At 36.4% G+C, this 576,716-nt stretch overlaps 3 protein-coding genes, 1 long non-coding RNA gene, 1 other non-coding gene and 1 pseudogene across 5 annotated transcripts in view; 4 read left to right on the top strand and 2 right to left on the bottom strand.

Annotated features, from left to right (window-relative positions):
- The window catches only part of LOC131424283 (uncharacterized), a 157,615-nt gene extending 150,385 nt beyond the window's left edge, over positions 1–7,230 (top strand). The window contains exon 6 of the long non-coding RNA XR_009227050.1: positions 505–7,230. This is a non-coding gene — a long non-coding RNA (uncharacterized LOC131424283). The remainder of the gene's footprint in view (positions 1–504) is intronic.
- Positions 7,231–118,156: 110,926 nt separating this feature from the next.
- On the bottom strand, positions 118,157–474,964 carry Plcl1 (phospholipase C like 1 (inactive)). Its single transcript, XM_046447452.2, has 6 exons — positions 474,251–474,964; positions 182,209–184,683; positions 179,715–179,918; positions 160,807–160,882; positions 158,458–158,567; positions 118,157–119,827 (listed from the first exon to the last, which is right to left on the bottom strand). The coding sequence occupies exons 1-6, from the start codon at positions 474,572–474,574 to the stop codon at positions 119,645–119,647; spliced, it is 3,372 nt and encodes a 1,123-aa protein (XP_046303408.1). The 5' UTR covers positions 474,575–474,964; the 3' UTR covers positions 118,157–119,644.
- Positions 156,207–156,313, top strand: LOC124094703 (U6 spliceosomal RNA). Its single transcript, XR_006852299.1, has one exon. It is a non-coding gene; the product is annotated as a U6 spliceosomal RNA (small nuclear RNA).
- LOC124094624 (adaptin ear-binding coat-associated protein 1-like) lies at positions 348,141–348,977 on the top strand (annotated as a pseudogene).
- Positions 474,965–497,593: 22,629 nt separating the features above from the next.
- On the top strand, positions 497,594–560,590 carry Boll (boule homolog, RNA binding protein). The gene is given in 12 exon segments (XM_046447559.2): positions 497,594–497,644; positions 498,058–498,201; positions 501,102–501,193; positions 504,043–504,097; positions 505,435–505,510; positions 509,512–509,639; positions 514,077–514,148; positions 518,619–518,666; positions 519,962–520,090; positions 524,547–524,645; positions 560,328–560,437; positions 560,439–560,590. Coding segments are annotated over 12 exon segments (1,050 nt in total). The 3' UTR covers positions 560,485–560,590.
- A 6,233-nt stretch (positions 560,591–566,823) lies between these two features.
- Positions 566,824–573,598, bottom strand: Mars2 (methionyl-tRNA synthetase 2, mitochondrial). Its single transcript, XM_046447369.2, has one exon. It carries the CDS (start codon positions 573,540–573,542, stop codon positions 571,761–571,763), a length of 1,782 nt encoding a protein of 593 aa, XP_046303325.1. The 5' UTR covers positions 573,543–573,598; the 3' UTR covers positions 566,824–571,760.
- Positions 573,599–576,716: the final 3,118 nt, after the last annotated feature.

Here is a 576,716-nt window from a genome sequence, read left to right as displayed (position 1 = left end):
GGGAATAACGAGCATAAACCACCCCAGGAGTTGTTAGCAAGAGGCACCTGCCTGCTTCATACACAGGCAGTGTACAGAGAATTCAGCTGATGGAAACACACCACTCCTTCTCATAGCAATAAATAGTATTCCTCTCATTCTAGGTATTCTAGGGATAAGTCTGCAAGAAAAACAGATATGTACCACTTCGGAGGAAATTCATTCCAATATAGGTTGGTTATATATATTCAGGTCTTTGAAGAAGACCAACATCATATAATATAACTGAAGGACATTATTTACTTCCCCTTCCTGTAACAGGATTCCCCTCCCTGTAACATATGTCATGGACCTGTGACTTGTACCTCCTGCAAAAAGATGTGCTTCCTATGTTCTTGGCATTGGGCTTACCCTTACAACTTGCTTTGGCATAGCATGTGAACAGATGTGATGAGCCCCATAACCAAGTACAATTCCTAAGAGCTCGTGTGTGTTTCTGTCAACCCTCTTTCTCTTTTTCTTCAGCCTAAAGAAAGGAATTGTCCATATTAAGATTCCTCCTTCAGTCTCCTAGGATAAAAGACACATGGAGAAGAGTAGAACCATCCTTGAACTTCAATCAACATAGAAGATAAACAAGAAACACACTTTTGTTCTTATGATCCATAGCAATTTCTGGGATCATTTGTTACCACAGGAGAGATAACAAATACAAGAAACAAGATTAACAATCTGAACAAGGAAAACTGGAAGGAGCATAAATAATTTAAGAGACAAAAAAAATTCAAGTTCATAATAAGAAACTTCAGAATATTTTGAGAAAATATATTCATAATCAAGATTACGATTTTTAAAAGTCATTAAAGGTCTTTAAATAATGTATAAAATATTATCTAAAACATGAATTTAATCAAGGGGCTATACAATAAAATCAGCATAATGGCAACCATGTGATCTAGAACAGGGGTTCTCAACTTGATTTTACTTACTGGCCACCTGATAATCTTGTGAAAATGCAGATTCTAATTTAGTAGGTTTTAGATGGGGTTTAAGGAATTGCATTTATAATTAAAAATTCTCAGGTAATTTTGATGCTATTGGTCCAAGATTCAGAATTTGGGAATCACTGTTCTAGATTCTTGCTACTCAGAGGATGGCCCAAAGACCAGTAGCTTCAACATCACCTGGGAGTTAGTTAGACATGTGGTATAGATCCTTAGCCATACTTGTGGTCCGCATCCCAGTAGCATCAAAATCACCAGAGAACTTGTTAGAAACTCAATGTTTTGGACTATACCCCAGGAACTACTGAATCAGAAACTCTGAGGGTGAAACCCAACAATTTTCTAGCAAGTTCCCCATCCATGATTCTAATTCATGCTGAAATCTGAGAACAACTGATTTAGAAATAATAGGGGATGTCTGTTTAAAACGATGTGTAACAAATAACAGAAAAGACAGGTTTAAAAAAAGAAAATGTGTGGAAAAAAAGTGAAATGAACTGTCAAAAGAAGTCAAAGAAGAGGATAAAATACATGATAGCAGTGAGAAGGGAGAAGTTTCCAGACTAAAGGACTCCTAAACATTAAGCAGGATTAATAAAATCTTCACATCTAGATGCTGGTAGGTAAATGTTCAGAGAGAGAGTTTTCAAATTGTCAGTATAGGAAACATTTTTACTCAATGAATCCCAGGCAATTCATTTACTCTTTTAATGTGTAAACTCTATAACTGAAACTGGTATTCCTAGCCTCCCACCCCAAGATGAGTAATATGAAATTAAAATGAGTAAAGATTAAAACTTCTCAGTTTCCCTCCCACATACTCTTAAAACTGCTTTAAAAACATTTCTTTGGTAAATTATTTGATGTTTTCATAGTTATTGTAGAACACTGGGATAAAATAGGCTTGATTTCAGATAAAAGTGATAGCCTAGGGGTTTGGGGTGGAGCTCAGAGGTAGAGCACCTGCCTAGTATATGCTAGCTAGGTCCTAGGTTCAATCCCCAGCACCAGCACTGCAAGAAAACTAAAAAAGTGATAACTTAATCCTTTACTTGGTGGCGTAAAAATGCTTGAATTAAATGGTATTGTGCTTTGTCACCTTTTAATATATATCTTTTAAAAATAGAAATAATTTTAACAGCTTAGTTTTAGGAAGAAGCCAATCTTGCTACAATTGTTTAGCAATTTTGAGTCTAGCAATATAAATATTCAACTATGTAGTTTACTTAATACTAAACACACATATATTAAAAGAAAAAAGTTTACAAGATTTTAGGCAACAAATTTATTCTCTGAAATGCTTTTCTTTTGATAAATCAAAGAAATTGAACAGGTTCTATTTTTAGAGGGAAAAGTTTCCAATACATAGTGGAATTTCATGACCTTTTTGCAATTTGGTTACTAACTTGTGTGACTTAATTCCAAAATCATTGAGCATTTATTACAATCCTACCTGGCTATGAGAAGGCAACTGGTTTTGCCCTCCATTAAGTTTATATTCTGTTGAAAGCAAGCAGGAAGCAAGGAAGAAATGAACTCATTATAGGTAGATGCTACAGAGAAAATGAACAAGATTCAGAGAATAACAAAAGGGATGGGGAGGTATCCTTACAAGGGGTCTTTAGTAACTGTCATATGACCCAAAAGGGCATAAGCAACCATCCATGCAAAGTGAAGGAAGAGGACAGTCCTGGCACAGAAAAGAACAAATACAAAAGTCTTGGAATGTAATAGAGTACAGAGTGTCCTAGGAAGTCAAAAGATATCAGGGGCTAGGCAAGGGAGAGGCCCCAAATGGGCAAATAAAACCAAATAGGGATCAGATGTGAACAGGTTTGATGGCTGTTGGAAGGAGTAATGAAAAACCATGGAGAGTTTCAAGCAGGAAGACACATTTTTAAATTTGTGTTTTCAAAATATTACTTGGTTACCCAGTGGAATAGCTATTATTAAAAAAAAAAAAAAGTAGCACATGTTGGCAAGGATGCGGAGAAGCTGAAATCCTGGTGTACTGCTGGTGAGAATGTGAAACGCTACAGCTGCTGTGGAAAACAGTATGACAGTTCCTCAAAATATTAAAAATAGTATTACCATATGATCCAGCAGTCCCACTTCTCTGCATTTATCTAATAGAATCCAAAGCAGTATCTCAAAGAGATATTTTCACACCCAACAGCAGCCCAGGGGTGGAAGCAACCCTACATGTCCATTGATGGATGAACAAAGAAACAAAATGTTGTCTCTACATACAATGGAATATTATTCAGTGTTGAAAAGGAAGGAAATCTTGATGCATGCTACACCATGGATAAATCTTGAGGACATTATGCTAAGTGAAATAAGCCAGACACACACACAAAAAAACCAAGTATAGTAAGTTTCCACCTACATGAGGTATCCAGTGTGTTGAAATTCAGAGATACACAGTAGTAAAGTGGAATGGTGTTTACAGAGGTGCAGGGGTGGGAGAAAGAAACAGAGAATTAACTATTTAGTGATCAGAGTTTCAGTCTGGAAGATGGGAAATTTCTGAAAATGGATAATAGTGATGGGAGTGCAACAATATGAAAGTACTCACTGCCACTGACGTGTACCTCTAAGATGGTTAAAACAGTAAATTTTATGTTAATAATATTTTACTATGATTAAAAAATGCTGGTGAACTTCAAAAAACACAATATTCTGGCTGTCACATGAATATGGATTGCAAGGGGACAAAAATGGAAGTGGAACAGCAGCTGGAAGGCAGGTAACAATCAAGTTGAAAGGAGAGTGGAGGCTGGGACCAGAAAGCAAGAGCCCCCCTCCCATTGGGAAGGCCATTTTAATAATAACTGATTTTGCAATGACAACATGAAGCAAGCATCTTCTAAAATGTCTAGATTCTCGTTCCAATGAGTTCCACTTTGAGTCTGTTCAATTAGCAATAAAAAAAAAAACTAATGCCCATCAGTATTCCATTTGTGGTATGTAGGAGGTACACACACATGGATATTGAACAGAGGACCACATTCTAGAGAGTGGGAGGGTCCCCCTGTAAGTCCACATGTAGGATTAGCTCAGATTTCCAACTATTTCTTCATGTAAGTATTACTTTAGAATCACAAGGAACTTAGATACAAATACAGATTCTGCTAAATCTAAACTTGAATACTGAGACAGACATTGAAATATTTCTGAAAACTTGTTCTTTTTATTTCAACAAATGCCATTATCAATTGGTCTTTGTGAATATTACCAAATAATGTCTTTATCGTGTAAGTGGATAGACTTCTTATTTGACCTGCATGACATGTACATATAGAAAACAACTAGTAATTACTACTGTTTACATTGTGATTTATGAAAATGTCCTTGGTATTGAATTTTGTAAATATACTTATCTCCTTCTAGTTATGTTTCTTTTTAATTTCAGGTTAAGTGCCTTTGATATGTGCAGTAGGGGTTGGGCCTCCATTTCTGGAAATGCTTGGGACCAGAAGAATTTTGGATTGGAGAAATTTTGAATTTGGGGATATTTGCATATACATAATGAGATATCCTGGAGATAGGACCTAAGTCTAAAGATAAAATTCATTTGTTTCGTGTATGCCTTATATATCTTGCTGGATGGGAACTTCATATAATAATATCTTTAGTTGCACCTTGCAGAAGTCAAGTGTGGAATTTTCCACTTGTGGTGTCCTGCTGGTGCTCAAAACGCTTCAGATTTTGGAGAATGAAGTTTTGGATTAGGAATTCTCAGCCTGTATCAACTACTTCTTGATAACTTGTAGGATGTAAGAAGAGCTTTCATAGCAAGCCTCAGGTCTTTATTTTAAAGTGATATGCAATATGTCATAACATAAAAACAGAATAATTTTTTTCAAGAATATGTCTGATAGACTGATGGCAAAGTGTAAGGTGACTACCTTTTTGTAATACCTGTGTGCAATATTATAATATATTTTTCAATCCTCATAACCTTTCAGGAGGAATTTATGTAATAAATGAAGGCTTGGCTGAGGGGCCACTTTTCACCTTTACTTTGGCTTTTCTCTCCTCCCTTCAAAACTTTGGAAAACATGTAAGCGCATTACTCAGTGAAATATTTTAGAGTATGTTATTTCATTCTGTTCTGTCCTAAAATGAACATTCTAAAACAATTCCCACTGGCACATGTACAAACAGCTTCCATTTGTGAAACAATGCCCTTCTGGATTTTAACTCTCTGACTTCCTGAAAGTTATTTCCAAGGAAACACATCTGAAATGGTGCATTCTCTTTGCTCAGATGCAATTGCTACTTCCTAATGAACTAACTTTTCAGAAATTTTTACATCTTGTTCAGCAGCCAAAGTTCTGCAAACTCTCTGTGTAACAGCAGCAGAAAATAAGAAGACAAAAGGGAAAAGGTCTCCACAAATCCTCTGTGGACCACTGTGTAACCTTGGACCGTGCATCAGGAAAATCTTGCTTCTAATTGGAAACATACTCAGCCTTAATGCTTTTGCCAGCTGGGAAGCTGAAACTCTGCAAATGTGAGCAGAAAAAAAAAATGGGCTAGATGACTTTTCAGTGGAGGGGTTTTAAAAAATGGTATTTTCTCACAGCTATTCCTGCACAGCAAATAACTCACTAGTTAAATCAACAGTTTCCAAGAACTCTAAAAAAGAAACAAATTAGAAGTAATGTTGGGAAGTTAATCTTTGATTTGTTTTCAATGAAAAAGCAATTTGCTCACTATAGGCTCCTGCAACATGAGCACCAGGAGTAGAGTTTTATTTTTCCTATATTTACTTGGGATTCCAGATTAAACCATATCACAGCTTTCAGTTTGACCTAGACCATTAAGTATATTCCATCCTTACTATGAGTCACAGTAGTCACTCTTCAAAGACTCCAATTAGAGTAATTATGTTCTTGCTTTGTTTTGTTTTGGATATCTTTGTTTTAAAATTTTGGGTGCATTATACATAGTAGTGGGAATTATTTGTCTCTCTTCTTATTTTCTGCTGCCATATACATACCTACACATAACATAATTTAATCAATCTCATCCCCTAGTCCCTTCCCTTTTCCTCTCCACCTCCTTCCCCGGGGCCACTTACTCTACTGACCTCCCTTCTATTTTTTTTTTTTTTATTATTTCAACTAGTGCCTTATAATTATATATGTACATATATATGTATATGTATATGGGATTCATTGAGGTATATTTATACATGGACGTAACATAATTTAGCAGATTTCTTTCTCCAGGACTTCCCCATACCCTCACCTCCTTCCTCCCACTTGATATCCTTTCTCTACTCTATGGGTCTCCCTTCTATTTTCATGAGATCCTCCTTTTACTATTTCTCTCACTCTCTCTCACTCTCTCCTGCTCTTCCCCTGACCTGCCCCCCTCTCTCTCTGACTTCCACATGTGAAAGGAAACATTTTAACCCTTGACTTTCTGAGTCTGGCTTATTTCACTTAGCATAATGTTCTTCAGTTCCATCCATTTAACAGCAGTAAATAACATAATTTCATTTTTCTTTATGGTTGAGTAAAAACTCCATTTTGTATATCTACTATATTTTCTTTACCCATTCTTCTATTGATGGGCACCTGGGCTAGTTCCATACTTGGCTCTTGTGAATTGCACTGTTATAAAATTGGTGTGCATATATTATGGTAGTATGCTGATTTGAGTTCTTTTGGATAAATACCAAGGTAACTATGCTTTTAATAAGTCAAAAGCAAAAGGCATTTTAGACATATGTATTTATATACATATATCTTAAAATCATTCTATTTGAAAAGACAAAATAAGATTTTTATCATTTTTACAAACACCAAATTGCTATTTTAACTTCCCATAAAATTATAATGTGAAATTCATATTCTATGATTTTCTTCAGCCAAGGTGTAGCACAGTCCTTGAAGATATCCTTATTCTCACAAAGCATTTTGTGTTTTGACATCTGAGTCACATTTAAGGAGTAAAACCGGCTCTTTCACAGCACAAATAGCTATATAAATGTCCAGAATTGTCTTATAGATTTTACAACTGAAAAAAATGCTATTTGGTTCTTATTAAAGTCATAGAAAGGTCATACTCTAGTGTATCTCAAAACTTCATGTATATATAAATGTCCTAGGAACCAAAATGTAGACACTGAAGGATTGAACCTGTCACAAAGCCTGAGAATCTGCATTTCTGACAACTTTGCAGGGAATGGAATCCACCATAGTTGATTAAATGATGTACTTAACTCAATACCTATGCCTCGATGTTCCCCACTGATTGTTGAATAAAGTAGTTCTCAAACCAGCATAGGTTGTATGATACCAGCTGGGGGAGGGAGGAAAGCATTGCTTTATGCAAAGGGGGTGGGCTGACATTTAAAACAGCAGCTGGTGAGAACTGTATCTACCCAGTGGAGGAATGGCAAGGCTTCTCCCAGCCTAAATTACCATTGTTAGGAAAGATGCTTGAGAAGATTGAGCATGGAAACTGAGAACTTCCAGAAAATAGCCTGGAAAGAACCAAAAGAACAGACAGCACATTGAGTTGTTGCCCACATGGAAAGTTACCAACGCTGGGGCAGGTGGAGGACTGAGTGAGAAGAGGCATTTGTTGAGAGGGAGACTGGCCATGCAGTGGCAGCTTGCACTAGTGGATAGTGAGGTGCCCTCACTTTGGAGCAGATAAAGGAGTTTTGAAAACAGATATTTTAAGGGAAGACTGTGCTCTTCTGCCACATTTTCCAGCCCCACCCCCAGCAAGAAGAATCTTGGGATCAAGGATAAAGGGCTGTGTCCCATATCTGAGTTTACACAACAGATAAGACACAAGGAAGATCAAAACAGCAGTGGAAGCAGGAAATTGAAGCAAGATGTGACCAGGAGAACTGTTTGCCCAACCTCTTAGAGACAATGCAAGGGGGAAAAATTTTTCTAATGTAAACAAGTAGGCTTAATGTGAATTATATGTAAATGTCTCTCATTAAGTACAGGACTTTGGGTCATCTCAGCAACTGATACTTATGTTATGTTCATAGAGAAAAGATTTGTAAAAGCACACACCAGAATGTTGACTATATTTATGAATGATGGGATTGTGGATGGTATTGGGGGGCATATTTCATAATTTCATAAGCAAAATGTTTTACTCTGGAATTGGAAAAAAAATGATATTCCACTTCACCACCACTGCCAAATGAGGCCATTTTCCAGCAGAAGTAGTCTTTGAGCTGAGACCTAAAGAATAAATAAGCATTAGCCAGGTTAAGAATGGGCCTGTGTGGGAGAGGACTCCATATGCTGAGACCTGAGACACAGAGGGCTGGCTGCATTGGATGAGCTGAGAATGTGCCCCGAGAGTTGGGTAAAAAGGAGCAGAATGACTCAGGCTGAGGACACACCAGTAGCCAGGAGACAGAACTCTCAGAGCCTCCAAAGCCAGGGAAGTAGTGTGATTTTTTGCTGAGTGTAATGGCGAGTTGTGGAAAGGTTTTCAGCAGATGGTGAAATGATGTGACACAGAGAAGGAGAAAAATGGAGTTGAGGAGTCAGTTAAGAGCCCTTCACAGTTTCCAGGCAGTAGGGTATGGTGGCTTTTGTCTGTATCAGTAATGGGTTAGAACCGATAGGTCTTAGAGATGGATGGGCTAAGGAATAGGAAATCACAAATACACACACCCCACCCCACACCCCAATCTCCAGAGTTTAGCGCTCAAACAACAAGTGAGTGGAGATACCAGTTTTTAAAGATGGAAACTAGGAGAAATGGGCTTGAGAAGGAAAGGTCCAATTATAGGAATGTTAAGTTTGGAGTAAATGTAAAATAGCCAAAGAAAGATATTGGTAAATAATTTGATTTAAAAAAAAAAAAATCATGGCCATGAGAGGCCATGGATGAACTGGAAGTTTTCGGTGTCTAAGTAGGGAAGTTATGTAATTTACCATCCAAACTGGGACAGTTCTGAGAGTAAAGTCGGGGAGATGCTACTGAGAATTTTTCTGAGATCATAGGTATCAATGGGACTACCTGTGGGAGAGTATTGAGGGAGAAGAGAAAGATACCTAGAACTAACCTGAATTCCAATATTTATCACTAAATAGTAAGTACAGGAGGAAGAGCTAAAATACAGACAGAAAAGGAAAAAAAAGCATGGGAGAATGGGTGACATGGAAGTGAAAAGAAGAAGAAAAGCATTTTAAGAAGGAAGTTTGCTTAAGTGAGTCACATATGGCTAGCAGCTCTAACAAGGTTGATGGAAAATGTTCATTGGATTAAGCAACATGGAAATCACTGATAACATTAGCAAAAATAGTTTGGGCAGAGTAGAGGGTATAGAAGTTGAAGAGAAGGTAGACACTGAGAAAGTAGAGACAGTACTTAGGCTGAGTCTTGGCTAGAAGGGATAATATAGTTACCTAACAAGAGCCATAGTGAGAGAATATAGAATAAGTAGAGAAACAGGTGAAATTAGCATAAGAGTTACTGGGAAGTATCTGAATAATGATGAAGATGATCTAGGAAAATCTGTTCTAGTAAAATAAATTTACTAGAATGTATATAGTAGTACCACTGTTTATAGTGCCAGAAACCTAGAAATGACCCAGTGTCTACCAAAAGGAGAGAAGATGGATATTTACACTGTGAAATATTGTATAGGAGTAAAAATGAATAAACCACAGTAACACACAACAATGTGGATGGATGTGGCAATGTCCATAGCGTAAGTGGTAAACATAAGTGAAAAGAAGTACATATATTATGATACCCTTTATAAAGTTAAAAATATACCTTATAAGGTTCTCAATTAAGGCAATAAAATTACATGAAGTAGAAGAAAAAGAAATAATAAACCTGGGATTTTGGATGATGGTCATTCCATATCATCTCATGTCAGATGCAGGGTGCTGGGAAGGCAGAGTAGAACCTGGAATCTGGTACCAAGATGAAGATCACTGAAAATTCCCAGCTTGTTTCAACTGATAGATTAACAGATGTTTACTACATATTAAAAACTGGAAATGGCCATAAATAGATCTATGTTGGGGATGTTACAAATCACATTTATAATTAATCTAGGTCTATGTAACTGGGGCCCAAATGGCCAGGGTGGGTGTGCAGGCAAGGATTCCATCAGGGCCATCCTGACCTGAGATTGTCACAGAAGACATATTGATTGCACACCTATTTTCAACATAATAGTTCAGACAGAGGAAAGGACACTGCCACAAGACAGAATCAAAAGCTAAGGAGCAGTCTTTCTGTTTTTGCACAGAACATTTTCTACAGATAGGCCTCCTCCTCTTACATCTTTTTCTGGGCATCAGAGAATATTCACTTCACCGATATGAGTTGCGTGAGGCTATTTCATTTTCCAAATCTGCTGTTTGTCTTGTTTGCTTTAGTTACAGCAGTCAATTAATTGTCTCATGTGAAAATGATGAAATGATCTTTCTAAAGTAATTTTATTTGTGATATTTCCATAGATGTAAAACTATACCGCGGTTGTCATTTTAACACATTCACATGATTCATAACCATTGCATTAATAGCCAAATCCCTGAAAGCATGCTTGGCAATATTATTGAAGCAGATTTTACTCCGTTAAATATTAGGTTTCATTTCTCCCTACATGAGCTACTTGATTAAATTTCCTTTTACTAATTTCAGCCCATGTCCCCCATTTATCAAGATCAGATTGCATTTTAAGAACATCTCCTCAACTATTTGTAATTCCTCCCTAATTTTTACCATTGGCAGATGGATCCCGTTGGAGTAATTTCCACTTTCTCCAAATGCTTCAGAAACATATGGGGAGAAAACTGAAACAGACACTCAACTGAAAGCAAATCACAAGTTTGTTATAGACGAAAGAAATGCAGTAGGGTAGCCTCAAATGACTGTTTGGTTAGCAGCTGTGACTTACACACACAAGAAAACTCTCAGTAGCTTGGCTTTTGTTTTGTCTTCATAACAATCCTCAAACGCTCTTCAGATTGGGGTGGGGGGCTATTGCTGATTTCCTAGGGGTTATATTAACCAAATGTTTTCCCTTGAAACAGATTTGGCCTCATTGTCTCCCCTAGGAATTCTCCTTCTAGAAGAATCCAAGGCGATGTAATGCGGTATTCTAATCAACACCAGCAGCACTGTGACTATTCACACTGGTTCAGTAGACTACACAGCACTCTCAGAATAAGCCAGGATGGCTAATAAGCCAGAGTTTCAACTCTTCCTCTGGATATCAATTAATTCATTGATTTATTAATCTCCTCATTAATTTAACTGATTAGAAAGTCTAGGATGCATTCAGTTTCTCATGGGTTTGGATCTGTAAAATCTAAGTCAGCTGGTTACATGCTGAAGAGTTCACTGTGCTTCCTGCCTCCTATTTCCACATTGCCTCCCTCCCCTGTGTGGATGCTGCTCTTGAACAGAGAAGCAATGACCATGCAAGCCAAGACTTGTGATTTGTGAGATCCAGCATGTTGTAACTTAAAAAGCTAAGCAGTAGAGGAAATTAGGCTTAGATTCCTGCCATAACAAAAGATTGGAAGGAGACTAGATAAAAGCCAGACCATCCTGCCTCCACAGATGCAATCTGTTCATGGTTGGGAGCAAGACTTTCCAATAGGGGTAAGAACAACTTCAAGGCTGAGTAGGGGAGGAAAAGGAGCACCTTAGAACTCCCTTTAGGTATGACTAAGGACACTATGTCTGGCTGCCTTGGTGAAATTTAGGGAATAGAATGCTTTGGGGAATAAAGGCCCTCAGCACTGGCAAGGCCTGGAAACAACCATCTTATTTGAGCTTTGCAAAGACAGCAGGCCGCACAGAATTCTCTGTGCTGCTCTGCATGGGAAAGGGACGGTTGCATGGAGTGCTGGGGCTTTGGTGAGCCACCTGGGAAGTCTATGTGTTGCTGATGGGGTGTGCAGAGGCAACAAATATTTCTCCCGGAAGTGAAGATTAGAATAGTGAGAAGCAGTAGGCATGGGCACATCTTGCATTCCTGGGTGAGGGGGTCACAGACCCCAGTGGGAGGATGCAGCCCAAATGGCACATGGACAGTGTGAGTCAGGCTCAAAGGCAGACTTGGCTGCCTTTGTACATACTAGTGGGGTTGTAGTTGATCAATTCAACAGGCAGACTACTTGCTTTGCTGGAAGAAGCCAGCAAGACCGAGAGGTCTGTCCAGCTCCAAAAGTCCTTCCTACCAACACACAATACTGATTCCTCTCTACATGAAGATGCAAAAGAGAAGAGAGGAGGAATATCCAAACTGATTGAGAAAAACTTGAGTCTGAATTAAAAAAAAAAAAAAATCGCTGAAGGGATAAAGTTTACCCCAAAGTAAGGAGAATAGTCTTCTGTACCAGAAATAATCTTAAATATAGATTTTCATTGTAGAGAAAGTAAATTCTATTTTTAGTCTCTCGGGGTTCTGACTCATAAACTAGATTCTGCACTCAGGAGCCCACAGTCTACAGGGACAAAAATACACATTTAATTTATACTTATCAATATTATCATTAAATAATTACCTATTTGAATGCTGAAGTGTTGCATTTCCCCACAAACTTCACAAGAGCAGGGCCACTTCTGCCCTGAGACAGTCGTGGCCCCACTGCATAGCAGTGTCCAACATGCAAGATGCTCAATAATTACTAACTGTATCAATTAAGGTAATTATATTGTTAGTTATGTCGCTAAACATTAATGATTGAAATAATTATTGAAGTAATTAATTATATTCTTAAGTGACTTTTATGTGCTGGACATTGTACCAAGTCCTTGACACACATCAGTTAACACCTGAAAATGAAAAAAACTGAAGCTAAGAAAGGAAATGAAACCTGCTAAGAATCTTCCCTGTGCACCCCTACTTCTTTTCCAAGCTGCTGTGGGCCCTGGGAGGCTGTCCTGAGGGGAGGACATCAAAGGCCACTTTGTCCTCTGGCTTTTAGTGGTATTTAATCAATGAGGTCCTCAAAAGAGTCCCCGAGTTAACTCCTCAGGTTTCTTCTTCAGGCTCAACATAATTCCTCTCAAGGAAGGCTTCTCTGCAGGTCTCTCTCCTTCTGGGCTGATGAAGGAACTCTCTCCCCTCACCCTGGGAGCCTTGGCTATGCCAGCGGCCTTGTGGTTCATTTTGAAACTGCCCTCACCTTTGCAGATAATCCCTCTGCTAAACCCTCCTCAGATTATCCTAAGATTAGTGCCATCTCCTTCATGCTGGGATCTGGCCTGATGTCACACAGCTAGTGGTATGGTTGACCCCAAAAGCTCATATATGAGACAAGGAAAGAACATTTAGAGGTGAAATGATTGGATTATTAGAGCCTTACCCCAATCAGTGAATTAATCTCCTAATGGGATGAACTGAGTGGTAAGGGAAGGTTGTGTGGATGTGGCTAGAGGAGCTTGGCATTAGGGGTGTGCCTTTGGGGTATATTTTTTGTTTCTGGTGAGTGGAATCTGTCCCTACTTCCTGATCATCATGTGAGCTACTTGCCTCTGCCACACTTTTCTGCCATGATGTTCTGCCTCACCTTGAGCTCCCAGGAATGACATCAGCTGTCTGTGGAGTGAGACCTCTGAAATCTTGAGCCCTCAAATAAATTTTTCCTCCTCTAAAGTTGTTCTTTTGGGGTCTTTTAGTCACAGCAGCACACAAGCTGACTAAAACTTCTAGCAAGGGACAGCACTAGTATTGAAAACCAGCCCCTAGCACTGACCCTGTCACCGATCTTGGATCTTGTAATAAGTAACTGAACAAATCAGTCTCCAGATTCCATGTCATTTCTGCTATTTATAGGTTGCTGAGAGTGGTGGCAGGGCACCAGAGAGTGTATGACAGACAAGGAAAGAAAGAAGCAAAGGCAAGAAGGAGAGGGTGGTGATGTACTGGGAAAATACAAAGGAATCTAGGAACTAGGAAATATGAAGATGTGATAAGAAGCCAACAAAAAGAAAAGGGACCTAGAATAGGTTATAATTGAAGAACTAAATGTCAATATTTAATATTTCTGAAGTGGAGCCATAACTGGTAATAATAATGTCCTAGTGGCCATGGCAATAGGTGACTTGAAATGAGTGGAATGAGAGTCATGAAAGTCGAACAGCCTTGATAATGTGAACCCAAGGAGCCAGATGAGTTAGTTCCATGACCATCAAAGATGATGTCAGAGGTAATGAGGAAGTGAGGCTATTGCCAGACTGTACTGCAAACACAAGAGAAACCAAGTAGATGACAATGACAGGGAGGGTTATGAAGCCAGATTTAAAGATACGTAGTTAGTGTAGTTAGGAAAATCGGGTCTAATGTTGAATAAGATGAAGATGGAGCCCATCCAAGGAAATGTTAATGAAGCAGCTCCCAGCAAACGTGGAGATGCTAATCCAAAAGCCCTTCCTGCCCAGATTACTCCTTCAGCCCACCTGTCCTCCACCCTTTGGGCCTTCCAACCTACATTCCATCACTGCAAGAAAACAGAACAAAGGACAGGAATGCGGGGAAAGCTGAATGAAGACCTTAGCTATAAAAGAGGGAAGACCTCCCCCTTCCACAGATTCCACCTCTTGGGTCCCCTTCTTCCTCCGGGAGAAGTCTTTTCTGCTGTCCTTTAATAAAGCTTCTACTTTCCACTCTAAACTTGCCTCGGCGTGCTTCTCTGGTGTTAAACTTCAGCATTGGGGAAGCAAGGACTCATCACCGGTAAACAGCAGTAACAGTTACAGGTACCTGAAAGAGAAGGCTATTTTTGTAGAGAGGCATGTGTAGGTGGCCCAGAAGTGGCAACAGAACACAAGGAGCTAGAACTATAGCCCTGTGGCATATGCTGCAGAGGAGAGTGAGCTGTCACTCAAGAATGAGGGCAGCAGGGGTTTCTGATCAAATGGCAACTGGGTCACATTTCACCACAAGGCACTAAGGAAGAAGAGAACTGAACCCTGATATACACCATGTCTGCCGGGAAGTTAGCTTACTCCACATGGATGGCCATCTATACTCAGGCATCTCAGCTTTCTCTTGAGAGGTAACATAATCATCCACTCAATCAAGCAATATTTACTGAGCATCTATTTGTGTTAGAGCTGCTATGTGCCACATACTGTGCTAGATGCTGGGAACAAAAGAAAGAAAAAGATGAACAAAACTGAGATAATTCCTGTCTTTAAGGAACTTATAGGGTACCCTACTTAGAGCATGGATTGAAAGAAATGCAAATTCCCATTGAGTATTCTGCTCATCAGAACCTCCCTCCCTCCATCCACCTGCGAAATAACTGTTACAGATCTGCAGGAAGCATGGTGAGTTACCTCCTAACAACCATTTCCCTCCCCTTTCTTCTTTACTGATAAACATTGAACTTGTTTGGGGCAGCAACACTATGTCCAGGTTCCAGAGGTAAATGCCAATTAAACTCAGCCAGTCGTGGTTATGCCAATTCTGTTTTGCTAATACTAGATTTCCAAGCCACCTTGAAGCAAGAAGGGATCTGATCTGAGTTTGACCAATGATGTATACGGGGCGTGTTTCTGGAAAGGTCTTCTTTTCATGGTCAGAGGAAAACATCTGACTCACCTTCCTTTCTCTCCAGCTTGAGACTCTGGCTTGGGTGTCTGATGACTAAAAGTATCACCTTGCAAGCATAGGGCAATATCCTGAGGGTGAAAATCTATCAGGTTGGAACTAGTGGAGGCAAGCCCAGGCCATGTTGAAGCCACTGGACAGATGAAACAGTTCCTCTAAGCTTCCTGCCTTCAGGCCTCTGGTTATGAGATGAGATTCAATGTTTCTTTGGAAGCCACTCTTGGTAGGTTTTCTGTTTTCGAAGTGGAAGGTACCTAAGTGGTCCTCTTCTCCACTGTCAGCTATCCCAAGACCTCTTATCACTTTTTCCAGGTACTAACCATACTCTGAGGGTGAGAAACTGATGTGACTCCATTTTTGAGAAATCAGCTTCTACTCCAAGGCCTCTCCTAAGGAAGGGGGAGTGACCCTTGTCCTGGGAAAACCCCACAGAGCACTCCTAGGCACATACCCACCCTGCTGAGTTGTTTGTATGTAAATAACAGGAGAGATCTGTGGCACCAGGTGTCCCTGACTCAGTCAGGCTAGATGAGGACCCATAGCAATCCCCTAGCAACCTCCAATCAGCATGAGACAGGGAAAATACCTGGGATGCCAGATGACCCCCCAGTAATTTATGGTGGTTGGTAACATGTTGGGAAACCATGTAATTCAGCACATACTCCTCTCGTGGCCTAAACCAATCAGTCAAAGGAATCCCCTCAGTTCTAACCAATCACCCCTACCCAACTTGTTCCCGCCAGTGAATGTGCTAATCAATGTTAAGGGTTGTTGTTTGATTTTCCCACTGTATGGAATGATTTGCTGTGTGATGTTGTGACGCATAGAGTATCCCCCCAAAACCTATAAAATCTCACTGAACAAAGGACCGGGACTCACTCCCTGAGACCACTGCGTCAGAAGCGGTTGTGAGTCCAGGCTCGAGCTTGCAATAAAGACTCTTGTGTAATTGCATCAGATTCGGCTCCTGGAGGTCTATTGGGGTTCCATGAATCTGGCATTACAAGGGTATTCAGGAAAGCCTCACTGTGGCCCTAATAGTTTTCACAGACCCTGAAGCACTGATTCCTCTCCACCTACCTCTGCATGCAGTCTGTCCTCTGTGGCTCTGGCCACTAGCTCAGAACTCTTGATGCAGCACAATCATCTTCTTTTTCTTGCCAACCCCAAGCACTCTTACCTGATGCTTCCTCCTTGAACATTTCTATATCTGACTTCCTTAATACATCAGAACTTTTTACTTCACATTTTAAACCACCAAATAAAAATGACATAATCAATGCAAAATGGTTCACACAAATTATGTTATTTTATAGATCTACTTAATCTATAAATTTATAGCCTAAGGTGGGCTCCAAAAAAAAAACAAATTTATCAATACTAATATTATAAAAATATATCACAAACAGGGTTGAAAATATTGTTTGACAGTTTGACAAATGTATAATCTTGCCTTTTTTAGGGGAGGAATACCAGGGATTGAACTCAGGAGCACTCGACCACTAAGCCACATCCCCAGCCCTATTTTGTATTTTATTTAGAGACAGGGTCTCAGTGAGTTGCTTAGCACCTTGCTTTTGCTGAGGCTGGCTTTGAACTCAGGATCCTCCTGCCTCAGCCTCTTGAGCCACTGGGATTACAGACGTGTGTCACCATGCCCAACAATCTTTCCTTTAATGTTGAATGCATAGAAATAAAACTTGAAAATGCCAATAGACTTTGACCAGAACAGGATTATTGCTTAGGATTCCCTATATACCTCATCTTGCTTTCTTCCAATTCATATTGTAAGTGTAATTATTATTTTAAACACTTAGCCAACTGTCTTAGTCTGTTTGTTTTTGCTATAAAGGAGTATAATAGACTGGGTAAATTATAAATAATAGACACTTATTTGGCTCAGTTTGGGAAGCTGTGAAGTCCAAGATTATAGGGCCATATCTGGTGAGTACCTTCTTTCTGTGTCATAACATGGCAGAAGGTCAATGTAACATTAGAGATAGAAGAAATCAGGTATCTCATCCCATCATGAGCACATTAACTCATTCATGAGGGCAGAGTCTTCTGGACATAATCACCTCCTAAAGGTCTTACCTCTGAACACTGTTACAATAGCAATTAAATTTCAATGTAAGTTCTGGAGGGAACACTCAACCATAGCAATGACCATTGTCTGTCTGAAGTATAGCCATAAAGTTAGATATACAGGAAATGTCTTATTTCTTTAAATGAGCTTTAATTTTATTCTGAGCCATAGTCAGATGCATCATGGAGTAGCTCAATTTCAGTCACAAATCAGGGAACCCCTTCCTTTGAGTCATATTAAGACCCTGCAGCTTCTTGGTCTTCAGCCAACAGGGCTCATTATTGAAATACCAGGTGTCTGGGCCCTTTTATCTCTCAGAGATGAGGATCCTCTGTCCCTGTGCCTGAGGGTAGGCTGGGAGCCCCAGTGCTGATCCAGTCTCACCTGGAGGCCCTGTTGTCCATTCTCAGCAGGGTAAGGAAATACAGGTGTGGACCTGCCACTCTCTGGGCCTTCTGACCACAAGTCCTTCCCAGAGTTGGAAAAATTACCCTCTCCCACGATGTCCTCACAGACTCTCCCTCCACTTAAACACAGGTGTCATTTTTTTCTGTGAGCTTGGCTTCTACAAAACCTAGGGATGCCTGTGTTCATTGAGCAGCTTCTCCTCCTTTGCCCACATTCCATACCCACCAAAAATCCTGAGGCAAGAAGAAATAAAGGACCAGGATATCAAAAATGGTGAAGAAAGGAAAAAATAGAGAAGAAAATTAAAGATTATCCTACCACAGATTTAAAGATTATCATATCACCCCTTTGTTTAAAATCCATCAGTGATTTTTTTCACTACTCCTAAGGTGGACTTCAAACTCTTCCATATGGCCAGTGAAGCCCACGTTTTCTTACACTCCCCCCCCCCCGCCCAGGAGAGCAGGAGACCCAAAAGGGCTGCAAATCAAGCCATTTCCAGTTTTCCAACTTCAATTCTGATTTCTTCAATAAAAGTATAACAGTGCTACTCAACTCTTATATTAAAAATCTTGATGTACACGTGTCTTGTTCTGGCCTGATAGCTCACACGTGGAGACTGAAGGAAAAATTAAAAAATGGTGAAGTTAATAGAATCTCAACACATTTTTTCAATAGATCATTCAAGACTTTGTAGCAAAATAATGAACCATCAAAGTCATCAAAATGTTTGTAACACATAGATAAAATTGTACACATGAACGAGAGCCCTCAGCCTATTTTCAAAAGCATTTAAGATCAAATATGCAACAGATTTACACTTTTAATCACAGAATCTGGCACACAGTTAAAATAACACTAAATATGTTACAAAATTAGGTCTCCTTGAAAAGAATGTTCTATGTTGTAGTATTTTGAAGAAATTCTTAAAAAGGGTCATCTTATTTTTCTCTTAAATGTCTATTTTCTTCGTTGAGGAAGACTCCAATCCGTGTGTACCTTTCTTCTTTGTTCCAGAACCCGGTTTCATTAGGTTCAGCAATATGCTCAGTGACCAGCTGTAGTTCCAATCTGTCCTTGCATCTAGGTATGGCCACGCCACTCAGCGGTCACAGCTGCAAGTTAAATCCTTACCTGGAACTTCTGGGAAGACTACTGAGGGGAATTGACTCAGCTGGGAGGAGCTCTTTGTCCTTTCTCCCTGCTTCCTCCCAGCTGGCTTGGTCACAGAGAGAGTGGGTAGAGACACAGCTGAGATGATGTGGTGTATGGGTAGGAGACCAAGAAGCTAAAGATCATGGAGCTTCTAGAGCAGCCCTGAGTTCCCTGACACTGATTCCTTATTTCTGAGAGAAAAAGATACCACATTTTATTTATACAACCATTATTTCTCAATCAGTACAGCCAAAACATATTGATATGATTTGACCCCTGTCCATATGAATTTATACTCATTTATAGTTTATGGCTATAAATTCAGGTAGACAGGAAGTACCATGTTTTAGTAAATAAGCTTAAATTTCACTCTGAGCTCACAGAATAACCAAAACTCCAGAATCAAAGTCAATTTTAATACTTGTTTCATTTATTTATGTATTTATTTATTTATTGACCTTTTTTAAAGCAGTTCATCTCAATCTTTCTATTTTAGTTACTGAAATCTCACCACAAATATTAGTATAGTAAATTGACAGGAGATCAATTTGGAAGGCTAGACAGAATAACCAACTGATTCTTCAAAATACACATCAAATTTCTTCTTTGTACTTACTCTGATTTCTGACAACAATAACAAAACAGAAATCAGAGCAGAATCTCCATCAGCTCCTCTGTTAACAGATGAATTTGCCTATAAACTTTTAAAATTCAGACCATAATTTTGTAAAATTTCAGGTTTGTAAAATTTAGAATTCACCTTGGTGCACCACCAACAGTTGTTAAAATACACTACACAAACTTAGAGGAACATATTCATTTTTTTTTCCAAAATTGATTTATTAAAAAATCTTACTTTCTTTGAGAAACCTCTATTTAAAATTTTAAGTTTTGTCAGTCAACACAGAATAGGTTCCCCACCCTGGTTTTGTCTTATAACTATTGCCAGATATTGTTTAACTGTAGCCAGTATCTTGAGGATACTGTTCTATCCCCAGTATTTCCATATGACTTAGAAGATTGATTCTTGATTCAATACCCTAATTAATGTTAGACTCAGACTTGATTTTCCATACATGCATACCTCATAGATGGTGCCATGTCCTTCATCCAGCATCATGTCAGGGGGCACCTCTTATTTGGTTCTCACCTTCAGTGGTGCTAAATTGATCAGAGCGTTCAGTTCCCCATCAACACTTCATCTAATGGCTTCACCATCTGTTGACAACCATTATCTGCTTCAGCTATTTCCATAGAGCTTGCACAATAGCACTTTTTCCAAATCTATTATTCCCTCTGCATGTATCAGCTAATTTTTTTCTGTACAGAAAACCTTCCCCTTGTCTGCCAATGCCAATTGATTACCTTGAAAAACAGTTTATACCAGAAAGCCAAGATGAATGCTTACTTCTTTTCCTTTAATTACCAGTCTTCAGAGTAATGAACTGTGCTCTAGCGCCTCTTGTTTTTAGCCAACCTGAAAGATCCCAAGTGAAGTAGATTCATCATTGCACTGGCCATGCATATCAATGAGGTTCAGCCGCCACTCTCTAAAAGACCCGTTTCCTGACTCTGTTTTCTTTATGCTCAAGAAGTATGTGGGAGGAAAACAGAGCAAAAAGACTAAGTTACTTAAAATTGTGAAGAAGGTACCTCGCTGCCTCCCTGCTCATTGCCCTGGCTGTTCATCCTTCCTAATTCTCAGTCATCTTAAAATGCCACCTGGCTGCCCAGAGCTCTAAGCCTGCTTCACCCTGTGGTGCCCAAGGCCTCCAAGTCATTCCTCTCCCCATCTGGGTAAGAACTCCTACTATTCCCACCTTCTTCTTTCAGATTCTCACTTCCTTTCAGTTGTCAACTTGCAAAAGTCAATGCACAATGAAATTTTAAAATTGACCATTGAAAAATATGATATTCTCACCTTAGAGTATGCAAATAAGAGTTGATGCCAAATGGTGTAAAATGTTTCCAAAGGCCTTTCCTGTTACACTTTATAAATCATATTGTAATCATGGCCTGTCTATGCTTTACCCTCAGCTGGACTGTGAGCTTCTCAAATGTAGAATCTCATCTTATTCATTTTTGCATTCTCTTTACCTAGCATGATTTCTTACCCCTTGTGGGTGTTTGGTAAATATTATGAATGAGAAGAATAAATGGAAAATTTCTATTGGCTAAAGTTAGTGCTATGTATCATATATACACCAATCTGTACCAGAACCTACAGTGGGGAGAAAAGAAGAATCGATCTTCTAGTCACAGATACCTGAGCCATAGCAAATGTAGGCTTTGGAGAAGGAAAGGGGCAGAAATGGAGGGGAGGGGTGCCTCAGTATCTGCACCTATTATAAACCCAGGAGTTGAACCATAACTATCAAAGGATGATGTTGTTCAGTACCCTGTGGACATTCATGTAAAGAAAGCCTGAGATCTGACTCGCCAACCTGTGGTTGGGGCAGAGTTCTTGCCCATGAAGTGCCATTGAGCCTCTGTGAACAAGACCCACCTGAGTAGAGTTCCACACGAGGAGGTGGGAGCTGTTCTGACCCCATTAATTCTTCCTTGGGACAGAAACTATGACCATCACAACTGGAGGGAAGATCAGTCTTCATTTTTGGAAGAATCAAAAGCAAATGAATGTGATTCCTAAACAAGTGAGGATTACATAAGAACCTTGCTAAAATCACATGTGCTCCTCCTGGAAATAGGTCTAGCTGGGTTTTGAAAGGGGACTCAGATGTGGGTAAACCCAGTCAGGGAAGGATAGAGCATCTCCATAGTCAGCTAGTTCCATTTCCATCAGAAGCCAAAGTGGTCACATGGTGATGCTGGGAAACTCAGACCCCATAAGAATAGATCTTCTATAAAAGGCTCACTGACTTCCCAGGCTGAAGGGACCAGCAGTCTGCCACTGTGCCCAGGTACCTTACCAAGAGGTAAGGTGAAAACAATGCATCCTTTTCCAAAAGTGTCCAAAGATAACAAGTTATGAAGATTAGCCAGAGGAGCTTTTCAAAAACCACAAATTCCTAGGCTTTACCCCCAAATCTACTCGGCAAGGATCTCTGGAGCTTGGTTAATGTGAACCAATAATCAGAGCCTGCATGATGCTTGCCTTTCTTTCTAAGCAATAAGAAATTCCTATAGGAATGAAATAAGAGGCCAGTGTCTCTCTCTTGATTCTCTGATGAATTCTTTGTTATATACTTGGGTGGAGTACAAGGCGGGGTAGACCATTGTGTAAAGAATTACAGTTTGTATATACATTAGAAACATGTATGCCATAAAAAGATTCATGGGTTATATTTTGCAAGATCATAATATAATATATCCAAACAATACTAATTGCTAAACACATTTAGACATAAATGCCATGTGTTGTTTCATAGTCACATTATGATCCTGGCCTGGGATATGTGATGTCATTGCATGGAGAAGTCAGCTCCTTGTTGAAAGGCAGATAATCTGTAGTTTACATTTATTAGCCTCCGTCTTTCCACTGGAACATGTTCCTCCTTGATCCATGTGATAAAGGAGGCAATATCAATTAAGGGCCTTTCCTCATGGGGGACCATGGGTGTGAGCAAATGACCAGGACATGATGTTCCATTCTGTGGTTGGTCTAAGGGTCAAACAAACTAAATCCCCAAGTAGAATCAAAGCTCTGGGGGGTGTTTAAGACATATATCCTGAGTAACTCTTTTTCTTCTCTTTGAGATTTTGCCCTGGGAGAACCTTAAAGTCTAGGGATTTTCAGCACCCTTATGTCACAGTCTAGGGAGGATTGTTCCAACCTCCAGCTCCAGGGATGTGCCCAAAGTGTAATTTCATCCCCTTAACCTCAGTTACCCTTCACATCAGCAGAATGTGCAGAACTTCCTTCTCATTGCTGGAATAAAAGAGGACCCCTCTCTCCTTCTGTAGATAATATTAGTGTACTGATGTGATGTCTGAAGCTGCTACAGTCATTGGACAGCCTGAGTCAACATGGGAATGTGGTCCACATATGAAGAAAACATGAAGGGCCTCTGCCAAATACAGACACAGGGATGGAGCCCCAATCAAACCTCTGGAATGCAACCTCTAGTTTTATAAGCCATGCAACTACTTCACAATTTCAGCCCAGTTGATTATATTTCCTATTTCTTGCAACTCAAAGCATTCAAACTGATACAGACTTTGGTACTAAGGATGAGGTGATAAACCTCTACATACACATGGGCTGAGAGAAGGAAAGCCAGCAGAGGGCAGTGTAGAGCACAGCGTTCCAGCACTGAGGATGGAGACCTCTATCCGAAGGCAAAGTGCCATTTATCACCTTAAATTACTGTGATTTTCCTCACAGAAGAGAAACTTTTCCCATGCCAACGTCTCTATTAAAAGTAAAATCACAAAAGGGAGAAGAAGCTCTTGGTTTCAAAAAAACAAAGAGAGACAAGAAGGATGTCTGGGACTGATTCACTCATGATCCCCAGAGGCATTAGGGTTTATGAACCCCACATACCTGACTTAGAGGAAGCAAGGGGAGTGAGGGAGGGTAAGGGATGTGAATCACATCACTCTGGGGCCCTAAAAGTCTATGACTTAAAAATGCAATGTATTCTGATAGCTTCTCTTGATTTCTTCAGACTACATTTAGTTATTTTAATCAACCAAGACATGCAAAAAAATTAGGAGGCTGTCATGATCAAGAGCACATCACCATGTGACAATACTTTCAAAATTACTAATATGCAACTGTTTCAAATCTCATTCTTGAACTTATATGGGCTTTATCAAAATAGCTCATGTCACTTAATATTCACAATTTTTTAACTTTATTACAATAACTGAACATTACTGTGTCAAACCCACCAAGAGTTGTCAGGATCTTTATAAGAATAGTACTTTCAAATACAGCACCAAGAAAGAAGATGTATAAACTCCTCAGACACATCTGTTACTATAAAGGTGTTTGCAAGATAAGAAGTTGTAGAGAATGGGGCACATGGAAATATAGATTATTTCTCTTTTTATTTAGTAGCATAGGTTTCATGGGCAAAGCACTAGGAAAAGAAAACTGCACTTTCCCCTCCAAAAAAAAAAAAAAAAAAACCTAATTTTTCAAGAGTGATATAATCAATTCCAACACAACACTCAAGAGGTGGAATAATCAGGATTCTGTGTTAGAGCTGCAGCCTCTGCAGACACATTGTGAGCAGGGATTTCTAAAAGCCCGTGTTTCCAAGACTCCTTACCTCCTGAGTCAGGAACAGCCTGAATCACTTTCTAACATGATAACTATCAGAACCAGCTGTCTTAGTCAGCTTTTCCACCGCTGTGACCAAAAGACTTGACAAGAACAACTTTAGAGGATGAAAAAGTTTATTTGGCACTCATGGCTTCAGAGGATTCAGTCCATGGACAGCAGACTCCATATCTCCAGGCGCAGGATGAGGCAGAACATTATGGAGGAAAGGTGTAGAAGAGAAAAGCTGCTCAGGACATGACAGTCAGGAAGCAGAAAGAGAGACAGAAAACTCTGCTTACCAGGGATAAAATATATACCCCAGAGACACGCCCCCAGTGACCTATCTCCTCTAGTCACACCCTACCTGCCTACAACTATCACCAGTTAATCCAGTCAAGTGGATTAATGCATTGATTAGGTTAAGGCTCTCATAACCCGATAATGTCATCTCTAAACTTTGGTGCATTGTCTCACATATGAGCTCTCCAGGGATACCACATATTTAAGCCATAATGCCAGCTATTTACAAAATCTTACTAAGCAAAAACCTAAACCAAATCTTACTAAGCAAAAGCATAAAATTACGTGAAAGTGAAAGAGAGTCAAACATAAGCTTGGTTTCATTAATATTTTCTCTGTAATTTCAAAGAAGAAAGAATGGGACAAAGTGTTATGATGTAAAACAGAGAATTTTCCAAGCTGAACATAGCTCTGCATGATAAGGTGGAGTGATACTTGTTAGGAGCATAGACTTATAGCTAGACTGCCTGGCTTGAATCTGCCTCTATCATTTATTACCTATGAAACTTTAGATAAGTTATCCTCCCTACACCTCCATGTTTTCATATGTAAAACACAGCTAATAACAATATCCCATCAAGTTGTAAGCAGAGATAATCATGTTAAACAGAACAGCATCTGGTGCACAGTAGGGTCTCAGCACATACTACCATGTTCTTGGAACCTAAATATCATCATTTTGCAAGATGCCTAGCAATATCAGGTTACCTTATGAGTTTCCATACCTTGTTATTTGTAGGAAACTGCTGATCACTTTCTTAGATATAGGTTAATTCTCTGGCTGACTTGAAATTTGTTGGAAGACTTTTCGCATTGATTCCCTAGATTACTTCTCTGCAATATTTCCTAAAGGTCAATTTCTGCAAATGTCTGAACAATACCTGAATTTTATGATTCTGTGTATTACGTAAATTATTTTTGTTAAACCATTTTATTATTTGACACTTTCTGGTACATAACAATACAATGGCTGCACTTTCCTCTTTTGTATACAACAAAACTTGCCTTAAGATGGTATAAGGCTTAGGGATTTTCCTGCACAAACAGGATGTATGTCAAGGCTAAAAGTTGGGTTACTGTGCAAATAGGGGAAAAGTGATGAGCACATTATTTATATTCCTATTTTTAGTTCCACTGCCTTTCACACTGCTGCCAGAGTTGTATCTGAAACACAGATGGGATCGTGCTGTTCTACTGCTTCATAGCCTTTGAATGTCTCCTCACTGTGTAGAAAATGTCCAAACACCTTAACAAGCCAAACCTTGAAATAATCAAGATCGTACTCCCTCCTCCATTCACCCATTCATGTTCTGATTTCTGAACACATCTTGTACTCACTGGCTTCTCTTCCTCTATGCATGTGGTTGCCTGGATTGGAATGCCTTCCTCCTCTGGCATGTTATGTTCCACAAGCTCAATTGGTATGCTGTGTTGTGCTTCATGCTTGTTTCGCTGCTCACTGGCTTCCAGGCAGAAGTAATCATTTCCTCCTCTGATCTTGTAGAGGCCTCACTTAAGTACTATGTTGGAGATATAATGGAAAATCAAAACAGATATCCCATCCCTGCCTTTGTGCATCATATAGCTGTAATGAGGAATCAGATATTTGTAAGCATCCCAAATATGAAATATAGCTGTAATAAGAATAGGAATATTGTGAAATAAGATCACTTAGGGAAGATTTTTTTTTAAAAAAAAAAAAGACCTGAAGAATCCTTCCCTTTGCATTAAACTGGGTGGAGAGAGACAAGAAGAGAATTCAAATAAATGGAAATATTGTGTGCAAAAATCCTGCAGTAAGAAAAAGCATCAATGTACAAGGGCTGGAAGGCCAGAGAGGCTGGAATGGGAAAATTATTGAAGCACCTGTCATTGGTTGAATCTGGGAAGTCATATATGACCTTTCTTCTTGAGCCTTTATCAACTCCAGTTAATCCTCTTCATCATCTAAAGGAAGATCATGTGAGATTTCAAAAAAGTTCCATATGAGATTTGTCAGATTCTCAATAGCCTATCAATACTGAAAACATCCCCTAAAAACTTTCAGCATTCACAAATGAAATTTATTACTTTAGTTCTTCATGTACTGCTCCTAACATGCAGTTCATGAGATACAAAAGCTGTGCCTAGCACCAGGAGATGTCACTACTTAGAAAATAAGGAAACAGCTTGTTTGCATGAGCAGGAGCAAATCATCTCCCTTCTGCTGACTCCCATAGCCAGTGTGAACCCCTGCTCCACCTCCAGAATGCCCTGTGGAGGGCAAATAAGGTAATTGTTAAAGAAATCAACAGCCCCTAGTCCATTACAGATCACTTTCTTTACAAGATTTCCAGATTCACTGACCTTAGAAAACTGAGTATATTGTTCTTTTTTATTTTTTAAGTTGTAAAGGGACTTAGTATCTTTATTTTTATTTATTTATTTTTTATGTGGTGCTGAGGTTCCAACCCAGTGCCAGTCAAGCGCTCTACCACAGAGCCACAACCACAGCCCAAATATATTGTTCTGAAAGTAGATTATTTCCCAAAATTCCTCAAGATATTTACTTGCCAGGGTCCTTTTGTAGTAAAAATTAAGGGAAATGTTTGATCCCCCAGAGTTCATTACAAAAACAGAACTTTTGCTAGGAGCTACATTCTTTGTGCTTATGTGTGTGTTTTATTTAAGAAAGACAGTTTTATATTTGAATTCTCTGTGCATTACAACTACAGTTAGACTAGGCTGTGCCTTGACATTTACTCTTTAGTCATTCAACAGATATTTATAAGTACTTCCATGGCCTCATCACTATGACAATTATGGTCACAAGCATTTGTGATCTCTTTAACTCAGACAACTAGAGTATCATGAAAACTAAGTAACCCCTATGTGACTTTCATATCTGTTTTATCCACTTGATTTTGATATGCATAAATATCAGATATTAATTTCCACTTTGAGATTGAGGACATTAGCACAGCATAGCTAATTATAGTGCTGGTCATGGAAATGATAGATGGGGCCACAGGAATTTTGAAGATGGGTCCAGAATCAAAGCATTCCATCATTTTTGATAGAATTAGAACAAAATTTTCCATTCCGATTACATGAAGTAGGTTACAGAGTAAAACAAAAATGTAACTGCTCTCTCTCAATTCTACAATTAGGGTTTCTGTGCTTTTACTGAATACCTTTGTGGGAGCTTCTCTCTCATCAATCGGGACATGAAGTCCCACAGCAGCAAGGGGAGAAGATGGAGTTATGACAGACAGAGCTGTACCCAATTTATTCATTTATTCTGGTCACCTCCTCATTAATGTAAGGGGAGTCATCACCTGATAGTCATCACCTGTTACCCCATGGCAGACAGACCATCTTCTATCAGACATCCACATTCTTGCAGTGTTCCCTACTAAACTCCACTTCAGGTTCTCTCTGTTATTTTAAAAGGTAACCTTAGATGACAGTTGCTTAGATATCAAAGACTCCAACTTGCCTTGTAGTAGTTCAGGCTTCTGTCTCCATCTGTCAGGCCTCTAAGTCCTTATAATGTCAAACACTCAACCTAGAATTTATGATTGTAGAGAAACTGAATTCCCTCCAAACAGCAATAGGAAAGATGGTACTCTTTTTTTTTTTTCCTGCTACTAAATCACTGTTTCACAAGAAGCTGTCTTTGTGATTTTGGAGAACACACACTCAATATTTTATTTTCAGTCAAGGGTCACCATGCTTCTTGTATGTGTTCAGATTAACGTTTTGAAAATAGTGCACTGGCAATAAGATGACCTCTTTAAAACCAGATCTATGGAAATTTTGAAATTATATGGATAGAAGCAGTAAAGACACTGAAAGCTGACATTTAAATCCTGCAGAAATATTCTATCTGGCAAAACAGAGTAACTTCATTCTCTTCTGATACTTGTCCTTTGTTCTTGATTATGAATAAAGGGCATCCTTAGCCACAAAAATCAAAACAAATGTTCATCCATTGAAGCCCAAATCCTTGTGCTGGCATATGAAGGAGGAACAATCGTGCACCATGCGCCGATGTAAACTCCATAGAGTCTCTGCAGACATTGTTGCTTTTTTGTGGGGGGGAAGAGGGAAGGATAGCCAGTTTGAGCAGAGAACAAATATTTCTTTTTCATGTGGATCTTTGGGGTACTCTGCCTAAAAATTGTCCAGAGTCTGTGTAAATAAAATATTTATTTGTTTGAGCAGAAACTTTTAAACAAGAATTGAGAGAGAGAGAGAGAGAAAGAGAGAGAGAAAAGAAAAGCATGTGGGAAAAGAATGGATTTCAGCTTCCTCAAGTTACGCTGGAGAAAATACCCAAAAGAAGCTGGACAGAACCTAGTGACTTTCAGGTAAGAGCATACTGTTAAGTTCTCCTGTGCGACTGCATAGGAGATAGCCCAGACTTTGAGGAAGATGCTGATTTTGAACCACTATGTCTGAGGTGATTAACTCAGACCAGAATATGAGGTCACACCGACATTCTGCAAGTAGAGTTGGGATTTTTCTTCCCAGAAGTGGATATCCAACTGTCAATCACCTGAGAAGAGACAGTTCCAGGAATGGGGAGGAAGTCTTTAGATTTTGGGGAATGCAGAAGCTTCTTACTTCTTTCTCTCCCCATGGATATTTGTAAGAAGCCTAAAAGTAACAAATTCTGTTGCTTTCCTCTTAATGAGAGCCAAGGCATTGCCAGCTACAGGAAAACAGGCTGGGGAGCCACCCTATCTGCACTAGAGTCAAGCATGGGTGACCTGATAAGATTTTCTGGGAGGAATGGATCTGTGGATTCTGAAAGTCACTCTATCCAAAAGCAGTTGTACATTTTTTTCTATCTTAAACTTCCCTTATATTATGCCAAGACTTACAATAAAATAACAGTAAGTGTAATAACTGAAATGAAAACTTCACTGTCAGGGCTCAAGAGCACATTTGAACTGTCCCGAGAAAAGGAATTAGCAAACTTTATGATTATCTAGTCTGAGGAACATAAAGGAAAAATGATAAAGAAAAATATGTAGTGCCTCCAAGATGTGTGGGACACCATCAAATAAACCAATGCATCATGGAAAGCCTAGAAGGAGAAAAGATGGAAGCATAAAGGATATTTGAAAGGAATAATGGTAAAAACTTCCCAAATTGGATGAAAATGATCAACCTGCACATATGAGTAGTTCAATATGCCTAAGGAGAATAAACTCAAAGAGCTTCACACCTAGGTACACCAGGTGTTAAACTAAAGTTTGCCTGAGGCACCTCCATACATAAGGAACTGCATTGGCTTAGTATATAAATAAACTGAGCGCCTAATGTTGGAGCTTTTGGTTTTGTTGGTTGGTTGGTTGGTTGGTTTTTGTTTTTGTTTTGTAAGGACCGGCTGAGTGTTGGCCAATCACAAGCAGCCAAGCTTCAGCCAATCACAGGCCTGCACTGATCAGACCATAATCAAATAAGGCAAGCTGCCCAACCTGCGACCAATCAGGCTATTTCTGTACCTCACTTCCGTGTTCAGCCTACAAACACTCCCTGACCCTCTTGTGAAGCAGAGTTCTCTCTGTCTTTTCTGGGTCTGATCTGCTGCTCAATTTGTGAATCATTTTTTGCTCAATTAAACTGTTCAATTTAATTATAAAACTGTTCAATTTAATTTACACCAAGGTTTTCTTATATACTCAAACTGTCAAAAGGCAAAGGCAGGGAATTTTGAAAACACCAAGTAACTCATTATACACAAATGATTCTCAATAAAGCTAACAGCTAATTTTTTATTTTAAAAAAAATCACTAAGGCCAGAAGGTGGTGGGTGATATACTCAAAGTATTGAAGGGAAAATTTGTCAACCAATAATTTATATCCAATAAAACTTATTTAAAAATGAAAGAGAAACCAAGGCATTTTCAGGTTAAGGGAAAAAAAGTAATTATAAGTTATCATGTGGCCAAGAATAACCCATATTAACTTATACCTTGTGAACTAATGATTGACTTTGTTCCCGTTATTGCTCTTCTTCTCTTAAATTCAAAACACTCAATTATAACTTTTTATTTCTAACTAAGAACGGAACGGATCTCTGAATTTCTTTAGAATGTATTTTATAATATCACTGGTAATAGACACTAAGCTTTAATGTAACCAGATTTAAAACTACAACTTCGCTCTTATGAAGTCTAAATGCAGTTCTGCCTCCCTGAGTCTATGAGTTGCCCATAATTTAATTCATGTTCTTTCTCTAATTTATTTATATATCTGGCAAGAAAGAATCAAGTAAGAATCAAAAGAGTTCTTTAGGAAGGTGACAAGTAGCTTACTCTAACTATCTTTGAAAACTTAACTTCTGGTAACTGCGTTGGTTAGGCTAATGCATGTTTTAAAAAGCATTCCTTATTTGAGAGCTCTGAGTAAGGATTTTGTTCAATTTTAGCAAGGATGCTAAAAAAATAAAATAATAAGCATTGTATCCTACCTGTTCATCTGAATGTTCTACCCCAAGTCTTATTATCTTTGACAATTGTTTTCAAACCACCCTAGAACTCCATGCCACAGGGCTCTCTGGATGTGCCAATATAATTTGGTGGCTCATTAAACTGTCTACATTAGCTTTTAGGACTAGAATACCCCTCCTCATTAAGTCCTTTCTCTGATATCCACATAGCAATTATCTGCTCACATGGCTGCCACTGCCACTAGACTCATCTCTTCCAGAAATGTCACTACTCATGCATTTATGATCTCTGCCTCCTAGCAGAGTAACCAGCTAAGAGAACAGGCTCAGTGATAATTGGCTTAGTGTTATCTCCTGTTAACACTGACCCAACACTACACTATACAGTTATTTATTTATTTATTTTTATCTGTGGTCAAATAGATTTCAGTATAATCAAAAATCAGAAAGGAAAGTGTTTCTCCACATAATGGGTCCAAATAGTGCTTCTTCCAAATAATAAGTCATTTGGGAAAAAATCATATTTATTATATAAGAAATAATTCCTAAATATGTATTTCTCTGTGGATCATCTTATATGAATTCATGTTGGTGGAAAACCAGTTTCTAACTACATTAGTCTCCTCAGGCTGCTATACCTGAAATGATAACAAATCAACAAATTCACAATTATTCCCCACAGTTTGGGAATGACCAATACAAAGTGGAAATGAAGCTACCGAGCAACAGGAATTCCTCTGTACTGCTAGTGATTCTGCAACTGGTTCTTGTTTATAAGAACAAACATCTGGAAAACACTAAAACGAAATCCATCGACAGTATGATAAATAGATTGCAGTGTAGTCATGGGATGAATTACTGCACAGCAAGGAAAAGAATGAACTGATGCAGTCAGCAAATGAGACAAATTTCAGAGACACAATCCAGGAGCTAAAGAAGCTAGACAAAAAGTATATATAATTTCATTTACAAGGGTTTGAAGAACAGATGAAAACAAATCAGTGTTAATGACATCACAATAATAGCTAGCTGTGGGAGAGTTTACAGAGTGGAGAGGTGTGAGGGAGCCTTCTGGAGCTACAATTGTTCTGTATCTAGGCCTGGGTAGTAGATACACGAGTATGTTGGATGTTAAACTTCCTCAGGCTAAGATATATGGACTTCATGATGTGCAAATTGTTCCTCAATAAATATTAAAAGTCACTTTAAAGGAGGATTTAAAACTTGATTAAAATCCCCACCCACACACTGGGCTGACAAATGGTAACTAGACTGTGGTGAGCCTTGAGTTCTTTCAGATGAACCAACTTCTTTGCACACTGACTCTTTCAAAAGAAGCTCTTATAAACTATTAGACAAGATGAAACCCAATGAAAGCTTTCTAGCAGCCTTCATTTAACTGTGGCAATAAGACCCTTTTCATTCAAAACAAGGCTTCCATCTTGTCATTCAGTTTCAAAACTAAATAACATGCTGCATAGGGATTCATATATAAATTATGTGTCCATTTAATTTAGATCATTCCAACTAGAATGACATATAAGAGAGAAAAAGGGTCTATTAGTAAGTACCTGGGAACAAAAGGCCTAAATTGGTACTGTATTGAGTGAACTGAACACATGGTCACATATTGTATAGGTGTTAAAACTATAAAAGAAAGGCATGGAAGTTATTAACCCACATTTCAGGAGTGTGGTTAACTCTGACGGGTTAACCACATCCAAGTTTCTCTCCTAACATGGGTGTGTATGTGCGTGTATGAATACACACACACACACACACACACACATATATATATATGAATTTATCTATTATTGCTTGTTAAATACATGTTTACATATTTGTATTTATCTACTCCTTTCTCTATACAAAAAGAATTTCATGATTTTTTAAAGTTATGCTTAAAAGCAATCAGAAAACCCAGAATTGAGGTAACAGGTATTAATATAGTGTTGGCTTATGCTTGTTTTTATGCTAAAGAGTTTGAGTCACTGTTTTTAGGTTACATCCATATTTTTAGAAATATCTTTGTTAGTGAACAAATATTATAATATGAAACCACTAGTTTCCATAAATATGTGGCTATACATCTTTTGGGGGGAACCCACTTTAAAAATTAAGTCAAGAGTTGTTCTTTGGCATCTATGAAGAGATTTCAGTTAACATACTGTAGAAGTCTCATGTTAGGTCACAAGCACCTACTCAGCTAATCTTGAAAAGCAAGATGCTGGCTTTTCCTCTTCCCCTTCCTTTCCATTCCCATTGAAGACAGTGGTAGGATCAGGAGCCAAGGATGTAGCAGAATCAAGGAAATGATGATATAGGTGGGAGGTTGATTACATACAGGTGGATGAAGTGTGTACATACACTGATCATAACCAGGAGCAGTTTCTCACCGTAGGGTAAAGGAGTTAAAAATAAGAAAAGGAGGATGATTCAAAAGAACCTTGAGATTTCAAATAGAAACAGAGTTTGAATTTTAAGTCACTTTTTAAAAAAATAAAAAAGATAAGTTACAGAAATAAATTCATGCTTGTGCATTGCCTCTTGTGTATGCATATGTTTCTTGGCTCTGTCAACTGCAAAGACATAAATAAATGACCAACCAATTTATTTAATTGATAAATTCATCAATTTATCAGTGAATAAATTGATAGTTGATTCAAGCAAAAGTCAACAGTGGAGGCTCCTAATAGACTGTAGGTTTAATAGACAAACAGTATTGGTACAGGTTCAGACTAGTTCTCAATGAAATACTTAATGCAAAGGAGGAAACAATGATTGTATTGTAGAGAAACCTGGAAGACTACACCTTGATCATATGATCAGTATTAGCATCACCAACAGTGAAACTGACGGACTTTACATACTTCCTTATATGATATACAGAAGGGCACTACATCACTTCTAGAATGTTCCTGATAAGAAAGAATGATCTAATTCTGTAATAAGGAAACAGCAAGTGAACTCAAGTGGAAAGACATTGTACTGAATGAAAGACCTGTACTCTTTAAAACTTGAGAAAGATTGAGGATCACTTCCAGATTAGAGTAGACTAAAAGCATCACAATTGAATGCAACACATGACCTTGAATTGAATTAAATTAAGATGTGATGTGGACCTCTGTCCTTGTGTCCTTTGGGGCTTCAATAGGAAGACAACTCTCTGCCATGCCCCTGGAAACTTGGCTCTTCAAAATTTTATCTCAGAAGAGAGAGGACAGTTTCAGGGATTTCAACTTAACTTCCTCCATAATGATATTTCTTACAGCCAAAAGCTGCTATATAGGTATTCTTTCAACTGCCAAGTATATTAATACCCATTTTACATAAGAAATTGGGGGAACTACCACTAAGTAGGCATGCAGAGTGCAAGTCTGAATTTAGCTAGGACTGCATCTATTACTGGTCATTTGACCACCACTCTAACAGGCAGGCTCATGATAAATTTTTGGTCTCCAGAGTGAATGTCAACTCCGATCCTGATTTTGCTTTTTAGTTGTATCCACTGCAGGAAATAAAGATACCCTTATAATCTACCAAAAAAACTTTCAGGTCCCACTCATGATTCAACTACTTATTAGCTTCAGTGTCTCATCCCTCTGCTAGGGATCAATAAAACATCGGCAATAAACTGTCCTGGTAAGCACTATTTCCCTCTCATCTTTCAATTGCCTGAGCTATTGCACCTACAAGAATATTCTTTCACAGGGTATTTTCTCAGATGACCTTCAGAAATTGGACCACCACCATATTCCAGGAATAATCCTTGTCCCACACATCCTTTGCCTGATAGATAGTGAGTTAGTTTCAAATATCCATTTTATTGCTTATTTCCTTGGACAGCTGTACTTCTGGTACCATCATTTTAGTTTGAATCCTCAAGAAACAGATGAATCAGAGTTCTGAGAGATTTTTTGCTAGGATAATAGAAAGGCCTCACAGCACAGTCATTAGAGGAATCTGGTGGGCTGCACTAAAACTCCCAATACGTTCAATCACACAAGCTGGGAGCAGCTCAAGCATGGACTTAGTAAAAATGTGGTAGCAACCAAGAATTGCAACGAGATCTAAATAGTACCTCTCTGTGGTTGCTATAGCAGGAGAGAGTCCTTGTTTGGGAAAATGGACCCTGGAATATTTAGGGGTATTGGGCATTATGTCTAAAGCCCATTTGCAAATATTTCAGAAAAAAAAGAATAATGACAACAAGTGAGGGACAGGATAGAGGAAGAGAAAGAGGTGGTAAAATGCTAACTATTGGGGAATGGGGTAATGGGCATATGTGTGTTCTTTATACTCTTTTGCAACTTCTATGAAAAATTTAAAGTACTTTGAAATGTTTACCTAATTTTTTTAAAATTTAGACTATTTTCTCAATTCCCCTCAAAGAATAAATGAAGTATTGCATATTGAAGATTAATTACATTATAAGGAAATGGGTCCAGATTCCCTTTAGTTATAAATTAAGTTGGAAGAAGATACAAAGTAAAAGGAAAACTTTTTTAACATGAAAAATATCGATGTGCATTTATATGCTAAAAGGAAAGGCCCTATAGGAAGGGAAAAATGGGATATTTGAGTCAAAGAGAGAGAAAAGAACATTTCAGAGAGTTAAAGGGAGTGAATCCAGAGCACATGGAAAGGGGAATGGAAAGTATCATGAGAGGAGACAAAGCAGACACAAAGAAGTTATAATATTGGTGGTGGGTGGATGATAATTCCCAGAACGTTCTTATATTCACAACGAAATATGAGACAATGTTAGCTACTAGGGTAGGGAGAGGTATTAGAGGAGATTACGAAGGAATATCTGTAAAATAACCATTTGGAGAGTAGAAAAACAAACATTCTAGGAAGTATATTACAATTGTCAGATGGTGTTCAGTGGTGTTTTGAGACTTGTTCTATATATTGGTTTCTAACTGATGTTGTAACAAATTGTCATGTACTTAGTGGCCTAAGACATTTATTATTTTAAAGTCCTGAAGGTCATGCTTGAAATGGGTTTCATAGGCTAAAATCAAGGGGCAAGCAGAGCCACATTTCCTCTGGAGGCCACAGGGGAGAGCCTGTTCCCTTGCCTTTTCCAGTTTCTAGAGACCCCCAGCATTCCTAGATTACAATTCCTTCTCCCACCTTCAAAACCAGCAGTGAAACATATTCAGATCTCTCTCCTCTTTCTCTCCCCACCCCTCTTTCTCCCTCTTCGTCCTCCATTCACATCTCCCACTGACTCTGCTTCTTCCCTCACAGCATCGTCTCTGAATTTGAACCTCATATCTCCCTCTTATAAAGGAAGGTTTTGGTTTTACCAGGACTGTAACTTTGTCAACCCTGGAGGGAGGAGTGCTAAACAAGATAGTGTAATTATGGTTATAGACCTTAGAATCTAAGAGAGATAAGAAAGAAGAGAGACATGTTGAGGGATGGGAGAGGGGTTGCTAATGAGACAGCAGAAAGGCCAATGAACTGAAGGTGTCAATGAGGTAAAAGGATTGCTAAAAGGTGAAGTAAGCTAGTAGATGTTAGGGGTGGAGATTTACAATCATGATGTCAATGATGTGACCATGGAGAAGGAAAGCTGGAGTGGGTTGAAGAACACTATTGACAGCAAAAGGGAGTCACTGAGTAATTGCTTTGTTTAAGAAAACTGGAAAGGGAAATTATTGGATACAGGGCTAAGTTGATGCTTGTCAACAAATGCAATCCAAGATCCAGAGTACGTTTATTTTCAATAAGTTTATTTTACTAATCCTACATTTGCCTTTTAGCAAATCCCCAAAACCAATTTATGACTACTATTACAGAAAAAATTAGAATTATTCCTCTGTTAGACATCTTTTTGTTTTAAGTCAGTTTTTTTTTTTTTTGATATGTGACTAAAGGACCTGACCAGAAGAAATGTAAAGAAGAAAAGGTTTATTAGAGGGCTCATAGTTTCAGAGGTCTTAGTCCATAGAAGGCCAGCTCCATTCCTCGGGGCTCAAGGTGAAGCAGAACATCATGGCAGAAGAGTGTGGCAGAGGGAAGCAGCTCACATGGTGACCAGGAAGCAGAGAGTTCTCCACTTGCCAGATACAAATATATACCCCAAAGCCACATCCCCAATTCCCACCTCTTCCAGCTATACCCTACCACTTTAGTTACCACTTAGTTAATCCATATCAGGGCGTTAATTCACTGATTGCGTTAAGACTCTCCCAACTCAATCATTTCTCCTTTGAACCTTCTTGCATTGTCTCACATGTGAGCTTTTGGGGGACACTTCACATCCAAACCATAACACTTTCACAGACTGCTCATAATCTGTTATTTTGTGTTACAGGTGGTGTCCCCAACAATTCAAATGTGGAAGCCTTAAGCCCCTATACTTCAGAATGTGATTGTGAACGTATTGAGGTTAGAGAATTTAAAGAGCCGGTATGTTAAAACGAGGCCAATAGGGTGGGCTCTAATTGTATGTGACTGGTGTTCTTAAATGAGGAAGAAATTTGGACACACAAAAACAGACACACAAACACACACATGAAAGATCCCATGAAGGTATAGTAAGAAAGTGGTCATTTGAAAGGCAAGGAAAGAGTCTTCAGGGGAAACCAAACCTGACACTTTGGTCTTTGATTTCTATCCTCCAGAACTGTGAGAAAATAAACTTCTGTTGTTTAAGCCACCCAATCTGTAGTATTTATTATGGCAGCCATAGAAAATGAATGTATTTAGTTTTAGAAATTCTTATTTAGAAATTGTTGGGCTGGCAAAAGACCTAAAACCAGTATACTACAACAGCACAGCCACATCAATGTTTACAGCAGCACCATTCACAATAGCTAATTTATGGAATTCACCCAGATGCCTGTCAGTAGGTGAATAGATTAAGAAATTGTGATATGTATATATGCAGTGGAGTTCCATTCAGCCATTAAAAAATGAAATTATGGCATTTGCCAGTAAATAGAGTTAGACAAACTCAGATACTCAAAGGTCCAATGTTTTCTCTCATTTGCAGAAGCTAGCAAAATCCAGGAAATGGGGAGGGAAAGATAATACCACACAAAGAACTGATCAAATACAAATTAATAGATGAGCAAAAGGAGGTCTAGTAGAATAGAGGAAGGAGAAGGGATGAGGGCAGGGAGGACAGGAGGGAAAACAGGGAGGGGAAAAGAGGGATCATAAACTGAAACAGATTTCCAACTACTACATATAACTATAAAGCTCTAATAATAATTTTAAAAATCAGAAATTATTGGGCTGGGAATTTGGTTCAGGGGTAGAGCATTTGCATAGCATGCACAAGGCCCTAGGATTAATCCCTAGCAAGGAAGGAAGGAAGGGAGGGTGGGAGGGAGGGAGGGGAAGGGAAGGGAATGAAAGGGGAAGGAGGGGAAGCGGAGGGAAGGGAAGGGAAGGGAGAGGAAAGGAAGAAAAAGGGAAAGGGAACGTGAACAAGGAATCAAGTTAAACTATAAAGTTCTTTCTACCTGCAATGTTTTTGTTTTGTTTTTTTTTTTCTCTTTTAGATCTCAGAATTTATTCCACATAACTCCCAGGCCAACACTTTCTAAATAATATTTCTAAAACAATGTACATTAGTTTTCTGGGGCTTCCATAATAAATATTACAGATTGGGTGACTTTAACAATAGTTTATTTTCTCACAGTTCTGGGTCCACCAGGCGACCAGCACGCTGGTTTCATTAAAGAGGTTCTTGGCATAGAAGTTAACTAGTGAGATCAAAATAAAACACACAGACTCAATTACCTTTTTCTATGACCAGGTCCAAGACAGCTCTCACCTCTCTGCCTCTTACCTCGAACCACCCAGTGGGGCAGCAAGGCTTACTCAGGGCTAGCAGGAGAGAGAGAGAGACCACGCCAGGGAGTGGCCTTTTATTGAGGAACAAAAAATTCAGGGGAAAATTCCATCAATGAAGGTCGAGGGGGGCAGCATTCTAAGATCAGGGTCAGTGATTGTCCTCAGGGTCAGTGGTCAGTCACACCCCCACACAGACAGGCTCTGGCACCTGGAGAGGGTGGAGATAGCTCCAACACAGTTTGGCCAGAACGCCTCACACCCAATCCAGGAGGTGCCCAATCACGTGCGAGAATGGCTTCCCACATCTGGGAGATGGAAATCAAAGACCAAAGTGTTGGGCCTGGTTTCCCCTGAACACTCTTTCCTTGCCTTGCAGATGACCACCTTTTTACTATAACTTCATGTGATCTTTCGTGTGTGTGTGTGTGTCTATTTTTGTGTGTCCAAATTTCTTCTTTTTATGAGGACACCAGAAATGGAAGGAGAGAGGGAGGAAGGTAAGAAAAGAGAGGAAGGTGGGTGGGAGGAAGGAAGGAAAGAAGGAATTGTTTCTAATTTCAACACTATAAAGTTCTTTCTACCTGGGATGTTCTTTCTCTTTTAGATCTCAGAATTTATTCCATCTCATTTTATCTTGAGTTCAGTCTTAGTCATAAAGGAAGGGAAGCATAGTTATGTGAGCAGACGGAAGCCATTGGCCAATTTCCCATTACCACCTGGACTTTGCTTCATCTGCATGGAGGAAGGGTTGGAACATGGAGACTGTGTTGTGAAAAGCTCATCAGCAAGAACATACAACCAAGCCTTTTCCACAGACGGTGCCTGGAAAAGTTTGAGTGCAAGCTGGCAGTAATTTAAGAGCAACCCAGGAGTCCAAGTTCTTTCCTGCCTCTCCCACATGTTTTCTTTGCAGCAACTGATTTTCCACTGGCAGGCAGGCAAAGAAATTTTGTCATTTTTGAAATGAGGTGTTTCTGCTGAAACATCCAGAAAATCAGCAGGGGTAGAAAGAGGGATCCTATAGTCTGAAGCAAGCAAAAAATGAAACCTGAAAATTAAGGATCCTTATGAAGGATACCTAGGCAAGATGACACAAATTCTACCTCAAAAGACATTAAGAGGCAATTTTATCTATTTGGAAAGGTTACAACAGAAACATAATGTGTCCTTGTGTAGTACAAATTTTGCTTCTTAGCTACCACGATACAATTTGTTGATATCTTTCTACCCTTTTTGATCTTAAAGTATTTACGGAACCCACCAAACTTTTGACCACCCAACAACTTGTGAAGTTTCTCTAAAGGAAAAATTAAAAAGTGGAAATTGATCTATAAACAAAGCTGGGTGAGAGTCATGGTGTTATTTCTCATGTCACCAATATGACTCATCTTTGGCAGCAGAAACCTTTTTAAAAAATCTACACCTGGTGTACTGAACTGAAGCAGGCCAGCTGCTTGGAGAGGGTCTGGTCTGCCATGACTACCTTGAGAGCAGCCTTTTCTGTACCTCTCATGCATATTCCATTTTTGACTTGTCCCATGAGGCCTCCACACCACTCCACCAGCTGATGCAGCAGGTGCAGGCTAGATGCTGTCATTCAGAACATGCCTGGATTCAATGATGCTCCATTTCACACCCAAGAAGCTGTATCTAAACAGTAGTCCTGCCATGAATCTCTGCCATTGCCAAAAAACACATGGCAAGAGAAGAGCATGTTTTCAAATGCTTGCAGAGCAAAGGGATACGTGCATCCCCAAACAAACAGTTAAAGGCACAATCATTGCTCATGCCTGCCTCTTTTACATTAGTTTCCCATGTTGTGAGATGACAACCAATCCTAATGTGTTTCCAGAAATAACAGGATCCAACCCCATGATTCTGTAAATAAAACCCACAGAAAATTTCACTGAAAGTCACATAGGTCATGCTGTATTCTTAACATTTGATCAAGGACCATTGCACAAAGTTCACAGACCCATGTCTCACAGGTGCTGATTCGGTAAGCTGGGGGCACAGCCTAGGAATCTGTATTTTAATTACCCCGCCTCCCCATGATTCTAATGTACTTGAGAAATAGTGGGATAATTAATAGCAGGTCTTAATGTTCTCTCCCGTGGCAGCAAGCTACCTCTTGTCTTAAATCATAAACAAATATTTGGAACTCATGTTGAGTCACATCTGCTACAGTCTGGCTCACAGGCAGCTAGAGTTTGTAATTATTTATTTAGAAAGCAGTGAAAGAATATCTAGAATGAACTTTTTAATGTAAAAACATTAAATCACAGAGATGAAATAGTAAAGTATGTAGCACTTGGAAAATTGAACAACTTACATTAAAGTGACTGACTTTTAAATGGGCAGAGCTGGAGTTGAGAAGCATTTCTCTGTTGTTTTTTTTTTTTTTCCCAAGCCCCACATTGACTCAGTGTCAGCCAGTCTGCATGGGCAAGGACAGCTCAGCAGTGAGAGGCTTACCAGCAAATGACCATCAAAGGACACAAACCTGGGAGGCAGGGGATATGGTCTCTGGCTTTAGCTGTACTACTAAAAAACGTTTGTGGCCTCAAGTCACAAAAATTGTTACATCTTGTTTTCCTGACTGTAAAACACAATACCCCTGTGGATTTCAACCTGACAGCTCTTTAGAGTTACCTAGGGCACAGATTGTTTGGCCATCGTCCCAGAGATTTTGATTTGGTAGATCTACTTCCTCATAAGCAGGCTTGGGATCCAATAGGTTCTATGGCAACTTAGTTTGATCCAGTGTTCAAATATTTCTCCATAACTCCAACCTGAAAATGGAATGTAGGAAAGACATGAGGAAGAGGTAGCAGAGAACCCTCCCCATAAAACTGGCTTCACACTCCCTAACTCAAAGCCACAGTTTGGAGGTGTTCTGCTTTCGTTAGGAATCCGAAACTCAGTATGCTAAATACTATAAATGATTTGTATGTTTCCATGTATCTCATTTACCCTAGAAATTTTTCACCAATTCTCCTTTAGGTATGTTGATTCTCAATGTGTCCCATAGCCCAGGCCATATAAAAATTCTCATGAACACAGTTCGAGATGTGAAAAATCTGTCTTTGATGATTTGGACTCCAATCCTCTTTCAGATTCACTTGTTTCTAATAAAAAAAATGAATCTCAAATGAATCTAGCCTTTTTCCTCACTTTTTTCTGAGAAAAAAAATTACAGTCATTACAATTGTCATTAGTGAGAGAATAGCTGATATTTGGAATTACATAAAATTATAATGGCCAAAGTAACTTGCACAAAATGTCAGAGGCAAGGGTCAGCTTAAAGGATGACTCAAACAGTCAGGTAAGTATTCCATGTACCAGAATCACCAGAGTGGTGCTTCAAACATCCATGGAACCAGTACTGTCTGCAAATCAACCTCCTACAGTCTTAAAGATACCTGACTTGGTGGGTGGAGAGAATGGATGCAGAAAAGCCTCCAACAGTGTTTTCTTCATTACCCACACTGCTTATAACACTTGAGCACTAATTCAATACTATATATGTAACACAAACAGTGGTGTGCTGGAACTGGTTCATATCAGCTTGCAAGATTTGCCTGTTAAATTCTCAGGAATTTTATAAGCCAGTAGTTAAACACTGTCATCATTTAAAATTGAATTACTTAACCTTATAATTAAATATGTTATATTAAAATAGTGGTATGAATACTCAAAACTCATCACTTCCTAATTATTTTACTATGTTGTTTCATCATCTATACTCTTGGGGTCATTTATAACCATTATATCTGTATAGTACATAATATGTTTTAGAAAGGAGGTGTCCTCCAAAAGTTCATGAGTGAGACAATGCAAGAACGACCAAAGGTGAAGTGATCAGATTATGAGAGGTGTAAACTAATCAGTAGATTAATCCACTGATATGGGTTGGGGCAGTAACTGTAGGCAGATAGGGTGTTGCTAGAGAAAGTAGGTCACGGGGGCGGTGGGGGGGGATGCCTTTGGGGTTTATATTTTGTCCCTGGAGAGCCAAGTTCTCTTTTCTCGCTGGTTGTCATGTCCTTAGCTGCTTTCCTCTGCCACACCCTTTCAACCATGAACTAAACCTCAGAAACCATAAGCCAAAATAACCTTTTTCTCCTCTAAGTCATTCTTTTCAGGTCTTTTGGTTACAAGTATGAAAAGCTGACCAAATCAGAATGCACCTCTTTCTAATCATGAAATCAGTGACATCATATCGATAGCTTGTAATCAACCATGATGGTAGCATTCACCAAACAGAAAACATTAAATACAACAAATATAGTCTCTGTTTACTGTTTTGCTGATAGTCCAGAGAAGAGGTCAGCAAGAGTTTTCTAGAACAGGTCAGATATAAATATTTCAGGCTCTGGGGCCATATCATCTCTGTCACCACTCATGGTCTGACTTGAAAGTGATTAAGAAATTGTTAATGTACAGCAAATTTAAAAGCATGTTGTAATATAAGGGATCTATTATATTGTAAAGAGGACAAAAATTTCAGAAAATATTCTTTCAGTGTTCTAAAACTATTTTCCAATTCAGCAAATAAGTCTCATCTCATTGATAAATAGTTGAAGTCCCAACATTATAGCTATTTTACTTTCATTTACTTGTAAACATAAACAAAAATGTCAGCAAGCATTCAAACATTTACATTAGAATGATTTTGCTAATAACTGTTTCAAAAATAATCAATGTTTCCCTTAATTTTTTGTTAGGTGATTAGTTAGATCTAAAAATGTTTTTAAATTATCTGTCATGCCAGTTAGATGTGTGGTTTTTTCCCCTTTCCCTTCCTTCCTTCCTTCCTTCCTTCATTCCTTCCTTCCTTCCTTCCTTTCTTTCTCTTCCTCCTCCTCCTCCTCCTTCTTCTTCCATGAGACTCAGAACACTAACCTTGGATACTTATTTTGTTAATTTTCTACAACAATTAGAATGCTTTGTCATATAGATAACAACAACAAAAAAACTCGATCAACCTAACTTCAAAAATAAGGAACATAGGGCTAGATTGTAGCTCAGTGGCAGAGCACTTGCCTCACACGTGTGAGGCACTGGGTTCAATCCTCAGCATCACATAAAATAAATAAAATAAAGATATCGTGCCCATGTGTAACTAAAAAAAATTTAAAATAAAAAGAATAAGTAATGTTCCTGGCTTAAAAAAATGGAAGATTAGAAGATTGAGCAGCTTTCGTAGTTGATATCACCCATGGCTCTGGACACAGGTCCAAGCTGTTCCATCTTTTGCTGTGTGTGGCTTCCTCCTTATGCCTGATATACAATGACTATACCTGAGACGAGGCCACACCTGGACTCACAACATCCAGAGGAAGATCTCTAGCAAACCTCTCTCCTTGATGCTTATTAGCAAAAATGAAGTCATATGACAATTCCTGAACCAATCACTGGCAAAGGGAAAAAGTTTACCCATGAGCCTGCTCAGTTCTTGGGTAGAACCAGCCTATCCTGAGATATGTGGACTGAGTTGCAGGGTTCTCCCACCTGAGTATGAGAAAGGAGAGAAAGATAGATGATGAAAAGACCACTAATGACGTCCATGACTGCTTACTTTTCATATCTTTTCTGTGAGTTCTTAATTTTCTCTTCGGTTTATATGTCCACTGAGAAATAACTTGAAAATTATATTGAAGAGTTGCCTCAAAAGTTTAGAATTTAGAAGGCACTCAAGATGGCTGAAAAAGAGAAGGTTTCTTTCCTGGCTGCTCTGTGGCATAAACCCAAGAAAGCAGACAGGCAGCTTCTCAATAAAGTGTGTAAAAAAAAGGAGGGGACTTTGCTGGGGTTAAATACTAGACATTCAAAGCAGATCGGGGACTCAGGAGGTTGAATAATAATATAAGGAAGAAATCCCCAAAACTACCATCCACTGCCACCGGTGGCACCAGTCCCTCCACCAACAAAGTGGAGGGATAACAGAATTAAAGGAACCTGCATATTTAGGAAACCTGAGGTGTGCCTGGGTATGGAGAGATCAGAGGTCAAAGACGCTGCCTCAGTAATCAGAAAGGCGTGCTGCACAATACCCTTGTGTGGGAAAGAAGCCACATCTCTCCTGGCTGACTGCAGAAGACAGAGGAAGGAATCATTTTGCAGTGGCTGTAATGGGGGCCTGCAGCTGGGGCAACCAATTCCTGGCAAGCCTGAGTTTGGACCAAAATACAGGCCAGGCAAACCCACACTGCATGATATAGTGTGTTCCTAAATGACCAGGAAAAAATAAAATGTATAGAGGATTTTACACAGGAGAATACTGGTCATGAAAACCCACCTGGCTCCCTACCCACTCCAATCTGGCCACTTGCAGGACTGGCTGAGAAGGAATTGCCTGGATGGGATTTGGAAGGCTGAGGGGCCATAGAGATTGAATTTTAAGACTGAACCCATGAGACCAGGAAATGTGGGGTCCACAGGTGATGGAGGGGACTGAGAATTGGCTCCTCAACTGCACAAGTGGAACCCAGAAGAGATCTCTGGGGTGCAATCTTCCAGCATGGACTGGCAACTGCTGGGCCCTAGAGGTGTGCTGATTCAAAACCTCCAGACCAACTGCCATTCAACAAAGAACCTGGAGCCTGTCTAAGCCTGAGCCCCACCTCCAGGCATTATGCCTATGGAATTTCCTCCCTCCTTTCAGCAACCCCACCCTGAGGTTGGAGCAGGCATCACATTCCAAACCAATCCACCCAACACTGCTGAGATGCGAAGCTGAAAATATTTTGAACTCCAACTGAAACAATTCTTGTGTCCATGTATAACTAAATGGACTTTTTTTTTTTTCCTTTTTTTCTATTCTCTGTTTAACTGGGACTTGAATGGTGCTTGGACACTTACATATATGCATATTTTTTCTAATTTCTAAGATTTTTTGAAGCCAGTTATTTTTTATGGATCAGTATTTTGAGGACTGAGATGTTTGATTAGTATATTCTAGTTTTGTTTTAGATTCTTTTTAAATTTTTATTATTAATTTTTAAAACTTTTACTTTGTATATATTTTTTTCTCTCACTTATCTGTTTCCTTTGACTATTTCACTCTTCCTATAATTTTTAAAAAAAAAATTTTAGTGCTGATGTACCTTTATTTTATTCATTTATTTAGATGGGGTGCTTAGAATTGAAACCAGTGCCTCACACATGTGAGGCAAACACTCTACCACTGAGCCACAACCCCAGCCCCATAATTTTTTACTTCTATTTTCTCCCCTTCTCCCTCAAAATTATTACATCCTATATCACTTCTGTTCTTTCCCTGTTCACCATTTGAAATTATAAACTCTTTTTGTGAACTTACTGTTTTTATTGTAGGCAATAACTGATCATATCATTTATGTTTATTGTGATAATTAACATTGTAGATGTGATAGCAGAAACTATTTGGCTTAATACTATGTATTGTTTGCATTGGTTGTTGTTATTGTTTGTCTCCCCACTAAACAGTGAGGCACTGGAAACCTTCAGGGACATTATAAGTCCACAGAATAGAAACTATACTGCCTCAGATCAATACTGTCAGATGGATAGACACACAAACAACTTGGAAAGGCAAGGAAATAAATTGCCCCAAACAAACCAAGATACTTCAATAACAGAATCCATTGATACCACAGTGGAAGAAATGTGGAAGAAGGAGTGTAGAATGTACATAATTAAACTGACCTGCGAGGTAAAGGTGGATGTAAGGAGATAAATCAGAGAGAAAATACAGGAAGTAAAAGATTACTTCAATAAAGAGATAGATATTCTGAAAAAAAAAATCAATCAGAAATCCTCAAAACTAAGGAATCAATAAACTAAATTAAAAACTCAAAGGAAATCATCCCCAACAGACTAGATCACTTGGAAGACAGTTTCAGGCAATTAACACAAAATATATAATCATGAAAATAAAATTGACCATGGAGAAAAGATGCTAATAGGTAAAGAGCAGAATTTCTAAGAAATATGGGATAACATAAAAAGACCAAATATAAGATTTATTGGGATAGATAAAGGCTCAGAGATCCAAAATAAAGGAATGCACAATCTTTTCAATGAAATGATATGAGGAAATTTCCCAAATCTTAACAGTGAAATGTAAAATAAAATATAGGAGGCCACAGGACACCAAATATACAAAATTTAAAAAGACCCACACCAAGGCACATTATTATGAAAATGACTAGCATACAGAATAAGGATAAAATTTTTTAAATCCTGCCAGAGAAAAACAACAGGTTACATTAGGAGAGAAATCAATCCAGATCTCAGCTGATTTGTCAACCTAGACACTCAAAGCCAGGATGTTTTAGAATACTATATACCAAGCTTTGAAACTAAATGGATGGCTGCCAAAAATACTATACCCAGAAAAATTTAGCATCAGAATCGACAATGAAATAAAATCCTGCCATGATTGACAAAAGTTAAAAGAATTCACAACTAGAAAGCCTGCACTATAAAACATACTCAATAAAATATTTCATGAAGAAGAAATGAAAAATAAAAGTGAAAACCAGCAAAGGGAGGAACTACACTGAAGAATAGTCAATCAGAGGAGAAACTAATTCAAATTAAAAACCAGAAATAAATCAAAATGAAAGGGAATAAAAATCATATCTCAATAATAACATTGAATGTAAATGACTTAAACTCATCAATCAAAAGACATATACCAGCAGATTGGATAAACAAACAAGACCCAACAATATTCTGTCTAGAAGGGACTCACCTCATAGGCAAAGGCATCCACAAACTTGGTAAAAGGACCTGAAAAAACATATTATTCACATGGATCTTGTAAACAAGCAGGGGTTTCAATCTTCATATTAGATAAGGTGGACTTCAAGCAAAAGTTAATCAGAAGGGACACAAAAGGACATTTCATAGTGCCTACAGGGATTATACATCAACATGACATAACAACAGTAAATATTTATGCCCCAAACAATGGAGCATCTATATACATCAAACAAACCCTTCTCAATTTCAAGAATCAAATAGACCACAACACAATAATACTGGGTGACTTTAACACATCTCTCTCACCACTGGATAGATTCTTCAAACAAAAATTAAATAAATAAAGAAGCTATAGAACTATCTTTCTCTAAAATAGACCATATCTTAGGCCACAAAGCAACTCCTGGCAAATATTTTAAAAATATAGAGATAATACATTACATTCTATCAGATCATGAAGGAATGCAATTAGAAATCAACAATGAAATAAAAAGTAGAAGCTACTCTAACACTTGGAGATGCCTTTGCCTGGATTGATTTCTCTCCTAATGTAACCTGTTGTTATATTTTCTTTTTCATGTCACTATAAACCTGCATCAGTCATGATTCAGTCAGGAATGTCACTAGCATTTAAACAGAAAGATTTAAAATCAGAGAATGGGGTGTGGAGAGATGAAAGCAATGAAGATGAGAGGAAGATCAACAGTGAGATCAGGAAGAAGCCATCACCCCAACCTAGGCTGGAGGGACAACAGGAAAGGTGGTGTCAGTGGAGCCCCAAGGCTGAGGTCACCTGATGGACATGAGGACTATAGCACTCCCACCAGACAGGGGCAAGGGTAGGTGTACCCTGGCTCCATTCTCTTCCAGCTCTGCAGACTCTCACTAGGGCCTCCCTTTGGCCAGGGTTTGCAGAAAGCCAAGTAGTGGGATAAAGGGAAGAACAGGAAGCATTGTCCATACTAATCACTCAGTCCCCCATTCCTTGCACACAGAGCAGAGGAAGGAAAGTATCTGACTGCTGATAGGTCAAGGCCTGTAGATGAAGAGAGAGAGAAAGTGTACACTGGCAAAGACACTGTTTGAAGGCTACCTATGTAGAAGAAAAGTATCATTGTTGTTTATGTATAATAATTTTATTTTTTATTTACTTATCTTGTTTTTAATTATATTTTATGATTATCCCCAATGAATGTGTGGAACTAAAGGGTTTTATTAAAAGATTAGTTATTTTAAAGATTATAAGGTTTTGTTATTGAAAAAGAAATAATATTGCAAGTATCTGTCAACAAATCACTGCTGCTTTCATAAAATCTGCTCTGACCTAGGAGGACAGGTAAGTTGATTTTATTTTAAAAACTAAAGTCAAATTCTTCAAAAATTCTTCCCATTTATTGGAACAAACAAGTTTTTCCTTGGCTCTGATTAGCTGCCTCTCACTATAAAGGGTCAACACATTATTGTGCTAATAGGATGTACTCCCAGCTCTCAGGGAAGGGGAGTGGAAGTGAAGAAGTGGTCAAAGGGAAGAAAATGTCATCCTGTCACAGTTCTAATGGTTCAAATAATTGTTCTCTAAGAGTAAAGTCTGATTGCAGGACATTCACTCAGGTACATTCAGGAATCTCCTAATGGAACACCATTGCAGGGACTGCCTCTGTTGCCTTCAGCAAGGACAAAATGGAATTGCCCAGTTGTTAACTTGAGACACTTTGACAAGTCATTTTGCTTAAGTATGGACCCTATTCAGAAGGAGGACTAAACGAAGGCAGGTCTATTCAGTCTGTGTCTGGACAGCAGCCTAAGGCCTTCTCCCCATTCAGAGTGGACTGCAGAGTTCTACAAGGGTAAACCATTTATCCACTTCTCCACAAGTGTTTTGGCACATTGTAGCTGTGTCGACTTTTAGTTCCCAGACAAGGCATGTCCATTTCAAAATTGAGGTGTACACTTACAGACACAAAAAACAGCTGACTTTGCTGGTTTGAGTCCAAGGGTTCCTTCGAGCAACTGGTCCTTCGCTACATCACTTTCCTCATTTCACTGATGGAGAAACTGAAAGGGGGGTTTTCAGCTTCAATGTCTCCTCAGAGGAAAGAATCTCAGTTGTCCCAAGTTAATACCCTTTCTCTACAGTCCCCCCGCCGTCGCCATGCCCTATCATAACCCACCAGACCCAAAACTCCAGGAAACAGGGATTCTCTTGTTCTTTGCTGTAGGTCCAGTGCCAGGCACTCTACCACATGTTAGGGGAGGTATATAGGTATTCTTTGATTTTTATCAAGTGACTGTCATTTTTTGCATGTATGGAGCTGAATATCCTAATAACTCTATTACAAAAGCACAATCCACCTAAGGAACATGCTAGGAACATGAACTTCACATTCCTATTGCTGCTGTTATACATAACAACATCTAAAAAATAGACTTGGAATTCAGACCAGATCTAGCTTTTTTTTTTTTTTTTAAATGCTAACACTGTTTCAGTAGACCTTTTTTGCTTCTGTGACTTAAAAAAAATGACCAGAACAATTTTAGGGAAGAAAAGTTTATTTGAGGGCTCATGATTTCAGAGGTCTTAGTCCAAGGAAGGCTGGCTGCATTCCTTGGGGCTCCAGGTGAGGCAGAACATCATGGTGGAAGAGTGTGGTAGGGGGAAGCAGCTCCCAAGATGATCAGGAAGCATACAGAGAGACTTCACTTGCCAGATACAAAATACATATACCCCAAAGACATGCCCCCCAATGCCCCACCCCCTCCACCCACACCCCATCTGTCTTCAGTTACCACTCAATCCCCATCAGGGAATTGATTCCCTTATTGGGCTAGACTCTCCCCTGAACCATCTTACATTGTCTCACACATGAGCTTTTTGGGGGGCACCTCACATCCAAACCATAACACTAACTATGACTTATGAATATAGCCCCAGTTGTGTCAGAAAGAGGTTCCAAGGTTGTCATTCCTAGGAGGAAAACTGAAAAGTGAAAGGAAATAAATTGAAAATGAGCACAACCATTAGAGGCAAACAAAGGAAAACCACTGGCCAGGACATACAGGGATTTTTAGATGATTGCATTGTATTTTGGCTGGGATTTATACACTTACTGGTTTGGGAATTCTTGGGGGAAAATAATCAGCAGTCTGGTATTACTTAAGAAATAAAATTGTAAGGTATGAGCCAAAGGCACAAGGTATTGATCTCAACATCCAGAAATCTACCTTATTTTTTATCTACAAATATTATAGAAAAAGATGTCTAATGGAATGTGTATTTTCAGAATCTCATACTTTTTCTAATGTTCTCACTTATCTATAAGCAAAGCAAAGGTACATTTAAGCCATTATATTAAAGAAAAATTTCTTGTGAGACAAGTATGTTATTTCCCAGTTTCCACGTCAATTTTCTATAACCTTGAATATATGAATATGTGGCTGTTATGTCTCTCTCTCTTAAGAAAGACACTTACATTGTGTTTTTAGGCCCTAAAGTTATTGGCTAAGTTAATTATATCCTAAAAAATATTTCCCCTTTCATATGAAATTATAGGTGAAAAGAGGAACCTACCAAGTCTCTTCCAAAAAGAATTGCATAGAATTTTCCTTTGTTTCTCACCGTCTTCATTTTGTGACCTCATAGTTACTACCAGTAGCTCTGTTGTCCTGCAAAAAAGAAGATCTGCACATGACTCCTCTGCTAGGTACAGGCAAAATTCAGAGAAAGAGTTGTACAGTCTTTCACAAGCCAATTATTATGTATTCGGCATTTTCCCTTAGGTGGAGCAGAGCCGGCTTACATTTTCCTACTCTCACCTGCGTATGTCACCATCTGATCTTATTCACCATTTCTGGTGGTAGAAGAGGGAAAGAAGGCTAGTTTCTACAGCAATGTTTAGTCAGACAGAAAAGCAACATTAGCAAAGCAAAAATCCCTTTGATGATCGGGAAGGGCATGCTGTCAGAAACTGTTGCTGAAGACCAAAAAATAAAATAAATTCAAGCATTCAGGCCACCAGGAGACATATCAATGAGTTGTAGATCACGCTTAGCCAGGAATTAAGAATTCCAGACCAGAGTTCAGCTTAATCTCAACAGTCAACATCAACAAAGGGAATCAAGTCAGTATCCGTTTATTATCCGCTCTGACACCAGGCATCCTGAATGAGGTTTGCTGCCTGGTCTGGGAATTACTCCCCTACTAACAGTAGATCAGGACTCAGGTACCTAATAGACACCCACTAGAGTCTGATAATATGTTTAAGAATTAATTGAAGTTGTTTCCCCAATCTCCTGCTTATGAAACCAAAATCTTTAAACAAATTAATTATGGGAATATATTAGAATTTTACTCAATCTTGCTTCAATATTGCTATCAAGATTGGTCCACCTACAGCTACCAATTCAAAGATTTAATAAGATGTTTTATAGGAAAAGGGGATGGCTAGATTAGTGTTTCTCATCTTCTGAACTATGGACATTTTGGACCTGATAGTTCTTTATTGTGGGCAGCTGAGCTGTGCATCACAGAGTACTCAGCAGCATCCTTGATCCTTTGCATTAGATGCCAGCACCTCTACCACCACCATCTCTCCAGTTCGGACAATCACAAGACACCTCCAGACATTGCCAGATGGTTCCTGGGAGGCAAAACTGCTCTGGCTGAGAAGTGCAGGGTTAGGTTATTATTAGGCTCAAAAAGAAGAGAATGGTTTGTTAAAGGTTATTAAATTTTGACAGACATCATCTGGGTAGATAAATGACTGGGTTCCCAAGAACAAGTTTTAATCCCATTAAAGTCCTCAGGAGATTGTCAAAACCCCCCCCCCCCTTTTTTTTTTCAGGAAAGCTATGTCCCATTTTAAAAGGAGATTGTGAATTACATAACACAAAAGTTCCGACCCAGATCAGGTTTGGGGCAAGTTTTCTTGCACAGCTTCTGTGGAGACATGTTTTTGTCTTCCTGACCCACTCCCTAGCATTTAGTCAATAACAGTGACAGTTTTCATGTGTGCTGCTGCTAAGGGAAAGTTGATACATCATGCAAAAAAATCATATGGACAAATTTCTAAACATTGTTATTAAATACCTAGCAGGAACAATCACGAGCAAGTTAGAGTACAAAAGCCAGACCTTCTATTGCAAGAATCAGGCCTTTTGAAAGACCAAACATGTTGAGCTCAAAGTTGAAAATCTATAGAGCACTTGAGTAGAAAAAGATAGAAAGATCAATATTCCCACCCACCCACTCCCCCAAATCAAACTTGGTTGGAATACAGAGACAGAGTTAGACACAGGGAGTGATTTCTGAATGGGTTCTATCCATGACCCCAAAGTTAAATACAGATAAGGGCGAGGGTTGGCCCATCATAGAAATACCCAGATCCCAAAGGCAATAGGGCATGTCAGAGGAGACAGGGGTTCTGTAGTGCTTCAAAGGCTAAAAAATGACCCTGTGGAAATGAGTTAGAGAGTCCACCACTCAAACCAAGGCTAGGGGAAGCTGCAGCTCCACCAAGAGGCTGAGTAAGTTGAGTGAGCAGCATGAGACCTCAGTCCACAGGCCCAGCCAGAAAAATGAGTGAAGCAGAGTGGGGAGAGGGAACAGCAGGGCAATGGACAAAGAGCTCAGAAAGTAGAAAATAACAATTTCTAAACATTTGCTTCATGATTAAAAATAGGAGGAGGAGAAAGGGGAGAAGGAGAAGGAGGAAAGAGCAGCAAGCCCTAGAGTCATGGACCTAGTCTAACTAACTGACTGCTCATCATCCCCTCCTGAGGAGCTCAGGAAAACACATATTACTTAAACACTAACAACAAAAACCAGGATTCAAACTGCATTCCCTATAAAGATATTTTAAGCAGAAAGTAAATAAAGAACAAAACAGCATTACTGCAAACAACAAAGTCATCCAGAAATCCACACACAAATATAAATATAAAAAACTGCAAGCAAGCTAAAATTGTTTAGGGAATTATAGAAGTTATGAAAATATAGCATAATGAACAGACAATTTTCAGAAGAAGATAAACAACCAACAACCGATCAACCAATACATGGAAAAATGTTCCACATCTCTAGTAATTAGAGAATGCAAATGAAAACTACTCTAAGATTTCATCTCATGCCAGACAGAATGGCAGTTATCAAGAATACAAACAACAATAAGTGTTGACGAGGATGTGGGGGGAAAGGCACACTCATACATTGCTGTTGGGACTGCAAATTTGTACAAACAATCTGGAAAGCAGTATGGAGATTCCTTAGAAAACTTGAAATGGAACCACCATTTGACCCAGCTATCCCACTCCTCAGTCTATACCCAAAGGACTTAAAAAGTCCTGTTTTACCACAGTATGTTAAGCTTAGAAAGGAGTCAGAGAAACATCAGAAAGATAATTAGGGAACCTGAAAAATAAAATTTATGGGGCAAAGTTAGAGAAAAGTACTGTTCAGCACACTACAGGGACACAGCCACCTCAATGTTTATAGATGCACAATTCACAATAGCCAAACTGTGAAACCAATCTAGATGCCCTTCAATAGATAAATGGATAAAGAAACTGTGGTATATATACACAATGGAATATTACTCAGCATTAAAAGAGAATAAAATCATGGCATTTGCAGGAAAATGGATGGAGTTGGAGAATATCATGCTGAATGAAGTAAGCCAATCCCAAAAAACCTAAGGCCAAATGTTCTCTCTGATAAGTAATGCTGATCCATAATGGGGTGGGGTGGGGGAATGGAGGAACTTTGATTGGGCCAAGGGGAGGGAGGGAAAGGTAAGGGGCATGGGGGCAGGAGAGATGGTGGAATGAGAAGGACATCTTTTCCCTAGGTACATGTATAACTGCACATGTGGTGCAACACTACATCGTGTACAACCAGAGAAATGAAAAGTTGTGCTTTATTTGTGTACAATGAATTGAATAGCTTTCTGCTGTCAAATATAACTGATTAGAACTAATAAAAAATAAATTTAAAAAATAAAATACAGCATAAAAAATTTTGCAGATTTCAAATGATGTGATTGAGCATTGATCATTTTGGCTGTCTAGACATATAATCATGTCATCAACTAGAGATGGACAGCTTTACTCTTTTACTTCTTTATTTCTATGAAGACTTGTTTAGTGAGAAAAGCAAGATGCATAAAAGACTATATAATTTTCTCTAACATAAACAATGGCAAGTTTTTAAATTCATACTTATTCTATATGGTAAATTTGTCCAGAAAAAAAAAAGTAGAAGGATAAATACATGAGTTATTTTGGATAGGAGAGAGAGTAGGTGAAGATAAAAATACACATAGAAAAATCTATTTAAAATATGACCAATTAAAATAATGAGATGATCACATTTAAGGACAATTGTAAAAGTGTGAAAGTAAACATAAAGACAAACACAACATGGTAGTCACTAAAATGCTAAATCCTGATATTTCAATATGATGTAATTTCAGGTGTTTGTAACTTTTCTATTTTATGTAAAGAAAATAAGAGTGATTAAAAATACCTTTAGGATGTAGGGGAAACCTAATTATACTCATTCTAATTGATCCTTATTTCCACCAATATACATTTATATATTTCCTAGTATCACTCTCTTATTTTCCATAGGTTAAAAAGCTGTCAAAGAGAAGCTGATTTTCTGAGTTGAGAACTTACAGCTTTGCAAAACGTTGTGGGAATGATGGGTTTTGCCTTCTGTCAGCAAGACCAGGAAGATTTAGGAGGAGATTTAATGATATTTTTTAAACAAATGTTGTGTAAGAAGGAGCAATTCTTCCATTAATCTCAAAAATGTTTAGAAATGTATTAGAATTCCACAAAAACTGGAATCCCTCTGTTTTCACAGGAGTATGGTAAGCTTAGAAAGGAGTCAGAGAAACATCAGAAAGATAATTAGGGAACCTGAAAAATAAAATTTATGGGGCAAAGTTGGAGAAAAGTACCGTTCAGCAAAGTAGTTAAGAAACTGAATAATCATTTTCACATCTATAAAAGGCTTTTTATGGAGAGTAAGGAGGCCAGCTGGTTCTAATCTCCATTAATGATGTAACCAGAAAGGGGGTCAGGGAGAGGAGGGAAACGAGCAGATGAGACATGGACTGACTACAAAGAGATGGGTGGCAAGACTTGTCAAACACAGGATGAGTTACTAAGAGAGGGTGCGGGATTACCTCTCACCTCTCCTAAGGGGCACTTCCCTCATCTGTCTGGAATGGCTTAAATGCACTCCAGCCTCCAGAGGGTTGAATCCCTTCATGACTTCCAGGCTCGCCTTGCACTGTGTGTCTAAGACAAATTTGGACAAGGCTACATTTTAAGCTAAAACAATTACATTCTCTTCCATCACTCTCCACCCCAGTGTCCAATAATGGGACATTTACTGTAAAAGTTTATGAGGCAGCATGGCAAAGATTGGCTCCAGCAGGCAATTTAACAGAGAGAATGGACCACGCAACAGGGTAAACCTGGCTCCACTACACACGGATTTCAACAAAGAGATTTCATTGTGTCCTGTAAAACTAATTAAAATGTTTTTGATTGTTTCCTAAACAATTTGTTTTAGTTTGGACCATTTTGTTAATCTGGAATCTTAAAACTGACCATAAAGCAGAGGCTTTGCGCAAACTGACCACATCTTATTTTGCAATCATATTTCATGAATAATTGCTTGCTTTTATCATTTGGATTCTAAATATTAAGCATTCAATTAACACCTGTCATAAAATAACAATAAAAAAAGAGATCAAGGATTATCCTACAGCCATGTGGAATAAGAATCCAGGAAACAAAGAAATGTGGAGAAACTTATGGAATTCAGGCTATATTCATTAAGAGACCTAAAATGTCATGGAAATAGCCAGTGCCTATGAGTTCTAATTTTTAAAAAATTTTACTTGTGGTTAAAAAACCCACATAACATAAATTTGCCATCTTAACCATTTTAAGTGTACAGTTCAGTTATGTTAATATAGTCATATTGTTGTGCAACAAATCTCCAGAATTTTTTCATTTTGCAAAAGTAAAACTCTATTCCCATTAAACACTTCCCACTAACCCTTCCCCCCAACTCTTGGCAACCAGTGCTCTCTCTACTGCCTCTACCACTATTCATTTTTACAAAAGAAAATAATTTTAATAAAGTACTTTGTTAATCTACTGACTTATCTTCTATAGAACTATACTGTTTTAGACACAATGTTTAAGAAATTTTAAAAAAACTCTGCTGTTGACTTTTTGTTTTTGTACTAGGGATTGAACTCAGGGGCACTTGACCACTGAGCCACATCCCCAGCCCTATTTTATATTTTATTTAGAGACAGGGTCTCACTGAGTTGCTTAGCTAAGGCTGGCTTTGAATTCATGATTCTCCCGTCTCAGCCTCCCAAGAAAATACAAATAGACTCTCTCTGGAAAGCAGAAGTCTATTCATAGTTCATAATGATAGTATGTATTAGATAAAATTATCTTTACATTAAATTTTTGAAAGTTAGACTAATGGAAACATTCTGGAGAGTAACATTCTGATAGTACTTAGTTAAAAATATATATATTGCATATACATATATATATATATATATATATATATATATATATATATATATATATGCAAATATACCAGCACCCACTCCTGGATATGTATCCCAGAAAAAACTATTGCAAAGTCCCAAAGAATCTTCACTATAGCTTTAGGGAAGCAGAAAATGACCAATCTCACTATCTATACTAGAGAAGTAGAAAAGCAAACTGTGGTGGATGCTTATTACTGAGTTCTATCTAAGAAGGTAAACAATCACATTTCACAGACTCCTTTGCAGCTAGAGCTCTGGATCTGATTGAAGCTACTCTATCAGGTGCATCTGAATTGTTGTAATTGTTCCTTAATTCGTGCCGGCTTCCTAATTGTGGCAGGGCAGTTTGAATCTCATGTCAGCACCTTCCTCCTGTAATAAATCTAATAAATTTATTTCTGCCCAAACTAAGTAGAGGAATTTCTGGTTCCTGCCCTGACCAAAATACCAACCACACCATTATCTATATTGAAAAGGATGCCTTGGCCATGATTTATCAGGACCCAAGGAGAGCAATCTGCATCTCAGTAGCTGAGTAAACAGCATTTCAACTTATTTTTTTTTCTTTTGCTAAAAATAAGACTTTAGTGTCAGGCATGTTTATGGTCAGTAAATTTAGCATAAAAAATGAAGCTGCTTAAAAATAAACATGTAGTATCTCCCAACAGCTATATATACAAAGCATTTAGAAATATATCCCATTCACATCACCAGGCACAGATATGGCTTTATTTATATCAATAAACTTGGTGCAAGACATGTAGGCACCTCAAGGGAAACCTTGAATCATGTTCTGTTTATTTTTGTTTTACTTTATAGTCTTAGCTGAAACTAACTCTGGAATTTGAAGAAGCTTAAGGAAGTTTGTCAGATGCCCCAGTAGCAAAAACTACAGCTGTGCTGCTGTATGGGAAATATTGTGTTTCTATATTTTCTGCCGTCCCTTTCTAGCTAGAAACAGCCTTTTTCAATATCTAAGGAGGAAGCAGCATTTAATGCTACTTTTACAAAAGGGCACACACTTTTATAGGAATGGGACATTCTTGTTAGCTGGTCTGGACCAGGATTGGTCCACTAGGAAAAATAGTGAGGCCTGGGAAGCCTCCATTGCATGGCTATGGTTCTCTGTCTACCCAGAGCCATAGGGCCACCATGCCTACAGTGGACATGAAATTTGGGCACCATAGCTCAGCTTTTCTCACTTGCATATTGAGTGCTGCAGCCAGCTCTACCTTGGGAAGGGAAGTGGAAAAGAAAATATGTTTTCATTTGCCAAGATCACACCTGCAAAAATGGAAAATTTTAACTTTTAATATTCTAGAAAGGGAAAGTGATGATGCAGAACTTCAACAACATTACTTTTGTCATTTTAATTATCAAATGCTGAACTTGAGAATTAAAAACCTGCATCTAAGCATCCATCCCAGTACTCATTAGCCTAGCCATAAAACATGGTTCAGTCATCCAAAGCAGGTTTCTATTGCTTTACTAAGGATAATTTCTTTCTGACTTAATCCTTGGACTAGAATTAGGAACATAAATATTGTACATGAAACCTCTTAAGGAAAATCATACTATTGTCAGGTGTTAGCATAAAAATATGCTATATTCTTGCCATCCACATATAATGACTAGCAAATTCCAAAAAAATCTGCTTCAAAACTATTGCTAACAGTCATTGATCAGATTTCTTTAGTAAATATTGATCAGGCATAAATATTTGAATGAACATATGTATGAATGACTACAGCACACCCTGGGGAGTGTGATGATTTCCATCATGCAGGGAACACACAACCCAGTGACACACAGAGCCACAAGAAAGAAAGGCAGATGCTTCTTTGCTTCATTATTCATGTTTCTCACTAAAGATACAGCAACTAAACCGTAATCACTTTCAGAATCCCTCGCAGGTGTTTTATTTAGCTTCTTCGCTCCAGTTCCAATGACTTTCCACATTCTGGAATTTGTGGTAATGGTGGGTAATAATCTGTGGAAACAGTAATTAAGTTAGGAAGGGTAGGAAACTGTGTGTCATGGCCGCTCTCAATGACTATGAGACATAAATCATGCTTCTTCCATGATATTAGAGCAGTTCAGAGGAGGATGCTGTGATAATACCCAGCATGCTAATAGATACACTGATATATTTTTTTTCCAAAGAGTCATTTCACAGGCTGTGTGCATCTGTGTTAGTAATTACTTAGCCTCTGATGCAGATAGATAGCAGCCATTGAGCCTATGGGCAGCACTGGAGAACTGAAAAACAGTTTTGAAAAATGTGCATCAAGCATTTTCTCTTACCTCCTCTTTTTCTAGAGACACTAGTATGTTGGGTTTTAACATCAAATATTCTCAAGTAACACTGAAAAATATGAAATCAACAATCGGTTTTATACTCGCCAGAAATTACATTTCAGATTCAGTTAATCACAGTAGTGACTATCTACATGTGTAAACCACAGGGTCTTGATTTTTCTTCTAATTGAAACAAACTCTAAATTCTTGCAGTTATTTCTGGTCTAATAATTTATTAAAGGTCTCTTAAGCCTTCACCATCCCAAAGCAACATTGGAAATGAGAAATCTTGACAAATTTAGAATCTATGTGCTGTCCTTACTTGGCCATTAAAGACCTGATTTCAGGAATCCCCACATACCCCTGCCACCCTACAGATACCAAAATGCATGGAAGCAAAAGTTCCTTATATAAAAAGGCATAGTATTTGCATGTAATCTATACATATAGCCATGTGTACTTTAAATCATCACTTGATTATTTATACTACCTAGGACAATGCCAGTGCTTTGTAAATGATTGTGCTGTGTTGTTTAAGGAATGAATACAAGAGAAAAGTCTGTACAGGTTCAGTATAGATGTAATTTTTAAATATATATATATATATATATATATATATATATATATATATATATATTCTTCATCTATAAGTACCTGAATTCATGGATGTAAAACCCACAGATATGAAGGGGAAAGTATTTTGATGTAGTCACTTTGTCAAGAAATTGTCCTCCTAAGAATGATATACAACATAAACTCTTCAATATTTCAAAAACATTTTCTACTACATTTACCAACCTTTGAGTAGAAACTGTTTTTTAAGATTTTTTTTCTCCCATAACAGCATATTCCTGAGCTCCACCCAGATCTACCAAATCAGAAATGATCTTCGTTTTAACCAGTCTATCAGTTGATTCTGATGCAGCAATTTATCAAACTTTCTGAAAATTCAGCCATCCTGAGAATTTGCATGTCTAAGAAGCTCTAAGTAACTCTGGTGCTGCTGGTGGGAAACTCTTCTATGTGGTATTTTAAAAAATATTATGACCTCTTTTAGAGTCTGACAAATCAAGACAGGCCTTCTTAAGTTATTTGACTACAATTAATAATTGTCAAAATTTTCTTAGCCAGGTGTGATGGCACATATCTGTCAGCCAGTTACTAAGTAGGCTGAGGCAGGAGGATGACAGTCCAGGGCCAAATTTGGCAATTATGTCAGCTTTTTATCAATGTGACCAAAATGCCTGACAAGAATGACTTCGAGGAGAAGAAGTTAATTTGGGGCCCATGGTTGAAGTCCATGTCCAGTCAACTCCCTTGCTCTGGGTCTAAGGCGGGGCATAATATCATGGTGGATGAGTGTGGCTGAGGAGAGCTTCTCAGCTCGTGGCAGCTGGGAAGCAGACAGCCAGGAATTGTGACAAGACGTAGTCCAAGGCCACACTCCCAGTGAACTACCTCCTCCAGCCATACCCCCACATTCCTACAGTTACCACCCAGTAGTCCATTCAAATTATTAATCCATTAGGTTCTTAATCTCTTCTAATCTAATCATTTCACCCATTACTGCCTAACATGAGCTGTTTAGCCAATACCTGTAACCAAACTATAACAGTAATTTAATGAGACTCTGTCTCAGAATAAAAATATAAAAAGGGCTGGGAGTTTAGCTCAATAGCAGAGTGACCCTGGGCTTAATCCCCTGGGCTGAAAAAAAATTCTTTGTGGTTGCTCTTCCTTTCATAGTTATGCTGTGTAATGAGTAGACAGGAATATAAAAGGATTTTATCTTGTCATAGGAAAGCTCTCAACTAATATTTCAATAGTATCATGCTTTTCCCAAATGGCTGGGATTGGAAGCCTCTTGTCTGTGTTCTGTTCCCATTTGGTGTCTCTTTATGGACATGCCCCCTAGGAAGCTGCCAAAAGCTTTGTTTAACTCCATCACTTTCCCTGAGTGGCAGACCTGGGAAGAGCTAAAAGTTGACGTCTAGGATTGTTCTAGCCTTGCAGTACAAAATTCTTAAATGCCACACAAGTGATTTTACGGTAGAGTAAGTCCTTTGGCAAAGTTGAGAACAAGAATTCCACTCTGCAAAATTCCAAGGAAACAGAATTCACACTATTGCAGAATGGGGGTGTCCAAAACTGGGCTGTGCCAGCCTGCATGCCCTTACTCAATAACATTTCTTTCACCTCCAAACACATGTAATTCTTTTTGGATTCCCAACCCTTAGTTGGTAGTGTGTAAATCTAACCATCTTACCCTCTGTGCTAAGGAGAAAGCTCTACTATGCTAACAACTTGGTGAAAAGTGTGATAACTACTCATCTTATATTTGAGTAGCTGACAACTTTCGGGTGCCTGCCCCATCAATGCCCCTCTACACAAGTGAGAGGACCCCTACAACCAAGTTCATAATATGATCTAAACATTTCAGATCATGGGGCACACAGATAACAGAAGAGAGACTAGACTGACTGACTCATGGTCAATAAAAATCTCTGTGAATAATTTGAACTAAAAGATATAGAGATAATGAGTATGGAGAACTAAATAACATCAGCAAAAACTTTAGCGATAGAGTTCAATAAAGCACTAAAGTTTCTGAAAATGGCCAAGTTTCCACTCTATCTGAAATGCAGTAGCTTTTGTTGATTCTACAATGAACTCTATTCTCCTTCTGTGCTGGTTATATTCCACTTACCCCCTCTTTCCCCAGACCTACTTTCTCTGTCCCTCTCCCCTCTTTTCTGCTGTGAGCTTGACCAAGGCACCGTATCACCCTAGTTCTCTTGCTGTCTGACTTCCATTGGAAGCACCTGACATCTTCTGAAGATGAAGAGAGAAACCAGAGTATATTTTCCCTACTCCCTTCCTCCCTGCTTTGGTGACTTCTTTGCTGATATCTGCATCCTTCTGCAATTACCACTCCTATCAGACAATCCTTTCCCAAGGCTTTAACTCTCACTAGCTTCTAGTAACTCTATCTTTTCCCATCTCTTTAGTCCTAGGGATAGTAATGACTCTCACTGATGCTAGACTTTGGGTACCTTACCATCTCTTCTTTATTTATTTAATTCTGCTCATTCCTTCATATGTATTCCTTTCATTAATAGGTATTTGAACCGTCTGGTTGAATTCTATTTTTAACTAGAACCCTGATACCATCCAATAAAATTTCCCATTACTACTAATAGTATTTGCTGTAGTCAGTTATGATTAGCATTTATGTAAGCAGACATTACTTAATTGAATTATGCTTTCCTTTTCAGGGGTATTAAAAATTCGAGAAGATAACATCACCTTTACATAAACATGATAGATTTACCTCCTTTCTTTTCAAAATTCCATTGAATGTCAGAATAAAAACATATAAATGGACCAATCCCCACAAGAACAAAAGAGTGGAATAGAAGACAACAGTGAACGATTAAAGGCAACCAGATTTAGAAGACACTAAGTAGATGGAGAAGTGATAACCAAATTAACACAGCACAGAAACCACAGTCTAGCTGAGGGAAATACCAAGTGGTGGCAAGCTGATTTCCCTTAATCTCACCTATGAGACTACACCTTAGAAATACCAAGGGAGCAGGGTGGTGAGACTTTTGCCCTAAACAGGAGCACTGGTTGAAAGTTTGCATATGAAGTTGCTGAAATTTCAGGTCTCCTACACTCTCCAAGAGATTTTGCTTTGGAGAAATGGAACCAAAAACAGTAGAGAATGGCTACACAGCACGGTTGAACTCAGGGCGACCATGGGAGTCTAGACACCTGTTGTACCTCCAGAATTCTAGCAGTCAAAAAAAAATCAGAGAATCTTACTCTGGAAGATAATGATCTACTGAGAGAGAAGAAGTTCAAGGACTGACAGCTGAAAGTCCATCACAAGGTTTGATTTATGCCTATTCACCATGGAGAGAAACCTACACATTGACAAGCCCCACTGTTACACCCTGAAAAATGTCCTTTTAGTCTCCCATTCAATTTTGAATGGAAAGCCAGAACAGGAGTGGCCCTTTCCCTGGTCCTCATGAATCATAACTCCAAAAACTAAAGAACACTGCCACTCTATGCTTACCACATATGTAGTAGAGTGATCTATTACCATTAATATATACTCTACATATCTTGAATAAAAATACATTTTAACAATATACATGAAAAATAAAACTTACTTTTCTTACATTCACTTTAACTTACATTTTCTGTTGAAAATACATTCAAATTGTATATAGTATTAATACAACTATGTCTCTACATAATTACTGTCCATAATAAATTATGTAAGAATCTTCCTTATAATCACATAATTAGTACATTTACAGAAATAAAGTCAAGAAAAATAATTTTTACAGTCCATAGTAATTTATAAATTTTATTTGTTCACACATCTGTAGATCTATATAACACCTAGAAATGAGCTGTAGTATTTATATTCAACTGTCTTTGATGTTTCTTTGTTCCATTCATAAAATTACCTTTACATAAGTTTATTGCTATCGTGATTATTAACATTGTTTTGGAAGCTTACTTGTCAAGGTAGGAGGATTGAACAATTTGTTAGCCTAAATTATAATTTCTAAATATTTAGATGCTGTTATGGTTTGGATCTAGAATGTCTGCCCAAAGCTCTTATATTAGGCAAAGAAGCAATGTTCATACGTGAAAAGAATGGATTATGAGGGCTCTGGTCTTATCAGTGGTTTCATCTATCTGATGGATTAATAATTTGAACAAACCACTGAAAGTTTGTGATAATTATAGGCAGGTAGGGCACAGATCCAAAAACTAGGTCACTGGGGGCATGCCTTTGCAGACCATATCTGTCCCTGCCCCTTCCTGTCTCTCTCTTTATGCTTCCCAGATGCCATTAAGTGAGCAGCTTTCCTCCACCATGACTTCCACCATGATGTTTCTACCTTAGAGCCTGTGGACTGTGGACTAAGACCTCTAAAACCACAAGCCCCAAATGAACTTTTCCTTTTGTAAGTTGCTTCTGTCAGGTTTTTGGTCATAGTAACAAAAAGCTGACTAACACAGAAAATAGTTTATGGGGAACATTTGTGTCTTGTGCTGGGCCTCACAAATATTAGGGACAGGCTTGAAGCATAATTTGCTGGACATTTTAAGAAAGCCTCAACAGGGAAATTAAAGAGCATAAAACAAACAAAAGAAAGAAATTCTAACACATAAACAAATGCAAATGTCAGAAACAAGCACTCCAATTTTTTGTAATTAATAATCTCAAAAAGATGTTTAAAGATCTATTATATCCCTGAGAAACCAGATCAGGATTTTTTAAAATTTGGTTTTGGAATTCAGAGAACAAGAAATATCTCATGAAAATAGAAAATGCCAAAATAAAAATTTCAAAATATTTTCTGATCAAAACAAACAAAAATAATTCAGCTAAAGCATGAGCAAAAGATACAGACTGATATTTCCCCTGAAAGGATATGCGGATGGCAAATCAACAAATGAAAGAGTTTCAATATCATGAGAGACTTATATTAACCCACATACAAATTAAATACAAAATATAAATCAAATTAAAACCATGCTGAGGTGTCACTACACACCTGTCAGTAGATTAGAGAAAAAAATAATGTCAAAAATCAAATGTTGGTGAAGATGCTTATGTACTTACACAGTACTAGTGGAAATATAAAAGATGTTACTCTGAAAAATAATTTGTTTCTTATAAAAACTAATCATGCAACTACCATACAATCCAGCAATCAGATTCTTTGGCACTTATTTCAGAAATATTCAAAAGTTATGTTCACACAAAAATCTGTACAAGAACTTTTATTGCAGCTTTATTTATAGTAGTTAAAACTGAAGCAACCCAGATGTTATTCTACCTTCAACAGCTGAATGTCAAAACATGGAACATTCATACTAAAAAATATTACTCAGAGAAAAAGGAAACTGATAAACAAAACAACTTGCTTGGTTTCAAAGATATCACAGTGAGTGAAAACAGCAATACAAATTTACATATTGTGTGATTCCACTTATTACATTCTTTAAACAAAAAAATCATAGATATGGAGGGCAGATTAGTGATTGCTAAGAGTTAGGGATTGGGTGAAAAAGGAAATGAGTGTGACTATGAAAGGCCAAACTGAGGAATCTTTGTAATGATGGAAATGTTCTGCATCTCAACTGTTAATATTCTAGAAGTGATCCTGTAATATTATGGTTTTTGCAAAATTAGTATTGTTGGGTAAGGAGCACATAGGATCTCTCTGCTTTATTTCTTACAGTTAGATATGGATCTACAATCACCTCAAAATAAAACATTTAATTTGGAAAATAACAAAGAAGTAGTACTGGAACATAAATTCTAGGAAATAGAACATAAAGACAAGGATATTAAAATAGGATATAATAGGTTTTTAATTGGAAGGTCAGTACAAATGTTGTGACTTTTCATTAGCAAATTCCAAAGAAAGATTACAGTAAAAAATACAAAGAAAACTAATATGAGAGTATAAGGAACTGTCACAAAACCGAAAGATGTGAGACTTCAGAAGTGAAAAATGAAATGAAAGGTTTAATTGCATGTGTCAACTTGACTGAGTCATAGGGGGCCCAGACATTTAGCCAAACCTTATTTAGGGTATGTCTGTGAGGGTGTTTCCAAATGAGATTAACATCTAAATCTATAGACTGAGTGAATCTAATTGCCCTTCCTCATGCGGGTGGGCTTTATTTAATCAATCAAAGAACTGACTAGAACAAAAAGGCTAGTGGTAATTCCTCCTGCCTGACTGCTTGAACTACAACATCAGTCTTTTCTAGTTTTTATACTTAGACTGAAACATCAGCTATTCTTGGGTCTCTAGCTTCTGGCTTTCAGACTAAAATTTATAACTCCTGGCCCTTCTATTTATCAAGACTTTGGATTCAGACTAGAGCTACATGTTAGCTCACTTGGGACATAGCTTGCTGACTGCAGAACTAGGAATTTCTCAGCCTTCATAATCTCATGTGGCAATATCTTATGTATCATACACATATATGCATGAGATTTATAATAAAGAATTGGGATATATGTACACATATGCATACACACAAACACACACACACACATACACACACACACACATATACAGATGTGTGGGTCTGTTTCTCTGGAGAATCATGACACAAAAGATCCCATTAAGTGCCCTTAATAGAAATGAACAAAGGTTCACAACATGTCATCAGTTCCCATAATTATGAGGGGTCTTGTGATTTTACCCAACTCTTCAACTATCAAGTTAGACTGTCACAGTTCATAGATTCTAGTAGAATACAAAGGACTTTGTCAGAGACAAAGGACTTTATAACAACATAGCAAGCAGCATGGGTTTTATATTTTCATAGTTCTCTTTGTTCCTCAGGTCCCATGGGGCAACAAAGAACAATTCAGGTGTATGCTTCACATTCTGTGGGCTTATGTCACAGCTAAGAAAACTTGAGCTTGAGAAACATAAGTCTTGCAGAGTGGACTTCATGAAAACCTTCTGCATTATGTTGGACAACAAACACAACTGCTCCTATATTAAAAATGGAGACACTCTGTCTTTCAAGATTGTTCTCTATATGAATATCTTTGAAAAGACAGTTTAAAAGGTATCTGCTCCTCAACTCATAAGACATGTAGCAATGCTAGAGACTTGTGGAGAAATATTTTCCAATCAGACCCTAAATAAAAATAAGAGAAGATTCAAAATGTTTCCACAGGGAAAAACCATGTCTATTGAGACTTTAAATTGTCATCCCTATAAACAAAAAGAAAATAAAAAAAGAAACAATGCCAAAACCTGTAAGTATTTTAAACTTAAAATATCAATGCTGTAAGAGAATAAAAACATTTTCAGACATGCACATATTTAAAAATAAAATTTCTAAGCATTTCTATAGAAAACTACTAACAAATAAAAGTAGAAATGGAAAAATACAAGATTCAGTATATAGGAGATTCAACACAGGTGAGCAGAGAAATTTTCAGATGATGATGAAAGAAATCCCAGGAAAACTGCACAACATGAGCTTTAGTGTTAAATGGGAAAGAGACATGAATCTGGAGGGAGAGATCTGGTGTTAGGGGAAGATGGGAGAACTGATAGGTTTTGTTCTATTTGGGAAACAGTATTGATAAGGGTTGACAGATTTGTTCAAGCTTGGAGCCTAATTAATAGCAGGTTGCTAAGCTCTGAGTAATTGCACCCCCCGCCAAAAAAAAATTACATGTTGAAACCTAATCACCAATGTGTTAGTATTAGGAAATGGGTTTGATTTTGGAAGAATGATTAGTCATGAGGGCAAAACCTTCATGAAAGGGATTTGCACATGATATAAGAGACCCTAAAGAGCTAGACAGCCCTATCTAACATGTAAGGACACAGCTAGATGGTTCCAACTATGAACCAGAAAGCAGCCTCTCACCAGAAACTCAATCTGCCAGCGCCTGATCTTAGATTTCACGGCCTCCCGTACTGTGAAAAATAAATTTCTGCTTTTTATAAGCTATGCAAATTATGATATTTTGTCATACCAGAGAAAAAGAGGAGGAGGAGGAAGAAGAGGAAGAAAACAGGGATATTTTTAAAATATTGCAAGTGGAAAAAAATGAAGCAATTATTAAGATCAGGAAAAGCAGAGTCATGAACAAAGAGAATAACACTGCAGTACTTGACAATAAGAAACTAATAGGAAATAACCAAATAATTCAAATACTGGCTATTGAATTACTTTGTTATAACTACAGCAGAAAGATAGGTAGAAATGATTTGGAACTGATAGTTATATAAAAGATAAATTTTCTTCTATCAATAGAATGCAACAAATGATGTCTACAATTAATAACTAAAGAAATTACAGTTTAAGTATTTCACTTAAAAACACTGAAGTAATATTAGAATAGCTAAAATTATTGAAAGTTATTCATTGAGTACAGGGGCCAGGCTATGCATGAATGAGGCAGTGGAATGGTTTCTGGAGACGGTAATAATCTTTCTATTAACATCAAATTTGTTATATATGTTTAAATTCCATGTGACTTTTAAAATTATGCATCTAAACCACATGTAATTCCAGCTATGCAGGAGGCTGAGTCAGGCAAATCATAAGTTTGAGCCAATCTTGGCAACTTAGCAAAAGCCTGTCTCAAAACAAAAAATAAAAGGGCTGGGGATATCGCTCAGATTTAATCCCAGTACCCCCGAAAAAAAGAAAGAAAGTATGTTCCTATTCATTTTGAACAAAGTAAAACTGTTATACTGTTATGCACCTTCAGGTTTATGTGCAGGTGTTTTAGGCCTCAACATTTTTACAAACATCAAAGCTACTCTGTACCCATTTTAATTTTAAGCTAATTTTTCTGTTAAAAGCAAATACTATAATGAATAAAATGGAAATTCAAATTAATAATGTAATATAAAAAAATAAAAGTTTAACAAAATAAAATGAAAATAGAAAATAAAATATACTTGGAAAGTACTTCTTAAAGCTAAATAATAAATTCCTAATCACAGGATGTCACATATCAGAAATGGGCTAATACAGAGATCACTGGAAAATGAAGAATCAATTTTATTGTCTTGTTTTAAATCAATCTATAGACAGATCAAGTCCTTTCTAACAATCAAGTTATAATTCTTCTCAGGAAGGAAAATATCCCCTCCCACATTCATATCAATTGAATTTTATTGATGTGTGTGTGTGTATATACATGTGTGTGTGTGTGTGCACACGTGTGCACGTACGTGTGTGTGTGTGTGTGTGAAGGTGTTTTGATTGAAAATGGCATAAATTCAATTCAAATTAGCTTAAGGGAAATTAAAATAGAATTTATTGACTTGTGTAACTGAACAACTCAAAAGCAGACTCTTTGGGCTGGATGGACCCAGGAGCTCAAGCGTCAGGTCTCAGTTAGCAGGTCTCCATCTCCTCTTCCCCCACCTCTGCTTCTTCCACACTGACTTTATTACAAAACAAACCCTCCAAGTTGATATCCAACAGCCTCAGTTATCCCACAGCAAAATTCCACCAAAGTTCCAGATTGGTTCTGATTGAACCAACTAAAGTCATGTGCCCTTCCATAAATCAAACCCTTTAGATCTATTTGGGACAGTGCAAATGGGAAATAAAAGAGAAGGGTATGCAACTGTTTTAGAGGCAACATTTCTACTATGTAGATACCAATTCAGGTACTAAATGCTAGAAAAGGGTACAACTTACTTGGGATCGAAGGAGGAGGAAGCAAGCCTCTGGAACCGACGAACTCCATGGGAATGAGAACTGAGAGGTGTTTGAATAGCATTCAGCTCCCATGTTGACTCTGGATTCTCAGGTAAGACCTCAGTAATAAGAGCTAAATATTGTCTCTTGGCTAAATTGTTTTAGATAATAGTTTGAAGAACTACTTTCCAAAGAAAGTGACCTGTTGGGGAGGGCTCCTACTGAAGGTATTAAGGTTAATTTGAGAGGGGTGTTTTTATAATGCTTCGATAAAGAGTCTTATTATTCTAAGCCTTTAAGTTCAACTTAACAATTCCTTTAACTTTTTTTTATGATTCTAATGTTTATATTGGTAAATTAAATAAGGTCATTGTTCTGATGCTGTTTCACTAACTGGAGATTGTTGAAAGGAACCACAATCAAACTTAGTACACAAACAGAAAAGTAGGAAGAACTGAATCTCAGCCAATCATAAGCTCCCATATTTCAGCCAATCACAATCAGCCAAGTGATCAAACGGAATCCAAATGAGGCAAACACCTACCTGTAGACAATCAAGGTATTCCTGTCCTCTGCTTCCCTGTTCTTTTAATACTTACTGCCTAATCTGCAAAATGGAGCTCTCTAAGCCACTTCTACTTTTGAGCACTGCCCAATTCATGAAATTTAATTTGTCAAGAGGTTAAATTGTCATTTTTTTTCTTTTAGCAAAAATTAAAGATTTACATTTGACCAGTAATAAATGTGTAAAAATTAATTCAATATGCTCATAATTTCAATGGCATTTATAAATTTAACATACCTGATTATTTCAAGCATGTGAAAGGAAAATCTGGGTAAAACTCACAAAAATAACAGACAAGATTCTTTTAAATACTCAGATAAATCTCTTAAATTTATGATGGCATAAACCTAACTGACTTAAATTTTCAGATATTATTTATGAACTTATAAAAATCATATACTTTCAAAATTTAAATCATGATTCTACTAACATCTACATATTTCAATTACAATTACAGATTAATTCAGATTTGAATACAAGTTGAACATCCCTAATCTGAAAACCAAATTCAAAATGTTTTAAAATTTTGGCACATTTCAGATTTTGGGTTTTTTTGATTAGGTATTCTAAAATTCTGAAACCTGAAACACTATGTCCCAAGCATTTCTGATAAGGGCTGCTTAACCCATATGCTACATTTCCTTAAACATCGCCAATAGTTTAAGCATGTGCACACGTGCACGCAAACACACACACACACACACACACACACACACTCCTGATGTTTATAAACTTATTCCTAAACTTTATATAAATGTATTAAAATATGTGCTTTGGTTACTTCAGCACATCTCCATTTATTTTGAACATTATTGTGGTTATAAATAAAGAAGATTTACAATCATGCCAACCCTGGATACATTGGATGGAAATCTTGGGATGTGATATGGTGCTTTATCTGTCAGGGGTTATAAACCAGAGCATTAAATGGGGTCTGCATTAAATTACAGCATGAGTCCACCTAAGTCATAGGCAAACATGCTGAGCCCTTTCTCATAATTGTTCACTATCTGTAATGTCCATGACAAACCTACTTTGGAGCCCAAATTGTATTTTTCCATCCATGTCATTATGCAAGGTATCTTTCAAGTTTTGTCCTTAGCAATGCCTACTGATCGATTTATGTGAATACTTTGTTCAAAATTTTTGATTAGGGATGATAAAATGTTATTTCACCTCTCTCTCTAAATAAATGACTGAATCACAGAGCCCATTTGAAAGAGAGAAGCAAAATGGATCTGGTGACAATAGTGGACTTTTATAATAGACACAGTGGGGTAGAGAGAGGCAGCTCCACCCAGTAATGAAACTCTGCTACAGTAAAGCTCTGCATACCTTGATGTTCATGATGCTCCCAGCCTGCTCACCTGCTCATCTGTGTATGCAGTATCCTAGGAAAACTGCCCTAATTATTTATTCAGCCCTCAAACATCCCTCCCAATTAAGATGTAGAGACACAAATATATTTATTTGTGTCTATATATCAAAACAGGTGCAGGGTTGAAATGCGGTTCAGAAAAGTATGGATGTGTCCAATAGAACAGCTATTGCTTGCTAGGTAATCCCAGTGACTGAGGCAGGAGGATTGCAAGTTCAAAGCCAGTCTCAGTCTCGAGGCCCTAAGCAACTTAGTGAGTACTTCTCTCAAGATAAAAAATAAAAAGGGCTGAGGATGTGGCTCAGTGGTAAAGTGTTCCTGGGTTTAATTTCTAGTCCCCCCCCAAAAAAAATAGCTACCCCTTCCATGTATCATGAGTATATGATCAGAATATTATACATAAAATGAAGATCTCCTTGAGAGTCATACCAAGACAGTTTTATTCACTGACTTATCCCCAGTGTTTGGCCCAAAGCATATACCAAATGAGTGAAAGATTGGAATCAATGAATGGACAAATCATTAGTCATTCACACAATTAAATATAGGGATTTAAATGAGTTGCTAAATCTCTATGAACCAACGTGAACATACATTGTATAGATTGTTTGGGCTGCAAATAAGAAAAATCTTCAATTCAACAAGCCTTGTGAAATAAAGAAAATCTCTCATGGGGACTACTTAAAAAGTTGTCCTTAAGGAGAGCATCTCCAGAGCTTAAAAGAAATATCCAGTGTCTATCCATGATCCCACATTGCCAGTATCAGCACAGCAGCCTGTCCTGAGACTGGCTGTCCTTACAGTCTCAACACAACTACTAGAGTTCCAGTTATGTAGATTCAAGTATGTGCAACAGCAAAAGCGCTGCCTCTCTATGTCATATTTTAAGTTTAAGAAAACCTTTTCTATACTTTCTAATATTTCCTTTCATGCCTCCTAAATCAATCACAGGAAAAAGAAGGGAATCGCCATATATAGTTTGGTAAATCCCATTCATACATTATACAAAAAACCCATTTGAATAAAATCAGGATTCTATATTAAAATATTAAAGAGAAAGGGGAGAACTGTCTTTGTCTATATAACAGCAGTATTTGCCATAGATGTCTACAATGTAATAAGTAGACGAAATAAGTTACAAAAAATGTGTACAATGTCCATGGTACATTTTATGAATATATGCATTCTATATTCCTTCTAATATTTGGATTTTAGATACAGTTAACATGTATTTTCTATATGGCAGAAATAATTTCTTACAAAATAAAATCCTTTGTTGGATTACTAAATATTTAATACTGCTGTAAGTGGTCGTTTTTTTTTCTTTTATAGTTGTTTTCTACATATTTTCTTTTTATATCTTCTAGAAAGAATTTACTAATCTCCCTGCTTCTACTCTATAATCTCCCAAACATTCCTCTACCTAATGAAGTATAAATTTCACCCCTAATAGTTCTTTCTAAGGGAGGAATACCCATCTTAACTCTTAACTTACCCACTGCAGGTGATTCCACATCCCCACATCTCTAGATCTCTTTTTTAGTTTTCATTGTGAGTTCTCTTCCTTTGTTTCTTGGGTTAATATTCCTCAATAATTTTGTCCTAAGCCCTCTCCTCATTCTACAATTTTACATAGGCATTTATTTCTTTAAGTGCTATGTATAATGAAATGGACTACTAATTATCCTCCTCCCTGTTCTTTCTTATCAAGTTTAGAAACCATGTCTGAGGCTATTGATTTCCACCTATGTTTGTATTCTCTTCTTTGCACACAAACTGGAATACATTCTCCATCTCAGAGGGACTATCTGACGTGTTCTGGAAGTGAGAGCAAGTGATATTTACCACGTCCAGGGCTGACCCATAAAACCCAGAGCAATGCTCATTCTGTCAGGTGGATCAGGTGAATTAAGGAATGCCAAGGGCCTGGAAGAAGTCCTAGATGGAGAGAGCCTGTATTGTTATATGGAACAAATTCCCATCTTACGACTCCAATCTGCATTGTATTTCCAAGAGAGTGAGAAATAAACTTTTATGGCATGAAACTACTAATGGATGTCTGTTTCAGCAACTAACACAGATTGTAACTAACAGACATATTCCCTGCTTCCACAGCTTTGTCAAACTCAAGCAGATGCAAAGCAGCTCACCTCCCCTTCTCCCCACACCCCCCACCTAAACTCCTCTTCTAACTCTCTGACTGCCTCATCTGCCTAGTTACCTAACAGGGAAATCTGCCAATCTTGGGTGCCCCCTCCCCTTTATGAGGGCAAGTCATCAAGTGATCTTAGGAGTCAAGCCACTGTTCTTTATGCCCACCCCACCCCTTTCCTTTCAGGCACTTGGTTGGACTACTGCAGTGGCCTTCTAACTCTTTTCCCTGCTTATATCCTTGCCTTTCCCCAATCCATTCTCCACACTGAAACCAGGTGGCTCTTGGAAAAAATGCAAGTACAATCATGTTGCTATTATCTTCATTATTCTGAGGATAAAAATCAACACGTCAGCATGTTTTAAAATGCCCCATACTATCTGTTCTTTTTGTATCTTTCCAGCCCCAGCCTTTATCATTTCTTCTTAGGGTTTTCCACCACGCTAGACATTTCTTTATTCTGTTCCTTGAACATATTATGAGCTTTGTATTTTCCTCTGCTACTGTTAAGTAACACCATTACTCCTGAAAACTTCTACCCTATAAAGCCCTGCTAAATATACTGAGTCAGTAGAATACCATTGACATTCTACCAACTACTTTAAATAATTGAGAACTTTTGGTTCTAGCGATTAATAAAAGGGAATGATAAACTCCAAAATATTTTGGCTGCTTAAACTAAAGAGATTTGATCATGTAGGAGCAAGCTTCCTGCCCTTGGCACATGTCCAGAAGTGTGAGATAACTCCGGGACTGAAGATGGGAGGAAGACACATTTCAGTTCTCTTAGCAGTTTTATTTCACTTTACAAATTCACTCCTTTTTGGATCTACAGACATGACCCTAGAATAACCTTTCTGCTGGCACCTTTCCATTTGTTTCCTCCTCATTCTCACTCTTCCTGAAATCTCATTAATGAGCAAGGAAGGAAGAAGAGAGAAGCAGTGTGGAATGGATATTGGTTGCCCTCCTTCCAGTTCTGATTTATCCACAGGCAGCAATTCCCAACACTGTGGAAGAGGCAACGGTACCTCACATTGGTGAGATACATTATCAGCACACTCATGTCACTCCACGGTCTCCAAAACATTATGTGGAACCATGTACTATAATTACTATTCTAGTATATCTTACTCCCAAATGAGGTGAAAGGTAATGAGGAATCCAAACAAGATAAGGTATGTATTCTCCAAAAGTTGACCCAGAGGGACTTCGCACATGAAGGCAGAACAAAACTAGGGCTCATGCCTTACTAAAAGAATCTTTGAGACTTCATGAACATGCTGTCATCCTTTCCACCCCAGGTCTATCTCTAGAATTTTCTGAAAATACTATTTAAACTTGCTGGGAAGACAGAAGGTTGGAATGAATTAAATAAATGGTGAATAAAACTTAGTTATCTATTCTAGGGACAATATACAGCTGATATAACCATTCCAAACTGCTACAGTACCTTCTCTATAGACGTTGAGAGTAAAAGCTTTTATGAATTGCTTGCCTTTGCGTCAGATACTGTTAAGCACTTTATGTTTATGACTACAGTCTGTGCTCCAAAAAGCTAATTCTGTGAGATTTTTTTCAAGGAAAAAAAGATTAATGTTCAGAGAGATCAGTTAATTTGCCCAAGACCAAATTGCTAGTATGTAACAGACACATCACCCCATCTCTGCTTTTTCTACCATACATGCTCACAAAGGGTCCTTATAACAAAGAGTCTATGGCAGCATCTTAGTTCATTCCAGATGCTATACCAAAAATTCCATAGACTACAGGACTTAAACAACAGAAATTTATTTCTCACAGTTCTAGGGGCTGGGAAATCCAAGATCAAGTTATCAGCAGAACCAGTGTTTTGTGAGGACCTGTTTCTTCATTTGCAGATATCCACATTCTCATTATATCCTCACAATAAAGGGGACTAGGAGGTAGGCAGAGAGAGGGGTGCTCTGTATTCCCTCCCCCATGATTGCCTGACTTTTTAAAAGGGAATTAATGCTATTCAAGAGGGCTTCACCCTTATGAGCTGATTGCCTTCCAAATTCCCCACTTCCTAATACCATTAGGGGTTAGGATTTTAAATACATTAATTTGAGAAGGACCCAAATATTAAAAAGAACAATTTATTCTCATAAAAATAAAGATATGGATCATTAAGTATTTTAGTAATGAGACTTTATAATGACAAAATATATTATCTGAAGATCACAAAACTACTTGTATAAAGTTGAGAAGTAGTTTGGAGAGCAAGAACACAAGGGCAAAGAAAAGGGGAGGAAGAAAGAGAACCAGAAACTCTGTTTTATCCTTTAGTCTCTGCAGTTTGTCTGAAGTTAACTTTATTAAATAGATTCCAAATTAAATTTCAACACATACTCAGAGCCAATCTTAAGTTACAAACATCCCAGATTTTTTTTTAGAGACCTAAGATATTGTTATGGTTTGGATGTGAGGTGTTCCCTCAAAAACGCACATGTGAGACAATGCAAGAAGGTTCAGAGAAGAAATGACTGGGTTGTGACAGCATTAACCCAATCAGTGAATTAATCCCCTGATAGGGATTAACTGAGTGGTAACTGAAGGCTGGTAGGGTGTGGCTGGAGTAGGCGGGTCATTGGGAGCATGGCTTTGGGGTATATATTTTATATCTGGTGAGTGGAGTCTCTCTCTGGCCGTCAGATCATGATGTCAGCTGCTTCCCGGGGGGAACTGCAGAACAGTACTGCCTGGAGGCTGAGGATAGTATGGATCCTTTCTTGTTACGTCCCCCAAATCCACAGGGTTGTGGGTAGGTTTTGGGGAGAAAGTGAAAGAAGGTATTAAAGCCAGAGTTTCTACTAATGAATAACAGATTTGCCACAAGATATTGATTATTGTACATTTTTTAGAGTGATGAACCAACTAATTATACACACACACACACACACACACACACACAGTTGTAGATAGACACAATACCTTTACTTCATCCATTTTTTTTATGTAGTGCTTAGGATAAACCCAGTACTCCACATGTGCTAGGCAAGCACTCTACCATTGAGCTACAACCCCAGCCCCCCAAGTAAGTGATTCTGATATCCAATTATCTAAACTGATCCTTCAGGATGAAAAATCCTTCCTCCTATCTTCTACATCTATAGAAATTATTACTTCTTTCAAAGTTATGTACTAGTAACCCCTACTATAAATACCTTTCTTGATCTATTCACCTTCTATGTTTGCCTAGTTTTATGTTTAAAACTTGCAATAGAGGGCTGGTGCTGGGGATGGGGCTCAGTGGTAGCACAGTGCCTGGCCCGTGTGAGGCATTGAGTTCGATGCTCAGCACTGCAGATAAGTAAATAAAATAAAGGTTTATCCACAACTCAAATAAATAAATAAATAAATAAAGACTTACAATAGAGCTAATGCATTGCTCTGTGAGATAGCAGATATGGAAAGAACTTTGAACCACATATCCAGGGCCTTCCCTGGCTCAATAAATTACATTACCATTTTCTATTTTATATTATGATTACTTATCTCCTTCCTTATAGTATTAGTTTCTGATGCTACTATAACAAATGATCATAAACTTAATGATTTAAAATGACACCAGTTTATTAAACTATAATTTTGGTAGTCAGAAGTCTGAAATGGATAATACAAAGTATTGGCAGGGCTATATTCCTCCTGGAATCTCAAGGGAAGGGTTGTTTTCTTGCCTTCTCCAGCCTTTAGAGGCCACTCACTCTTCTTGGTTCATGGAATCTTCCTCCATCTTCACAACCAAGGGCCTAACATCTTCAGACCTTCCTCTGCCTCAGATCCCTGCTTCTATCATCATGTCTCTGACTCTGACTCTCCTCCTTTACTTATAAAGACCCTTATAATTTCTTTGGGCTAATCCATGTTATCTCCCCTCTCAGGATCCTTAATCACATATGCAAAGTCCCCTTTGCCATCATATTTTTTTAAATTTTTTTCACAAGTACCTTTATTCTATTTATTTACTTATTTATTTTTAAAGAGAGAGAGAATTTTTAATATATATATATATATATATATATTAAAAATATATATATATTAAAAAAACTAATATATATATATATATTAGTTTTTTGGCGGACACAACATCTTCGTTTGTATGTGGTGCTGAGGATCGAACCCAGGCCGCACACATGCCAGGTGAGCACGCTACTGCTTGAGCCACATCCCCAGCCCTCTATTTATTTATTTTTATGTAGTACTGAGGATTGAACCCAGGGCCTCACACATGCTAGGCAAGCACTCTACCACTGAGCTATAGCCCCAGCCCCAGGACATGGACATCTTGATGGTGAGGGGAACATGATTCTAATACATTTCTCTATGGAGTTTCCCCCCTAGTTTTATTGAAGTGTGATTGACAAATAAAAATTGCATGTATGTAGGTTGTACAAGGTGATGTTTTGACATATGAATACATATGAACTAATTACCATTTTCAAGCTAATTAATTTTCCATCATCTCACAAAATAGCCTCTTTTTTTTTTTTTTTTTTGACGTGGCCAGATCACTTGAGATCTAATTTTAAAGCACTTTTCTAGTGTATAGCACATATACATTAAAGACATGCGTATATACATTAAAGACAGTAGACAGCCAATAAGGTAATAGCTCACTGAAGTTCTGATTTGTATTTCTCTGATGATTAGTTATGTTGAGACTCGCCTCATATAGCTATATGACAATAGCATATCTTCTTTGGAAAAATGTCATGTAGAGCCTTTGTCCATTTTTTAACTAGATTATTTGATTTTTGTTATTGCATTACATGGTTTCCTTATGTTTTTTATATTAATCTCTTAGTGGATATGTGGCTTACAAATAATTCTCCCATTCCATAAGTTGCCTTTTCACTTTGTTGATTGATTTTGTTTGTTTGTATTTTGTTTTTTTGTTTTCACAGTGCAGAAACATTTTAGTTTGATATAGAAACCAGGGACCATGTAATCCTATTCATCTCTTTCATAGAACTTACTATATTACCTAGTGCATAGCAGGTGTTCATTGAAACTGGGTAAAATGAATGCTTCCCTAGCTGTTCTTCCTATTGATTTGACCTATTATAATCACACATTTAATAAATCTACATTCAAGGAAATAAAGTTAAACATCAGTTGGCCAAAAGCAAGTACTATTTAATGATCAAATATAAAAAATAAGACTATTGAGAACAGATTTTGTGTCCCTTAATCCCAGAAATGTCTAAGAAATATCTGGACATTTGTCCAAGAAGTTGCACAGAGGTATTTGATGATTATATGCTGACCAACCAAAGGGAGAAGGATTAGATGTGAAAGAAGCTGCCTCACAGGGGGGCAGATGTGTCACCTGCCAACAGCCTTCATCACTAAGAGAACTCAAATTTTGCTCAGTCTCCATGTTCTCTTATTGAGGTTGCCCTCAGCCCAGGACTGAATCATGACAGCCATTCATGTCTCTTGCCAAGTCTTTGCTTAGGTCTGGATGTATGACCAGTACACTTCCAAGGAGGTTTTCATTACTCTCTAAATAAAAAATAAAAAACAGCAAAGACAAGAAACTTTCCCTTTATCTACCTCTAGATAGTCTTGTCTTCATAAAACCATCAGGAACTAAAACAGCCATCATGAGAATCAGCTGAGCTAGAAGGACCTCTGTAAAAATCTGAACAAAAATAAAAATAGCCCTACCTTCAGACTTCTAGATACATCATGTAACAAGTATTCTTTGTACTTGGGCCACATTTTGGTGTGGTTTTTTCAAGCTACTTGCAGCCTGTAGTAGATTATTGATATCCACAAATTATTTTCTTCTCCTATTGAGGTGTAGAGGCTAATCCCTCTCCCCTTGAATCTATGATGGACCTAGTGACTCACTTGGTCTACAGAGTACAATGGAAGACTTAGGAAGTTGCACCATTAAAAACCTTGAAGCTTTGACACAGTCCTCTTGGAATCCCCACTCTGATGGACAGAGTAGCAACATAGGAAATCCAGATATGTCATACTATGAGAAGCCCAAGTTACATAGAGGGAAACACTCATGTAACTCTGAATACAGTCAGAGAAGCCAGGGAGTGACAACTAAAGCATTGTGAGAAAGTCCATGGATAGAAAATTAATAATATGAATGTGGTTAGGTATCACAGGAGGAAAATTCTTGCTAAAACTAGGCTTGGGAGCCAACACAAGGCCTCATACAGGGCTTAGAAAAGCCCAGTGAAACTTGAGTCAAGAAAAATTTGTGTGTCAACAACAGTCTGCTTCAACTGTCAAATGAGTGACCATCTTAAATATCCAGCCCAGCCCAGCCTTGAGATGACTCCAACCCAAGGTGCCATCTCATGCAACCACATAAAAGATCTCTAGCAAGAACTACATAGCTGAACCCCACCAACTAAAAGAACTCGAAGATAAAATAAATAAGTTGTCTGAAAAAAAATTATAGATTTTTTTGTTAAGAAGCAAAAGATAGCCAAAACACAACCAAAAACATTTCAAATGATACAATGAAACTAAAACAGTAAGCAAATTTCTTTGCACACAAGTGTCTTCTGAGGAAGTCAAGTGTTAATGACATATGGAAAGAATTCCAGGACTACTCAGAGGACCTATATACTCTATAATAGAAAAGATGGGACTGTCAAGGTTTGGGACAGAAACAGGAGCCATAGGGTGGGAAGGAACTATAACTAGCCATGTTTTGGAGCCCTTCCCAGTATCATATAAAAATCTGGGAGCTTTAAATAATAGCTACAAGACTCATTGAATCATTCATGGTACAGTCAACAAATTTTTATGGAGAAATTTACTGGGGGAGGGAGACATAATAAATAAGTGAATGACTATGATATAAACAGAGCAGGGAACCAGAAGTTCATGCCATCATTCTGCTACCCTATGCTGCGTGTTACACCTGTCTGTCACTGTCCCTCAAGCTCTGCAGTCTGGGTATATTTTTTAGGCACTCTGCCTGTGGTTCTCTCCTCAGTATCGGCCTTGGACGTAGAGACCCTATTATGGTTTGGATGTGAGGTGTCCCCCAAAAGCTCATGTGTGAGACAATGCGAAAAAGTTTAGAGGAGAAATGATTGGGTTGTGAGAGCCTTAACCCTGTCAGTGAATTAATCACCTGATGGGATTAATTGAGTGGTAACTGAAGACAGGTTGGGTGTGGCTGGAAAAGGTGTGTCACTGGGGATGTGCCTTTGGGATATATATTTGGTGAAGTGAGCTTATTCTCTCTTTATGCTGCCTGATCATCATGTCCCTCTGCTACACTCTTCTGCCATGAGGTTCAGCCTCACCTGGATCCCTGAGGAATGGAGCCGGCTGTCAATGGACAGAGATCTCTGTACTGTGAGCCCTCAAACATTTCCTCCTCTACCACTATTCTGAAAAGCTGACTAAAACAGACCTGCACTGCTGTCCTTGGGCCTCAGCACTTGGCATCCAGTGCCATGACACCCCGACATTGCTCAGCCATTTAAATTGCAGCAGTTCATTTAAATTGTTTCTTGAATTAAAATGATGAAAGGATATTTCAGAGAAAAGATTTGAAGGTAAAAAGTTCACAGAAAAAGGTTTTCTTATTTATAGCCTAGCCTCCCCTTGAAATGAAGAGTATTTCAGTTTGTACCAGGATAATTAATAGCCCCAAGAAAGCAACATTCCTCTCAAAGGTGATACTTAACAGTGCTCTATTGCATTAAAAAGAAAAATGCACTGTTCTGTGTGTCCATCTCACAAATTCAATCCTTCCAAAAAGATAAAAACATCTGAGGGCTCATCACCTTAGAAATTAAATATAATCATCTAAACATGAAAGAAGGTTTTGATATTGATAGATTAAGAGTGCCAGTTTGAATCAGTAACATTTAACAAAAGCTGGCAGCAATATAAAAGGAGTCATTTCCAGAGGGATCATTATTCAGCCACAGTTTCTTGCAATATAGAAAGAGCAAAATGAGGTGGGAGTTGAGACGCATTGCTTCATCACAAAGGAAAACATCCATAGGGAAATTCCCACAGCTGAAGTCAGAAGACCTGTCACTTAGTGGAACAGCAAACATTACCCTGGGTGTGCTGGGCCAAGCCACTGGCTCAGAAATGCAGTTCCTTGCCCCTACCTTGGGGATAATGTCACCCACTCTGCCTTCCTCCCAGGGGCTCAAATGAAAGACATGTGAAAAAATGTGTGTCTACTATTCCAAACCCATTCCAAGTACTAACCACCATTGTTATTGTTGTTGTCAAAGCCAGTCTTGCAGTAGTTGAGATGTGGCCTTAGAACAGAGTGGATTGTGTCCAAAGAACTTAGAGAGCTTCAGGTTATAACGATGCCCATGGCACAGGACAATAAACAGAAAAGACACATTTTCACAAGACATCATACCAAGAAATATTTGAAAAGAATTTTTCCCCAAGTTAGCTCATAGTCCCTTTACCTTCTTCAGTACTTGTTAGGTTTTCAGACCTTCATTGTGAAGGTTTTCAAACATAACACAAGAGTGAAGAAAATATATAGTTAACTCCCATATACTCATCCTATTGAATCACAATGATCAACATTCTGCTTGTTATGAAATAAATTGTATCTTCCTCAAATTTGTATATTGAAGTTTTAATCCCTAGGACTGCAGAATGTCACTGTATGTAAAGACAGGACTTTTAAAACCTAATTAGATTAAAGTGAGATCATTAGAGTGGACTCCTAATTCAATCTGACTGATATCATTATTAAAAGCTGAGATTAGAATATACCACAGAGAAGTCACATGAGGACACAACAAGAAGGCAGCCATCCATAAGCCCTGGAGAAGGGCCTCAGGAGAAACCAAACTCCCCAACACACTGACCTTTGACTTTTAGCCTCCATGCCTATGGGAAAATTAATTTTTGCTTTTCAAGTCACTTAGTCTTTCTTACTTTATTATGACAGCCCTTGCAGACCAATACACTGGTATTCTTGTTTTGTCTATAGCCCTCTATTACTTTGCTTTTGTTTTGCTGGAGTTCTTCAGTAAGTTTGGAACTAATTAAATATTGTCCTTTAACCCCTGGGCATCCTAAGCTCTGACCTAAAGGAGTAGTTTGGGGGGCTGGGGGGGGGGGTGGCGCCGTGGTAGAGCACTTGCCTAACATGTGTGAGGCACTGGGTTCAATTCTCAGCACCACATATAAATAAATAAAGTAAAGGTCCATTTACAACTAAATATATATATATATATATATATATATATATATATTTTTTTTTTTTTTTTTTTTTTTTAAGGAGTAGTTTGGCCATGCTCCACAAGAAGGGCCATCATCCTGAACTATAGGGACAGCATCTATTACAGAAGAACCTGAGTTTGGCTCCAGAGAAGGAAGGAAGCCTGGCTACTTGTGTTCATCCAAGAGGACAAGGCCCAGGATCCTTTTCTTTCTTAATCCAGGAACAACAGTATTATATTTTCTACTTAACATCCTAGGTCTTTATGTTATAGGATGGTTTTTGAAAAAAAAAATCATTCCTGCAAAATTTGAAACATGGTCAAGTGCCCTAGACCTACTCCACAGAGTAAATATTATTAAAATATTCACACTAAAGTAGAAGATAGAGACTTACATTCCAATACAATATGTTTGAGAGTAGGAGCCTACTCACTTATAGGATGGTCACTTATAGGAGGACAGCTATGTCAGCCTGGATAAGAATATAACCTGGCAGCCACTCCATAGAAGTAAAGGTCAAAGTCAGAGCCCACAGTGTCAGGCCAAAGTGGAAAAGTATGAAACAAACACGGACCGTACAATTCAACCAGACATACTACTATGGTTTGGATTTGAAATATCTCCCAAAAGCTCTCATGTTGAAAGAAATACAGCAATGTTCAGAGATGGGATTTGGGAAAGCGATTGGGTCTTGATGGCTCTAACCTTGCCAGTAGACCAATCCATTTGATGGATTAATATGAATGAACTAGTAGGTGATAACTATAAGGGGGTGGGCATGGTTGGAGAAATTGGTCCCTGTGGGTGTGTCCTCAGGAACTATACCTTGTTCTTGGCCCCTTACTTTTTCTCTGTTTCCCATCTGTTCTGAGCCGAGCAGCTTTCCTCTGCCACACCCTTCTGCCAAGATCTTCTGCCTAACTCAGGCCCAAAGCAACAGAGCCTGCTGACCGTGGACTGAATCCTTCTGAAACTATTCAGCCAAAATAAATCTTTCCTCCTTTAAATTATTCTTGTCAGGTATTTTGGTCACAGGAAGAAAAAGCTAACTAACACATTCCCAGAGACTATGACCAGAAGCTATTTCTACAAAGTCCTTTGGTTATGGTTTAGATATGAGGTGTCCCCCAAAAGCTCATGTGTGAGACAATGCAAGGAGGTTTAGAGGTAAAATTATTGGGTTATGAGAGTCTTAACCCCATCAGTGAATTAATCCCTGATATTAACTGAGTGGTAACTGAATGCAGATAGGGTATGACTGGAGAGGTGAGTCACTGGGGACATGCCTTCGGGGTATATATTTTGTCTCTGGTGAGTGGAGTCTGTCTCTCTCCCTCTCCTTCTTGGTGGCCATGTCCTCTGGCACATTATTCTGCCATGCTGTTCTGCCTTACCTCAAGCTCCAAGGAATAGAACCAGCTATCTACAGACTGAGATCTCTGAAAGTGTGAGCCCCAAAATAAACTTTTCCTCCTCAAAAATTGTTCTTGTTGGGTTTTTTAGACACCTCCAATTTCATATCTAAGAACATGGCAGGATTTAAGACTTGTGACTTGAAAAATGTGAAGAGAAATAGCAAAACAATGGAGACCAGATCTTTAATTTGCACTTCTGACCAATACAAAGTGATAAAAAAACATATCTATCCTCTTATATAAAACAACTGAAAAAGCAAGAAAAATGTGTGAAACCATAGCTCACATGACACTGCACATCAGGCAACAGAGAACAGTGATGTTTGAAAGATGGGAAATAAATGAGATGAGTTATAGAATGCTCCCAGCATATTGCCTACAGGAGGCTTCCAGCCTGAGATGCAAGAAGCAGGAACTCAAGTAAAGTCCAGTGGTCTCCTTCAATTGAGGATATAGAGTTGGGAATCTAAGGAGCATGAGTCAGCCACCGTTTAAAGGGCAAAGTAATGGGAAGGCAATAGCTACACACAGAGAGAAGCCAAGGATATGCAGAGGGTCTTTCTCAAGTACTCAGTTGAGTGTTGATCCACATATATTTGAGAAAACTACTAGAGGCTTCGTCTGGGGTCAGTGTGAAGAGTGTCTAAAAAGGATTGGAGGAAACGGTGCCCAAAGATCACACAGGATTGAGAACTGCCTGCTCTGAAGGGCAGAGTGGAAAATCTCCTAAATCACGGGACATTGGTTAAAATTAAGAAGTCTCTTGCCTAAATAGTGGGGAAAATTGAACCCTTACCAAACACTCTAATTTAAAGTAAGGGCAAAGCACAAAAAACAACCAATCTGTTCCTAAGAAACTTGACTGTATTATAAAATATTCTAGAATGTTTAAAGAAAAGCAGAAACATGGAGTACGACTATTGTGCTTTGGAACTAAAATGTTCCCAAAGAGCTCATGACAAGAACTGTAACCTCATCAGTGGATTAATCAACTGATGGATTCATAATTTGAATGCATCACAGGAAATTGTAGGCAGGTTGGGTGTGGCTGGAGTAAGGAGGTCACTGGGAATGTGCCCTTAATGATTATGTGTTATCCCTGGCTCCTTTCTCCTCTCCTCTCATTCCTCCTCCTCCCCCCCCTCCTCCTCCTTCCTCCCATCCCCTCCCTCTCCTTTCCTCCCTTCCTCACTCTCCCCCAACCCACTTCCTGGCTTCCATGATGTGAGCAGCTTTCCTCTGCCCTTCCATTCCATGATGATCTTCTGCCTCATCTCAGGCCCAGAACAATGGAGCCTGCTGACCATGGACTAAGACCTCTAAAACCATGTATCCAAAATAAACTTTTCCTCTTCTAAGTTGTTCAGGTCAGGTATTTGGTCACAGTGACAAAAAGGTAACTAATACATCCATCAAGGTACCACATACAATGTCTAGCACCCAATCAAAATTTGCCAAGCAGCTAAAGAAGAAAAATGTATAGTCCATAAGAAGAAAATGAGTCAAAGTGATCTGAAAATTATGTAGACAATAAAAGTAAGTCATTAAACAGTATTATTACATTTGCTTTATTTTCTAACTGTAATTATTAAGTGTATCCCATCAATCTCAGTAAGTCAAACAAAATAGAAGCATGGAAGATATAAAGAAGACCCAATGTGAACTTTTCAGAGATGTCTGAGATGAAAAGACACTCTCCAACAGCAGATTAGACATTGTGGGGAAAAGATTAGTGAACTTGAATACATAGCAATAGAAATCATCCAAAATGAAACACAAAGAAAATTGATTGAAAAATGATAAACAGAGTATTAATTAAACAAACTGTTGGTGAGAATGTGAATAAAAAGGAACCCTAGTGCATACACTGTTGGGAATGTAAACTAATAGAGCCCTTATGGCATACTGAATAAAGGTTCCCAAGGAGATTAAAAATAGACTACCCTATGAACCAGCAATCCCTCTTCTGACTAAATACCCAAAGGAGGAGGAGTCACCATGTTGTAAAGGTATCTGCATTGCCATATGCTTTGCAGCAATATTTATAATGGCCCCAAGATCTGGGAAAAATATGTTCACTGTCTATCAACAAATAGATGAACAAGGAAGAAGTGGTGTGTAGGCAGGTGTATGCATGTGCACACCAAGGAACATTATCCAGCCTTTAAAAAGAAGAACCCTGTCACTGACCACTATATAAATGGAACCAGAAGACATTATAAGACATTGTAAACAATACTTCATAATGTATAGTCTAAAAAATAAAGGTCAAATATACAGAGAGAGAGAATACAACAGCAGATACCATGGACAGGAAATGGTGGAGATGTAGAATGAAGGATACAAAGTAGCAGATATGTGGGGCAAACAAGTCTAGAGAGCTTAATGTTCATGAGGACTGTAGTCAATAAAATTGTATCATACTAGAGAATTTTGTTAAGTAAGTATATTTTAGCTGCTCTTTTCACCAATGGAAATATAGATATGTTACTTATATTTACTCCAGTAACCATTTTATATTTGTTTATCCCTCATATTGCAAACATAAAATATATACAGTAAAATTTATTTTAAAAGAACAAAAGTGGAATGGCAATCATCAAGAATACAAACAATAAACAGTGATGAGGATGTGGGGGAAAGTACTCATACATTGTTGATGGGCCTGCAAATTGGTACAACCACTTTGGAAAGCAGTATAAAGATTCTTCAAAAGACAAGGAATGGGAACCACCATATGACCCAACATCCCACTTCTTGGTATTTATCCAAAATAACTAAAATCAGCATACCATAGTAATATATGTGTACCAATGTTTATAGAAACACAATTCATAATAGCCAAGTTATGAAACCAGTCTATGAGTCTGTCAATAGATGAATGGATAAGTGGTACATATACACGAAGTAGTTTTGCTCAGCTGAAAGAAGAATGATATCATGTCATTTGCAGGTAAATGGATGGAACTGGAGAACAGTGTGCCAAGTAAAATAAGCCAGATTCAGAAAGTCAGTGGTTCAACGTTTTCTCTCATATGCAGAAGTTAGAGAGAAAAAAGGAATTGGGCGGGGAGGGGTGAGTGGGGTGAAGGAGGAAGTTCCCTAAAAATAGAAGGGAGAACAGTAGAGTGGGAGAATTAAAAGGGAGGGAGGATTAATGAGAAAGGGAAAATGAAACTGACCAAACTATGCTATGTGCATGTATAGATATATAATAATCAATTCCACCATTATGTATTTCTTAAAGCACCAGTTAAAAAAACATTAGCAGAAGTAACTCCAATAGAGTAGAGAAAGGAGGTCAAGGGAGGGAGGAGGGTAAAGAGGAAATACTGGGGATTGAAATAGAGCAAAATATATTATATACATGTATGAAAATGTCAAAATGAATCCCACTATTACATATAACTATAATGCACTAATAAAAACATAAAAAAGTAAAATATACCAATTCTATTCTCTTTCAGAAAATAGGAAGATCACTTTTCAATTTATATTACAAAGCAGCATTGCCAAAATTAGATGAAATGAGCATAAAAAGACAACTACAAACCATTATATCATGTGAGTATAGATGCAACAATCATCAACAGAAAATTAGCAAATTAAATCCAATACTACATAAAAAGAGCAATGCATCACAACCAAGTGGGATTGATCTCAGAAGAACAAGCCTAGTCCAATGTTACAAAATCAATATAAACCATCATATTTTTAAAAACACAAATGACATGAATGGATTCAAGAGGAATATTGAAAAAAATTAACATCTATTCATAATTAACAAAAAAATAAACTCTCAAAACTAATAATAAGAGGGAATTTCTTTATCTAAAAAAAAAAAATCCTGTAGCTGACATCATTCTTTTTTTTTTTTTTTTTCTTGGAACAGGGGATTGAAATCTGGGGCACTCGGCCACTGAGCCACATCCTTAGCCCTATTTTGTATTATATTTAGAGACAGAATCTCACCATGTTGCTTAGTGCTTACTTTTGCTGAGGCTGGCTTTGAATTCACGATCCTCTTGCCTCAGTCTCCCGAGCTGCTGGGATTACAGGCATGTGCCACCACACCTGGCAGCTGACATCATTCTTAATGGTCAAGGACTAAATGCTTTTCCTTTGAGATCAAGTACAAGGTAAGGATATCAGCTCTAGCCACTGGTACTCAATATCACACAGGAAGTCCTAGACAGCATCATAAGCATTGAAAAGAAACAAAACTGTCTCTATTTGCAACTGAAAGGATTGTTTATAAGATTAAAAGCCCTAAGAAATCTACAATTAAGCTCTTAGAATTAATGTTAGTCTAGCAAGATCACAGGATACAAATACAACATACAAATAGCAATCATCTTTCTGTATATGAGCAATGAACAATTAGAGATAAAACAATTAGGCCCCAAAATGAAACATGCATATAAATCTAACAAATCGTGTACAGTATCTGTATGTGGAACATACACATATGAAGTGCCAATGAAAGAAATCAAAGATAACTTCATGAATCAGAAGATTCAATACAGTTAAGATGTAAGTGCTTTCTAAGTTGATCTACATATTTAGTGCATTTCTAATGAAAATCCCAAAAGTGTTTGTAAATACAGACGTGTCAATTTAAAACGCATGTGGAAGTAAAACAACTATAATAACCAGAGTCATTTTGATAAACAACAAAGCTGGAAGCTTCATACTACCTAAACTTAAGACTTAGTATGAAGTCCCAGTAATACTTAATAATAGTATATTAATCAAAAGATAGACATAGAACAGAGGAATGAAATATAAAATTCAGAAATGGGCCTCTTCAGATATGATAAATTGACTTTTGACAAAGTTGCAATGGCAATCTAATAGAGAAAGGACGTTCTTTTCAACAAATGATTCTGGATCCTCAATCTATAACTTGCACCTTATATGACAATTAACTTAAAATTGATCTTAAATATAAGTGTGAAACGTAAACCTAATTTTAAAAGAAAACATAGAAAAAAATTTGTGACATTAATTAGGCAAAGAGTTCTTAGCTATAACAGCAGAAGCACAGTCTGTAATATTTTTTTAAATGACAAATTAGACTTCATGAAAACCCAGAACTGTTGCTCTGCAAAAGACTCCTATGAAAAGATAAGCCAAAAGATGGCTGGAGGGAATCTTCAAATCACACACTTGTCAGAGGACTTGCATCCAGGATAAAGAATTCTCAAAACACAGAGGAAATAACAGCTCAAGTTTTTAAATGGACAAAGAATTTGAACAGACACTTCACCAAAGATGATATTTCAACGGAAAATAAGTGAGTGAAACATCTGCCATCAGAAGAATGTGTGAATTAAGACCACAATGAAAGGTCACCAAAACCTATTAGAATGACTAGATGAAACAACAACAAATTACAAAAATCTACCTAGACCAAGTGTTGATGAGCATAAGGAGCAACTGGAACTCTCATACCTAGTGAGATTGCAAAAGAGTAGTGCTGCTCTTGAAAATAGTTTGGCAGTTGCTTTAACAGTTAAAGGTCTGCTTTCCATGTGACCCATCAATTCCACTTTTAGAATTTCCACTCTAGAACTAGAGTCACACATTTTGTAATTGAAGTTTATTGGAACACATTTGTACCTATTCATTTATGTAAGGTCTGTGGCTCTTTTAATAGTTCAGTAGTAAAGTTGAACTACAACAGAGAATATATGCCCAGCAAAGATCAAAGTATTATCTGTTCCTCTACAGAAATAGTTTGCTAGAGGAATGAACACAGGTTCTCAAATAACAACAACAACAAAACAAATACAAACAAACAAAAAAACCCTGAACACAAATATTCAGAATAGCTTTATACATAATTATAAAATAACTGGAATCAACCCAGGAGTCCTTCAATGAGTGAAGGGATGAACAAACTGGAGTAAATCTGTACAATAGAATTTTACTCAACAATAAAAAGAAATGAATAATTGATACAACAACCTAAATGATTCTCAAAATAATTATGCTGAGTGAAAGAAGGCAGACAAAAAGAACATATTGAATGTTTCTAATTACATCAAGTTTCAGTAAATGGCAAATAATCTGTAAGGACAAAGTGAAAATCAGTTGTTGCTTGGAGATGACGGGATTGAGTGGGGAGGTACAAGAGGTAAAGACTACAAACAGGTAAGAGGAAATTTTAGGGATGCTGGGTTTGATCATTATCTTGATTATGGTGATGGTTTCATTAAATTCTGTAAATGTGTAGTTTATTATATAAAATAAAGCTATCAAAACCCAGACTTTCTGAGTTCAATGCTCATGTATTCTACCCACAATGCTCTGCTTTCACTCCTATGATGAAGGAGCTACATCATGAAGAGCCTGACCACTGACACTGTGAGTGACAGCCTGCAGTGTTTAACCCCAGACGCTCTCATCTTGGGGGTGGGGCTAGTTAGAAGGACACTGGGGTCTCTTCACAGGACTCCTCTGTGGGCATCAAAGCCAGGGCATCAGCCTCCCCAGGAATGGGCCTGCTGTGCTTGCCCCTGACCTGGCCTAGGCAAAACTTCTTAGAAGTCCAAAGAGAAGTATAGTCACTTCTGTACTTAAACTCCAAGCAGCCAAAGGAGTGCGGACTTATTTCAAATAAGTGTCTGTCATTGTCACAGTTTGGATTCTCTGGAAGCAAATACTGAAACTGGATGGGGCTTGTGATATTTCTTAGGGATCAACTTATAAAAGAGAAGGAACAGATACAGGATTGGGCAGAGGGATGATCAAACTGTGACCAAGGCCTAGCAAAGCCTTGGTCTGTTTGGAGGGAAGCTATGGAATATTCCTGCCAGAGATGACCAAGTTAGATCCAGATGATTGGTTCTTTATTCTGCCTTGCCCACTCACAGATAGGACTGCCCAAGAAAGGCTATGGATTGGCCCTTTTGTAACCAAGACTGGCCTGAAGAGGCTGTTAGCTAGATACTATCCTGCCTCTCACCTGATCGGTATAGTCAGGGTGACTTAAGAGAGTTATGATAATTTGTCACTGAACAACAACAGGCGAAAATAAAGATCAGTATGCAAAATATAAATGTGGTCTCTTGACCACAATTAGGTTTCCTAGACAGGAAACCCAAAGCATAGGAAAAGAAATTGGGTCCCCCAATTACAAGCAGATCAAGATCACTAATTTCTCTTTTGTGCCTTTAATGTGCAGCCCAAGGTGTCCAAGCTTTGTCACATTATGGGAGTTAATGTTGGGTGGCAAATATCAGAGCTACCTAAGAAGGAAAACTACATCTGAATATATTAGGAAAAAACTATTGTATTCAGAAAGAGAAAGTTGAGAACTATACATTAATTTTGGGTATGCCTGACTGGTGTAGGAAGCCAGATAGGTGTAATGCAGGGAGAAATTGGAAGACGATAACAACTCACCCATCAGGGGGTTGAAAATCCTATTTATGGTGCATGGAACTTAAAATGGGTGTCAGCAGAAACAGCAGGAGGAGCGTGTGCTGTCAGGTCTGCGATTAACAGGAGAATTTCAGGGAACCGTGGCTGCAGTCATGAGGTTTTGCTAAATACTAAGAGCAAAAAGTTAGTATGCTCCAGTATCAAGAACAGAAGTAACTATGAATTGGTATTTCTCAAAAATGAACAGCCAAGAGGAAGTTTATTCATCCAGTGATAATGTTTTGCTGTTGAGTGATAGCATTTGCAGAAGGCAGAAAAACAGTGAATCAGAATTCATAGGACATTTGAAATGCTGGTCTATGGAATAAAATGCCTTGCTTTTAATGCTGAAGGAAAACCTCTACCAATTTCCATTATTTACACTTGACCCCTGTGTAAATAGCAGAATTCACAGTAAAAAGAGGCGCAAATGGGCCTCTTCTGTCCTATCCATTTGTTTCTTCCACAGCCTCCCATGGGGCCTTAGTCCCTGGCACCATTGGGTCCTCTTCCTCTCTGCCATTCCCTCTTCACCTCCCGCATCAGCTCCCATTCACCAACCCCTCTCCAACACACCTGCTCTGCCATTTTTATCCTTCAGTCATCTCTAGTTAAACAAATTTACACTAGTGTATGTGATCCTTCTAGAAGCATTTGGATATATAAAAAATACTTTGAGACAATTTCCTGCATGCAGGTGGGGGAAACATTTTTGGACTGTTGAGAAGTCTTCCAGGGATTCTCACACAATGTAAGCAGTAAAAATGCCCAGGGGCATTTTTACAGGCATTAAAAATGCCTGGGGCAAGACCAGAATTTAACTTTCACTACATAAAGTTCATACCAGCAAGAACTTTACATCTCCTCCTCTCATCTTGAGGACACTATTTTCTTTCCATGACTCTTTTTCCTGCCTCTCCTTACCATTCAATTACCTCTAAACACATTGAAGATGCAACTGATAAAGTAGAAAGAAGATGATTTGGATCTCAATTCTCACTTTCCCATCCCCTGGATGAGACCTTGAGCAAGTTAAACCTCTTTGAATCTATAATTCATCTGTAAAAACTAGTGTGGATATCTACTTTATAGGGCATCTTTGAGCAGAACTGTTTGATACTTGGCCCATGCCAGGTTCTGAACAATAAGTTTCTTTTCTTCAAACCAAAGAGCCATGAACTCAAACAGTGTGTATTCTCCCTCGTACACGAGCCTAGGCATCCCTGTAGAAAGAATTCCAAGATACCGAGTGCATAGGAAAACGAACCCTTGTGCTTACTTACATCAATAAAGGCCACACAGGGAAATTGCTGGACCTGGCTGCAAAGTGACTCTGCCACAGGCAAGCTGATGATCTTGGGAACTCAATTGCCTTCCCAAACCTCTGGGACTACAAATACAAAAGGAGAGCAACCCCAATGGCACTCTCTGATCCAGAGAAACATACTGAAGATCAAGCCAAAATAAAATGGCTTTGCAACAATAAATTATTCAACATAAAATCACAGTTCTAGAAATCCTGAGAAGCATAAAAGAAAAAAAAATGTTAATGGAACATTAGAAGGCCAGCTGAGAATTATGGATACAAAAATCAATGGCTCAAATTTCGCTATCCTACTTTCCTCTTGACAAAATTAAACCTGGCTTCAGATACTACCAACTTTTACAAGATAGTGATTCTTTTTAAATTTAAAGGCAAAATAATTTTGTTTTGATAATGTTTTAAATATGGAAATATCAAATACTGATCAAATTACTGAGGCTAGGAAATTTATACATGCACCTTGCACCTTATAGCACATTGCTTAAATTAACCAAAATAATTCTGGATAAAGAAAGTTGTACTTATGCCATAATCGATACAACTCAAACCAAGTTTTGATTTTCAGAAGGAAATCCACACCACATTGGAGCAATCACTGCTGTACAAGGTATTGTGACATTGGACATACAACAATCTGTCCCAATAACCATGTCACCTGATGCTCCCACCCCCAAAAAATAAAATAAAAATAATTTTGTAGAAAGGAGTCAGAATGGAATATAATGAGAAAGGTATTTGTGAACCTGAGGGATGTTCCCTGAAGATTTGCAGAAATAGCAAGTGATGTGTTCAACAAGTAAGTCTGTAAATCTTAAGTCAACTATGAGGGCAAGACACAGCAAGACAGGAACTCCAGCTTAATGGTACCCTATTTGTATTCAGAAGCTGTGCAAGCTGGAGAAAAATTCTGACACCTGTAACATTTCCTCGTGTCTATAGATATTACGGTGGAGTCGGTTGCAAAGAGAAATAACACTGGTGAAGCACACACCCCAGCCTTGCATATTCAACTTTCAGAAAATTCTGTTGAGTTTCCTCAGCAGACTTCCAAAGTGAACTGGGTCAAATCCTTTCAAAGTCACCTTCCCTGAATATATTTTAATTAGGAAGAAAATATATTCACCACCAACTCTGAGTCTTGATATGGTAATTAAATGCCCTCGTGGAAAAACCTTTACTGTTTGAACTGACACCATCATCTTAAGTGGTTTATTCTCTGTCTCTACAAGGATGTTCCAACAGGATACTATTATAGGCAAATGGAACAAGTACCACTGAATAGTTGGGGGAAGCCTAGGGTGGTCGCCAAATAAAGCTGACAGGATGGCAGGGTGAAGAGCAATATCTCCATCAATGTGGTAGCCATGGCTAGGTTAGGGTATTTCTTTGACTGCAGTGACTTTAAATTGATGGGAATCTGATAGGTATAGATAGTCTATATTTCTTTGACTTTTAGGTAACATGAGAATAAGACTTTTTCTGTAAGAAATTGTATTCTATTTTTTCTTTCAAAAAATTTTGTAAGCAAAATTTAACTTTAATAAGCAAGAGCTTTTGAGAGGATGCATTGTGATGTACACGAGCCCCTCTTCAACTGCAGACTAAAACAAGATCACTGGACCTAGGTTGATTATCTGACCTTCATTGACAATTGGTGAACTTATGGCTTATTGAGTTTAGAAGTCTCAGGGGACTTTTGATCCCATGTCAGACTGTTTCCAAATAGCCAAGGCATTTCTACCTTCTCCACCTCCACTATCTTCAGCAAACACCTGCATGTACAGAGCAGCTCTTCCACCAGGAGCTATAAATGGTTGACTAAGACTAAGCCCTTACAGCTCTCCTGGTAGGAGATAGGCCTACCTCATACTCCAGGTAGTCAACTCTCCAGACCAGAGCCTGTGAGTTTTCCTTTCAGCCCTCAAATCTTGTGAAAGGACTACAAAAAAAAAAACAAGTACCATTAATTCCTGTTGAGCCAACTAGCACAAATGGGAAGGCAAGCCTCCTTACACTAGTCACATGAGTGACAACCCCAAAGCTTCTGGCTTTCCCTCTGAATCCTACAGAAGTTCTCCTAAAAATGTTCCTCAGACATTCCCGTGCCCTCCAGGGCTCCCATAAGGGTTGTCTCTCAGTTGCCTGTTTCTACCATTCTTCTTATTCTATGTACATCTCACAAGACACAGGAGCTTGAGTTTTCTTACTGAGGAATGACTAGTATCTCCAAATGTCAATTGTAGAGCATCACTCGAATAGTATTCCACTAAAATTTATGTCCACCTGAACCTCAGACTATGACTTTTTTTGGAAATAGGGTATTTGCAGGATAATTAGTTGAGAATCTGGAAATGAAACTATCCCAGATCCATGGTGAACCCTAAATACAATAACTAAATCCATTTCTCTCCAAGGGGAATGATTGGAGATTTGGAACAAAGGCAAACAAAAGATGAAAGAAAGAGGGCTAGTGGAGACAAAGGCAGAGAGCATAATGTTTCAGCTGCAAGGCACAAAAGGCCAAAGGATGCTGGGAAGTTTGAAGTCCTGGCTTTCAGAACAGCATGAGAATAAATTTTTGTTGTTTTAAGTCACCCAGTTTGTGGAACTTTGTTATAGTAGCCTTAGGGGAAACTAAAATGCAGAGAAATAATCACCCTAAAATGCCTGAAACCTCTCTTCACGTTTCTCCATAACTTTGACCTAATTTGTCTGCTACCAGGTCTCTGGAATATACTTTGCTTGACTGATATGGATGAAGATGATCTGGAAAAGTGGAAAATGCAAAAGAATCAGGTTGTGTGCCACAAATGTAACCAAGTCACTGCATTACATGATACCCTACTTCCCTTGTCTGTCAGGGGGTAGCAGTACTTTACTTACTGATAAGCTATTCTAAGAGTTTAATTATATACGTGTGTGTATGTGTGTGTGTGTGTGTGTGTGTGTGTAAGGTGGAAGCTCAGACTCTGGGAAACAGATTCCAGATCCCAGCAGGTGAAGTAACATGTGAGATGCAGTTGGATATTAGACATTCTTTATTCAGAGGAGGTCACAGGCCCCAGCCTCCAGCTCCAGCCTTATTTTGACCCCTGAGTCCTTCCATAGGACTTTTTATTTATGCACACCAGGCAAAGAAGGCACATTGCCAACAGGTTCATAAGCAAATGTTAATGACCTGAGTACGTACACTGAATCAGGGTGTACATGACCTTGGTTACATACTAAAAACAGAGCCCATCAGAAGCCTCAGTGAAGGAGCCTAACTACAGCCATCTTAGACCTGCCCTACAATGGGGTATCTTAAAATATTTAGGAGTGACCATGTGTACTTTGACTAAACCTGAAATGTAGGACCATGTGTCAGAGTGATACTATACAAAAAAATTGAAAGCTAGTAATCTCTGAGGTGATTAAGCTAATCAGTTTTGGTAGCACATTGAAATCACCTGGAGATATTTTTACACTTCCCACCCCAGTCTAGCCTCTGGGAGTGGAGTGGCATTGGTAATTTTTTTAAAAAATTCTCCTTTGTGTAACCTTTGAAATTGGATTCCATTTCACTAGTCACGCTTCTTTTAGTAGATTATATCTTGTGATGTCGCCCATAATTGGTTTCCCTTATTTCACATCACAGAAAATGTGATAAAAGAATGAGGGTTCAAACAAAGAAAAGCAGCCATGCCCCAAACAGTGACCCTTGCTAATATTCCTAATAGCACAGACACTTGATGGAAAAGACACAACTGATTATGGCCTTCATCCCCATGACACATTTTACAGTCAAGATGACCGAAGATAAATCCTTCTGCATCAATGATTAAGTGTGCAGAGTCACTGTTTATTATACCATGGTGTCTTTGTTTTGTAGATATTTATGTACATGTGTGTATTTTCAGATAATGGTACCTAATTTGTTATTTTCTATCTGTCCTCATTCTTGTAGTTATTCCTGTGCCTCGCCACGTAAAAACTTCCCATAATGCAGCATCGCCCTTACAGAACCCGTATTTTGTTTTCTTGGTGAAGAGGCATTGATTGTCTTCCCATCTCAAGCGTATGTAACACATGTCATTTCTGTAGTCACAGTGCATCACAATGCATCAAAAAATAAATATTAGTAAAGAAGATGGCTTTGAATCTCAAATATAGTGCAGACCTCCTTAAAGAGAAGAGCTAGCAGTGTCCTTGGTGATAGAGTTTCTTGTTGCCATGGGAATGAATCCAAAGATTCTATGACATTTTCTGGGACCACATGAGCTAAATGCAAGGATGACTTTTTGACATAAACCTCATGTTCATATAGTACCTGGCAAAAAATTCTGGTAAAAATATGTAAGTAGTCAGTTATGTGAGTCAGTCATTATAAGATTTCTATCTGAATAAAAAAAAAAAAACTTTTTTAGCTGGTATACAAACTGCAAAAAAAGCAAAATTAGAGAAAATAATAATAGATGGGCCAAATTTTAATCCCATCAAATTCAGAAGAATAATGTGTGAAATAACAAAACTTGCACTTACGACCCCAGTAGATTTTTTTACTTTTACATGTCAAACTCACCCCAAGACAAGTTACACAGTAATAAGCTTTACTGCTCATGCAGTCTTGGGGCCAGCAGGTTTGAGTGGAACCACTCAGTTGCCTACCTTCATGCATATTTTGTCATCTGGCTTTTAAATAAATATCCTAAAGATTTAGCAGACTGGTTTTGCTGCAACAGAAACAGAACCAGGAAGTCATCTGACTCACTGTGTCTCTGTTCTTTATCATGGAATCTACGTCAGAAATATCAAGATAAAGCTGGTCTGTTAGCAGCCCAGGGACACTGTGAGAGGTTGTCACCAAGGAACAGTTTTGCTCTGAACTCGCAGAAGTGGGCCACCTTCCCCCATCAGTCTGCACCAAAGAGGGTTCATCATTATCCAAAGGCTGTTGCTTTATTTATTTTTTTATTAGGCTGAAAAAAGTGAAATTGCCAATTTTCAACCATTTTTGACATATAAAAATGGCAAATTCTTACAATCAACAATATATTGTTATTTTGCCAAGTTCTATTTAGAATGAAGATATTAAATACTTATGTTTGACATTTAAAATCCTGCATAGTTTAAAATCTATTTAAGTATGTATAGATGTAACCACACCAGTCATCTCTGCTCTATCTAACCATCTCTGCTCTATTCTAAAGGAATTTATTTTTGGATTTCTATAAACAGTATTGAACACTTACAATGTGTGAGGTACTGCACTAAGTACTATGTCTTATAATTTAAGGCAATAATTTTGTGAGTTAGGTACAATTATTATCTAATTTAAAAATTGAATTGAAGCCAAAGCAGGTAAAGTATCTTATCCTAGGTATACATGTGTGTATTTTCAGATAATGGTACCTAATTTGTTATTTTCCCAGAGGAGGTGAAGCCAGACTTGATCTTGAGGAGTTTATGTAGCCAGGGTCCTATGGTATGTTGGGTCTGGGAAGGGCCTTGCAGGACTTCTAAGTTTTTTTCCAATAGCAACAAAAGTCTCTTATCAAGTGAAACTTTATGATGAAGCAATGAATAGAGTTCTTTGGCCTGTTTAGAGGAAGCAGGGGACTCCCTGAATCTTGTGGCCTGACCAGGCATTTCAGCCATTTTTAATAGTAGGTGTTGGGGTAGGCCCCCAAATGACTGTAGTTAGGCTCCTTCACCAATACTTCTGGTGGATTATGTTATGTTTTTAGTGTGTAGCCAGGGCTGGGAACCTGCTATGTTATGGTTAGTCAATGCCAAAAACATTCTGATTCAATGTTTATACTCAATATCATAAACGTTCACTTGTGAGTATTTACCCCCTTATGTAACCTGTTAACAGTGTGCCTTCTTTGTTTGGCTTGCATATTAAAAGGGCCTATGGAAAAAACTTGGGAACAAAATGGGGGCAAAATGACAGCCAAAATGGAACTGGCTGGCGGGTGAAGCCGAAGCTGAAGGCTGTTACCACCTCTGTATAGAGAAAGCATGTTTAAGACCCTAACTGCGTCTTGCATCTTCTTCTAACTTCCAGGACCTTGAATTTATTTCCTGGGTCTGAGCACCCCCAGGACAATAAGCATTATTTTTTTCTGTGCATGAAGGATCCCACCCTAGATGATGTCCTTGCCCCCAGGACAGCTGTGTTATGGGAGAATTTCCCCAGGTGAACATATACCTTCCTGTTGAGTCTTATATTCTCTTCCTTTTGATCCAGTTCTTTCAAGATCTTTTCCCCTGGTTTCGCCAGTGTATATGTTAGTCAATTGTTTCTGTAAGTAAGCCATTTGCTCCTGGAGCAAGGACTTACTTTCAATGCAGAGTGAGACCCTACCTTACTACTGGTCTGAAAGAATGAAGTAAGATGAGGGTGTGCTCTGAGGAAGACAAGCACCATCTTTGAGACATCTCTTCCAGGTCAGGTCTTTGACTGGTCTCCAGGGAAGAGAAGGTTGCTTTCTCTACCAGAAAAGGAAAGGAAGCTGCTTCTGCCAACCCCATAAGTTCAGAATCATCTGGAGGCTCAAATGTTTGGGGCTCATCAGTCCACACATTCCCATCCTGAGTCTTCTTTATCAGGCCCTCATTTTGCAAACCTGTCACATCTGTGCAGACACTCTCCATTTTGCTCTTCCGTGTAGGCCGGATATTCATTGAAGCCTGCCCTGTGGCTTCATGAGAAAAATATCTCTTCAACTGCTACCTTGGAGGACTTTCATATTTTACACCTCACTCTCACCCCACTACTCTTGGCTGAACTGAGCCTGTTATTTTCCTTGTTGAAGATTTCCACAGCCAAGGCTATAATCCTTTAAATCACCACTATACCAGCCCATTCAAGTGCCAGAACTAGGGTGCTAGAGACTCCTTCACTTGTACCTCATCTTGATCTACCCCAGTGTGTTTATTTGTGGAGATGCTAATTATCGGGAACCATCCACTTACCACCAGCAATAGGTGTTACTGTTTGATGAATGAGTGTTCCGGAATCCCATCCTAAAGCTCTGTTTCTAGAATTATTCCTGATACCAATTGGCTTATCTTGGGTTCCCCCTAAAATCCAGCCTGTACACAAGACCTGTGTGTAGGTAGTTTATTTAGGATCTGGAGCAAACCACCAGGACAAGCAGAAAGAGGAAAAACAACAACATTGAGAACATTGGTGAATTATTGACATTGCATTTCTGGACACAAGGGTTCAATTTCACAATGACTTTCTGAGCAGGATGGAAAGTACCTCCAAAATTTGTCTTCTGGAGGAACTCGAGGTGGAAGCATTTATTCACAAGTCTCCACCTCCCACTGGTTAAACTTGTATAACTCACACCCCCACATTTCCAGTGGCACACTCAACTGCCCAAACTCCCACCAATGGGGAGGCATCAGAGGAGCCCTGGAGCAGGGATTGAAGATGGCCATGTCTGCCTAAGGCAAGTCTCCATAAGAGAGAATGGAATCAGAGCAAGTATGAAACTGTTTTCCACAGCATGGAATCCATGGCCAAAAGGACGAGGTTGCCTGCAGTGAGCATCTGATACACAGCTAACCATTCTTTCCTCTAAACTGTCTATTCAAGTGTCAAGCCTTAGCCGAATCATCTAGACTACAACGTTTACAGAAGTCTGTTCACAGAAACACATTTTAACAATACGCCTCTAAGTTTTTTCATGAGTTTCACCATAAGAAGAACTGCTCTGAGCTTTATGGATTGTAGATATTATAACTTTAATTATAATAAATTAAAATAATAATTGTAATATAAATAAAATAATTATAATATTTACAATATTGCAGACATTATCATTTTAATGAACTATATGTATATTTGATATGACCTAACCCCAAACACCCCCAGAGAAGTTCCATCTATTATTGTTCTGTACAAACCTGGGTAAGAGCATGAAAGCCACCACTCATACCTAGAATGACTTAATTGGAACTCTTCTTAGATTCTAATTCTTCCAGCATAATCTCCTATTCCCAAGATTTCAACTCCATTATAAATACACATAACACCTAATCTTGACCACAAGGCAATTAACCTCTCCTAGGCTTCAGGTAAACTATCTAACAGCTGCTTGGATCGCTCCACTGGAACTTGGAGCTCATCATGTCTGAACAAAATGTTTTCTTTCTCCTAACCCTGCTCCTCAACAATACCCTAGTGTTGGCTTATGGCATCACAATCCATTTGGTATTTCATGCTGGAAACCTAGAAATCATGCATACAGCTAATCTTTTAGTTTTTTAAAATTCCATCTCCCATAATGTCTCTCAAGTCTGCCTACAATTCTCTGTCCACTGCTATCGCCTAGGTCCAAGTTCTTGTCATCTCTTGTCTAGATTGAAATAGTTCCTCTCTGTAGTCTTATCTCTGTGCATGCCCCCAACCCATATGTACACTCTTCACTTATCCACTGAGTCCAGAAGGACACATCTACACCAGACTTCCTTCCTCAGTCCTCACTGCATTCTACATAGCAGCCATCCAAACAACCTTAATTCTCCTCAAAACTCAACTTCTTAAGCTATCCTTCATCTCCCAATTCACAGAAAAAGAAGAAACTACCTAAAAGACATTTTCCCACATTCTTAACAACAAACAAGAAAATCTTCCTGCATTGGTACCTGTTTTGTGTTTTCCTTCTTTAGCAGCAGAAAAAAATGAATGTTTCTGATCCAATCTGAAGCTGAGTCCTCTACCTGTATACCAGGTCCTGTGTGGTAGTAATTAGATTCCTCCATTATCTGCTCTTATGTCTTCATCCTTTCCTTCTTCCCCAGATCTTCCCTCGCCATTTAAACATGTTCAAAGCTGGAATTTAGTCTTAATTTTTAAAATTGAGCCTAATCCACATACCATAAAGGTCACCCTTACAAAGTATTGATAATTTCAGTGGTTTTGAGTATATTCACAAATTAATGATACATGATTAGTGATAGTGGTATCCAGTTATCACCATAATCTAATTTTAGAACATTTTCTTCTTCCAAAGAGAAACCCAGTACCTATTAGTAATCATTCATTCTTTCCCTCGCCCAGTACCTAGCAAACCTAATCTATGTTTTTGTCTCTATGGATTCACTTCTTCAAGTCATTTGATATAAATTAATTCACATAATATGTGGTCTTTTGTGTCCAGATTTTTCCACTTAGAATAATGTTTGCAAAGTTCTTCGATGTTGTAGCATCTATCAGTATTTCATTTCTTTTTATGATGACTTAATTCCACTCTATAATTATACCACATTTTATTTATTCATTCAATTAGTGGATAGTTGGACTTGTATCATTCAGCATTTTCCAGAGAAACAGAAATATGTGTGTGTGTGTGTGTGTGTGTGTGTGGTGTATATACATATACATGTATAATCATGCTTTTATACACACTGATCTGAAGGGTAAGGCAGCAAGCTGGAGATTCAGGAGAGCTACTGATTTAGTTCTACTCCAAAGACCATTAGCCTAGAGACCCAGGAAGAGCTCATGTTTCAGTTTGGATCTGAAGACCGCCAGAGAAAAGCTGCTGTTCTAGTTCAAAGGCCATCAGCAGGAAGAAGAATCTTATTCAATGGAGGGTCAGCCTTTTGTTCTAGTCAGGCTTCCCACTGACTGCATGAGACCCACACACATTATGGAAGACAATCTTCTTTGCTCAGTCAACCAGTTTAAATGTTAATCTCATTCAAAAACATCCCTACTGAAATACTGAAAATACTATATGACCTAATATCAGAGCATCCTACATCCCAGTTAAATTGACATAAAATCAACCAGCACAGGATTATGTCCACATTTTGGCTATTATGAATAATGCTGCTGAGAGTACTCAGGTACAATTTTGTGTGGACATATGTTTTCATTTCTCTTGGGAATATACCTACAAATAGAATTGCTAAGTTACATGGTAACTCTGTGTTTAATGTTTTGAAAAAGTGCCAAGCTGTTTTCCAAAGCAGACCTGCTATTTACATTCCCACCAGTAGCTTATAAGCATCTCAATTTCTCCACAACCTTACCAACACTTGTTTTTGCTTTGTGATAGTGGCCATGCAAGATTTGTAAAATGGTATCTCATTGTGGTTTTGATTTTAGTCTTCCTGATGGCCAATGAAAAAGATCTTTCTCCATGCTTATTGGCCATATGAATCCTCTTTGATGAAATATCTGTTCAGAAGTTTTGTCCATTTTAAAAGCTGAGTATATATCAGTATATATATATATATATATATATATATATATATATATATATACTTTATATATCAGTAGTCTCTTTATGAACAAACCTTCTAACCCCACACTCTCTTCCCGGAACATTCTTAAGAAACAACCCCATGCACTTTGCTCCTCATCCTTACACCATCACTTGGGCCACCCTTCCTGTAAGCTGTCTTCCCAGACTCCCTCTAATTTAGTTTAGGAAATATCTATGAGCTTGTTGTCATCCTGTGCTTCCACCTGTATGGCACTTATAAGAATTCATGTTTATTAAGTGTTTAATATGTGCCAGGTATAACCCCATTAAAATCTTACAACAGGCTCATGAGAAATACATTATTATTATTATTATTATTATTATTATTATTATTATTCCTATTTTGCAGATGATGAAAACCCATTTTCTAGTAAGTAGAGGAACAAGTATATGAACCTAGTAAATCTGATCCAGCTCTTTGTGCTTCATTGCTTTCTTTTTTGTATTAATAAATTTTATTAAGAAAATTTATAATAATTGTTCTATTCAACTATTTGTCTTCCTCCCCTAGTAGTATCAGCTGAACAAGGAATAACTCTACTTTTCCCACCACTAGATTTCCCACCTATTTCAGTGTCTGTCATGTCATAGTGAAGTCTGGGGGTGGGGGGATTGTCAGTGTAGATTGTAGATAATAAATAATTGGGTCCTATAGGGAGATGGGGGCTGGTTAGAAGGGAAAGGAAATCAAATGCTAATACCTCAAGGGCCCTTCCACCTCCTCCTCCACCTGTTGCCAAGGTAATCTGCCCCCAGGAATTATTCCTCCCTACAAGGGGCTGTTAATTAATGCCTCCTAGGCTGATCCTTTCCCTTCCAGGATCACTTCACCTTTGGTCCACCTTTTGGGTCACTTGTCACATAGGCAAAATAAGGGGAGAAGGAAGGCATGAGAACAAAGGAAATCTAAACTACATAAAAGGGGCAGGGAACCTCCATTTATTTGGATACCAGCTCTAGATTCCCTTCTCTGCAGAGAAATATATCTCTGTTCAATCCTTTAAATAAAACTTGCTTTCTGTGCTTGCCTCAGAGATTCTCACTCTCAGGTATTCAATCTTCACATCTGGGGAAACAGAACTCAACCCTGATCGATTCTCATCATCACCGGTATCAATGGTTGTTTTAAAAATTATTATTGAATTAACTAATTAATTAATGGATCACATAATTAAATCATGCCACACCCTGCTTAAAGACATTTGATAGGTTTCCACTAAATAAGCAGAAAATCATTTTGCAAGTCATTCAACCTCTGAAAGGGATCCCACTTAATCAGAGCAGGATCCTCACTTCCCTCCTTGCCTGTCTGGAGCAGACCCCCCCTACTTTTCTTTGTTTCACTTAAACCACATTCACTGCATTTTGCAAAACTCAACTATTTGTTTATACCTTGGACCTCATTAAGCTTGCAATGGTTGTTCCTATATCTTTTTACCTAGAAAACTCTTATTTCTCTATTGGAAACCAATTATCTTATTCAGGAAACTTCCCTGATACACCCAGTGCACCAGGGTACATTGTTCCCACCTTCTGCTACTACAGTAGTTTGCATATATTTTTATTGTTGTATTATTAAATTGTAACCTTATTTAGTAATGTCTCTCTGCTTTCCCTGCTTGCCTGTAAATTCTTAAAAGACCTCTTTATCCATAATTTTGCTTTTCTTTTTAATAAGAATATTTCTTGTAGTTAAATTATTATTGAATTTTTAAATGGTGCATAAAATAAAGCATCCTATAATAATTGTCTTAGATCAATGAAATGCAACACCTTGCACAGAAAGGTTCTCAGTGTACCTAGCACATAACAAATATGCAGCTAATATTTTTGGAATATTAGTATATTAATGTTTTTCTTTGGGTCAAAGCTGTGAATGTTTTTCTCTACTATGAATTATTACATTTCTTTGCTTTATATGAGAGCTTTATTTTTCAGTAAGTCAAACTTTTGCAAAAGTTGTCTCGAAGTTCAGAGCTAATGCATATACTCGATTAAAGGATATTCATTTATTAACATTAGCCATTATTCCAAGGAACCAAGTCTAGAAACAAGAGAAAGAGATTATATTGATTACATAAACATAAAAACTATCAGCTTCCCTTGCTATAAAAAGTCATTCTACTGTATTGAACTTGGATCATAATATAATAGTGCACTGGTAACAGATGTAGGGTTCACTGGTAACAGTGGATATGTTTGGAAGAATTTCAGTTTCAAAATGTGGAATTACTGGACCTGCAAGAATATTCCAATAGAGATAAAAGAAGCTCAGAATGAATCCTTTAGTAAAAGCCAAAGCTTTTCCTAAGTCAAATACATATGATCTTCTCAATGAAATCTCTGGTAGCTAATTTATTATGTTAGGTCAGTTTCTTTATAAAACTTATTGAAACATATTTTTAGGGCATATCCTATGTGCCAGGCACTGTGCTAGAAGCCAGGGTTGGGGTGGAGAATGAGACAGATGAGGTCTCTGCTCTCACAGAGTTTATATTTAGTTGAAGAGGCCAACATTAAACAAAGAAGCCAAAAATAAACACAATACTCTAAAGAAATAAAACAGTAATGGGCTGGAGAATATTTGGGGACCTTTGTTCAGATCGTCTGATCAGGGAAGGTCTTTCTGAAAAGACAGTATTTGAGGTCAGAATGACACAAAGAAACCAGCCACTGGAAAGTGACCTGGCACAGAAGCAGAAATAAGCATGGTGGGTTTGAGGTTAGACTGAGAGTGGCAGAGGGGCCAGCAGAAAATATGGACCCCAAGTGGGGACCAGGAATTGTGCTTCATAAGGGTCCTGTCTCAGAATTTTGATTTTAAGTTAAATCAGAGGCTGTTTGATGATTTTAAGTAGAAACATGATGCAATATTATACACACATATATAAGTAGACAGAGATATACATTTATATACATATATATTTTTCATTCATTTTGACTACTATGGAAAAAATAGGAAAAGAACATATTTAGTTGGAAGTTATTTTAGTAATCTTGGCAAGCTAATGGGGGATGTTAGGTAATAGAGTTAGAGATGGAAAGAGGTAGGAAGATTGTAGATATATTTGGGAGGAGACGCTAACAGGAGCTGATTATAGAGAGGATATGGGAGAGTGTATATATGTGAGGGTGTGAGAGAGAGAGATGTGTGTGTGGGGGTGGAGATGACCTCCTGAAATTTTGACTTCAGCTTCTGGGGAAATGAAATGCTTAAGTTTCATAGGAAGGAAAGATTAGGGAAAGAACAGGTGGTGAGAGAGATAAGGGGGTTGAGAAATGAACGCTTTCTTACATAATTTCACTTTAAACTTCTACTAGTGATAATGGTGGAGAATACCACAGGCGTATGTATGATCTAAGAAATAAAGCATTATTTTATAACTTGCAACAAAGAGGTATTGCCATATTATGATTCCTTGCACATACTTTAAGGAAAGAACACAATCTATTCATCACTGACTGAAAAATGAGAGCATAATCCATAAAGCTTTTCTATCTGTGGAGTATACTTTTCATGACTATTTAGAAACTGTTTGTGGAGAGAATTAATGAATGAATATTTTCTTACTCTGGGATTTATTATAAGTCTCAGAGGTGTCAAAATGTTCTCTACAAAAAGTTTTGGTAAAATCTGACACTATTAACAAATGAGCAAACATAGAACCCAATTTTAATAGCATTTTCTCTTACAATTTGACTTTTAAAATAACAGAATTAAAACTTCTTAAATTGGGCTGGGTATGTGGCTCAAGTGGTAGCACGCTCGCCTGGCATGCGTGGGGCCCAGGTTCGATCCTCAGCACCACATACAAACAAAGACGTTGTGTCTGCCAAAAAATAAATATTAAAAAAAAATTCTCTCTCTCTTTCTCTCTCTCTCTCTCTCTCTCTCTCTCTCTAAAAAAAAAAAAAACTTCTTAAATTGTCATGTTGAATGCCTCCTTACAACTACATTTGAATCAATAACACAGAAAAATTAATGGATTATAAGGAAATCCACTGTGATATTTTGATCAAAGGAAGAAAGGAAAGGAAACCCTTCTGATTTGGTGATTGTTAACCATACACAGCTTGGTCTACCACGGGACATGTGGTACATACAACAGGCTCAAAAATTGGTTGTTCCTAAGTAAACAAGAGAATTAACCAGTTAAAATCTAGAGGTAAGAATGGCACAAGGGAGTCAAAATCCAACAAGTAGGGCACAGGGTAGCAGGAGCTGTGAATTAGTGGATAAACCAACTCAGGGGCAGCAGCAGAAGACTTCCATGAAAAGGGAGAAGAAATTCATGGATCTTTCACCATGTGCCTTGCCATTGCTCTGCCAAAAGGTTTTATAAAGGCCTTAAAAGGCACTAACCACTGAAACTTGACCCAAATATCATGACAGGGAGATTAAATTATTGCAAACCCAGTCTATTACTCAGGCCTCCTTATCTAAGTGCTATTATTTATATACTTTCTGGCTATGTCTGGCAGGATTGTATTTTATGAAGTAAAATTCAGAAGACATGGTGTCTCAAATGTGGATACACTGCTGAAGGACACTGCAGAAACTAAAATGGGTACTCTTCAGCTTTCAAGGTCAAATTACTTACACTGAATGTGCTGACTGGTGGAAACTGCAACTTCTAAGTAAAACAGATAAAGAGAACTTTAAGAATACAGGACATTAATATTAGCTACTAAGCAAAATTTCTCATCAATGAACAGTTACAATGCCCTTGAGATTTTATATGAATAACATTCTTTTCCTCAGCTGTGTCTCATTAGTTTCTTTAGAGATAAGAGGTGCTGTACAAAATTATTTTGAAAGCTATTGTTATCCTTTCCTATGTCAGTGGTTTGTTTTCCTCATCAAGTAATTGTGAATTCCTTGTGGAGAAATTTGTGGTTATATAAATAAAAGAAAGATAAAAAGGACTTTTCTTATGTGCCAGAAATTGTATGTTTGTTTGTTCTAGCAATTCTAAAATCTAAACATTTATATGATTTATTTTATGAAGAAATTTTACATAAGAGATAACAATAGTTATGTGGCACATTTGAAAATTGTTAAATACAGACACAGAAAGTCAGTACAGCAGCATCAAATCTACCAAACACTAGACAACAAAATGTCAAACTACATTTTTCTCTCTCTTCTCTCTCTATATATAGATATAGATATGGATATAGATATACACATACATACATATATACATATATATATACATATTCATAGGTATTCCTGTTATAAATGTATATTTCAATATATTTCTATATACATGTATATTCTGATATATATATATATATAATATTTATATTTTTTTCCAATCAGAGACTGTGGAAATTTAAAGAATTTAGAAATAATTTAGAGCCTAGAAGTCCATTTGTGCCTAATGCTACCCAGATGCTAGTAACATGTTCACTGTAATAAAAATACTTAGGAAAGCATCCAAAACCCTACCATTGAATCTTTAAAACTTCCTGGAGTTTTAAGCTTAAACCAGCTGTGACCTGAACATATTTTGAATTACTTTCCATTTGGGCTTTCTTTATTTTGTTGACAAGATACTGGTAAAATTAATTCATGTGGAGAAATAAAAGCCTACAAAATTCAGAGCCAGTAAGTGTAACTCCTAGGACCTACTAGGCAAAGAAATATGACTTGGTTTCCCCAATGGCCAAATGAGGATTATGAAACTTGTCATAAAACATAAGAATGTTGCAAAACAAAACACTACATCACTTAGTAGGAATGAAATTAATTTTAAAAAACATAAAATCATTCCCTTTTATTAACACAGTTGTCTCTTTTTTAGGAATTGGAACACTTGAGACTTTTCTACTTCTCAATTCCTTACCCATAAAATAATAAGATCACAAAATAAGTAACAAGAGACTATGCAGCTTAAGACTAAAGATTTACTTCTTCTCTTAAATTTTAAATAAGCTTTAGCAACATCCAAGGTGGAAGTAAAGTAATCTCATAAGGAAAAGCACATGCTATTTCTTAAAAATCAGGTTTGGATAAAACACAAGTAATCAGAAAAGAAAATCAGAATGAATGTCATGGAAATATTTTGTAAAATGAAGGAAGAAACTATAATTTATAAAGCCTATATAATATATGAACATAGAGGATCACAACACTAATGGAAGGCCATGCTTCTAAATATTTAAAGATTTGAGAGAGTGTCTATTTTATATTCAATAAAAATTAAAACCTTATTTCTATGAAAAAGAAATTCTACCTCTGTTATTATCATATGACCTTGAGAACATTGCTTAATTTATCAGTTGAAGACCAGAATTTTCAAAAGTGGTAACAGCAATGTTTCTAGTTTCACATGCTCTTCAAGAAAAGTTACCACACCTTATCAATAGCCAAAATCTATTGCACCCTTCTTCCTTGACACTGAAAGTACCTTTGTGGCTGCTTTAATATGTATAATGTGGTAAAAATTATGCTGTATTACTTACAAGGCTAGGTAGATCATAAGAGGTGATGTAGCTTCTTCCCAGCTTGTATTCTCCAGGGACACTAATTCTTGAGACCTGACCACCATATTGTAAGGAAGCCCACATTATATACAGACACTATTCATAGGTCTCCCAGCTAAGGGCTCTGCCAACAACCAGCATCCAAATGAGCAGGAACAAGACTGCAGGAAATTTCAGACCCTAGCCTTCAAATCATCCCACCTGGTGCCAAGTGGAGTATCCCTGTTGGAACCTACTTATATTGCAGATTTTTGAACAAACTAAATGGAGTTGAGGTTTTGGGGTGATTTGTTATATAACAGTAGATAAAACAAGGATCAGTTTGTATGATTGTTTCAAGAACTGAATGATATTATGCATGCAAACATTCAGCATAGTAAATGTTAAATGTTCAAGATGTGATAAGCAATAGATCACAAGGGGAAAACAAAGGATTAGATGAGAAAAAGAAATGGTTTGAGGGGCTGGGGATGTAGCTCAGGTGTAGAGCACTTGTCTAGCACATATGGGGCACTGGGTTCCATTCTCAGCACCACATAAAGATGAATTAATAAAGTGAAGTTATTGTGTCTATCTATAATTAAAAAAATGGTTTGAAATGGAAAAAGTGACCAAATTTTTAAAGATAAAATTGACAATGCATTAAATATTTATTGTAAATGAAAGGAATAAGAAATCTCCCATGATACAAAGGTAAGTGCAGAAAAGTAACATGATTATAGAAAAAGTGAGGGAAAGGGTATGATGCTGTTGTTCCTGAAGAGTCTGGAACAGTTACAACAAAAATAAATATGTCTAAACACACACAAGTACACTAGAAAAATACAAAAAATGCTAAAAAAAAAAATCTAACTACAAATTCACCATTTCCCAGATAAAAAGAAAATTGAACTATCTAAAGGTAAAATATGTTTGAACTCAGGGCCTGTCTGCATGTTAGGCAAGTGCTGTACCACTGAGTTACATCACCAACCAGAGAGATGACGTCTTGAACATAAAGAAATAGAGAAACTTCAAGCATACAGGCTGGAGAAAGTTTTACTTATAAATGAAAAAAAGTAAAGCTGCCTCAAAATTATCACTAAGAGCACTACTATGTATCTTACAAGCTTCACTGTGGAATAATTTTATAATATAAACTGTATGTAAAATACACAATTTGTTTTGACACATGAATGGCATTAGAAACTATCACCCAACCAAGCTAATGAACATGAACATCACCTCCTGTTTTAGTCAGCGTTTTCACTGCTGTGACTGACTGGACCAGCACAACTATAGAGGAAGAAAGGTTTATTCAAGGGCTAACAGTTTCAAAGGTCTCAGTCCATGGACAGCTGGCTCCATTCCTCTGGGCTCCAGACAAGGCAAGGCATCATGGCAGAAAAGTGTGGCAAAGGGAAACAACTCACATAGTGAGGAGAGAGAGGAGAGGTGAGAGAGGAGAGGTGAGAGAGGAGAGGGAGAGGGAGAGGGAGAGGGGGAGGGAGATGGGGAGGGGGAGGGGGAGGGAGAAGGAGAGGGAGAGAGACTGACTGACTCCACCCTCCAGATTCAAAATATATACCCCATAGCCACACCCTCAATTAACCACTTTCTCCAGCCACACCTCACCTGCCTCTAGTTACTACTCAGTTAATTCCATCAGGGATTGCTTCACTGATTGGGTTAAGACTCTCACAACCCAATCATTCCTCCTCTGAACATTCTTGTATTGTCTCACGTGAGCTTTTGGAGGACACCTCATATCCAAATCATAACACCTCCCTTGGTGCCCTTGGAGTAGAATCTCACCTTCCCTGTTCTGCACTGTTCCCAGGCAACCATTAGTTTGCTTTCTGTTTCTCTTTATTAGGGTGCACTTCCAAAACTTTATATTCTTGGACATACAGGATGTTTCTGGTTCCTTTTACTTGTCATAATTGTTTTCAGATTTGGCTGTTCATGTTTATCTAGTAAATTTGCCCATTTCATTGGAATTGTAGAAGGAATAAGCATAATATCCCCTTATTATCCTTTGATAGTTTTAAAATCTCTCTTGATGTCCCTTTCTCACCCTTAATATTGATCATTTGTGTCTTCTCTCTTTCCTTCATCTGTTTGAATGTTTATTTATATTTTTTTTGATCTTTCTGACAAATGAACTTTTGGTTTTATTGATTTTCTCTATTGTTTTTCTGTTTCCTATTTCATTGGTTTCTGCTCTGTTCTTTATTCTATTTCAAATTTCTTTATTTTCTTTTTTCTAGTTTCTTAAACAGAAACTAAGACTTTAGTTTAAGAAATTTCTTCTTTTCTGTTACATGTGTTAAGTGCTTTATGTTTCTCCTAAGTATGGCTTTAGCATAACCCCCAAGAACCTTGACATTTTGATACTTATGTTTGAAATATTAATTTCCTTCTTGATTTCTTCCTTAACTCATGATTTATTTAGACGTGAATTATTTCATCTTCAAATATTTGGAGATTTTCCAAATATATTCCTATTATTGATCTCTAACTTAATTCCCTTGTGGTCAGAGAACATGCTTTGTGAAACTTTAATCCTTTCAAATATATTGAGACTTGCTTTATGAAACAAAATATGACCTATCTTGATAACTGTTTTATTTGCACTTGAAAAATAATATGCATTCTGATGTTGTTGTGTGTGTGTTCTCTAAATGTCCATTATGTCAAGGGGATGGATCATATTATTTAAATCTTCTATGTTCTTAATGATTTTCTGTCTAGGCTTCTTGTCAATTATTGAGAAAGGGATTTTGAATATTTTGATTATAATTATATATTTCTCCTGGCAATTCTATCATTTTTTGTTTTGCTTCATGTGTTTGAAGTTCTGATCTTTGCATCAATATTTAGAAATATCACATTTTCTTGATGAACTGACCCCTTTGTCATTTTGAAATGTTTCTTTGTCCCTGGTAATATTAATCACCCTGAAATCTACTTCACTGATAATAACCACCTCAGCTTTCTTTGGATTTGGGCTGTTCTGATTTGTCTTTTCTTATTGTTTTTCATTCTTCTTTTAACCTATTTTTGGCATCCTTGTATTTGGAGTGTGATTCCTATATGTCATATATTCCCTATTTTTTTTATTTGATCCAATCTGGAATTTTCTGCCTTTATTTGTAGTATTTATACAATTTATACTTAATGTGATTATCAATATTGTTGTTTTTTAAGACAATAATGTTGCTATTTGTTTTTGTTTCCCCATCTGTTTCCCCCTCCCTCTCTCTGCCCATTTTTAAACTAATGGAATACATTCTTTTCTGATTCAATTTTACCTCTCTCATCCGCTTGTTAGTTATCACTTTTTGCTTGTTGTTTCCATAGTAATATCTTGGGGTCTCCTACAACAGTGTACCTTCACGTGATGCTATACTCCTCCACACTTGGTATCAGAACCTTTCCTCCCTACCTGGTCCTATACTCTTGATGCATTTAAAAAAAAAATCTACTAAAACTTTCCACATTTCCTTGTTACATTATTTAAACAGTCAATTATCTTTTTAAGAAATGTAAGCAATACACTTTTTAATTTACTTGCCCCTATAGTGCTCACCAGCCCTCTGGCATCATTTTCCTTTAGCCTGAAGGATTTCCTTTAATGTTTCCTGGTGCATGTTTACTGGTGATGAATTCAGATTTTGAAAATTTTTTGATAATGTTCATTTTGAAAGGTACTTTCACTGGGTGTAGGTAGAGCTCTAGGGTACAATTTCTGCTTCTCTTTCAGTACTTTAAATAAGTTGCTGCACTGTCATCTCAGTACATGGTTTATAATAAGAAATCCATTGGCTTTCTTATTTCTGCCAATGGATTTTCTATTCATAATGTCTTCACTTTTTTTAACATTGTCTCATTATCATGCCTTTTGAAAATATAGACTATGATGTACCTTGTTTTCCTCATGCTTCTTGTCTTTGGGATTTTTAGAGACTCTTGGATCTGTGGGTTTATAGTTTTTATAAAAAAATGAGAATTTTTAGCCATTATTTTTTCAAATATTATCTTTCCCCTTTCTCCAATTTCACATATATTAACTTCTTGAAGTTATTTCACTGTTCACTGATGCACTGTTCATTGTGTAAACTCTCTTTTATCTGTTTCCTTTCTTAATACTTTTATTGTGGTAAAATTTACAAACCAAAACATTCACCATTTTAAGGTGTACAATTTGATAGCTTTGAGTACCTTCACAAATTTGTAAAACTATCATTGTCATCTAATTCCAGAATATTTTCATCACCCCAAAAAGAAAACCCACACCCATTACCAGTCAGTACTCAGTGCCCCTCCTCCCAGGGGCAACTCCCCAATTACCAAGCCACACAGCTGGCCCACTGGTCCCTGCAGCGATGGGCAGCAGAGCAGCAGAGAGGGGAAGCTGGAGTGCAGGCAGCCAGCAAAGGCCTGAGGCAGGGTGGGCCAGCACTGTAGGTGAGCCAAGGCACACTGACCTGCCCCACCATAGCGCTGCTGCTCCAGAACACTGCAATTCACTGCCTTCAACCTCCAGCTTCCTAAGAAGCAAGGAGAAAATGGAAGGAAAGCAAACCTGAGTGGGATTCAGGGCTAACCAATAGCGTTAGTACTTTTCCAAACCCTAATTAGCATGTGTTTGGACCAATAGCATGGACCCAAGTGATATAGAAATCCCTAGAATAGCAGATTCAGACAGCAACCTCTCCTGGGTCCCCTCGTGCTCTGTGGGAGTTCTCTTTCTGTGCATATGTGAATAATCCTACTCTAAAGCTCACTCATCTTGTCTGTGGATTTCATTCCCAAGATAAGAACCCAGAAAGAAGAAGAAATCAACTGTGAGCTGCTGAGGACTGCTGTAATACGGGAAGCATAGCCCACCATTAAGAGCTGCAATATTTTTTTGCTGCAGAGGCCCACGACCAGCACTTGTGGAGAATCTCGTCTTATCTGGCAGCAGAAGCAAAGAATCAAGTTTTGTCTAAAAACTTCAGTTTCACCAGTCCCTGGCAAACATTAGTCTACTTTCTGTCTATGGATTTGCCTGTTCTGGTTTTATACATTCAATATGTGGCCTCTGTGCCTGGCTTCCTTCACTAAGCATAATGCTTCCAAGGTTCGTTCATGCTGTGGCATGACTCAGTACTTCGTTTATTTTTATTGTTGAATAATCTATTGTATGTATATTCAATTTTTGTGTATCTTCTTTCATCAGTCGATGGATGTTTTGACTATTATGAATAATGTTGCTAGAACATTATACAAAATTTTGTGTGGACATGTATTTTCATTTCTTTTTGGTATAAATCCAGGAGTAGAATTGTTAGGTCATAGGGCAACTCTATGTTTAAACTTTTGAGGAAATGCCAAGGTGTTTTCCAGACTAGCTGCACAATTTTACATTCCCAGTGACAGTATAGAATGATTTCAATTTCTTCACATCCTAACAGTTCTTATTAACCTTATGAAGTCATATCTCATTGTAGTTTTGATTTTTGTTTAAAGATGTTGAGCATCTTTCCATATGCTTATTTCTCATTTGCATGTCTTCTATGAAGAAAAATCTATTCAGATCTTTTGTCCATTTTTTAAAAGTGGGTTGTCTTTTTATTGAATTGTAATACTTTTTTATATATTATGGATCCTGTCTCATATCCAACATATAATTTAGAAACATATTCTGTGTCATTTCACTTTCATGATTGTGACCTCTGGAGAACAAAAGTTAATTCTGATGATTTACATTTAATAACATATTAATATATCAAAACTTACCAGAGGATAAAGATCAAGGAAACTAAGATTGTTTTTTTAAAAAAAATAGTTGATTGGCAAAGATGAAAATTTTAAAAATTAAATCCATTATTAGTAAAGATTTGAGCACTCTCATAAATTCTTGGTAGGAATTTAAGTTGGGTGAGTTTTCCAGAGACTATTTGACAAAATTTCTCAAAATCCCTAAAATTCTAGTGTCCATTGATCCAATGATTCCACATTTAAAAATTCATCCTAAAGAATAACTTAAACACTTTATAAAAATGGATTTTATCACTGCAGTATTCATATAATATGAAATTGGGAGAGAAAGTCTAGCAATAGGGGATTTACTAAGTATTTTATGGAAATCACATAATAAGACTAAGCACAATTATTATAAATGATGATTTTGATCCAGGATCACAACCTAATATATCCATTGGGGCCAGATGTAACTGGCCAGTGAAGTCACTGTAGCAAACTGGACAGCATGTGCCCCTGTTGGAAAGGCAGCTCCAATTAATTGATGTCAAGCAAGAGGAGTACATGTGATGTCAGGGGAAGGGAGAGTGTCTCAGGTTATCAAAATAGCCAATATTTTAAAAGAAATTGAATCTCAAAGAAAATTTCTTGATTTTCAGAGTTGTCTATTGATTAAAAATTTTTGAAAAAGATTCAACGGTCAAATAAAATACATCATTTGTGGGCTACGTTCAGTTCAATGAATGTAGGAGCTCCAATGTGTGTATGTGTATAAAAATAGTATTTTTTTAAGAAAAGAGAACAAATTTAAACTCTAAAACAGCATCTGAAGGGATATAAATCAAAATATTAATAATGAGTGATTTTTTTCTTTTTATATATGTCTGTTTCTCATTTTTGCTTTTATTCTGGTCATTAATATTTTCAGAGTGTGTATGTATACACACTTTTGTTTTGTGATTATAATGGAGTTAATAGTACAAGTCTGAGATTTGGAGAATAAATTTAAAATAAAAATCATAAAATAAATACTCTTATACATGATATCAGACAGGCTTAAGTTTAAAATAATTTCTTTCATTTACTATCTCATTGGCTTCGGGCTTTCTCACCTGTAAAATGTCCATGATAATACTTACCATCTCTGCCTGAAATCCCCTTGGCCATGTAAAAGAATGAACATGTAAAGACAGAATTGATATATAACTCACAACTTTCCTAGAATCACCCAAAGCTAAATGGACAGAAGGGCACTTAATCTTCAACCGTTCAAATCTAGAAAGGAGACAAAACACTTGAAAGTAATAATGTGGTAGGAGCATGATAAGCAAAAGGCTTTGTTTTTCTTTTAACTTTTCTCTGTATAGACCAAACCCTCAGCTCCTCTCTCCAGATTCTAAAGCTCCTTTCTGCTCCACATTTCACTTCCTATTTTGCAGCAAAATTCAATGGAATGGAGTGGGGGTGGCCAACAGCCCATGGCGAGAAGTAGTGCCAGATGAGGGAACATACTGTGTTTTCAGGAATATTTAAGGGGATCCTAAGGGTGACTGGAGCTCTAGTTCAAAAGGAATAAAGTAGGGAAGCTACTTCTAAAGATTGTATTTGATCCCAAAGTAAAGAAATGTATAAATATTGAGAGTTTTTGAGGCTTTGAGGCTTTGTCTTCCCCTACCCATTCATATCACCAGTAGAGGCATGGATCAGTCAAGTGGAATTCACAGAAGTGAAAAAGTCTGCAACTAACTAACTGATGGAAGGTGGGTTTTGTTTCTGTGTATTTTATCTCTTTTCATAAGGGACTCAGATACCTACAATTTTTATTCCTTCTACTGGAAAGTTAGTAAAATGGAATGTGAAGACAATTTTTCAGACCTTGTAGAACTTTTAGAAGCTTGCCTTCAAGCTGGACCCAGTGGTGCACACCTGTGATCCCAGCAACTCTGGAGGCTGAGGCAGGAGGATACAGGTTCAAAGCCACCCTCAGCAAATTAGTGAGGCCCTAAGCAACTTAGTGAGACGCTGTTTCAAAAAATAAAAAGGAAAGGGGGGTGAGGATGTAACTCAGTAGTAGAGCACCCTGGGTTCAATCTCTAGTACCAAAGGGGAAGAAAATCAGAAATTTATCTTCAAATGAATTTAGTCATCCCTTTCCCAAGTGCCCAGTTTTAAACTCACAGAATAATTTTATCATATCTGGTCACAGAAATAGCACATCCCTTAAGATATTTTCATATAATAAGCCATTTTCATCATCTTTCCTTTTTCAATTAATTTACAGTAAAAGAGAACAAGGAACAAGAAAAGTGCTTTTTTTTCATATCTTTACTGTCTCAGTAATGTGCAATGTGAACATAATAGTGTTAAGAAGTCAGAAATAACACAATAGCTATAGAAGATGTTTACATCTGCAAAATTTCAACAATTATCTTCTCTAGATTCCCCCCAATTAGCATATTTGTTAATCAAATTAATTAAGAAGCTTTTCAAAATAAAAGCAATGTTTTAAATAAATATATTCTTTCATAACCATAGAACATTTAGTTCTGTCGGAGGTAATGAACATTACACTCAAGTACTTTATAAAGACATTAGGGTAAAAATGATGTAGATGCAATGATAAATGTACTCTAATTAGTTCTTTGCTTTTTTTGTATTTTTTGTATGTGTTAAAATTGTATTATAGGTGCTTTGTAATCAGTTCTTAAATCATAAAGATTCTGACACAGAATTGATATCAGCTCAATGTGATAATATGGTATTGGTAGATGATGTCTTCAAATTTAAATTTAGTACCTATGTTAAATCCCATCAAAGCTAAAACTCCTTAGCTGCCATGTCTGTTATAGAAAATGAATGTTAGATGGCCAGTTTGGAAGCGAGTCCTTCCTACAAATCTTGAAATTCTTAACTGAATGTTAATAACACATCAAATTCCTATTACTAGAGCCTTCAGTGCATTTAAGAGTACCACACGGGTGGGTGCAAATTCACTTATGACCAGGTTTCCCACCGAAACTGTATAATTTATTAAACAACTACAAAAAAAACTTCCTAAAAATTGATTTTATTTAATAAATATTTTAAAGAGTTTGCTAACTAAAGAAATGACTTTGCTGATCTTTCCAGAAATTCTGAACATTTGCTTAATCTTTCATTTACTTTTATTTTGACTATGATTCCTAGGATTTTTTTAATCTATATTTAATCTCTCAAAACATCTATGCTTTGATAAATTTGGTTTTCTTCAATAATAGACTATGCTAATATCTCTAAATTAAATGACAAGAGCAGAGAAGTAAAATTAAACACAGCATCAGGTTACAGTAAGTGCTTGTTAGAATTTCAGATGAACATATTTGTCCCAAAATGATGATAATGATAGAGGAATAACTTACTAAATGAATAATGCAACACAGAATCGATTTTACATTTTAACAGGATCTCTCTCTCTCTCTCTCTCTCTCTCTCTCTCTCTCTCTCTCTCTCACACACACACACACACACACACACACACACCCCTCTTTCTCTTTTTCCAAAGGTGTTCACATATGGGTCATGGGTGTGTATACACACTTCAGAATTTAAAACACTGTTACTAAAGGTTTCAACTGAGATAAATTAACTACATTAAAATACTGACAGTGTGAAAATAAATGTTTATGTCCAATACTCCACAGAAGGTTATCTCCTTGTGAACTTCTAAAAAATAATGTAAAGAAAGAAAACAAGAATACAAGTATGAGAAACCAGAGTCCTTGAGAAGGACGGGTGAGCGTGTCAGTACTGCCAGGGTCACAGCTTCCCATTCTCCTCACCACCGTCCTTCTCCTCTATTGCTTCCAGGCTGCGCTTGCCCTTGGCTTCAGCACTACTGCTGGGGGCTTTACTCAGTCCACAAGACAAGCATGCCAGCTGTATCTGCTTCATGTTTTCTATAGCTTCATTCTTGGCATTCTTCAACAGGTCTCCTTGTCCCTGCAAACAGGTAGAAATAGACACCAAAGAAGATAGTTAGGGGCTGGGCTCATCCTGAGTGGCATTGTATATCCTGAGTGCTATTTCTAAATGATGAAATAGACCCAGACCTGCAAACTCACCTTTCCAGGGTCTACTCAAGGGTGTTTGCTTGATTTATTAAAGGACTTCAATTCCAGGACCTTAACCTAAGCCTTCTCAATTGATTCTGTGATTGCTGGCAGTCCCTTGAGATTCCAATAGTGGGGAACCCCCTCGTTATACACTGAGGACAGTTGATCCTTCCATCATGGTGTTCTGAGACTTTGAATATTGCTGCAATTTCTACCAATCCAGACCTAGCATTCCTAAGCTCAGGAGGAATCAAGGAAAGATGTCTTTCCTTAAACAACTGAAAATTAAATCAGCCCTCAGTATATCAGAGCTTACAAAGCAGAGCATCTTCACTGCACTAAATTACACACCCTTACACTTGCTGAGCTGGTTGTTAATATATTGAGTTATCTTGTAATTTTCCTGTTGATAAATTATTAGTTACCCACATTCCTTCTGTGTTTTCCATCATCCAGAGGACAATGTTCCCATCTGGCTAATGGAGAAAAAGACTCTCCAGAGGCTCAACATGTCAATCAAAACAAAAAGTAAAAGAAGATTGCAGAGACACATTAGCTATCATTTACATCAGTGCATGAGAAACATGTTTTTCCCACAATTTTTATTTTTTAATTTCAGTTCATTGTTAAAATACAATCACTGTTCATGGCCCAGGGGCTGAAGGTGTGGGGATAGGTGCAGGAGTAGGAACATATTTCTATAGTGTGTGGACAAAAGAGTATGAAATAGCTTCCCACTCTCTCCCCTCCATTCTCATGACAATGCCTGCAAGTGTGACCATGAAATTGTGAAGGACAGTATGGGATTGCTGGAGCATTCTTCTACAAAGCAGTGGTTCAGACAAAGGATAATTCACCTGTTATATGCACAGTACTCCATGAAGCATTGCTATGCCTCTTTAATTTGATGAATACTTTTTCCTTAAATTGCATGAGGAAATGTGGGATTAGACATGCCTTGGAATATTTAATTCCCCAAAATCTATACAGGCACATGGCAAATCTATCCTATGCAATGACAACTAAACTCTTCTAATAGCCTTTAGCAATATGAGATGGGTAACGGGGCTTTGCCTAAGGTGTGTGTTAAAATGAACTTCCCATTCATGGAATAGGATTTTAGAATTAAAATTGTATCCCTGGAGGATACAATTTAGCCTTTTCATTAAGGGAAATTAAGCTGAGCCTGGGGAGGTTAAATGATTGGCTCAAGGTCACAGCTGGCTGATGACTGAGCTGGACTAAAGTTCAGGTCTTTGGTCTCCAAGTTCAGTGTTCTTTCCACACACCATGTGGATAATCTAAAGACGACAGACTGAGGACCATCATGGAGAAATGTATTTTCTGAAATATTCACAAAACCTGCAGAGTTTCAGGAGTTTCTTGCTAAGAATATGGATAATGAACGAGTCTCTTATGGACACTGGAAAGTGAAGTCACATCCACCTATGAAAATGCAATTCTTAAGTGGTAATAATACATATAAATTGCTTACTCTGTGCAGAAACTCTTCTTTGTGTTTTTGTGCATTCATTTGTTAAATTGTCACAACATCTATAAGGTCGGTACTTTTCTTAGTCTCAAGTTACTGATGGTTCAGAGTGATCACCTTTCCCCAAGTCATACAGCTGCTACATTGTAGAGCTGGGTTACTTAAGGGTCTGTGGTCTGCACCACTTCATGTTATGGCATCTTTTAAAGGCAAATCATGTAGTCTCTTCAGAGCACAGTAAAGTCACCTATTTATTGTTACCCATAGCATCAACATAGACAGAAAAAAGTCATTGCCCACATGACACAGCCTGGCAGAACTTAGAGATGAGATCTGAGGTCAGGAAGACAGGGTGCAGCAAGAATGTGCTGGCAGGGGTGTAAGTTGGGTATATTCCACCATTTTCAACCTGGGCCACTCTCTCTTCTGTAAAAATGAGGAAAATATTTCCAGACCTTCCTCAACAGTTCTAAGATTAAAGAAAGTATGGTAAGTCATTTACAATTTAAATTATAACAGGTAAACTGTTCTATAAGGTGATGTGGAAAACAGTTAACATTTTCTGCTACAATAATAAATATTTTGGAACTGTGTGTATTTTAATATAGATTTGACAAAATCTGTTTTAAATCTATCTACAAGAGTCTGTTTTACAGAAATATGTCTATTGCTGCTGATTTTACAAGTGGAAAGATTCCTTTAAAAACAAGCTATGTTAATAATGAGATTATCCATGTTCATTTTGGAGAATTACTTATAAGTATTCCCTTTTCACTTATTTTACTCAAGAATTTTAGAAGCAAAATTGGCATCTTCCCTGACTGTAAGACAGCAGCAAAACATACAAAAATATCAAGCTTGATACTATTAACATCCTCACATCTCTTTTCCTACAATAGGTTAGAAAATGTATTTTAATCAGTCAAAATGCCATCAGTTCTAAGAGGTGGCATCCAAGCCTAAATGCCAGACTGTGCCAGTTTCTGGTAAAGTCAGTCTCTCTGGAAAACAATGGCCAATGGAGAAAACAGTTTGTACCAGTGTACAAGAACACAACTACATCATCTCCTGATGATAACTCCGGAGATAATACATGTCACTGCACTCCAGGCAGAAAACAAACAAACAAACAGAAAGTTCAGAAGCTAAACTATGAACTAATAAAGTAAGCAAAGCTGAAAAGGTGATAAAGAGATTTGAGCAGCTTACATTGAAATATCTGTATAGAATTTTGTTTTCTTTTAAGGAGTAGGAATAGGGGTCACCTTTCTGTTCTAAGGAATCCCATACTGTCTCTTTTCTTCAGATCCTCCCAATTAAGCCCCCAGAACAAGAAAAGACTTCTAGGCAAACCATAGGCAGTGTTCAGTTAGTTAACAGTCCCCAGCTTAGCACTTCTTTTTACTGATGATTTTCCCCCATTTTATGTACAGAAAATTTCCCCCAGCTATCTAGTAACCTCTCTCGCGCGCGCCTTTGTCACAAACACTAACTTGCCAGGTTACACCAGATCTCCTCCTCCTAACATCTCTGTCCTGTATAGCATTTCCTCCAAGATATATTAAGCAAAATATTCGTTATGTTGTGTGTATGCAAGGTATCTCCTAACAGGGCATTCTTAAGATCGTTTTAATTCTGTTCTTTTCAAACAGAGGGTCTTGCAGGAGGAGAAAGAGAAGCCCAGGAGAATCTGTTTTACTTAGTGGTATCTAAATTGAAACACCTCTTGCACACTAAAATAAGTCTGGGACTGTTACAGCATGGAATGCAAAATTAATGCACTATTTGACCACAGAACATTCAACTTGAAAGAAATGTCAAGCTGCTGCTGGCTTTTCTACACAAGCAATCCCATGGGGACACATAGTTTCTCTCCCCCCCGATACTGGGGAAGCCTCAGGGAAAAAATGAGGACTGATTCTTCAACCCAAAGGAAAATAAGGGTAATATAGGGCATCTCTTCTGGCCCAGGAAAGTTCATAGGATGAAAAGACTAAGAGTCCCGAGCATAATGGCCACCATTCATCCTCCACAGTCATTTGGTTTCTGAATTGAGATCCACATGTAGAAAGCAATAGCTTTCCACAAAGAGATCATCTGAATCTAAAAATTAATGATGATTGGTGAATATTTTAAAAACAAGCATTCTTTGCTAAATCCTTCCAATTATGTTTAATTGCAATTAAAGTACATTATCTAGAAATTAGAAAATACCCTATGCAATTTACACTGTTGTCTGAGTTGCTGTACCTTCTCACCACATTTTTTATTATTTCTAATGAATTGAATACTAAAACGAAAATACAACTCTAAAGAGTAGTTAATGTGTTGAAAACAGTATACTAAGTATGAACCAATGTGCATACATTACCTCATTATATCATAATCATAAGAGTCTAGAATACTAAATCTAAATTATTCATTAATTATATATCTTTTTTAAATTTTTTTTTGGTTGTAGATGGACACAACACCTTTATTTTATTTATTTATTTTTATGTGGTGCTGAGGATAGAACCCAGTGCCTCAAGTGTGCTAGGCAAGTGCTAGACCACTGAGCTACCATCCCAGCCCCAGTTATATATCTTATGATCTATCAGAAGACGTTAGGGTTCTAGTTATTCCTGTTCTTACCAAGAAATACAGTTCCCCTCCACTGTGTGAAAATAGATTTGACTATAATCTGGCATAGTAAATCACAAAAGACACCCGTGACTCCTTTATACCCATTTTCCCATGAACTGCACTATCCCTTGTGATGTTAGTGCAGGAAAAAGCAGGGGTACATCACAACCACTGTCCTCATCACGTGTGAAGGAAATGTGTGGGCTGCTGCAGGGCACACCACAAATATTTAAAGCAGCTAACTGGGACTCTGGGAATGGAAAGACCCTCACATGTATACAAGTACAATAAACAAATGGAGCTCTGTCTCTAGGCTAATCCTTCAAGTGTCTCTGAGCACACACTCAAGGGCAGAGAGGCTTCCCCGATACTCCTTCCATAGGGGAGTCTGTATCCACAACTAGACTCACACATGGATGGCACTACCATAAAAGTTGGCTACAGACACCACTGTTGAACCATCAGCTCTTTATGCATTCCACTATATTGGTGGACCATATTGTGGTAGGCTGGACACAACAACTACCTTCCTAGTTCAAACACCATAGTTTCTGGAATCTCTCCATCATTTCAAGAGGTTAGATGCTTTGTTCCAAAGAAATAGAAACAACAGTTATGATGTCCTTCATTTGGGAAATTAAAATAGTGGAGTCAAAATGTTTTTAAATCATGACAGATATTTTTCTCTTGATGTTACACTTCTGGTACATTGCTGTGTTTGAAATATTGGGTAAAACTATTTAAAGAGGACCTGATTCTTGGTTTCTAGAATGAAAACCTGGCTGTGTCAGAAGGGTACAAGGTGCTAAGAAGAGTTACAGGGCACAAAGGTGTAGCCATTAGGATATTATATGTAAAGTACCTTAAATGCACACACAAAAAATGAAAGTTTCCATGGCATTGAGTTATTAATGTTCAGATTTATTACTTTTCCACACCTTGCAACTAATATTTCAGGTGCAGTCTACTTGCCACTTAAAAAGTTGAAAATTTACTCCATGAACCCTCAAGAAATACAGATGATATTGTAGAGTAGGTCTGGTCCAACACTCTTGGCTTAATAGAATTTTGTCTGTTCTTCTAAAACTGAGTCCAAACAAATAAAATACTGCTTTTAAAATTTTGATCATATAATGCAATTACATTATATACATTTTTTTAAAAAAAACAGGGAATGAACACAGGGGTGCTTAACCACTAAGCAAGATCCCCAGTCCTTTTAAAATATATTTTATTTAAAGGCAGTGTCTTGCTAAGTTGCTTAGCACCTCACTAAGTTGTTGTGATTGGCTTTGAATTTGTGATCCTCCTCAGCCTCCCCAGCAGCTGGGATTACAGGCATATTCCACCATATCCAGCTAATTTTTATAATAAAAGAATTACATCTGACATGCTCACCTGAGCCATTATACTTTTTAAAATTTTATATAAAAATTATTCTAGTGACTGATACATTTTAGAATTGGTCATTAGTTCCAGTTAATAGAATATGCCTGAAGACAATGGAAGCAGAATGTAAATAAGTCTTTCTAAGATCTGAGAATCCAGTACTCAAAGAAAAATAATTCATAACAGCTAGAAGGTAATTTAAAGAAATTTTAAGAATAATTAAATGTCAAAGAGTTCATATAGAGTTGCAAAATGCAGCAGACCATGTTTAATAAATATAACCATACAAAGGCTTGGGAAAAATTGAAGTTATACTGCTAAAATTCAACATGATGAAAATTAAATTTGAAAGTTTTTCCATATTTCTTTCTCAAATAACACCTTGTATTATTATATCTGTCTCATCAGGATATCTTGGCTAACTTGACTGTTGAAGGAATGAGGAACTTAGTAACTTCAATATGGCAATTAGCTGCATTTTAATTGGAAAACTTTATATTAGCCATGTTTTTTAAAAAGTTTTAAAATGAAATCTTTTTCATTTCAAAAATAGTCTGCATAATTAATATGTACCAACAAAAATAGTTTTAAATCTACAGGAGTCCATTTTTATATCCTCATATTTGCAGAATACTTTATAAAAAGTAGTGTAACATTGTGGGTTTTTGTTTGGTTGGTTAATTGGTTTTGTTTTTTGTTTTTTTAATGTTAATAATAACTTTTTTATTGTTGGTTGTTCAAAACATTACATAGTTCTTGACATATCATATTTCACACTTTGATTCAAGTGGGTTATGAACTCCCATTTTTACCCCATATACAGATTGCAGTTACACATCCATTGATTTACATGTTGCCATACTAGTGTCTGTTGTATTCTGCTGCCTTTCCTATCCTCTACTATCCCCCCTCCCCTCCCTTCCCCTCCCCTCCCCTCTTCTCTCTCTACCCCCTCTACTGTCATTCATTTGTCCCCCTTGTATTATTTTTCCCTTTCCCCTCACTTCCTCTTGTATGTAATTTTGTATAACCCTGAGGGTCTCCTTCCATTTCCATGCAATTTCCCTTCTCTCTCCCTTTCCCTCCCACCTCTCATCCCTGTTTAATGTTAATCTTCTTCTCATGCTCTTCGTCCCTACTCTGTTCTGTTCCCAGTTACTCTCCTTATATCAAAGAAGACATTTGGCATTTGTTTTTTAGGGATTGGCTAGCTTCACTTAGCATAATCTGCTCTAATGCCATCCATTTCCCTGTAAATTCTATGATTTTGTCATTTTTTAATGCAGAGTAATACTCCATTGTGTATAAATGCCACATTTTTTTTATCCATTCGTCTATTGAAGGGCATCTAGGTTGGTTCCACAGTCTTGCTATTGTGAACTGTGCTGCTATGAACATCGATGTAGCAGTGTCCCTGTAGCATGCTCTTTTTAGGTCTTTAGGGAATAGACCAAGAAGGGGAATAACTGGGTCAAATGGTGGCTCCATTCCCAGCTTTCCAAGAAATCTCCATACTGCTTTCCAAATTGGCTGCACCAATCTGCAGTCCCACCAGCAATGTACAAGTGTACCCTTTTCCCCACATCCTCGCCAGCACTTGTTGTTGTTTGACTTCCTAATGGCTGCCAATCTAACTGGAGTGAGATGGTATCTTAGGGTGGTTTTGATTTGCATTTCTCTGACAGCTAGAGATGTTGAGCATTTTTTCATGTACTTGTTGATTGACTGTATGTCCTCCTCTGAGAAGTGTCTGTTCAGGTCCTTGGCCCATTTGTTGATTGGGTTGTTTGTTCTCTTATTGTCTAATTTTTTGAGTTCTTTGTATACTCTGGATATTAGGGCTCTATCTGAAGTGTGAGGAGTAAAGATTTGTTCCCAGGGTGTAGGCTCCCTATTTACCTCTCTTATTGTTTCTTTTGCTGAGAAAAAACTTTTTAGTTTGAGTAAGTCCCATTTGTTGATTCTAGTTATTAACTTTTGTGCTATGGGTGTCCTATTGAGGAATTTGGAGCCCGACCCCACCGACTGTAGATCGTAGCCAACTTTTTCTTCTATCAGACGGCGCGTCTCTGATTTGATATCAAGCTCCTTGATCCATTTTGAATTAACTTTTGTGCATGGCGAGAGAAAGGGATTCAGTTTCATTTTGTTGCATATGGATTTCCAGTTTTCCCAGCACCATTTGTTGAAGATGCTATCCTTCCTCCATTGCATGCTTTTAGCCCCTTTATCAAATATAAGATAGTTGTAGTTTTGTGGATTGGTTTCTGTGTCCTCTATTCTGTACCATTGGTCCACCCCCTGTTTTGGTACCAGTACCATGCTGTTTTTGTTACTATTGCTCTGTAGTATAGTTTGAAGTCTGGTATCGCTATACCGCCTGATTCACACTTCCTGCTTAGCATTGTTTTTGCTATTCTGGGTCTTTTGTTTTTCCATATGAATTTCATGATTGCTTTCTCTATTTCTACAAGAAATGCCGTTGGGATTTTGATTGGCATTGCATTAAACCTATAGAGAACTTTTGGTAATATCGCCATTTTGATGATGTTAGTTCTGCCTATCCATGAACAGGGTATATTTTTCCATCTTCTAAGATCTTCTTCTATTTCTCTCTTTAGGGTTCTGTAGTTTTCATTGTATAAGTCTTTCACCTCTTTTGTTAGGTTGATTCCCAAGTATTTTATTTTTTTTGAAGATATTGTGAATGGAGTGGTTGTCCTCATTTCCATTTCAGAGGATTTGTCGCTGATATACAGGAATGCCTTTGATTTATGCGTGTTGATTTTATATCCTGCCACTTTGCTGAATTCATTTATTAGCTCTAATAGTTTCTTTGTAGAGCCTTTTGGGTCTGCTAGGTATAGAATCATATCATCTGCAAATAGTGATAATTTAAGTTCTTCTTTTCCTATTTTTATGCCTTTAATTTCTTTCGTCTGTCTAATTGCTCTGGCCAGTGTTTCGAGAACTATGTTGAACAGAAGTGGAGAGAGAGGGCATCCCTGTCTTGTTCCAGATTTTAGAGGGAATGCCTTCAGTTTTTCTCCATTCAGAATGATGCTAGCCTGAGGCTTAGCATAGATTGCTTTTACAATATTGAGGTATGTTCCTGTTATCCCTAGTTTTTCTAGAGTTTTGAACATAAAGGGATGCTGTACTTTGTCAAATGCTTTTTCCGCATCTATCGAGATGATCATATGGTTCTTATTTTTAAGTCTATTGATGTGGTGAATAACATTTATTGATTTCCGTATATTGAACCAGCCTTGCATCCCAGGGATGAATCCTACTTGATCATGGTGCACAATTTTTTTGATATGTTTTTGTATCCGATTCGCCAGAATTTTATTGAGGATTTTTGCATCTAGGTTCGTTAGAGATATTGGTCTGTAGTTTTCTTTCTTTGAAGTGTCTTTGTCTGGTTTAGGTATCAGGGTGATGTTGGCCTCGTAGAATGAATTTGGAAGTTCTCCCTCTTTTTCTATTTCCTGAAGTAGCTTGAAAAGTATTGGTATTAGTTCCTCTTTAAAGGTTTTGTAAAACTCTGCTGTATACCCATCCGGTCCTGGGCTTTTCTTAGTTGGTAGTCTTTTGATGGTTTCTTCTATTTCCTCAATTGATATTGGTCTGTTTAGGTTGTCTATATCCTCCTGACTCAATCTGGGCAGATCATATGATTTAAGAAATTTATTGATGCCTTCACTATCTTCTAATTTATTGGAGTATAAGGATTCAAAATAATTTCTGATTATCTTCTGTATTTCTGAAGTGTCTGTTGTGATATTGCCTTTTTCATCCCGTATGCTAGTAATTTGAGTTCTCTCTCTTCTTCTCTTCATTAGCATGTCTAAGGGTCTGTCAATTTTATTTATTTTTTCAAAGAACCAACTTTTAGTTTTGTCAATTTTTTCAATTGTTTCTTTTGTTTCCATTTCATTAATTTCAGCTCTGATTTTAATTATTTCTTGCCTTCTACTTCTTTTGCTGTTGTTTTGCTCTTCTTTTTCTAGGTTAATTGGTTTTGGTACCAGCAATTGAACCCAGTGGCCCTTAAACACTGAGTCACAACCTGAATTTATGATCCTCCTGTCTGGAGCCCCTGGGATTAAAGGAGTGCACCATTGCCCAACAGTTAGGATAACATTGTTTAAATGCTACTCAAGACTAACATAACAATAGCAAAATTATTAATAATCCACTAGCCACATTACTAACTATAGGTATTGATAAAAATGGGTAAAAAGGCATTGCTCAATAAAACCTACTACATTGAGAACATTTGTTGACCAGAGTTCTAAAAAGAAGTATGAAAGGTAATGTTTCACATTCCCATTTGTTGTAGTTTGTTCTAACTTATCTGTGAGGGAGACATACTTGCTTCCTCCCTTTGCTTTAGAAATAATTTAGTCTTTTTTAGCCATTGATGAGGACTTGGGCTTTAATTTTTGCTTTCTTCATCAAATTCCATCAGACAAATGTTTATTGAATACTGACTACACCAGATTTTGTCTTTGGCCTCTGGTTCTTCACCCCAGTGGAATTAAGGCTTTTTAAAATAAATAATTGTAAGGTTCCCTTTATTAGTCTAAAATGAAATTCACAGATAATACAACTCATTCATTCATTATTAAAAATAAATACAGTGCCCTAATTTTAGTGTTAAGTTAGAAGAAATAAGAGACCAATCACTTAAAATAATATGTATTGCAATATATAAATACTTAGGTATGCATTTAGAAACCACAGTGAAGTAGGCAGATGCCTATACTTAATATGAATGTGTTTAAATTTAAAATAGAAGATCATATGTCATCTCCCTCCCTCCCTCTGTCACACACACACACACACACGAGCACATGTAGGAAAATGACAATGCAGATGTACCAGATAGACACTAATAAAAAACAAATAATGGCAAACAACCAGACATACTGACATATAATAAAAGGAAAGACATATCTTAATTAGGGCAGAGATAATATGCCAACATAAGTAGACTTTCACCACGGAGGGAAAATATGATAAGCCCACAAGTGAGAAGATAAATAGTATCCACAAACCACACCAAAATTGCCAACTCTTCAAAAGTACCTCAAAGGATGTTTTCTTGTGATTGATAATATCAGCGTCTATTTCATGGGACCCTATGAAATGCCTACCATGCATTGTCAACAATAATAAAGAATCAATTTAAAATCATTACCTTACCTCCTGGCTGTGCCAATATTACTGTATAATAATTTGAGAAAAAAAAAAGAGGATAGAATTCCCACAGTGAAAAAAAATTAGTCAATAATTTGGAAACAATTTCTGGATTACATCTTGCCTTTCCTCTCAGTACCTACTTTCTCCTCAAGTCCTGAGCCCTTCATGAAACTTCTTGTAACAAAATAATAATAACTATTGTAATAAAATACTTAAATTTATATTTTAGAAAGTTTAGTCAGGTAGCACTCAAAATAGGGTCTGTCATACAGGCAAACTCTATCCACTGTTAGCTGCTATTATTCTGTAAACAGAAAATTGAAGATTTAGTAAATGCAATGTTTCACTATCAATAATGACAATGTTATAGATAAGCCTACTGAGCTTTCAGATAAAATATGCAGAAATGAAAAACTCCTTGACACAGAGCACTTCTGCATTAAGTAGCAATGTCCTGCACAGTACAACACATCCAGCATCCCTGACCACTCCCATTGAATGCCAGGAGAGTCCTTCCAATCACCTTTACATTTTCCCAGTACACCTGCTAGGGGCAGTACTGCCCAGTTTAGAACCACCACGCTGGACTCCAGGGGTCAATAGTGAGCAAAGGCACTGTCCCTGACCCCAAAGAACCTGTCCTGGGAGGATAAGGCACATATCAAACAACCATACAAATACAGTTATGTCTAATTACAGCTGTGCTTGCAACTGAGATTGAGGAAGAGCAATGTGTGGCTGTGAGGACAGGTAGTCTAGGGATCAGGAAAGTCGTCCTCAGGAAAAGGATAATAGAGCCACAATTTGATAGCTGTGCAGGCCTCTGAATTCCTTTCTTGGCATCTTACAGTCAGTGAAACATGTCATAAGGATATTTTGATGATTGCCTTGAGTCCTTGATCCTCTACAGTTTCACAGATAGACAGATGATATGGCAGAGTGGCCTGGAAGGGTGCAGCCTCTATAGCCCAGCAGCAAAATTGCCTAATATAGCCCATTTTTCCTGATATTTTCTCCATTTAGAATTTGTTTCCTTAAAATTTAAACCTGACACACTGCAAGTAGATGATAAAGTACCACTTAGTGACAATATTGCCTAGTTCTCCTTAGTAATAGTTCTTCTTAGTAATTATTTCAAGTTTTCAAGATATTGAAGGTCAGCCATACTGTTTTGCAGATAAAGAAATAGACCCAATAAAGCTAAAGAAATATATTACCCAGGTTCATATAGCAAATAAGTATGAAGGAAATAATAGAAAATGCCTGCTTTTCAAGCCAATAGGTGCTTTTTCATCACTGAATTGTTTTGTGTACTGCCATGTTTTGTATATGGTTTGAGTTTGTTCCCCTGTGGTCACATATTGGAGGATTAGTCCTCAGTGGCAATGTTAAGAGGTGGTAGGGTCTGGTGGGTGGTTTTTAGATTATTGGAGAGGTGTCTTGGAAGTAACTAATGTTGGTTACCTGTTTAGTTCTCAAGAGAGGGTTGTTATAAGGACATAAGACTGAGCCAGGCATGGTGGTAGACAGCTGTAATCCCAGTTAAGTGGGAGGCTGTGACAGGAGGATTGCAGTTTGATCACTTTGGGGAACTTAGTGAGACCCTGTCTCAAAATGAAATTTGAAAAAGGGCTGGGGAATGAACTCAGTGGTAGGGTCCCCCTAGGTTTAGTCCCCCAATACAGCAGGAAAAATAAAAACTAAAAAGACTGACTCCTCCCCAGGTCTCTGGCTTCCTGTCTTGCCATGTAATCTCACCCCTTCACACATATTCCTGCCATGATTCCAAGTGTTATGATGTGATGCAAGCAGGGAGAGCTTCACAAGAGTTGGAGCCATGCTCTTGAATCTTGCAAATCATAAATTAAATAGACTTATTTATTCATAAAATATCCAACTTCAGGTTTGTTAAAGCAATGGAAAACAGACTAATATTACATAATATATTGCACATGTTAGCCAATAGATCTTAGAAATACAGAGAAGAAAAAAATAGCTTAAGCCCTCTCTGGTGTATAAAAGAAAAAATTCTTTTATAGAAGCTTATAAGTGTCTCAGGCATAATACTACCTTTATGTTGATACTTTGATTTCTGACTTTTGTCTTCAATGTAGGAGGAGTTCTGAAGCATTTAATAAGTTTAATCTGAGCCAATTTTTCAGAAAACTTAAATACGAAAGAAATGGTAGAAGATTCATGAGCGAGGGAAATGCTGGAGAAAATGATCTTAAATTTAAAGATATCATCAAAAACCCTGATAGATCTAAAGAGATTATTAAAGAATCAAACCCATTAGCAATACAAGCTGAACATTTTAAATGGTGCTTTTCATGTGAGGATCCAATGGTTAATTCTAAGATCGCTGAGACATGAATTTCTCCTTATACTACCAATGAGCCCATTTCACACATAAATTGTCTACCCAATATGGCAGCACATACAAGCTAAAGAGCAGAATCAGAACACTAGAAGTAATAAATGAATAAACTGGATTCTAAGGATTCCCCATTTATTTCATATGGCAACAATTTGGCCTAGAGGCTTTGAATTATAACCGCGTTGCTATTCTTACTTACACTGTGAGCTACACTGTCAGACCACCTGGGTTCAAATAGGGCAGTACCATTTACTAGATTTTTTAATTTGGACAAGATCACTTGGTGCCTCAGTTTCCTCATACATAAGATGACTGTAATAATTGTACCCATCTCATACATTTTTTGAAAGATTAATAAAGATAATACATGAAAATAATTTAGAACAATGCCTGGCACACGTGGCAAACTCTATAGACGGTTAGTTCTTATTTTATAAATGGACAATTAAAGGGTTTCCATAAATGCAATGTTTTGCTATCAATAATCTCAAAATAATAGATATGTCTATTATATTTTTCCTTATAAAATATGAGGAAATTTAAAAACACCTTGAAATTGACAAAGACCCATTGGTGGGGGGGGGGGTCAATAAAATGTCACTGAGAATAAAAGCCAGGATTGCATCACTGTTTAATCCTATGAAAAAAACCTCATAATGCTTAGAATTTTAAAAAAGTAACCATTAAATTAATGTGGAAACTTTCCTTGGGGAACCCCAGAATGTGTCATCCTCCCCACTCCAAAAGCTAATTTTCTCCCTAGTAATTAAGAGGCTACAATACTGTTTAGTATAAAACACTGAAGCATTTGTTCATTCCTGGAATAAATTTTTTAGATCAGCTATTTCATCGAAGCCAGAAGAGACAGTAAAAATGAACTGAAATAATCTGTCACCAAACGAAATGAATGACAAACATTATCTTTTGTGACAGACCTGTTATATTTCTGAAGACACCCTATGATAGGTTCCTACCAGGGTTCTCTGTTTGAGAAGCCATCTGTCTGCCTTGAGCAAGTGACTGTGAGCCTAATCCACTTACCAAAATGTCAACAAAATTGCTTCAACACCAGTGAGCTGAATAATAGAAAACTCCGAGCTAAACTTTAAAAATATGATTCCACGGTAGAGAGCTTTATGAATTCAGGTTTATGTGATTGTACCGGTATCCTGAGAATTCCCCTGAAGTCATTTGACAAAAGAACCATTCAGTAAAAAACCAGAAGTCACTGTTTGTTGATTCCCCTGTGCTCTATTCTTTCCCTCCAGTGTTGTGATCATCTGCCTCATGCCTAACAGATCTAATAAGAAAAGACAGAAGATTAATATCCATCTTTATCAAGGTGACAAAATTAATAAATTGTATTTCAAATGAAAGTTTAGTAATGGATGGTCATCTGCACAAGAGACGAGCACTTGTTTAAAAGTTCTAATAATCTCAAAATTAACTTCGTGTGGATAATAAATGACCCTGAAATCTGAATTCATACTACTATCTTGAGTGCCATAAGACAAACTCAGAAAGAGTTTCTATTAGAAACACAACTAGGCAGGTTTCTGTTATTCCCATTTCGAAAAGACCACATACAACAGCTTGAAAGATGTAGGATGCTCAAAACTCCAGAATGGACAGAGGCTATAAAGATACTCATTCATATTAGAAGAATAAATTTTAAATGCATTCTGATATTTGCTTTGAGAAGTTTCTGATTCCATGGCTCAAATTACTGATTACTTGCTCCATCCAAAAAAATAATTCTGCAAAAATGCCACAATAAGACTGCAGATACAACACCAACAGTCCACAATCAGGGTGAAATGACCACAGAATGGCTTCAGCTGGTTTGCCACCTCCACAGTGCTATGAGTTTCAGCAGACAAATGGTTTTGTGACATGTGGTCCCATGTTACACAACTCCAGGGATACCCTTCACACTGCCTTCTATGGTGTGCCATTCCCTGAAGCCCCAAAACAGTGCTAGGTCTGGTCTAGACATGTTCTTTAACCAAGGACATTTATTCTTTATTCTCTGAAAAAAAATTATTTTCTTTGGCTGAATTGTCCCCTCTGAGATCATCATAGCATGTGCAGAGCTGGCCTATGGAAGCCAGAGATGGTTTCACTGGCACTCATTTTTGCTGGCATGAATTCCAGTTCTGTGTCCTGCAGAGTGGTCAAATAGTTATTGCTCAGACACAGTCAAAGGGGCAACTGCTCTATACCCTCTACCAATCAATGACTTTTTATGATGAGGACAAGGCAGCTATCAAATGAAATGTGCTACTTCTTCCTAATACTTAAATTGAGGATGTGATCAACTCAGCTTCCTCAACAATGGAGATCTGGTCCACTACTGAGGATTCACCTTTGATGCTCCAAATCCAGCAGAGCACTTGTTTAAACATGAGGTCAGTTGCTACTCTGAGGAAAATGTCAAGACTTGTTTTCCATGATCCAAGAGTGACCAAAGTTTCAGATCTCAAACTCAAGCCATCCACAACATCAAACCGCTAGCAACACATTTTCCTCTGACTTTTTATGTATTTGAAAATTTTCAACCCTACACAAAAGTTGAGAGAACAGTATCGATATTTCCCAATTGTTCATATTGTCATATTGCCTTGATCAACTTATCTGTCCCTACCTGTATATGTTTACTTCACCAATAAATACCTCAGCAAGCATCTGTGAACATAAGGACATTCTACATTACATTTGTTACAATAACAACAATACTGACATAACCCTCAAAGAAACTCACAACCAGTGTTGCCATTTGATATAGTATGCTTATTAAATTTGTTCATATGTCCCATAACATCTTTCATCATGGTTTTCAAACACAAAATCCAATCAAGGTCAACACATTATTAGCCTCTTTGAAAATAATGATCCATTTATGTGGAATTAAAAGCAAAAATTCAACTGACAGAGAAACACAAGTTCACAGCAGTAAGTACCCTTCACTGGGGAGATGTACATTTCCACAGCTTCACTCCTGCTGACTTTATGAAATACGCACCATTAAGTCATCATATATACTCGTCAAAACATTTCTTCTAAATGTCAAATACCATCACTCTTACATTCTTATTTTTAAATCAACTTTATAAATATATAGGCCTGGAAAAATTCACCATACATTTGCCAAACCCACTCAGTCTTGTGTCACGCTAACACCTCCCCTAATCCTTCTCCCTCTCCAGGCCTCAGAGTTCTTCCCAGAATAGATAACTGTGAGAATGAAACTATCAGCAATCATTGGAAGAGAATACTCATATTCAATTTCTTAATATGTCAGTAGTTGATATTTCTTTTTTGGTTCACATTCATGGATATGTGAACCACAAAAAAAAAATTAGAAAAACTTTAAATTATCGTTATGTAGAAAATCTAGAACTCCATTTGACAAGCCCGTGTGATGCTTTCCAAGGCTACAGACTGCTGCTAAAGAAAACAGCCCCAGGCTGACCTTGAGCTGGGATGGCCCTGCTCTGCACTACAGGAGATGACTGTCCTGGCCACAAACGGTAGACAGAGGAACATTCACATATGGCCAATCAGTAGCTATGAAATGGCCAGGCAGTAGTGACAGTGGACAAACCAATCTGATGAATTAACTCTTTCAGAGGTTGAAAGTAGGAATATCAAAGAGCCTTAGCCAGTTACCAACAGAATGGGGTGCTAAGAAACATACAGAGGAAAAAAGAGAAGCAGAGCTGAGCCCTGTAAGGTCACAACACCAAAGTGAAAATCCATGAAGCTTTGCTCTAAATGGAGAGGAAAAGAGAACAGCCCTCAATGTCTGTGTGAATTGTGAATAATCCTCTAGCCTCAGGAGCTGCTGGTTCTGTGGCTCTTCCTCTTTCCAGACGATGTGTTTCCTACAAGGTCACATATAATTTCACCTAAAGAAGCCCAGGTGCATCTCTGTTCCATGTAACTCATGCAAGAAAAAAAAATAATATTTATTTCAGGTGACAGATGTCAAACTTAACATAATTTTAATCATACAATTTTATTGGTTAACAACAAAGACACAATAAAGTTTAAGCTATGCTTTTGTCTCAGCAATGGTTTTCTAAGCATCTTATAGAAAAAACCGGCATCAGTCAGAAAGACAGAAAGAATAGCAGTTGTCTTTGTGTCAGAGAACGATGACTCATAAATTGTGAATTGGCTGTTTGACTTTGGAAATATCCTTAACTCCTGTAGGCTGCAGTTTCCTTTCCTACAAAACATGGGGATTCTGAGACCTTCTTTAAGCTCACCTTACATACTAAAAGTTTATTAATTAAGGTTTGGTTTATAATTGCTGTGTCAACATTCATCATTTCTGTTAAATAAGAGAGACTGCCTGTGGTAAGAAGATAAGGAAGCAATTAAATTGCTCTGGTCAGGGAGGAAGAGGGTCCTATGAGAACACATGGCAGAAATACCTAACGCTGGTGGGTGAGAGAAGAGGCGGTGTCCTCAAAGGCATCCTGAGCATGTGGTGGTACCTGACTGAATACCTAAAGCACAGATAACTGTGCCCCATGCAGTAGGGAAAGAACAGGCTATGACTTCCAGGGAGCTGTGGTTCAAGACATGCTTTTGAGGCATAAGGAACAGCCTGAGAGCATCCCTGGTGCCACTGAGGAACTGGGGAAAATTCAGGGGGCCTAGAATTGTGCCTGGAAGAGAAAGGTAATGAAAGATGAAACTGGAAAGCAGGAAGGGTGTAGGAAGGCAGGTCTCAGAGAGCTGTGTAGCTCCTTTACAAGAGGAGCCATGGGAAGCCTTGGGGGAAAAGGAGGCAGAGGGCTATAAAAATGATCAGGGCCGGTTTTACATTTAGCAAGGCCACCCAAGCTGCTGTGCTGTAGAGGTGAGTAGTGAGGTGTATGAAGTATGGTGGCCATGTGAGTAGGGGTCTTCTAGAGTATGATAAGGAGAGATGCATGGGCCAAAGATACACATTTGGGACTGACAGCACAGAAAGGGTAATCAAACCATTTGCATGGAGTTATACCCAGGGAGATATGGTAGACTTCGAAGAGAGCCTAGGCTAGAACTCTAGAATAAACACCAGCATTTAATAGAAGGACAGAGGAAGTGGGAACTGCAAAGTATCCTGGGAAGAAATAGCCAGAGATGTAGGAAGAAGACTGGAGAGAGTGGCACCACATGACGGAGCGGGGTAGTGGTGCCAGAAGGATGCTCCCAAGTAGTCAAGTATGATAAAAGCTAAGAAGTGTTGAGGAGATTTCATCATGAAGAGGTTCTGGCGACCTTGTTGAGGAGGATTTAATGGAGTGTCAGGGGAAGAAGAGAGATTAAAATTGGCTCACCAGTGAGTGGGAGGTAAGGAAATGGATACAGCAAGAATAAACAACCTTGTTAAGAAGTTTGGCTGTGTAGGCGAGGAGAGAATGGAGAGAGGAAAGAGGAAGAGAGTAGCTGGAGGGGGTTGAAAGTCTTTTATAAGATTTATAAGACACACACACACACACACACACACATTCACTTAGACCAAACAATGAACTGTGAAAGAAAAAAAAAGACAAAATATGAAATGAAATTAACTAAAAGCCTCTGCTTCTAGGGTTGACTGCTCTTCCAACTTGATTTCCATAGGATCCTAATGGGGGTTTCCTCCTTATTTTGGAGCCTTTATATTTGTGTGAAGTGGAAAATTTAGTCAATAAATAAAAATGTAAATCATATTACTTGAAACAAATGGAAATCTACCTAAACTTGAAAGTAAAAAAGCAGGGATTTTATGTATTCTGTGTGCACTACCATCAGAAAATGAAGAATTCTCCCACTGTCCAGCAGGTGGCTCCCCTGTTTTGACCTTAGGTAGGGAGCAAAAGTCTGTCCACAAAAAGCTTGTGCTCCAAATGGTTAGAAATGCCTGTAAAACCACTCTACTTACTTCTCCGTTTCATGTAGATCTGTACCCTGATCATTCTAAGTATGTAAAAGTGGCCTTAAATAAATTCTGAGAGCTTACAAAATAATCAAAGAACACTGGTGTATCACCAACATGTACAATTAAACCCTTAAATTAGAAATAAACACTACATATACAAATCTTCAGATAAAAAAATCTTTCTCAGCAAAAATTGAAATTATCATTTCTCTTCAAAGCCAGAATATTTATCTAGCTACTTTCCTTCCTAATTTGCTAAATGGAGAGAAAAATGGCAACTTTAAAGTAGGTCCAATAGAATTTGTTTTATATAATAAAAAATATGTGGATTAAAATATCCTCACCTCTTATATGTACAAGACATTATCTTTATACTTGCTGCTTGGAGAATTTTAATACATATAATTTAAACTAATTCAACTTAAACTAATTATGCAAAGCTCTCAGGCATAATTTGTTAGTAGTTAGAAGACAAAGTTCTTTACTTGACAACATGATTAGGCATGTGGAAAATGTTATCATTATGCATTGATAATCACCATAAGGAAAATATGCAAGTTGGAGGACAATTGGGAAGGTGCACCCCTTAGATACTTCCTTTTCTGCTTCTCTCCCATCCTGCTCTGCACAAAATGCCAACTAACCTCAGAGTAACCAGGGAGAGAGGAAAGATCAATCATATACTGTCAATATGCAAAAGGACTCAGAATGAATACACACACACACACACACACACACACACACACATTCACCACACTAGTTAAAACCAATTCCCCTCACCCATTAATATGCTCAGGAAATAGTTCTATCATTTTTAACTTCTTAATAGTGCAAATGAATATTTACACATCAGATTTGGAACCCAAATGAGAGCAAGATCAGTGCTAAGGTAGAGATTAACACATTCAGTATCAATCCCAGTGGTCCAGGACAGTAGAACATTTGTTCTATCTTTCTTCATTTTCTGAAAAACTTGAAAAAAGAGAAGGAAATCTAAAACTAATCACCGAGCAAAACCATCTCAGAAGACTATAGGATTTTTTTTTTAATGGGAGAGGCATAGATTTAGAATCAAAAATGTAATTCTTGTTCAAAGACATGTCTGGACTGAATCTTACAGATAATGAATTTGAGGAGGAGGCAGAAGGAATTAGTATACACAAGGACAGAGGCAAGATATTGGGATAATTGCAGAGGGATTGTCATGGTTGGAACACAAGGCATAAGTGGAAACTAATATGAGAAAAATGAAAGTGTATCCTTAAGGAAAACGGCCACTTAACGAGAAGGAGCAACCTCATTAGGAACAATTTAAGGGAATTATACATACCTAGATAGGAATTTAAAACTTTGTTACCCTAGAAACTTGAGAACTATACTCCTTTAAGGAAAATATTTTCTATTAATATTTGAATACTTCACATGGTCATGTGCATTATGCTGCTCAAGTAAAAATTTACATATATCTATTCAGAGCAAACACTGAAACCTTCTAACCAGTCTACAGCAGTATCCCTTGGGCCACTCCTCCTTATTCTCTAACGTTCAATATTTATTTGTTCCAACAACCAGGGTGACACCTGCCAGAGCGCAATGCAGTACTAGTAAGAAATCAATGGATCCTGGAAGCCATCTCAGCTCCCTTCAAAGAGTGACCTTTAGGTGTGGCAGCAAAAGCAAATCCCTCACCACGACAACTTCAGTTTCTGTGTTTTAATGAAGTCTTCCACTAATGTCAACTTCAAAGTTATTAAAACATGACAGTAGATTTCCTTGTTCTCCACCCACATATTATTTTCTCTTGTACTTAAAAAATGGAGATTGACGATACTGAAGTCAAATTTAATTTTCTTAGCTATAGAAGACCAAACATTACTATACTATTTTAAAGTGAAAGTCTGCAAGACTCCTCATATCTGTACACCACATGACATTTATTTTATGTAATCAGGTTTTATAAATCAAAGGAAAAAATACAAAAAATCACCTAGCTACCATGGATAAATTGCTCAAACATACAAAAATGAGCATGCACAGAATATAAAACTTCAATAATCAGAATACTAAGAAAAAAGGAAATCTTCCTCTGATTTAAAAATCAAGCCTCATTTGTCATTTTGAAGGCCAGACTAAGATGAGATTTGTACTGTGGCCTGCAGCCAAAAGTGGACTATTTTGGTAGATATGTATATCTTCTAGTATCTGAGGAATTAACAGTTAAGGGCTCTCTCATTTTCCTTTATAATTCAGGGGTAACTCTATAGCCCAGACAGTATTCTCAGTAAAAATCTCTACAACGAAGGAAATATTCTGCTGCTCCTTATGGGAGTCTGTCCACTGTGGAAGTCTGTCACATGTATCTAGTGAACACTTGAAATATGATTAATGTCACAGAGTAACTGAACACATAATTTTATTTCATTTTTATTATATATTTTGCATTTAAATAGATACCTGGGGTTAGTGTTTGCCTCATTGGACAACATAGAAAAGGATGGCACCAACCTTTAGCAATACAGTGAATTAAGAATAATTATTTTTCACTCTCTGCAGCCTCTTTCCTGACATAGCACTTGCCACAGCTACAATTAAATAACTAATTATGCTTGCACTTTTCAACATCCGAATCTCCCACAGGAACACGGACTGCTTGTGTGCAGTGGCTGTTTCTGTCATGTTCACAGTTGTATCTGAACTGTTAGCAAGGGGCCTTACCCAAAGCAAGGCTCCAAAGCATTTGTCGAATGAAAGAATAAACTGGGTGCCACTGAACACATATTCTCCTCGGCTAGAATTTCCCAGGGCCATTGCTGCTCATTTCCAGAAAAATCTCATTTTCCAACTTCTTAATTCTGGCAAGGATGGTCAACTCACTCAAAACTTAGCTCATCTTTTTCTAATATATTACCCTGTACCTTTTACTCAGGCTCTCTGTAATGAGAGATTTCTAGACAAAATTATCAAGGGATTGACAATCATCCTAATTTGTAATGTTACGTTCAGGGAGAATATTAACAGGTAAACCTGGAAAAGGCAGGAGGCAGTAGAGTAAAAATGGGTATATTTGGTGGGAAACAAGTGAGTGGATTCTGATCACACCACCAAGTAGACTGCCCTATCTATTTATACTGAGAGCAAGTCATGGTCAAAGGAGCCTGTATTCACATAAAACACATTCTAGTTAAATTATACCTTTTAGTCAATGATCAAGATAAAATTATGACTTTTAATTTTGTTTTCCTGGTGGTATTTATATGAAGAAACTCAAACTTTAGCTTTTAGTCTTTCTCCTCCTAGGGCACCATATTAATGTGCCAGGGTTGTTAAAGCAAAGTGTCACCAATGGGGCAGCTTAGGCAACAGAAATGTATTTTCTCATAATTCTAAAGGCTAGAAGTCTCCTGTCAAGGTATTAAGCAGGGTTGATTTTTTTCTGAGATTTCTCTCCTCAACTTGCAAATGTCTCCTTCTTGCTATGTCCTCACATGATCTGTCCTCTGTGGGCACACATCCCTGGTGTCTTTTATGGTCACAATCTGAGATACTGAGGGTTAAGACTCCAACATATGAATTTGCAGGGGCTGGAAGGGACACTATCCATCCCATGAGAGTCAGCCATCTGTCTCAAGTTAACTTATTATCTACCTTCAACCACATCAGAAACCTCTGTGTGTAGAGTTTGGGGAATAGTTTGCCTATTGTACTGTGAATAACAAACCCTTCCTACCATCTGGAAATAGACAATGATCCCTCCAAATTTATATGTTTGTAAATTCAGGAGCTTAATTATTATTACAAAAAAGACTTTACCATTGCTAATGTGATTTTCATTCCTATGTATGGAATAGCCAAGGAACAGGTGGTGCAGTCTTGCTAGCTATGGACAAGGACACCAGGCTGCCAGTGCTTCAATCCTGACCTTCACCCTCTTTAGCTAGCTGACCTTGTTAAAGGTCAGGAGGTACTACCTACCTTTTGTCCCTCAGTTTTCTTGTGTATAAAACAAAAATATTAATCTGCATCACATGGTTGCTTTTAGAATTGATAATATTAAATACGAAGCACTTGAAATATCATCTGCAAAGAGTGAGCACTTTATAACTATTAGCTATTAATATTTGTTATAGTTGAAGTAAGTAATTCTATATTAAAAATATATTCCAAAAGAAAATCAAGTACAGTTCCAGTCAGGGATAATCTTGATCCCAGTGTTATGTTAAATATTCTGATTTCCCTTCAAATGTCTCAGCTCTTTCCGGTATACTCAGGTTTGTTTTCCAAAATTCCCTAAGTTATTGGATAAAAATAATGATGATATCAAAATGAAAGGAATATTATAAAAGTATACTAAGTGTGAAGAGAGAAGGTTTGCCAGTTTGGGACTTAAATGTATTCTAGGAAAAGGAGCAGTTTCTCAAAGAATTTTCATGTATTTATAGCATGAAGTATATGATGAACTTTTGATAAATATTTAAAGAGTGACAGTGATAAAGATGGTGATAATTCACAAAGAGAGGAAGGAACTCAAAGATAAATGTTATCCAGATTTTCAAAAAAGATTATACAAAAAAATTTTTTAAGTTTCAATCACTTGTATTATTAATGATATCCAAAGCATAATGGAAAAGACAAAAAGCCTGAAAAGAATGAAAAGCATCTTTTTCCAATCCTCTTATGAGCTAAGGCAACAGTATCTAACGTTTTGTTGCACTGGGACAATTCTTAATATTTTATAGGTTTATTCATGTAAGTCAATTCAACATGTCAAGCATATAATGTGTGCTCCTTCTATTGTAATAAGAAAAATTAAATGTGGGCACTATAATTGTAAAATGTAGAATGGGACCACCAAAAACTGCATATAATGTGTGCTCAGAATAGCTACACACGTGTCTACACACGTGCCTGAACACTGCATGAACTGCAGTAAATGGAAGAAACAAATGCCCTTATCTAGAAACCTGTGCAACTCTATAAAATAATCCTGTGAACAGTTAAAAGATGGCCACAAGAGGAAAACAAAACAACAGTAGGCTTTGCACCTGCAAATAGAAAGAGCTAAAACCAAAGGACCAGTCTGGTGCACATGGGAGCTTGCTTGTATTTTGCAAAGACAAAATACCCTGGTAGGAAAAGATGAGACTGAGTAAAAGAGTAGAACAATGAAAATTAAAATTCGCAGAGGTTAAGGGAAAAAAAAGGAAAAGAGTAAATGTTAACTCCATAAGAAAATGGAGCTGTCAGGAATTGCAGAAATACCCATCCATGGCACAAATTGGTGGATGTTAAGAACAGGCTTAGCACACAAGCATCAAATGTGACACTGGGCACCATGAGCATGGATGTTAAGAACAGACTCTGGAGTCACACAGGTCAAGGTTTGTATGCTCCTCCACTGCTTACAAATTAGTTATGTTCTCTTGAACAAATCTCGTAGCTTCTGTAAGCCTCTCTTTTCTTCTCTAAAGCTCAGCACTGTGGTTAGGCACAGTCCCAGGCTGCACAAGCTGGATTTTATATGAGAAAAAGATACAGGAACAAATCATTATTTTACAGTGCATCAGGGTGGTGAACACAGGAATAAGATTGTGTATTAGTTACGGGTGTTACACTAAAAAGGAGATTATTGGGTTCTAATAATAATAAGACATGGACAAGCGACCCTGCAAAGGTAGTGATGCTGGACATGAGTGATACAGAGGAGCTGGTCAGGTGACTGAAAAGGGAAAGAAGATCAGAATCTCCAAGAGCAGCACCTGTGAAGGAGTGGAATCATAAAACTGCTTGGCATTTTCCAAGAGATGGGACCCTGAGAGAGGCTGCTAAAGGCCTCGTCACAGCATCCCCCATCCAGGCCAAAAACTTGAGAAACGTTTTCTTATAGCTGAAGGACAAAGATCAAATCATTTCTCTCATTTAATGTCTACTCAGTCTGCTATTAAAAAGGCTTATTTACTTTTAATTCTGTTAAGTGTATTTAAAGCATTTTTTTCAGAGATTAAAAAGTTTTAATTAAATTTCTCTCACAAGGAGGTTGTATTAGACTAAAAAGGATTAGCTATTATTTTCCTGGTGTCTTCTGTTTCTTTTATTGAGTCAAAACTGAAATAACTGTGTTTGGTTGTCAAATTCAGCCAAACTGAGGATGGAGCTGAGCATTAGTTGAAACCTTCCTCCTCTGACACACTGTGTTGTCAAGCTTGGTACTATGCTTCAATATTCAAATAAATGACAGGTTCATGAGAAGACACACTGCTGCATATGAATCCTTTAGAAATTACTAAAGACTTTTCCCAAGAGTAAGTCTTATGGGGAAAATATCACTGTATTACCAATAATTAATATCCATAGTAAAAGGAACACAAAACTTCAAGGAAAACTTCAGACTAGACAAAGAAAAATGCTTAGACTAACAACTTTGTGGCAGCTATATGACAAATCCAGAAGGCAACAGTGACAGAGATTTAACTGAATGGTTCCCCCTAGGGTTGTGCAGTGCACAGCCTACACAGTAGCCTGCACAACTCTGGTCACTTTAGGATCAGATTGATAAAACTTTAACTGCAAAACAGAAATGGCACTGATGTAATGTGTAACCAAGAATTGTGTAACCAAGAGCTCTAAGGTAATATTGGTTATATTGATGTTTAAATTCAATGAAATTCACAAAGGCATGTTATTAATTATCAAGGCCAGCTTTAGTTCAGGGATCTCTGTGAAAATTCCTCCTGGGTATCCCTGACCAAGGAGCCAAAGGAATTGATGCTCTCAGGAGCAGCTATCTAAAATGTAAGGACAGTAGAAATCACTTCACTGTTTGCTCTCTGTCCCTCTGACGTGATAACAATCTCTAGAGCAAAATTATATTTCCTGAGATGAAAGCAATGATTTTTAAGGTGATGGCTATTAAGTAGAGGATGACAGAAATGATTCTGTCTGGTTGGTAGAACTATGATTTAACAGCAAAGAATGTGTTTTCCAGAATTTGGAATAGAATTTCCACTCTGATGGTGATTACAAATTATACTGCTTATACATTTTTAAGTTTTTCATGGTAACAACTGAGAATGATTTAGATAACTAAACTAGAGAAAGATGACATTCTTCTAGCATCATTGTCTACGTTTATCATCACAAAGCTTATGAATAGGGTTAAGGAATGAGTTGTTTAATATAAGAAACAGGCCTATGTCATAATATACACACACTATATACACATGCTTGTATGTCCAGCTAATGAGTTGTTTAATATAAGAAACAGGCCTATGTTATAACATACACACACTATATACACATGTGATTGTTCCTTTCAATGGCATTCTTCCTCTCCCAGGCTAAAATGTATTACAGATAAAGGAGGGCAGGAAGGAAGTGGCTGTTTTTTCCCTCTCTGGTTTTAGATTACATGGAAAGACTCTATGGGCTGACTCAGAGGATACACAATACACATTGTTAAGAATCTTTAGTTCCACGTTAACTCAGAATTAATATTAGGACATAATTACTATTTACACATACTTTCTTCATACCCAAGAATTCACATGCTGGCTTCATTTTTAGCATCTTAGATATCAGTTCCCTGATTGATATCAAACCCACAACATGCAAAAGCCAGTTTCCTGCAACATGTGTAATAAGAACATTGAACCACCTAGAAGGTAACAGAATAAGAAAGTGGTATGCAACAAGTCATGTTTTGACCAGCAAACAAATTGCTCCTGAGAATCTATGGTATTGTTCCAGCATACATTGAAATTATGTCCAGCTAAGCAGTTTGGAAGAATAAACTACTGATTCAATAATGTACTATTAGAGGACATAAGTAATTCTAAAACACTTAACTTTCCCTCACTACGTATTTTTGCTTTAAGGAAAAAAAAAAAGAAAAGGTAAATCCAATTAAATCTGGAAAAATAAGAAAATCACAGTGAACCAGATCCATATTTCTGACCCAAGGCAGTGAGAATTTCTCTGAACCTCAGGCTAACCTTTTAGGGCATGCAGTTGTATTAGTCAGTTTTCAGTCTCTGTGACAAAATACCTAAGATAAACAATTTAAAGAAGGAAAGATTTATTTTGGCTCACAATTTCCAAGATTTCAGTCCATGTCATTTGGCCTCATTGCTTTGGGCCTGAGGCAGCACAGTACATCATGGCAGGGAAGCATGGTGGGTTGCCACTCACATCAAGGTGACCAAGAAGCAGAGGGCGGGTGCCGAGAAAGGGGCTAAGGTCTCAATATCCCCCTCAAGGACATGCTTTCGTTGACCTCACTTCCTTCTATTAGGCCCCACCTCCTAAGAGTTCCACCACCCATAGCACCATGGGCAGACTACCAAGTTTTTTTTAGCATTTGGGCTTTCAGGGAACATTTAAAATCCAAACCATAATAGTAATATATTTTAAATGTATATGAGAAATGAATACTTTAAGACATGCTCAAGAAATTCAACCTTATGAGATCAGATTTGTTTGTAATTGATCAGGAACATCGTGTTGGCCCAAGAGATTGATACATCCCAGACAAAAGGATCCACAAATCACTTTTGTTTTAGTTGATTCATAATGTCAGCTGCCGAGTAGCACACAGCTGGGAAACGTAGCTGATTGAGGGATAACTCTAAGAGATTTTGATGGCAATCTTTTTATCCTGGAATACATTGCAAACCAATTTAAGAACTTTCCATCCCTGAGTACAATTGACTCAAAAGTCCATTGAGAATAGTATCTTTTATATAAATACTCAGAGAGTATAGCTATCTTTAGAACACATAGCTTTATCCTGGCAGATTTACAAGCCAAATCATGAGGGGTTGGTGTGTTTCACTACATCATAAGGATTCTCTTCAGTTAAAATGAAACCTATTCTCTTTGTATCTGAGAGTCCAACTTAATAACTTAGCAACCTCTCCATAAAATCATCTCACCATGCAAAAGTCTAAGACGCAAGTCTAAGTCATGGTTCTGTGATATGGAGTCTTTTCTTCCAGAAGTTACTTTCTGTCAAAACCTTAGTATGATGATTAGAATGATGATGCTAATGTTTCTTGCCTTATGCAAACAGCTTTCTAAACAGTTATGTGTGGATTTTTAAATGAATCTAAATTTACTTTTAAAACTCTGAGGGGATTTTGTTTTGAAAGAATCATACAATTTAATCTTTTCATAAAGCCATGAATTTTCCCTTAAAGGAAAAATTCAGTTCCTAATGATTCTAGTTTTTGATAAATAGGTATCTTCACTTACTATAAATGCTTTAGATAGCAATAATACATGGAAAGTGATTAATAATCAAAATTGTTTTATAAGAAGTGAGTGACAAATCAAGGGAACGAAAGGTTTGTTCCCCAACCTATTACTATGAATATGTAATGTCATACATGACGTGTGTTTGAGCACACTGGATTTCCCTAAAATGAGGGATGTCTAATTAAATTGGAAAATAACCACTTCTTGATCGAGGGAAAATTTTCTCCCACCAATTATGATCTTTCTATATGGCTTTAAAAGAGTAACATCTAGTTGCGTCATTTTTAACCTAAATCATCATTTAGATATTTACATTTATGTATACATACACACACATACATATACATATGCACATAACATTTTATATTTACCCATTTATAAACATGTATGTATGTTGATGTTAGACTTTACCTCAGAGCCTTGTGTTCCTAGAAAATGGGCACTTAAGAAATTCCCCTCTCCCTACCAGTCTTTTGTTTTCTAGAAAACAACTTACTGCAAAGAGGCCCCTCCTGCACAGGACTTGGCTTAGCCTCAGGGAACCTCCTATGTTTCCTCCAAATTCTCCTCCTTGCCTCATAACTAATTGCCTGAACTGTCTGTACCCACTGAACAATCTGGACAAAATACCTGTTATCTTGACTTGAGCAGACTTTAGTTAAGCTTCTCTCTTCCCCTGAGGCCAGTGAAATTTGACTCACCTTCCATCTGGGCCAGCACCCAGCTTCTCTTTAATGACATTTCCCAAGAAAGGGCTTACATGAGAATCAGTTGGGGAATCATACTACCCTCTCTCTCATAATCAGTTCTTCCTAACCCTCTTTGCCCCTCCCTATACAAAAAGACACTTTCTGCTTCACCTTTAAGATGCTTGAGGATCTTGTGACAGGAGGGTTCTAGCCCCACACTGCATAGCTCTCCTCCATTTCAATAGTGTCTTTCCGTTTATTACAATAATCCTTTCTAGACGTATCTAAATCTGGATTTGGTTTTCACTTTGCTCAGATTTAGGATAATGAGGAATAAAGACACTAGATAGATGTATTCCATTTTTTTCCCTGTTGAGTAATAAGGTCAGATGAGGAGCTTATGTCTATAAAACCTAAATGGGTTATGTGAGATTAGAATTAAACAATTTTGTTATCAATGTTCTCTTTCCATATATATCATTGCAGAAATAAGTTAGCTGAAAGTTACAATATGAAACTCACTTAGCCTAAGAGTCTATGTGTAAAAGACAGATTTTTTCTGTTAAGAAAGTTTTCCTAAGAGGAAAGTGAGGCCTTCAATAACCCCACAAGCTGGAGCCAAGGCCTCTGGTCTATGTTGCATCTATTCATTAGAATCCTGCCACTTTTGAATTATTCAGAATCATTATAAAAAGCAGCTTTCATCTGAAAAAAAAAGTGTACCTCTGAGACACACTAAATTTAGTTCATAAAATGAAGTGGTGTATTCTCCCATAATCATGTCAACAGCCGGGCTTTTATCTCTACTGTGCTCCTGGGCAGCACAGCTGGGGATGCAGCCACCCAGAGCACAAATCTGGACACCACGTAGCCAGCCTGCTTATAGCTAAGAAGCATTAAAATTTCATCTCCTATATTGTGACCAGAGCTGTTTGAAATAATGTTTTCAACTTGTTGACCTTTTTGTTATTAGAGATGCATTCATTATACTTTTTTAAACAAAGAATTTATCCATTTTTCTAATACTAATATTTACATTCTCTATCTCCATCTTTTTGGCTTTGAATTACAGATATCTCTCAAAGACTAACTTTATAATATTATTCTCTGCAGTTATAAGCTATCAAATGAATTTGACACGTAAAATGTTGCCAAAGATTATTTTTTAGAAGATAGGTGATTAAATTAACTTTTAATTAACAATAGGACCAGATTGGCTATTTTAACAAATTAGTTATGGTGCTAATGAGTGATACTCAAATGAGTAAGGCAGAAATTTTAAAAATCCCCAGACCATGTTGAAGAGTTCCAGCACTACTTTATTTTGATTGTTTTCTTTTTCACCATTATTTCTAGATTGTTTGGGGAAAATCATCCTCAAGGATCAAGATACAAGGTAGGATTTTGGAGTCTATGAAAAGCTAAAGATATTCGTTCTCAGCTTAACGAGAACTTCCTGACCTCTCCAAATCCCACTGCACTTTCTCATAGTGCTGGGCAGACTCTCCGTTAAGGCACATAGCAATGACAAATTTAACACACACTGTATGATTAATAAATTATTACCACAAGACTGTCAGTTCCATGAGACGAGAGGGCCATGATTTATTCACCATTTCATTCTCAGGCACAAAGCCTGTACCCAGTAGGGACTTAGAGATATATTTGCTGAATGGTGTGGAACTTGGTTCCACCAAAAATAAAACAAAATTTTAAAAGTATTCTTTGCTAATTTACAGACTAGGAGCATCTTTTGTGCTTTTTACCTTCTTATTTATAAATAGTGAAGTGAAAATAAATCAATTACTTGGATTGGGAGAGAGGCTTTTATTCTGTACTAGCAAGCCCAACAGGAACAGGGTTCTAAACACATGTCTAGAAGTACCTCTTCAAACACCTAGTCCCAGGATAAATATATCAAAGTGTATACTGATCACTTTATAAGTCTTAGTAATTTTTTCTTTGGTCTTAAAAATAACAGTCCCAACTCATTGAATATGAGCTTCAAGTTGTTTTTCTAAAAATGATCCATCCATTCTCTCCTGTCACCACTTTCTTCCTGGTTATCAGTGATTTGCATCATAAGGCAGCTGGCTAAGATCACTGGTGAGTCTAGGACTTTCTGGGTTGAGTGAGTCAAAACCAGCTGCCCCTAGAATCAAACATTCAGTTTTGGCCTCATTGTTATTTTTCCCTCCCAGTTGCATTCACTGGACATTTCCAGTATGACAGATAATATAACTGTCTGCCAAAATTCCAACGTTGTTTTTATGAAAGGCAATTTTTTAAAATTGTATTTAAAATTAAAATTTAAAAATCAGTATAGCCTACAGGAGATACAGACTAGATCAATATGCAACATTCCTTTCACTAGCTACTAGGCTACCATTCTAACAATATTAGAAACTCTTTAGGTTGGTAGGTAAATTTTGAGCAAGTAAATACACAGCTAGCCGGCTAGTTAGGTGAACAGACAAGTATTGTCTGCAATAGCATTTACTTATGTGGTCTTTTCTGTATAATTTGCTTTTTTACTGCAGAGTATTTAATTTATGGAATTTAGCAGACTGTAATCTATATTTCCAGGGTAGACCTTCTTTGAATTGCAAATTGACTTTAATTATCAGAACTTCTACATGTTATCTGAGTATTCTTGGTGCAGGAGACCCTTGCAGAATGAATGCAAAAAAGATCATTTTGTTTGCCAAAATTCCCAACAGGATGGCAAGTGTAGATCATTCCATTTGCAAAGAGCAGTCTGAAAAGAAGAAGATAGCAATGGGAGGGATTGTAACGGAAGACTGCAGAAAGAGTTGACACTGGGTATAATTAGGGTCTTATCGTGCCATGGGTTAAAAAAAAATCTATCAAAGGTGGTGTGAGGATCTGTAAGTAGAGAGAGAGATTCACACTATTGATAAGTTTAGTACAAAAGGACCCATGTATTTTATTTAAGAAAGAGAATGTAGTCAAGTTACAGAAAATGGTTTAATGAAAATAATATATTTCACTTAAACATAAAATGTGCAGAGCTGTAAGGACTCTAGTGATCACAAAGTCTGATCTCATTTTTAGTTAAGATATCCTAACTCCACAGAAGACAAGAGAGTTTTAAAAGATTTTTATTACATACACTTAGTTGCAGATTTCTAGACTCATAGCCCAGTGGAATACATTGTTCAATTTCCTTTGTGACTAAACTCTTAGATAATTCTAAAATAAAACAGAAGGGAGTTTATAACCCTAGATTTTGTTTTTTATGTGTCCTTAGAAAGTGTGTTCTTTGGACTTTTCAAGTTTTGCTTAAACCTTGCGAATGTTCACCTCTCAAGGATGATGATCAAGGACTCTTCAACTGCGGCCCTAAGGAAGCTCCTTTCTTCCTGCGAGCCTTTTTCGGGGAAGCTGAGGAATTTACTTCACCTCTTATTTCTAAATCTGCTCATGTTCCTTATTCAAAGGAAGAAGATTCCAGAATTCTGTTCCAAGAGCTCGGTTGATAAAGGACACATTGGGGGTCTAAGTAGCAGGACTGTGGCTGTGGAGGAGTGGGCACAGGAAGAAATACAAAAGGGAGTATGGTCTTCACTGAGCTTTTGCTGGAGGTACAGCCCTTAAACTTTCTCCATTTCATGAAGAAGTGGTGGCTGGCAACATCTGGACTAAAAGCCAGTGAACAGCAAAGCTGTCCAAGAGAAACAAGAGGAGGCTGGCTGGATTCTCGGGGGTCCAGAGTATGGCCCTCTGCTGTGGAATTTTTGTTGTTTTCAGTGGTATCTTTCCAAGGGCTCAATTATATCCATTCACTCAGGGGTGATCAGGCCCAGGGGAGCAGATTCATGGTAGCAGAGCTCATAGGAGATGGGTCAATAAAAAAGGAAATAATTTCTTCATTCACAAAGAAAAATGTGACTTCTAAGTAGATAGAACTAGTTAAGTACTATCTCTTCCTCTGAGGTAGAGAAACATTAGTCATGACAGAGTGTTCATTATCCTGGATTCCTGAGTGTCCCTCACTGGCCTGTGACAGACATGTAATACAGCAAGAAGTAAGTCATTGTTTTAAGACACTGAGATCTTCAGAGTTTGCTATCCCAACACAATCTATCATATCCCTATCGATTCAGAGGCATAGAGACAAAAAAATTTTCCCGAGGCCACATGATACAAAGTGTCTAGACATAGTCTATACTCTTAACCACTTTGTTTTATGTTTCTCAAGAATTGATAGTAATATCAATATTAAGAATAGTTTATTATTAATTCATTGTTGTCACTGGGTTTTACAAATAGCTGTTCTTTACTGAATGATTTGGCTCAAGGAGGAAAGTTAGTCCTTCTCTACCTTCTACTCTAATAGCCAGCAGCTGCCAAAGGACAACATGGACAGCACTGGACATGTTACTTATTTATTATACCCTCACAGCAGCCCCTGGAGGCCCAGTCACCATGGCTGCCAGAAGACTTTGGCTCAGCATCTAATGGAATGATTTAAAATATCTCTTGCCATTCAGTTGAGGGTAGGCCCATTCTCCCTCACTGATCGCTCAGAGCGGGTAGATGCTTCTTCCCTTCATATTCCTCTTCCTGATAGACCATCATCTTGTTTCCTTTCCTCTCTGATCTTTCAACAATTGCAGATTCTTCACATGAACTTTTTAGCTTTGTTTAAAAATACATTACTATGGTGAAATCCATGTAATGTCCTTATATAACTCTGGGAAACTGTTAGAGTCTGAAATTTGGGGGTTCAGTGAGTGCATCTGCCTGGGTTAGGAACACAAGTATCCAAGGAAGTGAAGTGAAAAGGTTTAGCCCCTGTTATTCTAAAGGAAAATGAAAATACTATTAAGTTACAAGTAGGAGGACAGGCTTATGCAGTGACAAAAAGCCAAAAAGTTGGGTGGAAAAGGTTAGTCATATCTTTTGAACATAAATCTATAAAAGTGGTCCAGTTTTATGGCACACACTGGAATGCATTAAATTATAAGTTGGAAATCCATCCAAGGAAAATACCAATATATATTTAATAGGAGTAGCCATTGACATAGTAATAGTTTTATTCACTTTTTATTTACTACATGTCATTCAACTAGTGATCAATAAAATTCATGAATCAGAAGGTTGTCAATTCTTAGTCCTTTTATTTCTTCTTTATCTCCAGTGATCACTTATTTATAGTTTTTCCCTTTATAATAAAATGCTTGCTAATTTTATTTCTTCATTACATTGAGATACCTCTACTTGATACTTCTCCAGCCTGCTAAAATTGATTTCCTCATAAACTTTTTTTAGAATGTAAAGATAATGGAATTTACTTTCTTACAATAGCCATATATAATAGGTCAAGTTAGAAAAATACATATTAGGCAAGCTCACTCAGATTCTACTTTCATATTCTTTCTCATTTCAATTTTATTGCTGTAACAATCTTAAAATGAAGTTCTTTTTGTACTTAAAGAGTCAGATCACTCTGGATTGAGTCCAAGGCCTTAAATCAATTCTATTTCAAAGCATAGTGTTTTTATCATTAAAATAGTATAAATTCATATATTTTGCAAGAGATTCACTCTCGTGAGTGAAATGGTTCCAAATTAAAAAGAATTTGACTGTTTAATAATGTGTTGGCTAGGTAAGTGAAGTTATAGTATCTCTTTTTTGGAAGCCCCAAACAGGAACATAGAAAACAGGAAAATTTCCCATTGTGATATTTTAATATTATGTTCATAATGAAAGTGCTATGCTTGGAACATTTGTGCTCCTCCAAATTTCATGTCAAAACTTAATTCCCAATGCAACTGTATTAAGAGGTAGGGCCTTTAGGAGGTGATTAGGCCATATGGACTTGACCTTCATGGATGGAATTAGAATCCTATAAAAAGGGTTGAGGGAATTAGCTAGCTTTTGTCTTTTTGTTCCCTTCTGACATGTGACACAGCATTCATCCCCTCCAGAAGACACAGTAACAAGGTACCATACTAGAAGCAGATTTCACCACCTCCATAATTATGAGAAATAAATTCCTGTTTATAAATCATCTAATCTCAGGTATTTTGTTATAGTAGCACAAAGAGACAAAAACACAAAACTTCTACCTGAAGGACAACAAAGAGAAAAGACAGAAAGGACTGTTACCGTGTGGGGGTGAAAAGGGGTGGAATTATCTTAATCCAATGATTACATGGAAAGGTACTGAGGATTCAGTCATTGAGACACGCTTCATCATATCATCCCAACTGGACATGGAAGCTATTTACAGAGTTCAGTTTTGTGAAAAAGAAAGAAAAGGAGTTACAGTTGTATATAGATGTATGGCAAAAGTGTAGGGAAATGAAAAAGATCTGCTAAGCAAATCTCTATTCTGTACTCACGTGTAGTGCTAGTTATAAATTTTTAAAAACATGTATAAGAGCTTTCAAGGTTATCTTGATTTCAGCCTCTTTGCTTGATTCTAAGAACTAATCCCTAGGAAAATTTGAACACCGTAATTATAATTTATTCATTACATTGTAGAGTGATTTATTTTTCTTTCTGTAAATTTTTCTCCATCTTTCTAATCATTGCATGACATTATATTACTATAATACTGAACTACAGAAAACATAAGCTTAAGAATTTATTTTTTAGTCTCAGTTCAATTTGCTCTCAAGCCAGTGCCTATTTCTACCCCTCCATGCTGCCAACACACATTTCACTGAGGGCTTATTTCTTGTTTTTCTAGCTCTTCCCTTACTTGTTGGAAATTACACTAGGATTATATATTTTTAGAAACATGAAACCACAAATTAACTAGCATTGGTAAATTACCTTTCCTTTCTACTAGATAGTGGAGAATATTTGTCCTAATCATGTATGAGAAAACTTTTACGGTGGACAATGAGGAATTTTGCAGGTAAGACCTGCCATGTCTCCCTAATCTATGCCATGTCCTAATTTGATGAATAATCAGGATGGTTATTCCTAATTTAACTAATTAAACCCAGTAAGTTAATTGTAGAAAATTTAAAGAGACAGAGGGATGGGGGGATTTGTTAAAAGACTTTAGGAGCTCTGAAAGTCAGTAGCAAGGCTGCAGAACCAAGCAGGAGCCGAGTAAGTACTCCAGATGTAGACAGAAGTAGCAAAGGAAGAGTTTTGCAGAGGAAGCTGTCTCCTCAGAGCAGCATCACTAGAATAAAGTCTCCAGCCAAGCCCAATCTCCTTTCTCTTAGCTAATAATTCAAATTCTGAGGAAGTCATCTGTCCAGCTCTTAGCGAAAGGATACCTGATTAAACAGGCTCACTGAATTCAATGGTAGGGGAAGTATTGAAATATTTCCAGTGCTCCCTTCGGCAGCACATATACTAAAATTGGAATGATACGGAGAAGATTAGCATGGCCCCTGTGCAAGGATGACACGCAAATTTGTGAAGCATTCCATTAAAATATATATATATATATATATATATATATATATATATATATATATATATATATATTTCCAATGAAATTTTCAAAGTTTGGAAAAGTCCACTACTTTTGCTTAAGTTTCTCATGCTCAAACTGATAAACCAGCAGCTAGCTAGCTTATTAGCTACAGTAACAGATTTTTTTTAAAGATCTTAGAATGATTTGTACAGCATTTTCTCAGCCACAGCAAGCAATCAGCTCCTGTCACTAAATACATACAAACCTCAGAAAACACTAAATGGGATTAAGTCAGAAGTTAAAAAAGAAATAATCATGACAACAAAAATCTTCCTGCAATCGTCTTCCTTACCAGAAAAACAAAAGGTAACAGCAAATATATATACTGTCTAGTTCTGTGCGCTGACTTAGATTTTTTGTATGTGTTAGCTCATTTACTTTCTCATACAATCCAGAATATAGGTACTTTTGCCATGTTCAGAGAGAGTACACCCCTTGGCTAAAGTCTCATTGCATCAAGGAATCCACACTCAGAACCTGTACTCACCTCTGTACTAACTGTATAGACAAGTGCATTCTTTTAGAGGGTAGCCACAGGGTTGTGGCTGTAACCATGGGCCTGAATTACAAATCTCAGCTCTGTCATTTACTAACTGTGCAACTCCAAGCAAGAAGCTTAAATTTCCCTAAGCCTTAATGTTCTCCTTTGTGAGATGAGGAGGGTCATATCAGGGTCAGCATGCATTGCTGCAAGGTCACACCATGCTGCAAGGAAGAAAAGGGAAATGTATATAAAGTGCCTGGCCTTGAATTCTGGCCACATAGTAAGTGCTGATTAGTTAATGGCCATTATTAGTCTCTCTCCCCTTGCATGCTAGTCCTGAAGGCCCAAGTAATATTCTTCACACTTATATCCCTAACACATTTCTTAGTGATTGGTGCATTAAAAAGCCCAAATAAATATCTGCTGAACACAAAGTTTTCTGTATCAGATTCACATTGTCATGTAATACTCTAGAGTCATACTAAGCTGCTCTTTTCATACTAAAGCTCTAGCTCATCCCTTCCCCTTGAGCAAATAATGCCTATCTTTCCCCAGGCCCTGAGACTGCTAACTTCATGAGGTCAGAGTCTGCACCTCTTTTGTTCTCCATATATCCCAAGTGCCTACCATAGAGACTAGAACACAGCAGGAGTTTAACAAATACATGTGGTCTTAATTTTTAAGAGACATACATATATATATATATATATATATATATATATACATATGATATAGGAGATTTGTAATTTATGCCCGTATATAATCTGGAGCCAGACTGCCTAAGTTTAAAACCCAGCTCCATCATTTACTAGATGAATGACTTTGAGTAATATATATGACCTTTCAATACCTCCATTTTCTTACCTGTAAAATGAGAATAACAAGAATAAGGCATTGTTGTATTAAACTGTTAATTCTTATTAATCTCATAAAATAGCACTTGACACATAACAAGTATTCTTTACATGTCAGCAATTATTAATTTTGTTTGTGGTTGTTTCTCTCCCATCACTTTGCCAAGGATACATAATTCTGACTACCTAAATTGTTTCTCCTTTCATGTAAGAAAACATAAAAAGTGTTATCTTAACTTAAAAATTCTGAAATTAATTTTCAGGAAAGAACAAATTGTAATCTCAAGAAACTATCTCAAAACTACTTGAAAAAACACTGTATTTATAGGAATTGTCCTTAAAATAAAAATCCTGAACGGCTACAGATATTCTGCAGTGTCAGTCTCTTCCAAATCACTTTTGTTGGAACCTTCCCAGCACTTGGCATTATTCTTTCCACAAACAAGAACAGCCATATTGACTTGAACAGAAGTATTTGAGTAAACACACACACACACACATACACACACACTATCACCACCACCACCACCAGGCAAGGAATTAGGTTTCACACACATGCTGTCCTCTATCTCATTGCCCTATTAAGGCAAAAAGCAGATCCATCTCAGGATGCATCTCTACATGTCTTAGAGCATGAACTTGACCATCAGGCCACACATTACTTTAAAATCCAAATCACCATGTTTAACTACTGATGTATCTCTCCACCTTGCAGAGAGGAGGAGGGAAATAAAGGCAAAGGGGGCAACAGGGTGTTTCTTCTACCTTTAGTACCGTGATGTTCCAAGCAAAGCTCTCAGTGGCCTTGTTGAGTTTTCTTCCTTTCAGTCCTTCCTTTGCCCCCAGGTTATGAAGTTCTTCATGGAACTCCATCCCTTGGAAAAAAGAGTGGGTAGGAAATAATAGTGCAAATTCAGAAAAAATGAGCATCTCAGCATAAAAAATATTATCAGTAAAATATAATTTCACATCTCAGTCCTCTCAGAATTTCTAAATCTCTAAACTGAATTCTCCTTCCTATGTATTCATTCCACCAAATGGCTGTCCACGGGTCAGGGGACTATCAATAATCAATACAGGCTAAATTACATTTCAAACAGCCAGGAACCATTGATGAAGACATCAGAAATTAAGCAGAAGTTCTTCCAACAGGTTCCATTCATTTTGTGGAGGGCTTTTGTGTGGAAGGGTGTGATGTACAGCTATATGTGAGGAGCCTCTATCTTCCTTTTCTTTATAAGCCAGCCCTGTGGCTTCAAAGCAGGCCCTGGGACCCATGTGGATAATAATCAGTAATTAGTAAATAAATATCAACTAAAACTAAAAAGATATTCTTAAAAATAGCATTCCTGGAATCACCCAAGTGTTTCAGATTTGGGAATAGCCTTAAAGTATTTCAGTTCTACCATTTGCTCAAATTTGAATACCATTCTGGTAAAATTAGCATAACTGATTAAAGTATTATTAGTAAATATTGGCTTAATACTATTTTTTATTGATTTTATTAATTTTTTAATTTTTTAGTACTAATTTTAAAAAACAAAATTGTTTTACCAGTTTAACTTCATTTTAATAATCCAAGTCAATTAACATAAAAAAATTGAATACTATGAAAAACATCACCATCATCTGTTTCTATAGGTTTTGTCTTAGCACATCAGGAATGGGAATCACATTCTCTCATAGACAGCTTGTTCCATCTTTGGAGACCTGGGCCTGATATTGACTGAGCCAAAATCTTCTTCCCTGGAACTCCTCAGTGCTAGCTAAACCCAGACCAACAATTTCTAATCTCTTTCCATAGTGCAGCTCTTTAGATACTTGAAGAAATGTTGGCGGGCAGGGAGAACCTTGAATTCTGTCCTCAACAGAATGTGTTCTAACACATTTCAGCTCACTTATGACTCCTTTTTAAGGACAGCATCCAAGCAGAACCACTGCACTGCCTGGCTTCCCAGAATTGAACAGTGTACACTATCCTGTATCCAGTAGTGGACATTGTACTCAGAATAGACTTGAAAAGCCCACTCTGGGTAGGGATTTTCACCATTCTTCTGGTTCTACATACTTTTATTAATGTAGCCTGAAACAACAGTAACTTTCCTATGTGCTGATATCACAAATATATGTCCTAACAAAGAGTATGAACATGGAGCCGGGGCTGACATTCTGGCTCCACTTACTGACTGTGTGGGTCTGAGCAAGTTCCTGAAACTCACTGGGCTTCAATTTCTTCACTGGTGAGTAAGTGACAAGAGGGTTTATCTCAGGGATTGTGGTGAAGATAAATAGGTCAATACATAAATAGCTCTTAGAGAGTGTTGGCATCATATAAGTATTAGATACTATTTTTGCATTTACTGTCAACTGAAACATCTCAGCCTGCTGGTCAGTCAGTGAAGAGAACCATTTTTAAAGGTCAGCCCCACCATGTTGATATATAAGATCTTGGATCATTCACTCAGTCTCCCAGAATCTCAGGTGCCTCATCTGTAAGTTGGAGATGAGGACTACATTGAAGAGTTAAGAGGACTAAGTAAGATAGTGTATGTGCTTAGCATATCATATGCATATTTATAAAGCAACTGTCTCTGTTGTCAACTTCTTTACCATAACCATTATTGTGTCTGTGAGAGGAGCACATGGATCTAAGAAATAAAAGCACAGGAGTGCGGATGAAGATGAACATAAACAGAGGTGTATGCTCACAGACATGTGACCCCTCCCATCCCTAAAGAAAAAAACAAGTCTAAAATGAGGACTGGGAAATGGGGCAAATGCCCTAGAAGATTAATAGTTAATCAAATCATAAAAATAAAGTGGGCTTGAAGGGGTCTCATTGAACCCTACCTACTAGTAATAGATTTTATTAGACTTCCAAACCACAAAAGTAGACTTAGAAACCCTTGTCTCTAGTTATTTTCAGACACCACCACCCCCAAATACACAAATACAACCATCCAGATTTCTTCTGTAGTAAACAAAAACTTAAATGTAACTTGTAATTCAACAATGACATAAAATATTTAAATTTTAAGAGGAAGGACAGAAACTTTAAAAAAATTCTGCAAAGAATTATCATTATGGTGCTTAAACCAAATATTAAAAAATTACCTGCTTTCTGACACTGTAAAATCTTTTCATGGACTGTGTCTGCCATTTCTATGAGAAATCGGCTCTCTTGAATCATCTGTCACAAAATAGACAACAAAAAAAATGGTTGTCAGAAATCCTTAAACTGGTTCATTGAGAAGGTGACATACAGAGACACCTGTGAGATAACATCCAGTAACAGGGACATGACTTCAACCACAAGAGATGGGAGAAAGAAGGAAAATTTCTGTCCTAACCCCTGTCCATTCTAATTCTGAGGCTGTAGTCACCCTTCTTACAATTGATCCAGTTGTATAAATGCCAAGCACACAGGGGGTGCTTGTTGAATAAATGCATATACATTCTTTAAGTATCAGGTCATGTTCATGAATGTCTCTGATACCACTGCTTGCCTCAAAGGTTACTACAACATCAAGGCAAGTGGTATTGAGACAATAGCACAAGAACCAAAATACAGAATCACCTAGTGATAAATTATAGGACTTCAGGATGCATTATTGAAGCTTCCAACTTAGATTTGGATTGCCCAAAGACAGAAGTTCTGGTTCTTTCTCTAGTGTGGTTCTGTAGTAAGAATGAGGAATGGGTCAGATTTCAGAGTGAGGAGCTCAATAGAGCTTGTAGACAATAACACTGAAATGGTTGTCTTTGCCCTCTATTTTGGGTTAGAAAGCAACATGTCTAAGGCATTTTATATAATAAATACATCTTGGCATAGGGAAAAAAAAACAACTTTTCTGCTAGCAAAGAACAGAAGAATCTGTGTGTGAAGATGAGAAGCAAAATCATATCATATATCCATTTAACAAATACCTATTGAGCAGCCATGGTGGGCTCAGGGGGTACAGTGCACTAAGGAGCAAAAGATATATGTTTCTACCTCCATGAAACTCATGGTCCAAAGATAAAGTCTATTTAAATGAATGAATATAAGATTATGAGAAACAATGCAAACAAACAAAATTCCATGAGTCATATTACTTGTATTCTCTGCCAAAAACAATGACTTATTTGTCTATGAACACTGTAAAGCTAGATACCAGTAAAGGTCTAGACTGCGCAAAACTTTTAATCTGCATTAATTCTTTCAGCTCCCAAGTAGGACACTTGTGAACAACAATTTATCAAATGGTCAACAGTAGCCTGAGTTATTGTAGCTTCTAAGTGAAAGGAATTTAAGGATAGAGGAAAATTTAATATGAAGTCAATCTGATTCAATTTTCTTCAACATCTAAACATGGAACATCATGTGAATAGATTTTTATTTTTAGAAGTTATCAGATGTTTAGATTAGCTAAGTAGCCGACAAAGGTTTTCATGAAATTCACACAAGAGAAATATTAATAAGAAACAGAAAAATTCTGTAAGTTTACATAAATCAAATATATTGCTGCCATAGTTTGGATCTAAAATGTCCCTCAGAAAACTGTGTGTTAAAGGCTTTATCCCTAGAGTCAACATAGGTTTTATTCCTTTCATGCACCCACTCCAGAGGCCTGAAAGCACTGGGCCCACCTAAGAATGGACTGGAACCTTTAAAACCATGATTGGCTCAAGTTTTTGTTATACTAACAGAAACCTATTACAATTATACATTTTAAAAATCTGGATTTTAAGGATAAAGGACTCTTAAAAATCATAATCACTTCCTGTGTTTTATAGAAAAGAAACTAAGGTTAAAAATCATGTCAAGATAAATAGAATTAATTAGTGCTGAAGATGGAATTAGAATCCCAGCTTCCTCTATTCACCTCACTGATTGTTTCTTTTGCTGAGAAGAAGCTTTTTAGTTTGAATCCATCCTACTTACTGAGTCTTGATTTTAATTCTTGCGCTATAGGAGTCTTTTTTTTTTTTTTTTAGAAAACATTCTCTTTTATTTTTATAAGCCTGACATTTCTCCTCAGGATTATAGGAGTCTTATTAAGGAAGTCAGGGCCTAATCCAACATGATGGAGATTTGGGTCTAATTTTTCTTCTATTACAGACACTGTCTCTGATTTAATTCCTAGGTCCTTGATCCACTTTGAGTTGAATTTTGTGCATGGTGAGAGATATGGGTTTAATTTCACTTTGTTGTATTTGGATTTCCAGTTTTCCCAGCACCATTTGTTGAAGAGGCTATCTTTTCTCCAATGTATGGTTTTGGCATCTTTGTCTAATATAAGATAACTGTAATTATGTGGGTTTGTCTCTGTGTCCTCTATTCTGTACCATTGGTCTATAAGTCTATTTTGGTGCCAATACCATGCTGTTTTTGTTACTATTGCTCTGTAGTATAGTTTACCACACACATCAGATAGAGCACTAATCTCTAGGATATATAAAGAACTCAAAAATCTTAACACCAAATAAATAAAAAATAAATAAATAGATAACCCAATCAATAAATAGACCAAGGAACTGAACAGACACTTCTCAGAAGATGATATACAATCAATCAACAAATATATGAAAAAAAAAACTTCACATCTCTAGCAATTAAAGAAATGCAAGTCAAAACTAAGATTTCATCTCACTTTAGTCAGAATGGCAGTTATTAAGAATAAAAACAATAAGTGTTGGCGAGGATGTGGGGGAAAAGGCACATTCATTCACTGCGGGTGGGACTGCAAATTGCTGTAGCCAATATGGAAAGCAGTTTGGAGATTCCTTGGAAAACTATGAATGGAATCACCATTTAACCCAGTTATATCCCACTCCTCGGTCTATACTCAAAGGACTTAAAACAGCATACTACAGACACAGCCACATCAATGTTCATAGCAGCACAATTCACAATAGCTAAACTGTAGAACCAACCTAGATGCCCTTCAGTAGATGAATGGATAAAGAAAATGTATATAAATATATAGATAGATAGATAGATAGATGTATATATATATATGTATATATATAGAGAGAGAGATAGATATATATACATGAATGAACACACAATGGAATATTACTCAGCATTATGTATGTTTTTGGCACCTTTGTCTAATATAAGATAACTGTAATTATGTGGGTTTGTCTCTGTGTCCTCTATTCTGTACCATAAAATAAAATCGTGGCATTTGCAGGTAAATGGATGGAGCTGGAGAATATAATGCTAAGTGAAGTTAGTCAATCCCAAAAAACAAAATGCCGAATATTTTCTCTGATATAAAGATGCTAATTCATAATAGGGTTGTGTGGGGGGGAGCATGGGAGTAATGTAGAAACTTTAGATAGGGCAAAGGGGACAGAGGGGAGGAGGGGCATAGGGATAGGAATGGTGGAATGAGATGGACATCATTACCCTAAGTACATGTATGAAGACATGAATAATGTGACTCTACTTTGTGAACAACCAGAGATATGAAAAATTGAGCTATTTATGTGTAGTATAAATTCTAATGCATTTTTTGTCATATATAACAAATTAGAATTTTAAAAAATCCCAGTTTCCTGGCATCCAAATTATTTTTATTTTAAAATGCCACTTTTGGATTTTGCCTGGCCTTGCCATGCCCCCTTGAGGGTGCACAGACTTGCACACACCACACAAGCAGCCTTTTGAATCTGAAATGTGGAATTCCAAAGACAAGTAGTCCAGCCCTTTGGAACAAATACGAGGACATACACATAACCAATTCATTTCAATCAGACTCAAATCTGTCTTTAAAAAATCTTTAAAAGAATAATTGGTAATTTCCTTGGATAACATATTGACTAAGCTTATATTCATTTCTTTTGGTTTTTCTCTCAGAAGAGAAAACATGACACCATTCTCTAGTAAAAGGCCCTTTATCTACTGATTAGTGACCAGTTTGTTTTCTTTGCAGTATTTAACTAAGTATCTCCTTGGTGTCAACTACAAAAGGAATATACTTCCTGCATCCCCAAAGGCCACAGCTTCTTGGTACCAACAGGAGAAGGAGGTTAGCTCTTTACCACAGCCAACTCTACTATCTAGCCTTTCAATCCCACCTCCCTTGCTTCTCCTGGAATCCCATTCTAAATGATTCTCTCTTTCCTTCATCTATAATTTCTCCCCTTACTTCTTCCCTTCTGAATATATTATCTCTTACTTTTAAAATGGCAAACAATAGCAGAATATTTTATCCACCTTAAGTGATTGTTCTGGTCTCTCCTCCTTAAGAAATTAGCTCATGATCATTGCTTGACTTCACGCAGCGCTCCTCTAATACTCTTAGAGTTCAACCTTGTCTCATTAGCAGTTGCTCCCTGGCCAATTCTCAGTCCTCATTCTCTCTAGCTTAGCAGTTAAAACATCTGACCAGTCTTCCTTCTGGAATTCTATGACCCTAATTCTTTTACTGTTTTGCTCTTTCTCTGTCTCCTGTATTGTTTCCTTTTTATATATACATGTGTAGGAATCCTCCAAGCCACCAGGCCTCAGTTCTCTACTCTTTCCCTTCTATGCTATGATTTCATCCATTCCTAGAGCTATCAAATATTCTGCACCCAAATAAGCCCAATCCCCCCCAAAAACAAAGGCCAAATGTTCTCTGTGATATGCAGATGCTGACTTATAATGGGGGGAGGGAGGAGTAGAGGTTCACTGAACTAGACAGGAGGAGTGGGGGGAAGGGAGAAGGAATGGGAAAGACAGTAGAATGAATCGGACATAACTTTCCTATGTTCATATATGAATACATGAATGTAACTCCATATCCTGTACAACCACACAAATAGTAAGTTATACTCCATATATGTGTTATACACCAAAATACATTCTACTGTCATATATAACAAAAAAGAGCAAATACAAAAAAAATTAAAAAAAATATTCTGCACTTGTGCATCATGACATTTTAAAGCCAATTTCTCCAGCCCTGGCCTGTATCTCTAGATTCCAATGTTCTACCACATTGGTTTCCAAGGCAGGGAGGTGTTTTCATCCTGGGGCAGAAAATGGAAGGGCACAACATGGTTCAATGGGGTGTGTGATGAGACAATGAGGACTTTTATTCACATTTATTTTATCTGTAAAAATTAGAAAGAAATGAAGCTTTGCAGATTAATCCTGGCCATTTTGCTAAATCATGGCCATGTGTTTCTAATATGGCCAGTGAGGCATAATGAGAAAAGAAGGTAATTGCACACTGGAGACGGGCTGACAGCAGAACTCATATTAGCTTCTTTTAGAGTACCCCAACTTACAGCCTGGAAAGCAAGTACCACTTACATTATCATGTTCTGAAAAAACTAAGCCTTTCCAATGTGAGTGCTTGAAAACAAAGGGAGGTTAACAACACAAGTGCAAATGACATCTTACACTACACCCACCATGACTTCTTCCTCAGCCACCGAGTGAGGTAAGAACAGTGAGTTTGATCAGATCTCAGATCTGATATATTCCATCACATTGGAGGAGCACAGAGATTTTTATTACTTATAAGTGAAAACATTTAAAAATACCACGGCAGTTTCTACTTGATGGGTTTTATTTTGTATATATCAGTGTTTTAGTAAATACATATAGTTTATGAGTAAGTATATTCTTAATATATTTTTACTGAAAAGCTGGCTGTGCTGAGTGCTCTGCCTTCCCCCTCCAAATCCACTCTCAATTGTGCTCCATCTTGAGGACAGTTGTTCTTTATGGGTGGCATCAAACAGGCTTCCCTTGCCCTCTGCCTTCCATTGGCAATCAGTCAATGGAACCACCAACAAGGAATCAAGGGCAGAAGGCAGGAGTAAAGTGGGTACAGGAAAGTGACTTGCTCCGTGGCTCCCTGCTGGGCTGTGGTTCGAGAACTTCCTCTCTGCAAGGCCTCAGCTCCTGACAGGCACAGGTGCAGACATCTGAGGGCCAGTAACGGTTAGGTTACCCACCTAGCCCCTTTTAGTCCTGGGGATGACAGCTCATCACCTGCTAACCCTTGGGTGTTCACCAATGCTGATTCCCTATTCTGGCCCAACTGTTATAAAAACAGTCCATCTGAGTCTTTTAATCATACTTTTTGAGTATGCTATTTACTGAGAGCCTGATATGGTACTTGAACAAAACCCTAGAGCTGCCTAGGCTACTAGACACCTATAATTATGAGCCCTGCCAGTGTCCTCTCTTGTCTAGTCCCCTACACTCACACCTGAACATCCTCTCAGCCAGCATCTTTCCTGCAGGTGAGCCCCCACGGCTGTCAATCACCAAGTCTTGCCCATGGAACCACCTCCATCCCTGAACTTCCATCCTCCCTATAACACTCCCAACTCAAGCCCTTACTCCTACTCCCGGTCTACCTTTAGATCTCTACCTTTCAAATTCTAGTTATCCTTCTAGAGGTAGCCAAATGCTACCTTTAAAAATATTTTTTTCTGTTCCATTTCATTTTTCCTTCCCCCTACCCCCACAGGACCCCCACCAAATATCTCCTATTTCCAAATTCTCAAAAAACTCCCTTTGTAGCATGCAAAGATCAGTTTAAATGCCTGCTCAGCCACTGTCAAGTTCCGGTCCTTCCCACCTCACTCCTTCCTAAATACCATTTCCAGAAAATCATCTTACAAAAGCACAGTGCCGGTTAATTCTTGGTTTTATCATTTTCTGCTTTGTTTATTGACAAGTAAAATTTTTCCATTCCAGAGTTTGCATCTCTCAGTGCTCCAGGCCTATTTGCCTCAATAGCCTTCCCCCGCTTTGATTTCCCAATTCCCCTAAGTTCCAGTTGCCTGATGAATCATACTTTCTTAAATGCACCCTACTGGTTGCTCTTTCCACACATTTCTTTCTATAAGGGAAGACTTCCCTAGACATGTCCCCTGGTCAAAATCCACCAGACTTGAAAGCTTGCTTCAGTGCACCTTTCTCCCTTGCTTTCCTGATTTTCCCTTCCTTCCCCTTGTCACCTCCAAATTTTAAGAACATTCTATTTTTTTTAAAAGATCTATTCACAGGATGCCTTATTTTCTATCATGAATTATAATGTATTACTTACTTTTTTATCTTCTACATCCTCACTTCCTGAGCAAACTATAATTCTAGTAGAAAAAGACCCAATATTATTTACCTGTTTCCCCAGATCTATTCATTTATATAATCACTTTTTTCTAGTTTACTTTCATGATACTTATTTCTTCTTCCTATCTACTACTCATATATATATATATATATATATATATGCAAAACAAAAGATTTTATTACTGATCACTTCTCAAACCTATTATTGCCTTTTTGAACTTTGATCTCTCTTTTTGTGTTTAGGTTTCTCTACTCTTTTTCTCCCAAGTCGTCTTCACTTTTCTGTAATATGAGTTTTTAATTCCCTTTTAAATCGAGTACTGAAAGATGAGCATAAACCTTCTAATAAGATTATCTCTATAGAAAATACAATACTAGGGCTGGGGTTGTGGCTCAGTGGTAGTGTGCTTGCCTAGAATGTGTGAGGCACTGGGTTCAATTCTCAGCACCACATACAAGCAAATAAATAAATAAAGGTCCATCAATAACTAATAAAAATATTTTTTTAAAAAAAGAAAATACAATACTAAAGTATTAGAAAATAAGATAAATGTTAAAACTTCATTATTTATTCTAGGTAAAATAAATTCAGGACCAAAACGCACAACAAACCCTATAGTTCAAGAAAGTATTTGTTGCCCCATAGGATAAGAAATTTCTCTTTTTTCCCATTGTCTAGAAGATCATTTCATAAAGAGATAGCCCAGTATGAATTTACCTTCAAAACAAAGGAGCTTTCCTTTGAGATTCCTCAGAGGATAACCTAAAGTCTTGTAGTTATAAAAGTATAAAAAGACCAAATTATACTCTAAGACACCTCATCCATAATATTCTCAGAATTTAAAATCACTGCTTTATGATCTTTTCTCACTAGAGCATTTGATTTTCCCTATGATGATTTCTTGCATTATATTAAGAAGGATCATTTTATTCAAATTATTTTTGACAGTCAACTTTCAATTATTAGTAATTATAGAGAAAACAAATAAGACAGATGGCTGAAATGTACCAATAATTCCAAACTGCATTTAAGACAACAATTTAAAACTTTCCTTCCAAGTAATTAATTTATCGGGTTGTTAGGGAAAAAAAATGGTTGTTTTGAGTTTCATTTCCTTTCTATTTCTCTGATACTTATGGAAGCACTGATTAGCATATCCGATGTCTCAGCCTGAGCTCTCAGTCACTTTTGCCTGTTGTAACACAAAGAGCTTCTCTTTGGTTCTGTCACATGGATATCTCCTAATGGATCTCATTTCCTTGTCAGGCTCTGTATCTAAAAGAACAGAGGTCTTACCCAGATAAAGGTTGGCATTACTTTATATGTTAAATGTGTCCTAAGCAGAGGTATGTGGGAGACAGTAATGTTTTTCTCAGATATGGATTAAATTGTCTAACTTGTATTAAAAAAAAAAAAAAGTATTCTTCCAGCTCTTCCAGTAAGGAGTTTAATAGTGTCCCAGGATTATTGTAAACTCAATATAACTAATAATACTGGAGAAAAAAAGAGCTTTTATCCTTTCAGAACCCAAAATCTTCTATAGATTCTAATTTTTTCCTGAATTATATCTAAATTCCTAGAGCCATAGAACTTTCTATTTAGAGGCCAGCTTAAGGACAGTCTCTCATGGACAATTCCATTTTACACATTAAAAAACTGAGCTGAAAGTTAACTTGCCCAAAATCTCAAAAGCCACAGAACCAGAAAAGTAATTTAGACTAGAATCCAGACATTTTTGAGGGGCAGATCTAAAGCTTATAAGTTTTTCTGGGATACCAGTATTACATTGAAGGATAGAGTTGCTATTACAGGTACAAGTTGGTGATAAACAGTTAATAAAGTAGCATCCATTAACTAAAGCATCATGAAAATGTTTTTTTTCTTTTTCTTTTTTATTTATTTATTTTTGTGTGTGCTGGGATTATTTTTCCCTCCAAGTCTAATCAGAACACATATAAACCATTAAATATTCTTTGTATGAAACCATAATAAATGTACATAATGTGCCTCCACTACTTTTCCAGAAAGGAGTCAAGAACCTTGTAAAGGCTACTGATTGAGAATATGTGAGTCAGTACAAAGCTAATCTACTCCAGCATCTTTGTTCTCTTAAGACCATAAAAGATTCATCTATCTCTTATCTTCCTTCTAATCAAAATACTACATTGTAGTTCATTGGTTCTTTAGTGGCTCATCTGCTCACATTGTTGAAAATAAGACTTGAATTTTATTAAACTTGGTACATTTGCAAATCAAATTGCTGTTACCTATATATTTGCTAACTAGAATGGAGACAATTTCCTTTAATTTTTTAGTTCCTTAAATATTTTAAATGAAACAGATAAAAACATAATTAATAGATTGGCATATTTTGTTTATAAGCAATCAACCCTGTCAAGATGGTTAGCTTTCTGTGAAACAAAAACAAAGTCATAACATTTGCAAGCTAACTGCAAGTCCACTGTCTTTGGTGTTTGCAACGAAGCATCTTCTGTCCTGAGACTGCCGTATGTCACATTTCCATGCCTGATTTATGGGGCACAGGACAAGAAAACTCACACAGAGTAAGCCAAAGGACATTTGTCTCCACATTCATGATGGTGACAGGATCTACTGCAGTAAGCTTCTTTCTGAATAAAGGAATCATTTTATCATTTTTCCCCCTCCAGTTGTTGTTTCCCAAACAGTTGTCAGCTATATCTTGAGAAATCATTAGAAATGTTTGTTTGGTCCAGATGTCATTTCAATTCAGCTCATTCATAAAAACTGCCAAGCAGTTGAGCTTTCAGAACCTTTCTTCAGAATCTTCAGGCTAATATGACTATCTTATGGCCTTTAACTGAGGGTTAAAGAACTTGCAAGAACTTGAAGATTCAGGAAGGCAAAGTCAACTTTGAAGATACATTCCACAAAGAAGTCAGTCTGAAATATTTGCTTATTGATGTATCTCTGATATCCAGTGTCCTTGAACCCTGAAACCAAGTGAAAATTTTGTCACCCCTAAGATGCTGACAATTCCTCTCATACAGAAATGGGTCAGTACCTATGAGTGAAGGGAGTTTCAATACAGAGAGTGCCATGTCTTACTTTTCAATAACCAGCTCTGGTTGGGCACATGCTAGGGGAGGTTCTTTTTTGAGTCCTAAATACTATACAAGCACCATACTTTCTAAAATGCAAACTAGTAAAAAGCACCACACAAGCTTCATAATGAATAATTAAAGGAAAATATCTTTAATATATTTAATCTAACCCATTATGTTGAGCTTGTGATACCTGCCAGGTATCAGGTCTATTGCAAGGGTGACCACATAGCAATTAACTCTGTTTTGCTAAATTCCTTCACATGCTAGCACAATCAACTGACAAATCACACCCCAACTTACCTAGTAAAAGATTAGCCTTTGATTCATGTTCTCTAGGTTGTTTTGACTTCTTTTATCTTCAGACAATCTGTTGCCCTTACCATAGTAAAGTTTTAACTTTTATGTTAATGTTAAACACTTCAGCACAGAAGTCACCCCTGGAGAATGCTTTGGCTTTATTTTTATAGTGGTAGTCCTCTGAAACCACCCCACCTCTGAATAATATATTTAAAACAGTAACTACCCCAAAGTTTTTACACTAATTTATAAAAAGATCAGACAAGTTAGGCAAATACTTCTCAATTATGTAATGAAAAATTGGGCAGGTTAGAACATTAAGAAAGATAAAACTCAGCTATCTGAAGAAAATATTATACAAAGGTCAGATAACTTTCTTTTAAAAATCCTTGCAAATGAAATTCTGCTGAGTACCCTCTTGGAAGTAAGATGAGGCAAGTGAGTCACTGTGAAGTCTACCATGGAACTCAAGGTCCTTAGACTCCAGCTCCAGACATAAAATTTCATCTGGCCACTCTCTGGACACTGTATACCACTGTTCCTTGCCCTTTTTTCGCAAGAACAGAAAGTTTACTTCGGATCATTTCTTTCCCCCAACACCTTGCACAATGCCTTGCACATAACAAGTACTCAAAACATGTTTGTTCAGTTGACTAATTAAAACCCTAAAGACCAAAACAAAAAAAAGAAAGAGTGTTATTTTTGCCAGTGGCCATATGTGTTCCCACCACATTTTACAATTTCTTTTAAGTCCCAGAGGTGTCCTGCTTTACATCATGGCTAGTTGCGCTGATATCTGTCTCTGTTTATTCATCTCTAAATTGGATAGAACTACTAACATGGTATATATTGCACATGTATTGCATAAAGTCAAAAATGAATGTTTTCTGAATAAGGTGAGTATTTAGAAAAGTTAGGACATAAGGCTGGACTTAAGTTAATGGAGAAGTGAGACTAAGAAGGTGTCCCAAGTAATATAAGGATGGGGAATTAAAAGGAAGTAGGAAATACATCAGCCTGACTGGAGGAGAGGGTTCAAGCAGAAAAAATGGAGAAAGAAGTTGGAAAAATGGCCACCAATGGTGGATGAAGACTGAGGCAATGTATTCATAAATCAAAACGTTATATTGTACATCTTAAATATGTAAAATTTTTATTTATCAATTATACCTCAATAAAACGGGGGTAAATTAAAAATACAATTAGAGGATAATTGTTTCAATTGTTGAATTACATATAGGTCAAGACTAAGTAAGGAAGTATTTACATAGTTTAAAAATCCAGGCAGGAGGAGAGAGCCTAGGTAAGAATCTTGACTGTGTCAATGTATGAAAATCAATCTTACAAGACATACTGTGAGGAAAGAAGCATGAAATCTAACATGAATCAGTAAATTTTAAAACCTTACTGGGGTTAATAGAATGTTTAATTTACTTGGAAAAAAATGGGACCATTTGCATGATCTTTTGCAGTGATCAGAAAAGAGTGAATGAATACATAGGAAATAAAAAGATGAACTCAGTTTTTTAAAAAATTTTTTTTAGTTGTAGATGGACACAATATCTTTACTTATTTGTTTTTATGTGGTACTGGAGATTGAACCCAGTGCCTCACACATGCTAGGCAAGTTTTCTACCACTGAGCTGCAACCACAGCCTCTGAAATCAGTTTTTGACCTGTTAAATTTGTTTGTCCTTGAGATACACAGGTCATGTCCTGTAGTCAAGTATAGAAATAAAACGATAGGGAAAGTTTAGGGCTGAGACTAAGGAAAGGTTTTGAAAATAATACTAGATCTACATGCATAAAAACACTATTGTAAAATGAAAAAATCCAAACATTCAAACAAATTTTGATAGAATCCTACTAAATTGTAAAGGATTCCTCAAGGTAACCATCTACTCTTACAAGTTTGTATTAAACAATGAGAAACACCTGATATTGGGCAGTCATAAACTCCTAGGCCTGGCTGGGACTTACCAAGTTGCATCTCCTGCCTCTAAGTCCCTGGAGAACAGGGTCTGCATAGTTTCACAGTATCTAACACAGTGGCTTGGACAAAGGAGGCCTCTGTAAATCCTTATGAAATTAAAAATCACCATCTTCTGGCTCTAACACTAGGCAATTCTGTCAGTAACCAATTTTCATTTTTAACAACCCCCAAGTTAAAATTAAAATTAATTCTAAACAGAATATAATATATATATATATTTAAAATATATATATATATATATATATATATATATATATATATATTGCCCTTTTTGGAAAAATATATGATATAGTCTTAGAAGCAATAATTCTGAATATGTTACTTATTTCAGTGGGATAATTTCCTAGAAAAAGTAAAATGCAGAGTGGATCAACGCTACTTGCTCTTTCATAGATCTGAGTGCCCCCCTACCCCACACTGCAGCACAATAAAGTCACTTAGAAATGGTCTTCTGATTTCAAATTAAGTTCAGGGACTGTCCTGAAAAACTGTTCTGATGACAGCAGAGCCACTGAGGTAGTGCTAAAGCAAAGGGTCTAATATTAACAGTTCTCTTCATATCTTCACACTGGGAAGGAGGCGTCAGTTAACTTGCAGGGTCTTTCTGCCAGCCTGAGTTATGGACTGATAACGTCAGTTCCCTCTGGTGCCTTTTAAAAGCTATACATTTCCCACCTCCAGCTGTGTTTTCTCTCAGGAAGGTCACCTCTGCTTCTGCTTTCTTAAATAGTAAACAGGGTCGCTCTCAACAAAATTGTAGTTCCTTGAGCAACCACACCCTCACCTTACCCAGACTTGGGAAACCCTGTGTCAAAATGATCTCGTCCTTTTTCCAGTCAAAAATCTGCCTGTAGAACAGTATCTCTTAAATTCATTCAAAAGTATGAATAAATTACTGAAAATCTAATATGTATGACTCATAAATGTTTTTGCATTTTATAGGAAATAAAAGTCTTAACCCTAAGGGTTGGTTATAATTTTGAAACTTAAAATTCCAGGGAGAATACAGAAAACATAAGATGTGTTAAGACTGGAGAAAGAGTGTGCCCTCCCCCACTCTTCTGAAATATGCCATGTAAGTAGGCCCACTCAGAATATATTTGTTTTTTGATTTCTTGGTGTTTTAGTCAGCTTTTTCACTTCTGTGACTAAGGACCCAACCAGAACAAACGTAGAGGAGGGAAAGTTTATTTGAGGGCTCACAGTTTCAGAGGTCTTTAGTCTGTAGAAGGCCGGCTCCATTCCTTAGAGCTCAAGGTGAGGCAGAACACCATGGCAGAAGAATGTGACAGAGGGATGCGGCTCACATAGTGTTAGAAAGCAGAGAGAAATTCCACTTGCCAGATACAAAAATATATACCCCAAAGACACGCCCCTAATTCCCACCTCTACCAGCCACACCTGCAGCCTTTAGTTACCACTCAGTTAATCCCTATCAGAAGATCAATTCACTGATTGGGTTAAGGCTCCCACAACCCAATCATTTCCTCTCTGAACCTTCTTGCATTGTCTCACATGTGAGCTTTTGGGTGACACATCACATCCAAACCATAACACTTTTTATTATGAATTAACACAGTTGCTATAATAGAATTAGAATTGCAATGCTAATAATAATATGACTTTTAAGGCTAAATTTTAAACCTTTTTTGAGGCAATATTTCCAAATACTAAATAAATGTGTATTTGTTAATGAATATTGACCATCTCAGGTCACTAGAGAAAGCTAAGTTTAGAAGAAAAAGTAAATCTCACAAATGAACTCAGGCTCCATGTTTTCAAGAGTATTTTCATTTGTTTCTCCCTGATAATTAGCATAATTTGATGCAGTCAAGTTGGATTTCAAAATAAATGTATACAGGCTATTAGATTGCCTGATTTGTTTCTACCTAGACTGAACACCTCATGCATTTTTATTTGTTCAGAAAAATCAAGTTGTTTTTTTTTTATTATAAGCATAGACTTTATGGGTGTTATTTTTCTTCTTGGATGGCATCTATGTGATCCAATATCATTTTTAAGAAATCCAAATACTCAAGAACTTGAGTCTAAGTTAAATCCAAGCTGCTTATTTTGGAATCCCTGCCCCCGCCCCACACCAGTAGGCAATAGGTCTTGGAGTTTTTTGTTTTTTTTTCCTTTGCCTTATTTGTTCAAATAACTTTTTATTAATAGTAAAAAAAATGTGCTTTTTTTTTTAGACTTCACTTTTTACGAGAAATTTTAAGTTACATAAAAATTGAGTGGAAAGTACAGAGAGCTCCCATATAAACTCTCACTCTACCTCTATCCCTACTGCTGTCCTACTGTTTATATTTTGCATTAATATGGTATATTTACTACAATTGATAAAACACTATTGATACATTATTATTAGCTAAAATCCACAGTTCACAATAGGGTTGACTCTTGGTGTTGTACATTCTATGGGTTTTGACAAGTGTGGGATGACATGTATCCCCATGATGGTATCATACAGAAATTTCACTGCCTTAAAAAATCCTCTGTGCTCTATCTATTCATCTCTCCCCTGAACCCAGACCTTGACAACTACTGATCTTTTTTACTGTTTACATAGTTTTGCCTTACTCTGTAGATTTTTAACCAAATATGTACAGCAGGGAACAGTTCAGTAAGGGTAGTATCAGAGAAGCAAAACAAAAAAATTGAATGATTAACCATAAAAACAATTCAATTACAGGATGAAAACTACATTATTTGCACAGGCAGTAGATGCTTCTTTTTTTTTCAACTAATATTAATTGAAACCATGCTATGTCTCCACAGTGTTTAGGTGCTAGAGATAACAGTAGTAATCAGAGTTTCTTCCTTCATGGAGTATACATTCCAATTGAGGGGTAAAAGAGAAGGTAAAAGAAAACTTTTTTAAAGGCCAAGAAAAAAGTTCAAACAAATTATTATTTATTCAGTACTTCTCAGAAGGACGATGGAAAAATGCATGGCTATGCAACCAAGTGACAGATGCAGACAGTAGTTAGGGAAGGCTTCTCTCAGGAAATGATATTTGAGCTAAGGGTCAAGAGACGAAGCACCAATCTTCACAAGAGAAGAATATTCATTTACAATGTCCCAGAGAAGGGAACAGGCTTGAACTGACTGAAGGAAAAAAGTCAATGTGGCCAGTGAAAATGGAGCAGAAGAGAACATGTAAGGGTGAAGCTGCAGAGGCAGCGAGGCTGGAAGAAGTAGGTAAGGTTGAGAAAGCAGGTTAGATCATAAATGACCCTGCAGAACTGTAGTTAGGGGGGTTAATTTTATTTATGTGAAGCCACTAGAGAATTTTAAACATGAAAAATGATCTTTGTTTTTAAATTATCACCCTGGATCTATAGAGTATCTTAGGAGACTCCTTTAAAATAAATGTAAACCCTAATACACCAAGAGCATTCAAGATGTTGACCAATACAGTGCAAATCCTAAAAAGTAAAAATGGTGTTCCTACTTTCAAAGCCAATACCATCCTTATCTGCATCTCCCCCTACCCACCTTTGGCTCCCCAAAAAGAGATATCCAGTAGACATATTAATAGTGTTTTCAATCACTTCTGCCAGACACTGAGGTTGCCATTGGCATAGGGATATTTACACTCAATTCCCTACCAAAATGAGAAATCGTGTGCTAAAGTACCATAAATGAAGTCTTCATGAGAAGTAATTTTGCTTTCCACAGTAGCCTTCTGTTTTAAATTTTGGAAAATCATGCTCTGCCTGCAAATACAACTTGCCTTTTAAAACTACAGATGAGAAAAAGGCTAATATTCAGATTTGCCTTTAGCAGATAAAACTAAAAAGAACACCATCAGACACTTGGTATATGCAACAACAATTGCCAGCCAGAGTCCAGGTGCTTTTCTGCTTCTTACAGGCCAAGCTGCAGGGGCCTGGCTCCCCTCTCAACGAATGATTTTCTTTCTTAGCTTACAAGAGAATAAGTGATTTCTGCTGTCTGTCTCTATGGCAACTAGTACCCTAATTTCACCTCTTAGATGGCAATTATACCTATTCACTGAACGGCTTTCAATCCCTACTCTCATGATGAAAAAATTGATTTCATGAAAAATGAGATACAGGCGATAGGTGAACTTTTCCCACAGCAACCCTGGAATACAGTCAGGCACTTAGGGGCAGAATGTGCTCTGTGGATGTTTTTCTTTTTTATTTATAAAATGTTTATCCCAAATGTCTTTCTTCTAGTTAGTTTTCAATAATAAGATATTAGTCTTTTCTTCCTCAAAATTTATTTCTATTCAATTATAAAATTGGTCACCTTCATTGTAAAGAGTTTGGCAAATACAAAAAAGTAGATAAAAGCAGGAACAAGAAAATAAAATTCTCTCTCCTCCTACAAAAATAATCACTATTAATGTCTTGCTAGCATTTTAGGAACACATACATATAAATACAGTTTAAATCCCAATGTGCCTATTTTTTTGGTAACCAGAGGTTTTCCACAAAACACATTATGAGTTGTTTCCATATCATTAAATATTCTTCAAACACATGATTTTGATGGCTTCAAAGGAATCCATTATATGGATTACTATATTTTATTGAACTAATCCTTCTATGTTGACATTATTAAAAATAAATATTTATGCATGTCTACTGTCTTAGAATAAATCCAAGGAAAGAAAATATATATAGATCAAATAAATATTTTAAACTGTACTGTCAAATGTTTCTTTAAAAAATATATATCAATTTATTTTCCCACTAGAAGTAGATGGATAGAAGCATACATTTCCTTAACTTTTTGATCAGATGTACCTTTCAAAGATAAAACATGATGAAGGTTAAATATGTTTCAAATTTTCATTTTTTCTTGGAGGGGGGATTTCTTGTTCACCTCTGTTGTCCGTTAATATTAATTCTCCCCTTTTTCTCAGTAACAGAAAAGACAACTGCTATTGTTTGGACCTAGAAATGTTCCCTGAAAAGCTCATGTTTTGAAAGCATAATTCCCAATTCAGGAAGGTTCAGAGGTGGGGCTTTTAGGCAATGTTTAGGGCTCTGACTTCATCAATGAATTAAGCCATTTGGTGGATTAATAATTTGAATGAACTAATGAATAGTAACTATAGGCAAGTGGGGCATGGCTGGAAGAAGTAGATCACTTAGGGGCATGGTCTTGGGTGATATCTGTCCCTGTCCCTGGCTTTCTTTCTCTCTCTCCCTTTCCCCTCCCCTCCCCTCCCCTTCCCTCCTGTCATCTCCTCCTCCTCCTCCTCTTCCTCCTCCTTCTCCTCCTCCTCCTCTTCTTCTCTTCTTTCTCTCTCTCTCTCTCCCCCCCCTCCCTCTCCCTCTCCCTCTCTCCTTCTCTTCCCCCGACAGCAGCTTTTCTCCACCACACCCATCCACCATGATGTTCTGCCTCACCTCAGGCCCAGAGCAAGAGTCAGCTAACCATGGACTGAACCTCTGAAACTATGAGCCCCAAATAAACTTTTCCTCTTCTAAGTTGTCCTTGTCAGTGATGGAAAGTCAGTGTTAATCAACACAACTTTTAGCTATATAGCCCCTTAAAAGGAGATTTCCCATTCTCTCTTGCAAATAGGCGTGGCCTTGTGTCAGCTCTAGATTAAAGAAAGATAATCAAAAGTGATCTGTTATTTCCAAGAAATATCCTTTCAGGAAGCAGATGTGCCCTTCTTCTCCTTATCATTTCTAACGGATGGAATGCAGATGTTATGTTTGGAGCTCCAGTACCATTTTGTACTGTAAGGATAAGGATTCACCGTAGGGATAGTGGGATGACAAACTAGAAGGTGGGGTTCCTAAGATTTAAGAAGTGTTGCTCTGGATAATTGGTCTCCAGATCGTTATGTGGAAAAATAACACTGTGTTTTAAAGACATTATTGGGCTGCATTTTTTGTTTCATGTGCCTGAACTTAATCTTAATTGCCAAAAGATTTTTACCCATCTTTTTTATTAATTTGTATGTGTTCTTTTTATTTTAAGTGTATTTATACTTTATCTGGAATATATGTTACAAATTTTTCCCAGTTTGTCATTTGCTCCTTAATTTTGTTTAGGAGATACAAAAACATAGTTATTCTCAAATCTAATTATAACATAAATTTCATAATATATTCAGAAAAATCAGGTAATATAGACAGAATATAGATTATATTACTATAGAATCTCATTAGAGAATATTCAGAAATAGAGATCCACATGTCTTTTGTCCTAACCATCGTAAGGCAGCTGTGAGACATAAATTTATTCCTATAAATATTCAAATGAATTGTATATTTCAGGCTAAAGTCCTTCAGATGATGGGGTGTATTATTTTTGAGAATTTGTTAAATATTTTATTCTTTTCTAAAGCAGAGATTCTCCATTTATGATGTGGGGTGGGGTGGGGACTCTAGGTTCAAGAAATTTTCTGAGAGGTCTCCACTATGATTTAATGGAAAGTGAGTGGGCCAGCTCTGGTTGCCACCTTCAATCCATGTTTTAAAGGTAGTCACTCTGTGCTAGTCGTTGGAGTTCCTCAAAAGAACCTCTGCCTTTAGAGAGTTTTCATACACAGACAAGAAATACAGAGTTACAGTTTCCTACCAGATCATAAGCAGCCAGCATCTTTTTCTGCACATCTGGAATTGCACCTAGAGCCTCCAGGAATGGAAAGCTGTCTTTCATCACAAGAGAGACTGAGGGAGTATTGTCACTGGTGATGAGCCGAGAGGACAAGGTTAACAGGCACTGCTTCAGATTTGCAGTTGGAGGGAGTCCACACAGTTCCTTAATGGACACTATCGCATTCTATGAGGAATAAAAAAAAATTGAATCATACATCTGGCCACATGGCCCATTACCCTCAGCCCACCCAGGTTGACTCACAAGTATATTCATAAAAAGACATATATACTTTGTGGCACACTAGATTATAACTAACCAAAAAATGTAATATGCACAAGGATAACAGAGCTAATTCACATTATATACTCTTCATATTTTTTCAGTTTTTATTAGCTGCCACAAATATGTGACAAAAGCAAAAGAGATTGTGACAAGGTTGCACAGTGCTTTTCAAAATGAGTACTAGACTGGTCACACAAACTAGCACCAGATAGTTATGAATATCTTATTTGATTTGTATTTTGATTATAAGGAGAACATGTCAGTGAATACTGGATGGTATCTTCTTTGGGCTTTCCCCCTCAAGATAGCAGCTGTTATTGGTCAACAGCCTCCCCTGGACTGTCAATGGCATTCCTTTGTCATCTCATCAGAAAGGCACCTGGCACACACATGCATGAACACACACATACACACACAGGGAAAATGCATTTCATGTACAGATACATTTGTCCATGTTTCAGTCTTTTAAAACAATTTTGAAATAGAAATTATGACTATTTTACATTTATTAACAGTTACATTTATCTAACCTATTAACTGTCTCAGGAATTTAGTGACAATGACGGTATTCATTTTTTCTATCAATTAGGTTCCAGGTAACCCTTAATCCAAAATACTTTATGTTAAGATATATAAATTATCAACACTAATTGGAAAAAACTTATAACCAACTCTTTTTAATATATTGTCTAAATATATACTATATAAAGATATATTTTAATAAATTTATAGAAATAAAATCTAATTCTAATATTTAAGGTTATATATAGAAATTACTCATAGCTAATCTAATACAAGTATTTACAATAACATTAAAGTTATATCTGAAAATGTTATATAGAAGATGCTGATATTTTGAGCCTATTTTTAAAAGAATGGCTAAGGCAACCCATCTCTAGTCAGATACTCACAATCTGACTATTTACATGTGATTTATGTACAATATTATTTTCCACCACTTTGGCTATTTAAAATCTATTTTGAGCCTATCCCAGAATGTCTCAGTGAAGTAATATAAAAATAAAGTTTTCACTGAGTCATGGGTTTGCAGTTCTACATCATGTGAATTGTAATGGGTTTTGGTATTAGGATTTAAAGTCTAACGTTGCTATTTATTAACTGTACTATTTGCGAAATCACTTAACCTTTTATTTATTTGCTATCTTGGAAGTAAGGATTTTTTGTGAGAATTATAATCAAAATGTTAGCTAAAGGAATAAACTGAATTAAATGATATTCACTATGCACACTGCAAGTAATTTATAAGTATTTGTTATTTGATTGCTTCTCAATAACCCTATCCTAGAATAAATATATTAAATAGTATGAAAAAAGTTCACAACTCTCTCTTATTATGTGCATTAGTGAACAGAAGGAAACCCATCCATTGAATTTCTTCATATTAAAGCTGGACAATTTCTATACACTCTCATTTAATTCTCCAAATAACCCTGGTGTATAAGCATAACTAATTTTCTTACCTTATACAGAGAAAACTGATGATCAGAGACTTGAAATAATTTTCTTAAGATCACAGGGATAGATTTAATCCAGAATCTATGTTCTTTAAATTAAGCCACCTTTCTAAGAGAAGGTTAATACCATCTTCAACAAGTTTAAGTGCTAAATATCTTTAGTATATAATAGAATTGATATGTGTTTGTTTTTTCTTGTGGAAAATAATTCATTATTGTTGTTATACATTTAAACATCTGAAAGGATAAATCTAATAGGCCTTTCATTTGTTTTATATGACTTCAAGTTCTCTTCCAAACTCATATCTGTAAATATTTTACATATATACTTATAATTGCTATGGGTTTGTATATATAATATTTCATATATTACACATATTTTATATTCTAATTTTTCACCTTGTTTCCTGTATATATTCCCACATATCAATTCTATTATATACTAAAGATATTTAATATATAGAGAGCATTTGCTATATTGATACTGCATTAACTGACTTAGGTCAAGTCAAACATACCAGAGCACTTATAATTAGAAACAAAGGGTATATTTGATTTATCACAGGCAGTATTTATAGTTTAGTGGTACACAGGCTTATACAACATTTGTGATCATTTTTTTTAAATCATGTCATTAATAAAGCACAATGTTCACTGGCAAGAAAATAGTAGGGATAAGTAGGGAAGAACAAGAGAATTTGGGATTTTTCTCCTACCTGCATATTTTCTCTCATATCTATGGCTTCTCGTAAGGGATGCACTGCAATTTTGAAGATGTCATCTATGGTTTTAAGACCGATATTCCTGAGCATAGTATATTCTCGAACTTTCTTCCCCATTCTCACTGAAAGGCTGCGCTTCTGTGCCTTTCCTCCTCCACTTCGATTAGTTATTGCTATGTGGACAAAAAGGGTGACGTGCTCCATGATGTCACCCACAAAGGAGCGCAAGGGAACATGCCGATATCCAGGCTGCAAACATTCAAAGGGTATTGTATATTGTCCTATAAACTCATCCCCAATGTAGTCATCATCAAGGACAACAAAACGGATCATGGCTAGCTCAGGAAGGTTCACTTGAAACTCAAACGTTTCATCAAAAATAGGGTTATCACTGTTTTGCTGCACAGTTTTAGTTCTTTGTTCAGAGCAGTCTGCAGGAATTCCATGGATTTCTATACAAACATAGGGATCTATGACATCCCCTTTGGCACAAGCTCCCTTGGGCTTTGGGAAATTCTGACCACTGATGATCTTGATGTGAAGAGCCAGAGGAGACACTCCAGGTACAATGCCCTTTGTATTTGCACTGAAGTAAGATATTTCATCTCGCATGACTGATGGCCTTAGAACATAACCACATCCTCCATTTTGAAGAAACCAGCCTGTGTGAAGATCCATCATTGGACCTGGAGTCTGAAAATTCATTGCTACAATCTGACAGCCACAATTCCAAAAGTCCTGTGGATTCAAGTTACTGGAATCGATCCTCATGGCACTTGGATATATTCTTGATAAGAACTTCTTGTTATAATTTACAAAATCCTCTGGATATTCATTTGCAATTCGGCTGGCCTCTGTCTCACTAAATGAGCAAATTTCCCAATAGTTTTGGCTTTTCATAGACACTTCAAAATCCCTGTACTGAACAGATTTACAAATAGATACCAAATCAGAGAGCTCCTTACAGAGCCAAATTTGTTTCTGCTCACCATTGTAATCTACTGACATCCTTCGAGACATTTCAGCTTCTTCATCTTCATCTGTTACTTCTCCTTCTAACACATCGGAATCAGAAGGCAATTTCTTTCCTTTCACAATGATCATTCTTTTTAGTTTTTCTGGTGATGGGAGGTAGGATTCTGATGGCAAAGGTGCTTCAGTATAGAGTTTATCGCCAAAGACTTTTTTCATCTGTTCAACCATTACCTTCTGCTGTGGTAGGGAGCAGTGATTCCCCAAGCAAAGAATGAGAGGGTACTCAGAAGCAACAAAGGCAAATTTATTTATCACCTCTATGACACTTCGAAAGGAGACGTGTGTTGTCATGTTGTTTCGATTACACAGGATTGGTTCATTGTCTGAACCATCACTTACATCCAGTTCAACACTTCGACAGCCCATTTTCAAAGCTCTAACATATCCATTGACATCAGCTGGTCCCCTGAACTGGTCTTCTATGAGATAGGTGTTATGAGAGGCATTGATATAGTAGTGAGATAAGGGTTGGGTCATATCTTGGGCAACCTTCTTTTGCTCAGGATCAAAAATGTCACACTCCGGTGACAATAAATACTGGGTAAAACCATCAATTGCAAGAAACCCTTTTTGGCGTCCCTCTTCAGAAAGTTCATATCTCTTAATGATGTCTAAGCACATATCCTCAGTGATATGGGCGACTCCTTGCTCAGCTTCTAAAAAAAGCATTAGGTCATTAGCATCCAAAAATTCTTTGTTTTTAGATATCTGTACAAGTAAGAAATATACTTCTGGCCTGGTGCAAAGTTCACAAAAAGCTTCACAAAATTCCTCTTCTGTCACTCGGGTGGTTAGTTTTTCTTTGCTTTTCTGGATTTCTTTAAACTTTAACCTGATCTTGGATTCCTTCAGGGTAGGGTTGAGCTGTTTTATTAACTCTACAGAGGTGTCTTCCAACATAATCCCATTCCCATCAACATCTGCCGCTTCAAACACCGTTTTCAACCACATGAACCTTGGAGTGTTCTGGTTGCCCTCCACAAAATCAAGGGGTTGCTTACTACGAGAAACCAGGTATCGTAACCCAGACACCCAGATGTTTGCTACATCTGCTGAATTGGCAACTAAGTCCAGAGACTCGTAGTTCTCCCCATGGAGTATAGAAAAAGCACAGTCCTCGCAAATCTGGTCAGCGAGGCCATTGTTCCTAAACGTTTCTGTGTTCTTGCCCAGTCTGATCTCTTTTATGGCAGAAATATCAAGCTTAGCTTTCTCAAGGTCCTTCTTGGATGGTTCCCAGCGAAGAGCTTGGAGGTCTGTGTCCAGAGTAAAGAAGCGGTTGTAGATGCGGGAGTTGGGCCGGACTTTCTTCAGTTCACAGCCGGCTTGCATGAAGCTGATGCAGTCATGTGCACTACTAATCTTCTTTTCCGATGGCATGCTGCTGAAGGATACTGTTTTCTTTCTTCCTCCACATTTTTGGTTTGAAGGATCCTGTAAAACAATTTTAGAAGAATCAATCACTCTCCTTTAGAAAACAGACAAATTCATTGTCATTCTACAGACTCCTCAAACTCCACTCAGACAGGGTGATTGCTTGAACAGAGGCCAGCCTAAAATTTACCTTTTTACTATTTTATAAAAGAGAAATTTCAAAGAGAATTGATATTATTAGGCTCTAAAAGAAACTTCTTTTTCAAATACCCGTGTGTCCTTTGAATCAAAATCAAGTATTAAGTACAAATCACTGTTATTTATTTGAGCAGATTTCTTAAGAACCTCTATCAACAGGACATCAAACTTCACCCATTCAGACTAGTACATCTTCAGTAGGTAAAATATGTCTCATGGCTGTTTCCTTCTTGAGAGTATTTAGGCTTCCTTGTCTATTATCCTTCCTAATATATATATCCAGTCTTCTGAATATTCATAAGCACAGGATGATAGATTTCATCTCAGTCTTCTGTCACTGACAATTCATTTACATTGACCATCTGACCAATACCATTTAAAATTGAATACTTATTTTCATGTCCTCTGTTTAGACTATACACTCAATTGAACAATACTCCCCAATACATTATTGATTCAAATTGTTCTCCTAGTAACAAATTTCCCATAAAGCACCTTAATTCATGTTTACAGTACCCAGTTGTACAAGCACACCAGAGAGGTAGTGAAGAGTCTGAAGGGTATTGTCTGTTCTTAAGGCAAAAGTAACTTGTCTCAAGTGGTGATTGTTCCACTCACTAGATATCTAATGTTGAGTAAGTCTTGGAATGTAATTTCTGCTTTTCAAATGGAAATTAGTAATCCTTACATATAATAAAGTGTTATTAGGCAACTCAAAATAGAAAATACTCATGATTATTCTCTGTAAACTCTTATGTGCTTATAAGATGTATTCTTTTGGAAGGGAGCAAAGTAGGTCTTCATATACCTGCCACTACAGCACCATCAGCAGACACTGGCTAGGATATTGGGAGTTAGCAAGAAGTTAATTCATTCTCGACTTCTGACTATTCTTCAGCGATAAATTGAAAATATTTTTAGAACAGCCACATGATATTACCTGTTTCCAACACCAAAAAGTATAACAAGCATAACCAAAGTATAACCAAAGTGGTCTGGGCCATCTCCTTCACTAGCATTCTTTTAAAACGGGATAGAATCTCTTCTCTGGGCATTATTTCATTGGTATTGCCCTTAATCCTGCCTATCTGATGATTCAAGAAAGGCAGGGTGATTTATTATTCAATTGGTTAAAACCCTGCTTGTGAAAAGGAAACACAATTTGCATTAGTTATGGGATGTTGATGGGATGATTTATTAACTAAACTATGTATCAGATCTTCAAGTGACAAGATATAAATTACCCAACTTAGATTACAGAATATTGCCTCTTGGTGCCCCAGCATTTGACAACTTAGCTCTTGTTTTTCCATAGATTTGCTATTTTTAATTATCCCACAGTAGTCAATTTCCTCATCCTTAAGTTAAAAAACAACTATAAATCTTCAGCTGCTTATACATGCATGCTCTATTAGGACACATTAAATTTGTCACGACCTACACACGCAGAAATATCAGATGCTGTGCGTATTTTTCCACACCATCAAAGCAGACACCTAATGGCACTGCTGAGATGGGATTAATCTATCAAGTAAAACAAAGAAGGAAACTGTGAATTGCGATGGTAAATTTGACTGTGACACAGCTTTTAAAACTAACCACTTAACTTGCCATTTATGCTAATGAGAAAGAATTTTTAAAATATTTTTATGTAAGAAGATCGTGTTCCAAATAGAATTATTGTCAGCAGAGTCATAAAGCCTCCGGTAGTTCCTAACAAACCAACAATGGGTTGCTAGTGCTTCCCTAAATGCACATATGGCTCCTCGGTTCCTAGCACCCCATTGCACTAGCCTTCTCCACTGTCTGACACTCTGCTCTTGACTCAGGCACTGCTTACTTATGAGAACAAAACTTCTGCTGTTGCAATAGATTTCTCTTATAAGCCTCTCTTCTTTGTGATGATATCTCCTTAAATCAACACTTACCCTCCTAATAAGATAAGCCTTCAAAAGATAAATGTTTTGTATCAAGTCTGTGAAAGAATCTACCTGCCCCATGAAGCTTATTGCTTATTGCTTGCCTTGACCTACAATTCCTACATAATATAAAACTTATCCCAAAATGCCTTAAAATGGGAATCCGTGGAAAACATACAATTCTTAAGTTATCATCTCACAAAGGACAAAATCCAAAGTTATTACAAGCCACCAAATGAGTTAAAAACTGGCCAAAGCATGTGTGAACAAGTAATTAGCTAGTCTGCTGATGACTGGAGCCAAGAGTATATTAAAATATGCTGGAAATGGTTCAGAACTCTGATATTTCTTTAGTTTGGGATTCAAAGCAATCATACATCTATTCTCTTGATAGTTACGCTATACCCTGGCTTTGACAGGTTAGGAAGAGAGAGATGGAAATGGTGTTTCCGTGGACAGAAAGATGGAAGACCCCAAACCTCCTTCTTCACAACCACATCCTCCTTGCCAGAACACCTGCACCCTACACCTGTATGCCCCTCAAGAAGCTTGTGGCAGATTTGTGGTATGGAAGGGACTGCTAAGGTAAAGAGACTGAAAAAATAAAGTATCGGTGTCAGGATGACCTTAGGCCAGAGCCTAAGCAACTCCATTTTAAAAACTCCAGTTTGAAAACTCCAGTCTCATTAGGCACACCTAACAGAACCCTCCAGTATAGCCTCAGACAAGTTACTTCCTCTCACCCTGATAAACAGAGTGAAGCCTCTGACAGGCTGTCCTCGCCTGGTAAGAGGAAAAGGCGAGAAGATCAGGGTGGAGACCACCAGATCAGGTGTTTCTGACCTCAGGTTAAATGATGTCATGGAGAAATCCAGTGGTAGCTGATAAGGACTGAAAGGGGGGTCAAAAGCCTCAAAATTTAGTATAAACAGTAGAGCTAATAAACAGGGATTCAGCCAGCCGAAACAAAGATGCACTTGAGCCTGATGAGGAACTGGACTGACATCCCATCACTTGTCATAGTTTTTCCTGATCCTCAGCATGATCCTCAAGGCTCTCAAACTCTATGGCCTCGTCTGGACCTTGGGGAGAGCCACAACTTCTCCCTACAACCCTCTCCTCAACCGGTCGTCCACTCCACACCAGGAAAGAACTGCCTTGGTTCCAGACCTGATCTCCGCGGTCTGAGTGAATGTGCATCTGCTGGACTTAAATACTAAGGCTTAAGACTTTTGATCTGACATTTGAACTTAGCATACAGAGGGAGTGTCTGCCATTAGCCTGTCATGATTAAGTGTGTTTGCAGTGCTTAGAATTAATCTAGAATTGTTTGCTGTGAATTGATTATGTCTATTGCAGTGCTTAGCATTAAGGATGGTTGTTTTCTTGATTAAGAACCTATAGATTGAAATTGTATTGAGTAATTTGAGTGAATAAAGCATTGAAAGGGACAGAAGCACATGGGCATTCTTTATTTCTCCCCCTCAACTGCATACATCACAATTTTGCCCCCTTGCGACAGTTGGTTATAGATCTTCCTTGTTAATAAATACAAAAAAAAAAAAATAAATGAGAGTAGATCCATTGCAAGTACTACATATTGGGTAGAGGGGTACTTTGGACATGTTCCAAGAGAGACTAGGTTTATTATCAGTTCAGGTGTGCTCTCTAAATTTCTAGCTAATTAGACGTTTGAATTGATTCCAATGGTCATGACATCCATCTTGGTGATTTTTTATAAAGTAAGAAATTTTTCAATTTTTTTCAAACTAACTTTCCTCACTCTGAATGAAAGTGATAGCCCATCCCCTGCCCTCACTCCTTCCCTGGAATTTCCCCTAGAGCCGTGCACAAGAAAAACACTTCATATTAGGATGAGTAGCACATTCGGATGCCTTTGTCCCCTCAGTTCATGTTTGGCCTCATGTCCTAGTGGAGTACAAGAATTAGTCAGATAGCAAACTCAATCCTTTCTATTCTTATCAGTCTGTGTTTAAGTTTTCAAACTATCATTTCCCACCAAGGGATAATGTTTAAACAAGTTAAAAAAATAAAACAAATTTAACACACTGATTTTGTATTATTACTGAACATCTTCAGATAATATTTCACACTTTGGGTCTATTAAATTAAATTAATATTTAAAAGAACTTAATCATCAGAATCAAGAAAAGTCTCATAAACTATTTGTTATGGTTTGGATATGAGGTGTCCTCCAAAATCTCATGTGTGAGACAATGCAAGAAGGCTTAGAGGAGAAGTGATTGGGTTCTGAGAGCCTTAACCCAATCAGTGAATTAATAGAAACTGAAGGCAGATAGGGTGGGGCTATTGGGGGTGGGTCCTTGGGGGCGTGTCTTTGGGGTATATATTTTGTATCCAGAGAATGGAATCTTTGTTTCCTAATCATCATGTGAACCACTTCCATTCATCACACTCTTCTGCCATGATATTCTGCCTCAGCTTGAGTCTGGAGGAATGGAGCTAGCTGTCTATGGAAAACCTCTGAAACTGTGAGACCCCCAAATTAACTTTTCCTCCTTTAATTATTCTTATCAGGTCTTTTAGTTATGGGAGTGAAAATGCTAACTAAAACACTAAAGCAAGAGACAAATGTTTTACTCATTTGTTAAAATAAGACCAGACATTGATTCATATATCAGCACTATTTCTAGTAAAATCAGTCTATATTTATATGTGTGTGTTTATTTATTTATTTTTTTATTTTTTGGGGTACTGGGGATTTAACTCAGGGGCACTCGACCACTGAACCACATCCACAGCCCTATTTTGTATTTTATTTAGAGACAGGGTCTTGCCAAGTTGCTTAACACCTCACTTTTGCTGGCTTTGAACTTGTGATCCTCCTGCCTCAGCCTCCTGAGCCACGGGGATTACAGGTGTGCACAAACACGCCCAGTTCATCATGTTATCATTTTTAGTATATTCATACTCTCATGCTATGAGGGCTGATTTTTAATCTTAGGAATCATTTTAAATTTTTAGGGTAAAATGGCCAAATACTCTTCTAATTTTTTTCATTATTTTCTACAACATGGTTGTTTATCTACTATTAGTAATAGAATACCAATAATGATTAAATGAGACTCCTTATTAAATAACAATAAAGATTTTCAGCTGTTTAAACATATTATTAAACCAAGATTGAAAAAATATTTACATAAGCTAAATTAATAAACCTGCTTCTATAAATTCCCATTGACATTTGCTATCTGAGACTAATGATGTTGGACATGCTGCAAATCCCCTAACAAAACCCAACAAACAAAATTATTTTTCTTCACAACACTCTGATAAGCCCCAGAGAAACTGTTCATTCAGCACAAGCACAACTTTGGGTCTCATTCAAGAAAATAATAACTTATTTCATAATAATTTCAGGGGAAAAGTATACTAAAATAACAAAAATGTGAATCCACTTAATGCTATACAAGTGTACATTTAAAATCAGTTAACGTGGTAAATTTTATGTTTTGCATTCTTTAGTACACACACACATTCAAGTATACTGAAACATTAAGCAAATATTAAAAGGAGTAAAAGAAATACCATGCTCAAGTTTTCCTACCTCTGACTTGATGAGCATGTTTAAACATCTGTAATGTCATCACATATTCTTTTTATTGTTTGGCAAGTTCTTTTTAAGTAAAGAGTTCTTAGATGATTCTTTGCTAAAAACAGAGCAAATTTAGAAAATCTTAAAGAACAGAAATCAAAAACACCAGTTGTCAAGTTCTGATTAGAAGAAATCTTAGTTTCATGAGACAAATCTCATGAGATAGAAACATCACCAATTGAGATATGAAATATCAGAGGAGGTGACACTGAAGGAGGAACTAAGTTTACTTTCAGCTGTGATAGATTTTAGATGACTCTGGGCCGTCTAGGTGGAGATATCCAACCAGTAGTCAAAGCTCCAGGCTTTGAGAACCGCTGACAGCAAAGGGTTCCAAGAGAGAAGCAGAGCAGCCACAAAGTCCTGTGGTGGGAACAAAGGCCAGAATGGCTGTGGTATAATGAGCAAGGGATAGATTGGCTCCAAATGAGACTGGATCAACAAGCAGAATCAGGGAGTCATAATCCAGGGAGGACTATTTAAAAAAATGGTGGCTTTACTGACTCAGATGGGTGATTAAAGAATAGAATTCAGTCCTGACACATACATTTTCCTTGTCCGGTGTACTTATGCCCAGATACACACCCAAGTTTGGCAATTAGTGTAAAGAAAATCTATCCTCCCACACAAGGCCTAACACCTCACACAAAAATCAAGGAGCTGGGGGGAAATGGGATCATCACTGTGCCCATGGCCTTCAAGTTTCAGATAAGGGATGGTTGCAATGGCACAATCATACCATTAATTCCACATTGATATTTCCAAAGTTATTTTTCTATGCTGACCTCTAATTACTTAATACAGAGTTCCAAACAGGTGATGCAACTTGGTTATGGTTAACAACATATGACCATCCAATGTCTCTGTGGACATCCTGATATCACCAATGAAAAGTAGCTGAAACCTGACACAACTCTGTGGGTCAGGACTCTCCCTGATGACTCCCTAAGTTGAACTGATAAGAAGATGAATAGCTATTTTGTTATCTATAAACAACACATTCATTCTTTACACTGTAAGTCAACAGAAGTAAAGGCAATGCGACTTAATGGAATACACTAAAGCCTTCTTTAAGAATGTAACATCATCCCAAACTAAATACTGTGATGGGGGAGATACTAATTAAAATATAGGTAGTTGGTAGTCCTCTAAATGTTGCATGTCTTCTCTTAAATAATTCTGTCTTGAAAGCAAAAAATAATAATAATTGATGTTATACAACCAGCTGGGAATGGAGTATAGAAAGAACATTTCAGGGTGGTTTCCCAGTACCATTGATTTGTTAAATGGGGAATGCTTCCCTGGTACTATATCTCACTGCAATCATTAGGAAATGACACTCTGACTAGAAGTGATTATCTCTAGCTCCTCTGTGTGATATCTATCTATTTAGGCTGACTCTTAGCATACATATCCTGTGTTATTTCAAATGCCATATTCACTGGTGCAAAATTCACTGTGCCTCTACTAGGTGCTATGCCTCTCACAAGTGATTTGTTCTTTAATAAATCACAAATCCCAACACTAATGCTGCCAGGAATAAATGCTTCCTCTGCATCGCTCTTTTATAAAAAAATTTTTTGTAGCTGTAGATGAATGGCATGCCTTTATTTTGTTTGTTTATATGTGGTGCTGAGGATTGAACCCAGTGCCTCACGTGTGCTAGGCAAGCGCTCTGCCACTGAGCCACCACCCAGCCCTGCATCACTCTTTTAATGTAGGGCTTTTTACAGCTGATAAAATTATTAAATTGAATAATGACAAAATCATCAAATTTAATAATTAGAGGAAATTGTATAAAGAATGTGTCTAAGTAAACAACAAAAATAGCTTTAAATAACGTTAAGGATATTTGTGAACTAAAACCACAAAGGAAAATAAAAAGCTGGTGAGGCATATTAAAAAGTACTAGAGTAATTACATGTACTTAAGTGAGATCTTTAGCATGAAGGCTATTATTGAGATACTTAAAACCATACAGCTATCAAATAAAGTACTGAAGTGTTCCAAACTTATACATATGATCTTAGGAAAAATAATTTTTAACGCTTTGTCATTTAACAAGAAAATGAAAGTAACTTCCACATGGAGCTTCGCTGGAAAAGATTTTATGTCATGGAAAAGATCTTAAATTAGGCAGCTCTATCTGGGACTCCGACTATTCCCATATATACTAGAAAGACCTTGCTACCAACAGAGCAGGTACCTTTCAGAGCTTGCTGCAGGGATCCAGGAGATGGCATCCTTGGGTTGGGGCACACCACCACCATCCTGTTCCCATGCTCACAGGGCAACCGCTGATTGACTGGAAAGCATAGCTTTAACCAGAATGGCACTAGATTTTCATAAACTAACAGTTCTCTAATGCCCCCTAACATAATTAGAAGAGTAAAATCAGCCTTACAAGCTACCTTCTATCATTGCCATTTTTAAGAAATTTTTAGTTATAGATGAACACAATATCTTTATTTTGTCTATTTATTTTTATGTGGTGCTGAGGATCGGATCCAGTGCCTTATATGTGCAAGGCAAGCGCTCTGCACTGAGCCACAACTCCAGTCCTATCATTGCCACTTTTAAGGTAAGATTATTTTATCCTCCTCTAGACCATGTTTGTCCCAGTTTAGACTACTATTTGGGGTTGAAAATTTTAAAACAAATGGAAAGAAATAAACACAAATAAATGGTAAGAATAATAATAAAGGATACCAAAATATCTTCTTGAGTCCCAAATTAGGCAACACTATATACTCATTTATACTTGCGAAATGCTATTTATTGAATATCTGCAAACTACTTTAATGTTTATTCAACAACAAGGAGTAAAGGTGAGAACTATCCCCTTTCTTCTATATTCCTTCATCTCTATGATGCATTTGAGAAACAAGACTATTAAAAATATAATGAAAATTACTGAGTTTTCAATATAGATCAACCCTTACAGGTAGAATCAAAGTCTATTGCACATATATGATTTTTTTCTTTTCTCAAAAGAAAAATTAATTCCATGGACATGAGGGGACCTGGCTAGAAGAAACAAGGTAGATGACAGCTTTGGAAGCTAATGTCTCCAGATACCCGATTTATTCCATTGTTCATTGATTTCTGCTATTTCTATTTTCCCCACAGCATTAGGAAACAAAGCCTGCAATTGTTTATTGTGAAACCTCACTGACCAGTAGGCTTTCTATTCTCTACTCTTCTTTCTTCTCAAGTCCATAAGCATAGTTACTCTTTTATGGTATTACTGCTTTTATGGAAAAGACCTTAATTCTCACTCTGATCTTACCAATCTCCTTTTGCATCTTTCACAGTCCACTACCCAGAACACATTTATGAGACATTAACACCCCATTTCCAGTCAACTTGACCTTTTTCACAGATCCCACTGCTACATGCTATGTATACTTTTGTTAGTACTGTGCCTTAGCAGCACCAATATGAACAAAATGTGGGAGACATCAGAAAAGCTCATCTGACAATTATTCATTGGCTTCTGAGGCGTGACTTGCTGCTACCTGTCCTGTTCCTCCAAGACAGATGTCCTCCTCATGCTCAAAACACTGCATTTAAAATTAATCGGTAGCCTGTGCCACTCTTAGCAGAGGTGCCAAGAACCAAGTGGGCTTGGAGACTGAGATATGATTGTATCCTTCCTCAGGAGACCCCTGCACAGCAGGACACATGAATCCTGAGCCAGCACTGACTTTATTGTTGCTGGTATGAGGATTAATTGGAGGTGACTTTTTATGGAAAACAGAATGTCATGTCTCTTTTAAAAAGTCCATAATGATGAATATATAACTGCATATTTTAATATCTACATTGCTAATATATATCTTTTGATGCATTATTATAGAGATTAAATGTAAGACTTAAATTATTTCATAGGTATGAATATATAACATAATGCTTAATTAGAGCCTTTATCAGAAATTGATAGGTAGGCCTTAAAATCTAGGCATAATTTTACTTTTCATTCTAAATAATGTTACATATTTAATAAAATACTTTTAAAAATCAAAATATCACAGGAATGAAACATTATTAAATAGAGATCATTTTACAAATGTTTCTGAGAAAATATTCCATTTCCCTCTATATGCTAAATAGCTAATTCACAGAATAGTTTCCCCTTCATTGAGACTTTTCAATTTTTAATGGTAATATTTACCTTCAAATATGAGACACCAATATACTATTTACATTGATTTTAGTCACTGGAATTTAAACATATTCTTGAGTTATTGACATTTGAATAAAACATATTTAAAACTGAAAAGAAAATGCCCAATATGCTTCAAACTATGTGAATTCTATTATTTGACATAGAGTATTATTGGAGCTGAGTTTCAGAAATAGATGTGATAAGAAAATAAGCTAATAATTTGCAACTATGCTAACTTAAGTAGAAATAAGAAATATAATGAGCCTTGCTTTGGGAGCATATAATTTTCATTAATGACATAAAATTTGAACAATTCCTTCAGAAAATCGTAGTTCTCTGTATAACATTTGGTAAATACAAGATTTCAGATCATATGTGTTCCAATCAAAGATATAAAATATATAACTACGAGTGGTATTTCTTAGAGAATCAGCAGTGTTTGCACAATAGACACATGCAGATTTCCATTTTAGGGAAAAATACTTACAGAATATTTTAAAACAGTAATTTTACTTTTATTTTGTAAATGTATGTGACTTTGGACAAGGAGATTCAATTCCAATGTTATTAAAGCCTGGTTCTATTCAAACTTAAGAAATATGCTATAGTCTGAACCCATCTTTCTCTAGACTTAGAGAAGTCTAGTCTATTATTTAATAAATAGGCGTGTACCTTAAAATAGACCTTTTCTTGAACTTTCATTAAGTCTTTACAGATTCTAAAGCTAAAGTATTTTAAATTACCCAATTCAATATTTCTTCTGTACTTCTTAAAAGCAATGTCTGAGCTTTCTATAACAGATCCCTGAACATATATAAAGTAGAATATCGATTCTCTTGACCCAACTGCTATGTGCAAACACATTGTTAATATTTTTTCTCTTATGATGAAAACAGAATATGTTGTTTGGGGCTAGTTGCCTTAGGGATATAAAAGCTTTGGATTAAATGGTCAACTTGACTTGAACATCAAGATGGATCTGATTAAAGGTTTCAAGTTTTACTCATAACTTCCGGAATGGTTTAAAACCATCTAACTCTTTAATCCTGATTGCATTACCTCTGATTAACTGAACATCAGCATCTGTCCATGTGCAAGGAACAGATGGCAGATCTCAGGGAATGAATATTCTCAGCACAGAAACTCCTTTAGGGTGAATTCTCCCTTCCCCCAATTTGATACTCAGTGAAGGCTCCATGGTCAAATTGGGAGAAAAAAAAAAATCCATTCCTCTTTATTAGGAAGCTATGTAGGGAAAGTTTTTATTTGAGATAATAAAACTTGAAGCCCATAGTATCATACTGATAGAAATTACTAAAATAATTAAATTCCTTCTCCCAAAGCATTGGTTTAGGGATTAATAAATTTTAGTCACCATCACTACCTATTTGTGTGACATTGTGCCACGCACAGTTCTGTGTTTCATTTTTCTTTGCCAAAAACAGCATAATAACTCCTAGCCTAATTCATAGTTTCATGTCAAGGATAAAAGGAAATGAAGCATGCTAAAGCATTTAGAAACACATAGACCACCATGTGGTGAAGTTCCAAAATAGCGAGTTACAGATATATCTCAGTTGTGAATATAAGTAAAATAAAGCAATGTATTAAAAGAACAATAAATTCTTCAAAAAGTCAGGGTTATTTCAGGAATGTAAGAATGAATCGACGTTAGGCAATTCATCAATGTAATTCAATAAATTAATAGGTCAAACAGAAACGTTATACAATAACTATGACTTCCCCCAGACCTTTGATAAAATACAGCATCAATTTAAAAAAAAAATTCTCAGTATGCTAGGAAAAAAAGAAAACTTTCTTAACATGATCAATAACATTTTAGAATCCTAAGAAAACCATGTTACCAATTGGTAAAGATTAAGAAGCATTCTCATTGTAATCAAAACCAAAACCAGACAAAAAGTCTACTACGTATTTACTCTATATTTAAGCATGATTTTGAATAGTGAAGCCAAAGCAATGAGATAAAAATGAAAATACAAGTGTAAAATATGGTAAAGGAAATGACAGATCATAATTATTTGCAAATAACATAATTATGTTTAAAGAAAATTCAAAAATATCAATTGAAAAGATTATAAGAATTAATAAAAGTGTAGTGTTAAAATAAAAATAGAAAAATTAATAGCCATCTTATATACCAACCAGTTTCTGAATATAATGACAGAGGTGAGTGGGGTGAGAAGAATCACATTAAAATTAACCATAGATCTATATACAAGTCAAGAGTATACTTAACAAAATATGTGCAAAACTTATATACAGATTTTTATTTCACTTAAAGCTGAAAAAGAAAGACTAAATAAAAACACAAAAACTTATTAGAGATATAATATTGCAAAAAATTCAAAGTCTTTATTAATTAGTAGACAAATGCAATAACATAGTAATGAAAAGCCCAATAGAATTGTTTCAATTCTATTGAAGGGGCATTTTAAGTAACAAAGGAAAGAATATATAATTCAATTATTAGTGTTTAAAAATCATTATTCATTTGAATAAAAACTAGATTTATGCTTTGTGTCAGGTAAAATAACTTCAAATGGATTAACAGTTAAATAACACATAGAAGTACTAGAATAAATGTTAAGGGTGTATTTGTATAGTTTTGGGTTGGAGAAAACCTTTTCTTAATAAATACATCAAAACCAGAAGCCATGAAGGGAAAGACTGATACATCTGTTCACATAAAAACTTAAAATTATGTCTAAATTTATTTTTTAAACGTCATACTAGAGGGCTGGGGAGTGCTTGCCTTTCATGCACAAGGCCCTGGGTTCAATCTTGAGCACGAAAAAGAAAAAAAAAGAAAGAAAGAAAAGAAAAGAAAGAAAGAAAGAAAAAAGGCATACTAGAAAAAATAAAATTGAGCTTTTACTTAATTTACAAAAAGTGTTCACAAGCTAACTTAGAAAATATAATTTCACAAAATCATACAGCTGTTTAGAAAATATAAGAAAAGACCCTCAAACACAAATCATTATATATATACTTATCTATACAAATAAAATTATTTTTGCCTATTGGATTATCAAAGCTATAAAATGTGAAGTTGCAGAGAAATGGGAATTTTCAAACAATGGTATGTTGAATATAAACTGTTACAACTTTTCTGAAAGGCAATGTGGTAATATTTGAAAATACTAAAGATGAGTCTACTTTGATCCAGCAATATAATTTTTAAGAATTTAATAAGATTTTAAGTAAATACTTAAATGGGTAAAGATATAAGTACAAGATGATTCAGGTTCATCCTTTATAATTTTTTAAAAGAATAAACTAATAAACTAAACATACACACTCAATAAGGATCTACAAAATAAATTATGGTACATTCTGAAATAGTATTCTGTGGATCCCTTATGATGGATGACATAGATGTATAATCTTAAAATGGGTACTGTGTGTATATATGTACATGTATGTACTTTAAAAGTAAGTAACAAAAGAATACTATATATTATGAAATCTCATTATTTATGTATGACCAGTCTGGCAGCTTGTTTATAATTAGTAATAGCTGTTATCTCTGAGGGAGAGGAAGTAAAATCATGGAATTTTTTTCTCTGTATTGCTCAAATTAGTTCAAATTAGCATATATTAGTACATATTATGAGAAAAATATTAAAAATGTTTCTATATTAAGAACAATTTTAAACAGTCCTATAATTACTTCATTAAAGATCAGAAATATGAATATTGTAAAGATGTCTGCATTTCTATGACCCATTTGAGGCATAACTAAAATAGCTAAAATGTCAAAATGTGTGCCTATTTTTAATTAAAATAATTACACTGAATTTTTTTAAATACAAATTGTAATATATTTGTTGTTCTTAGGTGTGGCTAATGTAAACCTAAAATAGTATGGAAAATAGCTCTTAAAAATCATGATAAAGGCTTTATTTTATTTTTCTTAAGTTCCAGGCTATTAGTATGTAATTCTAAAAATCTTATTCTTGAAGGAATTTATTACTTTATTTTTACTACAATTTACAAACACATTAATTAAACAAATTAATGGGTTTCAGTGTATCATTTCTACACATGTGCTTTGGTCATATTTATCCCCCCACCTCTGGTCCACCTCTTACCTAACAGCAGGAAGAACCTTTAATTTGTAAATTATTTTAGAATCTTATATTGTAGAACTACCAAATGCAGTTAGTTTTGTAAAGGAATGTCCATAGCACAATTCATTTTTAAAATGTATCTACAAAATTAGTCTCATAAGTATTTTAAAAAATCAATTTAAATGATTACATAGTATGTTTCTTCTTAAATCAAGCTCTTTCTAGAATAGACGTAAGTGAATGTTCCCCAGAGGAGGAAAAGGAGATTAATCTGAGATTTCCTCACTAGTTGCTTAAATCAATTTGATTTCAATTAAATGCACTCCACTGATAATGAGATTCAAATCTTCTGTATTAAATTAAGACTTAAATGTATCTCAAAGAAATTGGACCCAGCAATAATTCCATTGAGGTTGCAAGAACTTTAATCTTTCAGAGTACACATATTAATTGTTAAATATTCAACCATAATCCTCAAATATGGAGTGTAGTCTTAAAAGTTCTCCTTCAGATAGCCTTGTCCTACACCTTCATTTTCATGTCAAGGTATGTGACTTCAAATTTACTTTTGTGTTCTCTTCTTAACACACTCCCAAGTCTTCAGAAAATATATTATCATATTATACACCAAAATGTCTTTCATGGTCTACTAACCTACTTTCCTTAATTCCCTTCTTTAATATAGGCTCCATATCTAAACTCAATTAGTTTCCACCCACAGACTAATTTCTGTCCATCCCTGCCACTTAAAATATTCTTCTACCAACTGTATTAACTCTCCACATTTAACCTGTGAATCTTAGAAAATTCAATTACTAACACCAATATTCCACATGGAGTGTTAGTTAAGATAGCAAATATTTTTCAGAATCATTGTTGCACTCTCAGAAAAAAATAATAATTGTCAATATGTTGAAGCTAACAAATTGGCTCAGTTACCACCAGAATTGTTGTCTCATGAGAATATAATCTGCAGCATGAGAAAAAAAATCACAAGAAGAAATAAATGATAACTATAATAAAAATGCTATCATATCCCATAAAAATCAGAGCCAAAATTCAGTTGACATACTAACAGTCAATTCTGGTGAACATTCTTAAGCATTGGCTCACTTTATAAAAAACTGCCAGGTGGCTTGCTTTCTTGGCACTGAGAGAGTTGACAAAATCCTCTGAAAGTTGAAATAGTTATGCTTGCTCATCTTAGCAGTTTTAAAAATGAGGTGAACATCACAGCCTTGTGCAAAACTAAAAGTTAACACACACTGATCTCTAGGCTATGCATTTGTTGAAACACAAAGATATTTAACACACAATTTGAGTTGTGTAGGGGGTTTTGTTTTATAAGATAATTAGTTTTACTAAAGGACTTTGATTTCCCATTCATTGAAAAACTGATGGGCACACCCCTCAGAAGATAAAGTTCTAATACATTTACTTATGTTCTATGAAAAAATGGGATATTTTATCCCAGGGAGTATGAATACCATGGTGTAGAAATACAGAAAATTATTCACATTACATATTCTTCTTTAGGACTTAATCATGAAAGGATCATGGAGAGCAAGGGTTCCAAACCATGCTGAGTCAATTAAATTAAAATTGTTTCAAAACAATGTTTCATCTTCTAGATCTCATTTAAATTATCAGTAAAAAGAATATTAAAGTCATTTATTACTACAGAACTGGTAGAATGACAAGGGAATAAAGTACTTAATGAAACCATTTATAATCTATAATCATTTTCCTAAAACAGCATTTCTACTGAACAGTTTACAATGAAAAAGTATAGTAATTTACAAATAGCTTAGAGACTAATCTCTAATTAATCTCTTAGAAAGAGACTTGACACCTCAACATACTTATCTTTGATTAGCATTGCTATCAGGGAAGCTTGTGAAAAATTAAAAGGGAAATCCATAATGAATTCACTACATTTACTTACTTCTATATTACAATCCCTAGGTGGTTTCTTAATAATAACTGTAAGAATTGAGGGGAAGTGACATCAAGTTCTAACTTCAAGATTGACTATGTTTATCATTACTTTAAAAAAGTCCAAGTAAAATCACTTTATGTTCATAAAGTCAAAATAAGGAGGGTAAGAGCATCTCACATTTCTAAGAAACTTTATACCTTTCAAAGGGCTTCCACATTTGTTGGAAGAGATCTCTGTAAGATTTTTAAGATGAGAAAATCCAAGACACTAGGAGACTGAATAATGTGCCAAGAACATATAAATCAGAAGCAGAGATGGGTGCCAAACCCACATATTCCTATTCCTGGTTGAATTTCTTTCTATATAAGCTTACATGACCTCTGCATTTTACTACTATACTTCTCTACTTCCAGTCTATTTTCTCATCCTTCATGCCATGGTGAGGAATGAATGTTTTATAGCTATTGCTATTTCCCCTCTCTGAATATTGAGTAAAAGGAGCTGTCTCACTAGTTATCTCTTCCCAACAGTGCTATATTACTTAACAACAACAAAAAAATGTTCCCTCCTTGGTATGGAAAACTCATGATTTGAAATATTTGAAATTTTTTAATGTACATTTATAGGGTCCCTATTGAGTGCCAACCTAGGGAGACAGTGGATGTACTGTCATGGCATCGATAGTAGAAATATGCATCAAAAGATAATTACCTAACCATATAAGTAAAACTTGTAAGAACTACTCTGAAAAATAAAATAAGGCATTTTAGATAGAGGGGAGCTAATTTAGATTGGGGTAGGGTCCTCTGGGTCCTCTAAGGAACTTACACTCAAGCAAGACAAATTGCCAGGCTAGCAGTGTGGGAAAATTCCACACAGAAGTAACAACACAGGAAGATTCTGAGGCAACCACATAGTAAGAGACCATTGTAGCCAATGCAGAGTGAAAAAAGTAAAGTGAAACTAGAAGGTGTGCTAGAAACCAGACTGGTGGGGGAGGGAGAATTCTAAAAGTCATTTTTTAAGAAATATGAAGTTTACTCTATGGAGGTTTTAGGGAAAAAAACATGAAAGTTCTTAATCTTCCACAAAAATGTTTAATTGCTAGACAGTGCATTTGGGGATACAAAACTATTAAAGAGGAGACCACTTAGGTGGTGACTGCAAGAGACAACAGTGTATGCTGAACCAGGAGGAGAACAAGAGAAAAGTGAATTCATTTGAGGATCTACTGATGACTTAGAATAGGGACAATAAGAAGAGGGAGAAAGGGCTATCGTGGATGATCCCCAGATTTCTAGTTTGAACAACTGAAAGGAGGCTCACGGAGAAGACTAAAGATGGAGAAACTTGTGATAGGCTCTGGAGTATTCAAAATGCATTGCAAATAAGGAACTAGATCTCAGGCTAGACATCAGTGTCCAAGCTATAAATTTTTAGGAGTTAGGAATTGTCAGATTTTTAGTTGATTCTGAAACCATGGGACTGGATGAAAACAGAAGAGTACCTAGCACTGACCTTTGGAAAAGTATAGCAATTTGAATTCAGTTAGAAGAAAAGTCAACAAAGAAGATGGAAAAGAAAGGCTGAAGCAATAGGAGGAAACTAGAAGAGGATATTGTCATGACAACCAACAGAAGAGACTATTACAAGGAGAAAGTGGTCAACATGTGAAAGCTAGTAAAAGGTCCAGTGTATAAAGAAAGGCATCCACTAGGTCTGATAATATGATGCTGTTGGTGACCTTAGGCAGAGCAGTAATCAGTGGACTAATGGAGCAGTGGCTGTGAAAAGCAGAAAGTACCAGACTAAACAATGAATGGGTACAGAATGCCTTACAAAAGCATGGCTGAGAAGGAGAGTTTAGTCACAGGGTAATGGACAGAAAGGGACATAAATCAACAGAGGTAGTCTATTGGTTTTGTTGTTGTACTAAGGGAGATGAAAGAGGAAGCAATTGAAGATCAAAAAAATGGAAGTTATATGAGAAGAGAGAAAGGAGATTCAGGGTTCAGCTAGTTTTGATAATAGAAATTCTTTCTCCATTGTAATATGAAGGAAGAACAGGATGGCTGCAGAATTAAGTAGGTGACAGGACTGGGTTATGTAAAATGGAAGAATTCCTATGTGGGGACTTCTATTTTATCTTTAAAGAGTAAGACAAAGTAATTTGTTGAGGGTGGAGAAGAAGGTAGAAGAAATCAGGGACCCAACAATAGAGAAGAGAGGGTAGTTTTTAGTTGTTTGCTGACTTACTTTAGTTGTTTGTTTCCTACTATGTGTTTTTCCTTAGGGAATTGCTTTCACCGTTCTCAGACTGATAGAGATGAAACTGACACTATTTCCTTCCCTTTTCTGTCCCTCACTCCCACCACTGACCTGGATACAGGGTAGGCATATACAGGTCTGTTCAACTAAAGCATTTGCTGCCCTTGTATTAGTCATTACTTCAATCCACTGAAACCAAATCCCAGAACTTTTGATGAAACTGGAAAAGAAAACCCAGGAAAATGGGTTTTCTCTGGGCCTCTTGAGATGGTAGGAGGTAAGTCTGGGACTACTGGCACCCATGTTGATCTCATCTGGAAGCAGTCCTGAGAAACAGCTGAGATAAAAAGGGTCCCGATGACTTTTTTTTCCATTTTTAATTTGTTCCAGTATCACTCTACATGAAGATAGAGTGTACTTTGACATATTATACATACATGGGGTATAACTTATTCTAATTAGGATATCATTCTTGTGGTTGTACATGATGTGGAGTTTCACAGTGGTATATTCATATATGAACATAGGAAAGTTATGTCCAATTCATTCCACTGTCTTTCCTATTCCTACAGATACACCTGGACTTATCATTTGGTGCACTGATAATATTCCTTTCTGCTTGAGAGAATATAAGTTGGATTTCTGACACTTGCAAGCAAAAAGCACCTTGACTAAAACAGGATGATATAATCCCTGTGGACAGTGGAAGAGTGTCTTACCAGGGAAATGAGTATCATGAATATTGAGGGTGAATTTGGCTGCCAGTTATCATGAATTTACAGTGATACCAATAGCTTCAGGATTTCCACTAAATAAATCATATTCTTTGAAAATTTCAGTCATAGCACATAACTCTCTGATATTTAATGTCATTAACTATTTGGTATAATTACTACTACTATACAACAAAAATGAATAAGCTATTTTAAAACAAAATTGTTTATAACAATCTTATCCCTGGTATCAATTTTAAATTTAAAAAAATATTCAATTTAAATGTTAAAGGGTTTAAAATAAAGTCCCTCAGTGTCTTATTAATGCCTAAGTTGACAAATGAAAAATTAAAAAGATGTCTTTCTTCCAAGTTTGTATCCAAGATTAGGCAGAGACTGATATTTGCCTACAATCTAATCAAAGGAAAACAGACCCTATAAATTCTATTAAATTATTTAACAGCCTCAAACATACAATAACTCATTGTTGGTGAAATAAATCATTTTCTCTCTTCTTTTTCAATGTCAATAAAGCGAACATTTGCAAGTGCTCAATCATCATCCTCACATAAAGCAGCAATACAATCCTTTTATGAATGACAAAGGAAACACACATAAATAGGATGACAAAACAATGCGCCATCGCATGTCAAATATTTGGAGTTTAGGAAAGGTAGCAGAATACAACAGTTACTAATAGGGCATTATGTAAAAATGTAGATGTGTAACCGACGTGATTCTGCAATCTGTATTTGGGGTAAAATTGGGAGTTCAAAACCCACCTGAATCAAATGTATGAAATACACTATGTCAAGAGCCTTGTAATGTTTTGAACAACCAATAAAAAATAAATAAATAAATAAATGACTTTGAAGGATATGGATGAAAACCTTTTTTGCTGTGATTCTAAATGTAAAAGTCATTTCATTGAATTAACATTTATCAAGTAATTGTTGAAGAGAATACTGTAAGAAAAATTAGATTATCAAGATTTTTAATGAAAACTTCCTTATTTATTTGGACTACAAAAGTAATTAATCAAACCCATCCTGGACTGGGAGTACCCTTATACTATAGAAGTTTTCTAAACAAAAGAAAGATGTTTTCTAATGAAGAGTTCAAAGTTTCCTGGCAAGGTAACAACAAAACCAATCCAGAAAGAAAAGCAGCTAAGATACAAAATTTCTCCTTTTATCATTTTACTTCCTAAAATATTCCTCATTCCTTCAAATAACCAATAAGCATTTCTCTGTCCTAATCTCAAAGGATATTGAGCATGTCCACCATCTGCTGTGTAATCCATGTAGTTAGTGTGTGTGAATGTGCATTGTTGGTGGGATTTTGGGGGGTAGGGTGGGTACTGGGGGTTGAACCCAGGAACACTTAAACACTGAGCCACATCCTCAGCCCTTTTTTCATATTTTATTTAGAAACATGGTTTTGCTAAATTGCTTAGTGCCTCACTAAATTGCTGAGGCTGGCTTTGAACTCCTGATCCTCCGCCTCAACCTCCTGAACTGCTGGGATTACAGGTATGCAGCACTGTTCCTGGCCTATAGCACCAAATATTTGTTGCCCTCTTGGTCTTATTCTGCATTTCAAAAGTCTTAATGCCTTTCATTTTCTTCATGAGTCCTATTTTCTAAAGCTTAAATTATCTGTACAGATACAAGTATGGAACCAAGCCTTTTACTTACAAATCATTAATGGTCAGAACAGGGCTAACTGCAGTGAAAAGATGAGCTGTAGACTCCTGGGCACAGTACTTAATGTGTCCTATTTGATACTGGTTTTGTATCTCACTTACGTGATGAGTCATTCCAGTTTTCATTGCAACCCAGGATTAATTTCTGCCATATTTTTCATATCTATATTAAACTTTAAAGTCTGTAGTACTGTGTTTTTTTGTTACCACTATGCTATTTTTGGACTTTCATGGGGCTCTGTTGGTTCTCAATATTCAAGCAGACAAATCTATCCATCTAAAGCAAGTTTCGGATAATAAAAGCATCCAGATGGATAGACCAGGAAAGAAACAATATTGCAATATCTTCAATGTGTCATGGAAAGAAATCTGCCTAGTCTGTCAATGTTCTGCCTCCATAATCTATCCTATACCAAATGGTCCACCAAAATTATGTCTTAAAAATTTATCTGCCTAAGCACAAATGGACGCTCTTTTGTCTGGAAAACACAGACTTTCATTCAATCTTTACTTTAATCTCATAGAAGCTATAATCTCATATTAGCTATAATCTCATAGAAGGAAGTAAAGTCATCAATGAGTAATGGTTAATAACTAATATAATTTTGATATATTTTGGCAAGGCTAAAATTGTGTTTTCCTTTTGACATAGGAAACAAGTTTTACTTAAATTTTCAAATATAGTAAGATTATAAAAATGATGAGGTTAGTAGAGATCAATAACTTCCTAAATTATGTAGTCAAATCTGTCTCCAACAAAATTAATATCACTAAATTATAAATTATAGAATTACTAAGAAACCATAAAGTAATACCATACATTTTAGTTGTGGATAAGTTTAAATTATAATCATAGCAAATAGAGAATAAAAACAGAAAGTCATTACTTGCAATAGTCATATGGACCAAATCTATTAATATCTAAGAGAAGACAGAAACTTATTTTTTAAGGTGCAAACTAACTTCTGTTAAATTATTGAATTAAGGAGCCCAGTCTAATAATTAAAGCAGAAAAAGTCTAGTGGGGAAATCTAAGTTACATGGTACTTAGAATGTGAGCAAATTTGAATTTAAGGTACTGTACTAGAACTTAGACAAGGTCTGGGAGTATGAATGGCATTACATAGGCCAAATATTTACATAGGATAAATATGTGTTGATCCCGAGCACAGTGGCACACACCTGTAAATCCCTAAGCTCGGGAGGCTGAGGCAAGAGGATCAAGAGTTCAGAGACAGCTTCAGCAAAAGCAAGGCACTAAGAAACTCAGTGAGATCTTGTCTCTAAATAAAATACAAAATAGGGCTGGGATGTGGCTTAGTGGTAGAGTGCTCCTGAGTTTAATCCCTGGGACCCCACCCCCCTCCCCCCAAAAAAACAGCTTGTACAAGTCCCATAGTTATATTCTGTAATCATTATTAGTTTATTGAGCACTACTGTGGCACAGGCACTGACACTAAGGGCCTAGGGTAGAAGCAAGATTTGAACCCAGGAATCTAACTCCTGGGCCCTTGCTCTTAATCACTAGTCCAGGAGCTAAATTGCTTGAGAATACTCTACATAATGTAGAGCTTCAAAGTGAATGCTGTATTCTTATACAAAATTGGCTTTTATTTCTAAATTATAAGAGAAAAAAATACATCTTAAATGGAATGTATATATATTTAAATGTGACCGTTATATTTCTTCCTTGAAACAACTAAATTTACAAACATGTTATTAATCATTTGTAATAAGGAGAGTGGGTAGCAATGATTGTATTCTCAAATGACATGAGGAACAGATCTCAGATGATGGGTTTTTCTACTTCAACATTGTTTTCTGATCTTTTGTATCTGAACTTTCAGAATCCTGACACTAATGATTCAGAGAAATCATTCAAATTAATCAATGCTATCATACTCAGCCAGGTGACCTTTCTCTTCTCGTCACAAAGATAAGTTTGCTTGACTTTTAATAAATTCACTTTGCATTCTTGAGTTGGCTTCAGATTAGGTTATTTTTCAGGGATCTTGTTGCTCCGGCACACAGTTATTACTTGTTGACCATTCACCTTTCCTTATATCTATCTACTTATCAGTCTCCTCCTTGCTTTCAGTTCTGCCTCTTACTTATCAATATATGTCTGCACTCCATATTTATCCAGTGTAGCTTTTATTGCATTTCCTGAACATAATATATTCCATAATATATTCTCAAAATCAATGGGTAGAACCTGAAAACATTATTTTAATAAGCCATTTCAGATGACCTTTATTATCAGGTAAGATTAGGAGGACCAGTGATATAATGCAATAAAACTTTAGGGCTCATCAGAATCACTCTTGTGAAACCTCAAATTTCTAACCCCCAAGCATAATATATACATATATACTATAAGCATTTAAGTATACATGAAAAATTGAAAATAAAAAAATGCTTAAGGTTATTAAGTAACTATACTAACTAAAGATTCCCAAAGGAAATATGGAATTGGTACCCAGACGTGTCTACTCTCAAGTCTACAATCTTTTCATCAAATCATTGGTTTCCAGCCAGTGAACTCTGGTCTTGCATCAACAGCATCAAGAATCTTATTAAAAATGCTGCAGCCTCAGCAACTCAGTGAGACCCTGTCTCTAAATAATACACAAAAAAAGGTCTGGGGAAATGGCTTAGTGGTGAAGCACCGCTGAGTTCAATTCTTGGTACCAAAAACAAAAATGCTACCCCCACCCTAGATGCATTGAAGCTGAGAGTGGGGTTCAGAAAATGTAGGTTCATAAGACAAAGGTGATTCTGATACACCCTAAATTTTACAGCACTGCATTACTGGTCCCAACCTTGCATGTTCATAAAAATCACCTGAAATAGCTTGTTAAAATAATATATTTCAAGGTCTAACCCATCTGATTCAGTAGGTTGGAGGTGGGCTGCAAGGATATACGTTTTTAACAAATGATACCATCTCGAACCTCATATGGTCAGTTTGCACCAATCAGGATATTCAACTTTGTATGCTTAGTGAATATTGCATTTAATTATGTGATACTTAGTTGCATAATAAGAATATCTGCATAATAAAACCTTGCTTTTCCAGAATTTGAATTTTAATTATACTGTTATTTCAGAAAGAAGAAGAAAAGTATCACAAAATCAAGAAAAATAATATGGTGTCACCACTTTACAAGTTTTAAGAAATACTGCTTTAGATAAGTAGTTCTAGATTATAATACAATTCCAGGATTATGGAGATTAATATAGTTACATAGCATTGGAAGCAACTTTGGGAAAAGTCCAATACCCATTCACTGTAGAGAAATTAATAAAGCTCTATTTGCATTATAAAGGATCTCTTCCTTTAAGAAAGGATTAGTCACAACAGTCTTATACAAATCTGAAGGTTTCATAGTGCAGCTAAAACTTTTTTTAAATGCACAAATTTATCAGAAAGGATCATGTTACCATTTCAAGAAAAATAGTTGCATGCAAGTGAAGCAAATAAAATACTTGAAGGACTGTTTTGGAAGAGTATGAGGCTTCGTTTTGTCTTCACTTTTATTCCTGAGCAATAGGCTCCAGAATCTCACTGGATTCTATGAGATTCACAGTTCTCGGTAATGGATTGTAGCCACAATCCAATGTACTGAGATGAAGAAGGAAACGAGCTGTCACTTATTATAGTCCAACCACTTTCATGCTAGACAGGGTGAAATATATTCTCTCTCAGTATCATGCAAAGTGTACGGAGTACAAAAGAAGAGTCAATGTATATATTGTCCTTAATAATACACTTGCCCAGGAGGACCACTCTGATAATTCCTAAACCAGGGTTTTCTCCTCTCCTACACCATACAATATTGAAGCCAATTTCACTGGTTCCTCTCTTCTTCCTTCTCCCACTTTCCTTCTTCAGTAACAGCCACCCCCTTCCTGCCTACCCTCTTTGCTATTGGGGGTCATTGTAGACGTTTCATGTAGTTATAATCCCTTAATGATGTGTGGCTGATAGCACAAATTATACTGGAAAATAGTTTTTTTGCAACCAAAGCATTTTCCAGTGTTCAAGAAAACAACAGAAACTCTTCCTGCAAGACATAAATGTATTGAAAGTAAATAACAAAGTGCAGGTTCACATTCCTTACACACACATCCATCCATAAAAGTGTCTTTCAGCAATCATTCCTTTCACATGGAATCCATTGTCACACACTGAATTCCTAATTACATGCAATCTTTTTCATGAGCAGATGGAACAAGAGTTTCACAATGGGACATTTTCAATGCTAATCATTATACTTAACTGGGTCAAATTTTCAGTCCTTACTTCCAATTAGGATTTGTTCACCCTAAAAAGTAACTTACTAAGAAAGTTTCTATTTAAGTTCCATAGAGTTGATGACTTATTAGGATGGATAAACACTTTTTGCTAATAACTGCAACATTTGATTCAGGGATATCAGTGCATAAATCTGGCACAATCCTATCAATATCCCCTATGTTCATTTTACTTAATGGTACCTTAGAGGAAGGTGATATGAAAAATATATTTTTTCAAGTCACCTCAGAAAATAAAATCTACCACTATCTTATAACAAAGAATTTCATATTATTTTTTTTAAAAAAATAGTAATACAATGGTAGAAAGCTCTGCTCAATTGATTTACAAGATATAAATTTGAAGTGTTTTAAAGTTCTGTACTAAAGTTTGGGGGTTGGGGGGAAGGAAAGGAAAGAATCCACCAAGATTCCAAGAGTGTAACCTTACATTCCCATAAACTGTCTCCATGCACAAACTGACAGCATGAGGGTAACTAGTAGGACTGAAATGTTCCAACTCATCCATGACCACCGTGGCAGCTCAGCAGGAAAACTCATCTGAGACCAATTCAGCAAGCAGTTCATTTGGACTAGGGGTTTCAATGTCTATGCTAAATTTAACACCTATAGTGACTTATCACAGAAGTAGCTTCAAATGATGGACAAGTTCATGTGCTTTGTCAAAATTAGATGTTGAATTTTCTGCTGAATATTCAAATCGGATCCATTGTCCTTACCTTGCTCACTGAGTTAATACATTTTCTGCTGTGCAGATGGCAGTAAATTAATGGACAGAACATCAAAGATTTCATTTCTGTGTATTTAAAATGGAAAGGTAGTTTCCGTTTTCTTCATTTTTAAGGAAACAGAAGTTAGAAAAGCTGACTAGCGGTCCTGAAATCCAGCAGGATATTAGACACTTGTGTGCTGTCAGCAGCACATGTCACCCCTATACATGTACATAAGGAGGGGACATCCAGTCTCCATAACATTATGTGCAGGCAGACATTCTTGCCCACCCCTGATGTCCCTGATACCCTCAGAGAATGGGTGTGGCACAGTCTGGCTCTCATTCCAAAGCCCCTGACAGCCCCAGGCTCCCATGATCACATGCTTTTCTGAAGTCCCTACAACATGAAAACTCTCATGTTGTCCTCTTTCTTCTGATCCTGTTTACCTGGGCTACCTCTACTCTAAAATGTCCCTGCATGCAAAACAACATTCAGAACCTTTCCCAATTTCCTTAGGAATCCACACATAAATAAATTTCATGGTTTTACTTAAGACTCTGAGTGTGTGTCCTCGGTGGAGGAGGGAGGGGTCTTATCTGCCAACCTTTTCATTGGCTATAATCCCAGTCTCCCATTCTCTCCCAACTTTCTCCTCCCTCATTGTGAAACTACTTTCTTCCAGCTACACCCAGAATCATCAAGGTGTATTCTTTGGTGAGCAAAGTATTCCTCTTTGTCCAAATGAAATGTCTTGCCTAAATAAAAGAGATGATGTCTATCAGGCATGGCTAGTACTACACAATATATAAAACATACAATACAAAGATCAACTTTACTGGTACTATTTGGAAACCAACAGCTAATTTTCCAGAAAAAAAAAAGTTCTCAATTCTCATCTGTTCTTTTCATTATAATTGCTAATATTTATCAATTGTACACATTAATGGATTTCGCTGTGACATTTCCATACATACACATAAGGTAGTTTAATCATGGCCACATTCCCTTTTACCCTCTCATGTCCTTCTCTTTCTCCCTTATTCCACTGGTTCCTTACCGCTTCCCTAATAGTCCCTCTTCTACTTTCAGGTCTTTTTTTTTTTAAGTTTCTTCATATGAAAGAAAACATACGTGTACTTGTCTTAGTGCGCCTGGTTTATTTTGCTTAAAATGATGTCCTCTAGGTCCATCCATTTTCCTGCAAATGACATAATTTCATCCTTCTTTATGACTAAATAATCTCCATTGTGTATATATACCATATTTTCTTTATCCATACACCTGTTGACAGATATCTAGGCTGATTGCATATCTTGGCTATTGTGAATAGTGCCGAAGTGATATGGGCATGCAGGTATCTCTTTTGTATGATGATTTCATTTTCTTAGGATATATGCCCAGGAGTGGAATAGCAAGATCATAAGGATGTTCTACTTTTAATTTTATAAGGAATCTCCATGCTGTTTTCCATAGTGCCTATACTAATTTACATGCCCACAAATAGCATATCTTTTTATCATAAGTATATCTTTTCTTCCTCATCCTTGACAGCATTTTTAAAATAGCATTCTGACTGGTATGAGATGGATTCTCAGTGTACTTTTGATTTGCATTCTTCTGATAGCTAAAAATACTGAGCATTTTTCACATATACTGGCTATTTGTATCTCTTTTGAGAAGTGGCTGTTCAGATCATTTTTTGATTGAACTGCTTGGTTTGAAATGTTAAGTTTTTCAGTTCTTTATATATTCTAGCTATTAATCTTCTCTCAGATGAATATAGCAAAGATTTTCTCTTATTCTATAGATTGTTTATTCGCCCTATTTATTGTTTCTTTGCTGTTTTGCCTTTTAATTTGATACAATCCCATTAGTCAATTTTTGCTATTATTTCCTGTGCTATTGGAGTCCTGTTCAGAAAATCATTGCCTGTGCCAACATCTTGAAGTGTTTCACCTGTTTTCTTCAAGTAGTTTCAAAGTTACAGGTTTTACATTGAGGTCTTTGATTCCATTTTGAGTTGATTTTTGTTCAGGTTAAGACAGAGGTCTGGTTTCAATTTTCTACATGTGGTTAACCAGTTTTTCCAGCACTGTGTGTTGAAGAAGCTCTTTACTCCAGCATGTATTTTTGGCATTTTCATTGAGAATCAGTTGGCTGTAGATGTGTGGGTCTACTTCTGTACCCTCTATACTAGTCCCTTAATCTGTGTGTCTGTTTTTATAACAATATCATTCCTTTTTTGTTACAATGGCTCTGTAATATATTTTGAAATTAGGTATTGTGATGCCTTTGGCATTGAGCTTTTTACTCAGAATTTTTTTTGGCTATTCTGGGTCTCTTAAGGACTGTTTTTTTTTTTTTTTTTTTGTTCTATGGGGAATGATATTGGTATTTTGATGTGGATTGCATTGAATCCGTAGAACATTTTTGGTAGTATGGCCAATTTTTTAAAATTTTTTCATTTGCTCTTATTAGTTATACATAATAGAATGTATTTTAACATATTATAAATATATGATATGGAGTATAACTTTTCATCTTCTGGTTATACGTGATGTAGAATTACATTGGTAGTGTAATCATATATGCACATAGGATAGTAAAGTCTGATTCATTCTTTTTCCTGTTCCCATCCCCCTCCCTTCCCTTCATTCCCCTTTCTCTAAGTACTCTTATTCTTTCCTAACCACCCTCTCTCATTGTGAATCAGCATCTGCATATCGAAGAAAACATTCAGACTTTGGTTTTGGGGGGATTAGCTTATTTCACTTAGGATGATATTCTCCAGTTCCATCCATTTACCAGCAATTGCCATAATTTCATTCTTTTTTATGGCTAATATTCCATTGTGTATATAGATCATATTTTCTTCATTCATTCCTTTGTTGAAGGGCACCTAAATTGGTTCCATAGTTTATCTATTGTCAATTGAGCTATTATAAACATTGATGTGGCTATGTCACTATATTACCCTGATTTTAAGTCCTTTGGGTATAAACTGAGGAGTATGATAACTGGCTAAATGGTGGTTCCATTCCAAGTTTTCTGAGGAATCTCCATACTGCTTCTATAGTGATTGCACTAATTTACAGTCCTACCAGAAATGTAGGATACATCCTTGCCAACATTTATTGTTATTTGTATTCTTGAAAATTGCCATTCTGACTGAAGTGAAATGAAATCTCAGTGTAGTTTTAACTTTCATTTCTCTAACTGCTAGTGATGTTGAACATTTTTTCATATATTTGTTGACCATTTGCATTTTTTTTCTGTGAAGTACCTATTTAGTTCCTCTGCCCATTTATTGACTGGGTTATTTTTTTTTGGGGGGGTGGGAGGAGTTTTTGAGTTCTTTATATCCTGGAGATTAATGCTCTATCTGAGGTGCAGGTGGCAAAGATTTTCTCCCATTTTTGTAGGCTCTTTCTTCACATTCTTGATTGTTTCTCTTGCTGTGAAGAAGCTTTTTAGTTTTATTTCATCCCATTTATTGATTTCTTGATTTTACTTTTTGCACTTTACGAGTCTTATTAAGGAAATCAGTCCCCAAGTCAATACATGAAGATTTGGGCCTACTTTTTCTTCTATTAGGCATAGGGTCTCTGTTCTAGTGCCTAAGTCTTTGACCCACTTTGAGTTGAGTTTTGTGCAGGGTGAGAGATAGGAGTTTAATTTCATTTTGCTACATATGGATCCATTTTTCCCAGCACCATTTGTTGGAGAGGCTATCTTTTCTCCAGTGTAAGGTTTTGGTGCCTTTGTCTAGTATAAGATAACTGTATTTATGTGGGTTTGTCTCTGTTTCTTCTGTTCTGTATCACTGGTCTACATGTCTGTTTGGGTGCTAATACTGTGCCATTTTTGTTACTACAGCTCTGTAGTATTGTGATAGCTGGTATTGTGATGCCTCCTGCCTCACTTTTCTTGCTGAGGGTTGCTTTGGCTATTCTGGGTCTCTTATTTTTCCAAATGAATTTCATAACTGTTTTTTCTATTTCCATGAAGAATGTCATTGGGATTTTAGTAGGAATTGCATTAAATCTGTATAGCACTTTTGATTGATAGTGTGGCTTTTTTTTAGTTGTAGAGGGACACAATACCTTTATTTTGTTTATTTATTTTTATGTGGTGCTGAGGATCAAACCCAGTGCTTCACACGTGTGAGGCAATCAATTTACTGATGAGCCACAACCCCAGCCCCATGGTGGCCTTTTTGATAATGTTAATTTTGCCTATCTAAGAGCATGGGAGGTCTTTCCATCTTACAATGTCTTCTTCAGTTTCTTTCCTTAGTGTCCTGCAGTTTTCACTGTAGAGGCCTTGCATCTCTTCTGTTAGATTGATTTAAAAAAAAAAAAAATTTTTTTTGAGGCAACTGTGAATTGAGTATTTTTCCTAACATCTCTTTCAGTAGATTCATCACTGATGTATAGGAATGCAATTTATTTATGGGAGTTAGTTTTATATCCTGCTACTTTGCTGAAAGTATGGCCAATTTAATGATGTTAAGTCTTTCAATCCATGAACATGAGAGGTCTTTCTATCTTCTAGCATCTTCTTCAATTCTTTTCTTCAATGTTTTGCAGTTTTTATTGTAGAGTACTTCTTGGTTAAATTAATTTCTAAGTGTTTTAAATATTTTAAGGCCATTGTGAATGGGACTGTTTTCTTGATTTATTTCTCAGTGACTTCATTGTTAGTGTACAGAAAAACTACTGATTTTTTAATTCTTTGTCCAGCATCCTCCATTTCAATAAATTTTAAATTAGTCACTAGAGTTATAAACTTTAAGAGGTAATCATGTTGCCATGTTTGTTCATATTTCTTGTATTTCTATATTGAATATTAGTATATGCATACTTATTGGGATATGCATCTCTTCCACTTATTAAAGTATAAGGGCCTTCTTAGTAGACAACTTTCTCTTGACCATGTGCCCTGGGATATCAAGTGGTTAATTGTGTCATATTTATTTAATCCCAATTGAACTTAATATGGTAACTTCCCTGTGGTTTCTTTGGTTGTAATTAGAGGACTTAGACAGAAGGCATACTGGGACTAGCAATGACTGGGGGTTTTATTTCCCCCCTTTTATTTAACAATGACAACAACAAAAGCAGATAAAGAAATAAAGTAAAACAAACAAAAAAAAAACAAAACAAAAATACAGTAACAATCACAACACCATCACCAACAGAAAAATGGGTGAAAATAATATAGAAAAAGTAAAATGTTTAAAAATAATAAGAACAAAATTAGTTTGAAAACTAAAAGAAAGGAAAAAAAGAACACTTTTAATTAAAGAGAAAAAAGAAGAAAAGGGGAAAGCAAGAGAAAAGTGAAAAAGGAGGAAAATTTAATAATGAAATATTAAAAGAGAAAAATATATATGCAAACAAAAATCAGCAATAACCAAAAAAGCATTAGTAAAAAGTAAATATTTCCTCTCGAGCAAGATGCTCAATTATGCAAAAAAGAGCGAATGACTGCAACCTATTCCCCTTCAGAGCTTTGTTCCATGTCTTCTCAGGCTGTTCCCCCTTGAAAAGAGCAAAAACTGGGAGTTTTTCACTCCCTTCTTCTTCCCTTTGTTTTGATAGGCAGGTGCAGGAGTATTTTGTGACCAAAGTCAATTGGAATTTCTCTCCACTGCCATTCATTCCAAAATAAGCTGGAGCAGAACTCAGAGCTCCCATGCAAAGATTTACTCCAGATTTACTTGGGCTGTGCCCTCCAACAGTGGGAAGAGGTTATGCAGTTGCAACTATGTGTGCTGGGGTGGGCGCAGTGGCAGGCTCCACTAAATCCACCACCCATGACTCTGGTATTCCAAGACTTCACTCCCACATGACTGCTTGTTCCCTCCAGACTCCTGCCGCTGGCTTTCTGAAAGGTTGGGTTTAATTTAAGGAGGAAGGATCTTCTATTCTCTTACACATCATATTGTAGTTTCCCACCACTTAGGATTCTCAGTGAGTCTCTCTCAGAGGCTCTCGCCCAGGGCCAAACTGACTCAAGGCAGCTGTCTGCAAGCCAGTGTAATATTATTGTTGCTGGTACGCAAGACAAGAAAACACAACCAGAGCAATAAATTTAGTTAAGATCTTCTCGTGATGGCTCCCTATTACAGAATATGCTGAGAATTATGAAGAACTTCTCCAGAGCCAGTTTGCTATACACATCTCAGGTCTATTGTTTCACCCTTTATTTCACAATCATATGTTTCTGGGTTTCTCCAAATCTCTGTCCACTATCAAACTTCAGTGTTTTCCCACAGTCACCCACCTTGATATACAGCTGCTCTCCAGTTGTTTTAAATCTACTTCACAGAGAAGCAGGCAAGTGCTGAGTGCATGCAATCTGCCATCTTAAATTGACAATATAGTTTCCCTCCACAAATTCACTGTAAATATCATGAGGCCTGCCTAAGATAATGATTCATATTCAACTTGAGCCCACAAAGTTCTCAGTAAACTCATGCTGTCCAACCTCCTCCACCAGCTTCCAGACATATATGCACAGAGGAATTGTCCTGTTCTCTGATGCCCAGCTACTCAGTATTCTATTATTTTTAATAAATAATATTTGTTTAATATGTCTTTAATTTTCTTTTTTTCACATCCTACAAATTTTCATATGTATCAATTCTCAAACGAGAAAGAACAATTTGTCAGACCATTCTGCCTAGTTTCATAGTTATATGTGTTAAAAAAAAAAAAACAGAGCTTGCTGAAGCTGAAAGCTTAACTGATTCTGATGAATAAATTCAGACAAGGGTTGGGGACAGCATTCCAGATCAGGGGACCTACTTATTCAAAGGAGGTAAATGTTGCAGGGACTGCACATTGTTCAGGAGGTAGTAATTACATAACTCAGCCAGAGCTCATGCTTTATGCTGGGGGATATAGGTGATGAAAGAGAATATATTAATGACACCCACAGAGAGATGTACTCAAGATCCTCTTGTGTGAGTTCCTGAGAAATAGTTAAGAAAAAGACAAAAAAGAAAGTCATATCCTGCTCTATTATCTGTTTTTTTTTTTGCATGAATATGTAACACGCATGGTTTCACTTCTATCTTTATTCAGCTTGGTTGAAAGAAGGGAGACACTAAAATGAAACAGAACAAATAAAATAATCATATTTTCGATGATTATACTGAAATCTAAAAAGAATGGAGAATTTCTTTAATTGAGCCATAAAAGACATATATTTGGTTAAATAAAACAGCTACTTTTCAGATTGCTGTGGTATCTGCTAAAGGGATATAGAGTAACCTATTTATATAGAATATAACTAAAATATTTTAATATTTTATTGCTATAAAATATTTCCTTCAAAATGAATTTTAAAAAATGCTTCAAGAAGGCAAGCAGTCTCGTAATTGAATGTGTTTGATCTTATGCAATTGTTCTTTTAATCTCTGAAAATGCTTTCTTACGATTTTACTTTAAAGTAATAAAATATTATTTCAATATATTAACCCATACAGTTAAATGAGTGTTCCTTCTTCATGGTAGATACCTTGAGAGGGCATATACTTAATTCAGGATGTAGCCTTTGCTTCAAGCAATTATTTTATTAAAAATTAAAATCTATGCAGATAGAATTATAGAAAAACAATATCAAATAATAAAGACATAAAAAGAAAAGTAAAATTCAACCAACATCACAAAATTCAGAGATACTACTATTAATCTTTTTAACAAACATCTTTCCAGCCATTTATTTATGCACATATAAACAAAAAAAATTATAAAAAGCCATCATACTATATATGCAATTCCATAACCACTTTTTTACTTCACACTGTATCATAGACATTATTCAAAACAGATTTTAAGCCACATCACGGTCCTTCATTGAATTTAATTTTTTCCCATTTTTCATTGTTATAAACAACTCTGCAACAAACTAACTATCTTTTCAGAATACTATTTTGAAAGTGTCTTCTAGGATTAACACATATACATCCTCAGTTTTAGGAAACTATACTTCCCTGAGTAGCTCTTCCCTTAGAAATATTCACACCTATGAAAGTCAGGTCTAGTTAATAGCAGTACCCCTTTTTCTGGCCACACCTGGCTGTGACTGATGGAAGAAATTTTTTGTAAATCACTTGGAGTTCTATCCATCATATGTGTCTTTGGAGGCAGTACAATAGAGAAAAAAGAGCATAGTCTTTGAGTCAGGCAGACTATTTCTATAAGTAAATTTTTTTAGAAGTATAGCATAAATACAGAAGAATGCATCCATAAAGATATACATGTGTCTTTATATATATTTATATATAAAGTAATATATATATATACATATTATTTAAAGTAAAATCAGAGATAAAAAGAACAATTGAATAAGATCAAACACATTCAATTACCAGATTGCTTGGTTTCTCTAAGCATTTTTAAAAAATTCATTTTGAAAGAAATAGTTTATAGTATCAAAATAGTAATATTTTTTTTCACAAAATAGAACGAATAACCAAAGTTGGTATCATTCTTTTCCTTTAAAACTGCTTTTCTATTCACTATGTAATCTCAGACAAATCAGTTCTCAGAGCCTATGAAATGTCATAATAATATTTTTTACAGGGGTACTGAGCAAATCAAAACAGAGTATCTGGTATACAGGAAAGAAATACTAGTTTCCTCCTTATCTCTCCCCACACTGGAGAGCTCATCTTGGTCACTTCCCAACCAGTACCTCCTCTCCTCATCCCAGCACCACCAAAAGCCTGGAACACACTGTCCCCTAGACTGCTTATATTATAAACTTCTCCACTATAAAGTATGTGCTTAATAATGCTGTAGAAAAATACAATCACGTCCAGGGTTCTAATTTAGAACCACAGAATATTAACTATGAAGAGAGAGAACCTTATCTCCATTAAGGAAAGCAGTTGTTAGAATGATTCACAAGTTTGGTTCTGCTATACTTGCTACGTATATTAAAAATACAATGAAATGCAAAACTCCAATTGTTCTCACCAGAGCACCCACACACGCCAGGTGCAGAGTCAGTCAGCAGCTCAACGCGTGTTATATCCTCAACCCATAAAATTCTATTTTTATTCAAAATGCTAAAATGAAGGATTGTGGATCTCACTGATTGAAATGGGATTTATTTTTTGCCATTGCTGCTAAAGCTGTGCAGGTGTTGAGCATGGTATCCAGGGGTCCAAATAAGAGTCATAACACCCAATACTTCAACATGTCTGTGAGGTCTCAATCAACACTCAGGGACCACTTCACAAAGACAGATTTTAATAACATGGTGAAAAAAAAAACTGCTGACAAATGCTAATAATCACAAAAGCAAATAGCACAAAATATATTTTAAAAAACAGCTGTTGTTTATCTATAAGCCAGGATTTCTATTGTATACCTTTTTTTACATGTATGATCTTATTTTCTTCCACAGAACATCTTCATGGCACTTTTGTTATCCCTGTTTTGAAGATGAAGAAACTGAGGCTTAGAGAGACAGAATAAAATAGCCTTTGCTGGGGCTGGGGTGATGGCTCAGTGTGGGAGCACTTGCCTAGCACACATGAGGCACTGGGTTCGATTCTCAGTACCACATGTAAATAAATAAAATAAAAGTCCATTGAAAACTAAAAAATATATTTTTAAAAAAATAACCTTTGCTTCCACTGATGTTTCCATGCAAAGCATTATGCTTTTTCCCTGATGTCTACAGTGATTTTACTAATCAATCTTTTTTGGGTGGGAGAATGGCTTCATATTTTAAGAATGGGGGAAAAATTTTTTAACCAAGAGACTTCCCTCATGAAAATTTCTGCTGCTAGAATTTGTCATTATTTTGTTTATAATTTGCAGGTAATTAACAATGGAATAAACAATATGAAGGCAGAGAAATGTTATTGAAATGATTGCTACTGTTCTTGTCCATAATAATTTTTTTTTATTTCTCTGAATGCTTCTCATTTCAAAACTGAAACAGAAGCATCTCAGTGTAACTACTACTCAATCTGAAGCCAAGAGCAGTGGTGGAAATTTCATATGGGAATTTTAATAATCCCTTTCTCTCCAAAGCCAATTATTATTATTTTTTTCCTGCCTGGAACCAGCCCACCTCATTTGACTTCCAGCCATGAGCTTGGAGGCTGGTTGGAAAGCTGTAATGAGCAGAGGCTGCCAGCATGTCAGGTTCCATTGTGTTTGTGTGCTTGCCCATCAGGGTGATAAAACAGGGATTAGCTTCATCCCTATCACTACAAATAAATGCGATTTTATGACAGCACCAGAGCTTTAGTCATTTATTAAAAAGGAAGAGAAGAGATGTAAAGGTGGCTATTCAACCATTATCAAGAAAATCTGCTTGCTCCCTGGGGTCAGAAGTTGATTTTAATTTTATATTATCTAGGTTATTGTGAGATAAAAAGGCCTTATTAATGTAAACATCAATCCAAGGAGAAGCCATTTCACCTCATTGTACTTTAGAGGGCATTACATAAATGGTTTTCTCCAACCAAACCTAATTCACTTAGTTAGGAAAAAAAAAAAAAACAGAAAATACAAGATTGGGAAACTATAGAATAACGATGCACTTAAAATTCAAATGAACCAATTATTCAATTAGCTGGAGATTATCTGGACTTTAGATAATGTGACAGTCCAAAGACATCTGGAATAGACCCCCCCCCCCAACTTAGCCTCCACACACAAACACACATACACACACATACACACACACAGAGGCTTTGACCAGTAGTCCTTGAGATTTGTGAATATTATGAGTTTAAGAGTTTAAATCAATTAGTATGTGCACTTTTCAGCCCCAAGTTTCTACAAAACAGGAAACATCGTATTTGCAGAAGGCAGGTCAGAGAACTAGCTGTTTCTTCCCAGAACCTTCGACCTGCGCAACGTGACTGAACAGTGTCTGGGAAGACAGTTTGGGAAGGGCTTCCTGTTTGTCTTCATTTATTAGACTCTTCCCCTCTTTCCCAATACATAGATGAAACATCATAAATGCCATACAATATGCTCTCTGATTTGCCAAAATGTTTTTATGTTTGTTTTCCATCTGAGGTCATGTCTTAATATATATAGATATTGTTCCCAAAGATGCAGAATTATTTCTCTCCCTCAGAGACAATTATTTTTCATAATGCCACAGTATATTGAGAAAGAAAGTAGATTTCAAACTGCTAGAACAATGTTGACTATGCCCCCCTATGAATTATCTTAACCCTCCAGTTTTGTTTATTAAGTCTGAACTTAAAAATCGAATCCCAAACACAACCCTGCATTTGTGCAGGCCATTTGGAAGTCAATTTTTATCTCCTCCCACAACACTCCTCTTGCAAATGTTGCACTGGTAAGAAGAACAGCCTGCTCATCTCGGTTTCTTTGGTGAAGAGCTGCTGCCCAAATGTCGATGAATAGGTTCTGAGCAGCCAGTCTCCCATCCTATTCCCTGAAAAGGTTACAGAAATGGGGCTGGAGTCTGAGGCACTGGAGAGAGATGTTCCAGGTCCAGCAAGCCACCAGAGGGCATTCCCTTCTAGGATACATGCTGTTCTTTTCTCTTTCCTCTGAACTTATCTTACCCTTTCCCAAGAGAGAAAGGCAACTCCAGAAATAATCCTTCATCTGAAAGACACTTAAGTGGGAAAGGCAAAGGATGCAGAGACTACGAGACTGTGAAGTTTACCGTCTATGACATGTTCTGTACCAAACACCTACTTTCTACCCCAGCCAGCTGCCCTCCCAACAGCCTGTCTCCAGTAATGGCAGTCATCACCATTGGAAATGCTGGATTTCTCCTAATCTTTGCTCTTTCCATAGAATCCGTCAGTGCTCTGACCCTTCCTTCTCTGAAGCATCTCTCTTTCCCTTCTACTCCTGTCACAACCAGCCTAGTCAAAGCTCTCCTCAGCTCACAAGTACATTACTGGAATGGATTGTATTAAAGGGGGTGAAATGAGGAAAACAGAAACCACTCCATGTGTTTAAAAATGAGAGAGAGAATTTAATACAGGGAATTAGATAAGCAGGTGTTGGAAGAGCTGAGATGCCAAAAGAGAACCGTGAGGCAGCCCAGAGATTAGCAACAGCCACTACCACTTGTAGGCTGGAGGCACAAGGAGAGGAAGAAGTATTACCAGCACTCCAGGTCATGGAAGAAGCTGGAGTCACAGCAGGCCTGTCTTGCACAAGCTGGAACCACAAAACAAACACAGCTGCTGCACTCTCCTATGTCCCACCAGTGGCTCACATGGGTTAGATCCAGCTGGAAAGCTGAGTTAGGAAATCAGCCTGGAGGGGCTGAGCCCTCAGCCACACACACAAGGGGCATGGAGACAAGGAACAGATCTGATAGTAAAATGTCCAACAACCAGCTCCTAAGCAGAATACACTCTTATGCATAGTTCTCATAAGGGGTCACTGACAATTCCTATTTTACATAGTAGGAAATTCAGGCCAAGGAGAGAAGTACCAGTCAAGTGGTATGGTCAAGGCTTGACACCCTATTTCTTTTCCAAGCTTCCATTGCCTTCTCTCTCACATGTGTACTCCCTCTCTCACTGATTATATATCTGATCAATGTTTTCCTTTATTGTTGTATTTAGCCCCCCTAAATCTACAATGATTCTCCTTCTCTTAAATGAAGTTTGTTAGTTTGCAGGGTTTTTTATTTTCCTTGTGCCATATTGCTAGAAATTTGGCCATTTTATTGACTTTTTAAAAAACTCAAGTTTTCAAAATGTGATTTTATTCATGTTTTTGTTCTCAAATATATATCTTATATTTAGTATTTCCTTGAACTTTATTACTAAAGGGGTTTCTGTGGGTTTTTTCCAGCTTCTTAATATGAGTTATGTATTTTAAATGCTTCTAGTTATATATTTTCTATGTTTTCTAGTAAGCATATTTAGAGCTATTTATCAGTTTACAAATATTTCTTTAGAATTTTCTCACAAATATATAAACAGTATTCCACTGACAATTACTTCTATCTATAGATATCTTTAAAGATATTCTCTTCAGCAAAACTTGAGCAATGTTATAAAATCAGACATGATTTTGAGCTATTCTTTAGTTTTTTGTCTCCTTTTTATCTTATTTTTTTGTTTGTTTGTTTTTTGTGGTGCTGGGGATTGAACCCAGGGCCTTGTGCATACAAGGCAAGCACTGTACCAACTGAGCTATATGCCCAGCCCTCCTTTTTATTTTGTATTGGTATATATTAATTATATAGGACATTGGGTTTTATTATGGCATGTTCATACATGCATATAACACAATTTGATTATTTTAACTCCCCAGTTTCTCTCCTTGTTTTCCTTTCTTCCCTCGCGATGACATCCTTCCTCTACCCTAATATTTTTTTTTCTTTTCAAGACATCCCCTCCCCACTTTTCCCTCTAACTTTCACACATGAGAGAAAATATGAAAACACTTGTTCTTTCTGAGTCTGTCTTATTTCTCTTAACATAACACTCTCTGTTTCCATCCATTTTCTTGCAAACAACATAAGTCCATTATTCTTCATAGTTAATAATAAACTCATTGTATGTGTAAATTTTCTTTATCTATTCATCCATTAACAGACACTTAGGTGGATTCCATAACCTGGCTATTATGAATTGTGCTGCTATGAACATGGAAATGCATATATGTCTGAAGTATGTTGTCTTTGATTATTTTAAATAAACACCAAGGAGTGGATCATATGGTTATTTACATCCTTTGTTTTTTGAGCAACCTCTATAGTAACTTCCATAGTGGCTGTCCTAATTTACAATCCCACCAACAATGTATAAGTTTTCCTTTCCCCCACCCTACATCCTCACTAGCCCTGATTCTTGTTTATATTCTTGATGATTACCATTATAACTAAAGTGGGACAGAATCTCAGTGTAGTTTTGATTTGCGTTTTCCTGATGGCTAAAGATATTGAACATTTTTTCATATAATTGTTGGCCATTTGTATTCCTTCTTGTGAGAAGTGTCTATTTCATTTGCCTATTTACTGAGTGGGTAACTTGCTTTCTTGATGTTGAGTTTTAAAATTTTTTATGTAGTCTGGATATTAATCCCCTGTCAGATGAGTAGCTAGCAAAAATCTCTCCCATTCTTTAGGCTTTCTCATCAGACTCTTGTTTCCTTGGCTGTGCATATTTTTAAATTTAATGTTGTCCCACTTATTGATTCTCAGTATTATTTCCTGAGCTACAGTCGTCCTATTCAGGAAGTCATTGCCTGTGCCTACCTGCTGAAGTGTTTCCCCTATATTTTCATGTGGCATTTGCAAAGTTTTTGGTCTTATACCTAGTTCTTTGATCCATTTTGAGTTGACTTTCATGCAAGGTGAGAGACAGAGATAGAGATCTAGTTTTATTCTTCTGCATGTGAATATCCGATTTTGCCTGTGCTGTTTGTTTAAAAGGCTATCTTTTCTCCAACTTGTGTTTTTAGAATCTTTGTCAAGAACTGAATAACACTGTGTGGGTTTATCTCTGTGTCTTATGTTCTATTCCATTGGTCTATGGGCCTGCTTTTATGAAGTACCATCTTTTTTTAACTTACTATAGTTCTGTAGTATCATTTGAAATTAGGTGTTGTGATACCTCCAACATTGCTGCTTTTGGTCAGTATTGCTGTGGCAATCCTAGATCTTTTGCTCTTCCATATGAATTATAGGATTGTCTTTGCCTTCTCTTCCATATTTATACCCTCATGGGATGAAATATTTGATTACTTCTCAATCACATGTGGAGACTAAACCTGTAATCTCAAGGCTCCAATTTTTTCCCAAAGGAGTAAAGGTGAAGGACCTCTCCTCGGAATGTTGAAGAGATGCTTGAGCTAGTCAGTCCCTTATTCCCTCCCAGGGCAAGGCTCAGAACATGAAGGATTCGTCAGCAGAGTATGGCTTATTTTGAATAGGTAATACTTCTGAAGTGAGGCTGTAGGAGATACAAGAAAGGCCACACATTTTAAAATATTACTTCATATTTCCATTTCCTTGTTAATTCAACAAATATTTATCAAAAGCCAAAATGCATATATTTAATGATATCCTATAAGGGAGGCTTAATTAGAGTCTGTGTATGTATGAATTTTTGGTTGTTTTGTTTTGTTTTCAGAACTGGGGATTAAACCCAGGACCTTGAACATGCTAGGCAAGTGCTCTACTACTGAGCTATTTCCATCCTTACAATATTTTTTTATGTTCATCAAAAGGAATATAGTATAATGAATTATAAAAGTATGGGGAAAGTGAACTGGTTGGTGCTAAAATTTCACTTGCAAATTTTTATGACTATTAGCATAATGCAGTGGTTTTTCCATTTTTTTTTTCAACATGAAGTCATAAAGGCAGGGTAGAGAAAACTCATATCACTGAGGCTGGCACACTGCCAGGGACCACCAAAGTCTCACTTCAATATAAATCTTAATTTTAAAATGCATATATGTTACATTATGCTACACAATAATTTTACATGTATTTTAATATGAAAATAGTGAGATTGCTTATGAAAGAAGTTATTTTCTAGAATACAATATCATGATAACATTCCTAATTTGGAGAAGCCCGGGCATAAAGTTTGTCATCCCTGTTAAAATGTAAAGTACCCTGGAGAAGGAGTTTCTTCAAGTTGTTCTAAGGTGGGGATTTTTCTGCTTCTTTGTTGTTGCTGTTAGTTTATTTTCTTGAGATGAATGCAGGCAAGAGTGGTTTTAGAACTGGGGATGTGGGGAGATGCTATCACCAACAAATGAAAACTGTATGAAGCAGAGGGCTTGGAGCCCCCAAACAACCTTATTTTATTCTTGTGGAAAGGCTTGGGCAGAGGATTTGGGGTGTAAAACACACAGACCATTCCTTATGAGGCACTTGGAGGCTCAAAAGTTATTAAATATTTTTTAAAGTGCAAACAAGAATATGAAGTCAGAAATTTCATTACTTCTATTTTTTTAATTATATAAGGGTGACATCAATAAACCACAGACTTATGTTTACTAAAATCATTAAAATTTCAAACTATAAGATATTAATATTAGAGGAAGCTAGGAAGGAGGTATACAGAAACTATATATGCTGCCTTCACAGATTTTCATTACTCTAAAACTATAACAAAATGAAGATTTTATTTTAAGAGATCCATTGCATCTTTCATGTCCCACAACCCCCTAGAATGTTTTTTCATCAAAATAGAAAACCCCTGTTTTTTTCCCCTATCATTAGCCATTTTTAATTCCCTCTTCTAATGACTTTGTTCTCATCATCATTTTCTTGTCATCTCTGACCCTTTAATTTCATTTCATTTTGTGTTCAAGCCAGGAAAATCTAGCAATTTGAACTTAAAAGAAACAGAACTGAGTCAGCTTAATTTACATTTTCTACAATGTGGTTGTACAATGTTAAAATAATTATACTGTGTAGCATTTTCAAATATGACTATTTGTGGAAAACCAATTTCAGAACATCAAAAACAGCTCACAAAGGTGTTGACTGGGCAACAAACTGCTTAATCCAGGATCACAGAAACCGCTAAAGAGTTTCCAGATGTTCTTTAGCATATAAGAGAAAATATAGAAAAAAAATTTTAGGAAAGAAGAGGCAAAGGAGAGAAGAACTGTATTAGAGGACAGGGACATTTTTCAGGACAAAGGTAGAAAGAATAATTTTTAACTCCAAATAATGTCAGTATTCAGTCAAACTGGCCAACTGAATAATGTCAGGTATACCTTAGTCTTAATAGTATCATCTAAGTCAAAGGAGTGTTGTAAGACATATTTTAAAACTTGCCCCTGTTGTACATCAGACCAAACATTGTTTTAGCATTCAGCTTTGAATTGCAAGCATTCTAGTAAATACTTTCTTTTTAAATTATTTTATTTTGTTTTTAATTGGCATAATAATTACACATGTGCATAGAGTATAGTGTGATGTTTCAATACATGTATATGTTAATAATTAAAATAGGATAGTTAGTATACCTATCACCTCATACAACTATATACTTATTATTTCTTTGTGTTGATAATGTTAAAAATTCTCTCTTCTAGCTACTGTAATTTATTCAATATAATGCACAGTCATTACCCTGTGCAATAGAACATCAGAATTTACTTTTATTTAGCTATAGCTTTTATACCTACTGACCAGTTTCTTCCTACCCCCTTTTCTTTTTATTATTTCCAAGGTTTCCAAAATGATAACTTTTCTACTTTTATTTTATATACTCAAACAGAAGACAACCTTGTTCCTTCTTTTTCTTTCTCCTCTGCAGTTGTCCCCTTCCCCTAACACACACCTCATTGAGACATCAGAGGAGCAAAGGACCCTCAACATCCACATATTAATTATGCTATCAGATACTTAAAAGTTTTTTTTTTTTTGAGAAAATTATTTTTCCCCAAGTCTGTTATTTCTTTCAAATCTTATTGACCATTGTCTCATATAGTTAACAACCACCATGGGAAAAAAAAAAAAGAAAAAAAAAAAAAACGTTGGCAGACAGATGTCCTGAATATTAAGCCAAAGCCATTTCTATGCCCCTAAACCGGCAAGTGTGAGTTTAGAACTTTTTCTGCATCACACTTGAGTGCTCCAGGGAGCCAACTTTCAACTCACAAAGCCTCACCTCTCCATCCTCGCCTGCCAGCTTATCCTGCAGAGGCCCATGCTCCACTTGAGAGCTGGGACATTTGCCCTTGCCAAAGCCTCTCACAGCTTTCACACAAGCTCTTCCAGGATGCAGTGACACTGGGTGATGGATGTGCCCAACTCTTCATATTTACCAGTCTTTGGGTTATAAAAAAAAAAAAAAATCAGGCTCCCTTGGCATCCTCTCTCTCTTTTCTGCAGAATCGTTCTGCCTCCCAATCCATCATTACTGGCGAGTCCCACCCAGTTTTATTGTTCAATAGAAGGTGCCATCTATTAACACTATTGAAGTAAGGGACAGTGTGACCACCACAAAGTAGTAAGCTGGGGCTGCCAAGTTTCACTCAAAAGGCATGAAAGATGCTATTATTTAGAGAAATCCTAATGAGCTGGAGATTTCTGGACCTATAGGCACCTGCTGCTTATGCAGCCTCTGCCAGCTTCACTGCCATTCCCTGTGGTCTGGACACCCACTTAGGAGAATTTAGTAAATATCCTCTGCCATTCACTTTTATTAAAAAGCAACACTCATTAGGAAAGTCCATTTGGGAAAGTGAGCAAAAGAGTCTTATATATTTCTTTTCTCCTTCCTGTGTGGCAACCCTCCAAAAGAAAAAGATTCCTCACTAGTTCTACAGTGAAATATCAGGAGGGAATTTTACTTCCTATTTACAAGCTATATTCTACTATAAATGTCTTATAGCAGAAGGCTAAAAAGCTATTAAAGCTGTCTGCTAAGAAGATTTATGCTATTGTACTTTAGTCACTTAAGGTTCCTTCCCTCCAGAAATGTGGTTTGTCATCCGTTACAAGTAGGAACAGATCAAAATTATTCCAGTGATTCCCAAACCAAGTAAATGTGTGAACACTCCTTGACCACTCTATGATATACTTCAGGAAATACTTTGAGCACTAAATACTCAACTCCACAATGGAACCAAATCCCAGACACCAGACAACCAAAATGGTGACCTTGTTTCTGTAGGCTCCATCACCCTCCCACTACCATGGCTCCTCATCCCCTTCCCTTCTTGCCACTAATCTTCTAAACTAGAGGCATAAACCATTTACTTCAGTCACATTCTTCTTCTATACAAACCATGCTCATTGCTGATATGAATGCTTGCATTCCCCTAAAATTCATGTCTTTTGAAACTGAGTTCTTTTGTGTGTGTGTGTGTGTGTGTGTGTGTGTGTGTGGTCCTAGGGATTGAACCCAGAACCTTGTGCATGCAAGGCAAGCACTTTGCCAACTGAGTTAGATCCCCAGCATCCTTGAAACTGAATTCTCAGTGCACTGATATTAATAAATGGGGGGCATCTAGGAGGTGAATGGAGTAGGAGCCTAAGAAAGCTTGTTGCCCTTTTTGTCCAGAGGATATAAGGAAGGTGCTTTCTATAAAGAACAGGCACTCACCAACACCAAACATGCTGGTGCCTTGTTCTTGGACTTCCCAGATTCTAGAACTATGAACAATAAATTTCTGTTGTCTCTACATTCCCCAAACCAAAGTATTTTATTACAGTAGCCCCAAAGGACTAGGACATCATTCAAATTTCAGAATCTTATTTCTCTATGAAGAAAACTTCATGCTTTGCTCAGAAACTGAGATTATATCCACTATTCTCGACAAAGTTTTTCCCAAATAGTCTAAGCCACTGCATTAACCTCTCTTTTTCTTGGATTCTGTGGAATTTTATTGTTGACACAGTGTGACAAAATGGTTCTACTATAAAAGCTTCTTTATCCATCACCAGGCACATGGAAGAGTTATTCCAGGAAAGTAAATACCCTATGCTCTCGTTTTAATCTCCTTGCCCTGTGATAGCCATTTCAATAGAAAGCAGAAGCACACCACTATTTAAAAGTATGATCTAGAGTGTTATAATGCAAGAAAACCAAGATATAAAATAAAACCAAATATAAATGAAATAAAGTACAGCTACATCATCTCATGCCACTTATGGTTGCATGTAAGATCACACCAATTTATGATTGCTTCTGTTGCCCCTTCCAAGTATACACTTTTTCCACATGTCCAGTTGTGTGCCATGTTATATCTATCAGCTGAATTTAGTTCTTGAATATAGAATTCCACTGTTTTTTTTATACCAAGTTCCATGCAGGTCCTATTAAAATATGTTCTTCAGAAACAGTTGTGATATCATCCCCATATACTGGTCAAAGAATTATCTTGAACTAACTGCCTCTTTCCAAGTCCATACTTAGGAAAGCCCAATGCATCATTCTTTCTGACCTCTTCTAGAAGAGCCACCAGATTCCTTTAGAAACCTGGTTAACCTACAGACAACCATATAACAATATAACCAAAGTAAATGCTCCCATTTCCAAGTAAAATTTTTTTAAAATACTAATATGTATAGATTAGGTAGATTTATATCCTAATATTATGTGCTCATACTGCAAATTTTCCCTCTAAAATGGTTGATTTACTCTTTCTTAAAATGAGTTTGATTTCAAATCAATTTACATAAGCCCGAATGTCTAATATGTATAAGATTCCAGCATGTATTATAATCTACCGTCTCAAAACTATAAAAATACACTATTATTTTCGTTTTATAGCTAAGGAAGTGAAATCTCCATACAAATAGATGATCATTCACATTTTAATTTTGAGGACTCTAGCTCTAAACAGATTAAAGTAACTTTCAATTCATGTATGCTTTTGGTACAGAATGTAGGAAGCATTGTTTTGCAACTAGTGTACATATTAACCCTTTATTATAAAATGACATGTATGTCTTATTGGAATAGGTCTCCAATGTAGGGAATAGATTTCTTCCTTTTCTTGTATCTCCCTTAGCATCTTAGTAATTTGATGCCAGATTGACATGTAAACAATAGTACTCTAATTGGGCTTAAAGAATACTATTAAAAAAATGTTTACTACACTAGAAGTTAGCAAACATTTTCAGTAAAGAGCAAGATAATCCATACAATCTCTGTCACAATTATCTAACTCTGCCTTGGTATCATGAAAGCAGCCACAAATAATGCATAAACAAATGAGTGTCTGTGTCCAATAAAACTTTATTTACGAAAACAGACAGCAGGCTGGACCAAGTCTACAAACCATGGTTTGCCAATCTGGACCTTAAACTATGAAAACATCAAAAGAGACAATTAATATACTATCAGTCTACCAGTTACCCTTTTAATTCAAACTCAACAAGCAGTTTTGACTGCTCATTAAATTGAAATTAAAAATGACAAGATATATACAATGAAAATCTCAATCAAATTAAATGGTAGAGCTCACTTCCAAGATTTTTGTGTCCTCTGTACCTTATCTCATCCTTGAGGATTTTATCTTAAAAATAATAATTGCTAAATTCAAATAGGCAATTGTATGGCACTTTTTTTTTCTTTGGTACTGCGTATTGAACTCAAGGGTACTCAACCCTATTTTGTTTTTTATTTAGAGACAGGGTCTCACTGAGTTACTTAGTGCCTTGCTTTTGCTGAGTCTGGCTTTGAACTTGCGATCCTCCTATCTCAGCCTCCCAAGTCATTGGCATTACAGGCATGTGCCATTGCGCAGCTTGTATGCTATTTTTAATGATTCTCGGATGTTTTTATGTTTCAACTGAGTCCAAAGAAATCAATTCCTAAGTAAAAGTCTATTTATTAAAGATTTACATTCCAATTTTTGGCTCATCAATTGATTTCCAGCACTTAAAATTCATTATTCCAAAAAGCATATCCATGAATATCTTCTTTGTTTGCTCCATTCCTTGCTACTTCTCAACTTATATTAAGTGTAAATTAATGTGAAATAATTACTCCTTTCATTGTCAATTTTAAAATGGAAATTCTAGAAAGTAAGACAAACTGGCACATCAAATTATTGCCACAGTTAAAAGAACAGTAAAAATATCCTATGTAATCAAGATTAGGACAACATATCCAAATCACAGTTTAACCTTCCACCTAAAATAATGCAATATGTTTCCTATTATCTAAACTCCTATGATTCATAACCCTCATAAAATGACAATATTAAATAAAACTGAATAAACACTGGAAGATTAGAGCAAATCTGGCTTGAACAGCCAGTTGATTCCTTCTAATGGACATCTGAGTTCCATTAGAAAACATAATGCAGAAACCATATACAAATGTTGAAAAGAAAATAACCTAAAAACATGAAAGGATTAATTATCCAAAATTAATTTCTACATTTTGACCTATAAATAAAGAGTTATAATCAAGGTATATATTTTGGTCAGCTATTTCACTACTGTGACTAAAAGATCTGACCAGAACAATTTTAGGGGAGGAAAAGTTTATTTGGGGGCTCACAGTTACAGACATCTCAATCCATAGACAGCAGGCTCTGTTCCTCAGGATTAAAGGTGAGGCTGAACATTATGGCAGAAGAGTATGGCAGAGGGAAGCAGCTCACATGATGATCAGAAAGCTGAGAGAGAAAGACTCCATTCTCCAGATACAGAATATATACTCTGTAGCCACATCCCCAATGAACCACTTCCTCCAGCCACACCCCACCTGCCTCTAGTCATCTCTCACTTAATCCCATCAAGGACCAGTACAATGATTAGATTAAGGCTATGGCCTAATCATTTCTCCTCCAAACTTTGCATTATCTCACACATGAGCTTTTGGGGGACACTACATCTAAACCATAACAGTATAAAATTAAGATTTTCTATAGTTGGAGTTAATCCTGAAAAGAATATAGTACAAATAATAATAAAGCTAAACCATTCTCATACAATATAACTTGTGTTATAAGATATGCCCTAAAATCATTCCAAATATACATAAATTGTCCCTCTACAAGTTAATATAAACCTTAGTTTCACAGGATTCCTCCTGAGTTGAGAGCAAAGTCCTTTATATAGTTCAATTACAGTGTGGAAGTAACACCAGTTAGGAAATCATGCAACACACCATCTGCCATCTTGTTAAAGTTGTATGCTTTTTTAAAGACATTTTAAAAATTATGATTCAGAGATATCACTAAGAGAAGCCACTGTGAATGGATGACAAGTTTCAACAACATTGTAGGAACCCCAAAGTTGAGTCCATCAAGAATGTAGTTGGTGGACTGGGGTTGTGGCTCAGCACTTGCCTAGCATGTGCGAGGCCCTAGGTTCAATCCTCAGCACCACATATAAATAAATAAATAAATAAATAAATAAATAAATAAATAAAATAAAGGTATGTGCCCAACTAAAACTAAAAATTAAATATTAAAAAAAGGATGTAATTGAATATGTGGGAGGGTAAAATATTGCCATAATTGAAACATTCACAGTCTTTTATTTCATATTTAGCAGGTCTGTCCAAAGTGAGAGAAAACTCACTAAAATCGTCCCTAATTTGTAATCAATAGAAATTGTATTTCTAAGTAAATAATACATCAGTATATTTTGGATATATCATGTAATTTTGCCCAACATTTTTTCTCTTAAAAAAAAAGAGAGAAGAAAAGAAAGTTGGAACAAGAATTAAATCTCTATTTATAACGAGTGTGTGGGCTTCACCCTCTCAAGGTCCTGCTTAACATCTGAGATTTGGATTTGCTCTGCTTGGGCTACCTCCCTCTATCACACCTTCCAAAAACTGTTCTTTGTACTCTGGACGATTTTCCTCTCCCCTTGGACTTTAACCTTTTTCTGGGCACACCAAATTTCTCCTCCTCCGCCTGTTCCCTCTCCAGCAATGCTGTTCTGGATTTCCTTACCTTTGCAACTTCCCATGAAACCTCAGCCTGAATACTAGGTCTCCTCTTTAGTTCCTGGTTCTCTACCTATGGTCCTGCCATAGTCTTGACCATAATGGATTCTTTCTGTTTAACTTAAGATAGGCCTATTGATCTTTGCACAGATGTCTCTTTAACAGACATCCTCAAAGAAACATGCTCCAGATTTAATCTCTCCCAAAGCTCCCTCTCCACATCTCTTCACCCACCAGGCCAGCTCCTAACTCGTGACTTCACCTACAGTGTGGAGATGGACACTGTCAAGTATAATTGTTTCCATGGTCATCCTTGCCTCCAACTTCAGAGGAATAAATAGCCAAACGTACCTAAAATTAAAGTCTTTCTCCAATACACACATTTCCTTGACTTTCTCTGTGTATCTTGATTTTTACCTGAATTATGGAACTTATCATTAACTATTTTTCTCTTAGTTTTCAATCTTTTTTTTCTTCTTTTCTTTTATTTTTTATTTGTTGTAAATTAGTTATACATGACATTAGAATGCACTTTGATACATCATACATAGATGGAATATAATTTCTCATTCTTCTGGTTATATGTGATGTAGAATCCCACTGGTCATATAGTTATATATGTACATAGGGTAATATATCTGATTTGCTCTACTATCCTTCCTACACTATACCCCCTCCCCTCCCTTCACTCCCTTCTACCTAATATAAAGTAACCCTATTCCTCCCTAACCCCTCCATTGTGAATTAGAATCCACATTATCAGAGAAAACATTCAGCTTTTGATTTGGGGGAATTGGCTTATTTCGCTTAGCATGATATTCTCCAGCTCCATCCATTTACCAGCAAATGCCATAATCTCATCCTTCTTTTAAGCTGAGTAATACTCCAATTCAATCTTTTTAAAACCAATTTTTTCTATGTCTACTGAACCTTCAAGAATCAGCCCATCTCAATGCCCAGCTCCTTCAATGAAGGAACTTTCTCCGCCACAATGACTTGCTGGTCCCTTCCCTTTCCACTTATTCTATTCTCTTTTTTGCTGAGTAACTGGTTTGCAAGTCTAGCACTTCTCTCTTGGAAGTCATTGATATCCTATTTTTACCAGAGACTTTTCTTTTTTTAACTAGATTTACCAAATTCTCTCCTTAGTCCTTGGAGACCTAAGGATGACCTTAAATCATCCTTGCAACATGCATTTATTGACGCACCACTAAGTTCCCTTTGTTCTGGTGATATTGCCCTTGTTTAATCCTCTAACTCAGATATTTTCTTTTTTCTCCATGGATATGTGACTGACATCTTTAGTTCCCCTCAGTTCAAACTGGAGGCATCAATTAATGTTTTTCTGTATATCAATGTCCAAGGTAATAGGTACCATATAGATTCACCCAAATTCAAAGGATGTATTTCCAACAATGTGTAGAACATTTCCACTTGGATGTTCCATCATCATCTCAAACTCAATATGCCTGAAGATGGAATCTATCTTCACCATCATCTGCCTGTCTCCCAAGCTATCAGGCAATCCCACTTATATTCCTGTCTAGAAACTTTACAGTTCCCCGGCTTCCTCTGTCCTTCACTGAATTCTTTTTCCTCTTCTATAAGATAACTGTCTCTCCCCACCTATTTTCTTTGCCCCAAGTCTTGTATAGAAACTCTTCACCTCAGGCCTGTGCTGCTACCTCAGTTCTTACTCCTTTTGATTCACCTTATATATTATTGAAGATTAACCTTTCTAATGTAGTGCCAAAACATGAAAAGCAACAAAACCATGACCTACAGTGTTTTACATAAACTTAGATTGGAATTTCCCACCTAACAACCCAGAAGAAAATGGCTATTGGTATAGGTTTAGCAAGTAATGTATCAGAGACAATACCTCTTAGTCTTTTCCTCATGATAACAAGATTTCTGGTTGCTCCAGACTTTACATATTCACTGAAGGAAAGAAGAAGGGGAAAAGAGATTCCAAAATTTTATCAAGGAAACAAAAACACTTCCATAAAAGCCATCAGTAGGGCTAGGATTGTGGCTCAACGGCAGAGGCTAACCTAGCACATTCAAGGTACTGGGTTCGATTCTCAGCACCACATAAAAATAAATAAAATAAAGGTATTGTGCCCAACTATAACTAAAAAATAATATTAAAAAAAGAGCCATCAGTAGTTTTTAGCTTTGCCAGAATGAAGACACAGAGCTTCCTTAGCTGCAAAGAAATCTGGGAAAGCCAGGGCTAGAATTGTCATAAGGGAATTAGACCAATCATGATCCATCACTTAGGAAGAAGCACAAAATTGAGGTTAACTTACCAAGGAAGCGGGGATGCTTTTTATTCATCCCCCAAACTAAGTTTATCATCTGGTCTCTTTTCTCACTGTTTCAAATAAATGACATGTTCAACTCCACCATTTTACCTTTTCTCTCTTCACCTGGAATATCTTCTTTCCTCTACTCCCTTCCGTTTATTTCTCTTTCATGGCTCTACTCATATCCAATCTACTCAAGGACATATTCCTGTCCATATGGTTTCTTCCTTTTCTCATCCATTCATTCATCTATATTAGTGTATGCCTGCAGGTGGTTCTTATAATGAGTACTACACAGTTGAATAGCTTATTGTTTTTTGTTTCCAGTGACTTGGTTTCATTTCTCTAAAAACACATACAGACATTAATTATACTTTAGATTTCTTTTTGTATGCTTCATTGTTGGCATACAGCTGAAAATTATGTGCTTAGTAAATTACTAACTGAAAAAGTCTGTAATTGCTTAGAAATAACAATATATGGACTGTTGGATATAAAAAAAAATTTTCACTGATGCTCTGGAAATAGACCATCATCTACTTATTTTGGCCAAAATACACTCCATAGACAAGAAAATAACAATGATTTGTACTTCCATAGCAAGGGTAGTAAATATAATCCACTTTTGAGAAATCAAAAAATACTACCAGAGTTAAGTAAAATTCAAAATTTTCAAATAGAGAAGCAGTTTTCAAACACTTCAAATCTGAGTTAACCTCCTAATCCATCCCCTGCAAGTTAGGCAGAAATAAGTCAAGTGATTTATTTTAGAGAGATGCTGATCTATATGGGGATTAAAAGATCTCAGTCTAACACTGCTGTCAGCCACAGAGCAGCTTTAGAAGTATGCTAAGAAGATTTGGAACAGGGAGTGACTTATATAAGAGACTCAATTCCTCCAGGCCCTACTGACCAGGGTTCTGAACAGTCCTGTGATTTGCTTGTTGCCTTTTCTTTGTCCTGTTTATTGAATAGACATAATCAATTTCCCTCCATTTCCCACAACTTTAGGGTCCTCATATTTTAGATATAGTTGTTTCATCTATCAATCAGTTGCTATGTGAAAGTCCAGCAGATGACCAAATAAAAACTCACTTTAATTCATGTATCTCAGACCTCTCTTCTCAGGTAACCTCAATGTCTAGGAACATGTCTTCTTCAACTAGAAATCTATTGCTTAATCATTCATCCCACAGAGCCCACGGAGCAGCAATGTTTGCAGAATGAGGAGAACCTTTCATGAGTTGGAGAAAGAAAGCAGTTTACTAGAAGCTCAAAGTCCTCAGGTCATAATCAAGAGCAGATATTCTACCCCCTGGGAATGGTAGTCTTGACCTACCATATCACTGCTGGCTGATAGGTTCCTCTCTGGGTCTCCTATACTGTCTCCAACTGGAAAAGGAAGACCCAAAGACAGGTACTGGAGAAAAGCTGCAAAGAGTACTTCTTTCCTACTTTCATCTCTCTCTCTATCTCACATGCTACTATTAGGGTGGCTATATTCTCAAAGACAGCAAAAAACTGCAAGGCCTCTCTCAGAGATTATTTTATGAGAGGGTATAATGAGAGGTGCTGTTTATCCAAAATGTGAAATCTAAGAGCCAGTTTCTCAAATGAGCCAGTCTAATGAAAATCCTATCCAGTTTTGCTTATATTTTCCTCTACTTTCCTCAACTCAATCTCATATGCTAGGAACGTCTGTATGTTCTATGGATTTCATTATAAAAAATAAGATCCAAAAAAGGAAGTACACCTGAAGTAAATACTATTGCAATTGTTTTATTCATGGGTTTGATGTGTTGTATTTAAGACACAGTTTGTCACTCTATTTAGGACACAATGTTCATTTATGGTCCATTCCCTCTCCCTAACTCCAATCTCAATGTCAGCCCCATGTTTATCATGTAGGTCAAAAAAATATGTTTGCCTTATGCTAGCCAATAACATGTTCTCTATTTCAATTACATTTTCATATAAGTTATCTCATTCGTCATCTCTAGTTCTTAGCAATTACACGACATTAGTTATTGAATGTCTAAAGAGTGATGTAGTTGCACATTTAAAGTGTCTACTCTTCCTAACACATTAAAAGTTCCCTCTAAGTTTCTGAAAGTGCTATATTGTGACCCTCTAAACTGGTCTAAGGGAGAAAAAAATATCAAGTAACTGTAATAAATAAAGATCATAAATATCAGAACCCCAAGAAGGAAATTCAAGAAGAGCTCAACTACAATAGCACAGAAAGAGTTGTCTTTCCTTCATGGAACTTAAAAAATAAAGAAAATGGTTCACGTGCAATGGGGAAAGATTTCATTGCTACAGAACAGCAAATCCTGAGACGTAATTATGCATCAATCCCACCAGGCAGTTCGGTAGAAAAATATGTCAGTAACTTAAGAATAAGATTGCAATGCATCATCCAGAAGCCTCCTAAAATGACAGGTGCAGTAGTGCATGCCTATAACCCCAGCCTCTTCAGAGGCTGAGGTAGGAGGATCAAAAGTTCAAGGGCAGCCTCAGCAAGGCCCTAAGCAACTTAGCAAGATCCTGTCTCAAATTTTTAAAAAAAAATTTAGGAAGGGTCTGGAGATGTGGCTCAGTGAATAAACACACTTGGATTCAATCACTACTACCAAAAACAAACAAACACAAACAAAAGGCTCCTAAAATATATACAAGTATGGAAACCTCGTGCTGCTCAGCATAAAGGATGGGCAGATAGAACACTAGAGTTTAGAGTATTTTTCTTTTCTGTGTTGAATTTAGAACAACTACATGCAGATCCCAAAACATTCATGTCAAATATTATTCTTAGGAGTGAAGAGACACATCTCAATACCTCTATCCAACACCACCTCCCTCTTTAGCCCTGCTACCTCCTGACAGATTTACCCTCCAAACAGAGATACAAAGAAGCTGTCAAAATGAAGCATACAGTGGTGTTTTATTAAAGCATTCATTCAATTACCACTCTGATATAGAACTTTTAATATTTCAAAAAAAGTAATATTGCACTGGGTAGAAATGTCCTTTTCATATTCAAATACTAACTCAGTACAGAGTTTGACAAATTACTGTCTTATGGCTGTTTCCAGTGTTTGTGAAGAACATAAGATTAAAAAAAATGAGTGAATACCAATTTTGTTTTTTCCTCTAGTAAAAGGATCAAAACAATATTTTCTTTTCATTCCATTTTGTGCATAACAAAAGCATTTCTTTGCTTTACCACTTTTATAAACTACAGATCTCTGCACAAACACAGTCTTAATTAAATCTAAGAAATGATGGTTATATTATGCATTTCAAAAGAAAAAATCGGTCTACAATAGAATAATTGTTTTGTTTAGACAGCACATGAGTAGAGAAGCTAAAAATTCTTAAATAACAACATAACCTTAACCTTGAACCTTAAATTGTAGGCCACCACGGGACCAAGTCTGTGAGAACCCAGATAGAAATCAAACATTATTTATTGCACATTTTTTCAAGAACTTTCACAAAAAAATAATACTGAAAAATATAGTAATAATAAATAAAATTCATTTCTGGAAATGAAACCAAATACAGAAGACTAAACTCAAAATGATGTGCAGGTATATATGTATGGACCACTCCCAGAGAGAAATTATGATTTTAATTCTCATTTTTTGACAGGACACTAAGCAAACCTATGAACTTATAATGAAGCTGGAAAAAACACAAGTGTAACAGGAATGGCAACGCTTCTGAAGACAACTGAGCCTGGTTGGAGAAGATGTGGACAAAATTTATGCAGAATATTTTAAAGCATACCACAAAGTACATATGTGTGTGTGTTCTTCCCTTTTAAAATCTCCCTTTTAATTCTTTCTCTAGAACAAAAGTCTTTTTGTCTGACATCCACAGAGTCTATAGCTAGTCAGTTAAACAAAAAAAAATTTCAGTAAAAGCAGGAAATAATAAAAATTGATATATGTGTAACATAAATGTTTTATTTAAAAGTCAGGCTTTGAATATGGCTCCACTAATCCAAATTCTTCACCAAATTTTTCTTGATTGATGATACCACATCTTTTCAGTTTCTTTAAACTGCATAATAATTCAAAAGATACTTGCAAAGCAATTTATGTAGAAAATTCTTTTTTGTTTTTTCCCAAATATTTAATCATTGTCTTCACCTAATAACATTTTTTCTTTACTGAGTCTTTCCAAAGCATTCAATTTATTTTTCAAGGAAACAATAACTCTTTATATTTACACTCAAAAGTCACAGGATTGTGTAATATTTAATTAGGTTACATAATTGTAATTACAAGTACAAATGAAATAAACAGGTTTTGGTAAAATCTCAATTGACTCTTTGTAAGCCTACAACTCAACTGATGGAGGACGTCATTAGAGAGGAGCCCATTAGCCTCAAGTTGTATGAAGGAAATGCTGAGTGTCAGCTAAGTGGATGTTAACTAAGAACACTTCTTCTATAACTCCAAAGCAGTGTTTTCTAAAGCATGTCCTAGGAAAAACCAATTTCAAGAGTGCAATGAAAAAAAAAAAAAACACTCTGTGGTCAACTAAGTTTGGGAAATGCAGGGCTAAACAAAACTAAGCAGGTTACTGCAGGACATTAAGCTCTAAATAACTAATGTTCATGTTCAACTTAGAGTTTTCCCAATGTAGTTGATCCAGGGCTTTGTTTTCATGAGGAACTGAGGAATTTTATGGAACTAGGATTTCTAGGTACAACCTGGAGTTTAGATAGTCTCCTCCTTCCCCAATTTCACTACTGCTCGTGTAACTTACTTGTAAAAACTTCAGCATGGACAGTATTATATGCATGCTAGTTAGATCAAGCTTGAACTCTGAGGCTAGTTGGATGCCCTAATCAATACTGTACCCTTGAACCAATGTTTTGTCAGAAAGGCAATACACCAGAAACAACCACTATATGCCACTATATGTATTTATTATCTGAATTTATTAACACCTAAGATGGATTTTGATTTGCTTATGAATAGAAATACACTAGAAAACAACTCTGAATAAATTTTAAAATAGTAAAGAAAATATGTAGTAAAAATATCTTAGAGAAACTCTTAAATGTGAACTAAGTACATGAATCCAGATAGGCATTTCCCATGGCAGTTTGTTTTCCAAATGGCCCTGTGCCTACCCAGGGGGTTAAGAAGACTGGGGTTGTGTAATGGCTGCAATGAGGGTACACAAATCCAGCCTGTGAAATGTTGTCCTGTCTGCCTTGAAGGAACCTTTATTAAAGGTAGTGTCAACTGTTTTTTGTTTGCTTGTTAATGTACTCATTTGATAAATGTCTCTATACAGCAGGATTTAGTCTGCCTTTCTTTCGTTACAACATAGTAGCAAAATTCTGGGTGATAGCTAATGCTCACTCACCACAAGCCTCTTCTGAACTATGAACCAAGGAAAAAAGAAAGACAACAAAACCCCACTAAACTCTAAATCAGCTTAGTCAGTTCTCAACACCTTTTTCCAAACAGAAGAAATTGTCTTCCAAATTGAGGGGCACCGAAAGTCTCATCTGCTGCCAATAATCTGCTTCTCAGAGGGTTCCTTATTACCTATCCAGATTTTACCAATAGTAGGTTTGAACATGCACTTGTATTAGCTGGCAAGAAAAGATGCTTCCAGAGAACTATGATGTGGAGGAGTCAAGAAAGGCAAATCTAACATTATTAAAAGTAGAAAGAGTCCTTTTGTGATTTTTGCTTCACACAACCATTAATATGGTACTCAACGAATGATTTTTGTTCAATCATTCCTTCAATGCTTATTTGTTGTAATCCTATTGTAAGGAATTGTTTTCCTTTATTCATGTACTTATTTATATCAGAAAAGACTCAGAGATTCTTGTTTTATTCTAGTGGTTAAGACCACTTATTTTTATGTTTGAATTGTCCTGGTATTTGGCTAACAGGGATCCCCTTTAAGCTGGCTCCTTTTGACATGACTCCATCATTCTTTGCTCACTTCCTTACTTGTTGGTAAAACAATCTGTTCCATGCTTATCTTGTTGTCTTCCTGCCCTGACAAGGAAGAAAGCTTGGTAGGTTTTTATTTGAGAATGATATTTAGAAACCAAGATGACAATATATCCATTGCAACTGCATTATCATTGCGTCTGTATCCTCTCTGAGGATAGAGGTGGAAGACAGAAAGATAGGTAATGAAAGGCACCCATCTGTATCTATATGGGACAAAAAGCATGAGTTCATACTGGTATCTCCAACCTCAATCCACTAATGCATGGTTTCATTCTAATCCTCTACCTTTTCATAGCTTTAATTGCCTTCTGCAACAATGAGAAATGTGACTCTCATTATCTATAATTAACATATTTATTTTCATAGTCTGAAATTGTCTTCCTACAAGATGCTAATTAAGTACGAGGGAAAACAAACAAATTTACAATGCATAAATATGGCAGATACCACATTGAGCACGAACAATGACACCAATAGATATCATGTGTCTCCTAACATGAAACATTTAAAAGGACACAATATCCGTTCTGTGATATTCTTGCCAAAAATATATAATCTGAATCTAATCATTAGGAAACATCCGACAACCCTAAAAATAACTGGCCTGTACACTTCAAAAAATGTCAAGGTCATGAAAAATAAATACTGAAGAACCACTGTGAATTAAAAGAGACTAAAAAATATGATAACAAATATAATATGTTGTCCTTGATTGATTTTCTAGACCACAAAAATTGTGTTTGCTCTCTGTATAAAAGACAATAAGGCAAAATTTAAAGGAAGTCTATAGTTAGAAAATAATAATTAATAATTACTATTGATTTTCTAGTTTTAATAATCATATTATGGTTACATAAAAGAATGCCTTATTTTATGAAATACACACTGAGGTATAAAAGATCATTAAGTCTGTCACAAACATTTCACACACACACACACAATAAAAATTCACACAACACAGACACCCATACTCAGGGTTGGGGTTACCTCCTGGGAGAGTCCAATGCACAGAGAGCCAGAGAAAGAATATAAAAAGAGTTGGAAACAGTCTCAGGAAAGCCAACTTGAGGGAATGCAAACCAGAATGCAGAGAAAGAAAAAAATGCAGAGAAAATCATGTAGAAGGAGAATCCAGAAAGTTAAAGAAAATTTCCAACAGGGGATCCATCATTTCCAGTGTTGCACAAAGGTAAACAGAATGAGGGTGGACAAATACTTAGTCTCCGGGCACAGTGTTGCACACCTGTAATCCCAGCAACTCAAGAGGCTGAAGCAGGAGGATCGCAAGTTCCAAGATCAGACTCAGCAATTTAGCAAGGCCCTAAACAACTTAGTGAGACCCTGTCTCAAATAAATAAATAAATAAAGGAAGCACCTCTGGGGTTCAATTTCCAGTACCCTCCCCCCCATAAAAAATGCTTATAATTATTGGCAATTGGGGTTTAAGGGTGCTCATTCAACAACACATGTGAATATAAGAATCCTGGGCATGCGTGACAGAAATACAGAAAAACAATGTCTTCAAGGAGCTTACATTATACTGCCCCCCCAGACAAAACAGTAGTGATATAATCTGTCCTGATTGAGAATAGTTGATGTTTCCAAAGCCCCATCTTCATAGTATGCTCACATGGATCATTCTGGAAACCAGTAAGTTCTGGGGCCCCTTGACTAGGTTCCTCCAGAGAAGAGCCATTCTTTAGAAAATGAGGATCTCCCTGCAGCACAGGAATGAGGGCCTTTATGAAGAAAGTCTTCGTTCACCAAAGTCAATTCATCTGACCAGGTTCAATTAAGATAAGGCCTCAGAGAGAAGTTAATTCTGCTCTGGAATTTTTGTGTGTTAAATGCACTGAATAGTCTTTAGTGTCTCTCTGATTGCATTTTATCTTTGCAGTTCAGATTCTAGGTTTGTCTTCATCATTAAAATTCTTCTTTTGTTCTCATTTACAGGAGTCAAATTTTGCCTATTCCACAATAAAACACATTTTCAACTTGGTACAGAAATTGAGAGGAAATACAATACTTTTTGCTCTTTACATGTACCTAAAGACACTGTTCTTACTTGATTTTTTAAAGTTTGAAAAGCTGGATTAGGGATCCTTGAGCAGCAGATCTCAAGTCCCAGTTCTCAGCTTTAAAAAAAATGCAACCAAGAAACTTCCCAATTTCCTAATATAGCAATTTGGGTCAGAGAGAGGGATCATATAAACAAGTGCATTTGTTATACTTCATTGTCTAGATAATAAAAATTAAACTGACAAGAAGTAATATTTTACATTTTACAAAGCTTTTTCAAGGTGTTTTATTTTGTTTGGTTTGGTTTGGTTTGGTACTGGGGATTGAACTCAGGGGCACTCAACCGCTGAGCCACATCCCCAGCCCTGTTTTGTATTTTATTTAGAGACAGGGTCTCACTGAGTTGCCTGGTGCCTTGCTTTTGCTGAAGCTGTCTTTGAACTTGTGATCCTCCTGCTTCAGCCTCCAGAGCCGCTGGGATTACAGGCATGCACCACCGCTCCCGGCTCAAGTTATGTTCTTATTTGATCATATAACCTTGTTATAACCTAGATAAAAAAAAAGTCATTTTAAAAAGTAACTCTTATTTCCAGATTCCTTTATCTCTCTGAAACAGTCTGAGATTCTAGCCTACACTAGGTTAAATCCCCAACCTGAAATCCATCTGAAAAGTGAATTTGGAAATGTAATAACCTAAAGAAAGTGATGTTAATTACTAATACTTTGGTTCACCTGCGTTTAGCAAATTGTTTGATTAATAATATATTATCTGGCTATCTGATTTTTAACATGCTTCTTTTGCCTCTCTGGAAGCCAAAGACCAGACCTGTCTGGTCTTTATCTTCCTGAGGCAATCTCCTGTCAGTGGTGAAACATAGAGACTTTTATTAAAATGGCAATTAACATAGAGATTGGAAGGAGCTTTTTTTTTAAATTCCATTTATTTTGAGCCTGCTTTAGAAATGTTAATAGGACCATGTTTGCGTAGTACAGTCCTATCTCAGAAAAAAATCCAAATATTTAAAGGCTAACTTCTTTTGGTTTGGGGTTTAAAAAAAGAAAAGAAACTGATAAGTTTTCATGGTCTGTTAGCACACGGACAGATTTGTTCTTAGAAAATGATTAGTTTTTTGGACACATATGCGATAAAACTGTCATAGTGATCACAAAGAAATTTTAGCCATTAACTTTTCTTTTTTTCCAAGGAGAAGAATCAGTATTTTCTGTCACTGTAAATGCACATGCAGAAATAAGCTACTTCCACTGAATTCACTGCAGATTCATTCTATATGACCAACAAATGAAAGGTAATCTGAGACCATAAATACCATCTTTCCATGGCAATGCTATAGAACTAGTGCTCTCAGATTACTTTTGATAACAATAATTATCATCTAATTGTTCTAATGGTCACCAACCATAGTAAAGGTACAAGTGTTACAATAACAACATTCCATCATTTGTAGCACAAATATTTATTGAGGGCCTATGAAAGGAAAACTACTCTAAGAGTTTCCAATTCAATAGAGGAAAATAAGACACATATATATGACTAGCAATAATATAAAGCCAAAAGTGATGTGTGAAAAGAGATATAAAAGAAAAAAAGCATTATAGTATTGAAATGTTGCTTAAAACTAAAATAATCACTTCCACAAAAAATTTTGGTAATAGCACTCCAGGAGATGAGCCAATCCCCAAATCATTGTATGGATTAATCATGTTAAAATCAAATCATATTTTTAAAAATTCAATAATAATGCAACCACAAAAAATAGAAGATATTTATTTATCATCATATTACCAAAGCAACAAAGGCATGAGGTACAGGATTTTGCTTAAACATGTTTCAAGGTACTTTATTACAGAACTGATATTTTAAATAAGCTTACCAATTTTGAACCTTTGAATAAAATGTAAAATGAAGCAACACAGGAAATGTTTGGAAGACCTCAGTGCCCAACAAAATGGAAAGTCTATATTCTATGTTACAACACTCACTAGCTCAGGTGCTTCCCATTCCTCCTGGGTCAAGCAGAGACAATGAAGTAGAAAACACGTTAGTTAGAATTCTGCCCCTGTGGTATACTAACTGTGTCAATTTGACTAGGTTGTTCCACTAAGCTCCGCAAACTGCAATGTTCTCATGGGGAGGGGGAAGTAATGAAGCACTTACCCCATAGAGCTGTTAAGGAAATTATCTTCAACACTCAATGTAAAGCAGTTACGTTGGGCCCAGAACATAGTAAGTGCTCAATAAGTAATAATTTCTACTATTAATATCTTATTATTGCTAGTATGGGGCATATGTACATACAATACACATTCAATGACACACTGGCTCCATCTTTCATCCTCCTTCCCCCAACTAGAGAAAAACCTTTGATTAGTAATTCTGGGATCTAAAACTTTGGAGAGACAAAATGATAAACCAAACTACCATCAGACAGTATTCCCCATCCTTAGCTTGACAACAACAAAGAAGAAAGGGACATGGCTGAAAGAACAACCATTCACTCCAACAATGGTTACAGCAGTCTTCCACTAGCCTGCACTTGGCAAAGCCTTCCTGAGTTTTCACTTCCTAAAGTCAAGTAGAGCCATCAGCCCACACAATATATCCCTCTATTGTGTGTCTAAGTACTGCTTTTCCTGTATTCTGGTTGTTCCTCAGAAGCACAGTGAAAACAATACATAAAATGCCTGCCACAGAAAAAACTTAGATCCCCAACAAGTTGCAATTCTCATCCTCACCACAGGAAAAAAATGCAATTTCTCTCTAACAAGGGAGCCTTAAGAAAAGATACTACCTAAAGCTGGGATTGTGGTTCAGAGGATGAGCGCTTGCCTAGCATGCGTGAGGCACTGGGTTTGATCCTCAGCACCACAAGAAAATAATATAAAGGTATTGTGTCCACCTACAACTAAAAAATAAATGTTAAAAAAAAAATACTACCTAGCGGAACATTTGTGTTTGTGAAATACTAAAAGCACTCTCCAAAACAGTTATTTTTTTTCTGAACTTGATAAGACAAATATAAATCTAAGGTTCAAGTGTTGGACATATACAATGAACTAACTAAAGCAAGTAACAGGGCATGCCAAAAATGATTAGGTCCTGAAAACCATCAGAAAAGCCAGACCAGAGCTAATGCCTTCTTAAAGCTGAAAGTCTTTCAGAAAATTAATGGCTCAGCTTCAGGATCTGAAAGGTCTCACACACTTGCTGAAGATCATAATCACATTTTGAATACGGATGTAAATCATCTTATTTCTTCTTTGATATGTTGTGAATATACCAAGTTAGGAATTATCACCCATTTATTTGTTCATTTATTTATAACTTTTATCTGAATCCACTGTATTCAATTGCAGAAGGCTTGAAATCATTGTGTATTTGTTTGAAATCTCTTTTCTTTAAATAGACTTAAAATGTATGTACTATAAAAAGATAAAGGGAATCCCAAGATAGTTTGTATAAATTTGCTTTTACAATAGCTTTAAACATCAAAAGCTGGGGAACTTGGTGAGAAAGCAGGCAATTAATACCCTTCACCTTGAGCAGGAAAAAGTCAACAGGGATGTGAGTACCAGAAGGTTGGAGCCCCAACAAATTACTACGACTGCTCTCCTCCCCTGTCACATGAAAGATAAATAGTATTACTCTGGCCAAAGAAAAATCAATTCAAGGAACAGGAATTCATAGGAAGGGGAACTGTTTAAAGGATAAAAATAATTCCTTCTTGGGCTGGGGATATATCTCAGTTGGTAAAGTGCTTGCCTCGAACGCACGAGGCCCTGGGTTCAATCCCCAGCACTAATAATAATAATAATAATAATAATTCCTTCTTTTTTCTCAGTTGAAAACAGCATAAATCTTCCTCTCAGGGTTTTGACCTCAAGGAACTTTAAAGCTAAGAAGCTGCCATCTGCTGTGTACATGTACCTTCATCTAAACATCCCCATCTTTATTAGGGGGAAATCCCCATCCTATTCCTGCTAAAATTTTACACTACCTGTAAAATGCTGTACTCTTTAAAAAAAAAAAAAAAGTCCTATGAGACTAGAAAATATTACATTAAATATAGAAATTGATATTTTTTCATACAATGCATGCATCTTTATTTACTTCATGTTTATAACTTTGTTAACTCTTTGAGAAAATTCTATATTTACAGAAAAGATGTAAAAATAATTCAAAACTCCCAAATATCTTTTCCCCAATTCTTCCTAATGTTTACATTTTACATTATCATACCAAATTTACCAAGACTATGATAACATAAGGATAGAAATAGGAACCAAGTTACTGATACTATTTGGATTATACCAGTTTACCCACTCATATTTTTTCTCTTTCTAGGAATCATTTAGTTCACAAAAATTGTGTGTTTGTATACACATATGGTACCCAATATAATGTTTTGAAATATCTATACATTGTGGGATGGCTAAATTAAACTAATTAACATGCATTACCTCACAAACTTACCATTTTGTTGTGGTGAGAAATCTTAAAATCTACTATCTTGCAGATTTTCAAGTATGCAACACATTGCTATTAATACATTGTTATTGTACAACCATGCCATACAGCAGGTCTCTCAAACTTATACCTCTGGTCTAACTGAAATTTTGTATTCTTTGACCAACATTTCCCCAATTGCCCCAGCCCCAAGTAACAACCATTCTACTTTCAACTTCTATGAGTTAGATTTTCTTAGATTCTACATATGAAATCATGTGATACTTATCTTTCTGTTCCTGGTTTATATCACTTAGCATAATGTCCTCCAGATTCTTCTATGTTGTCACAAATAAAGGCTTTCTTTCTTTTTTAAGACTAAATAATATTCTACTGTGTACCTACACCACATTTTCTACATCTTCTCATTCACTGATATGACACTTAGGTTGATTCCCTTACTTGCCTATTATACATGATGCTACAATAAACATGGGAGTGCAGATGTCTCTTCACCATACTGATTTCATTTCTTTCAAATATATACCCAGTTGCAAGATTTCTGGATAACATGGTAGCTCTATTTTTAATTAAAAAAAAAAACTCCACAGTATTTTCTCTAATGACTTCATTAATGTACGTTCTTGCTAACAATATGCAAGGATTTTATTTTCTCCATGCCCTTGTCAAAGCTTGTTATCTTTCACCCTTTTTATATTATCCATTCTAACAGATGTGAAGTAATACCTCATTTTGATTTTAATTTTTATTTCCTTGATAATTATTGCTGATGAGCTGTTTATTTCCAGTAAAAATGGCTATTTGTATGCCTTCTTTTGAGAAATGCCCACTGAGGTTCTTTGCCCATTTTTAAATCATGTCATTCATTTTCTTGCTAGTGAATTGTTTAAGTTGCTTGTGTATTTTGAATGTTTTAAATAAAAATTATTAAACTCTTTCTAGTTTTATTTCTTCAAATTTTTAAATATAGTAATGATACCACTTTGCAATCTGAAAATTTACCTTCAATCCCTGACAGAAAAGTCACTAGCACCTGCAATACAGGAGTGATAACAACTATCCTATTCAATTGATTTTCTCTTCTGCTCCAGCTCACTCTCTAAATTATTGAAAATTATAATAAATTTAATCATATGTTCAACTTTCCCAAAATGCACTCCACAAAAAATCAGATTCCATAAAGAAAAAGGAAGTCTGAAAAACAGCATTTTATATCCCCCTCATGAGAAGTCACATACATCTTAGTTGTGAAAAGTTCTGGGGGATCTTGCAACAAATAAACTTTCTTAATAAAACATTTTTCAAATTTATTTGATTATGAAAAATCTATTCTCAAAGAGCATACTGTGTCAAATATGCATGAGTCCATGAAATCAATACACATACCACCATCCACCTGATAGTCTCTTCCAAGATTGCAGACACAGTGCCCAAGAATTTAAAAAATAAATGACTTTTAAAAAATGTTCTAATGCCAGCCTGGCAACCGAACTTATAAAGAGACAACAAATGACCTCATCACAAATATTATTACACCTTATTGTCAATTTGAACAAAACCTTCAGTCCAATGGCTCCAAAACAAGTCACCTAAAGAGTTTATGAATCACTAATTTAAAAAATCCCAATCTAACATTTTCCTAAGTGATCATTACTACTCTCCAAACTCTCCTTTTTCTGGATTATTAATATTTACCAAGGAATTTTCCCAAGCCATCAGGATAAGTCTTCCATGGGGAGAGTAGGGGAGTGTAACCTGGAAGCATTAGTTACTGCTATAGGATCTTGAATGTCCCCCAAAGGTCCATGATTAAAGACTTGGTCCCCAGGATGGCACTACTGGTAAGTGCTGGCACCTTTAAGGGTTTGAGTATAGTGTGAGGCCTTTGCATCATTAGAAAAATGATCTTTGAGGGGATCATGGGACATCAGCCTTTTCTCCTTCCTGTCTTTTGCTTTTTGGCCATAAGATGAGTAGTTTTTCTCTGCTGCATGTTCCCTGCCATGACGTGCTGCCAGAGGCCCAGAAGCCACAGGGCCAACTGATTATAGACTGGAACCTCCAAAACTATGATCCAAAACAGGCATTTCATCATAGTGACAAAAAGGTGACTAATACAGTCACATTGGATACAAAAATCTGGGATCCCATTTTCTTCAGAATTGTGCCAAAACTGAAAAAACTATATTTAAATTCACATATACACACACACACACAAAAAAAAAACCTGATTGTCTTAGTTATTAGTCTGCAGTAAGAAATAAAACCACCAAAGTCTAATATGACAACCTACATGTCTATCAATGAATAGCCTAGTGAGTAAAACATTATGTAATCACATAATATGCTGTTAGCAGCTGAGAAAGGAAGAGGAGTGATCATGAAAATCTATAGGTACACAAAAAAGGCAAGGTCCAGAATAAGGTATCTAGTAGGTTGTATTTATATTAGAAAGGGAAGGGATTTATGAATAAACATATGTTTAAAAGTTCACGTTTATATTTTAATCATATAATTTATGTATACTTTCAAAAATTAAACAAATAAAAACAAATTCTGAAAATCTCTTTTTAAATAGGGATAGAAAATGAATAGGAACGAATCCTTCAAATGTATCCTGTTTTGTAGTTGTGATTTTGAAACCATGTACAAGTTTTAGATCACTGAAAAGAAAAAAAGTAAGGCTATCCATAAAAATTTAAAAAATGAACATAATTGTATATTTAATGGAATTTAAAACACCACATTTGATTATACACCCCAGTGGGAAATATCCTAAAAACAAAAAGAACCACAAAGAAATATTAAAACTGTATTTGGTGGTCCTATTATTTATGGTACTATCATTAGGAGCTGTATAAAAGTCAATAGAAATAATAGAATTAAGTTAATAGAAGAAATTCATTTATATAGAATTTCTCTTGATACCACATAAGGAGATATTAGTATAAAATATTCTATCACTCCTTGTAAGTCTTGATGATATGAAATTATAGTGTACGTATAATGAATAATTATAAGCCTTAAGTGACATTACATTTATATTTGAAACTCCCACACAATATATAATAGTCTACAACATACATGTAAATAAGTGTAAACTATTAAATGAGTGGCCAATGTTGTTTCGGGAATATAAATTTGCTTGAAAATCTGTTTTGGTTACAATTTTTCAGAATAAAGTTTAGTATTTTGAATAATGTTATACAAAATGCATTAAGAACACTATTATCTGTCCCTGTTATCAAAAGCAAAAGAGTCTTTACAACTGAGAAATAAGCCAAATTTATCACTGCATACTAATAGATTTGTTCAAATCTTTACGTTACGTTAGAATCTTGCCAAACATTGGTTTGGAAATCTTAATGTTGCATAAAGATATACAAAAAGAGGAAGGAAGGAAAAATGAAATACTAGGGAACAACACTGACCAAATAATATTGTTATACCATGTGCAGGTATGAATATGTAACAAATCCTGCCATTTTGTACAGTTATAATGCACCAATAAAAATATGGGAAAATGAAAAATAGTTACTTATCCTTTTTAAAAAGTTATACAAAGAGAACGTATCTTTTTTGTTGTCCTTATTTCATTTATTAAATAAGTACTGATTGTCTGCTATGTGGAAGATATTTCTTTGGTTCTTCTTTGATGGTAGGGAATTGCAATATTGACAGAGAGCCTGGAAGTACTCCACCATAGGATGGAACACAACCTCTGCAGATCTACTGGGGCAAAGGAATAGCCACTGTACATGTTCAGCCAACCTGGATCTTCTCAGATATTAAAACTCAATGTCCTCTGCTTCTTATCCAAGTTTGAAGGCTAAATCTGGCAAAATAAATCTAAACTCCCTCAGAAGGAAATAAATATTCAAAATTGGCCAGAATCCAAGGTCTTGGTCCCATGTCTATTATTCTCTGTAGAGGTAAACTCCCATTTCGATTAGGCACATGCTAAATTGGCATCACACAAACTGTGGTTTTAGTCATAATAAAATACATTAGGCAATTTTGTCTGTACGTGGAATTCTCAAATCATATGGCACAATTAACCTAACCACTATCATGTTTTAAGGGTTGATTTCCTATGGTGTCACCTTTGTTCTCCCATTATTATCTCCCACCTATGCTCTGTAGGAGCATAATATGAAAAGCACATCCTTGTACCCTTCATAGTCCCTAATTTTTTAAAAAATATTTTTTTAGTTGTTGATAGACCTTTACTTCATTTATTTATATGCAGTGCTGAAAATCGAACCCAGATTCACATTCCAGGCAAGTGCACTTACTGCTGAGGTTCAGCCACAGCCCTCATAGTCCCTAATTTTTAAAAAGAACTTTGAAAATGTTCCTGAAGTGTATACGACTTAGCAAGCTGAAATGGGAGACAGAAAAGAAGCATGAAATGTTTCCTTGTTTGTATGTGGTGCTGAGGATCGAACCTGGAGCCGCACGCACGCCAGGCAAGCGAGCTAACAACTTGAGCCACATCCCCAGCCCAACATGAAATGTTTCCAGCCCTCAAGAGTCTCACCAGACTGTGGGGGAAATGAGATTTACAGAAGACACAACCTAAAAATCACCTGACACTGAATTTTGTAACCTCCAGTGTTTTCAGAGTTGAACCTTAATTAATAAGCTGAATCAACTAAGTGTCAAGTGCTGTACAAAATACCTTACCTGAGGCTGTCTCATCAGTCCTCACACAAAATAGGGGCTTTCGTCTCCCCAGTTTAAAGTTGAGGAAATTGTACATCCAGCAAGCTAAACAACTTGCCCAAGTCCTACCAGAAAGAATCATAGCTGGGATTTGAATTCAGAACTACCGTGACCCCAAAACATTCCCACTGGGATGTAGTTTCTGTACAGTTTACAAATAGATTTCTCAGAAGGGAGAGAGCCACATGAGAGTGGGGAGGAATATCAAAGAAAGCTCCAGGGAGAGTAAGTTTTTAAGCTTTCAAGTTGGAGGAAAACAGTTTTCTAACACAAAACTGGTTTGCTTTTTTGTGAAGTGCACAAGGAACATGAGCATGTAGATCTTTTACTCTTCATCCAGACTGCTCTCCTATTAATTGGTTGTTACCACCTTGACCCTAGAAGTGAAAGACTCCATTGATCAGCCAGAACTTCAAATGCACTGCTGCTGACTGGAGCCATTCATGTGTCCCTTCCAGCAGCAGCTGCCTTCTTCCTGAAGAAGACATCGCAGCCACGGTTTTACGTATTATACAAGGCATATTAGCACCTTTGAAAGTAAAAAAATAAAATTTCCATCTTCATGTCAAACTCATCATACATTTTACATGAATGTTTTCTAAAACATATAATCTGTTGTATTTCAAAAAGATCATACCAGATAATTTGTGAAATAAGTTTACCCTCAGTAAGTCAATCAAAAAATATGCATATATACATACATATACACATATATATTTAATGCATCATTCTAAGCATCACCTCTTTATCATAAAAAGTGTTTTCAGATAGTACTCAAAATTTTGGCTCCAATGAAACATACTGAAATGACAATGTAACAAACACAATGCTCTGGTGCACAACTAAGTGCAGGTTGCCACCACTCTCATTGTCTTGCATACATGTAAGTAAACGTTGATTCATTTGTTCACTCAGAACCATCATCTCCCCATCCAACTTCATTGTTTGTGTTATCAGTGTTTACTAGTTATTAAATAATCAATAATCATAACTGATAAGATATACTAGAAACCAACTAAATTTAGGGCAAATAACTTGCTTTTTTTTGAAGTGACTGTTTTAAATTGTGAAGAATTTGTGAAAATTATGCCTTATGAGATAATGGGGGGTTGCTAAATACTTTTTATATTTACTCTTAAGATGTTTATCCCAATGACACGTGGTGTTCTGATCTTGGTGTCACCCTAAACTCCTCTTTGTGCTCTCTAAAATGAACAAGATAGATAGGTAGACAGTTAGATACAAGCATGTAGAGAAAGAGACAAGAGAAGTAATATACTATAATCTCCCCCAAGGTTTCAGATTTAATGAAATCAGCCTGTTTCTAATCAGGTAAGAATCAGAGAGTTTCTTCATTTTATTTTCTTCTCAATCTCCGAACATGCAAGTGCTAAGGATAAAATGGACAATAAGTTCTGAAACATTAAGATAAATTGACTCCAACACTATGCCAGAGAAAGCACTTCACTGGCTACAGCTATATAAAACTGCATGAGGTTCAAAATTCTTTGGAGTAGGGGGTTTCCTGTAACCAACTCTATATTTTCAGACTGGAGAAAACAAAAAGGAAGCAGTTTGCACAGGTAGAATATCCTTGCACACCTCCCAAAGACCGAGGACCTTAAAACAACTGCCACTATTGTTCCTGATAGCAAGTGAATTATTTACAAAGACTCATCTACTTGTACATTTGAACTGGCCATCATTCATTTAAGACAAATTAAGTACTTGGAGGAGATGCAAGAATTGTTTACGTACTCAGGACAGATACAATCTCTATCAAAAACCCACTATCATTTTTCATTCAGCATAAAACTTTCCACATGGTCATAATAAAGAACATCAACAACAAGAGTAACAATAACAAAACCAATAAAAAAGCTAATACCTTTTGAGAGCTTGTCATATGCCAGGCACCATGCTAGTCACGTCTTTATGGAGTAGCACAAGGGATTCTAATCAGGACTCATTAAATTGTGGTCTTACCATTGTGGCCAATTTACAGATGGGAAAACTGATGATTGGAGGAGTAACTTGACCAAGACACACCCATAGTAATTTGAGGAATTTGTACTTGAACTCAAGCAGCCTAACACTTGAGCTTAAGCTTTTAACTAATAAACTATAGTTACACCCTAAGAATTTCTATCCCTTTAACAACAGGTGAAAGTTTTCTTTCAAACCCAAATTTTTCTACCTAAGACAGAGGGAGAATCAAAGCAGAGGATGTTTTCATATTTATGTCCCACCAGTTCTCTGTAACAGACTATGCTGCTCTCTGTGAAATAAAAAGGCTTCTTTTGTTAACCAATTGTCAGTATGAAAATTGCCCTGAGATGCTTTCCTAGAAATGTGGGTCCATCTACATTCTTTTACCCAGGTCAGCTTGGAAGTCATGACTTCCAGGTGAAGAGAAATCAGGGGCAAAACCATAGCCATGAAGAAAGTAAAGCTCATGGCTTTACTGTCTCACATGTTCAACTGGTCACAAATAACATTAAGAGCTTAAAAAAGTGATAAGTACTTGAGCCAAAAAATAATGATCCTGCCATTCCAAATTCCCACAGTAGTCATAAATGAAGAGAGAAAAGTTCAATGCTCACATAAAACATTGTTCTAATTTGCTTCAACTATATAAAATGAAACACTAAGCTTACTTCAATGATTAAATTTCCAACTGAGCTGGCTCACTGCTGTTTGATAATGACACATCTCACATGCATTCTCACAGCTTCCTTGCCTATTTATTTATAATTGATCTAATCACTAGCATGTTTGCCTTAAATTCAGACCACCAATGGAATGCTTTCTCAGATTTTCTTCATGAAAGTCAAAAGATTTTCAGTTGAGCTGTGATGTAATAAAACAGCAAACCAATCAGTATAATACTAACCAGCATTATGTATGTAGCATGGTATGTAGACATGCTTAGAGTCTTGGGGCAAGATTTAACCAAATAGCAAATCCCAAAAGTCAGTTAAGGGGATTCATCTGGAAACAAAGAAAAATCTTGAGCAAAGAATAAACATTTCTAATAAAGTGCTCACAATTACAGGATGGTGATGACTGTCTCATTTAGTCTCAACATTTACTATCATAGATTGATCCTTCATATCATACAAACATAAACCCAGAAGAGATGTCAGAAAGATGGTGGAACAGATACTCCAACTTCCCTTCCCCCACAGACACAAAGATTTAAAAATGGCAAAGAAGACAAATGCCTCTGTGAGAAATCCAGAAACCCGTTTTTAAAAAATCCTACATCACAGGCAAGCACAAAGCCAAAGAATAAACATTCACACTTACAAACCTGATAAAGATTATCTTTTAAAAAACATGAAAAGTGCCGGGCACAGTGGTGCATGCCTGTAATCCCAGCAGCTTGGGAGGCGGAGACAGGAGGATTGCAAGTTCAAAGCCAGGCACAACTCAGTGAGACTGTCTCTAAATAAAATACAAAATAGGGCTGGGGATGTAGCTCAGTGGTCGAGTGCCCCTGAGTTCAATCCCTTGTACCAGAAAAAAAAATAAATAAAAAGTAATTATACTCTATGTTAATAGATACGCAATATAAAAAGAGGTATTTATATCACCAATAACATTAAGTAGGTGGGGGCAGAGATGTAAAGGAAGAGTTTTATAGGCTATTATAGTTGTTAGTTTAAAATTGATATAACTTCAAGATATTTAATGAAAGTGCGATGGTAACCACAAAGAAAATATTAACTGAATATGCACAAAGGAATGTAAATATGTAACTACACACACACACAAAAAAAACAATGGAACATAAAGAAAGACAGAGAAGATGGACAGAAAATTATTACCAGGCCAAAAAAAATATTAAAATGGAAATAATAAGTTCTTCCCAAATGATAATTACCTTAAATGTAAATGGGTTAAATCCACTAATTCAAAGATATATATTGGCTGAAAGGATTAAAAATAAAACAAAATCCAACTATATGTCATCTGTAAGAGACTCACTTTATATCTAAGGACATCGCCCCATATGGTATTGCTTGTTCCAGCTCTTGCCTATTTCTTGATTGTCATTTCTAATGCAACATCCTGAGACATGGAGGAATTATCTGAACTGTTCCTGTCCCTCCTAAAACAAGATATCCTGCAAAACTTAAACCAGCAAGTCCAGTTTTCCTTGGTTAAAAAACCCAGAGTGAACCACTTTCTGGGTCCCTCACCAGAGCTGCAAGGTAGGGCATGTTCCATTCACCCTGGACAGCATTACTGAGACTTAGGGCACTGGCCCACCATAAATGCTAGACTTCTGTGGTTTTTTATTTCTTTGCTTGGTTTTTATTGGCTTTTTGCTGCCTTTTGGATGCAACAAAGTTTGTCTGTTTTGTAGAGTGTTCTGTCTCATCAGACTCATGCAACTGATAGAAATTATAGATTGGTAATTGGTGAACCTGATTAACAAATATACATAGGCTATATGTGAAATGGTAGAAAAAGATACTCTATGCAAAGAGAACTTAAAAAGAGAAAGGGTAGTCATGCTATGTCAGATAAAATAGATATATCAGAAAAAAGATAATAACTGACACAAGAGAGAAAAGGATATTATATAATAATAAAATGTCAATTCACCAAGAAGATATAGCAATTAAATTATATCTGCATCTAGCTGGACACAGTAGTGCATGTCTATAATCCCAGCAACTTGAAAGGTTAAGGCAGGAGGATAGAAATTTCAAGGCCAGAAACTTAGGGAAATCCTGTCCCAACATAAAAAATAAAGAGAGCTCAGGGTGTAGCTCAATGGTAAAGAGTCCCTGAGTTTAATCTCAAAAGAAAAAAAAATGTATCTGCATCTAATAAGTACAAAATTGAAGGGAGAAATAATGGTAATCCATAATGATAGGAAACTTCAATACCCCACTTTCAGTCATTGATAGAACCAGGCAGACAAATAAGGGAACAGAAGATATGAACAATATTATAGGCCAGTTGGCTAACAGACATATACAGAACAGTTTTCCCAACATATTTTTCTCAAGTGACCATGGAATGTTCTCCAAACTAGACCATATATTAGACTACAAAATAAATCTTAATAAGTTTAAGTATATTAAGACCATACAAAATATCTTCTCTGTCCATAATGGAATGAAACTAGAAATCAATTACAAAAGAAAAATACACTAACATGTGGAAATTTAACAATGTACTTATAAACAAGTGGGTTTATAAAGAAATCACAAAAGAATTTATAACATATCTGGATACAAATGAAAACAAAACACAACTTATTAAAACTTATGGAATGAAGCAAGGGCTGTAATAAAAGGGAAGTTTATAGCAGTAAGCAAGTATATGAAAAAATGAACAAAGATCTTAAATCAACAATCTAACTTTATGCCTCAAAGAACTAGGAAAAAAAACTAAATTCAAAGCAGAACAAAGGAAATAATAAAGATTAGAGATAACTGAAAAAACAGAAAAAAAATCAATGAGACCAAGAATCTATTATTCAAAAGATCAACCAATGGACAGTTAGCTAGATTAATGAAGAAAAAAGAAAGATTTTATCGCTAAAATTAGAAATGAAAGCAGAGACCTTACAATTGATGTCCCAGAAATAAATCATATATTATAAGACTACTGTGAATAATTATCCACCAAAAAAATGGATAAGCTAAAAAAAAGGGTAAATTCCTAGAAATGTAAATTCCTAGAATTTACCCTTTATAGGGTAAATTCCTGTAAAGACTGAATTATGAAAAATTAAAAATCTGAATAAGACTATTGCAAATGAGAAGTTGACAGAGTAACCAAAAACCTAACAAAGAAAAGCCCAGAATCATATGGAAAATCCTATCGAACATTTAAAGAATTATCATCAATCCTTCTCAAACTGTTCCAAAGCATCAAAGATAAGGAAACAGTCCCAAACACATTACATGAGGGCAAAACCAAACAAAGACACAGCAAGAAAACTACAGATCAATATCTCTGATGAATATTGAAGCATAAGCTCTCAACAAAAGATGAGCCAACTGAATTTAAGGCTAATACACCATGCTCAAGTGGGATTTATATCTGGCAATACAAATATGGTTCAAAATGTAGATATCAATCAGTGTGAAATACCACCCTAACAAGTAAGTGAAGGACAAGAACCACATGATTATCTCAATGCAGAGAAAGCATTTGACAAATTCAGAACCCTTTCATGATAAAAAACACTTAACAATCTAGGAATAGAAGAAAACTAACCTCAACATAATAAAAGCCATATATGAAAAGCCTATGGCTAACATAATACCCGGCAAAGACCAAAGGCTTTCCTCTAAGATCAGGAACAAGAAAATGATGCCCACTCTCTCCACTACTATTCAACATAGTACTAGAAGTTGTATCCAGTGCAATTAGACAAGAAAAATAAATAAAAAGCACACAAATTGGGAAATAAGAAGTAAAATTATCTCTGTTCACAAATGTCATAATCTTATAAGTAGAAAACTCTAAAGATTACACAAAAAAACTGATAAAACTAATAAATGAATTTAGCAAAGTCAAAAATACAAAACCAACACTTGAAAATAATTACTAATCAATAACAAAGATCAATCCAGAAAGGAAATTAAGAAAACAATACCATTTAGTATAATATAAAAAAAATACTTAGGAATAAACTTAACCAAAGATAAAAAGCTTTTATGCAGAAAACTAAAAAATATTGTTAAATGACACCAAAGAAAATACAGATAAATGGAAAGACATCTTATACTTTGAATTCAACGAACCTTGTTTCAAAAATAGTTGGAAAAAATTGTACTGAAAGATACATTTTTTGTGTTGTCATTATTCCCTAAACATATAGTATAACAACTATTTATATAACCTGTACATAGTATGAGGTATATTAAGTAATCTACAAATTATTTGAAGTATAAATGGGAGGATGTGCATAGTTGTATTCAAATATTATGTCATTTTTGTATCAGGGACTTGAGCTTCTACAGATTTTGATATCTAGAGGGGTCCTGGAACCAATCCCACATGGATGCCAAGGAATGACTATTTATATGTCTTTAATGCTGGTTTCCCTCTCAAGAATACAATCTCCTTGTAGACCAGGCTGCAGGACATAGCACAATATCTAACATAGAGTGGGCAATCCATAAATATTCTGCATTAAAGAAATAAAAGCATGAAAGAACTCTCTTGAGCACCAACCTAAAGAACTCTCAGAGCATAGAAAAGGTGCACCTCCAGTTCAGCCCCTCAAAGAGAACCTTCCTTCCCTATCAATGGGGTGGGTGTGTTCTCTCTCTGATTGGATGGCTGGAGGTTACAGTAAACCCTTCTATGGGAAGGGCATTTCACCTTTGAAATCTGGTGGTGAATTTGCCGCAATTTCCCATTCTTTTTCTCATTGCATATGCAGGGATAAAGTATATACTTCACTGACCCATCACTTAGCACTGGGAAGAGCTTCAAGTAAAGCTTTAAGTTAATAAACACAGAGAAGGAGAAATAAAGGAGGGTAGAAATGATGGAGAAGTGTGGGAAGGAATGAAAATTTTAAAAAAATCATTTGGAAACTCACCTCACTAACTTCTTTGACTGAATATTTTATTTTCACTAAACTATCTTAGGAACTGAAAGCTAGAAAATTACTATTTCTAGATGTGTTAATGGCCTCATGATTTACTTTCATGTTCTGCAGTAGCAGCTAAATTAGCAATAAGCACTTTTATGTTCATTGGCTAAGTTGAACCTTTTTAAGACCTGAAATTAGAAACAGAATATAAATTTGACATGGCAAATATATTCTCGTTCAAGAAATTTCTTGTACAAAATAACGTAGGAGGTGCTCGTGCTTACCAACAATACTGTATGTTCAGATTTTTTCATATATGAGACTGAAACATGTTTAGATACTTGGGTTTTAAATATTAGTGCATTTTTAAAAGTCCTATTCTTTCTAGTATTTAAGGTTAATAACCAAAAAAAGCTGTAATAATAATCATTTTAGTTTTAGTTTTGTCATCTAAACACAACCACCCTATAAACAATATTGACTGATACATTCTTGAATTTCTTTCAATGTCACAAAAATTCTTTAATGAAATATATCATGGGCTTGACTTGTACATACATTCTACTGCTAAGTTAGCCAAAGATTTTTATGAATTAATATTGGAAGCAAGTCTAAATAGTATCAGTAGGATTCAGTCAATATGTAAAGACATCCACTCAGAGTGCCTTCGAATTATAAATTCATTCAAAACACTTTAATCAGTTAAATGTTTCCTGGCATTAGTATATGTGAATGATCTATCAATGATTTGAATGACTACTCCCATAAATTTCCCTTTAACTCTTCTCAATCTTTCTTGAAAGCAAAAGAGGAATGATTTAAATGAACCAAGTGTTTAAAATTGATTTGAGTTTCCACAAAAGACTAGCTGCCAAGCAGAACATTTATAAGAAAAACTTTCAGACTGCTTTTTTAATGCTAAATATATTGCAGCGAAGCCTTAAATAATGCTTAAAGTTTAATTAATACACAGAAATATAATAGTAAAATTACAGTTTTGTTCCAGCTTTTAATTACACTGTAGGCTGGTTAATTTGTTAGAACAAGAATTTCTGGTCAGATGCATGCTGGTCCTATGACTAATATTAATCACTTCACTTTCAGAAGAACATCACACATGTAAATTAAGCTACAGACTATGTTAAGTTCTTTTTAATGGATTCTCTAATTAGGATCTTCATTTCTGTGTTTGAGGTAGAAAAAGTTCTTGAAGAACAATTTCAAATCATAGAAACCCAAATTTCTCCAACCACAACATTTTGTAATGTTTCTACCTTCAATTCGGAAATTTTTATATAGTTTTATATAGAGAATGTTCAGTGTGATGTTATTTACATAGGTCATATACCCTTCTGCAAAACACTTAGATGATGACAGTATGGGTATTACCTAACTAAGCACAATTTGGGACAAATAAGCACCGAGGAAAAAATATCTGTAATACTAGAAGGTGGATGAGGTGAAGTACATACTCTATTTTGAGTTTTCTAGGAAAACTCACTGTATAAAAGCTAGATGTAAAAGTGTAAGTCTCTGGCTATCATTTCACAAATTACAACTAAACACACTGACCATACAAAAGACGCCAGTAAGTAGCCCTAAGATGTAGTAGTTCCAAGAATAATTTTCATGCCTGGGATCTACCTTTTATCCACTAACTTTCCCACTAGTTCAGAGTCTCTGTTCCCTGCTTCCAATATTGGATTCCTTCCTTGAGCAACACTAGTTGAATCAATAGATTAAAGGTAAGCCGTGCTCTTTACTTAAGATATGAAGAACCATAAAAACATTTGTAAGTAGTCTTTGTACAAATTTACATTAACCATTAGATGTCTATTGTAAAAACAAAACTCACATTACTAATTCAAAATCACAGTTGGTAAGGTTTTCTTATGACTTTCTGAACATGATTATGTATAATTCATTTATCATCTATTTAAGGGTATCTAAATCTAGTAGACTAGTCAGTACATGCATGTGCTTCCTAGGAATTAAAGGGAGTAGGCCACTTCCAGAGGTTGAGTTCCAGGAATAGTTCATAGATCAGGTAGGAGGCTGGAAATTCTACACATGATTGCAAAGAATGGCTCCTCTAAGCAGAGTAATAATCAAAAGTTGAACATAGCACAAGTAGAGAAGCAACCAACCAGAATAGATACTCAGTCAGGATGTATGCTGCTTCTAGTACCTGTGGTACTTGCCTGCTGAATACAGATCCATCAAGAATGGATGGCCTCTCAGGATGCCAGAATCAAGCCTAAGAACGGAACACTTAAGAGCCTACATCCTGGGGCCTCAACATCTTTCAGGCCTTTCTAAAGCTACACAGTTCAACTTTTTCTAAGTTCACATGTGTATGACTCTTCCCCATGAACTAAGTTAATGGAAATGAGGCTCTGTTCCATTCAATCTGAGAACACAACTAAAATAGAACATCAACAAAAGAGAAAACCAATACCCATTTTTCATATGATTCAAGCCATATTTTTATAATCCTACAATAATATAACAGAATTTTACAGATATTAAAATTATTATATTTGTGGAAGTGTAAATTGGTACAATAACTGGAATATATGCATTAATACCATACATATGTATATACCTACCCTATGACCCAGCACTTTTACAAGATATCATGCAAAAAGTACATATGAATGTTTTCAAAGATATGCATAAGAATGTTCATATTAGCACTATTCACCAAAGCCAAAATGAGAAACAACCCATAAACTGAAAGATGGATACATAAACTGTGGAATATTCATATAGCAGAATACTCTGGCACCACAAGAATGAATAAACTACAACTACATGAAACAAAATAGATCAACCTCTCAAATACAAGGGGAGCCAAAGAAGCCAAAAATGACAGAGGATAATCTGTGTGATCCCATTCATTAAAAAAAAAATTGTAAAACAAGAGAAATGATAGTATTAGAAATCAGGATGATTATCCTTGAGGTGGGGTTGGAAAACAGTGCCCTTGGGGCTTTCTAGGATGTTCCATGATATAGTCTGGGTTCTGATCTCACAGGAATACTCACTTTGTAAAAGTGCATGAAGTTGTACAGTAAAGATGTGTGTGGCTTTCTGCATGTATGTTATATTTCAATGGAAAGCTTACATTTAAAAAACACTAAATAAACTAAAAAACAAAATCCCTTGATAAGTGAAGCATCAGTAATGCTTCATTGCTTACAGTGTCCTTTTCCATTCACTTTCTCCATGGGAATCACAGTTCTATATAGTAAACAGGTTGTACAGTTTACAGGGGATAAACACCACACACTTCATGTAGGTTACCCTATTAATCCTCTCAACAACCCCTTGAGAAAGCTATTATTCCTCTATGAGTTAGTTAAGCAGCCAGTAAGAAGAAAAACCTGTTCAAACCAAACCTGTCTTTAAAACCCCTGTTTTTTTTCTATGAAAACTCACTGTTGAAACTCATCTAAATTAAAAATTATTCTAACTAGCTAAATTATTGCCACCCCAGTCTTCTTTCAATCCAATAGTCTCTGGAGAGCAAAATGGACTTAGCTTCGTATAGCACCCCTCATGCCTGTGGTATCTGATCTCAGTTATCTCTGCAGAAGGTGTTAAAGGCATATTTATGATAGGGTTCTCTTAATTTACAAAAGGATCTTGTATAGCTCCTTCTTTTTGTGGCATGGAGATTGATCCTAGGGGTGCTCTACCACTGAGCTACATCCCTGGTTCTTATTTTTTGTTTTGAGACAAAACTTGCTAACTTGCCCAGACTACCCTCAAACTTGTAATCCTCTGCCTTAATCTCCTAGGTTGCTGAGATTATAGGCATGAGCTACCACATCTGACAAGCACCTGATTTAATGGTTATAGAACATGATACCCGGCATATAGTAAGTTTTCAATAAAAATTTATTCTGGTGATTTGTACTATAACAAGATAAATATCCATAAGACAACTGTGAGTTACATAAGAGTGAGAACCTTGTGCACTTTTCACCATGGTATACAGATGATATACTTAGCTCATTACCCAGAACATAATAGAAGCTTAATCAATATTTTCTAATGAATAATTAAATCAGAACACTCAAAACCTAGAAATGTGGGCTTAATTTTTTTAATTGTTTAATAAAAAGTCTCCAAGATAAAAAATGTAAAGTACATTAAGTTATAGCTGCTTATCCAGCTCACCAGAACTGTGACCTTGAATAAGTTAGTCTCTGTAAACATGACTTTCTTCATTCATAAAATGAAGATAAAAATCATGATTTCTCTGGTCCCTTCAAAGTATAATATATTAAGTGTGTTAGTCAGATTTCAAATGCTGTGGCCAAAAATACCTGACAAAAACAACTTAGAGGAGGACAAGTTTATTTTGGCCCATGGTTTCAGAGGCTTAGTCTGCAATCAGCCAACTCCATTACTATGAGCCCAAGAGAAGGCAGAGCACCATGGCAGAAGGGCAGCAGTGGAGGAAAGCTATCAGTTTATAGCAGTCAGGAAGAAAGGGAGGAAGGGGCCATAGGGAAGATGAACCCTTCTAGGGCACACCCCTATTGACCCACCTTCTCCAACTATACCCCACATGCTTATAGTCACCACTCAGTTAGTCCATTTGAATTAGGATGGTGTGATCAGGTTACATCTTTCATAACTTAATCATTTCACTATGACTCTTCCTGCATTAACAGGAGCTTTTGGGGATACCTCATATTCAAACCATAATACTAGGCCTCCTTGATCACATAGAAAACCCTACAAATGGATATTAAATGTCAAAAGTACTTTTGAAAAGTGGATAATGATATTATGGCAATACTTTTTCAAAGGTGGGCTCACTATATTGGCCTGGGGGAAGAGAAAATATTTCTAATGTTAACGTGAATCTCATTGTTTTTTTTCCTTCTAAAACTCCAAAATAAACAGATATCTCTACACTCACAAATATCTACAGAGTATAAAACACCACAGTTGAAATGTACTGAACTAGGATAACTAGAGCCTCACTCCTTAACTACCCTGGCATCATCTCTCATTTAGGTAATTTTCATTGTGGGTATACAACATAAAAAGGATTCTATTTTCAGCATAAAATTGTCATCAACTCTGGGAGACCCAATGATTATTGAAGATAATAGTCTGGGTAATTTAACAATGAGAATGTCATGTAGCTATAAATTCACACCCACAAGTATGACTGTGACAAACAAGTCTTACAACAATATTGAGATATGACAGGAATAGTAATTATTAGGGAAAGCCACTTAGGTATGATATAGCTAAAATGTAGTTAAGATGTCCTAATCTTACTATCGCTGTTACTATTATACTATATTTGTAAGGTACCCTCTCTTCTCCAGCTGACATGGTAAATGCTTATGTAAATCAATATATTTAGTCCTGGTGGTTTATATTTTTATTATGTACACGAGGAAACTGAGATGGCACAGGCTATTCTCTATCTGGCCCACCCAAATCACTCCCCTTTTCTATCCTGCTCTTTGCCCCAGGATGGGGCATATTTCTCTTGGGATTCTGGCAATGGCAGGGATCAGTTGAACAGAGAAAGACCAGGACATTGACTCCTCCCCTGTTCTCTCCCTGCCTGGTCATAGTCTTGAAGTGGCTGAGTTCTACCTAAGATCATAACCCTTAATGGGAAGATCCTCATCAGAGCTACAGTTTTAATTCCAAGAATGAATGCCTCTTTCTCCTCTGGCCTCTTCAGACTTAGGGGTGACAGTGGTTTCCTTCTGTTGCTAGTTCTTGGGTGATTGACCACCATTTGTTGGTTCCTTTCCTACTCACGCATTGTTGAGTATGTCCGCTGTTAGATAAAGATTGCTAGAAAGTGAGGTGAACGGAGTAAAGGAAGTTGTACACCTTGGATTGGGTGAATGAGTACACAATAATTGGGGAGGATTGGGTTCTTTTTAAGTCATTAGAGATGCTATGCAGCCAGCTTCTCTCTTGGCCAAGTGAAGAGAAAAGCACTTCTGAAGCCACATCATCCACAGTTCTGATTTTCTATGTTATCAGAGACATAGGAGAACCCTCTGCCAGGGGGAAGTGGTTTGGATGGGCAACAGATATAGTGCTATAAAGGTTAGAGATCAAGAAGAGACAAGTGATGATTTTACCAGGTAGCATCTCAGATATCTACAACAGCATCACTGTGTACCATCTGCACACACATATACACACACATACATACCTCACAGACTTGGCTCCCATGATCATAAAGTCTCCAGGGAATCCAACATCATTCTTGTCATGGTTTGGATACAATGTGCCCCACAAAAGCTCATGTGTGAAACAATGCAGGAAGGTTCTGAGGAGAAATGATTGGGCTATGAGAGCCTTAACCCAATCAGTGAATTAATCCCCTGATGGGATTAACTGAATGGCAAAGGAAGGCAGATAGGATGTGGCTGGGGGAGGTGGGCACTGGGGACATGGCTTTGGAATGTATATTTTGTATGTAGAGAGTGGAGTCTCTCTCTCTGCTTTCTGATTATCATGTGAGCTGCTTCCCTCTGCTGTCACAATGTTCTGCCTCACCTCAACCCCTGAGGAATGGAGCTATCTGTGGACTGAGACCTCTGAAACCGTGATCCCTTGAATAAACTTTCTTCCTCTACAATTGTTCTAGTTGGGTCTTTTTAGTCACAGCAGCAAAACAGCTGACTAAAACATTTCTAAAAAGATATGCTTAATGAGGAGAGCGGATCAGATGTCTGGTTCTTCCCAGTTCTCATTTTCTAAACCAACACTCCCACCATACCCTTTAACATGCATGTGCACGCGCGCGCGCACACACACACACACACACACACACAATCTCAACATATGCCCTGTTCATTTTTGCTCAAGAAAACTCCCAGGAAAAACTGAATAAATAAGCACAGTTTTATTTCCATCGGCCTTAGTTTTCACTTTCTCTATCCTTTAGCATCACTCTCCAACATCGAAAGCAAGACACCAAACCCTCATGCTTTTTCCCCCGCTTGCCTTAATAAATTCTGAGCTCTTGGCAACTCATCTACCATAAAGACTATGATTAAAAGAAGAATACCAAGCAGGTATTTTTATTTTTACATAAAACAACTATCCTAGACTACAGTATTATTCAATTCAATATTAAAAACAGAATTAAGGGAACCAGCTTTTAGTGTACTCTTCTCAGAACAAGGGAACCCTTCCCACATTTCCTGAAATTTCATTACTTGGGCCACAAGTGGATCAGACTAAGGCAAGGTCTTCTTTCCTCTGTTTTCTCTCTCCAATATCACTAATCTGAGGGTTCATAAAATGCAAGATAAAAGTCACAAATGATGCAACTCCTCAAACCTATAATGAATTACTCAGGGTAATAATCTAGCGAAATTCCAGAAACTGGGTAACCCCTTCACGCATAAAACAGAAGGAATGATTCCAGTCTGCGCTGCTGGAGTTGTCTACCTGACCCAGAGTGCACACAGGCAGCTGAGAGACCTCTCTTGAATGTGAACAGGGGACACCATCCAGACCCAAGAAGAAGCTGCATTAACAACTGACCCTCCCTGCTACACGTAGCTTCAGCACTGGAGGGCAGCGTGGGTTATAAGAAAGTCATCAGCTGTCACTTCTAATCACTAGGAGGCTGACCTCAGCACACCACAGGAAACCACTCAGCTGCCACTTGAGCTTCCCCACAAGACCAGAAAAGAGAGGAAGTGGGAGTGGCCTCTGTGGACTGAGCAGCTCACTCATGGGGCACAGGTGGGAAGAGGAGAGACACTGGAGGATGAGCCAGCTTTACCTACTTGGTTCCCTCCCTCCCCACAAAAATGCCATTGTGCCTGAGAGAGCAGGTTCTCAGAACAGTGAGAAAAAACAAACAAACAACAACAACAAAAATGCACTAAAAAATATTTTTAAATTAAGTATGGTTCATGTAATAGAATAAAACACAGGGTCTTCCTATCTTCCTCCCTTTTCTCTCCACTCCTTCAACACTGTCCATGCAAACTCCAGTGTAGCAGGGACAGACTCTCCTCCAGTACATTAATGGGACCCTAACAGCATTAAGGTAGCCTTAAAAGCAATCAAAGTCCGCCCATCCCCCTATGCAATTTGGGTTGCCTTACTAGTAAATTAGAGAGGTTAAAAAAAACAGGATGTACTACAGCCTGCATTCTGATAACTACCGATTTGTTCGACTGATTATTTCTCTCTGGGAGGAGTGTTATTTTTCTTTCTTTAAACTGTATTATGTAAGCCTGAAAAAAAATATGCTCACCAAGGAGATTCTGCAGAAATAAAGTAACTGTGCACATAACTGATCCTCATGAGCAATTTTCTTTTAACTAATAGAGTTTATTTTTCAGAGCAGTACTAGGTTTACAGAAAAACTGCACCCGAAGTACAGAGAGCTTCTATATATTATCTCCCGCACCATTTCCCTCTACTATTGATATTTTACATTAATGTGGTATATCAATATTAATAAGCCAATACTGATACATTAGTGTTAACTGAAGTTCATAGTTTACATATGGTTCTTTTTATGTCATATAGTTCTATGGGTTTTGACAAATACATAATGACCTTTATCCAGCATATGCACAGTGTCATACAGAAGAGTTTCACACACCCTAAAAGTGCCCTGTGCTTCACCTATTCATCCCAGCTCCCTCCTGTGCTCCTCTCCCCAGGGGCAGACACGGACACTTTCACTGTCTCTATAGTTTTGCCTTTTCCAGAACATCATATATTTAGAATGATGCAGCACGTAGTCTTTACAAACTGACATTTTTCACTTAGCACTATGCATTTATGTTTTCTCCATGTCTTTTTGCAATTCAAAAGCCCGTTCCTTATTGTTGTAACATAATGTACCACAGTCTGTTTACCCAATCACCTATTTAAAGACATTTTGGATGCTTCCAATTTTTTGTGATTATGCATAAAGCTTCTATAAACATCTGTGTGCAGGTTTTTGTATGGGCATACATTTCAACTCATTTAGATAAACATCCAAAAGCATAATTGCCTGATCACAAAGACTATGCTCACAAACAAAACTTTTACATGCACACTAAAGTCTTCAGCACTGGTGTGCCAACAGGCTGCATAGCTTAGCAAAAAGAGCATACCCTCTGCAACTTATTAGCTGTATGATCATCAGCAAATAATCTGAGCTGTTTCCTTGGCTGCACAATGGAGAGAGTGGTGTGGTTCACATGAGAGAATGTACAGGAAAGTGCATAGCAGCACAATGTCCAGCACAGAGCAGTCACTCAATAAATGATAGCTTTTGTAATCAATATTCATAGCAAATCAATCCACTACTACAACTTTACAGTTTCTTTATTATTAGTCAAGTTTCTCCTAGTCTAAAAGAGAAAAATACCTCTCAGCCCTATCCTAGTCCTCTACCATTCTATTCTCATTTTCCTCTTTCCATCTTCCCTTTACACTGTTTTTTTTTTAAGTAGTTCCTAGCCTATATTTCCCATTCACTCATTCTCCCATTGCAAAATTGGGTTTTTTATCCCTACAGTTTCACCAAGGTCACCAAATACCTTCTAGCTTCCAAACCCAACTGGCACTTTTTGCTACATATCATACCTAATTCTTCAGCAGTAATTAACAGTTTTAAATTGAACTCTCATTTCTTGGCTCCCATGAACCACTCCCAATTCTTCACTTGACCATTCCTCTCTGGTGTCTCCCCAGTCACTTCCTTGGCCTTCCAATTTTTCCATACATTCTCTTATATGACTTCATTGCCTCCTGCAACGTCTACACCTATACACCACCAATGCCTTCCTAACCTTTGTTCTTGTCCTGGGTCACTCCTCTGAGTGCCAAACTTATAAGTCCTACTGACAGGCACCTCAAACTCTACATAGCTCGCCATCTCCTTCCATTCTCTCTCTCCCTCCTTTCCCTTTCTCTTCTCACTCCACCCAGCACAAACCTAGTCCTCCTCCAACGCCCAGTCTTTTCCTACAACGTGATACAGCACCTCCCAAGCAGAAACCTTGACTTCATTTTCATTTTCCAAATCTAAAAATACCTACATTTGCACTTGTTTCTCCCCAAAATCACATTTCCTATGCACAGACTCATTTGACAATTTAAATACCTTTTCAACTCTAATAAGATAGCCATTTATTGCCAAGACACAGACTCTTACTTTTGTTCCACAAGAGCTATGCATAGGGGGTGGCAAGCAAAAGACAGAGCCCATCAGAGAATAATACATCAGGTGGCCACCTGGCCTCATGCATCAGCTAAGTGATTTGCTCCTCCATATTGACCATCCTGGGGATGGATTTCAAATTTATGCCTCAGCAAAACTGCCTTTATCCCATGCCATTGACGAAGCTGACACTGAGAATGTGAGTTCCTCAAATACCAGGGATGCTCCAGTCCTGGCCTTCCTTGCTGCCCTCTCTGCCTATGGTTACCTTCTTGTCCTTGGTTGTATGTTTACCGCCTACTAAACCCTCAACACCCACCTCAAGTCATCCCTGTAGGTCCCCTCTGTGGTGTTCTCATTATACCACATGTCTCCTATCAAACATGTACATTATGATAGTTTTTATTTACTTGTTGCTTTACACATCAAGCTCCTTGACCAGGGGATTTTTGCCTTTTATTTCAGATTCCCCAGTACCTAGTATAACACCTGGCACATAATACACTGTTTCAATCATTATTTCTAGAAGTGTGGAAGGAAGAGAAAAGGAGGTATGGGAAAGAATGAACAGATCCGTTTGATTCTTCAAACGGATCTGTTCTAAGAGTTTTTCACATGAGACAACAGGGTAGACCTTACCTAAAACAGTATCACATGAAACTACAATAGTAACACAGAAAAGGCTGACATTATAAAACAGGACAAAATGACAATACATCTGGACCAGACGTCATCTATTCCCCAAAAGCTAGTATCTGTGATTTATTAAAGTCATGGATATGTGTCAGAAGTTAAGGCTTCAGAATTCCATAAACCCATTTTAAAACCAGAAAATTATGAAGTAAACATGGTGAGGGTTGCTTGAGAAATAACAGCTTACTGCCTTGCTTCTGAATACATATGACAGTGTCCTCTTTCTCTATTCTGAATACATACAACAGTATCCTCTTTCTCTATTGGTTCTCTGACCAAATAAGGAACCCAATTCCAAGAAAATGTATGATTTAGGGATCACATATGCCATAGTTTGGATCTTAAATGTCTGCCAAAAGCCCATGTATTGAGGTCTTGGTCCTCAGAGTGACATTACTGTGAGGTGGTAAAGCCTTTAAGAGGTGGAGTTAGGAGGGAGGTCTTCAGGTTATTGGAAGCATGCTTTTAAAGGAAATTGCAGAACCCTGGCCCCCTCTTTATGCTCTTTTGCTTCCTGCCATGAGATGAGTATTTTTCTCCAACACATGCTCCCACCATGATGTGCTGCCTTGCCACAGGCTAAAAGCAATGGGGCCAACCAATCATGGACTGGAACCTCCAAAGCTGTAAGCCAAAATAAGCCTTTTCAGTTTCTAAATTGCTTACCTCGGGTGTATGTTATAGAGACAGTAACTGTGTGACACAACACACATGAGAAAGAAAATGGCTTGCAACTGATTCTAAAACAGATTCAGAAATTAGACCTTGCAATTAGAACAGATTAACAAACATAAACAGATGAGGTGTGAAATGCTTTATTCCAAGGAACATACTATATGGTACCGACCTAGAATTAAACAAGAATATATCTAGAATAAACTTTATCTCTAGTTTAGTCATTCTTTACCAATTTTTGAAATATTTGCATTTACCTAATTTAAATTTTAGCTACCTGAAGCTAAAAAATACTTGGATAATTTCATGGAAATCATGAGTTATCCTAATTGGCTTGTATTTCTACATTGGAAAAGTTTCCAAAGAAAACATATCTTATATCCTCAAAAACAAAGTGACCCTAGGACTAGGGATATGGCTCCATGATAAAGCACTTGCCTGGCATGTGTTTGATATCCAGAACTACAAAAATATAAGTAAAGTGCCAGCAGCAGTCTTGCCCATTTCCCACCCAGATGAACTCCCAAATACACAAATTTTTACAGATAAAGATTGTTTATGATGTTTATAACAGGATATTAAAATAGAAGTAGTTCAGTCATAGTTTCTGCTAAAGTCCCTAGACTACAGCTCGTAAATTCTAGACAAAGGTGTCATAGCACTGTGCAAGACTTGCCATTTCATGGCTTTTGTCTCTTATCCTCACCCTTACTAAGGACATAAAAGGGTTAGTTGGGGAATAAAGAAGATTATCTAGAGAAAGCCATTAGTGTGCTGTGAGTCTGAACTCGAAGCACCTCAAGTCTTGAAACACCTCAAGCCTAGGGTAAATAGCATCAATGAAATTACATAGTTAACAAGAGTTTCCTGGACATGGTGGAATGGCCACTGACTAACACTCTTGAGAAACCACCAAGGCACAAGGCTGACTGAAGCCACCTAGAGCAGAAAAGGAGGGGCTGTGGTTTGAGAAATATCTATACTCCCAACAAGGGTGGAAGACCCCGTGGGCCAAATAGGAACTTCACTCATCTCATCCACTTCTATCATGTAGGCCAAAAAAACCCAGCCTCCCACCGTGCACACTGCTCTGTGCCCTAGAAACTGACCTCTATGGACTAAGTCATAGATTTCCACCTAAGTTGGGCCAACAAGAAGTACCAGAAGGAGATGAGAGCAAGGTAGCAGAGTGGAGAGAATAAGTTATCTATTTCCCAAATACCTTCCCTGCTGGCTAGTGTTAGTACAGTTTCCAATGAAATCCACACCCCCTCCTGAGCAGTCCTTTCTCCTTCAGTTACAGCTCTCTCTAGGCAACCCAGCACCACTGCTTCTCCTTATCCCTCAGGCCTAGGAGTTCTAATGACTCTGGTTGGTTAACTCCAGGTGTTTCAACACCCTCGTTGGTATCGCTTAACCCTGCCACACTTCAAAAAATATTCCCTCCACCAAACTCTCAATTCCTGTTAGTGTGTGTCCTTCCAAAACCCTGAAAATAAAACACACAGGGGCCAGCATGGGGTCACCTAAGATCCTCTCCAAGAATGCTGATGCTCAGCAACAAAATACAAACAACTTAATTAGAGAATGGGTAAAGGATTTGAATAGACATTTCTCCAAAAAAAAATATACACATGGCCAATAAGCACTTGAAAAGATGCTCAACATCACTAGCCACTAGGGAAATGCAAATCAAAACCACAATGAGATAACATTTCATACCCATTAGGATAGCTATTATTGAAAAAAAGAAAAAAGGAAAGAAGGGAGGGAGAGAAGAGAAGAGAGAGAGGCTGAGAAGGAAAGAGGGAGAGAAGGAAGGAAAGAAGGCAGGCAGGCAAGCAAACAAGTGAAAGAGAAACAGTGCAGCCATTGGAAGACAGTGTGGCAGTTCTTCAAAAAGTAATCATGGAATTACCATATGATCCAGCAATTCCACTTCTGAGTATATGCCCTAAAGAAAGACACAGAGAAAGAAAAGCAGTGATTCAGACAGACATATGCATACCCATGTTCAGGAGCTAGGGGTATCACTCAGTAGAGCATTTGCTTTGCATGCCTGTGTTCTTAGTAGCATTATTCACAGAAGTTGAAAGAGAAACAACCCAGTGCCCATCAACAATATGGCTAAACCAAATGTAGCATATACACAGAATAAAATATTATGCAACCTTTTGAAAGAAGGAAGTTTTGACAAAGGCCACAACAATTGAACCTTGAAGACATTACATTATGTGAAACAAGCCAGTCATAAAAAAAAAAAAATGCTGTGTGATTCCTCTTTATGACAATATTTGGGTAGTCAACTTCAGAGACAGAACATAGAATGGTGGTTTCCAGAGTATAGAAGGAAAAGAGTTATTGTTTAATGAGTACAGAGTTTGAGTTTGGGAGGATAAAAAAGTTCTGCGGATAAATGGTGGCAATGATCGCCCAACAATGTAAATCATAGAACCATGTACTTTTAAATAAGTACATGGTTAAATAGTCAAAATGGTGAATTTGGTATATATTTCTATTAGCACAATTAAAAAAAACAAAGAGTGCCTAGGAGAAGAGCAATGTATCATGAGACATGAGCCATAAGGAATGTTTTCATCTGTGTGAAAGATTGCAGATAAGAGATTCCCAGGGATGGAGAGACTTCCAGTATCCACCAAGGAAAGTGAGCCCTTTCTCTCCAATCTTTCGTCTTTCTATGATGACATACCCCACCATGCTTCAAAGGTAGAAAGCTGGGAGAGAGGAAGTGAGGAAGTATAAGTACTGAGCAGGAAAGAGAGACTTCTTAGCATGTCTGCCCCTGCAGTGGCCATTCTATAACAGTCCTGTGCTAAGAGAAAGGGTAAGCTTCAACATCAATAAACTTTGAAGTTCAGGACAAATATCCTGGACTTAACCAATTACTAAACAAAGACTGTGTCTCAAAACATTCCAGAAGAAAAAACAAGAGACCAGAATAGCTAAAGCAATCCTTAGCAGGAAGAGTAAAGCAGGTGGCATCACTATACCAGACTTTAAACTATACTACAAAGCAATAGTAACAAAAATGGCAAGTCTACCAAAATAGACTTGTAGACCAACGGTACAGAATAGAGGACACAGAGTCTAACCCACATAATTACAGTTATCTAATATTAGACAAAAGTGCCAAAAACATACATTGGATAAAAGACAGCCTCTTCAACAAATGGTGCTGGGAAAACTGGAAATCCATATGCAACAAAATGAAACTAACTCCCTATCTCTCACCATGCACAAAACTCAACTCAAAGTGGATCAAGTACCTAGGAATTAAACCAGAGACACTGTGCCTAATAAAAGAAAAAGTAAAAACAAATCTCAAATCATATCAAATCTCAAATCAAATCCCAAATCAGGCCCAAATCTCCATCATGTCGGATTAGGCCCCAACTTCCTTAATAGGATTCCTATAGTACAAGAATTAAAATCAAGAATCAATAAATAGGATGAGTTCCAACTAAAAAGCTTCTTCTCAGCAAAATAAATAATCAGTGAGGTGAATAGAGAGCCTAGAGAATGGGAGCAAATTTTTATCACACTAGAGCACTAGTCTCTAGATATATAAATAACTTAAAAATCTTAACACAAAGAAAACCAAATAACACAATCAACAAATGGGCCAAGGAACTGAACAGACACTTCTCAGAAGATGATATACAATCAATCAACAAATATATGAAAAAATGTTCAACATCTCTAGCAATTAGAGAAATGCAAATTAAAACCACTCAAAGATTTCATCTCACTCCGGTCAGAATGGCAACTATTATGAAGACAAACAACAATAAGTGTTGTCGAGGATGTGGGGAAAAAGTCACATTCATACATTGCTGGTAGGACTGAGAAATGGTGCAGCCAATATGAAAAACAGTATGGAGATTCCTTGGAAAACTGGGAATGGAACCACCATTTGACCCAGCTATCTCACTCCTCAGTCTATACTCAAAGGACTTAAAAACAGCATACTACAGGGACACAGCCACATCAACATTTATAGCAGCACAATTCACAATGGCTAAATTGTGGAACCAACCTAGATGCCCTTCAATAGATGAATGGATAAAGAAAATGTGGTATATATACATATAATGGAATATTATTTAGCATTAAAAGAGAATAAAATCATGGCATTTGCAGGTAAATGGGTAAAGTTGGAGAATATAATGCTAAGTGAAGTAAGCCAATCCCAAAAAAAAAAATGACAAATATGTTTTCTCTAATATGTGGATGCTGATCCATAATGTGGATGGGGGTGAGGAACATGGGAAGAATTGATGAACTTCAGATAGGGCAAAGGGAAGGGAGTGGAAGGGAAGGAATGTGGGGGTAGGAAAGATGGTGGAATGAGATGGACATCATTACCCTAAGTACATGTTTGAAGACACAAATGGTGTGACTCTATTTTGTGTATGACTAGAGACTTGAAAAATTGTGCTCTATATTGTGTACTATGAATTGAATCACATTCTGCTGTTGTATATAACAAACTAGAATAAATAAAAGAAAAAAATTCTAGAGGAAACAGAAATGACTGGAAGTCATGAGGCTATATGTAAATTTCAACCAAGAGCTAGAATAAATGAGACCAGAATTAATTTAAAGGAAAAAAGTGGGTAACAAAAATAAATTTGCTTTATGGTGACACTCTGTTTGTCAGGTTCTCCAGAGAAATGGAACCAATGGAATACATACATAGAGAGAGAAAAAAAATAGGGAGGGGGGAATTATGGATACATAGTTAGCTCATGCCATTATAGAAATTGAGAAATCCAATTATCTGCTCTCAGCAAGCTAGAGACCCAAATGAACCAGGAGATTCAGTCTGAATCTGAAGGTCTGTGTCCATGGTGTAGATAACAGTCCTAAAGCAAGAGAAGATGAGATGAGATGGGATGAACCAGTTCATATAGGAAGGCAGAAAGCAAAGAGGATAAATTCCTCCTTCTTCTGCCTTCTTCTATGATGGTTCTCAACAGACTGGATGATGCCCACCAACATTGGAAGACAATCTGCTTCCTAAACCTACCTATTGAAATGATAACCTCATCCAGAAACACCCACACAGACACACCAAGAACAGTGTTCAATTTGTACAACTTGTGACCTACTCAAACAGACACAAAATTAACCTTCACTCCTTCCATGACTAATACTTGTTCAAACCTAAAATTATAGATTAGTTCTGGAATATTATAAATTCCATAAGACACTTCTAAGCAGACTTAACTTCTAATAGTTTTCCAAAAATCACATTCTCACATCTGTTTAAATTGTTAGAGGAACATTTTCTGAATCTACCCTCATTGGAAATTTTATTTAAGGTTCTGAATTCCCAGTCACATTAAGTTAAGGGAATTGCTTTCCTTTTGTCCTAAAGTATATACTTGTGATGTCCAGAATATAAATACCTACTGCATTGCTTTAAAAGGCACATTTAAAATTATATCCAGCATCCTGCAATTGAAAATGTATAGCTCCAAGAATAATAACAGAAACTGTATTCAATTTATTTCCTCCTTTTTCTTACCCATTATGTCAGCAAACTTTTATGAGCAAATAAAAGTAGAACTGATTGAAGTCACTTAAATCTGATGTGTCTCCCCAAATAATATTTTGCTGTTCAAAATAAAGTTATTCAGTGAGCAGCATTCTACCAACACAAGAGATTTTATAAGGAATCCAATATAAGGTAATCCCCATAGGCATACACAGAAACTAAAAATAAAATAGCATTCTAAACTCAACACGATCTTGAGCAAAATTGGATTCTTGATCTGTCATCTGTTATTAGTAGGCCTCCTCTGTACATTCGTCCTTCATGTTTTCTATTGGTCTCTGCATACCTGTGTAATGCCTTAGAGAGTCTCCAAGTGGATTCCAGGTAAGAGGCTGGGGAGATGTTTCTGCTTAGGAAGGTTTTAATTCTCTCCTGAGCAAACACTTAACTGCATCTATTCACAAAGGCCTCTGAGAGTGAGCCATCCCTACACACTTGTAAATATATATCATTTTGACATCAAGCCCCTGGTAAACTATGGAAATCATATATTTATAATGCAGAATCTCTCATCTAGGAGTCAAAGCCCTTCACAATTCAGTACCTACCAACCTGTCCAGCTCTCCCTCCTGGCCAGGAAGTTCACATACTTCAGTCACATTTGTCTCCGGTTTACTGCCAGTGTGTCTGTTCTGCTACCAGGCCTCTCTACAGTAATTTCTACCCTTCCACCATCCATTGATATTTCAAATCCTACCCATCCTTCTAGTTCAAATCCTGATCCTCAACCCTCAGAAAGTCTTTCTCCAGATAAAACCAGAATGTCTCTTTCCCAAACCCATGAAAACATTGATTCACATGAGATTGATTGTATAGACTATTTCTTATTTTCCTTTCCTATATTTCCAACTAGGTTGAAAGCAACCCAAAGGCAAGAACCAGTGATACTATGTTTGGATATTCCCCACTTCTTAGTATGGAAACCTATACATAGCAAATTGACATAAACAGTTACTGGATGAATGAATAATAACAAGGATAGAAATTAGTTATCTGGAAATGTCTTCATTAAATATTTTATTTTTTATTATGCATATTTAATCTCAACAGTTCATTCCTTATTATAGTTATTTTTCCTGTTCCCAAATTAGTGTTTTCATTCAATAGAATGTAATTTATTTCCTTGTGTTTGAATTGTATTAGTAATTAGTCAAGAGATGAGGTGAACTTCTCCACTATAAGAAAATAACTTCATTTATTCAATTTATAGGGATCCATGCTTTCTAAGCTGAAACCTATAATACATGGTCTTATGCTTAATGTGGTTATGAACTATCTGAAATCAGGTTCATATGGTATAAATAAGACATGCATAGCAGATCTTCACTAAAACATTACCCATTTATTAAAAAGTGTGCATCAGATAAAGAAGTGATAAACTCTGTGTTCCACCCTGCCCATCTGCATACCTGACACCCTTTCTTATCAATGGATAGGTCCCACCATCAGTTCCTTTGAACCACCTATACTCACTCAGTCTCTGCATGCTGCTCCTTGTGACAGACAGGGACACTCCACTCCTGCCTGCGCTTCTCTTCCTAGTGTCTCTGTGTACATTCACACTTCTCTACTGTTACCTCCCTTTCCCTCAGATTCTCATAGACATATGCTATTGCCTAACATGGGCCATTCCACGAAAGAGTGTTCATCACAAACCCAATGATTCTAGGAAGAAACATTTTTGCTTCAAAAGCTGAAATTGTCTCAGTGCTAAAATTTATTCAAAAATAGGCCCTCCAGTGAACTTCTCCACTATAAGAAAATAACTTCATATATTCAATTTATACGGATCCATGCTTTCTAAGCTGAAACCTATAATACATGGTCTTATGTTTAATGTGGTTATGAACTATCTGAAATCAGGTTCATATGGCATAAATAAGACATGCATAGCAGATCTTCACCAAAACATTATCTATTTATTAAAAAGTGTGCATCACCTCATCTCTTGACTAATTACTATCCCCTTGATAGTCCTCTATTTGCGGTAACAATGATAATCTGAACATGATGTCAAAGTATAAGAAAGGGCTCTGTTTCAAGAAAACAAGTTCTAATCTTGGTGCTGTCAAATTTACATTTATCTCGTTTTCCTCATTCACAAAGTAAGTATCCAAGTCTAGACTCGGGGATAGAACCTCAAATGCTTTTCAAGAGCCAGGCAAGTGTCATAAATGACTGGAGAAGGGTTTGGCTGGCAGAACAACAGGGAATGGTAGAGACTGATAGAAACCTATAAGCAAATGCCCCTCTGAAAGAGACAGCTGCTGTTTAAATCCAGTCTATTGCCTCATAGGAGTGGGGGCCTACTGTGACTAGACCTGACTTTCCTAAGGCACAGGAAAATTAGGATCAATTTGTGATATTACTTGACAGCTAATTCCATGTATTTTGAAAAAATAAAACTATTTACAGAGCAATATTTGTGGGTCAATAGTTTATAATCTCTGGTTTAAGTGATTTTATGTTTCTAATATAAAATTCTCCCCCTCCCCCATGGATGTTTATTTGATAAATTAATGAGATTTTATATTTTACATAGTTTTCAATAAACTTGACTGAAAGAAAACATCAGGCAAAATGACATGGCAGAAAAACACAAGATGCAAAGTTGGGAGACAAATTAAAGGTCCTCCTTCACCCCCAAAGTTGAGTGGCCTTAGACAAGTGACCTATCTTCTTGAAACCTGAAGTTTTCAGAATCTATAAAATGTGGATAATTTCTACACTTCTAACTTATAAGGAGATTGTATTATTTGACTGAAATTATGTAAATGGAAGCACTTTGCAAACTCTAAAACACTAAACATTTATCAGGAATGACAACTGCATTGTCTGCCTCCCCAGAGATCGATTAAGGAGAACAAAAGACTTTGGGATGGCAGAATATCACTTATTACCTAAAATTAAAGGAAAACTTCTCAGAATCTCTAATAGAGGCCAAGAATTGTTCCAATGTTAAATCTATCAGAATTATCAAATTGAGTGGAATGTGATTTTGAACCTTCAATAATTTGTAGCACACACAGCCTAATCTATTTTGCCCACCCAGACACCTAAATTATCCACTGTAATAACCAGGTGAAATCTACTCAATCCGGAATCTCTAGATAGTAATATCCAACTGCAATCTTATAGCTCTTGTCTCTTTAGTATGATTAATAAAGACCTGTTAAGAATGATTGAATTCACACTTTGTAATGAAAGTTCTTAATAATTTTCCTAGCTGTGGGCTGGTAAAGGATGCCACAGAGTGGAATCTGATACTAGCCTCCCCACTTTGAAACTGAGCCACAGAAAGTTTTGGTCCTGTCCAAACCACCTAGTATGTCCTAGATTTATTATTCCCAACTGTTACAGAAGAATCATCACTAATCACAGATAGTCCTTAGATTTCCCTGATTAACCCTGGGAATAGCTAAGGAATGCTGTAGTCTACTTGTAAGGCACCACACTTAAAACTGATCCTCCCATTTGTATAAACCATGACACTTCATAATATTGATTCAGCAATTCCCTGAAAACAGCTTAGATCAAGGGTTGGCAAGCTTTATCTGAAAAAAAGCCAGACAGTAAATACTGTAGGTCTTATGGGTCACAGTGTCTATGTCACAACTACTCTATCATGGTAGCATGACAGCCATCATAGACAGTACCTAAATGCTATGGCATGGTTCTGCTTCTATAAAACTTCAATTATAAAAACAGGCAGATGGCCGTAGTTTGCCCACATCTGGCTTAGACTATTCCCTTCATTATATATGAAGTGAGCTATTTCAGTATCAGATGATATTGAACTGTTGAAGAATTATTTTTATGAAAATGAATGCCAAATGTAATTAACAAAACACTGCAAGATGTTCTGCATGAAGAACTTTGCTTTCTTCTTAAACTTATATTTATGAAGTGGTTGTTTGGTTTCCCATTCCACAATTGAAGAAAGTGAACTCAGCAAGCAATAGGCTCAGAGTTACTAATGGGTTACAGAGCCAGGATTTCACCTAGGTTTCTCTGATCCCACCTTATCCTTCTACCAAAGTGTGCAGCCACCCATGTGGTATACTAGGGAATGTCTAAATTCCTCTAAAAATTCCTGAACTTATCAGAGATATAGACACTCATTAAACTTTCACTAACTAATGCTCACAATGAAAGTGAATATTTTTTAAATTTTAGCTGAAATGAATTATGCTAAAAACAAAAGGAAGAATAGGACTACATTCCTTTCATAATCCATCTATTTTTTGGTTAGGCCTATTAAATTTTACTTATAAAGTCCCTTATTGAAGAAACTAATGAAGCAACAACAGGACCATTTCTAAAGCAGTAGACTTGTTTAAGTAAGTTAAATAATTTTTCTGGTAGTTTAACTACTTTCTCATTCTCTTACTACAAACATTGTCAACAGAAACATTCAGCTTCTTCTTGAACTTAAATTTGAAATATAAATCTATTTTGCAAATTTAACAAAGTCAATATTGTGGACCACCCAGGAGACAACTATTAACAGGAAAAAAAAACATTATTAACAAATCTAAATATTTATCAGGAAGAAATTGTGAATATAATACTATTTCTATAGAAGACCTGGTATAGCACATTTAAATAAATGTTTGAAATGCATTTTCTTAATAATGAACAAGCTTTTTAAAACATGCCTTTAATTTCCTTGAAATTAAATTAAAGAGCTAGTCACTGTTTTTTGTTTTTTTGTTTTTTTGTTTTTGTTTTTTGTTTGTTTGGTTGGTTTTTGGTTAATTAGTTCTAATCAGTTTTATATGACAGTAGAAAGCTCTTTGATTCACTATAACTGGTCACTGATGAAAGTTTTTGTTCTACATACAAACATTACCATCTATGGTGCTAAGAAAAATTAGTTTCAAATGTTTTTAAGATAACCAAAATTCTCTTATTATAAATTACCATAAGGGATAAAACAGAAAATTAGTTAAGTAACTCAAAAGAACTTCTTTGTCTCCTAATAAGTAATATGCCTTTAGCTACTGAAGCATAGAAAGTAAAACATGTTGAAACAAACCATTAAAGCATGTTTAGATTTTCAAGAAATGGAAAGTACCCATTTTCCACAGATCTGCCTAATCACTACACTGACTAATAAAAACAAATCTCAAAAGTTCTTGAGCAAAGCAAGATTTGCACTTTGATAACAAACTAGATGAAGCATAATATAAATACAACTGGTAGTTGTGTTCCAGTTATGCCTGCCTTGAAGGGATGTGGAAGATGCAACTGATAAAGTAAAATCAAAAACCTGGGAAGCATAGTCTGACTGTAACTAGAGGCTGCTTTGACTAGAGGGTTCAGTGCTATGTCATGATGAAAATATTACACTTTATTCATCCTTCTGCAATCTCTTGTTCATTGGTATAGATCTAGGTATTACCTTAAAGAACAGATGCATAGACGTGGACTGTGTGCTGGCTGAAGACTCAGGATCCAACAGACAAGACAGTCAAATTTGTAGGCTATCTAGGATTTCATTATTCTGCTCTCTTCTGAAAACAATCATAATTCTAACTCCATCCTTACAGGACTCATTACCAGGCTTTGATCTCTTTGAAATAACATCCTTTTATCTTCTTTCTATCTTTAGGGCCTAGCACAGGGCCTGGAAATGATAGTAGCAATAAGAAGTAACATTAATTATATCCTTTGCATAATCCAGGTTCTGCGCAACAAGGCTTTTGCAGAAAATGCTTATTTACTCTTCCAAACAACCTATTATTACTAAATTCTCAGTAAATTTTAAGTGAAATAACAAAATATATCAAACCATATATTTGTAAATCATACCTTAAATGAAATAAGGGGTTCACTCTTTCACGAAGCTCCTTGGCAAGCCCATTCATAAGCCCAAGAGAAACTTTGCAATGTAAACATTCCACTACCTTCTCACTTAAACAGAAGTATAAAGGGGAAAGAAAGTATTTTACAAATGATGAACTCAAACCTATTCTACCAAAATGGTAAATTTGTAAGCTAAATTTTTATCATATCCACATTAAAATTAAGCCAACAGTTCCTTAACTAAGAAAAGGATATAAACCATTAATCTGAAAAACATTAATACTAAAAGACTTCAGTCAACAAATTCTTGAGGCTTTTTTATTCTTCATAGAAGCAGTTGACTTATAGTTAAAGATAAAAGCAAGATCCTTTAAGGCTCCCAGGCAAGCTTGTAGTTACTAAGCAAGTCATTCAACCCACCTCTTTGGATCACAGCTACAACTCATCTATATTAAAACTAATTGTAAAGGCTTCTTTCTAAGTTGAAATGATCAAAATCTTTGGATAAGAATGGGAGTGGAGAGGTAGAGTGCCTGCTTAGAATGTGTGAGGCCCTGGGTTTGATCTCTAGCTCCAAAAGAAAAAATAAATAAAGATTATAAATGCATAGCTCTCAGCAAAAATACAAGTCTGTCAAAAAAATGCTACTCAGAATCCCATCACTTCAAAGCTGTCATCTTTGATAAGAACTCACATTTATATCACAGAAGAAAACAAAACAATGATTAAGGCCCACTTAAAATATGAAGTGTTACATTAAAGTTTATATGTATACAAGTTCCCATAACTGATTATTAACCAGTGATCTTTGACTTTCAAACTTTCAAGCCCCATAAAATTTGGATTAAACTGAGGACAAATGATAAGATTTAGCCTAGTACCAGATGAACAGATGGAAAGAAAGAAAGAAAAAATAGAAAAAGAGATTGATTTCTTAGACAGCATGGTAGAGGTTTAAAGATAGTTGAAGGTTTAGATTTCTCTACTATTCTTTACCAAATTCCTGACTGTTCTCTGAGATTATGCACTTGAATTTGGAAGGTAGGCAAAACAGAAATGGAAATATGTGAAAACAGGAAGCCAAAAAGATAGTAGAGATATACAAAGACCCCTTAAAGTTTATAAGTTTTAAACTTCTATATATGTGTAAATTCTTTTGATTAAAGCTCATCCACTTATATAAAAACTTGGACAAGCCGAGCTCCTTGGTGCATACCTGCAATCCCAGCAACTGGGGAGGCTGAGGCAAGAAGATCACAAGTTCAAGGCCAGCCTCAGCAATTTACTCAGCAACTTAATGAGGACCTATCTCAAAAGAAAAAATAAAAAGGGCTAGGGATGTTGCTAAGTAGTTAAGCACCCCTGGGTTCAAGCCCTAGTACAAAAAAAAAAAATCCAAACTTAGACAAAAATGAATTCATCTATTTGGTATGCCAGATTGGACTGATAGTGGCTTTTTACTTCCCCACAGTTAAATACAAACTGCCCACCTGAATTAAACCATTGCTTCTTTACATTTAAAAAAATCTGTACTAATTTTTCCTAAATTAAAATAACCAAATATATTATAAGTACATATTTCTAAATAATACAAATACAAACATATTGTAAATATATATTTTTAAGCAAAGATGCAAGTTTATCAAGAAATGCTACCAAGAATCCCATTACTTATAATTTTGGATAAGATTCTTGGCCTTTGCTCATTTGTAAACTGAGGCAATCGGATTAGAAGATCCCATCTAAGCTTCTTTCCTGCAGTATGGCCCTAACCTTCATCATGCCCCTAGTTTAAAAGATCTTTCTATTTATGGATTTCTTTTGCTGATTACTGTGGATAAATTCATTCTAGAAGATAGAGTTCCTTTCTAGAACAGATACACACTTTAGTCCCTAATGAACTTCTTCTCTCCCTTTAACCATCAGCCTAATCAACATATGTCTCCATCTAGTTGGGCATGGTGGCACACACCTATAATCCCAGCTACTGAGAGCCTAAGGCAGGAGGATCACAAATTCAAGGCCAGCCTCAGCAATTTAGTAGGACTCTGTCTCAAAACAAAATAAAAAGGGCTGGGAAAGCTCCATGGTATAGCATGGTATAGCATGCTAAGCATATGCAGGGCCCTGGGTTCAATCACCAGTACCACAAACCAAAACAAAATGAAACAAATCCCATCTAAGAAAAAGAAGGGAAATTTAAAAAAAAAAATCTGTACTACAAAGCCTGGCAAAAATTTGACCCAGCTATATCACTTCTTGATATTTATTCCAAAGAATTAAAGTCATCTTACTACAGTAAGATGTAAACCCATGTTTATAGCAGCACAATTCACAATAGCCAAACTATGGAGCCAGCCTAGATGTCCATTAATGGATGAATGTATAAAGAAAATATGATATATATATATATATATATATATATATATATATATATATATAATGGAGTTTTATTCAGCCATAAAGAAAAATGAAATTATGGAATTTGCAGAAAAATGTATGAAACTAGAGACCATAATGTTAAGTAAAATAAGTTATGCAAGGTTTAAGGATGGTAGGTTTTCTCTCATATGCAGAAGCTAGAGAGGAAAAGGTGGGAGGTCTCCTAAAAATCAAAGGCAGATCAGTAGAGGGATCAAGGTATGGGAGGCAGGAAAGGAGTGGGAAAGTGCTGGAGAGGGATATTGGCTCAATTATATTGTTATATTGTGTACATACATGGATATGTAAGAATAAATCCCATCAATACGTACAACCATAATGAGCCAATAGAAAATGTGGAAAAAAATAAAAATCCAACTACCAGTCTTCATAATTACCCTAAATGGACAACAAAGAAGCAAACCTATGTCAATATGATTTATTTGCAAACTACCTATATACATGAGGGAGAAATGAATGTAAAGGAATGGCTTATAGTTACTTGTTCTTAAGAAACTTGCCCATGAAGAATCTACCGCAAGGTAAGGAGATAAAGCAGGTATATCTTTACAATTTTGCTGTTTATGTTACTGTTCTGAAACTTAATTTACCTTAGAATCTAAATCACTTCTTCATATTTGTTTTCACATAATTTTCTTGATAACCTTTACTACACATTAGTAATTAGCATGAGGTGTAATTCCCCAATCTCTGCCCACCAAGAGGTAAATAGATGTCTTTTGCCCTACATTGAAAGGTCTTTTACCCTAACCTGAGATTCTACAATCAACTACTGCTGGTTTAATTGATTAAAGATATATTTGAAGACTAATGAATGCAATTTATAATGTTTAAGAAAATTCTTATGACATTTTAAAATAAGGAAAAGGAGAATTTAAACTTACTTGTACTATTCATGGAACATTACTCCAGACCTCAAGTCTGCCTCCTTTATAATTCTACTCACATTTAACCTCAGATAGCTTTCTCTGACCATTCTATCCAGTGCTTGACCCTGAATCACTTGTCACTATATAATCCTGTTCAATTTCCCTGAAAATTTATCACCACCTACCTTTTAGGATTTTTATGAGGATTAAATTTTAAAATCTATGCTAATGCTAAAAACAGGACCTGATATATAATAAGAACTCTATACTATTAGCTATTATCATTTTTATTATCTGATATTATCATGTTTATTTACTTTATTATTGTTCCCCCCACTATCTTGCCAGTATCTAGAACAGTACCTAATATATTGAAGGTGTTCAATAAATTATTTATTTAAAAAAATATTTTCATTCTTCTTTCAGCCATATTAAGACATGGTTGAATGAACTCATACTCATTCTGTCACTTGAAGTGAAATTTTTATGTGTAAAGCAATGTGATAGTGAGAATACAGGGTGGATTAATGAGTGTGTGTCCTTGTGGGAAAAGCAAGGCATATCAATGGATAATTATGTTCCCATATGGTATGGAAACAAAAGAAAGGTTAAATAGTACCTGGTAAGTTCAGAAATCTCTCTGACATCAACTGCTATTTTCTTGGTAGAATCGCCCAGACATTTATCAAAATCTAAGCCTCTTCTCCTGAGTTCTTAACCCATTCATTACCCCCTTATGTGCTGGATATATCGACTCTAGATTATCTTAGAGCATCTCAAAACTAAACTTATCACATCTCACATCTGGCTGCCTCGTTTCTTGTATTTCCTATCTTCATGGATGTCCACAGGCCTATTGTGTCACTTGGGACAGAAATCCATGGCCTACTCTGTTGTGTTATACTTTCTGCATTCCCCAAAATCTAATCGTGCACTGCATCCTCATTCTTGTTCTAATGCACCAGTCTCTCAAATTTGATCTCCTCCATTCCTTCTGTATTGTCATTTTCTTATACACTTCCTGTGTACCTTTTTTAGTTCAGGGCCTACAATTTATCTGTCATTGTATCCCTAACATTTTTTATTACATGGATTTGAATGAATGAATGAATGAATGAATGGTATAGGGACACAGAAAAGGAGATTGAGAAAGGCACCACAGATGAGGTGATACTTGAGCTGGTCTTAAATGATCAATGCGATTTGACCAAGAAAATAAGTGAAAAGTGTATTTCAGACCTCAGATTAGCATGGGTTTTTCTGGGAGTCATGAAAACACTGAGGTTTTCAGTGGAGACAGGAGCCTGCACAGTTAAGTGAGCAGCATGAGATGAACCTGGGAAGGCAACTGAGTTCCAAATCAAAAGGGACTGGGAGGTCCCACAACTGAACTTGGATTTCAATTCTGGCAGCAATATGGAATCAGAAAAATCTGTATAAGCAAAGGAGTGGCATCACTAGATTTGTATTTGATGGAGAAAATCCTGACACAAAAAGCAATGAGATGAAACTGGTGGCAGGGCAGGGGTGAAGGTCAGAAATGGGACACCAGCAGTGTGAATGGGCAGAAGGGGATAAAGTCCGGAAGTATTTTTAAAGGTAGACTCAATAGTATTTTTTGAGGTAAAGAACAATTATTTTAGCAAAAACTGGGTACCTCAGTGTTAATTTGCTAATACTTGTTCAATTTTTTTGCCATATTTCTTACTAAAATACTGTACTAAAACCTAAAAGACATAAACAACCACATATAAATTGAGCTGAATACCCAGAGGAACAATTTTAGTTACAGCATTTGGGTTTTTTTCCAGGCAAAATTATGTACAGTCCCAGAGGACCCCAGAAGCCGGATGTCCTCTAAGTACATAACAGATACTATTAGCTTGGGGAGAATCATAGGTCAGGAAAAAAGGAAAAAAAATTAAAAACAAGTCTAAACAACAACTAAAATAACCAAACACCAAGAACTTGAAGAATTGTTCAAATGTTAGTGGGAAATATGAAAACTAGGGTTACAGAGCAATCAATAGTGATATATGTAAAAAATAATCATAAAGTGAAAAGTGATCTAAGATAACCTACCTCAAAATCAGAAAAGACTATAATTTCAAATTTTCAAAGAAGTGACATTAGAGCTAGACCTAAAAGAGTGCAATAATTTTATTTGCAAAGTTGAGCGGAAGTCCTCCTCCAAAGGGAACAAGAGACGGAGGAAACAAGGAAGCATTAAGGGAACAGCCAGGAATTTCCAGTGGAAATTACAATTGGAAATGCAGTTCTGGGCCAGATCATATTCAGGGACCCACTAGAGCTGGGTTGAACAGAAAAGTGACGTGCTTGGCACAATGCTTCAGGAAGTAAGCGGCCATTGGTAGGTAAAGTGAAGAGAATGGATGAGAGTGAGGTAATCAATTGCTGAGTGAGAGTTGGGATGGAGCAATAGGAACAGATATGGAAGAAACTTGAAGCAAGAGAAGAAATAAGTAGGTCTTGATACAATTGGAATTGGAAAAAGGCACAGATTAGTCCTGGTGAAACACAACTGGAAGCTAATTATCAATGAGATTACACTGGAGCCTAAAAAGTTTCTAATTGAGAGTTTGGGCATATTTAGGTTATAACCAAGCAGGCCAATTTTTCTGCTGACTCTTGTCGGCATATCCTCTGGAACTACAGCAGCTGCCCTGCAACCCAGAAGGTAACTAATCAGAGACTGAACTAATAGAGACACTGAAAGATGGGGCGAGGGGATGGGGTGGGGAAATCCCAGATCTTTGATGGTGTTGATGGATTACTGAATTAACCAGCCAAAGGACTTTAAGCTATATCCTAAAATGTTCTAATAAAATTAGAGAATGGCAGAACAAGTAAAATAGGACATGAGGACAAGAGCCCAAAGTCCATGAAGCTAGTAAGAACAGAGTATAAATGGTGGGCCAAAAGGTCAATACGGATAGTAGGCAGATGAGGCTGATGTGTCAAGTCAAGGTGTTAGATGGGACAAGGCGCTGGTAAAGTGAGAATACAGCCAAGATTCAATAGGAGGGAAGGCTGAGAAGAGATAGAACCAAAACATGTTATCATCTGAGGTCATTTCAGCTGAGAGGGGCAGTTTCAAATGTGGAGCGGGTTTGGAAGTGGCTGTTTCTAAGGAGCAGGCGTGTCATAGAAATAAAGTTCCTTAAGATCAGAGATTGGAACACACGTAAGTGTTCAGGTTCCTGAAGATGATAGGAAACAAGAAAAAACAGGGAATCAGTAAGTGTGGACTGTTTATGGGATGAGAAGTGAACAGATGTGAGTGGAATATAAGAGGAGAAAAGTGTGGTACGTGAGGATAGAGTGCCATTCAAACCCAAGTTCCTCAGAGACAAAGAACAAACAATAGTCTGGATGCGATGGTGGGAAGCAGGAAATTTGCTGGCCCCTGTTCCTCACTCTGAGAGCCAGAGAAAGAGGAAGAAATAACCACTGGTGACAAAGTTGGCTCACGAACTTATAACTTAAAGTAAAGCCAAGATTGAGCTTTGGCAAGTGTATAAGGAAATTTTAAGGGAGAAGTTAAAAAATGTGAGGTCCATGTAAGTTCTGGAGTAGTAGAGCGTAGTAGGGGCATGGATGGGGAAAAGGTAGGTATGACCGGGGAAAATGGGCTGAAACCCACAGAAAACAGATGCATTAGAGGGTGTGCATGAGAATCTTAGGGAACTACTTTTAAAAACAGAAATGTAGATGGTAGGCAACTTCATATCTGACTGGAATAAGATTAAAAGGCTGATAGGAGAAAACATGGATCAGAGAATAAACCACAGGGAATTGGGGTTGTTTTGCACCCTGGTAGACTAAAAATTATAGAAGGCAGTAAAAATACCTACCTTACAGTAATCCTAATAAACTTTAGAGGTAATCTGTGCAAAACAACTAACACTGTAACAAGCATTCAATGGACATTCGATAAAGTGAAGGACACCACACTAGTTCAACCAGTTTCCAAACTTCCAGGGCAGCCAGTGCAAACAGGGTGTGATGGTGCAGCTCAGATGTAGGTGAGTGGAGAGACAAGAATTCCCCCTAATAGTACTCCTCCAAGGTATACAAAGCCATTGACAACAAAAAAAGAAGAACAGTGCTGAATTATACTCTGCACTAATTCATCAGCCCTGAACCTCAAGAGACTCGGGGAGGGACTTCCCTTATACAGTTGATGAGACAAACCTTCTGCTCTGTATTTTATTTATTCAGTGAGTCAGCCTATTATCAGTACTTGCAAATTAGCTCTAAGATAAAAGTGATGTGGTTATTCTAATTGCCTGATAATCAACTACTACAAAAGTCTAAGTAGTAAGCAATAATTACCGTATCATTTCATAAAGGAGATTTTTTTTTCCTGAGAAAAGCACATGCTCAAGATAAATTACATGGGTGGCTTGCATTTATTCATCTTTTCACAATTCATAGCAGGTCCATGATTCCCAAATTTAAATCACCAGCCCAGTCCTTTCCATTGAGGTTCTAGCTGCCTTTCTGACCTCTCCTCTTCAATATTTAAAGGCAACTCAAACTAAAAATAGTAAAATCAGAAAGAACAATCTCTATATCTCCAAATCAGTTCCTTCCTAGGTGTCCACCACTACAGTAAATGACACCATCCTCCATGCAGCTTTCAATCCCAAAACATAGAATCATCCTTGATTTATGCTTGTTCTTTTTATCCCATAAGCATCCATCAGCAAGACCTGTGGGCTCTACTCTAAATATCTTCCAAAGCCATATCTCTCTCCTCAATTGCTGCTAATCTTGTCCCATTATTTCTCACCTGAATTACTGGATTTACAAAGTCCCTAAAAGTTCTCCCTTATCCCTTGACCATCAGAGGAACCATGAAAGTCACAAATCAGATTGTGTTCCAATGGTTACTTGCTTTTACAATAAAATTCAAACTTTTCCCCAGGGACTCATAAGACTCACCTGACCTTCCACTTGCCCACCTTGCTGAACCTCAGCTCCTGTCATTCTACTCCTCCTTGCTCATGCACTCTGGCTACACTAGCCTTCTTTGTTTCTTGAGCATGTGAATCTCACCCCCTACCTTTCTCTTACTTGTCCACCACCTGGGATATCTTGACACTAGACTTCACTAGCTCTTTCTTGTCATTAAGGGGGAATGTTACCTTTTCTCTTTTTTATTTATATCTGACAACGGAATGCATTACAATTCTTATTACACATATAGAGCACAATTTTTCATCTCTCTGGTTGTATACAAAGTATACTCACAACAATTTGTGTCTTCATACCTGTACTTTGGTTAATAATGATCATCACATTTGACTATTATTTATAACCTTATGCCCCCTTTCTTCCCCTCCAACCCCCTGCCCTATCTAGAGTTTGTCTATTCCTCCCATGCTCCCGCTCCCTATCCCACTATGAATCAACCTCCGTATATCAAAGAAAACATTCGGCAGTTGGTTTTTGGGGATTGGCTAATTTCACTCAGCATTATCTTCTCTAACTCCATCCATTTACCTGTAAATGCCATGATTTCATTTTCTTTTATTGCTGGGTTATATTCCATTGTGTATATATGCCACATTTTTTATCCATTCATCTATTTAAGGGCATCTAGGTTGGTTCCACAGTTTAGCTATTGTGAATTGTGCTGCTATAAACATTGATGTGACTGTGTCCCTGTAGTATGCTATTTTAAAGTTGTTTGGGTATAGACCGAGGAGAGGGATAGCTGGGTCAAATGATGGTTTCATTCCCAGTTTTCCAAGAAATCTCCATACTGCTTTCCATATTGGCTATACCAATTTTCATTTCCACCAGCGATTTATGAGAGTACCTTTTCCCCACATCATCGTCAACATTTATTATTGTTTGTCTTCATTATATCTGCCATTCTGACTGGAGTGAGATGAAATCTTAGAGTAGTTTTGATTTGCATTTCTCTAATTGCTAGTGATGATGAACATTTTTTCATATATTTGTTGATTGATTGTATATCATCTTCTGAGAAGTGTCTGTTCAGTTCCTTGGCCCATTTATCGATTGAGTTATTTGCGGGTTTTTTTTGGTGCTTAGCTTTTTGAGTTCTTTATATACCCTAGAGATTAGCGCTCTATCTGATGTGTGAGGGGTAAAGATTTTTCTCCCAAGAGGTAGGCTCTCTGGGAATGTTACCTTTTCAATGAGGCCCTTCCAATCTTGATTAGTAGGTAGTCTTTCTCTATTGCATTACCCTATCTTAATTTTTTTCATTCTTATCCTCATCAAGATGGTGTATAGTAAATACTCAATGAACACAGAATCCATGATTAAATCATATACAATTTTTCTTTAATTGGAGTATGGTAGACCTATCAGGCAGGCTTAGAGTATCACCCTACTTGGAACAGTCAGATCTCAAAGTCACTCAGAATTCAACTTCAATTCAAAAGTTGCTCAAAAAATCAGTCTGATTGGCTCCCACCAGCTAGAGTCTCAGAGTAAAATGCACTTGTATCCTTGTATAGCTTCATAGTTCACACCTCCATGCACTGCAGTGGGGCTCACCTGACAAGACCTGACAGAACATGCTTCCTGAAGAACCTGAGCAAATCTCTCACCTTATTTATGCAGAATCACCAGCAGCAGGGCAGCTCCAAGAACACTTAAGGGCAAGGAAAGCTTTCTGGGCCAGGGGAGAACACTGCTGAGTTTTGTACTATGTTCAGCCAGCAGACAGATGTGGACCTGAACTTGTATCACCTGGATTCTTCCTGTCAATCACCAAAGCCCTGTGACAGCCATCCAAAGGCTTCCTTGTGTGGAGAACCTGAAGGGGCTTTGGGAGGGGTCATGGTTCTAAATTATGCTATAAAGTCACCCACGATACTCTTCAACCATATAAGAATTAGCTTCCTTTAAAAAGTTTTTTTTTTCTGATAAATGTCAAAGAGTATGTCAGTATGTCAAAAATAATAGTTTGTATTTTACTTATTTAAAAAATAAAACCTAGGAAACACCATAGCAGTTCTTACAATCCTAACCCTCCAGATTAGACAAATGAGAAAAACTAAATGACTTGCTCAAGAGCCCCCAGTAATTCAGGATGTTTGGGAACATATAATACCTTCTCTTTAAAACATTTTTAAAGATGGAGAAAGTGAATTAATGATGAAGGATTATTTTTCTTATTCTGCCCTTGCTCAGGAGTTTCAATTAAATTAACCTGTCAGACTTGTGATTGACTTCAACAAGGGACAATCTCTTGAGAGGGAGGGGACCCCCTTTTTCTTATCTCACAAGTTCCATTTCACTTTGACTTTTCTCTTGCTACTTATAACTTGTGAGGTAAAAATGCTTTCACATTGATTTTTATCTTGGAAAGATTTTCCAAAAAAATTAGGGTTCCAAGTTTTCCAGATATTGCAAAACAAACTCTGAACTTGCCTTTCTTTGAAAAAAACTTGGCAGCCTGCTCAAAAACACATTACTCAGCATATGCCTTCAAGGCATAATTCCCAAAATCCACACTGTTCTTACAAAGGCATTTTTTTTCTTTGTGAAGAAGCATTGACTTTCAGATAAGATGCCTCCATAAACTAAACCAGCTATTTTCCTTGGTAGAAAATCAACCGGAACCTAATGCAGTGAGGAGGCTAACAGCCCTGTAAATATGTACATTTAAAATAGACCCTAATAACTGAAAATGAATATATCGATTTACTATATTTCTGATTACTTTTTTATTTATAAAATATGACAGTCTTATTTAATATTACTTGCATTCAATAAACACAAACAGTATAGACAACTTTTGGATGGTTGGGTTCTTAAACTTTGTCCTGATGTTACTCATAAATACAAAAATGCTAAGAATATTTACCAAGTATACAAATGATAAATGCTCAATTGGAAAAAAAAATCAAAAAAAATAACAAAGAAAGTAAAAATCACCTGAAATTCAGCCACCATCCAGAGAGAAAATCACTACCGATACTTTGGTAACCACCTTGATTTAATGTCTTTCTATGCACATATGTGTATATGATTTTTATGCGAATGGAATAGTATATAAATTGGTTTGTAGCCAAGAACTTGCTAGTTTTACAGACTTTTGATGGGAGCATCTATCTCCATCCTCCCCTGTGCCACCTCACTCACCCACCCCTGTTTAGCCAATGAAACAGCCCAGTATACATTTTTCCATAGTTCCCTCTGGGCTATACACTCTTATGCCAATTGCTATAATGCATTAAATGCTTTCTTTAACCAATTAAGTGTTTTCTAACATATTTGGTACTTCCCGTTTCCCCATCCTTTGCTCTGTAAAGACATGTTGTTCCTTTCCAGGGCTTCTTTGGCTTACCTAGTTTACATTCTGTCTAACTCATCCAGAAACTGAAAGCACTGTTTCCTCACAGGGCGGGGGTCCCCACACCTGAGCTACAGAAGGAGCACAGGCTCTTTTCGTTTCTTGGTTTCCTTTGATTTGTAGCCTCATACAAAGGGCAAGATAATTTAATAAATAATGTAAGTGACAGACATTGGAATATAAATAAAGGTCACAATATGGTTGAACAAATAAGGGTTTCTTGGTTATTTTTGCAAAGACAAGAAAATGTTAGCCGTAAGGAGTAACCTCACTAAACATATGATCAGGGCAAGTATTTGTGGCCCTAACCCCAGAATTTTTGCTGTATATGACATTTTTTAAACATTAACATAACATACAAAAATAACATTCACTGTTCTGATTTTTAAAAAAGAGTTAAAAGACATTATTATTTAGCTAAAGGAACTAAAAGAAGGGATTGCTACACATAATAATACAAATAAGCTTCATGTTGAGGACTGTGTTACTTTCTAAATGTTAAACTAAAAATGAATGGAGACATAGTTTACTAATTAACATATTCCACATCGCAGACACTTAGATGTTGTGGGAAAACAAGGGTGTAACCAACAGAGCCTCTGTCTTCAAAAGCTCACAGTTCAGTGCTGTACTGAACCACAGACAGATAATACAAGCCATGTGTAATTTTTTTAAATGTAAAAAGAATAGGTGAAACTAATTTAATATTATATTTATTTACCCTAGTATATGCCCAAAATATCATCATCTCTACATGATATCAACATTTAAAATTATTGAGAGACATTTACATACTCTTTGTCATACTAAATCTTCAAAACACCAGTGTGTATTTCCCATGTTTAGACTAGCCATACTTCAAGGGCTGAAAAGCCACATGTGTTTGGTGAAGTATAATATATCTGTCATAAGATGCTGGGTTATGCTGTGTACACAGAGTCCCATGTCTCACTGGCTTAAAGCATCAAAAATATATTTCTGGATAACTTATATGTACTTGTCATGCAGGGACTCCATTCCATTTCAAAATACTATCACAATTAATAGGAAAGTGGGAGCTGAGCCCTGGCTATTAAATGTGCCCACCCAATAATGACTTGCATTACTTCTGCTCACATTTCATTGTTCAAAGCAAGCCATGTAGCCCAGGATAATGGGAAATGCTATCTTATCACCTGAGCAGAAAGTTGAGATCTGGAATATTTGCTAGACAACACCCAGGAATACCATAAGAGTTATACAGACATCACAAACCAAGCAATGTGAAAAAGCAAGAAGGGAGATAAAGAGGTAGATAGCTAGAGCTACAACACAGGGTGGGGGTGATAAAAAGCCCTCAGCAAAGGACAGACAAAAGTTGAGGAAGTCCAGGGGAGAGTAAAGTTACTTCAGGCACCATGGAGAATCATCCATGAATGGTATTTCCGGGGACTATCTCGCATGTCTAAAGAACAACCCTAGCTAACTAACTCAGAAGCTAGCCTTTCAAAACCAGATCTCTCATCCCTGTTAGATAGTACAAACTGCTACTGCACACACTCTGTAAAAAAAAAAAAATGTATATTACAGTATATACCAGACTTGCATGTAAATTTTGAAGGCAATTCTGTGTAAACTGTTTTTTAAACCCCTCACTTTGAGTTTACGAAACAGCCATCTCTCAGCCAGCCATCAGATCAACCAGATCATTCTAAGATCTCAGAAAAGAAGCAGGGGAAATAATGTGTATGACTAACACACTTACTATGTTCTAAAAAATCTCCAGTGGACCAAAAAATGCTGTGAAAAACCATAATATCAAGAAGAACACTTTCAATTTCCTATGCAGTATCTGTGTTGTTAGTGAGAGACTGTTTTATTGAGAAACCTTCTCCTTTCCTCTTGTATGCTTCACTAAACATTTAGAGAATACTAGCTATATCTGGAAATATTTTATATATTATAGAGTTAAATATTTTATATATTATAGAACTAAGAGATTATTAAAGAGTCTCAAAGAAAGTAACATTTCATTTCATGAAAAACAGAGGCTAACCTATCAAGTGTCTGCCTAAGTAGATAAGTTCAATAATGTGAATTTCAGAAAAAGACAATTTACATCTTGTAAAATATCTATTGACTTTCCATATATTGTGTAAGACATATCCTATCATATCAATCATTAAAGGTAACATTTGATATGCAAAATAACCTATAGTACTTCTCATCAAATACAATCTTATCCACCAAATCATACTCTCACCCAGAAACCAAATGGTCTACAATTTTCAATTAACCCTGGAAATGGCAGGATTACTAATGCATAATCCAGAAAACAACAATAATTATTTGAAGAATATCCAATTATCCATTATATTACAAAAGATGCATCTATTCTTTCAATCTTTTCTCAATGAAGAACCTTTGTTCCCAAATTATTTTTATAAAGACAAAATGTTAGATAATTGTTTACTAAATTCTTCATGTAAATGTTAATAAAGTATCATTGTTCTTTTAAATTGCATTAGGAATTTTTATTTACTTAATTATTAACAAGGTCATAGGAATCAAAGAGTAATCACCATGAAACAGCTATAACACCATTGATTACCTCCTACATCTCAAACATAGTCATATCATAAAAACTTTAAGAATGTCAGAATTAGAGGACCAAGTAAAACTTACTGCTCTTCAGCCTTTCATTAACTTTGACAGTGGTAAAGAGGACACTGATCAGAGCTGATAGTTTTCAGGTCCTTAAAGGTAAGATATATAGTTCCTTTAGTTCCATAGGAAAAAAATACCTACCCATGAGAAGATAACCAGTTAAAAGGAAAGAAAGAACTTTAGGTTAAGGTGGTCAAAAGACAACTCAGAGGGGCAGAAGGTGAGATGATTTAAAGAGTTCAATAATCAAGAAGCTAGAAAAGCATTTTGAGAAGAAACAAAAGTTAAAAATTAACTATCAGATGTGTGCTGAAACAACCAAATATTCATATGGGAAAAAAAATGAAGTTGGACTCTTACTTCACACCAAATCAAAACTACAAAACTCTTAGAAGAAAACATAGGAGTAAATCTTCATGACCTTAGATTATGCAATGACTTTTCAAATTATGATAGCCAAAGCATAACAAAAGAAAAAGAAGATAAATTAAACTTCATCAAAATTTTAAACTTTAGTGCTTCAAAGGCAGAATTAAGAAAGTGAAATAACTCAGAGCATGTGAGAAAACATTACAACTCATATAACGAATAATGGGCTTTTCTCTAGGTTACATACAGAACTACTAAAAATCAATACAAAAACACAAGTAATCCAATTTAAAGATGGGAAAAAGATCTGAATAGATGTTTCTCCAAAGAAGACACCCAAATTACAAATAAGCACATGAAAATATGTTCAACATTAGTCATCAGGAAAATGAAAATCAAAACTTCAATGAGATACCACTCCACATAAGATCTCTATAATCAAAAAGACATTTAATATTAGCAAAGATATAGAGAAATTAGAGCTCTTATATACTGCTGATGGGACTGTAAAATGGTGCAGTTGCTTTGTAAACAGAATAATAATGCTTCAAAAATGTTAAACATAGGATCTGCCCACAGTGACCTCCGTGGGACCTAGGCCCAGGGTGGACCTGGGTCCATCCCTCTACCAGCAGACACCCACTGGAGCTCAGGCTCCCACACAGGACTGCCTCTTTCAACCAGCAGACCCCCGTGGGAGCTTAGGCCAGCCCCAATTCACCCATACTGACCTGCACAGAACCCAGGCCCAAAGTAGGTCCAACTATGCCACCTCCCTCACCTGGGAGCCCAAGCCTAACCCACTTTCATCTTGGGACACTATAGACATTGCCATCACCTTCCCCACACAGTAGCCTCTATCTTTGACAACAGACAGGGTCTAGAAGCAGCTGCATCTCAGAGCAGGCATCCCAAAGAGAGTGTGAGGCCCACCCTTTCAGCCCATCTCTGTAAGACATTGCTTCCATCTTGGGGCACCTCAACTATTATCTCAAGTTACCTCGGCTATTGCAGCCACCATCTTTAGATGCAGTAGCATACATTGAGGGACACCAGCAGGGTCTGGAAGCCCAACATCAAGGTGAGGTACAGACAATCTGCATGGGTACTACAAGAATATAGGGTGGAAACTGTAATATCTCAGATCCACACTGCAAGAAAGGAAGAGACATAAACAACATGAAAAAACAAGGGAGGAAAGTGCCCCAAACAAACCAGGATACTACAATAACAGAACCCATAAATAGCAAAGTCAATGAAATGTCAGAGAAGGAGTTCAGAAGGTTCATAATTAAAATGATCTGTGAATTAAAGAATTACCTAAATGAGAAAATACAGGCAAAAAATGATCACTCCAACAAAGAGATAAGAAAGCAAATACAGGTACCAAAAGATTACTTCAAGAGAGAGATAGAGACTCTGAAAAAAAAAACAATCAGAAATCCTTGAAATGAAGGATACAATAAATCAAATTAAAAACTCAATAGAAAGCATAACCAACAGACTAGATCACTTGGAAGAAAGAACGTCAGATAATGAAGACAAAGTATACAATCTGGAAAATAAAGTTGACCACACAGTGAAGTTAATAAGAAACCATGAACAGCACATCCAAGAATTATGGGACAGCATCAAAAAACCAAATCTAAGAGTTATTGGGAGAGAGGAAGGCACAGAGTTTCAAACCAAAGTAATGCACAATCTCTTCAAAGAGAGAATATCAGAAAATTTCCCAAGCATGAAGAATGAATTGGAAAACCAAATACAAGAGGCTTACAGGACACCAAATGTACAAAATTACAACAGATCTACACCAAGGCACATTATAATGAAAATGCCTAGCATACAGAATAAGAATAGAATCTTAAAAGCCGCAAGAGAGAGGAATCAGATCATATATAGAGGGAGACCAATTTGTATCTCAGCATATTTTTTAACCCAGACCCTCAAAGCCAGGAGATCGTAAAACAACATATACCAAACTCTGAAAGAAAATGGATGCCATTTTCTTTATCTTATATCCAGCAAAACTAAGCTTTAGATTTGATGATGAAATAAAAACATTCCATGATAAACAAAAGTTAAAAGAATTTACAACTAGAAAGCCTGCACTACAGAACATCCTCAGCAATATATTCCATGAAGAGGAAAAGAAAAACCATGATGAAAATCAGCAGAGGGAGGTATTACACTAAAGGAAAATCTATTCAGAGGAGAAACAAAGTCTTGTTAAATACCAAAAATAAACAAAAATGACTGAGAATACAAATCATGTCTCAATAATAACCCTGAATGTTAATGGCCTAAACTCACCAATCAAAAGACATAAACTAACAAATTGGCTAAAAAAAAAAAGATCCAAGAGACTCATCTCATAGGAAAAGACATCCATAGACTGATGGTGAAAGGTTGGGAAAAATCATACCACTCAGATGGACTGTGGAAGCAAGCAGGAGTTTCCATCTTCATATCAAATAAAGTAGACTTCAAACTAAAGTTAATCAAAAGGGATAAAGAAGGATACTACATACTACTCAAGGGAACCATACACCAACAAGATTTAACAATTATAAATATATATGCCCCAAACAATGGAGCATCTGTGTTCATCAAACAAACTCTTCTCAAGTTCAAATTACTAACATATGTGACGAAAAAGAAATATCATGACAGACACTACATAAATACAGAAGATAATTAGAAATTATTTTGAAAACTTGTACTTAATAAAATAGAAAATATTGAAGGCAATGACAAATTTCTAGAGTCATATAATTTGCCCAAATTGAATCAGGATGTTATACACAATTTAAACAGATAAATTTCAAGTGACGAAATAGAAGATGTCATCAAAAGTCTACCAACCAAGAAAAGCCCAGGACCGGATGGATTCACAGCCGAGTTCTACAAGACCTTTAAAGAAGAACTAATACCAATACTCTTCAATTTATTTCAGGAAATAGAAAAAGAGGCAGCACTTCCCAAACTCCTTCTATGAGGCCAATATCACCCTGATTCCAAAACCAGGAAAGACACATCAAAAAAAGAAAACTTCAGACCAATATTTCTAATAAACAGATTTTAAAATTCTCAATAAAATTCTGGCACATTAAATACAAAAACATATCAAAAAGATCATGCACCACAATCAAGTGGTGTTCATCCCAGGGATTGAAGGTTGGTTCAACATACAGAAATCAATAAATGTAATTCATCATTTCCATAGACTTAAAGAGAATAATCATATGATTATCTCAATAGATGCAGAAAAGGCATTTGACAAAATACAGCACCCCTTAATGTTCAAAACACTAGAAAAACTAGGGATAACAGGAACATATCTCAACATCATGAAGGCTATCTATGCTAAGCCCCAGGCCAACATCATTCTAAATGAAGAAAAATTGAAGGCATTCCCTCTAAAAACTGGAACAAGACAGGGATGCCCTCTTTCACCACTTCTATTTAACATAGTTCTTGAAACACTGGCCAGAGCAATTAGACAGACGAAAGATATTAAAGGATTACACATAGGAAAAGAACTCAAATTGGCACTATTTGCTGATGATACGATTCTATACCTAGAAGACCATAAAAGTTCCACCAGAAAACTTCTAGAACTAGTAAATGAATTCATCAAAGTAACAGGATATAAAATCAACACACATAAATCAAAGGCATTTCTGTATATCAGTGACAAATCTTCAGAAAGGGAAACGAGGAAAACTGCCCCATTCTCAATAGCCTCAAAAAAAAAATACTTGGGAATCAACGAAAGAGGTAAAAGATATATAATGAAAATTGTAGAACCCTAAAGAAAGAAATCAAAGACCTTAGAAGAAGGAAAGATTTACCTTGCTCTTCAATAGGCAGAACTAATATTATTAAATGACCATACTACCAAAAGCACTATACAGATTTAATGCAATTCTGATCAAAATCCCAATGACATTCCTCATAGAAATATAAAAACCAGTCATGAAATTCATCTGAAAAAATAAGAGACCTAGAATAGCTAAAGCAATTATTAACAGGAAGAGTGAAGTAGGTGGAATCATTATACCAGAACTTAAACTATACTATAGAGCAATATTAACAAAAACAGCATGGTATTGGTACCAAAACAGACTGGTAGACCAATGGTACAGAATAGAGGACACAGAGACTAACCCACAAAATTACAATTATCTTTTATTAGACAAAGGCACCAAAAACATGCATTGAAGAAAAGACAGCCTCTTCAACAAATGGTGCTGGGAAAACTGGAAATCCATATGCAACAAAATGAAATTAAATCCTTGTCTCTCACCATGCACAAAACTTAACTCAAAATGATCAAGGACTCAGGAATAAAACCAGAGACCCCACATCTAATAGAAGAAAAAGTAGGCCCTAATCTCCACCATGTGGGATTAGGCCCCAATTCCCTTAATAAGACTCCTTTGGTTCAAGAATTAAAATCAAGAATCAATAAATGGGATTGACTCAAACTAAAAAGTTTCTCCTCAAGGGAAAAAAAATCTGTGAGGTGCATAGAGAGCATACATCTTTGGAGCAAATCTTTACCCCTCACACATCAGATAGAGCACTAATCTCTAGGGTATATAAAGAACTCAAAAAGCTAAGCACCAAAAAAAAAACCCAATCAATAAATGGGCCAATGACCTGAACAGACACTGCTCAGAAGAGGTATACAACCACAGACACTTCTCAGAAGAGGATATACAACCAATCAACAAATATATGAAAAAAATGTTCATCATCGCTAGCAATTAGAGAAATGCAAATTAAAACTACTCTAAAATTTCATCTCACTCCAGTCAGAATGAAGACAAACAACAATAAGTGTTGGCGAGGATGTGGGGGAAAAGGCACACTCATACATTGTTGGTGGGACTTCGAAATGGTGCAGCCAGTATGAAAAGCAGTATGGAGATTTCTTGGAAAACTGGGAATGGAACCACCTTTTGACCCAGATATCCCACTCTTTGGTCTATACCCAAAGGATTTAAAAACAGCATACTACAGGGACACAGCACATCAATGTTTATAGCGGCACAATTCACAATAGCTAACTGTGGAACCAACCTAGGTGCCCTTCAATAGATGAATGGTTAAAGAAAATGTGGTAAGTTGAACTCTTTATATGTAATAAGAGTTGTAATGCATTCCGCTGTTATATATAAATTTTTAAAAATGTGGTATATATACACAATGGAATATTATTCAGCATTAAAAGAGAATAAAATCATGGTATTTGCAGGTAAAAGGATGGAGCTGGAGAATGTAATGCTAAGTGAAATTAGCCAATCCCAAAAAACTAAGTGCTGAATGATTTCTCTGATTTAAGGATGCTGATTCACAATATGCTGCACGGAGTGGTGGGGGCACAGGGATGGAAGGAGTAAATGAACTCTAGATAGGGCAAAGGGGAAAAGGGGATGGGGACATAGGGATAGGAAAGATGGTGGAATGCGATGGTCATCATAGCCTGAGTACGTATATGAAGACACGAAGGATGTGACTCTACTTTGTGTACAACCAGAGATATGAAAAATTGTGCTCTATATGTGTAGTATGAATTGTAATGCATTTTGCTGTCATATGTAACAAATTTAAATCTTAAAAAAAATATCAACATGTCTTTAAAAAAGATACAATTAGGATATGTTGGTATCATGAACATTGTATGAAATTCATATCAAATTAAATAACTAGCAGGCAGAGTTTGGCAGATTAAAATCTTAATATTAATTGTTTAAAAAATGTTAGAATTACCCTATGATTCAGCAATTTCACTCCTACCTGTATATCTAAGTGAAATTAAACATATTTTCACACAAAAACTTATACATGAATGTTCATAACAGCATATTCATAATAACCAAAAAGTAAAAACAATCCAAATGTCCATCAGTTGATGAATGGATAAGCTAATATTGTATACCAAACAATAGAATAATAGTATTTGGTAATAAAAAGAAATGAAGTACCAATTTATACTACAAGGTGGCTAAACCTTCAAAACATTCAGCTATGTTAAACAATCCAGTCCTAAATTAATTAGTTAATTAATTAACTAATTAAAGGTCCATCAACAACTTAAAAAAATATTTTAAAAAGACAACTTATAATGGTTCCATTTATTTGAAATATCAAAAACAGGCAAATCTTCATAGATAAAAAGTAGGTTTCTGGCTGTGGAGATGAGAAGGGGAATGACTGCTAATGGACACAGGGTATTTTGGGGGGTAAGTGATGAAAGATTGTAGCAATTATTGCACAACTTTGTGAATATGTTAAAGCCATTGAGTCATGTACATGAAATAGATAAATACTGTCATTCGCATAAATTATATCTCAATACAATTATTCTTTGAAAACAACATAAGCTATGGTTGTGAGAAAGTATAAACATATCATATTGACCAAATAAAATTATTTTAAGAGTGGAAGAACATAAGCAGAAAGTTAACTTAGCACAGTGGTATGGTGAATCCCTTCAATATAAAGAAAAGAATTTTGAACTATATTTATACCTTCCTACTTGGTTGCCTTGGGATAATTTATATAAAGAATCCACAAACTAGAAACTACTCCCCAAATGACAACTATTCTTCTTATTATTTAGTAAGTGTCTTTAACAATTCTGTGTTCCATAAGTAGCAGAATGGAATTAAGCCCCTATCTCTCGTCCTGCACAAAACTCAACTGTGCAGTGCATTCACCTTGCTGGGATTCTGAATTGGCCACACAGCGCCTCCAAAGCTTCTGGGTTTTACGTGATCCCTTGGGCTTAGCAATCACAAGATCAAAATCCCATGCAACCTAATCTAATTTACTGGTGGAGATTAAAGAAAATAACTGAAGAGCTTGATTTTTTTTTTGAGCCTATAAAGAGCAGAAAATAAATTTGGAAACTTTAAATATTAAAGTGTAATATCATGCACAAAAAGAAATATTTACAAAAGTAAATTATATTTATAAATTATCTTGAGGCAATAGGTTGGCACTGAAATAGTAAGTGAAAGACAATTGAGCTCAATAATTACTAAATTCACTAGAAGCTACTCAGCCAAATACACACCACCAGTAGGAAGCTGTTAGAGAATACTAGTGTGAGAGAGAACAGGTCTTACAAGAACAAGAGAGAAACCAAAATTCACCCAAGGTGACTGCAACTTTTCTAACTTTGATAGATCAGAGCTTTGAGTTACATGAGGAAGCATATCATTTCTTTCCACACTTATCTTTCAAACAAAATAATTCAAACTACATATGCTTTATGAAGTTCAGCATTTAAAGGACACTGACATCAACATACATTGGAGGAAAGATATAGCCTCTTCAACAAATGGTGCTGGCAAAACTGGAAATCCATATGTAGCAGAATGGAATTGAGCCCCTATCTCTCACCCTGTACAAAACTCAACACAAAGTTGATCAAGGACCTAGGCATTAGACCAGCGACTCTGTGCCAACTAGAAGAAAATGTAGGCCTAACTTTCCATAAAGTCAGTTGAGGAACTGACTTCCTCAATAAGTCTCCTAAAGTGCAAGAAGCAAAAATCAAGAATCAGTAAATAAGATGATATCAAACTAAAATCTTCTTCACAGCAAAGGAAACAGAATGGGAGAAAATCTTTGCCACCTGAGATACAGCATTAATATCCAGGATATATAGAGAACTCAGAAGACTTAACACTAAAAAAATACGAATAACTCAATCAATAAATGGGCTAAGGAACTGAACAGACACTTCACAGAAGAATAAATACAACTGGTCAACAAATATATGAAAAAATGTTCAACATCTCCAGCAACTAGAGAAATGCAAATCAAAACTATGCTGAGATTCCATCTCACTCAGAATGGCAATTGTCAAGAATACAAGTAAAATCGGGGGGGCTAGAGAAAAATAAAGGGACTTTGCATTAGGCAGAAGGGAGTGAAAGGAGGGAGGGGTGTGGGGGCAGGAAAGAGAGTAGAGTGAATCAGACATTATTAACCTATATACATATATGATTATATAACCAGTGTGATTTTACATCATGAACAACAGAAGACTGAGAAGTTATCCTCCATTTAATATATGATGTGCCAAAATGCATTCTACTTTCATGAATAACTAATTAGAACAGTTTTTTTAAAAAGAATACAAGTAACAATAAATGTTGGTGAGGATGTGGGGGGGAAAGATTCTTTATACATTGCTGATAGAGCTACAAATTGGTGCAACCACTCTGGAAAGCAGTATGGAGATTCCTCAGAAAACTTGGAATGGAACCACCATTTAACCTAGTTATCACATTCTTTGGTTTATATCCAAAGGACTTAAAATCAGCATACTACAGTGATGCAACCACTTCAATGTTTATAGCAGCTCAATTCACAATAGTCAAGATATGGAACCAACTTAGGTGCCCTACAACAGATGAATGGATGAAGAAAATGTGATATATATATATACACAATGGAATATTACTTAGCCATAAAGAAGAATGAAATTATGGCATTTGCCAGTAAATGTATGTAATTAGAGAATATCATGCTAAGCAAAATAAGCTAGTCCCCCAAAACCAAAGGCAGAATGTTCTCTCTGACACGTGGATGCTAACCCACGACAAGGGAGGGGGAGATTAGAAGTTCATTGGACTAGGCAAAGGGGAATGAAGGGAAGGGAGAGGGATGGGAATATAAAAGACAGAATGAATTGGACATATCTTTCCTATACTTATATATGACCAACGTAACTCCACATCATATACAACCATAATAATGGGATCTGGACTGGAACAAGTCATACATATTCTATGTATGTATAATATGTCAAAATACACTCTACTGCTATGTATATCAAGAAAGAAAAAATAAATTAAAAAATAAAATAAAAGCAGTGCTCCTACCTTTAAGCAGACTAAGTCAGTTTACTTAGTTTAATACCTATTCAGTTGCCTTATGTCTCTAATGATACCCAAGTTCCTTTTAAACTTAGGATGTTATCAACAATGAGAAGAAAGTAAATGAAATTTCTAATTCAACACAGTGATTCTCACACAGAGTGAAAAACCAAGTGTTTGTAAAGCTGCTTCTTCTCCGTGATTCCATGGTGTCATCACTTGTTCAACTCCCTGTGCCTCTAGTCCCAGAACTAGCACAGAAACCCCAGCTTCCATGTTTGGTTCTGCTCCAGACTCAGACTTTTACTCAGCTTCTAGAGCTGGTAAAAGAAATTAGTTGGCATCAGTCAGCACAATAATGAGTGGTCCGGAGGAACTCTTGAGTTGAAGAAAAAAACCTAACCAGAGATTTTAAGGCCACAATGGAAAACCCACTGTGGTAAATCTAGCAGTCACAGAGATGAGCTATTTGCAGTTTGCCCCACTTTAAATGTCCCAAACTGTACACGGTGACCCTGGGCATCAGCATCTGCTCAGAGATTTTCTTTCCACCAACACCCTAAATAGCTCATCAATATACCACCTTTCCTTTATATATGTTTAAAGGGAAAAAGAGAACAAGAATGAAGATAAAGGGATTATGAACAAAATTTACAAGTTATTCTTAATTGTTTTTATAATTCATTTTTCTCTCCTTAAAAAAAAAGAAAAAGAAAAAATTAGCACAGTATAGGAAGGGGACCAGGGAGAGGGAGGAGGAGAAGTACTAGGGAATGAAACTGACCAAATTATATTATTCTATTGTGTTTATGTGTACAAATGTAACAACAAATCCTACTATTATATATAATTATACATAACATAATTGTAACATAAAATAAAAATTTACTATATATTCTGCCATTTAAATGCCCAGGATAGTTTGATCACTACTATTATTTAAATACAAATTATTCATCTTTCTAATTAGAATACCTACATCACACAGAACAGCCTTCCTCTAAGCCCATATATTTATTTTTCTAAAACAATATATTTTTTTCTTACTTTTCGTCCTTTACCTGAGTTGAAGAGGCAGGAAATATCTCAGTCTTTGTTCCAAGTGAAAGCACCATTATCACCTATCCCTGTAGATCAGAAATAAACCCCTGGGGTTTAAAGTTTCATTTCTAAAACCATCTCTTACATGGAGTCTATTGTCTGGTTGGAGGAAAAAGATGTTAACTGCAAGGGCTCTGGGAACTAAGCTTATTTTGTCTCTGAGCCAAATAAGACTACAGTTCCTAACAGAATGGCATAAGCAATCTTCTAAGAGCTATAGTCAGTAATTTCCTAAAATTACTCCAAAGGACAGCATAGGAAGCACGAAACTTTTGCTAAGTATAATATTTCTCTTCCTATGATTTAAAGGAAAAAGGATGTATAAACAAACTAGTAGGTGGATTTAAAAATTAAAAAAGCTACAAATGTATTCAAGAAGAAAATAAGCTATGATAAGAAAATGGCTAGAGTTAATGATGACCTTAATGTATTAAAAATGTATTCAAATTTAATAGAAAGACAAAGAAATAGAAAATCTAGGGATGGAAAATCTAGAGGCAGTCATATACCTCCCAAGCAGAAATGTAACATTAGATATTAAAACTTAGGTCTCTCTCTCTCTCTCTCTCTCTCTCTCTCTCTCTCTCTCTCTCTCTCTCTCTCTCTCCTCCTTTCTATGGTCTTCATACAATTTCTCCACAGGAATCCAAGTACAAAAAAAAAAAAACTTTTCACACAAAAATCAACATTCAAATAGTCGCTCTGGGAAAGAGAACAGCAAAAACACTCTTGCTGAAATGAAATACAACAGCTCTTTCAACTTAACACATTTATGACTATTATAAACTATTATCAATTAATATTATTAAATAGTAACCAAAATGCTCAATTCCAAAATAAAATTTGGAAACATTCCAGAATACTTCTAAAGTTGTGTGTCCTTATGGAGCATAAATTTATAATCAAATACTGTTTGCCAAGAAACTGACAGAAATTCTAACATTACTGAATAACTTTTATGAAGGATGACTTCTAGAGAAACTATAATAATGCTATACATCTGAAATGCATTTTTAAACACAGAAAAATAGAGCATGTTTGCAAACCATATGCCTGATGGAATTAATTTTCAAGGCCCCAAAGGCAACTTATATAAATTTTGTCAAAAAAGAAAAAAAAAAAAAACCTCAGCATGTTAACATGTAAAAGAAGATGTTGCTGGACCAAGCACATTGAACACTCAGGAAGGAGAATCTTGGTCCTTTAAACTTCTCCACGGCTGTAACCTTTCTCCCTCTACTACTGTCAGACATACAAGGCTCCTAGGCTTCATCTTTTCCCCATTCCCCCCACCAAAATCTATTTGCAACATGGCTCTAATATCACCACTTTGTTCCTGTGTCAATTTGGGCCATGTGCTGCTGCTCTCCAATCTCTGCTATATGAACTCTCTTTCCCACTATAAAATAAAAGGCTTTTCTCTGGTGAAGTAATTCCAGCATTCAGGGAGCAACTGAGGGAGTAATGAGGCTATGTAAAATTGAAACCTGACTATTAAACAACTTCCCATTCTTTTTTTCCCATAAAGCCAGACTTGATGCAGGAGAGAGAACTCTCACATTTGAAATTGTTTTGTGAAATAATTCAATCCCATGCAAATTTAGCAGGTTCTATTCTTATATCAATGATCTTTTCATCTGGTGACCCCACTTAGTTATTCTGAAAAACTTAGCTCACAATTTCTATAACTTCCTACCAAAAAATATGCAGGGATATAAAAGCATCCTTTTATTAATTCAAGAAGCAGGTAGTGATCTGAAGAGCCCAGAGAAGGCAATTCTGAGAAAGGTGATAAACCACATGCACACAATAAAGAAATAGCTTTGACATCTCTGTGTCATTCATTGTGCTTCAGAAATCCTAGTTCTATGCTTTGTCTTTCCCCACCTACTCCATGCCAGGCATCTAACCTAGGGCTTGGTGCAAACTAGGCAAGCACTCTACCACTAAGCTACACCCTAAGTCCTACCTTTGTCATTTTTAATCATAGATGTAAAAAACTCAAGTGCCTATAAAGGCTGTGAGAAACGCAGTGGACCAAGTGAACAACATATGAGGAGTAATGAGAATACAGGAGACCACAAACCCCTCCTACTGGTAGCACTATGACTCAGTCACATTGTGGTCTTGTAATGTGACTAGGTCATCAATTTTATTTTTCAAGAAACCCAAAATATAGTTTTTTCAGGTAGAGTTTATTAGCAACTACCAGTACTCCAAATTTTAGAAAATATCAGGTTGGACATTTCTGAGGGAGCCAACCTAAAGCCATCCATTGTCAGGGTATGTGCCTTAATTATCCATTTAGTGCCTCTGTTATAAGTAGTCATAGTCATGGCCCAATCCCTGTTTATCTTACCCATGGAATTTTACCTGTGAAACTCAAAGGGCTTTAGCATTGTGATAGGTAATTTTATGCATCAACTTGGCAGGTATTTTGGGATAAGATTATGTTTGAATCAGTTAACTTGAGTTAAAGCAGATTGCCCTCCATATGTGGGTTGGTCTCATCCATTCAGTTGAAAGCTTAAATAGAACAAAAAGACCAGCCTCCTGTGCAAAAGGGAACATTTTAGATACCCTGTGATATCAGTGCACCATTGGCTTTCTCGGGTCTCCCACAGGCAAATCCAGATGGCAGATCGTGTTCTCACTGGCCTCCATAATCACATGAAGCAAATCCTGATGGTAAATCTCTTTCTAAATATATATACACATATCTTATCAGTTCTGTTTCTCTGAAGAACCTTAACTAATACAAGAGAGCTGACCAAAGTCACATCACTAATAGTTATGTTAAATAAATAAATTTAGTTAAATAAATAAATTTAATTTAATTAGTTAAATAAATAAATCTTTCTCTAGAGTATATTCCAGTACATTGACTGTATGGGAACAGTAAACTTGGTACAGATGACACTATGGATATGTTTGTGTATGTTTATATATCATAAAAACCTGAGATAGCACGTACAACATGATAATCCTCAGAGTATAGTTGCAAAACTACAGTTGTTTGTATCTGTTTGTTTATATGCAGATTACTAGGTTGAGCACCAGATCTATTGAATCCAACCCTCTAAGATCGGAGTCCCAGGATCTGCATCTTGGCAACTCACCGAGATGATTTTTATGTACACCAAAGTTTGAGAGCACTGAATTAAGAGGCAATATAGATTAGTGGTTAAGAACAGATTGGAAAACCAAATTGCCTAGGGTTTTAAGCCAAACTCCACCACTTACTACCTACGTAAGTGACCTTGGGTTAGTTACTTAGCCACTGTGCTTCAGAGAGAGTACACTTCACACCTCACATCTCAGACACTGGAGGATTGAACAAGGCAGGGGAGTAGACATGTACACATAATTAGCATCTAATAAATAGTCACTACTACTACCAAACTATCTTTTCATGGGTGTTCTGGCACATTTTCAGAATCGTGCTAGCTGACATTTATGGTGACAATTACAGGAGCACTTTAAGATCTTGAAACACTTTCTAAAGCAAAGTTCACTGTGGTTAGATGCAGTGTGTTTCATTTTACACAAATCCTTTGTAGTTTAGTAATTTGTATGTAATCTCTATGGTAACTTTCTAGAGATTTATTTGATTAACCTGAATACCACAATAACTGACTATGCAATGTAGCAGCATGTTTGCTGTATATGAGAGAGATTTTCTTAGGAAGTATAGTCTTTCTGCAATCCACTGATTTCCTCTATTTATTTGTAGAAGGATTGTGTATATTTTATTTATATGTTACCTCTCCAGTCCCTTTCTCATCCTCCCTAAAAGATATTCAAATATAAGTATTTTAATTAAAATTTTTGTACTAACATAAGAGTTTGATCCAATATTCTTTCGCCAACAAATTCTCATAATAATATCTAAAGAAGGATATACATAGCTACAAAAGGAGCTGAAAATAATATGGTTACATGGAATATTTAAGTCTTCCCTCTTCCTCCAAAAAGTCTAATTCACTCATCACACAAGAGTGTCAAGGACCTTTACTACCAAGCTACAGTGGCTGGGTTTATTTCCTTTTTATTTTCCAATAGAAAGTCATTGAAGGCTTTAACCTGAACATATATGGGTTTGATCTATTTGATGAGTTTCTGCAAAATCATATTTAGAAATGAGTAAGAGCCAGGAGTTTTCTAGGAGACTAATACAATAATCCAGAAGAGTGGCAATAAATGCCAAATTAGGTAATGGATAAAAAGAATGGGAAGAAAGAGATTAATGGAAGTGACACCTATTCCTAAAATGTGGAATGCTCTGATATAAATTAGCATTTATGCTGTCTGGAAAATGAATGCATAACATGCCCACTGCAATACAAAATGTTCCTAATTCCAGTATGTAATTCTCCACATACCATTTCCATATATTTCCACATACCAGTTTTAAAACAATTTTCAAATGTTTTCTTTCAAAAAGAAAATTTATTTTAATACTTTTTAGCCTCTGAATTAAAATAAATCACATTGTCTTGGATTATAAGCTCTTGGGTTCTGTCAAAATCCTTCTATATCTGTTATGTAGAGAAGGGACCAAAGATGGTTAGAAACAGTGCACATCAAAGAATGCAAGATCAGCCCCTGCCATTAATGTGCTTAAATATGAAATTCACAGGTAACTGCTATCACTTACAAAGTTCTTCCTTTTTGAATATAATCATACTTAAGCAAAAGCACTTCTAAAACTATTATTCTGAAATGCACGCACATTATGTGAAGCCACCATATCATTGTAAATTACCTTGTAGTTCTTGACACTCACTATGATACTTGCACATGAAAGAAACCACAGATGCTAAAACATGATAGAGATTAACATCTCTCCTCATCATTTTGAAGGAAATAGGAGGCAAGCCATCTCACAAACTAAGCTGAGGCTTTCTGCAAGCCTTCCTGCCTTCAATTTCTATCCCAGGACAGTGAACAACATAGTATGTCATTAATTATCTTCTATTTCCAAAAGGTTTTGTAATCAGGCACATGCAAACTATCTCCAATTACTTTGGCATTAGAGAAGTTCAACTTTTAAACTGAAATGAAACCTGCAGAACATTTCACTTAGTCACCTAATTTTAAGCCAATAAAAATGAAAATTGAGGTCCCATAGCTGATAAGGCAAAGCATAAGTCTTTTCACTGCTAGTTTAGGATTCTTTCCATTGCCCTCCCCACCATCTCTTATGGGCCTTCAGTTCAGACATCAGTCCAGTATTATCTGCTGGGTCACAGTCAAGGCTGAAAAATATTAAAAACAGCCATGTACACACAGGGCAAATTGTTTTGTGCTGTCATGTAGTAAGGTATTGTCTCAAGATTGTAGATCAGTAAAGATTCATGTGGATCTATTCCACTCAGGCATTGGTGTCTTCTTAAGAAGCTGGAAAAACTAGGAAACATTAAAAAAAAAAAACACTGCAATATACTATATATCATTTAAAACAGTTAGAAAAATAAATAAACCATTTTTAAAATTTTTGATTCTTGGAGTTCTAATTCAGTTTGGAACAAGAATATTTATATATTTATCTAGATTAATAATGAGATGTTCATTATAATTAATTTATCTATGGTTTTGCTTTTCGTGGTTTCAGTTACCCATAGTCAACCATGGTCTGAAAATATCAAATAGAAAATTTTAGAAATAAACAATCCATAAGTTTTAAAGTTTGTGCCATTATGAGTAACATGAAATTTCACACTGTGAAATAAATCACAGATATAAATCATCCCTTTGTCCTGTGTATCCATACTGTATATGCTTCCTGCCCATTAGTCACTTAATAGCAGTCTCCATCTCAGTATTACAGTGCTTATGTATAGGGTTCACTAATATCTATGGTTTTAAGTATTCACTGGGTATTTTGGAATATATCCTCTGAGGACAAGGGGGGCTAATGTACTGATACATTAATATATAAGTCAAGAGTATCATTCCAGTCCAGTTAGAACTTTCACTTCCGAACCATTTCTGATATTCCTCTAGGATTCAGAACCATATCATAAGCAGTTATTAAGAGATCCATAGGTTCTGAATCAATAACTCAACCACCATAAGGAACACAAAATAATTCCTAGTTATCCCATGGAATCAACCTCTGATCAAAATAGTAGACAAACAACTGCACTCAGTCTGTGAATCATCATTTAATTATTATTAGTTGATACCAACACTCTTCCATAGCTGAGTTAAGTTATGATCCATGGTGAGCTGCTAGAGGGTTGCTGTTCCCTTGGAATTACCATGCAACCACTGCCCACTACCTAAAGCAGGTAAGGAGGTAACTCATTCAGGCAAGGAGTCCAATATGCAGAACGCAGCACTGGTGAGTGTCTCTAGTTGTATCAAAACCATACGGAAAACCAAACTTTGGAAAACATGTAGCACACAAAAGAAGCCGCTGAATCAGCAAACCTGAGTTATGTTTCCTGTTGGTCATATGACTTTAGCCAAGTGACTTAAGTACTCTTTGCTTAGTTTCCCCCACTGTAAAATGGTGACAATAATACCTATCTCAGAGCATTGTTCTGAAGATTGACTTTAGTGAGATAAAGTATGAAAGCACAGTATCTAGCACATGGCAGCTTGCTATACATGCTACCTATCATTTCACTATTTGAAGGTATGATTTATCCATATGAGAATAATGATGAAGGAGCCACACCAGAATATACAGATGAGATAGAAAGACTATTTACCAAGAGTAATTAAATAATTATGCTGGATGATAGGTTCCCCTCTAAAAGAAGAATTTCAGTATCAACAAATTGATTGGCCTCTCTTGCTGGAACTTGGGTACTGCTTCCACCAAAAAAAATAAATAAAAGTTTCACTCTTCTTCTTACTTTGCATCTTAAATCCTCAACTAACTCAATCCAGTGATTTAAAAGGTGAATACTGACTGAAAAGGGCAACAAAATAAACCACTGTTGATGAATTTCACTCAGTACTAAGTGGTTTATCAAATTCTTGAGCTGATCACCAGCAGAGTACTGACTCCAGGCTGGGAAGGTTTAAGATAAAACATAAAGTTAAAAATCTAGGATGTATCATTTGACTTCCTGAAATAGCACTTTCTTGAACACACAGGGAATCCCACAAAGAAGAGGGGTTATGCATGGATAAAAGGATAGTGAAGACAAACTCTTATCACCAGGTTATATGCCAATAAGTTGTTTCAAGAGTATATGCTGAGGGGCTCCTGATTCGGGTTTTAGAAAGGACTTCTTTTTCAGTTAGGGGACAGAGTGAGTGACTGGATCCTATCAATCCAACTAAATTAATCATGAATGCATAATAGAGACACAGAATGAGTTTAGACAACTGTCCTGATTAACCAAAAGAGACTGAGTTTTTAGGTTTTTTCACTGGCTTTGTGAACCACTAAATACTTATCAGAAGACAATCAGTCAGTCAGTCATCTAGGAGATTTCTACTTTCTTAAATCCATGTTCTTCAGTCATGTTCCACAATCAACCTAGTTCAGAGAGTGTAAATCTCAGGTTTACTTTGAAGACAATAGTTGTCTAGCCTGTAATTAAACATCTTTCCTACTTACTGAGCCTATGTGTTCATAAGGGATTTTTTTTTAAGTGGCATAAACCCATCTTAGATTATTTTAAGCAAGATGAAAATATAGAAAGAATGCTAAGATATCTATTAAGGGACCAAGCCACCAACTGCAGGAGGTATACTTCTCTCCACCATCTGACCTTCTCATTGCAGACTGGCTTTCTCCCCTGGGCAGCAAACCTGGGTATCCGAAGCTCCTGAGTTTCACAACTTATATCCTCTTTCCACAGCCAAAAGGAATTGAGTTTTTCCAAATAATGCTGACAATTTCAAGGGGAGTACCAGCTTCAGTCAGGAACCCACTCCTGGCTCATCACTATGGCCCTGGCAAGAGAACAGATGGGAGCAGTGAAGGGGCAGCATGGTATAAAGAAATGGCAGTGCTTACTGGGAGCTTGAGCCATTCCCAAAGAAAAGTGAGCATTGTTTCCAGAAGAAAGGCTGAGGGTAGTATTAAATAGAAAGTAATAGAAGACCACTATGGGTGTTTATATGCATTTTACTGCAAAGATAAACATGATATGAAAACATCCGTTTGTTCATTTTGTAATTCCATTTTCACTGGAACTTAACTATGGGCCATAAATTTTATAGTCATTCAAGACATATAACTTATTGCATCCCTGACCTTCTTGGCTGGTTGTTTCCACCATTCCTACCTCCTGGTTCATAGGTGGGAAGACAATGAAACTCCTAAATACAATTTCTCCAGGAATACATTACAATGATTTCACAAATATACTACTCCTGTCTAGAGCAAGCTTTCAGGAATGAATTATTTTCTTCCTATTCTAGGTGTCTAATTTTGGCCTAGATCACCTAAGAAAATTTTTCAATGCAATTTTTATTACTATAAACAACTTCATTACTGTATAAGAGAATATTTAGCAACTGTTGAGAGTGAAGTCAAAAGGTCAGTCTCCACATATAAACCAGATTCCTATCTTATAATCCTGCCTACTTATATTTAGCAAATTCTGAAGTAGCAAAATAGAGTCAGTAGAATAGTAAAATATTGTAAGATTATATTAACATTTGTAATTATTTCTTCCAAAACTGTGTACTGACTTTGATGTTTTCATCATACAGAGTTTTCAAAGGCACTGATCCTGGAGTTACAATATAACAAATAGTGAATCTTTTCTTCCTTTCTTCCTTTCTTTAGCAAAATAAACTTTTAATTACTTGATAAGCCATAAATCATTTTATGTTTAAATCCATGTGAGCATGTAATAGAGAATGTTTGAAAAACAAATGCCCCACTCATACTTCATACCTAGTAAGATGATTTCCTAGAATATTAGTCATGTCTGACCTCCCTTCCTGGGTGAGCAGAGGTCTGGCTGGGTTCAGGCGCTTGCATGGGGTACAAAAGATCCCCAGCTATGGAACTGAAGAATGGTCTCCCATGAGGCCGAGGGAGCAAGAAAAAGAGAACCAGATCCAAACAAAGGGAGGCAAGACAAAGGAAACATCAATAGCTGGAGAGCAGACAGCAGTGAGACCCTCGAGGCAGGCGGGAGCCCAACTTAAATGAAACTCCATTCTACAACCAGCAGCCAGAAACTGACCCCAATTTATCCTCTACCACTTAAAATTCTCCAATGGTTCCCCATCACATTCGAAGTAAAATCATCTTTCCGGGGCTACTAAAGGCCTACGTCAATCATTCTCAGCCTAGGCTGCTTATCCAAATCACCTAAGGAGCTATCAGAAATACATAAGTGCCACCCAGTTTAATTAAATCAGAGTCTCTGGGGGGTGGGCCTCAGCATTGTTTCAGGGTTTTCTAAGTATACTTTCAGATTAGAGGACCACTGCTCCACATGGCTGGCCCTCCATCTTCTCTGATTTTATCTGCGGCCAGTGTCTTCTAAGGTCATTACACTGCAGCCTCACAGACTCTGCTTTCTCCAACCCACAAACAGGTTTGCTTGAAAAGCTCTTCCCCTTTCCCACTCCCCAGCCCTCCACTGATCATCTTCACATCATTGGTTCTGTCTCATCATTTAGGTCTCTACCCAACCAACATCTCTTTGGAGGGACCACCTATCCTTGACATTGGTAGTTCTCAAAATATGATCCCCAGAGCAGCAGTAGCATCTGAAAACGTATTCTCTGGGCTCACATCAGGCTCTACTTAATCAAAAACTCAGGATGATTCTGATGCACATTGAAATTTGAGATGCACTATTTTGACATATGTGTGTGTTTATCTGAGTACCTCCACTCCTCTCATTACCTGATTTTATCTTCTTCATAGCAACCATCAGAAATTCTTACTTGTTTTTTAAATTATCTGTCTCTTCCCTTCTAAAATATAAGCTCCAAAAAACCCTTACTTTCACCCCATTTGCTCAGTGCTTAGAACAGAATCTAACACGAAGTAAGTACTCCATAAATATTTATTGAATAAATGAACCCAGAAACCAATCTAGTCCTTTCTCCTCCAGAAATCCTAAGGGTTGGTTTTACATTTTGTTTCCTCCAGAGACAGGGTCCCTGAGCAAGAAGTACACAGAGATCTACAGTAGGGTGTCTCAGAAAATGATGTCAGAACCCAAGCAAATGACCACGTACCAGCCAACTCTGACTTCTTCAGAAAGGAGGCTTTTAAAATGATGAACTTGCTTGGCTCATAGGAACTCGAAGTGATTGCCACCTGTGACTCATGCACAGCAAAAGGCCTCATTAAATCACAGGTAACCTGCCAAAGCATTTTTCCAATAAATGAATCTGCAAGGAACAGCACTCAAGAGAGCTGTCACTTGCATCAGAGGCCAAGATAATCCCATTCCCAAAAGACAGTCTCCCTTGATTGGTGACTTTGGAAATGGTGGCTACGTATCCCTTCACACATCTTCCCACACTCCACTCACACCCTTCCCAATCAATGAAAAATATCATTGTTTTGATTTAAATTTCTTTCAATTACTGTGAGGGCCTTTGCTAATCTCTACTTGCAATTTGTAACTTCTTTTTCAGTGAATGGCTGTTCTCAGAGTTTTCTTTTAGGCTGTTTGCCATGCTCCAGTTGATTGGTGATTGTATTTACTTTTCACTGTCATTTGTTCTGTCATTATTTTTCCCAGTTGTGTTTCACTCTTGACTTTGTTTTGATGAGTCCTCCCTCAGTCAGAAGTTAAAATTTTATTTATTCACAACTATCAATCTTTCACTTTAGAGTTTATGATTTTTTGTGTCAATAAATATAAAAGCCTCCTCCACTCCAAATATACAAAAAAAAAAAAATATTCACCAGTATCACCTACCAATAACTCTTTGGTTCTTTATTTCCCCAGGGCCAGAGCTTTGATCCATCTAGAGTTTGGTCATCATTACTGCCAACAACAATAACTATCGTAACATAATAACATATTGTGCTTCACATTTTAAGTACTTTAAATGTATTCACTCATTTAACCCTTAAAACAAGCCTATGCTTGTTTTTACAGATGAGAATACTGAGGTACCAAGAGATGAAACTTGCTCAAGATCCATGACTAGCACTTGGCAGAGCCACACTCTGGTACTGAAGCTCTGAGAATCCTAAACCTCCACTTCTATGTTATCCAGTCTCAAAAAACACCTCAGCACCACATAAAAAAATAAAGGTATTGTGTCCACCTACAACTTAAAAATAAATGTTTAAAAACCACTATGGACAATATAGAAAATGCAGCAGATCATTTGCACTATTAACATCTAAAAGCTGTATATATTTTATTGGCACATTATGCATTTCTAATTCTGTATTTCTAAACTGAAACCTGAATAAAGATGTCCTCAAGACCACCTTACTCTTCCATCCCCCAAAATAATGTACCTCAGAACTCAATTATAATGCTTTTGGCTATAATAACTAATAAGAACTATGAGGGTCTAGCACAAGGTAACTCAAAACTTGGTATCTCCTTCAACTTACCTACTTTCCTTCACATCTTTTAAGTTCAAAATCCCAACATGAGCTTCTGTAATTTCCAAATATACCCTGATCTGATATGTGTATGCTGAATAATTTGATCTATACAATAAAGTCAAAATTTACTTTTCAGGATGTAGCATTGGGGACTGAAATGTACAAAATTCTATTGTATGCATTTATGAATATTTCAAAATGAACTCCACTATTATATGTAACTACAATGAACTAAAATATAAAAGGAAATAAATTAAAAAATTATTTTTCATGATCATGTGCTACAAATTACATTTAAAAGATTTAGACATTGTTGTAAATGTGTTAACAACAAAAGATGTCATTTTATAACTCTAGTTTTCATAGAAGAATAAGTAGAATTTAAGTTTCATGAAAATAAAGACATTTTTGCTCCTTTTTTCTCTCAAAATTCCAAAACCTCAAAGATGACACAAAACAAAAACACAAACTCCAACTTCAGTAAAATGAAGAAGTGATTATAACCTAACATTTGAAGATGAAAAGCAAATTAAGGAAACATTTTAGCAGAGAGGAGAAAAGTTAAACCCATGACAAGAAGAAGGAACCCAACTTGCCCTCAGAAACACTTAGCAAATGGTGACACTGTGTATTTTGATGAAGGTACAGGGTAGTTGCCAAAACAAATTTGAGTTTAGATTTTCATCTATTGATGGGCTGAAGCTGGCTTGCGCTGGGGCTTGCAAGAGCTCAATGTTAGCAGGTTTCCAACTCTTCAGTGATCTTCCTCACACTGGTAGTCTGAAATCAACCACAGTGGGAGTACTTATACTACAGGAATTGGCAACTGCTACAAATCTGAGCTTTATTTCCTCTTTTGTTTTCAGAGAGCTGGTTATCGGATATGTACCAGCACACCCCTACTCCCAAATCCTAACCATCACCACCTACTAGAACTCTGAGGTTTATTCTCCAGTGATTCAAGCACAACAGTCACAAAGGAGAGAAAGTGGAAGGTTTAGTTCTGAACAGGAAAATTGTGTAAAAATCTGTACATTGAGTCCTGAGTTCCTTCAACCCCAGAATATCAGCATTCAGGTTGCATCCTCCCGGCAGGAAAATAAAAATTCTTCTCTGGAGAAACTGAACTTCCCAAGAAAAAATTTTATGTAAAATGACATTTTGGATGGGGCCCTCAGTGAAAAACCTACCTGATATTTCTGATTACTCTATAGTCATAACCTATCCATGAAGCTATGCAGAGTCTAAAGAATCATTTTCCAGGGGCAGGGTTGTGGCTCAGTGATAGTGTGCTTGCCTAGCATGCATGAAGCACTGGGTTCAATTCTCAGCACCACATACAAATACATAAAATAAAGGTCCATCAACAACTAAAAAATATTTAAAAAAAAAAAAAGAATTCTTTTTCCAGGAAGCCTTTTTCAGGAAGCCACTAGAGAATGTGCCCCACCAAAACAAAGGAATAAACCAATAAAAAAGATGACATGGAAGTAGGAAACACAGAACAGAGGCAAAGGGCATTACCAGAGTGACAGAATACCTCAGGCCTAGAGAACACAGTGCACTCTGGGGCAGGATGCAGAGCGTTCCAAGAAGCAGAGAAAAAAATAGGAATTGGAAAATTATCTTTTGGCCATGTGGAACTCTATAACAAGGGAAATTTTACTGAACTGTTAGAAGATGTTGGAAGACTTAGACATTCAAAGAAATTTAAACAAAGGGAATAAATGGGCAATTATTACCTATAGACAAAATGACAAAAATAAGACACAAAGTGCAGTTATACGGGGGATCCAACATGGCGGCGAGAGGGGAGGCAGCGCTTTCAGTACCTCCTCAACAACGGGATCAGAGAGACGCATGGATACGCTTAGATTCGACCTGCTGAGAAACTCCTAGCAAAATTCCACTAAAGAGAGACCGGCTGGGAATTGGAAGGATTTTTGGAGGTGACAGTCTGCCCTAGACGAGTGAATCTCCGCCACGCAGCACAGAGGTCCAGACCCGCCAGCCGCTGCCCGAGCGACTCGGCGACTGTCAGCTGCCTGCACGCGGCCCCCGCGTCAGGGCGGATAGCCTCCGAGGCGCAGCGCAGCAGGAGCGGTGCAGGGACTCTAGGAAGAGGTCTCTCGCCAAGCCTTCATGAAATAGCAAATCGGGAGCTGAAACCAACCAGAGACAGACCAGTCCCACCCCTCCCTTCGGACACTCCGGCAAGGAGCCTGGGGCCCGCCATAGCAGAGTGGTGACATCACCAGAGTTCCAGCGACAGAATTCCTTCCCAGCGGAATCCACATTAGCAGGTGTGTGACTCCCACCCCCTCCAGATACAAGCAGCCAGGAAACCACCCAGGGCGTGTCTGTAGGGAAGCAGAGGGGATTCCAGATCCCCACCTCCCCTTAACACCAGCGGCGACACCCAAGATCTTAGCCGCCAGTTTCTGGGGGTGTGCCCACCAAAGGGGTCCTGAAAAATTAAACTGTTGGTTCCCAGATCACCCCACCACAGCACTGGGGCTTAATTGAATGACAGAGAGGGTGTTCATCGTTCGGGATATAGGACACGCGGTGGGGCTGCAAGTGTAATCAGATCCTTGGGGAACCGCCTCTGGTGAACAGGACCTGGCTGGCTGGATGGGAGGAGGAACAGGGGGAGGGGCCGGATAAGTGAAAGGGCTCTGGACTAACAGGATTGAGAGACTCCCAGGAGCCACCGTACAGGGATTTCTGTCAGCACATAGAGGGCAGAAGCTCGGCTCAGAGGGCACAGCTCCGCCTATTGGAAGAGAAGAAAATGGGATTCAGCCATAGAACAGGGGATGCCAGCATGGCAGAGATCAGATGTCATCGGAGAGCGGCCGAGGAGAAAACTTCATCGGTGCCAGCGGCGACGGAAACAGTTGGTCCCCTGGTAGGGAGGGTGAGTCACAGATACCCGAGTCTCTCTCACTTTGTCGTTGAGCCAGAGGGGAGGAGCGGGGCCGCTGTCCGCGCCCGCAGGTAGGCAGACCTGCGACCAACCTGCAGATCAGGCCCAGCGGTCTGCAGGCGTGGTAGGAGGGGCAGGGCAGAGCCACCGCCCGCGCCGGCAAGGTAAGCAGACCTACGACAGACCGGTGGATCAGGCCCAGCGGCCTGCCAGCGTGGTACACACTTCACCCCAACTGGAGTAGGGGCAGAGCAGAGCCTTCGCCCGTGCCCAGATCAGGCCCAGCGGCCCGCCTGTGTGGTGGTCAAGTGACCCCAATTGGAGTGGGGGCAGAGCGGAACTGACACCCGTGCCGCAAGGTGGGCAGACCTGCGACCAACCTGCAGATCAGGCCTAGGGGTCCCCGGGCGTGGTAGGAGGGGCAGGGCAGAGCCTTCGCCCCCACCTGCAAGGTAGGAAGACCTGCGACAGAACGGCGGATCAGGCCCAGGGGTCCGCGGGCATGGTAGACACCTCACACCAATTGGAGGAGGGGCAGAGCAGAGCCCCTGCCCGCACCTGCAAGGGAGACTTTTCAACTATACAAGAGCAATATAAATATATAGGGGGGGGGAAATTTTCAAAAACACAACAGTTTCACCAAGAAGAAAGAAACGCAAGCAGTATGAAAAGACAAGGAAAGAAAGGACTACAAGCAATGCAGGTCAGCTCAACTTTAGAAGAGGTAACAGCTGCAGCAGATGGAATGTCAGATAAAGAATTCAGGATATATATGCTTCAGATGATCTGGAGTATCAAGGAAGAAATTAGACAGCAAAATCAGACAATGAAAGATCACTTCGACAAGGTATTACACAAACAAATCCAGGAAGCAAAGGATCAACTATACAGGGAGATAGAGGTTATAAAAAACAAACAAACACAAATCCTAGAAATGCAGGAAGCAATAAACCAACTTAAAAACTCAATTGAGAGTACTACCAGCAGAGTAGAACACTTAGAAGATAGAACATCAGACAATGAAGACAAAGTATTTCAACTGGAAAAGAACATAGACAGCTCAGCAAGACTGTTAAGAAACCATGAGCAGAACATCCAAGAAATATGGGATAACATTAAGAGACTAAACTTAAGAGTCATTGGGATACAGGAAGGTATAGAACTCCATACCAAAGGAATGAGCAATTTATTCAATGAAATAATACAAGAAAACTTCCCAGACTTGAAGAATGAGACAGAATCCCAAATTCTAGAAGCCTACAGGACGCCGAATGTGCAAAATTATAAGAGATCCACACCTAGACACATTATAATGAAGATGCCCAACATACAGAATAAGGAGAGAATTTTAAAAGCTACAAGAGAAAGGAAGCAGATTACATTTAGGGGTAAGCCAATCAGGATAACAGCTGATCTTTCAACACAGACTCTGAAAGCTAGAAGATCCTGGAATAACATATTTCAAACACTGAAAGAAAACGGGTTCCAACCAAGAATTGTGTATCCAGCGAAATTAAGCTTCAGGATGGAAGATGAAATTAAAACCTTCCACGACAAACAAAAGTTAAAAGAATATGCAGCTAGAAAACCATCTCTTCAAAACATCCTCGGCAAAATATTACAGGAAGAGGAAATGGAAAATAACAATGAAAACCAACAGTGGGAGGTAGGACAGTAAAGGGGGGAAAATAATCAAAGAGGAAAACAAACCATGTTTAGTAACATAAATAAACAAATATGGCTGGAAGAACAACCCATATCTCAATAATAACCCTAAATGTTAATGGCTTAAACTCACCAATTAAGAGACACAGGCTAGTAGAATGGATCTCAAAACAAGACCCAACAATATGCTGCCTACAGGAGACATATTTGATAGGAAAAGACATACATAGGCTGTAGGTGAAAGGTTGGGAAAAATCATATCACTCATATGGACTTCGGAAACAAGCAGGAGTGTCCATACTCATATCAAATAAAATAGATTTCAAGCCAAAGTTAATCAAAAGGGATAAAGAGGGACACTACATACTGCTTAAGGGAACCATACACCAACAAGACATAACAATCATAAATATATATGCCCCAAACAATCGTGCAGCTATGTTCATCAAACAAACTCTTCTCAAGTTCAAGAGTCTAATAGACCACCATACAATAATCATGGGAGACTTCAACACACCTCTCTCGCCACTGGACAGATCTTCCAAACAAAAGTTGAATAAGGAAACTATAGAACTCAATAACACAATTAATAACCTAGACTTAATTGACATATATAGAATATACCACCCAACATCAAGCAGTTACACTTTTTTCTCAGCAGCACATGGATCCTTCTCAAAAATAGATCATATATTATGTCACAGGGCAACTCTTAGACAATATAAAGGAGTAGAGATAGTACCATGCATCCTATCTGATCATAATGGAATGAAACTGAAAATCAATGATAAAAGAAGGAAGGAAAAAGCATACATCACTTGGAGAATGAACAATAGGTTACTGAATGATCAATGGGTTATAGAAGACATCAAGGAGGAAATTAAAAAATTCTTAGAGATTAATGAAAACACAGACACAATATATCGGAATCTATGGGACACATTGAAAGCAGTTCTAAGAGGAAAATTCATTGCTTGGAGTTCATTCCTTAAAAAAAGAAAAAACCAACAAATAAATGATCTCATACTTCATCTCAAAAATCCTTGAAAAAGAAGAGCAAAACAACAGCAAAAGAAGTAGAAGGCAAGAAATAATTAAAATCAGAGCTGAAATTAATGAAATCGAAACAAAAGAAACAATTGAAAAAATTGACAAAACTAAAAGTTGGTTCTTTGAAAAAATAAACAAAATCGACAGACCCTTAGCCATGCTAGCGAAGAGAAGAAGAGAGAGAACTCAAATTACTAGCATACGGGATGAAAAAGGCAATATCACAACAGACACTTCAGAAATACAGGAGATAATCAAAAATTATTTTGAATCCTTATACTCCAATAAATTAGAAGATAGTGAAGGCATCGATAAATTTCTGAAGTCATATGATCTGCCCAGATTGAGTCAGGAGGATATAGACAACCTAAACAGACCAATATCAATTGAGGAAATAGAAGAAACCATCAAAAGACTACCAACTAAGAAAAGCCCAGGACTGGATGGGTATACAGCAGAATTTTACAAAACCTTTAAAGAGGAACTAATACCAATACTTTTCAAGCTACTTCAGGAAATAGAAAAAGAGGGAGAACTTCCAAATTCATTCTACGAGGCCAACATCACCCTGATACCTAAACCAGACAAAGACACTTCAAAGAAAGAAAACTTCAGACCAATATCTCTAATGAACCTAGATGCAAAAATCCTCAATAAAATTCTGGCGAATCGGATACAAAAACATATCAAAAAAATTGTGCACCATGATCAAGTAGGATTCATCCCTGGGATGCAAGGCTGGTTCAATATACGGAAATCAATAAATGTTATTCACCACATCAATAGACTTAAAAATAAGAACCATATGATCATCTCGATAGATGCGGAAAAAAGCATTCGACAAAGTACAGCATCCATTTATGTTCAAAACTCTAGAAAAACTAGGGATAACAGGAACATACCTCAATATTGTAAAAGCAATCTATGCTAAGCCTCAGGCTAGCACCATTCTGAATGGAGAAAAACTGAAGGCATTCCCTCTAAAATCTGGAACAAGGCAGGGATGCCCTCTCTCTCCACTTCTGTTCAACATAGTTCTCGAAACACTGGCCACAGCAATTAGACAGACGAAAGAAATTAAAGGCATAAAAATAGGAAAAGAAGAACTTAAATTATCACTATTTGCAGATGATATGATTCTATACCTAGCAGACCCAAAAGGCTCTACAAAGAAACTATTAGAGCTAATAAATGAATTCAGCAAAGTGGCAGGATATAAAATCAACACGCATAAATCAAAGGCATTCCTGTATATCAGCGACAAATCCTCTGAAATGGAAATGAGGACAACCACTCCATTCAAAATATCTTCAAAAAAAATAAAATACTTGGGAATCAACCTAACAAAAGAGGTGAAAGACTTATACAATGAAAACTACAGAACCCTAAAGAGAGAAATAGAAGAAGCTCTTAGAAGATGGAAAAATATACCCTGTTCATGGATAGGCAGAACTAACATCATCAAAATGGCGATATTACCAAAAGTTCTCTATAGGTTTAATGCAATGCCAATCAAAATCCCAACGGCATTTCTTGTAGAAATAGAGAAAGCAATCATGAAATTCATATGGAAAAATAAAAGACCCAGAATAGCAAAAACAATGCTAAGCAGGAAGTGTGAATCAGGCGGTATAGCGATACCAGACTTTAAACTATACTACAGAGCAATAGTAACAAAAACAGCATGGTACTGGTACCAAAACAGGCGGGTGGACCAATGGTACAGAATAGAGGACACAGAAACCAATCCACAAAACTACAACTACCTTATATTTGATAAAGGGGCTAAAAGCATGCAATGGAGGAAGGATAGCATCTTCAACAAATGGTGCTGGGAAAACTGGAAATCAAAATGAAACTGAATCCCTTTCTCTCGCCATGCACAAAAGTGAATTCAAAATGGATCAAGGAGCTTGATATCAAATCAGAGACGCGCCGTCTGATAGAAGAAAAAGTTGGCTACGATCTACATTCGGTGGGGTCGGGCTCCAAATTCCTCAATAGGACACCCATAGCACAAAAGTTAATAACTAGAATCAACAAATGGGACTTACTCAAACTAAAAAGTTTTTTCTCAGCAAAAGAAACAATAAGAGAGGTAAATAGGGAGCCTACCCCCTGGGAACAAATCTTTACTCCTCACACTTCAGATAGAGCCCTAATATCCAGAGTATACAAAGAACTCAAAAAAATAGACAATAAGAGAACAAACAACCCAATCAACAAATGGGCCAAGGACCTGAACAGACACTTCTCAGAGGAGGACATACAGTCAATCAACAAGTACATGAAAAAATGCTCAACATCTCTAGCTGTCAGAGAAATGCAAATCAAAACCACCCTAAGATACCATCTCACTCCAGTAAGATTGGCAGCCATTAGGAAGTCAAACAACAACAAGTGCTGGCGAGGATGTGGGGAAAAGGGTACACTTGTTCATTGCTGGTGGGACTGCAAATTGGTGCAGCCAATTTGGAAAGCAGTATGGAGATTTCTTGGAAAGCTGGGAATGGAGCCACCATTTGACCCAGCTATTCCCCTTCTCGGTCTATTCCCTAAAGACCTAAAAAGAGCATGCTACAGGGACACTGCTACATCGATGTTCATAGCAGCACAGTTCACAATAGCAAGACTGTGGAACCAACCTAGATGCCCTTCAATAGACGAATGGATAAAAAAAATGTGGCATTTATACACAATGGAGTATTACTCTGCATTAAAAAATGACAAAATCATAGAATTTACAGGGAAATGGATGGCATTAGAGCAGATTATGCTAAGTGAAGCTAGCCAATCCCTAAAAAACAAATGCTAAATGTATGCTTTGATATAAGGAGAGTAACTAAGATCAGAGTAGGGACGAAGAGCAGGAGAAGAAGATTAACATTTAACAGGGATGAGAGGTGGGAGGGAAAGGGAGAGAGAAGGGAAATTGCATGGTAATGGAAGGAGACCCTCAGGGTTATACAGTGGAGGAGGTAGAGAGAGAGGAGGGGAGGGGAGGGGAGAGGTGGGGAGGGGGGAGGGTGGAGGATGGGAAAGGCAGTGGAGCACAACAGACACTAGTATGGCAATATGTAAATCAATGGATGTGTAACTGATGTGATTCTGCAATCTGTGTATGGGGTGAAGGTGGGAGTTCATAACCCACTTGAATCAAAGTGTGGAATATGATATGTCAAGAAATTTGTAATGTTTTGAACAACCCACAATAAAAAATCAAAAATACCAAAAAAATGTGGCATTTATACACAATGGAGTATTACTCTGCATTAAAAAATGACAAAATCATAGAATTTGCAGGGAAATGGATGGCACTAGAGCAGATTATGCTAAGTGAAGCTAGCCAATCCCTAAAAAACAAATGCCAAATGTCTTCTTTGATATAAGGAGAGTAACTAAGAACAGAGTATGGTCGAAGAGCATGAGAAGAAGATTAACATTAAACAGAGATGAGAGGTGGGAGGGAAAGGGAGAGAAAAGGGAAATTGCATGGAAATGGAAGGAGACCCTCAGGGTTATACAAAAGAACATACAAGAGGAAATGAGGGGAAAGGGAAAAATAATACAAGGGGGAGAAATGAAGGTCAGTAGAGGGGGTAGAGAGAGAAGAGGGGTGGGGAGGGGAGGGGAGGGGGGATAGTAGAGGATAGGAAAGGTAGCAGAACATGACAGTCACTAGTATGGCAATATGTAAATCAATGGATGTGTAATTGATGTGATTCTGCAATCTGTATATGGGCTAAAAATGGGAGTTCATAACCCACTTGAAGCAAAGTGTGAAAGATGATATATCAAGAACTATGTAATGTTTTGAACAACCAACAATAAAAAAAAAGTGCAGTTATACAATAAATCACTCAATGGTGAAACATACCACATCATAATAATAATTACATTATAATACATAATCATAATAAAGTACTGGAAAAAAATACGTAACCAAAAATTTAGAGAATGTATACAATGTAGGGATTTTTCTGATGTTCTAGTGCTGGAGGAATTCTTGCATTATGAAAGCAGAACAAGATTCTCAAAATTAGGAGAGATCTGGTCAAAATATCTTATAATTAACTATTTGAGTATCCATAATTAACTATTTGCGTATCCATCATCAGATACTACAATCAAAACCTTACAAAATTGTGAGTTATTAGACAAGAGAAGCTGTGATAAACAAGGATAAATTAGAACTGGTCTTCTGATGTTGTCTTTTGGAACAATCACAACTTACTGATAAAATTTTCATAGTAGGTGCAACTCATATGACCTTGGTGTATTTCTAAATTCATTTCTAAAGAACATCATGGAAAAAAAAAACTTTTCACAGTTCTCATCATACTTTTTATTTCCTGCTTTGAAACACCAATCTAAGTGCTAGAGGGAAAATTGATTTCATAATTACAGGAGAAATTATGGTGGGGTGGCAGGTTTAGAGTATAAGATTAAGAGTCAGAAAACGGTGATAAAGAAGAAATACATCATTTTTTCTAGAAATTTGGTAGAAAAAATAAAGTATTCAATAATAGCAGAGGTATGAGAGAATTTTCCAGATTGGGGAGATATGTGCTTATTTAAAAATCAAATGGAAAAGACACAATTAAAAAAGAAAAAGAGATGGAGGGTGGTGTGAAAGGAAACTGAAGATAGGAATGGAGTTGTTGAAAAGCAAAAGAGGAAGGGTTTGCTTTTTGACCATGGTAAACAAAAGGAAATGTGAGCAATGTTTCCTGGATGGCATTAGTTTTTCAGTGAAAGAAAACACCCATTTTCTAAGGGGGAAGTCAAGACTGAGACCTTCCAAGCACAGAAAGAATAATAGCATCTTCAACAAATGGTGCTGGGAAAACTGGAAATCCATATGCAACAAAATGAAACTGAATCCCCTTCTCTCGCCATGCACAAAAGTTAACTCAAAATGGATCAAGGAGCTTGATATCAAATCAGAGACTCTGCGTCTGATAGAAGAAAAACTTGGCCCCTATCTACATATTGTGGGGTCAGGTTCCAAATTCCTTAATAGGACACCCATAGCACAAGAGTTAATAACAAGAATCAACAAATGGGACTTACTTAAACTAAAAAGTTTTTTCTCAGCAAGAGAAACAATAAGAGAGGTAAATAGGGAGCCTACATCCTGGGAACAAATCTTTACTCCTCACACTTCAGATAGAGCCCTAATATCTAGAGTATACAAAGAACTCAAAAAATTAGACAATAACAAATAACCCAATCAACAAATGGGCCAAGGACCTGAACAGACACTTCTCAGAGGAGGACATACAATCAATCAACAAGTACATGAAAAAATGCTCACCATCTCTAGCAGTCAGAGAAATGCAAATCAAAACCACCCTAAGATACCATCTCACTCCAGTAAGATTGGCAGCCATTAGGAAGTCAAACAACAACAAGTGCTGGCGAGGATGTGGGGAAAAGGGTACTCTTGTACATTGCTGGTGGGACTGCAAATTGGTGTGGCCAATTTGGAAAGCAGTATGGAGATTCCTGGGAAAGCTGGGAATGGAACCACCATTTGACCCAGCTATTGCCCTTCTCGGACTATTTCCTGAAGACCTTAAAAGAGCGTACTACAGGGATACTGCCACATCGATGTTCATAGTAGCACAATTCACAATAGCTAGACTGTGGAACCAACCCAGATGCCCTTCAATAGATGAATGGATAAAAAAAATGTGGCATTTATACACAATGGAGTATTACTCTGCATTAAAAAATGACAAAATCATGGAATTTGCAGGGAAATGGATGGCATTAGAGCAGATTATGCTAAGTGAAGCTAGCCAATCCCTAAAAAACAAATGCCAAATGTCTTCTTTGATATAATGAGAGCAACCAAGAACAGAGCAGGGAGGAAGAGCAGGAGGAAAAGATTAACATTAAACAGAGACATGAGGTGGGAGGGAAAGGGAGAGCAAAAGGAAATTGCATGGAAATGGAAGGAGACCCTCATTGTTACACAAAATTACATATAAGAGGTTGTGAGGGGAATGGGAAAAAAACAAGGAGAGAAATGAATTACAGTAGATGGGGTAGAGAGAGAAGATGGGAGGGGAGGGGAGAGGGGATAGTAGAGGATAGGAAAGGTAGCAGAATACAACAGTTACTAATATGGCATTATGTAAAAATGTGGATGTGTAACCAATGTGATTCTGCAATCTGTATTTGGGGTAAAAATGGGAGTTCATAACCCCCTTGAATCTAATGTATGAAATACGATATGTCAAGAGCTTTGTAATGTTTTGAACAACTAATAAAAAAATCTACCCTTGTCCATGAAGGGACCACCAAAGGTATTCAATGGACCAGCAGAAGGCTAATTGAACCAAGAATCACCTTGGCAGATTCCCCAGTTCCATCCTCAAGAGCTTTTAGGATAGTAGGTCCTGGATGAAACTGGGAAGTCCATTTTTAACAGACTCCCCAGGGAATTGCTATGAGTAGCTGAGTCTGGAGGCCAATATATAAGGATTTTCAAGGTAAAAATAAAAAAATTCCAATCAGTGTAAAAGCATCAATGAAGGCAAAATGTAAATATTGGTAATGGTCCATATCTATTCATTTTTATTTCCTTCAACATGGAGGAAAGAAACAGACAATAGAATAGGAAAGGCTAATCCACAAAATAACTGGCAATGAAGTGGCATTGAGTAGCTGACCAAATCTTACCTTCTGGTTCCATGAAATAAATGAATAAAACCAGAACTCAAAACCTCATGTTTCATTCTTTTTAACTCAGTCCATTTTCAAACCAAAGAAGTTCCCTTCAATGATAAAATTGTTACCTCAGTTCTATGGACATTGGTGTCCCAGGTCAGTACTTAGTCTGAATAAAACGAAAACAGGTAATCTGGTTCCATTCTTTGGGTATTTTGCTAGTGGATTTCTAGGTCTGCATTCTTAAGTGATTTAAAAATAAGATACTTAAACATTGATATATTCAAGTCTAGTTTAAAATCTCAGCCTTTGGAATTCCTATAGACTTTCAATAAGACATGGATATCTTACAACTTCAGAAAGTGATTACTTACTACAGAGATGTAATTTTTTTTAAGTTAAAAGCTCACATCAGCAAATCTCTGTATCAGAGATCAACAGAGAGAAAGGACAAATAAAAATCTACTACTTTCCTGGAACATAGTTTAAATGATGCTTGTCTGATCTTAAACACCATTTCTAAAACACTTGATTAAAGCTACATAATTCAGTCAAAACAGAAATTACAGTATTTAAAAGTAACTTTCTTAAAAAAAAATGAAACTGAAAATACAATTAAATACAATGGAAAGGACAGAATGCTTGTGTCATATAGCATGGCCAAAATGGCCTTTTGTCACTAAAACAACAACACTGTTTCCTCACCCAAGTATAGCCTTCTTTTAAGCCCAGAAAGTGAAGAAATGCACACATAATCAATTTAAACAAATTACAGAGGCAGCTGATCCACAGCTTTAAAAAATAATCTGTCACAGTGCAGTATTCTGGGAAGCAGCCAGATGTTTTGGGGGCTTAATGAAAAATGCCAGATAAGTGGCTTTACTTCAAAACACAGAAATTGGCCTGATTAAATCAACGAATTTCTATCAGATTTTATATCATCTGGAAAGGAAAGTCTAGCCTTCTTCTGAAAGCTGAAAGTCATCCTTCCTTTAATCAAGAATTTCTTTACTGCAAGTTATGACATTTTAGTCAACTTAATCATTAAAGCGTCAGTTACTACACATCATTTGCTTTCTGAGTGACATGCCTAGATTCTTTTTACTTATTTTCATTAAGCAGGAAACAAAAACCTATAAATCACATGCAAAATTGTATCACAAAACCATTCTTGACATTTGAAATTATATCTCCTTAGAAGTTTTAGCTCATTTTTAGAACTGAAAAATGTGTCATTTATACATATATATATATATATATATATATATATATATATATATATATTCTGTATTTTTTATTTTCTGGTCTTTTGGAGGGGGGAGTTCTCATAATTTTTTTTCTTTTTTGCTGGTGAACTATAATTATATGTATAGTAGGATTTGTTATTACATATGCATACATGCACACAATATAACAGTATAATTTAGACAATTTCATTACCTACTACCTCCCTTTTTCCTCCCCATTTCCTCACCTGGTTCCCTTCCTTTACTCTACTAGTCTCCCTTCTATTTTCATGAGATCCCCTTCCTGTCTATTTTTTTCTTTTTTCTCTCTATCTTCCACATAAGAATGAAAACATACAACCCTTGACTTTCTGAGTTTGGCTTATTTCACTTAACATAATGTTCTCAGTTCCATCTATTTCTTGCAAATGACATAATTTCATTATTCTTTATGGCAAATGAAACTCCATTATGTGTGTGTGTGTGTGTGTGTGTGTGTATCACAATTTCTTTATCCATTCATCCACTGATGAATACCTAGACTGGTTCTAGAATTTGGCTGTTGTGAATTGTGCTGCTATAAACATGGTTATGCATGTATCACTCTAGTGTGTTGACTTTAATTATTGAGAATAAATACCAAGGAATGGTATAGCTGAGTTATATGGTGGCTCCATTCCTAGTCTTTTTTTTTTTTTTTGTACTGGGGATTGAACCCAGAGGGATTTACCCACTGAGCCACATCCCTACCCTACCCACCTTTTTGTTTTTTATTTTGAGATAGGGTCTCAAAAATTGCTGAGACTAGCTTTGAACTTGGGGTTTTCCTGTCTCAGCCTCTCAGTTACTGGGTTTACAGGTGTGCACCACTGTGCCCAGCTCCCTTCCTATTCCTTTGAGGAACCTCCATATTGATTTCCATAGTGGTTGTACTAATTTATAATCCCAGTGTAGAAGTATTCTGTTTTCTCCACATCTTCTCCAGCATTTATTATTATTTGCATTCTTAATGGCTGCTGTTCTGAATGAAGTAAATCTCAGTGTTGTTTTGATTTGCACTTCCATAATTGCTAAAGATAATGAGCATTTTTTCATATATTTGTTGGCCTTCTTTTGAGAAGCATTTAGTTCATTTCCTCATTTATTGATGCAACTATTTTGGGTTTTAGTGTTACATTTTTTGAGTTCTTTAATGTTCTATTCTTGATATTAATCCTCTGTTGGACAATTACCCAGTAAAGATTTTCTCCCATTCTGCAGGTTCTCTCTTCATGCTATTAATTGTTTCCTTTGCTGTGCCATTCCATTTATTAATTCTTGGTATTATTTAGTGAGCTTCAGGAGTCCTACTGAGAAAATCGTCGCCTATACCTATACATTGGAATGTTGGCCCTACATTTTTCTCTAGCATTTGCAGTGTTTCTGACCTAATTCCTAAGTCTTTTGTTACTATAGCTCTTAGTATAACTTGAAGTCAGCTACTGCCATGCCTCCAATATTGGTTATTTGACTATTCTTGGTCTTTTTTTTATTTTTCCAAATGAATATTAGAACAAGAAGCTGCATTTCTAAAAAAAAAAAAAAAAAAAAAAAATCAAAGAATAAATTCTGGAGAAAGGTAAGAAAATATGCTTTTGCTTTTACAGTGAAGAAACACAAACTTTAAGGCAGTGGTACTCAAATCTGGTTACAGATTACAAATCTCTACCAGAGCTGATGCCAAAGCATTGAAATGTGGGGTTCATTTGTTTTTTATTTTATTTTGTTAAGCTACTTAGATGATTCCAATGCTATCAGGTTTGTGAATATGACCTAGAGCACAGAATCTCAAGTTTGGCTGCATAATGGAATCCTCTGGGATTATGGAGCTATTAATGTTAAGAACACTAATGCTTTGGTTCTGTTATGGGCTGAATTGTATCCCCCTGAAAAAAAAAATTCGCATGCTGAATTCCCAATTGCCAGTACCTCAGAATGTGACCATATTTGAAGATGAGTTTTTTAAAAAGGTAAAATGAAGTCCTTAGAGTGGGCCCTACTCCAGTATGACTGGTGTTCTTATTTAAAAAAAAAAAAAAAAAAAAAAGCATAGAAAAGACTAACGGTACAGTGGGAAAAAGGAAAAGCAAGTCATTACCCTAAATAGAAACTCAGTTAGATAATATTTCTTTCTTTATCTGGGGCCTAGTAATTGGATGTAGTTAGTAAATTACAATGTGATTCCATTATATCCTAAGAAGAACATGTAAGGCCACAGAGAGAATTCACCTCATCTATATTATTAGGAATTATAAACCTTTGAGGGGAATTATTACCTAAGTACTTCCAATGCTTTAATTTGAATATGCATTGCACAGAAGTAATAAAAAATAAAATTTTTCTATAATTCTAGTTTAACAACAACCAAAAAAAAAAAAAAAAAACTAGGACACATGTACACAGGAAAGACTATGTGAACAAACAGGCAAGAAAAGATAGCTACCTGCAAGCCAAGAAAAGAAGCATCAGAAAAAACAACCTACCAACAACACCTTGATCTGGCACTTCAGCCTTCAGAATCATGAGAAAATAAATTCCTGTTGTTTAAGCCAACCAGGCTGCAGTTCTTTGTTATAGCAGCTTGAGTGAACTAATACAGATCCCATCTTCAGGATCCTGATTTTGTAAGCACAGATGAAGCCCTGGATCAGGGCTTTTTAAATATTCCCTGGATACTTCAGGATTAAAAGTCACTGCTTTAGATATCCTCAGGTCTGCTTTCACCGATTTTCTGCTTGATAATAACTTAAGAGAACACCTACTTCCACATGGTAACATCTCTCTACTAAAGTTATTAAATGAATGTAGCCAAGAAATTGAATATAAAAAGTTTTTAATTTTGTGAGGACTTTACTCCACTCCAATTAAGAACTCCTACAGGAGATGTTGCCACTGAAGATTTATGTGTTTTTTCTTATGGTGCTGATACATTTGTTTCATGTACTTCCCAATTCACAAATACATGAATAGTATTATCCCTATCATTTGTATTCACAAATAACACAGATGTTCTTATTTCTATTTCATTATCTTTTTACTCTTAATACTACCAAATTTGGATCTCTACTTAAGACTGATGTAAACTGTATATAATTATTTCAAAATATGTATTTTAACAAATTCAGTGTTAATTTAAAACAGAGCAGCTCTACACTTTCTTTCCCCATAAGAGTAGCCTAGTGGCTTAAGAATCACAAGCCTCAGATCTAACTAGCCCTGCCACTAAATGGCTATGTGACCTTCAAGAAGTTGTATGATCTCTCCAAGCTTCTAGGTATTCCCCTTTAAAGGGCCAAATATGTGTTCCCTTGGCTCTTTCCCCATTATTTGTTGGTGGGAGATGGAAATAAGTGGAGACTTGGGTCCAAATAAGTGCAAGCAGTTGGATACCTCTTGCATAGCTTAGATATTGAAAGACAAATGAATGTCTATTTTGTCAAAAACACTCTGAGAACACTATGTTACAGCAGAAAAGATGTACCATATTCTAGCCATTGTATGAGAAGAATTTGAAGAAATAAAATGCGTAAGATAAAAGATCACTTAAAAGATTAGGGGTTCAGGCTTGGATCATCAAATGGCAATGGAAGTGGACTTGGGAAGTAGGTAAAGGTACACTTTGGAAGTACAATCAATACAAACTCATGGTATGCTGAATGTAAGAGGAAGTGTCAAAGATGGCTCCCAAAGTTCTAAAAAGATAAAGGCATTGTTTACTCCTGAAGACTACAAAAGAAGTATCAATCTAGAGGAAGTTCAAGAAATCTAAACATGTAAAACTTGAGATATCTGTGAGACATAAATGTGGTAACTGCTGAAATGAAAGTTTGAGTCTGTATTCCAAACAAGTCATTGCCACAGTTTGGGAGTAACTTCTGTATTCATATCCAGTCTTCGGATCTTGCTAGACCAATCTCAAATACAAAGCACAAAGGCAGTGCAGTCACCAAGCATTATCTAAAATATTTAAGAAAAGTATGGGGCCCCATGCTAGTTATTCCTCTACATAGGAAAGATCATAATTCTTTTGATGTTTTTTTTTTCCGTGTTGGTACTGGGATGTATTCTAGGAGCTTTCTATCACTGAGCTATACTTCCATTCCTTTTAGTTTGAGACAGGGTCTCGCTAAGTTGTGAGGCTGGTCTCAAACTGGTGATCCTCCTGTCTTAGCCTCATGAATCTCTGGGATATAGGTGTGCACTGCTATGTTTGGCTTTGATCTTCCCCTTAGTTTTATTTTATAGTCTTTTCTCTTTGAGACTAATTGACTAGTTCTTTAATCCTTTTGTAAAACATCTGATTAATTTCTCTTTAAATCTTTCTTATAACTGTGTGATGTTTATGTTTGTTTTAAAATTATATGCTTCTCACAATAGCTTCAAAAAATAAAACTCTTAGGAACACATTTAAGCAAAAAGGTGAAAGATCTGTACAATGAAAACTATAAAATGTTGATGAAAGAAATTGAAGAAGATACAAATAAATAGAAAGATATCCATGTTCCTGGACTGGAAGAATTAATGTTGTTAAAAATGATCTTGTTATTCAAAGTAATCTACAAATTCACTGCAATACCTAGCAAAATTCTAATAACATTTTTTCACAGAAATAGAAAAAAATCCTAAAATTCACGCAGAATCCTAAGGGACCAAAATAGCCAAGACAATCTTGAAAAAGAACAAAGTTGGAGGTCTCCCATTACCTGATTTCAAAAAATTCAATTGGTTGAGATGCATGAGAGTTGAGTGTGTTGAACCAAAATGCTCTAACATTAAGATGGTGTGGTAATGGACAATGAAGGATACATAAACCAATAGGACAAAATAAAGAGCCCAGATATAAATCCGTGAATTCACATTAGACAAATCTTTGACAGGGGTGACAAGAACACACAAATGAGAAAGGATAGTCTCTTCAATAATTTATGTTGAGAAAATTGGATATCTACATACAGAAGAATTAAATTGAACCTTTATCTTCACCAAATACTAAAAACAACCCAAATGGATTAATGACTTAAATGTAAGACCTAAATCTATAAAATTACTGGAATAAAACATAGGGGGAAAGGTCTATAACACTTGTCTGGACAATAATATTTTTCATGTGACCCCAAAAGTACAGGAACAAAAGCAAAATTTTTTAAAAAATAGGATTGTATCAAACTAAAACTCTGCAAAGTAATAGAAATAATCAATAAAGAGAAAACACATCGAATGGGAGAAAATATTCACAAACCATACATCTGATAACAGTTAAAATCCAAAATACATTAAAGGACTCAGACAACTCTATAGCAGGAAAACAAATAATCTGATTTTAAAATACACAAAAGACTTGAATGAACATTTTCCAAAAGAGGACATATAAATGGCCAACAGATACATGAAAAAGTGTTCAACATCACTAATTATCAAAAAAATGCAAATTAAACCCAATGAGAGACTACCCCAAGCCTGTTAGAATAACTACTTTCAAAAAGACAAAAGATAAGTATGTTAATCAGCTTTAAATTTCTTGCAACAAAATACCTGAGATAATCCATTTCAAAGGAGAAAAGGTTTATTTTGTCGTACAGTTTTGGAGGTTTCAGGTCATGATTGCTTGGCTCAGTTGATTTGGGACAGTGGAAGTATGAGGTAGACAAGTTCTATTCCCCCCATGGTAGCCAGGAAGCAAAGAAAAAAGAAGAGGAGATGCCAGGGTCCTAATATCCCTCTTAAGGGCTTGCTTCCAATAACCTAATTTTCTTCCACTGGATGCCACCTCCTAAAGGCTCCACCAACTCCCAGTAGCACCTCAGGCTGAGACCTATACCTTCAACACATGGGACATTCAAGATCCAAGCTATAGCAATAAGGATTGAAGGAAATGTGAAGAAACCTGTTCACTGTTGGTAGGAATTTCCATTATGGAAAACAGTGTGGAATTCTCTCAAAAAATTAAAAATAGAAGGACCATATGAACAAGCAATTCTACTTCTGGGTATATATCCAAAAAAAATGAAATCATTATATCAAACATACATATCTACAATTCCATGTTAACTGCAACATTTTCACAATACCCAAAATATGGAGCCAATGTAAGTACCCATCAATGGATGAATGGAAGAAGACCCCCCCAACACATGCACATACACAAAGAGAATGGAATACTACTCCGACTAGGAAAAAAAAGGAAATCCTGTCATTTGCAACCATACAGATATATCTACAGAACATATCCTTATGTCAGGTGAAATAAGCCAGGCATAGAAAGAAAAATGCTGCAGGATTTCACTGGCATGTGGAATCTGAAAAATCTAACTTGTAGAAGCACAGAGTAGAATGGTGGTTGCCAGAGATATGTTTGTCAAAGGGTGAAAATTCAGTTGGACAGGATAAATAAGTTAAAGAGATCTATTGTTCAGCCTGTAGTTAATAACATATTGTATACTTGAAAACTGCTAACAGAGTACTTCATGTTCTCACAACAAAAAATTCTAAGTATACAAGGTAAAGGATACATTAATGAGCTTGAATTAATCATACCATAATGTATACAGATATAAAAACATGCTGTGTACCATAAATATATACATTTTTTGCCAACTATACCTTAATAAAAAAAAGTTGCCTCCAGAGAACAGATTTTGAACTTGTGATTCTCTTATCTAAAAGCACATCATTCAAATAGTATCAATCATAATAGTGTTTTTGAATATGAGGGGGAAAAAAGAAGCCTCTTGGTGTGGTAGCTACAGTTACGGGAAAGGTGTGTGGTTGTGGTTGTGCTGCCTTTGCAAAGTCAAAGCACAAACAGTGATCAGTTATTTCCTTCTCAGTACTAATGGACACTACCACTGCAGCCACACATTTGTAAACTTCCACAAACTGAGTGTAGATTTGGTCATTCACTAGATATTTTATGATGTTAGATATTATTTCCTGCTCACACAACTTTAAAAATTAGTTGAAGAAAGAACTTCTTTGGAAGACAACTTCCTGCCCATTTACAGCCAAGAAGGGAGTCTAACCCCCTTCCCCCCAAAAAAATTATTTACTGGCAAACCATTTTTTCTGAGATAAGACAAGGAACCATAAATATACTCCTTTTAATGTACTCATTGTTTAACTAGAGCTGCTAATATTGAACGACAATCACCATAAACTCTAATTGGTTGAGATGCATTAGAGTTGAGTGTGTTGAACCAAAATGCTCTAATATTTGCCTTATGGATTTCTGGAAGCATCTCATACCATGTATTACTATAGCTATAATCATTTTTAATCTAGATTACTCTTCCAGGAAATTTATTTTAGGCTCAGAAATTTAAATACTATACCCCCCAAAATATATAGTAAAACATAAAGGAAGACTTTACAAAATAATCATATAATAGAGTGTCTCACTCAGGACAATATATAAAAGAAGAGCAAACTCCAAACTGTATTACATCAAGAAACTTCCTACCAACCTCAATAAACATCTTTTTTAAAAATATTTTTTAAGTTGTAGTTGGACACAATACATTTATTTTTATGTGGTGCTGAGAATTGAACCCAGCGCCTTGCACATGCTAGTCAAGCCCTCTACCACATAGTCACAACTCCAGCCCCCCTCAATAAATATCTTATTTTATCTCAAGTCTTGCAGCTGCCTAGCTCCATGAACTTCCATTAGCTCTCAATTACCCCTGATGATAATGGACTAGAACAAATAGCCAATTCACCAATTACTCTCATTTTGCCTAAATATCACAAATTTTCCTCAACCACCTTTCTGAATACGTGCAATGAATCGATTAGTCTTTTTCTTTTCTTTACTATCAGCTATGGAGGGAATTAATACATAGAAATGATACAAAGATCAGAGGAAAGCAGAGAGAAAACGAGGAGTAAAAGAGGGTAACAAATAATTCTCCAACTGGATAATTAGATACTGAAGAATTAAGAATCACCCAGAAAATGGTGTCCACCCCATTCACTGAAATTTTAGTTCTCTTTCCATATTCTTAAGTCTAAGTCAAATCTTTTTAAAAGGCTCCAGTAACTACCCCACTCATATGTTTTTTGTTTCTAGGGGCAGATACTTTAAAATATTTTCGTCATTAAGTTCTCACTTTTTATAGATTGATCCTAAACCTCACTACTATGGCTTGAATATGAGGTGTGCCCAAAAAGTTCCTGTGTTAGTCTAGGAATATTCAGAGGTGAAATATTCATAGGTGAAATGATCAGATGTGAGAATGGTAACCTAATGAGTTTGAGTGGACAAAGTAGGTGATAACTATAGGGAGGTGTGTCATGGTTGGAGAAGGTGGGTCATGGGGGACATATTCTAGAAGGGTTCACCTTCCCTGTAATCTCATCCCCCTCTCTCTGCTCCCTGGCTATCTTGAGATGAGCATCTTTCCTCTACCACCACATTTCCAACATGATGTTCTGCCTCACTTGGAGCCCAGAGCAATGGAGTTGGCCAACCATGGGCTGAAATTCAGGAACCATGAGCCAAAATGAACTTTTCCTCCTCTAAGTTGTTCTTTTCAGGTATTTTGGTCATAGCAACAAAAAACTAACACAGAAATTGGTACCAGGAATGCTGGTCTTGCTGTGACTGCCCTGACCAAGTGGTTCAGAAGCTTTAGGAACTGACTGGGAGGGGTTCGTAAAAGTTCAGACATACAGGATAGAATGTTGGAAGCAAAATTTCATGGGTGTTTCTAGTGGGAGTTCAGAAGACCAGCATGCCAATGGTATGTATACAAATAAAGAATGTGCTAATGAGGTTTCAAATGAAAATGAGAATTCTGCTGGGAAATTGAACTAGAGGTTATTCATGTTACATTCTGGCACAAAGAACTTAAATTCAACCTTACACAAAGTCCCCATGTCCTGAAACTTTGTGTAAGGTTGAATTTAAAATAGCATTCAGGCAGTGGTAGGAATTTTGCTAGCAGCTTATAGCCAGGTTTACTGTAAGAATCAGGAGCAGAAAGCAGAGCTGAAGGATTTTAAACTTGGAATTTGGCCAGAAAAGTACATCTAAAATTGAGGCAAAAGAAGATATGGTTGTTGAAGAGACAACCACCACTAAAGAGAAGCTGAGTACTTTGCACAGAGACAATAGGAAAGATAGTTTAAGGGCATCTCAAGAATTTGCAAGGTCACACTCATTAGAGGCTTAGGGTGTAGAATGGAAAACTTCTTTAAGAATTCATGGGGTGGGGGAGATTCTGCTCACATAGCAGAGCCTCGGAAGTTGTTTCACTATGCTCAGCCACCCAGATACTCAAAAACTGCTGCAACCATGGTCCCAGGTGGGCCAGCTACTACACAAGCTGGCAACAAACCTTAGCATTGTACATATGGAATTCATTTTGCAGGAATGCAAGATGTGAGAGTTAGAGGATCATGAAGGCTTCTAACAAGATTTCAAAGGAATGCCTGGGAAGCCAAGCAAAGTGTAACAGGGTCAGAATCTCTGTGGGTTGCCCTGATAAGGCAATGTATGACGTTATGGTGGTGAATTCAAAGCTGGAATAGAGGTGTCAGAATGTGGACTGTCTGCTGAGGAAAGCTGCAGAAAGAGACAGACTAAGAGACCATGAGTGCTATAAACAACAAGACCAAAGGGGTGGGACTGCCTGAGTTCTTTGGAGAGCCTATCTCACTGCCATATATCCTAGATTCCAGATGTGGAACTACAGAACTTGTTTGCCCAATCAGGTTTAGTTCTTGTTTTGGTCCCATCCCTTTTTTCCATTCCTATATTCCTCCCTTTTGGATTAGGAATGTTTACTCTATGCCATTATATATTGGATGTATGTAACTTGCTTTTGATTTTTACAGGGGCTCACAGCCAAGAATTTGTCTTGAGCTTCAGAGGAGACTTTAGAGTTGGATTTTGGGGCACTGCTAGAACTGCTAAGACTATAAGGTTCTTAAAGATGGACTAAATGCATTCTGCATTGTGAGATGGACATGAACTTTGGGGGACCAGGAGCAAAATACTATAATCTGATATGAGGTATCTTCCCAAAGCTCCTGTGTTAATGTAGAAATCTTTAAATGTGAAATTGTTGGATTAAGAGAGTTGTAACCTAATCATTTTGAATGGACTAACTTAATAGTAACTGTAGGCAGATGGGGAGTGGCGGGAGGAGGCAGGCCTTTGTTTGCATGCCATAAAAGGGTTCACCTTTCCTACAGCCACTTCACCTTCTCTTTCTCTGCTTCCTGATCACCATGCGCTGAGCAGGTGATCTAACACTACCCTTGACCTTATCTTGGGCCCAGAGCAATGAAGTTGGCTGAACCAACATGGACTGAACCTTTGAAATCAGGAACCTTTTGCTCCTCTAATTTGTTTTTAGTCATAGTGATGACTAACATACTCACCAAAGGAAGAGAAGGAAAAAACAAAACCATAAGACCTGAGTGAATTAGGATATCTCCCTATTTGATATCTTCCTTCCCTTAAAATGCTCACAGTGAAATACTCAAAATGTTCTTCTGTTTCTTCACCATCCTGAACCCCATCTCCCAAACCTCACTTTAATATTAACTTGAAGCAACAGCCCGATCACCTTTGAAACTTCACTATACAAGAATAATGTCTTGCTCATAGCAGGATGCTAAGGATTAGCGATTGAAATGAACTAACTTAAAAACACTTTTCTATACACAGGCAAGAAAATTTAGTTATCAAGAAAGCATAGGTTCTTAGAAATGGGGAATAACTGTGTGCCATGATTACAATGTGTCTGCCAAAATTCCAAGTGTTGGAAACTTAGTCCCCAGACATATATGTTAACGATATTAGGAGGTGGGGCCTCCAAGAGGCAATTAGAATTACATAAGGTCATGAAGGTGGGACCTCACATTCTGGCATTAGTGGCTTTATAAGACAATAAAGAGGCCCAAATTCTGCCCCATGTGATACACTCTACCATGTTATAATGAAGCAAAAAGTTACTCACTGGATGCTGGTACCACATTCTTGTACTTCCCAGCTTCCAGAACCATGAGATAAAGAAACTTCTATTGTTGGGGCGGGGGGGGGGGTTGTTTTATTGTTGTTGTTGTTTTGTTTTGTTTTTTGGTACCAGAGAATGAACTCAGGGGCACTTAATCACTGAGCCACATCCCCATCCCTATTTTGTATTTTATTTAGAGATAGGGTCTCACTGAGTTGTTTAGCACTTTGCCATTGCTGAGGCTGGCTTTGAACTCGTGATCCTCCTATCTCAGCCTCCTGAGATAGGAGGATTATAGGTGTGCATCACCATGCCTGGCTAAGAAACTTCTATTCTTTATAAATTATCTAGTCCCAGGTATTTTGTTATAGCAACAGGAAAAAAACTAAAGATATTATCCACTGTTGCATAAAAGACAGATTCTAGCTTGCAATTCATAAACCATCACAAGCTGAAAAAAAAATTCCCAAGCTTCTAAGTATAACCTCATTCCAGAAAAGCAAAGCACTGAAACTGGCCATACTTTGTGAGATGGCAGCTCTACAGAATGGTTATCAGAGGGCCCTGCAACCAAAATGAATAACAATGGCCCAAGACAAAAAGTGTGAGTAGGATAACAGAAGCCTAAAAGAGAAAAACTGGTGATTCTTTGGGTCCTTAAGTCACCTCATGTCTTACTCAGTTCCTATTCAAAATATTTTATTTTGAAATAGCCCACTTCTGATCTATGCATGTTGTTTGATACTCTATCCTTAAGAATACATGAGTAAAGGACATAAAATGATCATAACCCTCCAGTTTCAACAACTTCCTCTCTAACATATTTAGCCTTTCCATTTCCTCTTTCAGATTCAACCAATCTGTGTAGTAATGAAAACATTCAAAGAATATTTTTTCATAATACTTTATACTTCACATTGAATTTAATCCTAGGAATACAGAAATGAAGATTACTTGGTTACTTGGTTGGTGGAAGGCAAGAGGTCTTTCCAAATGCTCCTCACCAAATCATGCACACTCAATAAGGCCCTTTCTGAACAGGAGGACAGAAACCCTACCAGGACTATTTGTGAAAAAGTATTGGTAGCTTCTGCCATGAACAGGAAAAGAATGAGTGGGATGTGGATGGAGAAATGAGTAACTCAACTGAGGGCCATTCAGTGCAGACTGCCTGTTATGTTGTTGCTGCATATAGCAACAGCTGAGCCTCCTAATAATTCTCCACGTCAATGACTTTATCCTTTAAAAAATAAAAAATCCTGAAATATCACCACAGTACAATATTATACAAATTAGAGCAACTACTCCAGAATGCTGCTTGAGGTGGTGAAGCAATGGGGAAGAGTGTAAGTTTGACTTCCACCAGATCTAAGCATGTCTGTAGGGACAAAGGGAGCCCAGGCTTAGCGCCTGCAAAAAGACACCAAAGGTTCTGTCTTTCCTTCTGAGATATCTCCCAGCCCCTTTACCTGTCATAGTGGCTTTATTTTCATTTCAGCCAGAATTAACCCATGTGAAATTTAAGAGAGTAAACTCAGAAAATGTGACTTGGCCAAACCCCTCATTTACCTTTCCTGCCATCTTCCAGCTGAGCCCTCTCTTCTGAGCCTGCTCTCCACAGCAAGGGCTCATTCAGAACACTGATGCAGAATGCAACATGAATGTTGTAAAAAGTAGCTTTCTGATCCTTCAATAGACTATAGGGAAAAAAGGAGATAATCAAAGGTACAATAAACCAAATAAACTATTCCCAGACAGCAAGAACTTTGATGGCTGCTGGTCTCTTTCTCCTTTATGTGGAAATTTTCATGAGTTAAAAATGTGATTAATAAAACTACAAACATCCCTTTCCCCCCAAGATGTGTCTGGTAGGAGCAAGAGGGCTCCCCAAAAAACCAATAAACTGCTGTATTATAATTCCACCTCAACATTGGTACTTTGTATCTCAATAAGCCTAGCCACTGGCAGCTATAAAGTGAAAATTAGATTAATATCTGTAAACATACATCATTTTTCCTAAACTTACAAAGAAATGAAATGTATCAAAGTATAAAGCATAGTAGGAAAATGAGGTCTCGTTACACAATAAACTTTTAAGAAAAACAAGGCTGTTATTTCATTGTTTTTGACCCCTTAATTCTCACATAAAGTCATCAAATGTAAAAGAACCCAAACATCTTTCTCTCAAGATGTTTCACCAAAAAGCTTGACTGCCAAACATCTGAGGTTGAGTTCAATCAGCATTTGCATGTATTCTATTGTGTGAAGAACAGATCTGTTTAAATAGTGTTTCTAATAACCAAAATTGTGTGATTTCTTACAGCAATATAGTAACTGAAAATTCTCCTTGGCTGTTTTCAAAAGCATCTATTTAAAGTGGGAGGCTGGGATATGTGGTAAGTCTTCTCTGCTAAAAACGCCACTATCTTCTCTTACTAAAGTATGATCTATTTTAAAGATCCCAAATGACACATATTCCACTTCAGACTACTTCAATTATTTGTAGGTTGTCCATATTTTTTACAGGGCTTTAGTATTTATTTTGAAAGTTATATGACTAATTGTAATTTGCACAAATTACTGCACACTCTTCCATTCAGAATTACCCCATGAAAACGAGTTCCTCTTCCCTCCCACTAAACACTAGTGAGATATCTGTGTACTACAGGAGAAACAAATGGCAGGAGAACAAACTTAGGCAATGTTTAATACAATAAATGGGTTGTTCTTAAGCATATTAGGCTTTCTTTTCTCTTTTCCTTTCCATGATACTATAACCTCAAGAGCAAAGATTAGATGATCCAAGCCAAAGAAAGAGAAACAAAAATAGAAGAGGCACAAGAAGAAAGACTTCTGTGTCACTTCATTTGATTCACTTCACATCCCCTCTACCTAACCTCCTGAAGCTCCTAAAAGCTGAAAAGAGAAGGGGAAGGAGTTTTTGCTGAGGATTCCAATGAGTCACTGTGAGTCACAGAACTGGGCCAGACCACCCCTGCTGGGTCTACTAATAACAGAGCTGCAGTCACTGCCAAGTGAAGACGGGAGCTGTTACAGCTTGGATCTGGAATGTCCTCCGAAGTCTCATGTGTTAAAGGCTTGGTCTCTGATGCAGCAATGTCCAGAGGCAGAATATTTAAGAAATGATTGGATCATGAGGGTTCTCACCTCATCAGTGAACTAATCCATTTGATGGGTTAATAATCAGAATGGATCACTAAGGGCTGGTGGAAACTGTAAGCAGGTGAGGCATGGCTGGAGCAAGTGAGACATTGAGCATACCCTTGGGAACTCTATATCTTATCCCTGTCCCCCCATATAAAGCCCACACACACACTCTTTCTGCTGGATGAACTGAGCAGACTTCCTCTGCTGTGCCATTCTACCATGATGTTCTTTCTCACCTCAGGTCCAAAAGCAATGGACCCTGCCAATCATAAACAGAAACCTCTGGAACTGTGATTTCCTCCTCTAGGTTGTATATGGCAGATATTTTGGTCACAGCAATGAAAATCTGAATCACAGAGCTTTTCTTGCCACCAAACACAGTGAAAGAGTAGAAGTTTCTTCCTCTGCTGTTAAGGAACATGGTACCTTGTCACCTAGGAGGTGGCACTTCCTTCTGGAGTGTTTATAAGACTGCTAATGTATGTGTATAGGACAAAAACTAAGATGTGGAGTGAATCCCAGAGGGCGGCCAAGTTGGAGTAGGAATCTATGCTGTCTGTGAAGTTGGATTACAGCAACTACCCGGGGGGTTCCAACCACAGTAACAGGACATCTGACTGGAAATTAGAGCTGCCTGATTGGACTGGTTGTCTCCAAATCACTCCAAAAGGGAAGATTGCCTATATCAAACTCAAAAATAAAGTTTCAGGAGAGCTCTTTGCCCAGGTACAGTAGAGCAATATCCTGGTATTGCTGTGGAAACAGTGACAGATTCTAGCTGCTACTTTGTAATTCGGATCCAGGAATGGTACTAGGTGAAGTGCGTTCATTGGCACTGGATTCACAGATCTGGGAGATGCCTTTGATGTTAATGTCTCCTTACAAGATTACTTCAAGTAGATAAAGCAGGAATCTTGAGATTTCTAAAGAATCTCAGGAAACAGACACTCGTCCCAAGTTGGCTTTAGGTTTCAAGGATGGACAGACCACCAAATTGAGTATCAGGAACATTACAATCAAGAAAGGAGGTGGTTTTAAGCCCAGGACTGCAGGAGCTGGGGGTCTAAGCTTACTTTCTCCTCCTCCTGGAGGCAAAGTCACTATTCCGCCACCATCTTCCTCAGTTGCCATCAGTAATCATGTCACCCCACCACCCATTCCAAAATCCAACCATGAAGGTATAATTCAGATGTTCTCATGGATTTGGATTCTCCTGCACCTGTCACAACACCAGCACCAGCTTCAGTTTCGGCAAGCAATGGATTATAGGGAGATTTTACTACTGAATCTAGCTCTGTTCCAAACCAGGCACCACAGCCACCCAACTGGGTCCAGTTTTGAATAGCATTGACAAGACAGCAAGGACAGACTTGAAGAATAAAAACGACATTGAGAGCACTAACCTGTGAGGGAGTTTAGAAACCCCTCCCCTCCCCCAAACCAAAATTAATGTACAATCTTTTTCATAGCTTTTCCATTATATTCAAGCAGATTTATGTCACTCTCTTATATCGTTACTTGCTATACAGCCAAGAGAGTATCTGTTATTTCCTGGTGATTAGCAATTCAGGAGAACAGTAGATCTTACCATACTTGTGGCTTTCTATGCGGGGTTCAAAAGACCAGTATCTTTTTGAGGAGAAATGACCTCTAATCTGTAATTTTTTTCTCCATCTTTTAAATTCTTGAACTTATTTCAGAATCATCTCATGATCCTCGTGTCCCTCTTTGTGAAACCCTATTTAACAATTTCAGGGAAGACAAAGCCTTGAAACTTTCTTTTCCACTAACCTGAGACTCTAAAAATGGAAAGGCCAACCTCAGTGTTTACAAATTCAGAATTTTAATAAGGGTAAGTTTGGAGAAAGATGGATGTCCTGGGTCTCTTCTGTATAGCCTCCTTCAGGGTTGTCTTATTCAATGAACATCCAGCGCTAGGTGCACCTCCATCACCCTCTGTGTGTTTACACCTCTTTTCCTGTGAAAAGTTGTATTGGTGGCACCACTGCTGTTGTGTTTATTGAATAGTGCAATATCTTTGAACAGTGGATGTTTCTGGAATGAAGGAAGTTCAAGGGGCTGTGCTTTCCAAGCCCTATTCTGTAGAAGTGTTTAATTTCTTGAAGCTCCATCTCATTGCTACATTTGAAACACAGAGTTAATTTGTTCACCCCTTTATTTGACCTAATTTGAAAAGTAGTGTTTTAAAGCTGATCCATAGAACAAAGAGGTTAAAAGCACTTAACTCTCATTCAGTATCCACATTGTCTTGCTGCCTGGGTATATGACCCCTTTCCACGAACATTTCTTTTTTAATCTATCCATCTAGCTCTTCAATAGAAAGCTGATATTACATATATTTTATGAAGGAAGTTGGAGAATCACAGCTTTACTTATGAAAGGTTTTGTTTAGATTTTGACACCTGCCAGCTAGGGTATCTTAAAAGCAAGTTGCTCTCCCATCACTTTCCTTTTCCTCTGCCCTGCCATTCCTTTTACAATGCTATGAAGACAGTTTGCCTCCTCAGATGAACGGGCACTACCTATTTTGTTTGTTAATGGGCAATTTTGAGAATTAAATGGGAGGATATAATCTCTTCCCTTAGCACCTATTTGGATATGTACATTCTGGCTGAAGGGAAATCCTTACGTTTAGTTTCAAAATATATTGTTTCTCCTGGATTTCATTCTTAACTTTTTCTAACTTTGAGTCCATGTTTCTCATTGCCTCCCCTTCCAGGCAGCTCTATTCTTACAGAGCCATGGCAGGACATTTTAAAATTCCAACAAAAAACACTAAAAAGAAAATCTGTAGAATCACTAGTTTTCATCTTGTTTATATTTATGGCAAGTGATAGTGGGCTTTTATTTAATGATTAGAAAGGGAAACTCCAAATGAATATATTTAAATTAAAGAGACAATTTATTAAAGTATCAAATAAATTATAATTTGAGTTTGAAAGCTTATAACAAAAAAATGTAAGGGTGAATGGCTATGAAAGGCCAACATAGGGGGAAAATTACACAAAGAGATGAAGAATAACATGGAAAGGTTCTAAGAGAACAGACTAAGATAGGGAAACCAAAAAATCTCTTAGTTTGCTTAGGAGAAATAAAATGGCAATACAAAATCCCCAAACAGATTCATTCCAGGCCTAACACATTCCATCATTCTCTGTCCATATTGCCACCTATTTCTGAGTTTCCACTGTAGGATCTCACCTCTCCCACAGGGATGGTTTGGGAGCTCTAGAGCATTGCTGCCCTGTTACTGGAGCTACTCATATATTCTTTACAGGTTTTTTTTTTTAAAAAAATAAGCCTCCTGAAGTTTGACAAGTTATTTGCTGACATGCCATGAATAGTAAGTACACATATGGATGAGAGGGAAAATAGGACCATACAAGGCAAATTGAAAGCCATAACTGTTAAAATAGTTTGAATAGAAGGAAAGATGGACCTTCATTCAGAATACATTTGGAGTTGTTAACTACAGTCCCTGAAACAAAATACCTGAGATAATTAACTTATTAAGAGTAAAGACATATTTTGTGCTTATAGTTTTGGAAGGTCCACTCCAAGATTAGGTGGACCCATTGCTTTGGACTTTCTGGTAGGGATGCTGAATGACAATGGCAGAGAACACGAGGCAGACCAACCTCTCATATCATCCGCCAGAAAGCAAAAGGGAAAAGGAAGGAACCAAGGTTCACAATTACCTTCAAGGGCATAACACAATGATCTAAGGACCTCTTACAAAACCTCTCCTCCTAAGGGTCCATAGCCCCTCCCAATTTGGGAGATATGCAGTGTCCAACATTAGCAGTGTTCTAGAAGAAAAGATAGATATGCTAGGAAGGGAGTGACTTTAAATATTATTGAACTAAAAAACATGTAGACAAAGCAGGCCATCAGTTAAAAGAAAGATCAAAATGAGAAGATGTCAATGACAAAGGTGTGGGAAGGTTTGACAGGAGTCTCAGATGACAAAAAGGAGGGCGAGTGAGCTAGTACGTGAAGAAAAGCTGTAGTTAAAGTACAATTAGTAGACAGTTAATATTTGTGATAGATGTCCTTGGGCTTTTGGAGGTACATACTTTAGAAAATGTGGGTACAGGATTTCCCTTTGGCTGTGAGTGGCTAAAACAAACGAGCCTTACATTCTTAATGTCATATTTATTATTTGACAGAATTATAAATCACCACATTGCAGACCTTAAGTTTATTCCCAAGTACTAGATATTGAAATTTATAAGTCAGGGAAATCTAAGAGTTTACTACACTCACTTGAGAAGAAATTTCTTCCCAGAAGCTGATATCAGTGACTGATTAAGCAATCCATGGGCTAGAACTAACTAAGCCACCTCATCCAAAATTCAAGCTGATTCTTTTTTTTTTAAAGAGAGAGAGAGAGAGAGACAGAGAGAGAATTTCTTTTTAATATTTATTTTTTTAGTTATCGGCGGACACAATATCTTTGTTTGTATGTGGTGCTGAGAATCGAACCTGGGCCGCACGCATGCCAGACGAGCGCGCCACATCCCCAGCCCAAGCTGATTCTTTTTTAAAGCTAACCAAATGTTTTTGGGTTTGTAGTTTTAGTTTTTTGTTTGATTGTTTGTTTACTTATTTGTTTGGTACTGGGGATTGAACCCAAGGGTGCTTTATCATTGAGATATATTCCAAGTCCTTTTTATTTTTATTTGGGGACAGTGTCTTGCCAAGTTGCAGAGGCTGGCCTCAAACTTGTGATTCAGATTTCCTGGTCACCGGGGTTACCACCCCAACTAGCTATCCAATTTTTAAAACTTTCCCAACATACTTCCATAGTATATAAATAAATCCTCCACAACCCTGAATAATTTGTTGCATATTTTTTACCTTATCACTCAAATAAGCACATATCCGTTTCTAAATACTATTTACATTTTCATTATGGAAAACTGCATGTATTGATAAGTTGATTATTAAGAATTATATCACCATCATTATTCAGAAAAAAACCATCAAGTCAAGAGGTTTTCTTTTTTAAAAACGTTTTATTGTTTCTTTTTGGTTATACATGATAATAGAATGCATTTTGATATATCATACATACATGAAGTATAACTTCCCATTTTTGTGGTTGTATATGATGTCAAGTTACACTAGTCATGTATTCATATAAGAACATAGGAAAGTTATGTCCAGTTCATTGTGCTGTGTTTCCTATTCCCTTCCTCTTTTCCTTGCCTTCACCCCTCTTTGTCTAATCCAGTGGACTTCTATTTTTCCCTTCTTATTGTGATTTAACATTATCTCTGTCTCCCACCCTTTTGTTGTGAACAAGCATCTGCATATCAGAGAGAATATTCAGCCTTTGTTTTGGGGGGATTGGATTATTTCACTTAGCATGATAGTCTTCAGTTCCATCCATTTGCCAGCAAACGCCATAATTTCATTAAGTCAAGAGTTATTCTTAATCTTTTTGTTACTATTTCCATCTTGAAAACAATTATAATATCAGACCACATTTTTAAAAACTTTTTTTAGTTGTAGATGAACACAATATCTTTATTTGTTTATTTATTTTTATGTGGTGCTGAGAATCAAATCAAGGGCTTCACACCTGCAAGGCAAGCACTCTACCACTGCACTATAGTCCCAGCCTTCAAACCACATTTTATGATGGGCTGACTGCCTAATTTATTCAACAAATTGATATGAAAACCAGTGTTGAAATCTGTATTCCCATCATATATTCTATGTTCAATTATTTCCTAATTATTATGGAAACCCTAAATATTTAATCTATACAGTCTCCAAGTTTTCAATCAACCATTTAAGTCCTCAGAATGCAATGAATACCTTCCTACTCATGACTCTCACGGTGAAAAGGGTGTTTAACTGGGCAGCTCCCTGGCCCAGCTGACAGGCAGGCCTACAGAGTGCTTGAGAGCAAGGCTCTGGAGCAGGTCCTAGCTCTGAGACTTCACTTCTTTAAATCATTATAGTCCTCTGCACTTCAGTTTCCTGAAAAAGTGTCAATAATAACAACATTGCTCATGCATTTGTGAGGGTTAAATAGGGCAATATGTGTAAAAGACTTAATACAATATGTGGCAGAGCAAGAATTATATGTCAGAGTAAGGACTATATAACTGTTGTTATTTGAATTTATTACAATACAAATTAACTCAAACCTAAAGGCGAATCCTATCAAAGCTTCGGTCAATGTCAATGAAGTTTCGCCTGAAAAAAGGATTGTGTCTTGTGATATAACTGCTTTCAATTCCCCAGCCATGAAGAATTCATCATGTTTGTCTCTCTCTGTGACCACAATTCTGCTGGTTAGGGTGCTTTCCTTAAATAACACAGCCCAAATGCAAAGGGAAAAATTGTAGAAACATAAGACACATGAGATTGCATAACTAGTGTTAAATTGTGAGATGCCAATTATAAGATTTGTAAATATTCTGATAAGACAATCAGTATGGACCGGAAAAATCAGTGGATATTTTGTGAAAGATATACAGTTTCTTTTGGACCTTAAACTTGACATTTCAGGTGGGAGAGAGACCGTGGTAGAGGTAAGGAGGTGGGAAGAGTGGGGTAAACACAGGAATTAAGGAATGAAAACAGGTCTTAGTGGGTAAGTACAGGTATGTTTCTCCAAGCATAAGGTAAAGAAATACTTATTCATTTATTAAAACTTTATTATATATCTTTAATTTTTGTTTAATTTGTCTTTATTAAAAGCTTATAAATATCAAAATTAAATGTAAGTGCATTTTTTGCATATCAATATTTATAATCAAGTCATAGATTCTTACCACAGCTAGCAATTTTTCACCCCCAAACTTTGAAAAAGACCTTAATTAATAAAGGTGCTCCTGTTTCTATTTCACAGGTTCCATGCCATTATAAGCAATACTCAACAACTGGTAAGATGCCTGAAATTGCCTGAGTGGTTTGCTATTTTTTAATATAAACAAGATTTTCAGAAGAAATACACTCACTAGATACTAAAGGCATAAATAGGCCTCCAATTTCATTTCCATAACCTTTCTCATTGAGCTGGGAAATTAAACTGCTCATAAATCAAAATATGAAGGGCTTTTGTGCTTTGGTTTGCAGAGAATATTAGATTGGCTTGCAAATAATGCTGAATATTTGCCCACTTTTAGAAAACAGCTGCAATAAATTTTCAGAAAATATGCCAATTTATTCCACCCTGAGTTCTATATATATCCTACAAGCCACAAGCCTATATAGCAGGTGTGTCTCTTTAAACTAGACACTGTCTTAACAACTGCAATAATTTGAATAAGCAAAAACCTATATGAGCAACCTTAGAGATTTTTTCATATTTTATTGTATACTTGCTCTATTTTGCAATTGTTCCATTAATTTCAATTGTTTCACTTAACGAAATGTCATAGTAAAATAAAGCAGCCTTTTGGTTAAGAAAAAAGAAGAGGATTCTATTTCAGGAACAAAAAGAAATAGTAATAATTTCCAATTCCAAGAAAGAAATTTGTCTTCCTCAGGAACTCTGTCCCCTGCCTATCTCTGATTTAGCATCTCATACTATATTGTAGTGGCCAGTTTCCTCATGTTTCACAAACCTCTCAACATCAAAAGCACTAGAAAGAAAGATGATATAAGTGAGTCTTCCAAGGACCATTCTGAGACAGTATGGGATCACACAGTTGTCTCTGTGGCACTACTTTGTAGGAGTAGCTGCATTATTTTAAACAGCATTGCCCTTAATGTATTACATTCAAAACCATAATCGAGGGACCACTGAGAAATATTGAGTTCAGAGCCAAAAAAGCCAACAGAAAAATAAGGACCCAGTTGTTAGTTGACTTTGTGCCAAGAAATGGTATATATTATCTTAATTAATTAGACAACGATCCTGTCATAAGCATTATTATTATCTTCATTTTTCTAGATAAGGAAATCAAAGCACAGAGAGGTTGAGAATGTCTCTGGTAAATGATGCAGCCAGGATTCAAACCCAAGCAATCTGATTTAACAACTTTTCATTTTTCTTCCAGGGACTTAACAAAATAAATGTGTTTCTTGTTCATGTTACATACAGGTCCAGCACAGGTCATATAAAGTGGGCTCTCTTCTCCATAGTTACTCAGAGAATCAGCCACATAGAAGCTCCAATCTAGACACATATTTCCTCATTCAAGAAGGCAGAGAAAGAAAATGAGGCAAATCTCACAATGACCCTTAAAACTTCATCCTAGAAGGAACATTAATTCATATCCTCTCATTTCATTGGTTCAAGTTTCACAGTCATGCCTAACTTCAGGAGGAGTCAGAAAGGCAATCCTACTATGGAAAGCAGAGAGCTAGAATACCTCAGGGCAGAACTAGTGACAATAATAAAGTTAATAAATGGGAGTTTCAAAGACAAAAGAAACATTAGAATTGGCAAGGTGAGTTTCTAAGAACTACCTCCATGTGTTTTAGTTATATTGAAATACCATTATAGCATATGGTATACAGATAAATGAGCTACAGAAAATTTTTGTGCTTCAGGAGAATATTGTGCATTGCCTAGAAAATACCCTTCTGGTATCTGATTTGGATCCTGTGGATGTTATTTTTACAGCTCTATAGATTGCATATAACTGGTTACAATGCAAATAGCTCTGTCCTATAGAGTGAGTACTAGTAGAGATTAAATTGACTTGCCTTCCTCAAGGTAAAAGAAGCTAATTTTACCTCCATGTGCAAATTCATTTCAGCATTCTTAATCTATAAAAGTGGTTGTTCTTTGAATTCTTTAACCTTTTATAGAATTTGCCTTGTTCATTCAATATGATTTAAACAAAAATTTTTAATACTATAAACATTTCAATATCTTCATGTGGACGATGATTTTTTACCATTTTGGAAATTATATTTTAACTACACCATTATTTCCATAATAAACTTTAATTTTTAGAACAGTTTTAGATTATAGAAAAATTGGGAAGATAGTACATACAGAGAGTTCCTATAGAATTCACATTCAATTTCCCCTGTTAACATTTTACACATATGACACATTTTTTACAGTTAATTAACCATTATTGTGGTACATTATAATGGACTAAAATTCATTCTTTATTCAGGTTTCCTTAGGTTTTACTTAATATCCTTTCTCTGTTCCAGAATTCCATCTAGGATACCACATTAGTTAGCTGACATGTCTCCAGAGGTTCTTCTGGATGTGATATTTTCTCACACTTTCCTTGTTTTGATGACTTTGATAGTTTTAAGGAGTACCATTCAAGTATTTTGTAGAATATTGCTTGAGATTCGTTTGATGCTTCTCTTATGATCAGACTGGGATTATGGGTTTTGAGGGGAAGACCCCACAGATAAAAGTCCCATTTTTATCACATCAGATCAAGAATACATAGCCATCAAATGACTTTCCATTACTAATGTTGGCCTTAATCACCTGTCTAATTTTGGTAAGTTTTCCCTACTGTAAAGTTACTTTTACCCCTTTCCCATGTACTCATGGATATTTATTTCATATTCGGGATTATAATCCAATACTACTTTATTTTGTTGCCCAAATAGTTCCATTTTAGGCCACTGGGAGCTCTTTTAATTGGCCCCTGAGTCTCTTAGATATAATCCCAATCATTGTTGATTTGTTTTTCTTTGTTGTTGTTGTTGCTGCTAATGCTGCTGTGATTTTGTTTTGTTTACAGTACTTCCCTACTTGCTAGCACTACAAGATAAGCAGACCTATCTAGTATATTGCCTGCATAGTCTTAGAATTATCTATTTCTCTAAGGAGCTCTGATTCTTTTTTTTTTTTTTTTTTTTTAAGAGCATGACATTAGAAACCAAGTTCTGGGCACAAGATGTGCTAAATGCTATGGAGCCTCATTGTTTCTAGGCTCTCTCATCAAGAGAGCAAGGAAATAAGTATACAATATCTCATGTACAGACATATATCCATAAGTATTTCCAAACATATCCATTTCTGTTGATAGTAGCTAAACATGAGTCATACTAATGTCTCCAACTCCAAATCATGTGGATCATTCTAACCCCCTCCCCTGGATTATCTGTAAACTCTCATTCCCACTGTAAGAAACCAGGCTACCACATTCCGCCATTCATTTACTGAATTATTCCATTTCAATATACATGCATAGTAGTATCAAAATTATTGTTTATATCCCTATGTGAAATGATTTTTTTAACTGGAGTACAGTGTTTACATACAGTCTCTTCTTTTGCCTTTAGTCTTTCGGACTCCACATATTTCCAAAATTATTTAGGTCAGCACCTTTTCCTCTCATTACCTTCAGTGATTTTTATACACAAGTAATACAGTTATATTGTTTCATCACTTTCTGTATTCAATCCTGAACACCCCAACCTCCTAAGTGATTTTTAAATTTATATGCATTGTATCACTCTTAGTACTAAAGAATGTATGGACTCTAACAAGGCATAGTATCATATATCCACAATTCTTCATACAAAATAGTTTCATTCACTTAGAAAAAATCCCCTGTGCTTCATTTAGTCAACCCTTCCCTCGTGTCCCTACCAGCCAATGATAGTTTTTACTGTCACTGTAGTTTTACCTTTTCCAGAATACTTTATAATTATAATAACACAGCATATAGCCTTTCACTTAGAAATGTGCAGTTAAGATTCATTCACATCTTTTTGTAGCTTGAGAATTCATTTCTTTTTATCACTGAATAATATTTTATTATATGGATGTGCCGCATTTTTAATCTATTCATCTTGGTTGCTTCAAATTTTTGGTAATTATGAAAAAATACTGTTGTAAACATTCAGTTTTTACATGAACTCAAGTTTTCAAATCAATTTAGTTAATACCTAGGAGTATAATTGCTGGTTATAGCTTTGTAAGAAACTGCCAAGCCATCTTCCAAAGTGCCTATACTATTTTGCATTCCCACCAGCAATGAATGGGAATTCCTGTTGCTATGCATCCTGGCTAGCAATTGGTATTGTAGTATTGTCAGGGCATTCTCTCTTCCCATTCCAATAGATGGATTATGGCATTTAATATTTTAATTTGAAACTCACTGATGACAAGTGATGTAGAGAAACTTTTCTATGCTTATTTTTCTCTTGCATACAATATGAGATATTGTGTGTGTGTGTGTGTGTGTGTCTTCTTATGTAGGCAAATATCTTCTTTAGTGAGGTGTTTGTTTAGCTTTTTTACCCATTATTTAGACAGGCAATAACACTTTGAATAAATTATTTTACTGGGTACTATTCCATCTTTGAGTTTCCCTTCAGTCTTAATTTTGGGCAGTATCAAGTATTGTTTGAATCATCCTTCTCTAAAAGCCAGCACTCTTAAATATTACCCCCATCCTGCTCTCTAAGTTATTGCAGGGGTGATAATGATAATGATCATCATCATGTTAATATGTATTGAGTACCGTGTTCCATAAAGCATAAGTGCATTGCATGAATCATTTCATTTACTCCTCATGACAACCCTAAAAGGTAGGTATTATCAACACCCCTGGTTTTTAAATGAAGAGCCTCAGACTTCAATAACATTATGAAACTAGCCCATGTTTAGCCCATGGAATATTTATACTGCTTAGAAACTAGAAGGCTAAAAAGCTATAAATAGCATAGATTCTTTCCTGGTTCTTAAAAATACTTCATTTGAGACACTGAATTAGTCATTTTTGGAAACTATTTTTAAAATCATCACTACCTATGAAATAGGAATGGAACAACCATTTGTCTCCCAATGTACAAGTGGTCAAAATAATGTTCTTAATTCTGAAAATGTACTGCTACTAAATAAAATACAGAGAAGAACTAGGCAGTCCTTGCCTCAAGGGTATAATGGTTAGGACAAAAGAATATTTCAGCATCTCCAAGTCCCAGCATGGATTTGACCACAAACAGCCACAGATCTATGCCCACCAGACTCTCAACTGTGACAACTGAAGTTGACATATTGTCTGATGCTAATTTAGCCATTTATCCTATTATCTTCTAAAAAATAAAATCTTTTGCTGTTTCTAGAAATCATAATTAAGATACCTAAGGAAGTATCCTTGGTAAAAGAATGAACCTTCAATACCTCCCAATGTCCCCACCACTTTATCTTATATAAGCAGAGTATCATTGCCTCCTGGAGGTGGATGCTATTGGGATGGATATTGTCATCAGGCTGTCTGACCTCCTCATTGAGGCTGAGCTAGCCACCTCTGGGGCTATGCTGTGAATGTGTCATCTCCACCTGCTAATCCCAGCACCAATAAACTAACTGCACAAGGACTTTTTTTTTTTAAATCTCATCCTGGAAAGTAAAATTTTGAGTTTCAGTTAAAACCTCCCTTTATCCACAGAGTTCTTGGAAAGAGCATCTTCTGACTTTCTTTTACACTTGACATGCAAATTCCTTCTGAATTCACTCCTCATTTAAATACGGATAGGAAATAAGATTTAGACTTGGCTTCCTATAAAAGGGAATTGCTTACAAACAAATCCTGCCACTTTGTTTGGCATTGTTGACACTGCTATTCTTTTACTGGTTGATCCTTGAAATCAGCTTTAATCAGGTGAATCATTGTTTCCAAACAATTTCTTTTTTAACAAAGCAGACTACTTGAAGGCTAAACGCCCTCTTGATCTCTAATTTTATTAACCAATTCAATCTCATGTGGAAGATGGGATTGTTCTTACCTAACTACAAGCTACTTAGGGTCTGCTGCCAAAGCAAGAATTCAGAATCTCTGGAACTCTAAATGGTATTTTGGCTCCTAGGAAGAGTACCATGTGCCTAACAATGTTTTAAACAAATGTTCCTTTATCCAACTCTTAATTCCAACAACATGAATCATGTTCCAGGTTACTTTAGGAGGAAAAAACAAGCTCTGCTCAGCCAACCATGTTTCTCCCTTAGGCCACTTCCAGGCCTGCAACTCACTTGTAAAGAACAGTGCCCTCTGCAGTTATGCAGCAACTGCCCTATGTAAAAGTGGACTGAGGGTAAAAATTGTGACCTTTCATTTCTGTATCCCCTGCACACAGTTGATACTCAATAAGTATTTATTGAATTAATTGATTTAATAAATAACCCTGAGATACTAGATTCTTATTTGATAAGTATTTCAAACACTCATGTGCTGAGTGTTTTAGCATAATATAATGCAAAAAACAAATAGGATCTGTGTATTTTCACTAATAAGATATTCAATTTTATTTACTTTTTGCTTTTTCTTTATACCATATATCATGATATATGTGATTTACTCCTAAATGCTTCAACATCACAAAAGTACAAATTAACTTATACTACATTAAAGTATTTCAGGTACCCTTGTTAGGCATCCACATCTCAAGATGAATAGCCAACATTTAATCAGAAAGACTACACTATCAGTGGCTACTGAAAATACTTCAACTCTCTCTTTATAGTCCTGACCAGAAGCTTTGCTGCTTTACATAATGAATGTTAGAAATGAGGGAGTTTTTTTCTCATGAAAATAATGACTTATTAATTAGAATAATGATTGTTAACTGGCAAAATTAACAGTATTAAAGATAGGGGAATTGGTTTAAAAAATTACAGAGACACTTCTCATCCTTATATGCCTCTACCATGGGGTCCAAGGCTGATCCCTAAATAATTGTGTATTTAGCCATAGGCTTGGAAGGTTCTAGTAAAGAGTAAAAATGACTCCCCTAAAATATTATTATCTTATCTGCCTTGGGCCAACTGTCTATGCAATACATGAATAAAGTATTTCTTACCTGATTACTTGAGATTTACTCAAGTTTATAAAAGAAGTCTAATAAATGCTTACCTAAAAACACCTAAATATAATGTGTATGTGATGGAATTTGGTCAAGTCTTGATTATATCATAACCTGGTAAAGGCATGTAGTGAAGCAAAGTAGCTATGACATTTGCCTAGCTTCAAGTACTGGTAAATGCCATCTATCAAAAAGAATCTATTAACCCTCAGTAACACATTGGTTTAGGTCAGTTTACCACACCCCTGTAAACTCTGTGTGTGTGTGTGTGTGCGCGCGCGCGTGCACAACGCATGCGCATGTGTGTGTTTCATTTTTGTATTTCGGACTGCTTTTATTGAAATTGCCTTCTTGCTAAGAAAGCTTTAACAATGAAGCAGCCTTTTGAACAGCTAAATACCATTGATGCAGAATAAAATTAGCAACCTCATTAGTGTATTGAACTCTAACTTGGCAAACTGGCATGGAGTGTCAAATATGTTAAACATATACATGAATATCTTCCAACTGTTTCACATAAGCATTTTTTTTTTTTTTTTGCCTAGTAACTAAAAGCTACCTCTGCCTCCAGAAGAAACATTCATGAAGTCACCCAGCAGGGAAAATGATTCACTCCTTATTCTTTAGCTAAAATGCAGTTACAGTTGCTTATGCTACTGAAGTCAAAAGACCTTTCCCAAACCAAAATCTGAAGGTCCAAAAAAAGAAAAAGGTTTTAATATTCTGTGCCTACTCAGAAAAACAATAGCATCCTCTTCCTCAACTTTCAATTTGTGTGATAGCTAAAGAGGTTAATATACCTTCAGTGTTCCCTGTAGTAGTATCTGATACTGAGACTTATTTGTATTTTTGATGAGTCTAAAGGGTGCAGTATTAGGAATAACCCTATAGGGTTATGATGGACACAGTGATAACACCTCCTTTCATTTCTTTAAAAGCATAACTCTTCAGAGATTCCCATGCAAGCAAGGAATGCATTCCAGAGGGCCTGAAATGCTTCTCTCCATATGTTCTGACAGGAGATTCAGGGGCAGCTACACTGAAACCTGGGACTAAAGGTAACAGGCTATGTTACAGGCCATGGAGCAAATGCTCACTGTTTTATTGAAAATTCCTGATCTGTTTTTCTAGCCAACATTATACTCTAAAAAACTATTCAGGTACTAGAGTCAGCATATTAGGCATTCCACACAAACTGAGTAGGATTCTAAATAAAGAACATCTTGAAGGAGACAAAGAGGATGATTAACAGTATTAGGAACTTCAAAATCCTGCCTAATCCTCTTTTTTTTTAATAATTAGCACAAAATTTGTTTGTATGTATTCATTCATTTGACAAGTTGTTATAAAGAGCATACTATGTGCCAAAGACTGTTTTGGGCAAAGAAGCTAAACCCTGCCTTCTTCCATGGAGCTTATGGTATAACGTCGTACTTAAGAGTCCTATAAAGAAAGCTACATCAATGTAAAAGGATAGAAAGTGACAGGGACTCTCTTCCAAGATGATAAATGAGCAGATAAGTAAGGTAGAGAGCCATGTGGCCATCTGGGAAGTGAGTGGTCTACCATCTAATACTCGTAACACCTGGAAGCCATGGATGATCTTCATATATATCACACAGTTCTAATTTGTATTCAAAACTTTGTGATTTCTGAAGTACACCTTGTTGTGATTTTTTTTCTTGAAGAAAATGTGACTTTTGGATATTCTCTTAAATACTTATCTTTTCTAAATTGCTAAGCTATTTTTAAAAGATGATTGAATTAATATTACCACAATTTGCTTTGGGGATTTTGAATAAGGTATGTTGTATCAAAGATATCCACATGCTGAATTATAATTCATTTTACAATGTGTATAGGCTTGGTTTGTTTTACATGAACACCGTGTCCATTAATTTTGTGTTGAAAAGTGAAGTTTTCATTTCTGGGTAAACTTTATTCTAGCTTCTCTCTCTCTTGCAACTTTACAGAGAAACCATGAAAATCCAAAGTCATTGAACTTTGATATAAACCCCTTGTTTTAGTCCAGCTTTTGCACTGCTGTGGCCAAAGGGCCTGACAAGAACAATTAGAGAAGGAACAGTTTATTTGGGGGCTTACAGTTTCTGAGATATCAATCCATAGACAGTTGTCTCCATTCCTTGGAGCTCAAGTGAGGGAGAACATCATGGTGGAAGGGTGTGGCAGAGGAAAGCAGTCAGGGAAATGGCCACCAAGAAGCAGAGAGGGAGCTCCAAAATCCCAAGGACAAAATATCTACTCCAAAGGTGCGCCTCCAAGGACTCACCTCTTCCAGTCATAGTCTACCTATCCTGAGTAGGTTAAGATTCTCATAACCCAATCATTTCACCTCTAAATTTTCTTGCATCGTTTCACACATGAGACTTTGGGGAATATCTAATATCTAAACCATAACATAATTCAAAGCAAATACTTCATTGCATAAATATAAAGCTATTTACTTCTCCAGTAACTTATTACAGATATCTGAGTTGGGCATACAGCTTAAAAAATGAACTCTGAATAAATGTGGAGTTCAAGGCTGGGGGATGTGGGGGAAAAGGAGATTTTTCCAGGTTGCTGGTAATTAAGGAATCTGGTTCAACATAGGAAAACCTTTGGGAACACAGAGATGAATAAAAGAAAATTCTGCTTCCAAGTAACTGACTATCATGTGGAGAGGAGACAGACATGCAGTGAGAAACAGAGTTGAATAAGGTATGGGGTGAACTTATAAATAAAAACAATAAAACTGCAAGGAGAAAAGGACCAATTGTCTCTGAGAAAGTGATGGGGTGAAGGGAGGGCTTGGGTTGGAGAAGGGGAACTAATGTTTCTTGAATGCCTACTAATTGATGCCAGAGAAGGACAAGATGGTTCACTTAAATCTTTGAGGAGAGTACAGTTCTACAAATGATGAAGTCCAAGATTACAGAACATAAATAAATGCCTAGGCATCTTAAATTAGCAATGAGAACCAGAATAGAACCCAAAGATGAATGGTTAGAATTTCCATGCTGTTTTGACTAAAAACACTTGCTTTTGGGGGGAAAAAATCAGCTAGCTCCCTTATGTACATTAACCACCTAATTTCATTTAATTCTCACCTAAAGCTCTGGAATAGGCATTGTTAATCGCATTTTGCAGAAGAGTAAAACAAGTCCAAAAAAGCAAATTAACCTAACCAAAAATTCTATACCTCAAGGGAGAACCAAGATTCTAACACAGATCTGTCTCACACTTACTTGGAGATGAGCTTGAAAGAACCATAGTAAATGGAGAAGAAAGGGAAGGGACAAGGAAAACTCCCTCCCTATTTCCCTAGATTGACCCTTGAAGGTCACAGAATGTGTAACACCAGAACTCAGGGTCTATCGAACTTCTCATTTTCCCAAAGAACATTTACTACATCATATGACCCTTATCAAAGGGCAGACAGTATAAACTTTATGAGCTGACTGCTACAGCACAACTTTTCCCTAGAGAACTCCACTCTCCAAAATTCCAGGCCACCATCCAAAATTCCAAATACCCTCTCAGAGAGGGAACTCTGAGGTAAACAGATCCTATCCTAGGAGAGTGAAGGAAGAGCCTCTGGCTGCAACCCAGGAAATTAGGCACTGTCTTGATTCATCTTTGCAAAGAGCCAGTGGGGTTTCCCAGGCCATGAGTAGGGAGCAAGCCAGGAAGGAAGGAACAATTGCCCCCCACAGCTGCACGTGTGAGTTCTTTAGAGGGAGTGACCCAGGGCACCTAGGGAGAGTTCTCAGGACACACAGCCAGTCCTCTGCTGGCACAAGCAGGAATTTTTAGTGCCCACTGCTGTTCCTTGGCAGAAAAAGAACTCAGGAATGAACTTTTAATAATATCCTCTCGAGCCAGAATGGGCAAGAAAGGTTTCTCCAGCTATATATGGAAACATGCACTGGCTCTGCCAAGTACGTAAAGGAGACTCCAATTCTTCTCTGACGTATGAATCATGATCTAAACAACAAATTCCTAGTTCAGAACGGTTTCCAAGGGAAGTGAAGGGAGATCAGTTATGCAAATGTGTGCATACCTTCTAGAATAGAAGCAGTGGGAAACTGAATGCCATTTCAGTTTCCTTGAAGATAAAATCTTCTGCAAGAAGAACAGAAAATGTCTCCTGTTCCATGGGGTTGGTTGGTTGGTTTGCTTGAGTGAGTGAGTAACTATACTCTGTACAACTTTACAAACTTTTAAATGACCATATCTTCACTCTTGAAACAAAGAACTCAAGTATTTGTCCACAGTGAAATAATTCTTAAAACAATTATAAGGATCTTTTATTCAACAAAATATAACATATTTTACATACATTTTCTATTTTTAAATCTAATATTTGAATATGATATAGAAAAACATTATTTCAGAGATGAATAGCATCTCTTTTACACTGCAAATACATCTTTTTTTTAAAGCTGGGATATTTAATGTCATAAAATGAAGAAATGCTTATTCCTTCAATTAATCCAATTTAACGTATTGAATTAACATTTATGTTTAGCTGATTTGGTAAGGAGATATGTCAAAAAACATCCAAAGCATATTGAAATGAGTATTTGGTGGCCTTGGGCCCAAGAAAAAGAACTCTTGGAAGAATTCCTCCTGAAGTTGGAAGACCATCACCTGGAAGAGAAAGTGCACTTGTTATGAAGAGCTCCAAAGGCAGAGAGAGGATCACCAGGTACAAGATAGATGCAAGGAAGATTCAAAGTTAATATAAGGAAGAGCATCTGAACTATTTTCACCACTCAAAGAGAGAATGATCACTCATTCTCTATAGCTAGAAATATTTAAGCAAAAATTAATAAGATCCTATCAGGGATTCTCTAATATTTTCAGCAATAAAAAATAATAAAACCCTATTCCATTTTTGGTCAGCTCTAATATTTGTTAATAATTCTACTCTCCAAATGGATGTCCCATAGGTTGCTCAAAGTTTCATATCTAAAACTAATTTATTATTTTTTATTCTAAGCATCTCATCTACTTTTGCTATGTTGGTAAATGGCAACTTTGTCCACCCTAAGTACATGTACAAGCCCCAAACCTATGCAACATCTTACATATATCCTTCTTTGTCATGCTAAATATATGATCACTCCCCAAGTCCCATCCATTATCCCTGTCATATAACTCTTACATCAGGTAATAGATTAAAAGATGACTTTCATGTACTAGAGCAGTGGCTCTCAGTCTTAGCTACTCATTAGAACCATCTGGAGAGATTTTTAAATTATAACATGATTTTAGTGTGCCCAGGCTATACTCCAGACCAATCAAATACAAACCTTTATGAGATAGACTAGGCACTGATATTTTTAAAGCTCTCAGAGGATTCCAATGTGCAACCAAAACTAGAACCACTGAAAAAGAGGCAGCAGGTCACATAAGAAGGTATTGAATTGAAGTAATCAAAATATGAAATAAAGGACATGGGAAGTTATGTTTGGGATGGGAATTTGAAAAATATTTTGAGATAACTGAGAGAGGTATTAAAACATAGTATCTTCAAACCTCTTACAACAAAATGGCAACTCTTTTCATCATATGCCATGGTCAGAGATAATTCCCCACCCACTCACTTCACAGGCAGGTGAAAGTTTGTGGATGGATTGTTTATATTTTTCACCATCCACAAGGAACAACCTATAGTAAATTAAGCTAATTATATATAAATGTAATAAGGGGAAGTGGGGAATACATGTAAATAGATGGCAAATGCTTTCTAGGTATTACTAAAGGCATACCCTGGAAACTTGAGTTCTAAAAATATTGAGGTACCTGGAAAACAAGAAAGCAGGTCCATCTAAATCACATTCTAATATCTAATATTTACATATATAATGCAAATATTAAAACTAATTCTGTGTTATTTTTGACCAAATATTGTGTTTGAGATTAACCTTTTTGCTTATTATATGCCAACAAAATTTTTCTTTAAAAATTTGTTCTCCAATTATATAATTTGGAAAAGTTATGATACTATCATATGTATTTTGTTCAAAGATAAAATTATTATTAGATGAATATGCCTTGCTATTCCTGGAGCCAGACTTTATTTGCCACAATATCCTTAAGAAGAGGGGATGGGAGTAGAACAGACAATAAACTCCTACTCCTGCTCCTCAGCCCTTCATGTTCTCTATGATAGCCCAAGAAACCAAGACTAGGTCATAAGGTGAATTAAGTCAGATACTGTAGGCACTCTACCCTGGTTTCTTGGACCTTCTCAGCTTATTACCAAAAATAAAACAATAGTCTAACTATTCACTAAGCAAAACCTCATTTTAGCAGAAACTATGTTTTTCTAAACTTTCTCATACTAGAGAAGTGAAATCAAACCATCTAAGAATAATCTTTTCAACTTAAGAAAAATAATATAAATACATGTGGTGTATACATAAAGGAAAAGAACTCAATGAAGAGCTCAGAATTCAATTACTCAGCATTAAAAGAGAACAAAATCATGGCATCTGCACGTAAATGGATGGAGTTGGAGAATATTATGCTAAGTGAAGTAAGCCAATCCCAAAACACCAAAGGGGAGGGTGGGGAAGGGAAGAGGCACGGAGGTAGGAAAGATGGTGGAATGAGATAGTCATCATTACCCTAAGTACATGTATGAGGACACGAATGGTGTGAATCTACTTTGTGTACAACCAGAGATATGAAAAAGTATGTTCTATGTGTGTAATATGAATTGAATTGCATTCTGCCATCCTATATAACAAATTAAAATAAATAAATATTTTTTTTCAAAAAAGAGCCCAAAATTCAGGGGAGGGAATATCTCAGGTGGAGAGAAGAAGTGAAGGGATAGGTAGGGACAATGGAGCTTCAAGAGAAATGGTAATGTTTTGCTTCTTAAGTTGACTATATGATGGTTACACAGCAGTTCATTTTATTATTATTCTTTATACCTCCCTCATATCTGGTGAACATTTCTTTATAATTATTTAGTAATTACAATAAAATTTTAAATATTTTTAATGGAACAGAAAGGAAGTCTATATTTCTGTCCCAAGCCCACCATTGTATAACCTGCTATTAGTCTCTTTTCTGGAATTCAGTAAAATACAGGCATTGTATCACAGCAGGGATCAGCAAGCTATGGCTAATCACCTGTTCATATAAATAAAGTTTTATTGTAACATAAGCAAGCCCATTTCTTTGTATATTTCCTGTTGCCACTTTGTTTTGTGGCTACAACAGTAGCTAGTGTTAGTAGTTGTAACAGAGACCATATGACCCATAAATCCTGAAGTATTTATTATCTAATCCTTTAAGAAAAGTCTCCTAGCCAAGCCATGGCGCTGAACACCTGTAATCCCAGTGACTCCACAGACTGAAACAAGAGGATTCCAAGTTTGAGGCCAGCCTCAGCAATTTAATGAGGCCATATGCAACTTAGTGAGACCCTGTCTCAAAATTAAAAATAAAAAAGGGGCTGGGGATGTAGCTCAGGGGTAACATGCCCCTGTATTCAATGACTAATTCCAAAGAAAAGAAAAAATAGTCTCCCAACCTTGGAAATATTATGGTTTCTTCTAATGCACAAAGACTAACATTAAGGTTTAAAAAAAATTTAAAAGGTAGTATAAAATATGCTAACACCAGTTGGCCCACTGAGGAACAAAAATTTCTTTTTAGTACTTTCAGTAAATGTTTCTTTTCAGTTAACTGTCCCACGGTCTGTAAAACCTCATGAACCATGTCAACAGATTTTATACATGTAGTTTGTGCAAAGTGTAGCTCCGCTTGGATCTGGTAACATGAATGCAGAATCAGCTATGTCCTGCCCTGGATGCTGAGGCCTGTTTCTGAAACTAAATCTCATAGGCCTAAAACATCCCCTTTGTGATGTGTCTCAGCTCAGAATCAGAGACGCTCATTCCTAGGACTCTGTGATATGCTGGCCTAAGGATTATCTCAAGGAGAGTTTCAGTCTCTCAGTACACACATGGATGGACATTGAAAAGCTTGGCGTTTGCCATTTTAAAAGCTAAGGGTGTAAGTCCATCCTGTTCCTCATCCTAGTAAGTTCATTTTTTATATCTGTGCAAATAATCCTTCAGCCTACAAAACTGTTGGGGAACTTCTTTTGCCAGAGATAAAAAACAGGATATACTGTCCAGCCAAACTCATTTCTCATATATAACCTCAACTCAGGTGTTCCCTTCTTTGCTCTCTTATGATGCCAATGATACAAAATGTCTAACTTCCAATTGTACAAAACCCATGAAATTTACTGAAACTATGATATTGGTATTGATATTTACTGAAACTATGAAATTATCCATTTCAGGGTCTACAGACCACAAGAGCTGCAGATCTGGAGTTCCATTTCTCTGATATACCAGAATAGCCACATACCAGTCCCACAAAAACAGTCACAAGTCAGACATTAGTAGTGCATATCTGTAATCCCAGTGACTGGTGAGGCTGAGGCAGGAGGATTGCAATTTAGAGGCTAGCCTTGGTAATTTAGTGAGATTCTGTCTCAAAATAAAATTTAAAAAGTAACATGGGATGTACCTCAGAGGCAGAATACCCCCGGGGTTAAATCTCTAAAGCAAAAACAAAACAACAGTTGGTAATAAAGAGGGCTTCTCAGAGATCCAGTGATATTTTGAGCCATAGTCAGGTTCCTATCATTGTTTTTGATATACAGTACCTCTGCTGTGTTCTTTTACTTGAAAGCAATAAATCTCCTTTTTTCCCATCTAAAAAGAGATGTTTATAAGGATTCATCTGATTTGTTTTATAGCCTGCATTATCATGTGCTTTAGATCAAATTTACTTATTTGATGAGAAGTGCTTAACTTAGAAAAATTATTTTTGGTATATAGGCCTTTGGGGGATTTTGACTTTTGTCACAAAAGAAGATTTGGAGTAAAAACCAGAGGACCTGGGTTCTAGTTTCCTGAATCAAACTGTCCCTCAGAAAGGCATTTAGCCCCTTAAGATCCATCCCTGAAGTACAGCTCTTGAAATAAGCAATCTAAAGATAACTTCCATCTCCCTCCTTCTCAACAGATAACCTTCCCCATAATCTAATGATCTTGAAGCTGTGAAAGGATCTCTTCTGCCTCTCCACTGAAATTGCTCTGAACATTTATTCTCTAGGTCTCTGTTTCTCTTGAAATTGGGACTGCCTTTCCTTCTTAAGGGTTTCCACCCTGGCTCCTGACTTCATACTTTTGTCTCATCTGGAACATTACTGTTGCCTAAGCATGACCCATAATTTTCTACCTCCATGCCTCTGCTCATTGTCATTCCACTTCATCAGAAAATCTTAAAGATCCAACAGAAATACCAATCACTGCCTCTTGCATTTTCTGAATCCTTACTAGGAATGATCCCTTTGTCTTGTGCACCTCACCAGTTTTTATTTACTCATTTGTGATACTAACCTCTATCAGAGGGATTGTATACTTATCCCTTCTACTAGTTTATGAACTATTTCTTCCTCAATTTTCTATACTTTATAACGTCTTACACATAATGAGCTCTTAACCTGTACTAATGATGACTAAAATAGAGTAAAAGCTTTCTCACATACTAATTAGTAAAAGCTGAACTTATCTGTAGTATTTATCATAAAAGTGACTTTAGAAACATGTATCTTTATTAAAGATGAAACTTCTTATTGAATGTGTACCTAATCCATTTTTTCTGTTTCTTTAATTTAGAGACTTGTTTCAAAATCCCAGCTAGTAAAGTTGAGTAAAAGAGAGATTAGCAATTGCGATTTTTTTAAAAAGTGTTTACAAACCTTGGGGAAAATGTTATTGGAGATATGTAAACATTGGAAGCAGAAACAGGGTTTCCCCTTTAACCAACTTTCTCTTGCAACTTTCAGCAAAAAACCCTCCAGAAAAGTCCTTCTGTTTTATTGGCTATCAGAAATTAGATTTTTTACTTGCTATGAAAAAACATTATGACAACCCTTTCACTTCATTAAAAAAAATTAAACCCAGGGGTGCCTAACCACTGAGCTGAAACCCCAACCCCAACCCTTTGATTTGAGACAGAGTCTCACTAAGTTGCTTAGGGCCTTACTAAGTTGGTGAGGCTGGCTTTGAACTTGCAATCCTCCTGCCTCAGCCTCCCAAGTTGCTGGGATTATAGACATATACCCTGCACCCAGCCTAATAGATAATATTAAAAACTGAAATGAAAAGTGGGTTGCTGCATTTATCTTGCTCAAATTCCTTAGGTATTTTGTATCAGGTCTAACTTAGATAATGATCCCACGGTCCAAGAAATACTCTTTTCCACAATGTTGAGAGCCACAGCATTTTCTACACTCAAAGTAAATGTTTCTGATCATTTATACTCTTGGGCAATGTGTTCAAATAAATAACATTAAATGGTCTTTCCTGCTTTCTTTTTCATTCTTTTATTTTCCCAACTAAGAGTTTTTATTTCCTCTAAGAGTCCATCTGATTTAATGTTAATCATTATTTGTTTTCCTCTTAACATGATCTTTTGCTCCATTTCATCTAAATTTAGTATGTAGTCTGTCCCACTGGATACATTCTAAAACATTTCCTCTGTAAAGTTAGTACAGTCTTCTGCATTGATTTATCATCCAGTGGATATTTATTGACCATTTACTATATTCCATTCACTACATTGAGTGCTAGGATTATACCAGTGATCAAAACACACAAAGACTGCTCTCAAGGAGCTGAAATTTCAGTAACGAACATATGTATGTCAGCAGGTATTAGATTCTATAAGGAAAGGTGAAGCAGGATGTGGGACTAGAAAGTGCTAGGAGGAGTGTACCATTTTAGGAAATGTGGTAAAAGGAGGGAGCAAACCTAATGAAAATCTGTAAATACATTCCTGATAGAAAGAACTTATGTCCCAAGGCCATAAGGGAGAAGCCAGACTGGTCAAGGATAGTAACAATTAGGAATTTCTATAGCCCATCTGATTACACCAGCTGAAGACTTCATTTAATTAAGGCCCATAAACTTTCTACTAGCTTTTAAATTACTTTCCCAATAAAAATTGCCACATGAAACACAAAATAACTTACACTACACAATCTCCTTGAATTAATTATTGCTGAGTACCAGTAGGTATTCAAACAGTTCCAGATGGACAAAACCATATTCTGGCTGTAAAGCATCCTAGATATGAAAATAACTTTATGTAATAATAATTCAGTGCCTCCAAAGTCTCCATTCTCATTCTTGGCCTTTGTCTAAGTAAATGAAACAGCAACGTAAGTGCATTTAAGCTAGCACATAAATGTCTAAGAATTCATCCTACTTATCACTACCATATTAGTATTTAAGTACTATCTCTCTCTTCCACTGGAATGTAAGTTCCATGACAGCAGAGGCCCTATTCTGTTTAACATTCTATCCCATGTGTCTAGAAAACAGTACCTGAGCTATCTACTTGACCTCAATAAATAGTGAAGAGCAAATAGTTACATTACAAATGGGAGATCGAAATTTGCTATTATTTTGATCAAAAAGGGAATATGTTGTTATGGTGACGACAATAACAAACCTTGCAATATTTTGTGGATCCTTACGGATGGTAGGCACTGTGCTGACAGTTTTAAAGTGCAGTGTATAGTAGGTACAACTTTATGAAGTAAATACTATTATCATCCTTATGTTACAGTTAAATTAGCAGAGGCTGAGAGGGGTGAATATGACCAAACTGTGTCAGTGCTCATGTTTGAACTCAGAGTGTTTTAATCAGGGAACAAGGAAATACATAAATGGACACCCACAATTCTACATTAAAAAGTTATAAGTATTACCAAAAAAAAAATGCTCTTTCAGGAACATGAAGCAGGAACAGAACACAAAGTTAGGGATGAACAGGCACTTCTTAAAAGAAGGGCAAAACACAAGGGTTCTCTTGGGAGTGATGCCAAATCAGCCTCCCTGTACATTTTATAAATGGATAGAAGAGACTGAGTAATCTGCTGTTTCAAATTTTGCAAATGACACATTAAGCATCTCTGGGGTGTGAAATGCCAACCTGACAAAAATAAAACAAAGTACACTTAGAGAATGACAAGCTATAAGTTCACAAGCCCAAGAATGAGATCTGGCAACTCTGCAAGGCAGGTAGGTGTCTCTCTGCTTCCCATTTCAGTTCTTGCACCCGAGTTTAGTGTGTCCTACTGTCCTCTGATCTATTGGGTCCAGTGAGCCTCTTACCTATCCCATTGCAACTAAGACTCAAAGGCCCCAATATCTATAATATATTGTAGATCCATCCAAGTCTTGAAATTCAACTGAATCATAAACTTGATGTTCTGACCAGGATGCCACAAACCCCATGGACTGAAAAGAGCCAACATAGCCCATTCCTCAAGGGAACAAATGCCAGAGAATTACAACTAGCTATCTTCTCAAAGTGGACAGAATCCTTTTAGCTAAAATTCCTGGCTTCTCTACACAGAGATGGTAAGCCTATTACAGTTATTTCTACAACACATGGCACAAACTGAAAATACAAACATGCTCAAGAGCTTCTTAAATGAATTTACTACCATGAATTTAAATGGGATTTAAGGTAAACTAGGGCCACTTCTGAGAGGACAAAGAAGATCAGCTTCAACTCTGTGGCATGCTTCTGAAGGCAACACCAGATACACAATAGCACAACTCAACAAACGACAGGTCTGACATACACAACACTCCTCATATAATATATTTAGCAGCTACCAGAGCCCAAAACAACAAATTGGTCTCTTGAAAGGTACATTTATAATCCTTTAACATATATTCATCTGACATATAGAAACCAACAATCCTTGTGTCTTATCATGACACAAGCAATTACAGCATGAAAAAAAATAGTTCAGTAACAAATATCTTACCAAATTTAAGCCAAAACTAATGGTAGTTTCTGTTTGTCTTTATCTTGGTCCATAAAAAACTACAAAAGTTTGGTATTCTTATTATCTATATATTATATCTAAGGAAACTGAGGCTGTAAGAAATTGTGATTTAAGACCATGACTATTAGCTGGTGAAGCAAGTACTCAAACCTTGGCAGTTTGGCCCAGAAACCACACTCTGTAAATATTCTCTATGGCCTCCATTCTCTTATATAAAAATAAAAAAATCTATTACAATGTATACCCTTACACATTAATCTGAAAATTCATCCAGTTCAAATCAAATTCTCTACTCCAGCACAACTAGATTCTATATATAACAGACTTCACATAAAAAATGGAAAGGATCATCATGCAATCCCTAAAAGTATTATGAAAATGTTCAACTATACTTTGTAGCCTTTTCAGAAAACACTGAAAGTGATATATAATTTTCCAATAAAAATGACAAGTCTGTCTTAAATCCCAAATCTTAAATGTAGGATGTTTTAATCTCCTTCCTTCTAGTCTAAAATACAAGGAATGATTTCAAGACAGAAGAGCCTATTTGGAAAGTCAGCAAAGGTCATGTGGATAGAGATAATATTTCCATGTAAAACAGAGATCAACTACTCTGTGGACACACAAACTTTCATCTGGAAAAAAAAGTCATCAACAAAAGGAAAACAAACACAAAGCTGTTTTAACATTTTAACTAAATTAGATGTAAACAAAGACCACCAAATGTTAAGCAGCAAAAGTGGTGGTTTGTAGAAAATTAGCTCGAATGCAGACAGATATATCAAAACAATGCAGATCTGAAATTTATTATGCATGATGTTAAATGCTATTTTCACATTTTACACATCTCCTGTACCAAAAGAAAAAAGCTATTTCAAATTGTTTAATGTTAGAAAATAGTCTTTATCTTCTAGAGTCACATATTGAGAAATTTATTGAAGAAATGACTGCTTCAAAATAATCTGGATTGGAGAAACCAAAAAAAAAAAAAAGGAAGGGGGAACAGAATAAGGGAAACCAAATGAGTTGTGAATTATTGGAGCTGCATAATAGATACATGGGGTTTTTCTATATTGTCCTCTTTGCTTTTTATTTGTACTTCTCTACCTATTATGTCTGACATGTCTGACATGTTCTATAATTAAAAGATTTTTTTAAGCTATTTAAGAGTTTTTAAAATATACATTACACTGGAGTCAATTTGGAATTTGGTATATATAAATACATGTACACTACATATAATAATCTATGCCAACAATTTAAAATTCAGAGTATGAGTACAACGTGAATGCCTCCCCTAAACAGTGCACAGTTTATAATCTGCCTCAGTTCAGTGAAAGCCTGGGATAACTGGGTCAAAGGCAGAATTTCAATTTTGTTAAGACATACTTTGTTTTCTTTTTCAGATTTATAATTCTAATCTCAGGTAGCCATTTCAAAATGTATTTGAGCCTGTAAGGCAAAGGATGATATTTAATCCTGAAAGAATTCAGCAAGTACAAAAAAATCATCATATGTGATAATATAACCAAAAGATAATCAGTTCAACAGGAATTGCAGGACATGTTTCCAATAAGCCTTAAGCCACCCTCTTCAGAGCTTCCCTCATGTGTTTTGTTCTCCCTCAAACCTTCTCAGGGCCCATATTTTTGCATGTTGATCTCTGTTGTCAGGATCACTCTATGAAACCAAATTGCAAAATTCCACATTTTGCTCCTACTAAAAACAAATGGCCCTTGTATGGTAAGATATAACTTATTACTGAAATTGCTCACCAAATTTGTGCAACAAAATAGAAATATTTGAAGTACATAAAATGAAATTCTCTGAACTTCTCATTGGCACCAGAAGACCAAAGGGATGGTAATAAACCTTCTTTGAAAAGCAACTGTATCAGAAAGTAGTCCCCATTATATGTGAAAATTTGGTATAGGCATATGAAAAATATACAAGAAAAAGAAAATTTTAAATTACTGATCTCTGATTTGTCTATATTTTCTCTTAGATTCACACATCCAAATTAGTATTTTCCTTTCTAAATGACCCTAAAATGGTCTTTTTTTACTGTCTATGACTCAAGCTAATTCACTGGGACAGAGATGAAAGGAGGGTAGAGGGAGACAGCAATGGATTTCATTCTGAGTTAACACTTTTATTCTGGGTAGAGAGAATCTTTTCTCCAAGGTGAAACTTATGATCATTTAATTGGGTACTTGCCTTTCTTCCATTAGACAGAATTGCTGTGTATTTAATCAGAAGGGAAGTCCACTGGGCCAAAATTTCTAAATTACTTCCCCTTTCAGTAAGAAACAAAAACTAAACCTTTTTATCAAAGGAAATAGATAAACAGCTTCCAAGTTCAACAAGTCAGGGTGTTGTAGGGCAAACAAGAAACTATGAGGAGAAAAAAGAGCCACAAGGCAGTGAATGCCTTTCCCAACCAGAAACAGAATGGCCATCATTCAGGAGATGAACCAAAGTTTCAGCCCAAGTCCATCTGACTCCAAAACTCTTCCTAAGCCTCTCACCTGGGAAATAAAATATATGCCATCACTTTGCTATAGCTTAAAGCAGCCTCATGAGTAGGCCTAGGCTTCTTCAAGAAAATACTCCTCCCTAGCCAAATATACTATCCAAGGCCTGCTGATCCTATACAATTCTTAGAGACAAATGGCCACATTTTAATTCTTATTCTTTACTAATCTACAATATCACATAAAACATGTTTATAAAGGATGATAGAATAGATATTTAAGCATCAAATAAATAATCTCATGAAACAGATATGCTGGCGAAGAATTATAAAATAAAACACAAACCCACACCCTTCCCCCAAATTACATCAAAATAAATGACATGGGAGTTACCAAATCTGACTTTCTAGGGAGGTTATCAGAAAAGAGCTATCTTGTATTCAGAAGCAATAATCACAAAACCGGTACAGTGGCAGGAAAGTACAGGGATATTCACTCAGCATTAATCCAATAATGTTTGTTCCACTTAGAATTACAGTAAGACTGTGACAGACACTGCTGGCTGGCTTACTCAACACCCACTGCCAACCACTTTGCTCCCTGCCTACCTCTACTTTTGAAGTTAACAAAACTAAATATTCAATTTCCCTACCTTTTTTTTTTCACCTCTCTTTAGCTTCAGTCTTCCCACATCTTTAAAATGTAGGATAATGTTAGATAATGATGCTTGCCCTATCTCACACGATCGTTATGAAGATCAGGTAAAGGACCCTAAAGTGTTCTCTAGGTATAAAAGTTGTATGTTCTTTGGCCAGGCGTGGTAGCGCATGCCTGTAATCCCAACAGGTCTGGAGACATATATATTTAGTTGCCACCTATCCCACTCCCAGGTCCTATAGCAAATATACCATGGCAGAGTTTACTGAGAGCACTAAATAAGACATTACTTAATGAACTTTTAAATTACTCTTCCCTAAAAGATCTTTATGGCACCTCTATAGTCAACACACAGAATCTATTTTGAACCAGATGGATTTAAATATAATGAAAGTATAGTAAAGGAAAAAAATTACTCCTTCAGATATTCTAGTTCCCACTTTTTGATTCACTTGTCTGTGGTATTTGATCAAGAAATTTGAATGAGGAACAATTATACAAGAAATAAGCATTCGTTGTTTTGTGATTCAACACAGTTAGCCAACTTCAGACCTCTTGTTTTGTGAAAGCTCTTCTTACTCAATAACATTTTCCAGTAGTCATAAGACTTAACTATAAAATTGGCCCTGAGTTACATATTGGCTACCTCTGCATTGAAGTTTTCACATAGGTAATGGTGAGTAAACAGAATGTTATTTGCATGGGGGAAAAAAGATCAACTGAAATGTAATTTTGCTGGGGATATTGCCTTAACTATTAGCAAAGTGATTTTACTTAAGTCCTAAGATTATAGGCACACTCACACATAAAGAAAAAAGTGGAAAGCCAGGCATGATGCACACACTCCTGTAACCCCAGTTATTGAAGCAGGAGGATCAAGTTCAAGGCCAGCATGAACAACTTAGCAAGACACATGTCCTATGCTTGTGCATTACACAGATCAGGGCCATCACCATCACCTGGGAGCTTGCTAGAAAAGCAGGATATTAGGCCCTACCCCTGACCTACTAAATGGAAGCTACATTTTTACAAGATTCCTGGAGATTCATAGGCACATTCAAGTTTGAGAGGCACTGATTCTTGCTCAGCTGGCACTTAGTTCTGATTTGTTGTTGAAGAAAATAACCAGCAAACCAAGAAGAGTTGATTATCTCTGCACAAGAAGCTGGGAACACATTTCCACAATATTATGCCTGTCAGATTAGCTTATCTAAAACACAGTTCTAACAATGACACTCAAGTCCTTTAGTGACTTCCCATCATTTATCAATTAAGGTCTAAAGCCCTCGGTTTGACAGGCAAGGTCCTCTATCATCTGGCAGCAACTCCCTTCCCATTCCCAATTCAGTGTCCCACCCTAGCATTTTCCTGAGCCCTTCATGTGCTCTTTTCAAAGTGTAAATTCATCGTGAACAGTGAACATTCTCAAAAGGAAGAGAAGACCCAGAATCAGGTGGGGGGGTCTCACCCTTGACCTTCCAAATCATGCCCTGTAGAAGACAGAACTGGGAGGGAATAATCTTAACCAGGTTTCCCAGGTGATTCTTAGGAAACAGTTGCCTACACTTTAGAACTAATTCTCTCACCCTTGTCAAGTTTCTCCCTGTGCACCCAAGCATGAGGGGACACTCCATCCTTGCAGTGCCAACACTGGCCTGTATCCAGCTCTGTTGTTGTCTTTGTCATGGTGATCACATTTCCATACAGGTTTCCAGCCTCTAAACTTAGGCAATGTCTACTATGCATCCCTGTATGTCCAACATTAAGCACATCCTTGGCTGAGTAAGTAAGTGCCCACTATTTTCTGAGTTACTGCAGCACTGTTTATTTTTGGAAAAAGAAACTGAAACAACCTAAAACTTTATTGTTTGGAAACTACTAGATTAACTACTGTACAACCATGTAGTGCAATGCTATGCATTCATTTAAAATAATGACATTATTTGTTGTTTAGAAGAACACCCAAGATGCACATAGCAAAAACAGTTAAGTTGCAAAAATAAATATAAATTGATCCTTAAGAATATACATCATGATACAGTGTTTATCCTTGTATGGTGAGATTATGAATGACATTTATTATTTTCTTCATGTCTATTATTTTGATTTTTTATAATAAACATTAACTTTTTTACATTTTAAAGCCATTTCCATTTTAAAAGCATAAATAGTTGTTACAAGAAGTGATAGCTTTAACTTATTCTACTTCCAAGGTCAGGGATTTCAAAAGGTTGGCAATGACCCAAACATTGGTGATGTTGTTGCTAAGTGGAAGAAGGAGAAAGTAGGAAATGGGTGTCTTAGCAACTGGCTTTCACAACTGTTCTCCCATTGTCTGAGATTCAGAAAAAAAATATTTAAATAGGGCTGGGGTTGTGGCTCAGTGGCAGAGTGCTTGCCTAGTATGTGTGAAGCACTGGGTTCAATTCTCAGCACTTCGTATAAATAAATAAAAAATAAAGGTCCATCAACAACCAAAAAAATTTTTAAATGTTTAAATACCCTTTAATATCTTATTTTGTAACACTTTTCTAATGAAGATAATGGCTGCAGGGAAAACATTATATAATTTTGACAATTTCAGTCTTGGCATAAAGAAAATGTTGCCAGTTTTTTCATTAGTGAAAATCAGCTTCCAAACTCATCTGGCTTCCCCTGTTGGGTCTTCTCTTCCTTTTGAGAATGTTCACTGTTCACGATGAATTTATTACATAGGAGGTTTTACTCTATTTAGCATGATACCAAAACTGGATGTTCTGGCTGATGTCAATGACCTTCAGTTACCATCACCAAGCTGGGGCACTCCCTCTGCTATGAGAAGGGAGGATGTGGAGGAGAGAGATGCCCCAACCATTGTACTTCCAATATAAGCAAAACACACACACAAAAAAAATCATTTCAATTAATATTTTACACAAAATCAAAATGGTCTGAAGAAAAATAACTAAATTAAATTTGTACCTCCAACCATAGGAAGAATGTGTCAATTAATCCAAAATTTATTTAATTAACTATCAAAAACAAAATTAAGACTTACAAGGAAAAATAGACATAATTTTGTTAGTTGCTGCTAGGAGTTTATTATACTTTGGATCAAGTTTAAATGCTTAAATACATATTTAATACCAACAGGAAATATATATCATTATAGCTTAATACTTGAAGCTATTTCCCATTTGGGTTCCCCTAAAATGTCTTCATGACATAAAAACCTGGGGTAAATGCTGTGGGCAGGGTTTACTGGAATATTAAAACTCAGTGTATATTGAAGTATAGAAAGAGTTTTTTATCAAGCCTGTTTTGGGGGTTTGTTTTTATTTTATTTTTTTAATCTAGCTCAAATCACCTCTCTAAAAGAAGAAAATATGGATACAACTTACTGACTCCTAGGTTAAAGAAACATGACTACTCATTTGACAAATTTAGGAGTATGGCTACTATCACAAATCCTAACCATGTAGAAATACAACCTATGCATCCAAGATGTCACACAATGAGGAGGGGAAGAGAGAGCTAGGAAGAAAGAAGAATTCTGTATTGGCCACATGACCCAAGCTAGTTGCTTAGTTTCTGGGAATTTCTTATTTCTTCATCTGTAAAAACAGGCATGGAGCTAGATGATGTCTAGGTTCTTTCCAGACCAAAATTTCTTAAAGCACTAATTCTATACATTTTCTCTACATTAACACAAAATTGAAAATATCCTATTTTTATGATTCACCAAAACTGCAAATAAAATAACTTCATTTTGGCAAAAATTTCCCCTGAAATTTGAAAATGGAAAAAAAAGATATAGCCCCACTCTTTCAATATATTACTTTTTCAATATTAATATTATCCTTTGTTACACGTCAGCATTATTAAAACATCCTTTTTTCTTGGAAATTTGTCTTTACTAATTATGGAATAAATAAGAGTCATAAAATATGCTAAAGGAAGTAAAATATCTGTGATATAATGATAATGAGCTTTGTCTTCCTCCCCCAAAAAAGTAACTGAAAGCAGAAATTCCAATTTCTGAAATTATTATATTTCATTGAGCAAGATAGCTGTTATCAAATCAGTAATAAAAACTTACATTCACTTACTGTTAAGGTATAGTATGAGGAAGTATTATAATTATCCCCATTCCAGATGTAAGGCAACCAAAGTGTCTCAGTTTCAAATGGGAGGACACTGTGTCCAAGGTTATAAAAGCCCCAGATTTATGACTAACCCCCTGATGTTTCCCTCTGAATCTGGTGCTCTCTCTCCATGCCATTCTGCTGTACAAATCCTTAATGTTTCCAACTGAATGCATTTTCACCTAATTTAATGTAGATGACTGCTCATGAATACCATAAGCAATTAACTGGGAACAAATATTTGAAACACTGTGACAAAAAAAGTTTAATTTCCTATTCTTAATATCTGATGAGTCCTTACAAGTTAAAAAAAAAATGAAGGAAGGAAGAGACCAACAACTCCATAGAAAACTAGGAGAAGAATATAACCAAAGTTTACAAAAAAATCAATGCAAAATAGCTTGGAAACATTTGGCTGGAAATGTTCAATCTCAGTCAATTAAATAATAGCAAGTAAGAATAAGTCTTTTTTTCCTCATTAACATAACTTTTTAAATTGTTCATGTGCTTAATTAACCATCGTGTAGTGAAAAGTAACTCTTATACACCATCAAGGGCAAATGCACTGGTTAAAATCTCTCTGGCCATGTTACAGAATTTATCAAAATTAAAAACAGCCTTTGACACAGCAATTTCAGTCCTAAGTAATTTGTTATTTATTTTAATTATATGAGCAAAAGAAAAAAGTTTCATCATATAAAGAATGTTCTGCTGGGCCTGGTGGTGCATGCCTGTAATCCCAGCAATTCAGGAGGCTGAGACAGGAGGGTTAAGAATTCAAATCCAGCCTCAGCAACTGTGAGGCACTAAGCAACTCAAAGAGACCCTGTCTCGAAATAAAATTAAATAACATATAAAATAGGGCTGGGGATGTGGCTCAGTGGTCATGTACCCCTGAGTTTAATCGCTGGTAGCCCTCTCCCCCCAAAAAAAGAATGTTCCTAAGAACATTAGCTATTACAGCAAAATACTGAAGACAATCCAATTATACACCCATCAGAAGTAATTAAATTGGGGGTACCTCATACAACAAAACAGAACAGCCCAATAAAAACACTATACCTTTTTCAAAAAGCAGAATAGTTTGTGGTATACTCCTCATTTGTATATGAAAAAAAAAAAATAGATTTCATGGGGAACACACCCTAAGATCTGAGTTGCATGAATTTGATAAAATATTTTTGGGAAGAACCCAAAAAATTCCCCATTAAAAAGGGGGATGAGAAGGGATATGGGGGTAGGAAGGATAGTAGTATGAATCAGACATTATTACCATATTTACATATATTACTCTGCAACCGGTATGATTCTTTTTTTTTAATTAGTTACTCAAGACAATACAGTGATCTTGACATATTATATTTGATTCAAATGGGGTATGAATTCTTATTTTTCCACATGTACAGATTGCAACTGGTATGATTCTACATCATATACAACCAGAAGAATCAGAAATTATACTCCATTATATTTGATGTATCAAAATGCATTCTACTGTCATGTATAACTAATAAAAACAAATTTTAAAAATTAAAAAAAAATCTGCTTTGAAAGGGGGACTTACATTTCAATTATTTTTAAATGTAATACTGCCCGCAATGTTTAATATTTTGCATTGTTATCCTCAACCTGGTTGATGTGTTAATCCAATTAGATAAAATAATATTATGTTGAAGTATTTTGCAAGCAGAGCAGAATATATACACCTAGAATATCCTTGGCATTGCTTTATCGCTAACATTTCAGGAAGATTTTGCATTGATCCAGCACCTACTGCCTCACGCTAAACCCACTAAGCACAATTCCTCAATAAACACTTCATGATGGATTGAAAAATTCTCTATTAAAATGCAAATATCCACCTCAGAGCTAAAGCTTTAAACAGTCCTTCTCACTGTTTCACCAAATTATCCCTAATGTCAAAGATACTGAGTTTGTTCCCCCTGGGACCTACAAGGTATATCAAAAGGACTTCACATTTTTAATATGTCCATTCTTTTTGTGATTAAAAAATGTGTATTTTTTTTCTCAAAACCATCCAAATAAAATTTAAAATCCAGGAAGAAACACTAGGTTTAAGGCCTTGTCCCATAACTGAGATACAACAGTCTGAGGAATTTGACTTTAAAGCGTATGTGTTAACTCTCAGCAGAGGAAACTTTAGATTGGGATAAAGAACATAAAGAAAAATGGAGGGAAAGAGGAAAGCCTGAGATTAGATGCTTTATGATTTAATCCTCAGAACCATCATTCTTCGAACAAGTTACTGAACTCCTGTGTGGCTATAGTCCCTTACCCTCACAAACTTAAATTTGTATTTTTTTTGGGGGGGGGGGGGTGGTAAGGCCAGGGATCTAATCCAGGTCCTCATGCATGCTAGGCAAGTGCTCTACCACACAGCTGCACCTCCAGCCTAAAACTATCGTGTTTTAGTTCTAATAGATAATGTAAGTCTACCCTCCAAAGAGATCTGGCCAATACACACTCCATGATAGTACATACACTATCAGTACTTCTTTCCCCACACCATGGTCAATTCACCATGGCCATTTTTTTTTCTAGCTAGAATAGGGCAGAGATGTGTTAAGCACTAAATCAAATATAATTGTATAGTGAGACTGAGGATGGTTGATATGAAGCTAGAAAAATTACTGCAGCCATACTGGTCAGAGAAGACCTATCTGAGAGAGGGATGTTTGAGCTGAAACCTATCCTACAGGAAGGTGTGATGGTTCATTTTACACATCAACTTGACTGAGCCATGGGTTACCCAGATTAAACATTATTTATGGGCATATCTGTGGGAGTGTTTACAAATGAGATTAGAATTTGAATCAGAGGACTCAGTGAAGTAGACTGCCCTCTCCAATGTGAGTGAGCATCATCTAATCCGTTGAGGACTTAAATAAAATAAAAAAAAAGGCAGAGGAAAGAGGGATTTTGTTTCTTTTTTTTTTTTTTTTCTGACTCTACTTGGGTTGGGCCATCTAACCTCATCTTCTCCTGCCCTTGGGCTGAGATTTACACCGCCAGCTCCCTTGGTTCTCAGGCCTTCAGATGCAGGTTCAATTACACCACCAGCTTTCCTGCTTCTCCAGGTTGCAGATAGCAGATTGTGGGATTTCTTGGTCTCCATATTCATGTGATCCAATTCTCCATAATAAAATCTCCTTTTGTGTATACATATATAACATGATATCTATGTATTAATCAGGAATTCTCTGGAGATTCTATTTCTCTGGAGAAGCCTGACTAAAGTATTCTTCCTCAAAAGTGCAGAAAAGCCAGGCACATTGGCATACACCTATAATCCCAGCAACTTGGGAGACTGAAGCAAAAGGATCACAAATTCAAAATCAGCCTCAGAAACATAGATCCCATCTCAAAATAAAAAATAAAATGGGGGTTAGGGTTGTTGGCTCAATGGTAGAGCACTTGCCTAGCACGCATGAGGCACTGGGTTCAATCCCCAACACCACATTAAAAAACAAACAAAATAAAGGTATTTTATTCATATAACACTAAAAATAGGTCACTGGGGCTATAGTTCAGTGGTAGAGTGCTTGCCTCATACATGTGAGGCACTGAGTTCGATTCTCAGCACAACATAAAAATAAATAAATAAAGATATAAAAAAACTAAAAATACTTTTTTAAAAAATAAATAAATAAAAAGAACTGGAGATGTGGGTCAGTGTTAGAGCATCCCTGCATTCAATCCCCAGTACCACAAAATAAAATGAGGAAGTATATTATTCCAAGGCAAAGATGGAGGGTAGCACATACTTGGTATATATGAAAGGGACAGAAAGGTGGCCACTGTGGTTGGAGTATGAGTATCTGGGGATGAGAATGAGTTTAGAAGAGGCAGGAGCCAAACCATGTAAGGCCTTATAGGCTAAAGTAAGAAGATGAAGTTTGTTCTTATTACAATGGGTGGCCTTTGGAGAATTGTAGGCAGGGGAACTATATGATCTTACCTTTTTTTGAGAAAATAATTCTGTTTGCTATGTAGGCAATGATCTATATGGAAGCAACACAAGAAACAGGAAGACCAGTTAGAAGGCAACTGAAATAATTCAGATGAGGGATGAGGGTGACTGCAATCGTGGATTGAATAGTGAAGATGGAAAGAAGATTCAAATTTCAGAATACAGTCTAGAAATGTGGGGTTGATGATAATTTGAATATAGGACATAAGGAAAATAAGGGATTAGTAACTGAATCCCAGATTCTTAGATTGAACTATCTAGTGGCTGGTACCACTCACTAAGACAGGAAGGGGGATTCTGTTATGGACTTTTTAGTCCAAAATGTGCTTTCCACTTCTTCCTAAGTAACCAAATCCAAATTTTATTCATGCCATCCAAAATGTGTTTTCCACTTCTTACTAAGTAACCAAATCCAAATTTTATTCATGCTAAAAGACTAGATTTCCCAGTCTCCTTCTACTGCTATGTGAATGAGGTTATATAGTTAAGTTCTGGCCAATGAGAAATGAGTGAGCTGTTCTACAGGACTTCTAGAACAACTGAAAGAGAAATAACTCAACTGAGAGTTGAGCCTTTTTTGCCCTGTGCCCCATCTTCTTTCCTGCTGCTTGGAATGAGGAAGATGGCTGGCGACCTTGAATATGGAACTCAAATTCTGGGAGTGCAGATAAAAGAGTTTAAATTCAGCCTAGGTCGCTGGTGATTTCAGAGAGTAGGTCTATCAGCTATGAACTATTTCTTCTTTTAAGTAGAATAAACTCTTGTGTATTTATAGAATCATTTTAGGTTTTCTAACACATGCAGCCAAACCAAATCTTAACTGATTCAGATATGTTAGGATAGATATAATATGCCTATTAAATATTCCAATTAAGCAGAGTCCTCATATTAAGCAAGGTTAGTTGCACAAAGTTAGTCAGTTGTGAGATGAAGAAAGATTTGAACCAAAGACAGTATGACATCAAAGTTCAAGTTTTTATACTATACTGTCCTATACCCAAAAAGACAGGAGAAGGAAGGCTCTAGAGCCAAATGTTTCCAGTAGTACAGTCATGTCCAGGTCCAGTTCTGCACATGGCACCCTGCCCCATTCCACCCAATATTAGGAAGAGTCATCTTCTGTTAAAAGTATTACTATTTATTTATATGATGTCAGTATTATGCCATTTGCCTTACTTTCTTATTCAGACAATATATTTTTAACTATATTCACCTGATCCATTCAACCTTAGATTTATTTCTATCATATCAAATTGCTGCTTATGTTTATACTTGCTCTTACAATTAAATATATCCTGAACTTAATTCTGAATTCCTTTTGACTTACAAGGTATTTTAGCTTCTGATACATTCTCCAACCCTGAGTCAAGACCTTCTCTACATGACCCATAAATTAAACATCTTGCAGGATAATAATGTTAAGTTCTCCATAGGTCCCAGCACCAATGGGTCTGACTATCAGTTTTATGATAATTATCTCAAGATGCAGAAAAGCAAATGCTTTGTACAGTTATATATGGAATGTTTTCAGCATACTGAATCTTCTTTCATGTCCCTTCCAGTCATCATCGTCCCCCATAAAGCTAGCCCCTCTTCTGACTTGTTATTCCACAAATTCATTTTGTCTGTTTTAAATTTGATATAAATGGAACAGGGCACTATACAGTCTTTCCCTTAACATATAAAGGGAAAGACTATAAAGTACATCCATACTGTTTCAGGAAGCCAGAGGTTATTCTTTTTCATGACTACTTTGTATTCCATCCAATCTATTGTTAATGAACATCTGGATTCTTTGCAATTTTAGATATTATAAACAATACTGCCATAACATTCTTTTGCAATTCTTTTGATGCATTTATTAAGGGAGGTTTTTCCCATACAGAAAAAGGGGAAGCTATCTGAATGACTTTTCAGCTCTTTGAAAATCCATAAGCTATAAATGTTACATTTTTTTCTTCTATACACAAATGTTTTTCAGTCTAAACCCTAAATGTGCTAGACAAAAATCTTAATCACCATTGGAGAAACTAAGCAAACTACAGTGGTTTTATTCAAGGTCCCTTGGCTGCCTCCAAGAGAAAATAAAGAAAAAAATAAGACACCTAATTTCATAATCATTAGATCATTTCTCTGCTCATAAGTACGCATTGCCAAAAATGATTTATAATATAAAAAATGCTATTGATTTGAACATGCATAATTTTGTGGAGCATTTATTCCTGAAGTTGGGCAATAATTCATAGCCTCATTAAAAAACATTTATCCATTCCCAAACCCCCTGAGCTTTTATGCTATCTCATTCCCAGGCTAGCAATGTGTGAAAATTAAATTGTTTTGAAAGTGCTGTAACTGCTTCAGGTTAGCATACTGGAAAATTTTCTAGTATTTTCTTTTAAAAGTTAAATGCTAATTATCTTTACATTCACATGACTAAACACTTCACATTTCAGCCCCTGTATCTCAATTAAACTGCAGAATTTAATGTGATTAAAAGTGGTTTACACAGACCTTGGTAGCAAGATAAAGGCTAGCCCTCCAACAAGCTGAATACAGTTACATGTCACTTAACAATGGCATTCATCCTGAGAAACACATCATTAGGCAATTCCATCAATGTGCAGACATCATAGACTTACTTATAAAAACCCACATGGTCTAGGCCACTACACACTGAGGCTCCATGGTATAGCCTATTGTTCCCAGGATACAAATCTGTAAATAACTGGACTGAAGACTGTGGGCAACTGTAATAAAATGGTATGTATATATGTAAACATAGAAAAGTGCAGTAAAAACACTAGCTGATAAATTTATTCAGTAAAAAAAAATTGTTCACTACAAAATTGTTTAAAAAAAAAACTTTCCTATATATGTACACATCATAAACATAGGTTCCTTTTTGGGGTAGGGTTAAAGCCCCAGTATCCTCACTTTTAGTGGCAAGGTGTGCTGTCTTTCTCTCTGGTGGCTGCCTAGGTCACATAGCCAGCAGGAAGATGGGTTCTTGTGGCCAGCAGAGGAGTAGCATGGACTCTGCAGAGAGACAGTGTCACCAAGCATAGTTGGTCAGCTTTATACATTCGGTGGTGGGAAGCTTCCTTGCTGGGAGAGGTTCTTTTGGGATGTAGCTGCACATAACCATGTAACAATTGGCCTCTGTAAAGTAGAAGGGACATTGGCTCTGCCATCTCCACCCATATGACTGTGAGTTTTACACATATGCAAATAATGGAACCCTTATTTGTGGCTATCTCTGGGACTTATGAGTCACAACTCACACATCCATATGGTCCAGTGTCACACAGCCAGGGCTGGGGGTGGGGCAGTAGAGTGTTCATATTCAGGCAGCCTGACTTCATTGCTTCTGTGCCTAGCCACTATATCAGACTACCTTCCTTAAATAGGAAAATCTCAAAACAAAATAAAACAAAAAGGCCTGACATTGGTGTCTCAATCTTTGCCAGATTCCTGACACACCACAATCAGGGCTTAAATTGTGATGGCAAACATCCTGGACAAGACTTTAGAAGATTGAAAAAAAATCAAAACACAAAACAAACCTTTGAAGTTCAGTGGTTCAGTCTTGCTATTTGTTTACTGACTTATTTTTTGTTGACCTCCCAATATAATTCATTTCATCTTCACATTCAGCTATGTACTGATAGCTTTCTCTTCCTAGAGGAAACCGTTTTTGTATTTGCTAATATTGGTAACACAGTATTATCAATAATATCTAGAATGGTCCTTTAACCAAAATATAAGCATAATTTTGAAGCAAGCTCATGAAATTTTACTTATAAATTTCCCTTTATAGGGGCTGGGATTGTGGCTCAGTGGTAGAGCGCTTGCCTAGCATGTGTGAGGCCCTGGCTCGATTCTCAGAACCACATATAAATAAACAAAATAAAGTCCATTGACAACTAATATATATATATATATATATATATATATATATATATATATATATATTTAATTCCCTTTATATAGCCTTTGCTATGGAAAATGGCTGCTTGCCAAAATAATGACTAAAATCTCAATAGCTTGTAGTAACATTTGCATAGCTCATAGGCAGGCACAAGTCCTTCCTGACATTTCAAATTTCCACATTTTGTTAATACTTACTAACTTAATATGAACTCTATTTTCTTCCTTCCTTCTTTTCTCTTCTCCTGGCTTTTTTGAAAGTAAAAAACAAATGGGTAAATAATGTATTTGTTGGGTTATCCAAACACATACTTTATTCATTGATGAAAGGAAACTAGATTATTTTTTTTTTGAGAGAGAGAGAGAGAGAGAGAGAGAGAGAGAATTTTTTTTTTTTTGTAGATGGACACAACACAATGCCTTTTTTTTTTTAATGTGGTGCTGAGAATCGAACTTGGATCCTGCTAAGCGAGCGCTCTACCATTGAGCCACAATCCCAGCCCAAGATTATTTTTTAATATTGCAATTTGAAGGCTGATTAAATATCTCATGAAAGAAAAAAGTAACTTTGAAAATTACATTTTAAAACTTTCATAATATGTAGATAAAATTAAAATACTGTTAAAATTCGGTTTTAATAATGAAATTATTTTTCTTAAAATATACTATTTATTACAAGAAAATATATTACTGAAAAATTAAATTATCTATTTAGACTAATCTTGATAGATTTTGGAAGCTTAAGTCCTTCAAACCATTAAAAAAAAGCAAGCAAATCAACATTTTACCTGAAAATTTAAGAGGCAAAAAAAATGCACAAATTAAATAGTAAATATCTCTTACACAGAGGTTTTAGATTTAAGTTTCTAATGACTCAGAAATATTTTGGTATTATGCAGCATAAATTTGTGTTGGGACTTCATGTGCATCAAAGTTTCTTATGTATTTATGCCAATGTAGCACAATTGTGCCTGTTTTCTAGGGTTTTAAGTAATTTTATAAATTTAAATTTGTAACAGCCAAAGCAACCAAAATGGTTTTTAATAATACAGTAGATAAGTAATGGCTTACATATTGAAATACTATACAGAAATGAAACAAGTGAACTGCAGTCATGTGCAATGACATAAATAACCTCATAAATTAATGTTGAATGAAAGAAACCTGACACAAAATAATAGAAGTACTGTGTAATTGTAGTTACATAAAGTTCAAAATAGGTATCACTAATCTATTGTGGGGACAATCAGGGCAGCTAGGAAGTGGGGCACTTGTTACTATTGGAAGGAGGCTGGAGTAGCTATAGGGAAAGGCAAGGGGGAGCATCTGGGGCTCTCAGAGTGATCTATTTATGCACCCGGGTGATGGCTACAAAGGTGCATTCACTTTTAAAAAGGCATTGAGCTTCATTTGTGTATTGTGTACATTGTTGTATATATGATGTATTTCAATAAAAACTTTAATAAATTTACAGAAATCATATTAATTTGATATCTACTTTTTGCTCATGAAATCCCACCCAATCTTCCTATTATTTCCACCAGGAAATAGAATCTACTGTCATTCATTCATGGTTTCCAAGAATTCATTAGGGTTTTTTAAAAAGGTAGAACTGCTACCATTTGTTCTGTCTTTCTTGTGATGAAATTCCCAAGTCATTTAAATATTTTCTAGATGGTTGATAAATTTTATTAGTTCTTGTGCGCAGCAGATGGGCAAGACAGGCTGGTATTGCTGTCTCCATTGTTCAGATAAGGAAAATAGACACAGGGAGGGCAAATGTTTGGCTGAACCAGGATTGGAATGCAGTTCTTTTAACATTCCTCTGTGTTGTCTGATTACAAAACACTGCTTGAGCCATAAATATTGTAGAATTTCCAAAATCCTTAGACTTTCAGAGAAAAAAGATTTCTATGAGCTTAAACAGACACTAACTATAAAAATATTTTTAGCTTAAATTTACATTTATAGTTAAGAACTATGGTAGCACAGCAGAGAGAGGAGTGTTATTCATTGATTCCACAGATGTTTCTGAGCACCGGGTATTGTGCCAGCCCTGGGGAAAATGGACTCAGGAATATTGACCACAATATAAAGTGAAATGATGGGGGTTGCACTGGGCTTTGTGAGACCACAGAGGAGGGGCTGATAACCAGCTTCATGGGAAAGGATTCCCTGGGTGGTCCTCTGAAGGAGGCATGCCTGACTCTGATCTGAAATATACAAGCATGAATTTTGGCCTATTTAGAGCTACATAGGTCAGATTTACTATGTTTTCTCTTATGATATTTTGAACTCTCAATTTTAAGAAACTAGATTCATAGACAAAATATATCTTTCTAAAATTGAAACAATACTCAGAATGGCAGTTGGATGCTCCTTGAGTGTACTATTTTTGTTTTTTCCCCTAGATCCAGCAGCACAGAAGCTTGCTCTGGGGGGCTGGTCTTTGAAGGAGCTGGTTTGTAGAGTAATTTGAAGAGTAATTTCTTACTCTTTTTTTTTTTTTAACCACATTTGCCTTCTTCGTCAGAGACTCTAAAATGCTGAGCTGTTAGGCTTAAGGCTCAAGGTCGTTCGGATGTTTTATTTCAAACAAATGCTAACACTGTCAAATCGTGCATATCAAAATCCAATTACAAATAAATTCAAAGGAACTGCACAGAGCATTTTGATAGGATTAATTTTTGAAAATAGGCTATGTTATAGATTTCACTTATAGATGTTTAAATGAATTTAAAGTTCCAAGAAAGCAAAATCTCTTACATAATGCTAATACCAACACAAGCAACTTCCCCCTAGTTGACATTTTTGTTTTTCAAATGTGATGTCCATGGCATCTTATTCTTACTAATCTCAGTATGTGCTCTCTTGTTTGTAAACAGAGATCAGGCCTAATCATATTCCAGCAATGAGATTCAGTTATATAAGGAGAATATAATAACATCAAAGCCTCATGCAGAAATAGCATTTTGCATTTACTGATAGATATATCCTGGCATCTCTAATGAGATCCACTAAGGTGGTTCTCTAAAATATTTTTATAATCACTGATAAGTAATATACAAATAAATCCTTAAACTTCTCTCTCTTTATAAGACAAATGCTTTAAAAAATAAATGAAAGCTCAAGTGGCAGAGAGCAGAGAGTTAATGATAAAGCAAAGGAAGAGATTTGAGGGCCCTGTGTTTATTCATAGATTTGGAAGTTGATTACACCAATTAAAAACTTAATAAAATGGAAAATATTGTCCCATCTTACATGGTAGCTATGGAAAATATGTTTTCTAAGTAACACTTTCCTATTTTGCCACCTTTCCATGCCAACTAAATATTGGTAGCAACCTAATAAAGATAAGGAAAAAAAGTATGTATGTATGGTTCAAAAATTAAAAAGACATACATTTCAGCAAGTGAATTATAACTCATTCTCAGTCAATATAGTAACCGAATAATCTAGCCAGACGTGGATGGTTTAAAAATGATTATAATTTTAAAACATTAATGATTTAAATACATATGAACAAAAACGAAATGCATGAAAGTGCACTGCCTTACTTCTTTAGAGCACATCCTAAAATAAATGTTTTTGGGGAGCTCAGAATAAATGAAATCACAGTGGTTTGCAGCATAGTTCTCAAGTATGGGTCCTTGGATGAACTTCTTCAGGGGTCCTTGACCCCCTAAAGTTGTGTGCAAAATGTGGTAAGCCAGAGTCTTTTTTCAGGGGGAAGGGGTCCTCCATTTTTATCAAATTCTTTTAAAAGTTAGAAACCATTGATTAAACCAACATGGACAGCATGTGTTAAGTTAGAGATAATGATAAAGAGTTGGCAAATATACAAAGTCTATAAAATATGTCCATGTTTATGGTAACAAAGATGAAAGGAGCTTAAATTTCTGGAAATGCAATAAAATGATATCTATGTTATTAAACTGTTTACATAGAAAGCTTCATTCTTTGGGTTGAGATGCAAAACTGTTATTTTCCTCTGAGCTGTATTGCCTTGCTCTGCAAACAGATAGTGAGAAATAACATTCTTCATTATCAGAGCTGCATGTAAATTAGAAGTTTGGGCTTTCTGTTTATTCTTCTCCAGTTCCCACACTTTGCTTGTACCACATCACAGACTGAGTAATGAATAAAGCAAGGGTAGCCTGGTGGCAGCAGGCATTTGACTTGTCACTGAGAATGAGCTTCCTCAATTTTAAATGGGTTGTTTCAAATCCCTGAGAACAATTTGCAGCTAAGTACATTTTGCTTTTTGTTAAATGCAAAGGCAGTTGTGATTAAAGTTGGCCTGCCTCTTGGGATATAAATGTGTTTTAAATGGATTTCCATTTTCTGGTAAACACAAGCAAGATATATCTCAATTCAGTGACGGAAGTGCTCCAAACAGTATTTGTGATCTCAGCTGTGTGGGAAAAAAAAAAGTGTGCATACACATACCTGTGTGTATAAAGGTCACTGAAAATATATGGTAGAAAAGTAGTATCTCCCTTAGGATCAGACTCCATATAGTTTTTTAATCCTCCTTGACTAGACTTTCATGGTATTCACCAAGATTGCACATTACTGGGTTGGAGGAGGGAAAGTCAAGGAAATATTTTACTCCTTTCTTTCTCTCCAGTTTCCCTGAGTTCTCAAACTGGCAGCCAGCTGGCTGAATCCTGCCCACAGACATGTTTTATTTGGCCCATGCAGTGCTTTTAAAAATTTTGTGCCAACATTTTAATAGGAAGATTTCACATATTAATCTGCATTTCTGGCTTGTTTTGAGAAATCAGAAGATATGGGAACAATTGGCTGAGCTGAGGGGCAGCTGTCCCCCACTCCTTGGGCCACAGCTTCCTTCTACAACTTTGTCAAGTGATCCACTCTCTGAGGATGAATTCATGCCCTCATACCCAACACAAGCAGTTATTTACCTGTTTGGTTTCTGGAGGTATCTGAGTTTGAGACCAGTTTAAAGCTGCCTTTGGGGACTACCTTAGTCTTCTGATTAAAGACTAGGTTTTGTATGACAGCTGTCTTCGTGATCATTGAAAACCTTATGACTTATTTTAAATAGACATTTGGCCATCAAATCGAATGATTTTCAAGTTCAAAGGATTTAGAATTCCTAGTTTGAGCCCAGGGTTGGTATACAGTGGAGGTAAAGAGAACGTAAATGAGCTGAGTGCAGTGTACACACCTGTAATCCCAGTGACTTGGGAGGCTGAGGTAAGAGAATCCCAAATTTGAGGCCAGCCTCAGCAATTTAGCAAGACCCTGTCTCAAAATAAGAAATTGAAAGAACTGGGGATGTGGCTCAATGCCTCTGGGTTCACTCCCCTGTACCAAAAAGAAAAGAAGAAAATATAAATGCTTAAAATGCTTATCTGTCCTAACAAACATCTCCTTGGTGGTGGTGGTGTCTACAAAAGCAGGTCTGAAATTATAATTTTAGTGGTGCTAAATTGTGTTTGCTGGTAATTTGATAATAAAATTTGTTAATGAAAATTAGATTATTTGATCATAAGAAAAACAGTTAATTCATTTAAAAGGCATTGATACATGTTAGAATCCAAGGACATTATGATTTTTATATGCCTTGAAGCAGAGTAGACCAAATCCTGAGGAATATTTAATAGATTTCAGGTTGTCACCTTAATTCATAAGCTGGAAATTTTCAAATTCTTAAGTGTTTGATTATTTTAGTCAAAATGGAGGGCTGTGAAAATTCAGGCAGTTTTCCTTTCCAGCTTTTGCAACCATTTCTGACAAAGATGGAGAAATCTCCTTGCCAAAACTCATACAATCATGCTCTTCATAATGACATTTTTGTCAATTGCAGACCAATCCCATCCATAGCAGTAGTCTCATAAGATTATAATGGAAACTGGGCATGGTTGTGCATGCCTGTAATCCCAGCAACTGGGAAGGCTGAGGCAGGAGGACCGAAAGTTCAAAGCCAGCCTCAGTAAAAGCAAGGTGCTAAGCAACACAGTGAGACCCTGTCTCTAAATAAAATACAAAATAGTGTTAGAGCTGAAAAGTTAATATCATGGTGAATAAGTGTATAATAAAAATAAGTGACTCAGAAACCTTCTCTCCACCAGTTTGTGGAAGTGAAAGCAGTTACTACCATATGTACGGTAGATATTAGATCCCTCCTAACTCTGAGAAACTTTCAACAAGTTACTTATTCCCTCTGGGCTTCCATTTTCTCATCGAGACAATGGAATAACAGTAATAGTTCTTATAAGCATGATGATTAAGTGAGATCATGCATGTGAGACACTTTGGAATGGTGCTAACACTCATTAAGAGCCTAATAGATGCCAGTGATTATCCAAATAATTAATTGTACTCAGCCTACCATCCCATAGTCATTAGTTTCTTTTCTATTATGAGAAAGTTTTTATTCAAGTCTATGTTACATGTGTTTTAAACAAAATAGAATACAGAAAGCAGTTGGACAAAAATAACAATGATAATAAAATAATAACTATTATAATATCAGTAATCACAAAAGTAACTAACTGAAAATTTATATGGCAACACTTTATAAAAATTACCTCATCTATTCCTCTCAATCATATAGTAAAGTGGGTATTATCATCATCCCTATTTTTCGTATGAGAAAACTAATGCATAAAGAAGTTGAATAACTTGCCCAAGGTCACAATCTGGTAAATGGTGGAGGAGAAATACAAATCTGGATCTGTGGAATACCTCTTAACAATCAGGATACAATACCTCTCTGCAACGGATACCAAATTGTGTGTTTGGTATAAAAGGCATGATTGGGGCTGGGTTTGGGGCTTAGTGATAGAACGCCTGCCCAGCACATGTGAGGCACTGGGTTCTATCCTCAGCACCACATAAAAAAATAAATAAATAAAGTTTAAAAAAAGGCATGGTTGGCATTGATGTCTACCAACAGTTTGAGTTAAAACAGAGAAAGAGAATATAAATGAGCAGAAGGAGAAGAAACAGAAAGCAGAGATTCAATGTCCTACAGGCCTTCCAGATTTAGTTAGTATAAAGGAATTAAAAAGATAGGTGATTGATATCCTGATTTGGCTGCATTTAATTCAAAGAGTTTCCTCTACTTGTATGAAACAGGAAAACTGAAGTAAAGGTCACTAAAGAATCTGACGAACTATGCAGAACGTTCTTGGATTAGGCCAGGGAGTTAAACCTAACAAACTATTTCAAGCAAACTGACTTTTTTATTTTACATCTTTCTTCAGTGTAAATATTAAGGAGTTTCTCACCCAGTGTTTTTAGCCCAGACTCAAGTTTAATGTCTGTAACAATAAAGCTGTAGCACAGCTGAGCAAACTAGCCACTAACCAGGAGTCAGAAGAGCAAAGAACCTGTCCCAGCTTCTCCCCTGCTAAAGGCACATGAAAGGTCAGGAGGGCTGACTGGTAAAGAACTTCCAAGACCCTTTGTGGGGAAGTGGGTTATGTAAAGGAGATTTCCTTGATAAGACACATCAGTGTTCAGTCCCAGTTGTCTTTCTATCAGTTAGTTGGTAAAAAGTTGATAACAAGTTGTTTACAAATCAATACTAAATAAGAGATTGACAACTTGGGGGGTGGGCGCTAAGGAGTGCACCACACTTCACTGAGGTTGTAGATTTTGTTATCTTCATTTCACATTGTTTGGGTGGAGGTTGGAGTTCTAAGAAGGCTTCTAGAAAGTTATGGCTGTGATGAATCAAGTGTTCAGAGAGTAATGACCATGTTTCAGTGTCCTGGTTTGGCTCTCAGAATGGGCTGGGTTCAAATCACCACATACCACTGACTGTGACAATGGTAGTTCCCTAACTTTTCACAATCTCTCTCAGTTTATTGTGAATATTAAGTGAAATATGTACATTTAACACAGTGCTCAATAATTGGAAACTACTATTATAGGAAATTCTAAATATGATTTGCTTTTTCAAGTGTGTTGAGCCACACTTTTATAATGTGAAGCATATTTATTCATCCACCCCACTTTCTATATTTCCCTCTACAGAGTCAGGAAACATTTTCATCAACAGTTAAATAATGTAGTGTTTTTGTTATTCATGCCAATGTTGTTATAAAGAATCCACTGTGAGCAACCCAGAGAAGGACATAGCCCATGCCAGTGTTTCTCAGAGTACATTGCTAAGAACATCTGTATTGGAATCCTGGGGGCAGTTTGTTTAAGAACAGGTCCCCAGACACTACTGGTGATGGGCTGAATAATTACTTTTATCAGAAATGTCCACCCAGAACCTATGAATGTGATCTTAATTTAAAAAAGGGTCTTTGCAGATATAATTAAATAAGTAGCTCAAGATAGATCATCCTGGATTTGTGTGGGCGTCAAGTCCTATATCTGGTGTTCTTAGATAAAAAAAAAAAAAAAAAGTCAGAAGACCCAGAGAAGGGGGGTTTAAATGGGTGTGGAGATTGGAGTGATTTATCTAAAGGTCAAGGAATGCCAAGGATCACCAACAACCAACAAAAACCAGGAAAAGGACATGGAATGAATTCTCCCTCCCAGCCTCCAGAAAGAACAACTCCTGTAACACCTTGATTTAAGACTTCTGACCTCCAAAGCTGTGAGAGAATAAACGTCTGTTTTAAGTCAGTCAGCGAGGGATAACAATGGCAGCACTAGGAAGCTAACTAATACCACAGTCAGTAATGGCTGCACTCTGGAAATCAGCAAGTTACCAAGTGCCCCACGAATTCTGGTGCTCATCAACACTGAGACCCCCTACCTTATCTAATGCCCTCTGGCTTCAGGGGAGCCATACTGCCCCTCCCTTCTGACCCTTATTCTGGAAATGTCCAAGAGAAGCTGGATGCAGGGTTGTGCAGAAGACCAGGGACTTTTCCCCAGACTCAGCACAGGATCTCTTTGGGGTCATGTTGACGAGTCTATAGCTCTAGATTTTCTTCACACCCCTCAAGGAACTCTGCAGGAGTCTAAATTAGGGCCTACAAATTTGAATGAGTCTTCTTGTTCCTACTTGAGAGTAAGTGTAAAACCTCTCTGTTATTATTAGACCCTGGAAAGTTTCCCCACCTCTAACATTAGGCCAAACATGGAGTTTTACACAAATATAAAAGATTCACTCTTGATCACATACTCTAATCTCTATAAAAGCAACTCAAAGCATGTGAATCACATGTACCAGATAGTGAGTCAGAAAGATGAGAATGAAGAGGGTCAGAGGCATAAGGGAAGCCTGGTCTCCCCAACCCCTGACCCTTCATATTGTCTAAGAATCTCTGCTCTAGGAAGACTGTCACTCCCATTTCCCACCCTGATTCCACACCTGAAAAGCAGAAGCTCTATTAACTAAAGGGAAAATCTGAACCTTCAAGAAACACAATAGGCCCAAAGTAGTTGGATTTAGAGGTTTTATAGAGAAATAAGGATATTTAAAGTGTTCCACTGTTTAAGGTTGACACTTCTCTTTCTTCCCCTTTTTCTAACAAGTATGGCGATATTTTCTGAGGCTTAGAGCTGTCATGTATTCAGGCAGTGCTACTATCCTCAGAATGCCTATGCAGAGGCTCTCAGACTTGCATGGGACTCACCTGAGGGTCTACTTCAGAATCTTCAAAGAGATTCTGATGCATTGGGTCTGTGTGAAGCCCTAACTCCAGGAAAAGGAAGTATATAACTTGGGCCTCTAACCTACATTTTATATTAAAATCAAAAAAAAGGTCAATCTGGTTCATCAAGAAGTAAGATTAGACAGGGTTTGCGAGCCCTCATGTGCCTGAGTGCCTCTGTTCCATGTACCTCTGGAACTCAGTGGATCAATGGTAGTTAGTGGCCAGAGCAGAATTCACATCAGGTCAAGCACCCAAAAAATGGGAAGACATTATCTTAGAGCTTACTCCAATATCTGCATGCTTTACTGATTGATTCTACTTCTGGCATAAACTAGTTCTAATTAGTTTTTTTAATTCATTTTAGTTCAGTAAAAGTATTTAAACCAGTTAACGCCAGAGAAAACAAGAATTTCATAAAACTCCATGGCCTCCCAGTCACACTGGAATTTTTATTGCCCTTCATGTTTGACAAAGTTTGGTTTTCACCATTGTGATCTCTGATAAACAATACGTATGAAAAAAAATGTATGCTCAAAATCTTTTTACTAAATCAGATAAGAAGCTAGAAAATAATGCTGTGGTTTTCTTTCACATGATCCCTGAGTTATGCAAGAAATCCATGAAACAACTGTTGTAGCATACCTTCTGCTGTGGGTCATTACCTCTGATTTTACATGACAGATAAAAATCAGTAGTATCAAGGGCTGGGGAGGGATTAAAATTAAACACTAAGATAGTGTCAAAATTTCTATCAATCACTTCTGTCCCAAATAGTATGCTCTGCATCATTTATGGCTTAGTGAACAAATTACTTTTATATAATTATCTGTCCTCTTTAATCACTGTACCACTGGTGGCAGTTGCCACAATTATCTTGGAAAGAGTTCTGGTCTTGATGCATTCTGGGTGCTCCTTCCTTCACAAAATCCCTCAACACAAACATCTAAAGAACAAGTATATACTGTTGGAGTCAATTACTGATAGGCCTGAGGCCAGAAACAGCATTATAAATCAAATATATACAAAGTGAAAAAGTCATTTATGTGAATATGAACCCAAATAATCAAGATTTCTGCATCTCTATTCAAGGGCAAAAAAAGACAAGATGTAAATCTAGGTTGGTCAGAGGAAGTTATTATTAAGTTCCTCTAAATAGTGCATTGCTCTTAAAATAATAATTCTTCTAAGTACATTACGGAATGGTCCACATGGTTACTTGGTATGACAGAAATGACAGATCAGGCAGTTCAAGGTTTAATTATAGCTTAGTCACTTAAGTTCTTTGCCTTGAGCAAATCATTTTACTTCTGTGAGCCTCAGTGTTTTCTTATTTCTCAACGGCCATAATAATGTCTATCTCAGAGAACGTAAGAACTGGAGAGGACATTGGTAAAGTGTGCATTGTTTGGCACATAACAGGCACTTGATAAACTGACATTTTGAAGTCTTCTAACATAATTATTATCAGGGGTTTTTTTTAATTAAAAAAAGACTGAAACTCTTACACTAAGTTTAACAACTTAAATGTTAATAAAGTATGTATTTTCTCAATGTTTTTCTCTAGTAATCTATTCTCTTTCCCCTTCTAACTGAACCAAATACTAATTGAACCAAACCTGCAAAATCATATGTAAAATAAAAAAGAACAGACTTTGCATGAAGTTCTTCAAGGGGCTCTCCAGGGAATAAGTGCACGAGGATAGGTACTGCACAGATGCTGAGACATCTCTTAGGTTACCTCAGAGTTCAGCTTCCTAACTGCTTCTTGGCTAGGATCCACCTAGTTATGGTTGCCACGTAAACAACAGCTGATAAGAGGCTACTGCAGGAATCTACCATTAGTGAACAGTTCAATTTCCAGTAAATGCCTAAAAGTGCATTTAAATAGAAAAAATAAATGAACACTTATTTAGCTAGAAGCAATGCTCATAAACAAGCCCATGAAGAGTATGAAGTTTTGAACAAACAGAAAAGGTTCACAGAAATTCCGGTAAGAGTTATAATCACAAAGACTATACCCACTGCAATAAATCATGCAGTGATAAAGGGATAAGTAGGTCTTTCCATTATAAAACACTTGCCCCTTGTTTTCAGTTGTTATCAGTTGATTTTTTTGTCTATAAGAGCAAATATTATTGTGTTTAAAGTATATGATCCATTCATACAGTTGTTACTGAAGTAATTAAGAGCAGTTAAAAAGACAGGACTCCAAATTGAGAAAGGCAATCATGGCACATAGTCATTCTCACATTTTTATGAGTATTTCTGTGAGATCTCCTCAAGAGTCACAGTGACATCTGGAAGGTATTGATGATCAAGATATCTGGTGGGGCATGGAAAGCCATGCTGGAGATCCTTCAGCAGAGTAACGGAGAGGGGGATAAATTTTGTCTGACTATTGCCCTGGGGATGCCACAAGCTACAGCCAGAGGAGCAATATACAACATGAAGCATCAGCAGCAACTGGCCTGATTATTACCAGTTAAGGCCAGGGGATGTCCTTAACATATGAAAGTTCTATTCACAGACAGAAACATGTACAGAACTCATGAGAGTTGAAACAAAAGTTTGAAAGGCATATTTATTTTTCCACTATTTTATCACTAATTTTTAAAAATAAATCTTTAGAAGTAATTGTGCCAAGAACTCCTTGAAGAAAAAAGTAATATTTGTAATGCTAAATGAAGTAAGCCAATCCCAAAAAAAAAAAAAACAAAGACCAAATGTTTTCTTTGATATGAGGATGCTGATTCATAATGGCAATTGGTGTGGGGGGGGGGACATGGGAGGAATGGAGGAACTTTAGATAGGGCAAAGGGGAGGGAGGGGAAGGGAGGGGCATGGGGGTAGGAATGATGGTGGAATGCGTTAGACATCATTACCCTAAGTACACTTATGAAGACATGAATGGTGTGAAAATACTTTGTGTACAATCAGTGACTTGAAAAAATGTGCTCTTATATGTGTAATACGAAATGAATTGCGTTCTGCCATTGTGTATAACAAATCAGAATAAATAAATAATTTAATAAAAGAAGAAAGAAAAAAGTAATATTTGACAGTGTTCTCTAATATAACAGCCACAGAAACCAGGGGCCTTAATGTCCAAAAAAGAGCTACAATGCTAAAAATAACTGATATTACAGATATAGTTCCTGATAGCACAGTGTTCAGCACACAGTGGCACATTAATCAACAAGTATTCACCATTTATTTGTGTAGTGCTGTAGAAGATTTAGGAATAAAGAGTAAGATGAAATCATTACCAACCCTTGTCAGGCCAAAAGGGAAATGCAAGAGTCAAAAAAGTCACTGGAAAAATCCTCCTCCCTAGACCTCTAGCTCTGCAGCAGATTCAAAGCAGTGCCAACATAACTCAGGCAAGTCTCATCATTCTGATTTCGCTGTTACACTCCAGGCTCAGATCAGGGACTTCCTTCCAAGGTCAGATTTCCTGTGTTTGCTAATGCATCTCAGGTCATGCCAGATAACTCTTCCAATCCATTAGTGTACACTATTGATCCTATTAGGCCTTCTTCAGTTTTACAAACAATGCCTCTTATGTAAAACACTTGAGAATGCCCAAACTGTGATCCCCACAGGATTGGTCCAGGAGGTGCACAGAAGTGTATTAACAACATTGCCCAATGTTCATATTAAAGCTTGAGTTTTCCAGAAGCAGACTCCAAGATAAGGATTCAAGTACAAACTATTTGTTTGAGAGGTGTAGGACACAGTGGTAGAAAATTGGGGAAGGGACACAAGTTGTGCTCCGCTGCCTTTCCCATCATCCACCCTCCCCCCTCCCCACCTCTCCCCTCCCCTCCCCTCCTCTCTCTCTACCCCCTCCACTGTATAACCCTGAGGGTCTCCTTCCATTACCGTGCAATTTACCTTCTCTCTCCCTTTCCCTCCCACCTCTCATCCCTGTTAAATGTTAATCTTCTTCTCCTGTTCTTCGTCCCTACTCTGTTCTTAGTTACTTTCCTTATATCAAAGAAGACATTTGGCATTTGTTTTTTAGGGATTGGCTAGCTTCACTTAGCATAATCTGCTCTAATGCCATCCATTTCCCTGTAAATTCTATGATTTTGTCATTTTTTAATGCAGAGTAATACTCCATTGTGTATAAATGCCACATTTTTTTTATCCATTCGTCTATTGAAGGGCATCTAGGTTGGTTCCACAGTCTTGCTATTGTGAACTGTGCTGCTATGAACATCGATGTAGCAGTGTCCCTGTAGCATGCTCTTTTTAGGTCTTTAGGGAATAGACCAAGAAGGGGAATAGCTGGGTCAAATGGTGGCTCCATTCCCAGCTTTCCAAGAAATCTCCATACTGCTTTCCAAATTGGCTGCACCAATCTGCAGTCCCACCAGCAATGTACAAGTGTACCCTTTTCCCCACATCCTCGCCAGCACTTGTTGTTGTTTGACTTCCTAATGGCTGCCAATCTTACTGGAGTGAGATGGTATCTTAGGGTGGTTTTGATTTGCATTTCTCTGACAGCTAGAGATGTTGAGCATTTTTTCATGTACTTGTTGATTGACTGTATGTCCTCCTCTGTGAAGTGTCTGTTCAGGTCCTTGGCCCATTTGTTGATTGGGTTGTTTGTTCTCTTATTGTCTAATTTTTTGAGTTCTTTGTATACTCTGGATATTAGGGCTCTATCTGAAGTGTGAGGAGTAAAGATTTGTTCCCAGGATGTAGGCTCCCTATTTACCTCTCTTATTGTTTCTTTTGCTGAGAAAAAACTTCTTAGTTTGAGTAAGGGAGCTGAATTCCACAGAAAAACCTTGGGAAATGGTGCAAAGCACAGCTCCACAATTATCTCATCTGAGACGAGGGAGCTGACGTATTTTATGTGCCAACTCCAGAGAGTTATTGGATGAGATCTGCTAGGGAAGGGCAACATTAATTCCCCAGAACTGACCTTTGGCCATGGCCATGGACAAAGCAGCCTTTGAGGGACAGGCTTCAGGCTCAGAAGTGCAGATTCTGGCAACTGAACATCTAAGAGAGCAGAGTGAAAAGTCCCAGGGATAAAGGAGGGCACTGTAGCATCTGCCACATCCGCAGTCAGGTCAATTAGCTCTATTCACTATTTGTCAACTAGAATAAGTGACAAAACAATCTGATATAAAATTATTAGGAGATATAACTAATTATACTTTTAATAAAATTTTAAAATGTAGCTTTTTTTCTCACTGTTGATGAAGAACATTTTCAGCCAACACAAATGTTCAAGATATTTTTAGTGTTTAACCTAAGAACAGCTATAATAAATTTCTGCCTTGTTATTCGTTTTTGCTCATGCCTTAACCTGTAATATTTAAAGTATTAAAATACATCATTTGAAGCATGAAGTTTGATTCCATTGATGTTTCTTCTATTTTAATGTGCTAATTAGCACCTTCAATCTGTTTGGGCTTTTGTATTAGTCAAAATTGTTATTAGAGATTTATGAGAGTAAACTGAAGAAGTAAAACTCCCCCATCTGAAGCTTCAGCCACAATAAAAGTGATATGTCCAATATATTCCCAACACTCTACCAGAAATCTAAAAAGGGACAGAAAAGAAGTTTTAGATCCAGTCCCCTTACCCTCAAGGAGCTCACAGTCCAGTGGGCGCGGGGCAAGGCAAGGGAAACCATCACACAAAATTATGAATAGGGCCATAAGAGTAAAGGGAACTCAGAGACAAATGGGACCAGTATGGGCTACACCCATTCAAAGAGAGAGAAGATGAGACATTAACTGGGCCTTTAAGAATGGGTAGTCCAGGCACAGTGGAGCACGCTGTAGCCCTAGTGACTCAGGAGGCCGAGGCAGGATAATCCCAAATCTGAGGCTGGCCTTAGCAACTGGGCAAGGCAACTCCCTCAGGGGTTGGGGATATAGCTCAATGGTAAAAAAAGAAAAAATAAAAGGGTAGAATTTGGGTGAAAAGGGAATCAGGACACATATTGGGAAGTTACTTCCATTAAGAGGTATGTCTACCTTCCCCTCTCTCTGATTCTATCCTCATTCTATTTTCCAACCCCTCTGGGCTCATTTCTGTTCCTGCCTCAGACCTGCCTTCATGATTCCCATTTACTCTGCCTGCACATCTCTTTCCTGGATCTTGGCAAGGCTACCCTTCTCTTCTTGCAGATCTCAACCCAAATGCCAGCCGCCCCAGCACCCTCTGTCATAAAACCCTGTTTTTAATTCTTCATGACATTTAACTTGATCAGAAATATTCTTAATTAACTTAGTCTACCTACACTAATAAAAGATAAGATTCACAGAAATACAGATCTTTTGCCATCTTCATCACTTATTAGCAGCCTCTAGAAGAGTGTCTGAGACATGCCTGCCACATGGTAAGATCATGTGCTGAACAATGAAGGAAACAGGGTCATAGGAGTAGATAAGGGCCAGAGCAATAAAGCCTCAAAAGTCCAACAAGGCTGAAAGGAAACTCTTGTAGATGGTTGAACAGTGCCTTAGGAGGGTAAAAATGACACTCACATACCTCATATTTAACAAAATTACACATAATCCCCAAGCAATCCTGAAGGTAGGTAGATGCTTGGTATGTCCATTTGACAGATAGGAACCTTGGGCCCCACTCATCAAAGGCAGTAACTAACGTTCAAACTTTGCTCACTCCAAAATGCTCACTCTCCCCACTAACTATTGCGGAACAGACCTCCTTCTTAAAATCAAGATAACTTCACAATTTTCAGAGAGTAAAAAAAGGGATAAAACCAGCGGAACTAAGTGGAAATCCAGCACCAAGCATTAGTATATTCATTATAAATAAGAAATTAATATATGATAAAATGTACTTTTCAAATCAGTGAGGAATGATGGATTTTTTTTTTGTATTTAGTCTATGGCTAATATTTAACTATGTGGGGAGGGGAAATTAATTTACATGACTAATTCCTAGTATATCCCCCAAAGTAAAAGCAGAATTGATCATATAGAAAAAGATTGACAAATTTAAGTACATAAAAATTTTAAATACCAGTTCATTATTTGTAAAACATAAATGTTAAATGGAGAGAAATTAGTTGCCCATGTAGGATGAAAAAGTTATTTTTCTTAATACATTAAAAAAGATAAATAAGAAAAAGGATATGCCATGAACCCTCAAGTGCAAAGGCTCCATAAGCAATTCACAAAATAAATAAATACATATTGGTAATCAATGTAAGAAAATATTTTCCCTCACTAAAAATAAATGAATAATAAATAATAATATAGTACTTTTATCTACCAAATTTGGAGAATGTATTTGAAAATTATAATCACTTGTAGTTGTGGAAGATGCAAGACAACTGGTGGTCTCAGGCACTGCTTCTGGGAATGTATTAGGTGCAACTTTTAGAAGACAACTTGGCAATATACAAAGCCTTGAAAAATTAGTTCTTTCAAGGAATGTGTGTGTGTGTGTGTATACTCTAGATACAGAAATATATATATATATATATATATATATATATACATATATATATATATATATGCTCTAAAACAACCACCGAGTTATTCATTGTTTACAATAGTAAAGAAAAAGGAAATAGGGAAATCATTACATTATAAGATCTCCATATCATACTTCTGTGCAAAATATATGTGAAAAAGGAAAGTGAGAAAGAGAAAGAAATAATATAGGTATGTAGTCAAAACAGGTTCATAGTATATTAAATTTTTTAATAATATTTTTTTACACAAATATAGAACAATTTTTCATTTCTATGGTTGTACATGATGTAGAGTTACACCACTTGTGCATTCATACACATACATGAGGGTAATAATGTCCATATCATTTTACTATCCTCCCCGTCACACACTCCCTTTTTCCTACCCACACTCCCCTCCCTCCCCTCTGCTCAATCCAAAGTTCCTTCCTTCTTCCCTTGCCCCTTGCCCATTATGGATCAGCATCCACATATCAGAGAAAACATTTGGCCTTTGGTTTTTTGGGATTGGCTTATTTTTGCTTAGCATTATATTCTCCAACTCCATTCATTTACCTGCAAATACCATGATTTTATTCTCTTTTAATGCTGAGTAATATCCCATATATCAACCACAATTTCTTCATCCATTCATCTATTGAAGGGCATCTAGGCTGTTTCCACAGTTTAGCTATTGTGAATTGAACTGCTATAAACATTGAGGTGGTTGCATCTCTGTAGCATAGACTGAGAAGTGGGATAGCTGGGTCAAATGGTGGTTCCATTCCAAGTTTTCTAAAGTATCTCCATACTTCTTTCCAAACTGGTTGTACCATTTTGCAATCCTACCAGCAATGTATCAGTGTACCTTTTTTCCCACATACATTGGAGAAAAGATAGCTTCTTCAACAAATGATGCTGGGAAAAGTGGAAAGTCTATAGAATTGAAGCAAATTTTTACCACATGCACATCAGATAGATGTGCAGGATATACAAAGGATATGTAAAGAACTCAAAAAACTTAACAACAACAACAACAAAAAAAACAAATAACCCAGTCAATTAATTGGCTAAGGAAATGAGCAAATACTTTACAGAAGAAGATATACAATCGATCAACAAATTTATGAAAAAAATGTTCATCATAACTATAAATTAGAGAAATGCAAAACTACTCTAAGATTTCATCTCACTCCAATCAGAATGTCCATTATCAAAAAATCAAGCAACAATATATTAAATTTTTTAAATACTTCAAAACTAGACATGGTATGATTTTATAATGTTTTGTAATCTTATGTATATATTTAAAAAAGACTAAAAATTAGAAGAAATCATACCAAAACACACACACAAAAAGGAATATCTCTAGGTGGAAAGATTATGGAGGTTTTTATTTTCATTATACTTCTCAACATTTTCCAAAATTTTTAACAAGAAGTAAAGTTTACTTTTCAATTTTTTAAAACCAGTCCTGTATTGTTTTTAGTGGTTTGCAAAATGGAACCAGAATCTAGTGAAACTTCTCCAGGGCCAAGAAATGGCCCTCCTAAACATTTGCTCTAGAACTCATCTTTATAAATGGTCTAATCTGCCTCCCTGGTAGTTTCCCCCATTTCTCTAAATGCCCCATAGACCTGAGAAAATCTCCCACCCAAGTTCTGTATTGGGCCAAGAGAGGAAAACATTGTAGACCTCTCAGTGCTCTTCCAACCTCTACTACCTTACTGAGGTATTAAATATACCATTGAAGTATCTTTATCAGACACTATTACCCTGTATGGTCTAAATTATTCTAAAAGGTGACCAGGAACATGGTAAAAGAACTAACTCAGTTACTCAAAAAAAAAAAAAAAACTAATTCTTCCTATTACAAACTACTCTGCTAGAAAATACAGAGAGAAGTGAAACTTCCCAAATGCTATCATATCTATATGTTTACAATTTGTTAGCTTTTAAAGGAAAAATAGTCCAAGCCAAAAACTCACATGATAAACAACTCACTTATCAGGATGCTTTGCAGAAGAAAAAAGTAGTCTGATAGTGTCTCTTATATAGAGAATTTAAGTTTTCATTTAATAAACATTGTGCTGCTCATATAGAGGGTGATTTATAGTCCTAGTTTGCCTAGATTGCACCTGGTCTCCCAGTGGCACTTCCCGCATCATTCTCAAGAGCATCCTGGTTTTGATAACTGGTAATGTCATCACAGTAATCTGTGACTACAGAAATTTCATGATACTTGATGGAATATATACTTGAAACTTCTTAAATAGGCCAAGTTAGCAGGAGCTAATTCATCTCTGACTTGAATTTTACCTACAGGCAGAACAAAATAGAATATCCATTCTAGTTTTTAAAGGAATACATCAATTGTGTCCAAAAATTCTACAGATAGTTGTCATATGACAAGCAGCCAAAAACCATGCAATGTTATGTCATATTTACCTGTTATCAAACTAACAGTCATAAGACTATCTTTAATAACTGATTAGGGAAGATATAATAATATAGCTAGCTGTTTTGAGTACTTTTTAAACATAATTTACATTTTCTTCTAAGTTGTTCAGTACTGCATTTTACAAAATAGCATCAAGCCTTTTCATTACATACAATGTCATCTATCTATAAAATGGGAAGATTATTATTGCTAAATAACTATGTAAAAGACACATAATCATTAACAAATGTTTTGAGAAACAACCAGAGTACAATCTCTTATCTATACTTACTCAGCAGTTTTAAGAGCAAAATAACTACATAAAAACTAAAAAAAAAAAAAAAAAGGTCCATAAAGAAAGTGCCTAAAATATTTTCCAACCCTAATTCAAGAAATATTATTAAGCATCCAGCATTTGCATGGAAGATGTCTGTTGCACTGGTAACATCCCTTAGCTAGGTTTGGCTTGCCTATTCTTTCCCTACCCTCAAGCTGTGGGGTTGGGATGAGGGTCCCTGACCTGGCTTCAGAAGGGCAAGTGAGGCAGGAGAGAAGTGGAGATAATGCAATGTATTCCCTCCTCCTGGTCTGGGATGGACAGCCATGTGACTCACACCAAATCAAGCCAGCCTAATCGGAGTTAATCTCAGGTACTTTTCCTGAGTAACTATTCTTTTTTCACTGTACTTAAATCCTACAGTCAAATTACACCCCTATCAAACCTGAGCCTGATGTCAACACAGATGGAGGAGACACAAACCATGGAGAAAGAAAAATTAGGTACTCATTACATAGCAGGACCTCTGCACCCAATAGTGCTGAAATGTCTTCCTCCTGACTCCCCATTAAGGGTCAATACTTTCACATTTCACATTTTCTGCAACTAATAATTTTGATTAATAGACCTGATTCTAGTAGAAAAAAACTAAAGACAGCTAACAATTTGTATTTTTTTATTTCTGTATCTCTTTTCATTCATTATTCTTACTTCTTCAATAGTCATAAAGTCAAGTGAGTATTCATAATGAAAATATTTATTATTGTCAATTGTAAAATAACAAGTGTTTCAAACTAATCCTCCAAATGATTCTTAGTTGTGATGCTTATTATTATGATCACAGCATCACCAGGAGGACCTGGTTGCTCTCATTGCTATTGAATAAGCTTTTAAAAGTCACAAATGCCATGTAAATCATTAAACATAACATTTAATTTTAGATTCTGATTAATTTAATTACTCAATTAGCCAAGAATTAATTATCACTTAAAGGCAAAAATCCTAGAAGTTTGCTTTATTGGATTGTCCTAATGACATATATAAGATTCCATTAAACTACAAAATAAGACTGCCATGAACCTTTATTTAAAAACTGCTAACCATAAGTCTTCTTCTGTACTTCAGATTAGTAGCTCACTTTCATTCCAGAAGCACTCATTTCTTAGGCAAATTCTTCATGTGATATAAACTGAATAAAGAAAAATAGCTTACTACCTCATATGTAAACTTTTTAATTAAAATACCATAAAAACATTAAGCATTTTATTTTAAACAGGAATCACTGGATGAAAACTTCAATCTAACTTAAAGATTTAAGAATTTTCAAAATAAATATCAGATACATCTGAAGAAGCCTTCTTTATGTGCAAATATTCTCTTCTTCCTTGGAAGCATCTCTTCAATTTCATCTCAGTAGAAATGAAGATTCAAGGTGGGAAGAGAAGCAACAAGAGAAGGCTAGTATATTTCACTATCTTCTATTTCAGGCACAGAGTTTATGGTCGATTATAAACAGCCACAATTCTTTGCAGTTCATTCTTTCAGGAAGTAGAATTTACTTCTCCATCTCTTAAATCTGGGCTGAACTTGTGACTTGCTTTGACAAATAGAAAGCAGCCCAAGTGGCACTCTGGGGTCCCATAGGTTTCAAGAAACCTGCAGCTTTCACTCCCTCCCACTTAGAACACCAAGCCACGTGAAGATCTCAGCTAGTTCACTGGAGAAGTCCCTTGTTGCAAAAACAAGGTAACTCAGCTAATAGGTTGGCAACTGCCAGAAAGAAGAGTGAGGCCATACTAGACCACTCAGTCTCTTCCAAGTCAACTGATTGCTATCGCACAAGAGAAGCCAGGCCAGACTAGCAGAACTACCAAACTGAGTCCAGGACAAAGTACTGATCTCCTGAATCATGAACAAATAAAATAATTGTTATTATAAGCATCAAGTAATGGGTTGTTATTTGGCAATAAATGAATACAGTGCTTTATTTAGTTATTTCACTTAGTCAGAATCTTAAAATTAAACCATGGCAGAGCCAGAATTTGTGAGGCATGAAGTGTACACTATTTGGGGAGCTTTCTTTAGGAAAAATAGTATACATAACACAAAAATAAGAAAATAATACAAAATTACACATATAAAGGAAGTAAATAATAACACTAAGCCCCAAAATACCCTTGGCCATACTAGCACCAATCTACACAAGGGAAAGTGTGATAGAAGAGAAGTCAGAATGGAAAGAAACAGCAGGTTTAATAGAAATATAGTCAAGTGATCACATGGCTGGGACCCATCCAGGGGGTGTCATCAACTAGGCTCCACTAACTTCACAGGAAACTCACTTCAACAGTTAGCATTACTATCCCAATTTACACAGAGGAACTACAACTCTATGGCTGTCATACTCTTTAGGTCACATGGACAGTGAGTTGAAAAGTCAGGATTTGAGCTCAGCTTGCTTTGCTTCCAAATCATGTTCTCTTTGCAATACTCTTACTGTTCTCCAGTCAGTAGATAACATTTTCATTTTTACACTATGATCTACTCTACACCAAGTTTTACACCAATGGAAAACACCTCTACTTCAATATCTCAAAATGTGTCTCCTCAGAAATGGAAGCTCCACCAAAGAGCCTATATAATCATTTCTTGTCTCAAGAGATATGCTCAACAGCCCTGGGAAGCAGAAGCAAGATGGGCTGACTTTCTCTCTAATTCTCTGACTAGATGACTAGGGCAAATGCCCCAAATCAAGGGCCCTGTTAGCTTCCTTGTTTTTTGAATCCCTTTTACCATAAGCCAGCTTCCTCATGGGCAAGGTTATACAATGTCAAAAAATATCAAGTAATACAATCAAAGTGTGTTATGTACATGTCACAAAGAAACCCAGTATTTTGTGAAATTAATATGTACTAATAATTATAATTTTTTAAAAATTAAGCATAGCTATCTTACTCTCCTTCCTATTATATGCCTCTGCCCTGGCATTTTTCATTTGTTTCCTAGTACTCCCAGTTTCCTCCTGCCTTGTCTATTTTGAGTTCCTTCAAGAATGTATCTGAAGATGCCTCTGCAAAATAAACCCAAAGTGAAGTCAGATTTTAAAAATTTCTAATTAATCCTTTTGTGTTCAACTCTCCTTTCAAATGACCTTCACTAGAAAACTGAGGAATCACTACTGCAATGTGGAAACCAGATTTCTCCTAGTTTAACATTTACATGAGCTATTTGTTTGCAAGGAATTCTTAGGTTTTTACCTTGCTAAACTGATTCAGTCAGCTGATGATCTGTTTTGCAGCTCAGTCTCAAGGTCAGAAGCCCTGATCAGCCTACCGCGGCAGTTTATTCATTGTACCTATTCCTATCAGAGAACAAACTTTCTGTGTAAGGTTTAACCTTGGGAGAAAACATCAAGTTGCTGGAGAAAATAGCTGACACTTTCTGCAGAGGTTGTACAGGTGAAGATTTGCCTGCCAGGCAGCCTGAATGGTAGAAAGAATGCAGGAAGGGATCTGGGCCTCCATCTAGGACTGTTGGTCACAGGGACATTCTGGCAGCTTCAGTTGTAAGATTCTATGACTCTGCTGATTTTCTCCATCATCCTTATCAAAGTGATTTTTAAAAGAAGTGTTCATTCTCAATAATATATTGCAACTAATGGAAAAATAATGACTCATTTCATCTTTATCTGTACGTTGGTTATAGAAATTTAGCAACAATGAAATGTCCTTTAAAGTGATTTTCATACTTTATACATTATATAAACCACTGGGCTAGCCATAATTCTTCAACTTCCAAGTAAAATAATTCAGATTCGAATTTTAATAAAATTCTAAATGATTCTCTCCTTCAAGAATAAAATGTGGTGTTTGGTTGCTAGCCAAAATTCATTTTTATATAAGTTGTAATTACATGCATACATTAATGAAAAATGTTTTGACAATAATTTTCTGTTAAAAATAAATGCTTTTCATATTTTTCAAGTTCATTTTATGCATGTGTGGCTTTTTCTAGATTGTCTTTTAAAAGTCACATTTATAAAACTATCACTGTAGTAACAGGAAGCCAAACAGCATGAATCTAAGAATTTATGATACTAAAGAAATTTGGCAGTGTTACAGTGACCTGTGGAATTAAGCCTATGGAACCCTAAGTAGTCCATGAACTCTGTGAATTAATAAACAAAATGTTGTACAATAAAAAGCACAACTAGGCTGGGTGCAGTAGCACACTCCCAGCAGCTAGGGAGGCTGAGACCAGAGGATCACTGAGTTCAAAGCCAGCCTCGCAGTAGCAAGGTGCTAAGCAACTCAGTGAGACAGTGAGACCCTATCTCTAAGTAAAATACAAAATAGGGCTGGGGATGTGGCTCAGTGGTTATGTGCCCCTAAGTTGAATCCCCAGTACCAAAAAAAAAAAAAAACTAACCAAGTAATTCACAATTCAAAATTGATACGTTCTTAAAGTTCAGTTCAGAATCTTCTAAGAAGATAAGGATAGGGATAAAATTTGGTGGTAATCCTTGCCATAAAAGATAGCTGTCTGTTTTAGGCCAAAAAGAGACAGCCATGCTTAAACAAATGCCCTTAAAGTAACTTTCTAAAGTGACATTTTATCGTGCACCTTTAAACAACGGGTTGAGAGGCAGAGATTAACAAAGACATTTATCTCATAGTGAAAGAAAAGATTGGTGATAATTTAGCCAGTCAGTCAGTATTTGATTGTCCAAATTGGGATTCAGCTGAAGCTGAATTAGGAAAGTAATTAAGGAAAGTAGTACACAAAGACTACATAGGAACTCACCCAAGGAGGAGATGTCTTGGAACAAGTAAAGGACATCAAGCAAGCAGCCTATTAGGTAGGCACTGAGTCAGAGAGGTCTAGATAACTAAATTCTTGGCATTAGAAAGATGTAAATTAAAACCCAGCCAAATAGACTGTTTCAGAGAAGAATGTAGAAGGGAGGAAGGAGCCAAGAATCAGAGTAACTGGGCTACCTGACAAGGTGAAAAGAAGGTGATAATGCAGAAGTTTGGTCACAAGGAACAAGAAAAAGATCAATTATTAGAATAGAAACAGGCGTAGCAAAACCAACCAAAGCTTGATTTGTTATGAACACCAGATTAAATCACTTTGAATGAGATCAGTACCAAAACCTCAAGCAGGGCAGAGGGGATTAAGTGGCTTCCGCTCTAGAAAATAGCAGGGTGTTGGGAAAGAGGGCAAAGCAGAAATGAAGAATGGGATTTAGATAGATGAAAAAGAATGGGAAAGCACTGCAGACGAGTGAAAACTAGAGGCAAACAGGTACCAGCCACAAACAAAGATGCAAAGAAAGTTTTTACTCCCTTAGCCCAGTGCTCAGTTATCAAAATTCCTTTCCCATTTCCTTCAACTAAATGAGGAAATCGGTTTACTGATCTGAATATTTATGAGCTTTATCAAGTTACTTGCTCCCAGAAATATTAAAAGAGAGCCTCCACTATCTCAGGGATATTTACCCTAGTGACTAACCAATTCAATTATCCAAAAGAATATTCACAGTGACCATAGAACTAACTTCAAAAATCCTGTCTTCATCTTAATCACAAGTAAATTTCAAAATGGTATTGAGCTTAAACTGTAAACCAAAAGGCAAAAGGATAGTGGAGCACAACATTTTAGTACCAAAAAGAGATGCCATTTAGTTGAGTCCATTTATAATAATGAGGAAAGATAGTGAATGCTGATAATTTTAGCCCCTTAATTAATTTGAGTCTACCTTTATTTTCTCCTTTACATAAATGCTCCAAGACTTATCAGTTCTATATTGCATGAAAAAAATTCAGTCTACAAATATACTATAGGTGTAGTTATTCTATATAAGTATTTATGCTATCATATGCAATTTTATGTATAAATGCTAATATAAATTATGAAATCCAGAAAACTCTATTTCAAATTTGTGTGCCATAAACCTTTTAAGCATTGTAATGCTTAATAAAAGCTAATCAAAATGACTTTTCCCTGGAAAACAAAGAAACATGAAGACTCTGAACTAATCTACAATTTGATCAGTTTAAGATAAAGATAGGAGAGGCGCCCCCTCCCCCTGTGCCGGCAAGGTAGAGGGAACTGTGACCACCCACAGAGCAGGCCCAGCGGCCTGCTGAGGGGCAGAACCGCCCCGCCACCCCCCACGCCTGCCAGGTAGGCGGAACTGTGACCACCGACAGAAAAGGCCCAGTGGCCCACGGCGGGACAGAGCTTCCAATCACTCCTGCAAGGTAGGCGGGCCTGCAACCCACCGGAAGAAGAGGAGCACCGGCCTGCTGAGAGGCAGAGCCGCCCCCCACCCCCCGCGCCTGCCAGGTAGGCAGAACTGTGACCACCAACAGAAAAGGCCCAGTGGCCCGCGGAGGGGCAGAGCTTCCAATCACTCCTGCAAGGTAGGCGGGCCTGCAACCCACCGGCAGAAGAGGAGCAGTGGCCTGCTGAGAGGCAGAGCCGCCCCCTCCCCCCGCGCCTGCAAGGTAGACGGAACTGTGACCACCATCAGGACAGGCCAGACCTGCAACCGACAGACAGAACAGGCCCAGTGGCCTGAGGAAGGGTAGAGCCGCCCCGCCCCCCGCGCCTGCAAGGTAGGCGGACCTGCGACCCACTGGCAGAACAGCCCCAGAGGCCTGCAGAGGGGCAGTGCCGCTGCCTGCGCCTGCAAAGTAGGCAGAACTGCGACCACCGACAGAACAAGCCTAGCGGCCCGCAGAGGTACAGAGCCGCCGCCCGCGCCTGCAAGGTAGGCGGACCTCCTACCGACCGGCAGAGCAGGCCCAGTGGCCTGCCGGCGTGGTAGGCACATCGCCCCAATTGGAGGAGGGGCAGAACCGCCGCCCGCACCTGCGAGGGAGACTTTGCAACTATACAAGACCAATATAAATATATAGGGGGAAAATTCAATAGCACAACAGTTTCACCAAGTAGAAAGGAACGCGAACAGTATGAAGAGACAAGGAAAGAAAGGACCACAAGCAATGCAGGTAAACTCAACGTTAGAAGAGGTAATAGCTGCAGCAGATGGAATGTCAGATAAAGAATTCAGGATATACATGCTTCAGATGATCTGGAGTCTCAAGGAAGACATCAGACAGCAAAATCAGACAAGGAAAGATCACTTCAACAATGAATTACATAAATAAATCCAAGAAGCAAAAGATCAACTATACAGGGAGATAGAGGTTATAAAAAACAAACAAACAGAAATCCTAGAAATGCAGGAAGCAATAAACCAACTTAAAAACTCAATGGAGAATACTACCAGCAGAGTAGAACACTTAGAAGATAGAACATCAGACAATGAAGATAAAGTATTTCAACTTGAAAAGAACATAGACAGCTCAGCAAGATTGTTAAGAAACCATGAGCAGAACATCCAAGAAATATGGGATAACATCAAGAGACCAAATTGAAGAGTCATTGGGATACAGGAAGGGACAGAGTTTCAAACCAAAGGAATGAGCAATCTATTCAATGAAATAATACGAGAAAACTTCCCAGACTTGAAGAATGAGACAGAATCCCAAATCCTAGAAGCCTACAGGACGCCGAATGTGCAAAATCATAAGAGACCCACACCTAGACACATTATAATGAAGATGCCCAACATACAGAATAAGGAGAGAATTTTAAAAGCTACAAGAGAAAGGAAGCAGATCACATTTAGGGGTAAGCCAATCAGGATAACAGCTGATCTTTCAACACAGACTCTGAAAGCTAGAAGATCCTGGAATAACATATTTCAAACACTGAAAGAAAATGGGTTCCAACCAAGAATTGTGTTTCCAGCGAAATTAAGCTTCAAGATGGAAGATGAAATTAAAACCTTCCACGATAAACAAAAGTTAAAAGAATTTGCAGCTAGAAAACCATATCTTCTAAACATCCTCGGCAAAACATTACAGGAAGAGGAAATGGAAAATAACAATGAAAACCAACAGTGGGAGGTAGGACAGTAAAGGGGGGGGGAAATAATCAAAGAGGAAAACAAACCATGTTTAGTAACATAAATAAACAAATATGGCTGGAAGAACAACCCATATCTCAATAATAACCCTAAATGTTAATGGCTTAAACTCACCAATTAAGAGACACAGGCTAGTAGAATGGATCACAAAACAAGACCCGACAATATGCTGCCTACAGGAGACGCATTTGATAGGAAAAGACATACATAGGCTGAAGGTGAAAGGTTGGGAAAAATCATATCACTCATATGGACTTCGGAAACAAGCAGGAGTGTCCATACTCATATCAAATAAAATAGATTTCAAGCCAAAGTTAATCAAAAGGGATAAAGAGGGACACTACATACTGCTTAAGGGAACCATACACCAACAAGACATAACAATCATAAATATATATGCCCCAAACAATCGTGCAGCTATGTTCGTCAAACAAACTCTTCTCAAGTTCAAGAGTCTAATAGACCACCATACCATTATCATGGGAGACTTCAACACACCTCTCTCGCCACTGGACAGATCTTCCAAACAAAAGTTGAATAAGGAAACTATAGAACTCAATAACACAATTAATAACCTAGACTTAATTGACATATATAGAATATACCACCCAACATCAAGCAGTTACACTTTTTTCTCAGCAGCACATGGATCCTTCTCAAAAATAGATCATATATTATGTCACAGGGCAACTCTTAGACAATATAAAGGAGTAGAGATAATACCATGCATCCTATCTGATCATAATGGAATGGAACTGAAAATCAACGATAAAAGAAGGAAGGAAAAAGAATACATCACTTGGAGAACGAACAATAGGTTAATGAATGATCAATGGGTTATAGAAGACATCAAGGAGGAAATTAAAAAATTCTTAGAGATTAATGAAAACACTGACACAACATATCGGAATCTATGGGACACATTGAAAGCAGTTCTAAGAGGAAAATTCATTGCTTGGAGTTCATTCCTTAAAAAAAGAAAAAACCAACAAATAAATGATCTCATACTTCATCTCAAAATCCTAGAAAAAGAAGAGCAAAACAACAGCAAAAGAAGTAGAAGGCAAGAAATAATTAAAATCAGAGCTGAAATTAATGAAATCGAAACAAAAGAAACAATTGAAAAAATTGACAAAACTAAAAGTTGGTTCTTTGAAAAAATAAACAAAATCGACAGACCCTTAGCCATGCTAGCGAAGAGAAGAAGAGAGAGAACTCAAATTACTAGCATACGGGATGAAAAAGGCAATATCACAACAGACACTTCAGAAATACAGAAGATAATCAAAAATTATTTTGAATCCTTATACTCCAATAAATTAGAAGATAGTGAAGGCATCGATAAATTTCTTAAGTCATATGATCTGCCCAGATTGAGTCAGGAGGATATAGAAAACCTAAACAGACCAATATCAATTGAGGAAATAGAAGAAACCATCAAAAGACTACCAAATAAGAAAAGCCCAGGACCAGATGGGTATACAGCAGAGTTTTACAAAACCTTTAAAGAGGAACTAATACCAATACTTTTCAAGCTAGAAAAAGAGGGAGAACTTCCAAATTCATTCTACGAGGCCAACATCACCCTGATACCTAAACCAGACAAAGACACTTCAAAGAAAGAAAACTACAGACCAATATCTCTAATGAACCTAGATGCAAAAATCCTCAATAAAATTCTGGCGAATCGGATACAAAAACATATCAAAAAAATTGTGCACCATGATCAAGTAGGATTCATCCCTGGGATGCAAGGCTGGTTCAATATACGGAAATCAATAAATGTTATTCACCACATCAATAGACTTAAAAATAAGAACCATATGATCATCTCGATAGATGCGGAAAAAGCATTCGACAAAGTACAGCATCCCTTTATGTTCAAAACTCTAGAAAAACTAGGGATAACAGGAACATACCTCAATATTGTAAAAGCAAACTATGCTAAGCCTCAGGCTAGCATCATTCTGAATGGAGAAAAATTGAAGGCATTCCTCTAAAATCTGGAACAAGACAGGGATGCCCTCTCTCACCACTTCTGTTCAACATAGTTCTCGAAACACTGGCCAGAGCAATTAGACAGACGAAAGAAATTAAAGGCATCAAAATAGGAAAAGAAGAACTTAAATTATCACTATTTTCGGATGATATGATCCTATACCTAGAAGACACAAAAGGGTCCACAAAGAAACTACTAGAGCTAATAAATGAATTCAGCAAAGTGGCAGGATATAAAATCAACACGCATAAATCAAAGGCATTCCTGTATATCAGCGACAAATCCTCTGAAATGGAAATGAGGAAAACCACCCCATTCACAATATCCTCAAAAAAAATAAAATACTTGGGAATCAACCTAACAAAAGAGGTGAAAGATTTATACAATGAAAACTACAGAACCCTAAAGAGAGAAATAGAAGAAGATCTCAGAAGATGGAAAAATATACCCTGTTCATGGATAGGCAGAACTAACATCATCAAAATGGCGATATTACCAAAAGTTCTCTATAGGTTCAATGCAATGCCAATCAAAATCCCAACAGCATTTTTTGTAGAAATAGATAAAGCAATCATGAAATTCATATGGAAAAATAGAAGACCCAGAATAGCAAAAGCAATTCTAAGCAGGAAGTGTGAATCAGGAGGTATAGCGATACCAGATTTCAAACTGTACTACAGAGCAATAGTAACAAAAACAGCATGGTACTGGTACCAAAACAGGAGGGTGGACCAATGGTACAGAATAGAGGACACAGAGACCAATCCACAAAATTACAAGTATCTTATATTTGATAAAGGGGCTAAAAGCATGCAATGGAGGAAGGATAGCATCTTCAACAAATGGTGCTGGGAAAACTGGAAATCCATATGCAACAAAATGAAACTGAATCCCTTTCTCTCGCCATGCACAAAAGTGAATTCAAAATGGATCAAGGAGCTTGATATCAAATCAGAGACGCGCCGTCTGATAGAAGAAAAAGTTGGCTACGATCTACATACGGTGGGGTCGGGCTCCAAATTCCTCAATAGGACACCCATAGCACAAAAGTTAATAACTAGAATCAACAAATGGGACTTACTCAAACTAAAAAGTTTTTTCTCAGCAAAAGAAACAATAAGAGAGGTAAATAGAGAGCCTACATCCTGGGAACAAATCTTTACTCCTCACACTTCAGATAGAGCCCTAATATCCAGAGTATACAAAGAACTCAAAAAATTAGACAATAAGAGAACAAACAACCCAATCAACAAATGGGCCAAGGACCTGAACAGACACTTCTCAGAGGAGGACATACAGTCAATCAACAAGTACATGAAAAAATGCTCACCATCTCTAGCAGTCAGAGAAATGCAAATCAAAACCACCCTAAGATACCATCTCACTCCAGTTAGATTGGCAGCCATTATGAAGTCAAACAACAACAAGTGCTGGCGAGGATGTGGGGAAAAGGGTACACTTGTACATTGCTGGTGGGACTGCAAATTGGTGCAGCCAATTTGGAAAGCAGTATGGAGATTTCTTGGAAAGCTGGGAATGGAGCCACCATTTGACCCAGCTATTCCCCTTCTTGGTCTATTCCCTAAAGACCTAAAAAGAGCATGCTACAGGGACACTGCTACATCGATGTTCATAGCAGCACAGTTCACAATAGCAAGACTGTGGAACCAACCTAGATGCCCTTCAATAGACGAATGGATAAAAAAAATGTGGCATTTATACACAATGGAGTATTACTCTGCATTAAAAAATGACAAAATCATAGAATTTACAGGGAAATGATTGGCATTAGAGCAGATTATGCTAAGTGAAGCTAGCCAATCCCTAAAAAACAAATGCCAAATGTCTTCTTTGATATAAGGAGAGTAACTAAGAACAGAGTAGGGTCGAAGAGCATGAGAAGAAGATTAATATTAAACAGGGATGAGAGGTGGGAGGGAAAGGGAGAGAGAAGGGAAATTGCATGGAAATGGAAGGAGACCCTCAGAGTTATACAAAAGTACATACAAGAGGAAGTGAGGGGAAAGGGAAAAATAATACAAGGGGGACAAATGAATGTCAGTAGAGGGGGCAGAGAGAGAAGAGGGGAGGGGAGGGGGGGTAGTAGAGGATAGGAAAGGCAGCAGAACACAACAGACACTAGTATGGCAATATGTAAATCAATGGATGTGTAACTGATGTAATTCTGCAATCTGTATATGGGGTAAAAATGGGAGCTCATAACCCACTTGAATCAAAGTGTGAAATATGATATATCAATAACTATGTAATGTTTTGAACAGCCAACAATAAAAAATTAAAAAAAAAAAGAAAGAGATGAAAACTTCCCCAAACCCCCCAACCATTTTGAACAATAAAATCTAAATTATTTAAGAATTAAAAAAAAAAAAAAAGATAAAGATAGTCCATTTCCTTCCTTTATGAAATCCAAAGATGAAACCAGTGGAGGGAGAGCCCCTACTCAGTAAGTAATCAATATGTTTAGATTTATGGTTGAATTGATTTGATGCTCCACTTGGGGAGAAATGACAGATTTAATCTCCACCTCAAACTATTGCTGGTTATACCTACTGCAGGACCCATAAGAAACCTGTCAATCTAATCGCAAATCAGAATATTCTTCAAGAAACATTTTTGGTAAACCTACTTCCTGCCATGAATTGTGCTCAAAACTAAGGATGCAGTGTTGAACTGACACAGGGTCTGCCCTCCTAGAATCTCTGAACTCCCTAGATCACCTAAGGGGAAGTTAAAATTTCAGATTTCCAGGTTCAGAACTGGTCCCCAAAACTCCCATGTGATTGTGATGCAGATGGTCTTTTATAGCACAACCTAAGAAGCTAGTGCAGACGGTACTCCTGCAGCTAGATCCCATAAGTGTCTGTGTAGCCACTGAATCTCCAGCCCTGAGCACATAGTAGATATGTTGGTGTGTATAAAATAAATCTACAGGGGCTTGGGTTGTGGCTCAGTGGCAGAGCGCTTGCCTCACACATACGAGGCACTGGATTGGAGCCTCAGCATGACATAAAAATAAACAAAAAGATATTGTGTCCATATATAGCTAAAAAAAAGTATTTAAAACAATGAACCTACAAAAAGGGAATAGAGGAATGAAGTGGTAGGTTCAATGATAAAGGTGCCACAAAGGCACAAAAAGGGACATGTAACATAGCTTAGGAAGAAGCAGGGACAGCTTCCTAGAGAAGGTAGCACCTGAACAAGTCTTACAGTATTAGCAGTATGGAGACAGGCATGAAGGATATTACAAAGACAGAAAGACACATGTTGAGAAATGAAAGGGTTGGACAGAAACTACACATTTTGTTGCTTGTCTCTTGAGGGGGAAATAAGTATTCTAGAGCTCAACCTACATTATCTCTAATCCTGAGAGCCCACTTCATTTTGTAAATGAAAAAAGTGAGGTTCAGAGAGATTAAAATTTGTCCTGGATATACTGACAGTTCCTCAACAAACTAAACATAGAATTACTATATAATCCTGCAATCTCACTTCTAAGTATACAGCAAAAAGAATTGAAAGCAGGGAGTCAAACAGATATTTATGCACCGTGTTCACAAATGCATTATTCACAATAGTCAAAAGGTGGACCAACAAAATGTGGTACATTCATACAATATAATATTATGCAGCCTTAAAAGGAAGGAAATTCTGACCCCTGGTACAAATTGGGTAACCCTTGAAGGCATCTGCTAAGTTAAATAAGGCAGTAATAAAAGGACAAATATTGTATGATTCCACTTATAGAAGTGCATGCAGTAATCAAATGCATAGAAAGAGAAAGTAAAATACTGATTGTCAGGGACTAAAGAGAGTTACAAATGAGGAACAAGTGTTTAACAGTCTCACTTGAGAAAGACAAGAAAGTTCAAAGATAGATGATGATGGTTGTAGAGCAATATGAATGTACATAATGCTCCCGAAACTGTATACTGAAAGATGATTAAAATGGTCAATTTATGTAAAATATATATTTTTTAAGTATTTTTAGTTGTCAATAAACTTTATTTTATTTTACTTATATGTGCTGAGAATCGAACCCAGTGCCTCACACATGCTAGGCAAGTGCTCTACCACTGAGCTGGACAAATTTTAATGATGATGCCAGCCCGTTAAGTATATTTTACCACCATAATAAAAAAAATTATACACACAACCTAGTGGCTGCACTAGGGTTCAAGCCTAGAATTGCTTCCTAGAAAGCAACAAGTGTCATCCACAGGGCCAAAACAAGAAAGGTTTAAATAAAGTACCTTGCCTAAAGACCCACCACCATCTCATAATCTTAATATCAATTATTAACAACTGATACCTATCAACATCTCTGTGTATATTTAAACACTGAAGAAAAGTCAATCAGTACAAAAATTTTAGATGAAGGAAGCAATGTGATATATTAATCCTGAAAGCAAAGCACTTTGAAAAGTATAGTTTAGAGATTTGGGGAAGATGGCGGCGAGGGGAGTGCATTGCCCCCGTGTGCTGCTTCACTGTGTGGGAGTATGACAAGTCAGGACGGCTAAAGGATATCTTGTTAGGAATTTCCAGCAATAGTGGGGTGCTCCGGAACCTGGAGGAAGGATTTCCATCGCACGAGGATCGGCTACGGGGACTCAAACGCGAGAGGTTTGTCGCACGGAGGGTAACACTGCTTATTCAGCAAATCGCCCCGCGGCTAGAGTCTGCAGCGCGCGCTGGGAAACGAGGAGATAGCGACGCAGGGATACAGCGCTGCAGTTTCTGCCAGCCGTGCAAGCACCATACTCAGGGCTGAATTCTGGGTTCGAGACGGGAGAAGGAAGCAGTCCATCTCGGTTCTCCACACCGGTCAGACCATAGAGGAGGCCAGCAGCCACCATGTTGGAAAGCTGACGTCACCATACCTGTTTTCGACTGACCGCAGCTCATTCAGCCATAGAACAGGTAATTTCAGGCTGCAATTCGCCTGCGGCTTGCAGACAGATTGCTAGGGTTCAGTGCCTGGGTGCTTCTTAGAACCTGATCTTATCGGAGCGAACACCGAGCGCGGGGCGGCCGAGTTCCGGCTCCCGGAACCGTCCCGGAACCGCCCTGGCCCAGGGCTGCGGAGCCTGCGGAGGCTGCTTCTTGGACGCTGCTCCTATCAGAGCATACACCAAGCACTAAGCGGCCGAATTCCGGCTCCCGGAACTTCCCTGGCCCGGGGCTAGGAGCCCGCGGAAACTGCTTCTCGGTCCGGGTCCTGCTGAGGGCCGGTCAGGACTCACCTGTTGCTTTGGTTGCCCGGCAAGGGGAACGAAATGCTGCCATTCGCATAGGATACCAACATGGCAGAGATCTGATGTCATCAGAAAGCGGCGGAGGAGAGAATTTCATCAATACCAGCAGCAACATAAACAGTTGGTCTCCTGGTAGGGGGGGTGAGGCACAGACACCCGAGTCTCCTCAATTTGTCGTCGAGCCAGAGGGGAGGAGACGGGCCGCCGCCAGCGCCCGGAGCAGGCCCAGCGGCTCGCCAGCATGGTAACCGCGTGACCCCAATTGGAGAGGGGGCGGAGCGGAGCCGCCACCCGCACCCGCAAGGTGGGCAGACCCGCGACCCAGTGGTACATGGGTGTGGTAGGAGGGGCAGGGCAGAGCCGCCGTTCGCGCTTGCAAGGTAAACAGACCTGTGACAGCCTGGCGGGTCAGGCCCAGTGGCCTGCCAGTGTGGTACACACGTCACCCCAACTGGAGTAGGGGCAGAGCAGATCCTTTTCCCACGCCCAGATCAGGCCCTGCCGGTGTGGTGGTCACGTGACCCCAATTGGAGTGGGGGCGGAGCGGAACCGCCACCCGTGCCCGCAGGGTGAGCAGACCTGTGACCAACCTGCAGATCAGGCCCAGGGGTCCGCAGGCGTGGTAGGAGGGGCAGGGCAGATCCGCCGCCCGCGCCTCCAAGGTAGGCAGACCTGCAACAGACCGGCGGATCAGGCCCAGGAGCCTGCCGGTGTGGTACACACACCACCCTAATTGGAGTAGGGGCAGAGCAGAGTCGCCGCCCGTGCCAGGAACAGGCCTAGCGTCCTGCAGGCGGGGTAGTCACGACACCCCAATTGGAGTAGGGGCAGAGCACAGCCTCCACCTGTGCCCGAAAGGTGGGCAGATCTGCGACCGACCAGCGGGACAGGCCCAGTGGCCTGCCGGTACGACAGACACGTCACCCCATTTGGAGTAGGGGCAGAGTAGAGCCGCCGCCCGCGCCTGCAGGGTAGGCAAACCTGCAAACGACCGGCGGATCACGCCCGGTGGCCTGCCAGCGTGGTACACTTGTCACCCCAATTGGAGTAGCGGCAGAACAGAGCCGCCGCCAGCGCCCAGAACAGGCCCAGTGACCTGCCGGCGTGGTAGCCACGACACCCCAGTTGGAATAAGGAGAGAGCAGAGCCGCCACCCGCACCTGCAGGAAAGATACGCAAGCAGTATGAAAAGACAAGGAAAGAAAGGACCACAAGCAATGCAGGTCAACCCAACTTTAGAAGAGGTAACAGCTGCAGCAGATGGAATGTCAGATAAAGAATTCAGGATATACATGCTTCAGATGATCTGGAGTATCAAAGAAGACATTAAACAGCAAAATCAGACAATGAAAGATCACTTCGACAATGAATTACGCAAACAAATCCAGGAAGCAAAGGATCAACTATACAGGGAGATAGAGGTTATAAAAAACAAACAAACAGAAATCCTAGAAATGCAGGAAGCAATAAACCAACTTAAAAACTCAATGGAGAATACTACCAGCAGAGTAGAACACTTAGAAGATAGAACATCAGACAATGAAGACAAAGTATTTCAACTGGAAAAGAACATAGACAGCTCAGCAAGACTGTTAAGAAACCATGAGCAGAACATCCAAGAAATATGGGATAACATTAAGAGACCAAACTTAAGAGTCATTGGGATACAGGAAGGTTCAGAGCTCCAAACCAAAGGAATGAGCAATCTATTCAATGAAATAATACGAGAAAACTTCCCAGACTTGAAGAATGAGACAGAATCCCAAATCCTAGAAGCCTACAGGACACCGAATGTGCAAAATCATAAGAGATCCACACCTAGACACATTATAATGAAGATGCCCAACATACAGAATAAGGAGAAAATTTTAAAAGCTACAAGAGAAAGGAAGCAGATTACATTTAGGGGTAAGCCAATCAGGATAACAGCTGATCTTTCAACACAGACTCTGAAAGCTAGAAGATCCTGGAATAACATATTTCAAACACTGAAAGAAAATGGGTTCCAACCAAGAATTGTGTATCCAGCAAAATTAAGCTTCAGGATGGAGATGAAATTAAAACCTTCCACGATAAACAAAAGTTTAAAGAATTCGCAGCTAGAAAACCATCTCTTCAAAACATCCTCGCCAAAGCATTACAGGAAGAGGAAATGGAAAATAACAATGAAAACCAACAGTGGGAGGTAGGACAGTAAAGGGGGGGGAAATAATCAAAGAGGAAAACAAACCATGTTTAGTAACAGAAATAAACAAATATGGCTGGAAGAACAACCCATATCTCAATAATAACCCTAAATGTTAATGGCTTAAACTCACCAATTAAGAGACACAGGCTAGTAGAATGGATCACAAAACAAGACCCAACAATATGCTGCCTACAGGAGACGCATTTGATAGGAAAAGACATACATAGGCTGAAGGTGAAAGGTTGGGAAAAATCATATCACTCATATGGACTTCGGAAACAAGCAGGAGTGTCCATACTCATATCAAATAAAATAGATTTCAAGCCAAAGTTAATCAAAAGGGATAAAGAGGGACACTACATACTGCTTAAGGGAACCATACACCAACAAGACATAACAATCATAAATATTTATGCCCCAAACAATGGTGCAGCTATGTTCGTCAAACAAACTCTTCTCAAGTTCAAGAGTCTAATAGACCACCACACCATAATCATGGGAGACTTCAACACACCTCTCTCGCCACTGGACAGATCTTCCAAACAAAAGTTGAATAAGGAAACTATAGAACTCAATAACACTATTAATAACCTAGACCTAATTGACATATATAGAGTATACCACCCAACATCAAGCAGTTACACTTTTTTCTCAGCAGCACATGGATCCTTCTCAAAAATAGATCATATATTATGTCACAGGGCAACTCTTAGACAATATAAAGGAGTAGAGATAATACCATGCATCTTATCTGATCATAATGGAATGAAACTGAAAATCAACGATAAAAGAAGGAAGGAAAAAGCATACATCACTTGGAGAATGAACAATAGGTTAATGAATGATCAATGGGTTATAGAAGACATCAAGGAGGAAATTAAAAAATTCTTAGAGATAAATGAAAACACAGACACAACATATCGGAATCTATGGGACACATTGAAAGCAGTTCTAAGAGGAAAATTCATTGCTTGGAGTTCATTCCTTAAAAAAAGAAAAAACCAACAAATAAATGATCTCATACTTCATCTCAAAATCCTTGAAAAAGAAGAGCAAAACAACAGCAAAAGAAGTAGAAGGCAAGAAATAATTAAAATCAGAGCTGAAATTAATGAAATCGAAACAAAAGAAACAATTGAAAACATTGACAAAACTAAAAGTTGGTTCTTTGAAAAAATAAACAAAATCGACAGACCCTTAGTGATGCTAGCGAAGAGAAGAAGAGAGAGAACTCAAATTACTAGCATACGGGATGAAAAAGGCAATATCACAACAGACACTTCAGAAATACAGAAGATAATCAAAAACTATTTTGAATCCTTATACTCCAATAAATTAGAAGATAGTGAAGGCATAGATAAATTTCTTAAGTCATATGATCTGCCCAGATTGAGTCAGGAGGATATAGAAAACCTAAACAGACCAATATCAATTGAGGAAATAGAAGAAACCATAAAAAGACTACCAACTAAGAAAAGCCCAGGACCGGATGGGTATACAGCAGAATTTTACAAAACCTTTAAAGAAGAACTAATACCAATACTTTTCAAGCTACTTCAGGAAATAGAAAAGGAGGGAGAACTTCCAAATTCATTCTATGAGGCCAACATCACCCTGATACCTAAACCAGACAAAGACACTTCAAAGAAAGAAAACTACAGACCAATATCTCTAATGAACCTAGATGCAAAAATCCTCAATAAAATTCTGGCGAATCGGATACAAAAACATACAAAAAAATTGTGCACCATGATCAAGTAGGATTCATCCCTGGGATGCAAGGCTGGTTCAATATACGGAAATCAATAAATGTTATTCACCACATCAATAGACTTAAAAATAAGAACCATATGATCATCTCGATAGATGCGGAAAAAGCATTCGACAAAGTACAGCATCCCTTTATGTTCAAAACTCTAGAAAAACTAGGGATAACAGGAACATACCTCAATATTGTAAAAGCAAACTATGCTAAGCCTCAGGCTAGCATCATTCTGAATGGAGAAAAACTGAAGGCATTCCCTCTAAAATCTGGAACAAGACAGGGATGCCCTCTCTCACCACTTCTGTTCAACATAGTTCTCGAAACACTGGCCAGAGCAATTAGACAGACGAAAGAAATTAAAGGCATAAAAATAGGAAAAGAAGAACTTAAATTATCACTATTTGCAGATGATATGATTCTATACCTAGCAGACCCAAAAGGCTCTACAAAGAAACTATTAGAGCTAATAAATGAATTCAGCAAAGTGGCAGGATATAAAATCAACACGCATAAATCAAAGGCATTCCTGTATATCAGCGACAAATCCTCTGAAATGGAAGTGAGGACAACCACTCCATTCAAAATATCTTCAAAAAAAATAAAATACTTGGGAATCAACCTAACAAAAGAGGTGAAAGACTTATACAATGAAAACTACAGAACCCTAAAGAGAGAAATAGAAGAAGATCTTAGAAGATGGAAAAATATACCCTGTTCATGGATAGGCAGAACTAACATCATCAAAATGGCGATATTACCAAAAGTTCTCTATAGGTTTAATGCAATGCCAATCAAAATCCCAACGGCATTTCTTGTAGAAATAGAGAAAGCAATCATGAAATTCATATGGAAAAATAAAAGACCCAGAATATCAAAAACAATGCTAAGCAGGAAGTGTGAATCAGGCGGTATAGCGATACCAGACTTCAAACTATACTACAGAGCAATAGTAACAAAACCAGCATGGTACTGGTACCAAAACAGGCGGGTGGACCAATGGTACAGAATAGAGGACACAGAAACTAATCCACAAAACTACAACTATCTTATATTTGATAAAGGGGCTAAAAGCATGCAATGGAGGAAGGATAGCATCTTCAACAAATGGTGCTGGGAAAACTGGAAATCCATATGCAACAAAATGAAACTGAATCCCTTTCTCTCGCCATGCACAAAAGTGAATTCAAAATGGATCAAGGAGCTTGATATCAAATCAGAGACGCGCCATCTGATAGAAGAAAAAGTTGGCTACGATCTACATACTGTGGGGTCGGGCTCCAAATTCCTCAATAGGACACCCATAGCACAAAAGTTAATAACTAGAATCAACAAATGGGACTTACTCAAACTAAAAAGTTTTTTCTCAGCAAAAGAAACAATAAGAGAGGTAAATAGGGAGCCTACACCCTGGGAACAAATCTTTACTCCTCACACTTCAGATAGAGCCCTAATATCCAGAGTATACAAAGAACTCAAAAAATTAGACAATAAGAGAACAAACAACCCAATCAACAAATGGGCCAAGGACCTGAACAGACACTTCTCAGAGGAGGACATACAGTCAATCAACAAGTACATGAAAAAATGCTCAACATCTCTAGCTGTCAGAGAAATGCAAATCAAAACCACCCTAAGATACCATCTCACTCCAGTAAGATTGGCAGCCATTAGGAAGTCAAACAACAACAAGTGCTGGCGAGGATGTGGGGAAAAGGGTAAACTTGTTCATTGCTGGTGGGACTGCAAATTGGTGCAGCCAATTTGGAAAGCAGTATGGAGATTTCTTGGAAAGCTGGGAATGGAGCCACCATTTGACCCAGCTATTCCCCTTCTTGGTCTATTCCCTAAAGACCTAAAAAGAGCATGCTACAGGGACACTGCTACATCGATGTTCATAGCAGCACAGTTCACAATAGCAAGACTGTGGAACCAACCTAGATGCCCTTCAATAGACGAATGGATAAAAAAAAATGTGGCATTTATACACAATGGAGTATTACTCTGCATTAAAAAATGACAAAATCATAGAATTTACAGGGAAATGGATGGCATTAGAGCAGATTATGCTAAGTGAAGCTAGCCAATCCCTAAAAAACAAATGCCAAATGTCTTCTTTGATATAAGGAGAGTAACTAAGATCAGAGTAGGGACGAAGAGCAGGAGAAGAAGATTAACATTTAACAGGGATGAGAGGTGGGAGGGAAAGGGAGAGAGAAGGGAAATTGCATGGTAATGGAAGGAGACCCTCAGGGTTATACAGTGGAGGGGGTAGAGAGAGAGGAGGGGAGGGGAGGGGAGAGGTGGGGAGGGGGGAGGGGGGAGGATGGGAAAGGCAGCGGAGCACAACAGACACTAGTATGGCAATATGTAAATCAATGGATGTGTAACTGATGTGATTCTGCAATCTGTGTATGGGGTGAAGGTGGGAGTTCATAACCCACTTGAATCAAAGTGTGGAATATGATATGTCAAGAAATTTGTAAGGTTTTGAACAACCCACAATAAAAAATAAAAAATATAAAAAAAAAGTATAGTTTAGACTTTCATTCCCCTGCCCCTCCTTTAATCCAAAACACTGAAAATTAATGAGCGTATTATGTGCTTCCTATCCTTTTTATCACTACCATAACATTCCACGTACATAGATTTTTTTAAAGATACATCAAGCAGTTATAAAGGAGGTAAAATCATATGTAATCAGACGTCAAACTAGAGCCAGGACTGGTGTTTGGCTGGCCAGGCAAAGCTGCTGCAACCAGTGGTGCCATCCTCCCTGCACCCTCCCCCACCCTGCCAGTTTGCAGCTGTGCAGACGAGGTTGCCAGGAATGAGAGGCACATTGCTTTGAGTGACATTTTGCCCTCAGTCCAATGCTGTTATGTCCCTCCTACCTCCAACTATCACAACCCAGTACACCAAAAACACGGCCAAAGTCTGCTGCTGAATTAATTCTCTGCCTTAGTTGCAGCTTTCAAATATACAGCAAAATCAAAAGCCATCATCCTTATTTACACGAGACGTGTGCCATTTGGAAATTGTTCCACATTCACCTTTTACTACTAATGGCAAATATAAATGCCAAGCCAGGAAACATTTATCATATGGCCTTGCACTAGTACAGACTAGATCTTAATATATAATCATTAGGACTTGAGCAAGGTGAAATCAGGTAAATGGAACCAGGTACCAGTTCTCCTTCTATTTCACCTTGTGTGGGCTTAAAGGCCACTGAATTTCATCCAAAGTCACACCCTCCTGTCCTTTCTCATTCCTATTTCTGCAACAGGACCTTCAGGGGAAGGGGGAGAGAAGTGAAATTGCTCCCCTGCCCACCCCCCAGAGCTAATGTCTTTTCTCACCCTCTTTTCTCAATTCTTTCTCTTCTCTCTCCTATCACTTGTACCCAGATTTCAGTTATCATTGGAAAAGTCTTCTTGTCATTACTTGGATGGTAGGAAACATTTCCCAGAGCAGTAACATTAACCATGGTGGTACAGGGACCACACCTTACCATAAATACCAATTACTTCTTAGGCTTCTTCAATTAAAGACCACTGCATCCTATCAGCACACTTATTTTCTTCAAATCTAGCTAATCAATACTTCCATCACTGTGCCATAGAAAAAAATCTTCAGGTTCTAAGTCAGTTATTGCTTGATGTTCATAAAGATATTTTATTACCAGAAACATCCTACTGAATTTTTAAATTCTTTTCTAGGTATTTCTGTATATAGAACTCTCAAATCTTAAGTTTTCAGAAATTCTATCCTTATATAACAAAAACTGCATTCAATTGTGTGAGGCCCTGTTTTCAATCCCCAGAACTGCATCCAAAAAATGCATTCACATAAAACAGATGTCAAACACACAAAAAAGAAAAAAAAGAAAGAAAAAAAACCTTTTCCTCTACCCTTATGTTTGAGTTCCTAGGGATATGCAAATTAAATTAAATTGACCAAAAAAAAAAAAAAAAGCAAATTAACAAGAGAAAAAGGAGGACTTTGTTTACACATGCAATGCACATACACATGGAAATGCTTAGTGAACAACTCAAAGGGGTAGTTAGAATTTGGAATTTATATACCTAATTTTGGAGGAAAAATGGTAAAGAGGTAAAGGAACTGTAATGGGAAGAACAAATAGGTTTCCTTTGGAAAGACAAATAGGTTTTTAGCAGAGCATACAGGAGATAAGAAAGTTTTTGACAATATTTATGCAGGTGCAAGTGGTCTTTCTGTCTTCTTCGTGGCCATGAAACTCCCCTGGAAAGGGGATTTATTGCAGACTCACTCCCAGAAATTGCTGCTTTTAGTCAGGTAAGAGAAGCTCCAACATGTCTTCTTTCTGCATCTGTTAAATCTCTAATGTCTTCAGCTTAAAGTAATCTTTGTCAAGGCTGAGGGTATAGTTCAGTTGTAGAGCACATGCCTAGCATCCGTGCTGCAAGGTCCTAGGTTCATTCCCCTAGCGCCCCCAACACACAAATCTTTGTACCAACTCTGGGGTTCCAGGAAGTTGCCACTCAGAAGATGAAGAACTTGATTAAGTAGGGATAGTTGTTGCATAGATGGTATGACCTGTCCTCTACAAAATTGGAAGGGAGAAAAAAGTATAAGCAATGAAGTAACTCTCCTGATGTGTATCTGACTTTCAGGATTATTCTCATTTAGTACCTCATAATCTAATTTTTTTTCTCATTCCAAGTATTACTAAAAATTGTAACTTTGATCATTTGTTCCTATATGCATTCTTTATCTCACACAAACACATGCTCTTATTTATTAAGACCATTTTGGCAATCACACTGGATTCCAGGCAGGATTCAGACTTTCTCAAATCATTCCTGCATTCTGTGAGTTTGTATGTTCGGAAAAGCACTTAGCTCACTGTCTGAACTGGAAATGGCTTAATTACCTTGGGAGTGAGGGAAAATGGGGTGAGACAGAAACAAAGAGAAAGAATGAGATCAATGCCTTAGAACAACAGGGTCAGAGCTAGATGGAACCTCAGAGAAAATCTGATTCAATCCTGTCAAGCTCCTAATAACGAAGGAATTGCTAAACCTTAGAAGGGTTAAATTACTTGTCCAAGAATGACATACCACTACCTGGTAACTGAGCCAGGCTTCCTGGCTGCTGCTGGGGTGTGTGTGTGTGTGTGTGTGTGTGTGTGTGTGTGTCCTCAGATGGAAGCACTGAAAATGTGGTCAGGCAATTTTAGATATGTGCTTCAACAGTGAAACCTGAGCCAACTTGAACCATTCACTCAACTGATAATCTACTTTCATTTTAATGATCTCCCCAGAGAGACTACCTCTTGGTGGATGTTTCTACATTTGACTGAATTGATTAAAGGCTAGTTCCATTCTTGCTAAAGCAGATGGGTCCAATCTCTTATTACTCTTTAAATCCTCTTGATTTCCTTACAGTTTCTTTCCCTCATCCTTTGCCCATTCCAAGAAAATAGTACTCTAGGATTACTTTTAAATGCCACTCTTCTACTTTTATATTTCTCCAATTTTCTGACTTTGAATCTATATTACTTTCATCATCAGAAAAGGATAATACTGATATACTTTTTAAATTTCCATTATTCCATGTCAATTGGATATCTCATAGTCAATTGATCTTATAGATTGATAAATATTCCTCTAAAATTCAAAGAAAATATTAAAGTAGACCTAACAAAGCCTATTTACTTTTCTATTATTATTTTGTTGTGGTTTTAAATTACACATATAACAGAATGCCTAAAGCACTGCAAACCTACTATTCTCTGCACCTGTTAACCTCTTGCCTGCTACCAACACCCAGGGATTAAAGGAGGTGGGAACAAGGTTATACTCTATGGACTGTGGCCTTGGGAACAGAGCTTCACCTGCCTTTTAATTCCCTCAATACCAATTCTTCAGCATCAACTCACTTATCAGCACCTAGGGCATAAAACATGCCTTGTGAGGTGTATCAGAATACCAGAGGCATATAGATCTGCAAGCACACGGATTGGCTGCAGAGACTGTTCCCTTTGGTTAAGGAAAGGAATTTTCCTTCTATTTATTTCCTTCTCTTGACTTCTCTTCTCTCATCCCTGTGGCCCTGCAATTCTCCTCTATTTAACTTCACTAGTAATGGTATGGCTCCTGACATCATCACTTGGTTCAAGTCAAACTCATCTCCAGGCAGGAACACAATACCTATGGCTGATCTGATTGTCCCTTTTGCTCATAAAAAAATCTTTGACCTATCTCTTTCTAAAGTCACCTACTTTGTGTTCTCAACCTGCCCTTTACAGGATCTGCCTTGGATAACTATCTGCAAAGTTTTTAGTTTATTTTCTGTTTTGTTTGTTCATGATGTTCTGTCACCACAGTCCAATATGTGTCCTGAACAACTGATTGTCCACATTTTCATCAACTTTCCTCAGCCTAGCCCTGTCACCATGGAAAAGTACATTTATACTTTATAAATCAACAAGAAAAACTCTCAGAATAGGAACCCTATGAATAAACTATATTTCTCCTTGGATAAGAACCTGTTTCTAAATCTGAAGTCTTCTGATTTACCAAGTAAATGGGATTTCTCCACTGTCCTCTACTCTTTTTTTTTTTCAGAAATCCTACTCTCTCTCCCTGCCTCTTAATCATAAACAGCATGTTCATGTCAGAATTTAGTGGCCAATAAGTGCCAACCACTCACCTGTTCCAAGAGTCTGCATGTTCCCAAATCCAGTGTTGCCTTTCCAGGGAATAGTTCAGAAAATTTCAGAAGCTCATCTGTTCACAGTGAGCCTACCTGGTTTCATCTGATTTAAATTCACCGGTATACTTTAACTCGTCTGTGCTTTAGTCAAAATTCATCCACTTTGTTCCATGGTATAGATTCCAAATAATTTGGTTGACTTCAATACCTTAGAAATTTATAGTTTTATTTGATTTAGCTCTCTTTAGAGAATAGGATCAGGGGGAAAAAAAAAAAAACATCTTAAATTGCACAGCTGTACTCTCTGACTCAAGCTACCTAGCAACTGTCAAAATACAACCCAAACCACGAAGGTGTTTGAAGCTGTATGGGAAAGCTTATTCTAAGAGAGATACTGCCAACATTTTCACTGTCATATGCAACAAGGCTTTTCAGCACAAATACAGTGAGATAGCTTAGAGTGGGAAAGTGCTCTGATAGCCTAAATGTTTGAATATTCTACCTTGAATTATTAAGAACATGGCATAAATGTATAATTGAAGCCAAAGCATTAAACTCCCATGTTTCAGCATGGGGAAAGCTATTAATTCTAGTTCCTCCAAATGTCAGATCAATGGGGACATGTCTGCACCATGATTCCAATATCTATGTTTCTTAGGCCAGTGTGCTCAATCCTCCTCCTCAAAACTCATGTTTCAGAGACTATTAGGAAGAAGAAGTTAAAGATCATTTGCTGACTGCATTCCAGGGTAACTAGTTACCTTTATGTCTTCCCGAGGTAAAATAAAAACCATTCTCACAATGAAAATAAAGCATCCATTAGGTGAGAGACTCACTAGAAACCGTTAATGTCATTAGCTTCTGGGATGCAGGGGTTTACTATTCAATGTATACGCTTTCATTTTATATTATTTAACTTTTTGCCATGTTCACTTGTTGTTTTTGCAATACTAAAACAAGCATTTAGAAATAAACTGACTGGTTTACTAAAACCGAAGGTTTAAAGGGTTTAATAATGAGATTATACCCCTGGGTTCAAGATGGAAACATTTGGCAGTGCCTGCAGACAATCATAGGTTCCTGCAATAATCACTCTTCCCCAAGTACTTGCTGACCATATTTAAGAAATATAGCATTTCTCATTCAGACTACTGAGAAAATAAACTGGAGTTCTATTTTGAGAATTCAAAGTACATACCATTCATGCAAACCAAAGAACACACACTTGCTCAAAGACCCAACTCCACTACTTCATAGTTATAAAATGTGGAGAAGAAACTGGAAGTCTCAGTTCAGTAATATGGCTGCACAGGCACCCAGATCCTTCCCTAAAGAACAGGATCTACTATTCATCTCAATATATTAAACCCATAAAACATCTTGACGATCCATCATCTATATATGGCTGCCTTGCCAATATTTACTATCGAACCACTACATTTATGCAACTTCTTTCATTTCTTATCCTCTTATCCTAAATACCTACACTACTTAATTCTTACCTGTCAAGTTAATTTAGAAAATAATTATTTTGTAAATTGCCAGGCTCTCTTCCATCACATTTTCTGTGTACATAAAATGAACTATTATTCTTTCATTTTGATTATCTTGAGTTTCTTTGCTCTTCACTGGATTTAAGATGTCAGTTTTTGAGACCCCAGGGACTCCATCTTACCCATATTTGCAGCCCTAGCACTTAACACATAAGCGCTCCTTAAAAAATCTGTTCTCAAATTTAAATGAATTCCTTCTAATGGTTCCTAATTTTAGCAAAGTATAGTCTCCTGTTGTACATTAGCTCTCTAGACTAGTTCATCTTACATCTCTGCTTTGATCCTTTGCCCTATATTTCTCCATTTCTTCTCTCCTGTTCTTCCCCACCTCTGTGGTAACCACTGCTCCTTTCCCTATCTCTGTATTTGAGATTTTCTTTGTTTGTTTATTTATTCCACATATAAGTGAAATCAGATAATATTTTTTCTATGACTGGCTTCTTTAACTTAGCATAATTTCCTCCAGCTCCATCCATGTCATGGCAAGTAGCAGGGTTCTTTTTTGAGACTGAATAATATTTTATTATATTGTTAAATAAAGCTGTTCTAACACAAAATAAAGTAAAAGTGTGAGAAAATAGAAATGTTAATCTGGTTCACTATGGTAACCATTTTACTATTGATATGGTCCCATATCATTATGTCAGAAACTTCAAACATATACAGTAAAATTTATTTTAAAAAAATATATTCTCCTGGTGATTTTTCTTGCAGTCATCTGAATATTCCCAAAGAAACTCAATATTTGCTTTTTTCCTGCTCTCAAGAGTGGCTGGATATTCTCTATATAGAGTTCCTTAAACATAATTTGTCATCATAATTATATATCATTTCCAAATCTAATTCTCTAGTCTGATTGTTTTTTCTTATTAACTAATATTTTATTTTCTGCACATCACAAAAAATTTTACCAACTGCCAGGTAGACATACAATCTTTCAAACAGCTAAGACAAAATGCTTCATTTTGTATCCAAAGTCAAAAAAAAAAAAACCAGAAAAGGTACACATATAACTTACTATCATTGTTATTAACTTAGCTGAAAGCCTTGAAATTTGCATAGTTTTCCAGTATTTCTGTGAATTTTCTTATTATTATTCTATTCCATCCCAACCTTCTGAGAAGACGATATTTAGCCAGACCCTTCTTCTTTTAATGCTCCTATATCACTATATTTCCCAATCTGTGAATCCTAATTCCAATTAGACCCAAATGTGCTGGGGAGGAAATCATGTTTCCCTCACTTACTCTTTGAACTGCTCCACTTAGTCTTACCCATGCTCAAAGTGGGTAGGGGAACAAGGAAGCATTTGCACAGAGAGGTGTGTTAGAACATCCAAGGGAAAGTAGTTATTACCTTAATTTGACATTCTGATGGAATTTACATTTGGGGAGAAATCCCTTTTCTGCAATATAAACTTATAAAGAGTGAAGCTCAACAAAATAATCTTGGATGGAGATATATAGAAAACATAATCACTTACATATTATGGCGTAATAATAATCAGAATTGAAGGATAAAGCTGCAGTGATATATGTTTATCTAGAGGAAATATGGGCTTTAAAAGATTGAACACACTGCTTTGGCATTCTATTGCTTGGAATATTAATTCAAATTTCTAGAAAAGATTGACCATGTCCTCATTCCCTTTTCTTTCACACCAATGAATCTGTCTTTTCTTGCCAGGCTCCATCTTCTTGCGTATACATGCCTTTCACTCCTTCATGTCAAACATTTCTTTGTTCTTTTATCTCATTTCTCATGCTTTCCAAGTCTAGCTCAGAGTTTCTTTCTTCCCCGACTATTTAATATTAAAGTAAAGCTCTATATTCTTTCCTTCTACCCCTCCCCAATCACATATACTTAGCATTATGTAGGCAAAATATTTATTTTGGTATTTAATTATTAAACCTGTGGAATCTTTGACCTCTCATTCTCCTAAATAGATTATATGCTGCTCCTAAACAGTGGGACATCAGAGCTCTTATGCCACTTTTTTTCTTGATTTATTTTATCTTATGGGTGTTATTTAAATATTAGTATATTCAAATCTGAAAACACAGCAGTAAGATTGGACAACTTGTTGATCTACTATAGCCTATATATACAGTACCCAAATATTCACCTAATATCTGCCTTGAGCTGAACATAGCATAGTATGTATGTTATGGTTTGGGTATTATTTGAATGTCCCCTAATGGTCCCTATGCTAATGTTTTATACCTAGGGTAGCAGTATTGGGAAGTGCTGTGAACCTTAAAGAGATGGGGCCTAGCAGGAGGTCCTTAGGTTACAGATGGTAAGCCCTCAACCTCCCAACCTCCTCTCTCTGTCACTCTCTTTCTTCTGGTTGGAGATGTGTTTTGCTCAGACATGCATTCCCACCATGATGTGCTGCTCTCACCAGAAGCCCAAACTAATAGGGTCCCCCAATCTTGGACTTCAACCACCAGAACCATGAACCAAATTAAGCCTCTCAATTTCATAAGTATTCCATGTCAGCTATTACATGACAGTGGCAGAAAGTTGACAAAAACGATGTTGAAGTTTGACCTCCGTATCCTTGTACTGACAGGAAACTACCATCCCTAATTTTCTTTCTTCTTAATGAAGCATAATTGTCTAAATGACTTCCTAGGGGATTTGGGATGGACTGTCAAATCCAAGAGTTCCCAGTCATTTCAAGAAACAGTATACATGAAGTTATAAGAACAGGATACAGAGGGTCTACTCCTGCAAGAAACTAGAATTTTCCAAGCTATATTTACTTTAAACACCTTTCCAAAGGATTTCTGTATTGAAATCACTTTATTCAGAAAACTTAGTATAATCCTAAAATTTTAGGGCTTCTAGTAGAAATACTTAGGCACAATTTCTAAGGAATAGATTAAAATAATGGAAATGATGAATAGGTTAAATAACCCATAATTTTGTAATCTTAGCCATTTTATACTTAGTATTTCAAACTCCAGCTTAGGAATGACAGTAACAGTGTTAAGGAGTTGTTTCAAATGCATAATATGGTATATTTATTCAAAGGAATACTGAGCAGCTATAAAAATAAACAAACTTGCTTCATACAAAAGTATCTCAAATATTACGTTTAGGGAAAGAGATCAGACTCAAAGAATGCATGCTATATGAATCCGTTTATACAAAGGTCAAAAACTGGTCAAACTAACTCATTAGAAGTCAGGGGAGTAGTCACCTTGAGGGTGAGGCAGAACTGAGAAGACCTTGCACAAGGGTGGCTTCTGAGTACTGTTACAGTTCTGCACCTTGACCTGGGTACTAGTTATACAGTGTTTTCATTTGTTGAAAATCCATCAAATTATTCTCTTGGGAGTTTCACCACTTTATGTTCATATACTATATTTTTAATTAAAAAGTTACTCACCGGGGCTGGGGTTGTGACTCAGCAGTAGAGTGCTCACCTATCACATACAAAACCCTGGGTTCAATCGTCAGTACCACATAAAAATAAATAAAGGTATTGTGTCCAGCTACAACTAAAAAATTTTTTAAAAATTACTCACCAAAATAATAGTAATAATAATGGTAATACCTATAAACATCATCTTAATGAAAAATTATTTTACAGAAAATGGGTACAAAACTCCTTGATTACTTTCTAATCGCATAAAACTTAATATGAGAACAACATAGCATAACCAATGTATGTTCTCCGAAATGAGTAATATAATCATTAAACAGGAGGCCTTCACTGCCTAATAAAAAAGCAGAAGGACCTAACTCAGAAATCCTAGAGTGATGTTAGTATTATCTGTGTAACTGGACAAGTCAATGTTCTTTTGCTCTGATTCAACTGTTTGCAATAAGTTTCTATAGGCTTCAACAGACCTACTAACATTGTTCCTTTTCCCTCTAGGAAAAGAGAAAAATTTCTTACCTTGGGAGGATATAAAGTTTTGGAAAATACAACCAAATGAAGAGGCAGTAGCAAAGCCTGGGCTGGACACGTCCTGCACTGTCCACCTTGACCTTTACTTTAAGTCTCTCCAACATACCTCATATCCACAAATTTCATATCCACAAACTAGGTGCCAGATAATCCATTTGTGTTCATGACAACTGTTGAGATTCACCTTAGGGGTTTTTCATGTTCTTCCATTGTGACCCCTTCTAAGAATCAGTTCTATCTGTATGCCCTTGGGATTTGGACCCTATCATTGGTCTCCTAGGCTTCTAATTCTCAAGAATGCTACTTGACACTCAACCTTCAGAGGACAGAGCAAAGTCCAAGTTAATATTAAAGAGAAGGTATGGAGCTGGGGTTGTAGCTCAGTGGTAGAGCACTTGCCTAGCATGTGTGAGGCACTGAGTTTGATCCTCAGCACCACAAAAAATAAATAAGTAAATAAATAAAATGAAGGTATAAAAAATGCAATAACATTATTGAGAAAAAAGAGAGAGAAGATACATTTTATGTCCTTAAGGAATAAACTTCTAATCTAAAGGGATGAAGAAAAAAATTAACTCTTTTTCATTTACCCAACAAATATTCACTGAACATTTGCTCATACTCTTTATAAGACATTATTTAAAGCAAAATGAGATAATTAAGAATTGTCTTGCCTTGAAGGAACTAACAATGTAGTAAAAAAAGAAAGAAAGAAAGAAAGAAAAGAAAAAGGACCATGTGTGCCCAAAACTACATATCTTCACACAGATGAAATGTCTAAAATGATATGGTAGTCTACAGAAAAGAAACACACGGAATAAAAAAGTTTTCCTTTCATTAGAAATTTACCTTAATTTTGAGGAATGTAGAGAATCTGTCAAACAGAATGTAAAACTGGAAGGAAAAAGATTTAGTTAATGTCTGACAGTGCCCAGGCTAATATATAGTCCCTTCATGGTCCCTCCACCTTCCATACCCACGGCAGACATCACTAGCTGATGACTGCAATCTCTCTTGCTGAGTTCATTCTGACCCTCAGAATCCTTTTCAACACAGACCTCTTTATTATCACAAACTAATCAATCAGAACAGTCAGATAAGATGAAATCCATTGTCTACCCCTGATACAAGATAAAACACACAGATAGATAAAATGATACAAAAGAAAGCAGTACAGTCTGGCAGGAGCATACAAAGTCTACAAAGGAGTAATGGGATACATCTATTTAACATATATGTCAAAGCAAGATCACAGAGTGACCTAAATGCCAGGATTAACAACTTTAGATTCTTTCTTATTCTTTATGATTTAGCAAATGAAGTTTGGTGTTAAATATCTGTGTGTGTCTATATGTGGGGGACAGGAAGAGAAATGAAAAGGCTCCACTTTATATTTTCCATCAAGAGATAGAACTACTGTTGAGAAAGCATATAGCAGAGGTTGACAAGGCAGAGGTGAGGTAAGGACAAGAGGGTAAAACAATTTTAGGTGCTGGTGACAGATTGCCTTGCTGATAGGGTTGACCGTGGATCAAAGACAGGAATTAAGGAGAGCAGAAGGGAGTTAATGGGCTGGGGAAAGACAGGGGCATTTAATAAATCAGAGACCACAAAAAGAATGGTTAAATACAGGTTCATTAATAGTGAGAGAGGGTAAAATAAAATGATGGACACATAAAAGAAATTCAGAGCTTGGAATTTTGAAGCTGGAACATTAGTTTCAGAGATTATAAAGCCCACAGAGAGGCAGTGTTTAGAGGTGCTGAAGTGGAATAAGCATGAATATTATTAATATTAAGAAGATTAAACAACTGTGAGGCCAGTGCTGAAAGGGCCACTAATGTGAATGCTGATGTCTGATGAGAATTTGGGACAAAGAAATAGAGTAAGAATAGTAAAATTGAAGATTGTTAAAAAAAAAAAAAAAAAAAGTCCTAGAGATCAGTGGAAAACAGTCCTGTGGGTGAGAAATACTGAAGTGCCAGGTGCCCACTCACTGCCAGAGAGGAGCAGGGTCCTGAGAGATGGCACTGGAACAGCAGCTTAAAGTTTTGGGAGGAGGCATGGAGAAGTGTGCTCACCCTTCCTCCCAACCACCATGAAAGGTAGGAGAATAAATGACTATTGGGGGAGCATATAAGGGGACAGGTACACTATGGTTGTGGTGAAAATATATAAGATAAATAATAATGTAGTACCTACAAAAGTACAAATGGACAGTCTCAGCTCCTGTGAGGCCAAAGGAGGTCTCCTGAACTTAATGAGGTTCCCATTCATTCCTCACTGCCAACATCTCCCACCACTTTTTTTTTCTTTATTATTTTCTTTTGTTTTGAGGTACTGGATCAAACCTAGGGCCTCATGCCTGCTAAGTAAATGCTCTACATGGAGCTACATACCCCAGCATTCTCTCCACTATTTCGATATACATATGCTAAACATACAGAGAGGTTTTTACCCAGGAGAAGAATGGAGAAAAGGAAGATCTACCCCATGGACCTGCAATAAGATTGAGCTAATGCACTTAGCAACAGACCAGGTATTTCTAGTCCATTGCAAAGTTCACAGGTTTTGAAGGTAATACTTTCTGCTTTTTTTTTTCTTCCTTCAAATCAATAAGAGTTTACAGAATAAGTTACCTTTAAAGTTTCTAATAAAACTAAACACATTCTTGTCATTTGTTCCAACAACTACACTCACAAATACACTCTTTGCTACTTACTCAAATGAGTTCAAAACTATGTCCACAGAAAAACCTGCACACATGTGTATAGCAGTTTTATTCACAATTGCCAAAATGTGGAAGCAACCAAGATGTCTCTCAATAAATGAATGGATAAATAAATAATACTACATCCTATAATAATAGAATATTATTCAGTGGTTTAAAAAATTAACTATTAAGCCATAAAAAGATATGAAAGTGCCTTAAATGTATATTAAGTGAAAGAAGCCAGTTTGAAAAGGTTACACTATATGATTCTAACTATATATTATTCTGGAAAAGGCAAAACTATGTAAACAGTAAAAATACCAGAGGTGTTTAAGGGTTTGAAAGAGGAGAAGATGACAGATGAAGCACAGGGAATTTTTAGGGCAGATGAAACAATTCTGTATAATACTATAATGGTGGACACATCGTTCTACATTAGTGAAAAACCACCGAATAAACAACAAAAAGGGTGAACCCCAATGTAAACTATGGATCTCAACTAATAAGATATTTTTATTGGCTCATCAATTGTAACAATATGCTAATAATAGGGAAAACTGGGGGAAAGGAGGATCAGTGACAGGTATATGGAAATTTTCTGTAAATATAAACCTATTCTTAAAAAAAATAGAATCTGGGCCTGGGGATATAGCTCAGTTGATAGAGTGCTTGTCTCCAATGCACAAGGCCCTGGGTTCAATCACCAGCACCACCAAAAAATAATAACAATAATAATAATAATAAAATCTGTTAATTAAAAGAATTTATCCCTGAGATATTGAAGAAATTCAACTACTTTCCAGAAGTTTCTGACTTGTTATTTTGATCAATTTTTTTTGTTCTGCAACTCTTGTTTATTTATATGCGTGTTTCTCCATAATATACTTTATATTTTAAACACTAAATAAAACTTTATACTATTATTTTCATTATCAACATGTCAAATTTAACAACTTTATTATTTTACATGTGAACTATTCACTTATGTGACCCAAATATTTTCTTGTAGATTTCTTTTTCAGAAGTATAAACTTCATCAATATTTTTTTATTATCTACACATGACATTATAATGATCTTGGCAATCAATATTTTTTTAATTTTAATTGTTCTTTTTAGATAGACATGACAGTAGAGTATATTTTGACATATTTATACAAACATGGAGTACATCTTATTCTAATTAGAATCCCAGACTGTGGATATACATGATGAGGAATTCATTGTGGTGTATTCATATATGTACATAGGAAAATTATTGCAGAATCATTCTGCTGTCTTTCCTCTTCCTGTCCTCCTTCCTTCCCTTCATTCGCCTTTCTCTAATCTACTGAACTTCTATTCTTCCCCTCCCCCCAATCCTTGTTGTGTGTTAGTATCCACATAACAGAAAGAATATTTGACCTGTGGTTTTGGGGGATTGGCTAATTTGCTTATCATAATAGTCTCCAGATCCAAACACTTTGTTGAGAGCCACAGCCGAAGGGGCCCCAGCAAACTTCCAGCTGCCGGCTGATGATTGGCTCACAGCGGCCCCAGCAACATCTAGCTGATTGGCTCCTCGGCCCCAGCAACATCTAGCTGATTGGCTCCTCTGCGGTGATGCTCATTGGACTGTTTCCCTGCCCTTTCAGACCACGGAGCTGCTCATTGGGGGGCTTTTTTGGCTCCGCCCACGTGACCCAGCCAATCGGCCTCAAGAGCAGGAGGATTGTGGGAGGGGGAGAGAAGCTTGTGTGGGAGAGAGAGGCTTGTGGAAAGCCGGTGGTGGCAGTTGAGGCTCTGAGGGTTTTTCCTGAGAGGCTGTTTTGTTTGGCGTGTGTGGTTCTAAAAATAAAGTTAGTTTCTTTTGACAAGTGGCTCCTGATTGTGCCCAGCCAGACTGCGGCACACTTACTGGCAAAAGTCATAAAGTCATTCTTTTTATGGCTGAGTAATATTCCATTGTGTATATATACCATATTGTTTTTAACAATTAATTGGCTAAAGGGCACCTAGGTTGGTTCCATAGAGCTATTGCGAACTAAACTGCTATAAACATTGATGTAGCTGTGTCACTGTAGTATGATGATTTTAAGTCCTTTGGTATATACATATCAAGGAGTGGGATAATGGGTCAAACAGTGGTTCCATTCCAAGATTTCTGAGGAATCCCCATACTGCTTTTTATAGTGACTGCACCAATTTGCAGTCCTACCAGATGTATGGGTGTACCTTTTTACCCACATCCTTGCCAACATTTATTGTTGCTTGTATTCTTGATAATTTCCCTTCTGACTGGAATGAGATGGAATCTTAGTGTAGTTTTAATTTATATTTCTCTAATCGCTAGTGATATTGAACATTTTTTCATATATTTGTTGATCATTTGTATTTCTTCATCTGTAAAGTGCCTGTTCAGTTCTTTTTCCCATTTACTGATTGGGTTTTTTGGGTTTTTTTTGTTTTGTTTTGTTTTGTTTTGTTTGTTTGTTTGTTTTTGGTGTTAAGTTTTTTGAGTTCTTTATATATCCTGGAGAATAATGCTCTGAGATACAGAAAGAGCCTTCTCCCATTCTGTGGGTTTTCTCTTCACATTCTTGATTGTTTCCTTTGCTGTGAAGAAACTTTTTTATTTGCTACTATCCCACTTACTGATTCTTGATTTTTACTTTTTGAGTTTTAGGAACCTTGTTTGAGCAAGTCAGTTTTTAAGTCAACATGATGGAGTATTGGGCCTACATTTCCTTCCAGTAGGTGCAAGGTTTATTGTCTAATTCCTAGGTCCTTGATCCACATTGAGTTGAAATTTGTGCATAGTGACAGATAGGTGTGTTTAATTTCATTTTGCTGTATATGAATTTCCAGTTTTCTTAGCACCATCTGTTGAAGAGGTTCTCTTTTCTCTAATGTATGTTTATGGCACCTTTGTCGAGTATGAGATAACTGTATTTATCTTTGTGTCTTCTATTCTGTTCCATTGGTCTTCATGTCTGTGTTGGTGCCAATACCCTGCTGTTTTCATTACTATAACTCTGTAGTATAATTTAAGATCTGGTATTGTGATGCCTCCTGCTTTACTTTTCTCATTAAGGATTGCTTTGGCTATTCTGGTGCTCTTATTTTTCCCAATAAATTTCATGATTGCTTTTTCTATTTCTATGAAGAATGTCATTAGACTCTTAATAGGAATTGCATTAAATTTATATAACACTTTTGGTAGTATGGCCATTTTGATAATATTAATCTTATCTATCCAAGAACATGGGAAATCTTTCCATCTTCTAAGATCTTCTTCAATCTCTTTCTTTAGTGTTCTGTAGTTTTCATTGTAGAGGTTTTTCACCTCTTTTGTTACATTGATTCCCAGGTTTTTTGTTTGTTTGATTGGTTGGTTTTGAGGCTATTTCGAATGGGACAGTTTTCCTGATTTCCATTTCAGTTGATTCACCATTGGTGTATAGGAATACAATTGATTTATGGGTGTTAACTTTATATCCTGCTACTTTGCTGAATTCTATTCTGACCAACTTTTGAAATATATTTATGTGGTCATATGTGGCAGCTTTTTTTCTATGATCTTCCATTAGAAGATTAGTTGCCTCTATTTATTGCTATTTATTCAAATAGTAAAGAAGTAGACGATTTCCCTCAACTTACAAAGTCAAATAGGAGTATAAGGAAGGTAGAGTGTTACGGTCCCTTTAGATTCCACATATAATGTTCATTGGACCATATGACAACTTAAACATTGGACCCACAGCCATGGCCTCTAGCCTGTTCTTCCTGTTTTTTGCATACATTTTAGAAGAGTTTATTCATCCTATTTCTATAGAAAATGGTGCTGAGAAGAGGATTTGCGGTTTCCTTGAGACTTGTTTGAAATGGAGTAGCTTAAGCTCAGCCAATATCTCTTCTACCCTCAGTCTCTCCACAACACACACACACACACACACACATACACACAGAAAAATAAATAAATAAATAAATAAAACTTGAAAGGGTGAGCTCCTGAACATACTGAACAAGCCTAACTACGAATTCAGATTTGGTAACAGTTTGTCTCACCCCTGGTTTATATAGACAGATCTCTAAAACTGACAATACCAAAATTATTTTCTCATCAAAAGGCAGGCTATTTGCATTTTGATCAATCAGTAAAATTTTACAAAATCTCTGCAGATTAAGACCCTTACTGACTGGACATGAGGAAAGTAACTTAGGTGCAAAAGAATTCCCAAAGAAGGGGAACCAAACTATCTTTAATTCATCTCAAAGTTTTAAGCTCTGTTACAGAAGTGCTGCCAAGTTTCAGGGTGAAATAAGGAAATTTCCCTTCCTTATTAGCCAACTGTTTCATTTATACTCTTTAAGATACATTCTTTCCTTACAAATCTAGAGTCTTTCTTATTTAGAAATGACCTTGCATTTTCTACCATAATAATACTTTGTACACAAGAGAACAGTCTTGCGCTGCCAGCTTTTAAACAGTTCTTGTAGAGAAGAAAAATAAATTCAGCCTGAATTTCTGTTTACATTTATTTTCCTAGAATTCATCTCTAATAGTTATTTCTATTGGCACTCTACAAAGGTTAAAAATCACAAATGAAATGAAAATGCAGCTTTGGAACATACTAATGCAGTTTTTTAAATAAAATAATATATGGGTAATTTTTTCCAAATAGTCTAACTGGCTTTAAGGACTCTCTAGAGAAAACAAAAAATAAATAAATAAAACCTGCTTCTTTAAACAACATTTTATTCCATCATGCAGTTTTCTTCCATTGCATGTTAAGAAGGATTGTTAGAATTATTTAGAATATAAGTATGACATGAACAGTGAGTCTGGACTATTTCCAAAGAGTGTTTTCAAAGTTTTTTACAAAACTACTCTGTACACAGTTGGCAAGGAGATAATAAAAAATAATTCTTGTCTTAGTGAAATGCTTTTCTTTTTAAGTATTTAGAGCAATGTGGAGAAAACTGCTTTTCAGAAATAGATGTAAGAAGAAATAATGTGGTATTACATTATTATTTTATAAAAACTGACAACAGCATTAGGAATTCGAAAACTGAATAGAGTGGATGTAGGGAGCAATACCTTTTCCACTGAATAATCTTCAACCTAAAACAGTGGGTTGTTCAACTTTACAATTTTACTAGTTGTCATATTCCCAAGATAAAGAAGGTTCCAAAAAGAATTCTCAAAGTGGCCTCTTTAGATGAATCAGGGAGAAAATAATTTGTGGATCAAATTATTTTGATAATTTGATAAGCTAAGCCACTGGTTGTATTGTGGATCAATACAGTGGCCCATTCTCACTCATGCTCTTGACATACCCATATAGGACTAAGTCGGTTCCTCTACCGTGGCCTCCATCCATTCTGTAAAACAGGAAGGGTGCTGAGATGCTCCACTGCTACTCACCTTTAGGTCATATTTTGATCATTCGGTAATGTACATGCTTGTATCCCCTTTGAATAGTGTTTTCACATTTATATCCTAATGACATAGTGTAAACAAAAGGCTTTTAAAACTTTTTCAATCATGACTTTTTTTACTAAAAGAAACTGATAGCCTGATGCATGTTCTTCATGATCTAATGTTTCCAGTCAGAAAGTCACTGGTTTCTTGAGAGACTCAGCTTTATCCTTCAACACTGAAATAGAGGAAATAACCACTATCTACATTTTTCTGCCACTACAGAGTAAAACTTAAAACATTAACTATGAAATCCATTAAGCCTCTTATGATTCATTAGTTGGTTAAGTGCTTCTTTTTTGGAGAAGCTAAAAGCTCTTCAAAAGTAGAATTATATGGGCCCTCCTGCTTAAGTGAGAAAAGCAGAAGGAAGTTTATCATATCAGCCTCTTGAGATAGCCAAAGAGAAACTAAAACCCTGTAAAATGATTGGCTAACATCACCAGGATCAAAAGAATTTCAAACAAACTCAGAGGTCCTGACCACGGGCTTGTTCAGAAACTTGCTGGCTCTTTCAAAAACCATATGGATGCTAGACATCTTCTTTAACTGAACCTGCCAGTTTGAGCTACTGAGGAAAGAAAATTTAATGTATCACGTACAAATTTAAGAATATCGGTATTAAATAGCTGAATTGAATGTGTGAATGACTTTTTGTTCTTCATCAAAAACAAAATGTACTATAGCAATCTTTGAAAAATGTAATTGGAAAAAAAAAGTCTCCAATTTGAAACAGAAAATCTGCTACTGTGTCCCTTCCCTGGGGATGCTTAGTTGCATGATATTGTAACTAGATGCATGTCTTCCTGCACTTTCAATATAGACCCAATGATTCCTATGATAATTAAGGTCCAGCATAGCTTTTTGAAGAAAGTCCTAATATTTTTCCAGAAACCTAATATTAGCTAACAATGTTGCACTCTAATTTTTTGTATTTAAAGCCACTGTGCACTGGTTTGATTCAGTGGTTCATCCATCAGACAATACTAAATGCCTTTCCCCACCCATCTCAATCCTGGCTCTCTTGCCCAATCTTCAGCTCCCATCCTTAGTGCAGCCAAGTTGGATTTTTGGCATCCATATGTCTGTAGGAAGTGGTGAAGATATGTGGCGTGAGTTTAATCTAGTAAATTCTTGTTGCCCTTGTACCTTTAAGAAGCCAGCGCTTCTGAGAAAACAGCTAAGCAGGTGGAGACCACAGAAAGAGGTAGCAACTGAAAACTATTGGTAAACTTGATCATTTTGTTAAACGTTTAAAAGGTAATTATTATTTAGGGAGCAAGATATGTAAATTTTGCCACCATTCTGCTTTTTTCATTGTTAGGCATATTACCTTTTATTTGTTTTTACCTTTTTCTTTTCATTAATTACTATCTCTTTTTTCAGTTTTTTTCTTTTTTATTAGTTTTTTTTAGTTATACATTAGGATTCATTTTGACATAATTATAAAAGCATGTTCAATAACATTCCCATCTTTAGACCCTAGACCAAGAGCCATATTTAAATTAGGATTTCCCATCCTCACCTAAGATACAACACGGCCAAAGCCAAATTCGTCATGAGTCTCCCAAAACTCATGCCCCGGCAACCTTAAATTTCAAAGCACAGTGGCCTCTCTTTCCAATGGCACTGTAAATTCTTTCAAGAAAGAGACCTATGACTTAGACTTTTAAAATCCCTCACAGAAACTAATCCTTAAAATTTTACAATATGAAAATGCTAAGTAAATATTTTTCAATCAAAACTAGTTAAATGTGTAACTTGATTTAGAAATTTGACTAATTTGTACAACTTGATTTTGGGGGTGATTTAACACACTGATTCCTGAAATGCAGAAAACCTGTTTTATCAGAGCTAACAAAAATGTTGTAAATTTCCTCTATATGGTCTATGATAGAGGTGACAGTGAATGGGACAAAAGACCATTAAATTGTTTACAAACATGACAAGTTGAAAAGAAAAATTAGAAAGTGATTTTTAAAAAAAAAAAAAAAAACACTAACCAAAAATAAAATTCTTAGCTGAGCACAGTGGCTCACTTCTCTAATCTCAGCTATTCGGGAGGCTAAGGATGGCAAGTTTGAGGCCAGCCTGAGCAACTTAGCAAAATCCTGTCTCAAAAACAGAACAAAACAAAACAAAAAACCCACAAGGGCTGGGGATATAGATCTGAGGTAGAACATGCCTGAGTTCAAACTCCAGAATCAAAAAAATAAAAAATTAAGTTCATGAGTTAAATCACTATTAAGTTTTCTACAAGCAATAGCTATATCAAAACATTGTTTTGATTTCAGTTTATAAATGTGCAGTTTATAAATGTGCCACTTATATGTGTATGTAAAAAATATGTAACAAATTCCACTATTATGTATAATTATAATTATGATATCCTAATAAAAAATAAAAATAAAATTCACTGGTTACAATTTCCACATTTCAAGGTAAAAACATTTTATTTGCAACATACTGTGAACCATCTGGGAAAAAGATTTGAATTCACAGTGACCTACTATTAAATTATAGTAGGTTCAACTGTTTCATGCAGAAGCCATTAAAAAATAACTAATAAAAATGAGTTAATATTTTGAGAACAGTCTATATTTATAATGTTTATCAAGTGCTTATTATGAGCCATATGCTTTATATACCACATCTTATGTAATTCTTCCAAAGGTACAATTACTATTTCCTTTTTAGAGATGAAGACACTGAGACTCAGAAAAATCAAACAATTAGGCCCAGATTACCAATTGGAAAATGGCAGAAAGGATTTGATTTCAAGGGTCCCCAAATTTTAATACCTATCATACTGCCCCTACTAATAGTGGATATCAATTTTTAGCACTATTAAAAATGGTCTTCACAAATTCATAGAGACAGAAAGTAGAATAGTGGTTGCCAGAAATAAGAAGGAAGGATGGATATGAGGAGTTATTTAATGAGTACAGAGGTTCAACTTTGGAATGATGAAAAAGTTCTAGAGATACAGAGTGGGAATATTTAAGGAACAATGTGAATATGGTTAATGCCACCATACTGTACACTTAAAAATGGTTAAAATTGTAAATTTTATGTTTTTTATGATAATTTTAAATTGCCTTCAATGTCACCCATTTAGTTGTTTTTCTACAAATTCTATAATTTTAATGTAGAATTCAGAAGGCTCTAAAACCATGGTCATTTCAATTTTATGACTGTCATAGTAGAAAACTGCAAGAAAATTTGAAGGTGCAGATTGATATAATGATAAGCATTTTTAAAAACAAATCACTGTAACTATTACATTTTTCTAATATTCATTAAGATCTCATTAGATTATTTCACAAGGCTTTTCCTTTAAATAAAAATATCATAGATTAAAGAACAAAAACTGAAAAGACATGAATTCATTTATTCCTATATTCCAAAACCATTATGTTTAATTAAATTAATTAGCAAATAGGTCTTTATCATCTTTCTAAACAGTTCTGATTAGTCTATTTTTCTATTATTTAATTGGTGTTCCATCTGTACTTTGAATGCTCTAAATTGGCATTATTATTTGTTTTCCCTTTGAGGAAAGGATGCATTAGAGGACGAAAGGTGGAAATATGTTTTTAAAAAATTATAGTCATTTCAACCATTTTTAACTAATGACACATGTGATGTTTTCATCTTTACATTTTAGAGGTTCCATTTCAAGTTTTTGTGACCATTGGATTTTATGCATTTATATTTATAAACAAATGCAGATCATGAATTATTGTAAGATTTCACATGTAATACCTGCCTAATTATTAATGAGGACTAAGTCATAAAAGGAAAGCATTGTCACTCATGGGAGAGAATAATCCCATAGCATGCAAAGAGTGCTGGATGATTGATAACTGCAGCAGATAGGACAGAGGCTGACCAAACTAAAGCCAGAAGCAGTGCAGTGCACAGCTCTGTGTGGCTCCTTCCCAGCTGCATGGCACAAATGCAGTATTCAGTCTTAAAAAATTAAAAGCAAATCACCGTTAATCATGCAATGAACAAAAACATTTGGTTATACTAATGAACACTTAAAATAGAATAGCAAAAATCCACATGTTCTTTAAAATTTCTCAAGTCAAAAACACGAGACTTTAGAAAAGTGGAAAAAAACACTTTATTAGCTTAATTTCTTAATATAAAATAAAAGATTTTTTTGATTATCTTAATGATGAAAAACTTCAAAATGATACTGGATAAAAGAGTATAAAATATGAGAATTACATTTAAGGATTTGTTTTTTTTCCCCCTAGTGCTAGGGATAGAACCCAAGGCCTTGTGTTGGTAAACATTACTACTGAGCTACATCCCCAGCCCTCAGAATTATTTTTAATTTTACTAACACAAAACCAATATATAGAGGTAATGACACAGCATGGCTCTTGATGCTGATTCCCTAAGTTCAAATACTCGCTCCAGATATGACTTAACAAGTGAGTGACCAAGATTTTCTTTGATTCTGGAGGAACTTCAGGAAAAAATTCTGTCCTATCAGAAAAATCAGTTCCTTTACTGTTATTTATATTCTACCCAATCACCTAGAGCTAGGGTTGCCAGATCTAAAATAAAAACACATAGTGCCTAGTTAAATTTGAATATTAGATAAACAATGAATTTTTTTTTACATAGGACACATTGCTTATCTGAAATACAGACTATGCATCCTGTATTTTATGTGGCAACCCTACCCCCAGCACTTGTGCTAATGTTATACTTACTATTTCTCAGTCTTATGTTTAACAAGCACATCATAACAACAGCATCATAAGTCATGCTTTGAGCTATATGGCATGTAATTACACAATTAGCTGGCAGTCCATGTAAAGTACTGTAATGGATTTAATAGGATTCCTAACTTTTGAAAGAAAGTGGTAACCATTTATGGAATTGTTTTAGGACAGTTAAAGACACTCTATTTCCATCTGTTCCTGATGTGCTTCTTAAGGGGACATAAAAGCTTTTAGTATTTGCTTTTACCCAAATGGGAGTGATTAGAATATTCAATTATAGATTTATGTATATAATTAAGAAATTTATCATAGCAATCAATTTTCTGCCCATACACACACATTTCACATCACTATGTGGATGCTTTTACAAAGCTTTCTATGACCCTGCAAAGCTGTGAGTTTTTAAAAGATATGACCTAATCTTCCAAATTAGCATTACAATTTTTTTCAAAATCCACACTTGATTTTTAAATTATAATCATCCAAGCATAAGAATTTTTACTTCTCTTTCATAGTAATTCCACTTAAACATATATACTGAATTAGCAAGAAAATGAAACTTTGAATCTAATTTAAAAGCACAAAGGCATTAAATAAAATGTTTTACTGTCAGTAAAACTTAAATTTTAAACTCAAAGATAATTTTGATCATCAAAATATTTCATTAATATAAGGAAGTACTCTATGTAGCATTAACACTGCTGAAAAGCAATTTGACAACAGTTGTAAGATGAACCAACCAATCTCTTACAAATGGTTAATAGATAAATAAATAAAACATAGTCAATATGAACATCAGTGAATTCTGATTACTTTCAAAAGATCTGTTCATATCAAGCTAATGAAAATGGATTTGCAAACCCATTAGAATAATACAACAGGAAAACAGTGGTGACAAACTTTTCTTTCTTTATTTGAAAAGCATAACTTAAATGATTCAACCTCAAATTAATAATATTTATCATCATTACATTAGACACAAAAAGTTAACAAAATTCAATTTCCTCCTTTATAAAAAAACCACACTTGATAATCTGTAAGAAACACAGACTTTTAACCATGAAAAGATAAGATCAAAAAGCCAAAGCAGCAAACAGTTACATTCCCTATGAGTCATCATATTCCATTGACTAAAAATCACAATTTAAGGAAATTCTGTAGCCAACTAAACACCTAACAACAGTGCCATGACCACTGGGGGAAGGTTGGAAAACAATGTAAATCTTGAAGAGTAAGTATCTGGTGACTTTTCTAGACTAAAACATAATCTCAGGAAACAATAAATTTAATGTCCAACAAAGTCCTTTTTATGTGCTATACTGAATTATTTTTCATAAGCAACCCAAAAAAATATTTTTCAAAAGTGTAATAGATTGAATAACTTTTTAAAATCTATCCTAGTATCCAGTTAGTTGCCAGAACCTAGATTATAACATATCTTCTTATCAGCTCTGAGCTTCTCTCCGTTCCAACCTCCCATATGTAATGCTCCTAAAACATGTTTTTCAAACTTTCTGAGAAGGCATTTTGAGAAAAATCAGAAGATAACACATGTTCAGCAGCTCTACCCTCCGTACAGTGTCATCACACAGAATGAAATGTGACAGATACCAAGTGGTAGGAGCTGGAGCTGTAAAGATAAGCAGGGCCTGTACTGCACAGGGCTTTCTGAACCATGTAAAGGAATTTGTGCTCTAGTCCTAGGGCAGTAAGAAGTCATCAAAAAGTTTAAAGCAGAGGCTGGGCACAGTAGCTCATGCCTATAATCGCAGCAATTCAGGAGGCTAAGGCAGGAGGATCACAAGTTCAAAGCCAGACTCACCAATTTAGCAAGACTCTGGGCAACTTAGTAAGACTCTGTCTCAAATTAAAATAACAAAAGGGCTCGGGATGTTCTCAATAGTTAAGCATATCTGGGTTTAATCCAAAAAAAATTAAAAAAATTTAAGCAGGAAAATGATGAAATTATAGCTGCCATGTAGAAACAATGCATTAGCTGTTATTCTGGAGAATGGATTAAGAAAAGAAGGTGTTTGGAAGCAGAACACCAGTTAGGAAGATGCTTGGTTATAGGGACCAAGCATGGAAGTACCCTCAACAACAGTAGCAATGAGAACTATGCAGAAGGCAAAACCAAGAGCTGGTGATAGATAAGATGTGATAGGAGAGAGAAGAAGCAGCAAACATGACATCCAGTTTTCTAGCAATGGTGGAATGGGGGGAGATGGTGGTGCTATTGATGAGTTGAAGAACACTGAAAGAGGGAAAACACAGGGACTTGGAAATACCCAACAAATTGTTATACAGGTCTGAGTATATTCATTCATTCAAAAAAAAAAAAAAACATTTTTAAGCACTTACCTTGGTGCTCCCACTTTTATGGCTCCTATTCTCTAACTGGAATTATAGTTTTAATACATTGGGCATAGAATATGTCTGTCTCACTTTTGACTCTCTATATTGCAAAACAGTCTTGTCACAAATATTAGAAGTATCAATGAACAGATGAATGAGTAAATCGGTCATTAAAAGCAACTTTGCCAAATGCATTACTGAATGAAAAAAAAATGATTAATGCTGCCAAAAAGGCTGTTAGTTGCGCCAAACTGCAATGGCCTTGGCTCCACAATAGAGATATTAAGCATATATTTAAAGATTTAATATAAGACATTGAATAACAAGAGACTAGGCCCACATTCTTCCTCACCCTGACATATATATTATGGTCTATCAACTCAATTTTCAATATTTGAATGAGTTGACATCTATAATAAGTAAGAAATTCCTTTATATATAATTACCTAAGAGTTAACATTTTGTTTTCATTTTAATTGTATCTCACAGGATGAAGTGCAGGTAGATGACAAGGCGTGGAGGCCATATATGGCCCATCTTCACAAACATTAATTTAGGTTACTACAGGACAGGAATCTTAAGATAACTGAAAGGTAATTTGACTGAATATATGTTATAGGTTGTTTATTAAGAGAAAGTAGTAATTTAAAATAGTAGGTGAGAATTCCTATAAAATAACTTTCAGATTATATTTCTGTCAGGAAAGGTAAATGATATTCAGGATATGGTTGGAAGGAAACTAAAATTAGACTTTTAACAGATGTTTACTTTGTTCTCTTCACCCTTTACATACAGGAATGTCAATATGGTAAACACATAGACAAATAATGTTAGATATAGCCCCTTAGAAATGAAAATCAAAACAACACTGAGGGACTGGGATTGTGGCTCAGCGGTAGAGTGCTTGCCTAGCATGCGTGAGGCCCTGGGTTCAATCCTCAGTACCACATAAAAATAAATAAATAAATAAACAAAATAAAGGTATTGTGTACATCTACAACTAAAAAAAAGAAATTCTTTAAAAAAAAAAAAAAAACACTGAGATTCTATCTCACTCCATTCAGAATACCAATCATCAAGAACACAAATAACAATATGGTGGCCAGCATTCAGGAAAAATGAACTCTTATACACTTTTGGTTGAAATGTAAATCAGTACAGTTACTATAGAAATCAGTATGGATGTTCTTCAAAAAACTAAAAACAGAATATCATATGACCCAACTATACCATTTCTCAGCACCTGTCTAGAGTTAATGACAATATACTCTAGAAATACATACATTCCCATATTTATTAGCAGCACAATTCACAATACCTAAGTTATGGAACCAGCCTATGTATCTGTCAACAGATGAATGAATAAAAAAAAATATGGTCTTATATCCACAACAGAGTTTTATCCAGCCATAAAAAAGAATGAATTTGTGCCATTTGCAGGAAAATGGATGGAACTGGAGAGCATCATGTTAAGCAAAATAAGCCAGACTCAGAAAGATAAGTGTCATAAATTTTCACTTCTATATGAAAGCAAGAGAGAAAAAAATGGGGATTTCATGAAAGGAGAAAGGTAAGCAAATAGAGGAAAGAGACCAGGGAGAGGGAGGGAAAAAAGGAAAGAGGGAGGTGGTAACTGGGGAATTAAACTGATCAACTTATATATGTCCATGTACAAATATGCCATAGTGAAACCCACTCTTCTGTGTAATTAATATGCACCAATACATTTAAAAAAAAAAAAAGAGATAGTGGTAGCCAATAAAACTGGTTCTCATAACACTAGTACACTACTGTAAGCCTGAATGAGAAGATACCCAGGAGAAAATATTGGTCACCGCTACTGGGTAAGTATATAAACCCAGGCATAAAGTATTTTTATAGAATTTTAGGTTTTCCATTACTAGCCAATGGGCAGCATTTTATTTGAGAAGCTGAGAGGTAAGTGGATTATAAATCCTCCCTTTTTCAGATACAGCCTAAAATATATATAACATTCTTCTCTACAGATATATTACATTCTTTACCTCCAAGCATTACAGCAAGCTTGCACAGCAGGCATTAAATTCCCACTTTACCAATGAAAGTTTTTAAAGCACAGTTAGTACATAGCAAAGATGAGATTTCAGGATCCCAGATCAAATTTTCAAGTCTGTGTCCTTGTGCCTGTCCAACATATCTCCCAAAGATTTAAGTTCCTATTAAGTAAAGTGAGCCTGCCAATAGCACACTGCATTAACTTAGAGCAAGGATCCTTTCAGGAAAGTGAAAGAAAACGATTTAACATGGTTCACTTTGGAGGGAAGGGGAGCAGGTAGAAGTACTTAAGAAAACAAAGCACCTCAGATTCTCAGCAGCCTTGCTTGAAACATCTGCAGAAAAAAGTAGACAGCATTCCCCCTTAATTATATTATTATTCATAATTAAGTTAGTAATATCTGCCAATTTTATGGTTTGCTTCTTAAAATTGGTCATTATTTATTGAAGGCCCCAGGCCTTTACAGAATTGTACTCTGTCCTTGAAAGAACCACAAAACCAAACATTTTTAAGAGTTCTGGCTGTTATGGACTTTACAATCTAACAAGGAAAATAGAATCTTAAACAAGTTGAAAACCTGAGTCTGAGTCAGACATGATTTTTTTAATACTTAAGTTTTCATTTGCAACCACAAACTTTACCAAAATGAGCGCAATTCATTTCATAAAAAGGAGTCTAAAGTCAATAGCTGGAAGAGGTCTTTTGTTCAGTAAAAAGCAAAATTTAAAGATGCAGTTGAAAAGGTAAAATTGATTCAGCTAAGTAAATGAGGAGGCTATTCTACTAGATGCTTTTACTAATTTTAAGTGTTAATGCCAGGTGGGAATTTGAGGCACTTTTCTAAAATTTCATTATATACTATTCATTAAGATGAAACTTGAGACAAAAGGATGATCAGAGTTGAGCACAGAAAAATACCAAATGTATAAGTACATAAAATCATTTGTCAAAATAAGTAAAACGAGAATAAATTCATATGTACTTCTTTTACTCTACATTTGAGGAAGTTGAAACCACCTTTAAATAAAGTTGAATCACTAGTAAAAATTATATAATTGTCAAGAAGGAACAGAGAATAACAATTACAAATATTGCTGATTGATATACAGAGTTTTTTGGGAAGAAATGGAAAGCTTTCTTTTTTAATAACTACTGGATGTATCAACTCAAATCAAGTTTTCTGGTAATTTTCTTTGTAATGCTGCAATAAATCACAGGAAAACCATTGGTGATCAATACCTACAACTTCAAAGACCATGAGCAGACAGTAAAGTTTGCCTATCAGATCAGCAAAGGGCCATCACAACCCAGTCAGATTATATCTAACAATTAAAAGTCCAGTTTTGTTCCATGTCTCAAAGATACTATTCTAGTCAAAACTCTCCATGATCAAAATCTTTAGAACTATTTTCAGTTCTTGATTGCTTCTTATTTCTGAAAAGTACTGATAATTCTTCCTTCAAAAGAACTCTCAGATTTTCCAGATTTTATTTTTTTGTATTTCCAAATAATAATAATTAACATTTATTGATTATTTACCAAGTGCCAACTGCTTAGCAAAGTACTCTACATAAATTCTCTTATTTAATCCTCCCAAGCACCCCATGAGGTAAGGCCAGCTACAATGATGAAAGCTGAGGGTCAAAGAGATTAAATAGCCTACCCAGCTAGAGACAATCAGGATTCCACTTCTGGTTATCCAATTCTAAGACCTTTAACAGCAGTTCTATTCCACCTTTTGGATTTAGCACCTAATAATTCTAGAAACTTCTAGACATTCATCTAATCCCTAATTTACCTCAGATTGTTTCCCATAGTTAAGAAAATCTTTCTTAACTATTCTCTGGACAATTACTTCCCTATTGAAGAAAAGTACCATGGCCTTATGCATCATATTAAAATTAACTCAACAGCCAGATCAAAGAAGCCCATCAGATCCTATCAAATTTAGAAGCATAGTCTCTTCTATACAAATACTACTTTATTGAACTTCTATCAAGATGTACTTTTTCCAGAAGGAAATATTTTCCTGATGGTTACTTTCATAGAAATATAGGAACCAGAAAAAGGGATGTTAAGACAGTCTACTTCAGTGGACCACAGTGCATCTAGCATAGCAACCATTGTGGTCTAGGGACAAAATATTAAATGAGACACTGAAAAGTCAACATGCCACTAACTTACTGGGTAACCTGGGAGTTACTTAAACTGTCTGTGCCCAAATTTCCTCATCAATAAAATGGGTTGGAGAGTCTTTGCTTCATAAAACTAGTGCAAATTAGATGAGTAAATACATATAAAGTGCTTAGAACAGTGTCTGGAACATGGCAAACACTCAACAAATGTCAGGGATTATATTATGGGAGTATGGAAGGAAACACCCATGTAACCCCCTTCAAATATATCAAACATTGTCATGTGAGAACTGAACTTACTCTTTACAGCTCCTGAAGGTAGAACTAGGACCAACTAAGAATGTGTCAGAGAAAAATGACTTGTGCTCAACATGAGAGTTTTTTCAGACAACAAATGCAACCTGAAAACAGAATTGTGTCCCTTATGAGAGAACTCCCAGCTGACTGAAAGCCAATTCCACGAAGCTAGAGGGGTTCCTCCCCTAGTGTGGTTAATTGTGAAGCAACCTCCAAAGGCTCTCCTAAGAGAATTGTGTGTGGAAGAGATTCTTCCACACAATGTGTGACACACAGTAGTAACATCCTATATTGTTCTTGTTCTGGGGTTTCTCTGTGATTCACCAATTGCATACATTTGCAAGTCAGGATAAAAAGTACAGTCCATAATTACACAATATAATTTTGAAACAAGATCTAATAGCATGTGAGCCATGTTCTGGTCAATTATGCTAACCAGATCAAACATTGTGAACCCAAAGACAAAAGAGTAATGTTCAACTCCCTCATATGACAAAATACATTGACTCATTATGTAGGTTAAGACTGTATCCCATAGTTATTCTTTTAACCTCAATAAAAACTTCTTCATTTTACTAATAAGAATATCTTACTCTTTAACTGATATATATTTTTAGTAGAATACATATGACCACCTATGTAGATGCCACTTTTCCCAGCCTCTGCAGCTGGGTATGGCCATATAACTAATGGGCCACTGGAATCTGACAAAGGCGGTATTTGCAACTTATAGATCACTTCCTTAAAAGAAGGCTACTTGTTCTCTACTTTCTTTGTCCCCCTTTCTAGAGGTAGAAGGGAGATGTGGTGGTAGTCAGACAGTCCTATCAAAGAAACAAAATAACGTCCTTAAATTCCACCTTTAACAAATATTTTATATTGAAATTTTAAATTCAGATATAGATCAAGCCAACCATCTATAGCAAACAATACTTTGGAGGTTTGGGTACCACCACCAACAGTACACTTCCTGAAAGCTTGGAAAAGACCCAAGTAACAGAAGAAAAGAAGTATCTCAAGAAACAAAGTCAGTTCCTCATGGGTCACAACTCCAAGGTCCTTGTAGGAATAAGACAACTAACCTACTTAAATCATAGACTTGATCTGTAAATGTGAAAGCCATTTTCAATTGTAAAAACTAAATATCAAAATTTAAGCTATTAGTAAGATACAGAAAGATTTAAGACATACTCAAACACAGTTAAGCTTTTATGTCTATAAAAATTCAAAGCAATGTTTTTATACCATATTATTAAAAAGCAGATTTTTTTAAAAAGATAATAAGATATTAGTCATAACAAAGAACTTAAATCACATTTCGGTTTTCTCTGGATTTTTTGTGAAGAATTTTAGACTAGTAAAAATATCCTGTGTAGAGTTTTCCTTTCATATAAATACATAATATCTGCATCCAATGATTTTTAAATTATGATTTCAGCTTTTTATCTTATTTAATGCCACTAAGCCCATTACATTCTCAGTTGACATTCTCTAATGTCAGTGGAGAATGCTGTTTTTTGCTTTTGGCTTTTAATAATCTTTATACAATGGAAAACATTCCACAAGTTGGTCTTATTTCATGAAACCAAATAGCAAATGATTCTCTATGATGTGAGCTTACATGGGAATTACATTTTGCTATAAGCAGAACTAAGGAAACTATGGGTTTTATTTTTGTTTTAATATCTTACATTGCCACAATAATAACTTTAGAACCGTAAAATTAACATGTGTTGCTTTAAGCCACTAAGTTTGCAGCAATTTGTTATAGCAGCAACAAGAAATTAATACTTGGGTTTTCTGACATGTAAACTTTCAAGAATAAGAAGCCCAAATCCCTAATCTAGGAGTTGTATCAAAACAATTCCTTCAAACCCATTGTTATTTCCTAGATCCCTGTAACTTCCAATTTAAATAACCTATAGGCACCTAGCTCAATAATGCTTTTATAGCAGAAAAGTACAAGTTTAAACCACTTTAACTTTGTTTTCTGCCCAGTTCCATTCCAGTCAGATCAATAAATTTGAAATCATTGTCTGGTTTGGGGGAATTTGAGGTATCAGGGTTGAAGGTTTTTGCAGGATAGAAAAAAAGGAGTAAATATCTGTGTTCTCCATAGTCTTGGAGCAAGTTTACCTCGCCCAGCTTTGACTTCATCTGTAAGCTATAAAGGATAATGATAGCTACATACTGCCAGGCAATTTTGAAGAATTGACATTGTCAAGATCAGTGTCTATTATCATTCTGTAACATGGAATGCCTAACACAAATCTCCACAATCTATTTATGGTAATTATCCATAAATAATTCTAATTTATTTAATTATCACAAATAATCTAATTTAATAAGTCTTTTGAAGAGTGAGAGAGATGGTAGACAGCCATGCTTAGTACAATGAGGGGGTAAAAATAGAGAATGATCTCTAAGCTACCATCCAGCTCTCCAATTCTATAATAATTTAACTGGATAATTAAACAGTCTCAAGATATTGGGGAATAAACATGTAAGTATTATTTTTTACCCAAGTTCCCATCTTAGGTTCTCTTTGCCTTCGTATACTACAGTTATAACCAACAGTTCACTCAGATTCCATGTTTCAGTCATTAGAAGAACTCTTTCAAGTTCTTAAAAACTTAAGTCCTGCAGTTTAGGAGGCTGAGGCAGGAGGATCACATGTTCAAAGCCAGTCCCAGCAACTTAGCAAGTCCCTAAGCAACTTAGGGAGACCCTATCTTAAATTTTTACAAAAGGGCTGGGTATGTGGCTCAATGGTTGAGGCTCCCCTGGATTCAATCCCTGGTACCAAAAAACAAAAACAAAAGCAAAAAAAAAAAAACAAAACACCCTTAGTCCTGTCCACTCTAAAACTTGAATCTCATGTTTGGTTCCAGGTCCTCTTCTCTACCTCATGGTCTCCAGAGTAAACTAGAATGGTGATTGTAGTGGATGGTGTTAGGGGTGGGGTACCCACTTCTCATTTTTTCTTCCCCCAGCCCTTTCCTTCTGGGGTTGGAATGGAGGAGGAATAGGAGAGTCCAAGGCCAAGGTCTCCCTAGAGGATGGACCCCATAGGGATGTTGTAGGCCACACTGGATTGACTTTTTCTGCTCCTCAGGTTAACCCTGAACAGACTATTGGCTGTCTGTGTAAGGCAAACATCTAAAAGCTGACTCTCTCTGGGTTGCCTGTTCCCCCAAAGAACCTTTCTTCTCTGCACATTCATCATCCTGGTGCTAGAAATGTACTGTGGACAATGACTTTTTCAACTCTTCACCAGCCCCTGCCCCAGTCTTTTGCTACTAGAGTTCTTTCATTTGTGAGGCCTTTCGGGATAGGGCAACAGCAAGAGGCCCAGCCATCTTCTACAGTGTCCCTTTTCCCCATATACAGAACAGTATCAAGGGCTCTCATAGTCCAGTAACTTAGAAGAAATGAGCATTCCTCCCAGCTTAAAGGTAAAGGTAGAAAACGGAGAAGAAGGGGACAGTCAGATGCCCACCACCATTACCTTCCCACTCTTACACTCAAGAATCATATCTTGGGTTATTTCACTCTAAACAACAGAAAGGATCATGATAGTTTTTCCCCCTCAAGGAATTAAATAGAAGAAATAGGCTCTTTTCAGGAACCACACCTCACCACCAAGGCTACCTTCTCTCTTCCAGTTCTCTTTTTATTTAGCCTGGGGGAAAAGATGTGAACTAGAAAAATAGTGAAGGCTGCCTCTCAGTAAGATGGGGTCAGGAAGAAAAAGGGCTGGACATAAGAGTTCATGGTCCCCTGAATATTCACAGCCTTTTGTCTTAAGTTTTGGAGGTTAATTCTAGCATTATAACTATCTTCATCCCATTACACCAACTTCTAAGATGACTTGTTTTTCAGAAAGCATTTCTCTGTGTTGATGAACCTGTCATGCTGAGGGTGTAGCCATGAAGAATTTCCTTGGGCTAGAAAAATAGCAAAGCATTCCTACCAATTCCTACCCAGACCAATTCTCCCTCAATCTTTCCTAGGAGTGGCCAGATTCAAAGAACTTTGTGTCCAGAAATTACTGTTAAGCATGTTAAGATGTGAAGTGTTTATTAGTTAATAGGCTCTCCAGAAAAATCAAAATCCAAAACAATTAATTCCAAAATGTATAGCTTCAGCAGAATTAACAAGAGAACTGTAAAGAGACATTGTTGAGTCATGTACTCAGCCCACTTACAAATACCCTTTGATTCCATCCGTCTTTAGAACACCTTGATCCTTCTTCTTCCCTTCCAGCTTCTAGTCAAACTTAGCTATTAACATTTCTAAGTGTGACTTCTCACAGCCCATGCAGTTGTTATCCTAATGAACATTTCTTTTGATAAAAACTACCATCCCAGATGTAGGACGGAAAGTCAGAAACCAAAGGCTAACTGTTGTTGTGGCTTCTGATTTCCAATGTCTAGCAAACATCACTGCATTTATCACAAAACGAGCTTGAGGGGGCAGGAAAGATGGTGGGATGAGATGGACATCATTACCCTAGGTACATATATGACTGTACATATGATACAATGTTACATTGTGTACACCCAGAGAAATGAAATGTTTTGCTGCAATTGTGTACAATTAATCAAAATGCATTCTGCTGTCATATATAACTAGTTACAATTAATTAATTAATTAATTTTAAACACTAGCTTGATCATATAGTAACTAAACACACATGAGAAAGTATTAGAAAAATATTTTTTGAAGTTTCATATATTTGAGAGAAACCTATCTGCCCCCCCAAAAAAAAACACTTTAAGAAATTGTAATCAAATACTTTATAGTACAAATGCTGCAATAGAAGGGGGGAAGGGAGAGATACATCCTTTCAATAATTTAACATAACTACAACTAGATAATTAAAGCTGACATACAAATGACTCAACCAGAAAACTGTACCTTTAACAAATGGCCAGTCTCCAAATAATGCAGTCAAACTTTTGGGTACCATTTGGCCATGGTTCTGTCCCTGCATAGCACAGTGAATTCATTACCTTTAATACAATAAAGCAGCTAAAAGGACATGAATTTCATCACATAAACATGTGTTTGAATTGATTTTTGAATTTCTACCAAAGAAAAGGAATTAAGTGATCATACAGACTTTTAACAAATATTTAGTAAGTTCCTCATGTAAGGCACTATCTCTGCCCAAAGCTAATTGAGAGCAAAACTCAATCATATAGTATCAAATCCACTGCCACTTAACAACAAAACTGTAAATTCTATGGACTGGAAATTCAAATACTCCTTATTGATTTATTGATGCTAGAAGACAAAACTATCAAACTATAAAACAAATCATATCAGGTTGTAATAACTAATAGTCTGTCTTTACCCTGTATAATTTATTTATTTTTTTAGTATTTTATTAGTGGTAGTTGGACACAATACCTTTATTTTACTTATTTATTTTTATGTGGTGCTGAGGATTGAACCCAGCTCCTCGCACGTGCTAGGGAAGCACTCTACCACTGAGCCACAACACCAGCCTTTAGCCCTGTATAATTTATACTAAAGTTGGATCACAAAATCCAACTTGCTTCATGCTAAAATTGGTCAAGGAGTATACTAGCAGAAGTCCCAGTCTTCCCAACTGAAATTGAATACAATGTTAATGTAAAGTCATGAATATTTTGTGTGGAAGACTATGAAATTGAAGGAAAAATGGATTCATATAGTCCTTGAGAGAATTTCCCAAAACTGTTCTCTGAATTGTATATTTTTTTATTTTTCAGCTGAATTTATTGTATAAGATAACAATTAAAAATCTGCTATTTCATTCATTTAAACCTGCTAAGGTTTAAATTGATATTATTTAAGAGGATACATAGCATAAAGATTAAATGCAACCTCTGGAGGAAATAAATTTGTGTCCATTTCCTGGATCTACATTTACTAGCTATATGTGACCTAGGGAAGTCACTTAACATCTCCTCACCCATAAAAATTAAGATAATAATAATAATACTTATCTCATATGGTTATTGTGAGGATCAAATAATTTAATACACATGAAGTGCTCTGAACAATGCAAACTCAGGGTACAAATTATATAAACATTAGCTATTATTTTTTTCTTTTTTCTTTTTTATATATGACAGCGGAATGCATTACAATTCTTATTATACATATAGAGCACAATTTTTCATATCTCTGGTTGTATACAAGGTATATTCACACCAATTCATATCTTCATACCTATACTTTGGATAATAATGATCATCACATTCCACCATCATTAATAACCCCATGCCCCCTCCCTTCCCCAACATTTGCTATTATTATAAAGAAAATTTCTCAGTAGGAAGTCTTCCTCAAGAAGTCACTATGCATCTTATCTACTATATTAAACAAAAATAAAATCATTTAATTATTAATAGCATTTCTAAATATATAATATTTAATTGTGGTATGAAATCAATAATTCCAAAATATTTCAAAACTGGACTCCACCAAACGCTAAACATGACTGTGCGTCTTGGATATCAGTCTCTAGGGGGAACACAAAGCTCCATTCCTTGACCCAAACCCACACCCATAACCCCAATCCAAAAATTAATCATGATCAATGATTAAGAAATCCCAAGTTCAAGGTTGTTGACTGGACTGTTTTATGAGTTGAAGCTTTCAAAGGAGAAAGAGGTCTGGGTGCACATGGTAGTCTCCTTTCAATCCTCCTCAACCCAAAAATCAGGGGAAACTGAAAAGGAACAGGAAAGGTCACTCTTTAACACAGATGCCCTTTTCCTGAGCCTGACTCTGACTCAGCCTGAGACAAAGGAGGCTCCCTGCTGACCACATCTCTGACTCTCTGCCTTTGGCTATATGCCTCTGATCACCCTCATTACCAGCTGTCATATATGGGAAAGAGAGTATGGGCTTTAGGCACACAGGAAATTTGTCATGCTTTGGTTTGAAGTCACTTAGACCTCAGAGAAAAGTGCCTACAACATGGTCAGGTCCAGGTTCCCAGAGTTCTACATTGTAATGTTGGTTCCAGCTAACTGTAAAGTGTCCTTTTGTCTCATTTGCCTTCTTAAACATGTATGTCGCATAGGGAAAGTGTTCTGAATTTGAATACCTCTTAATTCCCCAAACCCTCAGTAGCATCACAGTCTCACCACTTCTAACTAGGATATTGTGCCATACAAATAATACAAGCTTGCTAACTTGTGCATACTGCCTGGACTTCATCTGTGCTTCTTCCAGATTTAGCATCTTTTAAAAAAACTCTTGAAAAAGGTCAGCATGAAAGAATGAGTAAAGCAGATATTATCTTTCAAGGGTATTTTGAGATTCTGAATACAAAGTTGTATGATTAAAGATAAACACGATATCCTTGCTAATAATAGTTATGTGCTTTCATAAATTTACAAATACAAGCTGAGAAATATTGGGAAACTAAACACATTTACTGAAATAGTTCAGCTTTTATGTTGTTTTTGTTTTGGATGGATTGTATTGTTTTCAAAATTGTTCTTCCTGGAGCGATAATAATAACATAATAATGGTTCTTTTCTACTCACCATGAAATCCTACTTTTCTCAAAGTAATGCTAGACTGATTACAAATGAGGTGAGTTAAAATGGTACTGTTAAAAATGAACTAGATAATATCTCTTTTAAACACACCCACATAAGATGTTACAAATAAAACTACTAATCAAATCCAATTTTAAATTGAGGACACTATTCCAATGCTTCGTCATACTATGATTTTGTTGCTATCAATGTTAGCTGCAATACAATATATTGGCCAATACTTCAAACAAGACAGAATGTTGTAGTTATAGAAAATTGGCTCTTGGTCCTAATTGTTATTATCAGTCTAAAATAATCATTAATTATAATAAACTCTGTTGTAAACTATTGTAAGAACTTGCATACAGAAATGAACTAGGATACAGAATTAAATAAAATTTGACAAAACTACAGATAAACCTATTTTATATTATAAAAAAAATATGTAACTTTGCAGAATTCACAGATTTCACTATATAAGATTTGTTGACTTATTACCTCTCTCCCCATCTTATAACCAGTGGCTCATTTACTGGTGCTGAGATCCTAAAAGCAAATTCAAAAAGTCACTTTATTCCTGTCTCTTACTTCTGTCTAGTCATTTAAAGTTGGATACTTTTTTAATGTACAATGTAATGTGTCTCTATGAACACTACTCCTGAACGTGAGATTATTTTTCCATTCACTGTGATTAAAGTTGAATAGAAGTGACTAAGGGAGCAGGAAGGATGGTTCAACTTTTTCTGTGGGCTACTCCTAGGTCACTGCTCACTCAGTTGCCCTGGCATTGCCCGAAGCAAGTAATGGATTGCTTGTTCAGTAGCACCAAGGAAGAGTCAGCTGTTTCTTGATGTCTTTTCATAATGCTCTGCTGTGCCTGAGGTATTATTTAGCAACAAATGTTCAATTGACATTTTACTGTACAAAATTTAATTGCCTGTTTTCTCCATTGTGAAAAGGGAAAGGTGGAGATAACTATTCAGTAGTAGTCACATGTGTGTTTAACCCCTCAAGGGCTATGTAATTGACTTATACTTTTTTCCAAAAAGGAAAACAAATGGTATAAATTCTAATAGTATTAACAAACACTAATGAACCAGCAATTCTAAAACCTTTCATCAAGTATTACAAAGCTCTTTATCTTCTAAGTCTCTTGAGAAGTGCTATAAGTAGTCACATAAGGCCAGGCACAGTGGTATACACCCATAATCTCATGACTCCAGAAGCTGAGGCAGAAGAATCACAAATTCAAGGACAGACTCAGCAACCTTAGTCAGACCCTCAGCAACTTAGCAGAGCCTGTCTGAAAATAAAAAATAAAAAGGACTGGGGATGTAACTCACTGGTAAAGCATCCCTGGTTCAACCCCTAGTACCAACAAAATAATAATAATAATAAAGAAAATAAAAAGAAGTCATATAAGAAAGTCACTACAAAGACAAGCAAACACTTCTGAGGTGAAACATGATGTGGCTCAGTGGTCAAGTGCCTGAGTTCAATTCCAGTAACCCCCCCCCCCTAAAAAAAAACTGCTTTTAGAGCCACAACTAAAAATCCCTTATTTTCTCACTCCCCTAAAACAATACATATTCAATGTCCCAGGTATTTGTTCCTTCTGTGTATCATTCAAAAAGAGAAGACAACCTTTTCCAAATCCTATTGTCTGCAGGGACTTGAGGGAAGTGGATCTGGTGTAAAACAACAGGTATGAGATTCATATATTGAAACCAATATGTGTATCTGTATAATGACAGGAGAGAGCCCCACCTGCCAAATTCAAAAACAGCACAGGCCTAACAAAATGGCCAAAAACAGGAAAGGTTGCAATCCCTTTCCTGAGTCAATAAGCTCCAGATGTTCTGAACTGGGGAGAGGAGGTGGAGAAAGGATAATTTACCCCACAAGCTTTGGGACCCAAGATTCAGATTCTTTGGCCATGCTCTTGTGTATTCAGGTTGCTTCTAACTTAAAAGTGTTGATAGATTGTGAATTTCCTGCATGTGGAACCAGCATAGGAGCACAAGCTCTGGAGTTAACATGGCTCTTTGAATCCTGACTCCACATTTTATCAGTAGCTCTCTGTGCCTCCTCTACATTAAAGGACTTGTTGTGGGGATTAAGAATGAAACATATGAAAGCTCCTAGTTTAGCACCTGACTAATAGTAGGCAGTACTTAATGTGAGTGAATTCTATTCCCCTTGCCCCTTAAGGAGAATCATAACTTTGTTATGAGTCAACTGGTACCCAAGGCCTATCTTCGAGGCTGCAGTTCAAAAACCCAGATATAGGAAGCCTGGTCATAATAAGGCAGTAATGAGGCGTGAACTACACCAAAGCTGATCATTACTTTAGATGCTTTACAACACCTCATTCTCAAAACTTTATCTTCATCTCATACACCCATGTCCTTGAGATCCAAATGACAATTTCTACTCTTCTCTGACTAGATAATTCATACTTAAATAGAATCAAAAGGAAATAGAGGAATGCAGAACTCATCAATATGTTACAGATACTGAAAGAAAAACCAACTGCTACTTCATAAACATGTATGTATCTTGGTACCAACCATCTGGTATAAGAAATAAGATTCACTACTTTCCTATTTCCAGAACATTACAGAGGTATTAACTAAAACCTAAAATGTTAAATATTTTAAGGTTGATATCAAGTATTAGATACCTAAAATTGTCTGATTTCTTAATTAGAAATATATTCAAATGCAAAAGTGTACCTGTTCGATATTACCTATAAGTATGCTCCTAGCTTGTTATTATAAACCATATGTCAAGAAGAAATTTAAATGGATTCAATTGAATTATTGTGGCATATTTCAATGCACTTACCAAAAAAATGCTGCATTTATCAAAATCATTGCAGTTGAAAATAATCACAGAAAAAAATAGATGGATTAAAGAGAAGCTAGTTTAATTCTTATATTAAAATTTTTAAAACCTTGGACTAGGAACATAGAGGAAGAAACACAATGATAGTAGAAAGACTTCCCAAAGATATGTGCAGATAAATGTTGTCATTGTTTAAATCAATTCAGAAGGAAATTGTTTTCTCAACTTCACACATGTTTTCAAATTAGGAAGGGCAAATTTACTACAAACATTTATTTTATTAATATACAAGACAGCCTGTTTTTTGGTAGGATAGAGGAATGCACTATTCTGATGTATCTAATATTCAAGTTGACAGAATACCATTAAAATAGAAACAATGCCCTAAATTAAGCTGAAATATTTGATATTTGATGATTTATAACTTTTCCATTGCTCATAGGTATAATTATGCATATCAATTATTATTGTATCACAGCTATTTATGTCCATATTTAATAATTTTTCATATAAAATATTCTAAGGCCTTTATTTTTGTGTATTTCAATACCAAATAAAAAGAACTCTTGGTAAACTGTGAATAATGTATTTTCTCTCAATATAGAATATGTACGATATATTTCTTATGTGGTCTATACATTTTTAGAAATTCTCATTTTACGATGCTAAAGTGAACAAACTGTGGGACAGCAGATTCAGGATGTCAACAAAAATGTTCTTGATCTCAAAGAGACAGGAACAGAGCACACCTACCCCTATCCCCCCTGGTAGGGAATGAATACCTCTAGGGAAAAGATCCAAATGACTGTTGCCCACCAGAGACCCACCAGATCATCCTTAAATATTAATTTGCTCATCACAATGACCTTAGACAATCCTCTAGGCACTGAAAATGTCTGAAACAGATTTAAAGCCCTTAGGCCTATAAAACTAGCCAAATTTTATTGAATAAATCAGGAGCTTATACAGTTTATCTCAGATATACATAGATACATATGCTTATATGTGTATGGAATATTTTGGAAGGCTACTTAAGAAAGTGTTAACAGCTATGAGAGTGGACTATGGAAGTGGGAGTGTGGAACGGCTGAAAGTCTTCCCTTCACACTCCTTTGCAACATTTGATTTTTAAAAATCACATATATATATTACTTTTTCAGTTAAATCAAATTTTAAATAATTCACTTCATTTTGCAGTATCTTTAATTTTAAAGACCATTTACCAAATTTTTATTTAATTTACTATTAAATAGGAAAAAGATTGAGATGATACTTGGCTGTCTCCTTCCTTTTTTGACACAAAAAGAAACTTCAAAACAAGAAGCACCATTACTCAGCAACACCCCTTCTGAGAATATAAACCAGCATAGTGTAATTTAAAAGTGGCAAACTTAGTTGCAAGAATTTGAATATTCTCGGAGGGGCTGGGGTTGTGGCTCAGCAGTGGAGCACTGGCCTCGCACGCGCCAGTCGCTCAGTTTGATCTTCAGCACCACATAAAAATAAATAAATAAAATAAAGGTATTGTGTCCAACTACTTCTAAAAAATAAATTAAATAAATAAATAAAGGTATCATGTCCAACTACAACTAAGAAAAAAATTTTAAAAAATTTGAATATTCTCATCATTCTTGTGCAACACAGTGGTACACATCTATGATTGCAAGTTCAAGGGTAGCCTGGGCAATTTAGCAAAACCCTCAGCAACTTAGTGAGACCCTGTCTTAAATTTAAAAATAAAAAAGACAAGGGATGTTGCTCACTGGCAGAGCTACCAAAAAAGTTTGCATATTCTGTATACTACAATACTTCTACTTTTTACATTATATTCCACTGCTTTTTAGCATTTATGTATTTTAAAATATCTTGAGGTAATTATTTTCACATGCACATAGATCCACATGTAATATCTTAGAATCCAAAATGTACCCATTCCTTGTGATTTTTTTGAGCCTCAAAACAATATGCTTTTTGACTTGTATGTTTAAAAAAGTGATCATTTCCCTTTTATCTAAATTCACACCCAGAAGGGTATATTCCTTTTTACATTATTCAAAAGCCACAAAATAACAAAAAATATTATGAATTATTTGCAGTTACCACCCACCACCCCCCCCACACACACACACACACACACTACTTCTAATATGTAAATCTCCTAGTTGGTTTCAAATTTCCTGGTGTCCATGTTGGGAAAAAACCCAAACCAGACTTGGAGCTAGGTGGATATACTGTGGGAGCATAGACTGGCACTAGCACTAGTAGCATAGGAAAAAGACATGTATTATGCAGCGGCTTCCCAGCTTAAACCTGAAGAAGCATCGTGAATGTCATTAGCAGATGCAGTCATTCAGTAAGTTGAACAGTAAGTAGTTCCAGGTGGTCTTTCACCGCCATCACTGGTGTGTTGGGTGTGTGTGTGTGTGTGTGTGTGTGTGTGTGTGTGTGAAAGAGTGAGAAAGAAATATTATTTATTTATATATAATATAATATATATATGAATATATATTCATTCATTCTTACTGGCTGCTCTACCAAAAATCAATTTAATCTCACATGCACATACTAACATGCATTTACGCTAAGACCCTTTGCCAGAGCCTGTACCAATATTCTTACTCCAAAGTCATGCACCCAGAGGATGAAACCTCAAGCAAAGGAAACAAGCCCCAAGTGGAAGGAATACAGAAACAGGAAAGGAAAAGGGGTTACAAATTCCTTGCCAAATGAATGAAGAGAAATCCTGTGGGAGTGGATAGGGGGTCGGGAAGCGTTTTCCTGGATGTGGTGGTAACCACAAGGGTTGGGGAAGAAGCTTAGGGATTGATTGTTTCCGGTTGTGCCTTTTGCAGCCCAAAACTCTTTTGAGTTATTTCATCGTTCTTTACTGCGCTGCAGCGTTCACTGAAATCTCTGCCTGCCTGCGGGGAAAGTCCAGGCTTCTTGGGATTTCGGGACCGTTTGTGTTGAGAGTTTTTTTTTTTTGTTTGGTTTTTTTTTTTTTTTTGGGGGGGGGGGTTGTTTTGCTTTATTTTGGTTGGTTTTGGTCTGTTTTCATTTGAGAGTAAACTGTGCCGTTCCTCTGCTGCTTTGGAAAAGCTAATCTTTCGCTGGAAAGCTGTGCACAGCCATCCCGTGGGTCTTCATCTATTCTGAGTCCTAAAGGTGGAAGGGAATCTTGCAGAGAAAATGAGGGAGAGCGTTGCTCAAAATGCAAAGACGCAGAGCGGAACTTTTTCTCCGCTGTCTAGGGGGTAAAAAAGTCACTTCTGCTTCTCAAGGCCAAGAGCTGAGTCTGGAAACCTCCGGACTAGGAAGGAAGGTTTGGCAGTGAAGGAGGTGGGAGAAAACAATGCCGCGCCTGCGTTGCCACCGGACGTAGTACACCCTGCCAGAGTCCGTAACCCACATCGTTCCCATGCACACTATGGGGTAATGTGGCTTCGCTTACCTTGATGATGCTGCTGCGCCTGGGGGTCGCTCGTGCAGCTTCCAGGAGGCCCGCCTCGCTGTCCGCTGGGGCTCCTGCGGGGCCAGGCAATGCGACCCCGCTGCGACGGTCCCTCATCCGGCCCCCAGCGGCCACCGCCACGGTGTCTCCGGAGGCGGTGTCGAGGCCCACTCGGGGGTCGTCTTCGCCCCCAGCAGCGTCGGGCGGCGCCGGACCCTCCTTGCTGACCGCGCCCTCGGCCATGGCAGGGCACGTTTCTGACTCCCCTGGAGGAGATAGCACGCCGGGCAGTAGAGTCCAGCTGCTGGGCAGAGGTGCACTCATGCACCAGGAGTCAGCCCTGCTAGACTTTGTTTCACCGTCCTGAGACGGCGGAGGGGGCAGCAGCAGCAGCAGGGACGACCGCAACTTTCTGGAGAGGGAACATCACTCCAGCAGAGACGTCCTCGGGCTTTGGTCCAGGAGGTCAGCAGTCCGGCAGGCAACGGCAGCGGGGGTGGGGAGATGATGTGAGAGGGAGAAGAGAGAGAAGAGGGAAAAAGAGAGGAAGGTATCCGAAATGTGATGCAAACGCCCTCTCTGCACCAGACAAAAGGAAGCGGGCGCCCAGCCAGGCGGCCTCCGGAGCTGGGACGTGAGCAGCCGAAGAGGGGCCGGAGCCGGGTGACTGCGGGCGGGCGCACCCGCCACCTGCCTGCGGACAGCCGCCCCAGGAAGTGCAGCAACGGCAGCGGCCTCCACTCCGCTCTGTTGTGACAGGGAGGGAGACTTGTTTTGACAGCCCGTGGGGATTGGCAGGCGTCTGGGCCTCTTAGGAGCCTTTCCTTGCCAAGGGGAGTTTGGCCCGACCAATCCTCACTGCGGAGGGGTGTGCCCGAGCGCAAAGAATGGAATGTGTTCTGTAGCTGCGAGCCGGCCCTGCGGGGCTCGTATACTCCAGCAAGACTGCGCGCGCGCGTGTACTCACCCGCGGGCGCTCAGTGTACATTTTAGGAAGTTGAGATGTAGGAAACCAGTCTTAAGATGAAACAAAATCCGGGGGTTATGGGTGGTGGAAGCGAGGAAAGGAAACCCTCCTCTGTAAAACAAAGCAATTTGGAGGAGAGGAGGTGCTTTGTATTAATGTTAAAGCGTTTGAGGTGATGAAGTGAAGCTTGGCAAGCTCTCGTGCCAATCCTTAGAAGTCCATTCAGAAATAAACTAGGGTTTACTGGGGCCCTAGAATTCTGGGCAGGGATGCATTCGTGCTAGAATTAAGGTTCTATGAAAGGATTTTGTGTTCACCCTGCAATGTGAATAAATATGACAAGGAAAGGGAGTTGGATAAAAAGAAGCAAGGGTAAAAGGAAACTGAATCAACTAAATCCCTCTGGAGATGACTCTTAACAAAGCACAGATGTAATGGAAGTCAGATAAATACAAAACAGGATATTTAGTCCCTATCCTGAAACAGTCCACTCAACAGAATTTAACCTCCTTTCTATAATTCTATGTAAACACATTTTGCTAATTTCCACCAAGATAGCAACCAAGAGAAGAGATCTTTGGATGATGGATTATGTCTGAAATTAACCATAGAATGCTCAGATGGAAACAATGGCTCTAAGACTCCCTGACAATTTGGAAGACTTGGCTTTTTAATTTAAAGGCTCTTTTGGTATTAAAAGCTATATTAAACTTATTTCAATTAATAGTTGAATAATTTAAGATTTTGCTTCTTCCTTACTCTGGCCAAGAACACAAGAAATTCTTCAGACTTTTAGATCCGGAATTTTGTCAGAATCCCAGAATTTTAAAGATGCATTGAAGACTTTAGGGACCATCTATGGCAGTCCTTTTATTTAGCAGATGAGAAGGCACATGAGTCCTGCCTACTAGTTAGTGCAGGAGCTGAAATTAGAATCTGACACCCAACTCCTCCAGTAATCTCTTCACTGTTTTATCTGGCTCCTCTGAGGCTACAGCCAGCCAGATTTGCATGGGGCCCTTGGGAGGTTTCAGATTTGACATTTACCAACTTCTAGGGAAAACTGAGAAGGCTTGACTTTACCTTTTCTTTAAATATAAATGCAACCCAGAAATGAATGTACAATAGATTTTCAGCGACTTCTGGTTTTAGAGCCAACAGTACCCTCTAGTGAGAGTTTGAGAAATACATCTATAAAAGCAAAGGTTTTTTCACCCTTGATATATAAAGAACCAGAGGGGAAACTCAAGAGTCCTTTTCAACTACTCTGCCTTTAAAACAGACTAGAGGAAAGAAAAAAAGGAGAGGAGTGCCCAGACTGAAAACAACCATACAAGTCCTTCATTTCCATTGTTTAGGAAATTCTCATTTAGGTTATAGAAAAAAACTTTTTACTTGCTATTCTCACAATTATAACCTATTTTAGGCTATTATTTTTCTTTGATAATCTACTATTACTACATTTGACTTCTGTATAGTTGTGTTAGTGCTCCATTTTTATTACTCAAATAAATATTCTATTGGTGGGTTGTCCTTTGAGAAATGTGAAACTTGTTATCTTAGTATTATTTTTTTCTATATATTAATAGTATTTACCAGGATATCATTATGTATATCATTATGATAAAAATTATTTTTAAAAGTATTAAATTTAGCATCACCTTACTAACATTTAAGGTCAGTGATTTTCAAATAAGAGGCCAGAAAATACAGTTCATAGTCTGCAAAATGTTTTATGTTTCAACTACACAATGTCCAGTTGGACTCTTTATCTCTTCCCTCCCTAGCTTTTCCTTTCACCTTTCTGTGAAAGCAAACATACCCACACACAACCTCCGAATCCTTTGCACTCAACATTTGTTCATAAAGGTTCTTGTCTAATACATTCTGCTTTGAGAAAATAGTTGGACACAAATTATTGTCACCCACAATTCCTACCTCCTATCCTTTCACCAAATCATGCTGGCAATCACTAGACTGATAGATTGGAAGTTGGCATCTTGAAGGTGTGGTGTTGGTGGCAAGTGAAGAGAGAAATGAATAGGCAATTCAAATGTAACCCCCTCAGACATTTGAGGTCTTCTCTGGCCACAAATCTCAAGTTTCGCATACAACTCCCCACACATTCTATGTCACTCATATTAGTCTGCTTTATTTTCTTATAGAATAGTAACACTGTGAATAAACTGTCCTGTCCATGAAAATGTCTGCTACATATATATTCTTTTATACTGACCCCTATCTGTGTCTCACTGAAATGTAGGGTATAATCTCCATGTGCAGAAAGACCTTGCCAATTTTATTCATCGGTTATCTGCAGCTCCCAGAACCATGCCTGCACATAGTAAGTGCTTCATAGTCCTGCAATTAGATAAAATAGCAACCGATAAAAAAAAATAGTTCTGTTGCTTCCTTTCCTTGAGGATCCTAAAATTCCATTCTAGAGCAAAAATCAAAGAAATTCCAGATAAAGCAGTTGTAAAACTAAAAGGGAATTTATAAATTGCAATACAACTGATAGGAACCTAGCAAGGTCTAGTAAACTTGAAAATGCTTAGTCCCAAATCAACCTAGCAAGGTCTAGTAAACTTGAAAATGCTTAGTCCTAAATGTCAATGTGGTCTTTTCAGCCTAGAGAAGTCTCTCCATGACCCTTGACTCAAGAAAATTCCAATAAGAATATTAAGACTTTCCATATACTATTAGGAAATTCCAATGGAGAGAAGAGTCATTTTGATAACTGCTTTCTATGTACCAGATAATCCTCTGTGAAGTATTTTATCTCCACTTTACAGATAAGAAAACTCATGATCAAGTTTCAAAGTAGCTGGCTTAAAGTTAGAGTCAAGTAAGAAGCGATCAAATCAGTATTTGAGTCAGTGACTCCAAAGTCTGTGTTCCTCTTGCTACACAAAGTTTTCATAAGATGTCAAGTCCAATGGTCATCTTAGAGATATATAGAGAGAAAAAAAAACACCACTCTTTCATTCTAGTATCACTTACTCCATTTTGCCACGACCTTAACATCAGCCTTTCCTCTGCTATAGTTTATATCTGAAATGTCCCCAAAAAAACCTGAGTGTTAAAATATAAATCCTAATTTTAAATTATTGGAAGGTGATAGGTGATGAAACCATTAAGAGGTGGGACCTAATGCCAAGTGTGGTGGCACATGACTATAATCCCAGCAAATTTAGAGGCTGAGGCAAGAGGATTGCAAGTGAGAGATAAGCCTTGGGAACTCAGCGAGATCCGAGGCTATTTAAGACACTGTCACAAAATAAAATATAAAAATGACTTGGGGGGTGTATCTCTGTGGTAAATTACCCCTGGGTTCAATCCCTAGCACACACACAAAAAAAGAGGTAGGACCTAGTACAAGATTTAAGGTTAAATGGGGAGTTGTGGGTCTCTTCCTGCCTCACTGAATCTGAGAAACTTATGTGACTCCATTTTTGAAAATAAATAACAGCAGCTTCTACCTCAAGGCCTGTCCTAAGGAAGGGGGCGTGACCCTTGTCCTTGGAAAAACCCACAGAGTACTCCTAAGCACATACCCACCCTGCTGAGTTGTTTGTCTATAAATAACAGGAGAGGTCTGTGGTGGTGTCCCTGACTCATTAGGCTAGGTGAAGACCCATAGCAACCCCCCTAGCAATCTCCAATCAGTATGAGACAGGGAAAATACCTGGAATGCCAGATGACCCCCAAGTAGTTTATGGTGGTTGATAACATGTTGGGAAACCATGTCGTTCAGCACGTACACCCCTCGTGGCTTAAACCAATCAGTTCAAAGGAATCCCCCTCTTATTCTAACCAATCACCCCTACCCAACTTGTTCCCGCCAGTGAATGTGATAATCAATGTTAAGAGTTGTTTGATTTTTCCGCGGTATGGAATAATTTGCTGTGTGATGTTGTGACGTATAGAGTATCCCCCTAAAACCTATAAAATCTCACTGAACAAAGGACCAGGACTCACTCCCTGGGACTGCTGCATTGGGAACGGTTATGAGTCCAGTCTTGAGCTTACAATAAAGACTTTTGTGTGATTGCATCAGATTTGGCTCCTGCAGGTCTATTGGGGTCCCATGAATCTGGCAAAACAAATCCCAGCTGCCATAAGGTGAGCAGACTCCTAAACCACATGCTTCCCACCATGATGTTCTGACTCACCATCAGCCTAAAGTAACAGGGCCCATCCATCATGAACACTGAAACCTACAAAACTGTAAGCCAAAGTAAACCTTTTCTCTACAGAATTTGATTTATCTCAGATAGGTTACAGTGATGGAAGCTGACTAACATAACCTTTACATCATCAAGATGAAGTGAATATGAATGCTTCACTAGTGTGTGAAGACACATTTATTCTCTCGTCTACTTATATGTAAGAAAAACATTTCATTATTAAGGCCCAGTTCTCCTAATATGTTCAAAGATATAGCCCTTCCTAATACATATTATAATCATTTTGGTTTGCTAGTTCATGAAAACAGAATTTACACAGTAACTAGTAGTATAAATATTATATTAAATACATATTCAATAAAAGATAATCAAAATTTTAACATGCCCTCTAAAAATTCAAGTTTAGTTGTTGTTTGGTACAGGAGATTGAACTCAGAGGCACTCAACCACTGAGCCACATCCCCAGCCCTACATTGTGTTTTATTTGGAGACAGGGTCTCACTGAGTTGCTTAGTGCCTCGCTTTTGCTGAGGCTAGCTTTGAACTCATGATCCTTCTACCTCAGTCTCCCAAGCCACTGGGATTACAGGTGTGCACCACTATGCCCAACTTTTTTCTTAGAAAAAAGGTTCTCTAATATAAGAATATTAAAAATAAGTCAGAAATTTAGTAATTAAAACACAAAAATTCAATTAACTTTATTTTGAAGTACAAATAAATGCAACTCCATGAAAATAGTTCTACAAAAATGAAAAGTTATAAATTGTTTATAATAGGTCTAGTTCCCCAGTTTATTGAATCATCAAAGTAATGAAAGGTGATAAGTTTAAGAAATATTACAGTGAATGTTCTTCAAAGCCTGACAACTTCTGCTTCTTTCAGATATTAGGAACCCTCTACTACCTGCAGGAGAGCAGAATACCTGGGCCACTGCCCATTAACACAACAGGAATTATCCCATATAGACCCTAAGGTTAAGATACACTATCAGGATCTACAGGCCAATCATTTGGGAACAGTCTGTATGTGCAGGGAAAATGTCTTTTAAAAGTAATCAGTGTTGATTTATTTTATGTGTATTAACTTACTTTGACATGGATCCTGGGGCTGAAGCCCATGTCGTGGTTATGTTCCCCACTCATGCAGAAACCACAGAGGCATTTATGAACAGTACCACTGATATAGTGTCATTAGGCCTCCATGAAGATTTCTCTATTTTATTTGACAACTGGGTTATTTTCCAGGTATAAAATTATAACAGAAAACTCTTCAAATCAAAAATACATCTGGGCTGGGGTTATAGCTCAGTGGCAGAGCTCTTGCCTAGCATGTGTGAGGCTCTGGGTTCAATTCTTAGTACTGCATATAAATAAATGAATAAAATAAAGGTTCATTGACATCTAAAAAAATATTTTAAAAAAATACATCTGATGTCTGGTGCTTTCAATGCAGGAATGAATACATAGTAATTTGCTCTTCCCCTCCCAACATCCCTGGTACATATCCCAAATCTAATTCATCTGCATATTGGTGGGGATTTTTTCCTCCAATTTATGCTAAGGCATAAATATTAATAATGAACCCACTGGAAGAAAATACAAAGTCATTTCTTTCTGTAATGCTCTCCTTTTCCTTTTGCCATGAGTATTATTCTTATACCTATTTTGTTAATTTTCTTGATATGCCTTTGTTGCATCTACTTCAAATCTTTTGAGAGGAAGAAACAGAGTGCAATGCATAAGTAAATGTAAAATTGTAATGCATATTTTAAATTAAAATATTAAACAAACATTTGGTTTGTCTTGTAAACCCTTTTTTGCTCTAAATTATCAGATATATAATTCTTTTGTTAACCATAATATAAATTAATCTGCTTTACAAATGAGGAACTATAAAAAGTGAGTTCTTTCTTCAAGGAAAAAAATCCTTTTTGAGGCCAAATGTCTAGTGAAACCTGGATCATTAGTGTTTGCTCTGCCACTAACCCCTGTGAGAATCCTGAAGTTCCTACCCTCAGTGAGTCACATAGGTCACCAAGGATACAACCGCCTCTACCCTTAGTGTGAGGAGGAGGAGCAACAGCTGTGGAACCACACTTGGGATCTTTGCCTTTCTCTGCTCTATATAAATTGTACTGGTAAAACAGTTCAGATAATGTCACAATTGTTTTTGAAAGATTTTTTAAGTATGTTACAGAAAATATCTGAAAAATTAAGCAGTAGCAAAGTACTGAAATTTAAACTGTGAAGTAGGACAACCAACAACAAGCATTATACAATACTACACATAGTATAACAAGAAGACATAAATCTTTTCTTTGGATTTTCCCCTAACTAAAATGGAATTTCAAAAACTAAACTGATAGCTGCAGACAGAATTTATTTGGAAAACTCTTTGATTAGCATATATTTGAGCTCTGGGAAAAATACACAAAACACAATTGCATTTAGACTACCATTTCTAAAGAATGGAATATGTTTTCTGATTTTTGATGGTCACTACATTTCTCATCAACACAACACTATGAATTCTAAACATCAGAAAAATACCTTACAGTAACTTTTCCTATCTTCAAAATATAGATTTGAAAGGTTTATATTCTGAAAATGTAAAGAGATGGTCTGTGATCTGTGATTGCAAACCAAAAGGTGTGTCTCTTATTCCTACACCCAGTAGATGAGAAAAACAGCATTTAATTATGAAAAAATAGCATACACACACTATTTTCTCTTATTTGTGTTCTTAATTATCTCTCACCAATCATTAATAATATTCACTAATGGTGAATCACATGCAAAAACTTCATTAAAACTCTTTGTTGTAAAGCAGATGTTTATACTAGAGATAGTAGGGATGTTCACTGATCCTCCCTGGAAGGGAGCTATCCATCCTCCTCCCACCAACAGCAGGCTCAGCCATTTAACCTGCTTTGGCCAATGAAAGATGAGTGGAAGGTCCTACTAAGCAGGAGCTTTAAGAGGCAACAAAAAACATGATCTCATTTTTCTCTACCACAAGATTAATCACTCACCAGATAAGAACTGAGTCCTAAGTTGAAAATGGCATGGAGGAGAGCTGAAGTAAATCTACAGTGGACATATAACATCAGTAAGAAAGCAACTTTTGTTGGAAATCCCTTGGACTTGGGATCATTCGTTACTGTAAACCTCCTATACAAATATGTGTTTCCTGAAAGCCCTATGTCTTCCACAACCATGCTATCAGTTCACCTGGATAGATACTGTTTGATTCATATTAACAAGTAAATGTTCCTGCCATCTACTAAAATAATAAAAACTAAAAATGTTTATATATTCAATAAAATTGTGAATAGTTATTTCCATTTCTGTCATCTATTTTTCTCATTTCTTTCCTGAAAGCTGCATAAATCCCCTGACAGTACCTTTCTTATTAGGTTTAGAAATTATAACATTACTGTGATCATATGCATATTTTTTGCTACGATATTTTCTTATCTTTTTTGGCCTGTCTTGCAGATATGTTTCCTCTTCTACTCACATCATCCAATACCAATTCTGATTCTCGTCTAATACTAATTAACTTGATTATAGCAACCATGTATTATATTCTAATGTTAACATTCCCTCATGTGGTAGCTAGAGGGTATGTAAAGTACAGTCTGACTTTCTGCTATTGTGCTTTATTGGCTTCCCAGTGCCAGCTGAACAGAGTTCTGCTACTCTGGCACATATGGCCATGGCTTCTGTCTACATTTCTGGCTTTACATCTCTTCCTTCAGAGGGCTTGGGATGTGGCTCAGTGGTAAAGTGCTTGCCCAGCATGTGCAAGACTCTGGAATCAAATTTTAGCACCACACACACACACACACACAAATGTCAGCTAGGATTATCAGGCCTCTTGAAGTGCACTGAACATCATGCTATTTCATGCTTTTATATTTCATGCTTTTATATTTTGCTTATATGAAATGCCATTCCCACCTCTTTTCACTGGGCTAATTATTCCTTATTTGAAACTCAGTTCAGATATCAACTTTACCAGAACACTTTCCAAATCATACAAATTACCTTTTACTCTCCATTAATACCTTTTGCCCCCACTGTACTATATTGATAAATCTCTTTACATGGGCCTGCTCTGCTTTAAACTTCATAATTCAGATCTTATTCATTTTTACACACTGTAAACTTAGCTCTATAATGAGACATTCAATAAAAATTTCTCAAACTCAAAAGGGAAAGAAGGGAAGGGAGGGGAGATGGGAATAGGAAAGATAAAATAAATTGAACATATCTTTCCTATGTTCATATATAAATATACCACTAGTGAAACTCCACATCATGTACAACCATAAGAATTGGATCCTAATTAGAGTAAGTTATATTCCAATGTATTCCAATGAATATATAATGTGTCAAAATACACTCTAGTGTCCTTTATATCTAAAAAGAATAAAAATTTTCTCAGAAAGCACTGGTTTCTCAGGAGTGTGGAAAGAAAACATTAGGACTCATATTGATTTAAATTGATAATCAAGTAAATCAACTTTTTCCAATGTTCGATATGTGGATTCTATGCAGATTCTACTGGTATCCTCACTTGGTCCATATGTAGGTGAAAAAAGCATTTTTGAGGGAAGAGTGCAACTTTCAAAACATGAAGAAGTCGACAGCTCCAATTCATTATCTGTTCCATGATTTCAGTTAAATTAATTTTAAAATTATATTGCATAATTTAAACTAAAAAAATGGATGAATGGCTTCAATATTGCTGGAAAACATCATGAATCAAGGATAATTATAGTAAACATTTAAAAAATATCAGAGTTAATCCTTCTTCTGTGCCCACTACAGGAATACCATCAGCTACATTATGAAATAAAAACAAAAATAGTATACCTGACAAGTCAGCCCCACAAAATGACATTTTGACAAGTGAATGTGCACCTACTTCTGAAAACAACAGAAGGCCCTAAATGAATATTGTCTTAAAATATTAGTTAATGCTAGTGTGAAGCTATCACTATTAGCAAGATATTTTAATGTTTGCTTCATCTTTTTAAACTCTTATAGATAAATAAATATAAATGATGTGCATCCTCAGAAATCAATTGAGTATGTCAAAAGAATGTGAGGAAACCTTTGCAGAAGACCAAGGTTCCCAAGGTCTACTTGTATTTTAATAGGTCAAGAAGGTGGATAAAGTATTCACTGAACACACTGGGGATGAAAGGAATTTCTTTACAATGAATTAAACTTTACAGAAATGATGAGAGGGAACATAATGGTGAAAAGAAGATGATAAAGAAAGCACTAAGAAGTAAACAGCAGCAAAGCAAAACCCTGAAGAAGAATTCTGATTCCATCACACCAGGAATCAGAACATTCAGGACATAAGTGCAACTCAGAATTGTCTACATCCCTTGGCATTCTCCTACACTGGACAGCTACTTCCCACACCCATTTTCTCCAAAGAACAAAGGGTAAGCTAAAAAAAAATGTAAAAATAAAATTAATCCAAACAAAAAATGAAAAAATAATTAAACCCAAACCAAATTAATAAATCCAGCAGGTCAAAGTAACTAGTACCATAAGGAAGCTGAGGCAAGCTAAGGTTTTTCTGAGATACATTTGTATTGTACACAAAGTACTTAGGTAGCACTTTGGCTAGTAAGTCAACTTTGGACTATTCTTTTTATGTTTTTTATTTTACTTTATTAGTTTTATTTTATAATAGCACATTTAAAATGAGATTTAACCTCTGTAAATTTTTTAAAATTGTTGATACAGTATTGACTATAGGTTAAGTTTTCACTGTTCTTATTGAGAAACAAATTTCAGGAAAGAGAGATGAGAGGGGGGAGGGAGGGAGGGAGGATGGAGGGAGGAATTCAGTGACCACTTACTAAATGTGGGCTTTGTGTTGGGACTATATATGCATTATCTCATTTAAATCTTACAATAGTCTCGTGGGAGCTATCATCTTTATATGGGAGATGGAAAACAGATTATACAGCTCCTTCAAGAACACACAGCCAAGACAGAATCCAAAGCTCTTCCACCACCACTGTATCACTATATTACCTACCTCTTAAAACATGGCATTATCAAGCTTATCAACAAGTGATGGTCAATAAAGCTACTCTATATATCTAAATGATAGCTTTGAACTTTTGTTGCTTCTAAAAATTTTTAGTGCTTCAAGGAAATTCAACCTTAAGTCTAGATACATAACATAAGGGCAAATACAAATTAAAAGTCTTGAGCTGGGGTTGTAGCTCAGTGGTAGAGCACTCACCAAGCGCATGGAAAGCACTGAATTCAAACCTCAGCACCATATAAAAATACACAAATAAAATAAAGATATTGTGTCCAGCTACAAAATATATTTTTAAATAAATAAATAAAAGTCTTAATTCTCCCTGCAGAAAATAAGGGAAGACCCTTCTCCCACTCTCGTTTTATTTTCAGCATTTCTTTGTTTCCAAATATATGTAAATCTTAATAAAGGCTAATAAGTCTCTTGCTAGCCTCACAACCCAGAATATTTCCTAAAGAACCTGGGAGCCAGGGCTGGAGTTGCGGCTCAGTGGTAGAGCACTTGCCTAGTGTGAGGCACTGTGTTCAATTCTCAGTACAGCATATAAATAAATGAATAAAATAAAGGTCCATCAACATTTTAAAAATATATTTAAAAAAAAACAGGAGCCATGTTTTTGAAATGAAAACCTCAAAGGACATAGCTTCCCTATCTTCCAGTTTCAAGAGGAGGGTAAGAGCCTAACTTGGCTGGGCACCTTGCTCCCATCTGCAAAACTACCTTTTGTCATAAAAAGATTTTGTTTTTAAATTATGTCCTCAACAATAACCAATATTGATATTTTCTTGAGTGTATAACTAGCAGAGGATAAACTCATGTAAGATGTTTTTAAGTTTGTATTCATTAAATACAATGTGCTCTCTGGACTTTCAGTGTATACTATTAGGTTACCAGGTCCATGCTCTAGTATATAGCCACTCCCTGTAACCTCTGAGATATTCACCCTAAAGAAAAATAATAGTTTGAATCTTTCCCAGAGTTATTCCATTTCTATAATGCTTTCCTTCAAGCAATAGTAACCTGCTTAATCCCATTGTGGAGAAAAACGTCATTTATGAAGTGAGTTCATAATCGAATATCCTAGAATAGTACCCAGACACATCCTTCAATACTAGGCCCAGATGCTAGAAGTGCTGACTATTCTCAGCTGAGTCCCTTTCCAGAAATTGCCATCAGACATTTGCAGGTAAATGGATGGAGTTGGAGAATATAATGTTAAGTGAAGTTAGCCAATCCAAAAAAAAAATACATATGCTGAATGTTTTCTCTGATATAAGGATGCTAATTAATAATGGGGTGGGGGAGCATGGGAAGATTAGACAAACTATAGATAAGACAAAGGGGTGGAAGGAGAAGGGAGGGCACATGGGGGTAGAAAGGACAGTGGAATGAGATAGACATCATTACCCTAAGTACATGTATGAAGATACCAATGGTGTGACTATGTGCACAATCAGAGATATGAAAAATTGTGTTCTATATGTATAATATGAATTGTAGTACATTCTGTTGTCATACATAACAAATTAGAATAACAAAATTCCAAACAAAAAATTGCCATCAGGTAAAGAGCCCCACCTCGTCCAAGGTCAAGTCTCCTCCCAAAGAGCAGCCTATATCTATATCTGAGGAATATAGATGGGTATAGAGGGGAATGGATTGAGTGCTACAGATAACAGGATTCTTGGCCTTGAAGAACAACTCTGAAGAGCCCTCCCAGGATTGGCTAAAGCCTTTGTTGCTGTCACATCACAGTTCAACTTCTTCTGCCCAGTCCTTCTTCCCTTACCCCTCTCAGGTACTGTTCCCAAGCTCAGGTACAAACACAAACATACACACACACACACATACACACAACCTCCTGCACACAGGAGGAACCCAATTTTCAACAGTCACCAATATGAAAAGTTTTCCAAATGTCAAGCAACTACTAATTTCTGAGAATGTGATAGTAAAAGATGGGTTTCTTGATACCATTTTTATGGTGTGGAAATTATATTTAGGCAAGGCTGCCACTAGCCAATATAGTACCTTTAAATGAATTAGAAAACAGCACCCCCGTTGAATGCACAGACCTCTGGGGCTATATGGTTCTGTGACAAAGGCTGGGTAACAGACTACTCACTCCTTTGGCATAATGGTACATAGATGGTCTGCCTTATCAGAGTGAACCAAATCAACTACTCAAGGACAATACGGTTGCTGGAGGAGTGTGGCCAAGTGACAATCCAACTAAACAAATGTTTATACACAAGTACTTGAAATGTTCTGCATTGAAGAAGGACACTACAAACAGGAAAAATTGCCAAGACACTTAAGGGTATGAGAAATATTAATTAAAGTTATCATAATAGTAGTCATGAAAATACCTCAAGCCTCAAATCCAAGAAATAAATAAGAATACAAAGAATTTTAAAAACAACAAAGTTAGTGGTCAAATGGTGAGAGCAGTTAAGATAAAGGGGCAAGCTGAGGCACTCACTCTAAAATTGAATATATTAGTAAACAAACAATGTGCTCTGGGTAATCATTTTTGCAATGAAGTCTTGCTGTTATGTATCTTATATCTGATACACAGCAGTTTCATTTATCTTAAGTAAATATCTGATCAGGTATAATTCAAAGAATTCTAAAGGCAAGATGCTTCCAAACATAGTCATCTCCTAAAAACAAATGAAAATATGTATGCAATTATTTAAATCATGCTTATATAAATGAATAAAGAATCAATAAAGTTGCAGAATATGAAATAACATATGTAAATCAATAGTGTTTCTATATACTAACAACAAACCATTGAAAAGAGAAAATTTTAAAAAATAATCCCATTTACAAAAGTATCAAAAAATAAAATACTTAGGAATAAATTTAACCAAAGATGTGAAAGATCTATATACTAAAAATTATAAAACATTGATGAAAGAAATCAAAGATATTACAAACAAATGAAAAGATATCCTTTGTTCATGGGTTCAGAGAAATAAATACCAATGGAATCTTTCAAAAAAATAGAAAAATTCTCAAATCTTTATAGAACACAAAAAAATTATAAAAACAATATTAAGCACAAAGAACAAACCTGAAGGTATAATTTTCTGGTTTCAAAATATATTACAAAGCTGTGCAACAGAACATCACAGTTTTGATATAAAAACAGGCATGTAGACCAATGGAACAGGATTGAAAACCCAGTAATAAACCTGCATTATTTTATAGTCAATTGATTTTCAACAAAGATGCTAAGAATACATAATGAAGAAAAAGATAGTCTCTTCAATAAATGGTGCTGAGAAAACTGAATAATGAAACTGATCCTTACTTAATTCATACCACACACAACAATCAACTTAAAATGGATTAAAGCCTTAAAACGTTTAAGTCTTAAAACTATGCAACTACTAGAAGAAAACAGAGAAAACTCCATGACACTGTTCTCATCAACAATTTCTTGGATATAACCTCAAACACGCAGGCAAAACTAAAGCAAAAATAATCTAGGCATGGTGGTATATTTCTATAATCCCAGCTACTCAAAAGGCTGAGGTAGGAGGATTGCAAACTCAAGGCCAGTCTTAGTAACTTAGCAAGGTTCTGTCTCAAAATAAAAAATAAAAATGGCTGTGGTATAGTTCAGTGATAGAGTGCCCCTCAGTTCAGTCCCTAGTATTAAAAAAATAATACACACACAGGCACATACATAAAAACATACAAATGGCATTGCATTAAACTAAAAGCTTCTACACAGCAGAAGAAATAAGTAACAGAGAAAAGTGATAACCTATACATTGGGAGAAAATATTTGTAAATCATACATCTGATTAGGGGTTAATATGAAAACTACAAAAGGTACTCAAACAACTCAATAGCAAGAAAACAAATAATCCAATTAAAACTACCCAAAGGACCCCAACAGACATTTCTAAAAAGAAGATATATGAATGGCCAACATCTCTCATCATCAGGAAAATTCAAATTGAAGCCACAATGAGATAGTACTTCACACCTCTTAGAATGGCTATCATCAAAAAGACAAAAAGTCAGGGTGTGGTGGTGCCTGTCTATAGTCCTGGGAACTTGGGAGGCTGAGGCAGGATGATCACTTGAGTCCAAGAGTTCCAGACCATCCTGAGCAACAGTGAGATTTTTTTCTCAAAAAAAAAAAAAAAAAAAAAAATCTCATTTTGGGCTGGGAGTATAGTTCAGTGGTAGAATGTTTGCCTAGCATGCAAGATGCCTTGGGTTTGATCCTCAGCACTGCAAAAGAAAAAAAAAAGATAAAAGAAAACAAGTGTTCAGGAGGATGTGGAGAAAACTTTGACTACTTACTGTTTTTAAGGCTGTAAATTAATATAACCATTTTGGTAAAAAGTATGGATATTTCTCAAAAACTTAAAAACAGAATTACCACATGATCCAGAAATTCCACTTCTGGATATAATCAAAAGAAGTGAAATCAATATGTCAAAGAAATATCTGCATTCCCATGTTCACTGCAGAGTTATTCTCAATAGCCAAGATATGGAAGCACCCTAAATGTCTGTCAATGAATTAATATGGTGCGCACGCATACACACACACACACACACACACACACACACACAATGAATGCTATTCAGCCTTTAAAAAGAAGGAAATATTGTCATTCTTGACAACATGGATGAACCTGAAGGACATTATGCTAACTGAAATAAACCAGACACAGAAAGAAAAGCATCGCATGACCTCACTAGCATGTGGAATCTAAATGAGTTAAATTCATAGAAACCCATATCAGAAACTGGTACCAAGATTGGAAAAAGGGAAGATGTTGGTCAAAGGGTACAAAGTTTTAGTTAGGTCACTACAGTTAGTAACAATGTTATAATTTCAAAGTTAATAAGAGTACATTTTAACTCTTCTCACCACAAAATAAATATATATCTGTATGTATGTATATATGTGTATGTATATGTATATATACACACATATACATAGAAGTGATAGATATGTTAATTTGCTTGATTTAATAATTTCAGAATATATACACATATCAAAACATCACATTGTATACCACAAATATATAAAATTATTATTTGCCAATTAAAAAAAAAAGAAATACTGAACATCAGAGTGGTTAGAGCACTAAGTAACCAGTGAGTTTTTCAGATTCACCCACCACCAGGCTGTCAGAGTTTCAGAGTGAGAACTCCCAAAGTGTAAGAATGAAAAAGAATCTATATTCATATAAACCACTAAGAGAGCATCAATCTGGAGAAATCAATTAAAATTAAAGATTTACACATTAATTGGGGAAAAAATAAAGAAAAGGCTCTCCGGCAATGATTAACTGTTCTTCACCCTCAGTTGAAAAGAATATTATAGTGGTCTAGAAGGACAGCTATGGTCTAGCCATACCTGGACTCTCTGAAGTTCTCACAGGTTTTACTTTATAAAAAAGCCACCTCTTATAAACCTCACAACAAAAACTTTCCTTTATAATTAAATATACCTTTAGTTAACTTCTGGGAGTTACAGATAAGAAAGTAGATATCTGACTCCACTTTACTCAGTTTACTGATAAATGATACAAGTGTTTAAAGAGTCAAATGGTAGGGGTAGGATAAAGTGCAGGGTGGGATGAGGGTTAGCTGTTCATTTATTCTACAAATATTTATTGAGTTCCTACCTTATACTACGCAGCAGGTTCTATATCATATAGCCTGTGTTTTAGTAGTTGTTCATGGTAAACAGTATAAATATACAAGTAAATTAATTTTATAGGAAAATGTCCAACAAATGAGATATTGCTCTAGTGTAGGCCATCTCTACAACATCCTCTCCAAGTCTAAGTATTATATTCCTGATAGAGGAAAAGAGATCTGAGCTGAACTTTTTGCCTCCTTAAGGCATATTTTTTAAATATTATCTCTCATCTCTCCTGTTTCAAACATTCAACCATTGCAGAGAAAAAGAAAACCCCTAGAAATTCCCCCCAAATGAAGCAATTGGTTAACAGACCTGGGAACAAGAAATAAATAAAATAGAAGCCGAGGCATCTTCTAAACTTGCCTTTTTGTGTTGTTTTATCTACCAAGTTAAACCACTCCCTGGTCTGGCCTGTCTCTGTACCTGGCAACTTCTTCTGTGCTTTGGACAGTAAGTATATAAACTTTCTTCCACTAGCTGCTTCTCCCACTAGATCACAGGCTGCTACCAGAACTTGCTACCCAAACAAGAACAAGACCTTAATCATTGCTATATTCCATGCCACAGCACACAGATTGGCCCAAAAGACCTATTCAGGGGTTATCTAGTTTTATAAGCTAGGAAGCACATCAAAATGGTTATCAAGAAAAAGAGAACTTAAAGTAGATTAGTCATTAGAATCTGAAGCTAGAAAACTCAGGAAGCAAGAAGAGGGGAAACTGTCAGCAAGAGAAGATAAGCAAAAAAGGAGGACAGGTTTGGGTAAATCTTGGGGGGGGGGATATAAAAAGGGTTATGGTTTGGATATGGTTTGAGGTTGTCCCCCAAAAATGTATGTGTTGAAAATGAATCCCCATTGTGAGCTATTAAGAGTAGAAACTTAATCCAACCATGGTATTTAGAGGAAGGGCCTTTGGGAGGCAATTAGAATTAGATGAAGTCGACCCACATGATTTAATATGGATGGCTCTACACAAAGAGGGAGAGTGTCAGAAGAGACACACACCTTCACTCTATGCCTCTTGCCATGGAATGTCTCACACCATCTCAAGACTCTACCAGCAAGATGGCATTCACCATATGTGGCCCCTCAACCTTGGACCTCCAGAGCCATTAGCCAAAAGAAATCCCTTTTCTTTACAAATTTACCCAATCTGTTGTGCTCAGTTACTGGGACCAGAAAATAAACTAAGACACAAAACTATCCTCTGAATACACTAAAGGATAAAAGATGAGAATCACTGGGATACTAGCAGAAATGAGATGTTTAGGCTTGCCACTTGTTTATATTACCTTTGTAAATGGCATCTCCAATAGCTAAAACTGAGGCTTCTAAATGATCCTTACCAATAACTCTCCATCATTACCCATGACCAATAGCCTCAGTCCTCACTGGTATCTCCTTAACCCTTTGAGCATTTTATTCTCACTCCTGTCACCTCTGTTGAAAGCACTTGAGCCATTTTCTTCTCCTAATTCAAGTGTTTCCCCTGCTATCCCTCAAAACCTCTTCTGATCTATCTTCCTAAATTTTGGCTCTGATTACATAACTTTATAGTTCAGTAATCTAATGACCCTAATTTGCAAAGGTCTCCAGAACAAACTCCTTATTGCCATAGTGTAAGTAACAACAGAGTACACTGTGAGTGAGAACTGGAGTTAAACAGAATTAAGTTTTGAAAACTGTATCCAACGGTCACTATTAATGTGGTAAGGGTCACTTTTACCTCTCAAAGGTTCAAATTTCAAGAAAAAAGTATAGATAATGAAAGAGAGAAAAAGAAGATTTAAAAGAATGAGTCTAACACAGTGTTACACAATAGAATCTTAATACCTTTCCTCCAGTTTTTCTGCTTACACCAGAAAAACTTTGATAGTGCTCTTACCCAGCATTGGCCACAATGCACCAAGATACCTTCCTCTGTGGGCCCAGATTCCTCCAACCATAGTTTATATATCATTAATTTTATTCTGACTGTATTCTATTTATTATATGCATATTCAGATATAATTACTATTTTGAGAAGTCTTTTCTCCCCTCATCTTTTTTTTTTCCCCAAGACAAGGTCTCACCATGTTGCCCAGGCTACCCTTGAACTCACAGTATCAAGTGATCTTCCTGCCTCAATCTCCTGAGCAACTGGGACTAGAGACATCTACCATCAAGCCTGGCCCTTCTATATTTAAAATGCCTTGAGAACAGAGTTTGATCTTCATTTCCTGTCTCCCATAGTATATTCCACTATGTACTGAGCAAAATAACATTTCTATAGATGTCTACTAAATTGGATTGAGTTGTAAAATTTTATGTGGTTTATCCAATTTTTAAATCAGAGCTTCCTTTTGGTGTAAGAATTTAAAGGTAGGCAGAAGCTGGGTGCAGTGGCACATGCTTGTAACCTCAGTGGCCTGGGAGGCTGAGGAAGGAGGATCCAGAGTTCAAAACCAGCCTCAGCAATTTTGCAAGGCCCTTAGCAACTCAGCAGGACTCTGTCTCTAAATAAAACACAAAAAAGGGCTGGGGATGTGGCTCAGTGGTTAAGCACCCTGGGTTCAATCCTCAGTATCAAAAAAAAGGAGGAGGGGGTTAGAACAGAAAATTAGCATACTGTCATACAATATATCCCCCTAACACCCAAGGAGGTCATGGAATACACTCATTGTTCCCTGAATTTTGTTAATTTGCATCAGACTAAACACCTACTATGGTGAATACATTATTTTTAAAGGATGCAGTCTTCAAAAATAAGTGTTTTTAGTCAGAAAATAAAGACCTCAACATAAATTCCTATAGTAATATCTGCTCAAATCCATCATTATTAAAACTAGAAAAAATGTCCAAAGAACACCTAATTGTACTGAACAGTAAATTTATTATGCTCCAGAATGAAATTTTATCTGATGTTTCTATATTGTTTCCACAGAAACTAAAACCTGAGAAAAATGAGTTCATATATATATATATATATATATATATATATATATATATATAAAACACAACTTTTAGGTTGCTTCATCTAAAATGAACAAAAATTGTTTCCCATTTTATTTTGGGTAAATAATATGAATTTTTAACCCATCTTGAAAATAAAACAACACGAAGTCTAACTTTACAATAGAGATTGCCAAAGTTACCATTTATACTACTTTTAAACAGATGTTCATGTTTCTGCTGATGCTTTAAACGTGGCAAAACCATTAAGATCAAGAGCAGGGTTACAGACCCAGGGTTAAATCTCCTATAGATTTAGACCTTTACCAAATTACTCACCCTCCAGGTCTCTGTTTACTCACCTGTAATATTATAATGGGTGTATCTATCTGTCTGGCGGGTTGCTGTGGGAATGAAGTGATTTAAAGCATTAAGCCTTAAACAAATTTCTTGATGATCGGTTGTAATAATTGAGAGCCCTTATTACATAAATTTATCTAATAATTTGCCACTTGAAGATACATATAATCTCAGCTACCTTTTAGAAATATTCTTTGCAAAGCCGTCTTTCAAAGGAAATCCCAAAGCCACGGGAGGTTGGAGCCTCTGCTGCAGGGCTGCAACTCACGCGCGTGGCTTCGTCACGGACCCGCTCCCGAGGACGCCACTGCTCCGCGGCGCTGAGCTCAGTAGCGGCCCAAGGAAGCGGCTGGGCGCGGGCCCGGGACTGGCGCCCTAGCCTGGACCCGGCTGCGCGGCAGGTCCCAACCAAGCCGCCCGCGCCGCCCCGCCCGCCAGGCGGGGATGAGTGACGGCGACAACAGGTGCAGCGTGGCGTCTGCGACTTCTCCGGAGTCCCCGAGTTTGGCGCGTCAGGCTCGGGGGTCAGAGTTTGATTCTGAAAAGTTGTCTCCCTCGCCTCGCACCAGCCTTCGGAAGTCTCCCCTTCTGGCTTCTTGCGCCTTAATAAAGCCTTGAAGTCACCTCAACCTCTCAAAACGCACCAGTGGAGGACAGTGAAAAGCGTGCGGTGCATGGAGCTTTGCATTACCGTTCGCTCTCTCTTCCCCAACCTTCCGAAAGCCAACGAGAGCGGTTCCATAACCGAGCCCTCGATCCGCATACCCCACTCCCGCCTCAACTTGTTGCGCGCCCTGCCCCTGAGTGGTGCCGCCTCGGAGACCTCGCCGATACCCGTCCGCCTGCCCGCGCCCCTCCCGGGCTTGCAGCGCCCGCCCGCACTGAGGCCTGCTGCCGGAGGCGACGCCGCCAGCCCCTCCCCATCCCCCCCCCAGGTGGCAGGTTCTGGCCCCGGGTCCGAGCCTGCGCCCCTACATCTGCCACTGCCGTCGTCGCCGCCAGGGGGAGAGTCCCAGAGGGAAAACGTGGCGTGGCTTCCTTGGTGTGAAGGTGCCTTCAAATTTTAGGTTTCTACGCCTTTAGCCCGTCTTTGAAGAGCGAAGGGGAAGATGGAGACCGAGTCCGGGGCGGTGAGTACGGCGACCGGCCGGGGCCCTGATGGCGGGGAAAAGGAGCCCCAGGGGCCCCGTATCTGAGGGCCTGGAGGGGCGCACTTGAGAGCATAAACGCTCGCTGTTTGGGAAGAAACATGGCCCGGGCGCCCCACTGAGTGCTGCGAAGAGCCGCCCGCCTGCAGGCCCTGTGGGGTGGTGGCGAGGGTCCACAGGGCCTGGGCTGGGTGCGGGCGGGCACGCCAACTGGGGGAGCCTCAGAAATGGAAGGGAGGCCGCGAGTGGCTGAGACCTGTATGCACCTGGCGGAGTCTCGGCAGATTAAAAACACTTTCCCGCCGAAACTGCGCTGGGCTGCGCCTTTGACGCTCGCTTCTACGGGACTCCGCCTTGCCGCCCACGGCTTGAAGGAGCTGCCAGGCAGTCGACGCCTACACTCCCTGACTGGTCAGTGGGGCCTGTAAATCCCGAGAGACCTGGGAGGATGCAATGGCCCAGGTTGAACCAGGAAGTCTGGCATGGGGTGCACGTCCTGGCCCTGTCAGACTCGGGAAGCCGGGCGGGAGACGCGAGGCGACAGGCTGGTAGCCGGGCGGACCTCCCTCAGGCCTGAAGGGCAGCGGTAACGTGCCGCCGCGCCCCGCCCCGCGCCCAGCTGGCAGCCAATCAGCACGCACCGCGTGAGGGCCGAGGCCTGCTGCACACGAGGCCGGCGGCGGTGTCGGTGCCGTTGAGGGTTCCCGCCACTGTTGCTGGCGGGTTTACCCGGCAAAATTTCTCGCTGGTTAGCCTTCTTTTCCCTCCCGCACTTTGGTGGGGAGGGGGTGGATCCTCGTGGCAGTACCCAAGTCCACGATGACCTGAGAGAACCGGAGGAAGTTGTCTCTGCGGCCCTGTCCCCCAGCGCCTCCACCTGCTGGCCTCGGAGGGGAAGGAGCACCGAGGCCGTGATTGCGACGGTTAGCCCGCCCTCTTCCTCTTGTCTGTGCAGAGGAGGTGATAGATTTCAAGGTTAATTCTCAAGGCCAGAAGGCAGTGAGGGCACATAACTGGAGAATTTTAATAAACCCTTTAGGGCTAGGAGATTTACGAAGCGGGGACCTTCCCGTCTAACTCAATAGCAGCCTCTCTTGGCTGCTTTCATACACTTGCAAAATTGTTGCCAGCGGAATTCGAGGCTTTGTTGTTTAATTCATTGCTAATCCCGGAAGAATTTAGACGTTGCCTCTACCTGAACCTTGTTACTGCTAAGATTAAAATATTTTCTAGGATGTTATTCGTATTCTTTAGCTCTCATCCAAATGAGATCTACGTATCGCCAGCAGATCTCTCCTGCTATGTAATGTCACTATTTTCGATGCTGCCCAGAAGAGAAAAGAAAAATACAGGCCCCCTGTCCTCTTGAATATTACATTACGGTGGCAAGAGACAATAAAATTAATAAGTAAATTATTTGGTGTGTTAGAAAATGTTCAGTGGTAAGAAGAAAAAATAGGCAGTTGGAACGCATGGAGCCTTAGAGACTGGAGAATGAAATGAATTGACCCCATGAATTATAAGTATGTAATTTCCTCTTTTTTTTTACAAAATCAGTTCAATCTTCTAATACACAAGTACATTTAAATTTTTGATTTTTCAGGCTGAAAATGGTGAACTTGAATGTCAGAGTTTATTAACTTCTCAAGGCCCTTTAGCCAAAGACCACCAGGAATACACCTATAATTTAATAAAGTTGGATCTATTAACTCATTGGAAGAAGGAAGAAAGTACAGCATGGGAGCGCTCAGTGGTCAGTTTTTAGGGGTTCAAGAAGAAGGACTCTATCTTTGAGTGCAAGTTGTCAAGAAGTGAGGGTATTTCTATGATTGAATATGTTAATTCTTATCTAAAAAATCAAGGCTCAGGCTATGATTGATAAACAAGGAATAATCACTCAAATCAGCTAGGATAGAGGGATGTTTGGTCATTCTTCTGATTTTGGAAATGCTTTTGTTTTGTCAGTGTACAGTCCTGATTATGGAGTGGTCTAGTTTTTATCTTGATACATCAGATAGAGTGATCTATGATGTTGGTGTTCCATTAATAATATAACACACCATAATATAACACACCATAGCCTAGCAGTTAGTGCCAGGCCAGCTACCATCTGTCTAGGGCTGCTTTTTTCTTTCTTTAACTTCTTTAAGAGTTTACTAGTCTCCTTGATAATTAAATAATGTATTTAATGATAATTACTGGAAAGTATATTTAAATAGCATATTTAATAGTTAAGAACTTGTCTGTAGTAGATTCTTAGTTTTCTTTATTATTTGTTGGCCCTAAAAGCTATTACCTCTTAATTATAATCTTCATAATATTAGAATAAAAGTGAAATGTAAAATACTACATTTTTGCCTAAATGACATCTTTTGAAAAATGTTTACAATCTGCATTGGAGCTTATATCTAGTGCTAAAAGTTTAAAAGAATTTTATTTTACAGCAAACATCAAATCAGACGCAAACAGATTCATTATCTCCATCCCCTAATCCTGTGTCACCTGTGCCTCTGAATAACCCAACAAGTGCCCCAAGATATGGAACTGTGATCCCTAATCGCATCTTTGTAGGAGGAATTGACTTTAAGGTACCTTTTATGCATGCAGCATACTATATTTACTTGATATTGATTAGTAGGTTTCAGGTCATCTTAATATAAAAATTTTTGATAATTGTGTAAGTTAAATGAACATGTATAATTTCCCAGTTCCACATAAAAGAGAATTGAGGCTCATTCACCTGGCTATAGTCTCCTGTCTATATGGTGACAGAATAAAACTAGCATCTGCTTTTCTGACTCAAACCCCATTTTGTTCATGTCATCAAAACACACTAATATACTTTCTTGCATAATACTCCCATTTTCAAAATAATGGGTGATTATAATTTTCAAAAGAAGACTCACATTTAAAAAAAACTGTATTAATATAAAACCCCATTTCTTTATCCCAACCTTATTTCAGGTTCCTCAGCAACCTCCCAGACTTCAATCTGTTGCAGATAACTTTCTATGATAGAATTTAGGATTTGATAACAAAAAAAGGCCTATACTGTCAGAAAAATGCATAACAATAATAATTACTTAAATCAAGTAATCAGCCATTTCACTTACCGTAGCAGAGTTGAGAGATAATTTTTAGCACCTCCATATGGGAGGTGATAAACACCTATAAGAAAGGCCTGCATGAATGTTTTAAGTTGAATATCCCTTACTTCCAAATGGATACATGGAAGTATTTCTAAGTTTCTATATTACATATGACATAGGTATTGTCATATGACATAGAGAATGTCTCTTTGACAAAATCCTTTTGGCCATTAGATGTGGTATTTGACATAATACATTATTTCTGCATAATCAATCTGTCACAATTTACTTTTTTTCCTGCTTAAGAAAAATGCCACAGGGTATCTGCCAAAATAATGAGTCTTAAGTATACTTTTCATTAAAAATAAAAAGGGCTGGAGATAAAGCTTGTAAAGTGCCTGCCTAGTATGCATTAGGCCCTGGGTTTGATACCCAGTGCTGCAAAAAATAAAGAAGAAAAGTTTTGTTGTTATTATTGTTGCTGGTTTTTTCGTACTGGGGACTGAACTTTTGCACATGCTAAGCAAGTGCTGTACCCCTAAGCTATGTCTCTAGCCCATTAAATGTTTAAAGACTTTCACTGTCTGGAAAATATTAATGACTGACCAGAAATACTCAGTTCAGAATTCATTTATATTACAGCATCATAGTTTATTTTTAAAGTAAGTCATTAATAAATAAACATTTGTATAGTCAGGTTATTCTGAGTTACTGAAACCCAACAGTATGAACTTTGGAGGCCATTGTTACAGTGAAGCCTTAGCTTTAAGGTAACTGCTATGGTTCCTTGCATAGTGTTTCCCAATAGCTTTCAAAACCATAGATAAATGCCCTCAAATATATAGTTTACTATAGTGGCCAGCGTCTCAGACTTTTTTAAACTCTTATTTTTAGAAGCCTACTGAGAAACTTAGAAATACTTTCATGTATCCATTTGGAAATAAGGGATATTCAACTTAAAACATTCGTGCATGCCTTTCTTATAAGTGTTATCACCTCCCATATGGAGGTGCTAAAAATTACCTCACAACCCTGCTACGGTAAGTGAAATGGCTGATTACCTGATTTAAGTAATTATTATTGTTATGCATTTTTCTGACAGTATAGGCCTTTTTTTGTTATCAAATCCTAAATTCTATCACAGAAAGTTATCTACAACAGATTGAAGTCTAGGAGGTTGCTGAGGAACCTAAAATAAAGTTTGGGATAAAGAAATGGGGTTTTATAATACAGTTTTTTTTTTAAAAATCTGAGTCTTCTTAGTGTTTAATCATTGTGTCTTTCTGTCCTTATCCTCTCATGAAGAAGTAGAACTGCAAAATATAGTGAGTCTTCCACCAGAGAACAGTATGAATTAATTTTTTAATCACTAATAACAATCCTTATTCTAGCATTAATTTCATTTTGTATTTATTAGAATAAAAGACATTCACTAAATCTTAGATTAACTTAATATTTGTCATCATCCAGTTTAGCAAACTTTTTGTTACCAATTAAAAAGTGATAGTATACTTAAGTAGTGAAATAGCAGTAAAACTCAAAGGGTGAAACTCTGCTCTAAGACCTGTCTTTTTCCTATATATAAAGATATTTCTCCCAGAGATGTTTATTCTTGGATGCAAACAGTTGCAACTAAACCAGAAAATGAAAGCACTGTGAATATAGTATGAATAATCTAGGAAAATATGTTTTAAGTCTGTTATCGGACTATTTCAAGTAAAAACCACAGTGTAAAAATCATCTTTGTACATGTTTTATACATTATAAGTCTAACTTATGATGTTGTTATTTTAAATACCATCATAATGTCTGAATTTACTGAAATGTATGTTGAATACAAATAAAGTATCTAATAAATTTAAATCCCATAGTTAGTCCATTGTTATCACAAATTAAGTTCAAGTAATTGTGGAAATATATTCCTTTCCTAACCCCTGACTTTTCCTGGAGATTATGTTGATAATAATAAAGTAACTGGAATAGGCCAATGTTACTTAGTTTTATTGTCATACCTGTCAGCCTTCCTGAGCCACAAGATTCAATAGTAATATGTCCTTACTGTGGTTATAGCATGTCTAATCCAAATTTGTGTTTTCAAAACTTGTCAACTAGAGAACAAGAGTGACCTAAAGATTCTTTTAAATACTGAGCCTTTTTTAAAGCTTTAGAATAACTCAGCTTAAATTGTTTTTGTAATAGTTTAACAATATAGCTGCTGCATAAAGCAAAGGATTTGTATTTATTTTAATGACATAGTAGTTTCCGAACTGTTTTAAGGAGAGACATTCTTTAACAATAGTATTGTTTATTTATAACTTTTTCTGTGTCCAAAACATATGAATTGTTTCATCTTTTATTTATTAAAAAGGTTTCCTAATGTTTTCTTTTTATGCCATTAGACAAATGAAAATGATTTAAGAAAATTTTTTTCCCAGTATGGATCTGTAAAAGAAGTAAAGATTGTAAATGACAGAGCTGGAGTGTCCAAAGGGTTAGTATCATTACAGATAGTATATAGAATTAACAGTTGTGTTCTTATTGAATTATTAGATTTTTTTTACCTATTTGATTTCATTTTTTCTTTTTTTTCTTTTTATTGATTCATTTTAGTTATACATGACAATAGAATCTGTTTTTATAAAATTATACATGCATATTTATATCATTCTAATTAGGTCCCCATTCTTGTAGACATACATGATGGTGGGATTTGCATAGGTCTTTTCAGATATGTACATAGGAAAATTGTCAGATTTATTCCACTGTCTTTCCTATTCCCATCCCCTTTTATTTCCCTTCATTCCTCTTTGTCTAATGTACTAAACTTAAACTTCTCTTTTTCCTCTATCCCATTATTGTGGTAGTTTTTTGTTTCAACAGAATTCCATTCCCTCTCTTTTTCTTTTACCTTTCAGTCTATTTACGTGTATTAGACACTTGTGTGTGTGTTTTAGTGGGATGGGAAAGAATACTATAATTTTCCTTTATTTATTGGGAATGTATGTTGTGTAGACTGAGGGCCCATTCAGTGTTAAACAGCAAGCACTTAATGTTGAGAACCAAATGTATTGGTAGCTATGGGTCCAGAAGCTTAAAGATCAGATACTTAATGAATCTTCTCCCTCCTTTAGATTATTATAAAATTTTATTTAAAAACAGCTGACTCCAAGGAATGTCTTTAGATTGTGTCTGAGAGACTTAATTAGGGAACTAATATGAGAAATATAACTTTAATGAGAAGGATTTTTAATTGTCATATCAAGGAGATTGAAAATGAGAAGAAAGCAATAAGGTGTGTCTGGAAATGTATAGAGCTGTTTCAGTAGATTGCTGTGTGTACAAAAGCCAAATTTTGGAGAGGGGAAAGGTAGTTCACATAGTGCATTCACATAATGAATTTTACTGCAAAGGTAAAATAAAAGAGAGAAGGCAGTGGAGACCAGTGAAGGATTCTGTTTATTTTATAGAAAGAGGGACAGGACACGAATATTTACAGACACAAAAAAAGGACCAATGAAATAGATACAAACAATATTAGTGAGAAACAACATATGGCAAGTGAGTATTCTGGAAAAGATGGGATCCTATTCTTTATAGGTTATTTTTAAATAGATGAATATTTCCTAATAGTGCCAAATAATATTCAGATGAGTTGAGATTATCCCTTTTTTGTATGGCTATCATAATTTGTATTATTTTGTTAATATCTAATTTCTATCATTGAATAATGCACAAGGAAATGTAAGCTGTATTTTATGCATTTTCCACTGGATGGTGTACGTGTTCTACAAAAAAAAAAAATAGTGTAAAATAGTTAACTCTTATCTAATGTTTGGGCAAACAGATAAAGAGAAAGTCCTTTATCTATAAAGAAACATTACCAGGTGCAGTGGTGCATACCTGTAATCCCAGCAACTCAGGAAGCTAAGTCAGGAGGATCATAAATTCAAAGCCAGTCTCAGCAACTTTTCAAAGCCCTAAGCAATTAAGTGAGTCTCGGCCTCAAAATAAAAAATAAAAAGGGCTGGGGATGTGGCTCAGTGATTAAGTGCCCCTGGTTTCAATCCCTGGGAAAGAAAGGAAAGAAGGAAGGAAGGAACTTTAAATATGATCAATCATTAAAAACAAAAGGAAATTAAAGGCTATTTTGCACTACTCAAGAATTTCATTATCTAAATAGAAATTATGTTTTCTTAGATTTGTTTTTTTTATTCCTTTTAGATATACATAATAGTCTGTATTCTGACATATTGTACATACATTGAGTATAACTTATTCTAATTAGGATCCTATTCTTGTGATTGTACATGATGTGGTGCTACACTGGTCATGTATTCAATATAAGGATGGAAATTTATGTGCGATTCATTCTACTGCCTTTCCTGTTTCCCATCCCCCCCTTCCCTTCATTCCCCTTTGTCTACGCTAATGAATTTCTATTCTTCCCTTCCCCACCCTCCCTTGTTGGGTTAGCATTCCACATATCAGAGAGAATATTCAATAGCCTTTGGTTTGGGGGCACTGGATTACTTCACTTAGCACAATATTCTCCAGTTCCATCCATTTACCAGCATATGCCATAATTTCATTCTTCTCTATGTGTATATATATCAAATTTCAGATACACTTTTATTGTTTCCTTTTTCTCTACCTAATTTGTTTTTTGGAAATGGCATAACTCATATTTGTATCTTGAACATTATATGAATTATACTTGTATGGAAAAAACAGACATAAAAGCTAGGTTGTATACATTTTAACTGATACTATTTGGGAAACATACTAATAATTGTATAATCAGTTTATACATGCCAATAATAATTAATACATTTATACAATCTTTTACCAATACAAGAAATTTTATTGTGCTTAGATTTTTAATTTTTTTAAGTTTTTTTCTACTTTTATTCCTTGAAAGCCAAACTTCTGCTACTTTAAAGGAGATTATTGCTTTAGACCAAAATTCATTACATTCCAATTTTTAAACCAGAACATGAATCTCATAATTTTCAACTCAGGAGTGAAATTATTTCAAGATCCCTGGTTTCTTCCTTTTATTTTCCTTTCAGTGCCCTGACTTATGTTGTGAATGATTCCTCTAAGATTCCTATGCTGTTACAATATAGAAAGAGGCTAACTCCTACAGTGACCTATCCTTAAACAAACAAACAAACAAAAAAGATTATTTTGGTATAGGACTGGGGATGTAATCAGTGGTAGAGCACTTACCTAGCATGTGTAAGACTGAGTTTAGTCCCCAGCACTGGAAAAAAGAAAAAGTTTAATATAACTAATGTAATGTTTTAAGAAAATAATTATTAATGATGCAATTTTTTTAAGGTATGGTTTTGTCACTTTTGAAACACAAGAAGATGCACAAAAAATTTTACAAGAGGTAAGTTCTTTGATGCATTTAACTTCATTTTTGGAGCATGTCTCCTTGAAACTAATACTTTAAGGTGTTTAATAATAAAGTACAACTACAGTAATGAACTGCTTTAAAAAAAAAAGTATGTGCCTTGTAAGACTGCCATTGATATCCAAGAAATGCTGCAGAAGGACAATTTCCAAATCATTGCATGACTGTGATTATGAGGCTGTAGTAAAATTCTTTTCATCTGTTTACCTGAACTAATAACTTGGAGATGTATCTTTTGTGAAATGATAGTAAGATCTTGATTCCTAAAAATCACCACAAACACAGAGCAAAATTATCTGAGATTATTTTTCTTTATGAAAAACTTAATACAAAGTAAGATCATTCATAGAAAAACTTGTACCCTGTAGTTCAATGTAATAATTTTGAATTATGGCAAATGTAATGTTTAATTTTTTTAGAAAAAGTAAGAGTTTTAATTATATATTATCAAAATAATAAACAGTTGAATCTTGTTATTCATTGTAGTTTATTCTATAAAGTTGCCCTGAATACTAAATTAGTGAATACTGAACTGTTGCTGTTCCTAGGGGAAATACAATATAAAGTTCCCAAGAACCTCTGATTACAATATTGTCATCAGTCAGTCAGTACATACCTTGTTTTGTTATGTTTTTATTTAAATACACCCTATTTAATATACTATTGATTCATTAACATTGAATTTACGGCCACCAGCACTATCATTCATGCCTGAATTAAGCACATATAATCCATATTTTCTCTATAAGGCATATAACAGGAACTTGTGCTTAGGACCATAAGCCAGCACTTCAGCACAGCACTATACTTGGAGATCATTTTAAATAACACAATCACTAACAAAAAATGTAAAAAAAATGCAGCACTAATTAGAATATGAAAAAAGATACTTTTTTATATTATGAAAACTGAAAAGAAGAAATAACATTGCATTGTTTGACCTCCACTGGGAACTCATATGTCAGGCTACTCAAATTTTTCACCATTTAGCACATGTTTACTAATAACCTTGAAATCACCACAAGTATTCATTTGAGGTTACAAATAGATTTTGGTAAATAGGCAAATTCATGAATATAGAAGCAATGCATAATGAGGATTGACTGTGTTACAAATAAGAAGTTACAGTCGGAATATTGGAACCAAAATTGAGACCCAGATTATTTGATTCCAAAAGCTGCCCTTTCTACTATGCCCTGCTGCTTTCAAAAATAGTCTGATTTTTTAAAATTGTTTCTCATTAGTTTTTATTTGTTGGTGTTAGAAATAGCAATACCAGAATAATAAAGTTGTTTGTTTTTTCTTTATTTTAGGCTGAAAAACTTAATTATAAAGATAAGAAACTGAATATTGGACCAGCAATAAGAAAACAACAAGTAGGGATCCCTCGTATGTATTGAGAACTAATGTATTTTTCAATATTTTTTATAGTCCTTTCTGAAATATTTATAGAATCTTCTTAAAACATCATGTTTCTTTCATCTAATAAAGTTGTTTTAGCAAAGTTGGAGGTCACATAAATATATCTTGCCCCAAATGAACCCGTTTTATCTCATCATCCTAGATGTAGAACACCTATAAAAACTTAAATATAGTATAGATGAATAAAATGTGATATACAATATAATTATAATAATAAAAATATAATTTAACATGAATTAATATAATATATATAAACTAGATTATTATTTCCAACCTATTTTAATGCACTTGTGTCAATTTCATTGAAAGATTCACAGAATGAAAACTTAAGACTTAGTGGGTTAATATATCTTAGTTTTGGGAGACTAAGGAAAAATACACATAAATAATGTTGCTTACTTATATTCTGTATAGGTACATCTTTAAAGAAAAGATCTTTTATGATGAAAATATTTTAAATAGTCAAAGCAATAGGAGTGATTTGGTAATTTAGAATTACTAATTATAAAATTTTCAAGTTGGGAAAGTAATTTAAAATTTACCAGCAAAAATACTGAAAGTGAAAATATAGAATAGCAGAAACCACTGCATGGTATGTACTGTAACCCAGACACAAGTGTCATAACTATAAGTGTGAATAATCACTAAAACTTTAGGAATTAACTTATGTCTGTTTTCCTCAAATTTCTATAATGCTTTCAACTTTTTTCTCATTAATTAACTTGTTAATTAACTTCTTGCCTTTAACATTTATTGAGATATTAAAGAGGAAACATAAAATTACCTAACTTTTTCTTATTTTTCCCTAGCTTTTTCCTAGTTTCTGCTCGAATGTTTAGGTAGTTATTATATCTCTCTTAACAAATTGATGTTTTTGCTCATTTGAATTGTTCTTTTACTTATGAGTTAACAGAATTAATTTTAATTTTGACTTAGTGTTAATGTAGCTCACTTCAAAATGGAATGCAGTAAACATGGCAGAAAGCTGATATTTTCAAATTATTGTTAGTTACAAGAGTTAAGTTGTAATATATAGTAACATTTCTTTATCCCATTATCACCAGCAGTAAGTACCAATTAGTAATGTTCATATTTATGATCCACCAGTTGCTAAAATAGAAAATAAATCAGTACTATGTTTAATGTTTTCAAATATATGAAAAGTTTTTTTTTCAGAACTATTCAGCATGAGGGTCAGTATTATGGGTTTTCGTTGATCTCCTTAAATCTTCACAGCAATCTTTGAGATATTATGAGGTCTATTTCTAGAAATAGAGAACTCATTCTTAGGGAAGTCATTGTTTTAAAAACATTTCCTCTGAAATACTCCTAAGGCAAAATTAGTCTTGGCCAATTGTGGGTCTTAACCCAATACAGTATACTGAAATTACAAGTTTTCTTTATTGTTTTTTTTGGGGGGCGGGGGCGGTTGAGGGGGATACCTGGGATTGAATTCAGAGGCACTCAACTACTGAGCCACATCCCCAGCCCTATTTTATACTTTATTTAATAGAGAAAGGATCTCACTGAGTTGCTTAGTGCCTCGTCATTGCTGAGGCTGACTTTGAACTTGCCATCTTCCTCTCAGCTTCCTGAGCCACTGGGATTACAGGAGTGTGCCACCATGTGCGGCTTACAACTTTTCTTTAAATCTCATGGTTTATATAAAAATTACTTCATGCATAATTTGCATTCTGTTCATAATATCATATTTTATATAAAAATATTTCCTTAAAATAACTGTTTGATTAACAGATTCTATAGGAACATCACTATATTCACCCTATGCCTTTTCTTACCTCCTGCCATAACATAACTATATTCAAACCTATAAAGTATGAGGTTAACTTAACCACATGGTGGTAGTATTAGCCTTCAAATCTAGGACTGTTTGACCTTAAAGCTATTTTTATCTTTCTACAAAGAAAAATGGGTATTAAAAATACATTTGCAAAATACAAGATATTCTTAATTTTTTCTCAAATCCATTACTTCTTTCCATCTTTGTTACTAACACCCTAGTCTCAGCTATCTACTTTGTTTTCCTTGATTACCGGAAAAGTCTTGCTGGTCCCTATGAATATAATCTTGCTACCTTCCATTTCATCATTCACAAGGCAGCCGTAGTGATCTTTTAGAAGTTCACACTTTATCATCTCATTTCAGCTTGTTTTGAGCTGTTCTTCCCTTTTCATTTTGTGCTTCAGCCATCTGGCCTTCTCAGTTTCAGAAACCACACTTTGCTTCCCAAACACTGAAATGCTATTTCCTTTGCCAATACCATTCATCCATTCCTTCTTCAAAGCCAGCTCAGCAATAGTTTTCTCACAAATGTTCCATATATATGGAGAGATTAATTAATTAATTATATGAACTAATTACTTTATATTACATATAATACATTTGCTATAACAATGATATTATATATTTTATTAATTATATAATTATTATATATAAAATAATATTAATGTCCTGCATGGTGCCCCATATGGCCTAGCATTATACCCTATATCACTTTTTCATACATTTATCAAACATTTAATTAATTGTGTAATTAGCCAATGACTATCTTCCCTAACTTCTCTGGAGATAGAGATGATGCCATGGCCAGTTTTTAATTTTTCTGTATCATCAGGTCTTAGTTCAATGCCCTTTAATAGTATGCACTAAAAATTTATTTATGTATTTCTCTCTTTAACAGATAAACCATTATTCATTGATGATCTTTGGGGGGAATCCATGAACCTCCTGAATTGTGTGTAAACTTTTGTTTGACTATACATATTTCTGAGAAAAAGGTCCATGGCTTTCATCAGATTCTCAAAAGAACATGATTAAAAAACGCTAAAACACTAAAATACTAGATCCAATGCAGTGAAAATATAAAAGCTAAGAATTGGTAGTGCTACTTAAAATGGTAGTCTAGTACTACTTGAAGTGGTTTGCAAACAATATCAATTCACTTGAGAACTGTTCAAAATGCAAATTCTTAGGCCCTATCTAACTAAATCAAAATCCCTGGAATTTGTATTTGTTTGCTTTTTTTGTTACAAAATGTACAATATAATTATATGCATTTATATTTTTATTTTTTATTTATTTTAATGTTTATTGTTGCATTATAATTACACATAATAGTGGGATTTGTTCTGAAATTTGTATTTTAATAAACTATGTAGGTGATTCTAATGTTAAATTTGGAGAAGCACTAATATAGTGGAAGAAGCATTGCTAATTACAGTAATTTACATAACCTTGCTGGGCCAGTAATCTTAAATTGGCTTATGTAACTTTTTAAAGTCTCCTCCATGACAAAATTGTGTGTGTGTGTGTGTGTGTGTAATCTGATTTTTATTTTCTTCATACCACCTGGCCTGGAAAAAGAGATAAGGACCCCACATTAGCCAAAGAAGTTTCTGGTCAACGTTTGCAACAGCAGTAATTGTAACAAAGGGAAAATGGAGATAAAGAGTTGCAACATAAGTGAATGCTTGCTCTAAACCCAAAGAATTAAATAGGATGGAATAAAACATCTTCAGCAAAGTAGACTTCTCCAACTTTACTGCCTCCACCATCTTTGAACTTTTACAAATAGAAGGTCTAGCTAAGATCTTAGAAACTTTACTATGGTACCTGTAGTCTTCAAGTAACTAAATTATATATGTTTGTAAAAATGACTTAGCTGATGATAATTTAAATTCTTAAGCTCCATGTTTCACTACAGTCTGAATTGGTAGATTTTTAATATTTACTAACCTTGACTCCTTTTAATTGCCTTAAGCTAATAAAAGCTACAAATTAATAAATTTGAAAATACATGCTTCATATGGAATTAAAAAAAATACTTGTGGTATCTTATTGTAGCTATGTGGTGTGTTAAGATAAATATTTTTCCAAGCTATTCAGAAATTACATGTTTAAAAGTTATATTGAACATTTCAATTATTATTATTTAACCTTTGCTTTAGGTTCTAGTGTAATGCCAGCTGCTGGAACAATGTATCTGACAACTTCAACTGGATATCCTTACACTTACCATAATGGTGTTGCATATTTTCATACTCCAGAGGTAACTTCTGTCCCACCACCTTGGCCTGTAAGTAATTTCATTTTAGAAGAGTTTCTCTCTATTAACTATCGAATGTTTTAAAATATTGTTTTATTTCTAAAATATTTTAAACAAATATAAGTAACATAACACCTACTTCCCTACCACTCAAATTTAGTATTTTAACAGTGTTAATATTAACATTTTGCCATATTTAAGTTCATTTTAAAGAAGGAAATAATAAAGTATGATAAATTCAGGTAGTCTCCTTATCCCCAATCCTTTACCCTCTTTTTCTCCTCAGAATATCTTTCCCATTCATTTTATATTTTTACTTCAAATGTATATCCTTAAGCAATATAATATTGTTTGGGCTGTTTCTTAAACACTATGAAAATAATCTTTTTCTACTCAGTACAGCATTTTGAGATTAAAATATGTTGATCTTTTTTAATTATATCATGTTAATTCCTGTATATCTAATTATTTTAATATTTTATGATATCCCATTATATGATTATACTACAATTTTTATATTCCTTTAGTCAGACACTTTAAATTTTTTCTGTTATCAAGTCTACATCCAGTAATCTGCCAAAATACATCCTATTGACATGTATAACTAAAGTGAGTAAATTTTAAAAAAAGACTACATTCAGATCTTGTATGTGTTATACAAGTTTTTCTATGGCAGTAGTTTTCTAAGGTTTTTCTTAATTCTTTTCTATCAGAACTTTGTACACAGAGCCGGGCGCTGAGGCTCATGCTTGTAATCCCAGTGGCTTGGGAAGCTGAGGCAGGAGGATAACGAATTCAAAGCCAGCCTCAGAAAAAGTGAGGTGCTAAGCAACTCTGTGAGACCCTGTCTCTAAATAAAATACAAAATAGGGCTGGGGATATGACTCAGTGGTCAAGTGTTCCTGAGTTCAAACCCTGGTACCCCTGCACCCCTCCCCCCAAAAAAAACTTTTGTACCCATATATTTAGTTTATTTTAATAATTTAAAATCTCCACTCTACAATTCAGAATAAAACTAGTCAAATGAGGAAAACTCAAATAAATGAGTTAATATGTAGCCCCTGTGATGGAGAGTTAATTTAAGTTAGTTCCCTGGATGAAATAAGATGCCATCACCCCTTTGGTATTTCTTATGCCACCTTTTTGCTTTGCTTTCTTATTTTTCTCAGGACATTGCCTTTTTAATTGTGTATTTGTTTGGTCCCAATACTATTTACATTCCATAAGAAAGCATAGCAAAATCTAGAATGAGTGAGAAGTGTGCCTGTCTTTGGGGAAGGAAAAAGGTGATGGTGAAAGGGGAGTTTTTGAAAAGAAGAACCCAGAGTTTACAGACACATTCACACAGGCAGATCAACTCAAGAAGGAGTTTAGTATCTCAAACTATATGAAGTTTGGGATCTGAAAATTGGTATTCATGCTCATGTACCAATGGAAAATTTTCATGCTTCCATAATGTAACTTGGTCTGGACTAGAATATATGTGTAGAATTAAAATTTTACATTCATGAAGTGTATATATATCTTTGGCTAAATGTTGACAAACAGCTTGAAAAAGTCTTATCAGTTTACTCTCTAGACAACAGTTCATGAGGGCTCCAATTTCCCCATAATGTACTAATACTTAAAATTACCAGATTTTTACATTTTTGTCAGTATTTTTATGTAACAATATTTGATTTTACTTTCCATTTGCCTAATTATTGGTAAAATTAAACATTTCATACACTTAGTGGTTGTTCCAGTTTCTTTGTCTATACCCTGTTCTTTGTCCATTTTTCTATTGAGGTCATTTGTTGTCTTTTTCTTGAGTTAATTATATGTAGGTGTAGATTGTAAGTATCTCTTTCCAGTGTGTGGCTTGTCCATTAATATTGTTTATGTTTTCTTATAAAATATTTATCATTTTTTATCTTTCTTTCAATATTGACATGTATTAAATGTTTTCCTTTATGGTTTCAACTTTTAGTATCTTATTTCTAAAAGAAATCATTTAGAACAAGAAGCTAGATAATCTCCATATTTTCACCTAGATCTTAAATCTCTGGTTTAGGTATTGACTAGTCCAACTTTTCCCTGTTTTGCAGTGAGTCTTCTGCCAATTTCTGTGTGCAGATATCTTTCTAGGCTCTCTCATTCTGTTCCATTGGTATATTTGTTTACCCTATTCAACTTTAATTTTTTTGTTTTTGTTTTTGTTTTTTGGCACCAAGGATTGAACCCAGGGATGCTTAACCACATCCCTAGCCCTTTTTATATTGTATTTAGCAACAGAGTCTCACTAAATTGCAGAGGCTGGCTTTGAACTTGTGATCCCCCTGCCTTGGCCTCCCAAGCCACTGGAATTACAGGCATGCACCACCATACCCAGCCCAATTCTGTTTTAATTATTATGTCTCCATCTTAAATCTTGAAAATTGATGGGACAAATCCTCTCACTTATTTCTTCAGGAATCTTTTGTCTGTCCTTAAATCTTTGCTTTTTTAAGGATAAATTTTATAGTTTAACTTGTTTAGATCTGTGAAAAACCATTGTTGACATTCTGTAGAATTACATTCAGCATGTAAATTAATTTGAGACATTTAGGTTTTTTGTAATTTTGAATATTCCCATTCATAAGCAAGATATATTTCTCTATTTATTTAGGTCTTCTTTTAGCTCCATGAAAAACTTTGACTCATCTTTTTTGAATTTATTTTTAGTACACTATTATTATTATTGCTTTTTATGAATGCTATTTTTTAAATCACGTTTCCTAGTAGGTTATTGCTGATGTATAGTAATGCTTTTGATACTTCAGTATTGATACTGTATCAGTAACCCTGCCAAATTCTCATTTAGACAATTGTTTATGATTCAGTATACTTCTATTTCTTTCTGTTCTTTTATTTATTGAGGCTTTTTCCCTTTGAGTTATTACACTGACAGGATCTCTGCTACAGTATTGATGTGATTACATCATAACTTTGTTCTTGAAAAAAGGAACAAGTTTGGTAATTCACCATTCATCTGTTTCCCTCCCTCCTACCCACCTCCCCTCTCCCACTCCCTCCTCCCACCCACCCCCCTCTCACTTTGTAGGCCTTTGGAAAATACAGTTAACCAGAGTTTCATAACCTTGGTTGGCATTATTGCCATTTGGGCCAGATGATTTCTTGTAGAAAATTATTGTCCTGTGGTTGTAGAATGTTTAAAAATGTCTCTAGCCTGCCCCTAGTTATGACACCCAGAAATGTCTCCCAACATTGCCAGATGTTCCCTACAAGGCAAAATTACCTATGACTCATAATTATTGCCCTAAATCAGTTATGGAAGTTATTCTCTATTTTGTCTGCTAAGAGTTTTTATCATAAAAAGACAATGAATTTTTCAAAATGCTTTTTCTGTATCTGCTGAGATTATGATTTTTTCTTGAACCTTCTAAATAGTAAATTACATTGCTATTTTCTAATATTATTCCACGGTACAATTTTATTAACATTAGAATCTGTGAATTGTACAAAACTGATACTTCAGTTTTTTATGGGGGTGAACATTAATACAAAACAATATGAAGTTGGAGTCTATGTTTGAGATTAAATTTTATTACTACCATTAGAGCTGATTTTTACCTGTCTTGAAATACAACTTGCCTATTTTATTAGTGATATGGTGTTGGAGTAAGTCCCAGAAGAAATTACTTATCACTATTATTATTACTAATCAAGTATTACTTGTACTTTCTTCAGACATAAACACATCACAAGTTCACTAGATGGTTAACTCATTTAAATGTCAACTTTTTTAAAATAACAGTTTGACAAATGATTCAGTAAATAATTTATATGCCTTATAAATTTATAATTTATATGTAATAAGGGAATAGAATGTTTATTATTTGTAAGTAGTGGAAAAATCAGATAGGATCATTAATTTAGTTCTAAATGTTATATAAACATAAACTACTGCTGTTTTCCACAATAAAAATAGGGAGTGCCTGGGCTGGGATTGTGGCTCAGTGGCAGAGCGCTTGCCTAGCACATGTGAGGCACTGGGTTCAATTCCCAGCACCACATAAAAATAAATAAATAAAATAGAGGTATGAGTCCATTTGCAAATTAAAAAAAAAGAATTTAAAAACTGTAGGAGGTGTCACCCTAAATCCAGATGTCATATTTCCCTGAATATTCCTATAGAACTGTATTTTCATAATCTTTGAAGGTGATACATTTCAGACTAAAAGCATCTTCTGAGTGGTTTTATCATTAATTACTATGGAAATCAAACAAATGGAAGTAGGAATACTGTGATGATTTTAATAAATAGACTTAAGTAGAATTGGTAATATCAATAAGAGATAGAAAAATAATACTTTGAATTATAAACCAAAAGTTGGTTGGGTTTAGGTAACAATTTAAGATAAATTTTATTATGAGCTATTTTAAAGAATTTTTCCTAAAATGAGTTTTCAATTTTTCTTCTTACAGTCACGTTCTATATCTAGTTCTCCTGTGATGGTAGCTCAGCCAGTTTATCATCAACCTGCATATCACTACCAGGTAGATATCACCTTACAATTAAAATCCTCTATGATACTTTCAATCCTAATTCTGGTACAATTATACAAATTATACAATTATAAAATTATATTTTATATACACTGATACAAATTATAAAATTAAAGGTTAGGTTACCTAGATATACTCAGGAAAAGAGTGTATCTACCAATTTATAAATCATAAGAGTTTTCAATATAAGAAATAATTTCACTTTATACACTTTCCATTTATATATTTAGCAAATTCTACCCTCAAAAATGCCACTTTGATAGGAATATTCCTTTGCTTTTTTATAAATTCTGAGATAGATGATTTCACCAGTTTCTATTAATCAAAGCAAGTAATTCAGTTTAATCAGCATTTACCTCCTTCATATTATTTTTCACTTTATAGTTAAACTGTTATTTATTTAACAAATCCATGAATCATTACATTTCAATGTTTTCCTTAAAACTTCATAAACTTCATATTATCTTGGTCTTTAGTATAATATAGTGGTATCATCCCTTAGCAGTTGAAGTACTCACACTGAATTTACAGTGATTTTGGTTTAGAAGGTAGATCTATGGGGAGATATATCTTAAAGAAAAAATAGCTTTATTTAAAAGGAATAATGGGCTAGAGATGTAGCTCAGTGGTAGACTGCTTACCTACCATACACAGTGTTCTGGGTTTGATCCCTGGAACCACAAAAAAGAAATAAATAAGAATAAAACATTTATTATTAAGAAATAGTATGACTATCTTAAGAAAAAAGTCCTTTATATTGTCATCTTTCATTAAGTACCTTAAAATAAGTTGACCTTTTTTAATAAACAGCTTTATTTAGATATAATTCACATACTAAACATCCACCCACTTAAAATGACTTTTAATGAAGTATACCATAATTAATTTTAGAATATCTTAATCACATACACTTCCCCCCAAAAAAGAAAAACTTAACCTCTTTTTCTCCCACTTCATTCTAAGCAACTAATAATATCTTGCTCTATAAGCTTGCCTATTATGGTCATGTAATATGTAATATGACTTCATTCACTTAGCATAACATTTTCATGTGGCTGTGGCTGTGGCTCAGCAGTAGAGCGCTTGTCTAGCATGTGTGAGACCCTGGGTTCGATTCTCAGCACCACATAAAGATAAATCAATAAAGGTCCAATAACTAATAAAAATATTTTTTTAAAAAATTTCATGATTACAAGACAGGGATGCCCTCTCTCACCACTTCTGTTCAACATAGTTCTCGAAACACTGGCCAGAGCAATTAGACAGACGAAAGAAATTAAAGGCATCAAAATAGGAAAAGAAGAACTTAAATTATCACTATTTGCAGATGACATGATTCTATACCTAGCAGACCCAAAAGGGTCTACAAAGAAACTATTAGAGCTAATAAATGAATTCAGCAAAGTGGCAGGATATAAAATCAACACGCATAAATCAAAGGCATTCCTGTATATCAGCGACAAATCCTCTGAAATGGAAATGAGGACAACCACTCCATTCACAATATCTTCAAAAAAAATAAAATACTTGGGAATCAACCTAACAAAAGAGGTGAAAGACTTATACAATGAAAACTACAGAACCCTAAAGAGAGAAATAGAAGAAGATCTTAGAAGATGGAAAAATATACCCTGTTCATGGATAGGCAGAACTAACATCATCAAAATGGCGATATTACCAAAAGTTCTCTATAGGTTTAATGCAATGCCAATCAAAACCCCAATGGCATTTCTTGTAGAAATAGAGAAAGCAATCATGAAATTCATATGGAAAAACAAAAGACCCAGAATAGCAAAAACAATGCTAAGCAGGAAGTGTGAATCAGGCGGTATAGCGATACCAGACTTCAAACTATACTACAGAGCAATAGTAACAAAAACAGCATGGTACTGGTACCAAAACAGGCGGGTGGACCAATGGTACAGAATAGAGGACACAGAAACCAATCCACAAAACTACAACTACCTTATATTTGATAAAGGGGCTAAAAGCATGCAATGGAGGAAGGATAGCATCTTCAACAAATGGTGCTGGGAAAACTGGAAATCCATATGCAACAAAATGAAACTGAATCCCTTTCTCTCGCCATGCACAAAAGTGAATTCAAAATGGATCAAGGAGCTTGATATCAAATCAGAGACACGCCGTCTGATAGAAGAAAAAGTTGGCTACGATCTACATACTGTGGGGTCGGGCTCCAAATTCCTCAATAGGACACCCATAGCACAAAAGTTAATAACTAGAATCAACAAATGGGACTTACTCAAACTAAAAAGTTTTTTCTCAGCAAAAGAAACAATAAGAGAGGTAAATAGAGAGCCTACATCCTGGGAACAAATCTTTACTCCTCACACTTCAGATAGAGCCCTAATATCCAGAGTATACAAAGAACTCAAAAAATTAGACAATAAGAGAACAAACAACCCAATCAACAAATGGGCCAAGGACCTGAACAGACACTTCTCAGAGGAGGACATACAATCAATCAACAAGTACATGAAAAAATGCTCACCATCTCTAGCTGTCAGAGAAATGCAAATCAAAACCACCCTAAGATACCATCTCACTCCAGTTAGATTGGCAGCCATTATGAAGTCAAACAACAACAAGTGCTGGCGAGGATGTGGGGAAAAGGGTACACTTGTACATTGCTGGTGGGACTGCAAATTGGTGCAGCCAATTTGGAAAGCAGTATGGAGATTTCTTGGAAAGCTGGGAATGGAGCCACCATTTGACCCAGCTATTCCCTTTCTCGGTCTATTCCCTAAAGACCTAAAAAGAGCATGCTACAGGGACACTGCTACATCGATGTTCATAGCAGCACAATTCACAATAGCTAGACTGTGGAACCAACCTAGATGCCCTTCAATGGATGAATGGATAAAAAAAAATGTGGCATTTATACTCAATGGAGTATTACTCTGCATTAAAAAATGACAAAATCATAGAATTTACAGGGAAATGGATGGCATTAGAGCAGATTATGCTAAGTGAAGCTAGCCAATCCCTAAAAAACAAATGCCAAATGTCTTCTTTGATATAAGGAGAGTAACTAAGAACAGAGTAGGGTCGAAGAGCATGAGAAGAAGATTAACATTAAACAGGGATGAGAGGTGGGAGGGAAAGGGAGAGAGAAGGGAAAATGCATGGAAATGGAAGGAAACCCTCAGAGTTATACAAAAGTACATACAAGAGGAAGTGAGGGGAAGGGGAAAAATAATATAAGGGGGACAAACGAATGTCAGTAGAGGGAGCAGAGAGAGAAGAGGGGAGGGGAGGGGAGGGGAGGGAGGATAGTAGAGGATAGGAAAGGCAGCTGAATACAACAGACACTAGTATGGTAATATGTAAATCAATGGATGTGTAACTGATGTGATTCTGCAATCTGTATATGGGGTAAAAATGGGAGCTCATAACCCACTTGAATCAAATTGTGAAATATGATATATCAAGAACTATGTAATGTTTTGAACAGCCAACAATAAAAAATTTAAAAAAAAAAAATCATGATTTATTCATGTGATGGCATGTATCAGTACATTTTGCAATAAAATCCCATTGTATGATTATACCACACTTTATTTTCCATTCATCAGACAATAGATATTTGGATTGTTTTCACTTTTTGGTGTTCATAATAATGCTGTGATGAACACTCATGCAAGTTCTTGTCATATTACATATTACATGACTCATAAGTCTTACACCTAGAATGTAATTGCTGGCTCATATGGTATTTTGGTGTTTAACTATTTAAGACCACACTGTTTTTCAAAAGGACTGTTCCATTTTTATATTCCCATCAACAGATTATGAGGTCTGTAATAGCTCCATGTCCTTGCCAATACTTGTACATCTATCTACCTTTTTTGATTATAGCCATCTTAGTGGATATGAATGAAGTAGTATCACATTGTGGTTTTGACTTTTATTTTCCTGAAGACAGTGATGTTGCAGATGTTTATTGGTCATATGATATCTTTTTTGAAGAAAATTCTATTCATATTATTTGAATAACCATTTTTAACTTAGGTTACTTGTGTTTTATTATTGAGTTTTAAAGGTTCTTTATATATTCTTGAAATAATTTCATTATCAGACACATGATGAAAATATTTTCTCCCATCTTGTGGGTTGTCTTTTCATTTCCATAATGCCATCATTTGCAGCATAAATTTTTTTTAATTTTGATTAAGGTCCAGTTTATCTGTTTTCCTTTGTTGCTTTGTTATTGTTATAAATTTATAACAATTGCCTAATTCAGAGTTACAAAGATTTACAGCCATGTTTTATTTCTAAGTATTTTATTGTTTTAGCTTTTACATTTAGGTCTCTGACCCATTTTGAGTTAGCATAACATTTTCATGATTTATTCATATGATGGCCAACTTCACAGAGTTATCCAGTTTTAAACCTTGTTTATAACCTGGGTGGTATTTTGTTTATTGTTTTTTTTTTTAGGCCCCAGCACAGTGTCTACCAGGACAGTGGCAGTGGGGTGTTCCTCAGGTAAATATTAATAAAGTTTCAATGTCTAATTTCACAGGCCACAGCTGGCACTTGCCTGCAATCCCAGAAGCTCAGGAGGCTGAATCAGAAAGATTGCAGGTTCAAAACTAGCCTCAGCAGCTTACACAGGCCCTATGTAACTTAGTGAGACCCTGTTTCAGGATAGAAAATAAAAAGGGCTGGAGATGTGCCTCAGTGCCTAAGTGGCCCTGGGTTCAATCTCTGGTACCAAAATAAATAAATAAATAAAATCCATATTTTACTTTATTCTTATGAAGACTGCATGAATAGAGATTTATACAGACAGTGAATTCCTGGAACCTATTTTCCAACCATGAATAAAATCTTTACAATTATAATTATTGATATTGTGTACCTTAATAAAAGCCAAAAAAATGAGTACTAAAGTCAGGAGAAGTGGGTTTGAGACCTTTCTCTTCTTTGTGTTAAGTGTGATCATTTATATTCACATTTCCTCATTTTTAAAATGGATGTAATAACACTACAACTTGGTAAGTTTCCTTACATGATTTTTGTGAAGATCAAATAAGATCGTGTAAGTGAAAGCATATAAGTGAATGGTACATTAACATGAAGAATTACTTTTTTATACTGTTGGTGTTATTGGAAAATTTAGCACTTCTCTACCTTTACTTCAGATTTTGCTTCAGTTTGACTTATGCCTCTAAATAAGTACAGATTGTGTATACTTCATAAAGAAGGCTTGGGAACTAAAGTGTTTCATTTTTCTGAGTGTGTCTGAGTGCTTTGGATTGGGGAGTATTTGCATAGCCTTTATTATTTGAGCATCCCTAATCCAAATCTAAAATGCTCTGAAACTGAACTTCAGTGATGTTCTACCTGTATTCTGTTTTCTAACTTTTGATATCAAACAGCTTACTACCAAAAATATCGGTGACTTTTTCTCACTTCTATGTCAAGACACAAATCTGGGAGTAAATACTTATACCATTTTAAATACCAGAGGCCATATAACTACAAACTTTAATGATGTTAATACATCCACAATTAGTGTCTAAATTTGTGAAGGAGGTTCTGAGGCACTAAGAACTTTTAACACTTACCAGTGATAATGTTCTTTATTGATATCTGCACAATTGGAATTTATAATAACCCAGAGTTCCTAGTCTTTTGCTAAGATAGTTCTATGCTAGCTCTGAAAAAGAATTTTAGGAAAATATGAAATATATATTTCTCTTTTCTGTTGGGTAAGCATTTGGTTTAACAGAAATAACTAATCATATTCGAATGAAAAATATGGTTTTGTGTTTTAGTCTCCTGCCTCTTCTACTCCATTCTTATACCTCCAACCTTCTGAAGTTATTTATCAACCAGTGGAAATTGCACAAGATGGTGGATGTGTTCCTCCTCCACTGTCTCTCATGGAAGCTTCAGTTCCAGAGGTATATATTAGTCTTTGTTGTTGTTGTTGTCCTAAGGATTGAACACAGGCCATTACATTTGTTCTAAGGATTGAACACAGGGCATTACATATGATAGGTAAGCATTCTACCACTGAGCTATATTCCTAGCCCTATATTAGTCTGAAGGTAATTGCTACTGTTAACCCATCTTAACATTTCATTTTCTTCTTTTTTAACTTAAGACCCTCATTAAAACTGCTCATCTTATGTTTTCTTTGATTTATTGATATTTCTTATCCTTTTTATGTCTAACAGTGCTTCATTTTAGATTTCTTCACTAACTAATCCTGAATCCTTCCCCAAGTCAACTGCCCACTAAGCTAATCCCTGACTCAATCTCCTTGAAAGTAATGAGACACCAAATTTTTGCCTTACTCTTTTGCCTTTCAGTCTGTATTGCTGCTCACGTTGTTACTTAAAAGTATTTAGTCATTAAACAAATTAGGAAAATATCTAAAAAGAATTTCCCTTCAAAACTATAAATCAGGGGCTGGGGATGTGGCTCAAGTGGTAGCGCGCTCGCCTGGCATGCGTGTGGCCCGGGTTCGATCCTCAGTACCACATACAAAGATGTTGTGTCCGCCGAAAACTAAAAAACAAATATTAAAAAAATTCTCTCTCTCTCTCTCTCTCTCTCTCTCTCTCTCTCTCTCTCTCTCTTTCTCTTTAAAAAAAACTATAAATCAAATTTATAACTAAAAATTATAAATGTCACCTCAAGTGTCTTTAAATTATAACCTTGATGCATCACCAATAGTCTCATTGTCTCTATGCCAAGAACTGCACATGATATGTTTTAAATCATACTTGTAAAAGATTAGAAATTAGCACCAACCTCCAAGTTTGAGTGCATTGTTTTATTATTTTTCTATTGCTAAGGTTTATAACATAATTTTGTTCTGAAATAGCTTCTACAGTTGGATCTCAGTGTTTATTATCAACACTTCTACTAAAATCACTTCATTATTTGTCTCATCCTCCATTTTTGTGATTGCTTTTTTCTCTTCTCCAGCTTTACTGAGATACAACTGATGAATGAAATTGCACTATAGACATTAAGGATGTTTTGACATAGGAATATATTATGATCACCACAGTCAAGTTAATCAATGACCTTAGATGGTTATTCTTTTTGTATTTTGTTGTTGTTTCTTTGTTTATAGTGAGAACATTTAGGATCTATTCTCAGCAATTTTCAAATATACAACACATTATTGTTAGCTATAGTCACCATGCTGTGAAGTATATTTCCAGAATATTTTCATCCTAACTAAAAGTCTATACCCTTTGACAAACATCTTCTCATCCTCCAGCCCCTACCTATCATCATTTTACTCTCTGCCTCTATGAATTCAATTTTTTCAAATACTAAATATAATCATGTGGTATTTATCTTTCTATGTCCGTCCTATTTCATACCATAATGCCCTCCAGGTTCATCCATGTTGTTACAAATTACAGGATATTATTTTTTAAGGTGTAATAGTATTCTGTAATGTGATAATAATGCATTTTCTTTATCTATACATCAATACACAGTACATTAAGATTAATTCTATATTTTGGTTATTGTGAGTAATGCTGCAGTGAACATGGAAGTTCAGATATCTCTTCAAATTATTATTTCATTTCCTTTGGATATATTCCCAGAAGTGGGATGAGATTGTTGAATTAAGTAGTAATTTTTTATTTCTTTAAGAAACCTCCATACTGCTTTTCAAAATGACTATACTAATTTACATTCCTACCAACAGTATACAAGAATTTCCTTTTCACCACATCTTTGCTGGTGATCATTTTGGTTCCTAGTTAAGTCTCCTTTTATCACAGGTTTTCTATATGGGGATATAATAATTGCTACTTCTTTTTCACCTTTACCCTGCTTCACTTTGGCAGTGTTCCTCAGTTAGAAGGGTAGGTAGTAAACATCAAAAATGATGTGAACATGATTTCTTTGATTCTATTTCCCCTTCTGTTAAACAGTGTAAAATTGGATCTCTGTACAGATACCCCCTGATTCTACGTTGGCCTGATCATACAATGCACCCCTACACTCAAGACTGTAAAGAATCTTTGAATAGGTCTGACCTCTAAGGAAATCTTTATCCTTCCTGATGTCTGAGAAGGCCTCAGAATCCTCCCTCATAGTGGTCAAATTGTACAGCACTTGGCAGGTATATTCTACATTGTTTATAGCTTGGGAATCATGGACATTTTCTTAATTGATGATGGCATTTTTAAAAAATCAGTCTTTTGTTGTTTTTGTTGCTTTCTGGTTTGCAAGGAAGAGCAGTGAAGTAAGAATGTTTTTATCTTAGATATTTACTTTTGGCATTAAACCATATTCTTAATTCCTGATATCAGATAACTTATCATCAGAATTTTTATATTCACTATTTACTGGAATTTTTATCTTATAACTTGTAATTTGTGCAGTATTTCCTTACAGAATGATATTTGCATGCTTTTATTTTAATATTGTTTCTGGTAAAGATATAATCTAATATATAATGTAATGAATAGAGTAGGGTGGTTTATTGTTTAAATAGTTTTATCCCTAAAATTAAGGAGTGCATGGCTTTTCTTGTGAGTTATTATGGTTAGATTTCTAATTTATGGAAACAAAATCAGTTTCTAGCCCCCAACATACAAATCTACCCAATTCCTGACTTATCTTTAGTGTCATATATTTATTTAGTGACTATCAGTCTTAATCCAAGGTAATTTCTTCCTCTTATGCTCTAGATAGCTTCATTCTCCTCCTCCTTGAGCATCTCACCCCATCTATTATCCTTTATTTTTTCCTTTGTATTTTAAGTCTTTTTCTCTTCATTCATTCACAGCTTCATTTAATCTACTGGTTTGAGAAACAACCTTCACAGTCTTTCCTTCATGATTTCCTTTTTTGTAAAATGAGGACATCAGGAAAATCTATTTTACAGAATCAATGTAAAAATTAGAGGTGTTGCATAGAGAGTGCTCTGTATAGTGCCTAGCATCTTGAAAAAGGCAATTATTATCCTGTGACACTCTCTTCCACAAATACCGATATTCTTTTCTACCATTCAGTATTTCTACTGCTTCACTACCGATTTGCTCTACATTTGCTGAAGTCCGCTTCATTTAACTTTCTGCTGAAAATGCCTTTGAATAAGGTCTTCCTCAAGGACTTCCTAATTGCCAAATATTCTTCCTTCCTTTTAATCTTAGTTGACCTTTCAGAGACATTATACATACTCCTTGAAACTCCTTCTACCCATAGTTTCCATGACACTGCTCTCTCTGGCCTTCCTTTACATCCCTTTATTTTCCCTTGTAATCTAATTTTGCTCCCATAATCATGGTTGGTTCTCCATTCTTTCACTCTATGTATTTACTGCTGTTATTATCATCCATACTTATATCGTAAACCCTAACCACACCCTTGAGTTTTAGACTTCACTATCCAATATAATAGCCAGTAGCTGTAGGTGGCAGTTGAGCACTTGAAATATGGCAAGAACAAATTAAGAATGTCCTGTAAATGTAAACTGTACACCAGATTTTGAAGGTGTAGTATGAAAAAATTATAAAAATGTCAACAATTTAATATTGGTTATACTTTGATATGATACTTTAAGCCTATTGGTTTACATAAAATATATTATTAAAATTAATTTTATCTGTTTAGCTTTACTTTTATAACGTAGCTACTGAAAAATCTTAAGTATATATGCAGCTCATATATTTCTATTGGACAGAGCTGCTTTAGAGCCATCTAACTTTCTATCAACAGTAAACCTCTACTAGAATTCCTACAAATATCATAAATATTATGTCACAAACTTAACTTCTTCTCTGCAACCCCCTCACACACAATTACATAAACATAAGGTTTTCATTGTGTGAATGATACCACCATCTGTTATACAAGCCCTAAATCTGTTTTTACATGATCTGTTCCTGGCCTGTTGCTCTATTGACTCATCTTTCAGCTGTCATTTAGTATATAATCTTTCTTCCAGCCTACTAAACACCTGGGTAGATTTCCCAAATTGGTGTTTTCTTAGTTTCATCTATCCTTTGATATGTAACTCCCTCATTCTTTCCCTAATTCTTTCATATCAAACATCAACTTCACTAGAAAACTTTCACTGAGCACTCTTCCCAACTTTCTTAAACAAAATCAAGTAGTACTTTTTTTTCCTCCCATGCATTATATATATATATATGTCTCATAGGACATATAGTGATTTTTTTACTACCATCTATTTTTTGATTAGATAACAAGTGAATTAAATAAACCTAGGGAGTGTGTTTTTCATCTGTTTCTATCAATTGTGTAACAAAATGCTTATTAGTACATTGTTAACTGCTGAGTAGATGTTTTTAATTAATAGATTAAAGTAATATGTTTTCTCTTCCCCTCCTACCATCCTCCCATCTTTTGTAATAGCCTTATTCTGATCATGGAGTTCAAGCAACATATCACCAGGTTTATGCTCCAAGTGCCATTGCTATGCCTGTGCCTGTGATGCAGCCTGAACCAATTAAAGTAAGAAGTTTGTTTTGATCCTTTTTTCTGTGTTTCTTCAGTTACATTTCAGGTTTTCCAAATTTCTCTTCTGGAAAGGAGAAACTGGATTTATTTTTTCACATTTGTGATTAGAAATTCAAAATTGGGAAACTCCTTGCATGTGGAGGAAATAACAATTCTAAATTAACTGTAATTCCTGTTATTTGTGAAGAGGTTATAAACCATACCTACTCAAAAAATTTTATTTATCGTGTTGAAATGTACATAACTTAAGATTTACCATTTTAATCATTTTCAAGTATATAATTCAGTGGCATTAATTACATTTACAGTGCTATACAAATTGTCACCATTATTTCCAAACTTTTTTCTATTACCCCGAATAGAAACTCTGCTTTCCTTTTTCTCCCCTCCCCCAGTCTCTGGCAACCATTAATCTACTTTCTGCTTATGAATTTTCCTCTTCTAAATATTTTATATACTCAGATTTTCACTGTGTCATTGACACATAACATTTATGAGGAGAAGAAAACAATCAGTGATTTCCTCTTTCTGTTTGTAAATGTTTCCATGCTTCATAAATCAAACTCAGGCCAAACAATGATAGCCTAATTAGATCCATGTATATGTATATTCAGTATATTTTGGCTGTCTACTCTGTAGCAGGGAATTTTTCCTATTCCCTTAAGACCCAGTTTCTTAGTAAAACTATTGCATCATTTTGTTAGAGAAATGGATTTTTATCTCCAGGAAAGAATTACAGATTGATAACTGTTCAGAGGAGAATGTAAATTTTGTGTGTATTGTAGTTTGATGAGGAAAGGGGGGTATTCTTTGCAATAAAATGATGGAGATAAGTTATTTCACACTCAAATTCATGCTTTTCTGATCCATCATATTTGTTGAACTCAATACCAAGACAGTCTACATTAAAGTGCCTCCCCACGCTTGTGTCCTCTCAGCCAATCACCACTCACTGCCATAACTACTTACTGCATCCCTTCACTGCCTTTACTATTATACTGTGAATACCAAATAAAACCCAATTTTGGCCTCGTGTCAAAATCTTATACAAATCTTATTTTTGGAGACTTCATTTTTAGTATTGTTAGAAAGCCTTCTAAAACATATTTCTTCTAATTTAACATTTTTTCTAAATATACTTCTCTAGAAATAGCCAATACTGCTATACCATATTAAATAAGTTTCAGTTATTTTCAGTTTCTGAACTAGAGAGAGAAAGAAGAGGTGTCATAAATAATTGAAGTTGTACTGCTCAAATAAATAGAGAATGGAGTGGTGAATGGTATAGGATAGGAGAAATTTCCAAAGAATGTTAATGTTATACATTCTTCATTTAAAGTTTAATTATTCAGGCTGGGGTTATTCACTCAGTGGTAGAGCGCTTGCCTAGCACATGTGAGGCACTGGGTTTGATCTTCAGCACCATATTAAAAAATAATAAATAAAATAAAGTTTAATTATTCTACCTTAGAAGTATATACTTTAAATTTTCTTAGATCTATGAGTAGGTAGCAACAGAAATGTATCTTACTCTTCAATTTAGTCACATGAAAATTACTAATTCACCTTTTGTTGGAAATGGAAAAAGGAAAATTTAATAGATTTTCAAAGTCAAAATTAAAAACACAAGGCTATTATATGACTTTGTACTTCTTTATTTTTTAATAAAAGTGTTCTATGCATTTTATACTCAGTATTTTTTCATAAGTGACTTAATAGCCCTCAAAAGAAAACAATACCCCACTCATTTCTGTAGTTTTCTAGAACTGTACAACCTTGTAGAAATGCTTTACTATACAAGTTTTACTATGTGGCAAATTATTCACTTTTCCTTATATTGCCTTTGTATTATAACATGGAAATCTTAATATGTGAATGCTGTTATATCATTAGGAAACAGTCTTTTTCTAAAACATATTAAACTGATTTAAAATACTAATGAGCATTTGAAACATTAACCCTTTTCTTCCTATACAAATTTCCCCTGGTACCAAAAACCTTGATGACTTTTAAAATAGGAGGGTGAAAATATTCTTTATAAGAACTTGATCCTATTATTTTTATGTCATATTTTAAACTCTAATGGAAAGATTGATCAATGAGTACCAAAGTTCCATTAAGATAGTAGTAAAAAGTTCTAATGTGCTTTTTGCACAGTTAAGGTGACTACAAATGAACAATAATGTACTATGTATTTTAAAAAAGCTAGAAGGAAATGCTTTGAATGTTCTCACCATAAAGAAATGTTATGTGTTTGATGAGATAGATTTGTTTAACTTGATTTAAACATTACAAAATGTATACATGTATCAAAACGTCACATCGTACCAGCAATGATATGTAAAATTTTTGTTTTATTTATCATTTAAAATAAACACAATTTAAATTTTTAAAAGATATATAACCTCAAAAACTCTGATTATAATTTTGTGAATATTAATTTAGACACATCCTAAAGTAGGAATCTCAGATATCCAAACTATCTTTAAACAACAAATCTAATCAGTGAAATAGAGATCTTCATAAATCTGAAAGCACGAGTCTTACTGCTTATTTAGTAGTTTGCCAGAATCTACTCAAAGCCACAGACTTATATTCTATCAAATCACATACAAAAAAGCAAATACAGAGAATACCAATATAGAGAGTAATACTCTATTACTTAGGGTTATCATTACTTAATTCAACAGTCATATCATATACAGAGTTAAAATTAAAGACAATAATAGGCTGCAGTTGTAGCTCAGTGGCACACTTGCCTGGCATGTGTAAGGCACTGGGTTTGATCCTCAGCACCACATATAAATAAATGAAATAAAGGTATTGTGTTCATCTACAACTAAAAGTATTTTTTAAAAATTAAAGACAATAAAGCAAAGCCACAAATAAGGAAATAGAAAAGTATAACTATACCAACTCTATGAAAAAAATACTTGTATAGGGTACTACATTCAAGGCAAGGATGACTAGCATAGACAGATGTTCCTCAATTTAAAATGAGGTTACATCCCCAAAAAACCATTAAAAGTGAAAATATGATAAGTCAAAAATGCCTTTAAGAGATCCAAGATGGCAGAGATGATGTAAGCTACAGATCTCAACCCTCTGTAGTTTGGAATCAAAGCAGTGAGAACAGCTGATGGAAGAGATAGCCTACAGAGGGAGTGCACAGATTCACAATATTGGAAGGTCAGAGACTTGGAGGGACTCAGAAATTCTGATTACTGGAAGATAAAACAGGAAAGAATTTGTTACCTTAGAACTAGCACCATCAGGGAAGGTCTGGGGAGATGAGTAACAGAGAAAGAGGAAGGGCAAAGCTAACAAGCTTGTTCAGAAACAGTGACAGAAGAGAAAATCAGACTGAGTTAACCTGAGAAAAGAGCTGCAAAGCCACCTTGTGTTGGTGCAGTGCTCCACTTTTCTCAGTTTGTTGGTGGAGAACTGTAGTGGGCAACCATTTTGCAGAGACCAATTAAATCTCTACAATTTTATCCCATTTAGAGATGCCAATACTATCATAGGGAATAACTTTGAAGTGGGCCAGCCAAATAGCCTGACATAAAATTGCTGCAAGCTGAAGGCTGCAGGAGGTGGCCTAATAGAATATACCATACATTCAGGGGAGTACAGGGTCTAGGGTGATACATGTGCCTTTGCAGATCAGGGGTTCACCAAGCACTTCTGCCAGGGAGTGTGGTACCTACAGAGTAGTGCAGACTTCTATAACTGGCCACAGCCATGCCACTGGAGGCCACTCCACACCTGGCCACATTCCCACTCTACTATCCAGTGCCCTGCCACCCCAGCTGCTGCCCTACATCTGAGCTCCCAGTCTGCCCCATTATTCTCTGCCATGTGCTCCCTCACCCAAAGGATTGACACCTATAATAATAAGAGGTGAACCCACCTCTGATTAAAATGTTTTCTTGAGTCTTCCCTCATTGGTTTTTTTAAGGTTCCAACTAAATTTATGTATTCTTTCAATTAAATTTTTTTCTCAATACCACTTTTCTTCTTTCTCATCTCCATCACCGTCCCTTCTCATCCTTCTTTCTTTCCTCATTTTTTCTTTTTTCCCTCTTAATGATATAATTTACTATTAAGTATATTGTCATTAATCCTTAATGTTTCAGCCTTTCTGTATTATTTTTTCACCCAGTTTTCTCATTGATTAGTAAAGTTGTGTGCCGCAGTCTGGCTGGGCACAATCAGGAGCCACTTGTCAAAAGAAACTAACTTTATTTTTAGAACCACACACGACAAACAAAATAGTCTCTCAGGAAAAACCCTCAGAGCCTCAACTGCCACCACCGGCTTTCCACAAGCCTCTCTCTCCCACACAAGCTTCTCTCCACCTCCCACCATCCTCCTGCTCTTGAGGCCGATTGGCTGGGTCACATGGGCGGAGCCAAAAAAGTCCCCCAATGAGCAGCTCCGTGGTCTGAAAGGGCAGGGAAACAGCCCAATGAGCATCACCGCAGAGGAGCCAATCAGCTAGATGTTGCTGGGGCCGAGGAGCCAATCAGCTAGATGTTGCTGGGGCCACTGTGAGCCAGTCATCAGCCAGCAGCTGGAAGTTTGCTGGCAGCTGGAAGTTTGCTGGGGCCCCTTCGGCTGTGGCTCTCAACATCTCCCCCTCTCTGTTTAAACAACAAGCATGTGGCTTAGGGACCGTGCCTGTTAGGCAGTCCAATTCAACATATGGTCCTTACCCGTCATCGGATGAACTGACCTCTAGGCGTCAGCCTCCTGTCTTAGGTTGGTACCACTGCAATTGGATCATACCCGTCACTGACTACCGGTCCAGCATACAGCCATACCTGTGGAAACACACAAACAGACCCCCGACTCCAGACAATCACTGGGTCAGGACCTTAGTTAATCTCTCTGGAATCCAAATTGGCTGCTGTTCTCCCTCTACGGCATCGTGGGCAAATACCCGGTATTCTACCCCTTTGATACCTAGTATTGTTAAACCCTCCTTCTATGGGGGCAATTCCTTTTAAAATGTCCTGTTTGTTCACAATTATAGCATGTTTTTGGCCTGGCATCTAAAACCTGTTGTACTGCAGCTGCCAAGACTTGCCCCTGTTCATTAATGTCTCTACATAATTTAATATATGTGTTTAAATCTTCATGTTTCCATGGTCTAATGACCTCTCTGCACCAACGATTTGCTTGCTCATAAGCCAGTTGTTTTATTAATGGCATTGCTTGTTCTGTATTCCCCAAAACTCTGGTAGCTGTTTGAATAAGCCTATCTACAAATTCAGCGTAAGGTTCATTAGCTCCTTGTATTACCTTAGATAATTGACCTTGTAAACCTCCATGTCCTTGTAAAGTCTTCCATGCCCTAACTGCATCTACAGCAATTTGTGCGTATACACCAGGATCATATGCAATTTGTTGCTGCTGATCCTCATAAGGTCCCTTTCCTAACAACATATCTAGATTTCTCTGAGGATAACCAGCTGCTGCATTTCGCCTAGCCGTCTCCTTGCAAAATTCCTCATTGGCAACCTTCCATAATAGGTATTGTCCTCCATTTAGCACAGCTTTACACATATTAGCCCAATCTGCTGGTGTCATGTTCAAGTTGTTAATGGATTCGACCATGCTTACAGTGAAGGGTGCTTGAGGACCATAGGTTGTTACAGCCTCTTTTAGCTGCTTCACTGTTTTGAAATCTAAAACATGGTGAATTCGCTGCCCTCCTGACTGTTCAAATACAGAGCATGCTGATCTTTGAGGTCCTGTCTCAGGATCCCATCTATTAACTATAGAGGTTGGAGGCCTCCCAGCATATGGAGGTGGCACTGTTGCTTGGACACTTACACCCTCTGGTGATAGAAAGGTGTTAGTAGCAGTCTCCTGTTGTAACTTTCCCCCTGATGGCTTTTTCTGTTTTACACTTTCTTTCTCTGTCTGACTAGCTTGAGAGGCCTTCTCTTTTACTTGAATCTTTTCCTCTGTCTGACTAGCTCGAGAGACCTTCTCTTTTACTTGAATCATTATGTCTTCTCCTTCCTCTACCATTGTCTGAACTGAAGGCTTTGGACTAAGCAAACAAGATATGAACGTCCACAATGGCAATGTGCCAACTGGCAGAGTCCCTGGGCTTTTCTTTTCTATTCTTTTTAAATCTTCACCATGATGGTTCCATTGTGATATATTTAACAACTCCTCCTTAAAAAGCCATGGGCTACATTTTTGTATTGTATCAACATATGCCCTGACTGCTCTTGATTTTACTGGGATGCCTCCTTCCTCTAACAATTTACTTAACACTTTTTCAGTTTGTTTTTTACTAATTTCTGATCCCGTATTTCTACTATAATACAACCCAACAAGATAACGCCTAACAAAACTGAAACTGAGTGAAACAAAATTGGAACAACACAAAATCATTGTAATAGCCTCCTGAAATGTCCATCCGTCCTTTCTCCTTATCTGTTCCTCAGATGTGAGCGGTTTTTCTTCCATCTTACACATCTCCAGGGACAGGCAACTTAAAACAAAAGTGAAGCAAAATAAAAGAGGAATCTTAAAATGGCTACCCATCCTCTCGCCCTGCCCTCAGGGGCGAGCAGTTTCACTTACCCTCAGTCGCTCCCCGTACGGGCCACCAAATGCCGCAGTCTGGCTGGGCACAATCAGGAGCCACTTGTCAAAAGAAACTAACTTTATTTTTAGAACCACACACGACAAACAAAATAGTCTCTCAGGAAAAACCCTCAGAGCCTCAACTGCCACCACCGGCTTTCCACAAGCCTCTCTCTCCCACACAAGCTTCTCTCCACCTCCCACCATCCTCCTGCTCTTGAGGCCGATTGGCTGGGTCACATGGGCGGAGCCAAAAAAGTCCCCCAATGAGCAGCTCCGTGGTCTGAAAGGGCAGGGAAACAGCCCAATGAGCATCACCGCAGAGGAGCCAATCAGCTAGATGTTGCTGGGGCCGAGGAGCCAATCAGCTAGATGTTGCTGGGGCCGCTGTGAGCCAATCATCAGCCAGCAGCTGGAAGTTTGCTGGCAGCTGGAAGTTTGCTGGGGCCCCTTCGGCTGTGGCTCTCAACAGTTGTGGAGATCATTAGCACTAAGTTTGGCTTGCTGTTAAATTACCCACTCTTACTGGTAGGTGGTTACTCTCTCCTCTCAAAGCAGTTCTGGTGATTGAACTTAGCACTGGTTAAAATGTTGACAGTAAGAAAGACTCTGAGCCAGGGCTTACTTTAAAGAGATAGGTGCTCATTAAAATGCCCTTACTTAAAAGAGGAAGAAGACTCCATCACAATGATAACACAAATATAGGATCTCAGAAAACATGAGATAAGCCAATGAGATACCTCCAAAAGTTTATAAGCCCTCAACAACTGAATTCACAGACATCAAAGTGAATGAAATTAATTTCAAGACTACTTTTTCTATTTCTATGAAGAATGTCATTGGAATTTTAATAGGAATTGCATTAAATCTGTATTTGGGTAGTATGGCCATTAGGTAGTATTAATTCTGCCTATCCTAATACATCTTCTAAGGTTATCTTCAATTTCTTTCTTTAGTGTTCTGTAGTTTTCATTGTAGAGGTCTTTTACCTCTTTTGTTAGACTGATTTCCAAGTATTATTTTTGGGCTATTCAATTGATTCATCATTGGTGTATAGGAGCATAATTGATTTATGGGGGTTAATTTTATATCCTGCTACTTTACTGAATTCATTTATGAGTTTTAGAAGTTTTCTGGTGGAGTTTTTTGGGTTTTCTAAATATAGAATCATATCATCAGCAAATAGGAATAGTTTGAGCTCTTCTTTTCCTATTTTGATCCCTTTAATTTTTTTCTTTTGTCTAATTGCTCTGACTGGAGTTTCAAGGACTATGTTGAGTAGAAGTGGTGAAATAGGGCATCTTTATCTTGTTCCAGTTTTTATAGGGGATGCTTTCAATTTTTCTCCATTTAGAATGATGTTAGCCTTGAGTTTAACATATATAGCTTTTACAACATTGAGATTTGTTTCTAATATCCCTAGTTTCTCTAATGTTTTGAATATGAATTTTGAGAAATCATATGATTCTTGTCTTTAAGCCTGTTGATGTGATGAATTATATTTATTGATTTCTGTATGTTGAACCAACCTTGCATCCCAGGGATGAACCCCACTTAATCATGGTGCACTATCTTTTTAATATGTTTTGTATGCAATTTTCTAGTATTTTATTAATAATTTTTGCATCTATGTTCATCAGGAATGTTGGTCTGAAATTTTGTTTCCTTAATGTGCCTTTGGTTTTGGTATTGGAGTGAAACTAGGTTCACAGAATGAGTTTGGAAGGGTTACCTCTTTTCTATTTCATGGAATAATTTGAGGAGGACTTGTGTTAGTTCTTCTTTGAAGATATGGTAAAACTCCACTGAGAATCCATCTGGTCCTGGGCTTTTCTTTGTTGGTAGGCTTTTGATGGCATCTTCAATTTCATTGTTTGATGTGTTTAAATTTTCTGTGTCCTCCTGATTCAATTTGGGTAGATTATATGTCTCTAGAAATTTGTCAGTGTCTTCAAGATTTTTTATTTTATTGGAGTATAAATTTTTAAAATATGCTGGGAAACAAATATAAAATGTTTGTTAAAATTATCAGTGAGTTAAAAGAAGATCTAAGTGTGAATTAAGGGAGAAGATACAGGATATGAATGACCATTTTAATATTTAATAAAGAAATAGAGATTCTGGAAAAGAACCAATCAGAAATTTTGGAAATGAAAAATATCATAAGTTAAATAAAAATTCAGTTGAAAGTCTCTAGTAGATTAGGTCAAGTAGTAGACAGAATTTCAAACCTTGAAAACAAGGTAGACACTCTGGAACATCTGGACAGTATTAAAGGAAAAAAAAAGAAGCAATGGTTAGACTCTCCAAGAACTCTTAGACAAAATTAAGAGATCTAATTTAAGACTATAGGCATTGAAGAAGAAACAAACATACAGGCTAATGGTATTAGCAACCTACTCAGTGAAATAATAGCAGAAAATTTTCCAAACTTTTGGAATTATATGGACATTCAAATACTGGTGGTATTCAGAACCCCAAATAGACAAAAAACGAATGTATTATGACATAATTAAAGTGCAAAAACACCATAACAAGGAAGAATTTTTAAAATAAGAGAGAAATACCAGGTTACCCAAATGAAAATCAATCAGAATAAAACAGTTTTCTCAGTAGAAACCCCAAAGACTAGGAGGGCTTAGAACTGTATATTTCAAGCCCTGAAAGAAAATAACTGGCCTGACACAGTGGCACATGCCTGTAAAAACAGCAACTTGGGAGGCTGAAGCAGGAGGATTGCAAGTTCAAGGCCAGCCTCAACAATTTTGTGAGGCCCTAAGCCACTTATTGAGACTCTGTCTCAAAATAAAAAATAAAAAGGGCTGGGGATAAAAATAAAAAGGGCTTAGTCATAAAGCACCTCTAGGTTCAATCACTAATACCAGTACCAAAAAAAGAACTGCCAGCAAAGCTATTCTTCAAAATTGAAGTAGAAATAAAAACCTTCCAAGATAAGCATATACTGAAATAATTCATGACTACTAAGCCCACCTTTTCAGAAGATAATTAAACCCTACAGACAGAAAATAAAAACAACCAAGGGAGCTTGAGAAAGAATGAATCTCATTAGAAGAGCAGATAAGCAAATGAGAATTCGGGTTGAATCAAGTGTTAGACAAAATCAAAACAGCAGGAAGTAATAAACACTTCCATAATAACACTAAATGTAAATTATCTCAGTTCTCCAATTAAAAGACAGACAGATAGGTACTTTTGATTAGACAAAGGGGAATGAAGGGAAGGGAAGGAGGATGGGAATAGGTAAGACAGTAGAATGAATCAGACATTACTTTCCTATCTTCATATATGAATACACAGCCAGTTTAACTTCACATCATGTGCAACTAAAAGAATGGGAAGGTATAGTCCATGTATGTATAATATGTCAAAATACATTATACTGTCATGTACAACTAAATAGAACAAATAAAAAATAAATTTAAAAGAGCGAAAGGCAGATTGAATTTTTAAAAAACACTTAGCTATATGTTGCCTTCAAGAAACAGACTTCATTGGCACAGACATCCACAGGCTAAAAGTGAACAGATGGAAAATGATATTCTATGCAAATGCAACCTGAAAGCAAGCAGAAATAGCTACCCTCATATCCAATAGAAAAGACTTTAAGCCAAAATTAGAAGAGCCAAAGAAGGCCTCTACATACTGGTAAAGAGAGAAAATCAACAGAATAGTAAATATTTATGCTCCAAATGTTGGTATACCTAATTACATGAAACAAGCACTAGGCATGTAGGCTATAATACAATAATACTGGGTGATTTTAATATACCTCTCTCATCAATAGATAGAGCATCCAGACATAAAATCATCACAGATACGATAGACTGATACTATAGATGGATTTCAAAGACATCTTCAGAATGTTTCATACAACAGCTGAATATACTCTTTTTAGCAGCTCATAAGTCTCCAAAAATTTATTTCTCCAAAATAAATCATATTTTGAGCCATAAAGCAAGTCTTAATAAATACAAAAAAGTCTATATAATACCTTGCATCTTTCAGATCATAATGGAATGAAATTAGAAATCAAAAGCAAGAAAACTATAGAAATTACATAAACACGGATATTAGAAAATTGATGAATGGGTCATCAAAGAAATGAAGAAATTTTAAATTTCTTCACTAAATGAGAATAGAAATATAGCATATTCAAATCTCTGGGACACAGTGAAGGCAGTTTTAAGAGGAAAATTTTTAAGTCTGAGTGCCTATATAGAAGAATCACAAAGATGCCAAATAAAAAGCCTAGCAGTGCATCTCTAGGTCTTAGAAAACCAAGAATAAACCTTTTCCAAAACTAATAGAAGGAAAGAAATAATAAAGATGAAAGCTGAAGTTAAATAGAAACTAAAAACTACAAAGAATCAATGAAACAAAGAGTTCTTTGAAAAGATTAACAAAATTGATAAACCATTAGTCAAAAACTAATCAGAAAATAGAGAAGATCCAAATTAATAAAGTTCAATGGGAAAAAATAGGAAATATCACTACAGACATTACAGAAATCCAGAGGATCACTAGAGAATATTTTGAAAATGTATATTCCAATAAATTAGAAAATCCAGAAGAAAAGAATAAATTTATAGACACACATGACTTTCCAAAATTGAACCAAGAAGTTACTGAAAACCTAAATATACCAATAACAAGCAATGAGGTCAAAGCAGTAATAAAAAGCCTTCTAAGAAAGAAAAGCCCAGAACCAGAGGAATTCACAGCTGAATTCCACCATACCTTTAAAGAATAAATAGTGCCACTACTTCTAAACTTATTCCATGAAATAGAAAAAGAAAGAACATTCCCAAATTTATTGTACAAATCAGTATCACCCTGATACTAAAACCAAATAAAGACACATGAAGGAAAGTAAGGAACAATATCCTTGATGAACATAGATGCAAAAATCCTTAATAAAATACTAGCAAATTGTATTCACTAACACATTAAGAAGATTATGCAACATATTAAAGTTGATTTCATTCCATGGATACAAGGATGGTTCCATATGCAAATCAATAATCATAATTCATTACACAAATAGATCGAAGGACAAAAATCACATGATCATTTCAATAAATGCAGAAAAGATCTTCAACAAAAATTCAACACCCATTCATTATAAAAACCCTGAAGAAACTAAGGGATGAAAGGAACTTACCTCAACATCATAAAAGCGATATGTGACAAACTCAAAGCCAACATCATACTGGATGTGGAAGAATTGAAAAAATTTTGTCTGTAATAAGAAAAAGAATAATGATGTCCACCCTCACCACTCCTATTAATATAGTACTTGAAATTTTAGCCAGAGCAATTAGACAAGGGAGGGAAAGATGAGATACAGATAGGAAAAGAAGGGCTGGGGATGTGGCTCAAGCGTGCGTGCTCGCCTGGCATGCGTGCTGCCCAGGTTCGATCCTCAGCATCACATACAAACAAAGATGTTGTGTCTGCCGAAAACCAAAAAATAAATATTAAAAAAATTCTCTCTCTCTAAAAAAAAAACAAATAGGAAAAGAAGTCAATTACTACTAATCTTCCACTTAGATAATCCCCAAAACTCCACTAGAAGATTTCCAGAGCTGATAAACAAATTCAACAAAGTAGCAGAATACAAAATTAACATAAAAAATCAATAGCTTTTCTATACACCAATAATGAATCTACTGATAAAGAAATAATTCTATATACAATAGGCTTAAAATAAATCTAACTAAAAGGTGAAAGATCTCTACAAAGAAAATTACAGAACACTGAAGAAAGGAGGTTCTTAGAGAGGTAGAATTAATATTGTTAACATGTCCATATTACCAAAAGCAATCTACAGATTCTATGAAATTCCCACAAAATACCATTGACATTCTTCACAGGTCTAAAAAAATAGTTTTATTATGGAAGAATGAAAAACCCTGAATAGCCAAAACAGTTCTGAGCAAAAAGCAATGCTGGAGGAATCACAATACCCAATTATAATACAAAACTACAGTAAGAAAAACAGAATGGAACTCACATAAAAATAAACCCATGGATCAGTGAAATAGACAACACAGAGACAAACCCACATATATACAGACATCTATCTGATCCTTGAAGTCTCAAAAACACATCAAAGAAAAGACTTTTTAACAAATGGTGCTGGGAAAATCAGATATCTGTATGTAAAAGAATGAAACTAGACCCTTCTCTCTCACCCTGCGGAAGAGTCAAGTCTATATTGGTCAAAGACCTAGAAGTTAGACCAGAAACTTTGCAATGCTAGAATAAAACATAGGGTCAACACTCCAATATTAATTATCACAGCAACAGATTCTTCAGTAGGACTCCTAAAATTAATAAATGAGATAGCATCAAATTAAAAGGCTTCTGCACGGCAAAGGAATAAATCAAAGAAAGAGCCTACAGAATGGGAGAAAATCTTCCAGTTGCTCCTCCAACAAAAAGAGGATTAATATCCAGAATGTATAAAGAACTCAAAGAACTTAACAGCAAAGTAACCCAATCAATAAATGATCAAGTGAACTAACAGATACTTCTCAAAAGAAATATAAATGGCCAATAAACACATGAAAAAGTGTTTAACATTTTTAGCAATCATTTACAAATCAAACTATACTCTAGTTATTAGGATAGCAGTCATCAAGAATACAAATAATAAATATTGGAGGATGTCGGGGGGGAAGTACATTCACATATTGTTGATAGGACTGAAAATTAATACAACCACTGTAGAAATGAGGAAGACGAGTACTCAAAAGACTTGGAATGGAATCACCATATGACCCAGCTATTCTATACCTGGTATTTATCCAAAAGAACTAAAGGTCAGCATACTATAGCAATACATGCATTCCAATGTTCATATAGTGCAATTCACAATAGTCAAGTTATGGAACCAGCCTAGGTGTGTCCATCAACAAATGAATAGATGAATAAAATGTGATATATACACACAATGGAGTTTTATGCAGTCATAGAAAATGAAATTAATATCATTTGCAGGAAAATGAATAGAAATGAAGAACATCATGTTAAGTGAAATAAGCCAGACTCAGAAAATCGAGGTTCATATGTTTTCTCTTGTATGTGGAAGCTAGAGAGAAAAAAGCAAGGGAAAAGGGATCTAATGGCAGTAGAAAGTAAACCGATAGAGTAGAAAAAGGGAATCACATGGGGGAGAAGGGAAGGGTAAGGGCAGGGGGAGTACTGAGGAATGAACTGACCAAATTACATTATGTGCATGTGTATTTCACAGTAAATCCCACTATTATGTATAATTATTATGTGCCAATAAAAATTTAAAAATAAAAACATTAAAATGTATTTAATATACCTAGCCTACCAAACCTCATAGCTTAACAACACAGTACATTGTAGAGTATCAGTCATACCCTTGTTATTACAAGGCTTACTGTGAGTTGTGGCTTGGTGCTGATGACTACCTATTCAGTTTCTTCTGAATGCACATCACTTTTCCACCAAGATGAGAATAAAGAAAAAAATCATAAGTCAAACCATTGGAAATCATTTGTTTATCCCAGCTCAATCAGAATCTCTAAAAGAATCTGATTAGGAAATTAAATTTTTAATTGTTCATAATTTAGTTGCTGCTCTTAATATGTAGAGTTGCATCTTATTGCCTTTACTTTCACTAAGATATTGAAATCAAGTCTAAGTTGGCCCCAAGATATCCGAGCCAAATATTACATCACTATAGGTACTTGAAATGTTAATGATAATATAATATAAAAGAAGGGGCCTATATGCTGCCCTGAACAAAAGGAGAAACATCCTTATTCTTGATGGTATTATATATTATATATATTATTATATAATAATCACAAATAATTATATCTGATCTTTGAGTTCAAGGAAAAGAGATACTAAGATTCTGCATTGAGTTTTATTATTATTATTATTTTCATTGTAGGTAGACATAATACCTTTATTTTATTTATTTATTTTTATGTGGTACTGATGATCAAACCCAGTGCCTCACATGCGCTAGGCAAGTGCTCTACCTACTGAGCTATAATCTCAACACCCTGCATTGAGTTTTAATCTAATCCAAAGACATACACGTGTGTACCCACACTTCAAGAGTCTGTGTATTACAATATAATTTGTTTCCCTTATAATCTTTTATGTATTTTATGTAGTTAAGAATTTTATTCTAAGAATAATTCTGATAGGCCACAGGAAACTGCCAAAAGAACCCATAGTGCACATACATAAAAAGTTAACATGCTATGCTAATATCACTTCATTTTACTGGTAACAAATTTTTATAAGGACAAAAATCTTTAGCTACATGTTCCTAATTCTAAAAGAGCTTTGTACTTCCATGCTGATTAAGGCATTCAAATTAAGCAGTGATATAGGCAACAGGTTGATGAGTAATAATATCTGATATGGCAAATATAATTTACCACATTAAAAAAATACAGAGTTCTACAACAAACATTCTAACAAATGTAGCTTTCTATAAAAAGCATTGATAGTCTCAATGTCATAAGATCTTTATATCCTTCAAAGTATAAAATTTTTTTTAAAAGAATGAAATCCCATCATTTGCAACAACATAGGTGGAACTAGAAATCATTATGTTATGTGAAATAAACCTGGCATAGAAAGACAAGTATTACATGATCTCACTCAAAAGGTAAAATCTGAAAGAGTTGATCTCATAGAAATTGAGAATAATCATGGAGGCCAGGGAGAGTATAGGTGGGGGAATGGTAAGGAAATGTGAATCAATGGATATTAAGTTACAGTTAGATAGAAGTGAGAAGTTCTGCTATGCTATTGCACATTAGGGTGATTGTATTAACCAATAATGTAATGTATATTTCAAAAAGATTGAAGGAGTTTGAAAGTTTTCATCATCAAAAAATTATAAATGTTTGAGGGCCAGGTGCAGTGACACCTATAATTCATGGGCTCGGAAGGGTGAGGCAGGAGGATTGCAAGTTCAAAAGCCAGCCTCAGCAACTTAGTGATGCCCTAAGCAACTTAACAAGACTGTCTCTAAATATAAAAAGGACTAGAGATGTGGCTAAGTGGTTAAGTGCCCCGGTACAAAAACAACAACAAAAAAAGAAATGATGTTTAAGGAGGTGAATGTACAAAATCTTATTTTATCATTACATAATGTATACATGTACTGAAACATTACATGGTACTCCATTAATATGTATACTTTTTAAATTTTATATATCAGTTTAAAATAAACCAAAAAAATCCCAAACAATAGATGGGCAAAATAATTAAACAGAGATGGGTTGGGGCTGTAGCTCAGTGGCAGAGCACTTGCCTAGCATGTGCAAGGCACTAGGTTTGATCCTTAACACCATATATACAAATAAAATAAAGGCATTCTGTCCATCTACAACTACAAAAAAAATTAAATAATAATTAAACAGATGATTCTCAAAAGAAAAAAAACATAAGCAACCATCAAATATATGAAAAAACGTTTAATAGCCCTAGAATCAGAAATGCAAATCCAAACTACATTGAGATTTCATCTCACTCCAATTAGAATGTCAATCATCAAGAATAAAAATAATAAATGCCAGCAAGGATGTGGGGGAGGGGCTGGGGATATAGCTCAATTGGTAGAGTGCCTGCCTCACTTGCACAAGTCCCTGGATTTAATCCCCAGCACCACAAAAAAAAAAAAAAAGAAGAATGTGGGGGAATACACTCATACATTGTGGGTGGGACTGCAAATTAGTACAACCAAGTTTGGAAAGCAGTATGGAGATTCCTCAAAAAACTATGAGTAGAACCACCATATAACCTAGCTATACACTTCTTGGTATTTATCCTGAAGAAGTAAGATCACCATATTAGACTAATACAAGCACATCAATATTTACAGCATCACGATTCACAATACCCAAGTTGTGGAACCAGTACAGGTGCCCCTCAACAGATGAATGGATAAACTAAGTTATACACAAACACACCATGGAGCTGTTAAGAAGAATGAAATTATGGCATTTGCTGGTTTAATAAATGGACAGAACCAGAGAACATCATGCTAAGTAAAATAAACCAAATCCATAAAGTCAAGGGTCCACTGTTTTCTTTCATATGTCAATGCTAGATCAAAAGGGGATAGTGGGCGGGCAGGGATCCCATAAAAACAGAAGAGAACTCAATGTAGTAGAGAAAGGGGATAAAGGGGGAAGAAGGAGGGGTGGGAAAAAACTGAATGAAATTGACCAAATTATACTATGTTCATATACGAGTATACCAACTGAATTTCATCTTTATGTATACCTAATAAAGCATCAACTTTTAAAAAATTTAAATAAATAGAAGAAAGACCAATAGAGTAGAGTAAGGAGAGTGGAAGGAAGGAGGAGGGGAAGAAAGGTGGAAGTACTTAGAGACTGAAGTAAAGCAAATTATATTCCACTCATGTATGATTACGTCAAAGTAAACCCCAATATTATGTATTGCTATAATGCACTAATAAAAACATTTTTAAAAATAAATTTTAATTTTTTTAATATTACAGGAAAACTTTTGGTGCTTTTGTAAAGACATTCAACTTCCTGACAGTAAAACAATATATTTAACTAAACATAGAAACAAATATATAATTTTATATATAAAAAATACTTGTAATATATAAACATATATCTAATTGTTCTTTGTAGTTTCAAAAGCAGTAATATGAGTAGCTTCTTCATTTTTACCAAAATTTTTATTAAACCATAATTTCTAATTTTTATTTTCATTTAATTAAGGAGAATACAATTTATTTTGGAGGGAGCGGTAACTGGGGATTGAACTCAGGGGCACTAAGCCACATGCCCAGCCCTGTTTTGCATTTTGTTTAGAGACAGGGTCTTGCTGAGTTGCATAGCACTCGGTTTTGCTGAGGCTGGCTTTATACTCGTGATTACAAGTGTGTGCCACCACACCTGACAAGGAGAATCCAATATATTTAAGTTTGGTGATTACTTCTCAATTTAAACTTGTCTTAGTTCAGGCTGCTATAACAATGAGGCCGTGGATTAGGTAGTTTAAGCATTTGCTGGATGTGGTGGTGCACACCTATAATCCCAGTAGCTCGGGAGGCTGAGGCAGGAGGATAGCAGGTTCGAAGCCAGCCTCAGCAACAGCAAGGTGCTAAGCAACTCAGTGAGACCCTGTCTCTAAATAAAATACAAAATAAGGCTGGGGATGTGGCTCAGTGGTTGAGTGCTCCTGAGTCAATTCCTGGTACCTGCCCCTCCGTCCCAAAAAAAAAGCACTTATTTCTCAGTTTTGGAGGCTGAGAAATCCAAGATCAAGGTTCCAGCAGGTCGATTATCTGGTGAGGACTAACTTTCCAGTTTGTAAATGTCTGTCTTCTCATTATACATTGTGCAAGGCAGAGGGAAGAGATACTGGAAGCAACTGCTCTCTCTTTTTTTTCCCCCCAAAAGCTCTTCCTTGTTTATTCTTTCAAGGACACTAATCCCATTCATGAGGGCTCCACTCTCATGACCTAATTATCTCTCACAGGTTCCACCTTCAGACATGGTAACATTGGGGATTCAGCTTCAATATATGGATTTTGAGAGGACATAAACATTCACTCTACAGCAAGAATATATTCACTCTGTGCCTTATTTAAGGCACCTCATTAAGGTTTTCTTTCATAGGATTTCACAAGTTCTCAGTCTAAAAATTTCTGTGCAGCCTGGAAAAGTTAAATGTGGAATCAACAAAAGAGCCCAAGCTTTTTAATCTTTGGGAACCACATGGTCTCTATCAAAACTACTCAAGTCTGCTACTATATTATAATAACAGCCACAAAAAAATATAGACAATGACTATGGTTGTGTTTTAGTAAAACTTCATTTACAAAACAACCAATGGGACAGATTTGACCTGCAGACCATAGTTTGATTACCCTTGAATTAATCCATTGTCTGATTAATGTATCATCTTAAAGTAAAATATGAAACATAGTATAAATGGTTTAGTTATATTTCTTTTAAATCATCTTTTTAATATATATTTTAGTTTAATATATACTATTTGATCCTAAACCTCTGAACTGTTCTAATGCTTATAATGCCATAAGTTCTTACTAAACAAAATAACCAGTTGGGGTAGGACAGGGGAGGTAAAAGATAATTTGAGATACTTATTAATTACTGTGTAAGGTAGGTAATACTTGATAGTATTCTGTATAAATTTCACATTTCTTTTATGGGGAAATCTATCTTATTGTACATTTTATTTTTATATATGTGTGTAACAATTATTTTCAATTATGTGTTTCCATTCTTGCATTTCCTTGTGTTCTCAGTCTCTCATTCCTCTAATTAAACATTATGTTCTCATTTTTGCTTTCCCCTTAGAACATAGACCACTTAGATAGACACCTTACCTTTCAAAACATAAGATTCAATTGATCAGACCAAAATCTCTTACAGTATAGTTTTCTAAACATTTTTTGAATACATCTTTCCCCACCTTGAAAATCCATGAGAGTAAGCAGTAGGATTTTGTATTCCACACTTCATTAAAAATATCTTAAATTTACCCATTTTGAATAGGCACAGGGAAAGAGTATAGAGAAGGATATTGTTTTCATTCCACATGAATTAGTATTTTTTCTGTATTGCAAACCATTTATACCACAGTAGTCTCCATGCTTATTATCCACAGGGGATATGTTTGTTCCAAGACCTCCCCAGTAGATGCTGGAAATCTCTAATAGTACCAAACCCTATACACACACACACACACACACACACACACACTGTGATTGTTGATCTGATAACCAATAAAGCTACTAAATGACGAGACAGGTAGCATATGCAGCATGAATATACTAGTCAAAGGCATGATTTACATCCTGGGCATAATGGAGCAGACAATGAAAGATTTCATGATGCCACTTAGAACAACAAACATTTAAAAACTTAAATTGTTTATTTCTGGAATTTTCCATGTAATATATATTTTCAGCTGCTGTAAACTGAATGTAATTGAAAACATAGAGAAAGTGAAACTGCAGATAAGGTGGGATTTCTATACCTTCTAAGATATATTGCCAAGTTTGATGACTTCTTATTAGCCAAGTCCTATGGGTCTTGTGCTAGTTCTTATACTCTTAGATTCCCTTAATTCAATTTGCCAGCTGGCCTGTCCTCAAGTTTTATTAATACTGGGATGTGATTCTTTTTCCTTGCATTCAGTTTGATCTTTCAGTGTTATTTTCAGAAATATATTTCTTCCTCTTTTATCAACTAATAATTATAGCACTATTCTCTTTGCCCTCTAAACTGTCATCCTAAGGGAGTTTTCCAGTTTTCATTTATATTTTACTAGTGTTTTAATTTGATGCCAGTGCTTGCTTCCTTACTTAATTCTAACTTAATCTTAAAGTATTACCACCTGGTTGATGGTTGCATCCTCCTCAAACTGAAGATCATGAGTACACAATAATCTCACATTTTATTTTCAGAATCCTCACTGTTGATCTGTTAGTCTGCCCATCAAACTTCTCCTCTAAAATAAAAAGAATACCAGTGATTTATCTGTCTTCATGATCTATTTTATACTATTTTATTACTGACATGTCTATTTTATACTGTTTCCCCTTTTTTAGCTCAGTAACTCGTTAAGCATGATAGATTTCATTTCTCTTCACTGCCAAATCCCTTTACAATGCTCTATTCTTTTCCAATGGGATTACTATATATTTCTTTAAAACTTCTCCATTTTCAGTTTCCATGCTTTTAATCATGTATAAAATCTCAGATCAATTTTTTAATCTAAAATTAGTATTTTCCCTCTTATCATTCTATTCAACTATCCACACCCATACAAATTCCTTAACATTAAATAGTATTTTCTAATTTCCAGTATTCATTAACCTAAATTACTTGTATATGTATATAATGAGGCTAGCACTGATCCCTGTCTTCTCTTGAGCTTTTAATCAAGCAATAAATACATAAAACAGTTTGACTTCACTTTTCTTTCTCCTAAGTGAACTAGAATATACTGAATTGTATACAGCCAATAAGCTATGAGTAACTGACTAGGCATGAAGAGCTGTATATTATCACAGTAGATTTCATTTATGCAACAAATATTTTCACTGACTGCTTGCTAGTATTGTAGACACTGATAATAAATACAGAAGTGAATAATATTAAGTGGGAAATATTAACTGGGAAAGCCAGGCCACTTAATACATTAACAACCAGACAAGTTTGAACCCATAGGACCTGTGCTACTTCTCACGTGGTAGACACTAGCTACATGCAACTATTTAATTTCAAACTTAAATTAATGTTAGAGTCTGTAAACAAGTCAAAATAACACCTGGCATTTAGCCAGGGGAATGTTAGAGTTCGTAAACAAGTCTGAATGGTGCCTGGCAAAATGCCTGAGGGGGTGGTTTGAGAAGTAACAAAAACAAGCCATTAAGTGTGGAGATTCCTTATTGGTTGACTGATGTATCTAGTTTATGCTAATTAGATAAGCTGTGTGGAATGTATAAATACTGCTCCTGTCCTGCAATAAACGGCTCCTACTCCTGCTGTATCAATCTACACAAGTTGTTCGTCACCCCCCTGATTATTCTGCTGCAGCCGGACTGTGGCAGATGGTGGCCCGTTACGGGGAGCCCCGGGACACTCGGGGGTAAGTGACGAAAAAAAGCTGCCCGTCCATAGATAGGACGGGGGCAATCTGCTCGTCCCTAGGCAGATAGGGCGAGAGGAAAAATGGCCATTTCAAGAAAATGGAGAAGATTGATACAGTATGTTTGTGTCTTGTTTTGTCTCAGTGTATTGTATTGTCTTTGTGATGAAAATATGGAAGGGGTGAGAAGTAAATTACTAAGGGAAGAAGGCACCCCAGTGGAACCAAGAATAGTTGGGGCATGTGTTGATAAGAGCCCAGGAACTCTAGTCAGAAAGAAAAAGAAAGTTCAGAAGAAGAAGGATTATCAGGAAAAAAGTTGCAGCAAAAGGCTATTACTAAATACTTTTCGTTACCGGAGGGTGCGTGAAGCGGAGAGGCGGCTGCCGAGTGTGCAAGCCGGTCACAGCGCAGCAAGGATTTTCCAAGAGGCGGTGGCGACTGGCCCTTCCCCGCCTCCTGGCCGGGGAGCTAGCTCTTCCACTGCCCGAGCCCAAATCTAGACCTGACCTGGAGGCACAGTCTCGCAGGCTCTTGCTCCCTGTGCCCAGTAGCAGTTTGAGTCTGGGACACTCCCCAGGGCCATCTGGGGCTGCCCAGGCACTACAGCCGGCAAAAGACGCTACTGGTGTCCCTGATGTTTGGTCATTTTCAATGCCAATAACTAAACTACAATGGTTCTCCCACACCTGGAAGCTGATGAGTAATAACACTATTAATGCTTATTTCAAATGCAAAAAAACCTTGAGATAATGTACTAAATTGTTCAGAAGGTTGTTTTCTTAGTAGAATGCTACAGGATTTTCTTTAGCCATCCAGAGTTCCTGCCTTCGTCCCAGTGCCGGTAAAGACCAAGGTGGAAGAATTTCCAGTGTTGCTGAAAACCGGACAAGACTTCGGCTGAAAAACGGACGAGACTTCGGATCTGTTGCTGTTTCTGCTGCTACAGCTTAGGCTAGCTGCCTGAAGAACTTACCTGGACTGTGATTTAAGCTAGCTGCCTGCAGAACTTACCTGGACTGTGATTTACCGGGACTGTGAGTTAATCTATTGAGACACTGCTTTACCTGGACTAGACAACAAACTGTAATCTATAACAAATTATAACTCGGTATCTTTGCTAACAGTGTCATTGCTGGTATAATTTTTCCAAGGGCTTCTTGCATGGAGCCATCAATTGGCTTGGTATTGTGGCATTTTGTATCCTCCCTTTCTGTTTGTAGCAGGTTATTTATGGTGTTTCTGTAAAAACCACTATGGTCCTTATTTAAATTAAACAAAAGGGGGAAATGTTAGAGTCTGTAAACAAGTCAAAATAACACCTGGCATTTAGCCAGGGGAATGTTAGAGTTCGTAAACAAGTCTGAATGGTGCCTGGCAAAATGCCTGAGGGGGTGGTTTGAGAAGTAACAAAAACAAGCCATTAAGTGTGGAGATTCCTTATTGGTTGACTGATGTATCTAGTTTATGCTAATTAGATAAGCTGTGTGGAATGTATAAATACTGCTCCTGTCCTGCAATAAACGGCTCCTACTCCTGCTGTATCAACGTACACAAGTTATTCGTCACCCCCCGGTTATTTTGCTGCAGCCAGACAGACTGCGGCAAATTAATACAAATTAAATTTAAAATTTAGTTTCTCATTTGCAGTTAGCCACATTTCAAGTATAGCCTCATGTGACTACTTACTACTGTATGTGACTTTGTAGATACAGAATATTTTCACCAACATAGAAAATTCTCTTAGCACTACTTTAAAGATATTGCAACAAATATGGAAAACTAAAAAGCTTGATCCCCTAAATAAAGAGCTAGCCAAAGTTCAGAGTGCCAAAAATGTAGTCTCTATGATCCAACTGACTTTTTTTAGTAGCTTTTTAACCACAATTTATAATTATCTCTTAATAATTCTGGACTCAGTTGGGTATATCTCATTTGGGGTCTCACTTGTGGTTGCAATTCATTGTTAGCTTGAAGCTGTAGCCATCAGAAGACTTGCCTAGGCTGTATGTCCTAGCAGGCACCCAAGGAATCTTCACACACACACAAAAATCCCAGATGATCCAGGTATATGGAATTACTCTATAGATTATACAGCAGAAGTACCTTACAAATAAATACCAGTCCGGACATTCCTGTTTTTTAGTTATTTTTTAGTTGTAGTGGGACACAATACCTTTATTTTATTTTATTTTTTTTAATGTGGTGCTGAGGATGGAACCCCTCAAACATGCTAGGCAAGTGCTCCACCGCTAAGCCATAACCTCAGCCCTACCATTCCCATTTTGAAGAGCACTTTTGTGGGTTTTTTTTTTTTTTAACAACTTTCTAAATGGCCTGCCAAGCACTACTACTCTTAAAAAACAAGTTTTTTTACAAAAAGCGTTAAAAGTTACTCAATGTTTCTTTCCTATTTTTAAATTCTCTTGTGGGAGAGAGTTATGTTTTGTTCTTAAAATAGTAAAATGAATAAAATTTCAAATAGTACAGAAAAAAACAAGTTTTTTAAACTCACCTGATAGAAGGAAATGTTATATAATACACTTGTAATTCATGGTGACATGTTCCTAATTTTATGTACTAAATATTATACTGACACTAGACTAGAAATTCTCTAGTACAGGTGGTAAACTCTTGGAAAGCAGAGAGCAAGACTTTCTAAAGTTCTGGACTCTCCTAATAATCAGCTTCTCACTTCATAGCATTCAAATTTAATTAGTACCACAGGATCTACAAGTATTTAGTAAATGTTGATTGATGATCTACATTCATCTACTCTAACTTACTCCTTTTTTTTCTGTTCTTTTTTTCTGATCTTATTTTCTCTTTACTTAACAGACAGCGTGGAGCATTCATTATTAAGACAATTGGGCAGCTCTAGTCCAGCTCAACTGATTTCTTGTCCAATGATCCTTGTGTGACCAAGATCCAGCTTCAAGGAACCGGCTAGAAGCTGCCCGTTGTGAAACTTAGGGTTAGTTAATAACTCACAATACTTTTTTATTCCACTACAAGCTGTCTAAATTTGATGAAATTTGCTTTTTCAGCTGTTTTAAGAAATTATTTAGGTAGATGTGGTATGTTTTTTATGTGTTAATCTAACTGTAGTGACATTTTCTACATGTTTTATCCATTCATAAATAATAACCACATTGGGAATAGTGAGGTGTCTTTCATTTTCTCTGCTTTGTGTTATTTTTCTTCTCAGTCTTTTAGATACTATATTCCATATCCTTTTATATTTATTTTAATTAGGATAAGAACCATTTCTAATTCTAATAGAATTCTAATACTTCCATAACTTTAGAACATAGTATATTATTTAGCCTTTATGATTTAGTCTTATTACTTTGATATTTTGTAATTTAATATGCTTTCATCTAATTTTTTATTTGTTACTGCTACTTCTTATTTAACTTTGCTTCCACTGTGGTTTTCAGAATTTAAATAGTATTTATACTTCTTTTATTATAACATCTTCTAAATATTAGAAATATTATCAACATGGTCAATATTCTTGGCTTTTCATGTGATTAACTGTATTAAATTTTTCTCTAAGGTTTGAGAAAATACTATAACCCTCCTATAACATCATCCATTTGATAACAAATTTTACATAATATAGATTTACATCATAGAATTTTGAGAAAAGAAGGGCTACCTCTAACATGATCCTGTAACATTGACTGACAGTCCACTATATTAATGTTCTTAGAATGCTTTAATCTTCTTACCACCTTATTTTTTACCAATATATCTATGTGATTAACTTTTAAAAAGATAATTAAATGTTTTCATAAAATACAAAATTATTTCTTGCACTAAAGGAAAACTTTAGGTTCCGACTCTAAAGCCAATTCATAATATAAAATTGGAATTGGAGCGAGGGGTAGTTGTTGAAAAGACACAGAACACATCATAAGCATTTTTAATTACTAAAATTTCTGTAGTACTACAAGAAATGTCCCTTTTATTTTCATTTACAGTTCTTTCATTGACCCCTAATTTTAGAAAAGAAAGAGGAAAGACTAAATATTGGCATGACCCTAATAATTTAACTCTTCCCTGTCCTATTCCAACCCTAAATGTTTTCCATGCTCAGCAGCAGCAGCAGAAATGACAGGACATAAACCCTAAAGTTCTTTCCCAGTGAGTCAAATAGAGTGTTTTTTTTTTTTTTGAAACCATAATGAATATATTTGCCAATCAAATGGTTTCATGAGAATAGTAAGACCCTATGAATGTATACTAGCATACAAGGATCTCATTTACATTAATTACCCTCAGTTTTAGAAATGTAAATAGACTAATAAGTCCCATAATGAAATTTTGAAAGTTTTTGTTCTGTAAGTAAAAATATTATTAAACACTGATGTTAGAGATTTTCTTTTAATAGCACTCTCCTTAAGAACAAAAAAGTTAATGTTTTGATTTTCAAAATGTTAAACATGATGCTAAACAAATCCTGGACTGTTAATAAAAAAATAATAATGTATTATTGGGCAAGGAATTTTGATAATAATTGATACCTAAGTGTGTTTTTCCACAGTTATATGGAATATATGCACACACATAAACATTATATACATACATATAGATTGTATGTGTACACATGCACATTTATATGTACACACCCATATATAGTTCCTACATGTATATTTTCTTAGAATTTATCTTTATTTTTGAGACTAGCAAAAACTTTGGACTTTTTTTTTTTTTTAGTTTTATGTGGATACAATATTTTTATTTTATTTCTATGTGGTACTGAGAGTTGAACCCAATGCCTCATGTATGCTAGGCAATAACTTTTATCACTGAGCCACAACCCTAGCTCCCTTTGGACTTCATTGACAATCTAAATGTATGGATGGTATACGTCCTTTTTATTTATTTATCATTTATTTATTTTTGTATTTGGTATTAAATCTAAACTTAACCACTGAGCTAAGACCCCAGTCCTTTTTATTTATTTTTATTTTTTTGAGACAGGGTCTCCCTAAGTTGCTTAGGATCTTGCTAAGTTGCTGAGGCTCGCCTCAAAATTGCAATCCTCCTGCCTCAGTCTCAGAGTCACTGGAATTACTGATGTGTGCCTCCATACCCATCTATCCATCCTTTTTATGGCCTAGTGTGATAGCCCTAACACATTACTTCTATAAACAGATGAATTAAGGGGATGAAAATTCTCACACACACTAAGTGAAGCCCATTGTTACTTTTCTATTTTTGTCGTATTTCATCAATCAATAATTTTTGAAAAGTAAGTGTTTACTTACTTAATACCCATATTGAAAAGCCAATCTAAAGAAATTATCCGAAATTCACTGTTTTAAAGTGAAACAGATGATTCAAATATTAGTACATGTACTAAAATCACAAGGTAATGACTTTGCAACCTGTTTTTCCAAAATATCTAATGCAACTGAATACAAAAGGATCTTGGAAAATTAAGACTTTAACTTCTTCTGTCAGCTGATTTCAGGATAGCTTGGAAAGAGGTATGATTTAATTTATAAAAGTTTTATAAATTTCCACCAACAATGGCAGTACAATATTTTTGAACAAATTTATACAACTATAAAATAAAGAACGGGGTCACAAAAATTCTTTGTATTTTTCCCAGAAATTCTGCCTACATAACATTAAAATACAGAGTCAAAGGATTGAAAAGGACTTTAGGAGAGCATCCAAATTCAACTTAAGATATCATGCTTCAATGTGCTCTATTGTTATAGTAAGTCAATGTCCCCTGGACCTATACTTTGACAAAATTTATTCTGGAATCCCTGAAGACTTAAAAAGGGCAAAAGAAAACTTTTTACCCAAAAGGTGGATATGAATAATGTTCATGCTGGTACTGTTTATTTCAACTTAATTGTTTCCATCTCTGTTCATACCTCCCTAAAAAGATGTTTAAGTTTCTATCCTTCCGTGTTGAATACCACTCTGATTACCAGCTACAAGGGCTGCTGTTTGTTGGACCTGCTGTATATTTCTTGTCTCTTTGCTTTTATAGATTGCATAAATTTTGTATTTTCTATGTTCTACTGGATCCTTTCAGAAATCAAGTGCTATTCAAGATTACTTGTTTTATTTCACATTGTCATTTTTTTTTTATTTTCCCTTTCCATGTGACATTATCCTTCACTTTTCCTTATATTAGTTTTGTGGTTATCTTGATATCACCCACTTTATGCCCTGTCAGGATCTGAAAATATAACTGGCATAAATTTCAAACTAGTGAACAGATAACTAGATAACAGACTTCTAATCTTAATCATTAGTATTAACTGCGAGGCGCAGTGGCTCACACCTGTAATACCAGTGGCTCAGGAGGCTGAGGCAGAAGGATATTGCAAGTTCAAAGCCAGCCTTAGAAACTTAAAAAGGCCCTAAGGAATTTGCTGAGACCCTGTCTCTAAATAATTAAAAATAAAATGTAACTGTGGTTAAGTGCCCCTGGGTTCAATCCCTGCTACAAAAAATAAAATATTATCAATATAATTGCCAAGGTTGATTATAGTTAACTAAAAATACATAGTAAAAGGCTGAATAGTTATTTTATTTAAGGTCTCACTTGTGATATATTTACATCTTATATTTTAAATGTGTAAACATTTTAAATCTCCATCTATTTATTTGTCTATTTTCCTCATTTGATAACATATTTTTTAGTTAAGAGAAGCCAAATTTTGATTATTTAATAATATTTTAGGGTGATTTTCTTAGTAAAGCTAGTATGTTAACCTCAGTTTTTCATTTCTATCAAGCTATATACCTGTAGAGTAATTGTTATTAGTATTTTAATAAAAGTGATATGGGTCATACACATCTCCTTGGTATATTTCGTCCCTTTGGAAAACAGAGGGTATAAGAAACAATCTCTCTATATATAGACTAAAGCCCTTCCTTTCTCTGCCAACTTAGGGTCTTCTCCTCACTTCAGCCCTTTTACTTACTGTTTGCTCATCAGAGAAAATCTGGATGATCCTAGATTATTTTCTTCCGTATTTCCTCCTTTGCTAGATAAAACATCTCTTGTGGGGGAAATAATGCTTTTAGGAAATGATAGTTTTTTAGTATTACTTTATAAGACAATCAAGTTTCTTACCTGAAGTATAAAGGCTTAGAAGTAACTGCACCTTACTTTTTAGCTTTTATTTTGTCCCATTACTTACCACTGGCAAGTTTTGTGGAAGTCTCTCTAAATCCTTGTCTCTTGTCTTTGATAGGCTTCAGTAGTCTAAAAAGCAGTTTTCCCATTGGAAAATTCCAAGCTAGAACCTAAACTGCACTCTTCCTGTCCCATGAGTTGACTACTATTTCATGATCCTACTAGTTAACTCTTCAATCTGGGAAATATTTGGTCTACCCACCTTTCCAGCTTTTGTTTTTGTACCAGGGATGAACCCAGGGGTGCTTAACCATTAAGCTACATCCCCAGTTCTTTTCATTTTTTTGAGATGGGGTCATGTTAAGTTGCTTATGGCCTTACTAATTGCCGAGGCTGGCTTTGAACTTGCAATCCTCCTGTCTCAGCCTCCTGAGCCACTGGGATTTCAGGCATGCACCACCAATACGCAGCCCCTTCCAGCTTATTCTCCAAGTATCATATTCTTTTTTGAATCAGTTTTTTTAAAAAAACTCAGTGTTCTGATGATGAGAAAGACCCACCTTCATTCTGACTTTTCCCCTTGCTAGCTACTAGCCGTTTAAGGAACCTCTACTTTTATTTTGGGTTGAATTTCTCTAAATTTTTAAGGACTTCTGAGTCTTGATCTACCTAGTTCATTTAATCTTCTTGACTGAAAATGATAGAACTTAAGGATATGTATTATATACCCATTATTTGTATATTGTCTCTCATCTTTCAAATAACCCAAGTAAGCACAGAATTGTTTAATATTAATAGTTTTGCCCAATTCCAACCATATTACAAATGATTTAAACTCAAAGGATATTCCCATTTTAAAAAATGCCCACAAGGAGCTAAATAAATTCTAGATTTGGAGAATTTCTCAAAAGCAGGAGAGTGGGGGGGGGGGGGGAAGTATCCTTCTCTGCCTCAACTTTCCTAAGAAAAAATTAGTGACAATGCCAATTAACCCAAAAGGTTTAATCCAGTTTGGTAGAATTTTCAACAATATAACATAACTTGAAAAAAGTCAAGCAAAATGGAGAAAAGATATGTGGACTAAAAATCTAGTTTAAATGAGCTAATTTGTATTTAAGATTGCCATTCTTGTTTTTCCACAACTTCTTTCCTTCTTCTATTTCTGAACCCCTTGGTACAAGTTTTTCAGTTTCCTAATAATAATACAGTAAACATTTTGTAAGTATGAAAAAAGAGATCCAAGATAACTTTTGCTTGAATATGTAGTATTATAGCCTTTTAATCCTCAATTTGCTTTATACATTACAAATATTATGAGACAAATTAAAGATTAATTGAAATGAAAGATATGTTAATACACATCCTTTTATATAATCTATGTTTATTTTTTAAAAAAGGCTATCCTGTTTCCTCAAAGAATTTCATAGGCACACCCAAGATAACAATGAAATGCAGACATTTTGCATGGCACATAAGATTCATATTTATGAAGACTGGGACTATCACAGTCTGAGTTACCTCAGCATTTTTTCATCAAATGGAACTTGTAATATTTAAAGTAATAGTGTTTTTACTTCACTCATGAAGCATTTGAGATAAAAATGTTACTAAATTCCTCCTTCAGTGTCTCAGAATATTTGAATTTCAGATGCTCTGTGATACAGTTGCTTATATCATCTTTTGTTGTTTTTTTTTTTTTAATCCAGTTGAATATAATCTGGATCATCTGAAAGTTTAGGCTTTGTGGTAATGCAAGTTCCTTTATAGAATGCCTGGGTGATGGCACTTTCTTTTATTATTCTCACATACACACATATGTATATATACATGCATGTATAAATATAAAACAGGATAGCAGGGGAAATGTATATATTAGAATAGACAATCATTGTAATATTACTCATTAACAAGCAGTGTGGAACCAATTTTAAGTGTCTGGACTAGGAGTTTGAGGCTACAGAGAGGTTCTAAATTTTTTTTTTTAATAATTTTTTGGTTGTAGATGGACACAATACCTTTATTTATTTTATTTTTTAAAATATTTATTTTTTAGTTGTAGTTGGACACAATACCTTTAGTTTATTTATTTATTTTTATGTGGTGCTGAGGATTAAACGCAGGGCCTCAGATGTGCTAGGCAGGTGCTGTACCACTGAGCTACAACCATAGCCCCAGGTTCTAATTTTTTTAACGGATCAGATTTTGCAGGGTTTTTTTAAACAGATATCATCCCATTCCTTTGTATAAAGTATCAAGCAAGCAACCAATAAATCCCCACATGTAATTAATACATCAAAATTTTGTGGACTTATTTCTAGTTGGAAAAAAATAACCAATATTTAATTTGTGAGACAAAGAAAATTCTGAATTCCTTGTTAAGATTTAGCTCTTACCACATCAAATGTTTAACTGATGCTTCCCTACAGAATTGGAATAACTGTATTTCTGTCTGCACTAATGGTCTTTAAAACATAATATTTAAGTTCATCCACCCACCCACTAGGAAATAAATGACTTTATTATCTTATTAAGAATCCAAGGGGCTGGGATTGTGGTTTAGTGGTAGAGTGTTTACTAGCATGCATGAGGCACTGGGTTTGATCCTCAGCACCACATAAATGTAAAATAAAGATATTGTGTCCACCTAAAAATTAAAAAAAAAAAAGAATACTGTAAATTTTCTGTTACTCCACAGCGCAGGCAGACCTGTTAGCCTGTGTGCCTATGAATATTATCATTTTCTAGTGTTATGATGTGAAAAAACATTGGAAAGCTTTAGATAAGATGATGTGTTTGGTTTTTAGACTGGACTTTCTTAAGTTCTTTAAAGACTGATTTGGAATATAAACTTACTACCAGACAACCCATTTAATCTACTCGCTGGCCTCTTTAAAATGACATTCTAAATCACTTTCCCCTTTACTTAAATTTTGTATACCCATTTCAGAGGTATACAGAGAATTCCCTTTCCCTTGTTTTTTTTTCTAAATTAATTATTTGAGGAAATATCCAGAATTTATCCTAAAGGTCATTTCTTCATATAAATCCTCCAGTTGATCTTCTTACTTTATTAAATATTCTTCAAATTAAATGTCTTCCTACATTCTAGGTGAAGGTAACTGACAACAGTTTTTACTGCCATAATTTAATATCAGAACATATAGTTTCAAAAGAATCTTGTTCATTATAAGTACAGTAATTTGTTCTGTTATAGTAAGACAGACTTGTAATTTGGGTCTATCTGAAGGAACATGTGTACTATTATAATTCCATCTTTTTGTGGTACTTGACATTGAACCTAGGGGTACTGTGCTACTGAGCTATATCCAGCCCATCCCCCTGCTTTGCTTTTTCTTTTGAGGGACAAGGTCTTACTTTGCTAAGTTAACCAGGCTGACCTGGAACTTGTAATCCTCCTGCCTCAACCTCCTAAGTGGCTAGGATTGTAGATCTATACCACCCACCCAGCTAACTCCATCTTTTCTCAAAGATAATTACATGTTCAGAGACTTGTCAAGTTCTAATGTGATTATTACCTTACTCTTTTCCAAAATATCACCATATGAACTCAGGATTAGGAGTCCTTATTCTCCAGCACATACTTCCTCTTGAATCTTGCTCCCACCTTCACAGATGAGTAAGAAACTTACATGATTTTGATTATCTTTACAGAAATCAAGGTTGTTTACCTATAGACGTGGTCCCCTAATGTTTTATCGGTCATGTCAAGATTTGCTTCTACTGTTGTTCCTTGTATATTCTTGATTTTGCTAATCTCTGCTCCAAGTTCTTAATTGGAATGATCATATACTTATCATTCAAATCAAGATACGTAAGAGTGAAAGGAGGCACCAAAAATAACTAAAATAGGACTGGAGTTGTGGTTCAGTGGTAGAACACTTTTGCCTAGCATGTGTAAGGCACTGGGTTAAATCCTCAGCACCACTTATAAATAAAAAAAGGTAAAAGGTATTGTATCCATCTATAATTAAAAATATTTTTTTAAATAACTAAAATCATATAATTTTTGATGTTTACTGACCAATGAAGTCTGACATATTAATAAACCTACAAAATCATTATATTCAAAAATTATTTTTCAAAAATAAAATTCTGACCATGCAATAGATCTAAAACTAGAATGTCTCAAGGAAATTGGAATGTAGTATTATTACAAAATAAATCAACACCTCTGTATCCACAGGCTTTGCATCTAAGATTCAATCAAATACAAATTGAAAATAATAAAAAAATTGTGCTGGTATTAAACAAATACAGATGCTTTTTTCCTTGACATTATTTCCTAAACAACACAGTATAACAACTATTTACATAACATTTACATTGTATATGTACTAAGTGTTCTAAGTAATCTAGAGATGGTTTAAGTATATGAGAGGATATGTGTAAGTTATATACAAATACTATGCCATATTTTTTTTAAAGACTTAAACATCTGCAGATTTTGGTATCTTCTGGGAGTACCTAGAACCAGTCCCCCATGTATACAGAGACATGACTGCAAATGTAACATTAAAGTAGAATAAAAAAGCATACTCTGAAAAGGATTAAGCTGTAGGGGTAGGCTTGAACTTCTCTAATACTTAACCATTAAAGCATTATGGCAGTTCAGTAGTAAAGCATCCCTGGGTTCAATCCCCCATACTAAAAAAAAAACTTTGTTTTCCATTGTAGCCATTGATATAGTGCCCATATAAACTGACTAAATTATGTTTAGATATAAGCCTTTTTTTCTGTGTTATAAACATGAAATAAGAAAATCATAGTGAATCTCAGAGATTCTATTATTCTATACACATGTATAATCTTAAGATATTAATCTTAAAATCTGGATAACAACCTGTATTAATTAAATTTGCTATATAATTACAAGTAGTTTTACAGAAAAGCTTTGGTATTATGTCAATAAGTATTAAAGTCCATGATAATCTTCCTTGTAAAAATTATATTATCTTTGGTGTTCATGGGCTGTAAAATCATGCCTAGAACACTTTTGCTTACTTTTATCATTTCAAGGCAAGAGTAACACCTCACATTTACACATAGTACCTTATAAATCACAAGCACTTCATATGCATTACCTCATTTTATTCATTCCATATTTTTGTGAGATAAACAATGTTTTATAAAAGAACTGAAACTTAGACAGATTAAGAGAATTGCCCAAGATAACATTAAGCAGCAGAATTTCTAATAACTAATAAATGGCAGCTGTTTAAGAGACAATCTTTAAAAGTATAATAATTTTCCAAAATAATTTTTGTCCTATCCAAGAATTAATGGGCCATCAAAATAAAATGTCTTTTCTAATGTCTTAAGTGGCTAGGAGTCACAATCAGAAAATATTTCAGTTCTAAAATAAGGAAATAAATTATAATAGACAGGAAACTGCTTAGTTATCTTTTATCAAGTAACCTAAGTATGAACTAGTATCCTAACCAAATAGTAGAAATCAAAATTATTTTAGAAATTAATTTTTTAGATGGCTCAACGAAAATTTTCTTTGGAAGTACTGTATAAGCCAGTACTCTGGGAAATGTAAGAAGGATCAAAGGTGAGAAGAAGGAACACAAAGTTGCTTAAGTATCCCAGAAAAATTTCAATCCCTCCACTAGCCTGTGCCAATACACTCTTGGGAACATAGTACATTTCCAAGTGCTTTTGAATTCACAAAGTTCACAGGCATAAACAAATATTTTCTTTTTTCCCATTGTTCTTGCTAATAGCTATAGCTAGGCATGTATTAGTCTTTGTATAAACCTTCCATGTAGTATTTACTATTTAGAGAAAGGGTTATTCAAGTTTGTTTTTATTACATACTGTCAACAGGTACCAGATATACCAGATGCCACTGTTTATACTGATAAAATATGATGTAGTTCTAAAAGAGAAATGGCTATTATAATTGTTTAATGAAATATCTTAGCTCAAAAATTGTAAACAGGCTTAAAACTAAACATAGCCTGAGGTCATTGATTGGAGGAGTTAATTTTCTCACAACAGTGTTACAACACTGATTTCAATTAACTGTCTTTATCTTATTACTACAATATTTCATGTTTTGTTTCTTTTTGAGTTGGAAACAACTTCACAAAGTATCTTTCAATGACTCAAAGTCTGTGTAATTACACAATTTAAAACATTTTTAATCCTTGAAGTATCTAGATCTGATACGCCATTTTTAAAAATCACCCATTGTTTTTATGACTTACTCCTATATTTACCTGTTCTAGTACTGACAGGTTGTTTCATTGTTGGTAGACATGCTCAAAGTCTTGGTAAGTCAATGAAGTGATCAAAGTGCCTCTATCATTTAAAGTGAAAATATAAGTAAACATGACTCTTTAGAATTTTGCTTTATATCTTAGAAACATTAGTTCATTTCCCCTGATTACAGATAAGTTGCTAGTTAAGTTCTTAAAGAGTAGTAAAATGTTTGTATTCAATTTTTGTTGTTAGATGCAGGCTGGGCAGTTGATTTGGCCTACTTTCTATTTCAAAAGTTTTTTATCAACTTTGTAATATGAACTCTACTTTCTTCATGCCTTGTATTCTTCTTGAATTGCAATATTCAAACTCAAGTCATTTAAAGTAGGCAGAAGAAAATAATGAGATTTCTAGGCAAAATGATTTGGCTATACCTTGGTGCTCTGAAGTGCAGGCATTTTGTAATCCTTAAATTATACCTTAGCTAAAACTTCCTATTCTGTCTTAAGCAAATCAGAATCTCCAGCAAGCCCTCTGTACAGCAGTAGATCAAATAAATATAAGTTGGAACATAGAGTCTATTTGTTGAATGTTTTAGTTAACAAAATAAAATGTTACTCTAATAACATGAAATACTATAATTCCCTGATAGGAATACCTTAATAATTCCTGGATAGTTACTTCCTCACTGATTAGATCTAATTTTATATACCTTAAGTACATAAATCTTTTTTGTAACAAATCTTTATCAAAGTTTAGGGACAAAACAAAATTAAGTATAACTAGTAATTTAGAAATATCATTGAACATGGCTGTTCACAAATCCCTTGTAGTGAGGCTCTTTGTATAGCTGTTAGCATGCCTCCCTGTCCAGTAAGCAGGTTATAAAATAACCTACTCTTTTCAGGGGAAATTTCCCAAAGCACACCTCAGAATTCAGGCCCAGTTAATCTGATTTTAAAATCTTTCCCTTAGTAATTATAAAATTAGAGCCATTTAAAATGCATTAAAACCCTAATTTTCTTTAAATCTCTTACTAGGAACCAAGGTTACATTCTGTGAGAAGAAGCTTTTCTCAACCTTCATCTGTAGGTTTGAAACCTCGATATTCTCGAAGCCCACACTTTCATCCTAGAAAAGATTTCAGAGCAGGATTCAATTATTACTCCACCTCCCTCTACTGATTCTGTTAAGTAGAATCTTGAATAACTATTTTGTCCAACAGTAGTAAATAACTAGCCCCATATGTGGTCTACTAACAAATGAGGATTTGAGATGTGCTAAAGTTAAATGTTTTTGCTTTTTTAAGGGAATTAAAGAAATCTTAGTAGCCAGAATATTGGAGATGCAGGATTAAATCATGGTTTCCTTTATTAATTTATATACTTAACTAATGTAGGTTTGTAACCTATACCAAATATAAGAAAATTTATAAGACAACAAATATCTTGATTAAAGTTTGGAAAATTTTGTCATCATCTGGCTATTTTACCAACATGATAATCTCATATACTTTACTGTTTGGATTTTTCAATTTTATTCCAGGTGTTTCATATTTGTAGACATAGCCATGACATATACAGAAAATCTTAGCAACAGACCATTTGTTGTAATATAGTAAAATTTTTAAAAACACTATCTCTTTAGGGAGATAAAATGTAGTAGATTCTAGCTTCCACATTATTTTGGTTTCACTGTATTTAGATTTGTGTATAGTTTACCTATATTAAACGGTTTTGATAAAACATTTCAAACTCTAGATTTATATTCGAAATTTTGAGACATTAACACATCAAAATTATAATCTATGTATTATAAAATATCCAGAAATCTGTTATATTGTGACCATTTGTTTCATACCAATTTCTACAGCCAAAGTTGACACTATTCTATACTTAAAGATTATCTTCCTATTTCTGGCCCTATTTTGTCATTTACCCAGGAAATATAAGGGTTTTTGTAGCATCTTAGCAAGTATAAGCATCACTATGTATATCATGTCAGATTTGATATCTATTCTTTAAACACAGTAACACTATCAATAGTCCTTTTTATCTTTCATTCAGATCTTAGTTGGTGAGATTTCTAGAGTTTTAAAACATTAACCTTAACCAAATAAAACTTACCCATATTTCACTTTCAAATCCAAAGAAGCTATGATTGCCTATTGTTACAGAATTTTTACAGATTAAAAACAGCCACACCAACTTTTCTCTAAATGCTTCCTGTTTGCCCTATATCCCAACTTTCTTCTATAAAAACATGATAATCCTTTTGTAGAAGACTAGATTATTAATAAAACAATAAAAATAAGTCATAGAAATAAGCAGTATTTAAATTGTATGGAAATTTATTCTAGAATTTAGTGAAATTTGATTGCATAGTACAAGAATTTCAATATTTTTATTTCTTGTCTACACCAAGTTAAATTAAAATTTGGAAAATTTTGTCGTCATCTGGCTATCTTACCAACATGACAATCTCATATACAACTTTACTGTTTGGATTTTTCAATGTTATTCCAGGTGTTTCATATTTGTAGACATAGCTAACACTTGCTTACAAACTCTCTTATAGTATCAGGAAGGTGATAATCCAATAATAATTTGGAGTGATTATTTCATCCTGCCTCAAAAAGAATAATGGGTGTGTGTATATATATTGGTTATATTATCCTAATATTTCTGAGCTAAAATATTTTAGGTCAAGTAATAAAATGTAATGCCTAATTATATTAAAGAATATTCAGGTACATCCTAAGGCTACTCCCTCAATTTAAGAAAATTTCATTTTGCTGCAGTTACTTTGAAAGTAACATGCTGTGTGTTAAGACCCAGTATTCTGTTACTAAAGCACTGGTCAAAATATCATGAAACAATCTATTTAATACTCAGCTTATCTGGCATTTTTATGCATACATTTTAATCCTATATTTATTATTCCCACTTATTCAGCATATATCAGGCATTTTTGTTCTAAAACTTTTGTAAATTTCAAGAGTCTGAGAGTTTATTTTGCTTCCAAAAAGACTGACACTAAAGGGTTTTCATTAGCTAATTTGTTTTAGGTAATTGTGTTCTTTACCCAAAGGTATTGTTACTTCCATACTACTTTCACTAAATTCTGTGAAGCTTACATTTCTCTGTCTAGATTATAAAATATAAAACAGAGGTAATATGAAAATATATTAATATAACTCCCCCTAAAACTACTGATTAAATTGTGATACCTTTTTCTTATTTTATAGATAATGTAACATATTCATGATAACAAAAACAACTGCTTTAATAACTATAAAAGATCAATGTTTTGGCTTTTAATTATTGAGGTCCTTTTTATAAGTCATGATATAAAAATGAACAAAGAAATGGAGACTAAAACCTCATTCTTAGCCTCAGATAGTTCTGAAACAACCAGTTTATAAAAGACAGTATATAAAGGAATGTTTAATTAATATTAAAAAGTATTACCTAAAAAAGTATCTTTTTTCCTTTGGTGTTTTGGAAAAAAAAACATCTAAAGAATAATTTAAAGTGTTCATTAATCATTTGAGTGGTTTAATACTTACAATGTGTTTCTTGCTAATCATATTAGGATCTTTGTTTTTAACATGTCTAACTTTGGTACCAAAGCAAAGAATGTTATACGATATCTACTTACATAACATATATTTAGCAACATGTAAAAGAAAATTTCCTAAAATCCTTATTAGTATCTGACCATTATGCAAAATTTTTAAGATACTAATAATACATGTAAATTTTTTCTGCCATATGTAAATACCCGATACTGTCTAGCAAAGTTAACCTCAGTAATATTTTACACAAGCTCCATCCAACAGTTTGTGAAAATAGCTTTCAATTAAAATAACATAGTAAATCTCTTAATATTGTCTAAGTAAACTCAGCAACAGTCCTGTGTACCAAAGAAATTTTTATGTCTGTGCCCTACTTATGTTATAATCTTCTGAAAATTTGCTTACAGTTCAGAATTACACATATTTATATATTGAATATTTAAACATCTACCTCAACAAACTTATGGATGATGGGTTTTGATAACTTGGTTTAACTTGGCTAGCCCCATTCTCATTATTCTCAATGTTAAATAATAAGTCTCCACTATTTTTCCATCTGAAATCACGTTGATTTCCCAATTTTTACATTTAGCTACATAATTATACATTTACTAGTTTTTATGCCACAGATCTGATAGCTCCACCTTTAGATAATCTCCCTGGATTATGGAAAAAGGAAGTTCTCCTTAAGCTAGAAAACTAATATTATGACATCAGTTACATCCAAAAATATTTTATTTAAAATTGAATATGAATCAACTCCCTTCTGGAGGCTGATTTAATATGAACAATATTAAATAAGAAAAATCTTCCTATTTTAAGGATTAGGTAACCGTTACCATTTTATACTAGGTTAGACAATACCATAATGAATGTTAAAAATACTTCCTTTATTCCAAGCAAAAAATACTCCTTCCAACTCTGAAATGGCATGAAAATCCAACCATCAGCTTTCATACAATTAACCATACATATTTTTAATAATTAATTTCATGTTAGTACTTATAATCTTCTTCTGTAACACTAAAATAGGCTTTTTACACATTGTAATTTTAATTACATTCCAAGTAATGAGTTAAAAACAAAACAGAACTTAGTACTAAAAAGTTCTGTATCTTATTTAAAATATTAGAAGTTTCTAAAAAATAAGTTTTATAGAAATTTAAATATAAAGAGTTAATACACTAATTTCAATTTACCAGGATTGAAGGTTCTTTACTCTATAAAAGCCTTTATAAAAATTTCTTTAATTGACTTCTAAAAAGTTCTAAAATATGCTATATAGGACCATTTTTATGATGTATCAGTCTGATACTGCAACAAGTCATAACTTACTCTGCATAAAAAAGCTGAAAAGTATCCATCCTGTCCCACTAACTATAGGACTTTGTTGCCTGCATTTAAACAGAATCCTGAAGAAACTATTTAAACATAGAATTAAAATTAAGGGGTTTTTTTTGGCCTTCCTACCTAACCAGGATTTTAATACCTTACATATATTTTTAAAGTACATTTTACATAATAACTAAGAGACCTACATAAAAATAGGTGCATTACATTTCTTCAAGGTATAACTCATGCCCAACAAAATAACTACATTTAATAAAATAATGTGAAACTTAACACTAAGTATTCTTTATGCAATTCATAATAAAGTCTCTAGTTTGAGGGGGTAAGAAAATGTCTCAACTATGATACAAGGTATAATTTATCAGAAATTATCTAATATGTGGTATTTTAGCCAATAAAGGTATATTTGCTTTGGTAATAACTGCAGTCAAAGGGCATTTAATCTGGTTTCTGCAAGCTTGTTAGGAAAGATATTGTAAGAATACAGTAATGTTCAGTAAAGTCATAGAACTTAAATTGTTAGTAATTAAGTTCATTTGTATTAAAACTGTATGTATGAAATGAAAAAATTTTAGTGTTTGGCCTTAACTTCTTTGGCTTTGTTACTATAATAGTCAATTCAAATAAACTTGATTATTATTTTCATGTTTAGAGATAAGTGTGTACTTAAAGCATTAATTAGTAAAAATATTTCAAAATAACTTAGATTTCATGACTTTTTAACAACATACTTTCAGTTAGAAGAGAAATACTAGATTCTAGAATTTAGAGCACTATTTTGGAAATAATAAAAAAATAACTGTAAGGAAAAGGAACAAACTATAGACTCTACCGTTACCATAAAATTTAACAATTTGCATGAGCACACATAAGCAGGTTTAAGATCTAAAGGAAACTACTGCAAGCAAAAGTGAAGTATCCCATATTTCATGAAAAAGGTAAGTTTTTTAAGTTTTTATTTTGGTATTCATCTGTTTCATAATCTGTCAAGAGAAACTAATTCCTTATCTTGAAACACTAATGAATTTCAATTAAGGGTCTTATTTATACATTTTTATCCTCAGATCTTTGGATTAAAACATGCCCTCAGTATATATTCAGTGTTTATGATGGTGCAGAGACTCTGGCATGGAGAACACATTTCAGTCTCCAATATCCTGTTTTACAAACTGTATAATCCTAGACAAATTACTTAATCTGTCTATGCCTGAGTTTTTTTTATCAAAATAGAATATGAAATATAGAATAATAGAGGCCAGGCGCAGTAGCACACACCTGTTATCCCAGCAGCTCAAGAGGCTGAAATAGGAGGATCACAAGTTCTAAAGCCACCCTCAGCAAAAGCAATGTGCTAAGCAACTCAGTGAGACCCTGTCTCTAAATAAAATACAAAATAGGGCTGATGTGGCTTAGTTGTCAAGTGCCCCTGAATTCAATCCCTGGTACTGCGCTGCCCTCCAAAAAAAAAAATTTTTTTAAACTCATAGCGTTAATAGGAAAAGTAAATGAGGGAATAAAATAAGGAACCATTAGTTCTCTTATTACTAATTAGAAAATTTGGCAAAATCATAGCTATATGATTCTTCCCTTTTAATAACCTACTGAGAGGACTTATTGAATAAGCATATTTAGCCAACACCAGTTTAAATTATTATCTTCACAGAGACAAGAATATAAATAGAACAAAACCTTGCCTGCTATGTCTTTTCCTATTCTTAGCAGTAATGATACACTTAGTAATAAGCATTAAAGACTGAAATGCAAATGTCTACTATGAATTACCATATTTTCACTTTCTCACCAAATGGTTTTTCTGAACTCATGAGTGGCAATTTTATTTTTAATGCTATTTTCAACATAGCTTTTAACATTTTGAGTTTATAATTGTTATAACTTGGTACATTATTCCTTTTATACTAAGTCCCCTTTATCTTTGGTAATAGTTTTCACCTCATTTTAGATTGCCTAATATTAATATTGCTTTCTCTATTTTTGTTGAGTTTAATCTTGAACACTTATCTTTTGACAGGATATTATCATATAAAGTATTTTATTATTCATTTTGTGTTTATTTCTACCCTCATATTGAGGGTTCTCTGATTATCATATTTTTCCTTTTTCTCTGCTCTTTTTTTCCTCCTTCCCATCTTCTGTTAGATTGAGTTTTCTTTAAACATTTTGTCTGGCTTGAAAGAAATACATCCTACTTCTATTATTTAACATTAACCTAAAATGTGTAACATACTAATTTCATATTAATATATATAGATTTTTTAATAGAAACTTTAAGACTAGTTTAAAGGAAGCAAAACTACTGAAACTGTTTTATTTAATGTGTTCAAAAGTTAAAGTTATTGCCCTTTTAAAAATACCTTAGGAACCGAGCACAGTGGTGAACACCTGTAATTCCAGTGGCTCCAGTGGTTGAAGCAAGATGATTGCAAGTTCAAGGCCAGCCTCAGCAATATCACAAGGCTCTAAGCTACTTAGCAAGACCCTGTGTCAAAATTAAAAATTAATAAAAAAAGGGCTGGGGATGTGAGTAGTTAAGTGCTCCTGGGTTCAGTCCCCCATACCAAAATAATAATAATACCATTAGGAAAAAAATGCATAATTGGTCATAACTTTATTATATATATTAAGAGAATAATACAATTATTCCAACCTTTAGCAGTCAATCATAATTTTTAAAGATTTATCTCCATGTTAAGTCCCATAAACCAGTGGTTCTTAACTAATGATGGATATACACACAAAATGTGGCCTTGAGAGTAGCCGCATAGAGAGGTTAGTACCATTGTCCCAATACCATACACTAAAACAGGTAGCATCCTCCATTTCCATTTATTCCTAGAGCTGTCCCTCCAACTTACCCAGTGAGTCTTTCAGGCCTTCTGCCACTGTTCCATCCAAAAATCTTAATGTCTCAAGGGCAGGGTTCATCTCTCCTTGGAGATACAATTTTCTTCTTGCAGGTGGCATACTTGATTTCCTGAAACATCCTGACATCTCATACCTTCCTGCTCTTATGTGAGGAGCTGAGGATTTTAAAATCCATGGTGAGTAACTGTGCCACAAACAATTAAGTTCATGGCCAAGGGAAAAAATACCATAGTCTTACTTTGATAACAATCCAGGTATGGCTGAACCTCCCAATATCTGCTCCAGTTGTCAGGGCCGTAGGAAGATCCTCTTGGTGTGTGGTTCTTCCCAGTTCCTTTCCCTCATCATGAAAATATAAGTAGAAACTAACTAATGAAATGTAGTCTTAAATATAAGTACTTAAATATGCTCAACTATTCTGTAAAATGATTCCCTGATTTCAGAAGATCTATTTTGGGTAACCCAAGACTATCTAAAAACTAAGATAAAGAATCCAATTTTACCTCCAAACTGGTGAGTCCCCTCCTTTCTCCTCAAAGTAGTAAAGATGTAGGAATGCCAGCTTAGGCTGGGCTTCTATTCTCTGACTCCAGAAATAAGCCACATTTCATGAAAGGTTAAAAATCCCACTAATTAATCTTATTAACTTAGTTGTTACTGTTCTGGATCCTCTAGTAATACTAACCAAATTATGTTCCTCTTGATAAAATTAACCAATCCTATCCAAAGCTCCTTCAAGAGGAAGGGGCAGAACCAGTTATGCTGTGCAGAATGAATACCCATTAGTTTTGCAAGGAATTTGAAGGATTTCCTATAGATTCTGTGTTGTAACCCCAGTCTGTGCCGTAGCTCCCCTCAAACTTGCTGACCCAATACACCTTTGCTGCAAAAATAGACATATGGCTACCAATATGTCCATGTCATTCTGGGTATACTAATATTCACTCTCTAACAAAAGACAAGGAAAGGACCCACCATGGTTTACAGCACCCCAGACCTCGCCAATAAGTGATTCTATATCTAGTTGGACTACAGATTTTAGGACATTGTCTTCAGAAGGCAATTACAGATTATCTATAGCAGCTGTATGCACCAAATCTTAGCCAGGAGGCCTAACCTCCCCTATAACTAAAGATTACACTAGTGCAGGCCAAAATTGCCACTATATACCTGGTAAAGGTGGAACAGTCAGAGATCCAGGAACCCATCCCTACCATAATGCCTAAAGGAACCTTGGTACTGTCACTTGCTGCAACTTTATGGTTGTAAGTCATCCTTGTTGGAGGCCTACAACATGAACAACTAGTGGCTAGCTTCTCTCCAGTTTCAGAACTTCTTGGATCTAAAAAGCTACATCCCAATCATAGGTACAAATTTGGAGGAAAAAAACACCATGCCCAAGGACCCATCTTACAGCCAATAGCCAATGCCTTTCTCAAGTACTCTGGCATCAACTTCATATCCAATTTCTTTTCACATTCCTTATAGAGTCCACAGGTCCTCAAGAAAAAGAATGAGGTCTATTTCTGGAATAACTGAGATTTCAGTGAAATCAGAGATTGTATTTACTTCTTGCTTCTCCTATAGTTACTGGTTTTCCAACTTCTAAGGTGCCCAGTATGCTTATAAAACAGGTCTCCATTATATAGTGCTGTCACTTAACATATACTCTGCCAATTAGGACTATAGTCTACTGAACTACTGTCTACTGACATCTTATTACTCTCCTAATAGGACAACCTAGGAATACCTGATCTAAACAGTGCTTTGTCCCTCCCGTAACACTGCTCCCAAAATGAATATTTGAGAACCACAATAGTAGTATTTGGAAGAAAATTCCTTATGATAAAGGGACCTACAAGATGCCAAATAAGGTACTAACAGTTCTAGAATAAGAGGATTCTTAAAGCTAAGTTTATTGTCATCTCCCAGAAGTTATTAGGATGCCTTGTGTGTGTGTGTGTGTGTGTGTGTGTGTGTGTTTACATAGTACTAGGGATGTAACCCTGGGGTCCTTTAAAACTGAGCTATCCTCAGCCTTTTTTATTTTGAGACAGGGTCTCACTAAGTGCCCAGGGTAGCCTCAAACTTGAAATCCTCCTGCCTCAGCCTCCCAAGTAACTAGGATTACAGTCATGTATCACCACACCTGACAGGATGCCCCTCTTAAAGTGCATGCCCTCCAATTTTAAATGTCACCTGTCCTCTACTTGCCATTCTTAAAACTACTGGATCAAACCAAACACAACTGAGTACCCAAATGGTATCTGTTTTATCAATAGTGTGCCTCCAATAGAGAATCTGACTGATTCACCTTCCATATCATCACAGAAGTGAGATCCAAGTTACTACCCTCCTCCACTCAAAATATCCTGTCTTCTGTAGTAATTATGCCCTCTCTTTTTCTGGTTCTCCTATTTTCTTGTACCTCCAGTACTACAAATATCTAAGTTAAGTGTCTGCACAAGTAACAGTCTGTAAAAAAGAACTCAATATTAACACCCTCCAACAAACCAACTTCTGTGTATTGATCAGCACTGGGCCATAAGAAAGATCAATGCAAGATAACTGTGTATTAGTCCGTGACAGGAACTGTAACAATGCTATAAGAGCACTAACAAAGGCAGAGATTATCATCTCACTGATTTTCCAAATGTTTTCCTTCATTAATGTAAACAAATGACATCTTTCACTCTGCTCTAGTCTTGGTAACCAGAATACAAAAGCCCAAAATGATAAAGAGTCCAAAGGGAACATTTGTAGAAATGGTCCTTCCAACTTTAGAATGCCTTCAAGCATTCTTTTCCAAGCAGTATTTCCAAGTAACCAGGAATCCCTCACCTTGATCATTTTAAAGAGAATCTGGAGCTGAATGGTGGCACCTAAAATAAATCTGGGGAAACTACCAGGACAATAGTTTACTTCAGAGTGAGCCCTCTGCTTGTTACCATACAATGAATGGATATTCCAAGGCATGTTCTCATGTTAAATTTTGGCCTAGTTGCCCAATCACCTGAGCTATAACACTGGCTTACTATATTATAATCACTGTATAAATTGATACCTTAACATCTTCTCTGTGATATTCTCTTATGGAGCCTTGGAGTTTCCCTAAATCCAGTTTGAGATTCCTGGAGCATTGATCATTTCCTTCCTGCACCATCACCTTCAACAAATGCAACAGAACAGATCTGAATAAGGTACTTATAAACTTTTAAACTTTAATAAGTTAAAACATCAAAAGAATTTAACAGCAAAATCTACTTGAAAGTAAGCGTATTAATATTTATAATTTCTATACAATTTCTACATTGTATTATTTTGATTGACCAATAAGAAATCAAAGTAAATTAGTATATGTGGATAACAAAATTAAGCCTATAAGAAACAGAAAACATTACTTTAAAGTATTTACAAATTGTTAGCTATATCTGTAACCTGTAAAGTTTAAAATTAACATACCAAATTCTGCAAGTTTTATAGTTTATCATATAAACAACTTTATACATTTATTTATTAGCCTGTCAATAAGAATAAATGTCAGCCAGGTGTGGTGGCACACATCTGTAATCCCAGTGACAGGCAGGAGGATCACAAGTTCAAGCCAGGCTCAGTAACTTAGCAAGACTCTGTCTCAAAATAAAAAGGGTTGCGGATGTGGCTCAGTGGTTAAGCACCTCTGGGTTCAATCCCTGGTACCAAAAAAAAGGTAAATGTCATTTTTCAGTAGTCCTAAAAAAAAAAACCTGAGGGCTGGGGATGTAGCTCAGTGGTAGAGCACTTGCCTGGCATGCGCAAGGTCCTGGCTTGAATCTCCAACACCACCAAAAAAAGAACTTATCGAAATAGCAGTGGTGGCAAATAATTGTTATTTTAAGAGAGTCAAGATTTAGGGATATAGCTCAGTGGTAGAGTGGATAGCGTGGACAAGGCACCGGGTTTACTCCCCAATACCACAGAAATACACACACACACACACAAAAAAAAAAAATCCCTTATGATATCTCATCATCAAGAAAAGCATAAAAATTTAAAGCCCAGTGAAATTAGCAGAAAACTTAATTCTGAAACTTCAATTTTAAGTAATTAAATGTGAGACTAGAGACTAGAGCCATCTACTGGTTGAAGTGTAAGGCTACAAAACACAACTGTTTGGACTGACTGACAAAGTAGGAAGTCCTAGTAGGCATGGAGTTTAAATAATGGGAATGAATATGGGCAAAAATCATATGGTTTTTAAAAGAATCTGCAGACACCCAATATGTTAACAAAGTAGGGCTAGCCTATAAAAGCTGAGGCTGGGAGGCTCCAACCCCTCTCTCAATAAAAGGAGTCACTGTACTTATTGGCCTGAGAAGCAGAAGTAATGAGAGGTAGTTTGGGCAAACAAATAACATAACTCTGGTTTAAGAGGAGGTATAATGGGGGAAAAATATCAGCAATTTTCTCTCTTACCCATTTTTCCCCTAGAGACATCTTAGAACATTGGTGCACAAAAGACAGTGGTTGATGGGCATGGAGAAATGAAAGTAGTCATCACCTGAAAGGCTACAAACCTTTGTTCATGGGCACATGGAGTATGTGCTCAGAAAACACTAGTATAACCTTCCTGAAAATGAGAATAACACACTGCTTTTACCCCAAGCCAGTAAGAAATGAGCTTTTAGGTCCTGTGAGCTTTCACCAGCCAAGCCCTGGACTGGTCAAGTCTTGGAAACAAAAGCCCAGTTTCAGGTCCCAACCTCCTCCCTTCAAAAGGACATGGATGTCCATAGAATCGAGGCAAGAAAAATAGATCTCCAAGTCCCCTCTCTGTAGCAGAGACCCCCAGCCTGGACAGCAACTTGTCAGCTAGGTTTGGGGTAACAGGCTGAAGCAAAGTTGCAAAGACACGCAAACATTCCAAAGCCACATGAAGTACAGTACCCAGCCAGGGAGCATCTGCTGGGCTCTCCCACTTCAATTTCCATGGTGCATGCCTTTGGACAAAACCATTAGTTTGCCGAACACAGCTGGACACTGCCTCCAGAGCCTTATAGATCTGAAAATTATCATAATACTCTGCTACCTGCTTGGGCAAACTAGCCATTGCACTCACGAGAGCATAATCCTCTGCCTGAGCACGAACTGATGGTCCCACCAACCCTGGCTTACTAGGGAAGCAGGTAGTGCAAAAGGCTGGATAGGTTCCAGAAGGGTTTATTCTTTTAGCAGTACATCGGTTCAAAAGACCTCCCAAGGCATCTGCCAGCTCAGAGTCCAGCAACTTAACCACCTTCTCATCGTAGTAGTCACAGTCCCAGCTAGGAACACCCTGCCGAAGAAGAAAATAACGGAAGCCGTCCACAGTATATCGATCAAGGCAAGTCCTGGGATCCACCACGTTGCCCAAGCTCTTGGACATCTTTTGGCCACACACTGTCCAGTGGGAGTGGACATAGATGCGATGTGGTGGGCTCAATCCAGCCCCTAAGAGGAGGGCAGGCCAATAGATGGCATGAAATTTGAGTATATCCTTACCTATGATATGAGATGTGGCTGGCCACCAAGATTTGAACTCAGCATTGGGGTAGCCAATTATGGTGAGGTAGTTGACCAGGGCATCCAGCCATACATAGATGGTCTGTGAATCGTCCCCAGGAACTGGAATGCCCCAGTGCAGGTGGCTACTCCTTCGAGAAACAGATAGATCCGGTAGCTCCTCCTCCAACCATTGAAGGACTCCATAATAGAATGGCTCTGGAGTGATGGCCTGAGGGTTGCTTCGCAGCCAACGCTGTAGTGGCTCCTGGAACTGAGAAAGCCTGAAAATATAGTTTTCTTCCTTGGTCCAGGAGACAGGATGCCCGCTCTCGAGAGATACAGGGCACGAATCCCCCGACGGGCCCGGATGCCAGGTGACCTTGGCCTCAGGAAGGAAGCACTCGTCAGAGGCGCAATACCAACCTTCATAGAGCCCTTTGTAGAGCAGACCCCGGGACTTAAGCACCCCCCAGAAGTGCTGCACGGCCACCCGGTGCCGGGCCTCCGTGGTGCGGATAAAGTCGGTGGAGGAGATGCCAGCCTTCTGGAAAAGTTGCTGAAACTGGGCAGAGACTCGATCGCACAGCTCAATCGGGGCCACGCCGGCAGTGGCCGCCGCCTGTTGAATTTTCAGACCGTGCTCGTCGGTGCCGGTAGAGAATCGGGTTGCGGCAGTTCCGGGAACTCGGAGGCGACGGTGGCGGCAGAGGGCATCCGCCAAGAGCGCGGAATACAGGTGTCCGATGTGCGGCGCCGCGTTCACGTAGAAAATGGGTGTGGTGAAGTAGGCGCGCGTGTCCTGAGGATCATCGCGGGTACACTGAGAGCCTGAACCATAGTGGCGTGGGCCAGAACTCTCCAGGAGAGAGACCCTGCGGGTCCCCGAGTATCCCAGCAGCCTGAGGACAGATATTCGCAGCATAGTTCCAGCCGGCCTAAGCTGTGGAGGCGGTGTCTTAAACGCACGTGTGAGGGGCGCATGCGCAGCCAAGCCGCCCAAACGCTTCCGCCCGGAAAACCAATGGAATTCGGCCGTAAGCGCCCGCCCGCGCTGCCATCCTCCACAGGCTCTGCGCCAGTAGATTTCTTGGCGGAAGTCGGAGGAAAAATAGCCTCTTTTCTGTTATAATATCTTCAGCTCCCTTCTCTAAGTTGTGGTTTTACACTCATGGATCTGTTTCCCTTTCTAGGCAGGACATTCCTCTGCATATGCCCTGGTCGATATATGAAAAGTCGATCTAAATTTTATTTCAGAACCTGAACATAAGGGAAGAATAAGAGCTGAAAAAGTTGGAGAAATATTTTATGTAAACAGTATTTGCTGAATCAAGATGTAGATTTGATCTGCTAAATCCTTCCCATAGACACTTGAGATCCAGGGAAGTTGACTGCAATGTTGCTGCTGTGCACATAAAGAATAATAATTTTCAATTTTATTTTTCAAGAGGAGTTGTTAATATTTTTTTAATGGTCTTGATAATCTTCTAGGAGTGTTTTTCAAGTTTGCTTCTAGTAATGGGACTCTAGTTTGGGGGCAGGAGAAACCTCAGGAGCCCAGAATTGAAGTAATAGTCTGTAGTTCATAACACACTCTCATATTTGGGTTACACCCTCTCCCCACTTAATTGATACTTTTTTCCTTGTGGTACTGAGAATTGAACCCAGTGCTAGACAAGGGCTTTGCCATTGAATTACATTCCAAGTGCTCCCTCATGTAACTTAGGGGTTCATGATATACATGTAATTTAAAAAAAAAAAAAGGATGGAACAACTGGGTGCCGTGTAATCTCAGCTACTTGTGAAACTGGAGCAGCAGGATTGCAAGTTGGAGGCCAACCTTAGCAACATAGGTGAAACTCTCAAAAATAAAAAGATGTCGCTGTGGTAGAGCTCCCTGGGCTCAATCCCCAGTCCAAAAAAAAAAAAAAAAAAAAGAATGGAGTACCTGTGAACCCACAATCTAACCAAAGTGAAGTACTAGAAATGGTTCTCAAAGTATGTTCCCCAGGAAAGCAGAAAACTAGAAGCATCTGGAATTTGGTTAGAAATGCACATTCTTAGGCCCCGTTCCCCACATTCTCAAGGCATTCTCCAGGTGATTCTGATGCGTGCTAAAGTCTGAGAACCACTAAACTAAAAGATTAGCAGTGAGTCATGTGTACTGATTTTCTTGTGCTCCTCACTTCCCCAGAGAAATAATCCCTGTCCTGAATTCTGTATTTGTGCATTCATGTTATCATACATATAATATGTTCAAGTAACATCATTTAATTTTGTGTTTAAACATTCTAAAAAAGTATATACTATTACATGAATCTTCAACTCACCTTTTTCATTCAATACTTTCTTACTAAAATTCATCCATGTGGTTGCATGTAACCATAGTTCATTTTGACAGCTGATTACTTCATACATTATACGAATGAAAGTATATGGGAAGTTGGAACCAATTTCTGTGTTGATATGGAAGATGGACTAATAGAATTCTCTATACCAAAGATAAAACAAATATCCAAAAAAAATAATCAGTCAATATTCTCTTATTTGATCCAGCGGTTTAAGAAGGGCAAGTAAAGGTCAATCTTAAACTGGGGCAGGGTGCAGTGGTGTATGACCTATAATCCCAGTGACTCAGGAGGCTGAGATTCAAGGCCTCAGGCAGGAGAATCAAGGCCAGCCTGGGGTACTTACTGAGACCCTGTCTCAAAAAACAAACAAGGGTGGAGAAGGGAGCCCTTGATGGCGCACACCTGTGATCCTAACAACTAGGGAGGCTGAGGTAAGACGATCACAAGTTCAAAGCTAGTCTCAGCAATTTATCGAGGCCCTAAGCAACTCAATGAGACCCTGTCTCAACTCAGTGAGACCCTGATTCTAAATAAAATACAAAATAGAGCTAGGGATGTGGCCCAATGGTTAAGTGCCCCTGATTTCAATCCCCAGTACCTGCCCCAAAAAGAAGTTTAAAAAAGGGGAAGGATTGGGGATATGAGTCAGTGGCAGAGGTCCCTGGGTTCAATCCCCACTACTGCCAAAAAAAAAAAAAAAAAAGGTTTCCATTGAACCAGTGCTTCATGCATATTTCTGCTTACTACTGTTCTCTCACCTTAAAAAAAAAAAAAAAAAAAAAAACTCAATCCCCATTTCCGTTTTTTCTCTTTCCTGTAGAACAGAACTCCTTAGAAAGAAAGAAAGAGGTGGGGAGAGGAGGGGTTGTGGCTCCACTGAGCACTTGCTTAGCATGCTTGAGGCACTGGCTTCAATCCCCAGCACCACATTAAAAAAAAAAAAAAAACTAAATAAATAAAATAAAGGTATTGGGGTGGGGGGGGCGGGCGGCTGGGATTGTAGCTCAATGGTAGAGCACTTGCCTAGCATGTGTGAGGCACTGGGTTTGATTCTCAGCACTGCATATAAATAATAAAGGTATTTTGTCCATCTACAACTAAAAATTTATAAGAGAGAGAGAAAATAAATGTCTACTGATTAACCCAAGTGATTCAAATATTTTACTCTTAGGAACAGTACTGCTATTAACTTTCTTGTGTGTGATTCCTGGTACCTCTATGCTGAAGTATCTCTTAAATATATGCCTGGGAGTGAAATTGCTGTCTTGTAGAGGATGTGAATGTTCAATTTCACAAGATAATACGAAGTTTTCTTCCAACATGGTTAAATAAATTTTCACTCTGATTAGCAACATTTCCTTAAAAAGATCTATTCAGTGCTTGGTGTTGTCTAGCTTCTTCATTCTTGCCAGTCAAATGGCTACAAAGTACTATGAAACTTATGTTCACAATAGCCAAAAAGTGGAATCAACTCAAATTCCATTATCTGATAAATGGAGAAACAAATATGGATATCCATACAATGGAAATTTATTCTGCCATTAAAAAAAGTGAAGTACTGACACATGATACCATATTCATAAATCTTTTTTAAAAAAATGTTAAGTGAGAAAAGCCAAACAAAAATTCTGCATGTTATATGACTCTACTACATGGAATATTCAGAATGAGAAAATGCATGGAGACAGAAAGCAAATAAGAGGTTGCAACAGTTTGAGGAAGAACTATAATGGAGAGAATAAATGCTT

This window comes from Marmota monax, unplaced genomic scaffold, assembly GCF_021218885.2.
Source record: "Marmota monax isolate L192 unplaced genomic scaffold, Marmota_monax_Labrador192_F-V1.1 WCK01_AAM20220418_F8-fsc00007, whole genome shotgun sequence".
Lineage (NCBI taxonomy): Eukaryota > Metazoa > Chordata > Mammalia > Rodentia > Sciuridae > Marmota > Marmota monax.
Note: the sequence above shows the minus strand (reverse complement) of the source record. Positions and strands in the feature narration are given on the sequence as shown.

What these genes read in the sequence shown, in the direction of transcription:
- Mars2 (XM_046447369.2), bottom strand. Translation starts at nt 573,542, where the DNA reads ATGCTGCGAATATCTGTCCTCAGGCTGCTGGGATACTCGGGGACCCGC.
- Plcl1 (XM_046447452.2), bottom strand. Translation starts at nt 474,574, where the DNA reads ATGAGTGCACCTCTGCCCAGCAGCTGGACTCTACTGCCCGGCGTGCTA. An exon ending in TTTACAGTGTCAGAAAGCAG is followed by an intron (nt 158,568 to 160,806) that starts GTAATTTTTTAA and finishes CTTTTTTCCAAG; the next exon opens with GGATGGAGTTCCATGAAGAA. An exon ending in GGAACATCACGGTACTAAAG is followed by an intron (nt 119,828 to 158,457) that starts GTAGAAGAAACA and finishes ACCTGTTTGCAG; the next exon opens with GGACAAGGAGACCTGTTGAA.